The sequence below is a fragment of the Anopheles stephensi genome, chromosome 2 (genome assembly GCF_013141755.1).
Source record: "Anopheles stephensi strain Indian chromosome 2, UCI_ANSTEP_V1.0, whole genome shotgun sequence".
Classification (NCBI taxonomy): Eukaryota; Metazoa; Arthropoda; class Insecta; order Diptera; family Culicidae; genus Anopheles; species Anopheles stephensi.
The window spans coordinates 36,942,221-37,417,094 of NC_050202.1; the positions used below are offsets into that span (position 1 = coordinate 36,942,221).

General features: G+C 42.7%; 30 protein-coding genes and 1 long non-coding RNA gene across 113 annotated transcripts; 19 read left to right on the top strand and 12 right to left on the bottom strand.

Annotated features, from left to right (window-relative positions):
• Positions 1–522: 522 nt before the first annotated feature.
• Positions 523–4,606, bottom strand: LOC118517653 (sulfate transporter-like). Its single transcript, XM_036063980.1, has 8 exons — positions 4,459–4,606; positions 3,181–3,662; positions 2,993–3,114; positions 2,755–2,919; positions 2,574–2,678; positions 2,360–2,501; positions 1,206–1,810; positions 523–1,144 (listed from the first exon to the last, which is right to left on the bottom strand). Exons 2-8 carry the CDS (start codon positions 3,641–3,643, stop codon positions 698–700), a joined length of 2,049 nt encoding a protein of 682 aa, XP_035919873.1. The 5' UTR covers positions 3,644–3,662; positions 4,459–4,606; the 3' UTR covers positions 523–697.
• Positions 4,607–10,540: 5,934 nt separating this feature from the next.
• LOC118517654 (CTL-like protein 2) lies at positions 10,541–22,285 on the bottom strand. Of its 6 annotated transcripts, none has more exons than XM_036063982.1 (10): positions 22,153–22,285; positions 16,805–16,856; positions 14,776–14,898; positions 14,525–14,688; positions 14,254–14,449; positions 13,830–14,074; positions 12,501–12,898; positions 12,115–12,430; positions 11,390–12,047; positions 10,541–11,309 (listed from the first exon to the last, which is right to left on the bottom strand). In XM_036063982.1, exons 2-10 carry the CDS (start codon positions 16,836–16,838, stop codon positions 11,218–11,220), a joined length of 2,226 nt encoding a protein of 741 aa, XP_035919875.1. In that variant the 5' UTR covers positions 16,839–16,856; positions 22,153–22,285; the 3' UTR covers positions 10,541–11,217. The 6 variants fall into 6 exon arrangements, with proteins under 6 accessions (XP_035919875.1, XP_035919878.1, XP_035919877.1 ...); XM_036063985.1 differs by lacking the exon at positions 22,153–22,285 and adding an exon at positions 21,920–22,007; XM_036063984.1 differs by lacking the exon at positions 22,153–22,285 and adding an exon at positions 21,274–21,395.
• Positions 22,286–23,533: 1,248 nt separating this feature from the next.
• On the top strand, positions 23,534–55,874 carry LOC118517655 (liprin-beta-1). Of its 16 annotated transcripts, none has more exons than XM_036063995.1 (11): positions 40,012–40,022; positions 40,451–40,977; positions 44,475–44,900; positions 45,041–45,459; positions 45,648–45,872; positions 49,020–49,397; positions 49,486–49,639; positions 51,024–51,556; positions 51,627–52,154; positions 52,235–52,486; positions 52,735–55,874. In XM_036063995.1, the coding sequence occupies exons 1-11, from the start codon at positions 40,018–40,020 to the stop codon at positions 52,954–52,956; spliced, it is 3,669 nt and encodes a 1,222-aa protein (XP_035919888.1). In that variant the 5' UTR covers positions 40,012–40,017; the 3' UTR covers positions 52,957–55,874. The 16 variants fall into 16 exon arrangements, with proteins under 16 accessions (XP_035919893.1, XP_035919891.1, XP_035919892.1 ...); XM_036063996.1 differs by having other exon boundaries at positions 44,478–44,900; XM_036064000.1 differs by lacking the exons at positions 40,012–40,022; positions 40,451–40,977; positions 44,475–44,900; positions 45,041–45,459 and adding exons at positions 23,534–23,648; positions 24,660–24,966; positions 36,758–36,966.
• On the top strand, positions 53,134–53,853 carry LOC118507934 (mucin-21-like). The gene has a single exon (XM_036047238.1). The coding sequence runs from the start codon at positions 53,134–53,136 to the stop codon at positions 53,851–53,853; it is 720 nt and encodes a 239-aa protein (XP_035903131.1).
• A 3,735-nt stretch (positions 55,875–59,609) lies between the features above and the next one.
• On the top strand, positions 59,610–60,963 carry LOC118517657 (testis-specific serine/threonine-protein kinase 3-like). The gene is made up of 2 exons (XM_036064005.1): positions 59,610–59,860; positions 59,929–60,963. Exons 1-2 carry the CDS (start codon positions 59,768–59,770, stop codon positions 60,937–60,939), a joined length of 1,104 nt encoding a protein of 367 aa, XP_035919898.1. The 5' UTR covers positions 59,610–59,767; the 3' UTR covers positions 60,940–60,963.
• A 5,952-nt stretch (positions 60,964–66,915) lies between these two features.
• Positions 66,916–108,012, bottom strand: LOC118517667. 6 transcript variants are annotated; one of them, XR_004908339.1, is made up of 5 exons: positions 107,800–107,933; positions 75,862–76,160; positions 67,631–67,791; positions 67,116–67,193; positions 66,916–67,058 (listed from the first exon to the last, which is right to left on the bottom strand). It is a non-coding gene; the product is annotated as an uncharacterized LOC118517667 (long non-coding RNA). The 6 variants fall into 6 exon arrangements; XR_004908340.1 differs by having other exon boundaries at positions 66,949–67,055; XR_004908341.1 differs by lacking the exon at positions 67,631–67,791 and having other exon boundaries at positions 66,951–67,055.
• LOC118517661 (protein hunchback) lies at positions 67,100–102,989 on the top strand. The gene is made up of 4 exons (XM_036064037.1): positions 67,100–67,207; positions 92,575–94,439; positions 94,590–94,721; positions 94,782–102,989. Exons 2-4 carry the CDS (start codon positions 92,796–92,798, stop codon positions 95,289–95,291), a joined length of 2,286 nt encoding a protein of 761 aa, XP_035919930.1. The 5' UTR covers positions 67,100–67,207; positions 92,575–92,795; the 3' UTR covers positions 95,292–102,989.
• LOC118517664 (WW domain-binding protein 4) lies at positions 106,394–108,887 on the top strand. The gene is made up of 5 exons (XM_036064042.1): positions 106,394–106,558; positions 106,775–106,847; positions 106,915–107,723; positions 107,810–108,493; positions 108,593–108,887. Coding segments are annotated over exons 1-4 (1,089 nt in total). The 5' UTR covers positions 106,394–106,556; the 3' UTR covers positions 108,015–108,493; positions 108,593–108,887.
• On the bottom strand, positions 108,792–109,501 carry LOC118517665 (probable 39S ribosomal protein L23, mitochondrial). Its single transcript, XM_036064043.1, has 2 exons — positions 109,114–109,501; positions 108,792–109,051 (listed from the first exon to the last, which is right to left on the bottom strand). Exons 1-2 carry the CDS (start codon positions 109,405–109,407, stop codon positions 108,890–108,892), a joined length of 456 nt encoding a protein of 151 aa, XP_035919936.1. The 5' UTR covers positions 109,408–109,501; the 3' UTR covers positions 108,792–108,889.
• Positions 109,502–110,294: 793 nt separating this feature from the next.
• Positions 110,295–111,088, top strand: LOC118517666 (cytochrome b-c1 complex subunit 8). The gene is made up of 3 exons (XM_036064045.1): positions 110,295–110,455; positions 110,615–110,816; positions 110,896–111,088. Exons 2-3 carry the CDS (start codon positions 110,663–110,665, stop codon positions 110,988–110,990), a joined length of 249 nt encoding a protein of 82 aa, XP_035919938.1. The 5' UTR covers positions 110,295–110,455; positions 110,615–110,662; the 3' UTR covers positions 110,991–111,088.
• On the top strand, positions 111,061–113,869 carry LOC118517663 (probable tubulin polyglutamylase TTLL1). Of its 3 annotated transcripts, none has more exons than XM_036064041.1 (5): positions 111,061–111,122; positions 112,238–112,810; positions 112,889–113,090; positions 113,175–113,515; positions 113,602–113,869. In XM_036064041.1, exons 2-5 carry the CDS (start codon positions 112,260–112,262, stop codon positions 113,741–113,743), a joined length of 1,236 nt encoding a protein of 411 aa, XP_035919934.1. In that variant the 5' UTR covers positions 111,061–111,122; positions 112,238–112,259; the 3' UTR covers positions 113,744–113,869. The 3 variants fall into 3 exon arrangements, with proteins under 3 accessions (XP_035919934.1, XP_035919933.1, XP_035919932.1); XM_036064040.1 differs by lacking the exon at positions 111,061–111,122 and adding an exon at positions 111,231–112,141 and having other exon boundaries at positions 112,249–112,810; XM_036064039.1 differs by lacking the exon at positions 111,061–111,122 and adding an exon at positions 111,231–111,773.
• Positions 113,870–113,871: 2 nt separating this feature from the next.
• On the bottom strand, positions 113,872–162,083 carry LOC118517658 (protein kinase C-binding protein NELL2-like). 28 transcript variants are annotated; one of them, XM_036064026.1, is made up of 16 exons: positions 161,433–162,083; positions 157,991–158,073; positions 157,044–157,547; positions 137,367–137,477; positions 131,726–131,876; positions 130,951–131,242; positions 130,712–130,867; positions 130,417–130,639; positions 129,644–129,820; positions 126,713–126,874; positions 125,912–126,172; positions 125,676–125,841; positions 125,141–125,576; positions 124,802–125,053; positions 122,481–122,530; positions 113,872–119,388 (listed from the first exon to the last, which is right to left on the bottom strand). In XM_036064026.1, the coding sequence occupies exons 3-16, from the start codon at positions 157,132–157,134 to the stop codon at positions 118,554–118,556; spliced, it is 3,363 nt and encodes a 1,120-aa protein (XP_035919919.1). In that variant the 5' UTR covers positions 157,135–157,547; positions 157,991–158,073; positions 161,433–162,083; the 3' UTR covers positions 113,872–118,553. The 28 variants fall into 28 exon arrangements, with proteins under 28 accessions (XP_035919919.1, XP_035919918.1, XP_035919916.1 ...); XM_036064025.1 differs by lacking the exon at positions 161,433–162,083 and adding an exon at positions 159,609–160,423 and having other exon boundaries at positions 157,995–158,073; XM_036064023.1 differs by lacking the exon at positions 161,433–162,083 and adding an exon at positions 159,609–160,423.
• On the bottom strand, positions 133,472–135,381 carry LOC118517662 (UDP-glucuronosyltransferase 3A2-like). Its single transcript, XM_036064038.1, has 3 exons — positions 135,116–135,381; positions 133,882–135,054; positions 133,472–133,815 (listed from the first exon to the last, which is right to left on the bottom strand). Exons 1-3 carry the CDS (start codon positions 135,250–135,252, stop codon positions 133,524–133,526), a joined length of 1,602 nt encoding a protein of 533 aa, XP_035919931.1. The 5' UTR covers positions 135,253–135,381; the 3' UTR covers positions 133,472–133,523.
• A 14,067-nt stretch (positions 162,084–176,150) lies between the features above and the next one.
• LOC118517668 lies at positions 176,151–178,023 on the bottom strand. Of its 2 annotated transcripts, none has more exons than XM_036064047.1 (2): positions 177,795–177,918; positions 176,151–177,405 (listed from the first exon to the last, which is right to left on the bottom strand). In XM_036064047.1, exon 2 carries the CDS (start codon positions 177,305–177,307, stop codon positions 176,339–176,341), a length of 969 nt encoding a protein of 322 aa, XP_035919940.1. In that variant the 5' UTR covers positions 177,308–177,405; positions 177,795–177,918; the 3' UTR covers positions 176,151–176,338. The 2 variants fall into 2 exon arrangements, with proteins under 2 accessions (XP_035919940.1, XP_035919939.1); XM_036064046.1 differs by having other exon boundaries at positions 176,159–177,334; positions 177,795–178,023.
• Positions 178,024–178,671: 648 nt separating this feature from the next.
• LOC118517669 (heat shock 70 kDa protein 4) lies at positions 178,672–187,003 on the top strand. 2 transcript variants are annotated; one of them, XM_036064048.1, is made up of 6 exons: positions 178,672–179,085; positions 182,139–182,810; positions 182,890–183,736; positions 184,462–184,554; positions 184,890–184,991; positions 185,058–187,003. In XM_036064048.1, exons 1-6 carry the CDS (start codon positions 178,979–178,981, stop codon positions 185,763–185,765), a joined length of 2,529 nt encoding a protein of 842 aa, XP_035919941.1. In that variant the 5' UTR covers positions 178,672–178,978; the 3' UTR covers positions 185,766–187,003. The 2 variants fall into 2 exon arrangements, with proteins under 2 accessions (XP_035919941.1, XP_035919942.1); XM_036064049.1 differs by lacking the exon at positions 184,462–184,554 and having other exon boundaries at positions 178,682–179,085.
• Positions 187,004–188,029: 1,026 nt separating this feature from the next.
• Positions 188,030–192,026, top strand: LOC118517670 (mucin-5AC-like). Its single transcript, XM_036064051.1, has 2 exons — positions 188,030–188,233; positions 188,334–192,026. Exons 1-2 carry the CDS (start codon positions 188,036–188,038, stop codon positions 190,935–190,937), a joined length of 2,802 nt encoding a protein of 933 aa, XP_035919944.1. The 5' UTR covers positions 188,030–188,035; the 3' UTR covers positions 190,938–192,026.
• Positions 192,027–194,040: 2,014 nt separating this feature from the next.
• LOC118517671 (mucin-22-like) lies at positions 194,041–234,155 on the top strand. Of its 5 annotated transcripts, none has more exons than XM_036064054.1 (12): positions 194,041–194,062; positions 194,489–194,683; positions 198,665–198,819; positions 220,256–222,088; positions 223,078–223,170; positions 225,170–227,809; positions 228,452–228,628; positions 228,701–229,408; positions 229,471–229,728; positions 229,802–230,800; positions 230,884–231,021; positions 231,180–234,155. In XM_036064054.1, the coding sequence occupies exons 3-12, from the start codon at positions 198,745–198,747 to the stop codon at positions 231,282–231,284; spliced, it is 7,026 nt and encodes a 2,341-aa protein (XP_035919947.1). In that variant the 5' UTR covers positions 194,041–194,062; positions 194,489–194,683; positions 198,665–198,744; the 3' UTR covers positions 231,285–234,155. The 5 variants fall into 5 exon arrangements, with proteins under 5 accessions (XP_035919947.1, XP_035919946.1, XP_035919945.1 ...); XM_036064053.1 differs by having other exon boundaries at positions 194,048–194,062; positions 194,245–194,683; XM_036064052.1 differs by lacking the exons at positions 194,041–194,062; positions 194,489–194,683; positions 198,665–198,819 and adding an exon at positions 211,320–211,450.
• Positions 232,170–257,458, bottom strand: LOC118517672 (CD151 antigen-like). Of its 9 annotated transcripts, none has more exons than XM_036064063.1 (7): positions 257,266–257,458; positions 255,624–255,714; positions 245,950–247,241; positions 238,439–238,630; positions 235,278–235,451; positions 234,803–234,976; positions 232,170–234,714 (listed from the first exon to the last, which is right to left on the bottom strand). In XM_036064063.1, exons 3-7 carry the CDS (start codon positions 246,256–246,258, stop codon positions 234,571–234,573), a joined length of 993 nt encoding a protein of 330 aa, XP_035919956.1. In that variant the 5' UTR covers positions 246,259–247,241; positions 255,624–255,714; positions 257,266–257,458; the 3' UTR covers positions 232,170–234,570. The 9 variants fall into 9 exon arrangements, with proteins under 9 accessions (XP_035919956.1, XP_035919950.1, XP_035919953.1 ...); XM_036064057.1 differs by having other exon boundaries at positions 255,624–255,751; XM_036064060.1 differs by having other exon boundaries at positions 255,624–255,751; positions 257,226–257,266.
• A 19,209-nt stretch (positions 257,459–276,667) lies between these two features.
• LOC118517674 lies at positions 276,668–376,150 on the top strand. Of its 5 annotated transcripts, none has more exons than XM_036064068.1 (9): positions 276,668–277,040; positions 277,825–278,261; positions 315,552–316,388; positions 319,570–320,146; positions 334,746–334,848; positions 335,748–335,967; positions 365,006–365,183; positions 366,913–367,049; positions 372,584–376,150. In XM_036064068.1, the coding sequence occupies exons 3-9, from the start codon at positions 315,809–315,811 to the stop codon at positions 372,709–372,711; spliced, it is 1,923 nt and encodes a 640-aa protein (XP_035919961.1). In that variant the 5' UTR covers positions 276,668–277,040; positions 277,825–278,261; positions 315,552–315,808; the 3' UTR covers positions 372,712–376,150. The 5 variants fall into 5 exon arrangements, with proteins under 5 accessions (XP_035919961.1, XP_035919962.1, XP_035919960.1 ...); XM_036064069.1 differs by having other exon boundaries at positions 276,668–276,844; XM_036064067.1 differs by having other exon boundaries at positions 276,668–276,830.
• On the bottom strand, positions 349,265–350,372 carry LOC118517675. The gene has a single exon (XM_036064073.1). The coding sequence runs from the start codon at positions 350,283–350,285 to the stop codon at positions 349,539–349,541; it is 747 nt and encodes a 248-aa protein (XP_035919966.1). The 5' UTR covers positions 350,286–350,372; the 3' UTR covers positions 349,265–349,538.
• Positions 376,151–384,106: 7,956 nt separating the features above from the next.
• On the bottom strand, positions 384,107–385,870 carry LOC118517676 (pancreatic lipase-related protein 2-like). The gene is made up of 4 exons (XM_036064074.1): positions 385,658–385,870; positions 385,158–385,549; positions 384,691–385,030; positions 384,107–384,486 (listed from the first exon to the last, which is right to left on the bottom strand). The coding sequence occupies exons 1-4, from the start codon at positions 385,789–385,791 to the stop codon at positions 384,399–384,401; spliced, it is 954 nt and encodes a 317-aa protein (XP_035919967.1). The 5' UTR covers positions 385,792–385,870; the 3' UTR covers positions 384,107–384,398.
• Positions 385,871–392,037: 6,167 nt separating this feature from the next.
• LOC118517677 (serine/threonine-protein kinase meng-po) lies at positions 392,038–398,754 on the top strand. 5 transcript variants are annotated; one of them, XM_036064076.1, is made up of 5 exons: positions 392,038–393,014; positions 394,736–395,243; positions 395,335–395,434; positions 396,982–397,164; positions 397,264–398,754. In XM_036064076.1, the coding sequence occupies exons 2-5, from the start codon at positions 394,919–394,921 to the stop codon at positions 398,435–398,437; spliced, it is 1,782 nt and encodes a 593-aa protein (XP_035919969.1). In that variant the 5' UTR covers positions 392,038–393,014; positions 394,736–394,918; the 3' UTR covers positions 398,438–398,754. The 5 variants fall into 5 exon arrangements, with proteins under 5 accessions (XP_035919969.1, XP_035919971.1, XP_035919972.1 ...); XM_036064078.1 differs by having other exon boundaries at positions 392,038–392,452; XM_036064079.1 differs by having other exon boundaries at positions 392,054–392,130.
• Positions 398,755–399,463: 709 nt separating this feature from the next.
• Positions 399,464–404,710, top strand: LOC118517679 (aquaporin AQPAn.G-like). Its single transcript, XM_036064082.1, has 4 exons — positions 399,464–399,729; positions 402,431–402,681; positions 402,761–403,135; positions 403,206–404,710. The coding sequence occupies exons 1-4, from the start codon at positions 399,723–399,725 to the stop codon at positions 403,368–403,370; spliced, it is 798 nt and encodes a 265-aa protein (XP_035919975.1). The 5' UTR covers positions 399,464–399,722; the 3' UTR covers positions 403,371–404,710.
• Positions 403,640–406,404, top strand: LOC118517678 (aquaporin-like). Its single transcript, XM_036064081.1, has 4 exons — positions 403,640–404,116; positions 405,429–405,679; positions 405,750–406,124; positions 406,190–406,404. The coding sequence occupies exons 1-4, from the start codon at positions 403,972–403,974 to the stop codon at positions 406,358–406,360; spliced, it is 942 nt and encodes a 313-aa protein (XP_035919974.1). The 5' UTR covers positions 403,640–403,971; the 3' UTR covers positions 406,361–406,404.
• A 2,711-nt stretch (positions 406,405–409,115) lies between these two features.
• Positions 409,116–413,382, top strand: LOC118517681 (aquaporin-like). The gene is made up of 4 exons (XM_036064091.1): positions 409,116–409,578; positions 412,138–412,395; positions 412,481–412,774; positions 412,862–413,382. Exons 1-4 carry the CDS (start codon positions 409,279–409,281, stop codon positions 413,075–413,077), a joined length of 1,068 nt encoding a protein of 355 aa, XP_035919984.1. The 5' UTR covers positions 409,116–409,278; the 3' UTR covers positions 413,078–413,382.
• A 1,502-nt stretch (positions 413,383–414,884) lies between these two features.
• LOC118517680 (protein groucho-like) lies at positions 414,885–433,598 on the bottom strand. 7 transcript variants are annotated; one of them, XM_036064086.1, is made up of 17 exons: positions 433,513–433,598; positions 431,351–431,606; positions 423,667–423,764; positions 423,531–423,594; positions 423,162–423,206; positions 418,599–418,736; positions 418,274–418,528; positions 418,091–418,195; positions 417,898–417,988; positions 417,736–417,825; positions 417,485–417,664; positions 417,250–417,424; positions 416,885–417,134; positions 416,554–416,812; positions 416,316–416,480; positions 416,045–416,244; positions 414,885–415,956 (listed from the first exon to the last, which is right to left on the bottom strand). In XM_036064086.1, the coding sequence occupies exons 2-17, from the start codon at positions 431,399–431,401 to the stop codon at positions 415,849–415,851; spliced, it is 2,274 nt and encodes a 757-aa protein (XP_035919979.1). In that variant the 5' UTR covers positions 431,402–431,606; positions 433,513–433,598; the 3' UTR covers positions 414,885–415,848. The 7 variants fall into 7 exon arrangements, with proteins under 7 accessions (XP_035919979.1, XP_035919976.1, XP_035919978.1 ...); XM_036064083.1 differs by having other exon boundaries at positions 433,423–433,574; XM_036064085.1 differs by having other exon boundaries at positions 433,412–433,562.
• A 21,454-nt stretch (positions 433,599–455,052) lies between these two features.
• Positions 455,053–456,090, top strand: LOC118517686 (protein Dr1). The gene is made up of 2 exons (XM_036064097.1): positions 455,053–455,296; positions 455,375–456,090. Exons 1-2 carry the CDS (start codon positions 455,201–455,203, stop codon positions 455,807–455,809), a joined length of 531 nt encoding a protein of 176 aa, XP_035919990.1. The 5' UTR covers positions 455,053–455,200; the 3' UTR covers positions 455,810–456,090.
• On the bottom strand, positions 455,879–457,006 carry LOC118517684 (DNA-directed RNA polymerase II subunit RPB3). Its single transcript, XM_036064095.1, has 3 exons — positions 456,830–457,006; positions 456,197–456,759; positions 455,879–456,134 (listed from the first exon to the last, which is right to left on the bottom strand). The coding sequence occupies exons 1-3, from the start codon at positions 456,913–456,915 to the stop codon at positions 455,962–455,964; spliced, it is 822 nt and encodes a 273-aa protein (XP_035919988.1). The 5' UTR covers positions 456,916–457,006; the 3' UTR covers positions 455,879–455,961.
• A 54-nt stretch (positions 457,007–457,060) lies between these two features.
• On the top strand, positions 457,061–460,394 carry LOC118517683 (snRNA-activating protein complex subunit 1). The gene is made up of 4 exons (XM_036064094.1): positions 457,061–457,230; positions 457,294–457,775; positions 459,166–459,532; positions 459,602–460,394. Exons 1-4 carry the CDS (start codon positions 457,097–457,099, stop codon positions 459,642–459,644), a joined length of 1,026 nt encoding a protein of 341 aa, XP_035919987.1. The 5' UTR covers positions 457,061–457,096; the 3' UTR covers positions 459,645–460,394.
• On the top strand, positions 458,179–459,008 carry LOC118517685 (ER membrane protein complex subunit 8/9 homolog). Its single transcript, XM_036064096.1, has 2 exons — positions 458,179–458,469; positions 458,551–459,008. The coding sequence occupies exons 1-2, from the start codon at positions 458,281–458,283 to the stop codon at positions 458,953–458,955; spliced, it is 594 nt and encodes a 197-aa protein (XP_035919989.1). The 5' UTR covers positions 458,179–458,280; the 3' UTR covers positions 458,956–459,008.
• A 3,216-nt stretch (positions 460,395–463,610) lies between the features above and the next one.
• On the top strand, positions 463,611–466,290 carry LOC118517682 (spondin-2). The gene is made up of 4 exons (XM_036064092.1): positions 463,611–464,712; positions 465,249–465,526; positions 465,619–465,840; positions 465,919–466,290. The coding sequence occupies exons 1-4, from the start codon at positions 464,481–464,483 to the stop codon at positions 466,249–466,251; spliced, it is 1,065 nt and encodes a 354-aa protein (XP_035919985.1). The 5' UTR covers positions 463,611–464,480; the 3' UTR covers positions 466,252–466,290.
• The last annotated feature ends 8,584 nt before the right edge of the window (positions 466,291–474,874 follow it).

Here is a 474,874-nt window from a genome sequence, read left to right on the forward strand (position 1 = left end):
GTCAACCACGAGACGTTGACAAAGGATGCTTTGATTGCTGGTCACGTGATGGAATCGTCTTCTAAAGCGTTTTGAATATTAGAAGATCTCGTAGTCGAAGAATCCTCTTCTTACAAGCTTCATTTATCGTAAGACTACAAGGTGAAAAGGGCCTTGCCATTCAAGCCCCATCTACCAAGAAACCTTGTCGTTGGAAGTTCTCTGTCTTGTCGTGCAAGAGATCTTGTAGCTGTTACGGGCTCCCAAAAAGGTTCCAAGAGTCATTCGAGGATATTCACGCCAGAGGCCTCCTCCAGCCATGATCTGCGAATGCTTGCCGGCGATGCGTTTGCAATCCATCCTGGAACCAATATTTCTGTAAAAAGATTGGCAATCTAACCAATGATAGCAAATCGGGCTTGGGAGTTTTGCTATGAGTCTTGTTCAGGCCTCTCAGACGTTTGCTATCGGATGGGTTTTGCTCAAAAAAGCATTTATGCTGGTTTGATCACCCAAATTTACATTTAAAACTGCAACCGAAAGTTTCAATCGAGCATGATGGCTAAGAATGTTGTTTCTTTATTCCATTGACTGCAAATTTCATCCACAAAGCCTATGAATCTTCCTATGAATAACAACTGTATTATGCTAGATTCGCTAAAAACCTGATGCTGCACTATATCTACAAAACATTGGCAAATGAATCGTGGTAAAACATTTACAACCGTACCTCCTGAATCGTTTGCGCCACCCCAGCACGCAATCTCAGCTGCTTTTGGGCGTAGTGCACGGCATCGTGCACGGTAGGGTACGTGCGCACATAGTTTTCCTCCACACCGATAAAGTTGCATTTCTTCATCTTTTCAAACACCAACGGTGAGCAGCCGGCCAGCAGCGTTTGCACATCGATCACCTCCAAATCCCTGACGAACGTCTTGAACGTGGAGATGGCGGACGGGTCGATGTAGCTGAGGGCAGTAAAGTCCAGGATGAGGTACTTGATGGCATCGTCCGCCTCGACGAACCCGGGCGCCTTGCGCCGTTTCGTCTCTTCCGTAATGTTGATGTTGAGAAACTGGCAGATGTTGCTTTTGAACACGGCCCGCGAAGCAAAGTGTAGTCCTCCGCTGTAATGTATGATCTTGATGCCCCGATGTTCGATCAGCTGGAACAGCAAGCAAAGCTGTAGCACCAACATCGGAAAGGGCTAATAGGCAGCAACTTACCCCTTCGTAGCGCGTAATGTCCAAGTACACGTCCGAGTTGGGCACATTCCCCAGCTGGCACATGTACGGTTTAAGCGCGCGGAAAAAGATACTCGAAACGCTCAGCGCAAAGCCAACCAGCAGACCGACGTCGATCGAGATGAACACCACCGACACGAACGTAAGCACCCAGGTAACGCCATCGAAGAATCCCTGCCGCCAGAACTTGGGCAGATCCTTCGCCTGCATCAACAGCCCTTGCACGGAAACGGCAATAATACTGGCCAGAATGCAGCGGGGTAGTGGTTGGAAAAATGACGCCACAAACAGCAGCACGACCGCCAGCAAGCTGCACGAAACGAGCCCCGTGATTTGTGTTTTTCCACCGGCCAAATACTGGATGGCGGCACGGGACAGTGAGGCGGCGAACGGATAGCACGAGAAGAACGATCCAAACACGTTGCCCGCACCGAGTGCCAGCAGTTCCTGGTTGAAGCCGATTTCGTAGTTTTCCTTCTTGGCGAAGATGATCCCCAACGATACGGACACGGTGTACCCGACGATGGCCACCGTGATACTTTCCATGAGAATTTCCGGTATTATGTTGAAGTTGGGAACGGTGGGAGCTGGAAGAGGGCATATCAAGGTTGTTCGTGGTGATGGGTCATACGAGGTTTTTTTTACGGATCGACATGGAGTCGGGATCTTCCCAATGGGAATTGAATACGACCCGTGGGTGCAACGAGTTCGGCTCGATGTCGATGTGTGTGGATCGGGTCAACTTATGAGTTCGGCGAGTTCGGTCTTGCACATGGGAGCAAGGAGTTCGGGTCAATTAAAAAAAATCGTTCCGAAGTCGTCGAACCCATCGGGTTGACCCGAACCAACCATAAAACTATGCTTTGGTGTAGGGATGGGTATGAATGGCAAAACGCGGAACTGGAACTGGTTCCGGACGATTCCAAAACGAATCGGAACCAGTTCCAAAGGGCAAACGCAACATGCAAACGCATCTGCTAAAAACCATCGGAATCGTTCGGAACCTTCGGTATCGTTCACGACCTTGCTGCACACCCGGATCGACCCGAACTTGTTGAAACCGGACATGCGTCTCGAACTGCTCTCGTCTTGTTAGTTACTGCAAGTCAGCAGTACACAGAAATGAGGCTACTCACCTGGCAGCCCTTGAGGGATGGACCCAACTACCTTTAGCCCATAGTTGTCCTTTAGATTAAACTGAATGGAGAGCAGAGTGCCACTGACTACGAGTATTAGCTGGATCGGAATCGGAATGATGCACACTTTGGCTAGACGTGGCTAAAGAAATATGATCACTTGATCAGACACCGTGGACAAAAATTAGCACTTCAGCTAAGCGATGCGACTAACCTTAATGATTTCGTTGTTGATCAACAGCACGATGATCGCCACGATGGCTACGCCCAAGTTCACCAGATTCGTATCCGGTATCCGTTTCCCAAGCTCGTAATAGGTCTTTGAAAGGTGTATGAATCGTTTAAAAAGGAGAAAAGTTAATGCGAATTCTCGTCGATCGATCGTCTCTACGTACGTGGACAATCTCGAACCTGCTGCCCAGCGGTGGAAGGGTAACACCCAGAATGTCCTTCATTTGCGACGTAAACACGTAAACGGCGGCCCCTGTAGTGAATCCCGATACTAACGCTTCGGACAGCAGAAAAGACGCTGCACCCATCCTGAGCAGACACATTACAAGCTGCAGAGCAATGGGAAGCGAGTTGGTTTGAAACAGCTTTTCTTCGATTTGTCACAAAATGCTGCATCCGTACCTGTATTATGCCAACCAAAAAACACAGCGCAGTTCCGACCTCCAGGTTGGTATAGTTCGAACCCTCGCCGGAATGGTTGTAAACCACCTTACCGGTCATGATCGACACCACCGCCAGTGTACCTAAGCGTTAAGGAAAAACTGTGAGCGCTCGTGATCGTATGTGATCGGACGCCCCATCTCACCTACCCATGGAATTGTGTCTCGATGTACCGAGCAGGAAGTAGATGAAGACGGGAAAGAACGCCGTATAGATACCGGTGATCGGTGGCATGTTAGCGATTAGCGCATAGCCCATCCCCTGCGGGATGTGCATCACACCGACGGTTAGGCCACTGATCAGATCGCCAATAAAATCGCTGGGAAAGGAGTATTCCGGCAGCCAGCGAAAAATTGGAAACAGCCCCGTCAGGCACGTCTTTGTGTCCATCTCGCGCATATTCTCCATCGCTTCCTGGTAAAAGTTGGACTTGGGTTTGAAGTAGTTGAAGGCATTGTTCAGATCCTCCTGCTGGTAGTGGGGCCGGGCCACAATGACCTGCGATATTTTCGATCTCGACCGCCGGCCACCGGTCCTTTCCGGCGTTTCGTTACCATCACGGCTGTAGCCCGGATTTGCAACTCCGTTCGAGTTGCGCGGTGTCGCTCGCATCCTGTGGCAGCTCAAACACCTGTCGGGAAGAGTAGACCAAAATTGAATGGCCCGGTAGACACAAAACACTGCGTCATCTGTGCGAACGGGTGGCCAATTGAACGTTCAAACATGGCAACAGACAGCTGTAACAGATTTCAAGGGAAGATGCCTTTGCCCACCTACCGACCGTAGTAAAGTGTACCTTTCGCTTATGAAAGGAATGTTGTTGATAGAACCCACATATTCGTAACAGGTGTGTTAATGTGTTCATTCGATCGGGCTCTAGCGTCGGTGTCAGTTGCGCACCGGGGGGTTTGACACAATTATTTGCATTATATTCAATGGTTGTCGTACTACGACGAGCACAACCCCAAACACGTTGTTGCTACAAATCTATTAGGCTATCAAATTAATCGAACAATGAAATGAACTCTGCCCAGTGTTGGAGCGGAAATTAGCAGCAGAACGATAATAAACGGGTTCTCCGAATGTATGGTTGGCTGTGTTAAGTGATCTGTAAAATGGGATGAAATTAAGCAAAACTGTCAAAAGTAAAACTTAGATGTGGAGCTAATTTGTGATAACTTGAATAATAAGCACATATGACTACAATTTTCAGGGTGATCTACTTCGATGGAGCGATCGCTAAAATGATCGGTCCCACAGGATCACATCACATGGTTCCAGCGATTGGAAATTTGAAAAATAACATTTAACAATTACTACACTTTGTTTAACTGTTATCAGATAAGTCCTTCAAACACCACAATGTATGATCACTATTTGTACGGTACTATCGTCACGCGTCTCACTAACTTTACGGGTAACTTTACCAAAATTCCAGCAATAAAGGCTTTCTGCACCAATTCAAACAACAGCACACTATCACACACTCGGCCAACACCTGCTAGCCAGCCGATAGATCGCAATGAAACGATCCGTCCTGGGTGCCGATACACCTGCGACTAAGTTGAACATTTAGGAACAGAGATATCGATGGTTCACTTCGCCCCGCTACAAGAATTTCATTTCGCACATCAAATAATCGTATCACAAAGTTGCTAATCGCTACCGATGATCAATTAGCAGGTCTGTACGGATCATACGGATCGTGCTGATGCCAAACAGCAACAAGTGTCAACAGTCTCATGTGGCACTAATAGAGCGATCTCGGGAAGAATGGTCGAGATTTGATAGGAGTGTTGAGTTTTGGGGCAAGGTCAGAATTAAAAGAAGTGTATGTGTGTGTGTTTGAGTAGCTCACGGCTCAATAAAAGTGTGAAATTGTGTGTGGTAACCTTGAGCGCAACAACTTGGGGTTTGGGTAGTTTAAAACTTTCGTTTGCTCTTAAATTAATCTCTATCATGCAGTAGTGCTGCCTTAGTCGACCGCTCACGATCCCGCGCTGTCAATCGGCACCAATATCCTGGTTTTTCTGGTCCAACCACGCCTATTATGTGGACCATGAGGATAGTCTAAAACGATTATACGGTCTGGGTTGTCAGGTGCTGCTCACGTGACATGTGGCACGATCATGTGCACCGACTAAAACGTGATGAGGATAGGATTGGGTTGAGAATCAATGCGATGAAGAGACAATGTACCTGTTAGCAGGAGGCTCTGACCGTGATATAGAGCATGCCTCGGAAGCAGAATATCAGTTGACGGTGACGACGTTGAGGTGATGGAGAGCTGCTGTCACCTTGGTACGATTAAAGTTACGGAAACAACGTAAACAGCGCAATCCGAAGGCTCATTGTTCAAGCGAATCGTGTCTTCAATGGGCTTCACAGACTCCTGCGATCCAGAAGACTCTAGTATCACACGAAAAGCACGATATATCGCACACTAATATGTCTGGAAGTCCTCTGCAGGGACAAGTTCTGGACTATACTGTTAGAGGATGTGTATACCTGACGCGTAAACCGAAAGTATACGATGGCTGGAGAACGTGACGAGGAAGCCGGAAGGTGCTCATCAGCTATCCAATCGGCATGAGGAGTAGAGGTGTACAGCGAGCTCGTTTGCTCGTTAGGCGGAGTCGAATCTGTTGGAGCTCGGATGCAGCCAAGATTGTAGCTCTGGACCGTGTTTTCTCGAAAAGGATTAGTCCTGGTCCTGGTCATGTGGGACGACGACGTGCTCAACCCTGTGTAGAATATTTAGAATTGTAGGACAATTGTTCAGCTTGTAGAGCACTCAGAAGCGCATGTAATAGTGATGGAAATTTCGATCCGAAGCTACTAGATTCGTTCGCCGAGTAGTTTTTTTGCATCTACATTTTGTTGTCCATAAGCAGATTGAGAACACGTGCACTTTCAATTATTTTTCCCTGCTCACAGTTGTTGCATAATAGATCGTGACACTGAAAGCAGCAACACGCTCACCTTAAGCTTTCCGTCGCTAGGGAAACGGCTGTTTTTGTTGTACGATGTTGTTGTTGTTTAGACGACAACTACTGCACGGTAGACGCTTTCGCTGTCACAATTTGCAGTTTATACCGGTTTAGTTAGATTTAAAGAACATATTATGTTCATTTCGTTCCTTCCTAAAACAAACTGGTTCTGTTCCGTGTTTCCGAATTTAATATAGAATTTCTGTACAATCCCAGCTTCATCAGAAACCTTGGCGGTTTGAATAGCAATGTTATTATTTGGTTAATTTTTAAACAGCTTTAAGGGTATAATACCGTGTGGGTACCGGAGCTTTTTTATAACGCTTTCCTATATATTTTTGGTACGCCTTTCTCAAGACACCTGTTTTCATTAACAGTGCCACAAAAACTACCACAAGAAATAGGTAAAAATCATGTTGTAGAAATTAGACTAGAATAGAATTGCAATAATGTTTAAGAAATATTTTTTTGATTTTAAATTCAATTTATTTCACACTAAAAATACAGAGGGGAAACCTCACCTATCACCTGTCTAGACATAACCCCTGAAGAGCAAATCAATGTTTTACCTCGAAAATCTCATTCCCATTTACCTAGGCGTTAAAACATGAGTAGCACGAGAAAGCAATATGCTGTATGAAGTTTGTCCAAGAAAATAAGAAGAATAAGGCTAAACATTGTGCTTACCACTCAAAGTATTCCCGTGAGAAAGTGAGTGCCGTGAGTGGGGTGGGGTGGGGGGGGGGGGCATTTATTCTGACTTTAGCCATTTGTTTTGTCCAACGGTGTTTTTCTCATCTCATCCATGTAACTGCTCTCAAGGGAATGATCTCTCCTACGACTGTTGCCAGGATGACGCATGTTCGGCATGAGTTCGGTCAGGACGTAAAAAATACTAAAGGTTCCTGGTAGTGATCGCGAGCCTGTTTACAGTTACCCTCGTTGTAGATCACGAGGATTGCAAAAGATCCTGTAGCCGCTTTACTTTATACAGCTGGATGCTTTGCTTTCCTAATCCTTTCTGAAACAAATACCCCGCCCAGGTTATTTATAAAGGGATGAAGTCAAATGGCTTCATCAAGAGGCAACTAAGGGAATTAAAAGAGAAAGTTAGATAGAAATGGCGGGAAAGATTAGCCGGAATCGCGAAGCAGTTGACATATTTGAACAGTCGTTTGAATTTCATCTTTGTTAAATCAAATTTATCGGTAAAAATTTACGATAGTTATAGCATACGACTAGTCGTTAAAACAAATCTTACTTCCTACAATTTTCTTTCTACCTGCTGTCGTGTTTGATGGACGGGATGGTTTTTTTGTTTTGTTCAATTTTCCTTTTTTTACTTTAAACTCCAACAACGGCAGAAATGTACGTGTGAAATATCGATAGGGTATAGGGATGATCTTCCTATAAGCTGGTGGTGCCTCCTGGGGGTCTCAAGAATTAAGTACTACACAAAAGACGATTTATGTCGTGCTAACCACATACTTTGGCGTCTTCACTCTATCCTTTACACTGAGAATGCTGAATGGTTGAACATAATCATTCGAAGGAAAGCACGATCTCCTTAAATGCAGAGCGACTTATCAGGCGCTGCAACCGCTTTGCGGTCTTGGCCTGCTGCAACAATCCTCGATACCGCTCACGGTTTAGCGCCGTTGTCTGCCAATCCGTTATCCCGGCCGTGCTGGCGGACGCATCAACGCCATCACTCCATCTCAATTTTGGCCTACGTAGGGCTACGTCAGGTTTGGACAGAGTCCATGTCTCAGAGGCGTATGTGAGTACTGGGACTATAAATGTTCTGTACAGTCCCAGTTTCGTCCGTCGCGACAGGTATTTAGAGTGGAGAAGTTTCCTCAGGCTGTAGTATGACCGCTTGGCAGCCAGCACCCTTGCGCGTAACTCACCATCGATGTTGTTGTCGGTGCTGACTTTGAACCCCAGATAGGTCACCCCTGCGTAAATCAGTGTTTGTTAGCAGGGCCGCTGGTGGTGCCACCATCATTTTGGTTTTCGCCTCGTTAATCTCCAACCCGAGGTTCTGTGCCGCACGCTCGATCCTTTGATAAGCTTCTGCTACATAGGAGAGCCTCAAACCAATGATGTCTATGTCATCAGCGAATGCCAGGATCTGGATTGACTTATAGAAGATGGTCCCCGAAGTTTCCACCTCCGAGTCGCGGATGGCTCTCTCTAGCTCCAGGTTGAAAAGGAGACAGGCAAGCCCATGACCCTTGCGCAGGCCTTTGGTGGTAGCAGCTGATAATTTTCCATCCACCTTCACCTGGCATTTGATGTTGGCCATTGTCATTCGTACAAGCCTGGTAAGCTTGGCCGGGATTCCAAAAGAGCTCATTGCGTCGTACAGTTTTACCCTGGCTATGCTGTCATAGGCGGCTTTAAAATCAATGAAGAGATGGTAGAGAGGAAGAGTGGAGCTGCTGCTCCGCCATCTTTTCCAAAATTTGCCGCATCGTGTAGATCTGGTCAGTGGTTGATTTTCCGTTTCGGAATCTTCTCTGATAGTTTCCGACTATCTCTTCAACGAATGGGACAAGTCGATCTTGTAGGAGTAGGGAGAAAATCTTGTAGGCACACCGTAATACCCCTGTAGTTGCTGCACTCTAGCCTATCTCCCTTCTTGTGTATGGGATAGATGATACCAAGATTCCAATCACAAGGCATCGATTCGCTATCCCATACCTCAGTAATAATTTGATGAATTTCCTGTTCGAGTCCTGCACCACCGTTTTTGATCAGTTCGGCTACTATTCCGTCGGTGCCTGGTGCCTTGTTGTTCTTGAGCCGACGGATGGCCATACGTGTTTCAACAATGTTAGGTGGCAGTAGCATGATATCATCTGCTAGTGGAGCCTCTAGCTGTTGGTTGAACTGATCATTTAGCAATTCTAACCTCTCTTGAGAATCATTTTAATAGAGCCTCTCGTAAAGCGGATTTGCATGCCTGTTGGACGTTACTGTCCTTTAGGGAGTCCGTGTTGAACCGAGCCTGCGTGTTAACTTCGCCCCCATTGACGCGGGGACGGGCGATTCTGCAACGAATCACTAAGCCAACCAAATAGTGATTGGATTCAATGTTGGCCCCTCGAAACGGTCTGACGTCCAGCAAGCTCGACTGTCTTCGGCGGCTAATCAACACGTGGTCTATCTCATTGGAAGTGGCTCCATCCACGTTGCTTTGTGAATGTCTCGGCGCGCAAACTTGGTACTTCCCACAACCAGATTGTTTGCAGCTGCAAACTGGACCAATCTTCTACCATTGTCGTTACTGTGCTCATGTAGACTGTGACTTCCAATGTGTTGGCGGTACATTGGCTCCCTACCGACTTTTGCATTGAAGTCCCCCAGGATGATTTTAACATCGTGCCTGGGACACTGGTCAATGATTTTTGTGAGGCGGCCGTAGAACAGGTCCTTCTCCTCTTCATCCTTGTCTTCGGTAGGGTAGCGTGAACGTTGATGAGGTTGATGTTGAAGAGTCTGCCTCGCATGCGCAGAGTGCATTGCCTATGATTGATAGCCTTGAAGCCGATAATTTCGGATTTCAGCCGCGGACCGACGGCGAAACCCGTTCCGAGCATATGGTGGCGGTCGTGGCAGCAGAAGTAAATGTCGTAGCGGTTGCTACCACGCCTTTTATGCACAACATTCCCTGACCAACGGATCGCTTGTAGAGCTACGAGGTCCATGTTCAGTATGGCTAGGGCGTCATCAAGTTGCTTCAAGGCTCCGGCTCTGTAGAGAGTGCGTACGTTCCATGAGCCCATGAGAATATTGTTTTTTGGACGGTGCGGGGGTCTATTATCGTGAAGTCCGGGTATCGCATAATTGTTACTGCTTTCTGTAGTCCGTACGTTACCTGAGGCAGGGTGACTGGCTCTGCGCTCAAGCCCACAGGTACCTCTGGAGGGCCTCGTGGTAGTTTGGTTTAGCGTCTGGTTACCCCGCCGACGTACAGACAGACCAGTTGCCTGGTATGCGCTGCCTGGTATTAGTCTCGGATCCTACCCCATCAACAAAGAAGGGCAGGGACTCTTCGGATGCACCCTTTTTGCCAATTGGTCTGCTTTTTCATTGCCAAGAAAATTGCATGCAGCGGACAACTAAACAAGAGATAATCGGAATTATTTCTCAAACGCTGTAAACGACTGCCTTAAATTTAAAGATCGTCAAGCCAATGACGTCGTTTGCGATGCAAAACTCAGCAGTTTTTAACGATTATGCGTTAGAAAACTAACGACTGTTAATTTTTGTAAGATTTCTTTCGCGATACCGACTCTTGTTAGAGGCATGGACCATATTATATTTACTCTTCACGATTGCATACTCGTATGGTGTAGAACTTTTACATTGTAATGGTTGTCCAGCCTATGATAGAATTTTGGAAGAGATTTCCCGATTCGTTGATTGTGATGTGTATCAAACGTTTAATGTTTTAAATCCCTTGCCGAATGTTTGCACAGTACTCAGTGCAAAAGCACAAACAAGCATGAGCTGCATTTATAAGAAATTCACTTTATTTAAACTCATGATCATGGCTCTTGGTAATATAATTCACAGTGTATTAGCATTCATGCGCACAATATTCCCTGCACTGTTGTTCAAAACCTCCACGCAGAACACGTATTACAGACTTTTCCGTTCCCTATTGCTTATTTTGATCCAGATTCCACATGATGGCTGATTAAATATTCAAATTGTAAGATTTCAAAAATTGCGCTCCATTTAAGGACGAGTATAGTGCATATGATTCATATTCGAACACTACTAACTATCGATGGAACTCCTCTAAAATACCCTATCCTTTTTTACCCAGTTTCATAAATTCCTTGCACATTTTCGATCACAATTCATACTTTGTTTTAAATGCTTTACTTCCCGCTCGATTGACGCTCTCGTTTGCAATCCCCATTGTACCGTACCCTATGGTATATACGTATAAATTAGTATAAAAATATAGACTTACGGTTAGAGTGGTTGTGTATTCGCGTTTCTGATACACAACAGCTTTTCATCCAAATATATATATGTATATGTACATGTACAGAATAGCTGAAAATTTGGCCTCAAAGTGTATGGTTATGGTAATGATGGGGCCCCACCACACGTTGTCGCTACTTGTTGCTGCTGAATTTCCTTGCGTGGCGCAACTCCTTTGGCAAATATGGTTGTTTACTTCTGCTTCTTGCCCAATATTTTTTGCAATCCTTTCGACATAAAGAACGGCCGCTCGGCACTGCCATCGTTCCGTTCGATATCTTGCACTGTAACAGGGAGTACAAAATAGAGGAGAAATGTTAACATTATAGCCCCTTTTCACACTAGCATGGGTATTGAAACTTACAAAAGCACAAAAACAGGGTGTCTACAGCGACGGAGTAAACGCTAAAGAATATCGATGCAATGATGAACGTTCCAATGAACACAAACACCGCCGGCACGAACGGATAGTTTAGTGGCGTTTTCGGTATGTCACTGTCGAAGTAGGTGTACGTTACGGCTCCCATACCGGAGGCAAGCAACAATTTTGACAGGAAGAACAGGAACCCAGTCACCTTGTCCAGTGCAATCACTCGCAGCACGTTGCGCGTGAGCAGGCTGAACGCGTCCTTTGCGCTGGAGCAAAAGTTTTTGCCATAAATCGCACACATGATGTACGCGTTGGTGTTTAAAAATTTCAAAAAGCTTTCCAAACACCAAAAGAAACAGCGGCAACAGCACAAAATGGCACGAGTCACACCATTGTCGTAGCCCTTCAACTTGTGGTCCAGATATTCGAGGAAGGCGCGAATAATTTTACAAATCGCTATTATCAACGAACCGAATGCTAGCGTGCCGAGATGGTAAAACATCGTCCGTGTGACACCGCGCGTTAGGACGAAAAATGGGAGCCGCGACTTCTGGTGCGTCCAGTACCATGTGGCAAAGGTAAACGCCAGCACCATTTCGCTGAACGCAGACACGAAGCAAATGCACCAGAAGAATCCAAGCACGTTCAAAGCCTGTGAATGAAGCGGGCAAGGGCGGTCATTTCGCACATCCAGCAGGGCGCTCAGCTAGCATACTTACATGGAAGTAGCCCACAATTTTGGGACTGTCCACCTCCTGAAAGTGACATGCGGCATCCATGCATCGTGCTTGATCGTATGCTCTGCTAGAATCTCTACAGTTCTCGTTGAACACGACAGGATCGCAAACGTCTCCTTCCTTGTATCCGTTGCTGCACACACAACTCAGCGATGTGTTTAGCCCATTGATCTTGTACACAGGATCCCCGATGGACGCCAAGAACAGCAGCACGAGCACGGAGAACACAATGACTGCGGCCTGCAGTACCCATGGTACCAGCGGGAAAAACACGGTCGAGTAGCTGGCAGTAACAGCTCTGGAAGCGGAAAAGGGAGAACCAATCAAACGATAACGCAACGAATGCTCAACGCGGGTAGGTAGCTTACTTGCTGCCTTCCTTCACCAGAGCAATTGCAATCACAATCCTTTTCCGCAGCACCAACACTACCAGCAGCAGCACAACGAGCATCACCGACAGGACAATCAGTATCCAAAGCCAGACTTGATCCGACTTGAACCAGGAGCTAACCAGCGAGCTAAGATTGGGCGACACGTTCACGTGGGCTGCCACCGGATTGGCGCGAATTTTCTGGTACTCCCGGAAGCTGTAGTACACGCCGTAGCTGAGGGCAGCGATTACGCCGATAATCGATATCCATACCATTGGCTTCGCTATCCAGCGGAGTATCGCGATGAAAGTTAAACTAGCCAGGACGGAACAGGCCACGAAGACCAGCATCATACGCCACGATTGCAAAATGTCTTCCACCACCATTTGGCTTGTCTGGAACGGAGAAAAGTGTGGGATTGTTATTGTTCTAAGTGGGTACTGCATATTTCACGGTAAGCTTTCGATACAAACTGAAGCATAGATTAATTCGCTCTACTCTGCTTTCAACTACTAGCGAAACAAAGAGGTTTTACTGTATTAATTTTCATGAAAGTGTTATCTATTATTTAATCTTATGATGTGAAGTAATAGAGAAAGTGCCCAAGATATTTGTGTACATTTGTGGTAGAGATAGAGTGTGGAGATGAAAGACTTGCTTGATGCTTCTATGTAAATATTAAATAGGCAAATACCAACAAAACTCAACAATCGTGAAAGGATTATTAATTTTAATAGTAAACCCATATGTAAAAAAACCCAGTTTGACCATTCGGTTTACTGTGACGATGATGGCCGTTCACCTACCCCGATAAAAAGTTTTAAATTCTTTATCGCTTCGTCGATCGATAGCTGCACATTGCGCACCCCGTTAGCGATGGTTCCCACATCTGGAATGCAGCGCTTCGAGACTGATGCATCCGCGCATTCGATGCCGATTGTGATTGCATGACGCGTAAGTTACCGCGTGGTTTGAATGATAGACGGGTGTGAGTGAGAAAGAATGGAAATATGGAAAGAAAAGATAGGGTAGATAGGCAATATAAGTGATGCGTTATCAATTGTTTCGATGATTTCTAGCGAAAAGAATAAGCTGTTTTTGTGTCATTTGGTGGCCTACCGTTCCTACTTCATTCATACAGCTAAGGATTAGTGGTTAGCATGGAAACCGCACATCGTATTAGTACTCTTCATTTTGGGTAATTAGCATTGATTATAGGAGCTACAAGGTGACACCCTTTTATCTAGTACATCATAACGAACAGAACGAACAGAGAGAACGATCGAGAGAGAGACAGAGAGAAAGGGGGAGAGACTAAACACAAACCTGATGGACGGTATTGTCTTTCGTTATGGTGGATATGAGATTATTCACGTATCGTGCCAGAAAAGACTGTAGTTTAGCAATCTTTTCTTCCAAAATGTTTTCGAGATCACGCTTCTCTTGACACTGTTCAGATGAAAGCTTAGTTTTGGCAGTTGACGCTGGCTGCCAAGAAGAGGAGAAAGATCGCTTTGGCCCGGCGAGTGGGCATTGCACGTCGGGAATGTTAGATACGCATCGGTTTGCCACTGCAAGTAATAGTATTTTTGGTGGGTTAAGGAAACGTGCTTTGAACAAACGAATAGCCTCTGAGACTATCAGGCCAGCAAACAAGTTCCATGTGTCGTTATACATCTCAATGGCGATCGCTCTATCGAAGATGAGTGTGTGTGTGTGTGTGTGTGTGTCGCTTCGGAAGTGTACTTACACGAGGTGCTTTTTAGCACTGTCCCGGCACATCGGTCCGCTGCGATGTACTCGCGAATAATCTGGCATGTCGTAAGGTCGGTCTTTTTCACGCTTTGTTTGCATATTAGTTTGGCCCGTATTTCGTTCAGATTCCATGAGTTGCAGTTGGCGGCTTCAAAATCGAAATTTTCGTTCGGACATTGCGCTACGCACACCTGGTAATTAAATTCAGATTAAATTAAATTTCAGATTAAATAACTAAATTATAAAAAGCACGGCCTGCAACGAACCTGCGTAGTGCTACATCCGGAAATCGGTACATCAATTTTGGCACACTCGGTAATGTTAAAGAACACAAGGTATGGTTCATCGCGCACTTCGCTATCCACCCCACACTTCCGACCATCGGAATCAATCGGCACGAGCAGTCGATTTAAGTCACCATGTTGTACAGCTATTAGTAAGAGATAAATAATCAGACGATGGCTGTTAGTGTTTCTGTAAACTGCACTGTTACTTCCTTCTGCGCTCAGTCACTTACCATAGTAAGCTACGTAACCCCAGGCACACAGAAACGTGATAAATAAAAATAAACAGGGCAAATCCGTGCACGATCGTTTCGATAACGGTCCTTTGAAGTCGGGATCATATTTCAGTGGTTCCGCTGGTCAATGTTAAGATGGAAAAGAATAAAAATAGAAAATTAGTATTGACACATACACATTCGAGATCTACACATTCCATCGGTCCTTTCCGCAATAGAGTACTCAGTCTTGTTCAGTTTGCTTGCTTACTTTCGGCCGGGTGCTGAACATCTTCTTTCGAATGTTTTGTCACACGATCGTCGGTACTACCACAGCACAGCCCCATCGCATAAATAGTTGATGAATCTCGGTTACTCACTTACTCACTCTCACTGGCGCAGGAGTCGAAATATCTTATGCAGTTCGTTTGCCTAGTTTTGGAGCTGCTTCCTCCAAAGCATGGAACAAAAGGTGGTACGTATGATAAGATAAGATAAAGTGTCTTATCTAACCACCGCAACTGTTAGTTGCAAGTAAACGAAACAAACGCACGTATACGCACTTGGACACTCTCACGCACACAAACTCTTATTAAAAACATAAACAAAGCACAGATATATGCCGTATGGGTGAAACGAAGTGCTATCTTTTTTTTGTGTAGTTTTACACAGTTTTTGTGCATTTGTGTGACAGGAATGTCCGAAAAGTTTGAAGTAACAATTAGCAACGATTTGGAGTCCTATCGTTAGCTCAACCAATCCTACTGTCGTCTTACAAAATGCACGTCTTTTATCCGAGCTTTGATGCTCTTTTACTAGTCACATTCACGTAAAGAATTGGAACAAATGCTATTGCCTTGCAATACATCGAACGCACTACCCCGGGCAGCCGTACGTACGTACGTCTAGGTTTTACATGCGAGACACGTCACCGCACCGCAAACAAGCAGAAGCCCCTTAAATGTTGTTCTGGGGGGAACATTTCGTAATTCTCCCTTAGCTCGCGTACCACCAAAACTCAAGATTTGCTAGCAAACAGTGACACCTACGCACACAGCACGCCGTTCAAACACTGCGATTGCGTTGAGATTGTTGGAACGCGATCTCTCGATCTATCACTTGTACCATACAACAGTCACATCGCCATCGACGTTCGGCGGCGTATATGATCAACAGCTGAACGCACCGAGCGCTAAACCGCTACTGGCCTGGCTGGCTCGTGGATCCATCGACATTTGCACAAGCAGCTGTGATGCCCACATGAACGGCACCAGACGACAGTATGTCGTCGGTGCTGACCATGCAAGTGTAAGCGTTATATGACCAAAAGGCAGGCACCATACATACTGACTGCCCTTCTAGCGCGACTATTCGCAAACGCTTCATGGGAACTATTCCATAGCAGGGGGTTCGGTTCGCACACGGGGATGCAGCTTTTGTACTTAAACGTATCGAGGCTACATCATCCACCACCAGGTCAATCTCATCACGGTCATTGCATATACGGCGATGCAGTCCGATGCATTTGATCTCTAATTATTGATGGGAAGTTACTTTTTTCGCTCGTCGTCGCTCTCCTATCTATTCTAGAGCGCGCGGGAGCGTCATGTCCTCCATGGCTTTGTTTGGACCGTGTGTTAACCTGTCTTTGTCTTTCCATATATGTGTATCGCTGTATCGAATTACAATCGCATCACCTGTTTGTAGTTTGAACGAAGCATACTCCGCTAGAAATTTTGAAATGAAATGTTCATGATAAGGAATAACTATTGGAGGGCGTTTAAGGTTGCACGACCGTCGCGTCAACCACCCAAACCCCGTCACTACCATCATGTTTGGTGGGCACTTTTGCTCACTTTGAGTCATGCCGTTTCAAGCCGAAAGTCTCGGTTTTATCATAAATCTAGAATATAAAATTGGAGCAGTGTCGGAGTTCTTTCTGTGTCGCACTTTTGTGACTACTGTTTCAGTTTGAAAGCACACACATACAGTTGGTGTTTACCTTTAGATAAAAATTCCAATGGAATGTATACACACTACAACTCACCTATTACTTTTTCGCCATTTGAGCAGCAGGGCATTATGCAGAAATTGTTGTTCTGTTGAAAGGAGGAAAAAAAAATGCAAATGAAAACTGGTTCACACGCGTTCCACCGATCATAAATGATCGAGCGCCCCGCACGATACCCGGTTCGTGCGATGTTACAGATTCGACTGAACGGTGTTTAGCAAAAGTGTTCTTTATCTTTACTGGCCATAAGTGCTTTAGTTTACATTGCAACTGGAAGCAATGAAAGTTTACCCTGCTGTCTTCCCATTCCCTCATTCCGTCTCACCCACAACCCCTTGCATCCCCTGTCGCTCGATGAATCATCGCCCTGCGCTCAAAGCCACGGAAGTTTGAACGCTCGTGTAAAATGTATGATGTTGAATCTTCTTTAATCTACGTACGTCTGATAAGAGATTTCAAAAGCAAACAAGCACTTTTTTATTATGTTTGAATGTCCGCCGGTACCGGTGTGCAATAGGTATGATGATATTTGTTATAGTAGTAGTGTAGAGTTCTTCAACAGCAACACATTTCACCAACCCCATTTCCCATTTCATGAGTAGACATCAAAAGAGTATCATAAGGGGTTTTCCCGCACTGGAATATCGACCATGTACGCCGATAACTGTTTGTGTTTCAGACCGTGTAATTGCACGTCGAACCAGTTTGAATGTCACATTTTCCTTTAACCAATTGCATTTAATGTCATGTGAATTATAAAAGGATATTTGGAAAATAGCATTTAACAGAAAATATAATACCAAACTGAACTTTTTTTAGTCAGTTCAAATAAAAAAAATCTACAATATTTACTTTTATTATTATTAACCGAGCATGCCCGGGATATGGCAAACAACTAGGAGGAAATGCCTAGTTAATTTTGTTAATTGTTTTTTTCGTGAATATAATTCACAGTCACGACATGCGGTGGTGACAATACGGCATCAGTCCGTAATAATTAATAAATAAATAAATAAATAAATAAATTTACTTTTATTATTGAACCCTTACTCAAACCCTGCTGCTCTTGTTTTCTCTATGCCAGGTGTCTACATTTTGCGGCCCGCGTTGCTCTCTAATGCGGATATCGGTTTGTTATAAGAAAAACTTTGATGAATCATATGATTGTCTATTATGATACTTGCAAAAAGTACTATTGGGAAGATAGAAGAATATTTAAGGGTGGACCTGGTGGTTGGTGGTGGGGACAGTTGCTAACTGGACTGACTATCTAACTAGGGGTAATTTAAATTTAAACCGTAATTTTAGTCAAGGAAGGTTCTGATCTGAGAGTTCTCGTTGGTGCCTATAATTTTAGAGAGCTTGGTATACTAGGAGTGATTCGGGTCGTGTCGAGAACGTCGACTTCAAAAAGACACTGAGCACTGACATGTTACGAGAAATAAACAAAGATTAGAGAGCTAACAAGACGCATCAACCGATGGACGAGTGTCCAGTTTCTTCCAAGAGTGTAGTACCCTTATCGCATGAACTTCCGTTGGATCGCTTATACACGCGCCCCTCTTATATCTGCAGAAGATTTTCAGACTATAAAAGTATACTCGACGACAAGACGAACTATGCAGAAATTTTCTTGCCATTCGTTAACATTTGAACATTTGAAATAACATTTGGTTTGGTCTAGAGATTACTGATTCGATTTATTAAAACTAAAATTAAGAGTACTATCGTGTAGAATACCCAAGCCTCGCATGCAATAAGCGTGTTCCAGTGTTTGGTTGCCAACTTTGTAGTCTGGTTGCCAACTAACAGTATGTCTGGTTCTAGTGACAGACATTACACGACATTTAGTAACCGAATATTTCGACGACTCCGAACTGGTGCTGTTGCAAACGTCGACAGTCACATGCATCTCTCACAGTGGAAAATATTTTAATGTCTTCGGCAAACAAGAAAACCTCAAATCTGGACAGCAATATGGCTACACACGGGGTTATTCAGATATAATGAAAATAAAAGAGAGGTTCCAAATAACTCCTCTGTAGGGACTTCCAAGGTGCACGAGATACGTCGAGACATTTTGTTGTTCCACCTCACACAGTATGTGCGATCCGCTAGATAGTATGCTGTGTTTAATAACAATTTTAATCAGTTTAAAAATGCTATTCAAGAGCTTTTTGCTCAGTTTGTATGACCTTGCCCCATTGCTTAAGACTCAAGATTCAAAGGTATTTTTGAAGTGTTGTTAAATTATATTAGCCTGGACGAATTGCTAATTAAAGGTATACTTTTGATAATTTTAAATAGTTTTTTATTTATTTAAATTTTTAATACTACGGCTTGAATTTTTTAAATAGTTGTTACACCAAAAATTGGAACGACTTGATTATTCAAGTTAAATGAATATGAAACTACTTTAGCCAAAAATAGTTGTAAGGCATTACGTTTCGAATAGTATTAACTGCGATTTTTGTCATACAATTTCTTGTTTCGACCACAAAGTAGAAGGAATTGTTTTAAATTGTACATTACATTTACTGTGTATCAATCGACCACTTCCCTGACCCTGATCGACATTGTAACGATATGACTCATATTGTACTCTTCGTTATGCACAACAACTATTATCAAGCAAATCGCTCCGATCACAAATAACGGGTAGTACACATATGGATATTTTATTACTGTCCAAATAATCTGTCATGATTTTAAATATGTTTTTTTATGTAACTGCGTCATAGGATATTATATGTTTTCACCGAATATCTATTTCATTTGTTGTTTCCTCTTTAATGCCTTATAAATGGCCAGTTAGCAATAGATATAATTTTCACTAGCTTTGTGAAATGTGTAAGCAACTAAAGCTTCTTCTACTTTTTTGGCCTAACGATCTCTTAGGTAATGCCTGCCATTTCAGGCTTACTAAAGTTAATGATAACGCATAGAAGGACCCAAATAGCCAAATTATCTTAAGCAGCCAATTTCAGCACACTAAAGATCGCTGATGTAATACGTCTTTTGCAGTAGACAAGCAGCGTCATAGTTCCACGAACTTTTAACCGGGCCTTTAACCGGGACTTTTAACCGGGCCGGGACATCTTTCCACACAATGTTTTTTTGACGCCGCATGGCAGATAGCAATGTTCTATTGACATAATCCTGTAAACAAACAACTTGAAGGTTCTTCTTTCACTCTTTCATTATTTTTGGCTATTTGGGGATAGTCAGATGAGATTTGAACCTCGGTCCTGTCGTGTCTGCCTGCGCCGCCGTCTACAGCCAACTAAAGCTTAAATTAATTAAAATAGAATTTCAAGATTTTCTGATTAAGATACCGCGGCAATCTTAAAATGACGCATAGTGTAACAATTTACTTGTGCATACGATTATCATGACAGTAGCCAGATTCCACGCAGATCAAGAGTTATTTCGCTCTTAAAAAATAATTCCCAACCGTTAATCACAAAACTCTCCAAACATTATGGACGGAAGTTGAGGCGACGCGAGAAGAAGCGAAAGAAGCATTAGATAAAACTAAGAAAAAATGATCTATTTATGTAAGAATATATGCGTGATCTACTTCGACTGGGTATGGCTCACAACACACAGCACCAGAACACACATGTTATTTATTTTTAAACGTGTTCTAATAGTACAACCAAAGGCCAACCTAAGAGATAGTATTGATCAGATTGAATGGTGGATCCATACAAGCAAGAAGCGTAGATATGCGGTACAAAAACGCACTGCTGACATAACGTTCTCTATTTTAGCTACTCAAATAAATTTACAGGCCGTTTTGTAGAGGGTTTGGGGTAGTTTGGAAAAACGGAAGTTGCTAAATTTTAAAATTATAAATGAATGTAAAAAAATGCAAAACTTTAAAAGAATTTCACTCGAGTGCACTCTAATATTGCTAACCACAAGATCACTTTATGATTATTCTCTAATAAGAAGGTCAACAAAACAGTCGAGCGGAGGTCAACATTCTACGGGCATGCAGCTCTTCGTTGCCTACTTAGACCGACACAAACGCATTCCCTTACACACATACACACACATACACTGACTCATAAACACGGTCGATCTTGTTGCGCCAATTAACTGGTAACTTCACAATTGGTGAAGTGAAACTCAAATTCCAAGCACGGCCACTTTATGTGAAACATGGGCTGTAGTCAAGCGCGGTTGCGACAGTAACAATTATGCCATTGTGCGGGATGCGCTCAGACAACAAAGAAACTACGCACAGTGTATTGTGGTACGAAAATTTGCCGGTGAGCAAGTGTTGGTTGTGTTGTAAATCCCCCCCCCCTCCTCCCCCCTCTCTACAAAAAAAACTCTACAGGTTGCACTAATCGTGTTTAGTGGGAGTTGGAGCAACAGTTGGCACGAAGAAGAAGGAGCTGTTGGAGGCATGCAAATCAATCAGTTTCCCTTTAATCAAAAACAGATCGAAGGAGGCTACTACTGCTTCGTTCCACACGATCGACGTAGTAACCAACCAAGTAAGTGAACTGCAAAAACTCGAATGTCCAACCGGAGGAGGGCCTATATCACGTAAAAACATCAACACAACACGTTCGAAACCGTAAAAAATGCTACGCAAACCATGTGTTGCCTTGTCCGGCTTTGGGCTTGCACTGATCAGCTGACAGCAAGCTGGTCGGTGAGAGTTCTCTCCAAAGGACGGTCAATAAACCGCCTTTTTGTGAACCTTTGGGACGCTGGCTTCCAGCCACCCGGAATGGCTCTCGCATCTCCACTATATACACTCGCCAAAACGGAGGAGAACTAAGCTCTCGATATCTCTTTGTTTGTGTTGCTATCCTGCTCCGAACCGTACGGCTCAGACGGACTCGAATGAAAGAAAAGACACACACACTCATGCACACAAACTTTCTATTCCGCAATTCCCGGGGGATGTTGGATGCTGCGCTTGGCGCGGTACTGTTACATAGAGTGCACGTCTAGCACATCGAGAGTTCTGCGACCTCTCTTTGTTTTTGAAAATCCGACACACACCAAACTCCAAATGCACCGTGCAGCGGAGCTACAGGAAACCACTTTCGCGGACTACTTGCGTTCTATCGCGTCTGCAATGAAGCGTATTTTTTTCTGATACTAAACAACACTTTCACCAACACTCGCCTGTATTGCATCGGTATGGAAGTCGCTTTCCCTTTAAATCTTTTCCCGGGGTTTGTCTAGACTGGCTAGATGCTGAACGAACGAGTTGCGTCACTACAATTCACTTGTTCGCTGGCAAGATGCGAGATTGCAAAAATAAAGCACGCCCGGACAGATCCGCATGCCAGCAACAAAAAAAAGACACCTTTACAATGGCTCTATAGAATAATGTGGCTGTTTTGCTTTATTCGTACCTGATCGTTGTTCGTGCAGCGGAATTTCCGACGTTAACCAAACTGACTCACAACTGAATAGCGAATGAAAATGTGCGTACGGTTCGACCGGTTTCCTTCCTTCGATCGAATCGCTCACTGTTCTCGCGCTCGCTCACCAAGCAAGCCGGTCTCTCGCGCGTTCTCTATTATTGCTGCGCCCGGTGGTTGGTGGTGGTGCTATGGCGATTGCATTGAAATGCGCTCTTGAATAGATGCAACGGCCACTACATATATGGTTGATGACTTTCCTCGTGGCGAAGAAGCATGCAACCTTGCAAATCAAACATTTCCCATTTCTCCACCAGCGAAAGGCTAGGAGGAACTACATGGCGGTAGGTACTGGACGCGCATTGCGAGACTAAACCAATCCATTTATTACTTTCGTGATTTATCGAAAATGGAAAAATGGTTTGAAAACAACGATTTGAAATTTGAATTTTTGCTGTGCGTTAAATGTAAACATTCGGACCTAGTTTGCGAATACATTTGCTGCACTTCTGCAACTTTGTTTTTACAGCCTGAGGTACTTTGTTGTTTTGAACGTAGTCATCCATCATTGTACAAAGAAGATTGTGCGCTCTCTAGCTCGTCCGTTTGATTATTGCATTCTTAAATATTTAAAACCCAGTGTTGTTTGTTGAAGCGCTAATATAAAAGGCATCGAACAGAAAAAACTTTTATTTTGTACGTTACGGGAAGTTGCATTCTCAGGAATTCTTGTGTAAAACTTTCTGACTTGACTCAAATCATACCAAAATTCAGCATGTTAAGCATTGCTGCTACAATTGCCCGTTTGTAACACATAAGCAGCTTGCAAAATCTTGGAACTTTTAAGCAGCTCTTAAACAGCTTCAGCCGCAAGTCTCAACTTCAGCTTGGATTACGAAAAATTATAGGGGAAAGCTATGAAAAAAACGTGTACGGATTTTTGTACAATATGAGCACAAAAAGTGCTGACAATACGGTGTCGATCCGTCATACTTAAGTATAAATATATAAATCTTGCCGAAAACAGCAAAAATAAGTCTACATAAATAAGCCCTGTATACAATGCAAAAGTTCAGACTGCAATTGATGCCAGTTCTGTCGTGTAAAAAACTGACGCCATTTTTATATTACTTTTGTGTAGACCTTTCATCAGTTTTCACAATGTTATGCTTCAATACGGTTAAAATTCAGAAATACAATCGTTTATACATACGTTTGCCATCAAGTACTTTGGTTATTTGCCTATTGATAAAATTTTATAGTGCATAATTTTTTTTGTATATTGATGATTACGTGTAAACTGGCATTACGCATAAAGGCACATCAAACTAAACTGTCGCTTCTGATGTCCATCGCACACCCGTTGTGCATCTCATTTGATTCAACGTCAAAATAGCGTTTCCCAAAAGTGCAGACATCGCGTTCTTTTGTTAAAGCCCGTTTGTTAAAAGGTGTCGTTAGGTTTCGGATTAAGTGTAATATTAAATGTGAGTGGTTTCCGTTATGCTATCGTATTTCCCTAACTTCATGTCTTGCTTTTGGCAAGGTAGCGTGTGGTAAAACGATACAATAAGCATAAGTTACCGTACGCCAATGTAACAAGGTCAGTTGCAACGCGTCCATCCACCGCGCATAGCTTAGGCTCATGATGTTTTTTTTTTTTGTTGTTTATTATGTGCGGATGCACACATGTAAATCAAGCAAATTAGGCCAGTCGCAGTGTCGCAGAAAGTTGAAAACGAATTATTATTAGGTCGAAAAAACGAAAACATATCAAAATTATCAATCTGTAGCCTCCGAAATTGGTGCTATTTTGATACAAGAAGCTTCCGTGATTGTTGATAATAGTCGAGCTTTGTTGATAATAGTTTCGCACTCAGCTCACAATACGAAAAGTGATCAGTTTTCTGTGCAGTCAATGTAGATGATTTAATTCGATAACAATTACAGCGATTAAATAATCGCTCGCGTGTAGCGTGCTTTAGGTATTTGACGTGAATAAGCAAAAAAAGCATATGCAAAAAAGTTTTAATTGTGGTCAGCCCAGAGTTTAAACTTTAACAAAAACCCCATGTCGTTTGTTTCGTTTCATAGCAGATCACCTTTTTTGCACTAGTATCAAATTTGTGAGCATTACCACGGATGCTACGTGGCCAAAAAACCGTGCATAATGAAATGAATAGTATGTCCATTTGGTGTTGTGTAACTACTGCACGATCGTCACATTTCCATCCATCGTCGCCGGCTGTGTTGCTCTTTTGTTCGTGGTTTGTAAAAAGCAACTTAAACCAAAAAAGTGGTAAAAACAAAGATTACACAAACGCTGTGCGAGAAGTGATACTACAAGTGTAAGGGTCATATTAACGTGCTGCTCGTTCGAATATAAGCCGTTTGGCGAATATAAGCCAAAATGAGCGCCAAAAATTAGGATATTTCTAACAGACAGTGGTTGAGGCTTTGTTTGATAAAGTTAACAGCACAAAGTTATGAAATTACAGATATATCTGTTCGTGCTTACACTATCGCACTCGAAAATGGCCTCTCGGAAAGAGGCGTATGAATAAGCGGCGTACTTTACGGCCAAAGGTACGGGTCGTGTTTAGTCACAACTGTTGAAGTGCGTGCGCTGCTTGAACAAGTGAGTTGGTGATTGACTTATTTGTGCAGATATACAGGAAGCATAGCCTAACGGTATTATCGCCGTAATGGCATCCACCACAACCGAAAATAAATTACTATCAAGTGAATTGGAGGCAAATGAGCTGCTCGAAGCTGTCCTGAAGCAGATGGACGGCATCATATCAGGTATGTTTTTTTTAAACAATTTATCGTACATAATTTTACAACAATTTATTTATTTTTTTGCTTCAAAAACCGCAACATTTAAACGATATTGTATCACCTTTGCTGCTTTTTTTTCACATCCCGCAAAAAATGCAGAATGTTTCGTTATCTTAATCCATAAGATAAGCGAAATGTTCGTATACAAAAAAAAACGGGGCAGCTGTCCCAAAGATGAGTATTTTGAACTCCGATATCTACAGCACATCTAATCCCCTTGGCCTAGACTCGCCCGAAGTCCGAATGTTAATAGATTCTAATGGGCGCGCCACGATGCGTTACGAACCTGCAGCGTCAATTTGAGGATCGTCGGCCTGTCCACGACAACCGCGATTCCATCTTTGCACAAGTAAATGGGGCCGTAAATCATGTGTTTATATATTTAATTTTATCACGATATTTTACATTAAAATTATTTGAGCCAAATAAAGAACTTTTAAGAGCGATTTTTTAAATTGCTCATAGCTTTTGCAATAATGTGATTATATGTTTTTTGGTTTTAAAAACTTAGTTATGTTTTAGAAGGCAACCACGAAAGACATAAAGAAATCGATTATTATTCAAATGAAAATGCATTTCCTTAGCTGAAACGTGATGTCCAAAACGTCTTCTTCTTCTTCATTAGCACAACAACTTTGAAATACAGTGAGTGATTTGAATGTGTTAAAAAAAATCTTATTTTTTTTCGATAGCAAGTTAATTTTTCGAAAACACTTTCAGTTGGCAGTTTCCAAAGATCTCCTTGTACTAGCTTTCGTAGTTCGTTTTTATAAAGATTTCATTTACTTTAATCACTGCGGTAGCAAGATATGATAGCTAACTTTTTGACTCAATTCAACGCGTGGTGCTAAAGTAATTGCATGCCTGTGAATATTAACAAACGTGAAGTTATAACGTCCGATGTGAACCGCCAGAATTGAATTTCGCCCACGGAATTCCTCTGTAAAATTGAAAAATGTCAATTTGCTCTGGACAACTCTACCTCTTACAGCTCGTGCTTTATGAATCAAAAAAACTCTACCTCCTATATCCTTATAGCTTGGTTCCATGTGTCTTTGTGTCCTTCATATCGTACTAGAGGTCTATTATTTGGATTAGAATCACTCGGAATAGTGATGGTAATAACCACTCAGCGACGTTAATTAAATCAGAGTGAATGAGTTAGAATAGTGCATTAAATCTTATACCCACTCTTTTTGAGTTAACTCTCGAGGAATGCTTTATCTCTCCGTACCGACTAACCATTCCCTGACTGTGTTTTAACTTATTCACGAGATGAATAACTCATTGGTAATTTAACTCTCCGTGTCGACTAACCCTTCTCCCAATGTGTTTAAACTCACTCACTACGATTTAGTTAGATAAAAAGGAATTTTTTGATTTTTTTTCGAAATGTCGCTAGCTTGGTTGGCTATATTGTAGGTTAATCAATTCATATTTTTTGCAAAAATTTTTTTATGTGTCATCCTACTACTTCGGTAAAAGATGCAACCTATGCCATGCCTATGCAACCTATGCCATGCCTATGCAACCTATGCCTATGCAACCAGATTGCATTCATGTAATAGCAAATTAAGGTCCTACCATACAGCGGTATAGAGATATTGATTTGAGGTTTTCCTTCACAGCAGAACCAATGAATCGATTGAACAGCACTTAACCTCGGGTTGGAGATCAACGAGGCGAAAACCAACATTATGGTCGCACAGTGCTGAAGTGCAGATCTTCACGATGCCACAAATCTTAGAGAAGATTTTAAAGCCGCATATGACAGCACAACCAGGGTAAAACTATAAGACGCAAGGAGCTCTTGTGGAATCCCGGCCAAGCTTACCAGGCTTGTAAGAATGACAATGGCCAACATCATATGCCAGGTGAGGGTGAATGGAAAACTCTCAGGGCCCTTTGCACCCACAAAAGCCTGCGCCAGGGAGATGGGCTTGCCTGTCTTCTTTTCAATCTGGCGCTAGAGAGAGCCTTCCGTGACTAGGAGGTGGAAGCTTCGGGGACCACCTTCTATAAGTCAATCTAGATCCTGGCATACGCTGATCTATGTCATCAGCGTCTGATCTAGTGTCATAGCGTGATCTATGATATCATTTGTTTGAAGCTCTCCGATTAACGAGGCAAGGGGAGGTGACCAGACTTTTGAAGTTTTTCAAAAAATTCACATATCTGGGATCAATAGTCAGCACCGACTACAACATTGATGTTGAGTTACGTGCAAGGGTGCTGGCTGCTACCGCCTGACAACTTCTCCACTTAAAATACCTGTCGCGAGGGACGAAGAAGCGAGTACTGGGACGATTATATAAAACATTTATGGTCCCAGTACTTGCATACGCCTTTGAGACATGGGCTCTGTCCAAAACTCAGGAAACCCTCTTAGCCGCGTTTGAGAGGAAGATGCTCAGCAAGATTTTTGTCCCCGTGTGTATGAAAGGACAACGGTGGCATCGTTATTATGACGAGCTATACTATACGAGCTGTGTACGATGATCTCACCAATCTTGCAGCGAATTTGATATTCGCCAAGCTCCGGTAGGCTGGTCAAGCCATGAGAATAACACCGAAGTGATGGCGATACCGATTTTCCTTGGCCATAACTACCGATTTGTTGCTCTACGTGAGATTTGACTAGGTTCGTTTGAGAATTTTGCGTTCAAAAATGCCAATGTGTATTTTCTATTGTAAATGAAGCTTTATTGAGCCTTTTTACTGACTATTTGAACCGAGCAAAAAGCTACGCCGTGATGAAAGCTTTGCCAAAAGCTGTAGCAAACAACTAGCAAGCTTCATTCTAGCAATCCATAACGCCTAGGACATCGATAGCGTGCGATAATATTCGCGAAAGGATATACTATGATAATGATTACAAATAAAATCACTCTAAATTTTGTTATCAGCGTACTCTCTGGAAAGATTCTCTTAAATTCATTTTTGTGTAAAAATATTTTTAGTTATTTTTTTTAACTATTTGATTAGTTAAGCATCTATTTTGAACATATTTTAAAGATCTACGCATAGTTCGTGTGGGTTGGTCGCATGTACTTATTCTCAACAAATTTTCAATTTCTCAGAGACGCGTTTTATAGGTAATCAATAATAACTATCGGCCAGATGCTTTTGTTCACGTTGTTAACGCATTCTTCGGTATGCAACTATTTGGATGAACACGTTGCTTTCTCAGTAAAGAGGAATAAAATTATAAATATATGAAATTAGAGCACAGTAAAAGTGTGTTTTAACCTTACTTTTTTGCCTCCATCAGCATCATTGAATTAAACATAAAGAGAAAAGGGCTAGAAAAAAAAATTTTGTTGCTCCTAACGATTCGGCGAAGGCCCATAAAATCTTTGGACTGTTTGAAAATTCTCTTGCCTTGGCGCTCTCTCACAACACAGCTCATGGGACGCATGTGTCCTGCCAGTGTCCTATCCTTGCTGGGAAGCTGCGAGCTGCTCGTACCCTGTTGTCACTGAGAGCAGGTGGACACGAAATGAAATTAACAGTGATAACGCTCCGGCAAGAGCAAGAGACATTTGTTGCTCAGCTCCTACAACGCACAGACACACACACGCGCGCACGGGTTGATACGAGCAGCGAGCGAGAGCTATTGAGCGTTTCCTTACGTTGCTGCGTATTTATTGTGCCGATGTCTGTTCTACGCTGAAGAAGCATTTTTGAGATAATACTTGTTGACAATATTGCCGGTCTCGTGGTCTTCGGTAGTGATTTACAAAAGCAAACCGCCAAGCTAACACACCTGTGCATTTATCCTCGTCCGTTCTGCGGTGTTGCGCGTATGTTTGTATAGTAGTTATTGGCAGCAGCATTTGGTGAACGACAGAGGTTTTGGGGCAAATCGTAATGTTGGAATTTCTCGAGAAAATCTGTGAATGTGTTTGTGGTGATTGAATGCGTGATTATAAGCGAATATCGTGCTTGTCGTAAAGTTAAGTGAATCTACGCAAGCAAAGTGAAGCGAATCGATGAAAAATGCAATTTTCTTCTTTGGCCCATGGACCAAATTGTTGACAGACCATATTTTTGCTTGACCATATCGTTCCAATGCCGAAGCGGTGCAATGGGTGCAACAAGCTTCGAAGGATTATGGTTGAAGGCACTGTTGTACACAGATAGGAATGGAAGAAGTGTGCGTGAAATAGTTTCAATTTAATAGAGTAGCTGTGATTTACTGTCAACATTTTACGGAAAGGAAACCGTAGGGACTTTCTGGTGATACTATGTTGTTGTTGTGTGATAAACTGTGAAAATATTTTAAATTTACTTATTATGCTACCATCTGTTAGATTGTGTTCGTTTGATTTGATTTATTTCTGAAGTAAATTTAATTTTAAGCTTGTTTATTCCATGCGTGCGATAGTGAACTATATTCAGCGTGTAGTTTATTATTGGTTTTCATATCAATGATAATACGAATGATCAGAACTCACTTTTTTGGAATTATAGAGTTTATACTCGTTATAAACTGTTTGAAGTGCAGTGCAATACCTTTCGGGCGCCACACGCATACATGCTAAGGAAAGGACAGTGAAAGAAGCAAGCAACCATGTTATGAAAACGCATAAGGAGGAAGTTGAGAAAGCTCTTAAGTGTATGCGAGAGCGAGAGAGAGATAGAATGCCTACATGAGAGGGAAAAAATAATTAAACGATCGGGGTATTGAACAACAAAGCAAAGAGGGGAGAAAACTTCTTCTGTTTATTGAAGAAAAAAAAAAAAAACACCGAAACGAAACGAAAACTGAACGATACATCATAAAATTGAAGAAACGAAATCAAAACATCATTACAATGCAGCATTTTATTGATTGCAATTGCACGTTTGCCTAATGTAGGCTGGGGCGGGCATAATTAATGAGGTTAGGGAGCTGTTTTAATTGAACCAAATGCTGCGTGATATGATTACGCTGACTCATAGGTGGTTAAACAGTTGCCAAACGTTTAACAAATAATCACTCTGGTTTTTTTTCTTTTCTAATAAGTTAATTCATTTATCACAGTCAAGTGCAGCGTCTTGTATACACATTTTGAAATTGAAATGGGTTGAAATTGAAATTAAACTTGTATCCAAACGTTTGCGTGGCGATTTTGAATATATTTAAAACAAACAACTTTCAAGATAGATTATGTAGAAACTATAAAGAATTTTTTATCTGGTCTAGTATCAATAGATTAAAATTGGCCAAAGAATCCAAACAACGATACGAAAATTAATACAACCTGTTGAATTACTTTGTGGTGAAGATTTTCCGTAGTCCTTGCATTTTTTTTAATAGCTGTAGTTACTACAAACATTAATATTATTTAACTTTCGTGTTACCGAAATTTAGCTAAACATATATAATTCCATTTGTGCCCATTATATAGCAAAGGTCCCAAGCGCATTGGTAATATTTCACTATTTGTAACAGTGCGCTGAATGATTCAAACTTCCATCATGTGGACCGTAGGGGCGAAAAAGGTGCCGTTCTTCATACGGCTGGACCTGGCTTCAAATCCCACCCGGACCTTACCCCCGTAGTGACTACCCAACTATATGGTATCAAGTCTCAGGCTTACTGGACTTAACTAGATTTACTAGATGGCAGGCATGACCTACAGGAGGTTGTAAGGCCATAGAAGAAGATTATATGGACCCTGTAATAACCCTATAATTTATTTTACAAAATATAGAAAATTATTATTAGATTCTTTTTAACGTTCCTAAGTGCCTACAGGTGTAGTACAAAGCCATCAAGAGCACATTATTTTTAAATCAAACCTGAAAATTAAACGACCTTTGATAGCAACAAATAGCTAATGTTTTCCTGTTAATAGGAATCTTTACCGAACGGATTTACACTAAAGCAAGTTCAAGTAGCGAAAACAAACCCTTGAATATCCTTGAGGAAATGTGGACAATCATTGCTTCCTTGCTACGTTATATGCCGTATTGGTTTCGGTGTATATGCGGTATGGTATATGCATGAGTATGTTTTTGTTGTTGTTGTGAGAGCCTAGCTAGGCATCGTTTCGCGGTTTTGAGTTTTTGGTTTAGCTTGTTCAAAAACAACGTTTAGTCATGTGGACCGATGCGTATCCCGAGCTAATGCAATCTTACCATGGATCGTTGATCAAATTGAATCCTTAACCATTCTTTCGCATCCTTGCTGTTGATGGTTCGTATTACACTTCATTGGACGTTTAGCTTTAACTCGAAACAAATTGGTTCGGGATGCATAATGTAGGTCTTCGTCGTGGGTCACGATTGTTAACCAGTGGCGGCTTTGACGTTTGGAGAAAGTACAACGTTGATGAGGATAGAAGGATGCAACAAAAGAAATTATGCACAGTCCTTAAAGATAAAGTGCCCCAAACATTAAGAATCTTTGAAGATGAATGTCCTCAAACAGTTCCGTACAGATTATTTTAATATTTTTGGGGCGGTTGCTACGATTGTCATTTGTGATTGGTATATAGTTACTTGCAAGTAAGCGCTGTATATATTATCGAATACATACGTCTCAACAACAGGGTGGATCCGGGGCTTTGCCTGGCTAATGTTCGGATTTGGACAAACCTGCTGACCGTCCGACTAATGAGCCATAAAAGCTTACTGAAGAAAGCCTCCCTCCAACGGATGTTGACTCATTAGAGTGGAGGAAAAGTTGGCAAAGCCTATGGCATTTTTTTTTTGGCTGCAAGTCTCTGTCTTCTAATACGTACTTCAAAAAAATGTCTAAATTAGCTTCAATCCTTTAAGTCGAGCAAATGATTAAATATTTAGTAAGATCAGTTAGTAGTTTTAAGGAAGTGAATAGATGTTAGTGAGGAGAATAAAGCTTGTGCGACTTTTATTACGTTTCATTGGACTATATATGCCGCGCCACCAACCATAGTGCTGCTATCTTCTATAATTACTTTCCAATTAGACTACTGCTGGGCCTTTTCGCAGCAGGATATCAAATAGAGTGTTCCACCGATAGAGGACGACGCAGATACGTACTTCTGGATTGGTTATTGCTGTGTTTTGTGCTTCAGTTTCTCTAAATGAATTTGTGATGAAATCGATGACGAAGTTCTCGGTGGTTGAGAGAATAAAAAAAACGCAAACACACACATGAAAACAAGGCACTGTGCCGCGGCAGTACTTTGTCTCCTACGAAGACGAATCAGTAGTTGGTATTTTCAGTTTTAATGAGAACCGACGTTTCATTATGACACTGTGCCTGCTTTTACTTCCTGTTGGCAGCAGTTTCAGTTAGTGTCGTTACTATTTCACTCATTGCACCAGCGACACATGTCTTGTAGGCAGGCAGCCAGCCAGCTGGGGTCGTTCGTTCCTTTCATACAGTTTTCCGCCTGTTGGAAATGTTCTAGTTTCTCTGTTTCCCTCCGAGCTGTTTCGCTTCAAACTGAGCAGCGCAAAAGGGTTAGAAATTACTTGAAAACAGCGGGAAAACAGCATAACGTAAACGGGACAAGAAGTGGGCCATTATTACTGCTAGATTTGCTTTTACTCCACGATTCTAAATCTGATAAATTAGCTTAAGTAGGATAAGAATAATACGCTTGTGTTGATCGTACCAATTGGATGAAGGTTCTTATGATACGCAAATGACAGTAAATATGGATACAGAAAGGATTAAAAGGATTATTTCATTGTGTCGTGGCTGCGTAGAATAATTGGTAGATATTAATTAGTTGCGAAAAAATAATAGTGTTTATGGTGATTAAATTCTCACGGAACTGTTGAAAAAAGCATTGTTTTTTCATGTGAAAATCCTGGTTCATCAGTGGTTTCCGTTACAAGTGTCAATTCGTAGTGCGTTCTGTATTTGTATGTGCGTAATTCGTGTGTGCTACGTATTTATCGTGAGTGTTGTCGTAGCTACAGGACTGTAGTGTTGGCGTGTACAAAATTCTAGCGCTTATGACCCGCTGGTGGTGGTTTCGAGCATGTAACAATCCAAATTCACACTCCAGTGAAAATGGCAGCATACCGGCAGATGGTGTTGGCAGAAAAGTTAAAAGCTCATTCACCGGCAGGAGCTGTCTTAGCTGTAAGCATCTATTGTGTACATGCTAAATTATTATAAATGACTTCTTCTAGATGGTTTCAGTTTTGGAATTGAATTTTTCCGGAAAGGTTATTATTGGTTTTTCATTGTTTTCAACCCTCGTTTCTACTTTAGTATAGTTCCATTTTCTTAATAGATTTGAGCAAATAGTCTATTTGCTTTGATTGGTTTTCCTGGACGAGGCGAGGTTTTCCTGGTATCGAGTTAAATAAACTACTTACTAAACTGAGGCAACAGTTGCGACTTCTTGGTCTTGGTCTGCTGCAAAAACCCTCTAGCACCGACCTACGGCAACCTTTTATCCCGGTCTTTCTCGCGAACGTATCAATGCCAGCATTCCATGTCAATTTGGCCCTATCAAAAGCCACCTCTATCGGGTAAGGTGTCATTCTCATAACATGCCCCGCAGACAGGCAATTTCTTCCCCCCCCCCCCCCCCCCCACATCCAACGGATCTATTATGGATATACAGAATTCAGAGAGTTTTTCCCATCCTCTTTCACCTGACATTTAATGTTGGTCATTGTCATGCTTGTAGTTCCAATAGATTTAGCGAGGATATTTAACAGTTCTTCCTGCTCATGAATGTAGCAGCTGGTTTGCCAAGTTTTCAGCGATTTGCCGCATGGTAAAGATCTGGTCAGAGGTTTACGTTCCGTTTCGGAATCCTCTTCGATTCGGAACTGTCGCTTTTAGAATTGAGCCAAGTGGATGTTATAGTATAAGAGAAAAACAATTACAGAGAAAAACAATATTTCTTCATTATATAACACTCAAAAATATCCTAAAAAGAACTAAAAACGACTTCCTAAATAAATTGCTTTATTGCAAAGTAAAGACTAGCTCTAGACTAAAACAAGAAAATTTTTATGGTTGTAAAAATGTTTTTGAAAGCAATGCGGCCAGTCCGTTCTTTACGAATAAAAAAAAATAAATAAAATGTTTTTGAAGTAATTTTGTGATAAGTTTTTGGCTAACCGCTTTACAGAATTTTTGGAAGAGATATTTTTTTCATATTTCGATTTTTAGTATTTGTAATACCGCATGTACAGCATGGGGCGGTCCGGTGGCAGAGGCGATAACGGCGCCGGTCTTCGCACGGTAGGACCGGGGTTCAAATCCCATCCAGACCGCCTTCCCCGTACGCAGAGCTGACTACTTTACTGCAGGTAAAATCAAGCCACAGAAAGCCAAAAATGGCAGACCGAGACCTCTCGAGGTTGTAGTGCCAAAAAAGAAGAAGAAGAAGCATTTTTAGTATTTTTTTAGTAGTATTAGTAAGTTATTCGCTACAACTTACTAGAACATCACTTTAAGCTAAATCTTCTGGTTTTTTTTAAACAGGCGTTTGAATAGTTGTGTTAAGGACTGTATAGGCAATTTAATCAAAGTCCAAAAGTTCTTTTAAAAGTTGCGCGTGCTGAATATTGATGAACTTACATATAAATCAGCTAAATACTTTTATTCATGAATATTAAACCAAAACCATGCTCTATCGCATTTTTAATATTAACAACAGGATGTATAAAAAGAGAACGAACCTTATTATAAAAGGGGTGATTTTTATCTCATCGACCGGTGGACCAATTTAATGATTGGAAAGCATGATGCGGGCCGGCCGCAGCACAGCAAGCTGGCTCAAAATTAAAAGTAATTAAACTGACATCATTTTAAAGATGAATTGATTTGATGATCGTGTCCAAACAATAGTGTCAAGAACATTGAATCCTGAGGGTTTTCAGTGTGCAATCAATAGTCCCCTATCGTCGTTATTAATTCTACCCACTCTGTGCCATACATTATGTGTAGCTGCATATTTTTGATTTCTTTTTCATAAAGTTTAGAACTTTGCTCGGTGCCGAACAGATTATTTTATTGGTAGTATTTCAGTTTTGGACGGATTGATTTTTTGTTTAAAATATAAAATGTATGAATGCGAAACGCCCGATAAGTTGTTCTTCTTTAGCACTCCAAAATCATGAAAATTTCTCGAGGCTTATCATTTCTGGTTTCCTGGACTCATTTTTGCTCGTAGTACAATAGTCAGACTTGCGTATGGGGGGAAGGTTTGGATGGGTTTTAAGACCCAGTGCACGAACCCATACAAAATGAGTCGTGAGCATTAAATAGTAAAGTATGTAGTAAGGAATTCCTAATGCTGTGAAAATTTCTTCTTCTTAGGATTCGATGAGATTTCTTCTTCCTTTAATCTGTTTTACTTCATTGGCCTAAAATTAGGTCAGAAGAGGTGAACTCTAGTGGTAGGAACTCCGCAGTGGATTCACAAATCTACACCGACTCTATGCTTTACAAACCAATTCCAACCCCGACTCTGAATTCCAGATCCGACTCTGGAGCATCATCCACTTCGTTATAATTTACACTTATTTTCGCTTCAGTCTCCAGAGTCATCTCCGGCTACACCTGTGGTCGAATCGGCAGTGGGTTAAACATGTTTCATATTTGTGGAATATTCTACTACACATACTGCCTTGGCACTGCAAGACATCGAAAGGTCTTGGCCTGCCATTTCTGCCTTTCTATGGCTTGATTTTGCCCGTAGCTGGATAGTTTGTCCAGATAGTTCGGGGAGGCGATGTGAATGGGATTTGAACCCCGGTCTTGCCGTGTTATCGCCTTGGACACCGGACCACCCAAACTTTGTTGGAATATACACTACATTACTTTCCACCTTATCGCGTGTCCTATTGCTATTGGCAGTAACAATGAAAAAATGACTTTAGTAAAAGCAATATATGAACGATACGAAACAATATTACAGCTAAAAACTTTTACTTTACGTCTTTTTCAACGGTCAACGGATGTCTTTCAACGTTTCAATGAATGTCAATTAAGTATAGAATAATTATTGTTAGATTGTCAGTTGGTATACCATTAAACAATGATTTGCATAAGCTTGAAGCTTGAGCCCCCCTTTATTTTTATATCACCTTTGTAATTATAATTATTCAACCCTGTAACCTTTATTTTTCATAATGATTTTTTTTGAATTGTTGCTCTACGGTTAAATTGTCCCCTGTCAGAAAAAAAAACAAAAAGAAATATTACGATTGCGACGGCAGTTCCGGTTGCATCGCGTCGGTAAAAACCGTCTTCCGTGCACTGAAGAGAACGGATGAAACACTTCCGTTCGTGGCATATAATATGGTGGGGATATTGTGGCGGTGACACTGTGCAAACCAAGAATATCGGTTGACAGTAGAAAATCAGCAATGTTACTTCGCCAGACATAGGACGGTGGCAATGGTGGTGGTGAACGCCACCACTTCACCGCTATCCTGCTACATACGCTGGTGCAGAAGAAAAAAGGGGCGGAAAGACTCTTAAATTTTTAATGATTTAGCATTCTATTCACACTTTGCTCTCGCGTGTGGCGGCATGGTTTCAGATTGGCATCTCCTGCGTTATTCCATTAATCCGGTTTTTTTTGCTTCCTGTTTGTTGTGCACAGATCATTTTTGAAGCATAGGAAAATCTATTGACAAACGTTGACGATGCAAAATTTAAAGCTTTCATGCAGTGTACTGTGTCCATTAGTACACCACCACCAACACCACTGGTTCAACTAGGAACTTAATGTATTGTATCATATTTCTTCATGCACACATCTAACGGCATTCTCTCTTTTTAAATGTCTATATTTTCCAGGTGATACAGACTACCTTGCATCGCCTGATGATGCAGGAAACAACCCTTCATCGAACGCTGGTTTGCAGCACGGTATTCGATCCACATCAATCCTGGCCGCTGCTCAGTCGCTTGCTATGGCGCTCCAGCAGCAATCATCCAGCTTCCACCCGTCACCGGATCCCATAACGGCGGATATCATCAATACGTGGCTCGATTCCCATTTACCGGTGAGTAGTGGTAATGATAATAATTTTTGCAACTGATTGTTTTGCATCATGTGTCGGAATGTAACAACATCTAGTTAATTCCTTGCACCTGTGTACCTGCAGTGCTGCAGCTTAGTACCTGCTAGTGCGAAGAGCACCAGCATAGCAAAATGCGATTCAAAACAAGGTACGGGTGTAGATCGCTTTCCGATGAATAGTTTCATTCCGACGCAATGCATAGTTTAAAATAAAATACTGGAGCATGGTTCAATGAAAGACAAGTACAAATAACATCATGTATGGGGTTAAACCCTAACGAATACTTTGGTTAGTCGGTATGACGTTACCACCCTCCAAAGTAAAATAGTTCCAAAGTTGTTTTACGTAGGTTATTGTAAGTTTAATCTACCAATACATTTATCTGACCAATGTATCTTAAGTTCGACCAACGGCGGTTCTTCAGCCATTATTAAGGATTTCCTCGATAAAGCAAAGCACGTCATAAGTGGAAAAGTTTGACCGGCAAGAAGACGACGACTGCGACGTTTACGCAACATTGCAATATTCTGCAATATTCGATCGAGTAACTCACCGCCACTTAAACGATGCGCTAAGTATTCTTGTGGTTCAAAAAATGGGTCAAAAGGTTTTAAGAGACCATCGGGAGAGGGAGTATACAGCACATTATGAGGAGAGAAGCGGAACGGCGATCAAAATCTGCTAGAAGGTTAAAAATCACCAGCGACAGCGTTATGATGAACGACGAGAGGCTTCGGTTCGGTTTCTTCGTGATACCAAAAATATACATTTGAATGAGTTGTATTTTGCTTTCTTTTCTTGCCTTTTTGTGTCGTCTTTATGCAATAATCTCGTTGTCTTTTTAGGGCAGTTTGTCATAGCGATCAATATTTCAATCAATTAATCAATATTTGGTACATTCTTTCGCAAGATGTTTTAGACATGCAATTAGGAAGCAGTTTATGATGAAACTACAATCATTAAATCAGTTCATTTACTAATAGACAACATTCAGAATAACAAAGATTTAGTTTTGAAATAAATGTATGTTCAAATAGCATTGGATAGTGTAGAATGCTATTCATATTGTGAGTGTTTCAAAACGCTGAATGATAAATTTATCTGTTGCATGAAACGATTCTATGTACGTACCCTCCATTTATGTACAGGACAGTTGAAGTATGCGGCTTTCCATTGCTTGCGAAGTATGCAAGCGCGTCATTCAATGATGAAAACTATGAACGATAAGGTCGTCAGTGACTGCTTCACGGTCATAATCAACTCTAAAATGTTTGATGATTGTGACGCATTCATGCTACGCTTTTACAGAATATAGATGTAAATTCTAATTTAATCATGAATTATTTGTAACTACAAAAACTTCTCCATAGAAGGCAAAGCCTATTCGTACTTGTCTCTGAAACTGTTGTTAGTTTGGCCTGGTTTGTCTAACCTTTTTTTAAAGTTAGTCCTGCGCGAAGGTATGCATGTACGGAATATGCTTCAGTCGAGAATGGAAACCGTACTGGACGTGTAGTTAAGTGTCCTGCATACCAGATTGTAGTGCGTGACCGATGATGGTATTACTAAATTTAGATTTTGATCATGCATTTTATGTTTCCGCTATCTTTAAAATCAATCAAGAAGTTATGTATTTTTGCCTGGGTTCAGCATTTAGATTCGATTTTTTGTTTTCAATTTATTTCGATCACTCCATGGATTCGATAGTATGTCATGATACGAACGAAGCATCTTCGATTGGGATTGCTGTGTATTCGGAGAAACCGATTCGAGCAGGAAATTCGTATGCTTGTGGCTATTGACCAATGTTTACATGAAATCTGTTTCAACATCGTACTAAAATTCTTGCTACTTTGTTTATATGACCGAAGTGAAGAATGCTGCAGGTGTGAAATAAATTGAGTAAGTTAAGTGAAAAGAAAAACAAATTGAATCGCTTTCCAAGTAGCAAGTATCAATAGAAAAGTATGAAATGTAAAATCTATGCAAAACGCTGCTGCTGCTGCTGTATGATGCGATGGTTGGTAGTGCATGCCATTCATAGAGAAACTTGATGAGCATCATCATCATCATCATCAACATCAACGACACTGATACGTGTCGGACGATCTATCTATTTATAGTTGAGCATACTTCAACAATACCAGAACTTTGTTATTGATTCTGATCATCTGAGCATAGTGAAGATTTGATGAAAGGCAAACATATTTAGTTAACAAATTGTCCAGGTAGATTGTATTCTACACGATGCTATTTGGCTTTGGGAAGTGATAATTTATTTGATTTGAAAATATTTCTTCACTTTCTGTTTTACCATTTTTAAGAATATTTTTCTATTATGCAAATAGTATTGCGTCCCTGCCTAGTATTCTAACTCGATCGCTAATGTGCTCTAGCAGCCGCTTGACTTCTATCGGGCGAACAAAAGGTAGCAGGGAAGATTGCTGTTGTTGTTGCTGTTGTTGCCTCGCATATGGTTTCGTCTGTAATGCTTATTTTATGCGTTCCATCCAGCACACTACGCAATGCGTGCGCTCTAGTTCGCTCCTCTAAACATCCTCGGCAACAGCAGAACCGAAATTAGTCTCCCGGCTGTCGTCAGCCTATGAAGACCAACCGAGATTAAGCAGCAGCATGTGTAGTAACATGCTGTGCTCTAGCTTCACTTACAGTTTTCGGCTGTGAATTTTGTGTGTGTGTGTGTGTGCGTTAGTATAAGTGTACAACCTTTTTATCACATAATCAGTTCAAGCGTGAAAATGATAAGGGTGTCTCTGAAAAAAAAAGATACTTAACTGCACGACAAGCATTTAGCGAATGTAGTGTTATCGCATAGTATAGACATATAGAATAACTCAATACAAGTAGAAAAAATCTTTTCCCAGAAGGTCGTGCATTCACCCAAATGTGGTGAATGTCTAGAAAATAGTGAATCCGTATCTGTGAAATGTGTGCCAAATGAACTGTGATATTACTTAAGTGCACTTTAATGTGGTTCTTATTCTGGCTTAAATGGAATGGGTTATTTGGAAAATGTTGTAATAACATTTTTGCTTGCGAACGTGGAAAGAATTGTGGTTCTGAACATTATGAACATTTTGATCAAATTGAGTAAAGCAATTGAAATTACCAACGATGCTTCTTGTACGAATTACAACTGCAAAAGATTATAGCATATTCGTCTGCGGCAGCCAGTTAGTTATCTTCCTATGAGAAAATTTCAAATCCAGACAACCTAAAAATAGCCTTCTGGTTCTGTTCTAGTGTACATCGAAAGCCGCACATACTTGCGATGATGTTGCAGAGTGTCTGAATTTGAAGACAGAATGCATGCAAGGCAAAGCAATAGCGTTCCGTATTGTTGCTGCTTTACTATTGTGTATTCTAACCGTTTAGAATCTCTTGAGCCTACTATCCTGAAGCAAAACCAGGGTTGCATTTATAACCTTTTTTTCCAATAATTTAGTGCCATTCACGTAGGCATCAGCGTTATACACATCGCTGGAATTAAAGTGCCGAAATTCTATTCCCTAACATTACAACTACAATCGAAAGCCGCAAACGCAAACCTGCGGCCCAAAGCTAGTGCTGAGTTCATCCATTGTACGCCCAAAGATAAGACGCGTATCACCACAGCCACAGCCAACGCTCTAGCTTTTTTGGGGGGCTTTATTTTGAACGAGCTCAACGAGAACTGTGCGTACCTTCCGATGTCGAACTCTTTTTCATCGTCGTCCTCGGAGGCGACATCTTCCTCTTCTGGAGACGAATCTTCACGCTCGTCCGTGTGTGAGGAGGATATGGATATCAGCTTCGAAGCTTGCACAGCGACGAACACCCATCACGAAACAGAACAATGCGGTGCAACATTGGCAGCTTTGGCAACCGATTCGTCCAAAGTGTTGCTGCGTGGTGCATCGAGCAAACGGGATGTTGAGGATGGCAGTCGAATACCGGTTCGATTACAGAAGGCCACTTCAAGCGCAGTTCAAGGTAAGAGCAGGAGTAACTAAAAGGAGTAAATAACCCAAAAATTATTTTGCACTAATTGACGTAATACGCAAGAGTCACCCCAAACCGAAATGTGCCTGGAATGTTAAGCTGAACTGTGCGTCATAGTGCGTAAACGTCCGAGTGGTGGCGGTGCCAGTCTTTCACACGGCAGCACCGGATATCGAATCCCATCCGGAACCTCTTCTCCCCATCTGCCGTAATTAATATGTATATATCCATCTACGGGCCATAAACGGCAGACAAAGACATCTCGAAATTTGTAGTGCCAACAGAAAAGAAAAGAGAAGAAGATTGTGCGTCATAAAATGAAAATAAAAGTAGGGCCATTATTTGCTTGCTGCGCCAACCCCCGAACGTACGTCATCAATGGGAAATCCGTCTGTACAGACACACGCGCGCATACTTGTACAGATAGTAGTAACGCCGCTTACACAAACATCCATCCCCAAATGTGTAAACCGATGGAATGTATTTAGAGAAAACATCTGCTCGATCTAGTTTGATCCTAAGCCGTATCCGTCGTCGTTTTTTCGCTCTACCATCAGCGCCGATGTATTAATATCACGAGCCTGCCGTAGTCGGCTTAATGATGTAGTGCGGACCTAACGCCCGTGCTGGCTGACTGGCTGGCTGGCTGGCCGGACGGAAGAGATGTGGTGGACTGTTACTCTCTTTCTCTCGGAACACGACGCATTGACTCACCCGATGTTTCTCTGTTTACCCACCAATACCTAGAGCTATCTTTGGCCTCTGCAAACGTACTACCAGTTGACACATACAAACGTTTCACTGGTGCAATTACGGCGGATGCATCAGTGTTTGCGCGCATATGAAATTGCGTACTCTACTACATTAAATCATCACGATTATACTGAAATCATGCTCGTTCGGTCGCCGCTCGTCATGGTGTTTGTAGTATGCGAGGGGACCGACACACAATCGTCGTATCGTCGCCTTCCATTCACATTCGGATCGCGGTAGATCGCGACTAGATAGACAGATCGGTTATTTCTGTCGCTGACAGTGGACATACACGTATGGACGCGGTGCGGCGCGCCTTAGTTTAGTGTATTATTATTTCACCATGTGTGCCATGGTTCTCCAAGTTGTGCACGACGACAAAAGTGATATGATAAACAATAGTTGGTGTTTTGGTTGGGAAGCTGTGTTGGTTCCATGAATCATCATACGTGTTGTTCCACACCTTTGTATAAAGCGTGTGTAATAAGTGTTTCTGATAACAGAGTGCCAGGACGTTATCTGTGGCTCAATGAGTAACGCATTGTGATCCAACTGTTTTAAAAATCAGTTCGTTCGGAGCATAGTTGGCTTTGATGGCGTGTGAGATAAAAACCAGGCACCTTCTGCTGACGAGTGTGTGAATATTTTGTGCTAAAGTAGTTTGCTGTGAATGAAAACACAATATTTTAATACTTGGTACGCTTGGGTATCATCAACATGCGATGGGGAGTGTAAAAGATATGTGCAACGAGAATAACTCATCAGCAACAGGACATCCTGCAGATTTACCGCTCGGCTCGCCGGCCTTCCCCACCGCACAACGATCACGGTGTCACCATCCCGTAATATGTGACGTGACGCGCCTCGAAACCATCCGTGAGCGCAACAGCGTCTACAGTGAGGATGGCGAGTTCGTTGACTTGCCGCTGCCGCCCGTTCCAAGCGACTCAAATAATGTTGCCATGAAGAAGGGAGAAGTTTCGGCCGTGAACAGCAACGAACATGACATGATGAGCCGTCGTCGTCGGAAGGGTTCCGACAGCGCATCGGAAGCGAATGCATATTTGCAATCACGGCTGCACGATTTCGACGACGCAGAAGACGTTACGACAACGGGCGCAGCCGATGGAATTAAGAAATCAATACGATCGCACCCGACCATTGATGGCGATTCCGATGTCAGTGGTGGGGCGGGTGATTTGGCAAGAGCCAATAAAACACTATTACTTTTAATGGAAGAAGATGTAAAGTCAATCGATAGCAGCACCGCATCGAACACGTTGAACAAAAGCTCGTGGAGTGTAGCATCGGTGGGTTCAACCGGTGGTGAATATTCCGCCGGAGATTATAAGCCTGGCTGTAGCTCCGAAAGCGACGACAGTGGCGACGGTGACCCACCGGAGGAGGATGATTACGGTGAACAGTCGTCGGGGTATCGGGATAAGTCTCCATTTCTGCGCTCCATATCGCTATCGCCGGTAGAGCGTCGCTTTCGCAAGGTGTCCACTAGTCGCGAGCGCCGCCGTCGATCTAACTCCAATGCTGCCGGGTTTGGTCAATCATCTCGAACCGGCGAAGGCTGGAGCCGTCAACGATCGATGCTGCCCTGTGCTGATCATGAAGCAGGTGAACAAGAGAGAGAGAGAGCGAGTCAGATCATGTGTTAGGTGAAGCCTATTTGCTAGTGAAATGAACCGTAGCGGATTTGTTTTTTTTTTTTTTGGCGCGGATAAGAGGATTCAACTCAATTTTCCCAACTATCCCAAACCGTGTGTAGCTGTTTGGTGCTGTTTGTTTTGGTGACGCTTATAGAATAATGTCACGCCAAAAATAGCTTTTCATTTTGGGGGGAATTCGTTACTTTTGCGCGTGCTCTAGTATTTCACCGTTGTGGGGATGATGATGATGATCGGTGGCGGTCAGGTCAGCCTAGCGTATCAGTATTTTGCAATACCCTTGCAACGGGTAATCTGGTTCGAGTTTAAACTCGGTGGGCACGTGACCAACTCGAGTAGTAGAGGTGTACTACTTTACAGAGTTTATATAAACATGGTTTATACGAGGGCTCGTGGCTTCACGTTGGATGCATACACACTTGACCGTGCAATACCGGAGTATCATGGGAACGGCGTCGGGGATAATTTCAAATAGCGTTGCATTTTCAGGTGCCATCGAATCGAACCTTGAGTGGTAATTGATAATAATTAGCTTGCTGGCAACATCACGAGGGACAATAGTCGATTGATACAGGCGAGAAACGTTATAGAGAAATAATGTACCGCTTGTTCAATTTTCGTAATACGCATGGCATTTTGATATAAGGACCATGAAATATTTGCATGTTGAAAATCATTTTAATTACGAATTCTGATAAAAAAGGAATATTTTCAACATTCAAACATTTTGATAATTCAGTTCTTATTGGCTTACCAATCTATCACCTCAAGATGGCCATTCAATGGCTGACTAGTCTTATTTATACTAGTATGTATACTACGCGTATAATTATTACCAAGCATTAGTCCTTGCTACGGTAGAATGAAACGGGTAGGATTCGATACCCTGCCATGCAGCGCGAAAGATCTGGCCTCAATCACTCGGCCTCAATTATTCCAAATGGATAAATAAGAAGTCTTGCACTAGACCTACTCAACAAACGCATTGATGATCGATGTTCGATTTGCTTTTCTGTTTGTATTGATCTTTTCATGTACGATGGTACAAAAATATCATAGAAGATTCTACCTGCTGTGACGATGACTTTACCTGGGTGTATTCCCATCATAATCGAGCCGAAGCACCGAAGGCGTCCGTTGAATCTGATCGACGCTCCGTTTCACAAACACCGGCAACCCGATCGGTTCCACGTGATCAGCGCAGCCTAGAAATGTCACGTCAGAAAAAGCAGCAGCAGCGTCAGTCGACCGAATCCACTACAACACCACTGCATGGCACGGGCGACGACGTGGTGGTTCCCAGTGGAAAACCACCCCGACCTTCCCGAGAAACGGGCAGTTTGGATCGGCGTCGACACTTGAGCGCCAATCGTCACGAGCGCGATGGTAAAAGTCGTAGCACACATTCGCTCAAAGAAAAATCATCTTCGTCGGAGCTGCACAAGCATGATTCGATGTCAAGCAATCTTAGCTTAAATTCCAAAGGTGAGCTCTACTAACATGAAGCTAACATTTGCATAGGGGGCGCTGCTGCTCTCGAATACACTACACACGATCGTTTGTAGAGGTGCAGTTGCGTATTTTCTAATGGTGTTTAATTATCTTCATCGTTGTGTTTAACGAAGATCACCTTTACGATTCAGGTAGCTTTAATAACTACAACAGTAGTGGCAGTGGCAGCCAACATCAGTACCACCACTCTTGTCCACCAGCCCACAATGCGCACAACTCGCGCATGAGTCCTGGCATTTGGGAGCCACCACCCCCACCTCCACTATCGCCGTGGGATCCTCATTACTACTGGAACCAGCCTCACCTTCACCATCATGTTCAGAGCAGAGAAGAGCTAAGGTTGATCGACTATCATCGACGGCAGCAGGAACTGTACCACCAACATGGAGGTGGTAGTAACAGTGCCATGGGTAGTACGCAAGATTTGTCTTGCTCTAGCGGTTGCTGTAGTCGCAACTACTATCATTATCCACCGGTGCCCCCGTGCTGTTCAGTGGATCACCATCGATCACAGTGGAGCAACGACATGCAGGTTTGAATGTGCTTACTTAGAAAAAGAAACACTTAAACATAACCTCAATCCATTATAATATTCAGTATTTCATTGAACCATGCGTACAGTAAAGTAAAGATAAGTAGAGATCGCTTAACAGCAACATTATTATAAACGAATTAGCATTGTAATATAATTTTCCCCTGTTTTTCTTCTTTCATCGCCAGCGCCAAGATACCGACGAACGGCTGCGACGATTACAGAAGGATAAAGAATCGCTTGCACTGCAGGTCAAAGCGCTGACCGAGCAGATGCAATCGCAATCGGCCAAGCTCAGTGAACTAGAAACCATGGTCAAAGAGAAGAATCAGCTACTGTCGAACGCGGAAGATCTTCTCCAGCGAGTAAGCGTATTTGCAAAAACAGTTGGCATCCAGATTGACAAACAAAAAGTACCGCGATATTTTACATTTTTTCTTTCTTACCTGTTTTTGAGCATAGTATTTGCCCTACTTTCACTATATATCTCTTACTCTCCTCCTAACTCCTATCGTAATTTATCACCTATCGTTCGGAACAACGTTTTGCGAATTGTATTGTATGCGCCAATAGTGTGTGTTTCTTCATGACTGTCTCAAAATCCATTGAACTGAGAGCTGTTTACAGAATTGATTACGAAAAAGGATATTTTACACAAAATTTAAATCTCGTCACTTCACATTGGTTCTCCTTAGTTTGAACATTGCAATAGTTAAATGGACAAATTTATTGTATACATTCATTAAATTGTGTTGTAACGTTGTATCAGATTTGCCTTACTTTCCTTGACTGTCTTAAAACCCACCTTCGACTTCCCACGGTTCGTTCGATATTTATCACCGCTCATTGTAATGTGTGTGTTGATCACTTCATAATAGAGTTGCTTCTTTTTTTCCAGGGGTTTTTCAGTTGATAATGTAAAAAGATCGATCCTTTTTGTAGGCTCCTTAGATGAAATGGTAAACAAAGCTAGTTGACATGGGAACGGCTTCAGATGACAGGGAAATCAATTACCTTTTATTGTGTAGATGATATTGTGATTTCATTTCATTTAATTTATTAAATGAAATCAATACGGCCTCAATAGGTAGAATTCAGCTATACCTGTAAGTTACGCACTAACCTGAGCTTCGGCTTCGATTACAATATTATCTGGTAACTTTAAAAGTGCGGTCTGGCGACAATAAAATATAATTGAATCCCCTGTTATCTGAAGCCGTTATCATGCCAACTTGCTTTGTTTACCATTTCATCTAAAGAACCTACAAAAACTGATCGATGCTTTTACATTATCAACAGAAAATCCCTGTATTGAGTTGCACAGCAAATAGTTGTATGATACACTAAAAGTTAAACAGCAACAAGTTCGTACTATTGCTCTACTTTCTACACTATTCACCATTGCTAAATGTTGATAAAGATAGGATATTGCCTGTGTTATCTCTATGGAGGATAAACCGTTTTTATGTCAATTTTATCTATTATCTCCTGTACTGTCGAATCAGATCAATAACACACACGCACACACCAGTAAAATACGTAATCACTCGTTGCCAAGTGTTTGTCAGTTGGGTTGCCAAAATGCGGTTAATATTATGTACATGAATGAAACAAATGTTTTGGTTTGGTTTACTGTATTTTCTGTTTAATTACTGCAGTCATTGTGTGTTTTTGGTGGATTTCAGTTTGGTTTCTTTTGTATGGCTATTTGTTTCTAAATACTCTTACTTGAAATGGTGCTGTTGGTTTTGTGTTGGGCTTTTACGTTAATTACTAAACTAATGTGCTAATTCAACCTGATATCATCGTATGCGTTTTGATAAAAAGCATTTTGTGGCAGTTACTTTTTTTGTGCCAACTATAAGTCTTTTTTCAATATTTGTTTTCTGCGAATCTAAAGCAGTTTCTTTTATTATTTTTTTTTGTCTTTCCTTATTGCCTTCCATGAAATGGTCCATGATGTTGTTAAAGCGAATGGTAGTTACACTTTTATTATTAATTTCATTCCAGTTGAATCGCTCGATGTGAATCTTTAGTATCGTTGCCCTTTTTTGTACCATTATGTTTACTAAAACTGATTAGGGTCTCAAACATAGGGTGGTGGATGGTTATCAGGAAACGGATGCGGGATTTGCTCAAAAACGTTTTGCACAATTATAGAACTTCTAGAGATAGTTCTTAATTTGCATTTTAAAACACTCTAATGTAACACAATATTTATGCATACTTTTCCCAGAATATTTGTTAACCGTCTTGTCTAATCTTGGAATAATGGACTAAGTATAGTTAATCTTTCTATTGGCTTGAACATTGGATAGGGTACATTAATCTCACGGATTATGGTCACTAGTTTACTAAGGATTTTTACTACATACTTTCAGCACAGCACTGGCGTTTAAAGGTATAAATTATCATGACTAAGCATGTTGAGCGAGTTGTGCATTATCGACTACCGCCAATGAGATATGCCCAAACAATTTTAATGGAACTAATTCAACAATATACCGTCCTAGGATAAATTTTGCATTATATGTCCTCTTCAAAAACAAATTCTCGAAGCCGGCCTTGAGTTTATTGAGTCCAATGAGTTTGCTTTTAAATCCTTAAAAATAAATTGGTTTTCTTCTTCTCCTTCTTCTTTGGCACTACAACCTCGAGAGGTCTCGGCCTGCCATTTCTGGCTTTCTGTGACTTAATTTTACCCGTAGTAAAGTAGTCAGCCTTACGTACGGGGAGACGGTCTGGATGGGATTTGAACCCCGGCCCTGCCGTGTGAAGACCGGCGCCGCTGTCGCCTCGGCCACCGGACCGCCCCTAAACTAAAATTTGTTTTAGTTCAAATAAAATTCATTTCAGTAGCGCATCCTGGAACAATCTGAACTCATTGCAGTTAAGAAAATGTTAATCGATTTACAAATTAAAATGCAAGTCAAAGAAGCCAGATATGGCCGGCAAAAATCTTTCGAGGTTGTAATGCCAAAAAATGAAATTAACAGCAATCTTATAAATTTTTATGATTCCGTGGTTGAAGTGAGCTTGATTGTAATGCCGCTTGCTTGCCGCTAAACTCAAGATTATGAAGTACGGATAGCTCAAAGGATCCAAAGGAAGTATCTGAAGTCATCCTGCTAGAATGTTTACCTCTACAAAACGAATATGAAAAAAATTAAGCAGCTTAGGATCGATTTACTTTTAATCCGTTACTCATTTTAGTATTTTATTACTTTAGCGATTTAGGGGATTCTAAGATGTCAGGTTCGAACGACTAATTTACGACTAGTCTGTTCCCTGGAAATTGGTGTGGAATTGCAAAACATAATTTTAGCGAAATGGATGTGGAAATCTGTTCAGTCATGGATTGGTTCACAATTCTTCATCTTCAAATATTACTAATATTTTCTTTCTTTCATTAACTAATCTTGTACTGCTATAACATAGCGCTTTTTTCGTTAAAGCTTATCTTAAAAAAGTGGACATGCATTTATACCTCTTGCTAATAACGTTTGTTTATATTATTTTTCCCCCCTCTGCACCTCTTTTTTTATTGTACGCAATTGAAGGAAATGCTTTCACGATCCTCACTCGAAACCCAAAAACTAGAGCTTATGTCAGCGATGAGCGAACTGAAACTGCAGCAGGCTGCCCTGGAAAGGGAAAATCTGGAGCTGCGTACCAATTTCGTAACGAGCACCGTAGGATCAGCGGCATTGATAAATGGAGGACTTACCAACGGCAATGGCGGTGGCGCAGCGATAACAAATGTGCTTAATAACAATAGCATTACGTCTAGTTTGCTCCGAAGACCTCAGATTATTACGAATACCAGAATGGTAGGCATGTCACCGTCAACGCCTGGAGCATCGCTGATCTCATCCCCCATACATCATGGCAGTCACGGAAGTTTGCCGCAAACAGCAATAAGCCCAATTACTCCGAAGGTAAGCAAGCACCATAAGGGTGGCTGGACCCTTTCAGAGGCTAGAGTTGTCGCCTTATACGCCGCTTGTTCTTCATTTGTACTTTCAGACCCCACCGGCATCTTATCGACAGCGCATCGACGTTCATTACAGTAGTCTTCCACGGCAAGCTTTTGCTACCACCCTGTCGACAGTCAGCACATCCAGCGGTTCTTCGACGGCCACCGACAGTAATGCCAACCCGAAACGAAACGTAGCGTTCGGTAAATGCTTGCCCTCATTAGAACATTATTTCCAAGACTCTTATGCAGCTACAAAACAAACCACTACGGAATCGTTATGTGCCCAGATGGCTGATGCAAAACGAAACCCGGAACACAACAAGTCAGATAGAAACTCGCTGCCCTTAGCCGTAGAGTTTGTAACTGACGGTCGGGCCGGTAATAATGACGATAAAAAAATCCCAACTTTCGCTTTAGGTAATAATGCTCAGGCTAGCAAAAAAGTCGCTCCTCCAAAAAGTGGAATTACAGCGTCAACATCGATGAATGCGCTCCTGCTAGCTGCGGCCTTGCAACGCACTGAATCCAATCTAAAGGCTATGAAATCATCATCAGCATCTGCACAAGAGCTTGCATTCGACTCTGCCACCACTACTGACCATGGTGACGCAGCAGGAACGAAAGGCGAAGTGCATCGTTTAGATAATGAGCTCCGGCAGCAGCAGCAGCAGCAGCAGCAGGAACGCGCAAACACTGAGCCCCCATCGCCAGTGTTATTAGATGACGGCGAAGCAAGCGTGGAGAAGAAGAGTGCACCGAACGAAACCATGACGACAAACTGCGACCACCCGGCATTGACATCCGATAGACTGCTACGATTAAAATTGCCACGTTTTGATTCAAAGCCCGCCGCCAGACCGCGGCTCGACGAAATCGATAAACTGCGAGGATTTTCTGTGCCAAACCTAGGTTTTACTTTTGGATCCGTGTTGTTGTTTTCAATGCCTGTGTTGTCTCGGCTTTTGTTTTCACTGCTTACTGTTCTCGAAATTCTGTTCTGTTTCGTGCTCGATGTGTGTATCGCGTTTGTCGGTGTTTTCCAAACCCCTAATATGAACTAATAAGTCGTGATAGTTCATCGCGGATGATGACGGAGGAAGCGTCACGATTCTATAACACACACACACACACACATTCAATAATATAACTAAAACTGCTCCGTGTGTTCCCAGTCACCAAAAGGCAATATGTGTGCTTCGGAACTTGGACACGTGATGTTTAACTTGCTACACATTGATGGCCATGTATGCATAATAACACTGTTGGAAACCATTCTTTCCAACTCCTTGTTGCTTCTCCTTGTGCGTTACAGTTGTTCGATATGAGAACATTCTTTTGAAATGATCTATCGATTGGTACCAACTATGCCAACTGCCAACGATCACGCTTCTTGTCAGAGTATTAATTATCTGACAATTAAAATCGCCAGCATCCACCAGTTAAAAAATATGTTTCCTCGTTGTAATCGTCAATTGTTCTGACCTATATTAACAATTCATTAACATTTCTATCGTGCTGTTTAGTTTTGCTTCGGAGCCCGGTTGCTAATGTCTGCACACGTTTGCTTCATTCTCGCCATTTGTAGCTGAAACAGAAAATCGAGACATCGGAAGCTCTGACCAAACGGAAGGTGTTTTACCAGCCCGTAGCTTCACACCACAACCATCGCCCTCACCCTCGATGAGCAACAAGCTGAAAAACATTTTTGGCAAGATCAAGCGAAGCAACAGTGGAACGTTGGACGATATGACATCATCGGATGGGGAGTTTAAACGTGGTGGCGTTCGGGCGACTGCCGGCGCTCGTCTAGGATGGAGCGGAACGTCTCAGTACCGGAAGCCCGACAAACCGTTTCACGAGTGGGATTTGGATGCGGTCTGCCTGTGGTTCGATCATCTTGGTCTGAGCATGTACGAGGAAGACTTGCGCAGGTGGCTAAAGATGAGCGCCGTACCGGGAAGTGAACTGATGAAAGCATCTCCAGTGGACTTCGAAAAAGAGCTACCTTTGCGGAATCCGCTGCATAGGAAAAAGATTGTGCTAGCTATTGCCGACATTGCGGGCACGGCGAACGACGATGAGCTGTTTAAGTGTGCGGGCAAGCTGGATGCGTCATGGGTAAAATCACAAAGCGGCGAATCTATCCGGACTTTGTGATAAACTAAAGGCGAATTTTGACATATTTTAGGTCCAGCGCTGGTTAGATGACGTCGGTATGCCACAGTACAAGGACACATTCATAGCGGCTCGCATGGACGGTCGAATGCTCCACAAGCTAACAATGGACGATTTGGTTCATTTGCAAATGTCCTCCTGCCTGCACGTGGCAAGCATGCGTCGCGGCATACAGCTTATGCGTAGCGAGAAATGGCATCCCGATTGTCTCATTCGTCGACCGATAGACCTTAGCGCCAAAGACGACGTACGGTTGTGGACGGCGCAACGCGTGCACGAGTGGCTTCGAGCAGTCGATTTGGCAGAATACGCACCAAACCTGCGTGGCTCCGGAGTGCACGGTGCGCTTATGATATTCGAGGTTAAATTCACGGCCGAACTTTTCGCCGACTTGCTAAACATACCCACCAGCAAAACGTTGCTGCGTCGCCATCTGGCCACCCACTTCAAGGATCTGCTCGGGCGCGATATCATACAGGTGAAACGCGAGGCAGAAAACACGCTCGGTTTCCAACCGTTGACCATCTCCGCTAAAATAAAGGTATGTTTTGCCGGCGTAGCTGGAAGGTCGGTCGGCAGGGAAGTTTTCATTCACCGTAATAACTCTCTTTTGTTTTGCAGACCCCCAAAAAGTCTCAATTTTCATTGAAACGCAAGAAGAGTAGCAAAGGTGTCAGCCAGCTGGGTGGCGACGAGTGGAGCGATTATGTGTGCCCGATGGGTGGCTCAGGTCAGGAACATTTAGCGCCAGCATCTTCTTTGGCTTGTGCTGCCACTAGCACCATTCCAAGCGGCAGCAATCGAAGTGCTGCTGCCACTGCCTTTACTACAAATGCTTCTTCTGCTAACACTAATACTGTCACTAGCATTGGCGTAAGTTTTCAGTCATACTAACGATATTTTTACTAAATGTGTCTAGGATTATTATTCTCTGTGTTTGTGTCTGTGTATAAATGATGTTAACCTCTGCCCATTCCTATCTCTTTCTATGCATAACGATCCCGAATGTATATTTCCTTGGTCGTATAGTAGTTAAACAGTCGTAGAATATGTGTGTCCAGCTCGCGATCATTGCGTTACACAGTTGTCAGTAGTAATATCTCAAACCCCTGTTTCAACAGATGACGAAGGATCCCTCAACGGTACCAACTGCCTGTCCAGACAGCACACCCAGCACCACCACCAGCACAACTACTTCCGGAGTCGGGTCGGAGCATGCTTCACTTCAACGTCAGCCGTCGAGTAGCAGCGCGCAGCTAGTAACGCCGGCTTCCATCTTAAACAACGGTGGTGGTAGCGATTCCCCAATATCGGCACGCAGTTCCACCACCTCAACCTCCTAGCAGCGGCTGTTTTCCTGTTCCGTCTCGTCGACCGCTTCCTCTCCCGTGCTCAGCAGCTTGCTGACGAGCAACAACCGCTCCGCAGCGTCCGACAACGACAATAATCCAGCTGGCGGCACCAGCTTCACCGGCAATAATGGCATTGCATCCTTCTCGCCAGTGAAGGATGTTTATCACATGAGCGCGGTCAACTATTCTACCTACTCTTCCTCGTCGTCGCTGGTATCGAACAACTCGTCGAAAAAGCAGCACTCATCGACGGTGACGCTGATCGGAAGAAAGGTGACCGAAGGTACATCGCCGCCATCGAGTGCAACTACTGCTGCGAACCGAGACACCACCCCGACCGAACACGATGCATCCAACATTCCAGTGCAGCGATCGTCTTCGTTCAACTCTGCCTGCACGGTACCGGTTAGCGTGAGCAAAACGATGCAGGTAAAAAATTCCGCTTCCTTCAGCAATTGCTCGATTCTGGCAAAAGTGGCCAAAAAGAGCGCGGTCCTGACGAACCCGCTGCTTAAATTCACCTCCAACTCGGCCACCAACCTGTTGCGACAGCAAACCGTACACGTGTCCTCCAGTTCGGCCAACTCCATCTCCTACCAAAGCAATATCACGGAAACGCTGGCGAATGCGGGCAGTAATAACCCTGCACACGGACAGGCGGGCCCGGTGCGCTGCAAGTCTGCTACCGGTGGAAGCCTTTCGTCGTCCACCGGCCAGCTACCCTCACCCTCGATGACTTCCATCTCGTCCACCACATCAACGGTGGAACCGAATGGACCGACCGGTAGTAGCATTAGCAGCCCCATTTCACTTAATCAATCGACTAGCACGACCGCCCTATCGCTGGCTCAATTCAAAAGTAATAGTATTGTAGATTACTACGTTTAGCTAGCGCGTGAAATAGTCTTTTCCCGTATCTAAATTAGAGTACCTTACCATCCCCACTCCGCGGTTTGTCGAATTTTACGGGCGAAACAATATGCCACAATGGGTTTGGATATTTTGATATACTATTAACACACTGTAGCAAGTTTAGCCGAATCGAAACAAATCTTTAAGCAAGGCACACTACGACGCTGTCGCAAATGTTTAGCACACTTTATCGTTCTACGTTCATCAGGCTACTCGATAGCGTATTTGCATTATAAGTAGACTGGAGCATGTGGATGTGTGGAATGAAACTACTATGGACCAAATTTATTGTAGAGCATGCGACGACCTGTCGTCGTCTGCGAGCTGAGCGCGAGCAGAGGACATTATTTTGAACATTAAAGATTAGCAAAACGACATCGAACCCCCCTTTGATGAAGTAACTCTCGGTTCTTACTGAAATACTCTAACGCGTACACATACATACATACATACATATGCAATCACAGGGTAATTGAAAAGGGTTTCTGGATGATATACAAATACTGTTACATTTTTACGATAAACAAAAAAAAAACGCAAGACCATTAGAAAAGATGAGAAACGAATGCTGTGGTGGCATGCAAAACCACCAAATGCGTAAGATAGCTACTAAACACTAACACAATTCCCCCGGAGCGTAGTAGAAGCAAGGTATGTTACACGCAGTGTTTGAAAGCCAAAGACAATAATCAGCCCTTGCATCGTGGGCCAAACAAAGCATGATCCGTACGAAACTTATAGCACATATCTTCAAGGGTCTGCACTATTGTCTATCACTGTTTGCTTTGTTACGGGGAGAGTGTCGTTGACAAGGAATCGACCAGGAGGAACGCTTTTGATACCATTTATCGCATGTAAACCGTTCTTTTTCTTTTAATTTCGATTTTAAAATCCATGTTGCCGTTTGGTTCAATGAGCTTCCATAACTCCCATCAACAAACCAACCAACCATGAAAGTTGTTACCATTTTCTATAAACGTTTTTTCACAAACAAACAAAAAACCCCCTATTCGACCAGTTCAGCTATCAACAGTTGCAGGTAGAGTGTAGCTTGTTGTAACGATACAAAAATACTGTAGACCGATTTCTCGAAAGCATTCTACACAACAATAAATAGAGGCATACTGTAAGAATTGAAATAAATAGCATACAACGGGATTTCAATCGTTAAAGTATGAATTTGCTAACGTAAAATGTTGCACCAGCGAATAATGGTATTATGCAGTATATAAGGATTAGGATTTTTTTTAGATAAAAACATAATGTTTTATGTTGCTACCATTATCGAATTGGCGAAATCGAAGCGGAAAACACATTACATTACCTGACGCAAGTTTATACAAAAATAGTACACATTTACAAATGAATAAGTACAGTAGATCCGAGGGATGATAGAGATACACGCTGTGTGTACGCACACTGATTGGCATTAGTGAAACAAATTTTAAATACATTTTTTCCTTGTGCAACGCAGTTGTTGGATGATATTGTACAATTACAAATGACCGTCGCAAACCACGCGAGGGACATACATTGGTAAAACAAAACATTGGCTAAGTGAACCGATGTCTTTACTTAATTTCCATTTATATGGTTACAACAACAACAACAAAATGTTCACTATCCTGAAACAAACACATAAACGAATTGCCACCTAAGAAATCGATATCGTACGATAAAGCACGTAGTGGAGCAACGCGAAACGTTACGAACATGGATAATATTTGCAAGTAATAATTAACAGTACCATACTAGAGCGCATACTCTCGATAAAAAACCCAAGCAGTTGTGGTATCTGTAGTTTGAGAGTTTGAAAGTCATGCAGTAACATAAACCACCTAAAGCAAGTTGAATAGTGTTGAACAGTTGCGGCGGAAGCCTGTTGTCAGCAAGTTAGCAGCAACGGAATCGCGAATTGTTTCTTCTTCTTTTTTTTTGCATGAACTACATGCCAAAATGACATAAAATGTTAATAAAGTGATTTATTGGATACATAACGCGGTGTGGCCTAGGGGCTGAGTGGAGACTAATGAAGGGAATTAACAGATTGAGAACAGCAGCAAACATTCTGCTATCTTGTTCGACGAAATTTTTGGAAAGTTATTGCGCTTTTAAACGGAATGGTAAATGCCCAGATATTATTTAGAATTTTTAATATTTTTTTATAAATCTTCATTCTCTTATTCTTTGAAGAACGGATTTTCGATTTTCGAGGACGGACAATTATTTGTGTCGAAAACAAGAACATTCTTCCTAAATCATGTTACTCGAAGGTATGTTACTAACTTGCTTACTAATCCGGCGCTACAGCCACTCGCGGTTTTGCCATGCTGTAACAACCCTCGATACCGCTCGATTATGCCGGACGTTCTGGAGGACGCATCAACGCCATCACTTCATCTCAGTTTGGGCCTACCACGCCTCATCTGTCCGTGTGGATGGTCTAAAAGGATTGTACGGGTTGGGCTGTCTGGTGTCATTCACATGACATGACCAACCCACCGGAGCCTGGCGATTCTAATTCCCTGTACTATGGTGATATTGTCCTTTTACAAGAATGGGATTGAAAATCTTTCTGAGCATCTTCCTCTCGAACGCGGCTAAGAGGGCTTCGTCAGTTTTGGACAGAGTCCATGTCTCAGAGGCGTATGTGAGTACTGGGACTATAAATGTTCTGTACAGTCCCAGCATCGTCCGTCGCGACAGGTGTTTTGAGTGGAGAAGTTTCCTCAGGCTGTAGCCCGGTTGACAGCCAGCACCCTTGCATGGAACTGAACATCAATGTTGTTGTCGGTGCTGATTTTTGATCCCAGAAAGGTGAAGTTTACTGAAATAGTGCGGCCACCTATCTGTACATCACCCTTGCGTAAATCAGTGTTTGTTAGCAGGGTCGCTGGTGGTGCCACCATGTTTATGATTTTCGCACCCGAGGATTAATGCTGCTCGTTCGGATATAGCCGCAAACCAACAACGTCTATACCATAAGCGCAGACGATGATTCCCGAAGTTTCCACCTCTGGAACACGGACGGCTCTCTTTAGCGCCAGATGGAAAAGAAAACAGGCAAACCTATCTCGTCTTGTCTGTCCGACTCCTTCGTAGGTTCCTCGGGTGTTCCTTAACACGTTCAGTACCGTGTCACCCAAATATGGGTGACAGGTATGTTTCCCAGGAGCCCGCGTCACCCAAATATGGGTGACGGGTATACAAGTATAGGTAACAGAAACACGCGCATGGGTGACGCTCCTGTGCAAGTTAAATACAAATTAAATGTTTGAGTGCGAAAATTTAAATACACAATAATGGCTGTTCTAACTGAATAAAAATAATGCAGTAAACTTTTTTTTTTCAATTAGGTTTTTTTTTATTTATTGAAACTTCTGTTCACATCAAACCAGAGTGAATTTCGGTAAAAACAATTCTCACACATCTGCGGAGACTTTGGGCAATTTACACAAAAAGTATTTGTTTTTTTTTATATTTTTCCTAACATGATCACGTTCCGCATCCTGGCGTTTGTTCCTGTAGCACGAAACACACAATCTTCGCACAGGTTTTCCGTGCGGTTTTTTTTTCACATCTCCAAAATGTGCATTTTTTTGCCCAAATTTTTGTTATTGTTGGCGTCTTTTGCAGATTTTTTTAGTCTCTTTCACTCTTTTTCTGTTAGAACGAACGAAACACCGACTAAGCTGTCTCTTTCTCTCCAACAAAGCCATTGAGATCTCAAGCGCGTTCTGAGCGATTGCATTGTTCGGTGCTGCGCTCTATGATTTTTGGGCCAGCAGGAAACTATACCGATGTGCGCTTGGCGCCGAACGTGTTAAGGTAGTGTCCTTAGTCCTATTTTATTCCTGTTATTTGTTAATGACTGTGTTTCCATCCTCCCCGCCGAAGGTTTTTTGTTTTGCGCAGATGATCTTAAGATCCTCCTTCCTGTGTCCTCGTTCGCTGACTGTTATCTTCTCCAAACTGTACTTGATTCCTTCTCTGTTTGGTGTCGTAAAAAAGGCCTACTCCTGTCCCCCGATAAGTGTTGTGTGACATCGTTTTCTCGTTCTTGTTCTCGTTTCCCGTTTAGGTACCCCCTCTGTGATACAGTAATACGTCTTGTATCCTCTGCAAAGGATCTAGGTGTGTGGCTCGACGAAACGCTGTCCTTCAGTTCCCATGTTGATTATGTAATTAGCAAGGGTAACAAATCACTGGGTCTGATCAATAGGCTATCGTTCGAAATCCACGATCCCCTCTGCTTGAAATCCCTGTACTGCTGTTGGGTGCGATCCTCCTTGGAATACGCGTCTGTAGGCTGGTCTCCTTCAGGCTCCACTGCGATGGCCAGACTGGAGAGTGTTCAGCGTAAATTCACTCGTGTAGCTGTTCGGCGCTTCCTTAACGGTTATCATCTTGCTCTCCCTCCCTATCCAGTCCGTTGTCGTCTTCTTGGGCTAGATACCATTGAGGCATTTCCATATCCGTGCTAGCTTCATTGTGAGGTCTCCTGTTAAATGAACTTGATGTCCCTTCCCTCCTGTCTACCACCCCTCTTTATGCTCCTTCCCGTCGCCTCCGCGATAGACCTACCCTTTATATCCCATCCCGCCACACCCGCTACGGTTCGAACGATCCTCTGCTACGAGCTTTATCGGCTTTCAACAAGTGCTATCACCTGTTCGACTATAATGTCCCCTTGTCTCGTTTTCGTGTCCATCTTCGTGAAGCCTCTTTCCTTGCCACCTAATCCTACTGTCATCCTCGCTTTTCCTTTAAGTGTTAAAGAAAATTGTTGAACCATCATTGGCGGACAATAAGAAATAAATAAATAAAAAAAAATCTAACTGGCGTAGGCCCTTAATGGTAGCAAAGTACCCTGAGAGTTTTCTATCCACCTTCACCTGGCATGTAATGTTGGCCATTGTCATTCTTACAAGCCTGGTAAGCATTGCGTCATACAGGTTTACCCTGGCTATGCTGTCATATGGGGCTTTAAAATAAATGAAGAGATGGTAGGAGTGGATCTGCTGCTCCGCCATCTTTTCAAAGATTCGTTAAGATCTTGGTCAATGATTGATTATCTGTTTCGGAATCCTCTCTGATAGTTTCCAATTATCTTTTTAACGAATGGGACAAGTCGATCTTGTCAATATCCCATACCTCAGTAATAATTTAATAAATTTCCTGTTCGAGTGCTGCACCAAAGTTTTTGATCAATTCGGCTACTTTTCTTGTTGTTCTTGAGCCGACGGATAGCCTTTTTTTACGAATGGAAGCCATTTTATAGGCAAGCAGTTTTTGCTTTTTTAGCTGCATTAATTTTAAAAATATGCTAAAATGATAAAAAGACGTGTAATTATATTTTTGTACACTTACCAGCACACCACTTTTTAGTCCGTCTTCGCACGGTAAAAATTCGAAAAATATTAAAGCAAGCTCAAAAATGTTTGAAAAGGCGTTAAAAACATTGGAAAGAAAACAAAAATATCTGCAAAAAGAGTAAAAAAAAAATCCAAAATACCTTAGCTTATAAACTATACATTTTAAAGTTTTATAAGTGTTGTACAATTGTTTAAATAAAAGTTTAAATTAAAGACGTTTTCCCTTTTCCACCGGAGTTTTCTCATTACGAATATTGGTCCCACTGGACAAAATTACGAATATTGTATAACAAAAAGAAAACATTAGCATTGATTTTAGCATCAACCAAAAATAAAACATCAACGCACACTTTGATTATTCGGTAGCAGCAGGTGTGCGATTGACGTGTGCTATTAACATTTGGACAAAACAATCAAAAACAATAACCAATTCTATCGAAATTGCCATGTGTAACCTCATTCAGGAGTAAAGTTTGTATGAGCCAAACACAAAATCAGGAACCTTAAGTTAAAAAATGTCAGTGCAGGGAGAGCAACCCATACCTCCATCGATAGAAGCGCTGGGGTATCGGTGGATAAAGCGGATAAGTGAAGGTGCATTCTCGAAGGTATGTTACGGTATCTGCTGGACTCTGAAGAAGCTCACCGAATAATACCTCGCGCATGTTCCTCCTAGGTGCATCTGGTAGAATATCACAACCGAAGAAACAATTGTCTCGAAACACTAGCCTGCAAACTGATTGACACGAAGAAGTGCAGCGAAAAGTTCCGCAAACGATTCCTCCCAAGGGAATTGACGATACTGCTACATGTGCGCCATCCGTACATCATCCGCGTACAGGCCATCGTGAAGTGTCGCAGTAAGATCTGCATCTTTATGCGTTTCGCCGAAATGGGTGATCTGCTGTCGTTCGTCATTGAGCATGGACCACTGGGAGAACCGCAGACACGCATCTGGTGCCGACAGCTTGCCCTGGCCGTTCAATATCTGCACGAGTCGGGCATCGCACATCGCGACCTCAAGTGCGAAAACATTCTGCTGTCCGCGAACCTGAACGTAAAGCTGAGTGATTTTGGATTTGCGCGGTATGTCGCCGAGAAGAATCGACAACCCCAGCTGAGTACAACTTTCTGCGGTTCGTTTGATTATTCGGCGCCGGAATTGCTGAAGGGAAAACCTTACAATCCAAAGGCGTCGGACCTGTGGGCACTTGGTGTTGTGCTGTACATGCTGCTTAACAAATCCGTACCATTTAAGGGCAAAACGCGTCAGGTGTACGAGCAGCAAATGACACGAGCGTGGAAGTTTCGGTCGCGTGTGAATGATAAGTTATCTCCAGAAGTGAAAACGCTCGTCAGGAGTTTGCTCGAACCGAATCCCTTGATTCGGTGGACGATTGAGGAGGTTCTCGTCTCCGACTGGTTGGTACAGGATCGTCGGCTGAGATCGTTAAATGCTGAGGAGTTTTCGGCCCTGGCAGAAGCAAGAATTTTTGCCCGGTCCTCCATAGATATGGAGCGGGTTAAGGAAAAATTGCGTCAAATGGAAAATGACGAACAGTCGGTGACGGTGATCAAAGAAACGGGATCCAAATTAGGCTTCACCAAGCATTCCGATTCGTTGGTGTCTATGCGCACCTCACTTTTGGACCAGGGTTCGGATTCTAAGCTACGAAGCAGTAAATAAATCTTAATAACACATGATTAAAGATTACTGATCTGCCAAGGCAAGGAGACGGATGGGAACTGGATAGCTAGGTGCTAGCTTGAGCGACGCTCTGTAAATTAATAAGAGATCTCTTCGCAAAGAAGACCTCCAGATTTAACGAAAATATCACAATAGGTTGACACAACAGGTTGATCATGTACAGGCTGCTAAGATCATGGAAGTGATAAAGGAATGGATCACTGTTAGATCGCAGGATGATTCTTCCTAGACTTGTGAAGGGTTTCATGGCTTAAAGCGTACTCCTTGATTCAATCCAATTTGTGCTAAATTAAATGCCTCAAATCGCGATCCACCTGTGATGGTTCTTCTAATGTAGGAATACACTAGCTGGCAGGACGATGAACTACGGGAGGTACACAGGTCAGTCAACATAAGCAACAAACAATCGGAGAAAGCAACGTGGCGATGGCAATAGCATTAAGCATCTGCCTTATACTCCCATTTGGAGACAAATGCTGGACTAACGGGATATAAGCCACCATTACCACCACAAGAGCCACCTGAGCAGCTAGCCATAAAAACCACCTAGCCATAAGGACAGGGCAATAGTAATTGCAGATGAACCGTCAGGGGTTTTTTTTTTCATTTATTTACAGAGACTTTGGGTAAGAGCCGTCAGGGAAGAAGCAGCATCAGTAACTGCAGATTGCACATAGAGCATTCACAAACGAAAACAGGACATCCCCTTCTTATTTAGAACTCGAAAGCCCGCACGGATGCATTCCCAATCGTTCGATTTGGCAATTAAAATGAAGTCGACGAAGCTATTTATAACGAGTACGAGGATTGCCGATTTATACATATCGTCGGCGTAGAGTTAAAGACATGATCATCCGCGATAACGCGGATTGCAGTCGTCGCATCTGGTCCCAGGTGTGGTCTTTCCCTCGTTGATAAAACCTCTAGTGACACTTTGCGTCCTCCTGGATGTTCAGGTGATACGGGATGAGTCTCGCAACAGAGTACAATTTAGCGAAGTTTAGCTGTACGGAGAGTCTTCGATACCGCCTCTTCAACGAGTGGTTTCCATGACGCATGGTCATGCAGCATGACACCATGGTAGCGGATCGACACTCAATCACTTTGTTCCATACGGCTCTGAAGCTGGAGCGCTGTGCTAAATTAACGAAATCCTTTTAGCCACGTTCGAAGGATATTTCGACCCGTATGTGTGGAGTCCTTTAGAAAGACCATGTCACCACCAAAATGTCACCAGGCGACTCAGTCCATAAAGTCTTGTTATGTGTTATGTCGTGAGGCATAGTGGAGACAGATCAAGTGCGCAGTGTACTACACCCCAATAAAATGCGATACCCATAGGATTGGATCTAGGATCAATGCGACGAATCTAAAGTACCCGCTTGCTCTGATTCTGACGGAGACCGACGCGGACTCGGAGACCGGGAGTATCAATTGATGACGAAAACCTCGAGATAGCGATCGTTGCTTCGAATAACAACGAAGCAAGCGCAACATCCGAAGGAGGCACTGCTGTTCAACGGAATAAACCGTGAGCGATATCGAGGATCAAATCCCATCCAGACCGCCTCCCCGTACGCGTAAGGCTGACTACTTTACTACGGGTAAAACCAAGTCACAGAAAGCCAGAAATGGCAGGCCGAGACCTCTCGAGGTTGTAGTGCCAAGGAAGAAAGAAGAAGAAGAGATATCGAGGATTGTTGCAGCAGGCCAAGACCGCGAAGCGGTTGTAGCGCCTGATGAGTAAGTAAGTAAGATGTCCCGACCCAAAGCCAGCCAAAGCCAGAAGGATATAAGAGTCGGGGCACGCGACTAGGATGCCGGACTCATGCCCGATTAGGAAAGAGCTCCGTCAGGTCTCCAATCTATCGAAGATCGGATGCAACCGAGGTTCGAGCGACCTGGTCACTTGTAATATAATATTTAAGGAGAAAGAAATCGAAAATCTGTTAGAGAATGTGAGTTCTACAGCGTAGCTACACGTGTCGAAGAGCGATTGAATTATCTCCTTCTAGAGGTAGATTCAGTTCGCATATTAAAGTACTATTCCATATCTATTAGCTTTCTTCAATTAATAATACGAATATAAAAATCAGGCAAACATAGCTAAGAATAATTGAAGATCAGGATGCTTTTCTGGCTTAGATCGGCTATAATGTACGGTGTCATTACCATAATCAAGATCTGTGAAAATGCCATAAATACTACACAGTTTCTGTACAAAATACATAATCTCCTACAAAAGGCAAAAAAAAAAAAGAAATAAATGTTACCAACTACTTAGACACGCTGCTAAAGCACAGTGCAGCAGGTTCTCGATGCAGGCTCGAAGGAAGACAGAAACAACTGAGTGACCGAAGCGTGGTACAGCACCCATATGCACCACAGTGAGTGAGTGAGTGCCGTGGTTTCCCCATCGCCAGATGCACTTTCGCTTTCATGAGCGCACGGGTACAAATCGTTTTCCCCACCTTCGGAGCATCGCATCGCTGCTCACCCACCAGCAGCCCCACAGCCGTCGTGAGTGACGTCGTCGTCGTCAGTTGGTGCGTGCTGGGTGAGTTCTACCCCCCGGTTTCGCTGAGTGCCTGGCGCTTGGTGTGGTTTTGGGCCGGCATCGCACGAGATCGTGTTTCAGTTCGATTTTCCGTCTCATGATGCGCACATAGCGAGCGCTACGCACGTAAATCGGGTGAAACATATGTGAAATACAGGAGAAAAAAAAAAATAATCCAGTTGGAAAATCCGACGGAGACAGTGTTTGGCAGGGTGATAACGGCCAGCCGGATAGTAGTACGGAGTCCGTGTTGAATGTGATAATAATGTGTATGTTACCGAGGCCAGTAGAAGCCGTGGTTAGAAATCGACAGTGATCGTGTATCTGGGCTTGTTTTGTTTGTCCTGTGTAGCGCGTTGAAAGTGAAATTAAGAATAAAGGCGGCTACGAGTCCTTAGGGGGGGTGTTGTTGTTGTTGTTGTTGTAGTTGTTGCATGAAGAAGGCGCACAACGTTTTGATAACCAAAGTGTTTTTGGCAGTTATTGGTCACCATTTTCAAACAACGAAACACCGGCGGAAAGCTTCTGCTCGACTGTCAGCATCATCGGTTCGTTCGTTCGTGTTCGGAATGTGTGTATAATAATGTCCTAGATTGGTTCCATGGTGGAATGATACACTGCTCGAATCCTGCACTTGGTCTCCAGCAGGAAAAATCCGAGAGCGGTTTTGTATGTGTGTGTGTGCGTGCGTGTGTATGTATGCCTGTGTGTTGGTGATGTGGCTTAGTGTGCGTGTGTGCAGTAGTGTGCTGTGGAGAGAGTTTTCCCAGCCTTCGCTCATGCTATCGCAGGCAGGAAAAGCTCGGTATCCATCCTCAAAGGATACACGCGATAAACTATTCGAGTGTCGCCCGTCGTAAAACGTGGGTCGATCCGAAGAACGATTTAACCTAACCCACCAAACTCAAAAAAAAAAAAAAAAACAAAGAAACAGGCTTCCAATGAGAAGCTCCTAAGATGCAGCAGAATTCCCTTTCATCCTACGTCGATCGTGTCGCTTTTTCGTTACCCGGTGGACGGCGCCGCAAACACACGGGTTCGGTTGGGGTCGGTTTGGCGTTACGCAGTGCTCGCTAGAAGATAGAAGTTTAACCGGGGTACCGAGTGTGGCAAACGGGAATAGTGAAATTCGGTGGTTTGTGCGATGCAGTTGGAGCAGTCACAGCCAAGCACGGCCGCTAAAGAGAGGATATGGAGGTCAAACGCGGCACATCCCTTACTGGTTGTTCGGTAGATTCCTTGTCCGGTCGTGTGCCGTGTGTGTTAAAAGGTGTTAGATACAGCCTCGTTCTACGTGCCTAAATGGAATGCACACATCGCCGAATTTCGGGCAATGGTGAATAATTTCGATCGATTTGACTACACATTCACGTCACCGCCAGTGTGCCAGTGGATGGAAGTTCATCATAGATCGGCGTGTGGCTCGCCTCCCTTGCTCGGACTCGGATGTGTAGTTGTGAGCACAGGCAGGCACCAACCAACCAAAACGGCTTTTAAGGGCGCTGTGTGCCTTGTGTGTACCTTGGAATGTTTGTGTGTCAGGCCACCCGGTTTGCTCCTGACAGAACCCGATCTGACAGTTCCTCTGACGTTGGGGAGAGAAAAATTCCCTCCCATCCATGCAAGCTTTTCCAACCAAAGCCAACTGAGCGAACCTTCCTATGCTCGGAAAGAGTGTGCACTGATGCCGGGTTCTTGTGCTGAACAGTTCCCACTAATAAAAAAAGAAAATGAGGAAAAAGTAGGAACTGCTGACATTCAGTCTGACCGGGATAGGGCTTGTAATTAAAAGTTTTAAGTGAATGTTTTGTGTTTTTGAACAGCAGAAATCAGCCGGAAAGCTACCTTTACCACTACGACCTGTTCCAACAGTGAAAAAAGTAAACAAATGTAGAAGAGAATTTGCTGCTGGCCTCCCAGAATGTGGGGGAATCTATTGTGTAACAATCGAGTGCATGGAAGCATCAAACTGAATCATCCTTATTATAGCCCAAACGAATTGCGGAACGGAACCAAAGATACAGCTACCAGTGCAGTTTGTTTAATCGTAAAATATTAACAAAAGATGAATCCACCGATTCACGAACTGCTCGACCCGAGCATTATCCATAATCCCTGCTAAAATAGGGCGCGTCATCGCCCGTGTTCGCCCGCCGCAAGAACTTCCTTATGCGCAATAAAATTGCACTTATGGCTGTATCTGCTCTCTATCGGTGCTGGTGTAGTGAAATTTGGACACAGTTTTTTTTTTACAAGCCCTTAACTTAAACCGTGATGCACTTAATTTGTGTCCTCAAGTGAGTCGTGTGCACCGAGAAAGAAGAAAGGATAACATAATCAAATCAGTGATTGGGTACATGATGTGGTGAAGTACAAAGGTGATAAAGCGGGATAAAATACGTACAATTTGGTGCCGTGTTTGTGGGGAGGGAGGTTATGGAGCCGAAATGAGCCTTCTTTTCGAGTGAAACTATACGGAAACAGCAAATCGTTGTTTATGTACAGTGCGTTTATTGGGAACAGAGAGATGTGTCTTTTTCCTTCCATGTGTTCCGCTACATGTGCCACTAGGACCCCCCCCCCCCCCCACCCTGTTTGTTTGTCTGACTGTGTGTGTGATTCGAGTGCCTGATTCGGTGTACCATTGATTGTTAAATTGTTAAACCATGTTCCAAGCTGCTTTTAATAGTTTAGAGTTTAAACTTATCTAAACTTAGTGTAATTTTCGCAATGCAGCACGCCCAGATAAAGGATATTTTTTAATGCACAAGTGTGAACCATATTCCCTAGAGCAGCCCCCTGTAGGGTGGGGAAATGAATTCAGGCTTTAGTCGGGACACGAACCATCGGCAGGCTGTATTGCGTGCGTGAGTTATTTTGGTGTTTAAAAGTACTTCGAGAAGCTTTTTTTGCTGCGGATTCGAAACCGACACACTAATTCTATCGGTTACGTGCAGGTTCTGCAAGAATTTAATAAGTTCAAATATTAGTTTAACTAGCGTATGAGTGACAAGTGACGGTCGAAGAAGGCTGTGTCGAAAACGATAAACAGTTAAAAATCTCTGCCGGAGCTTTGGCTGTTCCAATGAAACGTTACTCACCATTGATACCAACAAGGTGACACCTGTTTTGGTTATAATATTGCGTAGTATTATTGTTGGTACGTTTAAGCAGGTTTAAAAACGACAAACTAAATGTAAATGTTTAAGTGCTCTCTCTCTCTCTCTGTCCCCTCGTCCGTTTCTGACTACCCACCCTAGTGATGAATGAATTCTCTCCAATTTGAGTTGGATTTGTTGTTAAGGAAAACATGCAGTGAGATTCAATTAATGTATGACACTCCACACCAAAGCGGGGTTCATCATTTCGTTTTGTTTCGTTTGTTTGTTATTGTTGGTTTAATGCAACGGGTTTTCCCAAGAATGGTGTGTTCGCTCTGTTTGCGCGTGAAATACTAGTCCAGCGCTCGGACAGCGGAATTGATCGGTGGTGTTGCGGCCTTGTGTGCGATGGTCCAAATTATGGCAGTACAGTTAAACTGCTGAAGAAAGCAAGAATTTAGCAATCTCTACTAGTGGTGGTGGCGCTATTACTTAACCGGCCGTCTTACACCGATGTAGCGTCGAACTTGGGGTCGATAGGTGGACAGGATAGAGAGGGAAATACAGCTGCTGATCTACAATAGCAAAGGTTAGTATTTTATGTACTTTTAAATTGATTATTACACATATTATTGATTTACAAACAGCTGGGTACCTTTGGAGAATAGAATTGAGATAAATGATAATGATACAGTTCAAATTGATGTGCTTCGGTTCTATTATTGCAGCCTGTTCGTAGCTTATAAAACACAAGTGTCTCTATGTTTAAAACACTTGCATATTGTCCTCTATTCAAACATTAACTATATGAACAGAAGAGAGGCTAAACTAAATCTTCCTGCAACAAGCAATCGTACAAAATTGCTAAACTTGTAGAACTGTGGTTGGGAGACATTTTCTTATCCCACCAATTCATTGATGAACCTTGTTGCCTTACGCACCTTCGTATTTGGAACTAAAATCTCAAAACGTCGGAGAGAACCATTTTCTGGCTTTCTTGACTTAAATTTACCTGTATCCTGAATAGCCAGTCACACGTCTTGCGGGGCTCCACTCAGGGCGGTATGCGATATCCGGTGTGAAGAGCGACGCCATTAACGCCCGTCCACCGGACGGCTCTAAAATCATGCTTGTGTTGTTGTTAATTTATAAGATGCAGCAGATGAGCTGGTTCTGATATTGAAATAAATAACATAATAACATATTTATTGTGTTGAAAAAACGGCGTCAAGCCTATACTTAACTGATGCTTTAAAAAAAAATACTTAAACCTGATCCACTCTATCCAGTACAAAAAAAATTACTTAAAACTGATCCACTCCCACAGCAAATGGGCTTATCAAACAGTGGCGGATAAAGCCCCTGTGGAGGCACTAAGCAAAATGCAAGTTGGAGGCCCCTAACATGTCCAATTCATTCACTGGGCCAGAGACAAAGCTCAAGTGGATGTATTATACGACGCTCCTTACAGAGTGCGGGACACTCATCATAATCGAGGCATTAAGGACCTCACACCCATGTTACTGGGATTCCTTGGGGGTCTTTGAAAGCTTGGGACCTTAAGCATCTGCTTAGTTTAGTTTGATCCGCCGATGTTGACGATAAGTATATAACGATTTTACTAGCTAAAATCGCTGATGTTCTATTTAATTGAATAGAGACACAGTAGAGGACAATACATTAAGATCACCTTAAGGGGTATGGCAGACAATTTTGTGATCGTACATGAATTACCAAATAATTGGGCTTGGATAAAGCACCTAATTAAAATAGAAATACAATGCGACAAGCAATGTTAAAAAAAAAGATCGTCACCATGATCGTGATCCTGGTGACATCCTTATAAATCCAAGATCTTCAGCTAATTTTTACAACAACAAAATAAGTCAATACGTTGATTATTAGTTCCATAGCTAAAATTAGGCAATTTTATTGTTTTTTTAAATTTTCATTCAAAAACCACAATCAGCCAGTCAGCAGAAGAATCGGGCCCAGCTGTACAACCAAAAAGGGGCGAACAAATAATTTAAAACACCTTTAAAACGAACGCCTTTTGTAAACCTTTGCTAGGTGGCCAATTAATAACAAGTATCGATATGAAAAAATCAACATCGTCAACCCTCAACACCATACGTTAAGTGCGTTATGGTTTCGGGAGTGACGACCCCCGACCACACCAACCTTCCTGAACAATAATCGCCATGTCGATTGGGAGCATCTGCCATAGGGCGGTGGTAATAGAGCCATACACACACAAACACATTTCCTATGACGATTTGCTCCTGCTTCGCTTCGCACACACATACGGCAGACGAGCACCGACGTGAGTGCTCTGATGTAAATGGAAAGGAAAGCGAAAAATTAGAGCAAACCATTCTGACCGATTTTCTCCTGTCCGGCGGAATCGCTTCGACGCTTCGCTTCAGCGCCGGCCATCAGTTACCTTACCCCACCGCCCATGGTGCGGCAATTAATTCACGCGCTCTCCACGCCTCTGTGCTTAAGCAGCATAAAGATCGTCCAGTGTTGCTGTGGTTCAAATCTATTCCGCATCGCTAGCAGAAATTGTGCTCGTCCTGATATTGCGACAGGGGCGGATTGCGATTTTCGGGGCTGTCCGTTTTTTTTTTTGTTCGATAAACACACCGGGCACCAGAACTTGCGCTAATCCGATTGATCGGCTCGATCGGTACGACGTAACTTCTTACGATCATTTCCCTTGAGACACAGGATGATCGCGAACCGATCCTCTGAATGGGATCGGCGCGCGGATTTACGCGGATTATCAGCAAGCAAAAAAGGACGGGTGGGACGAGCGAAGCGAAGAAGGTGAAGAGGCATGTGGCATGTGATGTGGGTTAAAATTACAAAAAAGAAGACAAAAAGTGCCCTCACAAACGTGAGCAGGCAGGCTGGCAGCACACCGACGACGACGTATTGGGAAAGTGCGCGAGCAGGAAGAAGCCGAGGTGGTGTGCGACGAGAAAGCGGCTAAAACGGCGCACCGCACGGCGTTGTGGTGTGGAGGAAGCCGCTTTTACATTACTGACCTATATTTGCCCGTACGCACTCATACCCGTGCAAAGCGCACGAACACAGCTAAGAAGGGGTGGCCTGCGAAGTGGTTGGGCGCTCGAGCGGCGTACACGGCGGCGTACATTCACGTGGATAGAAAGAGAAAATGCAATAAGCGAAGAAATTAAAAGCGAGCACAATTGAAGGAAAATGCCACCCCGGTCGGCCATCCGACCGCATCACACCCGCCGCCGCCTGCCGTCGACAGCGAGTGCGCGCCAAAAAGTGTTCGTTCGCTACCGAACTAGTATTATTTTTGAACCCGTAATAGTGTTGTCTACTGCTGCTGAGCTACTGCTAATGCTGATGGCACTGCACTGCACTGGCGATGCAAAAAAGAGCATGAGCGCTGCTAAAATGGGTAAATGGGTTGGGTAGGGTAAGAGCGGCCGACCCGACCGGGGTCGGGAGGGTGGTGACGGGACAGCAACCCAAGTGAAGCTCGACACAAGTCGACGACCGACTGAGATCAAACCCCGGCATCAAACCCCGGCACACACTCTCACCGAGTGTGCAAGCGATACTCACGCGCATTGAGTGGGGTTATGGTTTTGTTCGCTGTGACCTGATTTGCCGCGTTCGTCGGCGCACAAGCGAACATTACGCCATCCTCTTTCGACACAACGACAAGTTGCTTAGGTTAGGCCCTCCAACGCGCGCGTTTCCCTACGGGTAGCTCACGCTTACCCCATCGCACTCACCGGGCACTCTCGAGGCGCTGCAACTCGCTGAGTGCAGTCCCGATGTGCAGTGCCACCGGCAAGCAGGCAAACAGAGACTTCGAGGTATACGTACAATACTCGATACGCCGCCACCCATGGAACGGTGGTGGCGGTTTAGGCCACCAATAGGTTTTAGATGAATGGAAAAACAAGCTCAACCAGCCCCAGATCTACACCGCTGTTGCTGCTGCGCTTTATCTAGGCCACTACTGTTGTGCGTGGTGGACTGGCCGACACGCCAAAAGCGAAATAAAAAAAAAATGGCGTGCTCGCTTATGGGTCATATAACGCACGGCAATACGCGATGCGTAACTCGAAATCAAAGCCACGTGGAGCACACAAATGGCGAAAGGCCGCGCCGGACCTCGTGTGCATTAATGATCCACAGCTTCCCTTCGAAAAAGGCAACGAAACAGGTGGTGAGGCAAGACTGAAAAAGTTGTGCCCCGTCTCTCCTCCCCCCGCCTCCTCGCGCTCCAAGTTGATAGATTGGATTGTGGGGATGGTTTGTGGACCACTGGACCGACGCCGCCGATATCGGAGAAAATGCGACAGGTTATGACAGGTCGAACACTCCGCTAACGCAAAACCTAGCCGCGATCGCGGATTCAGATGCATTATGCAATCGTTGCTGAACAAATTGGAAACCATTTTGCAGCGCTGCCCCAACAGCGAGCGGCGTGCGCCGTTCTCCACAATCTCTTGTCCCCCCCCTCATCAGGGACCAGTGTCTCGGTGTGTGTGTGTGTGTCACGACGTCTCTCTATTTCTCTTTCTGGAGCTCCCCTCCGATGTTGGCTTCGCTCCGTTCCGAAGTGGACGAGTGACGCCAGCGACCAGCAGCAAGCAGACAAATGCTGGCGCAAACCAGCGAACCAGCGAGAATAGAGAATAGTAAATAACGAGGGAAAATGGCTGCCACCGAGTAGGGTGAAGTGGGGTCGGCGAGGTGGGGGGGAGGGTATGGTAGTGGAGGCAGTGGGAGTCTGGTGGCACAAATTCTATTGCTTGCTTGCTGCTGCTCCCACCGACCCGCTGGTGAAAACGAGAGTTAGCGCAAGAGGAGCAACAACAACAAGTTGGTAGGAGACGCGCCTACTTCTAGCGCCATTTGGAGCAATGCAATGCCGTCGTGCCTTGGACGCGAATGCAGCCCGCGTGTGTACTATGGCTTTTTCAAAACGCGCTTTTCGTGTTCGGGCTGATGGTATATCCCTTCTTTTCGTGCGACCTTTTACGAATTATTCCGCGCACAGGCGACCCACACACACACACACACACACACACATTACATAAGATGGCTCGCGCTTGTAGTGGCCATCGATCGCCTCTTCTATGATCGCTGAATGTGTTTGTGCTTTTGTTTTTTTTTTCTTGCTGCTATTACGATCTCTTTCCATTCCACTATCGCTCGTCGCCGTTCGCAGCAGCAAGTGGCACTAGTTCTTTGACCTCATTTTGCCAGACGGGTAAGCCAGTGGGGCGAGCGCAGTGGCGTAAGTAACACGGCACTGGTCTAATGAGAAACCGCCGAGAAACCTGGATACGCTACTATCGATGATTTCATTTTGTACCTAGCGCTGTTGCTCGATAACAACCAAAGAGGCAAGTAAGTTAGTCAAAACAATGCATATCTTAGAGAGTGACATTAGGCGGGTGACGTTAGCTTAGTAGTGGACAGAACTACTAATAGTTGTCTGTACTCACTATTAAATTGCTGTAAAAAAATGGTTATATGGGAAGATCTCTTGACGCGCTTTGTCGTAAATGTTTTATCATCGCATGACTAACAACCCGAATTTAACACAACTTTAAAGATACAATGATGGACATTCCCATTAGATCATCCCAATATCCAGCTCTGAAACTAATGCTTTCAATACTTTTGATCCGTACAACAATTCCAAAATATGGTAAAAGCAAGCAATCAACATCTTAACATTCCATCGACTATTTGGTATTAATCTTATGTCTAATAAATTTAGTCTATTAATCTAAAGACATGGAGCGGTCCGGTGGCCGAGGCGATAACGGCGCCGGTCTTCACACAGCTGGACCGGGGAACAAATCCCATCCAGACCGCCTCGGGCTGACGCTTTGCTGGCTTTGCTACGGGTAAACTCAAGTCACAGAAAGCCAGAAATGGCAGGCCGAGACCTCTCGAAGTGGTAGTGCCAAGGAAGAAGAAGAAAAAGAAGAATCTAAAGATATTCACCATAAACCACGACCTCTAACGATGTTATTATTATTAATTTTAAGTGACAGGATAGAGCATCAAATCCTACTTGGATCTTTCCTCCGTAGTAAGAATAAACTATCTAACTACTGGGTTTTAATGTAAGAAATTTGGCAAGCTATTAAGATGGCCCCGGCAAGACCTAGCAGTGGTTCTTGAGAAGAGAAAAAGAGAGAGAGAGAGAGAGATCTTAAGAATTTACAAAGATAGGGACAAAGACGGGAACTGTTAAAATGAAAAATGACGGGAACTGTTAAAGGTAGGATAGTCAGATAGATGGTGACAGTTGTTGAACGTCGTTTGTGCTCTAAGGGGAGAGTCTTTCTGGCCATAAGGCATAGGTTTTGTTACTTAAGCCTGACACGCAAGTGACGGAAAGGTACGTAAAACAGAACAGAACAGAAGAAAAGGACTATCGATGGTATTGGACTTACTTACAGCGATAAACGAAGATAACAAAGGGATTCTTAGGGAGAGATTCAATGCTGTAAGATAGAGATTCGATAGATGTAAGATTCGCAAGATAGAGATGAAGACAGAGATTCAATAAGCAACAGCGATATAGATAGGAAGGAATGGTTATATTACAATAAACCTACGTATATTAGACGTGGCAGGTCACGTGACTTGCGACATTTTCTTAAAACTCTAAACAAAACAACTATACTCGAGGATCGATCCAGCCAAAAAACCCCGTATTATCTTTGTCGGGAATGCAATATATATGATCGTTAAATATTTGCTTCGTATTTATCCCTAACATCGCTTATTATACCAGAAATATGTTAATTAATTGAATATCGAAGTATTAACGAATTTTTAAACCGGAATTCATATATAGTAATATTTAAGAGCAAGCAGCAAACTTTGCTCACTTTGTTATTATTTTATATAATAATTGATGTATGATAACATGTTGACACATGGCTGCTAACTAGGCTCACTAACGGAGTACAAAACACTAGGCGTCTCCATAACACGGCCCATAGTTTTAGTCAAGGAAAGCACGAAAATGCGCATTGTTCGTTCTTAACCTTGAACTAGAAAATGAATTCTTGCATCCAATTGAACACCGTTGGATACGCCGAAAATTCCAAAAATAACCCCATTCACAAAACTATACCGAAACGTACCGCCCCGTTGCCGTAGCCATTATTTATTGCAACACAGACACCCCATCAGGCGACCACCACCAGCAGCATAGGTCTTACTATCTAACTACAACCAGTGGCGGCAGTATGTGGAAAAAAGGGAAAAGCAACGAAACCACTACCATCAGCTGATTTTGGTATGCAACGTATGCGATGCTGCTGCATTCGCTGCGATATCACGACCGGCAACCGGTAGGGGCAACAGAGGCGCGTGCGGAGAGTAAATATGCTGCTCGCCTATGCCCGTACCGACCCCGACCGCTCAAACAGGTTCTGAACCGTTGCAGTTGAAATAGTGCACGAGTCAAAACATCATGACGTCACGGTAATGAGCCATTGCCTAAGAGATCGAGCGAGCACTCGATGCGTCGACACCGTGCGTGGTGCGCGGCGTCGTGTGTCGCGTGCAATGTAACCGCGTGAGTGCTTTAAAGGCACCTACCGAGTCCGAACAAGCGAGAGCGAGCGATCGAGAGGGGAATTGAGTAACTCAGCCTGGTGGTGCTACGCAATTGCGCTACACACATATGTGTGATGCTGCTGCTGCTGCTGCTGCTGCCACTTTTTGAGTCTCCACTTTCGTTCGCGCAACCCCTCTAATCGAAGGTTCGTTGACCTCATTTAAATAATTTTCGCTCTCAATCATTCTTGGCAAGTTCTTGGCAATTACAAACAACAGTTCTGGTGGAACTGGTGGGTTGACAGAGGTTAGCAAACCATGTTTATTTACCGCCGCAATGTAAACACGTGTAATTTGCTGATAATTTTGTTGAGTGATTATTTTTAAAGATGTATTTTAAATTCATTTTATCGAATATATTCTAATTTATCGTCAGAGTCAGAGTGGTCTTTTATAGGCATAACTCACTACAAACATTTATAAATTATGTATCAATTTAAGAATGAAGAAATAGGAGAAGCGTAGAGTTACGAGCTTGAAGCACCGCGAACGGAAGGCAGCTAGAGCATTTGTTTTTTTTTTAAACTAGATAGGGACGGCTTGGTCGTTCCTTACAAATTTGTTTATTTGTTAACTTAATCAATTTTTTTACGGACCACAAAGAACTCTCAACATTCATTTAGAATAAGTATTTTTACAATTGTTTATCACCAATCGCTGAGATTCAACGAGCTAAAGTAGATCATTTGATGCCGATAATCCTACACTACAACCTCTAAAGGTCGACCTGCCAATTCTGAGTTCTAGTTTGATATTTCCCGTAGCTTGATAGTCAGTCCTGGGCACGGATAGGTGGTCCGGATAGGATTTGGTCCCCGGGCCTGCCGTGTGAAGTTTGTCATCGGACCGCATAGAGTCAGAGACTCTAGTGATCCATTCTATGGATTACTCTAGCTACTCTCTCATTATGCAACTCTTGAACAGAAAATCCATGATGACCTCTCTCTTGGTCTATTATTTCAGAATTTTTCTTGACATTAGTCATCCTTAGCTGATTGGTAACTTCTCCGTATGGAAAAATAGGACGAATGTGATTTATTATCAGTCATGTCAAGTGAAGTCCGCTACTTCTAAATCTGAGGAATCCCCGAAACATAAGTACACAGCAGAATAAAACAAATGAAACGGCAAGGTAGTTCTTCCCTTCATTTTGTCCCACGGTTAGCGATTTAACCTAGGATGCAATAGTTAGTCCTACAGGCAGTTTAGTTCATGTAGTTCATAACTATTCATGTACACAGAAAGAAAAAAACAAATGCAAAGTATCGCCCAGCACCTCAATACTGAACACAAAATGGCAATTTACCACTGGATCTGGATACCCATCCTGTGCAACAAAGAGAAAGTGATGTTATGAGGTCTTCCTCTGGATGGGGAGTTTTTTTTGTTCATATTCTGCGTTTGTTGCCATTGTAACTGGGACAACCTCCGGGAACCTCCGGGAGAAAGCCCGTGATATGGAAGCGGATCACTCCCTGGGACCCGGGCGGGGATTTCAGCACAGGCAAAAGAGAGTGGTGGTGGCGGTGGTACATATCGCTCTCGCGCCACTACTTGTACAACAAGCGGCTAAGTTATAGGTTGTCTCGCTAAACTTACTGGTGATTCAGGGCGTGACGTTCATCATCGATGAGATCTGCTCATAAACCCTCAACAGCCAGGGCGCGCGCGCCAGGGCACCCCCGTGGCGGGTGTAGTTGGTTGGTAGTTGATGGACAGTCTAGCTTTGCCGGTGGCTCTGAAAGTGACTGAATTGCCAATTGGGTCCATAGGAGTGTTTGCTATCTCGTTTTCAAAACATTTACACTTGCGTCTCTAGCTGTGTTGCGTGCAGCACGGTGGTTATTCAAACGTCATTATAAACTCCGGACAAAAATTGGGATATATCCTGGGTGTGTCTGCAAAAATAGAAAATAAAATATAAAGTCATGTTAGTATTTTTTTTCTCAAAATTGATAAGATAACTAATAGAAAACTAGAACTAGCTGCCATCAATCTCAACACCTGTTATGAACCCCGCTCTGTTACCGCGTGGACAGGCAGAGTTTTACTCTCGTTTCAAACGGTTTCTCCAACGGAAGGACGGTGGAGAAGAAAATTCTCGCTAATCCCTCCTCCCCATCTCGAGAGATTTAGGGCTCGGGGACCATTCTCCACCAGTAGTGGTTACCCCACTTCCACGGCCGGTCAACTCACTAGAGAAACCGGTTTATCGTACTCACACACGAGAGGGAACGGTTGGCGGTATTTCAGCCCTCCTTTGCTGCCCCAACATATTCATTCGCGCAAACGTGCGTGGCCTATGTGCAGTCGGCAGCAGCTTAACTCACTTTCGCTTCATTCATTCAATGCGCGTAGTAGTGAACCACAACGATGTACACTCCCGACTGCCAAGCGTGATGACGTTACAAGTGGGGTTGCCTCCTCCCTGTCATGATCGAATACCCCTCCGCTCACACACATATTTATGGGGTATACCGTCGTCTTCGCGCTGTCTTTCTAGATTTCTATTCGGATTTCGCTTAGATAAGCCACTTCAAGCCTACCCAACGGTCTGGAACCTTTCCCCTCGCTACGTTTCGTTTCGCTCCCCGCTACCTGGCACCGCTCATACAGTCAACCGATTTAGTTGGTCATTGGCCCACGGATTGTTCCTCTCATGTGTGTGTGTGTGTGTGTGTGGGTGAGCGTATGCGAATGAGAATTAGTTTCCCGCGTGTTGGATCGGAGGAATCGCGCGACTCTCCTCGACGTGTAACGTCACACGCTGATGGGGTGGTCGGTCTTCAGAACACTGCTTGGGTGTGAGTTTTTGGACGCTCATCACCGTAGGACCATGTTGTGTGTGCTTTTTTTTGCATATTTCATGTGAGTGAGCAGTCGTGCGAACGATAATGCACTGGGATATGCTGAGCGGAGAGACCGAACCAAGCGAGCGAAAACGATCGTATGGCCGGACAGGGATGGTGGGCCGAGCGACGAGCGAGAGAAATTGACCTTATTTTCTATTTCTGTGCTCACATGCTTCAGCAAGTATTCAGTTTCTGCATACTGTTTTGAACTCAGCGCTGGCTGTATGAGCTGGCCTTGTTGTGATTCGGTGAGCGTGGCTGCTCATTTGATTTGTCAAACCAATTAATTCATTCTGGCCGTCTATCTCCATAATCAATTTAACGCACCTATAAAACCAACAATAAAACAGATATTTAAATGCTCTATTACAAACTTATACGCACTAATGTAACATGAAGCTGGGCTATAGGAAGACTTGTCGTCTTCTTAAAGACCCGCAAACAGTACATTAGTAATGCTACTGGAAGTTCATCAAGGATTCAAGTTATCTTCTTCAGCAAAAAAGGGCATTACCAGCGCTGACCACACTGATCAAAGCAAAGGACAGGTTTCCAAAACCAAAAAAAAAACAGCCAGGAGAATATAGACATAATGGTGCTCCGTTGTCGCCGTAATGGTTGTGTGCTAATTTAAAAGGTTTCCATCTAATTTCGAACATCTTTTACCTGATGTCCTGGTACATCAATGATCCCTCAGGTGTCATCAAATATTTATACGCACTTCAGCAGCAGCAGAAGCAGCATCAGCAAAGGGTTGTCGGAAAATGTATATACATATCCGGAGACGATTAATTAGTGTAATTGTGCAAGCCACTGTACCGAGTCCTTCTTAACCTATTTGCCCAGCTTGCCAATCGGAATACGAAGAAGAAGCTTTTTACAGTTAGTTCGGATGTTTTTTTTTTTCCTGCTGCTGTTTTTAAATTATTCTTGCCAGGTAAAAACAGTACCAGTTGCTTGCAAATATTTGAAATCGTCGGGATCGGTTTATTTATTAATTTTCATTTTTTTTCTACTTGTAGTTTCTCAACCTACACAAATTGGAAGAGTTAATGAAGGAACGTTTCAGCATGAAAGGGGCAGCGCTGAATATGAATAAGAAATGAAACAATTGCCTTGGGGCAACGGACCTGACTGTAATTGAATGCAAAACGTTAATAAGCTCGTAAACGATGAGTTCTGGGACGGAGGCACCTTTTTATTGCCGTCACGGAGTTTGTGATTGATATCTAGATTTGCCATTATCTTGCCCCATTTTAATGCATTAGTTTGATGTTCGAAACCATTCTACGATCCAGCAAAATGAAACGGTGTAATCCTTTTTTTCCCTAGATTAGGTGTTAGGGCTAGAGGCTAGATGCTTTCTAGTTTATAATCGCTCAGGGGACTGTTTTGAACCGATAGTGGAAGAGTGCAAGTATGTGGCAGAACTTTGCAATCATTCAATGGAATTTTATATACATTTTGGAGAAATTTGCAGTGCGTCTCTTAAGCTTGGCGAAGGCCCTTTTTTCAAGAAGCTTTATCATGCCTTTTTCTTCTTGGTTTGTAAAGCACTTCTTAGGTCATGCCTGCCATTTTTGGCTTGCCCAAAAGGTGGGGTAGTCACATGATTAAAACGACGTCTGGTTTATCACTTTGAACCGTACAACGCCAATCTTCAGGTTCATGTGTGGAATTAGGTCATCTAGAGAAGCTGAGGCGTCAAAGATAAATCAAATATGGATACAGGGTTTCGATGGAATACTTTAACTGGACAGTAAAATATTTGAATAGTTGCAATCATACAATGGAATGTCGCATTCAGTTAGGGGAAATTTGCAGCTTGGCTGTGGAACTTTACACTCACCGTTACAATAACGATGCTATAATAACACAATAAAACTTACAATAATGAACATTTTAAGTGCTAAATCAACTTCCCATGGAAGAATTTAGAAGGATCCAAACTGATATGAAATGACACCATTAAAATGACATTTTTAAGTTTTTTTAATCGTTCTACGGTCTTATGTAGATCATACATGTTGTAGAACTAGGACTTTTAGAGGGACTTTATATCTTATTACGCCATATCTTTGTAGCAATAAATCAAAGAAACATAAGGTTACACTTTTCGGTTAATATTATCCTTATTGGTTATGTATATTTGTACTGAGCATAAGTAAATTATGTATTATCTGTGATATTTGAATCATTGCTAACCGTATAACCCTCTTAAGCTAGATTCGAGAGGCAGGTGGAGCAGATTTCAGTCTTGGCCACATTTTTTCTGATAAACTTTCTTATATTTTCTTTTATTTCTTTTCTGATAAACGCATTTAAGAACAAATGCTGCAAAAAGTTGTGCATAGTAAAGCGAAAAAATGTAAAGCAGTTAAAAATGTTAATTTACCCTATGAAAGGAAAAAAGAAACAAAAAAATCAGGGTAACGCACATCGCATCTTCCCAGCCGAATCCAGCCACACAATCATCCAGTCTCGTGTTGCAGCATCTCCCACTCTTTTGCCTCGTTTTAACCTCCACCAGATCCGACCGACGGTGGCCGTGGATTATTATGTAACCAGCGACAGGCATAAAAAGGCACACACTACTACTACTACCATCACCACCGCCAGCCAGCCACCACTGCCACAGTCCGGGGAATCCGAAGAAGAAGAAGGAAAAAAAAGAATAGAAAAACGTGTTTGCCAAACCAACCCAAAGAGCTTTGATTCACCTTTGCTTAACTGGGACATTTCAATCGGCATGGGAGCAGCAGGCTTGATAGGAGGGAATGGGTAGGCCTCAGCCGCTGGGATCGTAGGCTGCGGCCGGTTTCTAATGGACTCCCTCCCCCCTCCCCCAACCATGGCAACGTTCTTCCCCTTTGGCTATGGAGCTCACTAGTTCACTGGGTTGGCTGGCTGGCTGGTCGGTCGGTCGGTTACTGGTGGTTGAGTGTGGCTGGAAAGTATGTCACGAGACTGCTGTTAAAGTTGTTGGTTGTGGATGGGGAAACACCAAAACGCTCCCTCAGCAAGACCCTCGATGATCGACTGCGAGTGAAAAGGTGGAAGAGAATGGGACGGCTAAATAAGAAGAAAGAAGATCGATAGTACGATCGTGTATGGACGTAGAAAATATCCCTGGGATGTGCTCGGCTTATTGCAAAATCCTTGTGGTCGAATGATCGAAACGAATGTTAGTCAACACCATATCGTAGTTGTTTCTGTTCAAATGAAAGCTCAGGAAGCTCAGATTCTGAGTGATTATCTGAAGCGCTGCGATTGAAGAAAAAAAAGTCATGCAATAAGCTTCACTTGCAGCCTACCAACCGATTCAGTAGCGCTGGTAGTAATCGCTATTGCAAAACAGCATGACAGCTAGCATAAACTGTCCAGCATCTGCATTTTACATAGACCAGACCGACGGTACAACTATGTCGTCGTCTAAGGCACGATCGGCAGCGATGCTTTCAACGTGTGCAATGCCAGAAGAATACCGATCTGTACGCTATGCCTGATTTCGGAGACCTGCTTGCAACACACCAACAGCCAAGAGAGTTCCTAGAGGCGTGTGAAATATCACCGTCATCAGCTGAATGTGCCTTACTTGATCGTGGTTTCCCCGAACGGACCGAGGGGGATCCGTCGCTATTTTATCTCCACCACCTTTCGAAATCGGCCCCGAATCCGACGAAACCGTTTCCCTTAGCGTTGGCATGATTGGTGGCCTCCAATCCGAGGAAGCCTCCAATTCGAGTGTTTCGGCCTAACCTAATAAGGCAAATGTATGCTGCTGCTGCTGCTGCTATTGCTGTAGCCCTACCGCTGCTGCCGTGGCTCGCGTCATTTGGTTTCAGCGCGGAGGTTCCTCCAGTTCTGGTCGTTACCGTATAAAGAAGTGGAAATTATGTTATGGGAACATCGTCCATCATGGCTAGCTCACCAATTCTGAGGGCTCCGGGTAGGCTGGCCGGCTGGCTGGCTGGACGGCTGGCCGTGTACTGCTGCTACGGCTCACTGAATCTAGTGCCACGATTGTGCCACAGCATCGAGCATCGGGGGGGGGGGGGGAGAATGGAAAACGGATGGACACTATGGGATCATGAGCAGTGTGTATTGTTTTTTAGGTTTTCCACCCGTTTCACCTACATTTGACAGTTTGAAGCGAAGGAAAATATCAAGTTTAGGCTGCAATCCCCTCACACCGACCGTTGGCAGCCTGGTTCGGTTTCGCAAGCTACCTGGGAAGACTTTTGCCATAGATGCAAAAGCTTCGCAATATATCGTTAACCTTTCTGCCATCCGTTCATTCGTGGGTTTGGTGCGCGGTGCACGAAACGAAACAACGGCCAAGGAAAAAAGGCGCACGAGGAATCGGGGATTTATGGGTCAATCTTGGGTAGCTCTTCATTTCCAGTCAGAAGCCTTGAAGGCCGCTCACTGTGGAACTGAAAGGACCACAACATACCGATGGATTCCTTCGCGTCAAATAAAATCAATACAAACATTATAACGCGCATTACGAACACAGTATAATAACATCGTAATAGTGGAGAAACACTAGGATGGAAAGCGTGTTCCAAATGTATTTCATCCATTTCATAGTCGAAGGGGGTTATTTCAAATCTTAACAGGATCGTCTATCTTTCAAGCACACGTTTGCCATATCAAAAGTCTTGGAATACATGGGTGGTATGATGACCCCCATGGGGCTGCTCGGTGCTAGATGCAACAATGGTACCCGACTTCACACGGCAGGACAGAGTTTCAAATCTCATCTGGTCCGTTCCCCCATAGCGAGGACTGACTATCCAACTATGCGGTATACACTTGCTCCTAAGCAACAACTTAGTGGAGTCCGAAGAGTATCAATAAAATCTGTTGAAAATACGTTGAGCATTCAAACACATTGCTATTTAAAACGTTTTTGTTGATTATTAACCTTTGCTATTCCTAGAAAGGGGAGCAATATTAATTAAAATGGAATAGGTCCTGCTATGTAAAAGTCCTGTTCCTCTCTCCATATACCATTGAGAACCCCAAAGGCTCTAGCATCGAATTGGCCGTTAGCTACCGTTTAAAAACCCTTTAAAAAGCGTCTTCTGAACAAAACATACTTTAAGAATAGAACGCAACAAGCTCGTTTGCAAGCATTTAAGCATAAGTTTAAACAAACATTGGCAAAGTACCGCCTTGCGCCTTGCTCGAAAGCTAACGTTAAGTCGTTAATTGCATGTGTTTTCGATTGAGTGGACAGTCGGAAGAGCGTGCCGTGTTTACAGAGTCTAATATTTGTTTCCTACTATTTGACTTTCAATTTCAAGACACATGTGAAAGACAAAATGTCTCAACTTCAGTTGCCATACATTTTACACTCAGTTTTTTCAGTGCGTTTTACCTCGTAAAAGGAGTTATCTTGTCCTTATTCCTGAAAACTTTACAGCAAGCATTTCATGCTTACTTTGAATTTGAAATATGGTATTCACATAATAAAAGAACAGATTTGCAAGTAAAGAGTGTACTGTAAATTTTGTTTTACTATTATTTTTAAATCACCCAATTGGAGCAATTAACTCCACCTATAAATTCACACATTTTCCATCAAGGGCTTTGTATCTGTTGTGTTTAATTAGAATTAAAGAAACGCAACCGACATAATAATCAATAAGCTAGTGAGCTACTGAAAACTATCTATTTATTAAAAGTGTTCCTGTTGAGGTTGAGGACCTTCTTCCCCACTGGAAACAACATTCAAAGACACAAGACATGGACATTATATATTGAGTAATCATCATCATTCGCCCACTAACAGTTCAACGTGCTATGGAGATATGAGCATGCAAATAATCGGCTATCACTCGTTCTTCCATCAATAATTAAGGGACCATTCCAGATTCATCCATTCTTCCAGGCATGGTATCAGGTTTTCTTAAATCACTAACTTTGGTTCGTTGGTCCAGTTTGTATGTTGAGCCAGATATTATGCTTTTGATTTAGTTCTAAGAGGCATATTACTAAGTAAAGCATACTATCAACCATTGTCAACGGAAACCATATAACGGCTATGAAAATTATTCGCAAACTCCATCAAATTCTTTGGGCACTTGTTAGCCATAAAAGGATACAGGGCAATAAATTCCATCGCTTGGTCAATATTCATTCCATTACCAGAGCGTTGCTATGCTTCGCTACGGATGAGTTGGTTTAGACGAGAATCGAACCGGCATCTTACATCTCTTGCTTGGCTGATCAATCAGCAAACATTTGTGAAACAGATTTATCATTGGAACATCTCACTAGAGTTTTTAATAAATAAAATCTCACTAGAGTTTGCTGCATTGTTGTAAAAGTGGATGACAATATCACATATAAAATAATTTAAAAGTTATTTATCCGTAAAATTTCCCAGAAAGGTGAATCTATAACACTCCGTTATTATTAATTAGTTAATAATTAATAATAACCGAGTGATATAAATCGGTTATCGGTTATCGGTTATTATTAGTGTTGGGAGAGTTTATTCAGAGTGAAAAAATTAAAACTATTTTATGGAATCGGTGGCAGAGGCGCCAACGGCACCGGTCTTCCCACGACAGGACTGGAGTTCAAATCCTATTCAGAGCGCCTCTCGGACCGCGGGCCTGACTATGGGTAAAATCAATCACGGAAAGCTAGAAAAGGGAAGAAAAGGCCTTTCGAGTGTCACAGAACAAAAAGAAGATTGGACAAATGACACATGCTTCTCTCCCAAACATCAAATAGAACTTGGATTCGATGCTCTGTTGTTTCTTTTTCTGTCTATGGAACGTCCGAAAAATAGGCACAAAATATTAGTATACTTAAAACAACGTTTGAAAAAAATATATTTACAGAGCATTTATATAATTTCATCGATGAAAAAATAGAAAAAAAAGGTTTTAAATACGCAAACTAAAAATATTTTTGCAATTAAAAATAGTAAATAGTTTGCAATATTCCATTAGGCGCAAACATATTACGTAGTTGCTAGCTCAACACGCTGCTCCGAGAACTCACATTCCCACCTCCCAGGAAACAGGAACATGCCATCTAGGGGAAGTACACGTTTCCTCATGAGTTCCGTAGCGTAAGAATAATCCAACCGTCACGCGAGCTCCTGCTCGATGTCCTGCTCACTCGCGGGGTTACTCAGGTTCATTGTCCCGATAAAATTTCTGGATCCTACGACAGTCAGCTCCCACTCCCAGGGTTCCCCAGACATAGTCGTGTTGCTCCAGTTTCCGCCTGCCGTTCCTCCCGAAACCCGTTCAATGTCAATGACTTGCGTTCCGTTGCGTCGGTGCGTAGCACACGGAGAAAGGTCAATGTCCTGACAGAAGCTAGTGCTTTTCGGGATTCTCCCGTTTCCTACATAATGTGTACATAATGTACACAATCCCCTTGAGTAGGCTTTTTCGGAAGGCCTGAACCGAGGTCGCGCATGCAAGCTGAGAACGTGCGGAGGCGAGAGAGCGAAAATGGTAAACGCACTTTTACGCATGGGGCCGCTTTTGTTAGGTTGGGTTCACTGACCGAGGACGATGAGTTTGCTGCTCCAGCAGGAACAAAATAACGATTTCCCAGTATACACTTTCCTGCGTGTATTGATTTTATTTGCAGCAGGGGTGCTTTAGGGCGAGCTTATGGATGGGGGGGCCGCCTTCAGTAAAGCTTTCCATATAGCGCGGTATATATCATTCGCGACATGGTATGACGAGTTTGGTTTAGTGCTGGAAAAGATTAGGGCGTATTCTTTACATTTCTATAGCACGTTTGCTAAAGCGTCGTATTTGGCTTCATTGTGAGATTAGTCATAGAACTTCAATTAAGTGAATCGGGGAAAAAGAACCATATGATCCATTCACCAGTGGTATATCGAGACTTTCTTCTGACAGTTATTACCACATCCTACCACACTCTACGCGTGCGAGTACACGATCTCACACGATTTTGATTTCATTTAGAAATGAAAGAAAAGTGACAGTGAAAATGAAAGGAAGCAAACGCCAAAGAACCAGCCAGCAACGGCAAACAAACTACTCAACCGCGTGAGCGAAGGCATCGAGCGGCGATGTAGTGTACGAAGAATATTCATTTTCACTTTCATTCGGAACTGGTTTGCGCTCGTGTTTGTGGCCTCTCGAATGACATTCGTATGCTGTAAGCGTGTTAGGTTCTTTGCAACTGGCTGGCTTGCGGTGTGAAGAAAGTGTAAAAAAATACCCTCACTAACACCGCTTTAGTCATATGTAATGAACATTAAATAATTAAGAATAAAGTGGAATATTTTGCAATTCAAAAATACTTGTTTATAATTTTTGGGATTGCTTTCGATCGCAAACTATTTGACTATTTGTTTGAATTTGTCTTTGCTGTTTGGGCGGTCCGATGGTAAAGGCGATAACGGCTCCGGTCTTCACACAGTCAAACCGGGAATCCATGACCGTTCCCTAGTAGTGAGGAGCGAGAAGAAGAAGAAGATGGCAAAAATATGTATAATATGGCCTAAACATGACTCATGTGAGACTATTTCCCAAATTCAAACTGAAAAAATGGTTTCAGGCATCTTCTCTTAACTTTTTCCAACTTTAACATGCTCCAACTTGGATAAACAAAGAAATTACTACGCTGTGATTTATATATTCTGTTTTATAATTTTAATTTATATAAAAAAATATTTTTATCCATGTTTTTTCCTCGTTATTTAACAAAACCAAAAGTGCGATAAATCAGAAAGATGCTGTTGATGCTTGTGCTAGATTTTGATTTGATTGTAAAGGTATTCTTAGACTATTGTCTGTCACAGTAGATATGAAATAAATGTTATTTCTTACTTACTTATCAGGTGCTATAACCGCTTCGTGGTCTTGGCTGATAAGTAAGTGCAACAATCCTCGAAACCGCTCTCGGTCTTGCGCCGTCGTCTGCATATCTGTCAGTGTGGACGGCCTAAAAAGACTAGACGGACTGGGTCGTCTGGTGCCATACTCCTGACATGACCAGCCCAACAGAGCCACGCTAGTCTTATTCGCTGCACGCATGGTAAGATACAGCTCGTAGAACTCGTCATTGTAACAGCTCCCCCATTGTCCTTCCACACACCAAGGGCCAATAATCCTCCTGAGCATCTTCCTTTCGAAAGCGGCTAAGAGGGGTACGTCAATGTTGGACATAGTCCATTTCTCAGAAGCACATGTGAGCACTGGGACTGTAAACGTTCCATACAGTCCCACTATTTGTCCGTGGACAGGTGTTTTGAGTGGAGAAGTTTCTTCAGGCTGTAGTATATTCAGTTGGCAGCCAGCACCTTTGCGCATAACTCAATATCAATATGTTGTGGTCGGTGATGACTTTTGACCCCAAATAGGAGACGTTTTGCACGACTACGAAGGTGTCGCCATCCTTCTAAATTAATAGATAATTTAATTATACACGAATAGAAATGTAATGGTGGGAAGAAAAGTGAGCGAAGAACTTACAACTATACAACGATTTACTTCTCAAAAGTTGTCACCTAGAAACTTACATGAGTTAAACGAAAGTAGAAGTAGTTTCTTAATAACTTATGTTATTAACAAGCTTCATTTTAACAGTTATGTCACGTACAGTAATAAAATAAAAACAATTATTTGCTCGTTTGTGATATACGGTGCTACAATTTTGCACAAATTTAATCCCAATGCTGAAGTATTCGTCTAATTTCTATCATTCGGTTGAGACATATTTGTGGCATCCTGACAGAAGCTCAGGTATACATTTCAGACACATTAGGAGCCGTACGGCCCACAAAACAGTTACACTTGACTTGACGCTTTTCGATGGCTGCCCCGATCCAGTGCCACACATGGAGCCATATAGACCTCCATGCCCAAAGTCCACGGGGCTGTAACAGACGGCTCCTTGTGTACATTGAGTCTTTCACACCGTACAAAGCTGAGGAGAAGGGAGGGAGGGGGGAAGGCTCAACCATACCTGTATTGGGCTTACCTGAAAGCCCTTAGGTGGCGCAGCTGTATGCGGGAGCTTTCGACATACGCTCCTAAAATAGAGCACCAATACAGACCGCGAGACTGCTGTGGACATCGTGTGACGACGGTCGTCGAAGGAAAGTATGATTGCTGCCCGTTCCTTACCCCTCGGCTCGTTTCCACTGGGAGGCTCTGAGGCAACAGTGCGCGGTCTACTGAAGCAATAGAAGTCAGTAGTGCGTGCGTGCAGTTCGCCGCAACGGACCTCATCCATATGTTTTTTTTTTCTTCTTTATATCGAAAAGACTCTCTCTCCCGCCTTTCCATGGCAAGGCTTTGGAAAACAGTGAACCCCCCTCCTTCGCCGTACGTTGGCCATCGTTGAAGTGAAGTTCCCATTTTTCATCACCACGGACGACGTTTGTGATTTCTACTGCTAGTTATGCACATTTTTCATTTTCTTCCTCGTTGCTCACCAGCAACCCCGTCCGGGCGCAGATAACTATCTGAGGCAGTTTCTATTTCTTATACCCACTGCTACCCGCCCCTCTTTAAGGCCGAAGCTGTTTTGCTGGATGGCTCCTCTCTTTGGAAATACTTCAAGGAGGCAAGGCAAGCGACATGGCGGCGGGCAGGGCAGGCATGCACTAAATACGCGGTGTGAATTGTGAAATAGCTTCATCGGTCACTACTACTAGATGGGCCCGACCGACGGTGCGGCAAGCGCATGGCCGGCCACAATCTGACAACTATCAACAGCAAACCGACCAAGCTCTGGTTGCCGAAGGTCCGGGAGAGCAGTAGCCAGTCAGTTGATTCACTATGTTGAAAGCTCGTTCCTTCGCCATCGTGATCATCGCGCTGGCGGTGCCACCGCGCTCTGCTTTGGTAATCGTGCAAGCCTTCGTCGAGAGAGGAGGAAACTGGGAAAGAATTAATTATGAAGCCACCGACCGAACGAGGACAGGTCGAACGTGTGCATCGGACCTCGGTAGCGCGGTATGGTATGGTATGGTACGGCACAGTGGTGGTTGTGTTGGTGTGCGATTGTGTGGCAATGGTTTCGCTGAAAACAACACCCCAACCCTTGGCCACTCATATTCTTATGCGTCCAGGGCTACGACGCGAGCTCAACAGCTGATTGAGTTGAGTTGAGCTGAGAGTTGGGTGGGTGCCGGAAATTTGGTGGTGGGCTAAAAGTATTCATTTATGAGCGATGTGCTTATGAGCGATTTTGTTTTTGTCACACATCCGTCACATGTAGCTCAAAATGCTGTGGTTGCACTATAAAAATGAGCAAATAGATACACAACGTTTTTTTTTCTAATGTAAAAAGTTTTTGTGTGACGAGCTTTTTTTTCACTCCATACCGATCATATCATAATTCGGAACTAGTAATTATAGCTCCTAGCAGCAACAAACACCCCTAAGCAGCGAGGGCAGCCCTCCCTGGCGCTCTCTAGGGCCAGCAGCTCCTAGGCCCAGTATACAGTCAGTCTTCAAACGCAAGGCCACACATCACTTTACCGTTTTGGGCAAGGTATAGCGATGGGGCAAGAAGCAGGGCGATACAACCAACAGGTTGTTGCACCGAGCACTAATTGGGACACCGACGCAGCAGCAGCAGCATTGCGGTGCAGGCGCACGATATTAGTAGCACTCGGTGAATGCAATAGCAGCAGACAAACGAAGGTGAACGGATTACGGGACACCACTTGTACAGCGACGATGGGCTAGAAGGCGAGAAATGTGCATCGACCAACAAACCAGGGCAGACGCGAACGTACGCAACTTGACGCGTCAGGCGTGAGTGGGATTTGGTTCGAAACAAACACTACGTTGCAGCGGGCCCCCGGCCACACTACGCCTGCTTTTTGTTTCATTTATTCTAGCTGTTTAGATAACTATTGTCGCATTGCTGCTAGGAGTGTTTGAATTTAGAAAAAAAACATGTAGAAGTTCAGTGAGATCGGCTCACCGTACGCACGACTCACTATCCAGTTACGGGTAAAATCAAGTCACAGAAAGCCAGAAATGCCGGGCCGAGACCTTTCGAGGTTGTAGTGCCAAGGAAGAAGAACTAGAAGAAGTTAGGATCAGTATCAATCAATAATATAAACATTAGTTAGGTAACAGAAAACAGACCAGTCTTCTCGCATAGTAGCACAATTCATCCACAAAAAAAATCAAAACTCGACTGGAGCATACTGACTTTGCAATCACAGATTGAGCCAACAAATAGGCAAAGTACTTTTCTGCAAAAAATTAAAGAAAGAGCACAGTTAGTACAGTCACTTGCCGACTTACGCAAATAATAGCGACCTAATATATCTACATGTCTCGAATGCTGCTTGACCAATCGTTTATAGTTGTCTCCAATTCTGATTTACGTAGTACAATGAACAACTCAAGCTTCAACCTTCAACAATGAAAATTAATCGATAATTCGAAAGAATCGAAGGATTCACTCATAATTAAAAGATATTCCTTAAAACTATTCATGCACTTCTCGTGGGGTATTTACACCCGATTCGAAGAACGGATGTTTTTTATCGATGTGCAACGCAGATTTTTTTTACAGACAGTTTTTTAACTCTAGATTTCAAACCATACAATAAACTCTGAACACCGTAAAATTTTAAAATCTGCATAGCGTTACAGACTTATTATTTTGAATTCTCAATGTAACCATCAGTAAAACCTTTGTTGAAAGTGGGAGAATGAAGTAATTTGGTAAACCAATATGTAACTCTAGCTGGCCACTAAATGTGCTCCAATAGTTGACAATCTCTTTTTGTTCCCCGATCATCCATCAAATGCTATCGAATCTGATGGAATGATTGAATATGGTTATAGTGCAGCGTGAATTATTACTGCGCTCAAGAAGTACCATTGGCTTGCACTCGATGGCAATATCGATAGGGAAGCATCATCCACCGACGCCCAGCCGCCCAGTTTGCGGTACTGGAGAAAGCGGGCTGAAACACAGGTGAACTACTACCACATTTTGATGTGCGAGTCTGCTGCAGCACCTCGCCCCCAATTCCACTTGATGGAACCATCCACCGGATGGCTGGCTGGTCTGGTTTTGTTTTCGTTTGGCTATGCTGTGCGGCAAACCGACGGTTGGTTGATGTTGGCCGGATCGGATTCACGCTTCTTCACTGGAAGAAGCATACACAGCATATGTTTCAGTAAAATGTTGACCTAGTCCGCAATAGGTGACCCGTTTATTTGTGGACTCGATTCGGTTAAAATCATTCGGACGAAGCAGCCAGCCAGCCGGTGTTTGGTGGTATCGGGAAGCCACCACCACTAACACTGCGGGCCTGCGATGATTATGTAAATGTGTGAACTTTAAAATATGATGGGAATGTGCTTTAGTTTACGATTTATGGCAGGAGCAAAGCAACCGACATCACTGAAGTTGATACAAACAATTTCCCAAATAGTTTTTTTTTAAACTGATTTTAATTCGACATACCCTCAACAATAACCAAAACAAAACAATTAATTTCTAACAAGTCTCGTTGAAAGATTACGTTGTCTATTAAATTGTATCATTTTTGAAAATCTTTTTATGAAGTAAATAATAAAAAAGCAAAAGTTTAACATTGTTTTTCAATCATACTGAAAAAAAAACCCGCGGCAGAAACAAGCCAAGAACGGTTATCCAATCTCATCCTGACTGACCGTCTAGCTGTAGGTAAATGATGTCAAGGTAGCCAAAAATGGCAGATCAAGGCTTTCCTGAATGTTTAGTGCAAAATAAGAAGAAGAAATGACTACACACTATCGCATAGGCAATGGAAATTAAATCAATCAAAAATGAAATTTAATACTTAAATTCATAAAGTGACCGTTTAGAATTATGTTTGGAGCAAGTCTTCAAGTAGCAATACGGCCAGGTCGTCCTTCATGAATAAAACAATGTAAGACTTTATATACTATACTGAGTATACTAAATAGAGTTTATATAAAAATATATATAAAAAAGTGGCATGATTAATTAAACTAAATTCATACCTTTCCCACACAAGTCTTTGTTAAGGACTTTTACAATAAGTCAAGTAAGTTAATGCATTTACATATCAATTATAATTTAATTGAACTAGGTCCATTCCATCAGTTATCAGTGCAAAGTTATCATAGCCTAAACTAAACCAAAAAAGGCCATTTTTGTTTATTCATGAGGAATGGCCTGGCCGTATGGCTAAATCAGGCCATTCTTTTTTATACAAAAATAAGCTTATATCCCTTAAAAAAAACACAAAATTTGCTCGTTCTTGTCGCTGATATGCATTAGTATCTAAAGAATGATCTGCCTACCAACACACAGATATTATTATTGAATCAACTCTCGATTTTATTCCATCGCTAGTTCCATGTCTGCGACTGTACGATTTCTCTGACCTAATTATAAAGATGAACACTTATGGGTGTGTTCACAGCGCAACACGTCTTGTCAGGCGTACGCAAGTGTGCGTTTAGCTATGTTCATCCATTCCTACAGGTTTGCTGTTCATGTGGGATAGCTTTTGAGTTCCCTTTGTGTCTGCATGTCTTAAATAAAACATGAGATATAATGTTTAAAAGGAATGACGCGCTTTTATAAAGAACACCGCTTCAGTTATTCTTGGCTTATCGATCTGCTAGGTCATGCCAGCCAGCTAATGACTTCTTTTTTTTTGGCCTATCGTTCGAGTTGGAGAGTCAGTCCATACTTTCCATCGGGCCGCCGTGATGACTTACTTGACTTATTAATAAGACTTAGTTGGATCAACTCCTCACTAAAGGGAACTATCTGCATGGTCCTGCCGTGTAAATTTGTGTTACACTGTGTTATCGCCTTTACCACCGGTAAGGGTAAAAAACTAGGGTATCTTGTAGAGTTCATCATCAGTTAAAAACAGGACAAAACAGTTCAACAAGGATTTGAAGGAGGGATATTATGAATATGCTATATCGAAGGTACGTCCAAGGTTGGAGACGTTGCTGAAAAAAAAATCAAATCGAACTGTTGCAAAATATGCATATTAGTAACGAAAATTACTTCAAGGAACGAATTGTCCCGCAAGTTACGATAGTATAACGACGTAATGAAGCATCGTTTTCTTAGAAGAAGATTGATATTGCAGATGACATGGGCATGGCGGTAACGTGTTCTGAGTCTCAACAGCTGACAACGGAGTAGAGAAGATCGTTTGATAACTATCGTAACGAAAATTTTCTCTCCCAACTCAACATTCTTATCACCCAGGCTTTTTTATGTCCTATTAAAAAGTACACATTTCATTCGAGTAAGATATTTTTGTATGAACTCTTCGTTCGCATAAACAGCATCGACTGAGCAGCCAATTTAGTTAAATTCGGACAATCGGACGGATCTTGTAAATATGGCTTTTAACTATATTATAACAGCAGTGCAGCACATCGAAACTACATGAAATCAAACATTATCGTAACTTTGTTTTTTTTTTTTTCAGACGCGGAACGGATCATTTGCTTAAATTGAGTACAAATCTATTGCCAAACCTGCAACCAGCTGAGTAGTACATAAAGATAAGAGGTTGTATTGTGGTGCTTGCTGCCTCGTCTCGTCTACCAGCTGCTTCACAAACGCCACAAAACGAAACGTTCCGCGAACAAACGGCGTCGGAGTGTCCGTGGACAAACCCGAACGCCGTGTCCGCTGCCGATAGCACCGATGTCCACTAGCGAGCCGGACTCGGCTGGATCCTCCTCCCATGGACTAAGAAGGCGCACAACGCACGGTTTACTGAAGCACACGGAAGCGGCACCCACTTCTACGGCCTCTGCCTCGGAAGCAGAAGCAGCAGTAGCCGCGTTGGCTTCGATGATGGAACCACCGGCCAGCATCATCATGAAAGCTGCTGCAGCAGCAGCGGCGGCAGCAGCTAAGGTTGCCGCCGGGTCCGTTACCACGAAAGAGGAGCCCGACTGTGGCGAGATGAACGATCGGGTCGCTTCCTCGGTGGATTCGAGCATGGACAGCAGCGCACTCGCCAGCTGCCTTTCGAGCACAATATCGTCCATGCGCGGGTCGGGCAACATGGGCACAGGAAATGGCGGCGGGGGTGGTAACATCAGCGGAGGCGATGACAACCTGTCGGACAATTCGGAATCTACCTCTGGTGCAACGACGACCACGACAACGTCCAGTGCGGCAGCAGCCCAGCTGCTGGAAAACCTCAAACACAATCTCAACCATCATAGCCACAACAACAACAACACCAGTGTTATCAACAACAACAATCCACTGCATGCGAACAATAACAACAACAACAATGGCAGCCGTAAGCTCTTCGAGTGTGACGTGTGCAATATGAAGTTCTCCAACGGGGCGAACATGCGTCGGCACAAGATGCGTCACACGGGCGTGAAGCCGTACGAATGCCGGGTCTGTCAGAAGCGATTCTTCCGCAAGGATCATCTGGCGGAGCACTTTACAACGCACACGAAAACGCTACCCTACCACTGCCCAATCTGCAACCGAGGTTTCCAGCGGCAGATTGCAATGCGTGCACATTTCCAGAACGAACACGTCGGCCAGCATGACCTCGTCAAGACGTGTCCTCTTTGCAGCTATCGCGCAGGTACGATGAAATCGTTACGGGTGCACTTCTTCAACCGACACGGCATCGATTTGGATAATCCGGGACCTGGGACGCCGTCGTCGTTGCTGCTTGCACTAGATCAGCACAACCCGGCTAACCTGCTACCGGCGGCCTTGGCAGCCATGAACGCGGTCAACGCGTCATTTGGTGACGGTGGGGCGGCGGCCGCAGCTGCTGCAGCAGCAGCCGATACGATGCAACGGTCGCTAGACAACGGCACACCGCCGATGCACTTTCTTACGCCCCACGTTGAGATCTCGATGGATAATGCGGATGATGATAACAGCTTACCGTTGAACTGTAGCCGAGACGGGTCGGTCGGTACTGGCGGATCTGCCGGCAGCCAGCAAGAGCTACAGCAAGCAAACCGATCGCACAACGGGACCCCGATGCTCCATTCAAATGGGCCCAGTCCCGGCAGCAACAATGATCGCAGCACACCGACCACGTCCTCCTCATCCGCCACGATCTCGTCTGCACTGGACATTAAAGCAATTGTGCGACCATCTAACGGCGGGACACCGACCGTTGCGTCATCGGGATCGCCGGCTGGTTCGCCGCATTCGGCCGACTCAAATGCGCCTTCCAGTTCCCAATCTTCGTCGTCGTCGTCGACGACTACCACGATGCTTCCGACACTAGTACAAAGCTCAAGGCATATTATTTTTGATAACCCTATTACACCATCGATTAGCTTAATACCTATTAAACAGGTAAGTCAAACCAACCGTCCCTCACGCGGCATGGTAGTAGAAGTGCGTACCGTGAGGTTGAAGTTTTTCGAATACCCGTGGGTGATCGCTACAATAGTTAGGGGACGTTTCATTCACTCGTATGTATTATTGCATTATCCCATACTTTAGGAACCAACATCGAACGATGAGTACAACGATATTAAACCTCGAAGTAGTAGCAGCACAGAACCACCAACCTCAAACATCAGTAATTCTGCGGAATGTGTTACCCCTTCGTCCAGTCTGACTTCGCTCATCAAGGTAAAGTTACAGCTTTTCCTGTCCATTTGTACAATATAAAACTAAATTGCTCCCTTGCAGGTATCGCCATTGAAGTCCCTGTTGCGAGAAGACCTAAAACGAAGAATCTCGGCACGCGCCACGACCCGCGCTACCCGCAACGGCATGATGGCCAACAACAGTTCGCCTATTCCGGCCAGCAGTCCCATTCCGAACAGTTCAAACGTTCTTACACCGGGGGCCGCGCAGGAGAGTGGCAATGGCAGCAACAGTTCCAGCAGTTCGAGCAGCAGCTCCAGCAGTAGCTCCAGCAGTAGCAGCAGCACGGCTGCCATCGCTGTCGCAACTACCTCCAATGGTACCATCACCTCCACCGGGCAGGAGACTGACCTGCTACTATCGCTCACCTGCAAGGCGAAACGCAACCTGCAGTGTCTTTTCTGTGGCATCGAGTTCCCGGACCAGACGCTGTACTTCCTGCACAAGGGATGCCACAGTGAAAGCAACCCGTGGAAGTGCAACATCTGCGGGGAGCAGATGAACAACGTGTACGAGTTCAACTCTCATCTGCTGAGTAAAAGTCATCAATGATGTTAAGCGAGGGAAAGGGAAACAGTTTACTGGTGATGTTTCTCTTTTTCTGATCGCTTACTCGCAACTACGTCCGACACTCGTAAATCCCACAAAGCGCCGTGTACACTGTTGTTGTTGTTGTTGTTGTTGTCGAGCGCTACCTTGTTTAAGAACCCTTGGCCATGGCTTCCCATCCAAGATCCACCAAGGCTCGGTTGCAGCGCTTGCAAGCCCACAACCCGATGGACAATCCATCGATGGGGTGTGTACTGTACTACCATTAGAAGAAAATTCGTCCAAGGTATGGTGGTGTTGTTAAATTGTACCTTTAGTAGTGCCGTGCATTAGACGGCGGCGCGACCGCATACTGCGGGTCCGCACTCCTTCAGGTTTCAGAGAGCGCGATAAAAGCAATAGGCAAATGAACCAATAGTAGAACGAAACACGTGCCTACAGTACCTGCACGTGGTGACAACAGCGCCAATGCAATGCAGCGCCTCCTGTTGTCGCTGTGCTGTGGTAGGGTTAAATTCCGGCAGATTAACAGTCCGTCCAGTAGACTTTAAAGCGAAGGTGTATGCAAATAATGAAAAAGTATGCGCGTTGCAATTCGAACATTCTTCACGGTGGGAGTGTGTGTGTGTTAATAAGGTAGAACCAGCCCCGGGGCAAACTAGCCAGGGCCAGGGGGGACACAAAACGGAACGAAGAGATCATAGCTGAAGTGGAAGCCTCTCCAAGGATTCAGGGGTTTTTCTCTTCTTACTCGAAGTAGCATCGCACAACGCACAACACGCGTCTGTGAAACTTACAGATTATAGCCAAAGCACAAATTGTATGAAGCAGGAACATGAATAGCAAAGAGGAAGGAACGTACCAACGTATAAGCCGTTTCGGAGACGTTCCCTATCCGCCCGTGCGTTTGCTGGCGCAGAGCAACGCATTCGGTTTTCGTAGCTGTTACTCGCACAACACTGCAGTTGGTTTTGCAGCATCGCCTATTTTCAAACCCATCGAGAATTGTGATCGAGCGGCCGAATGTAGCCGACTCGCTTGCCACGAAGATCGCTTGCAACACCAGTAAGCCAACTGCAGTGGTTGGTGGTTTGAGAGCGTGGTTTGAGACTCTATAAAGCATGGAAGCATGACCAGCTTGAGATTGGACTTCCTGAAGAAGATCGATCCAACCCTCGGCCAGAGAGCAAGTAGAATTGATGCTGATCTGAAACCCGCAAGAAACCACCATTTGTGTGCATCAGTACAACCGTGGCGCAACCGATTTCACTGTAAATGAAAAACAAATCCACACATACACAAACACACAAAGTCTACCTTTAATAATGTAATGTAATATTTGAGATTTAACTTCCTCGTCTGTTAGTGTGTCGCTTGGCGCGTATTAAGTTTTTGTTTGGTTTTGTTTGGCCAAGAAGATTTAGGAACATTAGTGTTAAGCGTGTGTACATCATCATGTTCTTGTTTGTTTGTTTGTTTGTTTTGTTTATTTTTTCATGCCCCCCAAGCTCATCCCCCTTTTATCTTTAATCTGCATACCAACATCACAACAGCTAAAGGAAAACGAAGATCCTTTCAAACAGGATTATTTTTTGTTTTTTCTTACTTTTGCTTTACACATTTGGTCCCCAAAACAGAATATTGCCTCCAATTGTTGTTTGATTAACGAATGATTTCTTGTACACATCGCGTGTAGGTGTGTATGCCTACATTTATAAACTTTTTTTCTTTTGAACACACATATTTTTGTATGTGTGTGTGTGTGTTTTGTTTGCATGTGTGTATTATTGAATGTAATTTTTGGTTTTGTAGTTTTCCCGCCACATATTTACTTGGTTCGCGTGTTTTGCTTTTTCGTCCTTTCATTACCCAAAATTGCAGGCTTTCGTTTGTGTTTAGGTTTATTAGATTTATCTTTACCTCATGTAAAATTACTTTAACACTTAGCAGTAGCAGAGTCAGAGTCTGGCAGAAAGAAGTACAAATGGCATAAGTTTGTGCTTCAGTTTGCTGGACTTCGGGGGGATTGGTTGGATTTTGATTGGTTCAGCGACCTCTTCCATTCGGTATAAGGATATATAGGATAGGTAAAGTATTCAAATATGTAGCAAAGCAAACGTTTGTTCAAGTTTAAGCAGGTGGGAGGAAGCGTTGTTATACTAGCAAAAGTAATAGAAGGGGTATGTAAACACAGTCGGTCTGAACAAAAATACAATTATATTTATACAAACTCTTGTTGTTGTTGTTATCGAAACGTTTGACCCGAGAGAAGTAAACAGAAGGTGTGTAACTGAAGGCATTACTGTCCACTCATTTGGTGCAAAACTCAGATCTGATTTAAGTTATTTTAGCTCAGTTTGAACAAGAACTTTGAACATTTCGCCTAAATTTAGCCCATTTCTAACATTCACCAAACGCGAACATTCAGCTCAGTTCCTGATGTTTTAAAACACATCATCTCCAAATCCAAGCGACACCTAGTTTATGTTCTTGAGACAAACGTATTCGAACTGGTTTGCAGCTGTGCAATGGATAGTTCATAATAGTAGCATCATCACAAAACAAGAATTCCGTTCGATTTGTTCTCCCGACACACACCGCAATGAATTCAGCGCACCTTTCTCAACACAAAACCAAACACACATTTCAACCCAGGGAAAACAACGTTAAACTTAAAAATCGAGCCTCATAATGCCTTTGGTTATGGATCGTTCAATGCTCATCAAACTGTACAGAAGAAAGGGGGAAAATGAAAACTAACACAATAATGTGCATGCAACTTCTTACAAACATCGAAATCTATTGGATCGAATAAAAACCGAATTACAAAATTTTGCTACCATTAAGGGCAACTCAAAAAAGTACAACCAAACTCAGAGAAGAAACGAAACAAAACGTAGAGAAAGGGGAGAGATACATATTTTGGTAGCATTAAGAAAACGCGGCCAATGCGAAGAAATGCATTGCAATGCTGCAGCTGAATGCAACAATTTTAGCTTACCTATCCAGTACCTAAACTCTAAAGTAATGCAAAACTATAGAAATCATGGCAAAAAACAAGTTACATAAACATTTTCTAACAAGTATTTTATAGATGTTTTGAATAATGGCCACATGTTTGACACTATCCCACAGTTTCGATCCGATGATGCGGTGATCAAGTAAAGAGGGGCTGCTGCTAGAGCAGTACGTACAGGGATAAATGAGCATAGAAAAGCACTACAAAGATGAATTTAAAAAGCGTTTGAAATAAAACACTATATAGAGAAAAAAAACACCCTTCAGTCTGGATCTGTTGTAAGGAAAAGGCAAGGTAAAATAATTCACTAGAAAAAAAAAACATTACTGTACGTTTCAGACCAAGGGCGTTTCGTTTACGACTCACAGATCTTGTTCAAAAACTCTCGCTCTCTCCCAAATGTTCTGGTTTCCTCTAAGTGGTTTTAAAAGAAATGCATAATATCTAAAGCAAAGCTATATAAACATTCTCAGCTGTGTGCTGCAAAACATTTTCAGAGTAAAGTAAAAAAAACAAACGAGATCAAAGTAAACCAACCAAACGTTGGAATGAATAGACAATGTCAATGTATGCCCCCGTCTCTCAAAGTAGCTCCAAATATGTACAACTCGATATACTCATCTTGCAAATTGTCATTCTAAATTACGAAACGTTTAACAGTAATATCGATTACACATTTGTCTTCTTATCGCTTAATATTTAACAACAATAAGAAAATCGAATTCGACTCCAGTTAAAATTTATATCTTTAAAATTGCTACCCACAAACAATTGGCTCTAAATGGCAAACTGTAACAAACTTTGCAAAATATTCAAAATTTAACAAAATACACAGATAATCATTGGCAAATTTACGGTGAATGAAAAATAAAACATGTTTCGTGCGCACTTCTTTCTTACAATTTTCACCATACACATCCCCCGATACCAATCCAACTCTAACCCAATTACTGGGAGAATAATTTATAAATTGGATTAAAGCAAAGAGCAAAACGCTAACAGTCATTAAATTTCGATCAACTTCAAATGTTTTCAAAAATTAATATGTACATAACACAGCGGATCGGAAACACGCGTGCACGGCAAAATTAAATCTTATGGCAATGTTTATCTCGATAAAAATTTAACAAACAAAAAAAGTTACCTCTGTGCACCAAGTTGTTAGTAACATTTAAAAAGCATACATATAGCTTCTTCTGCTCATAAGCCTATTAGAAACTGCTGAACTGATTACCTGGAAATGTAGCAATGAGGGACAAGCGCACACACACACAATTCGGGTACGGGGTATGATAAGTACAAACACAAATTGTCTGTCGAATGGTGTACTGCGTGAAGAGAGTAAACAATTAAATTGATTAGAGTGCATCTTTTCTGGGTTACTTTACTTACTACCACTATCTTAGTTTCAGCCAACTTTACCAACGAATGGTAAAAGGGGGGGACAAACAAATTTATGCAAAATACCACAGCTGAACGACTTTACCAAATTGAGTAATACCAGTACAGAGAAAAAACTCCCACAGCAATATAGCTCTGCAATAGATAACAATTACCCAAACCAATGAATAGAAGGAAACGAACGAAACGAAACAATAGATAATGCAAATTACTCAAAACAAACAAAAAAGGGTGCCTTTAAAAAATGGAAGCATGTATAAATCACTGAAAAAAAAATCAACCTGGACAAAGAACAAGGACGCCACAGTCCGATTCGTAACATATTAAAAAGCAAAACTATTAATTATCTAGCCAGCAACAACTTGCCTCAACAAATACCTGGTTAAATTAAAGTTAGTGGATTTAGTGCTGAACTTTTAAGAGAAATCTCCAACCTAAACAAAAAGTGAACACACGCACGCACACACACACACAAGAGCCAATAGCCATCTGCAGCCCAACAATAGGAATAGAAAGACTTAGGAAGTTTAACAAATATAACTGATATATGAATACGCCGTAAGTTTAACACACGAAACATTGTACCAAATCTAAACAGGCAAACAAACCGGGAATAATGTGCAAGTGGAAACAAAACAAAAGAAGTGAACAACAAAATGAAACCAAGAGCGAATTATAGTCAAAGTGTGAAACGGGGGAGAAATGGAAATGTAAGTACTGTAACTGTATTTGTTGATAGAACTAGAACAAAAAAAAAACGTAGATAGACAAGCATATATTTCGAATTGAAAGTTGAAACAAACCATCGCACGCACAAAGAGGGAAAAAAGAGTGGAAAATCGAACTCGCCCAAAATGAAATAAAAAGCGGAACAAAGTTAATACAAACGCATTAGTAGCCCTACACCGACACCGGTGGTGTGTAAGTGAGCAGTGAATAGTTTTTTGCAATTTTGCAGTGCAAGCTATGCATAGCCAAGTGTGGATTGATAAAATGGACAGGAATTAGGACTAAAAAAGGATGTATTGTAGTAGTGTAGATGAAAACCTAGTGAAAGCGATGAGCAAAGGCATGAATTGCTTGTGTGATACAACTATGTACCAGGAATTGTGGCTGAACGAAACGAAATACAAAGAGGATGTGGCAAACAAACGAAAGCGTGCGCAGTGCAGTAAGGTCGAGTGAATATAGACCATTTTTAATACACAAATTCAGGCCTTATTGACAAAAACCAATACAAAATGCAAAAATACAGATAAACAGACAGAAAAGCGTAGCACGGCGCTCTTTCCAAAGTTCTACAAAACAAACCCAAAAATATAGCCCCTTTGCAATGGTCCTGCGCTTGGGCAACACGTTGCCATCCCCCCGGAATGGTACATATTAGATCCTTTAGATACTCTAGCAACTCATGCCAATATACCTCGAGAGCAAAAGCAACCGTGCGAATCATGCTAAATTGCATGCTAAAATGTAACAAACATACACAGGTAAAAAAGCAAAAAGTGAGACAAATTAAACAGGATCAAGAAACATATTACAACATTACCGTTACCGGTGACAGTAAATCGAAAAAAAAACATTGGAGATTCATTTAACTAACAACGTTTCTTTTCTATGGTCATCAAACAATGATTTTAAATGTTCCTTATGGCCGTTCAAAAACCGACACACACAAAATAAGTTGCAGAAAACCAAATATTAGCTTGTCAAGGCCCTAAAAACACAACAGGATATACAAGACACAAGGCAAGCGGCAGCAAACACAAACGTAACTCATACATTCCGTCTTAATGTGATTCATCGACCGGAGGATGTTGTGTGTCGTAGGTTGTAATATGTGCAATTTTTCTAACTACTAGATTTAGTAAAAAAAAAGGATTAACAGATTGTTTCACAATAGCGCTGCGCGATATACGCGGGGAAAGTGCGAACTGTTAATGTTTATGTTTCTACCTTGATCTACTGACCAACTACCTGCTACAACAACAAGCTACCACGCACACCACACAGAAGTAATGCGTGCGCCACCCATTGAACGTGTACCATTTAGTTGTTCGTTTTGTTTGGTTGTTTTGCTATCGTAAGAATTGCTATTGCTGCATAGGTTACACTACATACAACGACTTAATGGGAATGTGATGCATATATAACGCAATGATGGTGTTGTTTATTGGTTTACTTTTTCGTTTTTCTTTTTTTAAACGATTTATGGATTTTTTTTCTCTTCTGACTTTTCTTGTTTTTGATTGTAACTAAACAAATTGGGTTCTATCTAGTGTTACACCGTTTTTGATTGTTTTCTTTTCATTTCATTAGAAGCATAATACTTTGTACTGTGATTTGTTTCGCGAAAAATATTTACGTGTTCGTTTTTGTGTGTTTTTGTTTTGTTTCGTCAGTAGTGAATATACATATTAGTTGTGCAAAAAAGGGGCAACAACGTCATCGTCGTAGTCGTCGTCGGTTTCACGTAAATAAGAGAGGGGAAAAAATGTTGAGTATTTTCGTTTCGTAAGTTAAAAACTGAAGCTGGTACTTGGAAAATTTGCAAATAAAATAAGCTAGAAAGTGATAAGGTTATCGGAAAGCATACAAACGGAATGCTAAATATGTGTGTGAGAGTGTGCGTGTGCGGGTGTGTGTGTGTTATTATTTTTTTAAACATACGGTAAACTTACAACCAATTCTTAGCGAACAAAAAAAGGTACCTAATTGAATGCTAGCTGAAACGAGTAAAAGCAAAACACAAAAAACCCGATATATTTACAAATCACCAAAAACCAAACCCACAGCAACATGATTGCTCTCCAGTAAACGAGACACGATGGTACAGGGGGAAGATTATTTTTGCTAAAAACCTCAAAAATTTCGAATAGACAGTTAAGGCATCATGTGAGCAACAAACAAATATTATGCTTCTGAACAGCATTAGCCTACCTCATGCGGTTATGCAGTGAGACGGACGAGTTCGAACTCTATTCTACACCCATATTCTCCAGTACACACATGCGATCCATAAAACACACGGTATGAACATATTGCAAATGTGACTAGCAAAATACAAAAAATGAGAGCATCGTCGTTTATACATTCACTGCATGGAAACACTAAGAATCGATGATTACTATTAGACGATGGTGATGGTTCAAATTAAAACGTAACGAATGAATTGTGAATTCAGAATCAGAATGGTAATACAAAACTACAATTATATTGACTTATTAATATAATATTAATGATATTTTCAACACCTACAATAAATAATGGTTTTTCAAACGAATAAACAATGGTTGAATTTATGAAAGAAAGGATCAAACATCGATAAAACACAGCCAACGCAGCAACGCACAAAACTACACACATTACAACTATTATTCTCCTTCTCCACAGGTCTTGCACACTTCCTCTTCCTCTTCTTGGTCAGAGCAGATCAGTTCTATTAGACAAGGCCAAGTCATCGATACCTTTCCAGAAAGCTCGATCCGAGGTTGCACTCCTCCAACCACAGCTACAACCGATCTTCCACAGATTGGACTCCACCTAATCCAGCCAACACCCTGTCCGCTGTGCGCAACTACCTTGCGCGTCAAACGAGTCGCTGACGATCATCTTACCGGCATGAGTCCGACATCTTCAAAACGTGCCCCAACTAGCGTATCCTTCCGGCTTCGGAAAACGTCAGAATATCTGCATCGCCAAACAAATCAGCAAGCTCGTGGTTCATGCTCCTTCTCCACACGCCCTGCTTGCACACACCGCCAAAGATAGTCCGTATCACCCTTTTCTTCTCCTTCTTCTTTGGCCCCACAACCTCTAAAGGTCTCGGCCTGCTATTTCTGGCTTTTGTGATTTGATTTTATCCGTAGCAAACTAGCCAGTCCTGTGTACAGGGAGGAGGTCTGGATCCCCAGTTCTGCCGTGTAAAGACCGACGCGGTTATAGCCTCAGCTACCGGACAGCCCCAGTCCGTAGCACCTGCCACTTGAAAATTGCGAGTACATTGGTGCCTCAGCCAGCATAGTCCAGGACTCGTACCCGTAGAGGACCACCGGCCGTAACAGTGCTCGATATGTGGCGCATTTCGTGCGTTTTAGGAGTCTTCTAGATCTCGGGAGTCTGTGCAGCCCGTAGTAGGCTCGATTCCCCTATACAATTATTAGCAAAAGGTCTGTAGGATCCTTCAACACAAAACACGTCCTTTCGCAACGGAAGCTGGAGACAGACTGTTGTAGAATGCTTGTTAGGTATAAAATTCGAACAAATTTGAATAAACTGAGTTATCTACAATAGTTGTATGCTTATTACCATCCAAATATTGTCTATTGCTTTAAATGCGTACGTTGCTTCTTTCGTTAATACAAGATAGCCTAGGATAGTACAGGCACTTGTGGGTATTGATGCCCGTTCTGAAAATAAACCTGACAGATTCTTCCCGTTTCTAAAAAGGGAAATTTTCAAAACTAGCTTCAAAATTTCGAACCTATCAGGTCCATGGAAATGGGAAAAAAAAACCTGACGAAAGGAACGGTTCTAATTAAAAGAAACAACCAGACGAAATCATCGAATCTGCAATATTGTACGAACCTGAGAAAAGGAAAAAGTCTGGCAAAGGGAACAACCATTACAAAAAACAAAAATCGAACCTGGCGAAAGGAAAGAACCTGATACCCAGACCAGATCAAACAATGTATGGATTTCACCAGGGGCGGCCCGGTGGTGAGGCGACAACGGCGCCAATCTTCATACGGCAGGACCGGGATTCAAATCCTATCCGGACCGTTCTTCCAAGAGACTTTCCATCCAAAAAAGTCCTCCAAGAGTTGGAGGACTTTCTATCCAACTACTTGGTATCATAAAGTCTAGTAAGCCAAAAATGGCAGGCATGCCATTTTTGAACCACGTGCTTTTTGTAAGCAAACATCAATTGTTTTGATCTTGTGATGAGGTTTTTCAGGAAATCAAACTCCTGCTCCAACATTCTTAAAAATTTAGTCAAAGTCTATGGAGGATAGAGGTCGACGCATCCCATACAAACTGACAAAATGCTGTGGGAATGTTTTGGAAGTTTAGGTAGGAAATGTTTACTGTTTTTTTAGCTGGTGCTGCTGTTGGTACCGGATCCTTGAACATCTCCAGCTGCTATAGTGTGAAATTTTGATGATCCTTGTAGCCTTGGTAACACTTTGTTATATAAAATATATTGTTTTGTGCCGTGAAAACACCAGCGTATCCTTATTGTGCGATGCAGCTGCTTCTGTTGTTGGTAACAAGCCGGCCTACATGATGCGAAATCATCTCGGTTCATCTACCCGCGTTGTTTAGAGCACTTTATGCTATCTCTCTCTTCAACCGAAAACTACCATGGCAACGCATAGAAAGTGACAGAGAGATACCGTAAGAGAGAAGCGAAATCTTTCCGAGATTTCAACTCGAGGAGGCGAAATCTTTTTGGCGGATAGATTTCGCATTACCCCCCCCCCCTCCACTCCTTTTTTAACGAATTTTTTTTGGCATCTCTCATATTGTAGCCTGGCTTTTATGCGCACTTTTGGGGTTATTACACAAGGGATTTTTTGGTTGGTGATTTTCTGTCAAATAGGGCGTTTGACAGAAAAAACCCGCTGTCCGTGTAATAACACAATATGCTGCACAGATTTTTTTTGCCATCATCCGAAATATTTTACATTTGAATTGTACGTTATTCTGAAATGAAATATTTATCATTAACATGTATCGTACCATGCCGGGCGCCGACTGACGATGCCATTATGATAGGGATACTTTTTCGTGACCGACAGCGCTTTGGTCAGACGAACATTCGGTTAGAGATTTTTCGGTTCAAACTGGTCCCACATCACTTTCTAAGCATGATTGTTCAAATGTTTCAAAGAACATATACAGAACAATACAGTCTGGCGTGGTTTTCGTGCTTGTTCTATTCTCTTCGGTCACCGCGTAATGTTCCGCTCGTTACGAAGAATTGCGGGCCGAACGAAAAGCGAAATTGCTGTTTGAAAACGGAGGCACTGGTTGGAGCTGCCGCTGATGATAAATCTCAGTGTAGCACTGAGCCGCTCATGTGGTGACACAGCTGGTCTCATAATCGTGTCTTCCTTCACGATCAGCGGTGTGACCTTCTCCAAAAGCCACATATATGATTCCTCATCCATTCTGGCGTAATTTAGCCAATCCGTCGGCTCCAGCCTCAGCTCTTCCATCATGTTGAAATGCGATAGGGAACTTCTTTTCAAATACATGGTTTTTACCCATTTCGATCGCGGCTTTATTTCGCTTTGTGTAGCAAATAACGCTCCTAGCATTAGCAAAACATGGTCTCCAATATTCATTTTAAATCACATGAAGTAAACTGGCCAATAATATTCAATAAAAATTGCGAGGCAAAACAACGCTTCCAAAATGTAAACAGTCCTCACTTTGACAGAAAAAAACCAGCGCGATCGAAATCTGAATTGAGCATGTCGAATTCATTTTTTCAGACCGGCATTTATCTGTCAAACGTGTTTTGACAGAAAATCACCGACGAAAAATCCCTCGTCTAATAACCCCATTTCTCACGTCTTGCACGATCGTTCGTAAAGCAGTGTCTTATTCAGCTCGTTTCGTCGCTTGGGCAGTGGCATAAAAACTGTTACTTGGGAATTTTACTTTCGGCTGTCAAAAAATATTCTCATCCCCACGGCCACTGAACTGCAGTTTGTTTATCAACATTGTTTTATGCTAGGGAAGAACAGAATTATTTGTTTCAACAAATAAAACATTTGGCTTACTTGCAAAGAGAAAGTGATAAAACACAGTTCTGCTGAGTTCTGCTAACAGAGCTAATAATGTAAGTCATACTGCATTGATGGCACTGACTTCCACAGTGCGCCCGGAGCTAGATAAATAGAGAAGACCGATATGGTAAACGGCAACATTCGATCTCAAGAAAAAGAAAATGCATTGCATTGGGCTTGGTTTAATATCAAAAAAGGCTTATGGATTAGCTAATGTAATTCAGGAAGATAGACTAGCGCTACATCTCCATTTTTTTCTTATCCCAAAGGGCGGACTACTGGAAGTCGAACGAGCGCAAATATTGCGATTTTTGCAAGTGCTGGATAGCCGATAATAAATCCGTAAGTACGATGCACGTTCCTTCGACCCATTACAATCGGTTATATTAATTTTTCAACATGATTTCAGAGCGTCCAGTTCCACGAAAATGGCAAGCGACATCAGCTGAACGTGCAGAAACGCATTTCTGACATCAGCCGCAACAGTTATAAAGCTCAGCAGGAGCAAAACAAGATAGATGCGGAGCTGAAGAAGATGAATGATGCGGCCATGAAAGCGTACATGCTTGATATTAGTTCGGGGGCTGACATAAGCTCGCGAGAGCTGGCCGAACAGCAAAAACTGGAACAATTAAGTGAGCAAGTGCCGGATCAAATCGGACCCTATGCTGGCCCGTCGGCAAACGGTTCCGGCCCATCTGATAGCAGGCGACCGAGGCCGAAAAAGGGTCGCGAAGCGGACCCATTGTACATGCCCGGTTTGGACAGTGACGAAGATCCAGAATCCTCCAGAGCAAAGGTGATGGCAAAGAAACGGCGCCTGGAGGAGGTTGCCGCCAAGCCCGACAATGGTTCGATGTGGGTTGAGGCGGAAAATGACGAAGGATTTCCCTACTACTGGAACGTGAAAACCGGAGAATCCGTCTGGGAACCACCGAAAGAAGGCTACATGAAAAAGGACGAGTATGAAAGCTTGTCGAAAATCGCTTGGCAAAAGCAGAAGGACAATGCAGCCAATGAGGCACGATACGAGCTGGAAAATGCGGACGAAATTGCAGCCCGGTTACGGCGCGAAAATATGGCTCAGATTTTCAAGCACAACAGAAAGATTAAAGAAGAAATTGAGAAAAAGGTTGACCATGGGCGAGAGGCTGCTGCGACCGCCGAAATTGAACGATCGAAAAATCCGTACGGCAAATGGGAATCGGTCGAAGTCAAGTAAGGATAATTCTCCTATCGCATGAATCTAGTGTTTTTCACTTAAATTAATTAAAACTTTACCAAAAACACTTACCTCTCCGCAGGCGAGAACAACCGGTCGATTTACAGCTACCGGTCGCACCAGCTCCTTTGTACGTTCCAAGCGCACCGCCGGAGAAGACGGAACCCAAATTCAAAGAAAAGGTTATCGACCACGTACCACCAGAGGCGAAAGCGACCACAAGCGACACATTCGTGAAGAAGCGAAAAATACAACGCAACTGCCGGCAACGTTTAGACGTAGACTAAGCTGGTGATTCTTGGTATTGTGCGAATACAACCATAATGCTCTCATTCACACACACACTCGGATGTCCTTTTTCTTTGCTTGCTGCTCGCTCGCAGCCAGATCAAACTGCACACACAGTTACAAAATTCGGACTCTCAGTTCGAACTGCGTGCCGCCATTTTTCAGTTACACATTTGACGTGAGTGGATGCAGTAGGCCGTGCTTAACGGATCGAAAGATACGAGTTTTGTTCTGAATAGTCTAGAAATTTCATCGTGTGGTGATGAAACGAAACCATAATCGCTCCACGAAGACGTCTCCAACACCAACAATGCAGAACACTCGAAAAGAGCCCATCTTTACGGAGGAAGACCGTGAGGCGGAAGCGCAACGTTTGGCCGCTTGCATTTGCGCTCGAAAGAATGCAACGATTCAGTGCCTAAGCTGTGGCAATCTGAGTTTCGGCAGATTGTACCGTACCTGTCCAACACATCCCAAAGTATGTACACCGAGGTTGTGAGTTGTGTGTGTGTGTGTGTGTGTGTGTGTGTGGGTGGGTGCTTGTTTTCACTTGAACGAAATTGCATGTTTCCCGCAGGTCGTTTTTCTTTACGACATTCGAATCTGTTCGATTTGTATGACAACGTCAAAGGATCTGGAGGAGCTTCCAATCGACTACGAGACGTTCAAGAAGCTGTCGCGAGTGGTGGTTCGGCCGCGTTCATCGGCCTAAAACTAATGATCCTGGTGTATGTAGTAGTACTCATCCTACAATCGAATTTGTAACGACATCGGCATAACCAGACAGTAATAAAACTGGTTTTATTTGCTTGATCTGTGGCAATGCTCGATTAAATAAACTATATAGTAGTAGTGCTGCGCTACTGATTTGACTTCAAATCGAAAACCAGCCCGGCGTACCGGGTCGGTCTTTGTTTTTGTCCAGAAACTTTTTGTGGTTTTTCTTCGCGTCATCGAGCGATTTTTTGTCCTCCTCTATTTTCTTCTTCGCATCAGATGGAAAGATATCCGGGAAGTCGAATTTCATAGTGTTTGGCTGAAACAATGAGAACAAATGGTGTAACCGTTGCTACCGCATCGTACAAAATTGCTTCTTACCAGTGTTACATACGCTAGCTTAGTATCTTCCTCCTTCGTCACGTATCCCAGCACCATATCGCGCTTCGTGTTGCCCATGGCAATGCGAGTACGTACATTTACTACCGGAATTTTGTAGATTTTCTCTAAATAATTCTTCACATCATGGCGGGTCATTTCCATGGAGCACGCGAACTGCACCACGTTTGGGGGTTGTTTTTGTTCCGGTCGTACCAGCTTCAGCCAGAAGTTGGGCAGGAACACTCGCAACTGAGGGTTTCCTCGCTGGTAAATGGGATACCACCGAGTGGACATCTTTTTTCTCGGTGAACTAAAAGAAATTCGGCAATCGTACTAGAAATGCGGTGAATTTTACCAAACCATTTGTAAACATTACCAGAACTGTCATTTACATAATAATCAGCCAAGGTCATTAAAGAGGTGTGCTACTCTATGCAAAAACTTTGGTTTTTAAGCTTAGAGCTCATCTACACAACAAGAAATCCAGGATATTCCACGATGCGATTTTTGTCTTAAAAAAAACGCTTTCGACACATAGCTGCTTAAAAATAGGCAAATGCTGCACACTGGGAGAAAATGTGTAAAGATGAGAATTGCAGGAGAGATACAAAAGCATTAGGGCAGTTCGGTAGCCGAGTTCGTTTTCAACTCCATCGATTTTCACCAAAAGTTCGTCATTTATCTAATAATAGGTATCTAACGGTGTCAAGTTTATCCCGTGTCCCGAGCAAAGAGTTTAGCTCAACTTATACGGATGTGTGGATCGACTCAAAGCATATGCGGGTCAGCTCTACTGGTAAGTTCGGTAAGCTCGGTCTAGCGCATGGATGTAAAGAGTGGCTCAGATATGAATAACCAGGACTCAAGGACCCATCACTTCACTAGTATCGCTAGTATCTAGCCTATCCTCATGTACGTTAGAGACTAATCTGCTGCTGTCTTTGACTTTTTACTATCTTTCAAAACGTTCAAACGAGATTCCTCTTTAGCTTGTTTAGTATCAACAAAGAAAATGAACGGAAATATGACAGACAGCCTTTATCTTTGTGTTTTGCTTGGAGCATCGAAAATGTCACTTATGAGTAGAGTACAAATTAAAATGTGTCTGTCGGGTTTAATTCGTCAGGTGTAGATACGCCCAAAGCAAAATATTGAAGTGTCTAAATGGTTCACCATGGGCAAAAAGAGCATGGTACAACGTCAAAATCTACCAAAATTACCATTGCTGAAGTGTCATTGTCTCTGTCACTCTTGCTTCTGAACGAAAATTTGGCTCCGAGGCGTGTGAGATTTCTTTGGCGAAATTGCAGGATTGCACCAATCCGCGAAACTAATTGAAACGGTAATTTACCCAAAAGCATCATCATCTGCAATAATTGCGGCATTGCAGTGCAGTGCAGTGCACTCTTCCAAACGCAATCATTCGGTGCCGCCAGCTTGTTATTATGAACCGCTGTGCTTAGTTATATAATGTGTGATAATGTTATTCCTTCACTTTTAGCACATTTCTCGGTGTTGCGGGTAATTTTGGACCAGTAACAGTACAGCCATGGGTCACGGATTCGGTGAACTTGCGAAGGTACGTGGAATTGTCACGCACAAGATCTCTCCCTTCGAGCAGCGCGCCTTTGCGAATGTGATCAGCAAGGGTGTACCGAATACGCTTCGACGAATTCGCTCCCAAATTTTCATCGTGGCCCCGCGTAAGTGTTTTGGTTGTTACTGGCCAATGGCCCTCCCCAATCGCATACTAATGTTTCCCTTATCCTTCAATCTGTGCAGCATTCGTCATGGGATACATGATTTACAACTATATCGAGAACTTGCACACCCAGATGAATCGTAAGAATCCGGCCGAGTTTGCGAACGACTCGTAATCGCGTCATTTCGAGAAAGAGGGATGCCTTGGCATATTTGCTAAACGTGTGTCACATGCAGGCAGGATAGCAGCATAATAAACATATTTAAAATGTGATTGAATCGTCGTGAACATTTTGCTCTGAGAAACGGTAATAGCCATCCTTATGATGCGCAGTTCTGCATCATTTAGGAAAAATGGTCGGCATGTTGTTAAACTGTAGTTTCAACAATGCACACAGAGAGTGAAATTCACGATTAAATTAAATTAACGGACAACACTTTTTCCATGGCTACGAGAGCATAGAAAAACATCAAATTTAGTCAAATCACTTCCAATCCGGTTAGCCACTGTCTCTATGGTAACGAAGCAATGCCTGCTGTCGTTGTTTGCTTCAATATTGATTTGAACTTTTGTTATTATTGCCATTGAATATTTTATTAACGAAATTCTGTTCGCCATACTAGTTATAACAATATTTTATTTAGCAGTAGTGCAAAATATTGTTAAGAAAGCTGGAAATGTGTGCAAAATTCAAAGGATCGCAGTACTTGAAGCTTTGAATCGTGGAACCGTAACGTTGGATAGATTGCGTGCTGGCGTTTTAAAAATAGTAGTGCGTTTTCTTAGATCCGTTCGCATTCTTATTGGGTGCGTTTTTGCGACCTATTCATTCCATACTGCTGGAAGCTATCAAAACGCCGATTTGGTTTTTTTGCACCTCCCCCGAAACCGTGAACGAGTGAAACGAGTCGATGGAACCGAAAAGAGTATCAACGAACCTTGCCACCATGTATGGTAGGTAAGTCCTTAAGATGTGGCAGTTGTACTGCTGGGATGGTTGCGATGGCTGGGCTGGAAGAGTATTTGTTGATTTGAGGTCATAGCGTGCATAAGCCGCTTTTAGTCAACGGCACGGACAACGTGTATAAATCAGTATGACAAAAAGCGGGACACAAACATCATGCTCACCCCGTCCTAGCGAGAGGGCAATGCTCTACATAGTGAACGTGCCAATGTAGTCCACGTTTCCGATACCCCGAAAGCCCTTGAAATGGGTTTATGCCGCATCTAGTAGGCTAGTCACAGTCATGCTGGCTGCACAGTGTTGTGCCAGCAGCGATGCGGCGTAGATGGAGGGCAGCAAATATCAGCGAAAAATGCGAAGAGGTCTGTTGAGTCCATGGATGGTGTAGTGTAATCCTGTTTCTTTTCTATCCTTTCTATCCCCAACCCGTTGAACGGAAAATGTTAACCCTATGCAAGGCTTGCCACAGGTCACGAACGGATGAAGATTTGCTTCTGCACCGATCTGGACAAATCGGTGCTGATTAGTAACTTTGAAAAGCGTGGCTGGGTGCAGGTGACGGCCGATGACGACTGGAACTTTTACTGGGCTGGTACGGGCACCTGTCGTAACATTTTCAGCGTCGACAGCGGGTACCGGATGCACGACAACCAGCTCATCAACCACTTCCCGAACCATTACGAGCTGTCGCGGAAAGATTTGCTGGTGAAGAACATCAAACGCTACCGGAAGGATCTCGAGCGCGATGGGAACCCGCTGGCGGAAAAGACGGAAGCAAACATTCCGGGAGGGTCCAAGTATCTGTACCTCGACTTCATACCGATCACGTTCGTCCTGCCGGCCGATTACAACATGTTCGTGGAGGAGTACCGCAAAAATCCTCAGAGTACGTGGATCATGAAACCGTGCGGTAAGTCCCAGGGTGCAGGCATTTTTCTCATCAACAAGCTGTCTAAACTAAAGCGCTGGTCCAGGGAGGCTAAGACATCCTTCCATCCTCAAATCGGCAAAGAGAGCTACGTCATCTCAAGGTACGGTGGTAACCAGCGTAAGTAATGATGGTTGCTAACAAAGTAGCCTAATTCGTATTGGCTCGTTTGCTTTGCCAGATACATCGAGAACCCACTGCTGATTGGTGGCAAAAAGTTTGACCTCCGGCTGTACGTCCTGGTAACATCGTTTCGCCCGCTGAAAGCGTATCTGTTTCGTCTTGGGTTCTGTCGCTTTTGCACGGTCAAGTACGATACAAGCGTTACCGAGCTGGACAACATGTACGTCCATCTTACGAACGTTAGTGTGCAGAAGCACGGAGTAAGTCTTATTGGGAGCATACTGACTCCCAGCACTCGCTCGGATGACCGCAGGATTAATTAAAGTATGGTTCTATCCTGTCAGGGTGAATACAATAACCATCATGGCGGCAAGTGGAGTGTGCAAAATCTGCGCCTCTATCTCGAGGGCACGCGTGGGAAGGAAGTAACGGACAAGTTGTTTGGGTCCATCACTTGGCTTATAGTACACTCGTTAAAAGCGGTTTCAAGTGTTATGGCCAGTGATAGGCACTGCTTCGAATGCTACGGTTACGATATCATTATCGATAATACATTGAAACCGTGGCTGGTCGAGGTGAATGCTTCGCCGTCACTAACTTCGACTACCGCCAACGATCGCATCCTGAAGTACAAGCTGATCGACAACATCCTCAACATCGTGCTGCCGCCCGACGGAGTGCCTGAGTAAGTACAAGCTGTTATTCACTTATCTTCGCCTCGTTGGCATATGGTGGAGGAATATATCGGTGCTATCATCCTTCTTCATTTAGTGTGCGATGGAATAAGATTCCAAGCCCGGATATGTTGGGCAATTTTGACTTGCTGATAGATGAGGAGATAGCAGCGCAGGACGATAATATGCAGAACAGCAACAATGGTAAACATCGCTCTAACAGCAATAGATGGAAATAGCAGCTAAATTAATTGGGATGCAGACACTTTTGAACGACTGAAATAAATTAGTCAAACAACTGGAAATGTCCGTACACGGGAACGGAGCCCGATCTTTTGCGGAACGGGGCCAGCAAACACACACAACGTACGATTTATATTTCTTGTTCGTTTATTTGTTCTATTGCTTGGGCTTCGTGTTGAATGTTGTTCTGTTGTACGAATGTTCTCGTGTGTGTGTGTGTGTGTGTTTTTTAAGTTGTAACATGCACAAGTTTTTTTTCGTTCATATATCTTCGAGGTTCGTTTTGTGTGTTTGTGTGTGTGTGTTGTAGCGCAATTCGTTCACTCTCTGTGTGTGTTGTAATTTAATATTCTCTCCTAATAGTTGTTGTTGTTACCGTTTTGCAATTATATAATTGGTTTTACTAGTTTCGATTTTATGTTGACTTTTGTTTCCTTGTGTGCGTCCATAAATAGTCTTACCCCCTTTTGTTTTTTTCGTTTCATTTTTTTCTCTATACTTTATTCCCAATTTTCCATTTTTTCCGATCGCCCATATTTTCCGGCCTGTAATGCGTGTAACGCTTCGCCTTCATAATCTGCTTGGCCCAATTAAAATAGTAATTCCACCTCATAATTTAACCTCCGTTGTGCGAGCTTTTCGTTTCATGATAGTTGCTGTAGTAAAGGTTGCAATTCTGTTTTACTACAATGCATTATCCTCGAAATTTCCCCAAGATGACCTACAAGCTTCCGAGAGCTTTAACGCGTTTCTTTAACAAACGAAACAGGATAAAAACTTTTTGACATTGTATTTCTCTGTGTGTGTGTGTGTGGTATGTGTGAACAGAAGCCATTGTTTTGTAGGTAACATGTAAGTTGTTTTACCCCCTATTAATAATCAAACAAGATTTTGATTATGCGCTTATTTGTACAAATCATTCACGTGGGCTGCATTGAAATTGCAAAACAAAAAAATATGGCTATTCCTTTATATACAAAGAGATTGTCGTACTTCCTCAGTTCACTGGAATAATATAAGAACTATAACAAATGGCAGCGTAATGACCAATCCCCGAAAGAAGATACATACTTCGAACGTTATATTTGGTGAACAAAACGCCGTACATCTGCCAAAAGCGTCACAATTTAAATATAACTTACTCGCAAAACGTTAAATAAGACGACAAAAAAACGTATCCTTCCTATTACAATAAGATGTGCACAAAAATATACAGATCGAACCGGGTTTCGCTTGGGTACAGGATCAGATTTGCACACTTTTTCTTCTTCGTTTTAAATTAAAGAGTTAAAAACAACGCTTAACATCCCCTTATCGTTATTCGATTCAAATTATTCGCCTGCATTTGCAATTGCAACCGCGTTTAAATTCTTATTGTACAGATTCGACTGCCGGAACATGTGTTTAGGGGGTATCCTCTGCGGTTTATTATATTATGTTTCGGTGTTATTATGTTTTTGTTCGTAAGTTACTTTTTGTGTTGTACCCCCGAGCTCTAAGGGCAATGTGTTTCAGTATGCTGAAAACATTGATCAAAATTTGATTGACTTTCCGTTTGCTATCGCATCAAATCGATCTCGTTCGTGGAAGATTTCCTTCGTTCATGCTTGTTTTGTGGGGTTTGCTGTATTTTGCTTTTTCTCTGCAAATTTACGTTTCTTTCTTCTTTTTATAATTTGGTTTAACTGAATGAGAGTTTCTTTCTGTTCCTTTTTGGGGGTACATCTGCTTCTTCATGCAAAATTTGTCAATTGATTTTAATTGCTACTGTTTTTTTGTTTGTTTTAATTTTTACTGTGTTCTCTCCTAATGTTTAATTATTTACTTATGTGTTTTGTTCGTTGTTAGCTACCTATGTACATCAGAATCTCTGTTGGTTATCCTAAAAGTTTTTAAACTAATCTAACCATAATAAGTTACAATGCGTAGGCTATGTATAGTTGTATATATATATATAGTGTTATATACTCAATATATAGTCTTTATATCCTATTTATCCATGCGCCTGTGCTTTGGATAAATAAAGATGTACAACATATAAAGACGTATAAATACATGTACAGTTTCCAGTCATGAAGAGAGTCATCTATGTTGGTAGGCTCCACGTAGCTTGCATTGCCGCCGATGTCTAAACGTTTCATATTTATGTTGTTTCCTTCCAATCAATGTCTACAGCTTCTCTAATACATTCTAGTAAGGACATTTAAATTGGGAACGTAAGGGTATTCGTCTCTTTATTCACCGCGTCTTTTCAGCTCAATATGTAATGTTACTATGAATTTGTATGAAAAATTAAAGTAGTGTAGTGCTTGTGCTCCTATGTACAGCAGGGTCGATAGTGAGTGAAAAACATTGAAATCAAAACTTAAACAACACAGAACTCGAAACAATACGAGTCGAGACGAGAGACGAAAACTTAAGTGTTTACCATTTCTCCTAATTCCACTGACTGATTTGTGTGTTTTGTTAGGTATAGAAAGCGATATCCTTACGGAGCCTTACTATTTATATACGTTAGTGGTTTACTTGGTTTTGATTTATTTTAAAATTTTCGATTCAAAGTAGATAATTTGCTGCCTCCTAAATGTTCCTACGGTGTAAGTATATCATGCGGACAAATTTTCCGGCCGTTGAGAGCCCTTTTTGGAAAGCTATCGTTATTGGGGGTGGTTAAAAAAAACACAATGTTCGGTGTTTATAAGAGCGTCATTAATTTCACGTTCACGTACTTATGGTTGCAGTAACAAAGTTAATTGTAAAGAAGGTGTGGTTTATTTCGCACTGTCGAATGTCCTGCCCTTTTCCCTGCAAAGTACAACCAAATACATAAATATTTGTATAAACGGATCGAGTACTAATTTTATTGATTTATCCGTGCTACACTCTGCATCTTAATATGCAACTCAATTGCCCCCGCTATTTGCAAGCGGGTGGTTCTAGTCGTTGTGTGTGTGGGTCATTTAGCTGTTCAACCAACGAGATAGTTAATCGTCTTATCGTATTGATACTTATTCCTCTAAACGGCATACATTTCGTAGTCGTAACTCATTTTGTTGCACTATGTTCAATATTAGCATTATCGTGGATTGAAGTGTTTAATCTTGTTCTAATCTTTATACTTTTCAATGGAACAGTATGCCCATTAAACGTGTATGTGTGTGTGTTTTGTTAAGTTACATTTAGTTGGTTTTGTTTTCCTAGTATTTTCCAAGGCATCGCGTATGATGCATTGGTATGTCATCTTTTCTAAGGCTCGTAAAAAGTTAAAACACTTAAGTACATTATGCTAATGTTTTGTTTAATTGTACAAATAAAATATTTAAATTGCGTAAATTAAACTTCCAATAAAATCCACACAAACATGGCTTAACGCTAAATATGAGTACAGAGAGATGGGGGTAGGGTTCGGGGGGTTCAGGGGATGGGAATGAGCAGGAATCGTATGAACAAACATTTCACAAATTGCGTGTGCCTGGTTGTTTGTCGAATGAATAAATAGTGAAACTCAAAAGGGTTCCATAGCATTTCATCCCGGTTTTGTCTGTTTTATATAAATCGAGCAGGAGGAGTCAGTAGGACTTTACGTTCAAACAAAACCAAACACAATGCAATTTCAGAAGGGGAGGGGGGGTGCTGGGAAGGGGGGATGTGGTTTGAAATAAATAATTTTCCTTACAGTTCCCTTTTGTTCGTCAATGACTAGAACCAAGCAATTTGTTGAACATTGTATTGTGTCAGATTTGTCACAATTACATTAAACTATCTACTTGCACTATTCCTATCGTTTAGTTCTATCTTTTTTTGTTTTACTGTCTGTCTGTTATTCTGGCGCAAACGGGCTGCTGCTGCTTAACTGCTTAGAATAATGTAAGTACTGATTATCCACCAAACTATCGAACACATAGTACACACATCCGGGCGAAACATTCCAATCCAATTGCAATGCCGCAACGGTTTAGTTTACTATTTTGTACACATTACACTAATTATGTATGTAGCCCATTTTCGAACTAACAACCTTCTTCGTTGGTGTCAAACGTATGCAAAACAATCCAGAACGTTAGAGCGTCCCTTCCGTCGTTGCAGAGTTGCAAATATGCTCTTGTTTAAATTACCTTCTCGACCGGCAACTGCTCGACCCGCAGGCCAATTTTGTTACTGGAGGCCGTTAGAGGAGATTCTTTAATGTTAACAGCATTTGCGTGTTTAGTTTTAGTCGCGCGCGTTCGGGTCATTGTTATACCCATGATCCTGCCTTTTTTATGTTTTTATGTTTTCTTTGCTCGCCGTGCTTTTTTGCCGTATTGCGTCAACTGCTTTCTTTTCTGTATGATGAAGGCGGAGTTGGAGAGGAATGCATTTTAGAATATATGTGTATTGGGGCGGGGCGCATTGGCGCAGGAATCTTTAACAACATTTGGAACTTGGTAAAACTTCAAAACCTGACTGCCTATGTCGATATTAGTATCAGGTATGCGCTTTTGATCAGAGTTAATTTGAGATTTGAATTGTACTCTGTGTGTGTGTGAGTGTGTGTCAATGAACTGGTTAAGAAGTACCAAATGTGTAATTGTTTTGCAGAATTGTCAGAAACACAAGCCCGCGCGCACGTGTTTCGCAACGTTAACTTATTCAATCAATGATCTTTCGATCCAAAACTTGAAACAAAACTCGCTCAAAACTCACTCACTCCACGTGTTATCCTTGCATTAGTGTTGCTGTTTTCGTTGTATACGAATTATACGAACACGCTTTGTCGATAATATAGTAAATTAATTTTGGGAACAGTTTTGGTTTGCGTTTGTATTACAGGGGGCTTGGTGTAATGCGTGGCAATCGTGCAATCTTCCTATCCTCGTTCACTACGCTTCGAACGCTTGTTGGCCGCGTTGGTATGGCGGCTCGGGGCAACAGGATCCACGTCCGTATCACTAACCGAATCGATAAACGGGAGTGTTTGCAGTAGGGATCGTTTTCTGTGTGTCTTCGTTGTTGTTGCTGCTGCTGCGAGTGACTGTTGTGGCGCTGTTGGCTGCACAGTAGTAGTGCCATCACTACTGGCTGCTCGTTGTTCCATAGCGGACGATGGATCGTGTTGTGCGTCAGCTGCGAGTTGCCCACGCTCGTCAGGATCAAGAGGTTGAATGGTGTCCGTGATGGCCGACACCGTTGGCTGCAGGTTTTCGTCGCGGCTTGATTGTGCGGGAGCCACGTCGAGTCTGGACCCGACTGGTTCTGCTGCAATAACACCAGCATTGACCTTAGTGGAGACAGCGGCAAACGTCCGTTCAATTGCTGCTTCATCTGGCGCTTGATTAAAAGGTTGTTTACTGCTAATTGTGCTGCTTGCTCCGGTCTCTGCTGCTGCTGCTTCTGTTGGCGGCATTGCGTTACGGCTGGTTCGGTCAACTCGGGTAGCCGCTTTCGATAAACTATTGGTGGTCGCTGTCCTGTGAGGCAGACTGCGGTGCAGCAGCTGATGCTCCAACATCTTTGGGGTCGTTGCTTGCGATGGTTGATTATGATAAGGTGAGCTAGCGTTGAGCCTACTGTTCGCATTAAGCTCCTCCACCATTCGTAGTGCACCGCGATGATTAGCAACAGTGCAGTTATCGTCGTAACGACAGGTGATCTTGCCGTTCTGCAATCGTTGCCGGGAGTGTATGTTTGTTGCCCATCGATCGTATTCCCGTGTTTGGTGGTAGCACGCATTTTAAGAACGAAGGATTGATGATTGAGTTGGGATGTTTGATATTGGGTTGCGATTGTTCAAAAGCAAAACGGATGGTTAGAGTTCGACAGAGTAGTGCATGTAGCGCAAGATGCAATTAGTTTGTATATTGAGTTTAAAATGTGTGCATCGGTTATGTTTGGTGTTTTTGGGTGCGGGAAGTTGATTCATGTTGAAGTAGTCGTTTTGTTTGGACCGGGTGTTATAGTTGGTGCAGTTCGGTCGATGGGAGTACCACCAAGCGGGTGCAGCAAGTGTTGGCAAGTGTTGGAGTTTTTGCAAGTGGTTTTCCAAAACCGTTGTTCACATGTTGTATGTTGTATGATGTGATTTGTTGTTGTGTGGTTGGTCATGTTGGTCATCAGGTGTAGGATCACCGATGTGCGCGTGCATGTGTTGGAGATGTTGTGTAGATAAAACGCAGAAATGTGAAACACGCAGCGATGTAGCGTTTGTGGAAATAGGGAAAGAATAAGATAAGAAATTAAGACACAAGTAAATTAAGGGACGCTTCAGTATTTGTCTTAACACTTGTAACTACTAATTATCCTACAAAACGTATCGAAAAAGTAACCAAAAAAGAAAAAACCAGAAAAAAAAAACATTTGCTAGTATGAATTTAAATTTTGCAATATTTAAGAACTTTTTTGGTTGGTTTTGTTTTGTTTTTTTTTTGCAACACATCATACAAAGCATTTTTTGTTTTGTCTTTTCTTTTGTCAAAGTCCATTTGTTTGGAATTTTGAGTTTGCGTTAAACCAATGCAATGCTCTGTTGCTTTGCGGAGTTGGCTGCATCTTTCCTATGGTACAGTATCTTTCGCAATTGTGGCCGTTGCTGTGGCCGTGTTGTTTGATTAAAAAATGGAGTTCTTGAATATTTTTTTCACTTTACTGTCATGTGTATAAACGTACGCTAAACGTATATCTAACACAGTCTATACATTTTATTGCATCGAATGGAGTGAACAACCGTTTACTAAGCGTGCATAAAGGAACAAAAAAATATATATCGGACATGCTGCTTAATTGCTATTTTAACGAAACATCGTAATAACTATCAGCAGTAAGGCAATCAAACTGAATGCAACTAAGAACACATCAAGTGAAATGATGAAGGTGCATTAGGTATTATACTGAAAAGAAGAAGAAAAAACGAAAAAAGAGAAGAGAAAAAAACAGAAACTATAAATACTTGCAAATTTACCCCAAAACATATAACGCATATATGTTTGGCTACCAAACAAGGGGCGAATAAATGTTGGGTCGCTTTACTGCCTAACGAGCTATAATTTACATGTGTGTGAGTGTGATTAAATGAGTTCAGTACAATTGCATACTAAACTCGTTAAGTGCTAATTACGCAAACAGCAGGTGACTTTTTGTACTCTTAACTCATTTAGGTACAAAACTACCTTCAAAAGCACTCGCACTCAAATCATTATTGTGTGTGTGTGTTATTTTTTTAATTAAAAATCATTCAATAGGGATGCACAACTGATCTAAACGGGTTACTAATGTATCCACTTCTTGAAGGAGGTACAACTAAACAGACTATGCACTCACAAGAGAGAGAAAGAGAGAGATAGATAGAGAAAGAGAGACATAAAGAGTGCAGTTACAGAAATGGTGGAGCAAAAATTTAAAATGTACACGAAAACACTAGATCACTTGAGGCGAATTGCAATCAGTGAGTGAGAGTGTATGAAACAGTACCCACAACAAGAGTTAGATATAATCACAGTGGTGGTGGAATAGAACAAACGTTTGTTTTTTGGAAGGAAAAGTAATGATGTGATTTCACGGATACGTTCAAAAAATTGCTATTCGTGGTTGGTGCAGTGATGTTTTTGTTTAACTTAATTTAATCAAACCATACATGTTAATGAAATTAATTGCAGTTTAATTGTAACGGAACGTAATAATTTGAACAAAACACATGTAAGGACATGAGCTCTGCTTGTTGCATTTTTGGTTTTGTTTTGTTGCAGTATGTACAGGAAAGTTACATACTGCAGCATCACTATATATATATACACACGTACACACATACAAGTTAATGCAAACGAACACCATGTTACAGTACTTAGAACAGTGTGTTAATATTTAGTGGTAAGTTGTCGGATAGTTGCATTAACGAAATTTGAATTTGCTTAGTTTAATAAACGGATGGTAGTAACAAAAGTCCAAAGTTATTTTGTACCGGAAAAACGGGGTGTAGAACGAGAAGATTAACGAGAGACACGACTATACAGTAGGCACAATTTCTTACGATCGGGTATGTCAACTCCATGAGCATATTTACGCAGCGTAATAATGCAGAGGGGTTAATGAAGTGCGGGCAAATGTTCTACTGCGGATGATCGGCGGTATGCAAATGCACATGTTCGATTTGTGACTGAAAAAGGCATAACTTGCAAACTCTTGACTTGCACAAGAAGAAAGGTTTTTTTTTTAAAGAAAAGGACATTCTTTTGGATTTTTGTTCCCAAAATCTGCGTGCGGAGCAACAGTGCCAATTTGTGTTTTTGTTTTGCCAAAAAACATTTGTTCCTAATAATGCTTGTTTTTTGTTTTGTTTTTATTAAAGGTTGTTAAAAGGGCTTGCAAGCTATTGCTTCGATTCATCTGAGTTTGTGTATTTTTTGTTTGCAAATATTTTTTGTTACATTTAATGATGCATTTGATTCTAACAGAGTATACAATATTGAATGCACATGGACAACTGCGTAAAATCATTTGATTGAAACATCAAAAATAGGTATAATATAGCCAAATGATAAATAGCCGTTGGCAACCGAGGACAGCAATAATCAACAAGTTTAATACGGTAAAACGAACTTAAGTAGAAAACACAACCTTCAACAACAACAAAAAAACAAACAAAAACAAACGAAAAAAAGGGAATTAACACAAATTCAAACAAATAATCATCGACAAAAGAAACAACCGAAATCATACGTTTAACTCGAATGTTAGTGTATTTAAAGAGTGATTTTTTACCGATGCACACAACACGCGGAATTGCTCACCAGTAGGGCACAGTAGGGGACCTGGAATGTAATTTGTTCGCAGGTTACAGGGTTAAATTAGTTAAGTCATGTAGTATATTATGGTTGGTAATGTTAATATCGAATACAGAGCTGTGAAAGATTAGCAGTTCTAGCAATAGGAGAGTAATGAAAGTAATGGGGACATAAACAATAGTGTAAAGAAAACAATAAGACAATAGGAGGGAACATACGTCGTAATGGAAGGCTACTAAATGTTAGTTATACTATTATTATTCGGTTCGGTGGAGTCGTCAAGCGTATAGTTAGCATGTAAGGCTAATGTTACAAACAACCAATGCAAGTGAGTAGAGTTTTAGAATGTTAAAGTTTGTTGTGTCCTGATAGAGACGCCGGGTTCTAACGAAGAAGAAGAACTCTAGTCTTCTTCCTCTTGCTTGGCACTACAACCTCGAGAGGTCTCGGCCCGCCATCTCTGGCTTTCTGTGGCTTGAATTTACCCGTAGCAAAGTAGTCAGCCCTGCGTACGGGGAGGTGGTTTGGATGGGATTTGAACCCAGGTCTTGCCGTGTCTGGCGTGTAAGACTGGCGCCGTTATCGCCTCGAAGATGTGTTACGCTTTCCTTTATATTTTTGGTTTCATCCCATAGTTTGTTGACACTTTGCCATAGAGGTTTGTTTCATAGTTTTTTTTTTATTGTTTGTTATATATTTTTTATACCATTATATTTTTCGATACATTCATTTTCTAGTAAAAATTAAAACAAATCTAAAGGGATGAATATAATTGTTTTTCCTATAAGCTAACAAAAAAATATTTCGTTTTTTTTTTGTAATGCTATTTTGTGTAAGGCAGAACATTTGTATTTCATACTAAACTTTGAACGTACACATAAAATGCTTAAAATTATCATTGTATAGTAAGCAGGTGTTTCAAGAGTTATTCTCATATCCAAAATATCTAGGAAATTGTTAAGCAACTGTAGAACGAAATCAAAAATACCATGACCGATGACCATGTCCATTCGAACAGGTCTAACAAAAAAAACCAGTTGATTCTATTATATTAATGTTAATGTCTACAGTCATTAAAAAGTATCACTCAGGGGATTGTTTCAAATGCATAGTGATTCCAGTGATTCCGATTCCAGTACATGGATCGAAGCCCTGTATATAATAAAGCGTCAAGAAACCTCAGAAAAAACAAAAATGTATGGAAAACCCTGAAATAATTTCGATTCTTCTGGTTTAAATAATTATTAAGACTAGCATTTTCTTTTCATTCATTTTTACATAAAGATGCAATGTTCTCTTGCACGTTATTCTAAAATCACCCACGTCCTTTGTTAAAAATGTGCCACAAAAACATTCATCCATCATGTGTTAGTTCTAGTGTCGTTAGTAAACTAACAGCGATAATTTGGAAAACATTGATCCAACCAAGTCAGGATGGTTCTAAATGCTGTTGTTAAAACGTCGCCAAACTAACCTTCCATAGTTGTTTGCAAGTGCAAAGATCGTAGCCAAAGTAAGAAATAATAACATCAAAGTTGAGTCCCATTTAAGTTCCCGGTATACGGTACACGCGAGGCAGCTATCAACTAGATAGTTAGTAACACGTATTTCGGCTGTACGCACTATATTGCACGATCGAGTAACGTATTGTAGAACAACGTCCAACAAATGTACAAGCAATACACATGATACATGTCACAAGAAGTACTATATTTCCATGCAGAAAAGAAGAATTGAAAAAAGGATTAATTAAGCATGATCTCAAATATATTCCATTGGCATGGGTTTCGGTACATAAGATAGTCTAAAGAGATGGCAAGCACAGATCGCCCCCGAAGACTGTTTGGTAGATCAGTAGAGCAAGTACAGTGTCGTGTTTTTGTTTTGCATACTCTTAATAACATAATTTCCGAGCAGCATTCTCTGCAATGCGATTGTTGTACTGTTATGCGAAACCGAAAAGCATCTGATAGATAAGCTACCCCTATTCACATGGTAGGGATATCAAGCCACATGATTAGTAAAGTACGAGAATGTTGACTCCACAGCAAATACAGTAAAATGTAATATTTTTTAGTGAGCGTGTCCCCCAAAAAGAAAAAAAGAAAACGGAAGGGACACATTTGCGACTGCTTTTGTTGTTGTTGTTGTTGTAGTAATAGTAGTAGAACCTAAACTTGATCTTTTCTAACCGTAGAAAGCAACTCAAAAATAGTAAACGTTCTAATTGCTGTGGTTTCTGCAGTGCTACCAATGTATAAATAGTAGTAGGTCACCGTAGTGAACACCGACACTTACCTTACAGGAACAGGTGGTACATTCTCTGGACGGATATTTAAACGGTCCAGGCGGGTATACATGGTTCCCGTACAAGCATGTTGTTCCGACACCGACATCCTCAGCGCCACTGCTAGTAATTAGTTTCGTCAGGTTCGCAAACCCGCACCTGTCGTCCGGACATCGTGGACAACAGTCTGCCGGTCCGGCCGGCATCGGATTATCACATGTTAGTGGAGGACACTCAAGCTTCCAACAGTCAAATTCGCCGTACTAAAACAACGACAGAGCGAAACAAAACGATTGACCAGATTGGACGCGCGTGGTCGGGTGTCGGGCCTTGCGCCGGTGTATACGTACCAAACATTCACACGTTTGACATTGATATATCCACTGCTCGCCGCTGCGAAACGTGACATGCTTCAGCTCCTGGTGCTGACAGGACTGTTTGGGGTCGCACTGCGGGCAGCACAGTTCGCTGACAACCCCTGGGCGCCACGACGAACAGTTGCACGGGGGCTCGACACAGCTGATCACACCCTTTGAGCAGGTACACATTTTGCATGGTGCATTACTGGGCGATACTTTGTCACCGTCGCGCAGCTCGCGATCCTCGAACATGCAACTTAGTCTGCAGTCCGGATCGCCTTCGGCCGGACACTCGCATCGGAAGTGTCCCGGCGTGTTCACGCACTGGGCCGTCGGATGACAGCTATGCGTATTGAGGTAACACTCATCTATATCTACACACTCTTTGCCTTTGGTTTCGAATCCGGCCTTGCACTTGCAGAAGTACCTGCAAGTATAGATACCACGATACAGTTAGTTTGATCTTGATCGTGATGTTGTGGTCCGCCCGCAAACCCCCCCCCCCCCCCTCTTTTCGTACACTTACCAGCCCGGCATGTTTACACAATCCGTCGTGTCCTTACATCGATGCAGCCCTGTCGCACACTCGTCCAGATCTTTCTCGCACGATTCGCCGATGTATCCCGTGCGGCAGGTGCAGACATTCGGTGATCGACATTCACCCCCGTTCAAGCAAGTTTGATTGCACACAGCTGCAATTATAAGCGTAATTAGTTGAACTCCAATACCGCGACCCTGATTATTGGTAACTTTTTGACTTACGTTTGCAGTCGCGCCCATTGCCGGTGTAGCCTTCCTTACATTGGCAATGGTACGAACCGAGCGTGTTAATGCAATCCGCATTCTCGTGGCAATTGTGATCGCCCGATTTACATTCGTCCATCTCCACGCAGTTAAACTTGTCCTGCCTTCGGTACCCAGGTAAACATTCGCAAATGTACGAGCCAAACGTGTTAACGCATCGCGTGTTGAGATGACAGTGGTTACCATTAAGACCACCCTGCTGAGTGCACTCATCCACATCTGGTAGTAGTTGGTGTTGGCAGCATCAAAGGAAATAGGGGAGCAAAGAAAAAATGTGTCAGTTGAGGAGTATGTTCTGGTGTTAGGACATTGCCGGGAAGAGACATTAATCACTCAAACGTCATATCCATCCAAACCCCCCAAATCCAAACCCCATATATCGTTAGTGCATTATTTCGATTCTTTAACCGTTTGATTCGCTTAGTGTGTCTAGTGTTACGAACGTTATACAGGTCGTCGTTGTGTGTGAACTGTGTGATTCAATTTCAAATAAATTGTTAGTAAAGCCTTCCTGTGATGTGCCGCTGTGTCAGTTATTCTGCTCTCTTGATTTATGATGTATGATTGTTGTGTGTGAACGGTTGATTTTTTTGAATGAAATTTGACTGTATTGTTTGTTAGCGTGTCCTCTGTTCTCGCCCAACTATGAATTGTTAAAAATATGTATGTAATATGAAAAAAACGGAATGTAATTAGATCATGTGTGTGTGTTTGTATTAGGACATAAAACAAAAAAAAACAATGGACACAATATTTCACCTTCGGTCGCTTGCAACTGTAATGCTTGTTCGTGCTTCTTTTTCTTTGAATGTTTGTTTCTGTGAGTAGAATTCTTGTGATGTTGCCTCCTATTACCGCCGCCGCCACCACCACCGCCATGCGGTCGCTTGTGTGGCCGTGCTTTTCGCCTATGTGGAGTATCTAAATTATTGAATTTATTTATTGAATTTTCTTATGGCGAGGGAACAAAGGTCTTCAAAGGGCTGTATGAAAAGTTGAACGATTAACCGTTGGCAGCAGCTTGTTTGCAGGGTTTGTCTGTTGTGCTTGTTGATTGTGGCGATTGATTTTTAATTGGTCCCTTAAACAGAAAATCATTGCATCGAGCATAGCGAACGCATTAGGCTGTTCCTCTAATCCCTTTTAGCCATCTGCAAATCCCGGCTTAAATGTCTAGTTTTGTTTTTGTGATGCATGAGAAACGGCCTGGCCGCATTGCTCCTACATTCCTAGTAGTTGTGTGGTGGAAAACATTGATGCGTGTTTTACTCGCAAATTTAAACCATGTACAATAGGTTTAATTTTACCAATTAGAAAAACATAAAATGTGGTAATGTACATGCTCAAAATGTACACACAAATGCACCGTGTGACCTTTTGCAGGCATTCACACCAAATAAACATGTACCGAGGCAAACACTCTCACTAACTATCACCGTTTGGCAAGGTGTGCCTACTTAGCTAAGCCCCAATATTTTTAACGATATTCCGATTCATTGGCAATGCTTCAAATGTTGCTGGTGTTAGTGTTGGTGTCTGCAATAATAATAGCACAAAGCATCCAAATCCAATGACAAATTGAAAAATTAATAATGATCTTATGATGTGATAATGTGTGCTCTTGATGAATGGTGCTGATTTGCGTGTTGAACTGTTTTGGGCCGTAGCCAAACTGAAGGCGATGCGCTTGAATGCGTCAAGGGCAATATCACGCCATTGAAAAGCTGTTTTTTATTCGGTTTTTAGTACCAGAAGAGTCTTGTTAATCGCGTTTAATTTGTTAATCGGCTTCAGGTTAACGCTGTTCTGCAATAGGCTACAGTACTTGATTGATTTACTACAGACGACTGATCGATCGATTTTGCACTCTGTATTAATTCTAAAAAAATGATCTTTTAATGTACGTAATCTAAAAAAAAACAAATATTTCGTTGAAAATATTCAACATAGTTTAATTTACAGCACGTTTACATCAGAGAAAAAAAAATAGACCCAGGATACACTACACATGATACCTTAATAAGCGGTCAACAATTTTTCGTGAATGGATATGAGATGGTTAGGACGTTTAAACCACTACTTACCGAAACATTGATACCCATCTCCGTGGAAGCCCGAACGACAGGTACACGTGTACTTGGTGTTAAGGTTAAGACACGTAGCGTTATTATGGCATGCATGGCCCTTTGAACAATAATCCACGCCTGGTGTGTACGTGTGTACGTGTGTTAGGGTGCGCCAGTGCATAAAGGAAGAAGTTTTGAGGAATAGTATGCCGTTTTCCAAGTGTCGTTAGTAAAGCATCGTTAAGTAGCGGTATTAGTTCCAGATTCCAAGCAGTAGTAGTTATTCACAACCATTATCCGGTGCGAAGGAATAGAGTTTTTTTTTTTTGGGGATAATCGGTTGAACAGATCGGTTTATTGTTTCGAAGTGAATGTTAATATCAGACATGAAAAGAAAAGAATACATGTTGTTGATTAGTAAATTTTGGATTCCCTCTAAGTAGAGTTTTGTTATTTTAGAGGCCGAAAATTTTGAAGATTGTTCTGCTGGAAATGAGTGTGTGTGTGTGTGTAAGTCGATTTGGCCGTTGGCTCTTGAATTTTGAGTGCAGCAAATTTGGATAGATCAAAGTTGAATGGATCAGTTAAAAAGACTGAGATGGTCAGATCTACCCAGTAGAGCAGGAGAAAGGTTGGGAAAGCGACATTAGATACAACTAAACCAAGTACAGCTGTGTATCCTGTTTGATTGGCGAAAGAGCGCAATGTACTGATGATGATGATGTTGATGATCGGTTGTGCACGTTAACAGGTTAGACAGCGTGTAGCGTAATGCACGTTGGATGACATAAAGCGCATAATTGACGGTTTTGGGTGAAAAAGAGTTAAAGGTATGGTGCTGCTGGAAGGCCGTGTATCTTCCAGCAATTTTCGTATGTTTAAGTACTTGGTACGCATACTGCGCCAGGATTGTAATGTACTCCGTCTCTAAGCATTTTAAGCATGCGACTAGAGCACTGTACGCAAACGAACAATTGCATCAGCGCTAATAGTCATCGAAATGCATCGGATTCTCGTGTGAATTTCCCCAATTGTATATTGTCGCTTTTATCAACATCCGTCTCTTTATGGTCTTTGTGTGCCACGCTGGTGTGTTTGTGTTTGCTCTGTATTCGGTCCCGGTCTTCATTACGGAAATGCGTCTGAGCATGCGAACGATCGTTAGTGATGATTAGCATCGAGAGAATTTGATCGTCCCCGTCAGCGTTCCGATTCTTGCCTACAGCATCTTCACCATCAGTCGGTCGATTGATAGTTTGCTGATCGATGAGAAATTCCCTAATAAATTGAGAATTACTGTCGGCGGTACCGAACGTGTCGGCCATCGTTCTTCCACCATTGTCACTCTCGGCTAGAGAACTGACACCTCCTTCGAGCTCTGTTTGGCTTGTGGCGTTATGGAGGGTTGTACGGTCGCTATGCTCGTACGGTTGAAAATGTGTCACTTGAAACGAATCCTGCTGTTCCTGCTGTTCTTGCAGGTTTAGGTTTGTCTGGTGTGGTTGGTGTGGTTGGTGTTGCTGGTGCTGCTGCTGCTGCTGCTGCTGCTGTCGGGACTGCTGATGAGTGTCTCCCAAGAGTATGTGGTCTTGAGATGGTAGTAATAAGGGAAACGATGAAATACCTTGACAAAACTTGCAGCACTCATCCGTCACTGACATCTGTTGCTCGGGGGGACACTTTAGCTCTGGACACTGCAGAAATTCGCAGTGCATATTACCGTCCACGCACGAACAGTTTCTACAGCCAAGAATTTGGATTTCACCATGCTCAAAGTCTTTCTTAGTAATGTAACAGCTTTCTGCAATTGAAATAAGAGGAAACATGTTGTATTAAAGCACAGTAAATTGAAAGTAATTGCATAGACGGATCGTGTTTGCAAATTGAAACATCTATCTTTGGAACAATGGTTGTCACAACGATCTTGAATGAAGCTATCCTAGATACATTGTTTTGAAAGTCAAGCGTAACAAACTGGTTTTACAGCCATTGAAAAATATTTCCTTGTTTTGTACCGTATGTATGAATTGACGTGAATCAACCACTAGCGCACCACAGCACACAGTACACTAGGTGAATGAAGCCATTGCACCAACCAAGTGTACCGTTTCATGATGGGTCCATAAACAATTTATTACAGATTTAACGCAATATCTAGACAAGCCGTAACAATGACATATTTCACTCATTAGTTAGCGCCGTAATATGGGTAACCAGTTCCTGCGAGAGAAAAGCACTTGGTGGACATTTATCATGGACGCATTGAAGGTCTCAGAACGGAGTGCTTGCACTTGGGAAACAAAAACAGTTAAATGACTTTCCTTTCTCCTTCGTCCATTTTTAATAGGTTCAGTGTAGTCTTTAATCCGATGTATGCTTAAATTAGAAAATACTTACTCAAACACACTGGACAACATTCGCCCTCCTTTAATACTGGATGTTTACATTTAACTTCTGGACATGGTCTTGGACCACATTTGACTACGCCTTGTTTGCATTCACACCGACTGCAGCCAATATCCCAGGCATCACCATCGTTCTTAGTTGTACCATTTATTAAGCATGATTTTTTACAATCACATTCCTCAATGTATGAGACGCGCTTCTCTGCTTCCACTAGCTGCAATGGACGAAGGCTTGTTGAGATGAGGTAACACGACTCGATCCGTCAGGACTGTTTGGCAACACCTACCCTTTTTGTTAACAGCGACATTGTTTGTTTTAATTCTAATAAAGCATTTTCTAACTCTAAGAACTGTCCACACGTGGGACATTGTGCGTCCATCAGCTCGCATTGAGATAAATAACCGTAAGACCCAGTGATGAGACGTAAATCTTTTATTTCTCCCTGTGCGGCCGTGCGGGTAAAATAATGGCAGAATTGATTAAATTAGTGCAAATTTTTATCATTCGCGGTGCTGTCCTGCTTACCTTAAATAAATAATGACTATTTGAGTTCCTTTGTCCGACGAATAATTGCATATTGGAAGCACTAAAATTTCTATCTGGTAAAAAATGTGTCACTCTTTTATACAGTGGATGGCAGTCGATGAATAGTTGCATTTCAGTGCCGCTGACTGTAAGCGACACCTTGTGCTCGATATCGTCCGCTAGTCGATACGGAAACGTTTCCGTCAGAATCTGCGTTGCACCCGCTGCTGTTATGTGTGTGTAATGAAAACGTATTTCGTCACGTCTTCCACTTGATTGTAATTCTAAATACCTTAACATTAATATTAATTATTACAATGTTTCGATTAGGATTAGAGAAAAAGAAGATGAAAGTACATGGAGAAAAAACTGGGCAAAACAGAAAAACAACAATAAAGGAGAAGGACATTCAGGGAGGATGTTGGGAGGGATCGGGTCCTGCAGCGAAAGGGATACGGTGGAGAGGGAAGCGCAGGATTGAATGTTCAATGAAAAAAATATTCTCGTAGGCAAAATTATGTAAAGAACATGTTGTAAACATAAAAGATCGTTTATGATTGTACACCATCTCCAGAATATTTTGTTTAAAGTGACTGCCATTTTATGTATGTTTTATGAAATTTTCGTAACAAATTTTGAATCTGTTGGACACTCAACTGACGCGCAAGGGAAGGATTTTGGGCAAGGATACATCAGGATAGATGAGTTGACAAGGGGAAGACAGAATAAAATCATAGGAAAGGAAGAAAATGTAACTTTGAACTTTGAAACCTACCTATTAATTCCGTTAGAAAATGATATTATGGTCCCAGAATTGGATTGCTCTTGCTTTAGGACAACGGAAAAGGTAAATTCTGGAGATTTTTTCATCTGCTCGACTGCCCGGTGAAAAACCGCAGCCGGAAGAACAAGATTTCGATCGAGACCTGCGAAGAGAAAGGCGAAAAACAAACATTAGAAAAACAATCACTTCAGATAGGGTGGTGTGGAGCTATTTTAAAATTCTGATTGGATGTTGAGTCCAAGGCACGGGGGTTTTCCGTTGTCGAAAGCCGTGAAGACATTATTTGCGAGTTTCAATAATTTTTTCAACCAAACGGACCAACCCGGGTCAACAAAGATACGCGGGTGATAACATCTAATTGATTTGAGCGAGCAATGCCACCAAAGATAATGCTACCAGGCTCCGCAGATAGTACGGAAAAGCGTACAATATGCAGGCTGAATGAATTGCTTCCGCACATGCGACATTTCCACTTGTCCTACACACACTCGCACATGGTGTGTTGGTGTGCTATTTTAGTTTTAAAATGCACGATAAAGGCAATAAACATGCACACCACCACCATATGTCGCTACCGTAGGTGACTAAACGGTAAACAACACAGCGGTGCCGCAAATAATGTCCGAACATAGACGGACAACATTCACGCGATATTATTTATTAGTGTCCAGTTCATCCGTTTGCGACAGTTTCGTTTCGAAACGGCTCGGTCGAATTGGTTGTGCGTTACGGAATGGAAATCGAGATAGTCAAGCTGGCAGGTTCGCTAGCAGTCGTAAATATGTAATTGGTGTCCAAAGGTATGTCGTTGAATGTGCAGGAAAGTTTCAACACGATAGCTATTGCTCAACTGTTTAATACTCGCTTATAGAACCCACTACTACTCGTCCTTAATGCAAGGACTGGGTGTTGTGTAGGTCAATGCTTCCAATGTTCGTTTATTCAAATCTCAATGTGCTATGTACTAGAAAATATCGTCGAGCAATTTTAAGCCATGACATTGCAATATTTTGTTGGGGAATTCGTATACACGCTTTTAACGTAATCAAACAAACTCTCACATTTAGGCAAAGTCCTTACGTCCTATCGTGAATTAAACTGGTCAGGTGCTACTACGAAGATTCTAAGCTGAACTTTGAGCGGAATAGCTTACTGACATGCAATATAGCTCACATAAAAAGTCAATGATAAATGGTTTGATGAAAATAGTTCTAAACTCGACCGAACGGACTAAAATTAAAACGAAAAAGGCCCTAAATGCGCAAAAGTGTTGGCCACAGCAGCTATAATATTTTATACGATTACCTGTCTGCGGACTATCGTGAATGCAACAAAACAAGTTAGTTACAATTATAAGTAGTCTTGTGTGTTGTGTACATTACGATAGCTAAATAACTTGCTGAACCTTGGTAGGAATAATTTCAATCGAAATTTCTACTTCCAACAGAGCGTAATATTTCAATAAGACACACTGTGGAATTCTGAATTCAACTCGTTCAAGTGGGTACAATACATTACAATGTCATGGTAAGTAGTTAGCTGCAGGAAATTAAACGAGAGATGATTTATAGTGCGCCCTGTATGTTGGATTGGTATGAATTATGTCTGTCAGTTTGGAACGCTAACGTTCCTTCGGCAATATGCATCTGGCACTTGTTCTCCTCGTTTGCATCGTATGCAGCTTTCGGGTATTTAGGATGCACAGTGGCATGCAACGTTTAGAATTAAATTGTATCATTTATTTCATATGATACATTTCTAACTATTGTTTTTTTATGTTTTTATTTGATTATTCAATTTTATGTTTATTTTCTCCATTTAATCTTCCTATCACGAAACAAACAAGCGCTCTTGCAGCTCGATACGATGTTAAAATGGCGAAACATAACAAAAATATAAAGGTGGCAAGTACATCAACCGAATACTTTTGCATGTATCCAACACGATTAAGATCATCCAGCAACTGCGAAGTTTTATTGTGGTTTCTTAACGCCCATTCTACCACCCAGAGCGCCTTCATCTGAGGCGTTACTTGTTTGTCACGTATGATTTGGGACATGGCTGTTGCAGCCTGTTTGTACCTATGCGGGGGGAAAACATTGAAAATTGGAATTTCTAGTGGACATGTAAGCACCAAACACACGTACCTTGCATCTCCCATAACGTCTAGCAAATTTTTTCTCAGTGTATCAGGGTTTACATCTTCAAGAAGTAGCTTCTTCCCGATTCCCAGACGTTCGATACGTTGCACGTTTTGATACTGATCCGCATAGTTAGGAATGCCGAGCATAGGTATCCCGTACCAAACGGACTCTTGCACACTGAGCAGTCCGCCATGGGTGACAAACACATCGACCATCCCGCTGCCCAGCAGATCGTTTTGTGGAAACCAATCGAACGTTATCATATTCCCCGGGATGATATCATCCGCTAGCGGATGCGAAATGTCCACTTTCCACAGAAACATTACCTCAGGCAACAGTCGTGCTAGCGTCGTAATGCTCCTGGCTAGGGGATTGCTTAAGCTATTAATCTTTACATTACTTCCGAACGAAATATAAACACATTTGCTGTGTGTTTTGTTCGAAAGTTGATAGAACAAGGGTCGCAGTTGCTTTGGTGCAGTTATGTGCAATCCTCCAACGTTTACTACACGCCATATGTAAGGTTCAGTCTGATCGAGCAGATCGATGGAATTCATCAGCACCATAAGAGCTTTAGTTTCCAGGTGTGAAACGTTGGATACATTCTTAACCCGACTTTTAACAAGCCGATCAATTTGGGGGTTACTGTAGTATTGTTTGAGTAACAACTCGTATACTGTTAACATAAGGTTGTAGCATCTTTGCCAATATCCCGATGGCGTTGCTAGGTCACGTAAATAGCTTGAAACGAATCCTGGATACAGAGGTGATCCGAGAATGGGTTCTACACTCGACAGAACGTTTGTGGCTGATGCCATCACTAACGGTGGGAAGTTGAAGCGTTCCACAAGGAGAAGTAAACACGGACCGGCAAGATGGTCGTGAATAACTAGTTGGAAGGTAAAGTTTTTGGGATAGTTTAGCAGGGCTAACAATTGTTTAGATGAGAGCGCATATTCGCACACCATATACTCAAGGTCGGCAAAAGCTGCCAACAGCTCCGTAGGAGACATCAAATGCAGCGAGAGATAATCGATGGTTTGGTCCTTGGACAGTGCTTCATCGACTTCATGAAGCTTGAGAAAGTGAAGATTATGTTCGCTTCCTTCTTTGTAGATGCTCAGTAACGTTACGTTGTGTCCAGTGTTGGCTTGCGCCTTAGCGAACTGTTGACTCCTACAAAGATATTGAACCCTTTTGCGTCAACTTTAACTTTACGGCCGCACCGGCTTCTTACCATAGAAAGTGACTCGGCGATGCAACAGCACTTATGTAAAGAATGTTGCTGAGTGGCAAACTGTCGGTAGCTACTGCCACACGCAATGTTATCAAAACTATGATAAATATCATCACAGGGCGCCATAAATTTCCCATGTTATTTTTGAGGGAAATATTTCTTTTCACTAAATCAAAATCATCGTCAAGTCTGACGGGAGTGTACAAGACTACTGACCGAGTCGTTGATGGAAGAGAGAAAGATTAACTCGTCGTCGTCGGCACCATGAGCTAGTGTGTACGACGAGAGCGTCCCGGGTGCTCCGTTTTGAAGAGCTCTGATTGAGGTGACGTGATGTTTTACAGTGTGGGATATAGTTTTATGTTCGGCTGAGAATCAGCATTCATAGATGTTTTGCTTCCAAACGTTTCAGTAAGTTCTTTAAAGTGCACCTCTATGTACGTGTATCGTATCGGTTATTTCAAATGTTGAGTAGAGTTTGGAGCTTGTAGGTTTTGTTTAAAGAATGAAATTAAAAACTCAAAGTTTAAAGAATGCTTCAAAAAAATCTCGTAACATTGCAAATCGTTATGGACCTGAGGGGGTGGGGGGGGGGGGGCATATATTTAGAGTTAAGCCCGGCCAGGCCGTCCTTCATGAATAATAAAAAAATAACACAACTTTGAGGTAAATACCCGGCTGCTTTACTATTATGTCACGCACTGTACTGTTTATATTGATAATTCTCTTAATGGCCCCAAATCGGTCGTAACTGTCGCTGTGTTGATTTATTAACACAGCAATACTAACGGGGCCATTTCCTAGTCGGCCACAACACAATATGTACTGTACTCTAAAGTTATTGAATTGTCGTAAAATTAGAAGTAGAGTGAACCTTTACTACGATTTTTCTCTTCTCTACCGATGTCCTTGTAGTTTAGTAAAAATTTATGCTAAAATATATAACAAACTTATTAAAAGATTTTTTTTTAATGGAAATGGCTCATTGGTCAACAGCAACATAGCATGTTTGCGCTGGCATGTTGAGTACAATATAAAAGTTAGCAACTCAAGGACCCAAAGCTCAGGGGTTGATGGGAGTTTGCGATTGTGGATTGGGGTTGAAAGGGAAGAAAAATAAACTTTTTATTTTATTATATATGGCTTTTGGATTGCTGTAGCATAGATTACCGTAAGAAGTATGAGTTAGCAAACACGTATACTTTCTACACAACATTTCTCACGCATTTTGGGGGTGTCTTGCTGTCGTGAGTAAGACTTTCACAAGCTTTCATTCTCACTAATCTGCCTTGTTGATGTCTTGGTAGGCCGTCTACAACATGAATCATCTAGAGTCCTTCGATTTTTCCTGCCTATGGGGATTCCCAGATTCAGAGTTGAGGATGGTACCAAAACCGGGAGAATATTCGCATTGTAGATATTCCACTGAACAACCTCTCGTCTAGCGTACATCCGTCAATGAATCTTTGCTGAACTAATTGGTCTCGTCCTGAAAGTTAATAACTGTTTTTTTATCTCTCCATTCCTCGGCCCCATTAATATTGTGTGTATCAAGTAAACGTTCTGCCCAACCCAAACCCTATGCTGGTAATTGTACCCTATATCAACAATCCACATTTCGCTACATATCTATAGTTTGCAAAACCACCTTACGCGAACGACTTGTCGCCAACGCCTAGAAAAAAACACATGCCGCAGAATCACTGGCATACGCAGTCTAGAAAAAATATAGACGTAGTCTAGACGTGTTCGCAAAGTGCACAAGAGCGTAGTGGTGTCATTGTCTAGACTTCTTCCTGGATAGAGAGGTACGGACGCCAATTCCGGTCAATATAATATACATAAACCATGGAGAAATCTCTGTTGCAAAACTCCGTGCTCCTATCAAATGGATCGAGTTCTGCGCTTGTGATATGCGGAACTTTTATACCGCACACGCGTCAAACGGATGAGTTATTTAAAAGTAATGGATTGTAATATTTTGTAAACAACGCTCTGGGAGCAAAGCTCTTTGCCGGCTAATGGTTTAAGGAGGAAGGCGTTATGTGATTCATATCGCGTTTAGTAAGTAGCACGATGCATTGACGATCAATGAAATGACCATTTATTTCTATCACCTACTGCTTCTATATCTGTCCTATACTATCGAGCGATCTATGTTGATTAAGGAATAATAATTAATCGGCACACACAAACAATAACACGATGAAAAGGTCACAAACGCAACACAAATCAGATAATGCGATCTTACCTGACAAATGAAAAACTCTGGATGGTGTTATCGTCACCCCTTGGTATTGGGACAGGTTTGAGTGTAGATTTAACGCGTCCAATAAATCGATGCCAGGATCCAGCGCACCACCTACAGGGAGAAAGACATTGGAACACACAAAAATGTTAGATGACCGTGTATGGAATATTTATATGGAATGTTATACACTTATTAATCTACGATTAGTACACAATCTGTAACAAATGAAATCTCGGAAGTCCAGAAAATATTCATCTTGGCCAGATGAATCTTCTTGGCTGGACAAAATGGTCGTTTAAGCCTCATAGAAGGTGAGCAATCTTGTACAATCATTTTCAGATTTAGTAAATCTTCTGCTTCTTCTTGCTTGGCACAACCTCGAGAGGTCTCGGCCTACCATTTCTGGCTTTCTGTGACTTAATTTTGCCCGTAGTAAAGTAGTCAGCCTTACGTATGGGGAGGCGGTCTGGATGGGATTTAAACCCCGGCCCTGCCGTGTGAAGACCGGCACCGCTGCCGCCTCGGCCACCGGACCGCCCCGTATTAGTAAATAGCTTTATTTATTGTTTTCCCCGTTCCATTCCCTTCCATTCTGTGTGATAGCTGTATTACACAATTGAATTGCCAGCGTAACGGCGAAACCAATAGCAGCACACTCGCACACAAATAAATATCTGTATCAAGCAAACAACCTAAAAGCACAGGCTCCTGGGTGAAGTTTCTCGACATTGTTAATAAATCAATTAAAACTGTCACGGTGGGATTGCACTTGGTTGTTTTCAAACTTATTCAGCAATACGCCGTGAGTCGCCCTGGTCTGGCCCATACTGTCCAAGTTGCTTAAAGTACCAGTCGCAATCTGCACGTTTTATTGATGGTACAAAATAGTAATCTTGGAGTCACATGTCTGTGTGGTTTGATATTTCATCTTTTTTTTCTCCCCGTTAACACTACACAGGAATGTGCAACAAGCGTTTTCCAATAACTACAGATCCAACTTTGCGGACGGATGGCAGCAAGAATGTAGGCTCGATGTAGTGACAATTCTGCGAGTAGAATTCCGAGCTACGACGCCATTGTGGTCGTTAACAGTCTCGCCAAAAACACGTATCTATCCTGCACAAGCTCTTACACTTCCGTGATTTTATTGTTATGATTTATGTCGTTCTCATAATGCTCGGTTTGTGTAGTAGTGTAGTACGGGCGAGATGTTTTCCCCGTGTTTTGCAGACATGTTGATGCTGATGTCTGGCTGGCCCGGCGACCATTTGCCACAATCGATCAGGACACACATCTAAACATTCTGCTACAGATAAAGCTATAATTGCTAGTGTCCAGGGGAAAAGTTTGCCCATCCAAATGATTGAAAATCATAGTTTGGATATTGACGATTAGTTTTGGATGGGTGGTTCATTTTAGTGCTTGTAATATTATTCAAGTATATTATTTTTAAGCTAACGAAAAGCTTTCAATGAAACCAATCTCCGCTTTATAAACGCAGTAAAAAGCGTTTATCTCGAAAACCAAGTGTTTCAGTGTTCGACAAATGGTTGAACGGCCATGGTTCGACAAATTATGCTTATCTTCTACTCGTCCACCGACACCGACGACGCAACGATACCGAACCGAGCAGATCTTCCGCAATCTTCGAAGCTTACTCATGTCGCAACAGAAAACAGAACATTTAATAATGCAATGGTGATTCAAACAGGAAATAAGAGAAAGTTGAATAAACACAGGCCAAAGAAAACTTCCAACACTACAATAAATCTGTTTATGGTCGCCCTTAGGGCGCCAGTTTGTGTGTTACTGATACCTCGCATGGATGTAGCTTCCTTCGTAGCAGCTTCCGCCAACGGATGAGTTTCTGCGTTGATGATGCCAGCTCTATGCGAGGCCTTATTCCGCGTAGCAACAATAACCATTGAGAGTTGAGAGAAAAACTCCGCAACGGCAATTCAGATTCCACTTGCTTTCAAAGCTTGTCTAGTCATGGATTAGATTCGCTATCAAACTGTTCTTTTCCCTTCTCTCGGTTCTGTGTTTTTTTGTTGGTTTCATGATGAATCAAAACAATTATTGAACGGAAGCGGTCTGTCTGTATGCTGATTTTAAACAATTAGCATTTTGCTTGTTTTACCAAGCTTTACGATAAATATGTGTCTCATGCAACATGTCTCTCGGAATTTCAATTATGCGAGGAGTTTATCTGGGATGATAAGCATCCGTTTTATCCTATGTTTATTATTTCATCTTCTATAACGAATAAACTTTTGCCAGATGAAATGTATGTACACTGATTAGAAAAGTTTTCCGACAAGCCGGAGCTCGAACTTTATTCAACATTACTAGCTTATTCTTTGTGGAGTGGTCTTAGGGGCGAATGGTAGCAATTTCGATACTTCATACGGCAAGGTTGAGCCTCGAATCTCAGCCGTATCGTTCCTTCATGCTAAGAACTAACTATTAAGCTACGAGGCTTAGCTATTCTGAATGTTTCACGTTTCATAATGCTTTTGTGTAAGCATGATTTCGTTATGAAAATTTAAAAAGTAGACAAAAAGGAAATTTAAGGTTTTAGGTGATTTACTCTAATTAATGGTACTGATTTGCTTTAGAATTTTAATATTTGATATTTATTGTGTAAAAAAGTCTACTAGCGGACAGTTTCACCAAGCTTAACTAGGTTTCCAAGGAACCAGGGGGAAATTAATCTATGGGCGGAGTTGGCGGCCGCCAGGGTTCTCGTCGATCAGAGATTTCCGGCTGTCTAAGAGTGGCCCGTCGACTACCTCATACAAAACAACGGGTAAAAGGTGGTTTATCCGTCACTTGCTAGGACAAATATGTAACTTATTAGCTTTAAAATTGATATAAAAAACAATGTCAAGACGTAAATATATCTTGATCATGCCAAATGGTCTTATCAAAAGGTTTCAGAGTGCCTTTTTGGAAAAAATATGCTTAAAACCACTAAAGATTTCTGATTCATCTTGTGACAAATGTTCCAATTATCCAGGTCTAGCTATCAAAGATGATTAAATTCGGCAGCATAATTAAAATCAGACCTGAAAATTAAAAAAAATGTACCACTTCTTTTATTTTTTAAACTTTATATGTATATCCTTCTTATGAGTTCAAAGTAATAAAACTTAATTTCGATTACAAAACGTAATGCTGGTGTACAAACTGGAGAAAGTGCGTAATCCCTGAAATATGGGCCGGATTAATTACCGGGCAGTAGTAACTTATTTACGTAACTTGCAAAAAAAAGTATCCAGCACGGGGTTTACGACAGCTTTAATCTTTATCCCGTATATTATGATGTTGTTTTACAAAAGATGCCATTTAAATGCGGCAAGATTCAGAGTTCAGAGATGTAACAAGTTAGACGCGATTTAAGTTTTCCTTCTTGAATTTGTCTTTTATCGCTGAAATTGTGTTATTCGGTGTTAAAAAGTTGATATAGAAATCAGAAGTATTATTTATCACTTGATATACATATGTTGTCCATTATAAGTAAAAAATTACATAAACTGCAGGGAAAGTAGGGAGTGATTTGCAGTTCCAACGACTATAGCCAGACTATTGAAAGGGTTTCAGAGACACGTTTCCAAATCATCCACATTTATTGATATATTGGACGTCATAACTAACGCGAAAAGATCTACTATCGAACTATGTCGCTGCCTGGCGCAGGCAGCAAAAAGCTATTAAACGTTTCGATACGCGATTAAGCAGTCGTATCACTTAGTTAAGATGCAAATGTTTAGTTTTTTTCTATGAATTATAAGTCGTTATTCGCAACTCCGAGTGTAAACATGGAGTGGAACATATTTCAAACGCTGCGCTTAAGCATTTCAGCAAGCACAGCAGGTGTCCTCGATTGGATTATAAAATACGATCAGCAAGCGTCGCGCAGGGATCAACCGACCACCGGGCACGGGCAAAGAAGGGCAACGCTGACATGGGGTCGTTTGTTGGGCGGCACATAAAATGACGCACAAGGGTGCTAATTCGTGATCAGATCATATTTCTTTCCATTTTCACAACCGCGCATATCCGACACACATCGCGTCGCAGGACACACCAACAGTTTTGGGCAAGCAGCCTATAACCTAAACCTAACCTATCTCTACCGCCCCAAAAGCCAGACCTCGTGCTTTAGCCTGTGGCTGCTCGTTTCGCTGCGGTTTCGTTAGCTTTACCACTTAGTTATTTGTTGACCACGTTTCCGCGTGGTCCACGCCATCTCCACCATTTATTCTCACAAGTCACCGCGACGGCGGCGTAGTGTAGCGCCATAAAATAACAGCTCGACGGCAACGGTAGAGATAAGGATTCGTCCGGATTCCATCCGGCCAGCCTGACGCACCGTTAACTTATGTAAAAAAGGGCACCAAAAAACCTGTCAAAGATCAAGACTCTCTCACTGTTTTGAGTGCGATCATCCCGCGACTGCAGACCATCTTCACCGTTGGTGCTGTTTTACCATTTAATTTGGTGGAAGAAGACAAAAACAGCGCTTGCTTTTTATACCTCCAGAAGCAATCTGATGTTGATGACATGCCATGCTCAGTCTCAGGGTTTCACATAAAACAGCATACATGCGACCAACGAAGAATAAAAAACCAACAAAACTTTCCAGCATCTTGTTTGAGCCTTTTAGCAAAGCTAACAACGAAGACACAATCACGGTGTCTTCACATCAATATCTTTCTAAAACTCCACCTCATTCGCTTTCCTTTATTCGTGTCGTGTTCGTATTGTTTCTTTTTCCACAGCGTTCTTTGCTAGAGTTTGGGGGAGGCTTATGGGAGAGAGAAGAATAAAAATGAAACGACCAAACACTCCAAGAAGCTAAGATTCTGATTTATGATACCATAATTATCGGCAGTATTAAGCTCCGGGACCCTAACCTATCTTATATAACCTGGCGGAAAGATGCTTGTGTGTGTGTGTGCCCGTGCACCTTGTATTTAAATCTTTATAAGCGTGCAGTTTCGCAATCTTTAATGCGTGCTTTGTCCAATGCACGCTGTGTGTTAGTAGGTCGAAACAGTTTTATTTGCAACCATCATCATCGACGACCAATGGCGTAATCCGGTTCAGTAGGGTACTTAAAAGCTCGGCCGCCCGTTCAGTGCGACAACTCATTCAGAATCGACACCAAGTATTGAGCGACTAAAGAAGCTTGCTCAGCTCTGCTTGTGCTAATTGTAGTATATTAATATACTTAACCGCCTCTTAAGCCCAAACCTGTAGTCTTACCGAGTGGTCGAAAAAAAAAACCTGAATTGTAACGTTAAAAATCAAAATCAGCTTTATTATTGTTGTTCGCTTTGCTGCTTCATTTTCAATCCCTGTTAAGCCGATAGCCAAATCTGAACCATGTATGTGTCTATGTGTGTGTATTTGTGTGTGTTTTATTGCACACGTTTTAAAGCGCATGAATATTCATTCATTTTGCTGACTGGTTTAACTAGCGGGCTAGCTAGTGGAAAATCCTGCGAAACTGTCTACGGAAATAATTGTCGAAAACTCCTGCCATGAATCTTTTCCCTTCAGGTGTGGCTTTAATTTGTTTAGTTTACAACGCTTGGTTTCACACTCATCCGTTCGTGGTGGTGTGTATCGTAAACGCTTTTTTATATCCCATTACGCCCGAGATTGGAGCCTCAGTAATGTTTAAAGCTGGCCGGTGAATAAAATCTTTAGTCATCAATTAAGCGATAAACGCCATAAACACGCGTCATATAATTTTTCCGCCACAAAATTAAACAAAAGATAGCCAAATCTACTACCGGGCGGGATTTGGATCCGCATGTAGAAATTGCGAACGGCGAGACTGACTGCACGGAGGTCTTAAGCTTGTTTGCGAGGTTAACGGATTATCATAATTTTGCGTCCGCTGTTCTGTTTTTTTTTTTTAATCCTGCTTGATACTTCACTTAGGACCCTGGAAAGTTTTGCTCACTCTATTCGAGCCATGGGATTAAGAGACGCTACCTAATAATGCAAATATTTAAATTCTCGAAGTAATGCATGTCTTACTTCCAATAAGCTACCACATCTGACCAATAAATAAACAAGCACGAAGTGAAGTCGAATGATTTCGATTCGGAGTTTATAAAGATGTGTACCAATATTATTGTCACCACCACTACTAGAATGAGCCACAGAATACAGCTAGTTCTGCGTATCGCTTTACGTTAGCCGCTTCAAAAACTCGTAAATTCACACTATAGAACGCTGATCCGCTTATTACAACACACTCTACAGGTTGGCATTGTTGTTTAAGCTCTCACCCTGTTGGGAATACTCATGGCCGACAAAAGGCCAACAACCCAAACTATCAAGGACCGAAGTCAATCAATAAAAAGTAAGATTTATTGATATTGATTAAGTCTCTTAATTAAATTTTTTCATCGTCTCGCAAGTTGAACACGACGATACCTGCGTTCATTGATCGGTGGCACGGGAATTCATTCCCGGGGAATATCGATGACTCTCTGGAGACTCATTCGTACCAGCACAATCGTACCTGTTACGCGCCCGAAAATCGGCTTTCCCCTAAACTGCCACAATAACCTCACGTTCTAACCCCTATTAAATGATCTCGGATGGCTTAACTTTCTCATAAAGACAACATATGCTTGACAGCCTCTGTTGAATGTAACAGATAATGTCATACAGCTTTGATATTGGGTCTGGAGAATTGAAACATTTAGCAATCACACGAACAACCGACGCATGTCTACGCATCTAACATCCAGGCCTTCTTCCCACCCCAGGAATTGTACAGGAGAAATGGTAGGAAAAATTACTCATACTACCGTTATCAGTTCCGGTCTCTGGGGCGTGGACAAATTTACAGCCAGACATTACGTGACCTACGGACATTATCGTGCCTAAGTTGGTGCTAATCCTCGGCGGCTCTGCGTCCTAAATAAACTTATTTCCAATACCACAGAAGTCTCGCGGTTCTGGATTCTGGTTAGGAGGACGAAGGGTTAGTGTCGCCGGTCTTTGACTCGGCAGCACTGGGTATTAAACCCCTTACTTTGACAAAGACTAATTTAAAAATGCTGATAAAATGAAGAAATTGAAAAGTAATTTTTTAATGGATGTTTAAAGCGTGTACAAAGAAGGCATAACATACTGATAAATGGGATAAATACGGCAATGAACGGGAATCATTAAATTTAATCTGCTATCGTGAATTTTTTTCTACTTTAAAATGTACACCAGATTTTTCAACTTTGTCGAAAACAATTTGTTTCGCTAAATAATTATCGTTTCTATAATCCTGTATCATGGCAATGACCGAATCTATCTATAGCATGGTTTCAATGGGGGAAAGCTTTAAATGGATAGTGGAACTTTGAAAACTCAATAGGAACCTTTGCAATCATATTTTGGAACATATCCCACAGCTAGGGGATGTTGGCTGTTGCGAACAGCTGTGGGTTTTATGCCGCAAGTATGATCCAGTTCTGCTAATCTACCAAATTTCAAAATACACTTGGACATCGGAACTGGTTAAGCGCAAAAATAATGTTGGAAATGTTGTGTTAATTACACGCACAAAACACCGCTGATGGCAGATTTCCACTATCGCATTGCAAATTATCCCCCAACTGTTTGCAAGGTTCCATTCTACAATTGCAAAGTTCCAAAATGATTTTGAAATTTTCCACTGTTCATTTGAACCTTAGTGGCTCAAAAAATCAATTATATGGATCAGTTATTTGAATTTTTATGGAACTTTTTGGCAATGTGTTATAAAAATCACCACTGAAACCCATTATACTGCCGATAGCTTTTTTGGTGTTGTATGACTAATGGCTGAACATGAAACAGACTTCGTTTTGTACACAACAGAGTAATTATTTGTTGATCAAAACATTAATTTAAATTTAATAATTGATCAATTTAGGTTATCAATTATAAAATTATCAAAAGCATTCAAAAACGAATTCATAAATAATACAATAACCATTAAGAAACGTTTAAAATATGTTTCAAAGGGTTAAAATGTAAATTATATTAAATAAACATTGCTCGGCAATTGTGACCATAATTATGGTTTTGTCTGTAGATGTGGTATGGCAAAATTGAAAAGAGGAATGCAAAGTAACCAGTTTAAACTGGTTCAGCCATGAAACCGGCAAGCCCCCCAACAGCATGGAGAGTTATGCTTCGGTACTGCTCCCCGGGCACATCTGTCTTAAAGCAAAGAAGACATAAATCAATTATATATCGATTAGTGCAATGGGATAGCTGTCATCGCGGGTACTGTCATGTTGTGTCATTATTTTGCAATTAGCCATCACAAATCGTAAATTTTTCAATCTGCATAATTAGCAACCGTAATGATGAACCCTTATAGAAGAAAGGACGGGGAGTGATGCATAAAATTTCGTTTGTTTGCTAATTAATTACCATTTTACCATTACTACTAGAAGCCTAAATTGTCTGTATTTATGTATTGAAATTTGCAAACCTTTCTTGATGTGTTATACTTAACACATACACACTTTGTCTCGCTCTGGTGATGTAGAAAGAAAATGGAACAATGGGACTCGCAACTCGAAAAGTAAACATAACTCTTTGGCGACTTCCTTCGGAGAAAGTGCTCAATTGCTCAAGATATCATTGTGCGTGGAAGGGTTGAGCTGTGTTTGCAAATGTTGACGGGCACTAAAATCCCTCATAATATGCAGCAATTAGTCAAAAGGCACACGGAACGCAACATGCAAAAGTCCTCGGGAACAGCAACAACACTCGGGAAGAGAAGCGGTGAAAATTCAATACCGAGAGAAATGCCATTGAAATCAGTAAAAAACACAAAACTCCCATAACCACTTCATAGTTAACCACACGGCACACGGGGTGCTTGGCAAGATAAATCTTGACACGGCGCACCGTCGCCCTGATCGCTACAACTAACAAATCACCCAAGAGTCTTTCCGAGACCGTACAGCGTTCTGCCCGACCGTTAACATCGACGACCATTGACGAATCTGCTGCCTCCTGGAAGCAAGGAAAAGGACCGTCGTCGTCGTCATCGTCGTTGTACTCTGGTTTCTTTTGCCAACGCCAAGCATCGCATCGGGCACGAGTGGTACAAATGACCAATCGAAGAAGCGTTTGTGAAAAGACGCGAACCGCGCGAACACATATGCGCTGTCATATAAAATAACCACATCAATCATTCTGCACAAGAAGTATCTTTCGCGCTCTCCACTTGTTTGCGCTGGCCAACAGTAGAGTTTAAATTAAGTTGACACGGGGCTTGACTTAGCAATCATATACGCCCATTGAAGTCACACAATCGATGAATGTCATTGTTTGCCGGAATCACCACCTTTCCCCTTAAGATTATGAGAAATAGAGAAATTTGTCAAACCACCACCAGGCACCACTGTTGCTGTCAGCAGCAGGGGCTGCTGGCTGGTGCCCTTTTGTGCAGAGAACGCACAATAATTGTGCACATGGCGCGAGTGTGAAAGGAAAGTACACTCCGCAAAAGCCTTTGAAAATCGGGCCATTTACACGTTTGCGTGCGCGTATGTGCCTCCTAAATCATTAGCATAACAAATATTGGAAGATCCTATTAGAAATCCTAGCGGAGCTCGCATGCCGAGATGGAAATGGGCATGATGCAGGAAAGGATTTCAAAGAAAACAATGGGAGTGTGCTTTACTTGCCGCACAGCTCAGCATAGTTATATTTGAAAAGTATAAAAAATAGCTAAATGATATAATAAGATTTTATTTTTCTATTTTTCTTCGGAGATTATTGAAATCAATGTTTGTTGATTGTTGATAACACTTTTCCTTGTGTGCGAAAAAACAGACACCACGAAACAGCTTGAATTTTTTCTTTGGGAATCTGAAATTTTGATCCGAAAAAATCGAACCACACTGACCACAAGGCCACCATCAAAGTCGCATCAGGCGGACGAACAAACGGTTTCACAAAGCAGAACCAGAAACGATGCACGAATTTTAAAGCGCTCTTTATTAATGAGGAAGAATTTATGCTTCCGTCGGAGATTTAACTATTCGTTTCAAACCGGTCAAAGAGAGCACCACAGATAACAGGAGGAAACAAAAAGGGGGCGCTTTTGTTCGGTAGGTGTCGGCCGAGGCTTCTGATGAATAGAGAGACAGAGCACCGCAGAGGCGGTAAACTTTCAGCACGGGGATATATGGGCAGGAGTGACATTATGTAGGCCACGTTCACCGATAGCTCAATGGCTTCAGATGGGGCTAGTTAGCAGCGGTTCGGCGTTCCAACTTAATTTTGGAGATCGCTCGCCGGGTATAGTTAACAAATGGCTTGGATCTTTGACCAGGCGATGCACCGTTCCTTTGGGAATGACGGCTATTTTGGGCAGAAGTTGCTTTCGATGCAATTTCCCAACCAAACGCCATTTAATTTAAACTCAACTTTACCGATTTAACAGCTGGTCTAAGCTAGTTAAAGCATTCGAGCAATGAATGAAGGGAGAAAAAAGAAAGATTCCACACATATGCCACATTGTCCACTGCACCAGCACATTATTAAGCGGCTTATTTTTGTGTGTCTACGCATAAATCAAGCGAGCCGAAATGCAATCGATTCAGTCAAAAATTGTTGCCGAGAAGGCGCCAACAAGCAACGTGTGGTACACACGTTGCACAAAGATAAATGCTATATTTATTTGCATACAATTTCCTCCGATCGTTATGAAACGAAGCCGATCGCTTCACAGGGTTTGCCACCCCACAGGGTTGATTTATGCAACGCTGCGCAACTTTCTGCCCAGTAACCAGAACCGAAAAAGAAATCCCCTTTTTCGCTAAAGGAGACTAAAATTGAGACCGCCACCACCCTTTTGGGGGTTTGAGTTTTGTGCTTCGATTTTTACTGTCACATTCTGATGACAATATTTTTCCTTAATGAATTCGAATGGACTTTGCTAGCATTATTTCCTTCCGCTTCTCGCATTGGCATTGGCCACAAAAGGCGAGCTGTTTGGGGGTGAGCAAAAAGGGAAACTGATTCTGCTGATTTGATAAGTTTTTGTTGCTGAAGCGCCTAAGCTCTGATCGTGACAAGTTCAGATGTGTAAAGCCATCCATGCAAACTCTCTTATTATTCTATAGATAATAATTAACACTCTTTATGTTTATGGATATCGATTCTACTTATAGTTTAGAGTTGGATACCCTTGGTAACTCAGCAAACTTGCACTATTAGCGAACCATTATTATATTTCGAAGATCATTACTGAGCTCATTAAAGTAAATCCGTATTTCACAACATTATCTAACGTACGCCATCTGGCAGTTGACATTAACAACGTGACGTGACCCGTAGAACATAGCCGATCATCCGCTACAGCGCTACATCCCAAGTGGTCAATAACTGAACAAACCTTTTTCATGTTCACTCAAACACTGGTTGGGTGGGATGGCTCATTTACATACTTGTGAAATTCATCGATGAGATCGTCCAATTTAGATCACGATGAGTTTATGCTTTACTTTTGTTTTTGGGCAATGGAATTCCTCAAACACCGAAACCACACACGCACGCACTTCAAAGTCCGAACATTGGTGGGCTGTTAGGGCTGTTGGGGACATTTACATACTAGTTAATACATACATTTGTAGAATTATTTCCAGCATGCCACCTTACAACGGCGGCCCGGCGGAGATGAAACATGCAGACGCGGACCAAAAAGCTGGCTACCTTCAATGTTGAATGACTGTTTTTTCTTTTTTTTTGGTTTGGTTTGTCCTGAGAACAATAAATCGTCCTCAATCTGGAGGTTGTGTGACAAGATATAAAACAAAACCAAAAAAAGGAAAATAAAAACAAAACAGTGAACACCAAAGGGAAGAATATGGGGGGATAATTAAATTTGTCGCTCTTCCTGAGACTCTTCTTTTCCAAACCATTTTCTTTCGTTTTCTTTCCACACACACACACACAGACACACACACACACACACACACACACACACACCTCTGAGCCACACACCTTCTGCGAATACGACGTTTTAAGGTGATCCGATTTTACCCCGAAACACATTATTTAAATATTCAGCCAGTTTCAAAACCTTCCTCAACGAAATAGCATCGAACAGGATTAGCCGTGGAAACCACGGCGACGCATCGCTCGCGCGCGCACCACCTGAACACGTCTCCCCAGACTATTCGTTCGTTCACTCGTCTAGAGATAAGCGGCGGCCAACGCTATGTAACGGCCAGCTCGCTTTCAAAAAGCTCGGGATCGCCCAGACGATTGAATTAAACAAAACAAAAAGAAAAGAAAAGAAAAGGAAAACCAGGCAGAGCATCCCACCCAAAAAACGGATACCCAGCTAGCTTGTTGGTGCAGCTTTCATTATTTTTTCTCAATTAACCGAAACCGCCGGCCCCATCGTTCGGTTTGTTTGCTTGCTGCCATTCCGTCCAATTGCTAGGGAGCTTTGTTGAAATGAATGAATTTTGTCAGCTGATTTCGGAGTCTTTTTGCTTAGGTTTCTGTTTAGATTTTCGAATTGTTCATCGCCTCATTTTACCCAAAAACGAAACCAAGTTTATTCATAGGTGTTAAGTAAAACAATAGTAAACAATTTCATCTCAGTATTATTTCTGAGTAAGATTTGAGTATGCTCCCTACAAGGCGAAATACAAAAATAGCTAGCTCAGCTCAGTCGGTCTCCTAATAAAGAAGAAAATAAATAGTTATTCCAGAGGATTAAATCTGAATCACGGGTCCAGATGTTTAGTAGTGGCAACGAACAGTGCAAGACCTTCCTGACTAAGCGCTACAACGCGTATTGATTATTATTTATGAAGAAGATGGTTTCTTCATAAAAGCAGCCCGTAGACTGAGGCAATAGCAGTGGCGATCTTCACACCTCAGAAAAGGACCAGGGATCAAATCCTATCCAAACTAACTCCCCGTACGCAGGACTGACTGTCCAGTCACGGGTAAGTTTAAGTCATGGAAACTTCAAATGGCAGGCCAACATCAATCGAGGTTGTAGAGTCAAATTAGAAGATATTTTCTTCATTACTATATCTACTAACATACTCCTTGCAAACAAGTTTTCCTTCCGTTTGTTAGTGACATAATTGTTGATATTTTACTTTAACAAATAACGTCAACAAATGATAAAAAAGTTTTTTTTTTATTCACCAGGAACGGTCTGGCCGTAGTTACAACGAAATAAATAGTCAAATCATTCCCTAGTTTGCATCACACCCTTCCAAGCACACATATTTCTGTCCCAAATCTACCATACCAAATACACAATAAGGTTATCGATCCTTGAAGGAAATCGTTGGAGTAGGATTTTTTCCTGCGTACGCAAACCATGTGCGGTTTGTTTGATTCCCCTTGGACAAAACTCTAAATCTAGGCAAAGTCTTTTATTGTTAAAAAATGTTATTCGAATGCTCTTCCTGATGCTCAAGGGTGCTTTTGTAAATATCTGCATGAAGTGGAGATGTGTACAAGTGTATCACTTAGTGCTAAGCTAAAGGACAGAGATTTCCGCCGAAATCAACTCTGAATTGTGGTTGACAACTTAGACATCAGTATGGAAAGTACGTCTTTAGGGTAGAATATAAAAGTAACAGCTTTAAGCATTAAAATAGAAAAATATGAGCAATAAAGTTCATTATTTAGTTACTTGATTAGTAACCTCATTAAAGTATTATTTAAAAAATCATATTCAACATCTGCATCTTAAACTTAATCGTATTTCACGCTTTAAATGTATTATCCTTTTTCGCATAAGTTGATTGCCTTTAATGGAATGAATTCATTCTCACGAAGCGATGAAAAAATCAATCAACTTAAAAAATAAGAGGGGAGAATATACGAATACCCGCCAATGCTGTACAATAAGTACAGTGTGAGCAACAGTATAAACAACAACTACGTAGTAACGATTTGCGGCAACAGTGTTAGAATTAGATGAACATTAACACTAACACCGCTGTGTATACGCTTATTTATGAATGAATATGGACCGAGCCAACGAGAAAATATGTTTACCTTTCGATGTTATTGTTCCATTATGTTGACAAATTTACGTGCTATAAATACTTTATTAGTCGGACACAAACCCGTACCATATAGTTCACCTGGCACGCAGCTATGGATCTTCAAAGGGAAGCAGCAGATAGATCGACAGGCTAGGAGTAAACTAAATAGAAAAAAAAACACCCGAAGATCCATACACTTGTTCTAGTCTACGTGGAACCGGTCCAGATAGCTCGTGGAACGGCAATGATACGTAAACTTCACGCGATTGGACAATGCGTGGCACAAATGTATTAGGTTGCCGAGTGAATGAGAGTAGCTTAAGAAGAAGCTATTAAGCGACCGCGTTAGCGATCCACTGTATGTGCATGAAATCAAAAGGCGGAGATAACATCTCAACCGATTAGCATACTCCAAGCTCCAATGAATTTTGGGCCAATCGGTGGTAACAACCGTTGCTACCCTGCTTCGCTCAAGGCGCTGCCGGGGCCATACCGACCCTTCTCTGTCTGATGCGATTCGTTTTGATGAGCCGGCCTGTTTTGATACGCTGCTCGACAAACGATTCGAATCAATCCCCGGGGTATCGAATATTCATAAGCTTCTGCTAACGATATGTGTGAAAAAATCAAACGCGTTTGATCCATTGATCGCTCGGCGAGAGGTTTCAATGGTTTTCCGTTGTTGAACATAATCGTCATGTTGAAAATGCACACAATATACCTTTCAACATCATAATTGCCGCCCGATAAATCAATCCCGTTCGAAGGTCCCGATCGATTCCGTCCACCAACGCGGACATTGCTAACTGTGAGCTGAAGCACACACACACACAAAAATGCATTCCCGTTCCCGTGGTCTCCATTTTATCCCACGTTTGTTCCTTGCTGATTCTTTTTTGCTTCCTATATTTTTAACCCCTCATCGGCCCTCATCCCCGATGTCATTCGTTCGATTTGGTTCCCGCGCACAGCGCTTTCACTCCGAACAGCACATTTATTTCACACTCCGCTCCGAAGCGATTCATATATTTCATCATTTTTTCGTAACTGTCATCACTTTTGCGGACCGGCACTTTAACGTGGGAGAGTAGCGTCGGTATTTTCTACCTTATGCTAAATTATCTTTCATTTATTTATTGGCGACATGGACGAAAAACGCTCACGAAAAAGCAAATGTTTCTGCGCTGCGACAATTTAAAAACTCAACACCCATTTCATCAGCAAAACATCGCAAAAAGTGCGGGGTACGTTTGTGTGTGCTGTTGGATGGAAATGATCCATGCCGGAATAGTCTGGCCGGTTAATTGAAAACGAATGATAGTTATGCATTATAATCTCGACTCGTATAGCATTAATTGCGAAAGTTGTTGTTGTAAATGTGGAGCATAAATCAAGTATTTCATACTGCTAAACAGAATGTGAACTCTTAGGTTAGCTGTCTAAATCATCCATAGTGGCGATATTCAATTCTTATTCTTCTTTGGCACTGCAACCTTGAGAGATCTTGGTCTTCCACTGCTGTGTTCTTTGAATAAATTTACTTGTAGCTGAATAGGCCTCCCTACGACCTTTTCCTTCGTGTTAGCAAGTGGAGTCTCTAGCCATATGTGTACCAGGTCGCTAAGAGTGTTTTCCCATAAAACCCACATGTTCTAGAAGATTTCTATTAGACTTCCATTACGTTTATATGGCAAAACAATACATAGTAGGGTCGGTTGTCCTAATTCACTGGACCAAATAAACAAATATCCTCGAAAATGATAGCAGGCAAAAAACTGTAGCAATATCACGCAGCAATTAAATATAACGACAATTACAATGGAAAAATGTGTCGCTTAATTAAGGACATTTCGTTACGATACATAAATGGTATTCTGCAGTTTTAACACGGTCTGCTACATATATATAAATGTATGTTTCTGTTTTCGTTCCCGTGGTTTCTTGACACTGTCGAGAATATTTTTGAAATCGTCTAAATATTTTCATAGGATCGATATTTTGATATATGAGATATGAGATTGATAAAAATGATGTTCTAGAAATTTTTCTAGAATACATGACGAATCGGTTTTTGTATTGCATATTTTTAAACATTTCATGCTTGCAACTTAACTTTGAAGGATAATTTCCAAAAAATTACTTTTTTCGGTATGGATAATTTGAAAAAAAAATAAACAAAAGGACAACTTCTTCTTTTTTGTCACTCCAATCGCGACAGGCCTGCCAATTCTGGCTTTCTGTTACTTGAATTTTACCCGTAGCTGGATACTCAGCTCCGAACTTGCCCTGCTGAGCTGGGAACATTTCAGTCGGGATCCTGCGTCAGGGTTGAGGACAACAGGACTACAAGTGTATAAAACATATTTAAAAATAAAAAATTAAACAGATAATCTTCAAAAACTGTGGGTTGGTTCAGTTAAAAATATTTGAGAGCGTAACAAAAACATGGAAATGTGTATAGCTTCTAGAGCCATAACTCTACAGAAATCTCGGGACATCAACTAAAAAATATGGGAAAGCGTAAAGAACTTTCAAATCACATATTGAAATCCATAATTCTGAATGACGCTAGTCTCTCTTGGAATTGGAACCCACGCTTAATACATCATGTACTAAAAATCAAACTAATACTTGAAATAGTAATTCACTTAACAGGCAGTGTCCGCTTAACCAGCTTTCCCCGATTAACAACATTTGAGGAGATAAATAAGCATGCACAAGACCGAGGTGTGTAACAAGGTACGACCGAAACTAATGACCTCCGGCGAGCCCTAGGGAACGATCAATTTGGCAACATACAAAAATGTCAAATCGATAGCAACATGATTAGTTTGTGTTATGTTTTTATAAAGCGTGGCCGTTATTGATAAAACTGAACGATGGACGGCGAAAACGCGAAAACCATTCCTCGTCCCTAGCAATACCCTGAGCAACGCAATGTGCTTGCTACCATGGTGCAGCGAACGGAAAAAAGGAACGCCGCTGTTCAATAACGGGCACCCACGAGCCACCGTTCGGTGCCGTGTATATGCGGCCCCCCCAATAACCCTTAAAGCTGATGTTTGCTCCTGCCCCGTTCAAGTGGGGAGTAAGCGGCATCCAATAGGAAATCAATTAACAGTATTAGTCAGTATCAGTCGTTCTGGGCAAAGGAAAAAAAGGGGATCGAAAACAAGGTGCACAAACAAGAGCAAAAACCCCTTCAACTGTGAGCTTATGTCAGTCGACTTCAGCGGCAACCGAAAAAAAAAAAACAAAATCAGGTTAGACAGTCAGGCATTAGTCTCGGAAGGACGCGCGCTGTACATGTGCCAGCAGTACCCGCATGGAACGTTGGCGTCAGGTGTGGTGGTTGTTACAACCCCTAACCCGTAGGTGCAGAGTTCCCCCGACACATGATGAGTTCCGTCGCTTAAGTGTGCGTGAAACGCTGCCCAACGCTTTCGCCGACACGTTCCGTTTCCGGATCGCGCGATGTTACTGCGTGGTGTGGTATGCCAGTGCCAGTAGTGATTCGATTTGGAACTACTTGGAAGGGCTAGAACTTTCCGGCCCGGCAGCAGCAGCACAGCGCTGATACGCTTTCTATATTGTTTCAACTAGAACTACGCCTTGTATTTCCAAAAGCAAAGCCACATACAAATGTGGGCAAGTATTCGTCCTGCTGCCACGGAGCGACTGATTTAGAAAACAGGCTTTCTTGAATAATTTTCCCTTCTGGCAGCAGCCGCTCTCATGCGTACCGGCGCGTTCGTTTATTTATTCAAGCGGTGATGAAATTCCTCAGTTTTGCACTCGTTTTCCGATTTCGCTCCACGTTCTTAGGACGAATTCTTTCGATTTCTTTCCGTTTCTTTCCCTTTTTTTCTTGCTTTGTTTTGCAGTCGTGCCCTCTGCTGCACGAATACCGCTTCTCCACTAGCATTCGTGCCGTGCCGTGCGGATGCCAAAAGCATAGTGGGGCAGCGTAATGTGGTGCGGTGCGAAGAGCGATGATACACGCTGGAAGAAAAAGCGCATCACATCACGTGTTCTTGTCTTCGCTCGCGCCATTCAGTGTTCTTCCACTTCGTCCCTTTTCTTTTTTTTGTTTTGTTCGTTCCAGCCTCATCTTCATATAATGTTCATATTGTCAGCCACTTCCTTATAGGCAGGCCGCATGGCTCTGGTTTCCTTTTTGGTCCCGCAGCCACAGCCACAACCACCATGTACGCTGCGGTGCGGTTTTGATGTGCGAGCCGGGTAAAGAATTTTAGGTAGGATGTCGCGAAAATTTAAAGCCGAGAAAATCCAAAACGTACGCTCTTTCCAGCATACGTCGTCGTCGTCGTGGTCGTGGCCGTGGTCGTCGTCGTCGTCGTGCCGTTTTCTCGTATTTCATATCCTCTCCCAGTGGCTGCTATTCTTTTGCAGCGCATTTCCTGTCTCGCTTCGTTCCGATATTATGCTCCTGTTCCTATGTTCATGCTCGATTTTATATGCCGTACCCTCCTGCTCGCTTGCCTGCCTGGCGTGCCTGCCTGCTTGACTCATAGCATGTTGTGCGATTCGATTTCCTTCGCAAACACGTGGTCACATTTCAAGCAAAAAATAAACGAGAAGACTGTATATATGCATATATATATATATAAATGTATATATATATACATACATACATACAACCCATACATATCCAAGGTTGTTCATTCAATGATACGCTCGCGTGCTGTTAGTGCCATGCTGCACAGCACACTGGCCAATGTTGCTGTGCTGCCACAAATACTGCTGGCTCAAGGCATTTTGGGCCAAAAACCGCCGATGCACACGCCGTCGAGTGCTGGAACGTCAAGTCCAGACCGTAACCCAAACCGAACGAAGCCAAATAGTTTATGTTAGCTTGAATCCGCTCAATATCGGGAAGCTTAACCGGGGAGCCTTCGGGGAGACCCGAGTGAGCGCCACCATCTCCCACACCGACCAAGTCTGCCTGACCCGTCTGCCCTGGCTGCCCTGCCCTGCTTATGCTTCGCACACACAAAACTCCAAATTTAATTGATGATGAAGCTCATCAAAACCCACTTTATGCAAAGCAGTGCAGGATTTTAGGAAGTCTTTGCCATCAACTAAGGACTTTGCACAGTACTGTGACTTTGGTGAGCTGGATTTCACCAATTTTGCACCACAACTTGGCAAACCGTATTTTATTGAAGTGTAGGTCTGCTATAAATCTGTCTTATGAAGTACACCTGAATTTGGGGACACAGTTAGACACAGGTTTATCGTGTGCGTCACGAATATAATAAAAAAAACCCAACGGAATCTACAATAAACATTCGCAAATATCGGCCAGAGCATTAGGTCCCGCGTGGAAGCTACAAGCGCTTATAATTCGCTTTGCAAAGGTCTTGTTTACCGTTCGTAAATTACTCAGCTTCATGCATTCGCCTTTTTAGAAAAATATCACCTGCAAATATAAATAATCGTACGCATCATCGCCACCACGAAGAACCACGGCCGCCAATGATTTATGGCCGGGATTAAACGGGAAAATTGAAACGTCAAACGAATGCGGAACGCGATCGAACGGGGCGTGTAAGCAAAACGAGGAAAAAAAAACGCGTAGCGTGATTAAGAGACTTACCTGTACCGGGCAATAGCAGGATGGTCAGGATCACTGCCAATGCCTGGACACATCGCCAGGATGTATCGCAGTTCCAGAGCTGCTTGGTCATGGCAGAGCTACACGAATCGCGGCTGCCTCAGCCGGTCGGGCTCCTTACGATAGAACTTTTGCACGTCGAGCACCATCACAGTTCAACGGCGCGTTGGAAAGGAATTGCTTTTTGTGCTGCGCGTTCACTCTCCGGTCGTGTCGTACCAACCGATTCGGCATTAATTGATGCAATGGCAAAAACGAACCAAAAAAATAACCATTCAACAATACCGGGAACCACAATGCGTCGTCGGACAACACGGATCTGGCCGGACCGGGCGGGTTTGATACCGATTGCACGCTGCTATCAATGTAATAATCTCACACACCACCGCACACACAGCTTGTCAGCACAACTTTTGCTTGATGATGCTGCTGCTGTTGTTGATCGCACATTTCCTTAAGACACCCGATATAGCAGGCCATGAAGCACTGGAAACACATCCGATTTATTCAATTTGCTTGCAACTTCATCACCATTTACACACACATACAGACACTCATAAACACACAGAAACGCACAAAGATACACAGAGATTGCACCCAACTCTTGGACGATAGGAAACCGATCGGTAAAAAGGGATATTGGCCAACGAACCAAATTAAAACCCCAAAAAGCGTGGCTAATTAAAAACGTGAACACCGACAGGCCACACTTGACACATCACAGCTCCACCAGCACGGTGGTTTTCTTCTGCGGGCTTTTGCTGCGTGTGTATAACTTTTGCCGCTGCCGTTATTAGATCGATTTTCATTATCCTCCGAAAATCGCAGGCAGTCACAACGTAGTCCTTTTCCTGCGTCTGCTATGATGGTGATGATGATGATGATATTGATGATGATGATGTTACCCTACTACTACTACTATTGGTTACCGACGATGACGATGCTTATGCTGCTGCTGCTGCAAATGCCTGCCCCGTTCGATCGAACTGCTCTGCCCGAACAACGTCTGCTGCTGCGGAACCGGAATAACACACATGCGAAAATAAGATTAGCGAGTACACTTGGCTCTTGCTTGCTTCGGCTGTTGGGCCCTTTCTTCTCCTGGGCGCCGTTCCGAGCCCGAACAATTTTTAAAAAGAACCGGGCCTCCCCATTTTTTCGTCAGTTTTTTTTCTTCGATCTAATTTTCCCCGCAGTCTTCTCTGCTGCTTCTGTGTATGGCTACTGTGTGTCGCTAACGACGATACGTCGATGCAGTCACGCCAAAGCGCCTTTGCGCTACCTAGTTCAGGAATGTCGAGCGCCGGGACAAACGGTGGTGTGTGCCGCTGGACAATTTGCACGTACGTAGAACCTCAACGTTTCGGGTGCGATCAGCCCCCGGTTGGTTTCTGGTTGCAGGTTTAGTTTGCCGAGTTCCGAATTTTCATACCTACAAAAACCAGTTTTTGGGCATTTTCTGTTCCTTTTCCTTTTTTCGTTCTCAAATGCCGGCTGTGATGTTTCAAACGACACACACACACATCGCATGATTATCAAAAAGGCCCAATTTTACTCAGAACTTTTAATGTTAAATTAATTGAACAGCTGACAAAAAAGGGTCAACTGCTTTTGCTCTTTTTGTATTCAAGAAAGTTTAAGCAGTTAGTCAACTTCAAGATTTGTGCCGGTGCAAATGGTTTTCGTAAAAAGGATCATGCCACAAGCATTATTAAACTTCAGGAGTCCAGTGCAGTCCTCCAATCGTATGGTTGCCCTACTTGCGTTCCGGAACTGGAATCGCTCACATTGCATTATTGTACTTTTCATTCAAAACTGCATCGGCATAACCATACCACAAACACGCACACACATAGCTACTGTCACTTTTCGATAATCGGGCTTCGTGAAGTGTACAATTGTCCATTGACAAAAGGAAAAGAATGGCAATGGGGTTAGCATTGCTTCACTGAACCATCCAGCAAATGCACAAATTTCACAAGCTCTCCTTCACATCCTTCATTCGGTCGGGCGAGCCTTCGCGGTGTTTTCTTTTTTTTTTTTTTTGGAAAAGCCTGACCCACGATGGTATCATGCAAATCTGCTTATATAATTAACATGCAAAAGCGTCTCCCAATCGATGCTATCAAAGGCTTCAGCCCGTTTGGCCTGAACCAGCAGCGGCATTTTGCAGCGGCATTACTTATACGTTTTAATATGTCTGCACACGGAGGAAAATGTCGATAAACAGGCACTGGGGCTCAACTAGCACAAAAATTGATTTTTCCTGCCCCAACAACAGAAACACACTCACAAGGGGAAACCTCTCGATGGCCTACTTGGTTCTGGCTGCAAACGTCGGCACACACAGGGGGCAATTGCGGCTTGGCACACGGGGTTTATGTAAAATTTCACTTTCACTCAATAAGCAAAACTTTTCCTACTTCAAACACTACTCAGAAAATCTTTTTTCCGCGCGCACACACACAGAAACAAACACACGTACAATTTCGCCAACGATCTTAGCGTGCGGGGGATTACTATCGAAATCGTAGCTCCAACGCTTACGTATACCGCGCAGGATAAAATTCTTGCGCCAATCGCATTCGATACGCAACGGTACGCGGTGCGACAGGTCTTCTCAGAACGACGAAGTGAACGAAATTCTTGCGCCAAACGCATTTCATACGCAAGCGACATCGCCGCGACAGGTCGGGTCCAACGTTCGGGTCTTAGTTGCGCTCTCTTTCCGTCTCCGCTGGCTCTCTCTCTTTCTCTCACACGCTCTCTCTCTGTTTCTCCTCTAAAACAGACATCGCGACAAAGCGGGAGAAAACATCATCTTCGGTCCTTTTGCTCCGCTTCCACGATTTAGCGGTGTAACGCAGTTTGACCATTTGTGCCGCATGCCCATAGTGCGGCCGATCCGAGGGAAGGCAAGAGACAGCCGCCAATCGCATGCGGAACGCTTTCTCGTTCGTGTATGCTTGTCCGTTTTCCCCCCTTTTTCGAACACAAATCGCAACATAGAAATCTCTCTCCGGTCGCGGATACGAAAATAGTGCGAGAGCATGGAGAGAGAGAGTTTTATTTTTTTCTCTCTCGTTTCGATTTGTGTTCGGCTTTTCCAACCGGAATTTCAAGAGCGAATTCGCTCCCGAACGAAGATTTTATCCGCTCACTTATCGGTCGCCGCTCTGATATACCACTTTTTTTGCCTGGAAATCCAACTCCAAGAACAGTGGTCCATTTGCGTTCTAAATGTCGACCAATTATTGCTAGTGCAGACTTTTCCACCATTGCACGCACGGCGACTATCGCACGTCCAATTGGATGCAAGGCAGTGCTGCATTGGATGTAAATCGATTTCTTTGAGAGAAAAATGCTGTTTTTCGCATTGTTAAGCGCAGAACTACTGTAGAATAACCTCGAGTTTGTAATTACTATACACGCATTACAGGTCTTTGTATGTACCGCCCAAAATTCGTACAACGAATACAAATTCAACGGGCACATATTTCCAAAACAAGGCTAGTTTAGAGCACTCCAAATTATATGACCGATACACCGATTTCCAATTTTCCCAAACATGCATTTCTTGAAGAATTTATCATCCAAGCACAATAAGTATTCCAGTCTCATTCTCTAGTTGTTAAAAAGGGGAGAATTTTTGAACGCAAACTTCATGAGCTAGTATAAAGTTCGGTTTGGTACGTACATTTTGGTGTGTACTGGACAATTTTGATATGATTCCCTCAATCTTCGTAAGAAAATAAATCCAATTTGCAAATAGTTTACTTTAAACAACTTAATAAACACAAATAGCAATTGATCATGAAAAAGAAAATATCTAAAGCATAAGATAAAACAAAATCAATCATTACAGTTCTTAAGGAAGTAAAAAACGAAATTTCTTATTTTTTTTTATTTATAATTCCAGTATTACGGCATGACGCCGTATTGTCAACACCGTAAAAATGTCTTAGTTAACTTATTTTTAACGTTATTTTACATCTCCCCTTTGACCCAAATGCTGTTGGCCCACTGTGCCGCAACACGAGGAAAAGTGAAGGAAAACGAACCAAACCTCCAGGAACACCGGTACATTAATGCAATTTTCATCGTACGATTCGATACCGTTCAACGGCAGGATACACGGGTCCAGCAAATGGAATGGAGGATTCACCGAGATTCTGCTGGCCGATTACAGCAGTACAGCGGCCACCAAACTAAAACGACAGATGATGTTATCAGGACGAAATTCCTGCACTGTAGTTTTTCACACACACCGCCATCTAGCCACTCAGTTGAGCCACCCCGGGGTTGAACCAAAATTATTGACCGACTCAACAGAACATTCAAACACTGCGGCACCACAATTAAGTGACCTACACCTTTACATAACGCCGTATCTCAACAACCGTCAGCAACTGGCCACATCCACCATAAACCACTTGGAGTTCCTGGCAATACGTGACTAAAACACCCGTGTATCGCACGGCAGTACGCTTCTTTGCAGTATATTATCAATAATGTTACGGGGTTGTATGTTTTTTTTTCTTTTGTTGGTTTGTGGCCTCGTGGAATTTCGCCTACTTGCTCTTCTAGTTCTAGTAGTATACTGACGCAATATTTACGCAATATTTTCTCTCGTTCAGCGTTATCCTTTTTATCTCCCGCTCCATTTGCCGAGAGTAGTCTTTACCCGACTCAACTTAAAAAGGGGTAGCAACATACCTGAGTTTGCCAACTAACTAATACACTGGAAGCCTCGGAGAACACACATGCTTGGCCTTTGCTGGCAACAGTTTCTCCTCTGCCTGGTATGAAGCGAGTCCTGACTTGCTCTCGTGTGCCGAACGGACGAAGCATAATAACACTACCATTTGGCCGTTTTTCATGGCATTTTTTTCTCCTTATTTAGGGTATTGAAAAGCCGGCATCATCAATCTTGCAGCATTTTTAAATACAGCAATTGGCATAAGAACTTAAAAAAATTACTATTTTACTCATTCATCCAATTCAAATGCCATTTTGAAAACAACAATTGCACAGTATCCCGAAATTTTAAAATAATTGCTTACAGGGTGTAAGGTGTCTAAGCTTTCCATTATCACAGAATCTACAAATAAAAGATGTAGAAATGTAGAACGTTCTAGATAGCAGGCAATCACCACTATTTATCTACAATCCTGGAGCCCGCAAAAGCCGGTCGGTCCCTTAATGTAGTCGGTAAAACTAGCGTTTCGATATGGAAATCCTCCGTCTCCGTTTGGACTCGGAATTCGTGTGCGTTTGCTTGGGAAAATCAATAGGTCAAACCAAGTCAGCAGCAGCACTTACTCACGTGCTGTATCAATCTTGCTAGTTGCTCGAATCTCTGAAAAACTATAATTTTGAAATAGGTTAAGTGAAATAATTAATGCCATGTGCCGACATACAGTAAAAATATGATCCTAATAAACCTCTAAATGTAGTTTGTCCTTCGTTTGGGCTTTAAGTGAATTTACAAGGAGCGCTAACTGTCCTTTTTGACGATTTTTTGTGGTTTAAATAGTCGGATACATTTCAGTATTTACATAATTGTAATCAAACATTTGGAAATCAATTTTTGTTATCTTATTCTCGAATAATTTAAGCCTTTGTTATATATTATTGCAAAGGCTAAAGTATTCAAATTGTTGGATCTTTAATTTCGTTTTTTTAAGGCCTAAACAAAACGAAAATTAATACAAAACAATTGTCCGTACAGTTCGTTATACTGCTACAAATGGGTTTTTATTGAGCTCAAGACACACTTAAAGCTCCGCATTTTGAACGTTGATGAATTTGTAGTGTTGTGCAACGGAGAGATAATTCGACGTATGGGGCGGGTTTGTTTGGTAGCTTTTGGTTGCCCGTGGTAACACACCAGGACTGCAATGCCACCGAGCACCGAGCGGTCTAGGGTATCTAGGAGATTACTTGCCGAACTTCTTACGGGTTTCAACACTGTCGACAGTGGTCACATACATGCATAAATACATATATACACACACACATACATATACACACACAACCAAATCCAATATCAATCTGTTGATGGGTTATTACTATGGAACAGGGTCGTCGTGGCTATGTGGCAGTGGCATTTTAATAGCACGTATTGCTGCTGCTGCAGAGCCAGGTGACCGCCCGAGTGCACTTGTGTAAACGAATACAGCCGGTCGGTCGGTCAACCAACTGCCAAGCTTCTGGAACCGGTTAGCAGCACGGGGAACTGTAGGAGGGTGAAGTAATTCCCAACAACCCCCGGTCGAACTGTAACCCATTGGATTTTTACTACTTTTGCTGGTTCTGGTGGCGCGACCCTAGCGGGATCGGTAGCAGGCTTCTTTAATGCCAATCGTGGAAAAATGAACATAAAAATCCGGAGACTAGCAGCAAACGCTGAATAGCATGAATCATTTTGAGGATTTCTTTTTGTATGAAATGAAGCCGTTAGGTCTGTTTAGAGTGAGTAAAAATTCTCCTTGTATTTTGCAATCAAACATTAAAAATCGAATGTTATTCAATTTTATTTTTATTAAAACATTAATGCCTCTCGTCGCCGTATAGCATTTAGGTATTCATTTGCTTACAACTAAATTACAAAATAACATACAATTTAAGCTTTTAACATCAAAATTTACAATATTCTAGACAAATTCAATTCTAAATTACCAGGCCACCAAAAAGGATCTGGTCCAAATGGTAGGGTCGAGTAGAGTCAACGAACAGAAAATTGTTGGCCGGCTTTAGTGTTTTGCAACAATCGGTATGGTTGGTATGTTGCAATTCCCAGAAAGGAAAAACGAAAACGGGAACCCTATAGCTGATAGCCCCCCAAGAGCATTACAAAATATTACTTCGTTAGTGGCCGTTGCTAGCACCGTGCACCGTACCGTACACGGTCGGTTGCTCTGGCTCGCTAATCGCCGGCGAATGGCACGGCCTTCTGTGCACGGTGCTCACCGCGGTTAGTTGCTTGACCTTGTCCTTCATCCTGGTGAGATAATATTTCCGAGACATCCGGAGCAACAAACAGCGTCCCGCTGGCTTCAGGATACGACAATTTTACAGCACTAATTTTTACAAACGTTCCGATTGGCACACAAATCATCCTAACCATCGGCCGCATTAGTGCGCTAAAATGCCTCCTCCGCCTGTCGGAGCCTGCCTATCAACAAGCTCGTTAAAGCCCGACCACCGCAGAATGCTTCGTAATAGATCAGTGGAAAACACTTGCTCCAATTTACAAACGCTACCAATGGGAAGGAATCAATCTAGAAATTATGGACCACTTGGGATGGAAGGCCGGGCCGAAAGGCTCGTCTCGCTTTACGTTGTGTGTGAGTGTTTTTTTTTGTGCTGTTCTTCACCCTACAATGATGATGATTACGGAGAACGTATCAAACTCTGATGAGATACTCCCAGCAGGAAAGCATGGCACCGGGATACACACATATGTATTATCAAATTTCACTATTTAGGCGGCAGTGAGCCAGCAGCTCAGTGTTACTCGTGTTACACTTTGCGCTGGACTGGGGAGATGAACCACTGTGGTTGTCAAGTGGCCAGGCGCTGCGTCTGTCACATGTTGTACGTGCGCCACGTAAGTTGCTGGCTTTAAAATGCGTCCTCCCCTTTGCCGAACTATGACTAATCTATACAAGGTCTTCCGGTGCATTTTATTTCCTTTTTTTTCTTTTCTTTTTTTTGGTTGGATTCATGATCGCTCCCCTGACAATTAAACTTGATGCTACTGTGGCAAACGGTAGGGTGGAACTCCCTTTGCGATACGACGCACGTAAGTCGCAGAAACGTTACTTTCACTGATGATTTTCCCGAAAGGGCCCTAGCCAGTCTTTCGAAAACACATTTCCGGTTGTATTAATTGGGCAATAAAGAGGTAGGTGTAACTGATATTGGTGCAACGACCACATATGATAGGCAGTATGGTGGTGTTGTAGTTATCGATTACGCCGGGTGGAAGAGTTTTTTCTTAAAGCCTTATATAGGCTTCAAGCCATTTCTCTCTTCCATTTGTTGGGAAAATAGATTACCATGCATATAAAATGTATGTTAAAACGTAAAACATAGAAGAACTTTTTTTAAGTTCATGATGTCATCATAAATCATTATCATAAATGAAGCTTAAGCATCCTGTCAGGGATAAGTCAACCCAAGCAACATTTGAAGTTTCATAAGGATTTCATAAGGATTAATTTCAAGACCTGTAATTCTTCTTCCTCTTTCTTGGCCTAACGATCTCTTAAGGTCATGCCTGCCATTTCGGACTTACTAGACTTATTGACATCGCATAGTTGGATAGTCAGTCCTCACTATGGGGGAACGGCCCAGAAGAGATTTGAACCCCGGTCACTCCATGCTAATTTGGCCCTACCACGTCTGTTCGGTCCATGTGGACAGCCTTATGGGACTTTACGGGCTAGGTTGTCTGGTGCTATTCTTATGACACGACCAGCTCACGGGGGCTAAGAGGGATTCGTCAGTTTTGGACAAAGTCTATGGCTCAGAGGCGTTTGTGAGTTCTTCTTCCTTGGCACTACAAACTCGAAAGGTTGTTGACCTACCATTTTTAGCTTTAGTGACTTGTCTTTACCCGTATCAGTATCGGGAAGGCGGCCTGGTTGGGATTTGAACCCCGGTCCTGCCGTGTGAAGACTGACGTATTTAACGCCTTAGCTCCAGTGTATTTGAGTACTAGGAATATTAATGTTCTATACAGTCCCAGCTTCGATCGTCGCGACAGGTACTTTAAATGTAGAAGTTTCCTAGGGCTGTAGTGTGACCGGTTGGTCGCCAGCACCCTTACGCGTTGCTCAAGCGGTGTAGTTATTAAAGACTTCAAAGATTCCTATTGCCTATTAGCTCTCCAGTGTTTGTTAGCAGGGTAGCTGATGGTGTCACAATCGGTTTGGTTTTTGTGTCGTCAGTCTACCGTCATAGTTTAGTGCCGCTCGCCCGCTTCTTTGGTAAGCTTCTGCTACGAAGGAGAACCTCAAACTTGTTCATGTCATCTGCGTATTCCAGGATCTGGTTTGACTTGTAGAGGATGATCCCCGAAGTTTGCACCTCCGAATCACTGATGGTCGCAGGCCCTTTGTGGGTAGCAAAGGGCTGTGATAGTTTTCCATTCACCTTCATCTGACATGTGATGTTGGTCTTCCTCACAAGCCTAATAAGCTTGGCCGGGATGCCAAAAGAGCTCATTCCGTCGCATAGTTTTACCCTGGCTAAAGAAATGGCAGGAGTGGAGCTGTTGCTCCACCATCTTCACTTCACGATGGTAAAGATCTGGTCAGTGGTTGATATTCTGTTTCCGATTTTTTTTCTTATAGTTTCCAACTATCTCTTCTACGAATAGGAAAAGTCGTTCTTGCAATATCAGCGAGAGGTATTATTCCTACGGTGCAAGTTGTTTTTGAATCGACGGAAACCCTTTCATATCTTCTCAATGCTAGGAGGCAGTAGCATAATATCAACTACTAGTGCTGAAATTATTTTTTTAGTAAGTTATAAACAAGAAACTTATTAAGTAATTTCATGTTAGTAATTTATTGGGAAAGTATTTGTTTTTTTTTTGAACTGGTGAGCATGAGAGGACCTGAGACTGGTTACTGACCAGACGCGTTTTTAATAATCTCTCCATAAGATATATTTATATTAAAGAATCGACCCCGATAAACAGTGTTCTTAGCCCAATATAAACACTACAGAATGTTTTAAAAATATAGCAAAATTAATCCCACTGCCACAAAAATGTGCCAAAAAGCTGAAGAGTTGTGTGTAAAATTTATTAATTTTATGCTTTATTATTCTTTATAACTTGCTACAAAATTTATTTCAGCTATATCCTCTAGTTCTACTTTTGTTCTGAAAGAACAGGTGTTCGTACAGTTCTGTTAAGGGCTGTACTTATGCATCACCCTAAGATGGTTTCGGATATTCAATAGCCCAATAACATATCAATTTAGCACCTGAATGATTTTAATTACCTTTCTTCAAGCCTGGCATTGAAATTTGAGATCCCAAATTAAATTGTTTTGTAGCGGGATTAAATTACTGTTGACATGTTACAATGTTGTTGAGAAACAATTACAATAGAACAATAATATAAATGTTACATGCAACTCCGTCGCTAATGAATGAACAGTTACACAAATACACACAACATAACACCACCGTACGAAGCATCTGTGTCCCGCCCAGTCCAGTGAGTGATCGATACACGATCGAGTTGTCCACGTGCCGCAAAGCAAAAAAAAGGATCATCTTTCTTCAACGCTCTCGTGTTCCATCACAGTCCTATGCAGTAAAGGCAGTCTGGTCCGTACCAATCGGTCGTGGCAGTTGTAGCGACAGATCATATTTCAACCCGTTTTTCACAACATAGTGCGTCCCGGCGCGGAACATTAGAACCGGAACGCACCACGCATCGTAATCATGTTTCGGACATAAACTGCGCACGGCATTTATTATCGGCAGAGAATCGTCTTTCTCAACCCAAAATTTTCGCACCCGGACCTATTATTATGTTCTGAGAATTCGTGTAGAGAGATAGCACTTGATCGGTTTCATGACCGCCGATCGAATCTAACTTTGGTTTTCAAGTTTACAATGGTGAATAATTCACAACATAGCCTGTTTTAACGTACTTCATTGAATTTATTTTCCTTTATTTGAACTTCTTTCACTGCTTACTATTTAAGCGCGATCTAATACAAACCTATCAAGTCTAACAACGCAAGATCGAATGTTGTGCTAACAATGCAACTCTTCACACAAATCAGCATTTGCTGCTTTCGATGACTAGCCCTTAACATAGACGAACACATGTAGTTATTATGTTAACATGTAGTAAGTCGGACCGCCTGCCGAGTATTTTGTTGTATCTCGCAAATGTCCCACGGGAACCGTTCCGAGATCAATCGTCCAGCCGGTGCTGACACATGAATGGTTGAAAGATGAAACGCTTGTCCCAAAATAAAGCTACTCCTTACCCAAGACGCGCCTTTCACCCATTCTAATGATGTCAATAACCGATGGTGCTATAAACGTGCGGCCTAGGATAATGGTGAGCAGCTAGACGGCTGCAGAGGGATTTTTGGGTGAACATTTGTGTGCCAAAGGACAGTTATGCTCCGCTGGTTGTCGGTAGCGCTTCCGGCAAATTACGCCACGCGGTGACACTGACCGTAAACCCTACTGGCCGATCTCCCCCCCACACACACGGCCACACACACACACACGCACGTGCGCGCGTGAAGAAGGGAAGTGAACCACAACGACTCGTTGCACATTTCCTGCCTGGTGTCCTTTTCGATGCCTTTCCATATGAGTGCCTTTCCTATCTGACGCGGAACGCTACCAGGAATGGACGGGTTCCCTAAACAGTTTCTGTTTTCATCCTTTGTTGTCTTTTTGTTTCGTCCGGTTTCGGGTAAAAACTCGCAGCACCCGATTGATACTATGTTGCGCTTTACTTTTAGAACTTAATTTGGAACGTTCGTTGTGTTCACTCCATTGAGCAGCTGTTTGTGCTGGCGGAGTTGGCTCATCATTATTCTGTCCCTGACTGATATTAACGATTATAGGGTTTGTTCATGTAAACGTGGAGTTGAATAAAAAATAATCCTATTAACTGTCCATTACATTCGAAATACAATAAGGTTTCTCAAACACAAATCTTAAATTTGAAAGAAAAACATTGACGATACAGCATAACAGGATAGCAAATAAAAATAACCTTGCATTATGCAAAGATGATCGAGCGCCGATCTTTCACACGGCTCGACCGAGTATCGCGCATCCCAGCCGTAGCAAGGACTGACTAACCGGCTACGTTGGCTAGAAACGGCAGACATCATGACCTTAACGGGTCGTTAACACGCTAGCCGCCCTAGCAATATTTGCTTGACTTTCCATTCATGCCACGTCAGTTCTAATTTCAACTCGTATCACTTGAGCCGGATGGCTGAACTCAAAGTTGATACACATAGTGCTGGTTAAGGGTAGGGCTGTAAAGGAGTACAAGGACTCACGGAACGGATGCTGCTCGGAAATACAGCACGCATCAAGCAAGGTTCGTGACGCTAGTCACACATTGATTTCACAACATATTACAAGGAAAGGAACAGAGCCATCGAAACGGGAACAGCTTTCCTTTGCGACAAGTGACCTCCTAGAACGGCGCGTTTTTGCCGCGAATCGGCGAGTCAATCCGGATGTCAATTAGTCCCACTACGAAAGATCCCCCTGTGTGTTGCAGACAGGTAGTTACACGGGAGCACTCCAGGAACGCAGAGCAAATCTCGTAATCTTTCACTAGACGGACTCCATACGCGATAGGGGTCGAGAAGCCGTAGCCTACCACCACACTACCGATGTGCATTCTCAGATCAGGTCAAAGTGAGCATCTAAACCAGGACCTAAACCTAAACAGGCCAGCAAGTAACGGTGTATTCCACCTGGTTGTGGAAGTTCAACTTGTCATCAAGCAGCATTCCCCCAGGCGCAGCGTTTACGATCGATGATTGCGATTGATTTTTCTTCTTTTCGTCTTAACGACCTCTTAGGTTATATGTTTGTTTTACATATTTTCAAACGGACTTAGATTTATAAAATCGAACTTTTTAACGTAAACAATTCACACCAATATATCATCAAACGCCGTGATAGATCTTCCGAGCCAGGTTGGACCATAACACTTAGGTTATATGTCTGCCAATTTTGGCTTACTAGACTTATTGATAACACGTAATTGGATAGTCAGTCCTTTTTTGTGTTAGGATGGTCCGGATGGGATTTGAGCCTCGGTCTTACGGGGTTCGAACGCGATTGATCATAAGAGTTGATTTCACCATTCAGATTATAAGAATGGAACAGTTGACTACTCTTGCTTATCAAAGTGACGCATAACTCCAAGCCGTTTCAGACACACCAAAGCAGGATATTTGCCTAAGCAGCTGTTGGGCAGTTGGACTGTTGATTGGAAAAAATCCGGATACGCCGCATCGCCATATAAACTATCCGTAACCGAAGTATGATAAAATAAATAATTCTAATTCTAATCAACTCTGGATTTGATCACACACCCCGAGCTATGTAGGGATACTAAGGAATCAAAGATTCATCATCATAATGATAAGTTTAGTTATTTATAGCTCTTTTTAAGTGTTGATTATTAACGTTACGTATTGCATAGTATTTCCAAATTAACTTAAACACTAAAGCTCTAGTAGTATACAGTTTCGTTCGGATCATCTATTCGAGCGCAAACTGTTACATGCAAATGGCATGCTTCTCATGACGCCACCGCTCAATAAGCCAACACCTGCGTCTGGAGAAGTGCATAGCGCAAATGACACAGAATGTACAGGATCAATGCATCACGGTTGGAACCGTTATTCGAACAATCATTCTTAAGTTATATGTCATGCCGCAGGACTTAACAGACCTCCATGGACGAATGGAAAAGACGTGTTTCCCATACAAGGGATTGATTAACCAGTAAATCAAGTCACTGGCGGAGGCTTAAGTATAGGTGCTAGAGGCTAGACAAGGCTGGACAGGCAATGAAATCAGGCAAGACAATGAATATTTGTCATTTTCGCACCTCACATGTCGGCCATCCAGTCCAATGGTGGATTGCTCTCGTTGAAATGGTCATGCTGCATATCTACCATTACCAGTCCATGGAAATGCATGTCGAGGCATTTGAAAAATTGCGTATAATACATATGTAAAAGTAGAACATTTTTTTAATCTTTTGGACCTTAAAAGCCTTTAACATTATTTACAACATGACATGAAGTGTAATAATACCAGTGATACAAAGTTTGCTATCCCGTTTGATAGATTCCTTTTCAAGAGCTGAAATGTCTCATCGATACCTATTAATATATTAATAATTTACCATCGGACCATAATATAATGGCAAAATAATTTCATCTAATGATATGCCGCATACATTTTTAACTGAGACCGCAGACCACCTACATTGGCTCAATTACCACCCATCGGCAGTCATGCTTCTGCCAGTCCTCTGTACTTTATTACTCCGGCGTTTAGAACTATCGGCGGATTTGATTTATTTTGCGTACGCATGATCGGTGCGCCGGCCGTAGCTGCACATCACAAATCAACGAGCATTAGCATTTATAATCAATATTAAATAAGTAGCCATTCTATGATAATGCATCGGTGCAAAAACAAACCTACTGGTGCTATTACCACCATGTCCATGGCTGCCCACCGCCATGCTGATACAAACTTGTTGCCGGCATGGAATGCATAAGGCCAAAAATTAAAATATAATAGAGTTTAGCAGGAGCATTACCGTGTTACCCGCTGCTGCTAATTCACTCGTCCTACACGCGTTGGCTGCAGAAGCTAAACGATTGGGCCGACCGGCCAGCCGGCCGACCGTGCCAACGATGGCACAGGAGAGTGCTCTGTGCAAATGCAAAACTAAACATGTACAATGAAAATAATTTAAATGGCGCCATAACGACGACTAGTGGTCGGACGGTGTTGTTGTCTATTTCTTTCCTTGCTTTTTTAACCATGTTTCGCTGCTTTTGATCCTCTGAGCTGCCACGGCATCCGGCGGCCGTCTGGAATAGTAGCCGTTCGCTTGAACGATTGCCTGCCGACGAATGGCGCGCGCGCGCTCGCGCTCTCTCTCGCGTGTGGTATGCGCGGTACGTGTTACACATAAAATTTACTATCACGTTCGTCGGCACCCACAACCTGTGGCCGCGGTCGCGGACGGGGCAACCACATCAACTATTTCGGTTAATGCAATTATTAGCCACATTTAAATTTAAATACGTTCACCAATTATTTGCCCACGATTGTAAGCTTTCCTATCATAATGGTAATAGACCGTACAGGCTTGATGATGAGTGAACGATGATGGATTGACTTGGTCGGACACGTTCCGCAAATTCAAACATATTTCGGCGCCAAAATTGCCTATTGGAATAAATTTGCATGCCGAGGGCCTTTTTTGCCTGCACCGTTGGCTGAAGAATTATTAGTACGGTGGCGCATTGCTACACTTGCATCATGTCCCTTGACTTCAGCTACCGTTTCATCTACATCAGATTTTTGCATGGAATTTTTGTTATAAGCTGCCTTGAAGGCGGGTTTTTTAACCACATTTGCACACGCAACGTGCCACGATGCATTTGGACCCAGACCAGACAATGCTCGTGACGGCATTGAAGCAAGCTCGAAGAATAATAGCGTCCACGCTCATAGAGTTAAGTTTCCGATTAAACTTGAATGGCGGCAATATGTTACAGACATCAGGCTCAATATTTCAACTGTTATGTCATGGGCCGCTTTGTCCTTTTTGTCTACGTTGCACTACGGGGGCAGTGGAATGCACTGTGGGCAACGAAAACTGGTCAGCGAAAAAAAAGCCCAGCACAAAAAAAAAACCTGCAAACTTACCTTCAGGAATAGCAGTGCTTCGTCCGCGCATCGCTTTACCGAGATTGATGCTGTTGGTATCAATTTTCGTACAATTAATCAAAAACCACAGGATTTTGTGTTCCGGGGAATGGGATGGTCCTTCACAATATATGCAATATGCAGACGATGCGAGTTGGTGCAAAAAATAGCTTTTTGTGAATTGTGTAAAACACATAAATATAAAGTTGTGTGGGGTGCGTCGCAGAGGATCGCACAGCCACTCGTCGAAAATGATGATCGACGTGCAAGATCGCAGCGCGCTGGAATGAGCCCGTTCTAACTGTCGATCATATTATCTCAGATTAGTGTTTCAACTAGCGCCAGTGGAACAATTTGTATTAAGCTGTTTTATTAATGACTTACGTCCGTAAGTATGTCCCAAGCCTCCCACCGTCAACTATCATGTCAATCAGCGTGCGTAATGCAAATCCTTGCTCATTTGCGTTTTTAAACCACTCGCTCCGAATGCAACGTCTTACTTCCTGTTCAGCATCGTACATAGCATCCTGACAGTCATTTCAGCAGCAGCGGAAAGGGGAAAAAAACTGCTAACCTACTTGGAAATGTACTGATTGTGCCGGTCCGACGAAGGCAATCTATTTTGCATGCGGTAGGAGACTGGTACAAGATCGGTTACTGCCAGGCTCTGAGGTTGAAGTTCCTAATCGATTGATTCGACGGTTGGCACTACGCCAGTGGGCTGCCGGACAGCCGGGGAGCTTCCACTCAAGCCTATGACTGGCGGACATTAGCATAACAAGTTTTGGATGCTTTTCTACGCCAAACACTCCCACCGCACCGAGCGCTTCGCACGACGCACGAGTTAATCTTATTGTACGAAATTAATAGAGCCGCAGCATTTTAATGGACATCAAAGCGAGGCAGGACGGGAAGGGACAGCCCAGCCGATTGGTTGGAATGATTGGTTTCGATTAATTAAGTTCTGACAATTTAATTTATCAGCGTGAGCAACCTGCACAATCATGCCATTGCTGACGCTGCTGACATCATGACATGAAGTTTAGGGGGACCGTGGGACCTATTTTTAATTCTGCATATGCATATTTTGTGCGCTGCGTATGCATAATATTTTGGAGATGAAGTGTGTGAGGAAAACAAAAAATAAATAAATGGGAAAGAAAGTTTGTCTAAAAATAAAATACGGTCAATTTTGTGTTGTTTTTCCAAAACGGAATTGAAAAGCTTTCAGTGAATAGCGCAAACAGCTATTCGGTCGACGGTGTTTGGTTGATCGATAGTGGTGACGATCACCGACCACGTGACACCTTGTGAGAGCGAATGTAGGGCTCGATGCAACAGCTTCAATAAATTCTTGATGCTATGGGCAATCAGCGGTAATACTTTCATTGAATGCTGTAATGAACATGGTATTAATCTCTTATCATATTTGCTCTTGCGTTGCGGACGTTACCAAAGGTTTCGGGATTGTTCTACATCTAACGCTACAAATGTATTTTTAAACTAACCACATCATTCGCTCTGGAGGGTCAAACGAGGGGGAGGAAGGAAAGAGGGTACGCGATCGCGCTTCGCGGTTGACACCCGACTAAAACGCGAGGCCGATATCGTTGGATCAAGGATCAATGCGACGATGACAAAGTACATGCTTACCGGAGGCTCTGACCGTGACAAAACCCGCCGGAATCAGAATGTAATGTTGACGGCGACGATCTTGAGGTTGTACAGGCGTTTTGCTTTTGAAATCCTGATGGTGGACAAATCCGGAATAAATCGTTGGCTGGGGCAAGTGATGAGGATGCCAGACTCCTGCCCTACCATGAAGGTGCTCGTCAGTGACCCGTTCAGCACGAGGCGTGAGGAGCACAGCGAGCTCATTGGCTGAAGGAGATCGGATGCAGCCATGGACCGTGTTTCCTGGAAACGATTTTGACACCAAGCCATATCTTTGAGACATACTCCGTAGGCCAAGCCGGCCAAGAAGGAAGAAGAAGATATTCATTTGCCGTAATCTACCTCATATTTGTCTTTTGGCGGCAGAATAACCTCTAGCTCTGAACCGAAATTTGCTGGCTTCCTGACCTTGATGCGAATCCTGGATATATTCTTTTGATAAAAGTTTGTAGACAGAGACCCTCTGGACCCATGTTTCACCCTCCAATGGGCATAAAGATTCTTCCAGTACCTTGCAGCGTGTGCTTCTTAGCAAAGCTTCATGGTTCCTTCGGCATTCTTTTAAACTTGCCCCAAAGTTTAACCGTCATTCGTTTTTTCTTTTGTTTCTTAAGCAACTAAAGAGTTCGATTTACTTGTTGCTGGCTGTATAGGACAAGCATATCAAGCGCCATAACCGCTTCGCAGTCTTGTCGGCCTGTTGCATAAGCTTTTAGCGTCGTCGTCTGCCAGCTCATCTCAGTTTTGGATGCCCTCCCCTGTCCATGTGGACTGCCCAAAAAGACTTTTCGGGGTTGGTCGTCCGGTGCCATACACATGACATGACCAACCCACCGAAGCCGGAGGAGTCAAACTCGCTGCATGATAATAAGATACGCCATGTACATACGGGGCCAAAAATCCTTCTGAAAATCTTCCTCTCGAACGCGGCTAAGAGGTTTCGTCATTTTCCATGTCGCAGAAGAAAATGTGAGTACTAGGACTTCAAGTGTTCTATACAGCCGTCGCTTCGTCCGTCGCGGCACGAGAGATGTATTCTCAGGTTTTAGTATGGCCATGTGGTATGTTGTTTTCGGTACAATCCTATGATCCCTGATATTTTTTGGACGACTTTAAAAGTTCGATCATCTATTTGCATCACATCACCTCTGCGAATATCCATGTTTGTTAACAGGGCCGTTGGTTTGCGCTTCGTTAATCTCCAACCCGAGGTTTAGTTCCTCTAAGCTAAGACAGGCGAACTCTAGTACAGTAGTACAGGGTCCTTGGTCGGAATTAAATACTTGCTCATTGGGTCGTACAGTGTTGCCCCGACCATGTTGTCACATCGCGGTTTTTAAAGCGATGAAGAAATAGCAAGAGTGTAGCTTCTTCTTTGCAATCTTCTCCAAGATTTGTGGCATGTTGCAGATCTTGAAGTAAAGTGTAAGCACTGTAAGTGCCAATATTCAACGATCAGACGTAAAAAATAGAAGCTGTTGTGGCATCTTCTTATCACACTTTTCACGAGCCAACTCGGTTATTAATGAAAATGGGTTTTTGTATCACATTTTGTATTTAATTTACTCAAGTTTTGGACGTATTTGAACGAAATCCCGCTTGAATGTTCATCGTGGATTACTTGGCAGAATTTGTCCTGTCCCACTGTACTGATGGAACTAACTCGTCGAGTCTTAGTTAGTCATCCATGGTCTGAATAATTTTCTTTTTTTAGTCGGCTTTACAACCTAAGACAAAAGGTTCTCAGTGTTCACACCTTACCTTTTTTGGCCGTCTCTTTGAGCATCCGATAGAACAGAACCAGATAGCTTTTGGTACTACCACTAAACCACTGGGTAACCGTTACAGTATAAAAGGTTCGCATAAGCGGAGATTCGTTGAAGAGATACTTTCTGCATTTATTCTTTAATTTCTTTTTTTATTTATTCGGACGATAGAGCAAAACAAAATACAATACCAAATTTTAGAAAACCTTTTTTTTAATATTGTCGTGGCAGGGCTGCACAAAAAAAAACCTATTAATTGGTTTTGAAATCAAAATAAATTAGCAATTGTACGCTATTGAAGCATGTTCATTTTTTAACGATTGCTTATGGTGCATAAAAGAAACCAAAGCACATTCACTGTAAGAAATCTATCACCTCTTCCAGCTCTCTCATTTTTGCCTGTCGATGAGCCCATTTAGTTTCAGCAGACTTAACGTTATTGAGACCCCACTTGTCATGCGTTACCCTTTGACCGCAAACCTCATCTAAAGCCGGTACAATGTTATTGGATGCAGGATGTTTGACCAAGCACACTTTGTTATCCGGCGTTGTAGACGCATTATAGTTATGCGTTCCCTGTGCTGGACAGGTTTTCCCACCGATAGGAAAGGGTGGTTCGCTCATGAAACGTTTCAAACAACTCTGATGATAGATATGACCACAAAACATACGAATCAAATACAGGTCGTCGTTATCCCTTGTGACAACATCGGATGGACTTTCCGGTAGGCAACATTGCAAACAAATCGGACATTTTTCCTGCGGCAAGTCTCGTACAGTATTGATGATAAACACCAAACATCTTTGCAGACTCCGTTTTGGTGTGAAGGTAACGTTACTGTCCTTACGTGCTAGTGGAGGTTCTACGCAACGTCTGGCTATTTCACGAGCTTGGCCATTAAGAAATAAGACTATTGCCTGAGGAAGATTGCATTCTGAATCGTCCCACATAATTCTTTCCGCTGGATAACCGTTCGGGACCTTAAACTTGGCTCGGAAGTAATATTGGCCAACGCGCACAGTCAAATCGATCGTGCAGACTCGTTGTTTCACCTTCAGCTCGCCGGAGCTCGCGAGCAACTGCTTTATCTGCTGTATTTCATCTAAAACAATGCATAGCGGGTTGGCTGATAGATAATCGCTGAGAAAGTGCAATATCCACATGGTTTGTGGCTTTCCTACTGCCTCGTTCAGCTTAGTTTCACACAGGCTGGTAAGTTTTTCCAAAAAGCTGATTGACAAAGTTTTGCTTTTAAACTCCAGCAAGAGTTTGTTTGTGGGATAGTTTTCTGGAAATCGAATGCATATTGTCAATTGGCGCATCGCTGATTGGCGCACGTCTACACGAACCTATAGAATGTAAGGAAATGGGTTTATTCGGTGCTTAGAATTGGGCTGGATGCCTATAAGAAGGATTTTACCCAAGGTGTATGTATTTAGAAGGTGAATTTTTATCGATTTGACAGGGCGACATTTTAGTCGAGTTATGTCAGAGTTTGTTTACAAAAACATATGGTATGGGGCTACCAACATGAACAAACAGCCTCGATTCTCAGTCCCTTGAGCAATTTCGCTAATTTATGGGTCATCTTTGCATATTAAGAGTTGTCCCACAGAAGATTGACGATATTTGGTTGCATTTTTCGTCAAAAAATCGCAAGCGATACCACCACCGGCGCCTCCCCCGATGCTGCTCTCACTCTTCTCAATACCCTTCCCCTCGATCACCTCGGAATTGTTATGTCAGGTCGAGAAATGTCAAATTGCTCTAAACAACTCTACCTTCTATATCTACATACCTTGATTTTACCAGAGTTTTGTGACATGCGACGAGCTTTGAATTTGGAATAACATTTTCACAAAGCCGAGATACTTCATCGATCTCATCGTCTATCAGTGGCATTGTGTAATTTATACTGTAATGAAAAAATCGTAATGGAACCAAAAACGATAGTACAACGTCTATAGTTACGATACACTTTTTATCATTCTAGTGCGACACCTTGTAACCAAATTTTTATTATTGTGCAGTACGTAGTTTGACAGACCCAGTCAATCATACGGTTGACCAAGGTGCTTTGAAGAAAGATAACACCCACGTGTTTACCGTGGGCACGTAGCATTTTTAGTGCTCGAAATTTAATTTCAGTTGGTCGGTCGCATACGACGCGCTACGGATGCTTTTCAAAATTCTATCGCTTAAACATTTTCTTAAATTTATTTACCTTTATTTTGAGCATGGGGCTCATATAAAAAAATATCTGATTTTTAATTTCTGGGCTTCATGAAGGTGTGGTAATGAGGCGTTCAGCACAGCTACAAAAATATAGCCGTTTAAGCATCTTTACAATATTTTTTAACTTCTAGGGAAGCTGCGCTTCGATTTCTTGGCACAGACATTGTCACACAGCATGTATGTATATTAGTTTGAAAAAAAAAACAACAACAGACTTCATCATAAAGTTTAGAAAATCTGTCATTTAGTTCTTAAAATTTACAACAATAAAAACCTTTTTTCGTTTATTCATATACCTCGTTCGCCTCTTTGTATAATGTAAATCAAATTTTTAATTCACCAAAATTCTGCTGCAGTTTATCGCCCTGCACTGCAAGGGTTAAAATGAGTAAAATGTTGCTGCAAGGGCACAAAGTTGACGCTTCTCGTCGAGAATGTGTGTGCGTGCTGTGCTGCCTGTCAGTCGCTTATAAAAGTTGAAACAGGCAAGTGTGCGTATCTGATCGAGTCTTCTGACAGAAAATCGCTTTTCAAGTGATTTGCAGTAGGCAGCAAAGTGAAGCACCGACGGCAGTGAAAATAGCAGTTAATCGTAGATACAGTGGTTTTCAGTGCGCACGATATTGACCATTCTGACCGGAGAACGTGTGCTCCGTAAAATCGTGAAGCAGCAGTGTTATCGCGTGTATCTGATTCATCGCAAACGCCCTGGTACCTTCCAGGAAAATTGACCAGCAAGAATCAAGCAAAGCTGCAAAATGTCAGTGATTGGAATTGATTTCGGCAACGAGTCCTGCTATGTGGCGGTTGCTAAGGCCGGTGGCATCGAAACCATCGCTAATGACTACAGTTTGCGAGCCACACCGTAAGTATGAAGATTGGAATAATTCGCAAAGGCGACGAGGTTACTTCTTCTTTCCCTTGAACTTCCATACGAATGCGGTGTCCGCTTGGTACATGTGGAATGTAGGAGTATGAGTGTGCGTGTGTGCATGTGTAGCTTGAATTGTACATCATGTGCAATGCTGAAGATATGGCGTGGATGATTATGTAAAGTTGAACAAGTTTTCACCATCTTTCGGGATTGGGTTAAGCCAATTCTGTAAAGCTGCAACATGAAACATTCTGGAAAACATGTTCCAGAGCGTTTCTTGCGGCAGAATGTAGCTTCTCGAATAGTTTGACAGTTCCCAAGCGCAAAGCATAACATAACCTCAAACTGTTCGAGAACGTTCTCGTACTTTTATCGATTTCTGGTCGGATCTGGAACATTTGAGTAGAGATAAAACGTGCAGTAGCTAATCTTAACAACGAATGCTGCCGGCTTAATACTCTTTATCCACCTTCGACGTGACTCTGCTGCCAATGTATTCATGGCCGTTCCAAAGAAGAGCAATCGAGCGACGAGCCTGAGGGCAGTAATGTCTGATACGCATGCCGGTACGACGTTACTGTGAACAGGACGAGCAGTGTGTATTTTGAAACATGTACACCACACTCACTGCATACTCGATTCCGCTAGCTTAGCAACGTGTTTTAAGGGTATCCACCGCAGCTGGCCTGTCATCTGATCCTGTTTTCCTTGCATACTTAAATAAAATGTTAACTTATTTAATTTGAATGAGGAAAAACCATTGATAAAAAATTAATATTTTTTATCAATTCCCTATGTCCCCCTTTTACTCGTGGTTTATTTGGTTGTGGTCTGAAAAATTTCCCTTTGAAATTTGTCCCCATGAGTGGAAAAGCTTGAATCATTCAACGTGATACACGTACCATGAAGTTTCAAGTTGAACTATTTGCTGAAATATTTGTCACCTAGTTATTGTTGATTGATTACTATCCGGTTTTTTTTATTCATCACGAACGGCCTGGCCGTATTAGTTTCAACTAAATTTAAAAAAAATAATACAATTCACGATGGTTGGGAGACATTTCCTTCTCCAAAAAATACATTAGCTTATATTCAAAGCTCTGTTCATGCCGCACCAATCGTACTTTCATGTGTACAAAAAAATCTCGTACTCAAAATATCGTACTAAACAAGTGACAACAGCTTGTTAGCAAGGTACCATCATTCGTCGAGATATACCTTAAATGGGTACATCGACTGTTTCAAGGCCGGTTAACACACTGGAAGCGGTGTTACTTTATGACTCGAACATTGCTGGATGTGTGGTTGAAAATTGTTTGATCATATTGATTGGACATCTGGGCAAAATTCAAATTCCCTAGATCAGGTTTAGAAAGGAAACAAAACACAGTATGCAACAATGCATAATACTCACATACGAATACATCGAAACACGTGCGCGCTTGTTGTGTGTGCATTAGTATTGGGGCAAGTTATGTCCTTAAAAGGATAGATTCTTGATTGCTTAAACACCGTGTTATCGTCAAATATGCAGTGTGGATGTTTTTATGTCGTCATTCCATTATTTTTCATATTATATATCATAACTAAAATTATAAACATATAAAAAAACGTCGTTTGTGTCTAATTGGTTTAAATCGCATTTTTGTTTCATTATTTTTCACGGCTGCACGGAGTATGTTTGTTCTCAGTGAAATTGTAGCTAAAAATTACCCCCCCATAGTTGACACCACTCTCTTTGGCTTTGATTGAGACCCATGCGTTGAGGAGGGTGTTAGGTTATTAAAATTAACATTAGCACTAAAATAGATTTTGGATAACCTTAACCCATGCTCGACAGATCTTAAATCGCGACGGGAATGACCTGTACACCTGCAGCTGAAGCTTGTGCCTGTCTTGTATTGTTTCTTTCTCCAGCTTTGGTTTGGCAGGCGTTAGAAATCACAAGTCGCGACAGATGCGATGTTGTTTTGTACTGAAGTGCACATATAGAGCGCAAGAAGCGTTGACAGCGGCCACACTCTTCTAATCGCTCGCATCTGCTAGCATTCCCTTTGACGCCCTATTTCTTTCGTCCTACTAGCTTTAAGTGTGTCGTTCCGTAAAACCGTATGGCCATCTTCAAGCAAAGAGTCATATACTGGCACTGACGAGGGGAATAGCAATAATAATCATGAAGAGTGTAAAAACAACCGTTTTAAAAGGTGTAAACGACCGGGGAGCGGTCTCTAGTGAAGGTGTGAGTGGTGGGGCGCGTTATTTTAGCGTGCGATTACTCACAAATCTCATATTTATAAGCGCACCAATGTCCCACGACCATGGCGCGTTGTTGAACGGAGGATGACTGAGGCAACTGTATCGGTTTTAACTAAACGTTAAAAATACACACACATAGGCACGCGCACCCCCATGTCCATGTCATTCGTCCAACCCTGTTGGGACTGGATCATACCATACCTGTTCGGATTTTGAAACAGTGTGCCGTTTTTGGCCATTGTACATCTGCTGTATGCAGGGCAGCGATGTTATTCCACTTGGAGCAGATCTTTTTACCCATTCTATCGGGTTTGGGATGATTAATATGTCTGTTTGGGAATATCTTAAATGTTTGAGAAACATGTGTTCATACGTTGTTTTGTATTAATTATATAGCAAATGCACTTTTAAGTTGATTGAAAAATACTCTTCAAACTAACACTCTTTGCATTTGCCCAAATCACTGGCCCATGATCGTATCTCCATCCAATAGCCAGTGATGGCATTTGTGGTTTGTCAGCTTTTGAATTGAATACTTCGTCACAAAAATAGGTTAAATGGGTGTGTTCCAGTAATTCTTTTTTCCGCCATCCGTAAATTTGCTGTTTGATGGAAAAAATAGAAAAATGTCGATCACAAAACCCCAATATATATTTTTTGGTTCAATTTAAATCACCGTATTGACGACACATGTAACATTGAAGTACGAACTGTGTCTAATCGTTCCAGGTGTTTTGGAAGCAGTACATGAAACATTAATCCATTGCCGTTTGTGCATTTATTTTTAGAGCTTGCGTGGCGTTTGCGGGACGTAACCGAGTGTTGGGTGTTGCCGCCAAAAACCAACAAGTAACGAACATGAACAACACGATCGCCAACTTTAAGGGATTGCTTGGGCGAAAATACAACGACCCTTACGTCCAGGACGAGCTTCGTACGCTACCGTACAGGACGGAAGCTTGCCCGGACGGTGGTATCGGCATAAGGGTGGACTACCAAGACGAGGAGCACGTCTTTACACCGGAGCAGATCGTGGCGATGCTATTCACCAAGCTAAAAGATGATGCATTTAAAGAGCTTAAGACGCAAATCAACGACTGTGTCATCACCGTGCCGTCTTACTTTACAAACGCTCAACGTCAAGCGCTACTGGATGCGGCCAACATTTCTGGTCTGAACGTGTTGCGGCTCATGAATGAGACTACGGCCACGGCTCTAAGTTATGGCTTCTACAAGCAGGATCTGCCTGCTCCGGAAGAAAAGCCGCGAAACGTTATCTTCGTCGATTGCGGCCATGCTTCGTTACAGGTGTCGGCCTGTGCCTTCCATAAGGGCAGTCTGAAAATGTTGGCTAGCTGTTCGGATTCTGTCGGTGGTCGTGATTTTGACATGGTGTTGGCCACGCATTTTAACAAGGAGTTTCAGACTAAGTACAAGATAGATGCTTCGTCGAAGAAGAGGTATGTATATGAATGTTTGTGCGCTCATATCCCATCGGCACGGTACATGAATTATGCTTTTCCTCGTTTGCATTTTTAGAGCTTTCCTGCGTCTGATGGCGGAAGTGGAAAAACTGAAGAAGAACATGTCAGCCAATAGCACAAAACTGCCGCTGAACATCGAATGCTTTATGAACGAAATAGACGTCCATTCGTCGATGCAGCGTTCGGAAATGGAAGAGCTGTCGGCTCACTTGTTCGGGCGCATTGAGGCAACGATGCGTAAGTTGCTCGCCGATTCGAAGCTTACGCCAGAGGAAATCCATTCGGTGGAAATTGTCGGAGGTAGCAGCCGCATTCCAGCTATCAAGCAGCTGATCGAGCAAATCTTCGGCAAGTCCGCCAGCACCACGCTCAACCAGGACGAGGCTGTGTCTCGTGGAGCGGCATTGCAGTGTGCTATCATGTCGCCTGCGATGCGCGTACGTGATTTTACCTGCACGGATGTGCAGGCCTATCCGGTGTTGATATCGTGGATGGACGCAGATGGTGCGCATGAGATGAAAGTATTCGACCAATACCATGCAACACCATTCTCGCGGCTGCTGACCGTCCACCGCAAGGAACCTCTAACGATTAATTTGCATTACGAGCCGAACAGTGTGCCCTATCCGGACACGTTTATCGGTTCGTACCACTTGAAGGGCATTAAGCCGGACGGCAACGGCGAGGCACAGGAGGTAAAGGTGAAGGTTCGCATCAACCACCACGGTATCATTACGATATCGAGTGCGACGATGTACGAGCGTAAGGAAAGTGAAGAACCGGCATCGCCTACGCCAGCCACCAATGGTGACCAGCAGAAGGGTGGTGAAGCAACGCAAAATGCATCATCCCCGCAAGGCGACGAATCGGGCAAGGTTGGAGAACCGATGGATATTCAAGAGGTAAGTCTACTGGTGTGGTGGCGCTGGTGGAAGGAAGCAAACGAGAATTTTCATTTGTGACGTATATCTCATATGTGCTACGAGTAGTTTATCAAACCGCAATTTTCAATGGTCTACCGCACAAGACGCGGTTGCGATGAGATTATATATAACATTTTTCAAAGTAGGTTGTAATAATTTCTCAACAAACGGTGGTGATAAGTGTACAACTGTTCTCTCACTTTCATTATATTCAAGTCATAATACTTTTCATACTTTCGATGTCATATTTCTTATCTGCTTCTTATAGTTTATTCTTCATTCTGTGACATGTGTACATGTATGTGTGTGTGTGTGTTTCTGTAATGAAATGCGTATACCTAGATTTGAGTTCGAATACAATCAAAAAACAATATCATATTGTGAAGATGGTGAGGAGTATTTCTCACGCACGAGGCAAATGAGCGATGCAGGAACTTGAACTCCTCGTACTGGTTGTTGTCCTGTTGAGTGTCATTTACAGCAGTCACAAACACAGCAGTACGGTGTTTGTATAGGTTGTGTTAGCAAAATCGTGACGTTATATCGACTTTTTCGTTTCGTTCGTTATCCTAATCCTTAGATTCTAACGATTCTTCTGACCGAACTGACTCTTCTCTCATTCTGTATGTCTTTCTCTCTTTTTCTCTTTGCCTTTGTTTGGCTACCTTATGCTTTGATCCTGGCAATCGACCGTGTTCTTGTAGGGTAGCGATGATGAGCATCCTAAAAAGGACTCTAAACCCAACGATAGTAGTGGAGAGGGTTGGACGCAACGTGTCACCAGATGGTTCACATCGGTATGTGCTACCTTTGATATGCTTCTATATTAGTCGTGGTCGAAGATAACATGAACTTGGCGTTTCATATCAGAAACACACACCTAGTTTCAGTAGCTGCGTGGCGTTGACAAGTAAAGCAAAACATTTCATCACGTTTTATGTTAGAAACTGTGCACACATGTTTAACTCGCAAAATCCATTTGATACAAGGATTACTTAGTGTGGAAGTGGAATGAATCTTTGCTCACTTATGCTTGCCGTGGTCTTTTGTAGCTGAAGCTGTTTTCGTGTGCTTTTTTTCTTCCGTTACTTTCCATCCCTACTGATGCGAAAACGTTTATTTGTACTTACAGGATAAGAAGAAAAAAGTTACGACCAAACAGGTGGAGTTGACGATTGACGCTAAAACTCACGGATTTGTGCATGGCGAATTGTCCAAGTTCTTCGAAGAAGAGGTAAGTACCTCTCTAGTAATTTGTGCTTAAAAACAAGGAATGCTAACGTAATTGGGTGCCTTTCAGATGAAAATGATTGCAAACGATCGCCAAGAGAAGGAGCGCATTGACGCCCGAAATGCGCTGGAGGAGCAGGTGTACGAAGTGCGTGAAAAAATACAAGAGGACGGCGTCCTGCACGCATACATCGATCCTCAGGACGCGGCTGCAATTTGCCGGGAGCTGGAGGAAACGGAGAATTGGCTGTACGAGGAAGGAGAATCCTGCGAAAAGGGTGTGTACAAGGAACGGCTAGAAAAAATGCGCGCCAAGATTGAGCCGGTTCGAAACCGTTGCGAAGAGTTTAGCGGCCATGAGCAGGCATTCACTGAGCTGGGACACGCCGTTCAACAAGCGTTGAAAGCGGTCGAACAGTATCGTGCAAAGGAACCGAAGTATGAGCATCTTACGGAAACGGAAATGATTAACATTACCGAGGCGGCACAAAAGGCACAAAAGTGGTACGAAGAGGCACGGTCGAAGCTGGTCAGCGTGAGGAAAACGGAAGATCCGCCGGTGAAGTTGGCCGACATTCGTCATGAGACGCAAACGCTATCGACGTGCACGAACTCGGTGCTGAATAGACCGAAGCCGAAACCGCCAACCCCGCCAGCTGATCAGCAGAGCAATTCGGCCACGTCGGGCAATGCTGGACAGGACGCGCAATCGAAAGCCACGGGCGGTGATCCTAATGCCCCGAAACAAACGACAGAGGATTCCATGGATGTGGAATAGACTTATCATCTTGTTTGGTAGCGTTTAACTTACAGCAGCAGCAGCGCAGCAGCAATCTTATTAACCAGTTCATAGCACATCCAAAACGCTAGCGTAATGAAATTCTGTAATTCTGTTCCGGAAGCTCACATTTCCTTGTATAACTTTTGCTCCTTACTACAGGGTCTCATTGCTACTAGTGGTACCCGTCCCCGATAAGAGAATGAGTTGTAATTGCTTAATTTATTGCGAAGGAATAGTTAGGTCACATATGCTAAGCTGGCTTCACACCACACCACACTATAGTTTAATTTGAACAAGTTCACAATAGGGCAGGTCACGAAACGAGCTGGCAAACAAGACGGTTTGATAGATTTATTGACATTGAGCTTGAGGTAATTAGTTTACACTTACACGAACCCCGGCCCGGATTAAGAGTAGAGTAATTTAACTGGAAATAACATTTGCCAATACAATAATTCATTTTAACTAACCCTCTTTGCCTTCTGGAAAGCAGAGCGAACCATTGTACATCTCTATCAGGTTGGAGCTGATGATTTGTAATGATTCATAGAATTCAAAGAAACGGGCAAAGCGTCCGTCACTTCATTCAATTGCGCTACATATCTAATTTGTCCTTTTTTCATTATTTTTTGGTTAAGCAAATAAAAGCTGGGCTATCGTAAACACTACCCGAAAATGGGCATTGGACACGTAAAATAGGCGGGAAATTGCTTTCATTTCAATTGGTTGTAGTGGAATACGTTTTCTTGTCACATTCAAAACGCATTAATGAACCGCGTTGGCGCGTAGTAATCGTGCATCGTAGAAACTCCCCGTGATCGTAAGCTTCCTTCATTTGCTGTTGCAATTATCTTTTAAGTCATGTAAAGAACAAATCGAATATTATTTTCTTATACTTTTTACCGTAAAACAATTGTGCTTGTGCGAGACGATTGATTGGTTGCCACATTGCAATTACCCGAAGGTTACATGATGTTAGATGTTTGTACTGAAGTGGTAAATGCCATTGGAACACGCTTGTGGAGAATAAACGCAAAAAGTTGAAAAGAAAACCATCGGATGTAAAGAATAGCTAGATGTTCTTATAAAATAACTCTGAATGCGATTTGGAAGTAAAACTCTAGCACTCATGGACACCTTTCAAAGACGCTGTTAATCGTACGATCCTGACATAACGTGTAACAAATGACAACGGCATATGAAAAGAAATAATAAATTCTGTATTATGTACTAAATTGTGGAAAAACCTTCTGCGTTTTCATTGTTCGGCTATCCGAAGGTAATACAATGTATGAGGGATGCCACTGCTAGGACAGAATGCTTAGAAAAACGATAAAATGCATTCATATTCGTAGACCACAACCTCTGAAGGGGTGTGATTCTGAGACAGGAAATTAAATAATATTCACTAGATGTCGCTGTACTCTCAGTCAATATTTGTTCGCATTAGAAGTATGTTTGCGCATTGCCTACCTTTAGGCGCAAATTATTCTCATTTTAAAATTATTATTTTGATCTGGTGTCGTTACCTAGGCGACGGTTTTAACTATCATATTGGAAAGGGCGTTGGCTGTTCTACAATTACGCATAATACTCCAAGAAACGAACAAAACCGTCCGCGTTTTGGACGAACAATGCGCGTTTGGATGAGCTTGGCTTGGTTTGTCAATCGAACGGTAAAAATTGGAATGAAAGCATATCGAGCGAAAGGATGAGAATAAACTTATCTGGGATTTACTAGACACACTGACGTACCACGGATAATGAATCCTCAATACGAAAGAACGGTGAGGATTCAATGCCTAGTCCTGTCGTGTGAAGATCGGTACAGATATTACTTGGAACACTAGATCGCCCAAAACCGCACATCGCCGTAGCTTAAACAAGTAATGGCACAGAGTTTTATTAAATGGCAAAATGTGGGCAGACTTGGTTGAGATGACCAAATTACTCAGAACTTACAATTTGTACATTTCCTTTAAACTTCTGCGAGACAGAGGAAATTTTAATTTAACAAAATATTTAAAAAAATGGCTTTAATTACTGATTCCATGGACGTGAAACTGGGAAATAACATATTAAACAGTGTACCAGAGTCATTTGCAGCAGCTTCTTCGTCAATCTGGATGCTGTTTTACTTTAACGTTTAACCGCTATTTTAAAACAAGACACTTTCAAAACACAACTGTCATTTCGCTCCACATGATACAGCCTGCTCCGTGCTTGAATGTCATCTCGATAGACCGCAGCAATATCAACAAGAGCAGATGTCAGCTTGTGTTGTGTGCTTGCGGGCTTGGCGGCATCAGGATATTTTTGAAACAAAATATTTCGTCGAAATGCCGAAAAGACTGTACACCTACTGCTGCCGGCTGTGTCTTCACGATGGGTCGGTGCACGAGCTGTTCGATATTTTTACGGTTGAAGGATTGGGTCGGAAACTGCTCAACATTTTCAATATAAAGGTAAGCTGCTTCTTCCTACCGGAAGGCTTTCCGTTGGTGGCTCCCAGCGTATTCTAGAAGCAGTGTAACGCGAAACGTACCTACGCTTTATGATTTGCAGATCACCCCTCAAGACGCTTGCACCACCAACATTTGTTTGACATGCTTTAACGAGGCGCTGACACTCGATCGACAGATGCAGTTGTTTAAAAAGCAGAAGCAAACCGTACTTGATAACCAGCAGCGGCTGAACAACAAGGGTCCCGCCGCAGCTACGGCAACAAGTGAACTGTCGTCCGTGGCATCGCCTGAAGTGCCTGCAGCCGTGTCAACCACTTCCTCGGAGGCACAACAATCTGCGGCGGACAGCATCGGGGATGACGGTCCAGAAACATTAAACTTTTCGCCTATAACAATTCCCGGAAAGGACTTGGATGAAACCAACAACCAGACGCGACAAGGTTCCAAAGAAGCGACCGATAAGAAAAGGCTCGTTCATACGAGTACCATACTGATGAAGGCATCGGGAGAGACAACCAAAAGCCGTGGCAAAACTCCAGAATCTTCTTCAGCGGCCCATGCAAAGAGGGCATCAGAAGAAACGCCCAAAAGTCGTACCAAAACTCTTTCAGTGGATCGTGCGTCTTCAACATCGAAGAAGGCATCAGAAGAAACGCCCAAAAGCCGTACCAAAACGTCAGAACATTCTTCATCGGCTCATGCGAAAAGGGCATCAGAAGAGGCGCCCAAAAGCCGTACCAAAACGCCAGAACATTCTTCATCGGCTCATGCGAAGAGGGCATCAGAAGAGGCGCCCAAAAGCCGTACCAAAACGCCAGAACATTCTTCATCGGCTCATGCGAAGAGGGCATCAGAAGAGACACCCAAAAGCCGTACCAAAACGCCAGAACATTCTTCATCGGCTCATGCGCGACCCAAAAGCCGTACCAAAGTTCCAGAATCTCCTTCAACGACTCATGCGAAGAAGGCATCAGAAGAGGCGTCCAAAAACCGTACCAAAGTTCCAGAATCTTCTTCAGCGGCTAAACGATCACAGCCTACTGTTGGATGCAATGGAGAAACGGGTACGCCTACCGTTGCCAGTTCGCAAACACCATCCAAGCAGGTGTCAAACGCGGCGAAGGCTGCGCCTGTTGCAACAGGTGTTGAAAGTATGAAAGCCTCAAACCATTCCGCACAGCCGCCTCGATCCGTCTCGTTCAACATAGCGGGCGACGCGAATGCTGACAAGATCATAGGACATACTGTGAATGATGATGCACAACAGAAGGGGTACAATGAACTGAATGCTGGGCAAAGTGCGGAACAAAGTACTCCAGTCCTTGCCCTGAACGGCCAACGGGTTGTGGCAAACGAATCGAATAGTGGGTCACAGGAACAGGTTTCGACGGTAACGAAGGATCTGCCTGATCGACCGGTTGCTGCAGAACGGAGTGTGGCTTCGTTGCTGGGAGACAAATTTAAACCGACGTTTACGCCATTGCAGGGTGGACTGTGTTCCATACCGTTCGCAAATATAGCCGCGTCAGTTTATCGAAATGAATCTCACCCCGTTGTCTCATCGACGGCGAACGGAACAGGAGCAGGGGGCATCAATAGCCTAGTGACGGAGAACAGACAACAGCCAACGGTAACAACCATTGCTTGTATTCCGGCTGCTAGTAGTAGCCAGCCGACACAGGTGCACAGTAATGCACCAGTAGGTGAGACAACGCCAGTTGAAAACACCGTAAACCATACCGTCAGCAATGTAGCAGCTTCTCCCGCAGCCATCAAAAAGCGTCGCCACAGTACCTACATTCGCGTGTCATCCAATTTGTTTGACGAACCTCCCGAAAAGGCACAGTTTGCAATGCTTAACAATAATCTCTTCATGCGAAACGTGCAAAACGTAACTGCCGCCGCGCCACCTGTAGCAAACCCGTTTCCCCATTTGCCAGTACTACCGCAGGGGCTTAGAGTGCAGGCCGTGCTAAACCCTCAGATGCCGACGCCTGTCAACAGTGCATTAAATAGTAACGCGTTAGTTCAGTATGCTCCCATTGCGACAGTTGGGGTGCAAAACGCCCAACATTCGAACACGACCATCTCCCAAAGGCCTCCAAATCCCGTACAGGTTATCGCCAACAGTACCAACTTCGGAATTATTTCCGGCGCTAGCTATGCGCCAGCAACTGTTAGCGTTCAACAACAGCAGCCGACAGTATGCCCGGTGGCAATTCAACCGGCTAGTAACATACCAGTAGTAACGACCAGTACCGGTGGCATCCATTATACCAACTTCGGAATCATTCACCCAGCTAGCTATGCGCCAGCAACTGTAAGCACCTCAACGATCATTCAACAACCACAGCAAAATCGGCCGACAGTACGTCCGGTGCCAATTCTACCGGCTATTAACAAAGCAGCAGTTACTAACAACCAACAGGTGAACGCCACCGTCAATAGTAACGCCACGCATCAGTCCAACCTTACTGCCACCACAAAGCAGCCGATTCGTCCCTGTTATCGGTGCAACATTTGCAACACATACTATATGCTAGAATCTAATTTAGCGAACCATATGCAACGGATGCACCAGGTAGAGAGAAACGAACAAAACTGCTCGAAGGTGTACAATGAGTCCATCATGAGCACTTTGATTGCCCGCTACCGGCGTAAATCGATTGCCGATCCGTCATTGCTCAGTGGCAATCGTACGTGAAGAAGTTAACGCACGTAAATGTTCGTTATTCTGTGCTGTTATTTAGAACGTTCGAATCACTGAACTCATGACAATTATCAGGAATCAATCGCGAGGAAATGTGAAATGCATCAAACATCATGATACAGCAGCAGTAAACAATGTACATATTGCCATATTAACAGGTGTTGCGATATGTGTAAAATCTGCGCAATGCGATCAACACGATGGAATACTTTTTCGTATATCAGTTTCTAAATCCTTACCATACGAAATACGAACAAACAATGTTTTTTTTTAAATTTTTTCATCGACGGAACATTAACGGCAGAAGTAGCTAGGTGTAGTGTGACGACGTAAATCTCGTGAAAATAAGTATTGTAACCGTTATGTTTGAATTGATTGCATTGGCCGGGGAGTAAGAAGGATATGTTTTGTTTTGTTTTCCTTCTTTGCTCTCAGCATTATGATGAAGTTTGATTATTTCTCGTATGAAACGTTCGTCCAATTAAAGGAAACTTGTTATTAAGGCTAGTAAACCAATGTCATGTTGGCAAGTACATGCGGTTAAATATATTTCACCTTATACACCCTTAAAACAACCCTTATATGTTTCACCAATGATTCCTACCATCCTCTCTCGATTGATGTGCCCCAATGTGCCTTCGCTAGACCTAGACCACTGGTGCCACCGGTGTGGCGGACCGTAAAATGAAGAACAGCGCGCGCTATGTAGTTCAGGTGTGACTTTGAACTTTGCTACCGGTGTAGCACGAACGCTTGTAGGTTTCTAGGGTACTGGAGTACTGGACTAGCGATCGCGTTGACTAGTTCTGCGCGCGGCTAGCGAAAAGCCTTGCTCCGCAAAGTACCACACCATGTAATAGCACGCACGCAAAGGGTTTGCGTGAATTTAGTTCTTGCACCGTTTTTTTTTTGTTGCTTATTTCCTTTCGCTGTGGAAGAGCTTGTTGTATAGGGCAACATTTACCATTTCCCATTCTGTTGGTTTGTTTGACTAGATTTAGGGACGTGTGTTGGGAGGGTTGAATGCGTTTGAATAAATATTATGTGACATATACATATGGGGTTACTATTCTACAAATCAATTGTCTACGTTTTGGGTCATTATTATGATGGACCCAGCTTCCATTAATATCGATGGACAAGTTTAAATTACTTCGTCAAATATACTTCTGCATCCATTTATCGCAATTGTAGCGTCTGTCCATGTGGTGGGCTTAGGAAACTAAGGCTTGGTTGTCTGGTCTGGCCAATCTCCTGCATATGACCTTCTCACCGGAGCCTGGTTAGTCTGATACTTGCGAAATTTCACCAGCAAGTTCATAGAACCATTAAAAATAAGATCTAGTTTCAACTGAGTACAAGGATCTCCTCGAACGATCGAGCTTGGTTAGCCATATTCCATTAGTCCTTTCCGTTAGTCTAGTTAGGCATTTTCGATCAGAAAGTGCGATAACAAATTATTCAAGACGGTTTTGTTGTCTGTGTTTGTGGACTATGAAGTATTTGCATTTGAAGCCTTCTATGACTTGATTTTACGCTTAGGAGAAAGGTCTGTCCTGCGCATACGGAGAGGCACTCTGGATGGGATCTTGATTTGATTCCGGCTCGGTCGCCAGTTTCAGTCCGTATTTGTATTACGCTCGATAAACAATATTTCAATTTGGCTGTACTATGAGGTATTTTTCTTCAGAATACGATGGTAAAAAATGAATCCTGACAATCTTTGCCATATATCTTGGCTCTTAGTTTAAATCAAAAATATTTTTTTATAGAATATATTGCATCCTTTATTGCAGGAGAAGAAAACTATGCTTATATTACCCTTTTTCTTCTGATAGTGCAATAGTATTGAGACTACATTAAAAGAATCCATTGATGGATTTGCCCACTTTGTGGACCTTAAGGATTTTTCCACAAAAAACAACTATTAATTAGTAATACAATTGAAGTTGGTCCATCAAATGACCAACAGTGTGATTCTAACCAACAAAAAATATACAAAATAAAATAAATGAATAAAATGTAAACGTATTCATATTTGAACATATACTAAGAAAGATGATACAAATGAGATAATACTTCTGTTTAACGAGAAAATATAAGACGGAAAATAGAATAAGACCATCTGATTGTTTTTAAAATGTAAAATTATAACTTTTAAAATTCGTTTTCATTGTTTACCTTTTTAATGTTTTTATTTTGTAAAATTTAGGCGAATGAACCGATCCCATATTGTTTTTTCCATAAGACGACCATTATTGCTAATGCTTATAATTTGGAAAAGTAAGAAGTATGGTCAACACATATTATACAATTAAATAAGACTTTTAATCACATATAAATTATGACCATGTTTTGTTTTTGAGCATCTCCTCTATCTTTGTGTCAACCTTAACTCAGCCCAGCTTTGTTACTAAAAATTAGTTTTTTTCCTATGGATTTTTTAAATTTAAATGTTTTTTTTATCCATACCCAAAGATTTGTTCAATTTTAAATAAAATTGTTACAGAAAATTAAGATGTTGCTGAGGATTTTCCCAAATGTTGGTTTATATATATCCAGCAGAGGCTCGAAGCTTTCAGATAGGGTTTAAAAATTGTCTAATTGTATTGTCCATCACGTATATTTATGTACATTTATTATACTTATTATATAAAATTTATTATAATTGTGTTTCAAATCTTCCAATTAAATTGTTTTATTTACCAAACATCGTAGTTAAATCTATGCTACTCTGAAAAGCCCCTCAAGACTGCCCTAACAAGCATCATTAACCACATTCTTATATCTTTTTGGTTGTATTTTCCTTTTTTTTATTCCTTCCAACGGTTCTTAATTTGTTTAAAGGTTGCACGCATCTCCTACAACAAAGTCTAACCATATTTCGTTAAGGTGCATGGTACAAAAAAAAACCTAGTTCCACGAGAGAGCTAACGACGGTGACGCTCGGTAAGACGCTCGCTCAAAGCATCAGTAGAAGGGATCGAAACAGCCCGTATTAACTATGCGTAGCGCGTGGAAGGGGCAAACTCGGTGGACCTGACTTAGTCGGGCTTGAGTAGGTAGGATCGTGAACGATCGTTGATTTTAATTCGAGCTTTGGTGCCGTGCGGACATGGGTCGGTATATTTGGGGTGTTCCAGCTTTTGCAGGCAGCAAGTGCAATACGGCTTAAAAACTGTGCAACTTAGTTGTGGCAGTAGTAGTGTCGTGAAATGTTGTCGGAAAATTGAAGAAAAATTCAAAAGTTGTGTGTGCAAACGTATGAGCTGGTGGTGATCGTAGTAGCCTTTTTTTGCAGTGATTTTTAACCTGACGAAGAGTACGATGCAACGTGAAACTGCGTGAAGAAGCAACGCGTGGTGCAGGTGCAACGGATCTGTGCAGTGTTTTGTTAGCAATCGTTATTATTGATCTGCGATTTGTGTTAACTTACATTTGCGGGAAAAGCTTCGGTGATCGAGTGTTTATGAGCTTTTTTTTTTAGGATAGTGAATATTTCTCTACCAAAGTTGTTGTTTCATTTGTTTTATTCGGTGACCTAGTATTTGTATCCGGTGAAAGGATCGGTTGGTTGGTTGATCGGTAGTGCATAAGAAGCGTGAGGGTGAAAGAAACCCAAAAAAAGCCAGCAAAAATAAATTGATCGAACATCGAGCGTGCGAAGAGAGGAGGTGTTCAAGGATTTCGAGCTTAGAGCTTTCGGACGGGACCGTGTTTTTTCTCCCTTCTTTCCGGAGGTAAGCATATTCCTTTTTTAATTCCCTAATAGCTTGCGACTTGCATAATTCGCTCAGTAAAACTCAGTAACTACATTACGCAAAGCAAGTGTAATGAGTCGGGAAAGGACGACGTAAAGTGCTTGCCAGCGAAAACAAAAACATTTTAACGATCAACTGCACCTGTTTCCCCACGCTCCCTGTCTATTCCTTTGATCGAAAGTAAAGCAAACAGTATGCAAGCATGATATTGGAAGCATCGCGATCGCGATCACTCCACGAGTCGCCGCCACGCACGAGTCTATAATTTCGAACCAATCATGCGTCATGAAGCACGGGTTGCTGCACTCTTGGTTCGTGTTGGACAAAATATTTTATTTTGTAAAAAAATCAGGCCAATTCACTCAAACTGCGCAAAGGTTACAATAATCACGTCCCGAGTGCAGCGCGCTGGTGACCATTCACTTTCAGTGCTGCCCCCCAAAAACTGGACCCGTTTTTGTGTGAATGTGTGTGTTTGTGTCTGTGTGCGCCAGTGGGGACCCTTTTTAGTTCATTTCGTTTAACAAGCTTATTAATGCTCCTTAAATACGTGCTCTACAGTCGGCTGGACTGTAGTCCAATCCTGTCTTTGCATGTTCCTGGCGTTTTGCTTTTTGATTTAGTTTTGCCAGCGAATGACGGCGGCTTATAATTGTAACGGTGGCATTGCATAAAAACGGCCATTATGCATCGGGCGGCACATATGTATGTGCGTGATTCGTACGGGGTGGGGTTTTCGGTTACCCAGCTCAAAGATCATTAGGTGACAGATTTCGGCCATTGTTTGGTTAGCGTAACCTCATTCGGCTTTCTACAGTGGTGGTTTGCTTTTTTTTGCTGTACCCAGCGATAGTGGAAAACATTGCGAAGCTAACAAGATGTTTGTTAGTGTGTAAAATAGAGCAAAAGTAATTACTTTGAAAAGAACTGCTGATCAGTTGATGATTAGCGTGCCGAAATTTACCAATCCGATTTCGTGCCTTTAACGACTGATCAAATCTTTCGATTTTTGTTGATGAACAAGCTTTAAATCAAATAATACTATGATCTTTTCCCATGTCAATTTATTAACATATTTTTCGAAAAACAAATGCATACTTTCCAAATTTCCTTGCTGCAGCTGCTGCAAGGCTGCGAATGTCATTTCTTATCCCCCTGATGCAACACGATCTTGCTATTAGCTAAACAAAAGTGAACGCCGGTAGTGATGGGAGAAAACGCACACGCAAAAGGTTATATTGGCTAAAAACATCTTCTTGGCCGGACGGGGACGGTTCCAATATCGACGATATCACGGTGAAAGCTCCCTAGCCGAAATTTGAATATGCGGATTTGGTTGTTGCATCGGGTGTTGTTGCCGTTTGTTGAGGCGGATAATAGCGCGCGACTTGTCTACGATCAAACGAATGATCAAATAGGCGAATCGGAGACAAAAAAAAGCAGTGCAAAACCGGAGGCGTATGCAAATAACGTGTTGGCGCAAATGTTACGAAATGTTTTGGGCGAATCGAGCTCCAGCTCGTATTACCGGGCAGAATTTGTTTCGAGTAAAAGTGTTCACGTGCTTATTTATGGGGTTGAAACAATGTTAGGCAGATAGGAAGATAATAGTTGCTCTGTTTTATGCAATCTAGGAAATTCCCGTACGTAAGACAAACGTTTTTTCATGGAAAACTTATGGGGTTTCGATCCATATAATACTTTTCGGTTCTTCTTTTTCTTTTGCACTTCAAACCCCGAAACGTTTTCTGCGTACGAGGAGGCGGTCTGGATGGGATTTGAACCCTCGTCCTGCCATGTGAAGACCGGCACCGTTATCGCCTCGACCACCAAACCGCACTATTCTAATTACTACTTCCTTAATTCACAGCAGCAATATTCAACTAGCAGTCTGCAAAGTTGGGCGGTCCGGTGGTCGAGGCGACAGCGGCGCCGGTCTTCACACGGCAGGGCCGGGATTCAAATCCCATCCAGAGACCGCCTCCCCGTACTTAATTAAGGCTGACTACGTTTTTACGGGTAAAATTAAGTCACAGATAGTCAGAAATTGGCAGGCCGAGACCTTTCGAGGTTGTAGTGCCAAAGAAGAAGAAGAAGAATAAGTCTGCAAAGTTTGACAACAGATTGGCAAATGTGATAGTGGAAATATTAAACATTGTTGTATGCCTTATGATAATCCGTCTTACTCACGTCCGGCGTGCCGTCTTTCTTAAAAATTAAAAAAAAAAATTTATGATTTGGAACGATTCCGCTTGATTTGACTCAAGTAAGGGAACGCTGGAATCACTTGGTGTAATGTTTCAACTGGATAGTGGAATATCGCAATTCCCTTGTAGAAAGTTGCGTTCAGATAAGGCAAATTTGTAACTAAGCTGTGAAACTTTGTCACCTCACTTACTTACGTATATGGCGCTAGAACCGCTTCGCGGTCTTGGTCTGCTGCAACAATCCTCGACGCCGCTCACTGACTGGGACGTTCGGTGTCATTCTCATGACATACATGATCAGCCCACCGGAGCCTGGCGAGTCTCACTCGCTGCACAATGGTGAGATCCCCGTACAGCTCGTAGAGCTCGTCGTTGTAGCGGCTCCTCCATTGTCCTTCCACACATACGGGGCCAAAAATCCTTCTGAGCATCTTCCTCTCTCAAACCCGGCAAGAGGGCTTCGTCAGCTTTGGACAGAGTCCATGTCTCATAGGCGTTTGTGGGTACTGGGACTATAAAAGTTCTGTACAGTCCCAGCTTCGTCCGTCGCAACAGGTATTTAGAGTGGAGAAGTTTCCTCTGGCTGTAATATGACTGCTTGGCAGCCGCCAGCACCCTTGCGCGTAACTCAATATCAATGTTGTCGAACTTTGCCACCAGCTGTAGATTTGCTGCAGTGTCTTTGGTCCAACCATGATTCCCACAGGACGTCAAGGTGTGTCATTTCCCAAAAAACTCATTTGATGGCAAAATTCTGTAGTCGCGTTGTACAAAACTAAATACACAGAAAAGAGGTGATACATTTAAAAGGAAAATTAAATTCCAAACTAAAGTGAGAAATTGTATACACAACGTGCCCCCTAGACCTCAGCTTCTGATGAATCGTAACTTTTAAAACATCCCCGCACGTTTCTCGGGATTACACAAAATGGAATAGATGGGATACGAAAAATCATATGGGCTTTTTTGTGGTTTTCTGTTTGGCACGATGTGTTACAAAATCACCACCACCACCAGCTCTCGGTGTTGAAGTTATCTACGAATTATAATTATAGAAAGCGTTATGATGTCAGTGGGGAGTAACAACGCAAAGCTCTCGCAAGAAAATAAGAAAATATCACGAAAGAAATTAGTTTGTTGCCAAATGAACCGTTTCTTCGGGACAATGCTTAATCTCTGCTTTGTTTTACCTTATATTGAGTTTGAGCTAGTATAACCTGTTAGCTTAAAAATATGGATCAATTGTGTGGTAATTACGAGTGCGTGTGTCTAATTAAGTGGCCTCATTTGCATTGAATATTATCCGAATGCTCAGAGTTCAATAGTTAGTGTCGAAATAAAGCTGTGTCGGTTGCCAGCATCAGTTTTAAACCGTTCGTTCTACAAAGCTAACGAAAGCTAAGGGCCATTTAAATCGAACCATGACCAATTGCAAATTGCGCGGCCTCTTCATACACGTAGCGTAGCTTTCTACCCCCGGAGGAGGTAGGATTTTTTGTTGCTGTTGTGAATCCTCCTTAGGTGGTGTTATGATTTTGTCAAAGGGCAGTAATCGATTCTGGCAAAAGGTTAATGCCGGCACCGTTCAAGGTCGAACGGTTAATGAGTGAGCCGTGTACCACTCGATTTGTGTAAAATATGTTAAAACATAACCGCTATTAGGAGCAGTGTTTTGGCGTAGCATGTGCAAGCAGCTATACCCTGTTGTGGAGGAAAATTAATAAAAAAAAAAAATTTTTTCATTTATTTGCAGGTTGCTTACAGTGTGCGCCAGTGTCCAGAAAATAGATGAACGGCCATTAAAGGGGCTGCGTTCGGATATATAGATGCGAGATGAAGTGGAACGACCGTAAAATAACGACCTTGCTGTCGTTATTTATCATCACTAGCTTATGGACGCTCAGCGAGGTAAGATAGCTCCATAAAGCAATTTTCTAACGGTTAGTTTTAACGGGTTGCACGTCGTTGTGAGTAGTTTTTAGTACCGATTTTTGAGGAGAAATTAATTGACGCCAATGTGTGGTTGGCGTTACTTATTTCTGTACTGTAATAATTACTTATTTTCCCAAAACATAGTAATATTGGTAATATAGCGCTATCGTTAGATTCAATTAAAATCTTGATATTGTAAACGCATCATATTTAGGCACTTTCCCGGGATAAGGTGCCCTTTCACAGTTTGGAGAAGGAAATGTCTCCAAACCATCGTGAATTGTACCAATATTTGTAATTTAGCTTTAAGCAATACGGCCAGGCCGTTCTTTATGAATAAAAAAAAAATATTTAGGCACCTTGGTTAGCTTCGTCACCTCAACTCTATGAACCTGGCAACCGGCTGTCAGGTCATATATCATAGTAACCTCTAAAATGTAATGTAACAAAGATAGTGAAGAGAGAAAGACGGAAAAACCTTGGCTCCGTTCATTCTGACTAATTAAAGTAAAATATCACTGTTTACAACATATACATTAATTAAGTTACAATCTACTTCGATAGGTTTCTTTACTAGAATCCTTAGTAGATCTTTCTTAAATATTATTATCCTCATTCCGCGGTTCGCTGAAGGTTCTCCAAAATAGTTTTGGGTTCGTCGAAGGATGTTTGACTGCAACAAATTTTCATAAGTGGGATAAAAATAACAGATCTGGGACAAAAAATCGTGTGAAGCTAGTGTAAAAATACACGGCAAACCGTACATTTTTTGTATTTTATTTATTTATTAATTATGACGGACCGATGCCGTACTTTCACCACCGCATGTGCTACTATACCTTACCGCATTCCTGGCGCTGTGATTAAGAATTGTTGAGAAGCTCTGACCCCTGTATAGACCTCTGAGGGTTAAAAAAATTTCCAACTCAAAGATAGTTGTCCTGAATTGTAGTTCCCTTTTAGTGAGGTCTGTAGGAGTACTGCCAAGTCCTATCACCTGATCAGCATGGTTTCATACCAAACTGTTCCATAGCGTTCCATCTTGGTTCGATTTCTTGATAATTGTAACACAAATCTTACTCACTTACTTAATTATACGATGCTACAACCTCTTTGTCGGTGTGGTGCAACAATCGACGATGCCACTCACAGTTTAGCGCCGTTGTCTGCAAATCCATTCACGCTATCACTCCTTCTCAATTTGGGCCTACCACGCCTCTTCTGTCCATGTAGACGATCTAAAAGGACGTTTACGGTCTGAGTCGTCCGGCGTCATTCTCATGGTGTGTTCAGCCCACCGTACAGTAGAGTATGACACGAGAGCTCGTCATTGGAACGACTCCTCCATTGTCCTTCCACACATAAACATCCTTCTGGGCATTTTCTTCTCGAACGATTCTTTGGACAGGATGCATATCACTGAGGTGTATGTGAGTACTGGAATCAAAATTTCGAGCAGAGATTTTTTTTCAGGCTCTAGTAGGGCCAGTTTTTATGTAGTTTTCGGTGCTGATTTTTGATACCAGGTAGGAGAAGATTTGGATCACTTCATAGATGCAGTCACCTATCTGTACATCACTCTTGAGTACACCGGTGTTTGTTACACAAAACTAGACAAGAGTATGCAAGTAGAGTAATAGAGCGAGGGAGAATAGAGCGTTTATAGGGATTTCCACGCAGCTTTTGATACTGTCAACCATTCCGTATGTCTGGCTATTTTAATTAAATAAAGAGTTAGCAGAGGCCTGGTAGAACTGATGTTACAGTTTTTTTAATAGATCCGCACGCTAGAACCGGGGTTGAAATCCCATCCAGACCCGTACGCAGGGCTGTTTATTAAGACAGACGACACCTCTCGATGGTGTAGTGCCAAGAAAGAAGGAGAAGTAAGGTAGTCAGCCCTCGTGTAGGCGGTCTGGATAAGATATGAACCCCGGTCCTGGCGTGTTGGAATTTAGTCGTTGGTGTGATGGAAATTTTATACAAGTTAACGTAAACAAGTGTCCCAAAATTAATAATGTAATCAGATACATCAGATACAGATACAAGTGTTCTCCATTTTTTTGCATTATTATTTTAGATATTTTGAAGCAAAAACATGTACTGTCAACGAGCATATTGAATGTCTTGTTGCGGTTTTGTAGAAGTATTTTTCATATTTCATTTAGAAGTTTGAATAAATTCTATTAGGCATTTGTTTTTGAAGTCATTCAATATGCAATTGTTCTAATAACTCTTAAATTATAAATATTGTTACGATCCAAACGTTGATGAAAGCTCCTTAGCTATTGATAGTGTGCTCTAATTATGCACAAAGAAAAATGAAGTTAGCTTGGTCCAGAGGTGAGCCAATCTCTTCAATCAGCTGATCGGTCACCGTATTGCTGAAAGCGTTGTTGTTAAGGTCGGTCGTACAATCTGTTTGTCCGTTTTTTGTTTGTAAAAGAAAACGACAAGTATTCAAGGTGAGAGCTGGTGCGAGAGAGAAAATAAAGGAGAGCAAAAACCACCCCGCCAAATTTCACAGCGTTCGTGAAACAAAATCAGTCACTCCAAAATAACTGAGTTATATAAATTACATCAAAACCGTAGACCACCTGTAAATCCGTCTGCAGTCGCTGTGCGGCGCACCATTCATGCGGAAAAATCGCCGAAAAATGGTCACCGTGTAATGGAATGACTTTCTCGCCGAAGTTTCTGTTCCAAATCATATAATGATATAAGCGTGGTGTCGGAATTAAGCTTTCCTAATGCGACGTTTTTACGGAACAAGTAGTACTAAACTTTGTTCGCGACTTTGTGGCTCCTACGGCGAGAGAGGGGGAAATGGCCAACGGGAGCCCCGCATTTATGTTCCATTGTTGTTTTCCGCCTCATTCAAATCTGCTAACCATTAAGATCGGGCTGGCTGGTGTCGCATGAGCAAAGTTTTACAAAGTGGCAACTTGGTAAGATTGGATTATCCCTCTCTGGCCGGGGGGCAAACTTCGTATAATTTACTCCATCAATAAGAATGCGTTTTTGCCGCCCTAACTCATGGATGTACGCAGGGCAGGGATGTACTGCTCGGCTCTATTTGCACCATGGCAATCGATAATGAAATTGCTACACTTTCGCCTAAAGAGGGATTGTTTGAAAAGAAAGGGCATGTGAACGGACCACCAAGTTCAATGTGCGGAAAGTAAGTTAGCGCCATCCGAGTGAATTAAGTATCGCCTTATATTTCATCTCAAAATCGATGGCTTGAATTCTCGATAATGGGACTCAAGTTATTCATTAGACACAGATTGTTTGAAGAAAAAACCACAGAGAAACAAAAAATCATGTTATACGGCCTGGCCGTTTCTTTGAAAATTAAAAAAAAAAAAAAAATAGAATAGCTTGGTGGCCGTGTTTGGTTGTAGTATGAATTCAAATTCATACTTCAAATTCAAACAAAGAGCAGCTTAATATTAACAACTGGTAATTGACAGACATACAGTGACACATTTAAACAAGCAACATTATAAACCGCTCAATTTAATAAGAAACTCTTGAAAGGTCTTACCTTGTGGTTCTGTCTTTCTAGGCTGAATGAGAGGCCGTTACCCCTAACCCCGTCCAACGACCCAATCGCGCAAGGCGTTTTGCCATATCAAAAGACTTCGTTATCCAAGAGGCCTTATCTGCTAGGCTACTTAGTTTTCCAAAGCTCATCATTATCAACCATGGCATCTTGGATAGGGTATAGTATGTAAACACCCCAACCAACGAACCTCACCAACAATGGACGCTTAGTATACTAAGAGCTCTCGTCGGCTCATCAAAAGATCCAATCGATTCTGAGAATTCCGTCGTCCACAAAGCCTCGTTTATCAATAGAATTAGTCTTCCAAAGGCCTAGTCACCGTCCATGAAGGCTAGTCTAGACTTAGAGACTTCTTCTTCCAAAGCTCTCACCGACCTTGGGGTCTCGTATGCGACGGAACTTTTCGTGCAAGAATGCTAATCATCAAAACAATGTCGTCTTCCAAGAAATCTTATCGACCAAAGGGCCTCACAGTCCCGACGGACTTTGAAGTTTAATGTCTTGTTGTTTAAATCCTGATCGACAGTCTAAGGTTGTATACAGCTTCGTCTATACAGCTTCGTGTACCAAAAACATCGTTGTCCAAGAAGCATCCATGTCCTTGTGGTCTAGTCTACTTATAGAACTCATCTTCCATAACATGGGAACCTAGTCTGTGACCTAGTGAACTCTGTGTTCAAAAGACCTCTTCCAAAAAAGCTTAGCTTCCAAAGAGCCTCAGAGTCACAGGGACGTCATCGTCTAATAATAATTCAAAAGACTTCGCCGTCAAAAGGGCCTCGTCTTCCAAAAACATTATTCGACGAAGGGATTTCTTCATCAGGGGGGCTTTCTCTACCAAGAAAGCTTGTCGTCCATAAGTTAAAGGAAATTTGTCACCTTAGGGATCTTGTGATCTAAAATCAGGTAAGCGGATTAAGCTGTTTCGCCATCCATACTCGATTTACTAAGAGGCTTCGTCATTCAGAGCCTCACCGACCATGCCTCACGCCCAGTCTACTTTTAAACCTCGCCTATTAAGAGAACTCTGCCATGGAACTTCTATTATGGAAACTCTTCGTCGAAGTGACGTTGTCTCTCAAGAAAGTTTATTGTCCGAAGGGTTTCGTGGTCCAATGGACTTAATCATACACACTCTAAGGTGTTTTGCAGTTCATGAGGTGTATTATATATTTAAAAAAACTTCGTCGATGAAAGGACCTCATCGATCGTGAGGCCTTATATACCCAGAGATCTCTTTTTCTTTCCCAGAAGAGAAAGGACTTCGTTGTGTAAGAGTTTTTGTTTGACCAAAACAAAGTGGACAGTCCAATGTGTTGCATTCATAGCGCTTCGTCTACCTGTCCTAATCTGCTTAAAGAGCTTGACTTCTAAGAGACCCCTTCTTAGGAACGTCAATTAGGGAAACAGCCCTCCTCTTCCAAACTTCGTCTACAACGAAAGCTTATCATCTAAAAATATTTTTTCCTCTAAAAGGAGGTTTCCTCCTTACAAAAAGCCTCGTCTACTAAAAGACTCTACCAATGGTCCAACGGATACTTGGAGAATTCGCTTGCCGAAAAAGCTTCCAAGGTGTGTTCATCGAAGAAATGCTTCTTGCAAGAGACCTCTTCGTCGAAGGAACGTTTTCTTCGGGATCAAGAAAGCTTTTCGTCCAAAGGGTGTCAAGGTCCAAGGGATTTACTCGTCTATCCGAAACCTGCGAAGCCTCTGCCTACGTGTATGGAGAATCTAGTCTTGGGCTTTGACACCAGGTCCTAACATTGATACCACTGTGTACCATCTGGCCACCGCCTAGCCTACCTACGATGCATCAAATAAAAATGCACAATACTATACTTTGTATACACTGCAGTGAAAATGGTATGAAAAGATAAATGATTACGGATGCGGTCGACGAAACCGCAAGCCACCGATTAAAAGCTCCTACCACCGCTTTGATCGTACATCCCCCATTCTTACACCGTCATTGAGCAATCGAGTGTTTTGTTCCAGTTACCAGCTATGGCTAAGACATTGTTACCCTTCGCAGCTGCACCGTATGGAAGAAATCAATTTGACTGCATTGACAGTTTACATAAGCTAACATCGCTGGTAACGTGCCGTAGTTGAATGATGTGGCGAAGAAGAAAACTGGCCAAGATAAGGGTGCTGTTTCGTAAGTATCAATGTGTGATTGTCGTGTTTGAACGGATGCAAGCTCACGGACATCCTTCAGGAAGCTGGAACGTAATGAAACGAAACGGGAAGTATTTTTGCCACCGCCAGTTTGCTGGCATGCATAAGCCCGGCTGCCAAGGAAAATGGATACGGCCATCTACGCGCGAGGGAAAGTAAAAGTATGTGTGTGCAAAAGAAAAAAGGGAAAAGTGTTATGAAAAGGGAAGGAAAGTGGCCCGTAGTACAACGAACGCGGCACGGCGCTGTTGTGCAATAATTATTTGGCGTACCAGGCTTTATTGCGTGCGATCCTTAGCGGTGCAATGCATAATTGGTTTAGTAAGTGTCTGGCCAACGGCATAATGGGTGCAAACACTGGTTGGGAGACTGCGAATGAGGAAATATGTAGAACATGAAAATAAAGGGCGATAGGGCAATAAATAGGAGTATAAATCTGTTACAAGCGTTTGATGTAAATGTCAAATCGTGATGGGAAATTTATATTTAAATCAAAATATATAATTCATAGACTTGCTCTTGTTTCAACAAATATTTTTTTAATCTAGACTTAAAAATAGCTTTGATGCTTATCCAACGGTAGCAGAATCATCAATCATCATCAACTCATGGCTTTTTTTACGACGGTCATTGACGCGTAGTTTTTTACACGCCGCTCTTAACGATTGGCGATCGATCATCTTTAACCCGGTGAATGAATAAAACATCGGCTTTACGAACTCAGGTAGCAAAAACCGGGAGGAAAATCGGAAAACTTTAGACACCCTTTCGGCGTTACATGATAATCAGTCATTCCGCAGGCAAAACAGGCCATACATACATAATTGGTACATTTCCTGTCGAGTGTGTGTGTGTGTGTGTGTGTAGGAAAAGGAAAAAAGGCCAACGATGAGGTGTTGGCTTAATTTTAGAAGTCAGGGACGAAGCAATTTGGTTCCGCTAACAATGCCCACCCATCCCTCCAGCGTCTAATTGTTTTTCTTTTGCGCGGATTGCACGGTGTGCATGCGCAGGCCGAATGGTGACGACGATGATGGTGAATTATGCCATTAAACACAAACATCGAAGTCACCAGAGTCACCAGCGGCCCACGAACGGCAAATGATTGAACGAGTTTAAACAATTGAATTAAGGGAGTTGGTTGGTTGGTTGCTTGGTTGGTCTTGTGTCTCGTCTTACTGCACTCTCGGAGCCCGATGCCGGCTGGAACCGCCGTGTAGTGTAGCGTCTTTTGTGCACATGTGTATATTGTCTACCGAAGGGAGTACCAGCATGTCTAGATTTAATTGGAATCGAACGAATAACATTCCTTCAAATCGATCGACTGGAATTTTCTCCCAGATGCAACTCACACGCTTATTTCACCTTTTGTCATTGTTCACTAGTGAGGATCACAATGATCCTAAGTCAGGGTGTTTTCATCCATGTCATCGTTCGTAGGGCGTTTAATCAATGCCTGCAACTCAATGACATACGAACGGGGAACGGGCTGATACCAATTGATTATCTGTGTACGTACTCTCGCTACGCAACAGCCTTGGCTTTTGTGTACCTTTTTCTGTGAGGTGAGCTCTCTGGGTTTAGCAAAGCGCTTGGGTACTTTGTGCCTGGAAATGGGTACATCGGACAATTAGCCGGCTAAGAGATAAATTGTCTGTTCGTTGACAATACGCTGCCGGAGATAGGAAAATGGCGATAGCGAACGCTTTTGTTACGCATGATGAATGTTGGTTTCGGTGGGGTTTTAGATAGCAACATGGGGATGGATAGGTTTGACGCGTACTAACCGAGCTTTCGGTGATTTAACATCACGTCTTGCCTCTTGCCAGCGTATATGGATAATGGTAAACAAATCAAGTGCAGGTCGTTACAGTTTGCTTGACACCGCTGCTCATTCATGATGTAAAGAGACTAATGAGCCACTTCGCCACCAAGATAAAAACATGCTTCAATGTAGCTAAATCTACGTGTAGAATAGCTGCTTAAAGCTGCGTGTATGCAAACCAAAATTTAGCAAAACTTTTCTTCGCCAGCTACGAATTAATAATCGTAGCTATGTTGAAAATTTTCCAACACTGGTGAAAATCAATGTCATGGCAGGTGATAAGCAGTAGCAGAAGCAGGACCAGCAGCAGCACCAGCTATAGAAAACCGGGAGGAAATTAACAATGTTTTGGCCGTAACAGGATGCTCATTAATTTATTCTGACAAATTATAAGAAACGAGCGATAATTGATTGCATCAAAGCAAAGAATGAGTAACGTCTTCCGTGAAATATTTGCTTAGGACTGATAGGACGGCGTAGTAGAAAAAGACCCCGGGAAAAACACTGTGTGGTGCCCTGGATCTGGAAGGGAATACGGGAGGAAATTTGACTAAAGATAATGTAAACGATGTGATACAGTGTTTTGTGGATTTTTATTCGATCGATCGGGCGGCCGCGGATGAATGACTACATAATGGGCATTCTGCGTTTTGGTTTCAGGTTTTTACATAAATCAAACGAATGTCGTTTGAAGCTACTGGGAAGCTGGGATCGTTGCTTTTTGTGCTGGTCTTTAGAAGGAATCCGGATGTCCTTTTCTTTTCCTTGTGTTGGATGCCATTTCGCACTATGTTAAATTCAATTTGATGATTGCTCTAAAATGATCACAATTAATTTTATATATTCTTTCAAATCCACTCATACAATCTTTTCATTGCTTGTGACAATTTTAATTATTTGCTTGATGTATTTACGATTAACTTCTTGGTGCATGTTACTAGTATAGATGATTGTTACGCGGCAGCATCCAGTAGCAAATCCCATCCGAACCTTCCCCAGCAGGGACTCAGGGTAGTGAACTTAGAAGACTCCAAAACTACAACCTAATGAATGGGCTACATGCATTCAAAGTTGAAAAATCGTTCAAAAAGTTAAGATTTGTCCTATTTTTCAAATATGTTCTAATCGATTTATCCTGTTTCTGTTTTGTATTCTGTTACAAGTTGGGTATCGATGCGCTGATCTAAACTTAATGAAAATCATCTAAAAAGATTTTTCCAATTCAACAAAAAAGTTCAACACACTCTGAAACAATTCTTCTGACAAAAATTTATGTTTTCCTACTTTATTAATCGCTAAAAAAATAAAAAAAATGGTCAAAGGAGTGTATCTCAGTGTTTGCACGAAAATGTAGTCAAACATGACTTTGTCTTACTACACTGGTCAGCCAGGTTTAAGCCCAATTTTGTGTTAGAAAGGGTATAAAATTGCATTGCTTGTGAACATTTCCCACACTTCAACATTTTAAAGCTTGAAATTAAGAGCAAAAATGATTTTTCTTAACGATTGGGTATACTACAGATATGAATCTTTGGTATCCTAGGGTTTGTGCTAAGCTGTCCCGCTTTGGGCTGGCCGAGATCGCCTACAGTTCTAAAGAAGAGGAAAAGGCTGAAGTGGCTATTGCTTTGTTGACACGAAAAGATTTAGTCTTTAGAGCTTTCTATACAATATTTAGTTGGAAAAATGAATGAACTTAATATTTTGCGTAAACCTTCGTCCTTAATCAAAGCTTAAAATTCATTTTCTTGTGAATCACTCCAGCAGTAATTGTAGCTAACGATTGCTGCTTCTCCTATGATTCGATGAGGATGCTTGAACATTAAGTGTCATATGTAACATGCACACATAACATAAACGAAGTGCGATTGTAACAACTATGCATACAACCTTCATCCAGAACATCAATCACAACCACCATCCCAGTGCAGGAAGAAGAACAGGATAAGAACCTTCGCCGAGAATATGTAACCTTGCCGGGGGAAAATTAATCACACGAGCATCACTAAACACTGAATTCCTGTAACCCCTTCCCTTAAATCCTATGAAAGCACGAAACCTTAACTAGATACGGAACGGGCAGTGATGAGTGAATACGTTTGCCGCGTTGAAAGTGAAAGGATTGGTTACGCTCTGACCGCTCTTGAACGCTCAAGAGTTGTGTAGCTCCTGACGCCATTCGCCCGGGAGGGAGATCGTTAATCAAGAAGGTATCATGGTGGCCGATCGAAAGTGGCAGCAGCTACTCGAGTTTAAGAAATGTGATCTTATTTCGAACAATCGATTCCGTTGACTGTGTTCCTCTCTGTGTGCGTGTGTGTCGCAGCAGCAGTAGAGACGCATGTTCGGGGCTCGGGGTCTCTCTGCGCTCTTGTACCGAAGTCACCAAAGAGCACTTCTTGACCGAAGTGTCTCTTGTGCTAATATGCACTCCTTTCTGAGCACCCAGCTACCTAATGATGAAGCTCAAATGTGTTCAAGTTGTGCCATCGTGTATCGCACGTGCAGCTTGTGCAAATTGTGCAGCGATGTAGGAACTGACTCAAGTTTGGAACACATAGTATTATGCAAAACTGCTTCCTCCTGCTCCGATTCGATACAAAAAACTGGATTTCCCTCATCTTTACATCCTTGAAATTCTGCACACGTCAAAGATCTAGATCTAGATGATATTTACGTTCTGGTTTTGCTGCACACTTTCATTTATCAGGCAAAACTCGTTTGCCTAGTAGAATGCCAAGGTCATGAGACGATTTCCTTGTTTAATTCAGGCGACGAGCGCGCGGCACTAGCGTTCTAAATAGTCACCGGTGGCCAAGCAAAGATGGACATTTGAAAAGTGCCGGCCGTCTGTATGTTACATAAGCCGGTCCCCAAAAGGGTGGCTGACAAAATTGAGGATTATTTTGAGTCATGGCACGGACGGTATCCTGTTGATATTTACGGGCGAGAATGGTCGACAAAATATCAATCCTGGACTGGTAAACCGGTCTGCACATTGCATTAACCTTAAGCAAAGGTTTATAATGAGTGGCATTTACAAGCAATTTATTAAAAAAATCGTAAAATAAAATGTATTACGGCATTTACGGGGCAGCAACTCGGCTAATGATCGCTTGCTTTTAGAGTTAGACGATCATGTGATATAGTGCAACAAGTGGGCTTTAGTTATTTGCTTTATCTATTTTTTTCATTCTTTACGAGGACCTGTCAAAATGACGAGAATATGTATTTAGCAAAAGCAGGGGCTGGTGTGCCATTTAGAAAATTTTCTGTAAAAACTTAATTTGGTCACACATTGAGTTCACATAATCGTTCGTAGCTAAATGTACTATACCGAATTTATGATGCATAACATTACTTTATAAACTTTACAGTTTAATTAATTTAAACCAATTTTATACATTCTTCTTCTTCTTCTTCCTTGGCACTACAAAACTTCGAGAGGTCTCGGCCTGCCATTTCTGGCTTAATTTTACCCGTGGAAAAGTAGTCAGCCTTACGTACGGGGAGGCGGTCTGGATGGGATTTGAACCCCGGCCCTGTCGTGTGAAGACCGGCGCCGCAGACGCCTCGGCCACCGGCCCGCCCGAATTTTATACATACTTTCGTCAATTCACATGAGCAACAAATAAGGACCTTCTTTTTACACTGAATGTTGAGTATTGCATTTAAAATATTATACAATTTGATACTAACCGTTACCACGTCTTTACACAGGAATGAATAAAAATGACGAAACTGTTGGCGCAGCCATTTTTCACGCGAAAGTGGATAATTTCAAATGTTTCATTGCTTGAAAGCTTAGCCGTCCACCGCACCATCCGTTCCTGAGCTGGGCTGGCATTGGCCTGGTTGCTTGCAATGAGGATTTATTTGTTAATTTATAATATGGGATAATCCGCTTTTCGACGCAGTCCTAATTGTGCCGGGCGATCAGCAAACACAGCCACCCCGGCAGAACACGGAGGAACGCAGACACGGGCCGCGTAACATTTACTCTCGATTGCGCTTTGTATTAGCAGCAGGGAGGCGAACGTGTTTTTTGCTTCTACCCCGGGTCACTGTTTTTTGATTTTTCACTTGCTTTCATTTATTCTATTCCAACACCAATTAAGACCAATGGCCAATGGAAGCAAAAAAAAAAATAAGGAAAAAAACGAATATTATTTTATACATAACAAAACATCACCATTGCCCGCCAGTTTTAGTACATCAAGATGTGGGCCACATTTCGTTTCGTTATCACTGCTTGCTTACAGCGTTAAAGCGAACAGCAACGGCACAGAAACGACGCTTGCGAACGTGGCGTACCAGGGTGTACTGGTCGCGGCCGTTCGACAGGAAAAAAGTGCGAAAATTAATGGACGGAAATAAAACTAAATAAAAGTGGACCATGATGGACCTACCGCGCCCCCTGCACGAGGAGCCACTCGTCTTGTCCGGCTGGTTCTCGTGCAACTTTAGAAGGAAGCACATCCCATACATATACCAGCTAGCCTGCCAGCGAGCCAGTCTTGCCCTCAATTAATGCAGCTCGGTTGGTCAATACGGTGGGGCCGTGGACCCATTCGGATACTGGTACGACTTTTCCGACGCGAGCGCGTTTTTTTCCTTCCTTTTCTCTTGTTGTTGGTTCCTTTCTTCGTCCTTCTGCTGCGTCGCTTAAGCCTGGTTTTACCGCAGTGCTTGAGCTTATGTAACAGAGTTGAACTGATAAACTGGTTTATGTTGGATGGAATACCGCTAAATGGTCGTACATCAACGTCGGTACTAGAGGGTGGTGGTGGGTCACATTGGCGGTCGTACGGGTGTGGATGTGTTTGTGTGTGTGAATGTATAAAAAATCATGCTGGGCCTCGGTGCACAAGAAAAACGGTCGGGTCAACAAACGAACTGAAACCAGAGCACAAACACTGTCGTCGGCCGTCCGGATGCTGTGGGGAAGGTCTGCGAAACGTCCTTCGAACTTCAGCACCAGCAGCAGCAGTCGTAGCCGGCCGACCGGGCCCAAAAGGAAAGGCAGCAACAAAAAGGTTTCCCAGAAACTTGGATTACACATATTGGAAAGTGCAAACAGCAGTTGCACCAGAGTAAAGCCTCGTGGACAAAAGTAGAGCCGCCGTTGTTTTACGTGTTTTAAAAATAACTGCTCCTGAAGCTCTTGCGAGCTTTCAGGTTACGCAGCATTCATTCAAAGTTGGATAGGAAATGTTTTTCCTTCTTCTGTGTGTGTGTGTGTTGTGGTGAAAATTTTTATAGGCTCTTTATTAATGCTTTACAAATAACACTTTAGTTTTGGGTGGATTTTTTGTTCCCGCTATTGTTTCAAGCCCAAATTATTCTGCCCTGACCCTTTTGCGATGGATTTCTTGCGATCTGTTGCTGCGCCGGCTGTTGCAAGGCTGGTGTTTTGTCGCAGTGGCGGATTTGTGCAGTGCCCGAGTCCTCGAGGCGGGTGCAAACCCGTCAGTAATAATAAACATGATCCCGGCTTAGCGAAACGCCGCGTAGCCGCAATGTTTCGGCTTTTGTTCCGGATCGCACCGTTCTGGCGCCGTTGCAGTTATAAGTTCTCGGTAGAGATTTCGGGTGCAAGGGTGACATGACGCCTGTGTGTATTTTTTGTGTTGTAGCTGTGTTGTTGTCTTCCATTCTCGCTTCCTTGTCGCATTGTTTGTCGTCTGATTTCAGTTTCGGTCGGGTGATTTTTAGCCGAGCCTATGACTAAAAACATGCAACATGACACTGGCGAATGTGTCTCTGTGCGCATTTGCCAACGGCGTGCGTGAAAAAAATCAGGCCCCCGTTTGCACCGAAGACCATACGCGGTGGATGGAGTTATTCTGATGTTCCTCTGGGGGGTTATTTTTTATTTTTGTTGCTGCGTGCCCAAGTTTTAGAGCTGTTAATCGAGTATTGCAATCAGTACCCTATGTATTTTTTGCTGCTGGTGTTGCTACTGAACGGCCAGCTTTTTGTCGGCTTTTCACTGTTTCATCGTAGGGCGAATGTAATAGTTGCGGAACCAGTTTTGATCGGCCAGCATTGGCGTGCTCTGTGTGTGCTGCACTGGATTTGCTGATTACACCAGTACTTTCATTTTCATCCAGCGCGACAGTTGCATCGGTAGTGCAACTTGGGCCAGGTTGCATAAAATATCGGTGCATTAGCTTTATCCGCGCGCGGCGTACAGTCAACCAGTCCCAGTCAGTCAGGCAGTGAGTCAGACGGGGTTGGCAATTCACCCGGCGTGGATATGTGTTAGTGTTGTGCATCATTTTTAGATGAGCTTATTGGAAGTGTCGAGCTTCAGAAAAAAGACTCTTATATATTACATACTTGAACAATTTCTATGATTTCGGTTTTTGGAGCCTCGGCTTATGCATGGCCGGAAGTTTTTTTTAAGTTTTCCGGCCAACACGGTTTCTGGTTTCGTCCTGGAGTTTTTTTTTTGTTAGGCAGATATTCCCAATTTTCCCAAATCCTCGGACCAATCCAACTAGATGTCGAATTGCAAAATCCGATCATTGGTACGAAGGGCTCGGGAGTAGAGCTTGTCTCTTCTGTTTTCTGTAAAATGGCTGCCGGCTCTCAAATGGACGCCGTATTCTCTGATTTCAAGGTAGCATTCGAATGTATTACTACAAATTAAATGGTCATGAAATTAGCTAATTTTGGCTTAAGAGATACACCGCTTTATTGGTTCGAACAGTCACCTTACGGTAGGAGTTACAGAGTCAGTGTGGAGGACTCTCTCTCCGACTTCTTTGTAAGAATCGAGGTCTGGCTAGAATGAAAACTGTCTTTCAACGATTACATGTTAGCATGTTCAATAAAGTAAATGAAGTCTGTCCTCTGAAAATCGTTACCCTCTATGTCTCAAATCGTAGTACTGCTGCTGTGGATTGTATTACATTGGAACACGCTTATGTACTCAAGATCACCAGTCAACCAGGCAGCGTAGCGGAAAGGATCGTGAAGATCGTGAGGCCAGCGCAATCGACTTCTTGACCTTGAATCGATTAGAACGCGATACGCTCATATTCGTTCCTATTTAATCACTCGTCTCCTCTTATCTGACCTTGACGGTCGTTTGCTTTTATCCTTTATTCCTTTGTATATTCCTTCCAGACGTCTACGGGACCAATTTCCTCTTTTTATCCCTTCTCGTAGTATATGCCATGGCCAATATGACCTTTTCCTGCTCGTAAGCATGCTTGCGTCCTTCAATGATTCATACCATCTATTTGATTCTTGTATCCCTGTGATTCCTCTTCCTTATCCGATGTTTAAGCTTAGAATATATTTTTATTAAACTCATGCGTCACAAAAAAATAGTAAACAATAGTAAATAATATTGGTAATAAGTTACATACAAAGTTCTAAGCCTACACGCCAGAGCAAGCTAGACGGACGACTCAAATTTTCTTCTGATTGGTTCAAGTGAAATTATTATCCTTGTTTTGTATTCTGTGTAACTCACATTCGATTTATACTCAAAAATTACAATAAGTTGACTTAAAATACGAACAGATAAAATACCGTTAACGGATTCGATACGTCCTAGTTGCCGGTCGAGGGAGAAGTCCGACACTTATGGGCTACCTGTGTCCTGGTGCTCACGTCATCAAGGTGACCATCGACTGTCACTTGTGAGTGGCACATGAAGCGCAGCATTCACAGGTTCCCAACACTTTTTATGTACACGCAATATCATTCACTCCTCATATAAATGCACACAACCCTGACGGGACAGAACTTAACAAATGTACGATGGATGGATGCCCGATTATAAATGGATAGCAAAATTTACAACAAACGAACGCACTCTTAGGAAAATAAACGACTGGATCTACCAACAAACTACTAGTTCTTTGCTAACCGACTGAACGATCCGTTCTTCGATGGGCGACCGAACAACCAGCTTCAAGGGTTGTCGAATTTCGAGAGCAAAAGAGAAGGAAATGATTTCCCAACGAATAATTATGCTTAGAAATCTACTTGCTCAGCAATATTTAATCCAAGGCAATTATCATAAATAGTCACATCTATGTTTGTAGTGACAACTGCCAGCGAATACAATCCAGCATTAAATGCATTACGAGCGAGACAGAAAGCGAGCGAAAGAGAAACGAACGGGAACGCTCAACTATCTTGTTTTCTAACTTAACGAGACCGCGTTTTTAAAGCCAATGCAGCCTCATTATCATTTCGTTCACGATTGTTCCAATCAACAAAGACCAAACTTTCGCCTGGATCGCGGAGCCGCCTGCGATATTGCCCTTCCCGCAACCCATCGGCGAGTTCCCGTACCAACTGCGGCTAACCGTTTTAAAAGATAACACATTGCTCGATAGCCGGCAAGCAAATATTGAGTTTATTTCCGCTCCGGAACTTTTTCATCTAGACTTCCGACACGTGGCTATGTTTTTGTTGGATTTGTAAAAGATATTTTCCAGCGTATGGTCGGCACCACAAGGCGGGAGTGCACATATTCACACGCCGGTTGGACTAGCAAAACCACCGTGTTGCCCAAACAATTCGCTTTCGGACACTATTTTTTTGTTGTTGTTTGCTGTTGCGTTTTGAGCCACTACACACTGTTGACGATTGATGGCCATGAAAAGATAGATACCTGGGACTTTCTTCTTTTATGCAATGCCCCGAAAAAATCGAGAAGAAAACAACGCACAGACAAAAAAGCACCAGCCACACTACCGGCCAAACTAATCGACTCTGACGATGTAATAGCATGGCTACCTGGCCATGGTGGTGATGGTGTTGGTGTGTCGAAATGTTTCGCCAGTTGCGGCAAATTTTGGGGGAACGGTACAAAATTTGGGCAGTTTCACTAGTATTGGCGCGTTGCTTTTCCAACGGTGTTTTCCCTACGCTTTACACAATGCACAGGCTGTGAGAAATCGCACAGGCGATTAATCAAAGCCGTCGGTGGGGGTCCAAGTCGTCAAAAGAGAAAGCTTTCGTCTTCAGAATTTCTTCATCGTAGTATATTGGCAGCGTGGTTGAGGGGTTTATGGAAAATATAGAATGAAATATATGCTCTCGATAGCGTCCACCTTACCAGCTTACCCAAACTCATCCAAAAACCGCAGTGGGACATAAATCACTCAGAGACACTGGCCACAGTGATAAACAGACGTCCGTGTGTGGTTGAAAGCTTTCGGGGAAGCTTTGTATAGTTTTGTATAGCAACTATCGGTTACAATAGCAAAACATTTACGTAGTTTTGCCTGTCCCGATCGTCAGACGCAAACCATGATCTATGGACCAAACAGGTAAATCACCACACGGCGTGTGAGGAAATCCATTACACCTTGCATTGGCTGTAACCTTAGATTCTTTACCCGTGCGACGAGCTTGAGCCATATTATTACTAGCAAAGTATACCCCTTTGGACCGATCGCTCGATTAAGGCAGGGGCAGATACCTGCCTAACGGTTACGCGGCATTAATAGGGTGAAACTGTGACGAACAGGGAAAAATGGAGAATTAATGGTTGCTGCTGCATGCCAAAGGCGCTGCTTCCGCGTTAAGTGAAGTACCCTGTTTTTCCCTTCCAATCTCTTTACAACAGCACCAAATACACAGTTAGACACAGCCAGGCCGGGGCAATGCGGCAACAAATTCGCCAACGATTCCGTCTAACCTTCCAAAAATGAGAGTTATAGTAGCAACATTAGGAGAACATTAGGCAGGTTGTAGTCGCATGGCAATTGTACCTGTATGATGATTTGTCCAGCGGGGGTTTACAATTTTTGTTTTTCAGGGTGCTTCAAAAATGTAGTCCCAGGGTGTAGGTACAGGGATCGTTGCCGTGGGCGATTCAATAAAATTTACAGCAGTTATTCAAGCATTCAGGCTTAGCAGAAAATGTGGAGAGACCTGTAAACGATTATGGAGTGTATTTACTGTACCTGGTAGAGACCTGTTGTAGTTGAAAAAAAAACTTGTTGTAACTTTTATTACAAGAATTTTAAAATCCGATATGTATGGGTAGTGTATTAGTTTTATACTGCTATGAAACATTTATATACATGTACAGGGTCCATATAATGGGACTTTCCGAAAAAGTTTGCTCGTTAAATTCATTTGAACGTGAAGGATAGGGCATTATCATGTCAACAAACGAACTAATGACCTTTTACAGTTTTACAGTTTATATGGATTCAAATTTTAGATTTTTTCACTTGATGGAATGTTTCAACTTGATAGTGGAATATTCTAGACCCATTGTAGATTGTCGCCATTACACGGAATGAAATAAGCTTTGGAATTTCTGCGGCGCGTTTGTTTCAATCTTGTCATAGGAAAAAAAATATCAAAATTTAGTTAATTTACATTACCACAGTCTGCCACGCACGTACAATCGCGCTGGTTTTATGAGGAAATTTGTGGGAAATTTAAGCGTTAATTAACTTCTTTAATTTTACAGCAGGAAGCTGTGAATTAGCCAAATGCAAAATGCATTCCTGTAAATAGTGTAGCCAAATGCTTCTAACTGAATGCGATTGTGTATGATTGCAATTTTCCACAATTTATTTATAATATTTATACAATACATTACATTACATTAAATACTAATATTTATCTATTAGAATAGCCTAATTTATCATAAGTCCATTTTATTGAATTCAAATTAAAAAATGAATCGTAAATCCATCAACGAGATAAAAGTAATTCAGTTCCATAACTAGCTGAACGTCACATCCCTAAGTCATTGAATGGATCGGAACCCTCTATTACGTCCCATTGTTATTACTTTCCGCCAAGCCACGGATTCGTTCTAGATCCAATTCTGGATCGCTTAATTTGAATTGAGATTTGTGCAACAGACTAGCATGCTGCTGCGTCACCTTGTCATATCCCTGTTCAATCTGCTCTACCTCATAAATTGCGTTCGAGAATATTCCCCTGTGATGTTTTCGTCTGGGTTAAGCCGCTCGTAATAAACTACACAGGTTTGGTCCCACCAGTTACTCAGAAAAAGCTTTGAGCTATGCATGTTTGGCCAAGGTAATGAAGTTGCGGAAAAGTTAGGTAGGTTTGCTTAGGTTTGCTGAAAAGGATCCACTTCTTACCTGCCGTGAGAATATAGTATTGGAATCCCTTCCTATTGTGCCGCTGAAGCAATGTATGTGGACCTAGGAGAAAGAGTTGTTCAGAGCACTTTGAAATTTCTCAACTTGTTACAACAATTCCGGGAGTATCGACGGGAAGGGTATTGAGGAGAGTAGTGGAAGCGTCCAAGGGGGTACCAGTGGTGGTAGTTTTTTTTGCACGTTTGGCGTTTGATATTCGAAGATGATCCATATCATTTTTGGTCACTCCTACCATCGAATCACGCTCATCATGTGGTAAGGTGCGATCACCTTCAACTAAAGTAGTCAATTCAGCGTCCTCAATGTTAAAATTGCCACTTCGAAGGCGTCGAAATCACTTCTGATACTGTTTACTTCGCTAAGAGCAGCAGCTCCGTAAACATTTAATTACTTATCAAATAAAAGGAACAAACCCCGTGAATGATGCATAGTTATCAAAAATATGTATAATTTGCAACAACTAAAACACAGATATACAGATAATACAGTTATGACAGAGTACTTTTGTTTGCTGACCCCATCGATTTAAAAACGGGCCGTAACTTAGTTGCGAACCTATAATTTTGCGAAAACTGCCGGTCACCTCTATGATAAAACGGACCCGTCTTTTGATCTCATTTCCTTCGGTTTGTGTGGCAAAATGGTTATTTTCAACTGATTGTGTAATCTTGGCTAGAAAAAAAAACCCTTCAACTCGACCATAATAATATGCAAGGGTTTTGCGAACGCTCATTGCTTCCAACAGCAAGAAATATTAATAATCGACCGTTGGAATATCATCAATGCACGGTCTGAGAAGGATCAATGGACAAGCGCCAATGGAAGCATCCGTAATCTGTTATTTGTACTTGCCGTATTAAATCATTCTTTTTTCCATCGGTCGGCCCTGGCCATCCCAGCATTTTCCTGGCTTGACCACTAATGAGTAGGAAACCATGATTGTTTTCCTTTAGCAAAACCCATGCTTAACGGCAGCTGTGATACACGGACCTTTCCCTCAGCAGGTCCTGGTTTAAACCAGGAACGAGCCACATGTATGTATGTGCAAAGGAGCCGCCAGTAAGCAACATTTTCCTTACAATACTGACCATCAAAACCAACCTCCAAGTATCGTCGGAAATAACGTCGACCACGGTGGTACAGAGCTGGCTGGCGGGAGCTGGTAAGAAGCGGCAGATTATGCTTTCCAATTAGCATTTTCGTACTCGGAACCATCAACCATCAAGAGCGAGAGAGAGCGACAGAAGGGTAGGATGACCATAGGGTATTACCGGTGCTGGTGCTAAATCCCGCTCACTTTGAAGGGGCCACTTGAAGAAAGATGAGCGCACTGGACTGGATGCGTCGTCGTCATCGTCGTCGGTGATTGTACTGCAACATTGGTTCATCGTCGGGATGATGCCATTGGTAAAAGGGACCTATCTTTGTCTGCAAAGAGTTACCGTTTCGAGTTGGAAAGGCACAACGTTGGTGGAAGCGTTGTTTGGTTGGGGTGAAATTGAAATTAAACCATCGACATCCGAAACCAACCACAATCGCCTGATGTGTGTTTTGATGTCTGTATGGTGCTCGGTTTGACCTGTTCGAGGGTTTTACAAAATTATTGTTTTGCCACAAGTTAGGTTGTTATTAAAAGTGAGCGAATACGGCTGAGAGTAGTTTGTTGCAGTGTTACAATTAAGTTGCCAGCCACAGCTCTGAGTTGGCACTCGGATAACTCGGAGGCCTCTGTTACAGGAGCCGGAAGCTCTGTCTTTCCGATTACGTTTTTTTTTCTTCAAATTAGTTTAAACTTTTATTGGTTTCTTATTTATAATATCAAAGACTTTCAAAGTCTGCTAATTCGAACCAGCATCCCAAGCACACTCGTGCGAATCACATTTAACCGCAAACAGTACATCTGATAGCTCGAATAAGTTTTGTGCACTGATTTCAGTACGGCCAACCACAATCCCTAGCCGCTTACCACGGCCAGCGGCCTGCTTGCATTGATCGTATGAAAGTGGTGCCAATGGTGGTAATACTTACGACGCCTCGTAGGAATACGACACGTGGCCAACATGTTTAGGAGGTAAAAGATAAATGCACAGGCAGCAAGCAAGCAGTGAATGCACTCGCTCGGTTATTGCATCGTTCGTTTGCATAGTTCGGTCATTCAATCGTACGATTGTCCGTCCGTCCGCTCGGTTTAGTCTCGTCTATTCGGTTATGCAGGTGCAGCGATGCAAAACGATTGCACAAACGAGCAGCACGTGTGTCGCTGGGCATGTGCAAGTGCGTGGTGGTAAAAAACGCTACGTGGCCGCCCAGGGTACGCTAACATTGCTTCCTGCTGCTGCTTTATATCACTCTGCAATCTGACCATTTTTCATCGTAACCCCGTGTCAGGTATCCGGGGGAGGCATCCCCGGTCCAATGAATGGAAACTTTCCTTTTCAATGCCAATGGGCTGTTCGTGTGTGTTAAGATAAAGCCGATAGATGGCGAAGAGAAATGTTGCGGTTGTGCAGCCCATTTATGGTAGTAAGATGTAGAAATTAATGATGATTGAAAAAGGGATCGACAGCGATTCACACACACACACACACACACACACACACACACACACACACACACACAAAGATCTACCAAGTTCTGACAATGTCATGCAAAATTGTAGCTGAATCATCAGTACCAGGTACTAATATTATATGTTTTCTCCTTTTTCTTCTCCACTAGGCTTACCGGGGATCCGTCCGATTTACATCGGGCAGCCAAAGCGTTGAGTCACAGAATGTACGCGAATTATCGTCATCTTCCGGCGAAGAACCCGCGACAGCACCGAGAGCGCGTTCTGTTCGAAGGCGCCCAACATCCACAGCCACCACTCTACCGGTGGAATCTTTCACGAAAGCCACCGGCAAAGAGCGAAGACGTGGCTTTCGAGATGAATCCACAACACCGTCAACCAGTGTCGACAATGTGGATGTACTGGGATCATCCAGTCGCACGGCTGGTGTGAATCCACGCCCGAAGCAAAACAGTGCTTTCTCGTTGCGGTCTGAAATTATCGCACAAAATGCGTTCGAAAGACGTATTGATAGTGGCGGAGAGCAAGCAAAGGAAAACCTTCCTGCGTCCAGACGTCGAGGCAAGAGCAGAAATTTGGAATCAGAACCACTAGCCACCGTTTCAAGTAGCGACGTAGCAAGCGAGCGGGGACAAACGAAACGAGTCAATGCGTTAACAACTTTAAGCCCGAACCATTCGAATGAAGTGCTGCGGGAAGAATTAAGAGCCCCGGCCCAGCGTTTTAGCTTGCGCGGAGCAACAAAAGGGTCGAACCCGGCTGCTGCAGCGGCCAGGCGCGATGAGGGCTCTTCGGAGGAAAACTATCCCGAACCGTTTAAGCAGCTATTGAAAGCGCAGCTTAATGATGATAAATTGAAGACAGTGTACGTGAAAAATTTGGAAACAACCGCTACCAAGAAGCTGCCCGAGCGTAGAAAAATCCAATCGGCAACCGTCGCCAGCACGCCGGTCCCATCAACGGCGGAACCCTCTGTCACTGCTAACAAATCTAATCAAGATGGTGCTGCTCGACGCGTGCAACAACCGAAGCGACCCGTCATAAGGGAAAACAAATTTCAACAGCAGCGTACCACCGTGGCGTTACCGAAATACAGCGAAGAGACGGTTAGAAGTTCGCAGTTTTCCGAAACGAACAATACCTCCTCTGAGACCGTTCTGCAAACGGTGCGTTCCAGCAGCAAAAGCGGCAGCTCGTCCGAAACGTCCGCCGAGCAGCTTTTGTCCGTACGGCAGCTTAGCGTACGCGCACGGTACAGCGAACGAAAGGAACAATCATCGAAGGAGAGATTTAGCAATGCGGCGAAAGCTTCGACAGAGGTTGAGGAGATCAAACCGACCACCGGCCCAAGTGTCCGACGGGGTGTGATCGAAGCAAGGAAGCGGGTCGCAAATCCAGTCGACCGTCAGCAATCCCGTGGCGCTGTTCGGGTGTTAAGTACGACTACGCCAGGACCAACGACAACGGTGAAGTTGATCACGCCCCGACCCGTTCGAACGTACACGCGAAAACAGAACACCTTGAGCTATCTTACCTCGACTACCACCGAGGCGACCACCACGACACGGAAACCATTTTCACCTGCTCCGCGGGCAGGATCTCTGACGCAGCGAAAGAGCCCGGAAAGAAGCGCGTCAAGATACAGCACAGAACGAAGCGTGAGCACAGTGACAGCGGACGATCGTGTTAACGATATAGGGAATTCGCGTGAAGTAACTCAAACTGCTGCGGATGAGCTTGAAGCGGGACCTCAACAAATCTCGTTGCTATACACAAACCCGGTAGAATATCTGCGAAGAAAGCAAAACCTGGCAACATCTACCAAGAGTTCGCCAGTCAAAAGTACAGCCTCTACCACACGATCGAGCGAAAGCTTTACAAAGGCACCGGTAAAGCACGTGGGACGTAAAGTGTCGTTACCTACCACTACAAGACCTCCGGTGGCAAGAGTAACCGGTAGTAAAAGTAGTTCCAGTAACGGGGTAAGTAATACGTAAATTATATCGGTGTGCGTATCTCTAGTCGGCACACTGAATTGTCACCGAGGGAACTGCGTGCGGAAGAACAGTGATTCCCTATTTTACTGAGAGGAACTCTTTCAAGTATTCTAAAGATTGTATCTAATTTCTACATCAAACAAGTATTACCCATTGTGATTGAAAGAATTAAACACGCATTTATTGGTTCTTTTTATTCATGTATATTTTCATTCGTCCAATGAATTCGTTGCTAAAGTTGAGATAGCAGGTACCCAAGAGGAGGTACGCAGGTACCTTCTAGCAGTCTGATAATCTATTTTGGCGAGAATGTGGTGTAAGATTGAATTGATCTTAGATTGATTGATCTTGAATTGATCAGGTTGAATTGATTCTACTCTGTCGATTTGGTATTGTCGCTGATCCACTGTGACCATCACTATGGTGGATAATGAGGATGAGTTTTTTGTAACAATTTCCATCATTTTCATGATTTTTTTCACCGCGCATTTGGGTGTGCTGACTGCCCCTGGATCCAGGTGCCACAACGATAATTCTACAAGACTTTAAAGCTTCAGTTTTTCTAGTAAATTTTTGAAACATGAGAATGATTCTTCAACACTGTTGCGGGGAAAGATTCTGTCCACTGAAAGCTGCTTTGTTGTGCTCCGAATGTAGCAAAACTCGCAACGGATTTCGTCAGGACGTGGTTCACCATTTTTAACTTTTCTAAAGTAGAAAAAAAACCTCATTGGAGTGTGAAATAGATTCTCCAAACCAACTGATAACGCTATATATGATACATGCTATCAAACACATTGGACTGCGGAGTGGATCGCTAGGACACAGGATCATCGAATGAAAAATCGTTAAAACTAGCTTCTAGTTAAATGCTAAAGTAGCAACACAACGTAATCAACGTTCTGATAACAACAGCTCAGCAAAAATTACAATACTATCCAATTAATGTTAATCCATCTGTGTCATCCTTACAGTTGAAACGGCTCTCATCTTATTCGTCCATTCGGTCCAATAAAAAACCTGCTGTATATACGCCGACAATTCCCACGTTCACGACGCTTTCCACGGTATGTATGCGTTTGTGAAGGGTGAAATTACTACACTCTCTCCCTTAGCTTAAGTTACATCACAACAATTGTTATACGATGAGCTGCATGAACGATCAGCCGAAAACTGGCGCCAACAGCAATAGATAGTCAAACAACGGCAACACGCTAATGGAGACATAATGATTAAATATGTGTCCATAATGGCGCTCTTCATTTAGTTTTATGCGATGTATTGATGTAAAACATATGCTTCTAGGGAATAGAAAATAGGCTTAAGGTTGTAGAGCAATGCATTAATGGTTGTGTATCACCTTCACGCGTACGATCTTCTGGTTGGAAATGCTACGCTTCCTTTGGGCTACTATTGGTGGTGTCTCGTTCATAGGCCGCTGGTGATGGTAAAAAGCTTCGGAATCATGCAGTACACATCCCCCCGTCCAACAATGGTGAATTACTGTTTGTCCAGCGTGAAGATCGTTTCACTCATCCACTCACTTATTTTGCCATTTGTTGTAGGGTGTCAGATTGGGAGTAGGCTTGACACTGCCGGTGGAAGTGATGCTAGAACTCGATATGAAGGATCGCTACTGCCTGCAATAGAAATACATTCTTCCATTCTACCAGATTGGGCTACACCGGGAACTGTAGATCTATCGCCATTGCAGCCAAATCAAGCGCAAACAGGGAGGCCACAAAAAAACACTTTAATAGCAAGAGCTTTGATGCCGATTTCCGATGAAGGTTCCATGCGCTATCCTGATTCACCGATAATCATTATCAATGGTCGACAGCATAAATAAAACAAAAATGCATTCAAGGCTCGTAAATGTACAAAACCGGGATTTTAATTAGAGATGCTTCATGCAAGTGGCCTTTTATTAAATACTCGCGAAGGTGGAGGATTGATGTGGGTTGTATTCTAGCTGTTGATGGCTAATTTATTTCAGGTGTGGTAATTAGTCATAACTCCATTTTTGATAAGCTATTTTCACAAAGCATCGAATCAAAAACGAATTATTTTGCGTGTAGCACTTTTACTTTTTTCACCAACAATTCGAAGAAAACACAAGTACACACAGGTTTATTTACACCGCCGCCAACCGATTGAACTTGCTTTACGTGAGTGTTTATATTGTTTGTTGCCATGATGTTGCACTGAACTGCTTTTGGTTGAATTCACTGTCCAGCATAATAAACCCGTTTTGCCACAAAAGCTTTACCGTCAGTCTCATACCAGCGGCGTTTAATTGAATTTTATTTTTCAAATTCTCTTCCAGCAGATTAACCCTTTAACGATCATCCAGATAACAGTGCGTAACTTTTGGTACAACTTAAAACACACGCTGCTGTACTACCTTTCGTCCGCATCGGCACACTTTTCATAGATCGCTCGATCAAAGACAGATGATACATTCATTGTCAATTGATGGTTTCATGATTTTTTCATTTCATCATTGATGTTACTAACACGTAGTGGCATGATAAGTACGATTGGATAGAAATGATGTGCATGAGCAGTATAGCCGTAAATAAAGGTGGTATGGGTAGCATTAGCATTACGGAATTCATTAAAGACTTATTTAGAGAAAGCGTTAGTAACACACAAGTACAGTAGAACCCTGCAGGTAAGAGGCGTCACAAATACTGCTGTTTGACTACATATCGCTGCGGCGTTTGGAAAAAGAAACCGATCAAACTCGGAAGTCCCAAAGATTCCTGAAACCGATAGAGCAGGAACGATCAACTCCGCGATCTCCAATGCTTTCCTTACTCCACCTTATATTCCCCACTCAATTTTTCTGATTCACATGAAAGACTAATATACCTATCTCTACCTCTCCCATAGTGCATCGATTGTAACGGATGCATTTTTTCCCCCAATTCCTCCTTTTCGGTTACGGTGTAATCACAAAGACAGAGTGCGTAACTGTGCTCTTCTATCTCGCTATCGTTTGACAACGTTTGGCTCTGTTGCATTCACCTCCTAAAAAATACATCTGTAATCCCTCAATTACAGGTAAAGGTTATCCCCGATGGTCAAATTATACAAAAGCCCGCTAACTCCAGCACAAAACTGCCAAGCCGCATCGCTAGCCTATCTTCCCACTCCACCACCGCTGCACTAGCTAACGAAATCGATATCGACGACGATGACGATGCCGGTGCCGATGATGATGGCAGTAGTAGAGTCGCGATCAAGTCCACCGACCGTCAGTACGATCGGGAAGACGCGGAAGATTACGTCGAAAATGAGCTGCAGCTGGAGGAGGCCCAACGCAAGCTGTCGGCGGCAGCGATCGGCGGAGCGAAACGGTCGAGCGGGGGCACCGAAAAACAGATCGCTCCCGTGTCGTCCGGTTTGATGCAGAGCCACATCGACATCGACACACCGGGCCATCGGGTGCAGGACGTGCCGTCCGCCGTGACCGTGTCCATATTCAGCGCACTGTCCGAGATCCTTTCGCAACCTACCGAAAGTTTACAATTTTTGTCCTCCAGCACCGATGCACCCACTTCTACGTCTGCATCTTCAACAAGCACCACTTCAACTTCTACCACAACCACCACCACTACCACTACCACTACCACCACCACCACCACCACCACTACGACTCCGCCTCCTCCATCACCAGAATCGTCTTTACTTTCTAGCAAGAGCAACGACAAGGTACTGGAAATGGTGGGCATCCGTTCTGCCTTTGCTTCCGACGTACCGCCTGTGAGCGCGGGCGATACGTTTGTACATACTGCTATCAGCTATCTGGCCCCAGCTACCGATAACCCGAATGTAAATAAAACCGATCTAACCATTGCAAGCACACGGATCGCGGAGGGGAACGTGACGATTAGGCAACACGCGTTAGCAAGTTCGGGAGAGACCGCATCGACACAGGCGACGCCCGGGTCGTCCGAGCTGGAAGCAGAAACGAACTGCGATCACTGCGCGGAAAACGATATCGAAAACCGAATTCTCGCGGATGCGTTCCCTTGGGAGGATGAGGACCGATCGCTGGTGGGCAGCACGGTTAGTGAGTCGTTTCTTGCTACTGCGCCCACCGTGCCCGCCGGCTCATCGTTCGACGCTCGTGTCCTGCTGAAGGGTACCGCTGCTGATGCTGATGCTGATGTTGTTCCTTTATCCATTACACAGAGACCGTTAGTGCGTGCAGCAGAAACGGAAGCGATGGAGACTGTGACAGCGACACCGACATCGACGCCGACTACTACTACTACTACCACACCACTGCTCACGACCGCGAATGCGATCGAAGAACGGGACCTCCCGGAAATGACTACCACTGTGCCAACCATCCCTACAACCAGCGCTGCAGACCGTGCTGAATCCGTGTTTATTGTAACCGCTTCAAATAACGATGGCTTACTAATAGACGATGCTTCTGCTTCGACCACGACCTCATTTTCGGAACACCTTACCACAACTCCTTACTACAAACCCACCTTTCCAACACATTCCTCGACCACTGAACAAACCACCGCAACCGATGTGAGCGACCTTATGGATGGTACCACCACCATCACCACCACCGATTTAGCCAAAATTGGAACCGAACCGTCGTCGTCCGAATCCGTCCACACTGCTTCGACAACCGTAGTTGCTTACACTAATCATAGTTCCACATCCGGCGAGCTCGGCAATGCTCCGGTGGTAGATCCACGCCGCCCATCGACCAGTAGTAGTACACCATCCATCATCACTCCCATCATCACCCCAATCGCTTCCACCACCACTACATCTACCACCACCACCACCACAACCACCACTGGTTCGAATCAGACGAGCTCCACCGCATACGTTACGTCACCACCAATGACCGTAAGTAAGACACTTCACTCTTTCCCATCCGTTTCCGATCTGCTGGCTCGGCTCGGTTTTGCCAAATCTCTCGAAACTACCACCGACGCGTACCGACCGAGATTCAAAATGCGCATACCGGTCCGGCCAATTGGTTTCCAAGATCCGGCGCCCTCTCGCAATAGAACTTCGCTTGCCTCGTACACGACTATGACACTGTCGAGCACCACCGACACTACCGTTCGGGACAAACCGATGGCGAGGTCCTCTACTCCCGTAACGTCCTCTAGCACCACTACCACCACCACCACGTCCACTGCTACCACCGCTAGTCCTGTGGCGAGCACACCCCATCCGGACAGGAAACGATCGCGCGGGATCGTCGTGTACGGCATTCTGCCAAACAATACCGTCATACGGCGGGTTATCGGTGGGGACGATGATGAGGATGTACAGACGACGACGGAGAACGTGCGGATCGTGTATGGGATCTTTCCGAACGGGACGGTGGCAAAACGCTACCCGAACGGTACGATCGTGCCCGAGGTGAAGCGCCACAAGCACCCGGTGGAAGTGACCAACATCGATCCGCGTGAGCTGCGCAACCCCAACAGTGCCATCTATCGCACCACGGAACTTCCGCCACTATTACGATCCTTGGGTAGCACCACCATCAGCACTACCACATTCACCAAGCCAACTGTCCCAAGCACCACCAGTATTAGCAGCACCACGGCGAAGAGTCCGGTTGTCAATAGTACCACTACCACTACTACTACCTCTACTACTACTACCGATCTACCTTCTAGTACCACTTTTTCTACCACAATGAACCAACCCACGGTACTTGAATGCTCATTCCGATTGCTCCTTATTTGCTAGAATGCGTTGATCTGTTTCCCATTCTTGCCATACCTTCTTGCTATCTAAATCTCGATCCCGGCCGCATCTAACAGTAGTAGTAGTTGGCAATACAATTTGCGTATCTTTCGCAATTGTTCTTCCACCGCCTGGACATGGTTGTCTTTGTAGAAGTAGTTTTGGCGGACTGTATTAAAAAAAAAAAATACACCAAAATTTACAACCAAAAATGCCGGAGAGTCCTCTCGCGTCGGAAAAATGTCCCGACACTCCCGATACATCTCCCCAGCATGGCCAGATAAGCCATGTGTAGCCATGTTGCATGCATGAATTTACTGGTGGCTGACAAATGTTCCTAAGCGCTCTCCTTCTGTCTCTCTCTCTCTCGCTCTCTCTCTGTCCCTTCTTGCTCACCTGTTTTTTATGAGTGGCTCTTGATCTTGCTTCTTGATATGGACTTTACTGTTTTACTGCTGCGCTTTATTTGTAGAGTACGAGGCTTCGTGAGTACTATCGCTTTTTGCACGTAACTCCCAGCTATGGTTTGCTCTCACATTCGCCTGTGTATTAAGTGCATTAGCGTATAGTCGAAAATTGACATACATTTTGCGTTACCACCAACAGGGTACGACGACTATTATCGAAATATTGCGCAAGTACAACGAAGAGAACCAGCTGGATGCGAAGGTGAAGTCGGACAATGTTTTCAGTTTGGCTGGAGGCAAAGCTAAACCAACAAACAGGACGAACGGACTTACGGGGCCGGTTACCACACAAGTTTCTTCGATGGAAAGTTCAACTGTAAGTAGCACGACATGGCAAATCCTTCTCAATTGCAGCACTAAAAGGGGCCTTTTTTGCGATCCTTGGCAGATTGGCGGAGTTCATGAAGACGTGCGTGTCTCACGGCCCAACGCACCGGACCTGGTGTATCGATGGAAACCGATCGTGACGACCAGTAACGAATTGATTCCTACTACCACCAGCGAGGCATCGTTCACTACCGGATCCGCCACACCGAGTGTGTCCGAGAATACCGTCCCGGATATGGTCGGTGTTGGAAAGGGAAACTTTGGTTCGGAAGGATTACAGTTGGACAGCGCCGAGGACGCGTTCACTCTGCCCAATAGCGACCAAAATAGTGACGAGCTAACGCTGGAGAAAGTTAGCGATTTAGGTGCTAAGATTGAAGGGATTTTGTCTCCCATTTCCGAGCTTAACCTGCTTTCGACGTCAAGCGCACAGTCTCCGGTGGATGACACTACTTTATCAACCACTGGGAGGTCAATGATCAGCTCGATTGTTGAGAGCACAGTACCGTTCCAATGGCCAACCAGCCCACCACCACCAACAACAACACTCCGGGCACCTATTACTAGCACCACTTCTAGCTCCACAAGCAGCAGCAGTAGCACCACAACGACAACCACCACAACGGCGTCTCCTGTGACCAGGACCACTGCGATCCCAGCGACAACTAGAAGTACGACACGCAGCAAACCGACCGCTGTCGTGTATCCTTCCACTACACAAAGAACTCGCACGACGACGTTCTCGGATGCGGATGATTTAGCTTTCTTGGTAAGGAGTATAGTAGTCGGTCCACAAACCAGTCCAATAATAATTTTTACCTCTCCCCCCAGCGTCAATTGGCAAGATTCTTGAACGGAGGACAATCGTCTAACAACAATGGTAGAAAAACGACCAAAAAACCTACAACAACTACCACTACCACTACAACGACTTCTACCACTACTACTACTACTACAACGCCAAAACCTACCACGACCACGACCACTACTACCACCACCAGCAGCACGACCACACCCAACCCCACAACGACGCCCGGCCTAAGCACCGTCATCATTGATAAGGATGATCCAGCCTTTCTGAACGACGTGGTACGTAACAAGTTTTTCCCTTTTTGCAAGCTTCAGTCCCGGGTGAGCTTAATGCCGAGATTTTACTTTCCAGCGTAAATTGCCCAACTTTGCCACACCGAATCCCCTCGTCGATACGCCGCTGGCTAACCGAATCCTGCAGCTAGCGATACAGCGCGATCCCAAGAGCATTGCGCGATTGCCCTTGAAAACGGGCAACGAGTTTCCATCGTACGAGAAGCCACCGCCGCCACGGGCCACCGAGAGTCAGCCGAAAGAAATGGCCAAACCCACCGTTGCCACCCTGTCGCCGGAGGAAATAGAGCACACGAAGAAGCAGCTGGACCGGGAGGTGCAGCAGTACAACAATGATTTGAAACTTCTCTCGAATCTGCTGGGACGGCCCATTACGGAGAAAGATATACCGAGCCTTACCAAGCAGCTTGGAACAGGTGGCTCCGGCCCATTGTTCGCGAATGCTGGACTTTCGGGGGTGCGCGCGCCAACGACGAGGCCGCCGACGACGACGACGACGACGAAGACGACCACCACCACCACGCGCAGACCAACCTCTACGGCTGACGGTGAGCTGTTGAAGCAGCTGCTTCTTACCCAGCAACAGCAGCACAATAGCAGCCCGGCAGTTATCGAGCGGCCAGAGTTTTACGGTAAAACTAATGAAGCAATTTTGGCCGCCGTACTGAAGCAGCGCGGCATAGGGCCGGCCAACACGAACGGAAACATCGAGGACATTTTGGCGCAAATATCGCCCGGCGTACGGACGCAGCCTACACTGCCGCCGATAGTCATCACAACACCGCGACCCACGCCAAGACGCGTGCGTCCTCCCCAGCCACCACCGTTACGCTCACAAAGCCCAATCCTGGATGGGTTGAGCTGGCTGTGGCGCGAGTGGCAGGCGACAGCTCCGCAGCCACGTAATCGCGTTCCCGGCGCTGGAGCTAGCGCTACTCCAAACGCCGTCCGTGTGGGAACGTTTGGATTGAGCGGCGGCGCTGGCGTTGGCGGTGGTGGAGGACGTACGGCTTCCCTAACCCAATCGTACAGCGATGAAGGACTAGACCCGGACGCGGTAAGACATTTCCCGCTCCCCTCAGTGCACCTAAAAGCAATCGAGAATAGGCATATTGAAGTGAAAGTTTTCTCATTGCACAGAAACCAATCAACCCCAGCGTGACGGAGGAGCCGGCTTCCTTGTTCGGCGGGTTTGGCATCAATCCCGGAGGACAACTGTTGAATGCTGCGATCGGTGTGACTCGTGCCGTATCGCAGTTTCTGGGCGTAGCGCTACAGGTAGGTTTGTGGCCGAGGCCAGCACGCCATTTGTTCTCCCTTTCTTAACCGAAAAAGACATAAAAAAGACGAGAGGACGAAAAAGTTATTCCTTTAAACAATGATCACAAATCGCACAAAACTTTCTGCCACGAGTTACCATTCTTTCTTTCGCGCAGGGAGCAGCCAAATCGTTTACTTCCGCCTTTCGGCCACAACCGCTCGGCGCCGGCGAACCGACGGCGGCGGACGACCTGAGCTACTACCGGTACAGTGGGAGATAGTAATGACTCAGACGAAGATTTGCGGAAGAATGCTACGCTACGCAAAAGAACTCTGCCCAACTTCCTATAGACAGACAATTGGGATCGATACCGGATACCGGTCGGATTCTTGGCGCAGCACATCCGATGTAAATAGCTTTTCGCAGGGGGAAAGCTGGAAAAAATTTAATTAAAAATAATGCCCGGTGAATGAATGCAATCGTTTTCCGGTTTCGCCGGTAACAATTCAATTAACATGCGGTAGATGAGTATAAGATGCGTACCTCACTAGTTTCAGGTTAGGAGTAGTCAATAGCGTTAAAGCGGCATAAACTACCTTTTAAATAGACTCGTCGGGCAGGTGTAATGTAGAACGCTCATACTTGTGGTTAAAAGGGCGCAGACGGCCTTGTGCGCTCATAATTGATAAGACTGTATCTTGTGAAAATTGTAGTTACTCGTTACTCGTTGCTGTGTGTGTGTAGTTTTCTATTTATTTTATTTTCTCAGGCGGATTCGTTGCGGTCCTTCCTGCGGTAAGGACCTGGGCACATATGAGTTTAGATAATTGTGTTCGTCGGGGAGGGGAAGCTTAACAGTAAATTGCTCAAATCTTTGTTCGTTTAACGTTCGCAAAAGCTTTCATAAAATGTAAAACCGATGAGCGAACTTGCGCAAAAGGGTGATTGTGTGCCATTTCCGTGGATAAGCTTCGGAGACGGCATCGGTAGATAGGTGGGTCGTAGTTTATAGGATGCATCAAACTCTCGACGGGTTCTCTCTATCTCTCTAACTACAGCAGAATGCAACGAATGTAATTTCTACAGGGAAGCATCGTCTTTAAGAGGAAGATACGCGTAGGCACATTCAATTCAATTGTACATAAATATATAAAAACGCATCTGATATAATAAATATCCGTTTAAAATTTATTGTCTACGCTCTTTTGTTTCTAGCACTTGATGTGTGTTTTTTACTCTTATTCTAGCTTCTTAATTAACGACCTAAGTACACTTAACGGGATTCAACCCACATAATTGAATTGTTGAATCATTAGGGGGAATGTTTCGAATAGATTGTGGAATATTGCGCCCATGTTGTGGAATTTTCCAATCAACTGTTTTCCAAGGAAGTAGCTACTAATTTGAAATTTTATACCTTATTTTTGCATTTATCTATTTACTTTCTTGTTTTGTATGCCACGTGGGTTTAACAAAAAATGAATTCTTAGCCTAAACATCAGTGTGCTAAGTAGCGCTAGCGCTTGTAGGAAGGGCCATTCTGGCTATGGCGTGAACCACGAGTTGGAATAAGGAGCTGAGGTCTGTCTCGTGGACGTCGGGAGTGCAGGAGCATCAAATTCATTCGAGAATAGTTCAGCGATTAAAAAGCAATCGTTTCAATACCAAGTAGTCGACAGCGATGAGAGTAAGGGGGGCCGAAACTACAGCAGCATATTCCAATATTGCTCGAACCCGGCAGCAGTGTAGTGATTTGAGACATAGAGGATCGCAAATTTCAGAGGACAGGCGGATAATAAATCCAAGACTTTTATTTGCTTTATTGAGCGTGAGCGTGCTATTTGATCGCTAAAAGACAGTTTGTCGTCAAGCCAAACCCCAAGATACCTAGTATTATTACCTCTACTCAATCTGGTTCTGCAAAAGAAATGGTCCCACAGTACTAGGGAAGACAAACGATCAAACGATGTAACACAATACTTATCGAAAGATTGAAGATTGACGAATATTAACACAGCCATTTATGGACAAGGAAATTGGAAGCGCCCTTGAGGAACCCCAGGCGAAGCTTCAAAGGCTTCAGAAAGAGAGTTCTCCTCTCTTACTCTATAGTTTCGCCCAAAAAATATGAACTCAACCAAGAAAGTAGTTGGATCTCTAATACCAAGTTTGGATGATTTCATAATCAACGTCCAATTCAAAAACATCAAAGACATGAGGTTAGTGGACTTGGACGATCGATTTGGCATAAAGCCATGCTGATGCAGGGAGGTTACGCTTAGTATACGAGACAAGACAGAGGAATGAAGGAGCGACTAGAAACATTTGTAGCAGAACAGGGGAAGCGAACAATTAAACCCGCCTGGAAGTGGTGTATGTAAAGCTTGACAGCGAGCTTCCACAATCTATTTGAAACATTCCCCTTGAATGATATACGGTGGTCTAGTATTTCTAAGCACAATTTGAAATTACCACCATGAGCTTAACGATTAAACGATTCAAATTTTTATTTGAATTTTCTATGATCTATAACACTCTACTCGATTTTGAAGTGACTTTTCCTCCGGGTTTCATTTAAGTGTCATTTAAGCGTACGCCAATGAGAGGACTTATGATCGACCTTAGACTGTTGTTTTAATGATTTTGAATGTATTTTTTCCAATCTTTTTCAAAAGTCTGTATGAAATCTATTGCCTTCATGTGGCAAGCAAGCATTTGTCAGGGCCCAAAACTATTCTTGGGGGTTCTCTGTATTTTGGCCAAATCTCGCATGGAAGCACTCATTTTACGCATAGAAAACTAAAACTTTTTTCCATGTTTTGGTTCACATTTACACAGATTTACGTCCAGATTCTTTTCTTGTCTTGAAAGCTAGACTCCTCGCTGTACTTGCGAATCACCGTAAGAACTACTCCTGGTAGGACAGTTTGATTTAAGTATCAAAGCACACTAACTGATCATTTCTTTTAACGTCATATGTGAAATTGTGCTTAGACTTTCTGGAACACCGACTACAACAATGCCATTATGTGGATAGAAACTCCTATATCCCATTACGATCTAAACTCTCCTACCCGCAACGCCGATCTATCCATAACAACTTAAATTTTACATCATATTAGTACACGTGACGATTGGCGGGGATTTTTAACTAGAACCCGCCGATAAATTGCTATGCAATACCCCCTCTCCTACGTAAGGCATAATTTATTTGGAAATGTTCTTCGTTCTTAATGCAAAACCTACGCTACGTTGTGTTAGTAATGTACAAACACTACTGCCGATGCAGTTTGGTTTTCTCTCTTCTTCTCAACCGATTGCTTTATGCTGCACCTGTGCATCGTGCCAAACACTGCAGTTTGGACTGCAGTTTGGCAGCATGATATGTTGTGACTATTTTGTCCTACCGGATACACTACCAGTGCTAAAAAAAGCACTTGCAAGCAGGTAACGTGTTACAAGGCATGATTGCTCCATTATACGCGCTGATCGTCGTACCCATAGATAAGGCTGATGTTGTCCGGGAGCGGATCCATTAGCTCGACTATTGGATCCGCTGGCTTTTGTCAGTCGAGCACATTTTTGAGCTTCACGTACAGGCAGCAGGACAGCACCATACCGAACACCTGTATCACGCTCAGCCCCAGCCCGATAGCGCCGAGTATTATCAAATGATATTTCAGGTCATCCGTCATCTCGTATATGCAGCCCTGCCAAATAGGAGCGGCATCGAATGATTAGAACCACCAAGCTCTGTAACTAACGCGGTAATGGGGGGGGTTACAAAAAGGGACATACCGTATAGTGAATATTGCTGGGACCGTCGCGCAGACCGCACTTGGAAACCACAGTTATACAGCACGAATCTGGCACCAAACGTCCCTCGGTGGGTTTTATCAGATCTTTGCGCCGTGACCGCAACCACACGCTGTGGCGCCAATCTTCGAACCGTACCGCGCCACAGCAGGAAAACTGTGTCCAGTCCAGCCCGGCGTGCAGGTCAATTTGACAGCATTTCCGCGTGACACAGGTGTATTGACACACACACACACACAGCCGAAATGGGTCGGGTCGGTTCGGGTCGGATCGAATTGCGTAGCGTGGAATCAGAGAAGCAAGCAAAATAAAATAAGAAAAATGGGAAAAGGTATGTAATTAAATACCTCAAATAGTTATTTTTTCGCCGCTCAACCAAAGTTTTATCTTGTCCAGTAGCGTGTTTTTGGCATGGCGCAGGGACAAGGATGATGTTATTTTGTAAATCCGTACGTACCTCCTGCTGCAGGCTGTCGACAGCTTTTGTTTGTTGTTCACTCACGCCGTAGTGCTCCATGAAGGTTGCGTTGAGCGTGTGCTGCAGCTCCGTCTCGATTTGCGTTTCGTAGAGATAAGCTAAGCCGCCCACAATAAATTCCAGCAGGAACACGATCAGCAGCACAAAAGTGTACTAGAAGGAGGGGAGAGGGGAGGGAGGGATGAAAAAACAATACAACAATGTTAAAAAAGTGAAAATAATGGGTTAAAATGAAATTCCACACATAAATAACTCGGTACAACATTTTCGAGAGTGAGACCGAGAGAGAGAGAGAAAGAGAGAGGGTGTCACCCATATTTCATAACTTGGTAGTACAACAGTGTTTTGGAGCACAGATAAGGATTTTTGGTCGGAGTTCAATTGCCGTACGATATGAACAGTAGTGAATGTAAATATTAAGAGCGTGTTTGTTGCCATTTAGATGGGGAATAGGACAATATTTATTTATCATATAGCGACAAAATCGTTGTTGCCTTGGTCGGGAGAGCTCCTTTGCCATACTTTGTTTTTGTTCTACATTTACAGAATGTTCTAAGTGACACAGTATCCCCGGTTTTTTATTTTAACGGAATGCGTATACATATTTTGTGTACGGAGGATATTCCACCAGGACGCTTCACGAGGTTTTTTAAAGCTATTTGTTATCATCCCATCGGTTTGTGAATTGTGTTTCAAATATTTTTAAATTCATCTTAATATTTTTCGAAGCATACAGTTTCTCTATAAATTAGGAAAAAACTTTAGTACACGCATGTGCATCAAGCCCCTTTTTGTCTGGGGGCCTTATGCCTTACTCGAAAGAAGGGAAGTAACTTTTAGGTTCGGAATCGATCCGACATGCCAATGAGTCATTACACTTAAGCCCGACTATACTGGCTTTAATTATCTTTAAAAAATATAAAATAAAAACTTATGGTCAACAAATTGAACACTGTTTACCTGACCCTGGAATAATTTAACTAAACTGATTTGGAGGCGGTCCGGTGGCCGAGGCGATAACGGCGCCGGTCTTCACACGGCCGAAACGGGGTTCAAATCCCATCCAGACCGCCTCCCTCCCGTACGCTGGGCTGATTACTTTGCTACGGGTAAACTCAAGTCACAGAAAGTCAGAAATGGCAGGCCGAGACCTCTCGAGGTTGTAGTGCCAAGGAAGAAGAAGAAGAAGAAACTGATTTTTTTGCAAGACCCTATATTGTAGACTAAAAAGATTTGAATTCTGATTCTGAATCGCTCTAACGTGTTCATGAGCCGTTACGCTTTGGCTCGACTTCTGCCTATTATTTGGGATCGAAACCTTAGAAACCAAGAGACGCATTTGTTGGGTACTGGCTGTGGCAAGGTTGTTGTCCAGAATTCCTTTCCTTGTTTTCCAGAGTCTCAACTGAGCAGCAGCAACTGACTGCCATCGATCGTCATCCGTTTATTCACGACCAAACGCTTTAATGAAGCTCAGCCAGTGCTTCATGCTAAATATCATCGTTCCGGAAGCTAACCAAAATATATGTTATCAATTCAAATCTTGATCCTATCTCATCCTAGTCTTCTCACCCGACGGTTCGAAACGACTGTTCTACTTACTGATGAAACCCATTTAAAAAATATGACTTTTGCTCAACCAATGTACTCGTTCCAGGGATGCGCTATTACAATACGAACATTTATTTGCAGACGTTCCATTAAGATTCAATGCACGATCAGGTGATGCAGATGATTCGATTGACGTGTCAAGGACGTTGTAATGGGGGAGAGAGAATACAAAAAATACACGAACGATGATGCATTGTCATTGAACGCCGGACGTTATTCTTTTTCCTCACAAATAAATAGCATCACGTTTAGGTTAAATGCTGCGGCGGCGGACCGGCGGACACGCCATGGCAAAACGAGAATAACTAAAACCAATTGTTACGGCGTATTGGTGGATTGATCAGACGTTACCGTACGCCAGCAGTTGCTTCTACCCTGCTGCTGCCGGTAATGTAATTGCAATTAAATGGGAATCGTGACTGCGTGCGCATAGTAATCAAATTTAATTTACAACCGGTGGACGGCTACTTTCTTCCTAGCTAAGGCTGCTGCCCAACTGGGGAAACAGCTAATGTGGAAAACCAACCGAGTTAACTACTTATGGTTTATGGCGTACGGACAGGATGGACTGTTTCAATGGATGGAGAACATAGCGATTCATCCCCTGTTTATTGAGCGAAGAAGAATTCGAAACACAAAATACGCGCCGCTAGACAAATGTCAGCAGTCTCAATAGGCAAACATTTCCTGGGGCGTAAAGCGACGTATGTTTGAACATGGTGTGTGCACAAACGCACGTATGACCATCGCAAATTGTCACATTAACGCCGCCGGGAATTTGAGGTTATGTAAAAACATTCAAACAGTATCGAACGTGACATTGTTACGCAGCTCCCGAGAACCACTGGAACCAGTGGAAGGTGGAGGGAACATGGCAGAACGACCGTTTGGACGTCCCGAGCGTTGAAGAGTAGTGACATAACATTAATTTATCGATTATAAACTTGTCGGTAGGCTGTTTAATTGAACATGCATCAATGTGATTAACGGCGATGTCGAGAACTTGCCTGTCAGAACCATTACCGAACGTGAAGTTAACGGCTCGAATGGCGAAAAGCGTGACCACTGAGCAAAAGTTGGATACCGCAGTCTTTTTTATGTTTAGCATTTTAAATTCGGGATTTAATTTCGGGGTACGAAAGATGGTTTCTAACTAACCTAAATGTACGAAGTGTTATACTTCTCCGATTTGTGGAATGTAATTTAAATTTCTTATGAATCGATTCATCGATTCGGAGTTCGCATTGTGTTGCCATGCTATCAAAGCGATAAAATGCTAGCTGTGACACTGCAACAAGGGTTTCGCAAGAAAAGGATGCATGCATTACTTTTCCATTTCTCCATAAAACCAGAGGCTATACAATGTACCATTCGGCGCGTTGAAACAGCGTTGAATTGACGTAACAATATTATTCCCAGTACAAGGTTGGCGAAATATCAACGGGAACTTCCGAACCAACTCAATATTCAACTCGCAGATCAAAGTGGCTAGCTCAAACTGTGGAAACAATAGGGAAAATATTACTTACCAGCACTAAAACTCCCCGCTGCTCGTGCCATACGCCACAGCACCCGAGAACACCGCCGACAACGGCAAGCAAACCAGCGGCCAATAGGGCATACGTTCCGATAACATAGTTGGTGGTGGAAAGCAGGGAAATGTACTGATGCTTCCAGAATATCGTCCACAAGGTGACGCCAATTATAACTAAACCCGATATCTGAAATGAAAGGAACGCAACATTTTACTGAACATTCTATTCGAGCTTCATTTTCATAATTTCAAATTGAAATTAATTAGCTATTAACTAAGCTCGAGGAAATGCCTACTACAATTATAATCTGTAAACTCCATGTTTACAGTGTCATGAGAGTCTTCTCGACAATACGGCATGACCGTAATAACGAAAATAAATAAAAAATAAATATTAACTAAGCTAATCTTATATCTTAGAAAATTTTAGCATATTCTTAAGAGGTGCCATTCGTTCTTTTTACTAGAATTGGCAATGGTTTTTCAAAAAAAAAAAATCTGATCCACTTAATGAACAGTATATCGAAACCCTCTCTTAGACACATGCGTGACTAAGACAAGCTTTGAAGCGGGAAGAACTACAAGGTTCATCTATTTTTAATCGATACTTGATTGAATTCTACCGATACCAAAGTTTTAATGAAATCGACAGTTGAGTTTGAAATTCATTACAACAATCGTAACAAGAGCAATATTTTGATGGTACAAAGTTATAAATACACACTCCCGTTCACTTCCGGCCAAGATGTAAAGACCGAAGCGACTGGCAAACGACAATCACTTGAAGCTTTTCCAGCGTTCCCGTGTTGGCCAACGGGGTTGCTTCGCGGCTAAGTGCCAGTGCCACGGTCTGCCAGCTGTGGCTGTGGCGGCAGTGCATCTGGTCTAAAAATGTTCGTGCGCACACATTCGTGTCCTATTTGGAAACGATCATCTTGCGATAGCTATGACGACGTCTGGCAAGGAAATGGACGGAGCCGTACAGAAATCAATTAAGATAGCGAGAAAGGCGAGCTGTGCGCACTGTGGCAACGTTTACGTTCGACTCCCACTTGCAACAGCATGATGATACAATCTGAATGAGCTGGAGGTTTCGTACCGCTGACCACATCAGTCTCAAGTAGCAGGCAGCGAAGCGTGATGGCCTGGCAGTCGGGCAATAGTTTGCTTTAGCCTGGATACAGATGCTGCATTAATCGTGAATATAGTACGTACACACGACGGCTCTATCGATCGAAACGGTTTCTTGCTTGCTCATGCCGCTCGAAACGGTCGTGGACAAATATTTGAACGAATCAAAGGGCCGTACAGTGCTGTTTGGTATAACGCTAAATTATTATGTTATTTATGAAGCGGTGGTTGTGCATTATTTCCTGCCAAATGTGTCACTTAAAGTAAATGTGATACGATTCCTTGTTTGTATTTACCATACTGGAATGTTTTTACATTACTAAAATTGCATTCAATATCAGCTCATGAAGTTAGTCTCATGCAAAGATCTAAGCTGGTATTTAGAATCAAAGCTTGACATCATCATACGTACCTCCAGTGAGCTAGCTGCACGTGTTACTGCAGGATAACTTTGACTTGTTAGTGGAGTGCCAGTGGATAAACAACATGGGAGAGGATTATCTTTTAGCAGAAAGCGAGTTTATAATGGCGGTACATTGGCGTAGGCACATGGGGGTTAGTAAACGTGACGTGCTTTGCGTTAACGAATGTACGACTGTATCGCGAACATGACTAAATACTTTGACCACGAAGAAATAATTTTTTAGAATTTTTACATTGACGATAGTGATACTTAAATGTAATTTTTGCGTTAATTTGCAAAAAGAACAGATTCAAAATAATGCTCAGTAATAGGCTATCATTTATCTTCCATATAGTTATTTTTATTTATTTATTTATTTATTATTACGGACTGATGCCGTATTGTATCTTCCATATAGTGCTGCAGTAATAATACTGTTTCTCAACAGAACTTGTTAACAGAAGAAGAGTAAAACTAGAACAGTTGATTTGATGATTGATAAAACACACATTTTGCAAATAAAGTCATTTTTTACTCTTATGCCATTTTCGATTTCCTTTCGAAATATTTATTAGTATTGCGACACCTATTCATGAAGAGCGGCCTATTGCTTAAAACTAGATAACAAAACGAATGGAATTCAGGACGGTTTGGAGATATTTCCTTCTTCCAAACCGTGAAAGGGCACCTTGGTGAGCTCGGCCGAAGCGACACCTATGATGAGTGCAAAAAATTTATATAAAAACGGCAAAAGATTTGCAAATATCGAACGTACTGTGCATATGTTGCATGAGTACTGAAAATCGAACACTCGATGTAAATATCAACAACAAAATACAGCAAATTTAATCCCACTCTTCAAGTTTGCTATGTACTCGTCATGGGAAACAGCTGCAAAACCGCTCCCACGCAGCTAGTCGTTTAGTTCTTCTTTTATTAAAAAAAAGATGTTTATCAGTTCTGTTGAGAATTGTAGTACCAAAAAAACATCCTATTAGCAACAGCATTAATTTGTTCATAATTATACGGGCGTCCCACAAGAGATTATAAAAACATAATTATTTACTCCTAAATTATGAATTTACCACATTTGGGCTCTAAAAAGATGACTTAACGTCACTAGCTTGTGAGTGAGAGGTATAATAATTATTTCCTTTCGGTCCATCCTGTCCAATCTGCTTCGCTGTCCTTCTTTACAATCGCGATTGCGTTGGATGTTGGGCAAGCTGAGATGACATTTCCCGGATGAAGTTAGGTTGGGGGACAGGTTTTGCATCATCCTGCTGAAAGATCTCGCGTTGCTCCCGTATGAGCTGTGTAGTATGCCATCCCAATTTTGCCTACTGAAGATTGGGGTTCCTACGTTTGGGCGGAAGTTTCAAGATCAAACTTCCGACTGTTGTTGTTGCAAAGTCGGAGCGTAACTGCATAATGAGCAATTGAATGGCAATTTTAAATTGCAAGTCAAATATTCGGCAAAAATTATCAACCTTATCGAAAGTTAATACACCTAGACCTTGAACACATACATAATTTTCATGATGCTTCAATTGCACTCAACTGTTAATCGTAATAAATTGGTAAATACAAATAAAAATGAAGCATGTAACTTGATCGTCCAGAAACAAGCATTAGAAGTAAAATGGAAACAAAATAATGGCGCAAAAAGAGACATCTTGCATTACGTTCTCGGTACCCTTTCGTTGGTCAATTTTCGTTCAAATCATAGCTCATGCTCATGAGAATGGCACCGACAGGCACGGAACTAGGGACTCTGAGGGAAATGAAAACTTATCAACTGTACCAAGACGTTTGAGCAGCACTGCATTGTGTCCTGGTTTCGTCTGGAAAGATATTTGATTGATGAAAAGCTTATCCACTTTTGCGACTAGCAGTCGCCTAGGGTCAAACATATTTTACTATGTCAGCAGCCATAAAGTGGCTATGGCGGTCTGATTATCAACGATAAGTTCTAGCATACAAGAGCCCCACAAAAGAATGGTTATTTTGCTTAAACGATTTATGAATGTATGGTAGTGTACCCTGTGGTAAATTAACTTTTGATAAAATCAGTCGAAATAAGACATGAGGACATGACGAGATGAGTCGTACAATGAATGAAATTTCAAGTAGCCGGATAGCATCATTTGGATTGATTTCTGTAATGAAGTCTGTACAGACGACAGAGAGAGTTCATAACTTTGTATACCTGGGAGGACATATACTTGCTTCGTGATCATACATCTTGACTTCGCTTCAACATCCAAATGTTTCAACAATTTAGAAAATTTACAATAAAACCTAAAGCACGATAGGAAGTAGTCGAGTGCTTTTCAAACCTGTCCCAGAAATTTACGATCTATCTTCAACCCTAAAACGTGTGTGACATTTTATTGATCCTGGACACAAACACAATGGCCTCAATGACTCAAGACAGTGTAGTGTGGGAACTAATTAAGCAGGATCAAATAATTTCTACCAATGCCGGGGGAAAATACACGGTCACGATTCGTATGTTCATTACTAGGATGCAATTGCTACCACGGTGTCCCTAGCACTAAAGGACATTCCTTTTTTTACGGGCATAAAGAGCGATAATGGCGTACGACTTCAATTCGAATGTGAACGCAATAAATCTTCATTAACGTCCAAATTAGATGAAACGAAAGCCAGGCCATTTAGGGCAGCAAAATTTAATTTAAGCACTTGATTTATGCATTTGCCATGAGTTTTCTCCTGTGGCTGTTATTTCTACTGGTTTTTGAAAGATGATATTTATTTTTACAATCATTCAAGTACGGTGGTGTTTGCCAAGTGTTCAGTTCAGAAATTTACAGGTGCGGAGGAATGTTTTTTTTAAATAACTTCATTAAGTACACAATTCACGTTACGGAACGCTACTGAAACATCACATATTAAACATTGTTCTTTATTTCGTTCTAACAACTAGCTTTTTGGCAATCGTCCGCTCGAAGAAGCGTTCAACGACTTTCGGCACTATTTCAGCACGGTATTGAACACTGCTGCTGATGCTGCTGCAGCTTGCTTGCTAGTGATGGTTTCAATCGATAGAGTGATTGGTTAGACAAACTAGGTTTCAAGCACAAGTCAAATACAGTCGTCACACGGTGACACCGAACGAAACCCGTTTTCTTCAAGCATTTGCTAGCAGAAGCATGTTAAAATTCACTGAAGAAAAAGAGTTGCTCAGCGGTGATACAATAGCTCAGTGTGTGTGTGTGTGTGTGCGTGCGCACGATGTTGTCGGCAGGTTGAATGCACAGCGAGCAGAATTCAGACACTTCAGATTCTACTAGTACCGACAAAATGAAATTCCCTAGAATGTGGATTCGCATGTGGACACCTGTGGTGAATCTTGGAAGAAAAAACAAACCATATCTATCACCGGAAACCGGAACATCTTTAACGGCGTTGCTGGAAAGAATTTCCAGGCACCCGGCGAAATGCTATTCCATTTCAAACTGTTCCCAATGTTCCCGCGGCTGGTGGAAGGGGTAAATGATAGATTGGACAAGCACATCATTCACAGGTGTGATGAACCAGCCCACGTGTGCCATAAGCATCCGAAAAGCGGGAATAAGAGCATTGATCGAACGGACAGAAGCCATAATTGGTATCTTCACCTTCTGACGCCGTGGGACACAGGGAACATTTGAACCTATCGTCATCTGTCGGGCAAAAGTTTTGCCGATGGTGCTGTGCCGAAGAGGATTCGGCGTGAATTCCGGCGTGGACTTTGTAGTAGCTTTCGATGTGGTATGCAGTAAGGGTGGGTTTTTTGGAATGCAACACGATGACTTTTCGCTACACGCTAACGTAACAATTAACGATCGAAAGTGTGACAAGCTTACATAGTTTACATCGCGTTTGCTAATCACTGGGTTTGGAAATATTCCTTTGATGGTTTGGCACGAAAAACATTTCAAAAATGCATTCCAAACGCGTTTGATTGTAGTTTGCAATAAATACATCAACTTGATTTTATGTTGCTCTATTTTTTCATCATACTACATTTAAATACGACTATACATACGACTAAGCACTTGAGAAAACTCCACATCATCATCCAATAAAGGCATCCATTATTTGTCACGTTAAGCATGCTTTTCCTTAGCCGAAAATCTTCTGACTTATTGAAACAAAGCAATAAGGTCAGGCGAATCGCCAAAAGAATGATGGTCGAGAACGAGAAAACATCATTAAAAGATGACACACTTTTTGCGAACCGTTTCATAATGCATTCGAATGGCCATCAATTACGATCTGTCAACAAGTTTTTTGAAAAGGACAGTCGAATTCCTTGCTGAATTCCAGAACACTCTATATATCATCGTACTCGCAACGTTGCCACGTTTTGTTAGAAAAACGATGTTTGATAAATTTTGTTAGAAACACGAATAGCAGTTTAATGCATCAAAATTCCAAGCCTAATGGGATTATAAACACCTCAAACGACAGTTGTGATAGCGGCGCCCAGCGTTAACACGAAGAGCGCCGGTATCTAATCCAATCCGGACATTACATCAGTAAAATTTAACTAAACATATGTACTTAACATAGTTACTCGAACGGAAATCTGCACATTTTAAAATCGAATTGCCAAACGTCGATAAAAAGGGAAGGATGTCCTTAGCCTATGACTGGATAATCATTATACTTTTTTCACCCCTTCTATTAACCACTGACAAAAAAGTTGATGAAAATTGTTTGCAAAATGCCAACAATGTACAAAGAGTGCCGATTAATTCACACCGAATGGAAATCCGGACAATATTCTATATTTTTCATTTACTTTTTTTCCAAGCCTTCCAATGGACAACAAAGATGGTTCCAAAACAATTCTTGCGTATACTGCGGCCGAATGTATTTCAATTGGGTTGAAATACATGTCCGCTTCGATTGACATATGTTACAAAAGGATTGTGGGCAGTATTATGTTTCGTATTTTAGTATTATGGTTTTTTTTTTGTCTGAAGATTAACAAAATGTTCCCATGTTATTTGGCCAGTTTTCCAATGGCCACATGAATGAAAATCACAACACGTGCTATGTGTTACGATCTTAGCAATAAGGATTTTATCGGGATATCTTCGATTTATTCGCACTGCCCTTCATAATTTGCTTTAACTCATCAATGTAATGGTTTGTGTTTACTATGACATCAACAAACTTCCATCAAAACAAAACTACCCAACTTCTTGGGTTGACAAAAAGCTCTCAGACTTATTTCAAAATGTCTACCTAACATTTCTTATGAAAAGGTTTTGCTTTTTTGTGGCAAGTGCAATGCAGCCAAACTATACCAAAAATGGATATTTTTGTGTTATCAGTCATAGAACACTCCATAGAAAAAATTGAAGGCTAAGAACTAGAGCTAAAATATATAAATAAATAAATACCTAAAAAATAATTAATTAAATAAACCATTAGTTAAATAAATAAATAAATAATTATAGAAATAAACAAAGAAATAAAAAATATATTACCGGGATTAAATGTTACCCTCTGGGTTACTCAGATTTGAAAAGTGATGTTTAGAAATGCGGATGTCTATAAATGGCATTAAATGAGTTTTATAATTACTTTGAGGAATTCAAATTCATCATAAATGACCTAGATTTTAACTTTTTCGTTTTGTTTATGAAGGAGCCATTGTCCACATTTCCGTTTGGTGATTAACAGTAAGGTGTATAAAGACATGAACGAAAAAAAAAGAATTATTACTGTCTCTAGTGTAAGGTGTCCGGATTTCTGTTTCAGTCACTGTATATGCATTTCTTATTTAGCAGAATCCATCTTAAAAACTCGCACTATTTTAAAAAGCGTACTGAAAAATCACGTTTTGCCGGGATAGTGTACGACTGCGGTTAGAATGCATGCTTGGAGCAACACATTTCTCAATTTCTCACCTACAACAAAACAAAAGAATGTGTAATCGATCGCGCACTTACCAGAAATATGGTGTTGAATATGTGCAGCGAATACTTGATAAAGTTAATGCTGCAGCAATCAGAGTCCCGCGTTTTCTGCTTTGGTTTGGTGAGCCGCTTGTTTGGGCTGGGGTGTGAAGGCCCGCTTTGGCCATTGTTGTTACCAGCAGCTTGTGCCTCCGAGCTGCTAACGATGGTTGGTTTCGGTTTGGCCCGTCTGCCCATCATGGACGCCGTCGTGCCCGTCTCTGTCGAACCGAGGTAGATGGTGCGCTCCGGTTCGAATGGCTCGATTTCGGATGTATCGTCCGGTTTAAGAAAATGCCCCATCGGCAAAGATTTGCTGCGGCAAGTGCGAAGTGCCGGACAAAGTAAAGCAAAGCAAACCCGTAGCGTCTCCTGCAAAGTTACTCCGCCGTCGCCATTATACAACTGTGCCTAACTCCGAGACGGTTGTGTACGGGCAGTTAGTTATCGGTTATTTATGGCATCGAGAGTAACACAACCTCGAAGTATAATCGATTTTGGCTCGGCACACACCAACCAGCCAAATTCTAACGAGAGTCCGTGTTTCGTGATGGTATCATAAATATTCTATCGTGTGTGCGCTGCGCTCCTCATGGATATTACAGAGGCGCAAACGTAGCACGGGCTGGTAATGTTGCGACCGCCGTCAAACTGTGGCCTACGGACGCTTTGTTTGCCTGCATTTAAACTAGTGCTACGCACACTTTTGGAAACGGACGTCGCTCGGAATCGGACACGGTTACCGGTGTTTAAGATTTGTGCATTCGGTGACCGAGCAAAAGGTGGTCAATTAAAATCGACCATCCGTAATGGCGGCTGCTGTTCTTCAAACGACGCTGTTTTACGCTGTTGCCTCCTTTTATCGTTTTGATCTGCTGCAGTGTTTGCCAGTGTAACCGTGGGATTTGGTGGTTTACGACAAGGTTGTAGCACTTTGAATTCGATATTCGTGGTGATGGATTTGCTTCAGCCGTATTGCTCTATTTGCATCACATCACAAGGCGCTTGTGATGTTTGCTGTATTTCACAAAACGAAACACTTTAGTTGAATATTGAAAATGATAGATATTCTGTCGGATGACATCTCGTTGGCGATGGCAATTGAATGTACGCCTCCTCTTCGCCTATCGATCGCCTATTGACGATGATGCATTTGGATGCGGGTTTATCTGCTATTTCCGGGTCGTTTGAATCGGGGGGTTGCAGTTAACTTGGTAATTTTATGCCGCAATGTTCCACTTGATTGTAGTCAGTCCGTTGATTCCAATTGATGGGGAGTTTTAATGCTAGAAAGACGGTAAAAGAAATGATGATGTGGTGGTTAGAGAGCAATTTACTTGAATATCAATAATTATTGAATGTGTATAAAAAAGATCAAATAGTCTGTGATTATCAAAAAGAGTTAAAATTAACATAAAATTTACTATTTATTAATTAAGTAATTTTAAGATAGTAATAGCGTTATAGTACATGCAACTGACTGTCTTATTCAGGCTCAAACCAAAGCAACACATTCTCACTGCAAGATGTTATGCCTCCATTTTTGTATGATTTTAGGTCATCTTTCGCACACTAACTGTTTTCGGTGCTGCTATCACACTCAGAAAATATTTCGCCCCAGTGCACACACAGCAACGCTTCCGCCAAAACTAACGAATGCAACAGTGTGCGAAGCGCATTTCCATTTCCAGCTTGCTCATCCTCCCTTGCCAAGGATAACAAACTTTGTATAAATTAACGTTTATCACAGATAAATCTGAAAACTTTCGCTCAACAATTCTTAAAGAAATCATCCAGAAAGCCGTCGCCGATAGCGCTGATATGAACCGTAAAAAAGAAGGCAAAAAAACACAAACACACACACACATCCAGTGAAATGGCTCGCTTCAAAAAATTCTTAGGCAAATAACGATTTCACGCCTTGTGGCAGCACCGGCACCTAGGCGAATGTAATGCTTGCGGTATTAGTATGCTGTAGTGGAGGTGAAGGCAACAGGAGCAGATAAAAGTTTTCGCAAGACGAATACAACAACTACCAAGCCGGTAACCGTCAAAATGGCTCTGAGAATGAGGCACGAAAAAAACTTTTTCCATTACCCAGATAGCGTAGGACTTTGGTGCTGTTGCTGCTGCTGTTGTTTTTGTTAATTGTTGCAGCACAATTTTTGTATCTAAGCGGAACTTCCTTTCTGGCCTAGGTATTCTGGCCCTAGGTATTTTTTGTTGTTCTTACTTCATGAAACTTTCAATTAAAATGTGCATTGCTAATGCTAATGAGGTCAAGGTTTAAGTTAAGAATTTAAAATATTAAAACGATTATGGATTGCAGCAACAGTGAGGTTTAATTTTAGTTATCTAGGCCAAGGGTATAGAAATGTTTCGAATTTTTTTATACGCCCCAGACAAGATTTGATCCAAGATCGGGCATACGCAAAGTAATGCATCAGGGATTATGTTGCTGAATTACATGTAATGATATTTAGCATGATAATTTTATTTTTTATTTTTTAAGAAAATAGTGATGATTAGAACCTTGCATCCTTCATTATGTTCATCTATTGCTTGCTTATTTTTTAACACGTTGTAAACTCTTTTGCTCCATGCCAAACCAGTGGCGCTGCTAGACAAGACCCTACACCAACTCCCATCGAGACCGTTCTACGGTACGTTAGCTAAAAGCAAAGTCAAGGTATTCGTACCTAGAAAAGGCAGCTTAATCCTTTTTCGAGGATATGCCACCAACAGATTAGACATGCTTGGTTGACTTTGCAACAAGTCATTCAACAATCACATTTACGATGTAATCGGATAGTTGGACGTACGGAGTGCTCGGTTAAAAGTAGCTTCCCTACTCGAGAAGCTACTACAAAATCCCCTTCACTATTTTAATTCTGGTATTCGGCTGTATACGTGCTTCACGAAATTTGACGAAAGTATCATCATAGTCTCAACAACAGGACGGTTGAGTTGAGCCTGAAAAATGCACCTATCGTTTCATGTGGCAAATTACTATAAGCGAAAGCAGCGTACCTGGTTCCAGCAATACGAATCTAGTTGCAGATGATACATTTTGTGTGTTTACTTTGCTTAAGTCCTACTCGAAACACAAGAAACATACTTCAATTCTCAAAGACTGTGGAAAACTGTAGCATGTTGCTAGTGAGTGCGGATGTGGGGTTGGTTTAGGCATTGTGTTTGCTCTAAAAAAAAACTTAAAACTTGATAGCAAGAATTCCGATGTAACTAGCCTTTCTTGTTAATAGGTCACCAAAATTGCTTGAATGATGTCAAAATGATACGGCTAATGGATTACGGTCCCAGGATGGTTAGGTAGTCCTTCCAAGTATGAATGACAGCAGAAAAATGCACCTACCGGTTTAACATATCCGAAGGGCAGGTAACATACTTCTCGAGAGCTACAAATATTGTTAAGGATCGGGATCAGCCTCTCCCTTTTTAATTCCTTGCACAACTAAAAGAACACACGTACTAACAAACAAATGGAACTTAAATTCATTTAAGGGATAAATGAAAAAGTCGCTGATCAGATGTTGTTAGATAGGGTAATTAAAATCGATGTCAACGAACTCAATAAATATTTTTAAATTAAAGAAATGATAAAATTATGAGCAAGAAAAGCTTTTTAGGCGAAACCAGTGAAATGAAACATTTCTTCTGTGCCCCTTCTTTTACTACAATCCCTAGAGAATTTGGCCTGCGATGATATGGCTTCATTAACTTGACTTTATCCTCGTTTCGTAGCTAGATAGCAATCAATTTTTTATGAAAGTAACGAAACGGCAATAGTTAGTAGATTATTCTGTTGAAGCTTTCCAGCAGACACAGTTAGATAAAACTATCATAAAGTAGCAAATCTTCCTAGCAGCTCTATGAATTTTAACCAACGAAATAATGGTAATCTATATGCACGTTAATCGATGAATAGGAATGAGCAAGAACAATTAGTTGAAGTAAAAATCGTCAAAAATACAAAGACCCAATTGGCTTTTGATCTGCAATTGGTGCGCCAACACCTTCTACCATCGCAGCCAATTTTATTGATTGACTGATTAACCGATTGCGATGATTTAGAAAAATGTCCACCTTCATTTTATCGATGCTCCACTTACACCGTACTTTGCCTGCTTTGTAGTCAGTAGTGAATGATTCGAACAGAATCGAATGCAGCGCAGAAATCTGTATAGATGAGCACGTTCATCTGTGCTCCTTTGTCCAGCGAAGGATAGCGGGAGCTCACCACCGAGAGTAAGTTGGAGAAGATTGTGGATTAAGGAAGTGGTAGTTAAAGTAACATTTTCACATTAAATCTATACAAGTGTGCATGAAAAGGTGTGACGATGTACGTAAACTAACGATCATATGAAATTCTCTCTTCTAATTTATCAAATTTGACAGAATTGGAAAAAACAACGCTTAGGAGAAAATCCACAAGTCCACATTCCACAGCCTATGAGACGAATGAGGTCTCAAAGACCCAAAGCCTCTATAACTAAGTGATAAAAAAAATCCTCAGCCAATTCACAAATTTGCCCTTAACTACATGATATCAACTACAAAAGCACGATATTGCTCTTTCCTATCGAAAAATTCCACCGAATGATTCAAAAGTTCCATTGTATGATTGAAAGTCCTTTAAATTGCTTGTTTAAAACCCGCACTTTATGATGAAAAGTAAGTTTGCTGCGTTTAGTTTTAATCATATTTAACATAACAACCAACGATTTAGTTTCTTCTTCTTCTTCTTCGGTGGCACTACAACCACCAGAGGTCTGGCTTTCTGCGACTTGATTTCACCCGTAGCAAGGTAGTCAAGCTCTGCGTACGGGGAGACGGTCTGGATGGGATTTGAACCCCGGTCCTGCCGTGTTAAGACCGGGCCGCAGTCGCCTCGGCCACCGGACCGCCCCGATGTAGTTTAGGGGAGTTTTAATTTATAACGCTCTGAATAGACTTAATGGGGCGATCCGGTGGCCGAGGCGACAGCGCTGGTTCCGGTCCGGTTCAAATCCCATCCGGACCGTCTCCCCGTACGCAGGGCTTGACTACCATGCAACGGGCCAGAAATTGCAGGCCGAGACCTTTCGAGGTTGTAGTGCCACCGAAGAAGAAGAATAGACTTAAAAAGGATATTCACCTTAAGTGATTTAAATAATGTTCGATGCCTCCGTTCATAGACCTCAAAAACTTCGGTTCATGTTAAAACACTTATTTTACCGTATTGGCCTACACAAGCTAGTTGCTTTGCGCTTCGAAAAATTTAAGACCGTTCGATAGAAGTTTTCCTCGAACGGAAATGCCAATAAGTTAAAACAACTGCAAGCAACCGCCGATCGAGTTCCATTACATTTTTCCGAAAAGTGTGAAGACTACATGCATGGCAAAACTACAGCACACTCCAGAGGTAAACGTTAAACAGGAGGGCAACGCGGATTCTGGCTCTTCAACTTCAACTGGTAGCTGGCGAATTTTTCAAACGTACGAAAACGTTTTGGTGGGCACGCCGAGGAAGCGGCGGGCGAGGTTTAAATATATGCAGCAATGTAAGCGAAATGTAAACACAAATGTCTACAATGCAATGAAACATGCGATGCCGGCACGTGACTTTACTTGCAAAAACTCGTACGGCTCATAAAGGGGGCAGCACGTTGAACGATGATGCTCAATGTTTATAGTAAAGAACGAAGCATAACTACTCCGACGCGGGGAGTGAGTATAGAATCGATTTCAATGAATGCTGCAAAACAAGTATTTTTTTGAAGTAATATAAAGAGGAAAAGTATGGCTAATGTAGCTAAAATTCGCCTGTAGCTATGTATTATGCACAACTAAATAAAAGGCTTAAAACGGGAATGTTCTTGTGGGGGACGGGAACTACGAGCCGTGTTAAATAATTCTGTGTGAAAGTAGTTTTCATCGTTGGAAAGAGCATTTGGCAAAGCAATTTCACTTGAAACTCATACACACATGAAAGCAAACAGCTTAGCCGGAGTTATGGGCTTTGATTTAAAGCAGAGCATAATCAACATCGTTTTAATTCGGAACGCCGGTTTTTGCCATGCATAATTCAAAAATAAATATTAAGTCGTACAGAAACCGATTCCAGTTGAAACAATAATGACACGAGGATTCACTTCGATGGCATGGATGGCCTACGCCTTTCAGTTCATGAAATCGGAGGTAATGAATTACCTCAAAGTGTGTTTCGATGGTCGATGCGGATGATGCGGATGGAGGAGTACAATTTATCGTTTGCACTACATCAATATCAACTTTCGCGTGAAATATGACAGTTCGGCGGAGCTTCGAGAGCTTGGAAGCAAAAATGAATAATTTTCAAAATGGATTGATTCCTCGTGCTCGGCCCGTGCACCGCTTCGGCAGATTCGCAAGGGCAGTAAAAACCATTTTATTGGGGGTCCACCAACTGAAAAGTATTGTGCAAACAAATTTTAGTTTTATCATCACTGAGTGCGTTGTTCATGGCTCTTCTCCCTGCACTCATCCCAGTAAAGCACTATTAAAGGGAAAGAATAATCAAATATTCGGCAAAGCGGCTAAATAAACGGCTCTTGATTGGTGGCATAGATGGGACTGGTAGTGCTTGTCATAATATGCTTTTAATTGTGATAGGTGTTTAAATTAATGTAAAGTTGATTTCAATAAAGTTTGCCATCAATTTCTTTCATAGAGAATAGCTCGCTCTCTCTCTCTCTCTCTCTCTCTCTCTCTCTCTTTTCTTGTCCTAACGACCTCCTATAGGTCATGCCTGCCATTCCTGGCTAACTAGACTTAATGGTACCACGTAGTTGGATAGTCTTGTCCTCACTACGGGAAAACGGTCCGGATGAGATTTGAACCCAAGTCCTGCCGTATGAAGACCATCGGGCCGCCCCGAACACGGCGAATAGCATAGGGTTTGAATCGTATGAAGAAATTAATGAACCACCTTGGTGAAATATTTCAACTTTTTCGAACTTCCTTAACTGCGTTGCAAAACTCCCCTAACTGAATGCAACATTCCACTACGGGATTTCAATATCCCACTACCTAGTTGAAACAATCCACCGAGTGTTCCATTCTATGATTCTAGATTTCTAGATAAGTTCCATTCTATGATTCTAAACACTGCATTGGGAATTTGTAATAAAAAAAATTGAATTTTAGAACAATTCTTATCCTCTATATAATTCCCAACTGCAATATCTAACGACAAAAGTATCAAAAATGAGTATCATTTGAAAGTTCTCCAAATTCTTGCCTATACAAAAAAGACCATAATGACGTATGCAGGAAGCATGCTTACTTTCTTCCGCAAATTTGTCATTACGCATAAAACTCTAATGAATTTGTACTTCCAAAACTCGCTTACCAGGCACATATTTTTAAAAAGCTTTCAATTTGCAAAACGTGCCGGAGCAGCTATCCACCAACAATCCTACGGGGCAGTCCAATCTACTGCGGTGTCGTGTGCGGAAAATTTTTGTGAGAATTCCCAAATAATCGATCCACCTGGCCTAACGTGCTTAACCTCAACAAGCACGTGATGACACAGTTACACACAGTGCTCTGATTGTTATGACCCGGCCAGTGTGTGTGTGTGCGGGTGAATTTTTGTGTCAGCATCAGCTTTTGCATGCTTTTTCATTTGGCTGCCGGTGGACTACCGGTGCTATAATGATGAGTTCGCAAGGAAAAGGAGTATCGCCCATAACAAACGTTTGCAGACCTGAGCCTCCATAAATTATGGTAAAAAGGGATACTACCTGCCACGTGTTTGTGTTATTTCGATTCGTGTTCCGCCGAACCATAGATGGCCGAAGGTGCTCTTAAATCATAGAATAGGGAAGAAGAAGGGACAAAGCACGGGCGGAGGTGGTAAAACGGATTAAAAGAGAAAATCCATTTGAGTGAGAAAAAAAAGAAACCAGAATCGACTGGATTTAATAGCAGCAGTAAATAATTGAACATACAAAGACACATTTTGCTAAACCAACTTTTCGTTGAGAGAAGGAGAAAAACAGCAAAATGAAAAACAAGTTTACCGAATGTGGAAAGGTACATTTTACAAAGTTAGAGTTTAATGCTTGTAAGTAGTCGGACATTCGGTATTGATTTGACCGGTACATTTTTTTTATTCCTGAAGAACGGCCAGGCCGTATTTTGCTATTTGACCGGTAAATTCTGAACAGAACGTTTGATTAAGAATATATTGACCACACAAGGATTACGAGCACAAAGTTGAGATACATTCGATTCTTCTTCTATCTTGGCCTAACGACCTCACGCCATAAAAAGCTAAAAATGGCAGGCCAAGACTTTTCGAGGTTGTAGTTCCGAAGAAGAAGAAGAAAGAGAGGAAAGGACGAAAGGAGGAAATAAATGCGAGAACGATAGGAACATAGAGAAGAATTAAAATTGAAGAAAGAATAAAAGAGATTAAACCAACTGAACTCGTGTTACAGATCCAAATCGAGCACGACGTGATTCATACTATGACCAATTATGACCGCACTGGATGTCATCTCACTTCTGGAGAAAAACAAACCCTGCATAAAGCGCACAGTAGAGATTCTTGCCTCTCCAAATGCAGTGAAGACTGGCAAGAGAGACCGGCCATTGTGAGCATGCCACTGAACGGTGAAGCATATGATGGACAATATTAAAATTTTAATACAGAACAAGCTGTTCTAAGATAGCGATACGGCCAGGCCGTTCTTCACTAATTAAAAAAGCTGTTCTTCGATGGAGTCTTCCATGTGACAAACACTACGTATTAGCCACCTGTGGGATATAAGTTTGCAGTGATGGTGGACCGATCAAAGCTACTCCTAATGGTTTGCTGAAGTCATTAGCAGCAACCAATTCGCATTGTAGTACATCAGGAGTTTGAAACTGATCTTACTTGCATTTGTTGCCTCCTCCAAACGGATAGCTTGGAAGAAGTCACAATGGTTGTGTAGAATACTTCTTGGGAAAAAAAAACGAAACAGATTCCGGCCAACCAATATTGATGTATGTCTTTGTCATATTTGTGAATCTTTTAGGGGTTCTAGGGACCCGAGCACCCGTTTAAACGGTACGGAACATCGTGGACAATACGGAAATGTTTATACAAAGACTTTCAAGCGATAAACACTCGGAATGAGACGCTGATGGCTCCTGCCATAACTAGCTTAAAAGTAATGGTGGGCAAGTCGTCGACCAAAGGGAACTTCCAATGGACCTCTGATAAGGTCATCAATGGCGCCCAATCCGAACAAACCCCTGTCGGATGATTATCTTATTGTATCTTAACCCAAAGCCCAGAATGGTTGAACTGAACTGATATATGAATGTATAACAGAATTTTGAGAGTTTTGGCTCATGTGAACGATATCTGTTTTAGTCAGTTTTTGCTAATATTTCTCAGTTATTATCTGTATTTTGTGTACATATCTTACATTCTTGATTTAGGCTCATAGGCTCACAAGATCCAAACATCAAATATCAAAAAACGTGCCATAAGACAAGCTACTCAAAAGGTAGGTTACGTTACGGCAAATCTTGTGCCTGTTGTGTTTTGTAGGTATTTCCGATTAAAAAAACACCACTTTACCACACCCGTGTGCATTCGTAAAACATTTGGCGGGAGATTAAAATAAACTCACCTGGATTGATTGGCTTTCCGAATAACACGACGCCAAACACGATTGCAAAACCAATGTAATGCTCCGATGCTGCTTTGAAGTGCCGATCAACCTAAAAAAGGAAACGATCAAAAGCAACAAGTGGAAGCCTACACGAAAAAAGGCAAAGGATACGACGGTATTAGCACTCCATCACTCCATCACTTTGGTACCATTTTTACAAAATATTATCGAGCAGGTTTTGCGTCGATTTTACATTCGTGCCACGTGGGAAATATGTTCCGCTATGACTGTTGACTCTGGAAGCCACCGTTCAGTATAATTGATTTTTTTGTGCGGTATATTGCGGTATTGATTGTAGCGATTGTTGTGTGTATATAATTTTTTTTCAAACACCACACAGCACGAGTAATCATGGATGTCACGGAGTAATCAATATCGATTGATTAAGCTCGTTAACGGTTTGGCTCATTTGTGAAATCAGGGTTTAATTACAATTAATTGTTTCGTATCTCGTTTTATTTTTCTCCTCTTGCTTTCTGTGGATTGCACCCACCGCCGAGTGAGCAGTAACATTTGATCTTAATTGACGCTAACAACGACAATATGCCTATATTTTGCGCAAGACACGATTCCTCTTTTTCGCTTCAATTAGAACACATGATTTGTATCAATTTTATTTTTAAATCACTCTTTCACACGCCCCTGTTTCTATGTTTGGGTACGCATTCATTCATGTGTTTACTTTTTTCGAGTATAAAATTTACTTTTCACTGAAACACCAACACGGAACTAGATTTAAAAACAATAATTCCATTCCAGCATTCATTCTGCTGTGGTTTGATGGATGATCACCAATGGAACTGGGGCTATCTCTTTGCAGAGAACTCTTCATGCAATATAGCACTCACACACACACACATGCACACCCAAACGATTCTCACCATTGATATCGATTTTAGGTTTACTTGGTCGTACGCTTCTTATATTTCTTTATGTTTGAATAAATATTCTTTTCAACGACATTTTTGGTGAAGACTCTTTAAACAAACTCAGATTGCCTGTGCTGAATCTATAATCTCGCACACACACACATACAAAGCAGCGAAATGACCGCATTCCTTTCGAGGTTGATTTTTTTGTTAATCATCCTCACACACGGCTACTGGACAAACGAGTTCGTGCACAGAATACACAGCAAGCATATAGGAGATCACTCAAGATATATTTCGCTCGCTAGAAGAACACTTTCCATGTACTACCTTAACCGGGGCTAAGATCAGAAACAAATCTTATGAGGTGGTGAGATGATCAACGATCGCGTCGAGGTGACGTCACTGCCACTACACCTTACCGGTACGATCGCAAACGGTCGCTTCAGACGCACACGCGTGGACAACAAGTGTAAATCGATGTTCATGGAACAACTACACACACTCACACACACTCAAAAGCGACACCTTCCGATCACTGCGATAATGAATTGGGCGTAGAAATTAAACGTACCACCCAATGCCAATCTAACCTGGGTTTTGCCGTTGTTTTTCGTATGCTTGGGTATCTGTGTAAACTTCGCAAATGCCTAAATCACAATGAAACACTAGAAATCGTCCACGAACGCACCATACGCACTGCAAACGGTGCAGCCGGATCGAAAACTCACCCCGAGGAAACTCACGCCTGCAAATCAACAACTGCGTCTGCGGCTCGAACTTTACCAACTTCTTTACCCTCACGATCGGAATAAAAGAGAGAGAGAGAGAGCTGTGCTATGATTGCTCTTTCTCTCTGTTGGAATTTCTCTCTCATTGTTTATTTCGTTTCCCCGTTTTCTCTTTACAGGGAACGGAACTTGCGGGATCGACTGCGGTTGTTTGTTGTTCTGCATGGCGGACGGATCGCCGAGAGCATGAATGACGTTAAGTACGGTTTCCATCCACACAGAGGTTGCGAGATATGTTGAACAGTGTTGTGTTTATGTTTTTTGATGTTCATGGAAAGAGTTTGGAAAGATGGAAACTCAATTGTACACTTTTTGAGGCGATCGACGCTGTGCGCTGTTACTTGGATGCAAGTTCTATGCAACAATTTTCTACGCCTGGTGGTTTGCGTCGTTGCTAAGATACCTTAAGAAACACTCTTTTCTTGTTAAGTTTGCAGTCTAAGTATCCAGTGCATGTAAAGTGCGTCCAATAGCATGGAAAAACAAACTCCATTTAAACCTTTTTGAGTGTTATTTTAAATACCCCTACGGTCAGAGGACCGGCTACTCTAGCGTTTCAAATAACATTGGACCCTTTTTACGTTTGTTCCGATTTCGGTGGACATTTAAATCCTTCCAAAAGCCACACAAGTGAGATGCTGTAAGCAGAAAATAGCATGAGTATTTGGCAAAGAGCTGTAAATAGAAAATGGCACGTTCGGATGCTAAGAATACAATCTTGTGAGAGTATGAATACAATGAGAAGCAGTATGTAATACAATCTATATAATTTCAACATTTTCTGCAAAACAACAGATGCAATCAAGCAAAGAAAAACATAGTTCTAAAAGGTAGGGAGAATCAATAGCGTTTTCGGGAATTCTGAGTCGCTGGAGGTCGTGGATCGAATTTCACAGCGGGTGCATTTGAATTTCCGCAGCAATGGTTCAATATCCAGCCATTCGAGACATTCTTAGCCAGTGGATCAATCTAGTTGAGGATTCACTAAATGTCTTAAATTCCATTGCTATAAATTATAAAGATTTTTTTTTCTCAAAGGCAACGAAGCAACTTTTCACGCTTCAATAAAGGTGCAAATTGATGTAAAGAATGTAGAGATTTAATTCTAAAAATATGCTTCGAATGAGTACGGTGACTATATTTTTACAATTAATCGGGCTAGGAAGAGGCTCTGTAAGTTGTTTAAGTCATGCATAGATAGGATGATCATGTATGATAAATCGGACAGGTACAAAAGAAAGGAGATAACAACTAAGACCGTGCTACTAATAAATTTTGTCCCCAAATTAATGTCGAACGTATCTGAATACACTCAAGCACAGTTGTTTCCGGGTTTAGAAATGTTTACCATCAAATTTGCATGCTAACTAATGGTACATTGTTATTCATTGTCATTAAATGTGATTACGGACATATCGTTCGGAAATTATTGCAACTAATATTTTCATACCCTAATTGGCGACCGTACTGAATCGGAGAGAACCACCCCGGTGGGGACCCAGGGCCTGGGAAAACAATCGTTGTTTGAATTAAATACTTAATCGTCACTAGAAATTGTTGTTGCGACAAACAAGCCGTAGAAGAGGCAATTTAAACATATGCCTTTACTTTTTTATCATTTCTTTATCGAGCGTTTCACAACACCACCTCGATGGTAGCACGGATTGCCGGTTGGTAGCACGATAGCGAGAGGTAAAACTTTTCAGATTAATGGCAAAACTTTCACCCGTCATTTCAACCGTGGTAAAGAGGTCTTCTGTATTGGGAAGTGCCCCATGTGAAGAGGGTCTCCTGGTCTATTTGACTTTCGCGAAAACTCCTTCCGAAATGTCTTCCGAACGATGGTGTTCAGCTGTAGGGCGACAACAGGGGACAGGGGCATTGAAAAGTTAAGAGGCTGTGTTATCGATTCATTCACCAGCTTGCCGCAGAAATATGTCTTCGGATCATGTGTGAAGTTTTTATTGAGGTTTTTGAAGAGCCAGGTGTTAGGAACAGGCGCAAACTTTTTGTGCCACTTGCTATATTGCTAACTTTTATTTAAAGCGGCCAGTCGTTAGCTGTCCTTGCGGCTGTAGCAAAATTGATGAAGGTCGATTGTTTGCGCTATTTATTCACAACCAAACGATGTTCGATGATGGTGGTTGTTTACATTTATTTATTTATTTATTTATTGATAGATTGATTTTAATATGAATGAAAAACATCACAATGCGTACATTGAGGCACAAATGCTGACATTAAGGCAAAAAACGGATTCTACTGCTAATAACATTGATGGTTGCGTTGAAATCGAAGTTTTGATAAGGTTCGTTAACACGTTTAAACATGAGCAGCATTGCATCGTTAGCTAAGTGATTGGATCTTCAACGATGGATCGCAATCAGTTGTTGATGCCTAGGCGAGTAACGGGACACAAAGAAATAAATTCGGCACAATAACATGCACAATGGTGCATCTATTTCACCTTTTAGAAGTTTTCAATGAACAGACCCTGACAGTTAAATCTTAGTCAGCGCGTGTCTAGTTGTTGAAAATTGGGCCAATGAAGTCGGGTCGAGGCGTACCGAGCCATCCTACGCTGGATAGATCCAGGCCGTTTGATCCAATAATCAATGCATGGATTCTACATCAAAACTCTAGTTTCGAGCGAACCAAACTACAATAGGAGGTCTATATGCATTACGGGACGCCAAAATCGTTGGTCATTCGGTATAAGAGCCCAAGAGTCTGTGATGTTCTCGAATTTATTTGCTCAGAATGTATCGAGAAAAACAGTTTCCTTTCTAAAATTATACTAAGGTCAAAAACACTATTGTTTGTGATATCTGTAATTCATTTACTAGACCTTTTGCATGACGGTTCGATTCGAATTACCTTTATTTTACATTCTATCCCAATCCTATCCTTATATCTATCGTTGGTGAGTTCAGCTACTCCTTTTGCATGTCATCCAAACATCGACGCTTATTCCCATTTCACTTAACGCTTGAACACTGAAGCCTCCACTTGTCCATTTTCGCTCTCTATTTTCGCCTAAGTAAGCCAAGCAAATTCGTCGATGTCGAGCGCATAGGCATAAAGTTATGTTGTGCTGTAATTATGTAGCAAGGAGAGGAGTAGCTTTAGGATCAGCTCTGCTCATGCGCAAAGTGTAACTTGAGGCCTTCAAGTGAAATAGATGCAACAAATGAGTTAAGAGAGTAGATTTACAGCGTCTAAGAACGATAGAAGAATTTCAATCGTGATGTAGCTTCATCGACTGAGACTTCAGGTATGACATGCCAGCAAATAATTCACATTCATGCATAAAAAATATTTTTTAAAAATATTTTTAAAGGTTCGATTGTATTCTTGAGATGTAACTTTTATAAATAGTTCTATTGAAAGATCTTTACTTACGACTTGAATCCCATGACTTATTCTATCGATTGGGATAATTAAGCCAACTCTAAGGAACAGCCTTCCCCTTTTCAATTTTCTAAGATCTCTAACCGCCCATGGAGAAGGTCAACGAGTTGGTGTTAAAGACCCTAAACACATAAAATTTTCTTATTGTTTAATATAATAACTGCTTCATCTTTGGCTCTGGCCGTATGCAAAAATTCAAAAATCGCACGTCGAAATTCTTGAGATTGGTCCTCAACGCTTGAGTTATTTTTGACACCATTTTTCGATTTAAACTAACAAAGGAGGATGGAGTATATCGAGCGGAAATAGTGTTTCAATATTCTGGTCTCGGCATACGTTTGTCATCGGAGCACATGTTTTGGCTACTTAAACGACATATTACATTCTTTTCATGCTGTCTCGCGCTGGTTACGTTGCATGCACAATTTAATGATGGATTGGCGTCACATCGGATACTCTTTTAACCCGTGGAGGAACAGCCGTTACATTTCATGCATATACTGCAGTAAAACAAGCAATTCAAATTTTATACTTCTTACCATGTGGGTAAGAAAAATCTGTCGAAAAGGGAAGCATAAACACTCTACTGGGCCAAATGCTAGAACAACGCAAATAAACCTTTACTTGTCATGGCATTTATCCTACGAAGGCAGCAAAGAATCCAACACCGCAATCTTGTTGGAACATTGGGATATGGACAGTTTCCCGTGGTCCGTTAGCCGGCAGAATGTGCAAGAGAAAAAAATGCATAGCCACGCTCTGCTCACTGCTGTTTGCACTGTTTTGTTTATTGACATCAAGTATGCAGCCGGCATCGTCATACGAGCAGCGTTATTGGATCTGAAGAATCTAAAAGATAAACGAATTGGAACCACTTCTGCTGGCGATGTGCAGTTAAAACTCTGTCTTTAAATTTAAGTAGATAAGCTTGAAGTAAAAGTCATTTTGTTAAGCTAGTATCAGAGTAATAAGAGTTATCACCGACCGCGCCGCGAGATCAAGAGCCTAGAGAAATGAATGGTGTCGTTTAAATGTTTGGGCTCAATTTGTAACGACAACCTCACCTAAAACCGTGTACCTGTTACCAGCTCCGACGTGGATGATGATTGTCTGACTTCCTGGGGACGAGCCAACATTGACGTGATCTGTGACGTGCTGAAGCTTAACAATGCTTCAAGCTCGAGCAATGAGCTTATCAGCAGTATTTTTGTAATGGGGTTTTGTAAGCACGACCACTCAGCCACAGTAATAAATTGCACATGTTCTTTAAGGATGATGTGTGATAAGAATCGTGAAGAAAACGCAAATGATCCACCACAACTTTCCCCGTTTTCGGTGGCGGTGCGGTGCCAATTCTCATGGGTACGTCGAACAAAAAAAAAAAGAACACAAAAATGTAATCATTGGATTTTGTCATCGACAATTTTCAACATATCGTAAAAAAATGCGTACTCCCAGCGCGTGTGAGATGTAACGATGCTCACGGATGCTCCACAGCAGCTACAAAGCCATGGCTTCGTGACGTCGTTTGGAGGGATAAAACTGACAGCAAGAATCCTCGCCAAGAAACCCGTATTGATCGGAGTGGCTGATGAAATCTGTTGCATTTTGAGGATCTCGGGTACGAGATTAAAGTGGGTATCCCCTTATCGTGTGCCCTTATACCCAGGCGTCTGACGAGCGTTCTTATTTCTCAATCTCCGTTTACGAATGTCATCATCGTAAAAAAGAGCCCCTCCGATATGCATAAACAAAACAAGACCCGTTATCTGTTTCGACCTAACCACGGGCACGTACAGCGGGGGCACCACTGGGTGATTGAAAACGTCGCCTGCAACGAGAGATGTAAATTCGCCCCCCACCCTCCACTGGCACTGGGTATTGGTTTTATTTACAAGTTTTGCAAACTGTTTGCTAATAAAAGTTTCCCGCATAAACTACATATACATAGTTCCTAGTATCATTGGTTCGGCCTGCTGTTGGCTACTCGCAGGGCTCTCTAGTAGAACGCGAGTAGAGGCAGTCCTCGGCAGCTGCACAGCGCTTGATGCGATTCTTTTCAATTTTGAAACCTACGAAAACCATCCGAAATTTTACGACTTGTCGTCATTTTCTCAAGCACCTCTCAGACTGTGCCACCTCTGTATGCATTCTCTGTATCCAGTGTGCCGCGCCGTTCTGCAGCCCATGGGGACTGGAGGTGGTTCTTGGCTTAAGAGCTGCTTGACGGTTTTACGCACTTGCTCCTGGAGCTTCTTTTTGGAAAGTTTGTCAAAGTGCTCATTGAAAGGGCTCTCGAAAATGGATGAAGTCCTTGCAGAAGTGGTTTAAGGGAGCATTCCTCACTCACTGAGTCTGCCAGTGTGCGGTTCCAGTGGCTGTGGTGGTGGTTTGTGGCGAAGAGAACTCCCCTTAAGAACACCGAGCGAACGTATTTTTCTTCCCAGGTCGATCGTAGCCCCACCGCCACCCCAAATTTTACGAAGGTTTTACAGTTGGTACATAATTTATGTTTTCTTCACATTTCCGGTCGTCTTGCAGTTCTTTTTTTTCGTTTTCCTTTCCTTCTGTTTTGCTTTATGAGCGACCACGGTGCTGGGAGTTATGGTGTGCAAAATAAATGAACATGTTACAGTCACTAATAAGCCAAATTTCCCTCCCGAGGCGTGAATAATAAGCTCGGATGAATGAGATCTTCTAACCTCGGCAAATCAGTTGGAGCTTAGAGAAAGGAATGGAATGTTGTGATTTTTTTAAGTACTCAGCCTTCTCGTTCCTCCGAGTTCTTAAATTCATGGCCTAAAGTTTACGCTTACTCTTCGTGTGTCAATAAAAATGTGATATAAAGAAAAGCAGGATTGCAATTAAAGAATCCTTTGTTTCACGGGGAGATCTTAGTTTCATACATTTTTTAAAGGAAAAATATTGTGCAATACTTTCCAGCATAACAAACAAAAGCTGTAGCTAAACTTGAGACTATGGATCAAAAGAAGAACTCTAAGTCGTAGTAAGAGTGGTGAACTGTGAGTTGAGGTCACTTGGAGGGTTTATCAATAGTTTTTTTTTTCAAAATAAATGTGGCAATATAATCGTTTGAAAACAAAAATTATGAAAAGACATATGTCCCCATGTTGATGATGAGTCTACTAATCCTTTCACAATGGTTTTTATTTTTCCTTATCGACTTTTAGGGAAAAAAACAGTCTAAGCGGTCAACCGAGCTGCAGACGACCCTTACGGTTTACTGATAGTTGCTATCGTTTTTTCTGTCTGTTAAAATAACAGAACGTGGCGTTCGGCCAACTCCTACTCAGCTAAAACATGTTGATGGAAATGTAGCCAACCATGTCTAGCGGCCATTTCTTACATTCACTTGAGCAGAGGATTGAGACATTTGCTACCTTCTATTTCAGCTTTATATACATATAAGTTGTGTGGCATTCTTCCAACTTTTGCAAGTTGACTGTCAAAGTCGGTAAGCTATTATGGACTATGGTTCCATTTTTTGTTGCCGATTCTTCCTCTTCTTCAAAGGACAATAGAGACTTGAACATGTTATGTGAACACACTTCGATGGGTGATATGGTCGCTGGTTGAAATCGGAAATAAAATTTGTTCAGCTGAGCGGTACCTACCCCGTGACGTGGTATGTCCATAAGTTTTAAAGTGTTTTGACCACTGATTGCTTCGGTCGCTGTTTATTCTTATTCTAATGATTATGTTATCTTTCGGCAAGGTGACGTTTGAAGTGGAAAGTTTGGCTTATGGAAAATAAACACTTGAGTTTAAGTTGCAATAGAATCTTTTATAGAAAACAAACTATTAAAACAGTTTTCACACTATTTCCTACTTTTCATAGAGCAAAAAGACAAGAGAAAAAAAATAAAAACAGAGACTTCTGCCATTAAACGAGAGCAAATTTAAAATTTTAGAAATATTCCATGGAAAACGATGGATGAAACTGCAAACTTTTTGTAAACGTTACCGAGCTGCTCAGTCTCTAACATTTTTTTAAGATTCAAAAATAATCCTTTTTAAGTGTTTTTTTAAATACTATTTAAATGTTGCTCGTGCCAACGAATACCAAGCGGCTCGTTAAAGGTCTACCGAAACATTTAACAAACGCCTTGCACCTTTCCGGCTACGATTGCGATTGAGCCTCATTTTCGCACCAGTCTTTTGAAGTTTGACGTTTTTGCTTTTCGTCCCACCTGCCCATCGCCCCATGTCCTTCCCCGTTTGGCAAAAGGGGACCCACAATGTTGTAGGATAGCCAATGATTTATGAGTTGGAAAACGGGCGACTCTCGGTGCGAGTTGACCGGTGTTGTAGTCGCAAAACGCTCCGTCGGTCCGTCGGTGTATTTTCATCCGCATTAAGAAAACATAATTAATAGCAGCCCACTGTTCTCTCCAACTCAGTCGGTACACACGCCCAACAGAAAAAAGTGACACTTTCTCCAACCTTGGCCAATAGCCAAAGCGTACAGAAGCGATCCGGCAACGGTCGAACGGCCAAATCCTTCCGTGAAAAATAGGCAACATGCCTTTGAATCAAACATTTTCCCATGCTCAAAACAAACGGTGTTATTGCTTTGGTTGCGCTTTTGACGACCTGGGTACCACCTCATCGCTCGGGATGGTAATTTATTCGAGCGCGCTGGAAGTGAGTGAGTGAGTGAGCGCGGTAACCTTGCGCTGTGGAAGGCGTCACGGAAGGGGTAGTTTTCAGTTTGGATAGGTCACGGGGAGAAGTTTGGCTGTTAATCATTATGGTCGGCATTTTGCGACGGTTTGTGATTTTGGGTGTGCGAGTCTGTAAGTATGTGTGTGTGTTTCGTTAGGCAAATTAGCATTTTTACTTTAAGTTTACTTTCACCATCAAACAATTGAAGTCACTTGAGTCCTGCGCTCACGATAGGGTTCCGCAAAAGCTTCTTGCAGGTTCGTTGAATCGTATTTGAAGATTTATTGAAGCGTGCTTTTCTTTCTATGATGTGGAAAATGTATGTCTGCGAAATGTTTTAAATTTGTAATCTTTAATAAGCTGTCAAAGATTACGATCCGTATAACACATAATATTACGTTCATGTAGTAAACATGAAGAAGTCTCGTCGTTGTCCCAATTGAACAAGCAAAATCCGTCATCATCAATTAATCTGTGAACAGATCTGCTGACACAATCTGTTAAGATCTTATAAATGTCAGCGAAACGATGTTGTCGTAGCAGGGATCTCAAAGCGAATCCGGGAAAGCCAGCGAAAACGACTAATTGTTTGCGCTATCGTTCTGCCTTCCTTCTTATTGCTAACATTCTTGCTTGCAACAAGAAGAAGTACCGTGAAGTACGAAAGAAAAAAGGCCGCTGTATCGTTCAAAATTGTAAAATATTTATACGATATTCAACGAATCGATTCGGTTTTAAATGATGGCTAAGTTTGGGATGTGAGGAAAATGAACCTATTATATCCAACATATCATACACAAAACAAAAGATCGTCAGGTTTAAAAACGACCTGTATCCTGTCGATTCTATTTTATTGTTGTGGTGACCAAATAATACTAGTGAACTCTAATGTGTCTATCCACTGTTGTCTCAGTTTGTAATTTGGATGTGGTTTTATTCTATTTTCCTTCACTGTCACTTTAGAGTCAAGAATATTGTTTTAGACAGTTTTAGTAGATTAAAAAAAATTGTAACATTCCGTGATATATAAGAAAACGAGATGATACCCTTTTCAACTGAAGTTTGGAAGGTCTAAGCCACACGAAATGTTTCTCTCTAATGTACTTATTCAATAGTTTTCTCATGAATAATTTTCTACCAAACCGCTCATTCCCATCATGCGACAGCGTGACGGTTGAGGTTGTTTGGTCATTCCTATCATGGTCATTCCCTGTTCCTACCTAGGGCTTTGTTTATTCGCCATTAAGGTCTTCGTGTATCTTTTGCATCTTTTTTATTACAACTTCCTGTTCTTTGCCTTAGAAACAGGATTTTTTCAGGATTCCTTAACTTTTAATTTACTCGTAAGGTAGTCAGTCCTGCGAAAGGGAAACAGATCCGGATGGGATTTGATACCAACCATTTCGTGTGATATTCTCAATTTATAGAACTGATGTTTGTTGATGAAGAACTTTACGGACTTCTTCTTGCAGTTGAACACAGAACCTAATACCAGCTATACGGATGAGTGTTGATAGAACGGAAGATACAATATGACTTAATTTCCGGCGCTCGAGCCTTATGCTATCGGTCTATCACTAAACATATCTAGTTTATCGTAAATGATTGAAAATATGCAACAACAACAACAACAAAAAAACTCAAAAGCTCCAGATTGAATCAGAACAGCTACTGCTGCCCGTAATATCCGTTGGGACAACAGCATACTAAATAAAGCGAACAGTAAGTAGCAGTGAGCCTGCTTCATCACGAAAGTTGTCTACGTTTTTTTTTCGTACAAAAGCTTCAATACGCTTGTCTCTTTAGCGCTTACTTCTAACGAAACGAAACAAGTTTGCAGAGACGGTGCTAAAATTGCGCGATTGAAAATTGATTAAAAAAGAAAGATTTAATATGTTCTTCGAGTGTTCTTTGTAAACATTGATTATGCAGGTTTCGAGCAGCATAATCAATGGAGATCAGATCAGTGTGCAATTTTATGGCTTTGTTATACAGATATTGTTTGAGCTTTCGTGAAGTTGTTGTTTTCAAAGTTTGACTTAAGTAAGCATTAATTATTCGAAATGTGTCAAAGCCTTTTTAAGCCCTGTCCCTTGTCTTGTAGGTGGGTATCAATGGCCTGAATCACCAACCGAAATGTTGTTAATCTGTGAATTTCTCCTCTGTGGAAAGATACGCTATGTGCGAGCATGACGGTCGAGGCAATAAATCTCCACCAATTTCTAGTACATGATTGAAAAATCTAGATCCGGCATTCGTACCGTGATTCAATGGATTTTAAAGTATGTTTTTACCATGATGTAACCTACACGCATATTAACAATACTTGGACTCCACACATTGTTTTAACCGTACCGACTCCCATCGGTGTGCGCTTTTCATTCTACAAAACGCCAAGTGCGCTCATTCCGATGCAGTAGCTAATTTATTCCCCTTCGGTTCGATAACAAAGCGACTATTGTCTTAGTGACTTTATAAAGTCCGTCCGTCTGCATCATTGGTGGACTTTATTATGATGCAGATTTACTTATTCTACATTTAATTAATCAATCATTGGAGTATGGCACCCGGTTCATGCAGCTGAAAACGGGGGCATGAATATTTATGAGCTTCAAGACTTCCATAGTCTTCGCCGTAGAACGCCGTACTCATTTGCTGTCGCAACAGGAAAAAGGAGCATTCGCTAGACAAATCGTAGAATAACTTACCACATTCTTCTCATAATGACGATAACTTTGTCAGGATAAGAGTCCTCGGAACGTCTATAGAGAGAGAGAGAAAGAATCAAAGGTAAAGGAAGAAAAAACACACACAGTTGTTTAATCCGTGCAGCTAATTAGCCGATTGCGTTTTACTTGCCCTGTTCTATCAATTATTGTAAGAAATTGTCATTAATTAAAGTAAGGATGTAAGCATAAAAGATGTGCATAAACAATCTGGAAAAAAATACCATTCCAGCTTTCCATTTTTAGGTAATGTCAGTGGCGTTAAATCGTGACCTGGAATATAGACGTACAAGTTTTAATTAACTTGAATCCTTTTTAAAGAAATTTGTAAGGATAGCTTCCTGCTTAGCTTTACAACTTTGAATTTGTATACTACGTCGAATGTGATTACCCCTGGTTTAAGGTTATTATAATTTTGATTTTATTTAAGCAAAGCTTTTAAGTTCAGTCTTAAAGTTAAGATTTTGAAAATGTCCTTGTCTTGCCGTTTCATACTATTAAATCAGTATAAATTTGTTTGGCGTAGTCATGGTTGTTGTTGTTTAAATATTATAGAGATTTTGGACCACTTGGGTCTCTTTCGTCTCTTTTACTGGGATTGTGGATGTTGAAGGAATTGGAATGTTGGATAGGTTGTGTGAGAGGGTTACTGAGACGTTAAGGTGTCCCATTCCTTTCGACTTTAGAAGTATCAGACTATTTTCAATAGTTGAATCTTTTTCTAAGTTTGTACTTGAGTTGTTGAGGTAACTCAGTCCTTTTTTGTGTTGTGGACGACAGACTACTGCAGTAGTCGAATTCACCACATTGTTTAGTTTTCCTCTCTAATGTTGAGTGTGTTTCTTTATTATTGTTATTATATTTTTTTTCCCCCTTTTTTTACCGGCTTAATTATATTTGGTTGTATAAGTTTGTTTTTCTTAAAAATTTCAATACTTTTTTCTCTTCTTTAGAATCTGGTCCTAAAATGCAGTCAATATTGGAATTTAACTTAAGGTGGTGTCGCTCCCTTTCATATCCTCGGCATTCCGTTAGGATATGATGTATAGTGACTTGGGTTCCACAATACTGGCAAAGTGGCGCTGGTGCTTTAGCTAATAGGTGGCTATGGGTTAGATTTGTGTGTCCAATCCGTAATCTGGATAATATCTTTTGATCTTTGTTGTTATCTGGGTCTTTCCAAGGTTGGATTGTTACTTTTACTGATCTCAACAGGTTGTCTATTTCCTTATTCCAAGCTCTCTGCCATGATTTTTCTATTAAATATTTGCATTGTTTTAGTGCATCCCTCTTAGAGATAGGAGGGGAGTTGTCAGTTGGTAATTGTCGACCTTCATTTGCCAGTCTATCTGCTTTTTCATTGCCTATTATACCAGTATGGCTTGGGATCCAACAGAAGGAAATGTTTTTAGCATGGTCTATTGCATCTATTGCCTGAATATGGGGATCTTTTGAACGACCATGTTCTACTGCAGCTAATACACTTGCACTGTCGGAGAAAATTACGGTAGGTCTGTCTGGATCAATGTTTTCATCTGCTGCTATATAAATAGCAGTGGCCTCAGCTGAAAAAATTGATGAGTAGTCAGGAAGTTTTATCGCGCAACTAGAATTATCAGAGTAAATGCCACACCCTGCGGAGTTCATATAGATTGACCCGTCGGTGTAAATTTTGTGATGGTTGAAATATTTACTGTTGATATGCTCTATTGAAATTTGGTATGCTTGTTTATTGTTTTGTCTAAGTTGATCGTAAATAGTCCAGTCTATTTTATGTGAGTTCTGGAACCATGGGCGTTCCGAATTTCTAGTTATTTTTAGAATATCTGGTAGGAGATGATTAGTGGTCCTTTTAAACATGTCTTTTGCTCTCTGAATTAAATTCGGGCATTCTACTCTTTTCTCTAAATTGCGTAAAGCCGTGCCTATCAAACGGAGTGTTATTATCTGTGGAAAAGGAAGAAGACCACTTTCACATATAAGTGATTTTATAGGGCTAGTAATGAATGCACCGGTGGCGCATCTTATAGCTGAATGGTAGATAGGAGCTAAAATATTATTAATACCGTCAAACTCTAAACTAATAAGTTCTATTCCGAACAAAATTTTTGGGAGAAGCCATCCATTAATCAATCGAATCATTATGAGACGAGATGCCCTGATTTTTCCATATCCTATCATTTTGAAGACATTTATGTACGATGTAGAGGATGTTTTGATATTTTTCAGATGTGGTTTGAATGATAGTTTTGAGTCGAGAGTAATTCCTAAGATTTTAGCTTGATTAACGTTCGGAATAATGCTGTTTTCTATTGAAATCTTCTTAAGATTTTTTGTCTTCTGGGTTTTACAAATTCGTAAGATTTTGCATTTTTCTGGTGCTATTTGGAAACCTGTTGAATCACACCATTTTTTTAGATTATTTATGCCAGTTTGGAGAGCCTTTCTCGATTTACTGGAAGAGACATCCGAGGAAATTAATAGAATGTCGTCTGCATATATGAGGGGGGTGATATTATTAGGGACATGTGTGAAAAGGGACTCGATACTAATAAGGAAAAGGGTGGGAGAAAGGATAGCACCTTGCGGAACTCCATTTTCTAAGTGTTTGATTTGCGAAAATGTATTGCCAATACTAATCCTAAAGGTACGGTTTTCTAAAAAGTTTTGTATAAAGATAGGTAAATTTCCTTGGAAGCCCCATCTTTCCAATTGATGTAAAATGCCATGTCGCCAAGTCAAGTCATAAGCCTTGGCAAGGTCAACAATGGCTAGGTCTATGTGTTTATTATTGTTCTTTGCGGTTGTCAATATGTTTTCTAGTGTGGCGAAATATGTTTCCGTACCGTGACCGCTGCGGAAAGCGTGTTGGTTTTTATGGAGTAAGTTTTTAGATTCTAGTTCATGACAGAGTCTTCTGTTAACTATACGTTCGAGAATTTTAGAAATACAGTTTAATAAAGAGATTGGCCGGTAGCTGTCAACGTTAAAAGGTGATTTAAGTGGTTTGGGAATAGGAATTATATAACTGTTTTTCCAGTGCAGCGGGATTTTACCTGTGCACCATATGTTGTTATAAATTTGGAGGAGATATTCTAAAGCACCACTGGGTAGATGTTGAAGTAATGGGTATCCCACTCCATCTGGTCCGGCAGACTTTCCATTACATTTGCTAAGTGCATGAGAAAGTTCTTTTATTGAAAATAGTTTGTTGTATTGTAAATCTTGGGATGTTTGAAAGGATGTTTTTTTCCGTTCCATAGCTCTTTTGTGCTTTAAAAACTTGTCGGAATAACTATGACTCGAAGATATGGATTGAAAATGTTTTGAGAATTCTTCCGCTATGGCAACTGAGTCATTAATAGGATTTTCAGGGTTGAGTAGGGAAGGGAAATTTGTGTTGGATTTCTTGCCGTTCAAAATGTTTATTCGCCGCCACATTTCCTTTGAGGATATGGACGGATCGATTTCTTGTATGAATTTTTCCCAGCTATTTTGTTTTGATTTAGCTATTAATAACTTGGCTTGTTTATTTGCTTCTTTGTATTTTTGTAATATTGCTGGTTGGATATGGTCGTTAGTGATCGAGGTTGACAATTTCCTGAGCTTTCTTAGGTACTTCCTACGAGTTTTTATTGCTTCAGCAACTTCCTCATTCCACCAGGGAACGTATTTTTTGGGAATTTTCCCACTGCTTTTAGGAATGCTTTGGGAAGCAGCCTCTAGGATTATATCAATGAATCTATGTTCATTTACCTTCATCCTGCTCCACGGAATATTGTTCAATATTTGTTTATATTTTGACCAATCCGCCATGTCGTACTTCCAACGAGGACGGAAGGAAGGAAAATTGTTGTATAGATTAGTAGGATTAAGTTTAACTGTAAGTGGGAAGTGGTCACTGCCATAGAGGTCATTTTCAACAGTGAGAACAAACCTCGATGCTATGTTATCCGATGTAGCACAATGATCTATAGAGCTCATTTGACCGGTCGAAGGATCGATACGGGTAGGTAGGTTATTATGGAGAGGAAATATTTGATTTTGTTGTAAAATGTTATGGATGTCTGTGCCTCGTTTGTTGGTTTGGGAACAACCCCACTGTGTGTTTTGTGCGTTTAAATCTCCAATAATGAGGATAGGATTTGGAATTTTTGCAAGGAGGTTGTTCAGCTCTGTTACAATGTTATTATTATAATTTGGCGATAAGTAAACACTTAGGATATTTAACTCTATTGGGCTTCTAATGTGAATGCATACTGAAGGTATGGAAGTTTTAATGCGAATTCTTGTGTAAGGTATGCTTTTGTGGATTCCCATGCAGGTGCTGTGGGATGTGATAGGGGAATTGTTAGTTATCCAATGATAACTGCTTAGTGGTGTTCTATTGAGCAGAATAGGGTTTGTGTAGGCTTCTTGTAATGTTATTATTTTCGGCTCATGTTTGTTTATTAATATTTTTAATTCATCTAAATTTTTTGAGAAGCTACGTATATTCCAATTCAAAACAAGTTTAGTTTCACCTGGAAAAATTGTCCTGATAGAATTATTTGTAGATTGTGCTGTCATGATTAAAATTTTAGGCTAAAAAAGATTTGCTGATGCGATGATTAGGTTAATGAATTGTTTTTTTTTTTTTTGTTTCTATTTACGATGTCCTTTCCTTGTCTTTTTGGCCGAGAGTTCTTCGCTAGAGGATGTCAATGGATGCTTGAAGGTGGATGGTTTGTTATTTTTATTTGTGATAATTGTGTTACCTGCGGTGTCTTCTGTATCTGAGTCCGAGATGAGGTTTTGGCATTCAGTTTTGTTCTGTTTTGTTTGAGTGAATTTTTCAATGGTTTTTGTGAGAACAGCAATCTGGTCTTTCAGTAGGTTAACAGTTTGAGTGAGATTTTCTATAATTTTATCTTTCGGGTCTATTGCTTGGGCTGCAGCGATTCTTTGTTGAGCAAAACTGTTTGACATTTGCTTATGCGTGTTTTGTTCGTATGCTAATCTAGCCTCGCGGAAGGAGCAGTTGTTGTCGGTTTTAATTTTTATAATCTCCGCTTCTTTGGTGTAGTGTGGACATTTTTTGTCAAAAGTGTTGTGATGTTCGTTACAATTAACGCACGTTGGTGACACTGTGCAGTGACCGTGGGCATCTTGTCCGCAATTTGCACAGATTTCTTTGTTTGCGCAGTTTTTCGTGGTATGGCCAAATCGGAGGCATCTGTTGCAGCGCATAGGTCGGGGATAATAAACCCTTGTTTTTATCTTCTCTAGCCCGATGTACACATATTCCGGAATTGCCACTGCTTGCATAGTCACCACATATGCATTTGTTTGCACAATTTGGCCATTCACTCTTTTTGTGAATCTGTATACGTCGGTGATACCTTCTGCTCCCATATGTTCTATTATCTCTTCTGATTTTAAGGCGCCAATCGAGCTGCACGTGAACACAAACTTTACGGCGTTCAGTGTAGGATGTGGTGTAATTGAGATCTTGTCGCCGTTCATCAAGGAATTGATCTTCTGCAGTTCGGTAAACACTTTTTCTGATCGTGTTTCCAGCAGGAATGTTTTGGAATCCAACGGTCGGCCAGTAACAATTTTACCAATTGCACGTTTAATCGTGTCGCTCAGTATCCATGGATTCGCGGGAAGGGTTTTTTCCCCCACTGTACGTAACAGCAAAAACCGTTTTTCTCCGTACTCGCCGTTTCTATCCATATACAATGGCAACGTTCTCCCCCTCTGCTCTATAGTAGAGAGTGGGGGGAACATAGCTGCGGCCGCCGACGGGCCCGTCATTGGGATTGTTTGACTTTCTCAGAATCTGTCGTTTTGCGTGCACTGTGACGTTAAAAAAAAAAAAAGGGGGATTTCGCTAGGAATAGAGGAGTAGCAATATCGCTAACTAACACACACAAACACACACAATATCACTCGTGAGTCGCGCGCGCAAGAGAAAACACGTCCGATCACATCAACGTTTCGACAGCAACTGGCGTAGTCATGGTGGTGGAGCATAGTACAAGCAAACTAAGCGGATGCTTCGGGCCCCGAGCTTTCAAAGACCCTGTTCATGTTGACATAGGCGTCTTTCCCCTAAAGTAGTCTGTAGTATCATTTACAGAACGTAGGACTCCATTAGAAGTGACTTTGAATCTGGCACAGTCAGCAGATTGGATGTGTTAGGTGCATCGTTCTGCTTGGCTTGCCCTAAGCTCTAAGAGGCTTAATCCGATGTTGGGCATAGCATGAGAATAAAATACTGTTAATACAAGCAATTGACAGTAATTGCAGCTCCTCGATAAGAATAGGAACTCTCCGATCATATCATTCAGAGTCCAGCAACAAAAGTGAACTACACATCTCCGCATAGATTTAGACTTGAGTGGTTTACGGGCGCACAACTTCTTGATAAAAGCGAGATAATCAGACAACCACTATCCGTCACCAGCGATGCAAGTGCTCGTAAAAGGTCAAGCGAGAGTGGTAGAGAAAACTGTGCTGTTTGTACATAATAAAGTAGAGTTCTTCTCATTCACCCCTAGCAGGAACAAAAGTATGTAAGAAACAACTAGAGGTTAGCTCTAATTGTGTGCCTTTCTTCATGCAACATAAAACTAACCGGTACCGTACCTTATCAACATCCGGCGCTAGCAGAGTATCTTCCAATAAAGTTCTGCAGGACATTGTGCTATCATTTTTGACCCGAAAAAAAACCCACTTGTTAATTTTTTATCATCGACTGGATATTACGCAGAGCACGGTCGTAAATTTGTACTTGTTCCGCGTGGCTAACCGATTCTGCTTAAAGCGATACGGCCGTATGCCGTTCGCTTGACTTATTTATTGCAAGCTGCCGGATATTTATTTTCGGCATAAAAATGAAGATCAGTACAACTTCGATGGCGCGATGAGCATTGTATTTGGGTATTTTGCCCAAATCATTCCGATCGCTTTAATGGAGTCCGCTTCGCATTAGCCAAACATTAGAGCTGTTCGTTTGCTACCCGTGCCGGTCATAATGGTGGTGGATAAATGCTTGATAAGGTACAGGTCTGATTTGTTTCCAAATAACTTTTCGCCGAAGCAATGTAAACCATTCCTACAAAACGCACTCGGAGCTCGCAGAATGCAGAAAAATCCCTCTGTCAGACGGCCGTTGGTGCTGCTGCTGCTGCTGTAACAATAATGTACAACAAATTATTCGTACCAAGAGTACCAATCTTTTGGACAAAGTTCGGCATCCGTGTTCGCCTCTCTAAAAACACGGTAGTGCAGCCCGTAGAGCGTGCCGCCGAGCAATGTCTTACAGTGGTTGTGATAGACGCACCAGAGTTTTAAGGCTGTGTAACGGGTTGTTTCCACGCACATGCTGCTGGTAGTGCTCCGAACGACTGGGAGGTAGGGGTTGGGCGCAGCTCCAAGCAAAGAAAGCATCCGTCTTAGCAGGACTTATTCATAATTAATATTACTTCGCACTAATTAAAACTCGCGCAATGACTCGCCGGTTGGTTGGTTGGTTGGTTGGTTGAGTTGTGCAGGTGAACCCACGTATCCGGAAAGCATCTTGCGTATTGTTGTGGACGGTTGGCTGCGAATTTCTGTCCAAATTTCCACGGACTATTTCATTCACATTTCAGCTTCTTGACAGAGCACGTCGTGGGAAGGTATGGCTTGCTACCCGTGGTGATAGTCCTTTCGCGTGACACGGTTGTCTTGCTCTTGTCATGTTTACCGCTACCGTACCTTGCAGGCCACCACCGAAATGTGCTAATTGTGGCTTGTATTGTGAACGTCTTGGAATGCAGCGTGTACCATGTGGTTGTATTTTAATGTTTTTATAATAGAAATACAGGAACTTATCCTGGAACTCTTATTATCATAAAAATAATACCATTTATAAATCCCTTAAAAACTTCATTTTTTATATTAGAGCGAAGTTCCATAGTAGAGTAAAATTGAAATAAATTTTATCATATCTGTTCCAATGTGAGATGATGTGTTGCCACTCGATTTTTAAAGTTGCCCTTAAACCACATCATACATTATCATTACTTATCATTTGCATAAACATTCTTACAACTGAACTCGTGCTTAACTGACTCCCCCCGACTACGCCAATTCGCACAAGAGAGTTGTTTGTTTTGCATCTTTCTCGATAACTGTTGCAAGATTTTTGCAATTAACGTACTGACGAGTGTCCGTGTCGCAAAGCTCAATGAATGATGTTGCGAAATGGAATCAGGAACAGCTGAAAGCAACAACAAAAAGAAAGGAAGCAGATAGTCCCAATACTGGTAATCTTTCGAAATAGGGCGGCTTCCTTTTGGTGATGAGTGAATCAATGGCGAAAACGTGCATTTCGAATATTCATCCCGAGCGGACGCGAGCATGCGCCGTAAGGTTGGCTGCCAGAAATGAACCGCGTGCGAGCCCGATGGATGAAGTAATATTGTAGAAATCGTCGTCGTAAAAGTTCATTTCGCCATTCCAAAGCCGGCATTTGGCAAACGTTGTTCGTTTGTTTGTGCTCATTTGGCGAAAACATGTCAGTTCCTTCCGTACAAGCAGCTGATTAAGTTGCACGTGTTGTTCGGCGGTTCAGCGTGTTGTTCGTAATGGAACTAGAGGAGTTCATTTAGTGCGGTATTCTGTGCGGAATCCATCGGCGCTCGGAAATTTGTGTGTGGAAAAGCGTAAAATAGAATTCATACTGTGATTTTTTAGATACAAAACAAACAAACAAACAAACAAGCAAACCCTTCGTATGTGTTACATGTGCTTTCGGTCTGTCGTCAGCGACGAGTTCTACGAGTGTTTATAGTTTAATTATTCAGAAAAAAAGAGTTGCGTAGGAAATATAGCAACAACCAGCGAGCGAGAACGAAAGCAGTAAATTCAATCTCATACATTATTCAAATTGTTTTTGCAACCCAATGTGCCCAACCAATGTGTCCACTAATCAATTTCAACAACAAATTGTGTCTTTAATGTGGCAGTGAGCTTCAAGCTCGAATATCGAGCGACGGGTGTGTGTGACAGAAAAAAAAAACGTCGACACATGTACCCTAAAAATTCGGTATGTTACGCATGTTACGAATGTTTGTGATGCTGTCCAATATGCAACAAAAGTGTAATTTTTTGTGTAATACTGTGGTACTCAATTAGCGAAAAGTGTTAATCGGTTGAAGTTTAATTCAAGTTATGAATTGTATTGTCACGGATGCGCTTCACCTCGCCAAGCCAGTTCACGTGCAAAAGCTCATAAAGATGTGATTGAAAGGTGTAAATTTTACATGGCGTACAGGTAAAATGTGATTTAAATAAAGTACGAGTCTTTCATCACGTCCGCCTGTTTACTCGATGACAGCAAGAGTGTGCCCGCGGTAACGCGGTTTGATTCCTGGTGGTGTGTATCCTGTGTTTATCAAGTTCCGGATGACTTGCCAATTGGTTGAGTTGTTGCAATTTTATTTTGTGCTGTTAGTGTGTGTGTGAGATGTTTTTCCTCGTGTCATCTGTTGGAAAATGTGAATGAAATTTTGCACCGAATTTATGGTGCGCTGCGTGAATGAGCAGCCGTTACCGAGGATGATGATAAAAATGCGGCTGATATGATAAGGTGTCCACACCAACCGAGGAGGATGATTGATGGCAGTCCATTTTATATTTGCAGCATAAATGTCAAGGTTAACGGTTTGCGTTGAGTGTTTTCGTGTTATTATACCAAGTTTATGCGAAGATTTTGCCCGCTTTATATTCTAGTGAAGTAATGTGGATGTGTGTGTGTGTGTTTGATTAGAATTTAAGGCAATTTAAAAAAAGTGAAAGCCTTTACTGCTTCACAGTAAACTGCTTGGCGAGTATTTGTGAAGAGGTTAATATAAACAAAAGAAAGGAGTGATCCTAAACCAAGTGAAGGTTCTAAAAATCAGAATATTTAGGGAGAAAATCATTCCGACGTATTTACAGGCTGGAAACGTTATGGAATGCATTCAACAGTATCCTGAATCCAAAAACCTTTCTCAAAAGGATTTCAACTGCAGTCAAAAGCACATCGATGTTAAAAACATGCAATATTTAGATTAAATGTACAACTATGCGCTACATAGGGTAAGTATACGTTCCAAATTAGTGGTCTATCCTATTCATTATGAACTTTTTGTTGATCAACACATTTTTCTTTTTTAAATTTGTGTTTCATGTAGATCTGTGGACATGTAGAAAAAATACTTAAATGGAAATTACAAAGAAATGATCGATCTAAGGCGTTGGTCACACCAATTTGTTTTATAAAGAAGTATCTTTGTCTTCTTTCTTGGCCCTCGAGAGGCCTCGCCCTGTCATTTCTGGCTTTTTGTGACTTGATTCTAACCGTAGCAAGATAGTCTGCCCTGCCTACGGGGAGCCAAACTGGGTGGGATTTGATCCCCGATCCTGGTGTGTACAGCTCGGCTTCGCTATCGCCTCGGTCACCAGACTGCCTCATCAAAATGTTTATTGTTGGATCTCTATATCGATACAGACAACAGAGGGTAAGGAACGCTGAAGAAAGATTGTATGCAAAGCTTCTAATGGGCTTCTTCTTCTTCTTTCTTGGCACTACAACCTCGAGAGGTCTCTGCGTGCCATATCTGGCTTTCTGTGACTTAATTTTACCCGTAGTATGGTAGTCAGCATTACGTTCGGGGAGGCGGTCTGGATGGGATTTAAACCCCTGCCCTGCCGTGTGAAGACCGACCCCGCTGTCGCTTCTGCCACCGAACCGCCCCAAATGTCTTCTTATGGTCTGTATCAGAAACTTTCAAGCATCGAGTACCCTGCGACTCAACGTAAACTTGTGTATTTGTAATGAGCAATACAAATGAAGCTCGAATAGATGAAGATCAATCGGTAGTAAGCAGTTATTAGTAGATTAGTAGCATTTTAAACGATATATTTCAAATAGGTTTTAAATAATAAATTCAAATAATTGGTTAGGTATCGTTAAGCATTCCTTCTTATTGCTTAGCTTAGAAATTGACGTATATAATCTCAATTTTGTGGAAAACTTCGACTCTCTCGAACCTTTGCAGCGATATGGGTGGGATCAGCTTCATCACCATCGAAAGGTTTTGGACAAAAATAAAACTCTGTAGTTCAATGCCACTACTTGTTGACTTTGGGCCACGCAGATGAATGTCAAAATCACTCAAAAAAGCTTCTCAAATACGTAAGTTTTATTTAAAAGCATCCTCTAACAAAAAATAATTTCTAACTCAAGAAAAATTCTTCTTCGGTGTGTTAAAATCAAGCATGATACCAGAATTGTAGAATATTAGACCCTGTTTACATCCATCGCTTGTAATTTCCTTTGGCAAAGCTACCAAAACCAAAGCTCGACAAGCTTATGAAAATTAGAAAAGGTCTCTTTAAATTTTAAATTAATTTAAATTTGATGACTGTTGGCCTGCCTTTCTTTTTGTGTTCCCTAATTGAAGAAATTGTGCTCAACCTGTGCTTGAGCATCGACGGGATCCTAAGAAACTCTACGACACGGTATAGGAAAAATAGCGAATGGGAAAAAAAGCTAAAGGAAAAAAGACCCCACACACACACACACATCCAGCCGGTCCAAAGTCCTGAAGCATCATCATCCAACTTCCCTGAGTGGCTGCATAATTGATTATGGATCTTGTGTATTCCCAACTCAATTATTTTCAAAAGGCTTTCTGGTTGGACGGAAAGCCCTTCATGTGCTTTCCTTCTGTGCCGATAAAAGTATAGCGAATCAAAAATCACAGAGAAAATAATGAGAAAGAAAAAAAGAACAGGCAAAATACAACACGTACTTCACGTGGCGCATAGCTTTGAATCTATAGCAATCGAAAGCGCAAAACAAATCATGCACAGCATCTAACCCACTTGGGCTCTCTGATAGATCCAGCTGCTAAAAATAAGGTCACTCGGCAGGGCCTACCGAGGGGGAGTGTGTTGGGGGAAACATACTATAAAGCCAATGCAGGCGCGGAAAGCCTTGCGCAGATTGCTCACTCTAATTATGTTGAGATATTTTGCCCCAAAACCCACGAGTATTTCGCAACCATCAAGCGGCATGTACAACAGCGTGCTCGCGAGACCTGCAATGGGCAAGCAATATAAGAAATGATGAATTCGTTCCATTGCGAAAGCCTCCTGCAAAGCCATGTTCTTTTCCAGCAATTATTTTCTGTTTTTTTTTTGCCTCAGCGACGCTTTTGTCCTGCGATGTTTCAAATTTCTACGCATTAGGCGTACCGGTACAGCAGGGATGTAAATTCGTGGAAAGCTGTGGATTATCAATATGACTTGATTTTCGCTACGTTGGGGAACGTTTTTCCCTGGCCAAGCTTGGCTCGATGTTTTGCGAAAGCCAAAATGTTATCAAATTAAACATAGATTATCGTGTTGGAGTTTCCTTTCAGTGTTTTTGTTGGCTTGTTTTTTAATATTTTCATTTTCTGAGATGAAATGATACATTTGGAGAAAGATAAATGATCTTTGAAGAGCTCCAATGCATAGTGGGTTCAAATTGTATGATGAAAGGTCACTATTTCGATGCACCTTACGGAATGTTATCCAGCTGGCAGGAATGGAAAGCCCCCTTCGTACAATTCGACAGGGAAGTTCATTAATGCTGCATTGAATTAAAATTCATTTGAATATTTAGCTCTATTTCTGCATACCTGGGACCTCGGGCGCGATGATGGCAGCGGAGTGGGCTATAAATAAAAAAAGTTTCCAAGAAGGTTTTGTGCCGTGCCGTGTAGCCATGGATGCCGGGGTTGCCCTTTCCCGCATTATACGCACGAGACCAGACGCTTGAAAACCTCGTAGTTATCTCGTATCGCTTCAAGGAAGGATAACAAAGCTTATCAGTGGCCTCGATTTGCTTACCCTATCCGACTGCTTTCATAGCGGGAAAACTCAACGCACCGTTGATCCCGTCCCGATGATAGCACTTCGTTCGAAATCTCGATGTTTCACGCAAGTTCGGTCCAATTTCGAACCGATCACGCGTTCACCCTCGCGAACCGGACCGGGCTTTTTACCCTCGTACCAAGCTTTCGCCAGCTCGAAGTGTGAGTTGAGCAGTGGCAGCCTCACAAGGCAAGGCCTGGGCTGGGCATGCTGCAGATCGTGGAAAGCGATAAATTGTGTTATCTAATTCGAAATTACGGCTCCACATCTATGCACGGGGGCCAAAACCTATTTCCACGCAGATGCGTACGCCTGGTACGTGGTGGTGGTGGTGGTGGTGGTGGTGATGGCTGTGTGTGTCTATGTGCCTACATGTGACCGTTTGTTTGTCGACGCATGTGAGAAGTTTTTATTCGTTTCCCCGAGCAGCCAGGCAGATAGATAGAGGTGACAGATCCATAAGGTGTTGGGGACGTGTCGAGCTGTCTATGAAGGGCGCTACTCGAGGTGTGCTGTTGGTGAACCGTTCCTTCGAAAGGTCGGCAGAGATCGGTGTGCCGGGTGTGTGGTTTGGGGCCAGGTAAAGAGTGGTAATCGAAAAGAGCTTTTGTATTCACAGCAAATGTTCTTCTTATCCGGTCGTCCCACCCATCGTCCCAGTCGCGTGTGTCTCCAGCGGAAGGCTCCAGCGACATTATTTCTATTTTAATCGGTACAACCCTGGAGTGCTCGGATACCAAAGACATGTAGAGCTTGTTACAAACATGTTCGAATGTTCGGCTGTAGGTAGTAGGAATCTCTGGCGTTATCATTGATGTGGCAAGAATAAAAATGGAAACTGGCGGGCTTATGTGTACCTGTTGTAAGCTCTGAGGTTACTCTGCTAAGCCACCGAACCCTCGAATCCTTGTTCGTGCGTGCATTTATGGAGCTTGCGGCTGTGCGTGTACAATCCCACACGTGCGTGTGTGTGTATGTGTAATCCGAAGACTATTTTCTTGCGTACACGATGATACTAAGCTAAGCTTTTTATGTGCCGGCACCGATACAACCGTTTACTTATGATGATGAATGCTGGTAAGCGGAATCGGGGACATATTTGGGGTTGATTTTGTTGTTGTTGCTCTGCTCCTTACAGCTACAGAGCATTTAACAGGGACACATGAGACACATGTGTGCCTGCGTAGGTGCGTAGGTCTTCCCTTCAAAGCATTCCATATTTTCGGTAAAATTAATATTAAATTCCTGGAAACGTGAAATAAAATCCGTGCATAACGACGCGGCATAAACACGATTGTTTGTAGAGAGCATGCCGGTACAGATAATTGCTGTGAATTGTACTAATAGCTTTAGTTTTATACATCACGTCGAAAGCAGTAAATATTATCAGTTCAATCTTTTCGAGAACCGCAAACCCATGTTCCCACAAATGTTACTTGGTTGGAACTGTAAAATTACCTTTGGTATTTTACTTCTAACAATCGAGTTAGGACCGATCGCGCATTCGAAGAAGGGATTGGGAGATTACATCCCAATCTTGCTGGTTTTGTCAACGGCGGGTGGGGCCTTACCTATAATGTCCATGCCCCATGCTCGATTCCTTAACAGGCGTGACCGTTGACAAAACCCTTTCACTTGAATGATTTACCATTTTCCCTTTTTACTTTCAGTTCGATAGCTACACTTTGCCGGATTGTGAGCGACAAAGCTTAGAGTAAACGAATCCCATCATGGGTTCGTAAATCACGGCGTGATGCGTGATGCAAAAAAAGGAAAAGGTACCGGATTTTCCACCAGGCTTTCCACACCACACTGACGCCTTTTGCGAGAGAAAAAAGAGACACTTTTTGCACCAACGATTTTTTTTTCACTCGGTTGGGACGCAGATTGTTGAAATATTTGCTCGATAACTAGCCTACGTCTGTCACGCATGATTTGCCCTTTCAGACCTTTTTCTTTGGGCGTCGTCGTCGTCGTCGACCGAATAGTTACCAGTTGAGGCGGAAATATGTGGTATTTGCGTCGTGTCACTACACTGGGGCTACCGTGGGGGACACCGACAAGAGAAAAAGCAAAAAAAAGCGAGTCTGAACCATGAAATAGTAGAATTGTTTGGAAGCTACGATGATTGCTCAATATGTTCGGGGCATGGTTCCGACGAGGCGTGTCCCGATGGTATCACCCAATTTAGGTTTTCAACGATTACAATTCACTTCATCGTTCGTTCGAGAAGGTTTCTTACTTGCTTCCTTCCAAAAAACGGAAGCTACCCTTTTTACTTCGAAAAAGTTCAGGATGCAAGGGGCAACTTTGGTGTCCCAGCGCAGTCCTGTTTGAAACAAATAACTTAATCTTTAGGTGGCGCTTTTTCTTAGATTGTAGGGCACGGTGTGATGAAACACGTGTGCTTTAATGAAACATACCGATTGCTGAATAAAATCGGTGTTCTTTATGAAGAAGAACAACGTTTACAACATGTTGTAGCTTTAAAACAATTTCAATTTTTAGATAAGAGAAGAATCTCTCCAAACTCGCCTCAAATTTTGGAGAGCTTCATAAAGATAGAATTACAGATGGCAAACATATAGAAACAAAGGATTCAACGAACTTATTTACACATGTCCTGAGTATGGGAACATGTGCACTCCATTCCACACTCGTGTTCGATTCGTTCAAGTCGTCGCGAATTCGAACCACGCGACACAGTTTAAACGGAGTTTGTTTCATCTTTTCCTCACTCTGTCAGTGTCGCCCTGCCACTCAGTCAGTCCACCATACGGGCTAACATTCCGGAAGGAATTTGATGCCGGTTCTGCCACCACTAGGAGTTTGTTTCATAGCATTTATTTTTACAGAAATAGAACACGTTCGATACGATTCGTGTTCACCGGTCAAGACCGGCTCACGCATTTCCGAGGGCTACTCCTTGGCGTATCGATCGATTGCCATCGGTTCTTCGCTTATGTGCTGTTTGCTGCTTGCCTATCCTAGGTCCAGCTTTTTCCGGTACGTGCTTTACTAACCTTCAGCACGGTTAAGGTATCAAAGAATTTCTTAAGACAAAGACAAGCAAATTATATTCTACTCTTGCCATTAATACCGAATTATCGCTCGTAGGTAATACATGCTACAACCACACACAAATTATGAGAATGGTCCACCATTTGCCGCCCAATTTGCCCGAAACAATAGTACACAAACAAACCAGACAAAACACAGAAAAAACGCCTTCTCATAGTCTCGTGTCCTAATGATGTTTGGTTATCCGTGAGGCGCCTCGAAATGTGAAGCCTTTTTCCCGGAGCAAACAGATAAAGCGAAGAATGTCAGCACTTTCAGTCAGTGCTTAGCACCGAAAGTTCTGAGCTGTTGGCTCAACTCTTTGTCATTGTAACGTCGTCAACATGCGGAGCAAGCGTTTGCTTTTGTCTACACAGCGGACGCGGGTTTTTGCTAAAGCATCGCCCCATCTACTAGCTGACATCGAACGGAGTTGGCTCGATGGCTCGTTGAGCGGACCTTTTTATTAGCATTATTTTAATTATCATCATTGTGTGACAAGCTAGTAGGATTGTGCTTTCCCAGAAATGAAAAGGGGCTGTGTTGTTTTTTAGGCAGCGCCCTGCGAATGTGCTCGAAGCATTTTCAATTATAAGCCGCAGAATGTTATGGCTGCGCGAGAGCGAGTGTCCCATTTTTCCACGCAGTTGGCGAGGGTTCCTTTTTTTGGGGAGAGCGCCCGGAGCTTTAGTTTTCACGGTAATCGTGTTTGTTGTGATTATGAATGCGTAAAGGAGTTATTTAAAAGATTATTTTTTAAATAATACCTCATAAATAGAATACTTTGATTTGATACATTCAAAGTATGAGAAAACTTTTATGAAGCATTATTTTTAACTTAGACTTTGGTATTTCGTTTAATATGTCAGATATTGTTGTAATACTAGCAACAAGATGTTTATGTAAAGATGTTCTAGTTTACCAGAGTTCTGCGGTTCTCGTTGAGGCGGGAAACGAAGCTTATCTCCGATTGTCTCCGCAGGACGACAGTTCCCAGTATTTTTGTGGACAAGTATGGTCCTTTCAATAGAAACCAATTTTATTCTGACGGATGCTTATCAGGTCAGGGAATTGATTTTGGCATATACAACAAAATCAAAATCATTTTTCCAACTACTGCAATCTTTTGCGCCTTTTTGATAATAAGTGCTTGTTCTACAGAGTACAGACCATTTCTTGAAATTTATTGGTTTCTTTTCGATGGTATTGATATTGGCTGTGGCATGCTAGGCCTTTCTCGGAGAAGTGAAATCAGAAGGCGCATTGTTCAGGGGAATCGTGCCTACCATATACTCCACCAACTTCTGTGATAGTGAAAGACGCACAATATATTGCACACTGATACGACTGGGGTCCTTTACGGGCACGAGACTATGCTGACAGAGGACACCAATAAACTCGCCATTTTTAACACGGTGGGAGCTAAATACTATTGCGCCAAGTGTGCAAGCAGGGCGTGTGGAGAAGGAGAATGAATCACGAACTGGATGGGCGCTCAAAACTAGACGCTAGGGCACGTGATGAAGATGCCGAACCAGGAAGGTGATCGTCAGTGATCAGGTGGCACGGGGTGTAGAGGACCACTGCGAGCTTGTTGGCTAGACCAGGTGGAGTCTAACCTGTTGGAGATCGGATCCAGCCGAGTTTCCTGGACACTCTCATGGACATAGCTACCTGTCACTGTCTTATAGACGTGCTCTACCCTCAGCAGTCCAAGAAGGATAAGAGGACTGCTTCTTAAAAAAGTAGGTCTTAAGCTCTATGTTTAAAAAATCTGGCCATAAGTCTCTTAATTAATTTGCCAAAAAGTGCTCTTGGGAAGAGTCTCTTTTTGATAGACTTATCCTACCTCACGATCACGTGCGTAACTCTGCATGGTCCAGACATCGTGGAACACTGGTGAGCTCGATAATTCCCCAAGTGTTCTTGAAAGTCTGGTTCCGAAAACGAACGATCTAGGAACAAGCTTTGATCGTCTCCATAGCTTTTGTCTGCGGCTTCGGATACCATGAAAAAGATCACCTTCTATGGTCTCGTCTGGTATACGAGGCTGCTAGACCTACCTTATTGAACGTAGTTCGGCGTGTTGGAAGATCGTCTACCATGGGGCTAATGTTCTAGTTTTGCCGAGGGAATGGTTTAGTAGTTGAATTCAGCTATTTCCCTGTTTAATGTGTTTTATCTCACCTGTGTGTATGATGATGAATGACTTTTTGAATGAACGAATGTATGAATGAGTGCGATGATGGAGGGACTTGGTATGACATGGGCTAAAACTATCCTGGATGATCCAAAATGCATTTCATCGTAACAACAAAAGCTTTCGAAACCTGTGGAAGAACAACCGATTCAGCAACAGGACTACAAATTTGAATGACGGAATAATAATTAACATCCAATCCAACCGAGCTCACCAGGGATAAGGTACCTTTTTCATGGTTAGGAGAAGGAAATGTCCCCGAACCAATGAGAATTTGTGAATGAGATGTGGTTAGTATTTGTTTTCAATGCTATACTCATCATCCAGCTCTTAATGCGTATTCTAGGTTTCGTCCCAAAACTAATGGTTGTTTGGTCGACGACTGAAGAGCAATTTAAGCCTAGAATAGACCTTTCCCTATGCGATACGCTAATTACCTATTTCACATATTCATAACGCTATGGATAATTGGCAGCCCTGCCACTATAAGCAAACCAAACACTTCTTATGCGCATTAATATTATGAATAAATTTAAAAGCTTCCGGAACAAAAACAACAACAAATCAAACAAGCTTAATGGTTTTCCCTCTTTAACGAAGTGCATTAATCGATGTGAATTCAAACGAAACGCAACACAAACTACGCATATGCATGCCGGTTACTGTGCATGCCATTAAAATCACATTACGTTCGATACGGGAAGGTGTTCTTCCTTTTTTTTAATGTGGCTCATTTTTGACAAGAGCCCCATTTTTCTTAGCCTTTTCCTGTTTGGCAAAAGTTCGTCGTACCACATGATATGAGTCATTAATCATCCCATGTTCTAGCTAAAGCTGTCGCTAAATTGTTTAAACTTATTTTCCGTTTGTAATAACGTTGTTAATAATGTATACTTCCAAGAAATGTACAGCTTCTTCTTCTTCTTCTTCCTTGGCACTACAACCTCGAAAAGCCTCGGCCTGCCATTTCTGGCTTTCTGTGACTTCGGTGACTGGCGGTCTCGATGGGATTTGAACCCCGGTCCTACCGCATGAAGACCGGCGACGTTATCGCCTCGGCTACCGAACCGCTCCCACAGCTTCTGGGACTGTATAATGTTATAAAGAAGTGAAAGCAAATAAAAATAAGCATTCCCATATCGTACGCTTAAAGCATGTTAAAGACGTTACGATTTAACCGAAGCGAACCGTTCATCCTGTTTGCTCGAGGATTTCGGGCGCAGAACACTTCTCACGATTTGAGACCTGTCAAAACACGAAATTATTTTCATGTTCAGCGTCTCGATTTATATGCGCCAGGGTGAAAGCCTAGGGAGCTTTTGCCGTTTCCGTGCCCAGGCCCTGGATAGACGAAAGTATGGTTCTGTGGGAAAGAAAATTTCCGGATCTGTAATATTGTGCGGCCCGAATCGCGTACTGCTGCCATGACGCCCGCTACGCCCGCTACGCGTACGCGACCCTTTCGTTAATTTCGTGTTTCATGTTGTGTGTGAGTGTGTGTGTGTGTGTGTGTCGCGGCGCTGGTTTGGCTCGGTTGGGCTACTCAGCAGCAAAAGCCACACTGTCTTAAACATCTACCACGAATGCATGGCGCTTTGCGTTGGGCGAATGTGTCAGTCAGTCAGCGAAAATAAAGCAGCAAACATAGCTCAGCGCGGCTACCAATTTTAGATAATTGAATGAATACTTTCGTTAAAGGGGAAATGATGAAGATAATAAGAATTTCCTTAAAGCAACAGCAGCAGTAACGAATTCAGGGACGATGTAATTTTTCCCTTTTTGTCATGCACACATTTTTCTAATCAATCTTCCTTTCATGTGAAGTAATGAGCTATTTGGCCAAAGGCAGATTTGATGTAATTTATGTTTCTTGGACTGGATTTTCGGAAGAAACCCATTAAAGCTTATGCTACTGGGAGTTATTTATTTGCCAGTCGTACTTACGGAGCAAAAACGTCCGAGCTAGGGGGAAAAAATCAGTGGAGGATAAGTCTATTCAACTGCAGAAACAGTAGAGTCAACATGCTGTTAGACGAGCATATGTAATACATCAACGAAGTGATCCGTGTATAACTCAGCTTGTTAATACAAAAATACGTAAAAATGCCCTTGTATCGTTTTTACAAAACTGGGGTACAAACGTAAAATGCAACTTGTATGGTTTTTGGGATGGTCCGGAGGCCGAGGGGATAACGGCGTCGGTCTTCACACGGCAGGACCGGGGTTCCAATCCCATCCAGACCGCCTCCCCGTACGTAATGCAGACTACCTTATTACGGGTAAAATTAAGTCACAGAAAGCCAGAAATAGCAGGCCGAGATCTATCAAGGTTGTTGTGCCAAGGAAGAGGAAGAAGTATGTTTTTCATCGCATGTATAAATGGAATGGAAGCTAAATATGTTGACAGTATTTATATAATAAAAGGATAGCAAAACAAAAAAATCATCATGCTGCTCCATACACCGCTCCATGCAGTTGATAGGCAAATGGGATATTCACAACACGTTCTCCAGCAGTATGTTATTTCAGCCCTACGACCACTGTATGTGGTGGGTGGTGTTCAATCATTCCAGTATCGATTTACGAAAGCTCTTGAAATTCGAGCAAGAAATGCTCAGTGCTCTGTCCACTCTTCATGAGCTCGCCCTGGCAAGCAAGAGCCGAGTACATAAATACGGTCCACTCGGCCAGTCGGTCTGTTATTTGCGATCAAACAACACAAGCTGCATGGTGTTGTCTTACCACTAGGAGGCATCCGATAGTTCGTCCATCCTTAAAATTCGATTCAATTTGTACCAAATTGTATGGCAGCTCGTTTTTTTAACTCCATTTTTTTCGCTATTGATTCAACCGTAAATGGAAGCTTTTGACACTCGCAGTTTAATTGATTAAACTAGTGTCCCGTGCTATCGCAATTGTTTTAATTGCTGTACGAAAATAAATTGCTATCGATTTGTTGCTAAGCGTTTGCGTTCAACTTATGATAAAGCTTGCTTTAATGATATTGAAACTCCCAAGTGACTTCACAAAAACTTTCACTTGCTGCTCAGATAAGGCCAATGTTACAGCAAGCGTTTAGTAAAGCAGGTCGAAGATTGATTGTACGACGATTAAAACGGTCGCGAAAGAAATCAAATCTAATACCGAACCCGGGTCCGCCCGGTTATTGCTTAATGGTGGTCAAAACTGGTGCGGCTGCTATAAAATCTAAGGCACGGCAATAATCATCTTCCAAAATTATGCTTGGGTTGCAAACAATTTACCTACAAAGTTTTGTATGGCGTTTTATGGAGGCATTTTGTCCTCGGGATATTGTTAAAAAGATGCACATTTATGAATGTAACTATCTTCATAATAGCCCACCATTTTCTCTGCCCCATTATTGCGCCCAGTAAGGAAGGAAGAAGAAAAAAACAGGACATCAGCTATATTAACCCCGTTCTGCTGTGTGTGTGTGTGTGTGTGTGTGTGTGTGTGTGTGATGTTGGTAATTTTGCAGTCAAGGTCCGTGTCCATTACCATGAACGACCTTTTATGTATTGCCGGAAGCAATCGTTAGTCGCAGACTAAGACACACACACACACACACACAATCTGTAGTCTGTTAACGGTCCACGAACGATAGGTAAAGATAAGAGGTCTATCTTCTTAGGGTAAAAAAGTGGCAGTGGTACAAAAGGGGTTTCGGAATAGCTGCAAGCAGTAAAAGTTGTGCGTAAAATTTGAACACGATTAAAATCGCCATCAGTCGTAAACAGATTTATTAATGTTATCTGCCCAGTAGATGCTCGTGGCGGTGTTGGTCATAAATAACGGTAGAAATTGACTTAACGTGTTAAATGGTAGAACATTTTGCTGATGTTAAAATAAGATATTCAAACTATCGACAATCACTCAGTTGCGTGATTCATCAGTCTCATCAGTCATGCGTTGTCAAGTTGGTGGTCCGGTTTTGTGGTTTTTGTGATATGTATATTTATTTAATAAGCGAATAGATTAGCCCTTTTTAACGCACAATAATGTTTGTGTCACTGTCATCCTTAGATAAAAAGACTCGCCGAGGGGCTTCGACTTCCGAAGCCGAGGTGCCCTAAACGTCTTCGCTTAGCGCGAAGTGCGTAGCGCTAGGATGAAATTAATCGTACCGAGCCAAGGATCGGATCAAGAAAGGTTACCACCCTGTGCTCGCATTCATAATCAACGGTCGAATCAGGGAGCAGTGTAATGACTGCAGAGGGGATCCCGGAAAGATACATTGATCATACTTGTAGGAAATCGAAGCAATTGGTTTTATTCTGCCACGACATGGTCGAGCTGTCCTTCGAAAGACTCGTACACGCTTAGATTTTTGGCACATTAATTTCTCACGAAGACCTGTCCATTCAATTCCTTGCGAAACAGAGTTGTGGCAGAAGCATGCACGCAGTAAAATAGAGATGTATGCTACCAGCCTAACTGAGTAAGAACGATAAATCAGATATGATCGAGGCCATGTCACCATTGCTTTTTTAAATCGTTTATTTACGAAAGCTTTCTGTCTCTGAGGCCTTATGCACCTTTTAAACAGGGGAAATGCTGACGACACATGATCATCCTGATGATGCTCAACTTCGGTGATCGGACGAGAACCGGTGTGTTCAACATGGTATGGTCGTTGACACGTCACCAAGGGTGTTAGTAAACTTAGCCTCTTGAGCTCAGCAAGTAGCACGTCATGAGACTGAGTACTACACTGAGTATAACTAGAATAGCACTGCTATTGTGTTTGTATGTGTATAATATTTCCAAAATGATTTTTTCCATTTTTCTATTTTCAATTCAGACTAAAAACAACCTCTTTTCAATCTTTTTGATATATTGCGTTGAATATTTTGAGAATCTTCTGCACTGCTGATGATGATCTCAATTGTCAGAGATTTAGAGAAGAGGTCCTGTCATTTATGACTTTTCTTTACTTATTTTATTCATAGCTCCGGTCAGTCCTACGTACAGGGGGTGGTCCTAATGGGATTTGGTACACGGTCCTGCAGTGTTAAGACTTTCACCGCTATCGTTAAAGTTGTCCAATTGTTTGTTAGTTTCATAAATGCAATAATAGAAGTTTTTCAATGGTTTATAATCCATTTTACGTACTATACAATCAAAATCCATAGATTATTCCATTTATCCAAGATTATTCTTAAACTTGTAAACATTCTCCGACTGCAGCCTGATTGAGATTCATACCGATGGAAGCTTAGCTTGAAATGAAAAAGCTCTCCATATTATCAGTTTACCAGCATCATTGATCTTGTTCTATGGCAAAAGTGTTGTCAATTATATGAACCATCAAGGTTTAACAATATTTCATCTAATAATTTTATTTAATATTTTAATCTAACATCGCATATTTACATTCATCCGGAGAGGAAATATATTTTTTGGGGATACCGATTGAATCGATTCGAAGCATGAAGCTCAGTCATGCTGGATGGAGCAAGAATTATGTGCTCGCTTTTAAGCGTTCCTTGCTTGGCAGATCTGTGGTCTCTGGACATTGTAATGCTACTGGTGTTTGGAACGCTGTTCTCTTCTGGGTTGGAGCGGTCCGGTTGTCGAGGCGACAACGGCGCCGGTCCTCATAAGGTAGGACCGGGGTTTAAATCCTACCTATACCGCCTCCCCGTACGTTGGACTGACTACTTCACATTAAATTTTTAAGGGATGTTAAATGAAAGAGAACGCATCAATTACAAAATAGCGCGCGTGTATTTATACAATTATTATTTATTGCTCTTTGATCTCGTTTCAATGCTCAAAAACATATGAGGTATAAATAAAATACTTTCATTCCCTGTTTAAATACTGCCTTTTGACAGAAGATGACATATGAAGTTTATGTTTATGTTTAAGTGGTTGTAATTATCAAAATGTTTCAAGTTTTGTACGTCTTTGGCGTGTGATTGGAAAATATGAAAAATGATTTGTAAAGATTTAAAACAAATTGTATGTACATTCTAAACAGAAATTACAAAAATCGGTAAATAAATTTTGAAAATATTGCTCAAAAACATTATGGTGCTATATTAATTTCGTTCAGTGTTGTTCCACAAGAATAGGATGTTTTGTCCCCAATTTCAGCTTCTTAAATGTTTATATGATTTTCAAAGCTTTATTGTTTAATATGTGGGGCGGTTCGGTAGTGGAGGCGACAGCGGTCACACGCAGCACACAGCCGTGCGGTTCACACGGCAGGGCCGAGGTTCAAATCCTATATGGGCCGTTCCCCCATAATGAGGATCGACTATCCAACTATGCGGTATCAATAAGTCTAGTAAGCCAGAAATGGCAAGTATGACCTTAGAGGTCGTTAGGCCAACAAACACGAAGAAGATTGTCTAACATTGTCTAACACCTTAATATCAGGATGTACTCGTACGATGGCAACTGAACTCCAAACTACTAAAATATCAATTTGTTTGTGTAAACTTCTGCGTAAAACGGTACTCCGGTTCGCCGGAGTTTACGACTATTCATGCATCAATTATCACATCACTCGCGATGAGCCTAGCGTATCTCCATTGTTTGCGCATTGCACTACGCCACTAAAGGCATAGGACATAGATCAAAGAAGGTGTAACTGTAACGGACCTTCTTAAATGCTGCGAGCAATTTGGGTCCCGGCAGAATGATCCATGTCGGGGCGGAATGTTTGTGACACATCTAACACGTTCGTCACCAGGCGGGAATGTCATGCAGCTGCCCAGGACATTACGCTGCGAATGTACCGCTGCGATAACAACACGCCAACATAACAACGGCAGCTGCGCTGACCGTATTCTACCGATGTTAATGAGCATGAGGATCCCCCGAACGAACGAAGTTAATGATATAAATAACAAGTGGGACAGTGAGTGAGTGAGTGTTTATCACTGCAGGGAATACCGGACGGACCGCTTTTAGAGAACGGCCGTCCACAAGATGACGACCGGAGGAGCGTCAAATTCGTCAGATATAAAGCACTTGTTTAAGTGGCTTTCGCACCTGCTTGGTAACATTAATTGCACAAACAAAGGAGGGAGTTACGAGAGCAAACGAAATTCGCTGACAACTTCATTGCGTTTTATCGTTGTTGTGTGCTGTTGTTTCGTGTGTACCCTAGCGGCGTAATAATATTGATAGTACTTGTGTTTTTTTTAATGAAAAACACGCAGCATAATGTCTTTAAAACCGTGCCCGAAGAAAAATGATTGCCTACTCGCCGGTGAAAAAGATAAGATACCAAGGCTCCACCTAAGCACTTAGCGGCCACCGAAGCCTTTCTTCTGTTCGGCAAACAGTTTTATGTATGTAAAAAAACTGCACGGTAACCTTTGGCGGAATGTTATTGCAATCATGGCTCATTGTTGTCCCGAGTGTGTGAACGAAAAACCATTAGTAGCATCTTTTTTGCAATCGATTTTATTCAATCACATCGCCATTAATATTCGAAAATGGGGCTTTTTTACCTCGGCAAGCGGTCGCAGTCGAAGATATACGGTGACTGTACATACACACACATACACGTACACCAAACGTCACACGTACAGCACCCGACCTACACACACACACACACACATACACACACAATTAGGTTTGAGTGAAAGCCCTAGAAAAAGGTACTTCATCAATCTTCCGAATCAGCGGTGAATAATAAATTTGATTCCATAATTCGATTCATTCACAACATGATAATATTTCCGCTCATTGTGAAGGTGTTTGTGGAGGTTTTTTTTTTTGCTTAATTTTGAATAACCAAATTCGCGTTTACCTTTGGCGATGGCGGTTTCGGGGGCGTCTTTTTTTGTGAGAAAGTGTAGTTCAAGGAGAATCTTTCGGGGTCTTTTTCTTGAATAGCATAAAGAACCGATTCAAAAAGTTCAATTTTTTTCCTAATTTTCAAATGAATCATGGAAAAAGTTACCAGCAACTAGTCTCCTCATTTTTGCCATTTATACCATTCCGTTCTGAACGATTTCATCGACAAGCAAGAGGAGCAATAAAACCTAAATGTAAAGTTTCAACAATTTCATCAGAAATCATTTCACTCGATTGCTGTAAATAAACCAATAAATGCAAATCAGCCCGACACGTAATAAGCTCATTGAATTTCTGCACTCCACCAAACTGGCTTAGCAGTGTAATTTAATATCTTTTTTTCACAACATCAACAATGTTCGTGCAATTCACATTCCATTCAATTAAGCCATTGTCCCTGAACGCGGATGGGAAGGTTGAACCCCTCAACAACAACAAAAAAAAGGTCAGAAAGGATTTTCTTTTGACGAGGCTTAAGAGGCAACTCTTCGCACTCATCACACTTTCTATGGACCCTTTCTATTGAAAAATGCTCGGGAACATAGAACGACCTAAACATTGCTTCTCCGTCACCCCGCTCTGGTACCAATTCAATCATGAGCCATCTTTAGTACCATCGGGCCGTAGTAGGCTACCGTAGAAAATTTCGGAACCGTAGCACCAAATTTAGGTGTCATCAATCAATTTTTTTACCGTTTAACGACGCTTCCATGGCGCTTCATGTTACATTCAATTTTGTGTGCTTGATTTGAGACAAGCTAAGTTACTTTGCCTGGACGTCTTCAACCAACCGGGTGCGGGAATGTTTTAAATTTAATACGATGTTTATGGTGGAAACATGACAGTTCAATAAAAACCAATCACTATGATTTTTTTTGTCTAGTTTGTTTTTTTTTTATGTATACGGTCTACTGAATTTAAACGATGTCTAAACGCTCTTTCTAGTTATGAATTTAAATTTTATATCATCGAGTTATCGAATATCGTAAGCCAACTTAATAAATTAATAGCTTATCATTACTTTTTAAACGCACTGCACACACTAAGCTGAACTGTTCATCAGACATAAGGAAATAAATAAATAAACAAATACCGTCCGATTGTAACTCGACAGAATAAACTAAACTACCTAACTTATTTCAGAAAGCTTGGCCGTTAGAGATTGAAAGAGTGCTTTGTCCTCCGCTCGATAGCGATCGTGCTGAGTGGCTGCTTATATCTGCGGAAAACGTGAGATCCCGACTGATCTCTACAGTTTGATTTATCCTTGGTTGTCTGCACGGACATAATAATCCTTATGTCTTTTGAACTTAAACGCAAATCGACATTGTTTTCAAAAGAATTGCAGACTTTCATTCAATCATTTTCATTAACAAGTCAGTTGAACCGAAATTAATCGTTCTAAAGTCTGTACTTAAAAATGCACTTGGCTTAAAAATATACTACTAAGGCAGCCAGATTCGCGCGGTCCGGTGGCCAAGGCGACAGCGACGCCGGTCTTCACACGGCAGGACCGGGGCTTACATCCCATCCAGACAAATATGATAAGATGGTGGTGACTACAACGGCGCTGAGCTTCATATGGCAGGACACAGGTTCAAATCCCATACGGGGACCGTTCCCCCACAGTGAGGACTGGCTATCCAACTACGTGGCATCATCAACTCTAGTAAGCCAGAAATGGCAGGCTTGACCTAGGAGAGATCGTTAGGGCAAGAAGAGAGAGAGAGAGAGAGAGAGAGAGAAGAGATCTTTTTCTTGAGAACAATGTAACTGATGAAATTATGTTTCCATCACGAGTTTTCCACAATCGCTAAGGTCATTTCACAAAAAGGAAAGAATATCTTCAAGTAAAGAGATAGCAAGAAATAATGCAAGAGTTTCTTAGTTCCGAGATTGTGATAAATATATTAATATTTTAGAAAGTTTATTTCCTTCATCTTCCCAATTTGCTCTCCATTCCGTGGAAACAAAAACCGCCAACTCACAAACTTCCATTGAACACGAAGTTCTTGCGCACGGCTTCTGTCTGTTTCCCAATAAATGTGAAAAACGAATAATAAAAGACACATCTAAATTAGCCACAAGTGTTCGTGACATTAAAAAAGGATTACCACCGCACGAAGGAAACTTGAAGGAAGAAACCGAACGGCGAGAGGTTAAATGTCAGTTTTTGCTTCCCCTTCGCATGCCACTGGTATGTTGCTGTGTACGACGTACGTAATGACAAACATCTGTCTCTCTGGTGCGGTTGTTTCAGGCAGCTGGCGCACAAACTAGGTCGGTGACAATGATTATTAGTGGCACGAAACCATTGATTGACAATCATTCTACCAAAGACGGACTTGTGGGATGGCGATCGTCGCGCCGAGAAACGCTTCTTCATTGATTCATTGTCTCAGCAACGCTAATGCTACGTTAGAGCTTCTTTTCACAATCTGTTGCACTTCGTGACTGCAATAAATTATGAAAAATAGAAGAATAAGTAGAAATTTCATATTAATCTAACATTTTGGTTAAGGGAAGTATAAGAATTAAATTCCCTTAGAAGATTCCTCTACACGGCTTATTCACAAGAAACAGATGAAAAAACCTCAGCAACAGAGTACATAAAACGTCTTTCATGCACCACGTTCCAGCTCCAACCACGGTATGAAAATTGTCCCCGAACCCACCCTTTACATAATATCTTTCCAAGGGGCGAGGGCGTTTGTCGCACTTTATTATGGAACCGGAGATTTCCAACATCTAAAAGGAGCCGAGTACAAAACCCTTCCCATTCCACCTGCATCAATGAGCACCGAGCTTTATCGTTTACTTGTCATCTAACATCGCCCCTTCTCATTGGTTTTTGGTTTGGGAAGCGTGTGGCGGGCCTAAGCATTAGAACTCATTGAAATAATAATCACCTTCTTAACTCTTGATTTTCTCAAGATACGTAGAATATTTTGTAAAACAGCTCTACTTTGTCGTCGGAAAGTGCCGAGCGCCTCAAAGGTGTAGTGCTGCTGCTGCGCTATACAACCGTTGAGCTTCAGAATTTTTGTAGTCGGCTTCCGAGGTAAGCCTAAATGTTGGTTAGCGGAAGGAAATTGCCACCCCATCAAGCCCATGCCAACCCTTTGAGGGCGTTTGAATGCTGTTGCTCGATCAGAGAGATATCGGTTGATCCTTTCTGGCATGGCTGAATTCAACCCGAACCCGAACCCCCGTTCCTGCAAGCTGGCGTCTGTTGATGAGCATATCAGCTCTGGGCATGGCAGCAGCATTCAGCGTCATCAAAGCCTTTCCCGCGTGGCGTAGGTATTTCGGGGGGTTGTGCTAGCTCTGCAGAATGTGACATCAATTGTGGAAGCATTCAAATACCAGCGTCTCACCCCGTACCATCGACAAGATAGTGAGGAGTAGATTGTTTAAATTGGAATTCAATATTCAAAAGCGATTTAGAAACGGTGACCTAATCAGTATCAGGTTTACGCTGGCGGCCTGCCCTAAGTGGCGAAGTTCGATGGCGAATGAAAGCATTTCCACGCAGAGGTTAAGGCGAATCTTTCCACGTGTTTGGGTGTTATCGGCTCGGATCGCTTAAAAATGGAGTGTCTGCTTGATAGGCGGTAACGCAAACGAGGAGTCTAGGACTGGGCGAAGAAGCAAACAGCTTGAACGGCATGTAGAAAAACATGTTTTCGAGCTAAGAAAATAACTAGGATAACGAATTGCAAGGAACCTTTCTCATTTTTCCTCCAAATCCTTAGTATTCATATTGACTTTACTTATTTGAACACTCAACCGGAACAGTATGGAGCTCAGCATCCATTTTAATAGCGGTGGTCACCTGGCATTCTAGCGATGTTTAGTACAAGATAACCATCGAAAACGTTCCTAATAGCCCGAACCTGAGATTGTCTCTTGTATGACGCATTTTCGTTGCTTCATTTTCTTGTCCCACCGCTTCGACCCACCCTGCCAATCGTTACCGAGACGTTCACGTCTTATTTTCCGTCTAAAGCAAGACATCAAATTGGCTATCTTAATGGCGATCTAACATTACTATAACCACCGATGATAGCGAGCATAATCACTACAGTAAATTTGTTCGTTCGTGATACAGTACGATATTTTCCATCTGCTTTGGACTAGCCAGGGCCAGGGCGTCTGAGTCTGCGTTTCCAAACAGCATCCGCAACAAGCAAGGTATTTTTTGTGGCTTTTAACATAGAGCTTTGGCCAATTCAAGGTCCATTAAAATAGCACGCACACTTTATAGCCGTGATGATTCAGACGCGTTGCCCCCTCTACACTATTGGGTCGCAAAACCCGATAGAGATTGGTATGAAAAGTTGTTAAATTTTATTGACCATCAACATCAACTCATCGTGATCAGCGGTGGGATTGGCGGGGGTCGAAAATAGCCACGGCAATTTTCATTTGCAGGAACAATCATAAAACTTCCATTAATTTCCTGTTTCCGGTTTTTATCAACTTTCAACATCCGTTCGCCAGACGCACCGCGAGACCGCACCGTGTTAATGTATATTATCATCAGTCATAGCGACCCGGTCACTGATAACGCCAATCAGGGCAATACTTTTAAATGTGTTTCAGGAACCGGGTGGAGAATGCTTTCTTTCGATACTGTTCTATCCTCTCACCAATACCTCTTTGGTTGATCTTGTGCTGCTTTAAAATGAGCATGCTCATGGCGCTGCTCGTCACAGTGTGAGTGGGTAATGTTTGACTTGACGTTGAGTGAAAACTTTGTGTATGTACTTTGGCGTTTCTGTCTTAAGCGCTGTGAAAAGCTAACAAAGTAAGAAGAAATATGGAATGGAGCTTTCGAAACACTAACGGGTATGTTTCATATGGAAAGAGGAATATTGGTAGCTTATAAAAAAAGAATAGGGCGGTGCGGTGGCCGAGGCGACAAGGGCGTCATATATATGGAGCTTTTGAATTACTTAAGTCACTGAATTCAGTCAAGCAGTAAAATTACTAAATGTCATTGTATCGTTTATTTTGATCGCCACGCACTATCAGCCGGGAATCAGGTCGGGTTTGACCCGTACCTCTCTAATCCCCAACTAGTTGCAAAATTCCAAAGTCTTATTTTTAATTTCTCCTCAGATGTTTTTGATAAATAGCTATACGAACACCTGTTTTTTGTTAAGAATAACATAAAAACTAGAAAGATTTTTTAACATTTAACCTTTCTCAAAGTAAGACTGACTTATTTTTCCACTAGGTTTTCGATTTTCTGTATTCCGATAATTACCATCTTTTCGCTTTGCTTATTTATTTCAAAAGCAAAAGGTTGTCTTAAGCTACTTGTATTTTTGTACTATTTTTAAAATCATTAAAATAGCGGAGAAAAATATTTTCCGTAGGTTTTCGTATAGTTGTGTTATACGGAGCAATTTTGAAGGTGTCAAATTAAATTGTGTGTAAAATTATACTTTTCTTTTTCAAAATTTACTGAAACATCAGTTTAAGCTGACTCTTCTAATTTTTATATTCTCTTAGATCATTGTGAAATTTCTTGCAGTATTCCACCACTCATTAGAAATAATATAAATCCCCTTAGTGAATTAAAACCGACATGGATCAAAATCCTGTCAATGATTTCCTAACGCTTTGAAAATATTAAACAGTTGTTCAAATAAAACATTGAAAGTACCCGGACTAAAAAATGATCATAAAGAAAACAAGTTAATTTTCATTATCTGGAGCTTCATTCCCTTCCCAGAAAGTGCTTTTTCTTTTAATCCCCAACATGAAGTTATTCTGTTTCTCAACATCATAAAAAAGTCAAGTAAAGTTAATCTTAACAGAAATAACAAAAAAGAAACGCTGCACCACAAGGCGAAACATAATGTCTATCTTATTTAGACACACTTCGCCCTGCGCTTATCGCAACAAGCTGCCAAACGTAACGAGTGATGATCGTACACAACTGACATTTGCTTATGGTATGATAGGGAGGATATTGTGCCAACAACAAAAACAAAAAAACAGTGGGAAGATATGCAAAGCTGAAGCCGGCTTTGGATGTGGAGCTAGCGAACGATTTTTTTGTTTATGCAGCACGCACACGCATCTCGCACAACAGCAGCATGAATGTAACCCTGATTACTTCTGTCACATGTTACAGATGATGTTGCCGCTTTTCAAAGGCACCAGATTTGTATCACGCTTCCGAGATTGACAGATGTACGTCAGGTTTGTGTTGAGGAGGCACCAAAAAAAGCCCACTGTCACACAAAGCGTAACAAGGAAAACATTCCCAGAAACAAGCCGAGATGTAAGTTAGCCTACGCATAAAGTGCAACATTTTCGACAAACTCCAAGCCGCGTTTTCTCTACCAAAGGCATCGGGAAACAATTATGTAGCAGAAACGTTTTCCAAAAATTAATACACACCAACGCAACCAACGGTTTTGGGGCGAGTGATGTCGTTTAAAAAATGAAACAAGATAAAAAGGTACAGCAGTTCACCTCCACCTACGAATCATCAATCATTTCCGTGCTCAATTTTGCCAGCAAGAGGACGGACCAAAAAGGAGGAAAATTCGTCTTTCCTTCCTCGATGTGTCCGTTACCTAGGCTGCGATCTTCCGCCGGTGGTGAGTTAATCTCATATGATAGATGACGCATACGAGCAAAACGCTTCGTCCGTCCTCGTCCTGATCGCTGCTGAATGCTTCCGGGGCTCGACATGCCTATAAAGGTCGGTCAATATGTGGGCTGGTCGCTGGCAGTCAATTACGTTATGTGTGTGTGGACCAGTCAGCGCAAACCTTACCTGTACGCATAATGAATATAAATGAAAAATATCGACCATGCAAGAAAGGTGTAAGATTAAGTGGCCAGAACTTGGCCAGCCGTTCGGTTGCTACCTTTGATTGCTACCTTTGCCACCTGCCCACACTCCGCACCCGTCGTAATCCGTACGCTGCCAAAAAAAAAAAAAGAATGGCGCGGACCCCAAACAAACGAAAAATCTAATTAAATCAATTCTCACCCCCACGTTACAGTCTGCTGGACTAGTTCGTGCTGGAAAGTACGAGCTGGAGCAATCAAGAAGGAGGTCCCCCGGATTTACAAGCACTCGGGGGCAAAAGTCCGAACATGATTCTTTACCACACCAAACACGGCAGGGGGTTCTCGTTGGGCTGCTCTCGCTAACGCTCTCTTGGCAAACGCTCTCTTCGTTTGCAAAAAGCGTTCTACACGGTCTGGCCTTCAGCATGAATGGGTTGGTAAATTAATTAGTAAAGTTGTTCCTGCCCTCTTAAATTTCCTTCGACTTCGGGGACAAACCTCCCTACCCATGGCATGAAACAGCACAGCCCCAGAAAACTCGCATGCTGTTATTCTGTGTGGACGATCACATTTTTATTTACCTTAGCATTCCATGCAGGGTTCGGCTATCGAGATCCCCCCCCCCCTCCCCCTTTTTAGGCGATAATATTTTATTTCCTAAGTGGTTTACTGTATTTTTGCAACGAGTCTAAAATTAACAATTAATGCTACATATTACGCTTGTATCGAGCACAAATCCGCTTGCCAAAACGCTTTTAGCTGGAACCATGCAACTACGACGGTGTGAGAAAAAACACGGACATCGAGTAGAAGAAAGGCTCAACACTTCTCAACCGACTCGTTAAGAATCATCGGTTTTGAGTAAGTGCACAGTGCGAAATGTACCATCCTCCTGCCGGGGTACAAATATTTCTAGATACGCTTTATAATGCGATGAGCTTTCCGCGACGGTTTTCCCCTATTCATTTGAAGCCGGTACGGTAGAATAGAGCAACGTCGTCGCTCTAGCCCGAAACACACGGACAAGAACAAGAACGTGTGCGAATAAAAGTTTGTGCGCTTGTGTGGCGCAAAACGTCCATAAAATTTTATTCCCTAACACCATTTTACTCGCCACGAGAACTCGAAGAGAAATAGATACGATGCTACGGGGCCGCTACGAGAAGCGCCCGCTATTGCAGACGTGCTTTTTTATTCTCGGCTGCTGCTGGCTTCGGAAGAAGTCATAGAATCGGTCTCCGGCAACGGGCCGAGACCGGTCGGTAATTGTCCTCTTCAACTGTAGCAACTTTAAATGCCTGGCGCTAGCTATCCTCCGTTGGCCGTGATTGGCTGCGAAAAAGTTTTCCCCAGCAAACCATCAAAACATGCACTTCCGGTTTATATGTATGCTGGACATGTTCAAGAATTCTGTGCCAACCATTTGCCGGCTCGCCACTCGACGGCGCATGAATGTGTCTAACTAGGCGAGAATATTGCAATTGAAGAACTTTAATGTTAATTGGTGGCATTTCCGAAGCAGAGCTTGTAAGGCGGGAAGGCTGTAGTGGTTGTGGAAAGCTGTGGGAAACTGGGGCTCAATAATAATAATTGGTTTTTTGGTTGTTGTTTAAATACAAGTAATATTTGTGCCAAACTTTTCTGCATAATGTTCAATACCAGAAACATCTTATTGGGGCTATTTCTTCTAACCAAACAATAATTAAGCGCACATGGCCTGCTCGAAAGTATGTTAACGACAATGGGAAATTGAAAGCTCCAGATAGAACCTACCACGATGCTGGAAAGCATCCTGCGAGTGATCCTCCACGAGTCCACTCTGGCCGATGTGTACCAAACACTGTCAAACATTCCATAAATTATGTTAATAAATTTCCCATGCCATCCCTTCCCGAACATTACCCGAGCCCGAGCGACACAATATGATCTAACATAACTTTGCCGCTTTCGAGATTGTGCTCTTAAAATTGTTCTTCAACAGCAACAACAAAAAATCCCTGTGGAACTCTGGCTCTGCCTACCTTCCACAACAACAACACCACCAAAAAAATATATCCATTTTTCATCCTCATATGACCACAGCCGTCTGTGGGTCAAACCTTTTCGCTCCTTTTTTTCTGTCCTATAACCTGGAATATCGTTCGCACTTGTTGATGTAGGTTATTTGAGCAACATACGTACCCACAAGACGAGCGCAAAATTTGCAATGAAATTCACAGCTTGGCTTTTTTTGCTGCTGCTGATGCTGTTGGTGCTGTTGTACATTTCTTCTACTGGAAGGACCCTGGGAGGACACGAAAGAACTCGATCCCGCCTAGCCCAAAAGCTTCCTTGGCTGGCTGGTACTTTTCGCTTTCCGGAATATTTTAGCCCAACGCTTAAAGATGAGCTTTAACGGTACCTTTTTCCGTTTCCCCCTTCCAAACTCGCCTTCTTTTATAGTTGCCTCGGCGTCTGTGCATCACGCACAGGGTGTCGTCAGGCGACACAGATGACGACTGCAGAAGTGTGAAAATGTAGCGTCCCATGAATATTATAGCCATAAGCTACGGGCGGTCTTCCATAATTCGCCTGCAAAAAGGCAAAGCGCATGGGAAAGCGCCACCGGAACCCATCCCCGATGTGATGAACAGTGAAACAGCACCGCAACACCACAGCAGAGTTATGAAATCAGAGATGAAGTGCAGCGAGTGCGACGACTACTTTACGACTGTATTATTTGCGCGAAAATAAAGAGCTGTGTGTTGTTTGTGTGTATATCATCATCGTACACAATTATTGAATGGAATGGAATTGCATGGAAGGGTTGTGAAGTGGTTGTGCTTTTGAATCACTCTAAAACCCTGCTGCGGATGAAGTGAGCTATGTTTGGAAACAATTGTTCAATTAGTGGAGTTGTCTAGGAAATATCCAAATCGCGTTCTATTGCTGTTTTTAAGCTTATACAGTCTCATCTCTTGTCAGTTTTGTCAAGCTCATTCAATCCACTTCTATATAATAAAAGTTCACGTTAGTAAGCAATGCATCATCAAAAATCGAAAGTAAGGGGTTGGATTCGTTGACCAACAATCCTCGATATTGCTCACGGCCCTGCGCCGTCGTCTTCTAATCACTGCATCTCCGTTTTTGGCGTACCACGCGTATCATAAACGTATCATAAACGTGGACGGCCTAAAAGGTGTCATTCTCGTGACATGACCGGGTCACCTAAGCCTTGCTAGTCTGGTGAGAACATCGTACAGCTCGTAGATCTCATCATTGTGATACGGCCTCCTGAACGCGGCTAAAAGGGTTTCGTCAGTTTTGGACAGAGTCCATGTGTTAGCAGTGGCGGATCAACCTAGCAGCAGAAGGAGCGGCCGTTCGAAGCCTCGTCGGTCAGGGAGACATCATCGGTGAGGGAAATCCTGTTGTTTCCGTCTAATATCCCAATTAGAGGAGCCTCAACTGCCATTCCGCTCGGGGCCGCCTCCAAATATCTCGACCTGCCACTGTGTGTCAGAGTCGTATGTGAGTACTGGGACTATAAAATGTCTGTACAGTCGCAGGTTTGTCCGTCGAGGCAGATATTTTGAGAGGAGAAGTTTCCTCAGGCTTTAGAATATGACCGGTTGACAGCCAGCACACTTGGGTGTAACTCAACATGTCGGTGCTGACTTTTGACCCCAGATAGGTGAAGTTTTGGACGACTTCAAAAGTGCGGTCACCTATCTGCATATCTTATTCTTCTACTTCTTCTTATACTTTGGCACTACAAACGGCCTGCCATTTCTGGCTTTCTGGGTAAACGGATGCATCGCACAGTACTGGGTTAAACTTCAACGTTTCCTTTATAATGAATTTATTCCTGCTCTTGCTCATAGTGCAACAATGCAGTCTTATGAAAAAGCGTATCCTCTGTAAGATATGAAGGAAAAGTCGTGTGTGCTTGTGCGTCTGAGGCAATAATGTCGCCATGAAGAAATTTTTAATTTGACAAATACTGCGAGCCATACCTGCCTGCTTCCGAGTATACGAGTTTATTATGAATTCGGGGCGGAAAATATAAACAATGGAATAGAATGTGCTGTGGACGTTCTCTGAAATAGTATTGCAGTAATTAAAATACTATTTATGTTTTCTGATATGGCTGTCTTTTAGTAGAACGTTTCATATCAGAATTTTAACTGATATGATAAACTTACCACCTAGAAAGCACTTAACTCTGCAATGGCATAGTGTTTGAATAAAATGTACCTAGTAAACATATCAGAATCACAAAAAAGAGTAGTTATTATGCTACATGTTTTTTCCTTTCCTCTTACAACACAAAAACAACTCTGTTCACTTCCTCTCAAATCCCATTGTGTACACATGTGTTGGCAACACGCGTGCTCATTGTTCTCCAGTTCTTGTTCACCGAGAACCAACATTAATCACGTATCAAGCTAAGTTGCCCAAACAAATAAGATGAATGAAGACTGAAGATATCGTCGACATCCATTACTGTGTGTTGTTTCTTGTTTTGCTTGTATTGTAACCATTTCTTCATTCACTCAATGCTATAATGGACATGACATTCGATTTACGGCATCTTAAAGGTATTGAATTTGTCCCTTTTGAGCTCGTGTTAGTGCTTATAAAATTATCGAATACAGAGTATGATTGTGAAATAGATATTCAAAATTGTTTCGAATAATAAGAAACAGTCGAATGCTTTTAAGCGATTCCAGTAACTGACTTTCATATTTTTCTAAAAGATTAAATTATTTTTGGTGTAAAGTAGTTACGTGTTATTTAAATCAATTCAACCAATAGTGTTAAGAAACACAACTGGGTCATACAAATGCTAAAGCCTCGTATGTGTCCAAGGACAATGCAGAATCGGTTACAATGACGAGCTCTACGAGCTGTACGGTGATCTCAAAATGTTGCAAGCGAATTAGACTCGCCAGGCTCTGGTGGGGGTTAGTCATGTCATGAGAATGACACCGGAGAACACAGACCACAGTGTTCTTTTTGGGCCATGCAAATAGACAGGGCAGACGTGCTAGGCTCAAATTAAGCTGGATCGATGGCTTAAGAACGCCCTGGAGCACCACATGTCGGATGCATTTGAGAAGCTACTTCTTCTTCTTTGGCCTAACGACCTCTTGTGTAATTCCTGCTATTTCTGGCTTACTAGACTCAATGATGGGACGTAGTTGGATAGTCAGTCCTCACTACAGGGGAACAGTCCGGATGGGATTTGAACATCGTTCCTGCCACGTGAAGACCGGCACCGTTATCGTCTCGGCCACCGGACAGCCCCTCCATTTGGGAAGCTACTATGAAGTCTATAAAGTAAATTTAAGGCCTGTCTAATCTCCTGGCGATCAGTTCCCGAAACTCCAAATGATTTAGAACCTTTACAATAATTTACGCTGCGTGCCTCAAGTCGATGACAAAAATCGTGAGAGCGCATCACGGCACTGATGATGTTTTCCGTCTAGGTTATAACTAAAAGTTACCGAGTCGAAAAAAGGTTCATAGACCAGATACAAAAATCGCCTTATAACCAACAACCGATTATGATTAAAGAAAGATTCGTTCTTGGCGACCGTTACCAAGGAGAGTTAGGAGAGTTCGAAAAACCTTTGTTTTTGAATTTTAGTTACTGAAATCGAATGAACGATTGCAATGAATCACTAGCAACAAAGAACTTCAATTATAAAGAGTTAACAAAGTACATTGGTCACTCGATCCGGATGTATGGGTACGAATAAACGTTAAAACTATGATCAAATTGCTATTCAATCCTTCTGTAGCATCATATTTCGGAGACCTTCGCGATTTGATCCGAGTTGTGGTTAACGGTCAACTGACGCTCGAAGACTTGCCAACAATAATGGCAGAGATCGAGGCATGTCTAAACTCTAGACGATTGGTTGCCGCAAGCAAAGTTTAACACCCAAACACTTCTATATAACATATGTTCCATCAAACAGATTAGACCATTAATGATTCGTGCGAACGATGTTCACAACTAATATGGTGTCAATGGCATCAGGAATATTTGCATTCTTTACAAAAAGGATTGAAATGGAAAGTTAGCTGGTGAGATTAAAGATTAGTTGTGATCACTGCCAATGTTATCCGAATAGTAGAGTAACCTTGAAGTTTGCTAATTCTGAATTCTGATTTTGATTTTTCGAAAAACATTCGTTTTTGGTGGACAATTGTTTTAGAAGTTCAGCAGGGTCACATGTATATTAAATTAGGATTGTTTGGAGAGTTGACATGAATTTTACGATTTTAATCGACGGAACCATCCAAATTAATCATTTGTTATAAAGATCTCTAATTATAAAGAGCTATTGTTCCTGATAAGAAAATATCATAAAAATCAAAATGTATCTACAGTACTCGTACATAATTCGTAGCTTTAGAACTCTTTTCCATTACATTCCATAAACAATTGCCTATCGTAGTCAATACTGATTGGTTCATAAATATCAGAATTCGTTATAGTCGGATCCTGATTTTTTTTTATTTCAACGGGACTGGCCTGGCTGGATACACTGATTCGTGCGATTCCCATTGTGTTATTTACAATTGGGAAGCATTAAAGCAATTTGTCAGAAGCTTGTTTGTTTATCCTGAATCGGACGGCTTCGCAAACGGGCGCAATTTACAACTGGGATTAATTTATACTAAACACCAGGAAACGTTGTTGGACATACAACCTACATGCCTGTTGAAACATTAAACAGAACTAAACAAAATAAATAAAGATCGATCGCATCGAAATCCCACACAAATGTAATTCCGATACCGAAGCATAGAATCAAGTGGAATAGAAATAATTAATGGTTTCAAGTCTTACAGTTATTGAAGAACAGATTGAACCTCCTTTTATTCTTTCTGCCCGCCATTTCTATTTCCAAAATCCCGTAAAGCGCCGTTGGAGTTTATGTTAATTACGTTACGGGGCATCCTAGGCGTGTTAAAATTGTGCCGCTTTTCGGAAGCAACAGCTTTAGACCGCAAAACGGCGAATCCTTCGAGTTTGCCCGCATTGTGCACTTTGGTGTCCGGTACGGTTTGGAAGCGAACCCATACCCACAACACCCTCCAGACATTGTTATTCTTTATGGGAAAGTTTGTTTTGCTGAAGAAAACACAGAACGTATCTTTCGCTTTTTGACTGCTTCTTGGATCCCTGGAGCTTGGAGTGGCGAGGATTTGACCCGAACAGAAACAAGTCGAGCAGGTTCTTACCAGTTCATCACGAATCAAATGTTTAGCTTGATATAATTTGTATTATCATGATGGTGTAGGCTATCAGGCAAAACCAAAAACCAACCCTATGAATGTTTCATGACCTTTTTTACACACGGTGTTGGATATATCCACTGGCAGTCCATATTGTTTGTTTTTGTTTTGATATCGATATTTCCATTCAAGTGGAACATTATAAGGGCCAATGGAATTACCGCGTTTTAACGACCCAGAACACATTTCCTACATTTTGGTGTTGAAAAAATCGGACTTGCAACATTCGTTTGAACATATTACACACGCGTTATATTACGAAATAATCCTGTATCATGGTTCGTCTCCTTTAGGTATGGCTTGCAAAACCGAATACCGTTATAAAATCGACTCACGGATTCCGCGCTGGTGGATTCTTATCTAACACTTCTTAAGGCATAGATAAAGATTTTATTATGATCTGGTTTGCCGACGGCTTCATTAGTACTTTATTTTTACTTGCAGTCCCATTCATAACTTTAAACCCCGGCCAGTGCAGGCTCCAGTCAGCTCATGGAAAGGTCAGAATAACTGGTGCTTCGGAGCCGGATGGCCCCAAAAACGCTCGTCCTTAAATAAAGAGATCTTTGGAAACGGCTTTTATCTGACCTTCGTAATGATGGCCTCCTGCTCCGATTTCATGGCCCGTAAATTATACAGATTGGGAGTCAGAGCTGTTGTTATTTTCAGTGATACACCTCGAGTTTTGCCAGTTGCTCGGAAGATGGACAGCGTGGCGTTGAGCATGGTGGACCTTCGTTAGAAAATTTACATAAAACGTTCCAGTGCCCATTTGCATAACGCTATTGGAAATCACAACTCCCAGGCGTCGCACGGCACGTCGGCCACTACCTATACAAACCTTTTGCCACTATGCATGTTCGTAGTAATGGCGCAGCGTTTCTACCTTACTCTTTAGTGGGTGATTTGGGAACCATTTAATGCAAAACGCGGGCCCGGAGCCACCCGGGTGATGGGAACCCGGGGACCCTACAGAGAATAGGAGAAAGAGAGAGAGCGAGCACTCCGGTAAAACGGTTGTTTCGCTAACTTTTATTTAGAAAATAGAAATGTTTTGCCGAAAAAAGAAATACTACAAGCTGCAAAAACAATCGCTCATGGTGTTCACGTACCATGAAGAATAAGCACAATAGAATAAATATAACTCGTTTGCTACTATGACGTACAACACCAGCAAACTGGTATTAAAGCATGTTTTTTGTTCTTATGCTCTCGAAAATGCTTCAGGACAATAAGGTATTCTGGTGTATTTTTTGCATTATATACTCTCAAAATTACACAACATACTTCGCAAATCGAAACCGTTCTCAATTAAGAGCATGCTCAAATGAATATATAGCATATTGTAGCGCGCGTGTCGGACGCACGCACGACTTCGCCCCATCGCACCAGTTGAAGGACAATCTATTTGGTAGTGATTAATTATTGTTTCCTTCATTATGCCCCATTAGCCTTAACGCACGTAATTATAGCAACCTTCCCTTATCACGTCGAAATGTTGTACATCTTGATACATAGGTGTAGTTTCTTCGAGAGGTGGACAACATAAATCATTCGTAAGTACAAATTTAATGGGATGGTGTGATTTTTTTTCACATCCAAAATCACATGACTGAGGATTTTTATGTGTCTGAGAGTGCCATCAAATTTAGGTTAGGTTGTATATCTTCTAATGTATATCAGTATCTTTGAAGTAGTTGAGAGACTTTTGTACTGTATTGAGTACAGTCAGACAAAAAACATCAAGTACAATTAATTAGACAGGGCTCTAGCTAAACTGAACCATACTCTTACCGTGTAAAGATCAATCAAATGCCCCTGTTCAAGAGGTAGTCGAATTTTACACAAAGGTTTCAGCCATAGTTTCCGGCAAGCTCTCGGATGAGAGAAAGTGGAACGTAAATGTGATGAAAGTGTTTTTGGCGTTCCTTTGAGATTTTTAGATGGATATGCAGATTGAACTACGTGAAATATGCTTGTCTATCCGTACCTAGATAGTGTAAACGTGTGTGTGTGTGTTCCGATCAGGTATTGAATAACTTTTTTTCCATCTCCCAAACGTTATACACCAAGGACTATACCTAAATTAAAGACCACACCTTGCTTTAAGCAATATTATCCAAGCAATAGCTATCTATCTCAGTTCAAGAATGCTTACCCAGCACCGTCACAAACGTTGAACTGATTTCTACACCTATAAACAAGCGTATTTGAGGTTTTGCTTTGATTTTCATAAAATGAGGTCGTTAACACAAAGATTTCGCCATCATATGTACATGTTAGAACTCTGGTCTGGTAGCAAACCAGACCAATAGGGTAAAGCCCATAAAAAAGGGTAGCGAGCATGACCCTTTTTTGTGTATATTACTGTACAATATTTGTCGTTTTGTCGGGCTGCCTTTTGCTAATGGTTGGCTATTAGAAGGAACCTTCCAAACCCGGCTTGTTCTTGAGTCGTGCTACGAGGACGAAGTCAAGTAATTTTGTGTTAAAATGAACGCACTAGTTTTCTGCACATCTCGAGACAACCGCAACAATTTAACAGATTGGCATTGAACATTTGGGTTCTCGAGACGCTATTAAATTGCTGCAAACTCAACCTGTATGTGTGTGTGTGTGTGTGTTTTTTTTCTTTGAAACTGTTGAAAAGTAGACTGAATGTGCTTCTGCTTAAAGCTATGCTCGTTGACATTACTTCATTAGCCCAGTTTTCTTGCAATTAGGGCGGACCGGTGACCGACGACCGAATCGAGTCCCGAACGGAACGTCTTTACGTACGCTGTTCCAGAAATGATTCCGTTCATTTTTGGAATCTTATTCTTCTACTTGGATAATGCTTAATGTTACTACGTAGTTCGAATTCAAAGCAACTCATCTTAAGTGAATCTGCGGCTCTCTTTGAAAAATGCGGAGACATTTCATCCTAACAAGTCTCCAGTCCATGTTTTATTGTATTTAATGTATAAATAATAAGGCTGTAAAGTCAATTGATATCGTCCTTGAGCACCCTTACAGGTAACAGTCATGATATACCTATTTTGATGGGCATCACGAAAGCCATTTTCATCTGTATCTATTCAGGTGGGATTCTGGCATTCATCTTTTGTGGCATACGCAATACCAATGAAGAAAGGTTTAAAGATTTAAGTGACCAATAGTGTACGTTGCTACCTCTTAGATCCAAAACTGACAACCTTACCAGTTGGTTGGTTGTCTACAAGAAAAAGAGAAACTTACACTTGGTGCTTCAGACACACTGTTGTAGGGAGTGAAACGACAATTTAACACTTGCATTGTTATTATTCTTGATACTTGTGAATTAACTGATCCTATTTTTGGCGTTCTACTGTGGTGACATTAGAGTTGGAGCAAGCAATATGGAAAAGGTTATGGACCAAGGTTATGGTTATGGAATTTCGTTGATAGCAAGGTAAGTAGATAAAGGAGGGAGAGTTGTTTAGAGAAAATTGACATTTTTCAACCTGACATAACAGTCCCGTGGTCATCAAGGGGAAGATTATTGAGAAGAGTGGTGGAAGCGTCGAAAGAGGTGCCAGTGGTGATATTGCTAGCGCCTTTGTGACGAAAAATGCAACCAAATATCGTAAATCCTCTGTTGGACATCATTTGATGTGCGATAAACTAAGATGACCCATAAACTAGCAAAAATGCTTGAGAAACTGAGAATCGAGGCTGTTTGTTCGTGTTGGTAGCCCCACACCGTATGATTTTGTAAACAAACTCTGACATATCTCGACTAAAATGGTGGTCTGTCAAATCGGCAAAAATTCACTTTCTAAATACATACACTTCTTCTTCTTTTTCCTTGCCATTACAATCTCTGGGGGTCTCGGTCTGCCATTTCTGACTTTCTGTGACTTAATTTTATCCGTAGTAAAGTAGTCAGCCTTACGTACGGGGAGGCGGTCTTGGATGGGATTTGAACCCCGGCCCTGCCGTGTGAAAACCGGCGCCGCTGTCGCATCTGCCACCGAACCGCCCCATAGGGCTTAGTGATGGGTTATACGACTGTTGCGTCGATCCACGTCTTTTTGACAGCGGAACGGAGCGAATCCATTTCTAAGCTACGGACACGGCACGGGCAAAACGAGTCGAATTCGTTCCAGGAGAGACAGTCTCGAAAATGAACTCTCACTAGCAGCGGTGAAGGGTGATTGACCGAGGGCTGAATGAAAGATAAAAACTCTGCGGGCGCCGAGATGAGCCTCTTCCTACATACAGCGGATGAACACCGCTGATTTAAAATTTGGGCCAGTAAATATTGTACTTAAAATACTACCAAGCATTCGAATTATTAAAATCTGTACAAAATCCGAAACGCGTACTTACCGGGGAGCGCTAGTTGCTGGACTCAAGAACGACTCCGGGTCGACTCACGGACCCGGAGTTGAGTTCCTTCCTATAGGAATGGAGCTCAACTCGTGGGTGCAACGAGTACGAGTCGACCCGTAGGTGCACCCAAGGGTCGACCCAAACCTAAGGATCGAACTCGCGTATGTTTTACTGTACCTATGGGTCGACAAGGACTCGTTGCACCCACGGGTCGACCCGAGCACCTTGGAACCAGTATTTCGACTCGAACGATTCCGGGTTGCTTACGGATGGCTCCGACCTGGTAGCTGCGGGTCGATCGACACATCACTAATATCGACCATTAGGGCTGGATCATAGTTTAAGCAAATTAATCAGATTCTTGGGACCTGGGACCTCGATCATTTAAAGGTTCTCGAACTCTTAAGTGGTCTCATGGACCTGTGCCAGTCACCATATTCGACGTGTTAAGGACTTGTAACTTTTATTCTGCCTTGGGGGGGGGGGGGGGGGGGGGGTTCAAAGCGATTTAATCCTTGGTAATCTTGAGCTTCAAAGATTCTATCTAAGATTAATTTAACCCATTCTTCAAACCGACAATTCTGCAGAAAAGTTCGTGATATCGACTAACAAGTGTTATAACGTGTAAGTAAGACGTAATGGAATGTAACCCGTATCTGGACTTTGTACGGACTTTGACTAGGGATGTTGTAAGAAGTAGCGCCACTGGTCTCTTCACGGTATGACGAAGATGTTTAACAAATATTGAAGATTTAAATCCTCATCCGCTTACTGACACTGTCGTATCGTTAGAGGTTTTGAAAAGAAAATGCTGACCTCAAAAACTTCTCCACACCGTAGCAGCTTCCTTTTGTTTCATACTTTAACATCGTAATTGTGATGTTAGATAAATCATATCATAACACAGTTCACAAGTCATCCCTTTGTTAGCAAAAACTCTCCGACACGGATTTCTGGGACGACTTTATTCGGAAGTCCTAGTGTACATCTTCACTCAACACAGCACAGTGGAAACTTTTCCTCTCGAAGACATTTCGCCTTGGTGGGATATACTACGCATACTTCCTGACTGTCGTTGTGGTAAAGCTTAAGAAGGCAGTGCGATAATAAAAAAAAAACAAGCACGGCGGAACGAAACAGAGATGAAACAAAACAAATAAATTGATATTGTCATCCGGGTTCGGTACACATTTCTCATTATGCATCACAGCCGAAGTTTGTAATAACGCACAAGGCAGCAAATGCTTTCCTGAAAGGATTTTTTCTCTGCATGAGCGAACAAGTCGTTACGCGATGTGCTTTCACTTCATTGCTTGCGATGTGATGCTTCGGTCGTTACCGTTTGCTGTAGCGACCCGGGAACGGGACACACTGTTTCGCCTTACGACTTTTGTACATTTTTGTTTGACACAACACGGTGCAGCATTGTGTTCCCGGCTTGTTACTTTTTCTGCTTAAAAATTTAGAAACAAGCTGGGAATTTTTGCCAAAAACTTAGAAACTATTTCCTGCAAATACAAAATAAAAATAATGCAAAAATAGAATAAATTTATCTATAGCTTTCATCGAATTTAAGCAAGTATCTATTTGATATTGCATTCCTGTTACAATTGTACATGCGCTCATAGAACGAGAGATGCGGTCAAGAGATCAAAATTCCATCCCAAAACCGATGCCAGCCCACGTGACATTTATCATGGCGTAGTTTGTTCACACAAGCACATGCACAAGCAAAATCTAACGAATTTCAACATACACACATCAAAACCTAAAAACTGTAAACCGATTGGATCGTTCTCATTTTCTAAACTTACCTTCACTAAACCTTTCAATTCTGAAACAATTTCAAAATTGCTTCCGAGCTTTCCAATCAAGTTTATAAACGCATTAAGTAAACGCTGTACTACGATTGCACACCCAATACCGCCGTTAGTCGCGCTGCTGTCAAAAATCAAAAACGTTCAAGACAAAAAGACCAGCGTGAACGAATTTTCAATCAGAATAAAAGCTTTTCTCGGCTGCAAGCGCCCAACAGCATGAAACACATTCCAAAAAAAAAACAATCACTAAAACACGACCAGGTTAATTGGTTAGTTTCCTTGCGAGCGATGAAAAATTGCCAACGCCTGTTGACTGGGCGAAAGAGCATGAGCCTTCGAAAGCACACAACATTCGGCGGAAAGCGCTTGTGGGGGAAGTCTTCAAGTGTTGATTGGTGGCTGTGGTGCTTCACACCAAACACCAAATCAAGCAACAAAAAAAGTATACAAAATGGCAAACAATTTGAAGGCTTCATCGATTAGAAAAAAAGGGAAGGAAAAAATATGATAGTCCGTGAACAACCTCCGAAAAAAACAAAACAAAACAATCACCGGCCGCAATTTTGTACCACAACTTTATGCCTCACATCGAACTCGAACCACCACCGTGTTGTTGTATGTGCTGCGTGTTTTCGAAACTAACTGCGAGAACATCTTCTCCACCGGCATATAACCTACCAAGATCACAAAGGCTGCAGAGAACGATGATGTTTGTGATGTTTTGTGCTTGTGTTGCTTCTGCAGGAAGTGTGCAAGACAAAGGATGACGAACAGTAGAAATTCATTCAACCAAAAACCGAATTGCCCCAAAACCTTATGTGCGGGTCTTTTCTACGAGCGAGCATAGAAAAACCGAATATCATGGGCTGGAAAAGCGTAGCAGCAGGTTTGAAGTAGTAGTTCCGACAGTAGACAGTTGTTCAAACTGGGAAGGAAAGCAGCATAGAGCTGAGGTTTTGACCATATAAAGGTTCGATAAAAGCTGATTGATTATCGAAATTTTCTCTATTCATTCTCTTTTATTCGTACCAACTTTAACGCTTAACATTAACTTCACGCATTTTTCTCTTTAACTATTTCCAGCGTACACGATTACTGGAAAAAATCTTCCGCAAACGTAAACTGCACTCATTAAACCACTTCGAATAACATGTTTGCCGCCGTGTCCGTGCCGGCAACGCGTACCGCTGCGTTTCTCGATCGAGCCAAGCGCAAGAAGATGCTCGGCCTGTTCTGAACACTCGAAGCGACGGAACGACTCGCGGACGGACATAATCAATCGGCGCTCCAAACGGCCCGAGACTGTGGCGGTGAATGTGGGCCCATTCCTGGCGACCGTCATGATGTATCAATGCTGTTTAATAGTTCTAATGATAGCACACTGCGTATCATCAACGGGTCAACCGAGGCCAGAGTATCAACTCACCCGTCACCCAGCACCGTACACCGATGACACTCAAAACACTAGCCAGATTGAGCAGCGCCCGACCAGTACCGGCAGGCTAGCGAGCAATTTCGCTGTCAGTGACGCTGGCATTGAGCCGTTGAATGACGAGCAGGATGTGTACGATGAGCGGGATGATGATACGTCGGAAAATGACGAAAGCGACACCGACAGCGACGGTCGGCCGGTGACGATGGTGGTAGAAGAAGAAGAAGAAGAAGCAGGTGGGTACGAAGCCAGGGCCGACAACAGGAAGGGAAACATTATTCACGATAGCCGCCCGGTACCGGTAATGTCCCACTCGAACGGTGGTGCCCTGGTTGCCGCCAGCTCCGTACACGACAATGTTCAAACGGAATTGAATAACCTGGAAGCTGTCGGGGACACATTTGAATCAGACGGTTCGAAGCGTTTTCTGCAGCACCATTCGCACCAAAGCCCGAGGGAACCCCGGAAGCAGCTGCAGCGCACCGAAGGTAACGTAATGTTCGTTTTAAATTTTCACAATTATTACCACATACTGCTTCGTCACTCCTAATGGGTGGCTTACGGGGCTGAATTATTATTTTGAAATGAGTTCGAGCAGTTATCGAACGAGAAGTAGGTCAATTCACACGGTACGGTAAGATTGAACCTACCCGTGGGGCAAGGATATAGGAACTGAGGAAGACACACCAGGTGCTGGCAGGTGGGCCTGAGGATGTATCATAATGATATTTTTTCTTCCTTTCAACCTGCCGGTGGCAATGCACTGTTGTTGTGGATTTGAAGTTATAAGAGATGTATCTCATATAACTTACTAAAACGTTGACACGTTTCAAATAAATATCAAACTTCAATGAGACAAATGAACATTTTACATCAAATTGTAGTATGTGTAGTTCCTTTCTATTTTCGATAAAAGCTTCTTACTGCACATAATTAATCTTGTAAATTGTGGGATGCTGAAGTTGCACGAATTCGACTCTGACTGCTGCTATCTGAAGATCTGACTAGAAGCTATCTCATCTTTTTGTATGAGATTTCGCCACAGAAGATCTGCCTAGAACATATTTCATATTGAGCTATCAAGTTCGTTACTAGTTATTGCAAAAGCGATCAGGCACAAGCTAAATTTTCTGTAGTCCAGTTCTCAATATATACACGCATGTCAAAAAGCAAGTTCAATGCAACGTAACAACATAATAGTATGAACGGCAATTAGCAAATTTTGTTAGGTTTGAACTTCTTTGTTGTGTTCAACATTTTTCTTATGTTAACTTACGTTTCTTATGTTTAACTTGAACTTATGTTTCTATTCTTTTTTGCCAGAAGAAGATCGAAATAGGTTCAATAGGAAATCAATAAATGTTAAAATAGGTTAAAGTAAAAAAACAGTCAAGGTGCATGTAGACTTTGACTTCCATGGCCGTAGGCGCAACAAATTACCATTTTCAAAGCAAATATTTTTAAACGAAAATGGGAAACATACTAACGAACAAAAATTTAACAAAATGTAGGTTTTATTAACAAAAAAACTTTAATTAGTTCATTCGAATTCAAATTCCACTACTCTGTAGGAATGCGCGTTCCGGAATGAACCCGAAAGGTTCGTTTCGTTCCTTTATTTAATTAGGAATTAGGTTTGACACATGAGGTTTCACCACACATTCAATTCAATCGCATTCCTGTTCAATATCAGTTTTTTTTTTAAATTTTCTTATAATGGAAATGAATGGACCAGACAAAAGGAAAGAACCTGGTAAAAAGAACGATCCTTCTCCCGCTCAACGATTTCATCACATGTGTGTCTGTTTTTGTTTTCGGAACCTTCTTATCACCTACAAATCATATGTACAAATACAAACATTAAACTATCCAAAATTAATTATAATCGTAATGATTAACCATTATACCTACATGCCAGGGCAATAGAGGATCTCTGGTTAGCATCACTTTTTCTCATATGCGAAGTCACCAGCTGTTTAATGTTTGTTTTCCGTTTAAATGTTTCTATTTCTATCGGAAGTAATCTTATATGCGCATAAATCTGTCTTAAACCTGTTGCACGATATTATTGTGTAGTCGAGAAGACTACACTGACAATTGCTTCCGTTGAAATAGGTTCAAAGAACCTACCAGGTTCATTCCATCCCTTTCCGAGAAGAAAATGGTTCCGCTGCGTTCTGGTATCAATTTCAATGTTTCCATTATTACTTCCAGGGAAAGAAAAAGAGGGGAGTTTATTAAAAAAAATTAAAAAGATTTTTTTCTAGGAAATTTAAGGTTTTTTCGATCATTGTGAAATTTTTAAACGTTTGTTGGAATGAGCTGTGATGAATCGTGTGGAGGTCCCACAATTGAACGATGGAATTTAAGATCACCGACGAAATCAGCTTTTCTATACGATATCTTCAGCTAATAAAACTATTTTCTCTGTCAATTTCAATCTAAAGCCATTGGAATGTGATATGAAAAAGTCTAAAAATGAAAATAACAATCTGCAAGTAGTGGATTTTGAATAATTAATTCTAAAAACATTAAACTTTTAAGAAAATGTGAGCTGCATGAATACTAGAGGAAAATAACTTGTGAAAGTTATTATCAATGAATAAAGAGGAGTAGAAATAAATTGTAAAATATTTCAAGTAAAATATTCTTCTAAGAAAATAAAACAAATCATGAGTATAACAAGATGTCCACCAACGTAGAAGGTAAAAACAACTCAAGCGTTATTTACAAACAACACCAAACATGTAGATGCTGCTGAAAGAAATTGATTTCAGTGTATAAAGCAATCCAAAGCATTCACAAGTCTTCTTGGTTCTTTAAAACACAAAATAAAATGTAAAATTTCAAATTCTCTTTCATTTTCACAATATCCTTCTCCTCGAAGGAGCGAAAAAACCGCTCCGAAAGCAACATAAATATTCACCCTTTGCTTATCTTTCACCAGCGCAACGACCCTCGAGTTCAATTCCATTTTCCTATTGCGAACACTTGCACATACATACAGTTGCCGCAGACAAACTAGCGAAATGGCTCGTTCAGCAATTCAAAAATTCAAAGTCTCTCTTTGAAACACGTCACTTTGCCTCTGGAGGATAAAAGTACCAGCTTACCTATGCCCCCGTTTTGTGTTAACTTACTTTAAATTCCTGTTCCATATTCTCCATCCAATTCCATCGCCAACCAACTGCGATCGGTTGGGGAATTTTGATTGGGTTATATTCAACTCGTTAAAGCACAGACACAAAAACCGCCCCAGCGTACTGAAGAATACGCATTTGTATTCTTTTAGCAGTTAGAGCTTCGTTTTGGAGGGCATGTCAAAAAATGTCAATCGCTCTTGCTCCTAACGATGTACAAGGAGTCACTGTTTTTGCTACACAGATTCCTCTTGGGAGCAAATATTCCGGATCAAAAAGCCACACAAACCGATACGACACGGTGGTGGTGTTGTGAAGCATCTTTAACATGTGCTTGTCTTCAGCAAGGATAAACTAAGAGACATATCTATCAAAACTTATTTAAACAGAGCATCGCACTGACTTAAATCACCAGCAATTGTACACCACTGTTCACTTTTACTGCTATTTAGAGCAACGATAAATTTGCATTGTGCTTTTTCGCTTAATAGCATCCCCTTTTTTCTTTTCTCTCCACTACATTGCACAGGTGTTGAGCAATCTTTATCGCTATTGGATGCGGCCACAAACACCGACAGCAGCAGTAGCTCCTTCTCCACGACGGACCTGTCCGATCTCACCGTATCAGCGGCGGTATCGACGGCAATGGAAGATGTGCCGCTGGAGCAAACCATTTCTAATCTATCATTATCAACCCAACGAACAATACGAAGGCCATCATCGTCCGGTACGCAGGTGGCAGCGAATGTACATAATACGCAAGACCCAGTTCTGCCGGCCTCCCCGAACGACCCAGCCAAATTGAACCAGCAGCACTCCCCAGCAGCAGCCCAGCCCCAATCGCTATCGGATGGATCACGAAGAAGTAATCCCATAAGCATTTCAAATTTCCACTCCACCGCATCCAACGACACACTGCTAACGACGGCTACCAGCCTGCAGCGCCATCGAACAATTAATTCCATGAATCTTAATCCCACTACACCGGCGATGGTGGTCAAACCGGTGGGCGAGCATCGTAAGTTGCTGAAAAGTACCGGACCCATCCTGAACTACGTGTTCGACCATCATCCGCCGTACTACAAATCGACCTATTACAATACGAGGTGAGTATTGTCCGAGGGGGGGGGGGGTGGGGGGTTGAAGGGACCAAACCAAAGGAAAAGACAGAAAAGAATACCACACACAACAATTCACTCGTCCAGAAATGAGTCTGTTGACCAACTCCAGCAACAACATCGCCCAGCGGCGCTCGGTGTGCAGTGTAGGTCGATCAATATGTATCGTTTCAGGCAATAGTTGAGAATCAGCAAATGGTATTGAAAAATACCTAACAACTTCATAATAAAGTTGCGCTTGAACCACTTGCTCCGGACCGGAAACGGACGGAACGAAACTGATACGCCCATTTAACATAATCGGGACGCGTTAGGTGAAACGACACCACGTTTGAATTAAAACTGCAAACACGTACTGCTACCGTAAAATAATTTCATCAAGCATTCTGCTGCCTCTGCCAGCGCCATTCCACACAAGCCAAGACCGAGCAGCGACCAAGAAAATCCGATCAGCAATCCAGTGGCGAACTGTGGCCTGTTTTGAGCAGGAAAGTAGTTTCCTGCAGCACCTTCCTTTTTTTCCTCATTTCCTTCGTTGTTGCTCTTGCTTAAACCATTCTGTGAACAATACTTGGCAGCTTTTATGTGCGAAAAATGAAACACCTGAATTGCGTTGCGAAATCTGTTCTGCTGACATTTGGTGCATAACATTGGCTGGCTGGCTGGCTCTGCAGTGGCCACCCCCTTGGCCGCTGGCAAGAAACGAAACAAGAAACCAACTCGGTTTCTACCAGCCAGCCTGCAAATGGATTCTACGTGACATCATTACTACTACCGAGCCGGCAGTATTGGAACTTTCTTTCGGTGCCGTTCTGGGACGGAATTTTCAAGCCATTCCCACAGCGGGGCATTCCGGCCAGAATCAACAGGAACGCCACACCGTGACAGGGGGCAAAAGTGCTCCGGCCAACAATTTAGTACGATACAACACTTCATTATGCTACAGACCGTTTCCGGTAATGATTCCCGTAGCTTAATAATTTCCGCAACTTTGACGCAGTAATGGTTCGCCGGAGCTTGCGTACGTACGGAACTATGTGCCCATCTAAGCGTTTTACTCGTCATTAAATTGGACGACGTTTGCGCGACTGATTCCCGTACATGGGCAGTAAATATCAATCACTCCATTGGGTAACTTTTGGCACACGAAAATAGATACGCTCGACGATTCTTCTTTATTTTGAATCAATGACATACGTCTAACACATACACAAGTCCTAATTACCATGCTCGAGTTTGGTTTGGCAAAAGCGAGAAATCGGTATTATGGTGGTCAAATTAGAAATCCTGTGTACACGAAACCCAATTCGCAGCGCAAACTTGATTTTTTTACCAAATGCAGGCATTTTTTTACATATTTCCTCACAAAACTCACTGCATTTTTGTCGCAAATCGTAGTATTGCTGGAAGTTGTGCTTTATCTAAACCGGCTTATATACCTACTTATTTTATCACTTATCGGGCAATTCAACCGCCTCGCGGTCTTGGCCAACTGTAACAACTCTCGATACTGCTCACGGTTTTGCGCTGTCGTCTGCCAATCCATCATCCCGGCCGTTCTGGCGGACGCATCTACTCCTAAAAGGACCTTACCCAGGGTTTCACCAGGCTGGGTGGTCCGGTACCATTCTCATGACATGATCAGCCCACCGGACGAGCCTGGCGAGTCTCACTCGCTGCACAATGATTGGATCACCGCACAGCTCGTAGAGCTCGTCATTATAGCAGCTCCTCCATGATCCTTCCACAAATACGGGACCAAATATCCTTCTGAGCATCTTCCTCTCCAACGTGGCAAGGAGGAACTCATCAGTTTAGACAAGAGTCCATGTTCTAGAGGCGTTTGTCAGATGTATGTCAGACGTTGCATGCTTTTCTTCGGTACGGTCTAGAAATTTGATGAGGCAGATGTTGAAGAATCTGCCTCGCATGCGTAGCATGCATAGCCTATCGTTGGTAGCATCGCAACCGATGACTTCGGATTTCGGCCAACGAAGAAACCTGTTCCAATCATATGTTGGCGGACGCACCATGTAGGTTTAGGTCTCACCATTCCCTAGCCTTCAAATCTCTTGTAAAGCTACAAGGTCCATGTTCAGTGTGACTAGGGCGTTATGTAGCTGCCTCAAGGCTTCGGCTCTGTGAGGAATGCTTACGTTCCATGAGTCCAAAGTGGATAGGAGACGGTACGGTGGCTTGAAATCATGAAATTCGGAAATCGCATGATTATTTAACTTAAGGCAGGCCGACTGACCCTTCGCTCAACCCATCAAATACCTCTGAAAGGTCCCGTGACAGTTCGGTTTATAGTCTGGTTACCCTCCGACGTACAGACAACCCGGTAGCCCGATCTGCCCACAGCAGCGAGTTTTTTATACACCACCCACCGATCCACTCGATATGTGATTAGACAAGTTTTTTTTTTTTGAGTTTGCCCGTTAGTGGACCATAGTCAGCACCATATAAATACGACTAGACGCCCAAGTCAACCGAATGTAAGCAAACACTCACTTCGTACCATCGAATGAGCAATCGATAAAGGGCTAAAGAACACCGCACTACCCGCTTTTCCAAATTGACTCAGCTTGCTGACAATTTTTTCGATATCACAGCGATTATCTTCTCACTGATGATCGGACGGCACGAGCGGATCTTCATCAACCGGAAACAAACCGGAGGAAAAAAGGAGTGAGTTCTTTTAAGGTGCTTTCGCTAGGATTCAACTGGCCTACACCCTCGCTGAATGAACTGTCAAGCCATCATTGACACATAGTATGTATGTCACTGCATATGCACTAGAGGCGCTCACAAAAAAAAAACAACTAGCCCATCCGTGCAGTGGTAATAGATAAAAGAGTTATACGTTCGTTCTTCTCGTGTCGTGGTGCATTTCAATCACTATCGCATGGTAGTATGTGTCATGCAGAGGCAGTAGCAGGAAAAAACTGAACGAAATGCCATCTCATCTAAGGTATATTCACGATAGATTTTTTGTTGTTGCGGGCCTTACGTGAGCCGCGGCGTTGTCCGTGTCCTCTGTCTATCGGCGGCATCGTTTTGCCGCTGCGACTAGAAAGCCAAGCCAACCAGATGACGTTGATAAATCGGTTGTGCAAGCATCGCATATTTGAATGGGGAGGTTTTTGTGTGTTCCGATGCTTTTTTTTTCTTTTCGTCCTGGACATGTATGATGCTTAGTAATCCGGGGGGTGTCTCTAGGGTCACCGTGTGCTAGGGTCACAATCCCACCAGGAAACCCTTTGACATGCACGGACATGCCTTTGACCCATCATAGTAGGAAAGAGTATCAGCGTATCACATCTTCCGTTGATCAACTGCATTCGTTGTCATACGGCGGCCGTAATCGACGAACTTGCACGCAGATTATGCTACGAGTTTCTGAGAGCGTTTTTCGTCCTTGCACCGCTACAGACACCGTTCCAGTCATGCATCATGTCATCATGCCATCGTCATCGTGCATCATTTCGTGCTCCCATTAGTCACAACATGGTCCATTTCTGTCATCTTTGATTAGAATGCCATCAATTGGTTTGGTGCGTTCTTTGTGTCCTTCGGTGTGCTTATGCACGTATTAACTGCCAGTCAGATGATTGATCTGTTCCGTGTAAAGACTACAACAGTTACTCTTTCACTACAAACACTAGACATCAGAGTATTCCCCTGGCTACGCGTGTTATGGTCAGAGCAATTCCGGAGTACCAGCAATTAAATTTGAATGTGTTAAAAATGGATGCATAAATTTAAAACGTACACACGCCCTTTTCCCCCGCATTTCTTCCCTTAATGCATGGAACGGGCGACGAATGATTGCCACCGGGAAATGCAGTTATTCCCAACAAACACCGGCGGCAAAATGCCATTTTTCCAGTTAAGGTGTTTGTTTGCCTTTTCCACATAAAAAGCAATATCCGATCGTCAACTTTTGTGACACAAAGTAATTCGGTGTACGGTGTGCGGTGCACCGCTTTTTGCGGTGCAAGTGCAATTTATGAATAATTTTCTTGTCCGTGCACATACAACCGCATGCCCCTCACACAATGGCGCCCGTAGCTGTAGCTACCTACCATACTGTTAATAGCATCGAGCCATACCTCGGGGGGTTAATTTTGATTAACATTTTCATTTTCTGCTCCAATTCACTTTTTACCTGCTGTGAAAAGAGCTCCACACAATAAGCGAGTATGTGACGCAAATCCTTGGCAGTGAAATTTCATGGCGAAGGAATGTACTATAGAAAACAGGAATTTTATCTTCTAACAATTGGTTTGTGTATCGTGTACCATTGAAGCACGTAATTTAATCTCGCGACACACAGGGCAGCCCTTGTGAAAGTGCAGTGAAATGAGCGTTTAATCAAAAAATTATGCTCATCAACTCACGAATAAAGCAACAGCCAGAAGTGTAAACAAAAATCAAGCCAAAATCATGGAAACGTGGAAAGTGAACAGCACGACGAAAAAAAAAACACAAAGTATGGAAGGATCATAATTGGTTTTGTCATCGACATAAAAATGAGATCCTCCGAAAAGCTCATAAACGTGATTGGAATCATAAAAGTTCAATTAGTCCATACTTGCACACACAACCACACACACCCACAGCGAACCATCGATCCAGTTTTCCAATCAATATCGATGCGACGATGTTTGTATAATAACATAATTTAATTTAATACAAATTCTCTTTACTGATGATGTTTAGATACTCTTCGCCGAGGAGTTTATTTTTATACGCAAATCACGATTGGAGCAAAATTTCAGATTTCGGTGAAGTTTAAGCCCTTATACTGGGCTGGGAAATAAAGTTATCAACCGATGACCATCTGTTTTCTTTGGCTTCTCGACACGCGCAATTATTGCCACAGTAAGCATTCGCCGGGAGAATAGTCCAAAAATAGCAATACGGTCAGGCGGTTTTTCGTATATTTAGATTGTTTTGCTCAATCTATAGGTCAATAATAAGATAAAACTATAATCTTAATATCGTATGTCTGAAGAATTCATCTGTACAAATTTTCAGCTTTGAACATGTTTTAAGAAGAGTTAAAAAATGTATAACTTAAAATTCATCTTTCAAATGCTTCTTATCCAACTTTTTTTGACGATTTTGGAGAGGTTATTTTTCATATTGACAAATAGGGAGTTAAGACGAAGAGAAGAAATTCAAAAAGAGCTGTGCAAATAATGTGTTGACAAGATGCCAATTCAACAAGCTGCAGTCGTATGTTTGGTTTGACTTTTTTAAAAACAAAGATTACACAATATTGTGCAAATTTTGATATTTTTTTTTTTGTGCAACAACCACAAGTCATAAAGTATCGATCATCTCCATCGTAGCTATTTATTGCATTTAGGATAATTTGCGGTCCGGTGGCCGAGGCGACAGCGGTGCCGGTCTTCACACGGCAGGACCGAGGTTCAAATTCCATCCACACCGCCTCCCCGTACGCAGAGCTGACTTCTTTGCTACGGGTAGAATCAAGTCACAGAAAGCCAGAAATGGCAGGCCCGAACCCTTTCGAGGTTGTAGTGCCAAGGAAGAAGAAGAAGGGTAATGAGCTTTATGTTTACATTTGGCTTAAGGAACTATCAAATTGGACAACAACTCATGTTTCGTAGCAAACTGTTTTGCATCAGTTGCGGGAACAAAACAGAACCGGTACGACGAAATTTCTAGAGAGAGTTACATTACAGATATATTCATGAAAGCTAGCAATACGGTCAGGCCGTTCTTATTTTTTCTTTTTCTCAATATTCATGAAAGCTGTACATCCTTTTGAATCGGATATTTGTTTTTTTCTAGTCGTTTACAACAAAAACCTTGCCTTTGTCATACAGGCCATTTAATGACTTTAAAAACAGACGGCCATTTAAAAACAGACGTAATGAAACCATGTTTTCCACGGTTTTCAATGAATCCTACAGGTTAACGTTCCGAATGGGATTCGATCTCCGGACTTACCATATTAAAATCTATACCGCTATTACCCCGAACCGTCGAAGAGATCCATCCATTTTTATACCCAAATGTATTAAAAACATGATTTGCTACTAACTATGCTTGCGATTCAACAGAGACATTTACATAAACCCCTAGTACAGCATCACTGTGTTCTGAGAGCAGTTCGTTCTTAATTTAAGTTATGGCAGCTAATAAAGCTTATTTTAAGAATATATAGCTCATGAAATAGCTTCAAATGAAAGTCAATTGTTTTAAGTAAACTGTAGTTAAATTAGTAAATAATGTGTCAATCGTATGTAAACAATGGAATCCTTGAAGCTTCGTCGAGCTCAACCATAGGTTTCTCCATACCATACTCCAACCATAGGTCTTAAACCATAGGTTTGCCATCTCAAACCTGCTCACCAGCGCTCCTTTCAATGATAAGCAACAAACATCACTATCCATTGAATATTAAATCAACCGGCCGAGCGCGCCTTTTTTGGCGAGGCTAACAAACCCTGCTGCCCTTATCGCATCTCGATTTCACTCTTCAGCCCTCTGTTTGCTGGTAACCGTACGCAAATATTTTGCCGTGTACAGAACAAACAACGCCAAAGCTCATGCATTTCCACTCAGATGTAAACAGTACACGAGAAGGAGCTAGAGTCAGGAAGGAAGACCAGGAAGTTGAGAACGTACATAGATGGGGCCAAAAAAAAAGAGCGTGAGTAATCTGTTTCCCATTATGATACGCCCCAAATTTGTTACACAATTCGAACGTTGGTTTTTGTTTATGAAAACCTAACGGGAAACAGTCTATTTACCTGCTGTTGGTACAATGCCGAGCAAATTTAGAAAATACGGCGTACACACAGGCTGCTAATTATAATCCTAGCTGCTGTTGGCATCATCCGAGCTCATCCCGACAGTGATTGTCTCGAAAATCCATCCAATGTGTCTCGAAATTACACTTTGGGTTATTAAAGGTGTTCCGGTGCTCGGAAAACAACAACATTAGCACGCATGCCAACCTCAACGTCGAGTCCACGCTTCGCAAGACATCAAAACAACCGTCAAGGCAGTGGGAGATTTAATCGGGACGGACGGATCAACTACCGAATGTGCCTTCATCCTTTGCTTTCGCTGTGCTCTGTTTTTGTGCGACCGGTTTTCGTACGACACGAAAATGAGGAAAAGTTTTCGGTGTTTTCCGAATTATCCCACTGGTTCTGTGACATCCGACGGTGAGCTGTATGTGGTACCGGGGGTCCTGAATATGCATACGATTTGGGACGGTATTTGCGACTATGCGAAAAATTTGCGTTGTTGTGCCATGCTTAAACATTTTTTGTGTCCAAACTTTACTTCAAACACACATAATATTTTATTACATACTAGAAATGTCTTTCATATTTGAATTCTTGCCGAGATATTTAATTTATTTTCAATATATCATGCATTCGTTATATCCTAATTATCAATATCCGAAAGTGAATCAGTGCATCCAAGCTTAAACTGATCCACAAATGATGTTTCGCATATAGAGTCGATTGATTGCTTTTCAGCAATATTGTTTTGAGCTGTTGGAGAAATCAAAGTAATGCTTGATGAGAATTATTTTAGTGTTCAAACCTCCAAGAGGGTGTGAGGAGCGACAGAGGAGCTAATTAGCCTGTCTGATTGTAGTGAGGGTTATTTAAGCCATATCTATATAGTCTCGCACTGGACAAAGCAGAACAAGGCAAACAAGTCGTACAGTCAAAACAAAAGCCTAGAACATCAAAGAATTAGAAAGCCTCACTACACTACTGGCAATATGAGTGCCGGCCACGATGCATCCGAAATAGAACAGGTGTTCATATGTTCGGTGAGTGTCCGTGGAACATACCACGGAAGCCATCGGTAAAGGCTTCATCAATTCATACGTAGGGTCCTGTTTCATATCCCAGTCCCAGGCACAATACTTCTCCTGCTTGTTTTACCTTGTAAGAGGCAGAAGGAAATAAAGTCCATGCTCTTGAAATGGTAGCCAGCAAGTACGTATCTTTAAAATGCAATTCAATCATTTTACCAAGCGTGATAGTTTCTGCTAATGTGATAGGCCGGTCCGGTGGTCTCACACAGCATGACCGAGGAATATATATCATCCGAGCCGTCTCCCCGTTCGCAGGACCGCTATGGGTAAATTCAAGTCAAGGAATGCGGGAAATGGCACACCAAGACACCTCGAGGTTGCAGAGCTGAACATCGTTCGGGCAAATGCTTTGAGTCAATGTTGCCTAAAATTCTAACCCTATTTTGCGTTAGTTTTTAAAAAGACAGTGTCTATTATCTATAAGTCTATTAGAAGCGGTCCGGTGGCCGAGGCGAAACCGGGGTTCAAATCCCATCAACACCGCCTCCTCGTACGCAGGATTGACTATCTAGCCTTGGGTTCAATCAAGTCACATAAGGCCAGAAATTACAGACCGAACCCTTTCGAGGTGTTCGAAGTGTAGGAAGTGTCTATTATCAATTAGAAGGTTTGATCGTAGGAGTATGGAAATTCTAACAAGCCATCCATAACTGACCAAGAATATCCAGAAAAGATTTCTCAGGCGATATCTACACCTACGGTATATAAAGGCAGATGTACGATGATCTTGATGGGATCGCTATAGTATACGTAACTACTTAAATTTAATCACTTTTGGGGTGTTCACAATCCAGCCGGATGTTTCTTTACTAATAAGACTTAAATTGTCCCTCATCACTGTCATATACTAAGCTCGTCTGATATCAAAAACTCGTGATAACTGGAAGTATCACACTTACTGTTTGCTACCATTTCTGCGCCTTAAAGACCGCTACAACCATCTACCAACCAACGCTCATCGATCAACGCTTATTTTCAACAATCACATTAGATTTTACGCACATCGAACCGCATTTAATTCTAATGATTATTTATGCCGGGTGCGCTGTGCTGTCACTGCACCCGTTCCAGCACCGTTCGGTAGGATGCTCCAGCAAATCTGTAAACCTTATCGTCATTAAACACACATTCAGAGCCCTTCTGTAATTCATTTAATTGCATGCTATAGGTCATTATACGTTGGGCGGACCTTACCATAAAACCGATAAAATTAATGTTATTTCGGTTAGCCGAAAGTAAACCAATCAATTTGTCCGAATGTCCTGTCAGAATGTTATAACAAACAGTTTAAATGATAACTGTTCGATAAGCATGTAATAGGAGGATAGCAGTGTCAGGAAAATAGAAAGGAAAGTATGTTCTTCATGGAAGGAAATTTCAGTATAACTATTTACTGTGTAACAGTTAATACGAACCTATATAAAGCTCCAACTCGAGGTAAATCATGCAGTGCGTACGGAAATACGGCGGGCAAATGAGTTCCATTCTTATGACTAATAGAGTGCACAGTCATTATTAGATTTTTAGACATTCGACGGCAGTGCATACGAATGCTAATTGTGGTTGAGCGTTCGCCCAGCAACGGCATAATTATTATTTCACGCAGTGCTGCCGTAGCCGATGTGCGGCACTTTTGACCGCAGTGTAATTTAATTATTTTTGTTGCAGATTGCATAACTCCCACCGATTCACCGATCAATCGGAAACCATACGTATGCACTCGTTAAAATTGCTCTTTGCTTTATTGCTTTCCGTTTTGTGAGGTAGATTTATATTTCATTCCAAAAACTACCTAAAAGTACGATGTAGGGCTTTCAAGCTGTAATAGAGCGTTGATAATAAATTTTAATAGTAAAATATTATATTTTAACAACGATAGAATTTGCTTTACTATATTTTTTTGTGTACGCACTGAGTCGAGCACATTCACGGACTTTACTATTTTCAGATCAGATATTTTTGTTAGTAGTAGAGGGCCTACTAAGCTGACATCATTCAAGCAGTAATCCAATGTTTCTGTTTCTACCTATTTTAATCTATCGAACCTGTCTAACCTATCTTATCTTATTCATAACATGTAAAGCAGTATTTAAAATATCTGTAAAATATACTCTCTATCCCAATAGTCGATTGATGAGACATTTGGAATTCAGGATTGCTTCAGATTCCGCTTCCTGATATGAATCATTCAAGCTTACGTGTAGAGCTGTGTTGTACGATACCTTGGCAGATGGTTGAGCAACATCTTTAAAAAACATATTCTGAATCTCATGAACAGCAAGCATACTTCTCCTATACCAATACGTCCAATTTTCTACATCAGAAGCTACATAAGATTAGAGGAATTATAAACCGTTTGTCTCACTTTTCGTTGAATTGTAGCTAGAACAATAGCTTGCATTTTACTGTTGTTCAGCTGCACATTTCAGTCGTTCGGATATTTTACACAACTGTCAACGCCGTTTTGGAGTCCAGATTGGCACATCAGCAGTGCAGCAATTGTACAAGAAAGATCCTAGGACGCTCCCCTGTGTAACGTCTGCACTATTGGTAAAGGGCACTGATAGGTTTGCGCCTAAATGGACTGCTGCCGTCCGGTCATTCAAATAGCTTTTAATAATTCTAGCTCTACTCAAGGATATGCCTTATGCAACCTGGGCTGTTGATGTCCAGGAATGACATTGCAGTCGACCATCCTCGGGTGCTTTGTCCTGGACCATTGGTTGCAATTGGAGCCCATTTTTATGATCCCGAATTAAGGTTTACGAGGTTCATTTTGGTAAGAGTGTTGTTCTCTAAAGCAATAGCCTACCAATCAGCTGAAGATGAGGACGCACAATAGAGTACTATAGCTGAAGGCTAAGCAAGAATATTTTCCATGTATTCTGATGGACCGATGAAAGTGCTGTGATCGTAGTGGGATCATTTGCCATTACGTAAGTGAGGAACCAATCCTGAGGAAAGTAAATTCAACAAAAGGCCCAAGGAGATGAATTTCACCAAGCACCAACAATTTTGTGCAAATTATATTATGTACTCCAACTCAACAGCTACTAATGTCGTTTTTGAAACATCACTTCGGCCTAATCTTGCCTCGGTACGAGCACTCTATCATCATCATGCCATTACCTTAAAAGCTTCTACCACAGGGGGGCCAAAAGCGCAACACGTACACGTACAGTCAACAATCGGCCAGATGTTTTGCTTCCAGTTTTCTTTGAAACGAAAATGGACTACACCAACCCCCTTCATTTGAAATTATAATTTTCAATAACCGTAGCCCAACTACTAGTACCACTAACTACACTACAGGTACACTAAAGCGTTGGTTTTTAGATTCCCATTCCTGCATACTTTATATTCAACGCCTTTGTGCGCTCCGAAAGTCAACTGGTCCAGGCTTTCGCCCTGCTCCAAAGAAAAACTACTTTACCGGCAAACATCAACCAATCTGCTGTTGCTGGCGGCATTTTGCTGTATTAATTTTACCACAATTGAGTCTAGAGGACAAATACAAAGCGTTAGACCTACGTTAAGAGTTTCTATTTAAGTTACCCTTTTTCCCTGGCTGGATCCCGCTCTCTGGGATGCTAGAACACTAGTGCTAGTGTGTAATATGTTGCCACCGTGATGGCTTTGCTGTAGAATTAAAATTACATTTCAAACCCATGCATACGCCGGCTTTTCCCAAAGCGCACCTTTTGCCATTGCTCTCGTCTGCATCAGCCTACGGAGATGCTGGCAGATCCTGTTGACCGTGGCACCGCATGCCCACAAGCCTGCCAAGTTTCCTTTTGCGGAAAATCAACAAAACCAAACAACCTAAAGAACTAAACAGGCGGCGCGACCGAGCAACCTCCGTGCGGTGCGATTAAGCCACGGAAAATAGGCATTACATTTATTTTATGACTCTTGATAAAGCATTGCCGCCGGAGCTAACCGAGCTGCTCGCACACACACAGACACATACACAAGTTACCCGACAACCGCAAACTATGAACCGGATGACCTTTTAAGCACTTTCGCATCTGCAGGCCGCTTTAATCGTGAATCATAGGGCCAACTTCTGCCGCACCAAGGCACAGTACCAAGCCTTGGTAGGTAAGAAAACTATGTGTACATTATTTACTCGGTGCACGCTGGGGTTGGGCCTGGTGGTCGGGCCACGGATGCTGGCTACCATTTTTACACCGATTGGACACTACCGTACGGTCGGACAGGAAAGTTTTGTCATTTTGGAAGCCGAAACGCTTCCACAAACGCTTCAACAAACGCAACAGAGTTCCTCCGCCAACTTTTGGTTCAAATATTTCCTTCATTCCATTTTTTGGTGGCCGAAACTACGGTGGCTTCGACAGTGCAAGTAAATATTTGCTTGCGGTGTTGCGAGGATTACAAAGTTAGAAAACTTGTCACACTCACCCACAGAGACACCGCAACAAAAACAGTGACCCTTTTGGCGCTTCACATACACATTAACAACGGTGGAACTATTAAAACTTTTTTATTACTGTTAAATTAACAGTTGTTGAACCTGGTTCATTTTCTTTCTTTGCACCGACCGAACTTGGTTGGGGCCGTGTATTGCAATTGAATTGGATTGAAACTTTAAATTGTTTTGAAGTTGTTGAGTACAAAATTATGGTAGCTTCTCATAGCGCACCGCTAGAAAGCACATATGTGAATGGGTTTTTAATACTTTGGCAAAATTGTGCCATATTTATTCGCAACCCTGCATATAATATAACATCAATCCCAGTTGGTTGATCTAATCTGCCTCGCCATTATTTGCACTGACTTTTTGTCATATGCTTCATGCTACATGTGATTACCACAATACCATTAATCTAAACTTCCTTGCTGTCCTATCCGCTAGCTTTAATTCGTAGTGTGGCAATTTAAGCATGTTTAAGTTGTTTTGACAATAATGATGATATTGAGTCCCATCTCATACCGCGATGCAGTACATATAAGAACTTTTGGAAATGTAGTTAACTTGTTGAAAATATTTAAACAAAGTTTTGGACCTTTCATTAAAAGACACTAAGACCACTTCATTGAGCTAAGCAGTTATTTTTACTTTTCGGGGTTCTCAACATTCCACCAAGGACATCTTCAGCTTGGAATGCTCAGTGTAATAACTCTTTTCCAGGTAACTTCATTCAGGAATGTACTTTTCCAACCAGGAGGTCATCTTCCTAGTGGGGTATGGACTTATGGCATCTTCATCACGTGCCGCAGCCATCATATCTATACGGTTTTTCCATTGTCTGGATATCAGTACTCATCTAGCATGTGAATACGCACTCCTTCTCCACAAAGATAGTCATAATTCCACCAAAGAAATTCATTAGCGAGTACACCTGAGCGAGCGAGTCGTCCTCTGTCAGCATAGTCAAAGACTCAGGTTCGTAGAGGACTACCGAATGTACATATAGTTTGGAACTAGAAACTGCTGAATCCCAGGAGTTTGTGAAGCCCGTAGTAGGTACGATTCTCCTCAACAATGAGCTTGAGGATTTTGTTCCTTTTGTTTTTAGCAGAACTCCTAAAAAAACAAACTTCTGCAGGTAGCAGAACTCCTCTACCATCTCAAGACCGTGTCCGTCAACTGATAGTTTGCTTTCGAGGCAGTCTCTATCACGGCCAAAGCCTCCGGCAAGTAGAAACTTTGTCAGATTCTTTGATCATCAATCCAATCCTATGGGCCTCGCGTTTTAGTCGGGTGTACGCCTCGCACACCACGACAGATGTTCGTCCATTGATATCGATGCCATCGCAAGCCAAGCCAAGGAAGTAGAAAGATCGGGTCAAATCGTGCACCGGATGTTGAAACCGAATGACATCTTCCAGAGCGCTGTTGAACAGCAAACAGAAAGGTCCGTCTTAGTCCTCGATGAGATTGGAACAATTTCATGAGCGACACTCTCTACTTGCATCGCACACCGTCCATTGTGGCCCTCAACAAAAGTATCAGCTTTCAAGAGAATGTGTAGGACGCCTGGGAGTAGGTGGTCCGTGGGGATCTGGTGCTCCAAGCATGTCTTGAAGATCTGCCGTAGCGAGAAGATTTGACTCGGACACTGGAGGAGTGACACCTAGTCCGACATCCGTTGTTCAGCGTAGTATCGAATAAGGTTTACTACCCACCGGCCAAGATATCTCACATTCCCCCTATTTTACAGCTTTTGCGTTAAAAATATACTTGTTAACTGTAATAATAACCGAGCTCACCCGGGATAAGGTGCCCTTTCCCGGTTTGGAGAAGGAAATGTTTCCAAACCAGCGTGAATTGTACTTATTTTTGTAATTTAGCTTTAAGCAATACGGCCAGGCCGTTCTTTATGAATAAAAAAAAAAACTGTAATACTACGAAAAATCTTATCGACAAAATCTCCATACGTTTTTTATAATAATTCAGACAAATTGCTTCTTTTGCAAATAATGATATCTTCATCTTTTGTATACCATTTAGTCGGTTCGCCCGTCCTTGTTTCAGAGAAACTACCTCTATGGAAATTTAAACTGAAGGCCAAAAGACAACTTCTACACCACCACCAGACAACTTCACCATACTAATCGATTCTCTCATCAGACTTGAAGATTTCTTGATCAGCCCAGATCAGCCTCGCCTGGTCATATGAGTTTAATTATGCCACCCGGAACTACTTTTAACCCCCTTTACCCTTCTTTCATTCCATCCAACAGGTACGGACCTCACTTTGAAACTGATAACGTCACCAACATCACGGTCCAGAATGGTGATACGCTTTTTTTAAGCTGTAGGATAAGCTTACTGCAGGACAAAACGGTGAGTCAGCTGAATTTAATGTTTGCACCCCGTACGCAACACATGCTGGATGTTGGGAAAGTTTGTTTTGCGCGATTTATTTTCATTTTGTGGCCACAACGAAACTGCACCTGTCACGGAAATGTGCAACAAAATTGCCGATATCACATTTCGGCTCCATTATTGATTATTTGTCGATGATGCACACGGGCGAATGTTGATTTTCCATTTTCCCTAGCTCGAACTGTTTTTTGCCTTCCCAAAGTAATTATAATTATGTTTAACTCATTTTGAAAATTTAATTTTCAGCAAGAGCCGTACATGCCGATGCTGATGCATGAGATATCCGAAAGGGAAGTTTTATTTTGTAAAATATAATACATCTCGGCGTACTATACATTATTTGTTGAATAAATAATAGATAATAAACTTTATCTAGCGATCCTAACTTTCACTTGCACAGTCCAACACATTTTCAATTGTAGCTTTCGAAAAAATAAAAGTTGCTGCTTGTCTCAACTACAAGCAGATTGTGCTAGTGTTTTCTTTTCTTTTTTACTCTCCTTTTTACTGGAATGTTTCACGAGGAAACGAGCGAGCGGGTCCGCATCGAATGCAAGCGCGCTCCGCCATAACTTATACACGGCGCAAACCGATGTCCCAAGAAAAAGTCAACGATGTTAGGTGCAGGAATCGTTTCCTGCAACGAGAAACGGCCAAAATTTCAAAAGAAAGCATGAAAAGAAATTTATACCATCCCATGAAATATACTTTCTATAGGTTAAATTCAATTTGTGAACACGAGCACTCGGTACAAGCGTTTGCTCGTGTCGCTGTTAAACTTTTTCGATGTAAGTCGTCTATTTTTTTTCTCACTCTCTCTCTCTCTCTCTCTCTCTTTTGCTGTCTATTGTGTATAGGTATCGTGGGTACGGCGAAAAAGTGGCGACACAGCTTTGCAGCTGTTAACCGTCGGAAAACAGACCTACTCCGGTGACTCCCGGTATCAAATCGAGTTCCAGTATCCCAACAACTGGCGTCTCAAGATTTCGCGTGCGAACAAGAACGACGAAGGTGTGTACGAGTGCCAGATATCGACACATCCTCCGAAAGTTATTATTTACTACCTGTATGTTAACGGTAAGTGCAAAAGACGTTTTCCTAGATTTTTACATATGAAGCTTTCGGATCAATCTGGAGGTACACTTTGTTTACCATTGTTTCGGTGAACCGTATTTCGATCAAACGAATTTTAATCGATCGATATCGGATAACCATAGACCGATATCATCTAATGTAACTCTATTCCTTCCTTTTATAAGAATTAAAAATAATTTTGAATTTATTCGGCGCGATTTGGCAATTAGTTGAGGCAATACATTTGCACTTATTTATTGATAGTTTATCAACCGTATGATGGGAAATTGTCCTCTATAGTGGGAAAATTATCCAATATGATCTATATCTAGCAAATTATATTGACTAATTTAAGTAAACTGCTCTCTAACTTTAAGATAACGATAAGTACCACCTCTTACCACAACACAGGTTTGCCATGCGATACTCTGATGTGTTAAGCTTAAAAATAAAAGTTAAAAGACTGCGAGATAGTGGCAGCATCGAATGACATTCTTCCACAGATTCCACCGATTGACGTATCTAATCTGAGCAACATGATTCCAACGGGAAAACCGAGTCTCATTTCGTGGTATTCTTTTCATAGCAAACCAAGAATCTCTGATTGGAACCGGTTCACGACATTTAAGAACACTGGTGCAACTCGCATATGGCCAGTTCCACTAATACCGACGAGAAGATTTAGGGATTACCTTCCGTAGCAGGGAAATCGAGTGAACCTGAAATAATGTATTAATCTTAATGTAGCTTCCCAGACTGAGCACATACGGTAGCTCAGTTCGTACAAATTATTCTAATTTCGTATACTTGAAAACACTTAATAACACTAAATTTATATTATTGTAAAATTTTGTGTTATTGATAAATAGGATGGTAATCAATACGGACTGGCCGTTCTTAATGAATAAAAAAGGGATGTTAGGCACGACGTACCTAGACGGTGTAAACCATAAATTGAAGGCTTACCTTCTGCAACGCGTTTGAGATGGGGTGAAGTGCAATACTAGGGAATCCATTAGGGAGATTGTAGTGCTGACTACGGTTCTCCAACAGACGAACTCTCAATCAAACCTGGTCTAATCACATATCGAGTAGATCGATATTATGGCTTCGAGTTGGAGGATTTTTTTTGTCAACCCTAGCTATCAAAGTGATGCTTGTGAACCGAAAGTGTATAAAAATAGAAACAAAAGCAATTACAGCTCCCATCGATTTCATTTATCTTATTTCTAATTATGAAATATTTTAGCAACGTTGTATCCATACAGACGTTTCTTCTCATTTTGATTCTTGATATTCTCCTTCCTGGTCATCATGGTAGATAGAATGTAAGGCCAAAATCACAAAAAATCCAAATCCGCCAGGTTAAGCGTACTGTGTCTTCACATAATAAGAATATTTGCCGTTAACCACTTCCCGATATTTGATGTGGTGTTATGGCTCTGGGGCGGTCCGGTGGCCGAGGCGACAGCGGCGCCGGTCTTCACACGGCAGGGCCGGGGTTCAAATCCCATCCAGACCGCCTCGCCTCCCCGTACGTAAGGCTGACTACTTTTCTACGGGTAAAATTAAGTCACAGAAAGCCAGAAATGGCAGGCCGAGATCTCTCGAGGTTGTAGTGCCAAAGAAGAAGAAGAAGAAGTTATGGCTCTGAATCAAAATACAAATGTAGATTTAACAGCAAATATTGCATTGATTTCTTTCATGACAGAGATTCACAAATTGACTTGTTGCGAATTGCAACGTCTGACCGGTGATAAAAAGGCGAAAAGGTTTCTAAGTTTACTCTTCTTTATTCTACAATTGTTACATCCATTTGGAGCCACTTAAAAATTCGTCCGTTGCCCCGGCCAGTCAGAATCAGACAGGAACATAGAAAGGATCAGAGAGGAAGACCTACGTCGCCCGACAATGCGCCCTCTCGCGGCACGTAGCGAAACCAGACGATCAGCGCGTAAGCAGTTCACGAACGATCGCGTCGGCACGTGACTAGACCGATTAAAAAACGTTACGCTGTCCGCATATCCGCATTTAAAGACAATTCAAATATCCTAGTGATCTAGAAGGTTCGTTTCTCGGTTCCATTCGCACTTCAAAATAGGTATATTTATCTATTTGGTAATGATTAAATAAAGTGGCTTGTGAGTCCATAGACAATTAGTAACATTTCATAGAAATCCTTCGAAAATGCTCTAAAATCCACAAAAAAACATTACAAGACATATTTTTCGTTGGTTCTAGCTGAAGGTAGTTAGATAGTAGGTAAGTATAAATGCTTACGTTAAGTTGCAAGCTCTGCGCCCTGTCTGATGGATAAGCCAATTTGACCACCATAATACCGATTTCTACATTTAGAGATCAATGTGCTCATTCGAACATGATAATAAGGACTTAAGTACAATTTATAAAAAAAACCTATTATGTATTCTTTGAACTATTTTTCGATTGTGTGTAGTACAAAGACCCTAAATATTAGGACCCCTAGGTAATTGTTGAAAGTATTACCTGTTTGAAGAGGTTCATCTTGTTGGACAGTGAGAGAGAGAGAGAGACAGTGTGTCTTCTTGTTATAATTGGGTAACTCATTAATACACCCTAAGATTTAGTTGTGATATGCACAGGTGGCGTCTTTGATAAGGTGTTTCCTTGCATGTTAAACTGTATCATTTTACAAATTAGAGTACACATATGAATTCTGCATGAAAGGTGAAATTTAAAAGGATATTTATTCTACCAAAAGCTGTTGTTTTCTATACCAGTTATTTGTGTAAAGTCCTTTCTTTATAAAACCGTCGTTCAACGAGAGATGTTTTTCAATCGGACAGTCGCACACATTGCGAAGGCAACTCATTTTGCTCTGATACAAAAATAAAACTGCCACGATCATATTCCCATTCATAACTCCTCCTGCGTATTATCCGATGCTGTTGGAGTTCCGCAAAATCAATAGCTAACAATTCAGTCCACACCATTCGAACCTTCGTTAGCACGAAAGATTTCGGCCATTTGTACACACGATACCCGTACAAGTGCTGTACGTATCCTATCAAGTATTCCTAGAAGGTACTATTATTTATGTTGTCCTTGTGTATTTTTGGGGGTTCCTTATGATGGCCGTGCACGTAGACCGCATAATTCCTCGAGCGTTATTACACTGTTGCCACCAGGAACTACTTTGCCATTCTGTGCCACTCGCCACGTGCAATCAGCTGTTGTTGAGCGAAAAACTTCGCCAACGTAAAAGTGTAACAACTTTACTTCCAGTCGGAATCATCTCACTGATTCGCAAGAGCTGGCCCGCCCAATATGACACGACCATTGTGTCATTAAGGTCGCATTCAGTGGATGTTGTTAATACACGTATCACTCACAGTGGGAGTAACCGAGAGTGCGAGAGAACAGTTCCAACTAAAATAGGATACGGTTACAATTCCAATGAAACCGGTGTCATCGTTCAAAGAGTGGGTTGAAATGCTGTAGCTCAGCGATTGAATGTATGTATGTAAACTCCCTCAAATCTATTTATTCACATACGCCATTTGAAGAACTTATAAAAGAATCAGCCATCTTAGCAGCAAACTAGGTACATTCTGAATAGAACAAAGCAAATAATATATACATAAAAAGGCAAGAGTCATGCAGCATACGTTACGGTGTACGCTCTATTTGTCCCTTTTGCCTGAATTTAAAACCTCTTTTGTGTCGCATCTATCGCATACTCCAACGAATGAACTTCAACCTACGTGTCAACGCCACAAGCCTTCAATCACAAACCCCACAAACAATTGCTTTTATTCGTACTGTAAAAAAAAACCAGTCCGATGGACAATATATGCAAGCCCAGCCAGCCAACCAGTCAGTCAGCCAGCAGAGCTTACATTGCGCCCCAGAGCTTGTGACCGACGCCAGCGGAAACGACCGCCCTTTAGTCAAGGAACATAAACTTGCATAAAATATGACAGTGCGCTGGCGCTCATTTGTTACGATCGGGATCGTATTATAAATTTTCCGCCGCTTCTAGTGGCGGTATCCTTACACGACTGCCACGATAGACAGCCAATTGCCCTGCGTCGTCGACGACATTGCCCGGACACACACACACACACACACACACACACACACACACACACACACACACACACACACACACACACACACACCGAGCGGGAACGGTCGCCAAGAAGTCAGTGTTACGCGACTGCTGGCGTGGCTTCATGCAAAATTATAAGACCTTCTGGCCTATTGCGCCATCGCACCGGTACCAACCTCAGTGTGTGTGTTTCTTTGAGTATTTCTTTTGGGCACTAGGGTTTCTCGAACTGCAGCCTATTTATGTTCGTTTGCTTCAGTGGTTTTATGAACCAAATGTTCAGCATATGCCGTTTAAAATAATAGATACAGCCATGTTTTGGCGTTCTACGGTACTTGAAAAATGAGTTCTATCAGAATTTTACTTTTAAAATTCCAACATTTTTATATAATTAACATACAATTTAACAAGACAAACATTTGACAAGGCCTTACAAAACTAAGGGTATATCAAGCCAAAGTAGGTTGCTGAAGAAACAATCTGCAAAGATCTGTCGAAGGTCAAGTACCGACAGAATTGAAGATTTTCCTTCACTCATTCGTAATCATTCTTAGAAAAACAGACGAACGGTGTAACGTCATGAAGATGAATATGTCATTGACTTCATTTTTGGATTTCTTTTATGACCTTATGTTTATAAAATCATAAAAATAAGGCTTAATATTGTGATTACATTTTGGGGAAACAATCCCATCTTTGTAGCCATTCAAAAAATCGATTCAAAGTTTTTGTCTGTCGTTCTTATTAAAATATGGCCTTAGTTACATGTGGTATAATAATATAAGACTATTTACCAAAAAAAACTATTATTAGGTGTATTATTAAAAAAGTTAGATTAACGTGTTTTTATTCTTAACTTATGATTGGAAGTTTTTTGAACAAAAACAAAATTGATATAGAAAGGTAAAAAGGTTAAGGTACTTTTGGGAAGTTTTGAAAACCTAGAAGCAGTATCGTAAGCAATACTTTGTAAGTCGAATATCAAAGTGTTCTTTTGTATCGTCGGCGGTGACCGAAGCGATAGTGGCACCCGTCGTCACACGGCAGGACCCGAGTTGTTCAGCTTATTTACCCTAAGGAAAGTGAAAACCTGATTCCAGAAAGCCTGAAATTGCCAACTGGACACCTTTCGAGGGTTTAGCGCAAATAGATGTGAAAATTCTATTCTCCGTCTTTGTACGTGTTATGTCGTTGTAACAAATATTTCAGAACTTGGTCCTGAGTGAAAATCACGCTGAGAAAAAAAAATCTCAAACCCCTTTGCTACCGTAGATGATTTCGCTTGCATTCTCTTCGATCTAGGCATTCGTGATTTGAAACCGTGGTGAAAACTTAGGGAACCATCTTCTATAAGTCAATCCAGTTCCTGGCAAACGCTGATGATATAAACTTCATTAGTGTGAGGCTCTCCTATGCTGCAGAAGCTTACCAAGGGATTGAGCGAGCGGCACTAAACCTCGGGTTGGAGATTAGCGAGGTCAAAACAAAAATGATGGTGACACCATCAGCAGCCCTACCATCAAACACTGATTTATGCAGGGGTGATGTACAGATAAGTGACCGCATCTTTGAAGTCGTCCAAAACTTCACCTATCTGGTCATCTGGTATCTGGTCAAAAGTCAGCCCCGACAACAACATTGATGTTGAGTTACGCGCAAGGGTGATGGCTGCCAGCCGGGCATACTACAGGGACTGTATAGAACATTTATAGTCCCAGTACTCCCATACGCATCTGTGACATGGACCGTTTGCAAAACTGACGAAATCTTAACCACGATAGAGAGGAAGATACTAAGAAGAATTTTTGGCAACGTATGTGTGGAATAAGCACAGAGGGGCTCTGATGTCATCACCGTGCAGCGAAATAAACTCACCAGCGTCCGTTGGGCTGATCATGTCATGAGAATAGCACCGGACGACTCAACCAGTAAAGTCGGTCAACATGGACAGAGAAGATGTACTGGGCGTGGATGCTTCTCCCCGAAACGGCCGATATAATTGGTTGGTAGACGACGGCGCTAGACCGTGCGCGATATCGAGGATTGTTAAAGCAGCCAAGACCGCAAAACGGTTACAGCGTCATAAGGAAGTAAGTGAGCAAGCAAGAAAAAATATGGAAAATTTTAGATCAAAATTGATGTTTAGAGGTGTTCTACAGTTTTGAATCTGACAGTGTTTGATCAAATAGTATCAAATAGTTTTGTTCTTATTTGTCATCTCCTTTGGCTATGTAGCCTACAAAAGCCATCACCTGTCACCTTTGCAATGATTTAATTTTACTCATACCATAGATAGCTTCGAGGCGAACGAGAAGACGGTTTGGCCGGGATTCGATATCCAGTCCTACCGTGTTAAGACCGGCAGCCACACGATCCTTGGTATTTTATTTTACAGTCCATGCTCTTATCAATTCGTAGTTTAATCCCGTGAATTAAGTTTCTCTACTCATTCACTCTTGGGCCGGCTCTCGGACAGACGTTTCTCCTTAGCAAATCAACAAAAGGAAAATGCATTCCAAAATTTTCTCAGCTGCTAACGGAACGTGCTAAAAATTCAAATTTACAATCCACCTTCCGCGTCATTCTCGCACGCAGATAAAGAGCGTCTTACTGTTCTTACTGTTTCTTACTTTTTTACTGCTGTTCTAGGATTTTCACTGATCGTGATAGGGGAGGGACTTGTGATATTCACGCTGGTTTACTCAAACTTGTGTTGCTCGCTGGGCGTTCAGTTAGTTACTGTATATTCATTGTCCGTTTACATGATTCATTCGTCCGAGTTCATTTTATAATTCATTCAAACTCATGGAAGGTGCCTTACTTTGCTATAAAATTCAAAACCTTAACCATGATTATTCTCTGAAACGTCTAGCTATCAATTCATACCATTACCTAACTCAAATTGATATGAAAAGCATATTCAAATTCCAACAGCTGTATTTCATACCTTTCATGAACTATCTCTCGCTCCTATCGACCGTCTATGAAGTGGTCTGTGGCGTTTTGCTCTTTTTATAATCCTTTCACTTCGTTGATAACAACCATTTCTGTCCCCACCAAGGTGTATGTATTTAGAAAGTGATTTTTTGTCGATTTGACAGCACACCATTTTAGTCGCGATATGTCACAGTTTGTTTACTAAAACATTTGGTATGGGGATACCAACATGAAAAAACAGCCTTGATTCTCAGTCCTTTGAGCAATTTCGCTAGTTTATGGGTCATTTTCGCATATCAAATGTTGTCCCGAAGAGGATTGAAGATATTTGGTTGCATTTTTCGTCAAAAAATCGCAAGCGATACCACCACCGGCGCCTCCTCCGACGCTTCTATCATTCTTCTCAATACCCTTACCAATACCCAGGTTGAGAAATGTCAATTTGCAACTCTACCTCCTATATCCATATACCTTGGTCCCCACCGACCGACATCCAAATTATGACAGTTAAGTGTGCATGCCAGTATTAGTTTACATCGTTTGACAAATTCTAGATCATTAGAGAAAGCGTAAAACATTGTAATTTTCTTCACGGATCCCGGATCGTTTACATTTTCCTGCTTATTTTACTCCTCACACACACACACACACACACAAGCTGCGGTACGTGCATTTTGGACCATCGCTATAAAGTATGCACATTGGCCCTGCCAAAAGTGGAACGGAAACTGGCTGAAATGTAGAGCAAATGAATTGGGCGTTGCTCCAGGAATGTGAAACTAGCCAGTTTTTCATTCAAAATGTGTGGAGCTTTCTTTTTTTGTTTCGCCCCACGCAATCAATCGGATCGGAGCATTTGGGCGGCTTGGCTTACCAGTGGTGTGCAAAGCGTAATCGGAACCATTGCCAAAATAACTTTTAAACAAAATGCAATCCTAATATCGACCCGCAACACAGCACCAGCATCCCACAAACAACGAATCGCCTATGTTTTATTTCTTTACGCTTCAATTATGACACAGTCGGCAAGAACATGTTTACGCTACTTTGTGTAGCGGGTGCCAGCTTTAACAAAGAAATGGAACCATTTCTTCACTCACTCGCTAGCTCGCAGGACCATCTGTGCGTCCGCGGCGATTGCTAGAGCAAATGTTGGTTTTACTATCGTCGTGTGGCGGTACAAGAGAGCTTAGACGTACTTGAAAAGTTGTGAAACATAAGTAATAGCTGCCTGTACACTAACCGTCACTTTACGACTCGCTGCAAAAGGTAACACTCGTTGCAATCCACCCAGTAATGCTCTAAGCACCAACCGAAAGCTTAAAGATGTCCGGTGTGGTCCACCACTTCGGTCCAGTCCGGTCCAGTCCGCTGCACTGGGCTGGAGGATTACAGAGACAAAAAAAAACATACAGGCGCCCTTTTCTTGCATCCTTGTAGCTAGAAAATAATTCAACGATTGTGCAATCCTCTCGTGGCCTTGGATTTCTCTTCGCAAGCTCACACAGAACCACTCAGCAACTACTGGGTCCCCATTCGAGTCAAATGGATGGCCCATTTTGACGATTATGAGAAGCTGTTTGGCGCTGTATTTTTTTCTTTTCACTGCTACTCGATTTTGTTCATTTCCTCTTTGGGCCCTTGAGCCATTAGCAATTCGGTGAATGTCAGATAGCTGGCAAGGCACAAGGCAGCAGCGACTACGGGATAGGGGCAAAAAATATTAAGAGCCCGCCATGGATCCTTCCAAATGGCGTTCGATGGGGCAGCTTTTAACGCTGGTTGGCTCGCTGGCAACTTTACATTCCACACTCTTTCCTTTTATCATCACGTCATGGCGATCGTTTGAGTTTGGTGCCGTTGAAGTCGAATGCAAAATGCATTACTAAAGTTATGGTTTAATGATGCTACCACTTGCAGCGGTTTTTGTGGAATGTTAATCATACTTGAACGCTTCTCCTTAAAGCAGCCCTTGGGCGACGCCTGGCTCTTGAGGGTTGCTGTTCGCTTAAGTAAACTGCATCAAAAAGAATATGGTGAAAAGCTTAATGTGTAATAAACATGGCAAAATTTGAACTTCAAAGTAGAATTCAAATGTCGTATTCCGATATGCGCCGCTTGTAGATTTTAGATTACCATAAGTAGCATTGATCTGCTCAACCGTGAGCATCGGAAAGTGTTCCATCATCTCCTATTCTAGTCCTCCCAACCCTATCCTGGCACCTTACCGCATCAACTTACCAAACCTTACACTGTCCAACACAATCAATAACCTTGGCGATATCCTCGATAGCAAAATGACTGCCCACGAGCACTACGGGCACATCCTCAAATAAGTGTATAAGACCCTGAGTTATAACAGAGCCAGTCTTCATACGGCAGTACCGGGGTTCAAATTCCATCAGAACCGTTTCCGCTAGTGAGAACTGACTATCCATTAAGTCTAGATAGCCAGAAATGGCAGGCAGGACCTTAAAAGATCGTTAGGAAAAGAACAGAGAGAGAGAGAGAGAGAGAGAAAAGACTCTGGGTCTTTTTCGCTAATTTTAGTCGATATCAATGATCCCTTATGCCTGAAGCCGCTTTACTGCAGATTGGTTCGATCCATCCTTGAATGCGTGAGCATCATCTGGTGCCCCTTGGCCACAGTTTCAATCGCCAAGCTGGAACAAGTACAGCGCTATTGCGTCAGAGAAGCTACCCTTACCTTTCCCGGCTCCACTCATCAGTCCCTTCCACCATATGACACCCGCTGTCTACTCCTGGGGCTGGCGTTTTTAGGGACGCGACGATCTGTGGCTAGTGCCGTCTTCATCGCTATCCTGCTTCTGCACGTTATCGATGCTCCTGATCGCCTGAACCGAATGGGCCTTAGCGTCCCCACCCGATCATTCCGTCTCCTTACACCGCTTGTTACCGTGTCCCGGCACACATGCATCGATCATAATTATCCCATCCTTGTCGTCACACGGCAGGGCCGGGATTCAAATCTCATCCAGACCGCCTCCCCGTACGTAAGGCTGACTACTTTACTACGGGTAAAACTAAGTCACAGAAACCCAGAAATGACAGGCCGAGACCTCTCGAGGTTGTAGTGCCAAAGAAGCAAGCATAATTTATTTAAGTTCAACGGACCGTAAGCGGCCCCCTTGAAGCAAGGTTTCAGATTATAGTTTTAGTATTATAGTGTATAGTGCATTAAGATGCAGTAGACACATAGCGAATACAATTATGAAATATTGCCGGTCCAAAATGATCACAACCGGCGTTTAACTCACGGCACATTTACAAAAAAGGATCCACTACATTGAGTAATAGTCTAGCACGGAACCATCTCGGACTGACATACAGAAAAAGTCGGGAAAAAAACAGTCTGCGTGCGTTGCGTTTGCGCTGGCGATCCTGGGACTGAGACAAGCGCAAGCCAACAATACAGCATTTTAATGGAGGTCGGGATGTTTAAATAGTGATTAGTTTCATCGAGTGAATTAGTTGATTCCCCTTAGTAACAATATGCTCCAGCTAGGCAAGGTCTCGACTTAGAATCAAGGAGCACTCCTTTGTCTCTGGAACAGTTCTTTGCGCTCCAGGATAGCGTCGATAACAGCAGGATTGTATGGTAAAGGGTAACGCTTGCCTCGCAAACGTGATGATGGCACTCTTCTCGACGCTAAAAAAGAGACCTTTTATGGAGCACCGCGACTGGAACGAATTCAGGATGGTCTACAGACGGAACTGGTCGGATTGGCAGCGTCTTCGCGAAGAAAAATCTTCGCGTCATCGGTATTCTATACTACAATCGACTATTAGGAAAGAGAACTGACATTGTGCAACGTAATTCACAAAAATGACCAACATTAGCTAAACAGATTTGCTTCCTTGTAGGACTCTGGAAGTGGAATTTCATATTATCGCGATATGTGATCACATCCAGGATAGGAGTTGTTCTGGAAGTCAAAGGATCAGACGCTTGGCGAGCAGCAGATACCGCGTAACTCTGTCGAAAGCAGCCTGGATGTCCTTAAACACCGTCTCAACCCGAGCAAAGGCCAAGATACTCGGGTTCCCTTACGCGGCTTACGTGGTTTAAAAGTTTACGTGTAGTTTTGGCTATAAAATATGGTTCCATTCTACAATTAAATATTGTATCTGCACATTTTTATCACGTTGTCTGTCATCTATACGGCATATCAATCACATTACGCCATTCCATTGCAACCATTTAATTTCCTAAATCTTACATCGCTATTTTATGCTACATTAGATCACACAATCTCGAGCACAGAACGGTATCACCACCCCCAAGTTGTCGGTACACATTTACAAAGTTTCCAATTCCAACTGCTGTGCGCCAAATCATATTCTGCTCGCTTGCGCTTTCGACTACGGTGGAACGGGATGCGAGAAAGTAAATCACCCGAAAAGTGCCACCAAAGCGTGTCGGTATCCGAATCTTGCGAAAACTTTACGATCATTGACACTCCTCGCTCAAACCCTTGCTATGGTACTATGGCCATCGTATCATCAAAGCATTCACTTTGGCTGGATTGTTTCTTGAACACTCGTACAGTCTCGTGGCGTAGTCTACAGGCAGCTACATTAAAAAGAAAGCATACTCCTTCCGCTCAACGCTCCTTTGGCCAGAACCAGCATTCCGGCACCTTTCATCGTATAAGTGATCCATTTCGCTTTAGCACATTTTCCCGAATCGTTCACTTCGCTTCAAAAGACCAATGACAATCCGTTCAGTCGATTTTCGCATCTAAAAATGTTCCTGGAAGCCACTTGGGGAAGAATGAGGGGGCAATGGTAGGCTTCGGGGTAGGTTATGAAATGTAGATTTGCGTTTGGCCTTTCCATCCACACACACACACACACACACACACACACACATACACACACACACACCGAACCGAACGCATGTCTCGCACTTGTCTCACACTCTGGCAAAAATAAAAACTGACTGACTTGCCCACCCTATGCGTTCAAAGGCAAGGCGCCTAACGAAAGCGCACCACAGACGCTGCCAACAACCACATTCCTATTTGCGCGTGAAATATACATTTCAGGTAATATGTTATAAATCAAACATTAGGGCTAATGTAACCAAGTACTCCTGGCTGTACAGGGCCGGAGCCATCTTCTTATGGCGCTTTTGCATACACACATCTACGGAATGGTAATGCGAATGTTGTTACCAAGCACTTGTGCCAGTCTGCTCTTGTTTTTTGTAATGTGATCGATCGATCGTGTTGGGCAAACTTCGTCTTATCATATTTACCTTTAGAAGTGCTTCTGGGTGTACTTGGAGCATAATTTAGAACAGGTTTTATTGCTCTCACAAAGTCATGTTTAGAAGTGCTGATCTGTCGATAAGAGTCGAAAAATGGTTAAAATTGTGATTATATTTTGAGCTATCGGGCAAAATTGTTACTTGTAAAGCGAATAAGATACAATTAGGGTAATTTATTCAAATTAGAAACTCTGATCAGGTGTTGCACTCATACATCTTTTTGTTCTTGATCTGCTCAGGGTAAGGATAAGGGTAAGGATAAGGGTAGGATAAGACATGGCCAAGCCACCAGTCCGTTTCCAGGAAACTCGCTCCAGGGCTGCACTCCTCCAACTACAGCTTCTTCCCATCTACGACAGGTTAGACTCCACCTGGTCCAGCTAACGAACTCCTCTACGCCTTGTGTCGATCCTGCCACTCACGTATGACAACCTTCGAATCCTTCCGGCTCTGACCACCATCAGGATATCAGCGCCACCAGTTCATTCCTTAGATATCGTGGACATTCTTCATTCCTTATCCAAAGAAAGTCCTTCGAATTGGAGTCCTCTGTTAGCATATTCCAGGACTCGTGCCCTTCGAGGACCAGCGGACTAATCAGTGTACGGTATAACTTGTGGGACTTAAGTCTTCCGGATCACAGGAGTTTGTGGAGCATGATATATATAATATTGCGCCTTCAAATTTCGCTACTTACGTTGCTATCCGAAGTTCTGATCGAGGGTGGCTTGCAAGGCCTCTCTCGCAACTTCCTGTGTCGTCGGCGAGCCTACGCATCCTAGGTGGTTAAGATCGCCCGTAGAATGCCAGGACAGAAAGGATAACCGGCCGCCCCTAATATGGAGAACAGATACTAGCTATCACTAGCCCTCCGAACAATTTAGTCCTATCACTCTTCCTCCCAAGGATTCTGAGAGTCTATGCTTTCTTTCGAGAGGCTGCAGATCCATGCCCATGTCCTTACGGGATAGCTTTATACACCTGTAACATAGTGATCGGTAGCTCCGGGTAGAATTCTGGGATTCGATTTCAGATCGGATATATCCGTACACGATTTCAAATCCATAAACTGATTTTTCGAGATTCTTGTCGACATTGCTTAGGTACGTGATAGCCCAACTCTCACTTGTTGAGGCAAGCTCCGTTAGTAAGATAATAACCGGATCACAGTTTCAATTTCATTATTTATTTATTTGATTCACGGAAACATTCATTCATTGTCCTGATATTTTAAATAAATCCTCTACAACTCCTTCACAAGAAGAACTTGTGTCTGCAATTTCTCTGCGGAGTGCAGCGACTGTGAGCGTGAACATTTTCACGTTGCAACACACCACCAAGCCGTCCAACATTATCACGATACTCCGTTCTGTTTGATGCACTCCGTTGCCAGTCCCGATCTGGCCAATGGCTAGAAATTATGTAACTTTTCGGAATGCTCGATATAGCATAGACGCACCCATGCCTAGTTGGCCTCTTGGAGTCTTCTTCCGATTCCTTAGGGCAAAGTTGACAAGAGCATGGCATACTGTCCGCTCCCGATACACTGTCACACAAAGGGTTGCTGTTGCAATCGCGTTGAAAATATTTCCAATCCGGCCATCGATCCAATTCGGACGAACTGTTTAGACGGCACGGTACATTCTCCGGTACGTGATCATAGTCCAGCTGATAGCTTGATTTAAACGATGAATTACCCGCACGCTCCTTCCATGGTTGCTGCGCTGCAATATCGGCATACAGCTCGGGATGCGTTCTGGCAAGATTTTTAACGAACCGATTCGCCCCACACTTGCTATAGTCGTTCCGCTTGACCTCTGATTCAAAGTCAATGTGCTTGGAGTTATTTTCTACCACAACAACCGGTACCGTACATTCAAACGGTGGCGAAAAACAGCTTCCCGGAAGATTCGCATCTATTTTGTGTTGCAAGGCAAGGGCTCGGTTTTCCAAGCGATGCGTATAATCCTGACTGTAAGTAGTTTCAAACGAACGTTCCATTTTGAGCTGAACAAGAATTTTACTACAAAAAGACCAATGAGGGAGAGTGATTGAAAGAGTGTTTGCTGCCCACGTACAACGATAAACTAAAGCAGTTGCCGATGGCAACAATGACAGTACCGATCATTGCTTACTTTGATGCATTTTTGAAACTGATTTCAACCCATTTTCCGTTACTTGTCCACACTTCGGAGGACATTAGACGCGAGAAAAGTGCTCCAAAAACAACAGTAACATTATCGTAACTCATTTGTAGTGCCCCATTTTGAAACGCTCCTCCTGATTACACACACTCACACGCACCCGCCAACAGTTAACAATATATCCATATCCGACAGCACTTCCGCCTGTAATGTGACACTACAGCCTAGAAAGTTCAGAGAGAAAATAATGGATATCGGTAATATCAATTACAGCTTTTTCCGACTACTCTCCCATGCCGGCAAACCAAAATTGAGTCGTAGGCAGTCTGGCGTACAGTTCGATTCAATTTGTGACGCACTCAACCTTCACAAGGACATCGAAATCCGGCACACATCTCGGACCGAAGCCGAAAAACCGTGCCGTGTGGTATCTTGGCGAAATTGGATACGTTAAGTTTGGGGCGTGTGACACAGAGTGGTCACCAGCCTTTAAGATAATTTGATACAGCAAAATAACATTAGCTCCTCTCGACGACAATACACACTTGTTTCACCGTGTTCCAGCAACAAATGCACGTTGCCAGTGGAGCGCACCAAAACATCTGTCATCAATGATACTATTTGAAAGCATTGCCTAAATATTTAACAACTTTGCGCCGTTAACTATGTATACAGTTTGTTCGTTTGATTTAGCACCTTCTTCAAGGTGCCCTCCCCCTGTTTGGTGGTGTTTATGGTATCACAAAGATGTTACCCTCAGTTTAGATGTCTAACATCAGTGCTTTCGTCTAAACAACGACCACCACGTGACGTGGTGGTGGTAGATCCACGTGACGTGACATGTTTATTTCCAGTAAAAAGCGTAACTCCAATTTACCACTGTGGCATTTAATTGAAAATTATCTTCCACACCGAATCTGAAGTAATTAATTCCACAAACTTCAGTCTTCATTATCTGTCCGCTATCCACAGCAAATGCTATTCTGCCTTCCCCAAAACGCTCCCGATGCTTTTCCTTCTTGAAGGGGTTTACAACCCTTTGTGTTTGAACCGCAGCCGGCAGCCCTTTGTAGCATGGAGCTGTGCCGCTTTGGAATATTTCTCTGCATGACGGCCGTGTTGTTTTTCGCTTCGCGCTGCCTCGCTGTATGAGCAGTCAGTCGCCCTATCCGCTAAACAGTGTTCATTTCCGACAACAGGTAGAAGAAAATTCAGAACTAAAACCACCACCAACACGGTTGGCAGAGATAGAGAGCGTTCCGGTGTCACTTGCAAACCGTTATCGCAAGCTATTTTCTCGAAATCACTGGCGCCGGAATGTACTTCACAATGACAGCGCGCTGATTTGTACACACTACTGCCCTTATCAAACAAAAACCTCCGCCTCAACACAGGAACCGTGGCCGTACCCACCCTTAAGACAATTCAAAGGTGATGATTTACGTTCAACAACTTCCGAACAAAAACAACAAAAGTGAAGAAGAAAAACCGCAGAACGTGAAACTCCTTTAACCTGCACAACTGTCACCCGGGGAATGATTCACGGCCATTACCACAGGTTCGGGTTCGTTTTTGGTCCTTAATGAGGCAAATTAAGATAACTTCGAAACGCGGTCGGTTCGCCGGTCGACCACTACGGTCCATCTGGTCCGGGGCCGCAAAAAACCAGGAATGTGCCGGCTGCGAGACGGCGTTGGTAAACGATCCCTGCGCTCCTTACATTCGCGCCAGGTGACGAATGGTGACACCTAGAATGATAACGGTATCAGTGTATAGCCTATTGCCCGGTTCTTCACAGTGGTCGTCCCGAACCGACTCTAACAACGAGCGGAAAGCCGTCAAGGCTATTTCGGACAATGGTCCTCACCGAAACGGACTTACACAATAATTATTTTTAGTCACTGGAAAACTTGTGCTCCCTTTGGGCGGACAGTTGCTTCCTGACTGACCACCGCATGATTCATTCAGCTCGCTTTAAGTTTGCTTGATTTAGAGATCCTTTGACTTAGTGTTCTACTTCTTCAAATACGTGGAAATTTCTATAATTTATACTAACATTGGCGAATCCGGTTCGCTTCAGCCGGATCCACACATTTTCGCTAAATCATGCATTTGGGGAATAGGGCACAGCCCAAAAACGAAAAAAGTCATCTTCGCCCGAGCACTGGAAACTTTTTGATCGTGGCCAGTTATAAATTATAATAATTTGCTACAACTCACTTGTTAGAATTGCAATTTGCCGTACCGGTAATGCCATTGCAAAAAGGACCGTTTCAGCCGTCGCAACGAGCCAGGCCGGGCGGCGTGCGCGTTCGGTCAGGGGAACACTTATTTATGCCAAAAATTCACTATTCCGTTTCCCGAGCAGATGCTCTCATAATGTGTTCTTCATTTATTTCCGTCTCGGGTTTTTTTTTCTCTTGGTACATTCCGGAGCAACACAGAGACGAGCGAACGGATTGGAAAAGCTTTTAAGCTGTCTCTGAAACTGGTAATAAATTTAAAGTACATTCCCGCCCTGTTCAACTTCATTAGCATCTACGGAAGCATCGCATTAAATATGAAAAAAGTAAACATTCTCAAAACAAAAAAAGGAAGGAAGCATACATTTCAAAAGGAAACGTTGCGCTATGTGATATTCCAGCACCGAGGGTTGTCTTGATTTGTGGTTTCTAATGCATGCAAGGTACCGAAGACGCATTAGCAAATTATTGAGGAATTCAAAATTGGCTAAGTGCAACAACAGTTCAGTGATGAATTGCTCCGGCATAAATTTTTCTTACAAGTGACGCCATAACGCGAATCAGTCAAATCTCTTGTTAACTTCATTTATTACCAACACCTATGCCCTAAATGGTTATACATAGGCTTAAGGTATACACACAATAAGCAGGGGACATTTTCTCTCACAATGTATTTATTTGTTCCTTCCGTTTCTGGCAAAATCAATTTAAAAAAAAAAAAACAGACATGACAAAAACATCACTACTCTAGAAAAACCCATAAAATATGCTTTTATGGATGCAATCGATTTTTATAGCCCTCTCAAATTTTTACGACCGCCCATCGCTTTCCAGCCGTGATGGAACATTAGGCAACAAAAAAGCGCCGCATTTTCAAACCGTCACGGTCACAATTGCATTTTGTGGGTGATTCCGTCGCCCATCTACAGCTTATTTCTAATCTATGATGTGTTTTTTTTTTGGTTTTCTTACTGCTTCTTCAATTTTCTCCATCACTCATAGAGGATCATTTTATTGCATTTAAACATTGAAAGTTCTGCGAGTTTTATGGGTTTTGATAGGATTTGATTCGGGAAAAAACAATAAATTCATGATTATTTTGTGATGGTATGTTTTAATTTTCTCACTTTCCAATTTGCTTTACTTTTGAATTGATGAACAATTTTTTTATTTTATTGTATTTTTTAAATATTCAATAACAGCAATTTAGTAGTACAATACCTTCCCAGAGCTCTGCACTAGATATACATTGGACGATTTCCTCGAAAAGTCCTTCAGTAATCAAATAAAATATTCTATATGCCACCTTTTATTAATTAGTGATGGCACATAGTGTTAGTATTGTTTTAATTTGACTTAAAATGAAAGCTATGACGATTCTATTAATGATTCCGCCTTCCAAACCATCGATCACTTGAAGACTTCCTTCTCTGTGGATCTCTTATGGTATTCACTCCAACGGTTCTTAAGCGATGCGCCACGTCGATAGCTCCTCTACAATCGAAGCTTTTTGAGGCATCGTTGCGTACTGGAACTTTTCCCACCTCCTGGAAGGCTTTCTTGCTGACGCTGGTTTCAATGTACACAAATTTCAATTCGGCATATGACAATGTGCCCCACAGTTCATTGCTCGCCAAACACTACAGGCTTGGACTTTCAGGACTGGTGTGCTGGATTAGTTCCTATGAAAGGTTATAACGCCAGAATTCTTACCGACTATAGAAAAACGACAACTCTCTTTGAAGTTTAACAGACAAAAGATGCTTTATTGTCCCAAAATTGACCTTTTAAGCTTATCACATAACCTACATTTAATTACATTACATTCCCTTCCCCGTTTCTCCTTCCTCGTCGATCCGTCGTGGTGTTGCTCATTACCGCGTCGTGGTGTTGGTATACTGCGTGGTCAGCACTTCGGTAACGGTGAAGCCTCGATGTTTCAATCAAACGGTTCACAACGACTGTGTTTCGGCCGGTTAACCATCGTCAGCGGATTTTTGCAACAGCTTACTGACCTACTCCGATCAGTACAACTTAACTTCCTGTTGTCCACGGTTTGCTGACCTACTGCGATGAGTAGAATGTATTTGGTAATCGTTGGTAGCATTTTGAACGAAAGGTTGTCCATCGTCCATTGATCCATTGATTGGTCTATCCCGTTCTGTGCGGATCTGTCATGATCAATGTTTGCATCGTCCGTCGCTCCTCGATGCAGTATTCTCCGGTCATTGACTTTTTTTTGCTATATATCATAGAAATGATCTGTCTATAGTGCTACCACATGATAATTCCCTTCTCTATAGCGATAAGAAAAAATCATGAAATTTGCAAGCCCACGGACCATTGTCGAGTCAACACACGCCACTTAAAGAGTTTCACTGAAGGCGCAGGTGCAATGCTTTAAATGATTGCATCGACAAATGCATAGCTATTACATTTAGATTTAAATGGGCAGCACATAGCGTGGTAAGGATCTGGGCGTTCTTCATGACTCTAGGCTCTCTTTCGATGCACAGTTTGATCATATCATGTCAGGATGTAGACAACATGTGGTATGGATCGTAAATATAATACGTGAGATTCGTGACCTGGTGTCTATAAAAACACTGTACTGCTCCCTTCTTCGATCGTTGATGGAGTACACAAACATAATGCGGTTGCCTGCTGCTTCTCGAGCTTAAGCGCGGTTGGAATCCATACAACGCAGGATCTCGCGTTTTGTTCTCCGTTCCAGGATCATCGCCTGGAATATAGGACTAGATTCCGTTGCTTAGGCTGCTCCTTCTTGATGAGCGTCTAGAGCAAGCACAAGGACTCCTCAACGATAACATCGACTAGCTAGCGTTACTCACGGCCATAAACAGACAGGTCACTTCACCCTCAAGCAATGCTGGCAATCAACGAGCCAACCTTTGACTACCTTTGACGCCCACAGTCCAATTCTACGTATGTGTCGAGAAATTAACGACAGCGGCGCAGATCTTCACACTGCCAGACCGGGGATCACATCCCATCCAGACTGACTATCCTTAGCTAGGAGTAAAATCAAGTCACAGGAAGCCAGCGAATGGCAGGCCAAAACCGAGTAGAAGAAGAACAAGAATTCCTTTTTTAAGCGTTTTTTAGAACCTGGTTCTGCTTCATAATTTCAATATGTCCAAAATGAACAAATAAGGAAGCCATTAAAGTTTAAATTAAACCTGGTTAAGTTAAACCTGATTAAAGATACCTTGAGAAACTAAATTCCACTATTTTTCATCGTGTTGAAATAATGAAAATGTTCCTCGAGCACGTGAATTCGGTTGACGTATGAATTGAAGCCAAGAGACATCGAATTGTTACTGGCGATGTAAAGCACGTTGCTATCCCGGTGATGCCTCATCTTCGATAGCCAAACCGATTATTCATAGTCTGCAGATCATGTGGCACATTTGGTAGAATCAGCTGGGAGTAGTGTATTATGAGTTGCTACTACCAAACGAAACGATAACATAGTTGGTCTACCGACGACAATAAATGCATTCTTCTTTTTTCTTGGCCTAATGATTCTGGGACGTTCACTATCAGGGAACGGCCTAGATGTTATTTGAACCCCGGTCCTGCCGTGTGTAGACCGGCGCCGCTGTCTCATCTACTACCGGGCCGCCCCAATTGATTGGTGCATTTCTCGACCTGAATTTCAAAAGAAAATCAACCCCCATACGCCGCTAGACACGACAAAATCATTACACTGCATGACAATGCTCGACCACATGTGACGTTACCGGTGAATACGTCTTTGGACGTGTTGAAATCGGAAGTCCTACCATCTTCCTTCCTCTTGGCAAAACCAGGCCATCCATTGACTTACTAGACTTAATGATACTACGTAGTTGGAAGGTCAGTGCGCACCACCGGGGAACATTACGAATGGGGTTTGATGGGACCGCCTTATCCCAAGAAGTCCCTCCTCAAGCATAATAAGCTTAAAGAACGATTTAAAATATTTTAAATCACTGAATTTTTACACTGAATTTATAACCAATTTTCCTTAGTTGGTTATAATTTTTTCCTGAAAACACTCAAATTTATGCTCCTGAGCTGTTTGCACACACTTTTCAACACCGGCAAATGGAATACGTTGATAAAGTAAATCTGCTTACTGACAAAACTTGTTTTACCGCTACCCAGCTGTCCGCTTCAGCTTACCGTCCGCTATGAAATATGTAAGCCTTTTGTAATCACGAAGATTATTTCATCAGGCCAACGTAATTCTTTTATGCTGCCTCCTGTAAAATGCCCCCTAGAAAGAAAAAACGTACCATTACCCTGATCCCTGAGTCCCATTGAACCACTCCTGCTTGCGTATAAAATATCGTCACCCACCGTTACGCTTCATTCAATTTTGTCCGACCATTTCTTGCCGAAGCCTTGTTTTCGCATACGATTGCCCAACACCACTCTACACATGTAATATTTCAACGCATAACAAGAAAAACACATCCCTAGCCGGGGATCAACATGATCACGATTGACCCTACCGGCGCTACGGCGCATATAAACACTTTCTTCCTGCCTTTTGTAAACCTCGCAAATCTTGCCGCTTATATATCACCGCGCCCCATGCGTGTTTGCTTCAACACTCGAGAAAACTGTCCGTCGCTTCCGGGCACTCATTCGCTGCTCGTAAAAGTCTGGTCTCGTGGTGTGGCCGTCCCGAAAGGGCCATCGCTCCATCTTCTTAACTTTTAAATCTCATCTAAACCCTTCAGAAAACTCTTGGCCCGGCTCGTTCGCCTTCGGCCGCACACTGGCCAAGACGATGAAGCCGGGAAATGATGAAAGTGTGGCAAACTATTTCTGCCACCAGATGGATACCTACCCTAGTAATGGCCAAGCAGCCTTCCTAAGCTGCTTTCATCCATTGATTGTCCTAGTTGCTGGCGTCTGGAGACCGTCAACGCCTTAGTTTCAAGGTTTTGCTTAAGCGGTGGTGAACGAACGAACGACCAACCGACCGACCGACCGTCCGACCCCATCGAGGCTCTTTTGTCTTGTCGAAATGGTCGCACATCGGTAAAGAAAAGGCAAGACAAAAAACAACAACCACTACCGGAAGGAAGCTATCAGCTGCCATTTTGCAGTCAACTAACGACCCAGAAAATGGTACATAAAACCGAAAGGCAACCAGAAGAAGTGTATGGAAACAACCAGTAAAACAACAAATCAACCCAAAGTAACTTCGATTCACTCCGCTGTCGCACTTGCCCGCTTGATTCGCAGGCCCGCTTAAAGATATTTGTTCCGATCGGACGAGAGTTTATCTGTAGACCATGCCTGCCGTTGCATCTTACGGCGACCATTGCTCCAGGCCATCTTGCACTACGATAAACAAACAAAACATAAACCTACACACACTACACACGTAACCCGATACGGCATCGATCCGGTAGTATCTTCGGATCGGGTCGCCCGCTAGCCAAACTTGATTTGTGGAATGCTTGTACACTTGCTAAATCAAATTTATTGCAAACCATTTATTTTCCTCCTGGAATACTGTTGCGGAACCTTCCGTCGGTGAGCTGGAACGGTTTGATGCCTCGTTATTCATTCTACCTTACACGAGCGTTTCTAACTTTACTTTACTTCCGTGGTTTGCCGAGGATTCGTCACTGCCAAAATGCATCATACGCTACTACCTTATTTAAGGGTTTGCACCTTGTCGGTAACAGTTTCTACAAAGCACATCACGAGAATGTAGGCGCCTTTAATCGCTTAATATAAGGCGCAAATATTATTTCACTAAAGTCACGTAATTATGGCAACGGCAAACATGAGTCCGCTTCGCGCCATCCCTCCGTCTAGTGGGCATCAACGTGGAGCCACTAATGCCATTTGTTTACGTAAGATGATCGGTATCGGTCGATAAAGTTGATTGGGGCGTGAGTTGCAAATGGGCTGGATACACTATTACAAGGCGGAAACTTTCATTCATTGATCATATTAATAATTACCGCTCGCGCAGCGTTGATCGAACCGAGACCGAGCTTGCGGAACACGCCCCATACCACGCTCTTTCCTACTCGCTACTATGCGTGCCCACATCGTTTCGTTTGGATAAAGCACCCGACAAACGGCGGATTCGAGCGTACAGTCATCCTCATCTACCAGCTCACCTCATTAATCATGTGATGAAACTTTAGCCTATCTGCTCACAGCAAATTGTTTCATGCCATTAATTATAGCCTCATTGTAACGCGTTTCAGGAGGAGATCGAAAAAATCGAGATCGAGATCGAGAAAAAATCGAAAGAATATTACAAGTGTCATTCAAGTGCGTGTCGATAGCGGTCGATGAAAAGGGTTTGGGGGAAGCTTAATGCCTGAGATGAGTGTGATAGACTATTATGATAAGTTTTTTTGGTACTCTTGTTACATTCAGTGTTGAGCAATCATAACTTGTCATACGAGAGTATCTGTTCATCAAAAAACGCTACTGTCGTTGGTCGTTCTTACAGCCAGACATATCTAACCTAGGTTACGGCCGTATTGCCCAAGACTTATTCACATACAGTTCACCTTACATTTCCCCTCGTTTAGGAGGACAGTTTAACAGTTTAGGAGAAAATTTTTCCTCGAAACCGTGAAAGGGCACCTACGGGTACTACGAGTGTGAAAAGTTGTTCCGTCAGTCAAAGACAAAGTCCTGTTCCTAGTGAGAGTCTGTATCGTGAGGGGATTCCCTAATCCATATGTGTCATATGAGGTCCAGATCGTAGCGAGAGTATTATCCGTTTTCCATATCAATCATATACGGTTGCGCTAGATCTTAAGAGTTCTACGTTCTTCCGTGGTTTCCTACTCGCTTGTCTGTCATGTCATGTCCTACATGGCTTGTCTGTCATGAGCTTCAATCGGGACAACTTCCCCTGTGCCGGACTCATGCATACTTTCATTTGTTTATCCATTAAAGCAAAACGGCCAGGCCGTTCTTTATGAATAAAAAAAAAGCGAGGCGCTAAAAAGCGTGCATAAAAACAAAGCTCTCAGGTAGGCCCCACCTGCGTCTCTCAGCAAGTCCCGTATCGAAATGTTTGGCAACTTTCATTCAGTCATGCAGCCTCGTAATCCACATAAGACCATAGAGGATTGTCTATATCTTGGAATCTGAGGTCGCAGCCACATACTTTGGAGTCGACCCAAATACGATAGAGTTCTGCGCCCAACGCAATAGCCAATACCTAACCCTAGACATGGATGGAGGTGTGTCGTTGATGCGTCCGCCAGAACGGCCGGGATAACGGAATGGCAGACGACGGCACTAAACCGTGAGCGGTATTGTTGCAGTAGGCCAAGACCGCAAAGCGGTTGTATCGCCTGATAATTAAGTAAGTAAGTAACCCTAGACATGATTCGAATGTACACACAATCTCCTGAGTCCTTCAGGGAACCAGGGCTTCAAGGACACTTTGGAAGCGATTGATTATAAGAACCTCCGAGTGTCAGAGTCCCACATGTATCGAGCCATGTAAAGTTACACTTAAGTAAGATCGTGTCGTGCTAGGCGTGTCCTTAACACCAAATTGTTCATGATCAAATATGGGAAACAAGTTTTATTAGGACTGCCCTGCTCCAGGGAAACCAGCAGGGCAGCTTGTTCAGCACCATCAAGACTTTCACTGTGTGAACCGCCAACAAAGAAGCTGAGGGAATATATATGCTTTCACTCAATTGCACTTAAAACACAAATTTAAGGTTTTTTAAAAGTATATTTTCTCTTTCTACCTTGGCGCCACAACCTTCAAAGGTCCCGGCCTGCCATTTCTGGCTTTCTGTGACTTAGTTTTACCCGTAGCAAAGTAGTCAGCCCTGCGCACGGGAGTGAGGCGGTCTGGAAGGGATATGAACTCCAGTCCTGCCGTGTGAAGACCGGCGACGCTGGCGCCCTATATATATTTTATAAATAGTTAAAATTCGAAAGCAATTGAACTCATGCGATGAATAAAGGGACACGCGGTCCAAACGAGAGATATTCTGGAAGATCTTCAAACAAGGAACATAAAACCTTTAAAGTTTCACTTTTTCGATAAGGTGCATAAAGAGTAGCAACGATTTAACGATAGCGGGAATTGGAAAAATGCTTCGGTTTTTATGTTAAATGCAACACAACCGACTGCCCTGCTCAAACTTCTCTCGACAAAAATGCTGCGAATTGGCGTACTGCAAAGACAATCGCAGATAGACTTCGTTTCCTGTCTCAACACCTAAGCCATTTTAAATCACTTGTTTGGTTTTCTAAGTTCGTAAGTCCATTATTCTCCTTTTCCGATGAACCGCCAGAGCACATATGATTCTATACATTGCATAATGAATAGGAGATCGTTTCATATGGCCTGGAGCAAAACTGTTTTCTGTGTTCACAGTTAAGCCCAACTTCCCAGGCTATAAGTTATAAATAAATTCTGAATGCCATTATGTGGGCTGTAGAACTTTCTAGCCTTTTTAACTATTGCAGATAATAATTATTGACCTTTGATTATAGAATAATTCATGCAACATATCCTGTAGCACTAAACTACTTCGTAGTTTTAGGAAATTCTCCACCAATGTATCAAACAAACAACGCTGCACTTGGATAATTGGAATAGTGAGCTTTAATCCTTTAAACAAAATTTACACACACACACACACACACACACACACACACACACACACACACACACACACACACACACACACACACATTACCACAACACTTCCGTATTCAGTGGTGGAATTGGTAGAGAAAACATAATTGTAATCACACCATGTCGCTGATCGTAAACGTGACGATGATGAACGAGAGATGGCGCGTTATCCAACAAATTTCTTTCACGCTCAATCATGGTTATAAAACTTTCTATTATGAGCTCATTTTTATTCGCTCATCATCATCAGCACTTCTACAAGTTTGCCACACAAAGACACACACACACAGGAACGAGGGCTGTTAAATTTTCTACCCCTTCGTTCGGTTTATTTCTTCTCGTGTGCCATCCATAAATAACCAGCCATCTAAGCAGGTTTTCTTGGTGCTCGGTCGCTCAAGTTCGCCTGTTGTCCTCTCGAAGAAGGCACCCAGCCTTCGGAGCCGTTCCATTGTGTGAAGTGCATAAATTTACATACTAATCCCCCGCGGTGCACGAACTTCCGTGTGGCTTCGCAACGGCCACGGTTTGTCAATCGGATGGCACTGCTACCAACATTAACGGCACTCGATAACACACACATATGCCCCCGTGCGCAGGGGAAACTTCTTGCTTCCGTTCTAAGTGCATTTGTACCCCTCCACGCCCTCAAGCGTGCACAAAGTTAGGAGCACAGTTCTTTGTTAGTTTGCACCACCTCATTGCGCCAACATTTTACGCACATACGGTGTACGGGCTTATACTTCATTATGCTCCCGTAGCCTACTGCAGGGCGAACCAGCCGGTCCGATCTTACCTGGCATTATTATGCTATGCTTGAACAACAATTACACCTGGCAGGCTTACATCCTGAAACCAATTAACGCCCTTTTCTTTCAGACTGCTTCCATTTTGAAGGTGTTATTAAATACTTAACAACATTGCATCATAAAACTCCTAGACGCGCTCTTTCACGTGGTACCTAGGTCAATTCATGTTACCACTAACCTGCTGTTTTCGATGATTGTGTTTTGCTTTTAGCAGAACAAAACTATTTTAATTTAAAAATAATAAAATATTATTATAAAATCGGAGTCTAAGAACTAAATTCGTAAAAGCTCAATATTCTAACTAAAGTTATTATAATCATGTTTAGCGCAGTCAAGGTCAAGGTATTGAAGTCCTGGTCGAATCAGGCCAACTCGAAACTGCGCCGACACCTGGTAGATAATCGTACATTTTTAATAGATTTCCCGCTTTCACATATGCGAGTGAATTGCCTAATCACGTCTTTGTTTCGTGCAAAATAATTGACAGGAAATATGCTTGCCGCTGCACGTGTTAAGAATGAACAAACAACCAGGCGTCTCCATCGAACACGCAGCGTATTATTTTGAGTTTCGCTCGTACAACAAGTGGCAACAAGTACATGTTGAAGTAGGGCGGAATCATCTTTACGATATTTTTGCACTTCGTATGATATGAGCTCGAAAAGTAAAACTCATCGAGTATATGGTGACATCGACGAGCACCGTGAAAAGGCCACAGATTCAGAACTCTGAGATGACCAACATGTTTCCTGCAAAGGAAAATGATTCTCATTCTCATTCATTCTTTGGTCTCATTTAATAATACCAAAGGGTGGCTTAAGGAATCTACTTTAAGAAGCTGTGGTGCCTAATGTATCTGAAATTGGTCACGTACAAGCATCCATGTTTGAATCTTGATGTGACTTCCCAGGCTGTGTGTACAACGGTCACTGTCAACTGTTCACTTTCAAGCGCACGTATCTGAAACTTGTGATACCTAATTATTGCCAATCCCTTTTTAATTATTTCAAAGCACACATAATTTCATTTTAAATTTCAATAATTCTAATTTTGAGTCTTAACTTTTGCAAGTTACTCGCATTCTTTTTTATGCTATGTGAATGTTACTTCACACCCTGGGTACTTCTGCCTTTAGTACCTGTGGACTTCATAAACTCGCTCCTAGTTACCCAGACAAAAGACCGTCAATACTCTATTTATAAAGGTATTGTATGATACTCTCCTACTGTAAGCATGGATCATGGACAAAAGCCAACAAAAGCCAAGAATCATATGGAAATTTGTGAATTTAATGCAACAACTTTTACAGCGATAAAGCAAACTCACTCATCGGCATTGGTAATCTTGTCCGAAGTTTCAGAATTTTCTTTACTTAATGGTCTTTTCCGATATAACTTTATTGATCCCTGATCTAGAGCATACAGATCGAGATTTATCAGGAACGCAGCTGGTATGACAGTATCATTTGACAAAAGGATGAACTTTTGTTTTGTTTTGTTTTTTTTTTATGTCGTAATCACGGCCAGGCCGTATATCTTGAAACTATTCTTAAATGCGACATATGCGTTCCATGAAACTTATATGCTTTTTTGGTGAGAGACATTTCCTTCTCCCACTGTTTAAGCGCACCTTATCCCGAGTGGGTTCGGTAGCAGTGAGTGCCACATGGGTATGGTGTTCATTTGAGACAACCGGGAATGACTCCTTTGTCCTCTCCTTTCCTTCTCCTTCTTGTCGTTTGAGATCGAGATTTTCGAGAGCTTGACGCAGGTTCCCAACACTAGACCTTCGGCCTCTGCACCTTTTGGAACGGTCTGCAATCTGACACTGTTGTCAGTTGATCTTACAAAACTTCAAACACTGTTTCATGTCTTTAATACATAAGATATACATAAATTGGACGAAGATCATTTGCTTGGGGAACTCCAAAAGTTTCTTGAATTCCGTGCTCTTTGTATTACCTTTTTTAATAACTTTCGAACCATTTGAGCTACCAAATGGTATACCAAAACGCTTTATTAACGAAAACAATAAAGGCCTTGACAATATCAGTGTTATCCAGGCGACCACACGATGAGTCCGATAACGAATCCCATCTGTCAGGAGGTACACCATCCATCCAGCTCGTGTGAATCAAAACCAGGCTCGAAAACCAGAAATGACCAGGCTAAGACCAGGCTCGAGCTTTTAATAGGTCAAAGAAAAAGAAGAACCTGGATGGCAGCATTATTTATTACGGGATACTAAAGCAAACTTTTGTACAAAAGTATAGCATGACAACACAAAAACTTTCATAACGCCACAGCCCCGTGGTAAGAAATATGAAGAGCTAACTAGTTCACTAGCCGAGTGACAGTAAACAGTACCAGGTACATACGTTTTTTTTTTTGCTTTGCTTTGTATGGGTTTTATACACACCTAGAGTTTCAGACGGTAAGCGCAAGGCCTGTAGGGATTGTAAACTGTTTATTGTGCCATTTCCATGTCGATTTTACCTTAAGCTTTCACTGAGGTATCCACGGCACACAAACGGTGTTCGGCACACAAACGGTGGCGGAACCAAGGAGCAATGGTTCCTGGACCGAGACCGAAACGGAAGCTCTACCCTTCTAGTCTCCGACATCTGAACGAAGGTGCAATTTCGCCATTACCTAAGCACGCACAAATCTCAAGCGAGTCGTACCGTACGAATCCCAAGCGAATATATTCCACCCAAGAAACAACGGAAGGACCATATATTTATAACTTTTTTTTCTCTCTTTCTCCTTCTCTTTCTCTCTCTTTTCTTATCTTCTTACCTTGGTTTGACTGGCCATGGATATCGGACACCGCTGCTTGCCGCGCCTTCCTTAACCCGCAGCACCCGAAGTCTCCATCGTGGACGAGGAAGGTGCTCCACTGTACGATAAGTACTACGAGGTTGGCTCGACGATAAAGCTGATGTGCAAAATCCGACACATCTCGATGTTACGGTCAGTCGTTTACTGGATACACAACGAAAACATTCTCAATCACGATACAACGCGGGGCGGTATCAGGTAAGCGTCATCATCTGCATCATCCCACCGGCCTGGCAATTCGCTCCTTGGCAACACCATTCACCGACCAGAAGTCACGTCGATTGTTTACGATCAGTGGATCAGATTTCGGTGGCCACAACTCGTGCTGCCGCGAAATGGTTCATTTATGGTTTTCAGCTGCTTCAGTGCTCGCTATTGCAAGCACCTGTAAACAAGCACGAACAAAGATAGAGAGAGAGAGAGAGAGAGAGAGAGAGAGAGAGAGAGAGAACGTGTACAACAGTAGCAGTACTTGGCCCTGACTGTCTGTCTGTCTGTCTGTGTTGCTTGCTTGCTTGCTTACCAGCTGGCTGGTTGGCTGACGCTTCTTCTGGTTTCCCCTCATTTAATGGGTCAATTATGAGTACTCATCTGAGGAATGTTCACGTGAGCCAAACACCAAATAACGATACAGAGGCAATGCCAGTAAATTCGACAAAATTACCAATGCCTCCGTCATCAAAGTACAATGAGCTCCGACACTTACGCAAATGAGATATCATTGAGCGTCGATTAAAGCGCCCGGCTCAAAACGACTTTTACAAACTTTGTTCTGCAAATGGAGAAATCTATTTTATTTATCTCAACACGATGCGTACAGCTGAATAATCCAATCCAATCGGTAATGGAACTATAAATCTTCAAAATTTTACGCTTATTCGATCTTGCTTTATTGCTTCGCATCGCAATGATTGCGTGAGGAAAATTAGTTTTCTTCTAATCAACCAACCAGGATCGTCGTAAAGTGCGGCAGCATCAAAACTGGCTGCTCTTATCCATCATCCATCACGGTCACGGTTAATCAACCAGATTCCATTCAAATGGACAATCGGTCCATCTGTTGCTGTCAGCCGCTGGCCCGCAACCCCGGCCACAAACGGAGAACCATTTATTTTTGCTTTATGCGTACTATATTATCTGTCGACTATCGGGAACGATGATTGTGCGCCACTTGAAAACAGTTCGAATCTGGCAGGATAAAAAAATGGCCAACCGTAGTACCGTACGATGAAATCTCTACTGGCTCCATCACTATCAAAAGCGCTGTGTGCAGAAATCCATGAAAATGTCATCGCTGGAACGACGACTTTTAACAACGGCGTGCGTTTTTTCTGCTTTTCCGCCTTCCATGTCGCTCCATGGAAATGTTTGATAAACGAAGATAAAACACACAAAAACCAGCGTTCTAGCAAAACCCCGTTACCAGAATGCCAGAATCCTATCTACCATTCCATCATCACATGCATCAACGACTTTAACCTTCCCGTTTTAAATTTGCCTTTGAATTCGCTGCTTCGAACCAGAGAAACGAGCGCCCTCTGGTCAATCCGGAACAGACAGACAGCCAGGCCAGACAGACACGGTCCCTGTGCTTCACCCAAAATCAGCTGCAAAGCTACGTTATTTATTCATCAAATTCGTAATGAGCACTCAGGCTGCCTTTCTTGAAACTGAGGCTGGCTCCCGAAAAACAATTAAATCATAATAAAAGTAGAAAGCCCGGTTGGCTAACCCCTTTATTTGGTGCGTTCGTCAAGAGTTGCGATTTACATCAAACGCGCTAGCTCGGCGTCTTATTACTCCGGACAAAAAGAGTCCATTCCAAGAAATCTTCAGCTTATTTACTGCCCCTGCTAAATTGTTGTTAAATGTTCGACCATCGACTAATATAAACCCAACTCGCTTTCTTTCTGACTTTGCTTTTTAGTGTAAAAACGAATTTAACCAGTATAGGAGCCAACTCGACGCTCTTCGTAGCGAAGGTCAATCGGCAAGACTCGGGCAGCTATACGTGTTCGATAGGACCAAACCAACACTATTCCATCTCCGTACATGTGCTCAACGGTAAGTATTCACTAGATGATGTTTCCCCGTCTCAGATCTCAGACCCATCGTCGCCCCAAAATGTCCCTCCCGCTCGTCTGTGTACGGGGCCCTGGAGAACTAAAGTCAATTTACATTCGGGTTACTCTCTCCCGGCGGGTGGTAATGCAAACGAGCAACATCGATCGACCTAGCCCCGGCTTTCCCAAAGCCCAACAGCAACAGTGTCAAGTCAGTTCGACCATCGATCGGATTTATACGCTTTTTTCCTCCTTTCGGGTGCGGGAGGGAGGGGTTTACTGGCGGCCAAATAAAGCTTAATTTACCGAAGGATTTGGCATTCGAACCGGATTTCATATCATTATCGATCTACGGTGCCCGTTGCCTGTGGGACTGTGGGAATCCGTAGAATGGAAATGTGTCCATCCGTGATGTGCTCGTACCAGCAGGACACACGCCAGGACGAGTCCAATGCAGCGGTGTAGATGTAGAGCTATTAGACGTAGGAAGGATCACGCCAATAGACTGATATATTACACATACTGGGAAGCTTTCGTGGGAAGCTTTTAACATGCATCATTAATTTCGATCTATTACGGTAAACCTAGAGCTATGAATAGCATGAAATGGCTAACACATGGGCTATAAGCCAAAGAAAAAACTCACACCGATCGCTGGGCCGTGGGAGTGAAAACTTTGGCGCACAATTTGTACTTTAAAGCGTTCTACCAAAGCCATCTTCATCTTCGGTCTCCAAAGACTTACAAACTACCTACGCCACTTTTGGGTATTAATGATGTCACCCGAGGAGCTTAATATTTGCAAGAAAAAGTATCCATTTTCACAGCTGTCCTCTGAAATATCCTCGAAAATCCACCATGAAGTCTCTCTCTTTCTCTCCCTCTCTCTCCATGGGGTGTTTGTGGTTGAACACCTACCTTTTATGAATGTACTGGCATTCATGTCCCACTTGGCCCCGCACTTGAGCACATCACGATTTACAATGTTACTCGCAATAATTCATCTCTCCAAAATGGCACCTTTATGTTGATTCCCATAATGGAGACCACCGTATCACCGCATAACCGTATCGATGCTTCCATTTATTGTTCCCTACATGATTGGCTTTGGTTTGGCTCGTGTACCCGTGCGCAGTACTGTCTGTGTACAGTTTTGCAGCGATCGTTTACGATACGGCGACACACAACATGGCTTGTGACTGTTATCGTAAACCGGGAATGAGGAGATGAGTTACGATTGCACGTAATCCATTTGTCCCACTTTATTGATTTCTTTCTCTTCTTCCGAGCGCACCGATCGATGCACGTGCTTGTGACGAGTCAAAGTGTCCTAACATTTTACCCAGACACAGAAGGAGAACAAAAACAAAAGGATCGAAACGCCAATGACATTGACCATAAGTCACATGCACCTTCGTCTATTCGTCCTTAAAAAGTGGCCGGCTTTCGAATGCCGGTCGCCGATAAATTTCAATACCTCCGACAAATCCAAACCGTTTGAACTGTGCGGTTAGTACCGATTTCCATTTAATGTTTACTTCGCCCTGTTAATAAACCGAGGCGACAGAGAGAGAGAGAGAGAGAGAGAGAGAGAGAGAGAAAGAGAGAGTGTCCCATTGCTTCAATATCTGCCTCCGAGCCTCTGGGTTGTCCCTAGGATCCGTCGGTGGACTATTGACGTGGCGGCGAAAAGCAAATGGCGAAACCTCAAGGATTGGCTTTATTGGCAACACTAGCAGTGCCTGCCTGCCCCGGTTTTACATAAGCCCATTGCCAATGTCCTTCTCGCATCGACAAACCCTGTAATGGCCCCTGGATCCACAACCCGCTCAAAGCCGATAAAAAGGGGTATAATCCCAAAAGCGGTCCACTTTTTACGCTCCCGGCATACCCACAAACGAAGACGCATTCAACCGTGCTGACGATCCTTATAATCCCTTTTACTAAAAACTTATTTAATTTCCTTTCCAATCCCAACACACACAAACCCACCAACCAAATCACATTGTATCAAAGTCAAGGCCGGTCGCCGGAAGTGCGACCAACTAAGTTTGATTTGCTGGACGCGGAAAGGTTGTGGCAGATTTGCTGCCGCCACTTTCCCGAGACCGTTCGTTTTCGCGGGATGTTTGAAAAAGCGATTAGCAAACTAGCACCATACTACTAAATGGTACAATGAGCCTAATCACGCTCATCTGAACATATCCCCCCTTTTGGTTGCCAGCGAGATGTTCATACATATAAATTCATTACATTCTCATTGACATTGACAATTCCCCACGGGGGTAAAGGTTGGGACGGTAACTGTTGTCTTGAATCGTTTAGCTGCGGCATCTAAACGGTCATGGTCTAAACGCAATCAAACGGTCGTTCTGTTGCGCTACCGTAAGAACTCATTATCATATTATATCTTAAACTGTGGCAATGGGTTCAGTATGGTTTCATGGAAAGTTAAATCTGAACCTGAGAATTCAATCTCTACAAAATGGGGATTAATTTATGAATGAGATAACCGGTGTGATTTGTAATATACACCGATACCAGTTTCTATAGCCGCACCTAGTTACATCCACCGAAAATACACACAGGATGATAGGCTTATACTAGTGATGAGTCATACGGGTCTTTTCACGGATCGCCTCGGCGTCCACTTCGTCCCCTTACGAATCGAGTTCAACCCGTTCGTTTCCCTACATACGCGAACTCGACCCGTAGATGCAGCAAAGTATTCGCGAGTTCAATCCGTAGTTTTGGGTTTCACGTGAGTGCAACGAGTCTAGGTCGACCCGTGGGTTCCACGAGTTTGGGTCGATTTGCTTTAGCGACAGGTTCTATGAATTGACCCGAACTTCTTACACCCATGGATTAGACCGTACTTGCCGAATTCACGGGTCGACTCAAACTCGTTGCACTTACGTGTCCAGAACTCCAGGTCCAGGTCGACCAGAACTCGTTGCACCCACGGGTCGATCAAACTCATTGGAATTTAAATGACAACCCGAACCGCTCTGGGTCGCTTGCGGATGGCTTCAACCCGGTGGGTTCGGGTCGACCAGCCCATCACTAGCTTATACACAGCAAAACAGAGATATTACAAGGCTCTCACTGCTTCGGACGCTAGGATGCTTCTGACCACTAATTTCTCTCTCGCCGGAAATCGTGCGTGCGTTTGCTAACCTCAAGATCAGACTAACACAACAACCGGTTGCCGGTTGCCGGTCAGTTCCTGTGACAGATCTATCGATCCAGGTTAGCCTATAACACTGAGTTTATCATAGAGGAAAGTGGCTTATTACGGCGGCTATTGGGCTTACTTACTTACTTATCAGGCGCTACAACCGCTTTGCGGTCTTGACCTGCTGCAACGATACCGCTCACGGTTTAACGACGGCGTATGCCAAATCCTTTATCCCGGCCGTTCTGGCGGACGCATCAACGCCATCACTCCATCTCAATTTGGGCCTACCACGCCACCTCTGTCCGTGTGGACGGCCTAAAAGGACTTTACGGGATGGGTCAACTGGTGTCATTCTCAAGACGTGACCAGCCCACCGGAGCTTGGCGAGTCTAATTCGCTGCACGATGGTGGCACGACGGGCTCGAAGAGCTCGTCATTGCAGCGGCTCCTCCATCGTTCTTCCACACATACGGGGCCAAAAATCCTTCTTAGCATCTTCCTGTCAAACGCGGCTAAGAGGGTTTCGTCAGATTTGAACAGAGTCCATGTCTCAGAGGCGTATGTGAGTACTGGGACTAAGTCATCAGCGTATGTCAGGATCCTGATTGACTTATAGAAGATGGTCCCCGAAGCTTCCACCTCCGAGTCACGGATGGCTCTCTCTAGCGCCAGTTTGAAAAGGAGACAGGCAAGCCCATCTCCCTGACGCAGTAAACAATAAAAAAAGTTCGTTTTCATGGCCCCTAAACAGTTTCTACGTCATGTCAATAATTTAAAAAAATTGTTTAGCATGGCTTTGCACGCTGGCTCTTACTCAGGATCTGGTCATTAGCCAACAGATTCAATCTTACCATCCTTAGAGAACTTACCATATCAACTTCAGTTGCAAAAGGTGAGCTCAAGTACGTAATAGAACATGGACCTATTTAAGGGGCCTGCTGAGCTGGCATTTTCAACCCTTTGCATTGTTAATTCGAGGCCTATATTGTTTGTATTTCTACGTCAAACCAGTTTTATTCCTACTATTTTCACTCATTCAACTTAAGAGTTACCTGTGCCAAAGAATCAACTTTGTAGAGGACTTTGAGACCGTATGATGTGATTTTATGTTTTTTTCTGCTTAAAGCTTTCAATACCTCCAGTTTTTGTTCATTAATTTTGACTTATTTACAACTTTTCTAGCTTAAATATGAAAATGTTTTGAGTCTTGGGCCAATGATCTTTGTGCACTTTTTTGCTTATATTTTTTCAATCGGCCTTGATTGTTTTCTATTTTAAATCGTCCTTAGCGATATGATAAGGAAGTTAAGGTAGGGGGTTACCCAAAAATTAAATTGCTTACGGGGAGTGATTCCCGGAGTATAGTTATTTAAAAGGTATATAAATGGTATTTTGCCCACCGAATGTTGTAAAATTGTAGTACTTGTTTATTTTGTTTTAAGAAACAAAAGAACAAAGTGATGAGCTGAAGTGTTATAAAATAACAATGCAAAAGTGTGAGAGCTTAGGGTGCGGTTTTAAAAAGTGGTATCAACGTAAAACAAAGTGGAGAGAATTTAATTATAACAGTAATAAAATTTTATTATAATTAGAAGTCTTTCAATCAGTCTTCTCCAAAACTCCAAACAATCTCTTGGCTAAGCGAAAACTAACAAAACTTATCTCTCACCTATCACGCTACACCAGTTCTAATTATAAGATTCAATGCCGGTCCCCTGATTTCGCAACCAAATATCTGATTGAACCTCCTTCGAATTGATGTATTTCCCAAGCGCACGAAACGCAACCACACGCCAGCCCAGAGCCGGGTGGCACCACCATCACCGGGCAACGCCCCCTGGAGACACACTCTCGTGCCTTCACGCATAAGTGAAAATTTGCTTTATTTTTTGGAATTATTCTCTTGCCTCCCGAATGCTGAGTCAAGCCGACCGGAAAACCCCAAAATAGGAAGCACGAGCAAGGATCAAAAGTGTGGAACCGTCTCGCACGAGACATATTAAGCGTTATAGTGAAAAAATATTGCGCTCCAGGGAATTTCATGCTACGGTGCTTTCCTCAAGCGTTGGGCACGGGTGAGAGAGAGAAAAAGAGAATGGGACGTGGTTCAGTTAATTGAATGATGTGGCAGTTTTATGAGCCTACGCCATCCCAATACATAAGTGCTGTGTGTGTGTGTGTGTTGAAGGGCGCCCAACTACTCTTTGGGCGCGCGATGTGATTGATAACGTAATTTTCGCAAGAGCTTTCCCGACACAATTTATGTATTATCCAAATTAATTTGTTGTTTTTGACTAAGTATAATATAAGGTTTCCCAATAATGTGTTTCTTTCACCCGTTCGTTCCTTCCTTCCAGGCACCGCCAATCCCTTCGGAATCTATCAGCGATCGTGTGCCTTTCCAATTATTCTGCAAGCTGTGGATATCTGGCTTGTGGTCAGGAGCCTGTTCTTCCTGCTGCTCAAACTGTCCGTCGGGAGATAATAGTCAGTCAGCTGTAGCGTAGTAAAGCGGGGCGCAGATCCACCCGTTCACGATGGTGGTCTTGCTCTCGGGACCCTGTGCTGTGTGACGCACGCTCTTTAAACCCGTTCAAAATCTGCACATAAACCAACCATTTAAGTTTCTATCAACAACAACAAAAAAATGCATTCATGCAACAGGATTAGGATCTGCCGACGTAAAACAGCACAAAGCGCTCAGATGCAGAAAGAGATTATATTTTGAAATAGTATGTAGGAATCGGGTTGACTGGGTTGAGGTTCCGTTCGTTCGGTTTTTCTTTCTCATACGCACCAGTTGCTGTACATGGAACTCGAGTCGGAGTGTTACTCCTTGTTATTATAAATAGTGTAAGGATCCGGGTGAGGATGCGAGATGATGCGACGCGCAGTTACCATAAGTTTCATAACATATCATGGAGGCATTCGATCGTAAAGACATGTTAACCCTTCATGGTAAAGTGCTGTAAACAGCTCTACACTGATAACGACATATATGTATGACATCATCACGATCGTGATGTACTTAAATACGACATTCTACACAATTCCTAGCTTTAGGGCAACTAACTAACGAAACTACATAACGAAAGATAGAAACTATGGAATTGTTACAAAATCCTATCCTATCCGGTGTACATGCTCTTGCCATTTGTTACGTTTGAACACAGGTTTTACGTTTCTACAAATTAGGATGACATGCAAGGGAAAGCGACACCGAAGCACTAAGGAGCAAAAAGGTATTTTATAAGCTCAAAAACAAAATATCCCTAAAATATCCTCCCCGTGTTGACCTAAACTCTTTCCGATATGTCGTGCTGGGGGAAACCAATGCCAATGATAACACAGACACAACACACCGCTAACAATATTTTATAGCGCAAAAAAGGGCAACAAAAATCAAACCAAACCCAACCGTCTATAACCAACCAGTCAACCAGCGCATGAAACATTTCAATAATATCTCTCTCTTGCTATTTACACAGTAACGAAGCCACTTGCCATATTCCGGTTCAGTACAGAACAGGAAACACAGCCAACAGACATATGTAAAAACTGAAAGAAATGGGAAGCACGGCGTGTACATAGTATGTTAAAATGGTTATACCAATCGTTTTACGTTACGTTTTTGTGTTATCTATTTTCAACGTACGCAGGGTATACACAGCCAATCGATAATCGAAAAATGGGCCTCAATGTTTAGTTTTACAAACTATCACTTTGACTTGGTAAACCTGCAATTCGGCATCGTAAATTTTAAAATGGCGTAGAGAACATTGGGGCGGTCCGGTGGCCGAGGCGACAGCGGCGCCGGTCTTCACACGGCAGGGCCGGGGTTCAAATCCCATCCAGACCGCCTCCCCGTACGAAAGGCTGACTACTTTTCTACGGGTAAAATTAAGTCACAGAAAGCCAGCAATGGCAGGCCGAGACCTCTCGAGGTTGTAGTGCCACAGAAGAAGAAGAAGAGAACATTACATCGGTCATAATAAATGTGTTGTTGGGGCAGTTCCGGGCTTTACAGGGGTTTGAATCATCGAAAGGAATTTATGAGTAATTTGGTAGAATATTTCAACTGAACAGTGGAATATTGCAAACTCGTTTGGCGAAAGTTGCAACTATACAACAGGTTGTTGCATCGAGATAGATGAAAAATGCAACGCGACTGTGAAATTTTTGCCATAGACTGGGGATTAACGCACCGTTTCCCGCAAATTTTCACATAAAACCAGTTCCAATTTGGACTTGGACGAATTTAGCAAAAAAAAACTGAAGCGAGTTCCAGTCGGTACAAGTTTCAGAAGGTAGGTTTAAGGGAACAGCCCGGAACCGCCGGAACCGTCGGAACTGCCGGAACCGTTGGCCGGAAACTTGTCGTTGACGCTGGGGATGATGCATTTAAATACAGAAAAATTGAAGGATAACAAATGTGTCACAACAAACGTAATCACAAAAGATGAGCTCATATTCTCCTATACTGGCCGATTACCCGTTGCAAGAATTCGTCAATTCCGACGGTTCCGGACGGTTTCAGACGACCCCGCCGATTTTGATGGTTAAGATGGTGGTTCCGGAAATTTCCGGAAAAATCCTGTTAAATCTCTAAGCTTAATTAAAAAATATTAACTGTGTAACGTCCGGATGAATGTTACCCATTAATGTTTCCAAATTGAACGTGGCAAATTCACGATGCCAAATTGTGGGTTTACGGTTTACGGTGTTGTTTCGTAAAAACACTCTGTAGGTTTACGATGACCGATTGGCTGTCCTAACCCTGTAAAGTGAATACTGAACAGCAAGCATGCAGGCTATAAATGGCAATGTACTGGCTACATTTGCAATAAGAACAAAGAAACAAAAAAATACACACATACACGCACCAAAATGTATGCTAACTTTTTTGGCGATAATCGTCGACAAGTATAGAATAATAATAAATAAATGTACATTAACATTAACAACTTCAACAACGATAGATAAACTAGCAAATTCAAACCAACGCAAACAAACAAAGAGGATTTGAAGCATGAAGAATAACATTTGTCATTTGTTGGTGCAAATACCAGCGCAAAAACGCGATATGATGGAAAAGTGGAGAGCAACAAAAACCAAAACAAAAACGTAAGCAGAAAAAGTGACGATTAAGAGGAAAATAAATATGCAAAAATATGCAAATGTTTTATAAGATTGTAGTTTCTTTCTCCACCGAGCGTATCGTGGCCGTTCCTTCTTCCTCTGGCTAGCTGGCTGGCTTCACCCGGGGAAGATACGAAAAATCGTCGGAATATGTTAATACTTCTGTTAATTCATTACATCGGGTTACAATTCAGGTTGGTATGTTTGCTACTCCTTCAGCTTCCACTTTCTATCCAAGTATCTCTTTGCCTTTTCTATTCTCTCTCTCTCTCTCTCTTACTTCATACTTGTCCCTAACGGTACCACTCTCTGCTTGAGTGTTGTTTGCTAATTCGAATAGCTCCTTCTCATTCTTCAAAAAGCTTTAGTTCATTAATATTCGTCGTCGCTTTCATTCCATTCCCTTTTTGCTCTACTAATTGAGAGTAATTTTTCATTGAAACTACCAACGGATTAGCTTAATTGGGGCTCGCGTTGCTGTACTCTTCCGTTTTTACCTTTACATTGCATCTACTGCTGTGCAAAGGGAAAAAGGAATAATTATCTATCACTTTTTGAGGGCCACTTCCTGGATAATCAGGTAGATATTGCTACTAAAAACACGTCTTACCATAACATTAGGGTGCGCTTTCAGTAAATCGGAGCCAAAAGCTTTTCCATTTATGCATGAACTATTTATGTGTACCGTTTACTAAGGCATAAGCCGTTCTAAGGACGATGCTCTGTTGAGACAATCATTATTACATCGAAGCTATAGCTTGAAGGATTCTACACATCGAACATCACCAATAAAAAAAACAAAATCGGGTGAAATCCCCAGCATTAATATTTTGTGGTAAACGTGCCTTCCCGACTATATCCACCAGTGGACGAGCGTCTGCTGCATCCACCATTCCCATTTGATGTCCGGAAGATATGCTTCGCAGCATAAGATGTATGGTACGTTGAAACACACTTGACAAATGAGAAGCTTAAACTACCATCACTGACCGTCGAAGCTGAGCGGAAAGAATACTTTCCTCATGTTGCCCTCAGATTGCAGCAACGGGGCAATAGATAGTACTTGACATAAAAATGTGGCTCTCGCACATGCTATTCTTTTGCCTTATATGTTTATAAGTAACAAATTAATCAACGGCCGAAATAACCTACTTCACCTTTCACTATGCATGACGTGCCGGGCCCAAGCATGTTAACATGAAGGGATCGCGGTTTCAAATCCCAACCGGAACGGCTCTTAAACCGGAACGGTTAGCTTAATTCCTTCTCCAGATATGGATGAATCAAGTCAAGGAGATCAGAAATGGTAGATTAAGACCTCTGGAGGGTAAAGTACCAAAACAGTAGCTAGGAGGAATAATATTTGCGACTGCAATACTGGTTTAAATTATAAGAAACCTTTCGTAATATTATTCTAAACTTTATGTACATTATTGTCAGAAGAACTTAAAGCAAAGTCCGTTATGCGCAATTCAATGGGCTGTTAAGAATAGCTGTGTTGCCGATTCACAACAACGGTGACAGCAAATCGAACATGCGTAGACAACTGACAGTACGGTAATGGGGTACGGCGGTCGCGATTGCCTCCCCCCTAACCCCACACTACACCCCTAACTCGAAACAGATTAACGGACAAATCCTTTGAGAATGACATATAGCTAGGAAACCTTCTTCTCCTTCCCAGTGGCAGTAACTCTGGCAATCAATCACAGGTGTCTTAGCCGAAATATCCCACGAGACAATAGGAGGTTGGAAAGTTGTCATGGGAAAGTTGGGAACCTCATCGTTCGAACTTCTGCTGCAAAAGCTAGATTAGGATAGTGAAGTAACCACAAAATTGGGATTTAAAACTTTACGCTTCATTCCGCATTTATTCGGGTATATTTACCCGGAATAAAATGAACAATTTAATATCAACAAAGCTGCAATGATTCATCAATATTGTATCACTTTAGTAAGATAATAGCGACAACTGAATCGCCATTTTCGTTGGGATTTAAGTTTTCATCTCATTACAGGCTAATAGCAGTCTAGTATGATCAGTTAAGTGTAGACAAGATTAGTTACGACAATTTGTTGAAAACATTTCATGATCAATCATCGATGAGTACTCGGTGGTCGAGGCAATTTGGTTGGGTTTGGTGATTTTAGAGCTGTTTTTGAAAAATGCTTAAAAGTACGGCCGCACAGTGAAACGTGGAAGGAGAAACTAAGCTATTGTGCAGTTCAAGCGGATTTTTTGTAGAAAATAAATGAGCTACAAGAGTTCATCATTCCTCGCAGAACGTGTACAAGACTTGTGCAGCATATGCGCCGAATAAAAATATATTTCCTCGACGGATTACATTCACTGTTCGTTCGATAACGAACCGCTGTTGAACCGAGGACGCGAAGGAATGGTCGATCCTGAAACCTCCGCACGGTTTTCTTTCACGTCGTTAAATCAGAACTGACTCAGGCTAGAATCAGACTGTAAAGCTTTGTTTCCTGCATGACCAGGATAAGTTTTTTACGGTGGACTCGCGCATCAGCTGACGACGTGTTAGGACGACCAAAAAGGACCAGCTTTCGGGGTAAACGGGTTAACCTTTTCCCTGGATGACCGTTTCCTGCATTTAACCGTGGGCCAGCCAGCTTGGGCTGGGTTCGCCTAATTTTTCCAACGGAGTGGAGAAACACCACATGCGTGCGGGACCAACATCCGTATCCCGAACATTGAAGTGACGTTCGCTTATCTGTTTATGTTTCCGGACCGTACGATGAATTGGGCGATCCCTTTTGAACGATACTAGAAAATGCAATCGCGCTTCGTCCTGTGCATATTTTATAAGCGTAATCTGCACCCAAAGTGCGTATGTTTATTTTTCTTTCTTTGGCCTGTGCGTCGTTTACCCTATTCGTTGAGTGGTTCTTCCTCTGCTGCACTATGGAAGGTGTTGATCTGGGTGCTTTGATTGATCTCCGCGTGCGTTGGTCCATTTCCCTGATTTCTTCCCATTTGTTTATGACATATTTGCGTCGTTCTTACATGAATGATGCCTTTCTCTGAATTTAGGTTTTTTTTCCTAAGATAATATTTGCTTATGAGAATTTATCCAAAACGAATGATATTAAGTTGATTTAGGATTGTTTATGTAATTCTCCATTAACTATAGTTCTACTTTATTTTGTCACGTTCGCAGCATTCATCCTGTTATTTCTTTCTGATGAAATTATGTTCCACTTTGGTGGTGTTCACTTTATTGGTAATACTACTTTTGGCAAAATCTGCTTGAAGAACCCGACTGTAATGTAAGTTAAAATAGTGATGCTGTTTAACTGATAATTTGAGGATCATTTTTATTTCAAGGACAGCTTCCATTGGCATCAATCTCAACGATGCTGAAGTCGAAGGGTATTTGAATGTAAGAAACAGTCCTACTCTTCCTTGGTAAGTTTTGTAAAGGCCCGCGTTTCTCAGTTCTAAACTACCTAAAGTATGGTTTTCGCTCAACAATCTAATTTCCGTGAATTTGTTCACTTAAATGTAAATCGCTCAAACATTTTTATGTTATATTTCAAATTTCAATTTTATTCTTAATTCTTAAGCTTATGTTCTGTTTTACTCTTTGCGTCTTTTTTAAATTTTACCTCTTTATTGTGAAGCTTCCCAAACCTCAGTCAATCAATCAAATTGTATTCAATTGAGAAACTTGATAATTTTAATTCAGCATGTTGCACACAAAATTAGAAGCCAGTGGCCATCGTGTCGTTGAAAACCCAATCCAATTGCCATGCCTCTGTATACCATCTCCGCCTTGTTTCAGCTTTGCCAACAATCATAAAAATAGCTTCATGCTTAGAACAATTATATTTGCAGCTGAAACAATATCAGCTTTGGCGAGAAAAATGGTAATCAAGTGAGTGCATCATTCTAAAAAAAACTTAAAAAAGTGTTTTAGCTCTAAATCAATTTGCATGACTGCATTCCATCTAAGAATCGATTAAGCATTTCGTTTCCGAACACGTATCAAATTGATATCAATTAAGATGTTTCGAACCATTCACGATAATTTGAATGGACAACCGACTTTCCCATCAAATGAACTTCCAAAGCGGAACAGTACCACACCAGACTGGCCAATCTGATTATGGTATTTTATTTTTAGAGCTAGCGACAGCTTAGTTGGCGCAGAACAAGGTATAATTAAGAAAGGTGCAACTAACTCATCAAGTCCATACGATTGAAAAATTTCCCACAAGGACTTTTCGATACGATTATTTACTTACCTGTTACGTACCTTCCCGACTATAGTAAGTTTCAAGGCTTGGCTTATAATCCACTCCCCCGGACTAGATTACTCTACATCCCAAAACCTCTTCCCAAGTCACAAAACTCTTGAGAACAAATCAATGAGTCGTTTTCAACATTCCACTGGCCACCGGGCATACTGAAACAATTTCACAACCTGCCGACTAATTGAGTCCAACGGCCCCGAAACGACAGCTTAAATCATGTCCTCATCTCCTTCACACACTGTTCCACTAACTAATCAACAGTAAGGTCTCCCTGCCGACACTGGGAATGTGACGGAAGTTTACTGCAACATGGTGTACATGGGTAGCTGCTAGCTGCTGGCCACAAAGCCTCACACCCCCACTGATCCTGCGGTTTCAACACCGTTGGAATGTCTTTAATAGTTTCCCGATAGCTGCAAGGTGCTGCGGTACGGAACCGCACCTTCGAGCCACCTTAGCGTCAGCGCCAACAAGTAGCAACATCCATCTTGCCCAGAAACTGTGCCGAACTAACTTTAAGCAATTTCCCACTTCAATCCCCACAGCTTTAGGGTACGTACGAACGAACGCAATCCGAGTGTGAAAATCGTTTGTACAAGAGTGGCAGCTCAGTGCCATTATGGACGTACATAAATATTCTGCTTCTGAAACTATTAGCAAATCTTTCCATCCAACCTTCCCCTCATCTGTCCAGCCCTATATCCGGTACAAAAGTTCAAATTTACTCCTACCCTTATTTCCCAGTTTTTGTGGTGGAAAGTCATTGCGGAATCGCTTCAGCCCTGACAGCTGTACACTGGAATGCCGTGGGCCAACTTCAAATACTTCTTCAGGTTTGGCGTGGGACCCTGTGAGGGTGAGTATACGGTATTTCATATTTGAATTGATATTAATCCTAAACGATTATGGACAATGAACGTTGCTTCGTTCAAATACTACACATCTACACTCCTTGCACTACCACGGCTCCATGTAATTAGCCGGTTTACAAAACAGTTTTAATTGCAATGTTTTGTATATCCGTTTCCGTGTTGAAATCATTCGCAACTCGAAACACTTTACATAACTTGTTAACTCTTTGTTGTTTGCATGTGTAAATAAAACTATTGTGTTCGCCCTATCATCATCGCAATCGCAGCGCTGAAAGCTCCCTTTATCATCAATCTTAACAATCACTTCCTTCCATTGCATTCAATCTGCCACACAGGCACACACACACATACACCAAACAAATCGCAAGCAATTGGAAACAGGAAACAGTTACCCTTGTTCAAAAGATACATTATTTCCGAAATAAATAAGCTTTACCCGGCGATAACGATCGCTATCACGACGAGAACGATTGCAGTTGTACACTCTTGTGTGTTCCTCACCGAACGGATGTGAATTGTCTGACTACATTCGTTCAGTGGCTGAGCCGAACGGACGTGAATGTTTTCATTTCGAGTTCGATTTACTTCTTGTTTTACTATCGATTGAATGTTTCAGGGCAGAAAAGCGAGTCGGTTTTTTTGAAGTTTTATTGAATCGTTACCATAACTTTGTCGTGTTTCGAATTAGCGGTACACGCCACTTCCACGATTCATGCGATAATTGGATCAATTTTAAACTGGACGTGAATCAAACGTTTATCCTGGATTAGGATGGCTCGGACCCGAAATATCATCTGGAGAGCGAATAGCGTACCCGAACGAATACAGCAGGAATCATGTTGTACCATTGCTCATGAATGTTGCTGTCAGGAGATAAATTTAATTACCCTCTCTACTTTTAATTACAGGGACGGATCATAGTATAGGAAAACTAAGCAGATTGTTGTGGCTCCGAGCATTCAAGGGATCCGTTCCATATCGACAGAGGCATGCCTCCCTATGAGCCAAGATCATTTAATGAACCTGAACTCCATAAACGAGTAGCTTCGCCTTCTAGTCCGTTCTCCAGTATTAAATCCCTTTTTATTAGTAAATTTTAAATCATTTCTAGAGACAGGTTCTAAGAACAAAATCTTAAACGTTGTGCAAAGAATTTGTAGCCCTACAAGAGCATCCTAGCCTAGCAGAGAGCTAGAGAGCTGCAGTAAAATTTAGACCACACCGAATGATCTTCGGCCGATTTCGGTAGTTCCGGACATTTTCGGGGATAAGGGATAACCAAATAAGCCAGTATTACACTGATGGATCGTCCTCTAAGGAGGGCACCGGCTTCGGCGTTTTTAGTGAGTCCGACGAAGCATTTTTAAAATTGCGGGAGCCGTGTAATGTTTACACCGCAGAACTAGCCGCAATCTTGTACGCACTATTGATGATAGCAGCGAGACCTTTGGATCAGTACTTCATTTACAGATAGCCTTAGCGCTATTCAAGCACTAAGATCCCCGAAGGCTGTTAAGAGTCAGGATTTCCTTACCATGAAAAACATAGAATTGCTTTGCTCAATGTTCGATAAAACATTCAGAATTTCGCTAATTTGGGTCCCTTGTCATTGTGGAATTGCCGGCAATAAGAAGTCCAATCTCGGCCCAAGAGTTCCTTCGTTTCCACAGCAGCTTTTCCTGTCTCGCTGGCAGAGCATGTGGGAGACGAACAAACTCGGGCGATTCCTTGTCTCGATCTACCCGCAACTGTCGCTGAGGCCTTGGATTGCTGGACGCTCTGTAAATCTAACATTCATACGCATGATGTCTAGACTTATGTTTGACCATTTTGCATGAACATTTTAAATGCTCATCTTCAGCGTGTAACTCTGGCTCAAACGTAGGTTTGTGCTTTGACTACGATGACGGATTTCACGATGTGGATCACCTTCTGTCGTCATGCGTGGACTTTGAAACCACAAAACCTTCCATGTTGAACGCAGTGGAGCCGAGCACAGAAATTAGACAAGTGTTGGCAATAGGAGACTTCACTCACTTACATGAGGCTCATCAACCAATACGCCAAAGACAACGGTATTATCCTTTGATTCCACTTCCCCTTTATCCTTCCATTCCTTCCTTCGCATTGGGTATTGGAATTGTCGGCGAGTATGGTATTCGCTGCTCAAATTTGAATTCGGTGCTAACTTGGTCAATCATGGGCCATGTCACTGTTGAGCTAATTGGAGCACTACCGGACGAGTTGTTATTGACCCAGTGTACAAAAAGGGCGAAAAACTGGATTGTGTCAACTTCTGAGTTGTGAGTCCAGCGCTCCATCACAGTCCTGAATGCTAGCTACAAGACCCTGCCCCGCATACTCTTCTGCAGACTTGCCCCCCTTGCCACAGATTTCATCGGAAGTTACCTAGTTGGATTAGTTGGAGGGAAATCCACGACCGACCAAATCTTCACTCTACGGCAGTTCCTCCAGGCAGATCAACGTACACGGTCGAGGCGCGTCTCGAGATGCGCCTCGGTATGCGTACGGACGAGCGGTCTGGATGGGACTTGAGCCCCAGTCCTGCCGTGTAAAGACCGACGCCGTTATCGCTTCGGCCACTGGACCGCCCCACGTGCCTATTACGGGCTCCACAAACTCCTCGTTCGAGAAGACTCCTACAACGCAAACAATGCGCCATATATCGCATTTCTCTACGGGCAAGAACCCCAGGCTATGTTGGTGGAGAGCACCAATGCACTCGCCATCTTCGAGCGTCGGATACTACGAACTATCTTTGACCGGGTGGAATGCTGATGGTGGACAAATCCGGTATAAATCGTTAGCTGGGGAACGTGATGAGGATGCCGGACTGCCGGCCTACCAGGAAGGTGCTCGTCAGCGACCCGTTTAGCACGAGGCGTAGCGATGCACAGCGAGCTCGTTGGCTGGATCAAGTGGAGTCAGACCAGAGGGAGGTTGGCTGCAGTCGGGGTCGGAGGAGTGCAACCATGGACCGTTTTTCCCGGAAACGGATTGAACATCAGGCCATGAGAGCATTTTGCATTTGCCAAAAGAGGGTATGTTTCTTAAAAAAAATAGAAATTTTAGAAAAATATAGCAAAATTAATTTTACTACGCAAGTCAGCCAGGCACTCGCTACGAAATACAGCCACAGAAGCATGGTGCATGGTCTTCAACAGATATTTGTATAATTCTGTTCGGGTCTGTGTCTCCCCATACATAGCCTGGCTCAGTCAGCATATTCGGCTCGAAAGAGACCTTCAACTTTCATTCTGCTTGGAGCCTAAAAGGGGCTTCATCCGCCACTGCTTTTGGATTCGTATCAAAGAATTGGAAAAAATTGTCCTAAATCAAAACAAAAACTTTTATAATTTCCCGATAGCTTATTTTTCTCCTTCGCTTAGGGTGAAAGTAATTAAAACAGTGTGATATGATCACTCTTGGTTTCTACACAATCAAAAGGCAAGAAATGTTTGAAATGGATCCACCATTTTCTAGCTAGCTAAGCATGGTTTTGAAGAAAACCCAAAACCAAACCCGAAAACAACAATATAACAATCAAACAACTTCAAACAAGCAACAAACGGACCGGTTTCGGTCGGATAATACCGCAGGTACTCAGGAAAGATTTTATTCTTTCAGCCTTTTTTTATTTCCTCTTTTTGCAAAACCCAACAAAACGGAACCAAAAAAAGGGTTTCGGGATCGCAATAAACATCTTTACAACAGATTCTGACAAACTAATTCGACAATAATCCATACACACACACCACACCCAGTTCACGGGAAGGTACTAATTTGGCACGGATGTTCCGCCCCACGACAAACGGGGGCGTCCGGTAGTCCGTAGTCCCGTGTCCCCCGTTTCGAAAACTAATTAAACTTCATTGACTTCGTTAGCGAAGGTATTGTCGAAGTACGGGTATTCCCTCGAGGTGGCCGCAAAAAGATCACCAATCACGTCACTGAAATGGTCAACAAAAAGGAAAATAACTCAAACAATGGTAAAAAATCAGTCACACCTATCCGTTTCAGGAATGGATGGCCACACACAAAAAAAAGGAAGACGCGGTTTCCTTAATAAGATTTCTGAGAAGGTTTCGCAAACGAGAGCGACAGAGCGAGCGAGATTGGTTGCTACGACGGAGGGTGTCCCGGGTATGTCTCACCTTTCGCGGTCCATGAAATATCCCATCCGGAATCCCTTTGGCCACGCCGGGGCAAGCCGTTTCGTTTCACAGTTTTGCTTGTTGGGCATCGCTAGAAAGTCGTGCTCGAACGCGCTGTTGTACATGTACGGACAGAGCCCGTGCGAGCCCTTCGGGTACGGACCGGCTGCGTCCTGTGATTTACCGCACCGTCCCAAGTTCCAGTTCTGGTGACAGTTGCGCTCGTGCGTACCATAGTTGTCGCTCGTGTGGATGCACTGCACATTTTTGGCCGCTGCCTTAGGATCTTTCTCGCGGTACTGTTGCTCCCCGTCGAACCCGGGCCCAGCTGGTTCACAAACTGCTTGGGACAACAATATTGGTCATAACAACACAAAAAACGAGTACAGAAGAAGAAAAAAAAACACGTCATGTCACAACACTTCCGCACGATCCACCCATCCATCAATCATATCAATCACACGCACCATCCAGGGCGGCCAGCCGGCCGGGACCGAACCTCCTTAGCGAGTCGAACGCCAGATGGGCACCGTAGCTGAATCCGAACATGTAACCAGCATCGAAATCGTACCCAAATCGCTCCAACTGGTGCAGCTTCGTCACCAGCACCTCCGATATCGGCAGGAACTGGCGCACCAGCCCAAAGTAGTCGTCGTGGCGGGAAAAATTGTTGTAATTCATGCAATAGATACAGCCGGCCCGAACGCTTGACAGATTGCCAATCATGTCCACCAGCCACTCCGTCTGGCAGCTCTCCTTCCAGCCGTGCACGATGACGGCAAACGGATCGGAACTGTTGCACCCGAGCGCTTCGAAATCCTCAAAGTCCGAAACGACGGTCGTGGTCACGTTTTGCTCACTGCCAAAGCGCAAACAGGAAAACACGATTTAAAAAGCGGCTTATTTTTACACGAGCCCGTTAGTTTGTGCTGTAAATAATGCTACCACCACACATCTGCCCCCTTACCTGTTGTGAATTGCAAATGTTATTAGGTTGGTGTAAAAGCTAGCGTCTTGTGCGTCGACTGTCGTCCGCTCGAGTGCGGAGGCCAACAAAGCCATCAGCACAAAGCCTCGCAGCAATCGACTGCAGTACAACATTTTTGCTACGATAAAAACACAAAACCGGAACTCAACCGCATCGGCGGCGTTCTGCCAGAAGAATAGCTTGATCGCTCCACCGGCGAACGGCTTTTATGGGTTGCAATTCCTCGTAAGATCACACTATCAATATGACCCACTTCACATTTGTTGACCCACTCCTCATCATCATCATCATCATCAGCACATTCATTCTTTTAGTTTATTTGGAAATTTTTCTCACTGTGAAACAGCACCCCCGAGCGAGGTGTAGCGCCATGCTTGCTTACACACCTTCTTAATCGAACACATTGGAAGATACCAAAACACTCGAAAACCCCCCTACCCCCCGGTGACCCGAAAAGTAATGAACAAGTTTTTCTGTTTGTGTACACACTATCATCCCAGCAGAAGCGAACAAAAACCCATCTGTCCAAACTATCCGGTGCGATAGAAACAACACTCTTCCTTTCCGTGAGTTTGATCAACGGTTCGGAAGGTTCTACTTTTTACTACCAACGATTCAAATCCATCTGCTATCTCTATCCTACATCGTTTTGTTGGCTAGAACCTGTCCGTCTGATGGAGGGGACACATGCACACACATCAGAGCGCATAGAAAAATGTGATAAAATGGAAACCAGTTTCGAAAGCTGTTCAATCATCAATCGATAGAGAGTGGCTGGAAGTGGGGTGAAGTGTTTCACTATTTTCACTTTTATTTGCCATTAGCCTCCAATCAAACACTCACCAAATGATTAGCACATCTTTCAAAAGAACCTATTCAATGCCATTGTGGCCGAATGTAGGTTAGGGTGCAAACGATCTTCGGTTTGTGTGGCATAATTAACCCACAGCTGGAGAGTTACCCTTGCACAAGGCGAAACAGGTTGGATAAATATGGATGAACATTGTTAGTTAATGTTAATAAGCTTTTATAATAATTATTAATAATTTTAGTAATTATAATTATCAATCACATTCAGGGATTATGTTGCTAAAGTTGGAAGACTGCTAATAACGTCAACTATTTCTCCAAATTGACCTGTTGAACTTGTACACCAAATGATAACAAAAATATCTGACAACGGCGCCGGTCTCATACGGCATGACTGGGGTTCAAATCCTATCCGGACCGTCCCCCGTAGTGAGGTCTGACTATCCAGCTACGTGGTATCTGACTGAAATACGATTGGAATTTCTTTGGGATTCGATAAAGTTTCGAATGGGATTGCATTGGGATTCGAGTAGGATTCGATAGGGTGTTGTTCGGGATTTGATAGAGATCGGATAAGACTGACTGGATTGAAAAAGTATAGTTGTTTCCATTATTCTTTTTCAAGTCTTGGTTAAGGTTTTTTTTTAATACAGGGATACGGATTATGATTCTAAGATTTGAATCTCCATTGAAATCAATTTTTCCTATCGCTACACCTGTCGCGAGTCCTCATGCAACGAGCATGCAGCTAATGTGACTCGCCAAACACCTCCAATAGGTTGACCATGAATGGCACCGGACGATTCAGTCCGTAAAATCTTAGGCCGTTCACAAGCCGAGTGATGCCGTTGATGTTTCCCCCAAAATGGCCGGATTAAACGTTCTGTAGACAACAGCACTGGACCGTGAGCAGTTTCGAGGAGTTCTGCTGGAGGCCAAGCCCGTGAAGCAATCGTAGTGCCTAATATATAAGTAAGTATTTAAGAAATTGATAACACATAAACCTACATGCATTTAATTTTAATTCTTCCCATTGCACCACTATAACGATGTTTTGAATATAATACACAAGAAGTCATATTCTGGTATATAATACACATGATTCATATTTTACCATCATTCAATCTGAAATCAATCCTCACATCTTTTCAGATATTACGCTGCAGACTATATGCTTCCCGCTTGGAAATCATCCTATATGCAGTAAAAGACGGATGGAAGCAACATTCTCAATTCCCGGGGAATTGCTTAACTGTGTGATCTAAATAATATATACGAGATACTCGTATCATATAATCCACGTCACGGTTCCAAACATACTATCTCAACTGTGCAGCTGAGACTAGGACGTCTGACCTAGTCCTAACAGATGTATCGAGACAAACTTAGCATATCTCTTGAACGATTACCATCCATATCTTAATGACGGTGACCAAGTTGGCTTCGTCCGGGCTTTCGACTACATTAACCACAACCTGCTTTTCGCTAAATTCATAAAATTTCCCTCAAATTCAGGTGTTTTGTCAGGTAACCTATATTATGCTTTATAATATTTAGTTATGAGGCTCAAAGATTTTGGCCCACCTTTTTCTGGTTTTCTTTGTTTTGATTTTACTCGTAACTGGATAGCCAGTCCTACGTACGGCGAAACGTTCTGGAATCTAGATTTTATCTACGGTGAAGACTGGCACTGCTAACGGTTCGACCACCGCCCACCAAGCATTACTTACTTACTTATTAGGCGCTACAACCGCTTTGCGGTCTTGGCCTGCTGCAACAATCCTCGATACCGCTCACGGTTCAGCGCCGTCGTCTGCCAATCCGTTATCCCGGCCGTTCTGGCGGACGCATCAACTCCATCACTCCATCTCAATTTGGGCCTACCACGCCTCCTATGTCCTTGTGGACGGCCTAAAAGGACTTTACGGGATGGGTCGTCTGATGTCATTCTCATGACGTGACCAGCCCACCGAAGCTTGGCGAGTCTAGTTCGCTGCACGATAGTAAGATCATCAGCTCGTAGAGCTCGTCATTGTAGCGGCTCCTCCATTGTCCTTCCACACATACGGGGCCAAAAATTCTTCTGAGCATCTTCCTCTCGAACGCGGCTAAGAGGGTTTCGTCAGATTTGAACAGAGTCCATGTCTCAGAGGCGTATGTGAGTACTGGGACTATAAAAGTTCTGTACATTCCCAGCTTCGTCCGCCCACCAAGCATTACTTAACCATTTTCAGGCAGAAATAACAAAAGCTTTATGCTTTTGTGTGTTTTACCGTTTAGAGGTCATCTAAAAAATAATCATGACAGCTGTGCTAAAGCAGACTTCTTCTTATTCTTTGGAAATGCCACCTCAAAAGGTCTCGGCCTGCCATTTCTAGCTTTCCGTAACTTGATTTTATTGTTTATTGTTTATTGTCATTATAATTCAACGAGCCAAGCAGGGCCCCCTTGAGGCCTAATTGCTGAAACACTTAACAGTTATGAGGACGGACGGATCGAATACAATTTAAAAGCGCAGCGTGTGACATGTCCGGTTGGTGACGGGTTCGGTGGTCCTCTACGTCAAGCAGCGTCCTTGGGCGAAGCGGCCTGGTTGGGACAAATAAGTTGAGCCCAGCGAGTAGTGTTGAGGAGTCGACCCGGTAGTCCAAAAGTCCTGCAACAAATAGTCTCTGGGCGTTGCAGTTTCGCTGGTTTAGCGACTCGATGCCCAAAAGGACACAGCGAGCGTCATAGTCCACTTCAACCCTCCAGAAGCGCAATGCGAACCGAGAGAATTTGCGCTGGACGGATTCCAAACAGGCCAGAGGCCGAGTAGCAGATGGCCACCATACAATGGAGACATATTCCAGCACCAATCAAACCAAGGAGCAGTAGAGCGTCTTGATGGAGACCGGGTTCATGAAGTCGCGAGCAAGTTGCTTAAGCAAACCCATCAGCTGGTTGCCCTTGGTGACGACGTGTTCGAGCTGTTCGTGGAAGCTCAGCTTCTCATCGAGGAGCACTCCTAAATCCCTAACACAGCTTTTGCGGACAGTAGCAGAACCGTTTAATGTGTAGTCCCGACACCAGAGGACAGCGCTTTCTCGTGAACGTTACGACAACACACTTCTCAACGCACAATTCAATACCATTCTCTGAACACCAGGATTAGAATGAACAGAGTTTAGCTTGAAGGCGGAGTTGGTCGGACCGGTCTTGGATCGGCAGGAATAGCTTCGCATCATCAGCAAACAGTAGGTGGCTTCCAGCGGGGAGCACCCTAGATACGTCCTTGATGAAAATGACGAACAGCAGCGTTCCGAGGTTGCTCCCTTGAGGCACCCCTGAAGAAGCAGGAATTTTGTCTCCTGGATTTGTCACCATTTTTGTGCACTGAAACTAACCACGAGGCTTTCCAGCTAGCCGGATAGGTACCCAGGCAACTGCATAGGACAGGTACTGCAATCACTTTGCTTCAGGATGGAAGGCGGAATTGCGTCCGGTCCCGGGGCAAACGATGGCTTGAGACGGTCAATTGCTTTTAGTACTGAACACTCATCAAAGATCGGCAAGCGAGGAGTCATGGCATCACGTGTTCTGTGTGATAGTGCGTCAACAATTTGGCCCGCCTCATTCACTTCCGGACGAAAGGTGGCGACGAAACGTGAGGCAAAGATATCGCAGACTGCTGATGGTGTGTTTCCAGAGTGACCGTTGAAGCTGATGAAGCTGGGAATGCCGGAGGATTTCCGCTAAGCATTGACAAAGTTCCAAAGTGCACGGGGATTACTGCGTGAGGTCGAACCTATGCGTCTTACGTAGACTAAATGACGGTTCTTATTATAGCGTCGGTAGAGGGAGTGCGCTACATTGTAGTTGCTTCTCGAAACGCTACATCTAAGCGCGCGATATTCACGGCAGGTCGCAGCCTTGGCTGTTTTAAGCCTTCGCAGTGTACCGTCGCTCCAGGGAGGACATCGTTTAGGGCGCTTAAGCGGCGTACATTCGTTTAGCGCATGTGACATGAACCGAATGAATTCGTCAACAGCGAGGTCAATAGAACCAAAACTTGAACACTCGAAGTCAGCAGCAAAAGAGGAAATCATCGGTAAAAGCCTGTTACAATCAGTCCGCACGTAGTCGAGCCGAGGTGTTGGCGCAGGAGCAGCTGAATCCAAACAGGGTACCGAGAGGTTCATCTCAAGCGCAGGATGATGTGCATCAATAGCTTACAGCGGGGCGTAGCACAATATTGGCGATTTACTGGTTGAGGCAACGATCCCATTCGCGAATACCAAGCCTAAAAGCCGCCCGCTATTGTTAAGGTGCCCATTAAGCTGGAAAAGCGCGCATCGATGCATCCCATCAGCAAATTGCATTTTACCCGTAGCAAGGTAGCTAGCCGTGGGTACGAGGGAGTCGTCTGGAAGGGATTTGAACCCCAATCCTGTCCATTTGCGTGTGGTGCTTGCGGTCTTTGCATCGTATATCGTGTTTCCTTATAAAAGCTGTTTTTTATTCAATAAGAACCGCCTGGCGGTATTGCTATAAAAGTTGTTATATTGCCAGATGATAAATAATTGAATTCAAATCCATATTTGTGTCCTTTTGCCAAACTTCTTTTACTAGCTTTGCTACCTTTATACTTCCAACTGTTTTCAAATCATACTCATGTCATGCAGATTGCCTACCTTTCAGGCGCTAATGCTTTCTATCGATGTGTTCGGGATGCAACACCGGCCTACAAGATAACTGAATCAGTATCAGCTAATCGATTGCTTTTAATTGGCTAAGCTGCAACAATTCTCTAATACTGCCAAATTCATTTTCTCCTTACCTTAATTACTGTTGAATTACTCGTGAAGATCATGTATATGATAGCAGCGATGAATCAATAAATATGTATAGCAAGTCGATCGTGCCAGCAGATACATACTTAAACTATAAAGATTACAAAGCAAAACCATATCCAATTTTCGGTTCAGCTACATTCATGGATATCTCCAACCAATAAGCTTTTTCGATTTGGTCCATACGAATTTTCACCAAAACGTAGGACAGTTTTGTCAAGACTCCAATCCACTTGAGTAAATTAAATTCACTCCCGCTTTCATACTAACTTCACCAACTACGTTTAAACTGCCGGATCGAGCGTAATTGCAGGGATTAAAATTGTAAAACTACCTAACCACCCTTGGAATCCAGAAGAACTTACATCGCGCATTGAATCAATGCGAGACAAAGCGCAACTTGCCAGCAAGCTTACACTATCCAAACACAATCTACTTGCTCGATTAACGAAAAAAAAAACTAAAACGAGATTCATTTATTATTTATGATCACTCGCTTCCGCATCGTGAAATGTGGGGAAACGAATGAATTTCTTTCCCGTCCCACTGCACTTGCATGAAAGTGTTGAAATACGAAGATTTTGGATACGAAGATTCAAAAATAGACTGTGGCGAGAGCGAACCCTTTGCGGCGAGAGCATTGATTCAGCGCAAGAGCTGGGAGCGAAATTTGGATCAGCCAGCCAGCCAGCCAGCCATGATCGCGATCATCATTAGCCTGGTGCTCAGTTGTGCTCATCGTTTACCCGTGATCTGACGTTTAGTAAAATAATTGTAGTGCTAGCAGCTAGAGAGCAAACCCCCAAATATGTAGCTACAGACTTGCCGTTTGCGTTGCACTTGTGTTTCGATTGATCGAAGTTTATCAAAGCCTTATTTGTCGATGTCGGATAATGATTGGCTGCATTATCTGCTGTGCCATTGAGCTTAAGTTACCACCGACGGTGACTGCTATCGTGCCGCTTTCGCTCTCCTGGCGACGACGCCGGCCCGTGTGAACAGCGCGTTGTGTGAAAATCTAGTGATATATAAATTTAGAAAATCATTAGCTCGGCGCAACCACAGCTGCAGCACAGCGGGAATCATCATTCTGCCTGGCTCGGGGAAAAACAGGGAAACCCAACGCAAGCGGGTTGGTCTCGATGGTTTAATGTCAAAGCGATACCAACACCACGCTTTCCACGCTTTACAATTACGACCACAGTGCCACCGTGTTTGCTGTGTTAAAGTGATGAAAAATCACTCGGATACGATTTAAGCGGTGTGTCGATTCTTAGCCGAAGAAGCTGCCTTTTGCCACACCCAAGACATATTCGTTGGGAATTAGTGAAACGGATTACTTTGTGTGTATTTAGCAACATTAAGTTCGTGTGTTGTGAGTGACTACAAATCAAAGTGAAACTAGTTCCGGCAGCCGAACGGAGAAAGCTTGAAGATCACAAAACACTAAAAATATCGTTCTGGTGTGTGCCGAATTTGACCCGATGAAGCGTGATGCGGTGGGGAAACTCACTCACACGCACGATGGAAAAAAGCCATGCAGACGTGTGAAAGTGTTATAACTAACTTATCGGTTACGCATAATCATGCTTAAATAACTTAAGCAAAACAAAAATGCCGTAGTGAACGTGTCTGTTAAACAATATTACAACTGTATAGATCAATCTCACACTAATACACAAAGACATAGCAGTGTAAGTGAACATGAAAGATATGTATATACAGTGACGGACAATACAGTAAGCCTACTTGCACATCCAATTTTCAAATTGCAGTAGTTGATACTTCTACTAGGAATATTTAAACTAAAATTTTACGACAAAAAAGCGTCCTTATCGATTAATTTAAATTTCTTACATGATACATGATGATACAAAATGCTTTGGCCATATTTCCATGAGAATCACAAAAGGACACTCAGAATAATCATACCACAATTGGTTCAATGAACGTTTTCCAAGCATCTCAAACTTTATTTTTCATTAAAAAAAACTAAGTCAATTCGTTGAAAATCGACATCATAACCTCAATTATTCTTCTTTGGTCTAACGACCTCTTAGGTCATGCCTGCCGTTTCTGGCTTACTAGACTTAATGATACCACGTAGTTGTATTGTCAGTCCTCACTAATGGCACCGGGAATGAATGGCACCGGGCCGACCAATAACCTTAATTATTCGATTTAAAAATTTTGGTAGTCTTATTCTATTGTCCATCACTGTAGATGTAGCTTGGTTCCTCATCGGCAATGTTTTATTTTCACGTGTCGCGCGGAAACCGAGTCCTACTTAATTTGAAGGACAAACCCATTGTGTATCCCAACATCCGCTCAAGCGTGTTGCTTGTCATTGTTGTGACACGGCCTGTAACTGTAACAATGCCGAGCACTGGTGGTTCGCGGTCAGTTTCTCATTAGTGCTTAATAAACAATTGATTAGTATAAAATTTCCACTAAACATTTAAATTGATAACGAACGAAGCGTATGTTCGGGTTCGGTTGCGTTTAAATCGGGCGTCGTCGATTGAGCCTCACTCACCTGTTGCCTTATCACAGTTATGAACCTGCCGAACTGCTTATCAAAGCGACGGTTTTGTATAATAAATCGTTTCGCAATCACAATTGATACAATATCGCAGCTTATTGTAAATCAATAACGGCTTCTTTATGCCACACCGTGTAGATTTTGTGTTGCGGGATCATATTTCACACGCGTCAACACAACACCTCCTGAAATAATTCCTCCTTGGCTTAGCTCCAAGCTGTATACGTGCCTACGTATTGTGACGTCAGGCTCTTTTTTTTCTTTTGGGGGTGAGTCTTATCACCAACAATTTCAAATTTTCATAAGCAAATTTTGAATATTGTCAGTCAACCAACACGCATGCCGGGGGTGTGGGGGGCATCATTCCTAGATAAATAGCACCACGCCCCTGATAGCCTGATAACCCCCCAGACGTATCGAGAGTCTAAAAATAGGAGGCAAACAGCTTTGCTGACTTTGATCTTAACTGCTTGTTATCTGTAGACAGTGTAGGACCTCCTGTGGGGGACAGGAAGCAATGTGAATGATTTGCAGTTTTTCATCTTAATCCAAGCGTTTCAAAGCACTCAAACAGTTTGTAAAGATAGTAAGAAAAATCATAGCAGAAGTATCGATCACACTGTTAATGTCCAATGTCCCCTGACTACCCTTTAGCTTGCTCACTTTCTCTCCCAACGCCGGCCACTTTGCCGGCCGGTGCGTATGTTTATTTTGGTTCGGTTCTGCCCCCCTTGTGCAACGTAATTAAATTTGTCCTTCAAATAGCTTACGAATAGCGGCGCTTGATAAATAATCGTCGTTGTACTTTCTTTCTGCTACGTTGCCGCTACAGATTCTTCCTACTAATTTGATCCCAAATTCATTCATTTTCAGCCGCGTAACTGTAACTGCTCAACCAGTGCTACCAATGCTAACTAAACAGCGGAGCAACGTGGGACAGCATCATCGTCAGCAACATTATGATAACGAAATGAGTTCGTCCTTCGTCCCACTCCGTTGAAGCAGTAGCGTTAGATAGTTGACACACAGTCCTCCCATTACCACAGTCGACCAGAGATGGCCGCGTCGAAAAAATCTAGTGGCAGCATCCACAAAATTCGGGAATTCGAGCTTGATAAAGTGGTGCTGTCGGACGAGTTTGACATCTTGCAAATTGTCGGCGAAGGATGGTTTGGAAAAATATTGCTCGTGGAGCACCGTGCGACCGACACGGAGATGGTGCTGAAGCTGCTGCCCAAACCGTTCGTCTCACTGACAGATTTTTACAAGGAATTTCACTTCAGCCTCATGCTGGGACAGCATAAAAATATTGTTACCACTTATGATGTCGCTTTCGAGACGGCCGGATTCTACGTCTTCACGCAGGAATATGCACCATTGGGTAAGTCGCGACGACTCACGACGACTCGAGCTGCATGCATGCGGGGTCTAATGGTTCGCTTTGGTGTTTTTCTTCTTTTTTTCAATACCAGGCGACCTTACCTCGAACGTGTCGGACAGTGGGATCGGTGAGCTGCATACAAAGCGCGTCGCCCGGCAGCTTGCTTCGGCGATCGATTACATACATCAAAAGTGAGTAGAACAAGATCGCGTGCAACACTTTCTTCACAGCACTTCCCCCGTTCCGATCGAGAAACCGCTGGTTTTGAGCGCACTCGCCCAGCATAAGCGTTCCTTCTCCCCCGGTCCAGACGGTCCACTTTTCCTCGCGCTATCGAGCCATCTCAATCAAAAGTCCTGGGAGTCTGTTATAGGATCATCGTTTCTTCCTATTGTCTACCCATTGATTCCTTCTTCCCAGCATGGTTTCATGCATAGACGCTCCGCCCTGGTGAATTCAATTGTCTCTCTGATGCTCGACCTGTAAACAGGGGGACGTTATATACACCGGCTTCAAGCCGGCGTTCGACTGCTTTTTAGAGATGAGCATAATTGAGATAAGGAGCGAAACTGGTTCCGAAAGATGCGAATCAAAGTTCGAAACTAGTTCCAAAATCTAATTGTAAAAGAACCTTCCGGAACCGTCGGAACCGTTCGGAACCGTGGGTATCGACGGAATCTTCCGTCACCGTCAGTATCGTCCTGAACTGTAAGAACAACTCCGTTTTATGGTTTCCGATGGTTTTGATCTGACGATTCCGACGTTTCCGACGGTTCCGAAAGGTTCCGGACGCTTCCGAACAATTCTGCATGTAACCGACCTTTCCAGTTCCTCGGAATAGGTTCCAGAGTCAAACTGGCCGGATCCGAAGTGGAACCGTCGCTGATTCCAAAAAACCCATCATTACTGCTTATTCCACAGCTTGCTGTTGGCCAAGCTCGAAAGCATGGGTTTCGGCGGTTTACTTTTCCTCTGGTTTTATTCCTCCCTGATGGATCGCACCTACAGAGCAAAGTTTGATGGTGTTCTTCTCGATCCTTTCTTGAGAAAGTTCGGGGGTCTCCAGATCCCTCCCTCCCAACGGCATTACTGCTGTATGCCGACGATGTCAAGCTCTATCTTCCTTTGGCCTCGTCTCTTGAACTTTGTGTCTGCCTCATTTCTGATGGCCACTATCCCATCAAGCAGCTTTATAACTACCATTTCTCTGGCTGGCGTGTGCCTCGACGAAAATTTGTTTTTTGAGCCACACATACATTCAGTCCTCGCCTCGGGCGGGACAACAAGTTAATTGGCAACATCACACGCGAGGCGCCTGAAGTCCATGATCCGCTGTGCTGGAGGGCTTTTTATTGCTGATGGCTGATAGTCCGTCCTATCCTGGACTATTCCAGCACCGTTTGGTCTCCTGCAGGCGTCACCTCTATGGATAAGTTGGAAAGTGTATAGCGGAAGTTTATCAGAAGCGTCATCAAGCGCTTCCTAAGTGACCCCAGTGCTGCTTTTCCTTCTTCTCCATAGCGGTTTAAAAAGCTAGCTCTGGAGAATTTATTGCAAACATCCTTCTATCCTCGACTCCTAAATCCCATCCTACCGCATGCGCATACGGCCACCACTTCTCATTCCTTTGCGACGCACGCGTTTCTCCCTCTGAGTGACCCTACGGAACCCCTCCCTCCAAACGCTATCGGAATTCATAAATAAAAAATAATAAATAATCATATCTCACCCCTTGCAGAGACCTCATCCACCGGGACATCAAGCTAGACAATGTGCTGGTGTTTCGTTCGGATTTTGCTCGCATTAAGCTGTGCGACTTTGGCGAATCGAGAAAGCTGGGCGAGGAAGTGCTGAGACGCAACGAGTGGCTACCGTACAGTCCGCCCGAAGTGCTGCTCGTAAAAACGGATGATAAATACAAGTGAGTAAGTAACCTGCCGATAGCTGCGCTCCCCGATTACAACTGCCAATTTGCTGGTGTTTGCTTTTCTTTTTTCTTCCTGCGCCAAACAATTGACAGGACTGATACGGCGCACGACGTGTGGCAGTTTGGCATCGTGTGCTTCGTGTGTCTGACCGGGTGCCTGCCCTGGCAGAAAGCATCGATCGACGATCCACGGTACAATCGGTACGCGCAATGGCACCAGGCCACGCTCACCTTCCCGATGAAGCGCTGTCCCAAGCTGTTCAAGCTGCTTTCCGCCCGGGCCTGCAAACTGTTCAAGAAGTTTTTGGATCCGCGGGCCGATCGACGGCTCAAGACGCTGAGCGATTTGCAAAAGTATCTGGATGACCGGTGGCTCGGTAAGACGGCCGAAAAGGAGATGGCAGAAAATGAGCCGGACGAGCTGTGTCCCTCCATGTACTCGTTCCACAGCAGTGTGGAGGAAAAGAATAAGCTTCTCGGGACCCTGGCTCAATGTGGCATCGAGACGACCGTTGATCGGGCTGCCAAGAAAAACCGCATTCGAGACTGGATCCAATCGTCGGTGATTATGGAGGAAGAGGAGGAAGACGATTCGGGATCCGCTACACCCTCGTCGACCGTATCGCGCACGGCCGTACCCGGGCATGTATCGTCCGTGGCCGCCCTGGAACGGGCGGAGAAAAAGATCAACTCCACCGTAAAGGAAGCGTCCCAGAAACACATCGACCCGAGAACGGGAACGGTTCAGGTCGGTCCGAGCGAGATGGGATCGGTTAACGTGCGGGACGGGAACAATAACTGGCACCAGGCGGCACCGAACATCAACGGACATTCGATTGCCACGAACGCTGGCAAGCATAGCCTGCTCGTGGCTACGCACGGTCTCGTAAAGGAGGCATTTAATACGGTTGCGTCCGTTGCGGTACCTGCCACCGAGATCAGTCGCAATGGGTCGTACGATAAGAAGAGTAGCCTACAGGACAGTGGGTACGGTAGTCTGAAGGGTGGGCTCAAGGGTGCCTCAGCCAGTAGAAGAATTGCCAAATCGCCAACCCTTCCCAAACGCTCCACCTTCATCCGATCGGAGAACAATCCGTTTGAAGAGCAAGAGTCCGGTGAAGAGCGCGACAGCCAGAGCATGGAGTTTGACGAGCTGGAAACCGATCGTGGATCGGACGGGTTTCTTAATGCGACACCCGCGAAGCAAGCAGCACCCGAGAAGCCCCAGAAAAGCACCTACGAGAAGATTTTCTTCCGGAGAAAATAATGCTGAACAATTGATCATCGTACTCGTACTTACTTCTGTTACAATTATCGAACGTGAATTGAGGAGCGATCGCACAGGATGATCTTGTATTTTGAAACTATAATTCGCACCGATTTGTTTTCTGCGTTACTACAAACCATTCACAGCACCGATTGTTCCACAGCACGTGTTTCAAAGCGCACCCTCTTTTGTCACGGTGCGGCAGCGATCGGTCCGAAGGGCCAGGCCAGCAAAGCGAATGTTTACTGCTTGTGGACCAAGCGCAGCAGCAGCCAGGCGATCAATAAAGAGTCACCGTGTATGATTTTGTAAAACTATTGTTCCGCTCGTCTCTCTTATTTGGCGTTACAACTGTCCACCGTAGCAGATAAAAGACGCTTCTAGAACGAATTTCTTACGTCAATTAAAATACTGACCATTTCGGTGTGTGATACAGATAGCGCAGATCTTTATGATCAATCGCGTCATGCAAAACAACCTCCCACTGTACGGCCCAATCTTGTTTATCTTCAGGCCATTGGCACCATTTGCAGCGCCAAGTTGTGATTATGAAAGCACGTAAGCTTCGCTAATGTTTTAAAATCATGTACCACTCATCCCGCAAAGCCAGTGCCAATAAAACTTATCCAGCTCGACCTACAGACCCACAAAAATTATCAACCTTCACCTGCACCGGGCGGGACTGGTGGCCCTCGAGTACTATTTATCGAACATCGTTCGGCTCGTATCAAACAAGTAGACAGCTACATCGCACAAACGGTCATGAAACGTGATTCAAGGCTACAAACGGCTTTACTTCGACTTTACCGGATTTAGCAGCGGCGAAAGCAGCGAGCACGGTTCAGGGGGGTTGGTACCGTACCGCACCCGGGGTAATCTTGTCTGACCGTCATGATTGCTTTCGTCGGAATAAGATAATGTGCCCCGAGCATCGTCGTTCGTGTGGTTGTTTGTTTGGTTGTAGCCGGTTGGTGTTTCTTTTTTTCTTGTTCCCGGTTTTCATTTATCATAAGTATCAGCTTTAAGAAGTTAGGCTCAGGAATCACGATAAGCAAAGTGCGTTCCATTACACCTTACCAGCTTGCGGCGGATACTTATTCAGACAGCACACACAGCAGCCCGGCAACGGTAGCACAGTTTTTTGGCCGCTACTACGGGATCGTTCAGTCGTTCTAGAGTTCTGCACCGACCACCGACGTGCGTAGTGAAGTGAAGAGGCTAGTGGATTAAACGAACTAAACGGAGAGCACGTGGAGAGCAATTTGAAACCGAAACCGGACCGATCATGGAATGTAAGGCATTACTGTTATTTTTAAAAGGGACAACTGAGGGACAATAAGATCATAATGGGTCGGATGCGTGACAATGTTTTAGCCGTGGTCAGAGTCACGTTAAGATCGAACAGATGCGAATACATATGGAAACGGTGGATCATAGTATATAGCGAAGGGCATCCATATTCAGTGCACGAGCTTGTGACCATGGGTACATTTGATGAAGTAATTGGTTCATCCAACAACATATTGCCTAGTGCCTTAAATAACGATAGGAATAACAGTTGACAAGCTTAAAAGAAAGCGTGCCCTATTCCTGTGTATTAGTTCTCGTTTCACTGATTGACCCGGAGTCGAGTTCGTCCCTTTAGGAATCGAGTTCAACCCGTGTGGGCAAAGATTTCGAGTCGACCCGTGGGTTCGACGAGTTCGGATCGATTTGCTGATGCAATGTGTTCTTTGGATAAATCCAAACCCTTTGCTCCCATACATAGGATCGAACTCGCCGGGCCAACCAGGCTCGTTACACCCCCCGAATCGACCCGACCCGTTGCAACTAGGAATACGACCCGAACCTTCACTAATGTGTATGAGATCAGCTCACAAGAGAACAGTACTCAAACAATGCAACAATAGATAGCTATTAAACACAGGTAGTCGTCAAAGTCACGAGCCAGTTGTAATCCAAATCCTAGAGTTTGCGCGGTTGATGAGCTTGTCCTAGTGAAGTCCAAGTAAAGTAAAACACCTAGGTCGCGCATTTGAGTAGTTTTTGAGACACACAAAACTGTAGGCTTTAAAAGCATACAAAACGGCTACAATCTTTTGCTTTTTGAATTGTTGAATTGAAAAGCATAAAAAAATTTCATTTGAAAATCTGCATGGCTTGTCCAAGTACACAAGATGGGGGATCCAATGCTCTGCAGTACCGTGGAGTCTCCCTGCTTTAGGCTCTTACCAAGAATTTTGAATACGTTGTTCGTTTCGTCTGTATTTAATAACATGTCTGTTGGCTGTCAAGTGAATACCGTCCAAATAGTGACATTAAGGCAACATTTGACAGTATCGCTAGTGACCTTTTGCTTGCCAGATTGGATAGTCTCGTCCTGGGGAGCCCTGTATTAAGTATCAAGCCAGATTTGAGAGATTCTTTCCCGATCCATTCATCTGATCGTCAGTTGTTCCTCAGAGTAGTGTCCTGAATCCCCTGTTAGCTCTGTAGTTCCTGATTCATTGTGTCAATGTGCTTCACCTCGATAGTTTCCTCATGTATACTGATGATCTCGAAATCTTCCTCCCTGTGTCTGACTGTGTTCGTCCTAAAAATGTTCGTGCTCTGTTTGGTGTTGCTCTCATGAACTGTTACGTTGTCCGTATGGTCGATCTATCATCTCGCTATCAATCGTGTATCCTGCATCAAGGATCTTGGTGCATAGTTGAATAACACATTCACTGGATTTCTGCCCCGAAAAAGCTAATCGTACATTAGGCCTCATTACCAATTCTTCGTCCAATTTCCAATGAAGGCATTGTATTACTTCTGGGTGCGATTGATCCTCGAATATGCTTAAGCTGTTTTGGTCGTCAGGTGGAGAGAACGGCGATGGTTATGTCAGAGCGTGTCCTGTCCTCCATCGCTTTCCTTTTGTAAGGCCTTGATTCACTTGAAACCCGCAATTCCCAACCGTCATTATTGAAAAACTTCTGTCCAATGCCGTTGATTCTGCTTTCTTTCTCCCCTCTACCTCTCTTTATGTCCCCTCCTGTAACCTGCGTATGAGAAGCCTACGAGTTACAGTCCAAATGATCCTTTTATTAAAGCACAAGTAGCATTAATTCCTGTCCTCCTGAGGTGAACTGTTGGGGAACTCCTGAGGTGTCTTCCACCGCTACGGAGGTAGAAGTTCAAGTTTACAAATTGTTGTAAATTTGTAGAGATGCCACGATTGGGTACTAAGCCAATATAAAATTAACAGATGAAGACATGTAAATAGAGCCGGTATGAGAAGAAATCTGTTGGTGAAAACTTTCTTCAATGTTCACAGTACAAGCTTGTAGTGCTGTGTGCACATTCTGCCACACAGTTTTATTGTCATTAGCATTTATTTGACCGCTCACTGCGGCCAAGATAGTCCCAACCTTGCCCAAGATGCAATTAAAACTTAAGAAAACGCTTTCATTGCCCTTATCTCAGAGGCTCGTGCTCGCTTCTGGAATTACGCCTATCATACCGTCCATTTGCGTGAAGAGCGGACTCGTGCGGCCGGTAATCTGCTGTCAATGATAGGCATTTGCAACTTCACGTACCCTCCCGATATCACTCACTTGCCTACGGTGCGTCAAACAATCGGTCCCGGCGTCACGTATGTTGTCTAATTGTTTCATTCATTCGATCTATTACGCCACAAGCATAAGGGGGGACAACCGTGTCTCCCTCCCCCCCATTGTGGCCTACCCATCGGTGATTCCAGCTTACCCTATCAATCTCAGCAAGGCGATGACTGTAACAACAACAAACACATGTTGATTGCATATCGGGATATCCGGAATGGGGTCTGGGGTTATCTTTGTAGTTGAATCGTTCGCAAATGTAATCTTCAAACGTTTCGTGCCGGTAGCTTGTTTATTAATGAACGGTTAATGGCTAATAGCTCGGCACAACCAGGTGTCTGGAGAGCCAGTAAATTCTAATCCAATCTCACCCAATTTCTTACCCAAGTTCGCACCAGTCAAGCGTGGAAAGTGTTTACACTTTTCCTGGCGGAGTTCTTCGGCACCGGGATGCTGCTTTTCGGCGGATGCATGGCCGGACTGGACGGGTTCGACAACGTCACCAGCAACCTTAGCCGTGGCATCACGTTCGGAATGGTCGTTATGATGGCGTTCATTACGTTCAGCGCTACTTCGGGAGCGATTATTAATCCGGTCGTGTCGCTGGCGGCCTACATCTACGGTACGCTCTCATTCCCGGTAAGAAGCTCTCCCCTAACCCGGTCCCCAATTTGAGCAATCTAAATAACTTCCCATTTTCCTATGCACACCTGCCCAGCTGATGCTGCTTTACATCGTCGCTCAGTTTGCCGGAGCACTTTGCGGCTACGGACTTTTGCGGGCGGTCACCCCGTGGCAGTACTATCTGCAAGCGCTCGAGCTCGGCGATGGGCACTGTGTCACGGTGCCGCACGCGAGCCTTTCGTCCGGAATGGCGCTCGCCGTCGAAATCCTGCTAACCGGCATACTGGTGTGGACAAACTGTGGCGTCTGGGATCCACGCAATAAAAAGGATAGCGATTCGGTGCCGATCAAGTTTGCCTTTCTGATTGCGGGTCTTTCGATCGCTGGCGGACCGATTACGGGGGCGAGCATGAACCCGGCCCGAACGCTAGCCCCAGCCATCTGGAATCATTCGTACGAAGGACTTTGGGTATGTGGACGAAGCCCAGCGCACTGCCCATATCTTCAGCAGAATTAATTCCTGTTTGCTCGTTTTACAGATTTATTTTGCCGGACCTACCGTCGGTTCCATTCTGATGGTGACCACCTACCGGTACATCTTTTGGCAAGACGCAAAACCCATCGCCGAGTGTGTGTGCAGCAGCTGTGCTGTGGACGGTCCGGCGAAACAAGAGCTCCGTTCTGCCAAAAGTATTATGCCTTGACGTTGATTACGAACGAATAATAATGTAACCTTCCACCGCCATCGCCAAGTACCAGTTCGTCGCCGTAAGCCGCCATAAAACTGAGACCTGTCCCGCGCAAAAAGGGTGGGACGGTCGTCCTCGCATTCGCTCCATAACCCGCAAGCATCGCAAAACGGACACGGTGTGGCTGCTACGATAGGTAAATTAGCCTTCGGAAATTACCTCCCGCCGGTCTGTCAGCGGACTTTGTTGATTGACCTTGTTATCGGCAAAGATAAGCTTCAATCATCGAGTCGTCGCAGTCACTGCGACGATGCGCCACGCAGAACCGTAGTTAGTACGTTACGTTCGGCCGGGACGACCGGTAGTCGACCTGTTGAGTTTGTCACAATTTCCACTCAACAACCCCCGCCATCGATCGGTGCGCGTGAGTGGCGTCAAGTAGTCAAGGCCCTTAATCCACCCCATTCAAACACAAAAAACACACACACACTCACCACATTCCGCAAGCAACAAAGTGAGCAGCAGCAAATTTTTAATGTGCTCAATTAGAAACAACGTGAAACCATCCCGCTATACCAAACATAGCGTGCGTAAGTAGTGAGTAGCGGTGGTAGATATGACGCACAACGGATTATCAATACAGCCCCGGGAACAGATTGTTCGCCACAATGGCGAAGGAATGCCCGCCAATGGAGTGCACGCGTCGGAGGATGCTGTTCCGAATGAATTCAGGAAGGGTCAAGCTCCGTGGCATACAAAAAGTGAGTTGTGAATTGGCAGAAAATAAGTTCACTGATGATCATCGTACGGTTCGTTCGGGTAATTTGTTCGAATGCAAATAGTTTCGATTGGATTAGTTTGGATTGGCAGTATGGGGGCCGGCTGGGAACCAGTGCAGAAAGGGACCGTGTGAAGAAAACTACGAATTTTGTGCGCAATTTTTGCTGTCCCAGACGATAAACCAATAACATAAGCTTCCTGCTGCCCTTAATCCGTGATAAGAATACCTCTTGCGATAGCTTAAATAGCGCCCTTAAAGGCTTGTCTATGATAGTACAAAAATAATGACGGCAATGATGATTCTCGTGTCGATAATAATTTTGCTCGAAAGGGATATTAAGAAAAGCAGCAAAATTTTTAATAACATTTAGGACAAACGAGTAGAAGTATTCTAATCAATATTCTCTAACACAACCATAATAGGTGAATAAAGTTGATGAGAGAACTATCAACGGTAAATCCTTTTTTAGTTGCATCGAGACCTTCGTTCCCTTCTTGGCCCTTAACGGGTGTGTATTGTTTTGATGAATCAGCAAAAATCAACCACTGTGGGCTCAATATCTAATCTTAGCCAATTATTAAAAATGTGTCTGCTCAAAGTTCATTGAAAAAAAAAATCATACAGAATTCCTTCTGTCAGTCAGTAAGTGAAGTCGGACGTCACTACACCGCGCGCAACACGGCTATGCAACAAACACTGCTGATATAGCCTAAAAGTCCAACAATAAAGTTTATTGTCGTCAGCGAAAGATTGCCAACCGAATGATTGTCATCAGAACCATCAGAAGATCACATTCGCGCCATAAAACTGACACCGTTAAACCGTTATTACACTAGATGCTTCATCTGAATGCGCAAACGGACATCAAACGGGTCTTTGCAAACCCCCTTTAGTGTTGCTGTGATGATGATCTGCTTAGTATCGGAACTAAGGTAGGGAACATTCCCTACCATCAACTACGGAGTAATAAATTCTATTGCATTTGTTGTGCTTTTTTCTATTGAAAGGATTGAAGTCGTGCAACGCAAGGGATCTCTTCTCTTGACTAACTAACCAACCAACGTAATCAATGGCTTTTACAAATAACTTTGCTTTTTTAAATACGTTATCGTACATGTCACTTTCAAGTGGACAAAACCCCGGCTCGAGTGGGAGCTTGGAAACGCGTTTGTCCACTCTTTACATTCTCTTAAGTGATATTGCTTAACTAATATTTAAATTAAAAATTCCATAACCTATCTTGTGATCTACTCGCCTAACGATCCTCCCGTCTGTTTTTTTTGTTTTTTTAGTAACAAACACCTCATCCTTCGAAGCTCTGATCAAATTTTTGGGAGAATTTTTCGGCACCGGAACGCTCATGTTTCTCGGCTGCATGGGCTGTCTCGATGGCTTCGACAACGTGACGACCAACTTTAGCCGGGGCGTCATATTCGGCTTCACCGTGATGGTGGTGATCCTCACGTTTGGCGTAGTGTCCGGTGCACACATTAACCCCGTCGTTTCCATAGCTGCCTATATCTACGGCGATCTATCGTACATGGTAGGTTGGCGTTGCGCCATGAGCCATGAGCTCGCATTTTCCCTCTAATCGTATGCCTTTCCATTTCCAGATGATGCTAGTGTACTTTGTCGCTCAGTTTACCGGTGCTCTGTGCGGGTACGGACTGCTGGTAGGTGTTGCTCCACAGGCTTATTTCGATCAAGCTCTGGTAGCCGGTCATGGAAGCTGCGTGACGGCTCCCCATGCCAGCCTTACGACGGGCGCCGCATTGGCGATAGAGTTCATTGTTACGGGAATTCTTATCTGGGCTTGCTGCGGCGTGTGGGACCCACGGAACGCTAAACATCAGGACTCGGTACCGGTAAAGTTTGCACTGCTCGTCGCGGCTATCTCGGTTGCGGCGGGTCCAGCGACCGGCGCAAGCATGAACCCGGCCCGCACACTGGCACCATGCGTTTGGAACAACAGTTACCACAAAATATGGGTATGAAGAAACGTTCACGACCACACTCGAATACAAACTTACTGTTTCGATTGATTCTTTCACAGATTTACTTCGTGGGTCCACCATTGGCTGGTATCATAATGCCAATAATATACAAGTACGTATTTCGAGGAACAGTAAACTGTGATGACGAGCAAACGAACCCAGCGCCACCGCAAGCACAGGTGTGCGTTTGCGTTGTACATAATAAAGAATCACACTTTGAAAAGGTCTGAATGTTATGCTAAATGTAATAAAAACTGGTTTGTAATAAAATTTATATTTTTGTTTTGAATTGTTTCTAAATTTAAAAACAAAGAAAAATGCTTACGCTTTCTTTTCTAGTTCATATTCCTAATCTTTGCACAAAGTTCGCCGATGTCGTTCCAGGTGTGTACTTTACCCTAAAAGCAATCGGTCTTTATCTAAGCTCTATCGAACGACTCTAATAGGTTTGCTATAGTCGTAAAAATTCCCCCATCAGATGATGCTGTTATCACAATTTTTCACGATACTTCAAACTTCTCTCCACACACGAACTTGTGAAGCCGTATATTTATAACTACATTTTATGAAAATGTCTTTTAAAAATCATGATAACAAATTATATCCAACCGATAAATTCATATATTTGAAAAAAACGAACCATAATTCCTCGAACACGCTGCAGTCGAGCCACACTGCTATAAATTCGAGCAAGTGAGAAGAAACTGCTCGAATCTTGGATGCGGAGCACAATGGTATAGGCTCATCGCTGACATCGGCCATTTATTCAGCGTTTTTGAAATAGTAGCGTTTCTCGGTGAACGACCGTTAACGAAGGAATATTGTATTGTTTGTTTGACCTAACAACATGTATTTAGATCAAACCTATTTTAGCTGAAATGCATAAATAGATAGTTACTAGCCCGCAAGTCGCTATAGCATTTAGCTCAGGAGCTTTAAATTAAAACCCGAGTTTTTGAAAATTGTGTTAATAAAATGTTCAGCGCAAAACATTGTTCGAAACATCGTTTTATGTATTCTCCTTCACTTAAATTTGCATAATACACCAATGTTAAATCGCTTTGGATATAAGAATATCGAAGATTTGAAATATGAATAATTTTTCAAAATTTCCATGTAAGAGTTATTAGTTAGTTAACAAATAAACTCCACTTTGTTTGTAAAAATGTCAACAAAATACAACAAAATAAATACTATAAACAATCGGACTTCTGTCGGTCCGTGTAGCGGAAGTGGATGAATTTACAGTACGCGGACTTAGTGGCCACAGGACACAAAACCGTGCTCTAAAGGGGGATCCCGAAGTCACAATGAACTTCCTCCCCGGACACCATTTTCAATGTGGGTAGGACTACCAACGTGCTAAATCCGCTGCTGATTGTAGGTATTTATGGCAAGTATCAGTTAAAAAAAATATATTTTTTTTCTTATGTAGTAAAATGATAAAAAAAAACATATTTCCCCAGTTATTCTATGAATTACAAGAATGTTCGACCTGCCGACCTGCCCATGACCTAAAGGGTCATGCCTACCATTTCTTCATTAGGGCATAGAAAAAGAAGATTATGTGTCTCAAAACCCTGTACGAGTTCCTGTTTGAGGTAATGTCTTTAGCATATTAAGCTTATTTATGTAAGAAGCAGTTGACCAAACTTAGTATAATGCAGACAGATTCTATTGAATTTTTGACATAAAAATATGCATTCCACAGCTTAACGACCTTTAAATGTTTATGGAAACATTTCGCAAGAAATCTCCCAAAACTAACAAAATTGTAAAATAAAGGAAAATTAAGGCGAATAACTTTTTTGTGTTTTGTGAAACTGGTTGTAAAGAATTATAATGTATGATGAATTTATCGTTCCTATCCTATGCTACATCGTTTGAACAAAAAGTTTGAAAATGGTCAAATTTATTACATTCGATATTATAAGTTGCTCAAAGGTATGATATAAAATTTATTGATTTTTAAAAATATATCTCAATGCTCAACGGCGCCGGTCTGCACACGGCAGGACTGAGTTTCAAATCCCATCCAGACCCGACCACCTCTCCGTACACAGGACTACGGGTAAAATCACAGAAGTCACAGAAATGACAGGCCGAAACCTTTAGCGGTTGTAACGCCAAGGCAGAAAAAGAAATAATAATCATAAGTATATGAACCCTCAAATACTGACCGACACCGACTTTTTGAACCGGTTATTTTGATGGACAGCGTGTAGTGGCCATACTCTACCGCTTTCCTTGCTATTAGTATTTCCAACTAAAGGCGTATTGTTCTGTTTAGTTAAATATAGTTGAAAAAGCATTTGAAGCTATTTTTAGCTATTGCTTTGTTGATGAACTTCCCAACGATGAAAATTCCAAACGGTTAGCATAACGACCGCCAACAAACTGCTGACTGAACGTAGCTAGCTGGTGACTGATTTGAATACAAAGTTCGTATCGATTATGTTTGTTTCGCTGCTTTCGGGTTTGGGGCACCATTACCAACGGTCGGACAGACCGACTACCTTCGTATTTAAATTTCCTTTCACTTGTATTCAAGAACAACACTATGCAACTTGATAATGATAAAACCAATAATTATCTAGTATTGCAAGCCATCCAATATGGATCGTAAGCATTAAACACACCCAAGCTTCTGCCATGGCCATGCTTCCGCATTTGACAGCGAAACATAATTTGGAACCACAAACCCGCGCAAGCATTTATCGAACGATTTCTTCAAGCAACAACAAACCAACAATAATATACATGAACCGTAGTTACACACACGCTACGGCCATACTGGCCGGCCTGCCGACGGGAGTTCACCAAGCTAGACATTCTAAAAATATTCCAGCATCGCGCGATCTCTGACTCCTGTTTACCTCCTGTGCCCATCTTTTCCGCTTACTGGCCATCCCCACACAGATCTCACACGCACGCAGTTCTCCGCGAGGTCGCCCATATGTGTCAGCAGTGCGCGGCGCGCTATAGTAGCCTTGCATCCGCGGCACCGTTACACACTCCTTTTCGACGCTAGCAAAAGGAGCACCGCGGAGAAGCAAACGGTTCGGCAACCAAACCAATACGTGCGCGGTACTAGTGGTAGTAGCGAGTACTTACGGCCCTCCACAAAACCGCGACAGATTAAGAAGGCATGGCGTTAACGCAACCGTCGACGGCAACCAAAGGTGTCAACGGCGGCAATGGCGGTACTTATCAGCAACGGTCCCCTCGGCGAAGCGGTTTTACAGTGGCATCGTGCGACGACGGCTATCAGTTTGCTCGTAGCATCGAACTCGCCAACACTCCCGGCCGCAAGTCGTCGTCGGCGCATCGACGAATCCTCGTTGCATCACAGCTCATTTCCGAACTGCACCAGCAGCAGCAGCAGCTTCTTCGCGATCGGTGCCTCCTGCCTCTGCCACGAGTGCCGTTTCCTTTTACTCCTTTTACGGTGAGTTTGCGCACGGTGCTTGTGGAAACCCCGGAAGTGTGTGTGAGTGTGTGTGTCTGTGTGTGCGTTACTATCCAATCAAGTGAACAACAAGATCGATCCTTATAATTTTAAATTAATGAATCCGGGAAGAATGCCATTCATGAAAAGCTGGCTCCAATCTCCAAACGATTATCATCCCAAGTTTGCAAGTAATAGCATCGCGCAACAACCAAACCCCTCCCCCGGCGATCCACTGGCAATGACTTTGATTTTAAATGCCGAAACGTACCGCGGGGAGGTTGGTTGTACCGATGGTGAAAGCATTTACACAATTACAATTCGATCGGTTCAGTTCGTGCACGGGCACATGTTGCGGGCGATTTCTTCTGTCTTCTCTGCACCAGTTTTCCCTTCGTACCAGTTATTTACATTTTCACATCGCCACAATGTTTGCCCGACGTTGACCCCCGCGGGTAAAAAGGCCACGCGCGATAGCAAAACCAACGCCAAAAAAAAAGAACTCGAGAACGTCCAACGTCAACCGAGCGAGATTGGTGTATTTAAAAAAACCCCCATACGGCCCTCCGATCGAAGGAAGAATAAACGAAACACCCGTTGTCGGTGGGCCGGTGGTGTCAGGTGAAATTTAAACACCGATGGGAGTACACCGATAATCGCGGTCACATTACTGGCACACAGGAAGTAAAACGAATGTTTTCGTTGGTTACAAACGTCAAAGTGACCGGAGACTGACCGGCGGCATTCTAGAGGATTGCGAAAATTCCAGGTTATCAATTAAGGTTTTAATTCCATATCCCACTCGCTTCCAATCCCAATCGTTCAAAATGGCATCAACATTCCTGCGCCGGAGTAATTTCTTATGCAGCAAGATGCATTAAACCGCTTTTGATATATGATCATGTCCCGTACTGTTGCATCGCTCAGTTACCAGGTCTGTAAAACTCACTACATTGTCACCCCGGCCCCGGGAGAAGCATCGCAACAAGGTCCGGTGGTACGCTGTCGCTACACTTGCATCTCGACGGAATCAAGTTTTCACTCATTTGAATTGGTTATTAATGACGGGTGGGTTTCCAGTCCTAAATATAAAACTGATAACTTGCACAACATCCGATCGGAGCCGGTAGTGTCCGTCTGCACTACTAAATGGCCGGAATGCTGTTCTATCTCTGCTCGGGAGATAATGTTCATCTTTCGCTCGAATCTAACCTCCGGGGTCGTAGCACAGCAACGGTGAACCGTTCCTCCGATAACCCTTCATCATTCCACAGCCTGAAACGCGCGTCATAATACTTCCCAGTGTCAATCACAGTCCACAAATCCAAACATTTTTCACTTTCGTGGCCAGCCCCGGGCAGTTACGTCAGACCGGGAGACAAATCTCTCACAGCACCGCGTGAAGAGAAAAAGGCGAGCCCTTAACAAGCAGCACCAGCAGCAAACAAGTAACGACCGTACAAAGGTTGTGCTAGGATTGTTCTTGTTGAAATTATCGTCTTTCGATAACAACAAACACTGATACCACACACAACCGATCAGATTTTTGTTGCGTTGGAGAGGCACAAACACATTTCGATAAGACATCAATCTACAAGTGCAGCAAAGGTTGAACATGGTAGAGTAGAAGAAAAAAAAAGTTGGCAGGTGGCGGTGGCTCTCGACCTAATCTCGAACCTCGGACAGCATTTGTTTGCTTTAACAACGTTTCATATTTAACACATTTAAACCCACAAGTTTCTTGTTTTTTTTTTTGTTTTGTTGATGCCCACCGCAAGACCAGTTTCAACCGGGTAGATAAAGAATCACACCAGGCAGGCAGGCAGTTTGAATAAGGCAGGAGATTTTTCCCCTCAGCCTCATAGCCACGAGGTTATTTTACAACAACACAGCCGAGTGGTGGTACGCCGCGCCACTTCAACTATAACGCCACCAACGGGGGTGATGATACAAAGCTACCTCAAAGCCATGTGATTCTCGATTCTTGTCATGTTTAACTAGCCGGTTATCTAAACAAACACTGCCACTTGACTGCAGTGACTCTGACTTCTGGTTACAACAACAGGGACAATTCTACGAAGGACTCCTTTCCTAGGACATCATAAGCATCATAAGTGCGTGTTTTTCGAAGGAAGTTAAGAATCCTCATTATTTTAAATTTTCTTTTAAAAATCTATTAAAATTTTCCAAAAGACAGCACTGCCCAAAAGAATGGTACATCATAACACACCTACTGCGAAGACCCCGGGGCGGTGTGTTGTCGTTTATGGCTCATCCATAAACCAGTGCACAGCGGTACGAAAACAGCAGCTTCAGCACTGCTATTAATGGCCATTATATCTGCTACTTCACACTGATAAGAGACAGAAGACAACGCTGAACTGCACTGATTATTCGCCAGCATTATTGGCGCCATATAACGCCATATATTACCGTATCGAGCATCGCGCTATGGATAAGACTGTATCAAACATCGTTCTAAAAGATCATATGCTGCATTCTTCATAATTTAAATAATGTAAGTGCGTTAAATCGTCTCTCTCCCCTTACTTTTAACAGGCCAGTACAATGAAGAAATCTACGCTCGATAATATTTCGGTCTTTCTGGCCGAACTGATCGGTACCGGGTTGCTGGTGATGCTAGGCTGCATGGGATGTGTGTCCGGTTTGGGCCATACCCCTTCGCACTTTGAGCTGTGCATCAACTTTGGTCTGATAGTGATGATCATCGTGCAGGTGTTCGGATGCGTTTCCGGCTCCCATCTCAACCCGGCCGTCACTGCTGCTGCCTGGGTGTACGAATTAGTTTCCACCAAGGTACGTACGTGTATGGGGAACACTCCTCGTATCAAACCCTGCAACGACTATTAAAACCTATTCATTTCTCCACTGAACCGTAAAGATGGCCCTAGCATACGTTGCCGCCCAGTGCATAGGTGCGTTTATGGGGTACGGCATCCTGAAGCTGCTGACGCCGGTAGCTGTGTTCACCGATGCCCTCGAAAAGGGGGCCGGATTCTGCGTGACCCAGCCGAACAGTGCTATCACGAGCATGCAGGCCGTCGGCATTGAGTTCGTTGCAACGATGGTGCTGGTGCTGGTGTGCTGCGGTGTTTGGGATCCGCGCAACGCCAAACATCACGACTCGGTCGCCCTCAAGTTTGGTTTTACTGTCGGAGCGCTGGCCGTTGCGGCGGTACGTAGCATTACATCCACTACTTAATCAGCAACAACGAAAAAACGAAAAAAAACTCTTGCTAATGTCAATCGGTTCCAATTCTAGGGCCCTTACACCGGAGCGAGCATGAACCCAGCACGGTCGCTTGGTCCAGTCCTGTGGAACGGCGTGTACAACGCCCACTGGATATACTGGGTTGGCCCACTGGGAGCTGCGTTTTTGACCGCCTTCGCCTACAAAGCGGTATTCCGGCGGGAAGCTCCCGTCGAACAACTGAACCACGAGCTGGCCGCACTGAACACCGACAAGTCAAACGCTTAAAAAATCACTCGTCTCAATCTCTCGATCTTCAAGCAAAATCGTTACCAGTAATCGTTTCTTGCATACAACCGACCGGTTAACGGTACTATTTTTGCACCGTACCGTCGTCGTGTGTTGTGTGACACCACTCAGCTAGCTAACACACACAGAGAGTCCTTTCGAGGAGCGGCTCGAATCACGCCATCGGAACGTAATCGTGCGCATCACCGATCGTGCAACAATGTCTTGACGGTTGCCCTGTATAATTGTAAGATATGTTGTTAAAATAAATAATTAGCCAAACCAAGCCATTTCGCAAACCGACAGTGCTGCTTTACATGATTGGGGAAAGTTTATGAACGGACGGAAAGTTTCAACACAACCGTTCTTGATTTGTCGTATGTTTTGATGTAACCTATCTCTCTCTTTATGTATTGCACACTGAAATCTTAATCTCGTCAAGAATGTCATTGTGTACGATCCGAAAAAATATATACTGTTATCGTGCGGTATTCGTCTGCATTCCTATTGTCTGTTTTATCTTCACTTCAAAGACGTCTATCGCCAAAACTTCCTCGCATCGCAAGTGCAATGGAAAATAAGTATGAATCACTATATCGTTGCAGAGTTCCACAACGGAATGCAACATTAGATTACAGGGTTTCACAGGCCAGTTCAACATTATAACACTATTTGTCAACAGTCGCATATGCAATTCAACCTTGTTAACCTTTTTCAACGTGGGAAAACAGATTTTCAACTCCGTTAAATCCCAACTCGAAAATTTTGAACCTGAGACCTGAGAAATCCTGTATCTGCTTGAAACTGTTCTTAAAAGATTCCCCTGTACTTAAGCAGGTTTTGTCAAACAAATTGGATTAGGAATATTATTCATCTGGCAAAATCCTCAAAATATTCGAAAATCTTTCCCTGTCCAACTTTCTAGCAGAGTTGCCAAAACTTCCAAAATACTTCAAATTATGTTCAGCATTATCGAGCACAGTGTAAGTAATTAAATTGCACCAGTAAGGACGGTGTTAACAGACTAATAAATGATCTAATTTTATAGCATAAATTACAAACCCGCAAAAACTATTTTTACATACAATCCGTCCAACGACAAGAAACTAATTTGACTATCATCCTAATGAAACGCACACGTTTTCGAATGTTCATTTACCCCAAATATCATCGACGCAGTAATGCTTTAAAGGTTCATTTCTTTGTCAATTGTTTTTTCTTTATTTAACAGCTTTTTTTCTCGAAAAAAGCCATTTTTATCTGCCCATTTTCTTAACCGTAACAACAGCGTCACTGTGCACTTATTATCGTACATACACTAATGTGTTGTGAGGTTTTCTACATTCCGTACCACAAACTTCCAGCTATTGTACAAGACAGGGGGGGGGTTGACCTATATATGTACTTTTTCAAATCATTATTGTACCCTATGCTATGCTACTCCAAAAAACAAAAAGGGAAGCAAAAAAAAATTAATGCTGACACGATATGGAGCCTATGCTTTAATGAATAACGTAACAAATAAAATGAGACTAACGCGGTCAATCAGTATCAGTCTAAAGTTATGTTGCAAAATCATTCTTTTCCAGCATTTTTCTCCCGGCTTTTTTGTGTATTTGGCGCAACCACAAATGTTTGTACCGCTTACCTTGCATTCGCCTCCCAATGCTGCCCCCCAAAATAGATCTAACTCAGCCACATTGTCAAATTTAAGGTTCATTTTTTTTATAAAACGTAGCATAATGCTCCTACAGAACCGTTTTAACATCGAGCTTTAACCATCTTCTCTAATTCACTTTGCGCCGTGTTTCCATTCTTTAGGCAGCGCAAACGGCGGCTACCACTCGTACAAATAATTTTATTATTAAACTGATTTCATTTCCTCGTACCAAGCGTAAGCATTCATTAACTTAATGATATCTTTCCCTTTCGTCTCTTTCTCTTGTCTCTCTCCGATTTCCATTGCAATTCATTACCCTCCCTTGCCAGAATCTTCATTCTTATCTCCTTAAACCGTGTCTAGCATACATTTAGGTACTAATTTTATACAAAGTCTGCCAAGCAATACCCTCTCGGTTCTACTAGTTTTGCTTTTGCATCTTCTTCTCACCACAGTATTCAGCAGCGAATGAACCCGCACGTGTTTTGTGTTGTGTTGATCGATCAAGTGTTGTGACAGCTCCGGCTAAGCGTTAGCAATGGGTCATATTTTTTCACAGAACGTTCCGTTTTAACATGCATGCAATTAAAGTAAACTAATTACACCTAACGGAGTATGTTTCGTTTTTGTCTGTACATTGGGGTAAACGTTCTACAGGCGTCAATGTTGAAAGAAAGAGTAAGTTTTTTTTCTGATAACAGTATGAACCACCACACAATTGCAACAATTTGTGCATCCCTACTGCTGGAAGAGACATGAGATTCATAGTAATTCAGTCGCGAAAGCGTTCTCTGACCATCAGCAAACCAAAGAAATTGCCACATATCGACAACACTTCATTCACGCAGGAAGCTGCCAAACGGGATGAGAGAAGAAAGCATCGCACAGCACAGAACTAACGATTAATGTACAGTTGAGGAATTCCTGTTTTCCCTAATCCCATTCACACCTCTGTTCATCTCTCCCTCTCTCTCCCTTTCTCTCTCTATGTTTTACAGTTCATTTCTTTGTTTACCTATTTCATTTTTAAGGTTTCCATTGTGTTCCTGTTCTTCTCAATTAATGTATCCCGGTCTATTGCCCTGCTTAACACTACTACTCACCACCAACTTTAATAGATGACTTCGTAAACAGTAGCCTTTTTGTCTCCCGAGCCCGTAACTATGTATTTGTCATCGGCGGATATATCACAGCTTAGCACCGAGGAAGATTCCTTCGACTGAAATCAAGCAAAACGAATAATTAGAATCGACGACAGTGACTACAAATCTAGTTTCTACACAATGAACAAATATACGCATTCTTACCTGGAAAATTGAGGCTCCGTAAGGCGTTCTCCACGCGTTTAGCAAGTTGTCCTTACCAGTCGAAACGAACCACTTGCCGCAAGCGGCAAATTTCAAACTCAGCACACAGCTTTCGTGCAGATGTAGCTGATACTTGTCGGGCTTGGTAGCGTGCAGCACTTCCACATTCGAGTTTTCCATTCCAACGGCGAGCCATTCACCTAGCAAAGCAATCATGCGCATCAGTTTTAACCGTTCTTCTTCATTTCTGCTTAGATGTAGTTTAACTTACCCGTTGGACAGTATCCGAGAGAGAAGATTTGCGAACTAAAGTCGTGTTGTTGCAGCTGTCGTCCCTCTCGCAGATCCCACGAACGTACGGTGTTGTCCAAACCGCCCGTCCACAGCTTCGAACCATCGGCACTTATATCAATGCAGGAAGCTCCATCCGTGTGCCCTACAAAAGCACAAACAATAACTCTAGTGTGATTCTACTGCCACACGCAACACACGGCTCATGTATTGCCTACCTTGGAATTGTCGTACGAGCGTCTGATTTTGAAGATCCCACACGGCAATGTTACCATCCGAGCAACACGAAAAACACACTTTGGAGTCAGGTGAGATGGCAAGCGCGTAACAGGCTGGCGCATTTGATGTTAATTCCGCCTTTATTCTAGGCGTCGGACTGGCTAGATCCCAGATCGAAAGATTAGAAGCTTCTCCACCGACAATCAGCGTTCGTCCATCGGGCAAGAGTTTCACCGAGCGGATATAGTTGTCTCGTTGCTAGAAACACCAATATACAACACATCTCATTAGATGATCAATTACAAAAACATATAGAAACATTTATCTTACCAAACAATCCAGCTGCGATACGGGACTTTTATTTCCTGGCTGCGAAATGTCCCACGCCTTCACGCATCCTTTGCCACCGGTGTACACATACTTGGTCGGGTTGGAGATCGTTACCGCACACACAACTTCGCCGTGATTCAGGGAGCTAATTTGGCGGGCGTGGCGAGGAATACCAGGACCAACTAGGGCATCCTGGGGAAATGGCACTGGTTGCATTTGTCCTTCAGCATTTACATGAAATGAATAAGCTCTGCATTGAGAAGTTCAAGTGCAGAAAAACGTACATAAAAGTCATTTAGAAAACAAAAGTCACTCCAATTGCTTTACGATGATTTACGGTCGTAAAATTGATTTAAAATACTGACGGTTTTCCACCGGGGATACCAATCGGGCCGAGGGGAGCACGCATCTGCGGGTGGGGATCGAATGCCAGCGGAGCACGGGCGTAGTTGTTCAGCGAATGTGGCAGATTGTTGTGCACACCGGGGCCACCGTAAGCTGCGGCAGCGGCTGCTGCTGCTTGTAAATCGTGTGGAGCGCCTAAAACCAAACATTTGTTTTATAGTAATGAACTTAATGGTTATATCTCTCATTTCATACCATTTAGCGGACCAGCAAGGTACGGTGGATAGCCGGGATTCAATACGGGCGGTTTATTTACCACCTTCGGTACACCGTTACTTGCAACCGAGTTGGTGGGAGTAGCCGGTTTTGCTATAGGCGTGGTAGGTTTATCGTCCATTTTCTTGTTCGAAGGAGTCGATGCGTTGGATGAAGTACCTACAGAGAGACCAAAGTAAAGGCTAAATATGTTACACTGCTTTGCTACACAGAACCACTCATCATCATACCTGATCGAGGTGAATGTGTGCCAATGCGATCTCGATCCTGCACATCTAGTTTCTTTTGCATCATACCATTCTCACGAGGGGACGCTGTGCCTAATGAACATAAAAAATATGATTTTTCACTATTAATTACCTTAAAAAGAAATAATACAACTGCTCATTTACCATTGTGATGTTGATTAGGCATTGGGCTCATTGGATTAATCTCCGATGCGTCATCCACCACCAAATCCTGATCCGACTTTTCACCATCCGACTGCGAAGGACAGAAGGCAATTTTAGTTAATCCTCTTCTTCTTTTCATTACACACACACAGCACACGCTTTCGTAAATGTGCATTGTAATAGTTACACTTACATGTCCCATGTCTTTCTCTTCCTTCTTGACCTTCTTCAGTTCATGTGTTGATTCTGGCGTCCTTGGACGATACTTATCACGGTCCGATGGAGAAATTGAGCTTCGCTACGGGCCGAAAAGCGTAGAATAAAGATTGCCTTTAACAAATTACTCCTTTTGGATGAAAGTAAATTCTCTACTTACGTGTCTGTCATCCAATGGCATTATGTTACTGTTGCTACTTTTCGATTCTTCCGGTCGGTGCAGTTCCTGTTTGTTAAGGATCGCTAGCGGATGTTGGGGAGGTGTGCTGCCGAGAGCTAACGGTCCTCCTAGTGCACCCGGACCAAGACTAGGATGCGGCATACCGACCGGTATCGGTGGAGCACCGTGAGCACCCGGAATTTGTTGAGCATGCATCTGTTGTAGTAACCGGGGCAAATCGGGTCGTTGTTGTTGCTGCAAAAGGTAACCGCAATGACACATTAACTAACAGTTTATTATTAAAATTGCTAGTAGGTAATATTACCCCAATTACGCTATTCAGTTCCGACATTGTGATTTGCTTCGCTCGTTCAACAGCTGTTAATACTTGCTGCTGGTGCTCCTGGGACAGAAACGGCACGATCTGGGTGATTATTGCGTTTAGTCTTTTCGATATTTCTGTCTGTAAAAGATACAATTTCATATATTTCATCAGTTACAGGTATTGTCAAAGGTTTTGGCTCGATTGAAAAGGACGAGAAGATATATTCGATATGGTTGAGCTTAAATAAATGTTGATTGAACGATATTAAATCTCAGCACAGTACTAATTAATACAGGACAAACCATCCTGCAATAGAAGCCTAAAGTACGGCCGAGATTGCATTAATTGAGATTTTAAACAGTAAATCACCAGCAGCGTTGCTTTAAATGGCGTAAAGACGTTCACTGCTTCAATATTATTCGCATGGACTACACACCCCCTCCCCCCCCCCCCCCCACATTGCATAGCTCATTGCACCTTCAAGACAATTCCACCCTAGTTTAAGCTTCTGGCGAACTCTACAGACAAGATCCAACCATAATCTATTTGAAATGTTGTCTCTTGTATACTTAAACTACATAGTGACTGAATCGTCAGACATCAACTGAGCAGTTGAGGCAGCTTCACCAAATTGTTGCTTATTATTGACCAGACTTATTATATCCATGAGGCTCTCCATCATTTGACAAACATCCCTCATTCCATTACATTTCACGTTGTTAAACCTGGGTCTTTCGTAATTCCTTGGAGCTCTTGTTAGCTAATCACAAATTCCAGCTAAGGATGAAGTGTATCCACCACAACGCCCCATGAACAACTAGCCGAAAGCTCCTCAAGATGTGGCAAGCAGTAAATCGAAGACAAAGCCAACTCTAAAACCGCAACTGTCGGGAGCAGTGTTTTTATTGTTTTGTTAACATAGGGGAACTTGTTTTATTACACTGTCAATACAAAAGCTTTGGACTAAACAAGTAATGATTGAAGTCCACTGTTTCGACACAAGAATTGAAGCAATATGGATTGTTTTCACTATAACACTTTATTTGCTGGTGCGACGCGTAACTTATAGATATGGTTAGCAACTGATCTTTTCGATGATTAGGACACAACCTTGGTGTAAGAAGGTTAGAGACAACTCTGATGTATGGTTTGAAGATAACTACTGCCCAATTAAGTTTAAAGAATTTATTGATAGATGGCTTAGAATTAACATGATTTACATATTTTGAGAGACGCAGCTAAAAAGCTTTTCAGCGCTCTTGTCGTGGTGTATGTAAAGAGGCAGTTCTTTTAGTTACTGGCTATTTAGGGTTGCAATCCCTTTTTATACCCTTTTTGGAATAGCGAAATTGTTCAAGGAGCGCAACAGAGACCACGATGCAAAGAAGAGACAGCATGACTAGTTACGCACCCTGACCGATGCGTACACAGCCCAATCCTCGCGAATTGTTTACGATCGGTACGGGTAATCTTTTGTTCTTCCTTGCATCCGGTCTTCCTATATGCATGTGGTCAGGGTAAGGATATTTGCAGATCGGATGTTATGATAGCGGGAGTGGAACCAAGGAAAGCAAAAAGGACGATATGGAACTTTCCAGGCGGTTAGTTGGATTGAGAGTATAAAAGGGGAATGGGAGTGAAAAGAGGAACCTATGCGGTTAAAGAAATACATAAGCCTTAACATCCACTATTGATATTGACAATAAACTAATTCTGCGGTTCACAATACAGCTTTTCTCATTCGTCCTATTGTGTGTTGATGAGTCGTTGTAAAAAACAGCTGGGCAAACTTTTTGATCGCAGAATTTAGACCGTAAAATTTAACTGCCCTACCCACCGTTAATTAATGATCTAGAAGTACATCCATGCAAGACACGTCCCTTACATACAAGGACAAAATTTTTTTTTTCAAATTTGCAATAGCAACAAAAATTCAAACCTGCAACATAGCTGTTTTTCTGTTATTAATTCCACACAGAAGTATCCTATGTTTATATTAACTTCTGCTTCTTCTATGGCACAACAGCCTCACAAGGTCTTCTGTGGGTACCATATTGCTGGCTTGCTTGAATATTGTCCTTGCTCCGTTTCCAATCTATACTGGGTACGGAGAAACGATAATACTGAGCCCCCTCTCCAAAACGACAACCACATATGTGTGGCGACGCATCATATCGAGTTTAAGGTACGCGTGTAAACTTGTTTCAACCGTCCCAGTGCAAGACGATAATCGAACACCATAATGTATATGCTAGTACGTAATCGAAAAGTTAGTAACCGAGGGCGAAGGTACTAATGTAACAAAAACATAACCATAGTTTTAGTATCACTACGCATCAGCAGTGTGTGTGTGTGTACATTCAAGGACTAGAGAGTGCACCGGACGATTTCAAAGAGCTAGATTGAAAATAAAACCGCACACAGCCCTCTGCTAACTTTTACACCAGCGTGATATGTTAAACGACCCAGCTATCCTCTTAATAGAGGCCATAGGGATAGTTCATCCTCACATTGTAAAGATACAAAAGGATTGGAAGAGGAGGAGGAGTTCGAGGTGGGTACCGCTGACTTCATTGCTTGTATTTCCTACATCACATACCTTCCCCACACTCACTCGAAATCCTTCCCAGTACTACTTGCATGCAATCTGTTGTCCTACGAGAGGACAACCTTATACCACAATGCCACAGCGCCCGAGAACAGCACAGCAGCAGCAGCAAACCCTCTCGAAAGCAACCCTTTATCTATTCCCTAGTACCCTTCGAAATATGCATGACCGCACACACCCCACATTCCATGATTTCACGAGATGAAGGTTGATGGTTGATCACTCCTCTTCAAGCACTGTGTTCCACCAGGGCACTGTACTGCTCTTCGGTGCTCCACTGACAACCGTTCTCTAGTGGCTCCTGGGGCACTCGTTTACTCTCTTTCCACTTGTCTATCAAGTGGTTTCGGTATTTTTCATTTTTCCATCCGTATACACAACTTTCACGCATACCACACACTATCCTAACACTCGTTCGCCAGAAGAGATTTTCCTTTCGAGTTTTTCGAGGAACATTACAACCCAACAGCCAACGCCATGCTACACTGTGACGGCATCGCTGTAGTGGTTGTTGCAGGAATTGAAACTGTACGCCGACGGAAGCTGTTATCTAGCCCAGCAGCAGCAGCGTTCACTCCACATTCTCATCTCCCAGAGAATATACACACACGCAACAACTACAGCTGCTACATTTAACTACTCTCCACAGAGAAGCACAGAAGCTTTCGCCATTGCACAATTTCACTCCTTCTCACAGTGAGGGGTTTATAACATTACAGTGGATCGTCTGGTATGCCATTTGCAAAGGAACAGAAATGCCACCCCTATCTCCCCGGAATGGAGTCATTCGATGTTGGTTTCGTTTTTTAGACCATTGTCGATACAACGAAACAAGGACGAAGAACGTGAGCGTCTGCGCGGGACGACGCGGGTTGGCGTCGGCTATGAATGAAAACGAAATAAACCACCAGAAGAAGGGACAGTGGCGGGGCACAAGGGATCGACGACGGGAGCTTGTGGTTTGCGGTACATAGCATAAAATAGTTGGAACCAATAGATTTCCCAACGTGCATATTGAGAGAGCAGATGTGCGGCAGGCGGATGGGCGGGTTAGAGTAACTATGTAGAGCCACCGCAACGTTGCGGTTCGGGTGACCGCATCATATAGGATACAAATATGACCACAGAGGAAAACCACCGTCCCCCGCACGAGACAGAGGAGCAAACGCAACGAGAGAGTCTGGATTGTTGCGGCCGTAGCGCATACACAGAACGCTTTTACCAACCTGCCTCCCTCCACAAACCAGTGCCGGGCGTACATTCATTCCATGCAACTTCCTCCAGCCCGCGCCGCTTGTGTACCATTTATCCAAGGTAAAGTATAACGGATTGCCTCGGAAGTCAGGATAATAGCACCATTTTTGAGGACAGGTTTTGATCCGGGCCCGGGCACAATCACAGAGAGCGACACAGAACGAAAGCCGCACACGAACTTCGAGCTTAGGGTTGGTTTAGATGGGGTGTAGGTGGTTTTGCTTCCTCCCTATCAACGGGGGTCGGAAATTGGAGCACAGGCAAGGAAGGGGTAGAGCGCGCGCATTATAGCATTCGCTTTATTCAGTTATCCAATCAACCCCATGAAGTAGCAGCATTTGATGTACCGCGGTCAATGAATCCAAGAATCTACAGTAAGGCTAAGCTTTCCGCAAGCAGTATTATGCTCTATTCCTTTCTGAATGGACTTATCAAGGGACTTTCATCTTTATATGTTAAGTAATAAGTCTGGAAATCCGAATCCTAAACGTGAATTACCAGCTCTAAATAAACTTCGATTTTCCTTCAAACATCTTATACAGAAGTTTGAAAAGTAATGAGTTGAATAAATAAATTCTTTTCATTCCATTCCAAAAACACCGTGCCCATTCGAAACTGAGACTGAGCCAAACCGCTTCCACCAAAACGTTTCAACATCGATCTTGCTCATACTTATCACTATTTTCGCAATTTCAATTTACCTGTTTGTGCATTTCCACATTGAGACCATATGACATTTCGTAGTACTGAAAGCAAACAAAAGCAAACATCAGAATAAGTTGTTGGTGTCGTTAAGGATTCAACTACTACTACTGATTAATGAATAGTTTAGCATCTTTATACAATAAATTTTGTTACAATTACCAATCTTCCGCATGTTTAATATGCGAATTGACTCATTTCAACCAACCTTAAGGTCTTTATAGAACATTCGTGTTTTAGGTATATAATTTGAGTTACATATTATTAAAAATCTTTAAAGATAAATGTTCCTTAAATCGACACTTAAATCTGAACTCAAAATTTTTAGGCGCAGTTAATGCTAAAGCAAAAATTTTTTTCCAGCTTACCATCACATAATGTCGCTGCATTTCCGTTTTATCCTGAGCCAGTTTCTCACACTCCATTTTGAGACTGAAATTGAAAATAGATTGCATTAGCTGTTACTGTTTTATGTTTGTCTTTCCCGATCAAATCGTTACTTACTTATGATACTGTGCTTGAAGAAAATTGAACTCTTCCTTTATCCTATCACAGTTTTCCGTTATGGTGAATTTGAATGGCTGTGCGGATTGCGGTGGGCCCTGGCAGAAAAAAAGAGATACAAAATTTGAGTTAGATATAAATTTAAAATAACACTTAGTACTTGTGACACGACAAAACCCAAATCATGAAAAATTGCTGAATAGTCAGTACTTTAAATAGGTAGGTCAAATCATCCGCATGGGATTTGAATTAATATCTTATTATTTCAAACAAAAACGAGAATCAGATTATTTCCTAGTTTTACTTTCCGTTGCTTTACCCATGCTTAAAAATATCAATCACCCTAAGATTGCATCTGGTAACAATTTTGCCACGACTTACTTACATCCACACAATTAAGGAATTTGATTCCTCCAGGCTCAAGTCCTCCGCGATTAATAGCAACAGTAGCGCATTTTGGTAAAAAAAAACCTTTCCATGACCCTTTTCGCTCCTGTACTTTTTGCCCTAGTTACGTTACACGCTTTCCAATTTTCACACCAGTCTCACACCACGAACGCCACATGGAAGTAATGTTTTCCCTCGCCCGAACGTCAACAGTCGGCTAAAGTTGTTGTGTCGACTATGCTTCGCTGTGCCCGCGTACTGTGGCACCGCCGCTGCTACAGACCAGACAGGGAATAAGGAACTTTTTCACCCCAATTGAAAACTGCCACCAAAGCGAGCGAGGGAACGAAAACCCTAAGGGAACGACGACACCACCGTAGCGGCGGCTGCTGGTCCCAATTTAAGGGTAAACAAATTTAAACCCATCTTTCAGTCCCCGCCGCTCACCGCCACCATATGTGTGTATTTCGTGCGTTTGCATTCAAACAATGAATTATTTTCCCCTAACCTAGCCGACCCGAGGAGCAGAGCATCGCTGACACTCACCGTTGTGCAGTTTAAATGCTTTGATTGAACCCCTCGGTACATTTCACTGCTAAACAAAACACTCTCCAAGGAAACGCTTCCTTTGGCCATATCATCAGCCAGCAAAGCAACACACAATCAGGACGAAAAATAGCAACGCAGCAATAGGGGACACGCAGACGCGGGAATGAATCATGTTCAGCCGTGAAGTAATTGTTAATTAAGAAGGTTGTGCACGGGACCAGCGCGTCGTCATCGTCCTCACCAACATTTGAACATCGTTGTAAAGGCACGATCATGGTGGATGATTGAGTTACGAAATGATGAAGGACCGTCTGGATTGCAAGAAAATCACGAACCCACCAGACAATAACGCCATACGAAAGATTTTGTTTGTGATTTTACCGATTTTGCATTTCTTATACACAAACCGTAACCAGCAAGAAACAGTTCGTCGTAGCCAACAAAAAATCGAAAATCAAAAATTTAATACAAAAAAACGCATCCATACGCTCTGCTCTGCTTCCCCAGCATTCAATTACACATTTTCCGTTTCCAATACTTCATTATTCCGGACCGAGACGCATCTGCAAAAAAGGCTGAACGTGGGGGACACACACCAATGTTGACGACACTAACCAGACGCTTAGATTAATCCGGAAATTATTATCTGTGAAACGGCACCACCCTCCGTGTGCAAAGCCCCGTTCCGGTATTTAGAACCCACGAAATCGAGTTCCCTCGATCATTTTGACGATACACGCGCGCACACACCCAGGGCGATAACAAAATACCAACCACGCACTCAATAGTAAGCATTAGGGGGAGCATTGTGTGGTCAAATACACACACACACACGCAAAAAATCATCCCCTAAAATCTGTGCGTCCTTTTTTTTTTGTGTATGCTTGCGAGTTTAACAGCATTTTCCTCCCGAAATTAATACGGTCTATTTTCCCTTACTGTATTCAAAATCGATTTATCACCCAGTGGCCTCGCCTCTCGCTTACCCTGCTCGTGTACGCTCGCTCGTGAGAATTTCCCCCTTTTTGTTTTGTTTTTTATGCTTTTCTTTGTTCCCGTTTCTACCCTTGCACACAAATGTCTATCTGTCGAGTTTTTTACCCTACCCATTCGATTCAATGATGCCAAACAACTTTAAGGCAATTATGATATGACACACGGGGACTTGGGAAAAACGTGTGTGTGTGTCGCTCGCTTCGAGTAATAACTTCGTTACACATGCGTCTCGTAGCAGCAACAACTGTTGAAGATCCACATCCGAAAACGGAGGCTAATGACGTTGCATTCATCGCTTCTCCTGCTGCTTAGCTTTAATCGAACACCATGATGTCCAATTCGTTTATTTAGGAGAAAAAAATGTGTAACGTTAATTGGTAAAAATGATACAATGATGAGTCAATTTCATAATTCAGTTTTCTTTAAATATTGTTGTCTCACATTTAGCTCTGACATTTAGCTCGACGAATAACGAAACAAGCATCAGGCTCAGTCAAGGAACACAGTCCCAACACTGGTTGGGAAACTACTACCTTTATGCCAGAATATGAAATTGTGTCTTCCGGTGTATAAATGATATTTATAAATCGTAAGTTTTTTTTCAATAAACGATCATTTTTCTCCCTATGAAAGCAAAGAAATTCTTAAACTTTCGTCAAATATCAAAACATTAAAAGTATTCCCATTTTCTGCTAATAGTATTCCCATGAAAGCAAAGAAATTCTTAAACTTTCGTCAAATATCAAAACATTAAAAGTATTCCTATTTTCAACACTTCAGAACTAATATCTTACGAAATGTCATGACATCACTAATGGAAAACGCAAATTACGTTAACAACAATCATTTTCTATTATTTAAATGTTATTTTAGCCTTTATCGCATTTACACACGGTTTTGATCCATAAAATGTACCTATTTAAGCATCTTTTTCTTTGAGTAAACTACCTCGAAGAGACCAGTGGTGACGATTCTTCATCTGTCCCAAGAATACAACATCTCTCACTGTATGCAATATTCCATTACATGATAGGAAAATAACACAATGATACAACAGTTCCATTGCATGCAGCAACACTCTCTGTTTGTTTGATTTAGTACGTTATTATCAAGTTAAAGTATCAGTGTACGCGTCACGGGTCCTCAAAAGTAGCAACTGGAACAATGTCTACAGCTATAATAATATTTGTTGTGCATAAAAAATGTGCTGGAAAAAAATCATTATCAATTACAAAAACGCACACAAAAAAGTGTTTTCATTTCGAGGAATTCTTTACCTCAATTGTTCCGCTCACAATACACCGCAAGCAAACGAAACAGCACAAACAAAACATTCACAAAGATACACACACGCATATATATGTATACCAGCAGTGCAAACAATTGAGAAAGATAAATACCATTGAGCTTGACAAACAAATCGTAACTCAACTATTGATGACATAAATGCTATGACCCGGTAGTTTTTTAACCTCTCCAAATGAACAGCAAACATGCAAATAATAAAAAATAACGACAAAATCAAGACAGCTAACACATGTTAGGCTTCTTCAAACGTCATATTGCATGAAAAAATCACTGACCTTAGCCATCGATAGACCATCGAAATCATTTTACAAAAAATGACACATAATGCACATGATAGGCAAGCAAACACCTCCTATAAACTACATTCAGTTTTACGATGAACAACTTGGTTCAATTTGTGTGAGTTTGTAAATTAGGAACTCGTGCTAATTATAGTCTTCGTTTTTTTTAATATTCATTTGCCAATAAAAGACCCACGTTGGATTTCAATATACGCTGCTGACGAGATAATATATTGCGCAAGTATTTTGTAGTGAAGCAGGTGATAAAAAGCACTACGTAGTAAATGCACGCTACTTGAGTGTAAATGGTAACTAAAAGCGATGAGGATGAGTACTGCACGCTATCACCCTGTTCCTCTGCCATTATTCCTCCCTAGAGTTAAGTCAAATACTGGTTAAAAGCATTTTAAAACCACATCAAATGCTCCTCAAGTACCCCGTATTACTACTTATGTCTCTTGACCTGCTGCCGCTACAAGAGCATCCAAACTGTTCAGAGCGCTATAATTATACGGAAATTAATATAATGTCTCAATAAGAATTTTTTCACAGTTTAATGTATAATTGGTTGTGAGGAGTGAAAAGAAGGATTTTACTATTCATATAACGGACTTGCGTAAACACGTACGGGAATGTTTCAAATGAATAAAGGAATATTACAACAATGGAATGTTGTGGATCTTTTCAATCATATAATGGAATATTGCAAATATTTAGCAACAATTACGTTCCGGAAGTCCGGATACAATGAAGAAGTCATTTGTAGACTCAAGTTTATCATTAAAGCGTTAAAAAATCACTATGCAATAAATGGAGTAATATGTAATATGTAACACACGCATAGCATGACAACAATGGAAATAAGTCGCGAATCTGCAACAATTTCAAGCAACAACAAAATATAGACAAACGTGGAAAATATCTCCACGTAACATACCGGACAGAGCCGACACACTCTTTTATATGTTTCCCTTCTATAAGCACATTTGTTCCGGCAAATGTAAACAAAAAAAAAACACTTGCTCAAATTCCGCATAGAGTTGGTTGGTTGGTTGGTTGGTTGCGTGACGAAGCTTAAAAATGTAACAGTTGCAAAAACATTGAGCGGAGGGAGCAAATACAAACAACAAACCATCTAAGACCCTTTATACAGGTACTTTTCGCGACGAGCATTTCTACTAAAACGAAGAACTACACATGAAACTCAAGCTGATAGAAACGGTTAGAAACGAATAGTATTTATGATCTTCTTATCTTATATTAATAAAGGAAATCATGTTCTTCAACTGTTTCTAGCAACACTTTGCTTTTTTTTCTTTCCATTTATAGTATTCTTTTCCCTTGATGTGCTCGATGTTGTTTTGGCATAACATTTAAACCTCCCTTTCACTCTCACTTGCTCCACGAAAGGCCGTAGTCGTCTGTCAATCACGACGCTCTGCCCCGTATTGAACATCGTATCTGGTACGACGAGGAAGCGATGAAACATTTGCGTTTTGTTAGCTTAAACGAACGGCAGCATAAACCAACACCACCGACACCAACACACGGCGCGGCCGGCGGTGGTAATAAACACAGGAAGTTGAAACGGAAACGGCGCGTTGGAAAAATCGAAACAATATACCAGCGGAGGTGCGGGTGGCTAGGCTAGAGCGTGCCTGGAGAAAAACAAAACACAACGGCCAAAAACAAACACAAGAAAAGCAAACGGAAGCAAAAGCAAGCAAGCAAGCAAGCAAGCACGGAGGCCTTTCCTCACATCGGATGGGGATGTTTTTTTGGCTAGAGAGAAAGAGAGGGACCCCACACACCGGGTTATACCTCTATATTACCGGCGGTTCCTGTTCGCTTTCTAAATACCCCACTTAGCTTAACGCACCCCGAACATTGCTTCTCAAGCGTAGTGCGCGAATATTGACAATAAAGCAGCCAATAGTCGCCCAAATAAAATAAATTACTCGTCCTGTGTAAGGAATGTCAAACACTCCAAATATACAATGGAACAAACCCTTTAACCCATTAACCATCACTCGTAACAAGTAAATTTAAAAGTCCAAGCATCGTCCGATTAAACGGTTCAATCTAATCCATTTTTCCATCATCGCATCATCACACACAAGAGTTCATCTCCCTCCTTCACACAACACAGTTCATCATTGGATTGGAAGAAAAGAAATAGCTTAACCCACGGCCCGAACCCATGCACATTGTAACACAAATCATACCCGGATGAGGGCACGGGAGAAAAAGAGATTATGTTGGAAGCGAAAGGCCACAGCAAAACCAATATGGCGTAACGACGACGGACGCATTTGCTCGCCGCCGCCTCACGCTAATCGGCACCGTTAATTAAATACAACCACCTGCCCCCGCCCTCACACCATGCTTGCTCGCTTCCCATTCCTTTTTACAACTATTCTTCGCACCCACCTTCGCCGTACCCTTAGACACATAATCGAAAGCCAAAAAAAAAACATTCACATTATTTATCTCCCACCATTATCCCTCCACCCTTATCCTCTCTCCCTTCGTTTTCGTTAGCCCTCTGTAGGTATAGTATGGTACCCTTCTTCAATGGGGGATACACAACCGTATCCGACACAACCAACCGTGAAGCGTCCGTCTCGCGCGCGTACGGTTGCGCACCTCTTCTTCCGTCTGTCTGCGTGGTGTGTTTCTTCTTGCCTGGCCACAACACATCCTACGCTTAGTTCTGCTTCAAAATTTTGACGGTGGTATGGTGTACATAAAAAAAAAAACGGCACAACCAAACCAAACGGCTGGGCCGGTTTTTTTTTCGGGAAGGGAGCAAACAAGAGTGGATGCAGCAATATAGCAGCAGCTTGAAGATCGAATTAGAAGAGGTTAATTACGTTCCGACAAGATGGTGCCCTTAAGAGGAGAGTGTTGTGTACTATTAAGCCCTCTTTTTTTTGGCATTGATTGCTGCACTATCCTTTCCCTTTTCCTATTTTTTATAGCTTACGCCTTATCGCCTATGTGGCAAGTAAAATTGCTGCACACAGTGATGATTCAGGAGAAATTACCTATGCGGGAGTTAGCCATCACAAGCTTTTAATGAGCTCTAAACTAATTCTAACCTTTTGCAAAGCGCTTCCGCATAAGACAATCTCAATGCTCTGGCGGAAGTATTTCGAGGAAGAGGAATCGTTTAAGGGTGTCAATTAGTGAAAGAAAAATTCAATTTCCTTTCGGAACAGTACGGTACGGTACGGCGGCTGCCTCCTTCTTTCTTCAGTAGTCCGTTTAGAGAATCCTTGAATAATTCTTTGACATTTAAATAAATGGTCCTAAACACCTTTTAGTTTTATGTTAGGCGATACGCACAATTTATCCAAACAAAGATTCATACATTTTCCGCAAAATTGTACGATGACACTTGGTTTGGGAGTTGATTTTGCTCCGATCCAAGGTTGCGACCTATATAATGACTCAAATGGATAGCTTCTGAATCACTCGGTGGAATGTTTCAAATAAAAAATGGAATCTTCTTCTTTATTGGCCTAACGACCACTTAACGATCATGGCTGCCATTTCTGACTTACTAGACTTATTGATACCGCGTAGTTGGGTAGCCAGTCCTCACTATGGGGGAATGGCCCAGGTGAGAATTGAACACCGGTCCTGCCGAAAGACCGGCGCCGTTGTCACATCTACCACCGGGCAGCGGAAAAAATAGATTATAAAGAATAAATAATAAGTCAGAGTAAACGCTTTAACCTGCTCATAGACAACAGAATACAAAAAACCTTCAAAATGTCTAAACCCTTTGAATCTAGAATTAGCCGGTTCGAAACAATATTCCCATCATTAGTTCCAATGAGCAAAATTTTCGTTCTGCAGCTATTTAGATACAGCCTCGCACTAATCTCTACCGTGTTTTTGCGTAATTCGATGTCAGGGATGACTTCGTTTTGCTTGTAATGCGAAAAAATACTTGTTCTGGGGGTGTTGTTTGTATTCCAAAACGTCGCATTTTGTCGTGCCGGTTTCACTCACATGAGGGACCTCTGCCTATCCTATCCCATCCAGACCGTTCTCTCGTACGCTGGCAATACTGACTATGCAGCTAAATTGAAAACTCGGAAAATGGTCGATCTTCCCCGGGTGATATTTTCTTTTATTGCCACCGGGACACTTACCGGGTGACGGGCCGCAACCGCTGCCGCGTTGATGCCTGAATTCGGATACATTTCCGGTGGCAGCGTGATCTTGTTTTCGTTGCAAGTATCCTGATTTATGTTAAACTAGAACTTCGTTATCAGAACTGGCACAGGCCTGCGTTAGCTCCACACCGAGACCGTCACATCCAATGTCACACAATGAATTTCACTGTTTAATTCCTCGGCACACTTTCATACACCAAAAATGCAGGACTGGGGATTTCGATGCACTACACTATAAAATTGAAAGTTGGGAAAGAAATACGTGTAAGTATTAAATATAGGAATCAATTTTTGAGGGACAACAACACACAAAACACACGATGTTTGTGACACGCCGGACACAATGAATTTCACAACAGCAGTAGTAGGCCGGTGCTGTTGGGTTTTGAACGACCGCCCTAGTGCATTGTTTGCACAGCGATTATCTTCCTGCTTGTGAAAAATAAATACACCACTATTCAAACACCGGTTTGTCAACGACGGGGATATGCGGTTTTGTGTAGTTTCATTTAGCATAATAAAAATTCCACCCGCAGTAAGTTTGCTCATCTCTCCTCCGTGTCATTACTCTGTGTAACCACACTACACCCAAACAACGCGCACATACACACACACACATACGTACATCCACCTCCGCACTCTCATTCGTAAACCAACTTCGCCGACTAATCGAATTTGTGTCGGATTCCGGCTTTGCCATCCATCTCCCCTACACTTTCTTGCCTTGGAACCATCGCCTCGATCCAAACCCAATGTCGCACCGACAATTTATACGCAAGGAGCAATCGTGCTCGTACACGCCACACACACTCACACGCACTCGCGCACGCACACGGCATAGCCGTACGTAGCCTGATAAAAAGGGAATCAAATTCTGTTGTCGACGATGATGCCAAATTCAATTATCAACCGATTTCACTTTCCACTCGCGTTCATCGTGATAAAAAGGCACTGAGAAAAAGAGCGGGAAATTCGTCGACCTCGAGCAGCGCGCGCGTCCCCTCTTTCATGTGCTCGATCAAGTTTCCGTCGCCTGCATTGCTCTCGCTTTCTCTCGCAGCGCGCTGTGCAGCTCACGACTATTTGCAATTATTGGTGGTGACTGTGTGGTGTGTTGGTGGTTCTTTTCACACGTGCTCGCAGCCACCATTTTCCTCTTCATTTTTTTTTGTTGGACAGCCAACCAACTGCCCATCATGATTACTCATTTACCGGCCGCCCTCTCTGATCGCACGAATAAGTCGCTGCTTCACTATCTTCAAGGCACCATCATCATCATCATCGCACCACGATAAACTAAATTGATGCAGGGCAATTAATTATCGGCGACCCGTAAAAAGGGTCTCTCTACCAGGTCTCGCGCTGCCATCTTTGCCTATTTGACCCAACATTAGTGCGTACTGGGTCTGAAACTTGCACACTCACACACACACACAACGCACTTTGGCTATGACACAAGAAAAAGTAACACACTTTAATTGCTCCCAGAAGGCGCTCGTTTCTAGCTTCCTATTGGAGAAGACATTCAATACACAAATATTCCACTTGGCACACTGACCGACCAACTACCCCCACAATTCACACGATTGCAGCAACTTTAGAACTGCTTCCTTTCTTCTAAACCACAGTTGCTTCTTTACTCCGAATCCGTGTTTGTGTTATTGGAAGAAAAACGGCCAACCGAGCAAAGCCACCGCAGACACCGCCGACGTAATGATGAACAAACACAACTACTCGCTGCGACGATGTTTTGTTGACCCCTTTCAACAGCTTTCAACAAATTTACAAGCGCTAATCGATTAGCACACTGTTGTTGTTTCGTTTAATCCACTCCTTTTTGTACTTCTAGCTCACTGCCATTTGCTGCTGCATCATTTTGCCACATCATTTACAAGACACCACGCATAATTCTTTTCCCCACGACGAACAGAATGTTGGCCACTTCGAATGCACTAAATCCACGCTGCACGTTCACTTCCCAATCCCACAAACCATCTACTTCTTGAAAGGTATCGCGCCGCACACGAGAAATTACACCTTTAACTAACCCATTAAGCCGCCGCCGCACAGATTGCGACAATCAATCGCCCCAACGAGAGAAGCTTCAAAACGCTGCCCGAACGCTTCACAAAACTCACTCTGGTCTCGAACAACGCCTCCTGCCTCGGCAACGGCAAGCATCCAAATAAACGTCTGTATGTGTACACCTTCCGGCTCAAACATCCGTCGGCTGTGTAGTGGTGCGAGCGCGTGTACGTATACGCTTTGTGTACGACACGCCATACAGAAAGCATTTACAGTGGTACATTCGTTTCTTACTTTGGGATTCAAGCGCACTTCATCGTTCGATTTCTGTTGAATTAAACAAAAAACCGGCAATAAATTTTTCATAAAATGTGCCACAACTCTTTTCTTTAGTTCCTCTTTCTACGTGTTGATGCTTAGAAACGAAACATGGTTGTTACGTTGGCTAGGTTTCGATTTCTTCGGCGAATGGCGTTTGACTTCAATCCACTTTTGCACGTTCATTCCACTGCCATACCGTATCCCGAGTGCTAGAACGAACCGATAATATGTACTCGGGATCAATTTTTTATCATTTTGGTTACAAAAAATAACAAAAAATCTACTCGCTTTCAAATAACTGAGGTGAGTAATAAATATATTAAAACAAACATATAACATGGCCTTTAAACTATCTTTAAAAAAATAAAACAAACAAAATTGCCAAAGTTTAGCAAATCGCACACATTCCAATAAATTAATATTTAATTTTGCCCTGCGGCAATTAGTGGGTCTATAAATTTCTTCCTCTCATAAATCAACAATCATAAGCATCGGTCCGTGATTTGAGCACGTACCGAGTGGCAGTATCATGACGTTTGCGGGAAATACGTGATAAACGGGATGAAAAGCTGCTGCCGGAGTTAATAGTTCAGAAAGAACAAAACCGTAAACATGGGGCAGGATGCAGGCGGATCCAGCTGATATAGTAATTAAAATTTTATGGTTGAATCAATGCTCAAGAGCAGCAGCATATCAACCTACGGCGTGGGTAACGATGCACACTGGAGCAGTTTAACATTCATAGGCATAGTCGAATCGGCGCGACGGCCTGCACAATGCAGAACATCAATAAACTTTAACCTTTGTAAATGAGACCTCGCTTACCTTATTTGCTCAAGCAACTAGAGCTGTGTATTTTTATTTCACAACGAAAAAAAAAACGCATTGCTACTGCTGCTATGCGCACCAATGTCCCTCCCTGTACTTTTATCATGCTGCCGTCGTCGTCCAATGGTTGCCACGGGGTTTAAGCACTCGCTAGCAAGTGTTATCCACCAAGTGATCAATTTTCTACATCGTTTTAAAGCCTTTTATCGTGCAAAGCAACAGGAAAACGTCTCCTAAGCCGTAGACAACGGGGTTTGACTTTGGTTTTGAACGTTATCGTCAGATTTTTACCTCTTGATTGCGTAGTTAGAGTATTCGACCGCTTGAGCGGAGAGTGTGAAGAGTTATAAAGTCGTACGTGACTGACCGGAATCAAATGATTGATTACGAATCCATCGCACGTTTCGCCACGATTTACGACCTATAATTCGTGTGAGGCCGCGCGATGGAACTGTTGTGGCCAGCGACTCGTACTTATCAAGTAATCGAATCCACTAATCGAAGGAAAGCGAATGCCTCGGGGTCGTTCATTCTGGTAACACTCTAGTAGCATTCGGTAATACTGTTCAAACACATGAAATGGTGTTAGATCTATGCAATTCACGTGACTTAATAGTAATGATTTTTTACATTCATTCTTTGTACGTATTTTGAAATGAAGCGATGCTTTAATACAGCATTGCGGTATGTCTCTCGTCGTCCAACAATGGACTAATCCAAATCGTCCAATGACGACGTACTGCTTGAAAATATAGATAAGTATAGAAGGATTCTTCTATTTATCTGTTGTGCGCTATAATTTAACTAAATTTGTATTTTAATAGTTTGTCAGATATGACATAGCCTTTGAAGGGACTGAAGGATATGTTCGACAGCAGTCGAAATAAATCTTCTGTATCACTTTTATTATTCGTCCCTGTTTTCGATTTTTTACGAACCATTGATTCCATTGACTTTGACCATTAAAATTTTTCAATAATTGATCTCTATCAAAAGACACTAAGCAGAAACTAAACGGTTTGCCACATACTTAAACTCTGAACCCATAATTAAAAATATGAAATAAAATCCTTCCGAGCATCTTCCGGGGCTCACGTTCTCATTTTGACCGCAGCGTGCGCAGCAGGAACTGTGTTTAACTGTTGTACCCAGGCACAAAAGAAACCGGCCGGCATCGACAATTTGCAAACCACCAGCAATCTTCGTTTCAGCCGTAATAGCAGCTATACCCATGATCCCATGTCCAGGACGACCGACGACGACGCCGGTGAAGGCTCAAATTTTGCTACCCACCAAACTACCAATCAATTGACGCTTTGCACCGCCCGTATTCTCGCTACATGGCGCCATTTCGGTAGGTTTATCTCGATCGGGCCGAAATAGCCTAAAGGCTCTCGCCTTTTTACGATTCATCATCATCATCATTATCATCAACTGCCTTTGCCTCAACTGCTTTGCCGTTTGTTGTTGGCTGTTATGCTTGAAATGAGACGAGCTTCAGTTGTGTTGTTCTTGTTTGCTTGGCTGCTTGAGCATGTATAAATATTTTGCAGATAGCACATTTGCATTTATTTTAATATGGTTTTCTATTTTAAAATCCTTTACACGTCTACATGTTTGGTGCGTTCGAAAACAGCTTTTTGTAATCATGTCCATGTAGGCAGCAAGGAAATGTGGTCGATTGCATACGATAAATTGGAAAAAAAAAAATTGTGCCAAACAGCATACAGATTATCTCTTAAAAGCTCGTGTCGCTCATAAGACACCCCGAATGCCATCTTCACTATCACAGTTGCGTTAATTAATTTCCAATTACCAACCAAACCTGACCACATCGTGAACCTACCCCGGTGGCTTGGTCTGGAAATCCACCGGGAACCCGTGGCCGCACCTGATAGGTGCTGCAACGATGCTGTCTGTCTCCTTCCCTCTCACACCTTCTCAATGCTCCAGTGCTTTATGGCAGAACATTACATAATTAATCAATTACTCGCTTTTCACAGCCAGAGCCTTGCAGCAAGCGAGTGGCGACCGTTTGCCGCACCGCGGTTTTCCATCTCGTTCCTAACCGCTACCCGTGTTTCGTCCGATTAACCCCCCGTTTCTCCCAACAATCCACATGTCGTTTAGTTGCTATTATGGCCAACTACACGTGGTAAATGAGGGGGGCCATAAATATGAGTTTCACACTCCCTCACGGTAAGCCAGTCAAGTTAGCCAGCCACGGTCGGAGGGGTTTGTACGAAAGTCGGCCAGATAAGTTGTGTTTTCGCCGAGTAGTTAACCCGTTTGTAAATTAGTGTTATTTTGCTGTAAAATTGTGCAATTACTATAGTGACATTATTATCTTCCTTAGCCTTTCCGGTCCTCCCGTTCGGTGTCGGGGACCTGTGTCATCACGTGTTTTAAATAAATCATACATTGGTGTCAACATTAGATTTCTTCCTCCGCTCGTTTAGACTCGAAACACACTGCTCGGGAGATCTCGTGGCTAATTTTTAGAACATTATCAATACACTGCACGATTCACTTTCTTCTCGTACACCGATTGTGATATTCATATGATCAGCAATTGCTCTTATGATATTTTTTATGAGAAGCAACGTAATTCAACATCAAAATGGCACACTAAAAAGATGCTAAATGTGTTTATATCGAACAAACTTCTTTGCCGGGGTTTTATCAGGACTTCAAGCTTGATCTTTTAACGATCAAATACCTTATTTAAGCTAGATAGTTCCTTTAGACGACAAGCTCCTTTGGACAGTCCGTGGCTGTCATCAAACCTCTTGGAGAATCTACGCAGAATGGAAATTTAGATGCCTTTAACACATGGAATCCGTTGATAAGGTCAGAGATCCCCTCACGGAACTTCTTAGATTCTAAATTCTAGGGACCAGGACCACATCGATATTCACGGGACCCCTTGGTAGATCTGGGCTCCAAGCATCTACTTAATTTGCTTATACCACGATTATCTGCTGGACGGTGGTTTCGTTTGGAAAATAAGTTTTCTTGGCAGACGATTAATGAAGAATTCCTTTGGACGGATAGGAGCTTTTGTCGATGAAGTTCCAAGGATGATGAGGCAACCAGTATACCCGTTGATGACAAGGTATACTGGTAGACGAGGCCTTACACATGGCAAAGAAAGGGTCACCATGCGATTCATTTAGCCATAGTTAGTACAAAGTGTTCCTTCTAAATATGAATAAAGTAAATTTTTTTGTGATAAGGGTCCTTTGACATTTTTAGTTTGGTTACTTGTCGAGAATGAAATCGGCGTAACATCCGCCTACACTGCAGTACAGTTTGTTATACTGCTTAGGCAGAACCAAAAGTCAGACATGTTATATGTCGCAGACCGTTCAGATCGTTACTGTCGTTCTTATTTTCTAGAAAGGACGGGCTCAAACACTGCAATGTAAATTGTATTTGAGGTCTAATTAAAAATTGTCTTACCAACCGCATATATGATTAAAAATAGTAGATTCTAATTGGCAAAGTCCGGTAGCTGATATGCTAGCTTGTCCGGTCTCCACACAGCGAGACTGGATTTCGAATTTCATCCGGACCGTTCCTTCGTACGCAAGATTGGCTATCTAGCGCCGTAGTGTATAATTAAGTCTAGTAAGCCATTATATGACAGGCATGAGGTCGATAAGCCGCCAGTAAGAAGAAGAACGATTTGAAAACACTAATAACAAGGATGGCGATATGTCCGTTGGCGGTCAAGATATACGCGAAAGAAAAAAAAAAGTTACTTCAGATGCCTCTAGGAGGAACACCCTAAATAATCGGCTTAATCCAATTGACGGATGTTGAATGAAGCAAAAAAAGATCTTCCACAATCTCCTTCACGCTTCCTTTTCATTCTTTCGTCCATAAACATTAAACGAGTCAACAAAAAACACACCATCTCCAAAAAGCTTGAACATTCGCCCATCAGAAATTATCACACCGTTTGTATTCCTTTGCCAACGGACGGATAACCTCTGCAAGCGGCTAGTTCCTTTTGCAAAGTTCCTTTTCCATAGCTTCCCAAAAGTTTCCATAACTAATCAATTATACTTTTCTTACAGTACTTATTCAACATTTCTTCATTCTACCATCAGACGCCGCTCAGGGCTGCTGCAAACAAAAAGGAAGAAGCACAAATAGCAAAAACGGCCACCAAACGCAAAGCTTAACGGCAGCAATCTATTCAACGAAACAGAGATGTGAAAAAGGCGCAAACAACAAAAAAAAAACCCGCACGCTCACACACACACACACACACACATTCAAATTAGCACAAAACTTTCCGACGCCCAACCAACCCCAACTGGTGGTGCCTCACCTCCGGCTGGTCTTTTGCAGCCCGTGGCTCATCTTAAAAGAGCATAAGTGTAAATTATTTCAAGATAACACTTAAATACCCATCTAATATTATACGCATTCGATCCGACTGAATCCTTTCCGCCGTGTTGCGTGGTGTGTACGGTGGAAGACATGGGAAAAAATTGCTGTCCTGCCTTTCCTTTTCCCCAGATGCCGCGTGCGTCTCCCTGCCTTCTCATCGCATCACATCTCATCCATCGACTTTACAGCGTGGAACCGGCGGGAAGGAATGGGACGAGGAAAACCATAATTTATTATTAGAACCATTAAAACGGCGCAGGGGAAGAATCGTGGAATCGTTAAGGCACTTTCTACGTACTTCACGACGGCCACAAGCACACAAGGGGAAGAGCGAACGAGTAGGCACGCTGAGGCCGATTAAACGACAAAACACGTGAGCACATACACACACGCGCGGTACGTTGGAAGAAGGGAGGAAAGGGAGAAGGTGTCACGGAGACGATGAAATCAAGAGCGCGTTAGTTGCGCCTGCGGTGGATAAACCTCTCATCAGAACGATCCCCGGCCCGGCCCCGGCCCGGGCCAGGGCATTCAGTCTTCCGGGAAGCGATCGTTATATGGGTATGAATAGAGCGAAACGAACGAGAGGGTTCTAGAAACAAGAGCCGTCACAAAACATTGGGATCTGCAAATTTGTCATGCTTGGGAAGCAAGAATACGTAGGATAGAGGGTGCGATAAAGGGATTGTTTTTAACTATCTGTCGGTCTATCATTTCTTCGCAGGGTGGGTCGTCTACAGAAGGAAATACCATCGGTGGCAATCGAGCATTTCCTAAAAGAGAAGGAGATTTTTTCTGAATATTTCCGTAGTTACTATTGCTTAATTAATTAATGCCTAAAATACAGTGACAAACGGGGCCGGGTTAAACGAAGCGTAATCACTGGTAGAATTTCGAATTACGTGATCAAACCATTCCCGAATCGTGTAGTGTTTGCCCCTTGCTGACCGGTGTGTTGTGCGCACGGAATTTTATTCTGTTTCTTCAACGAAACTATGTAGAATCACACAATTTATAGTTAAAAACACAAAAACTCTCAGAAAAAACACTATAATTAATATAAAACTGTGCGAACTAACGCTCTTACCCTGTCTGCCTCTTGACAATCTGTTATTGTTGCCGGATTTCGATCTGTCAAAACTCTTCTCCTTGGATACTGCTACGATTACGATTGGCTACTTAGTCCAGTTTTTTTGAGCTTCACCTGCGTTTACTGTACTGATTACGGTTTCCGATTGCCGGCCGTACCTGAAGGCTTCATTAGCTTTAAAAACAACCAGTAAACAAGGTGTTAAAGCCACCTACTACCTACTACTTCTACCTTGTTGCGGTTTTTGTGTGGTTTTTCAACGCTTTCCTTACACGCAAATAAAACCCAGTCGGGCTTCCAACCCGAAAACTCTTCTCGAGCTGCGTCGGATCTATTAGCATATACTTTATGGATGTTTCACACCAATCAATCTTTGCGCTTTGCTTTTACATCTCATTTCCCATGGAGCGCGCAGACGGTATAAGAACAGAGAGGCTGGCGCGAGTTGGCGGTTCGCAATTAGAAAAGGCGTTTCGCGTTTTAAACAAAGAAAATGTGCCAACGTACTACACACACACACACACACACACGCGCGGTAACACCTGTGGGGAGGAGCATGAGGATTGGCTGACTAGTGGGGGTCCGGTAATGGCAGTTGGAGCCAGAGTTTAAGCCACTGGGTAATATGTTATTTTTTGCTTCTTTCTGTTGTTTTCACACACTCGTTGTTTGCTACCTTGCCGTTTTGCGAAACATTAATCGGTTCCGAAGGAAAGCGGGAGAGTGGTGAAGCCCGAGAACCAGGAGAAGGAACGCAAGGAATGAGATTCTAGGAGCTGCTGGTGCTGCTGCTTGCGTACTACACACGGTGTGTGTGTGTGTGTGGATTGTATATTTATGTGAATCATGTTTTGTTTTTCTTTTTTCGTTGGTTTGTTGCGACTCGGGTTTAATTTCTTTCGGGTTTTATGATACGAACGGGGGCCCAGCCATGCCAGTCAGTAGTAGTAGAGTAGCTGGCAGCGGGACTAAAATGAGATGCAGAAAAGAGCAGAACAACACACAACAGCAAAAAAAAAGATTTTCTGCAAAAAAGCTGTTTGAGCAAGAGACGCGCAAAGTTCACGACGACGACGGTGACGAGAAGTGCCAGTGGTGCACACAGAGGATGGATTTTTTGCCCTCACTCTGCTGCAGGAACTTATGGAACTGGCCGAGGAGAGAGGCCGACGAACGACGACGGCGCCGACGACCTCACGACCAAACTATCTCGTCGCACTACGTCGCCTGTGGGGGTTTTGTGGATGGAATTGCGATGCCGATGGACGAAGGATCGCGTGAAAGAAATCGTCGATTGGAAGTGTTTTTTTGGTGGAAGGAGGCGGGAAGGGGAGTGAGCAGAGGCGCACAGGCGGAACTGAGGAAATATGTGCGCCAATCATCAGGACCGAAGGGACCGACCGACCGACCGAGCGAGGGAATCCGGCAACTCCGAATCGATGGCAACCTGACTCACGTGGGTGTGCTGCCGTGCCGGTGTGCCACAACGGGGGGAAAATAGTAAAAACGAATCAGTTATTCTCCAAAATAAACCAAAAAAAAATGAGAAAATTGGAAGTCGTAGCAGGCATGGGTTCCGCCTGCTGCGCTTCCCAAAATTCCCATAACATCACATTGACTTGCTCACATCGACGCCGCCGAATGCAATACCTTTTCCAAACGGATCGAAGTCGAGATGCATCAATGAGAAACGTAACTGAAATGACGGGTACCGGGAAGAGCTAGCTGGGGAATGGAGGATGGGTAAAAAAACGCGACAAACCGATTTCGAGTTCGAGAACGTCGGACTACCGCCCCAAATGGGATGTCGTTTGTCGATTGCTTGAAGCAAGAGCAGAAGCTAGGAGCAGAGAACACACGAAGCGTAGAAACGGTTTTTATGCTATAAAGGAAGCACGGAAGGGGAGGAGGGGACGCTAGAGCAGGAAGGGTGGTGACGGGGCGTAGCAAAGTCTCTTAGCAAAGGGCTGTTGTGTGAAATGAGTGTGTGTGTGCGCAGGAAAAGCAGGCAGGTAGGGAGGGAGGGAGAGAGCGGACACTCTGGTGCTCAAACTCCGACAGTCGACAACGATGGCCGTGTCAGTGGAATCGGTTCGGGTTTGGGTTTCCTGTGGCTTCCCCTTGTTCGGTTTTGGTTATACCCAGGGAAGGCCAGCCAGGGCTGGGAGGGGGAAGGGAATACAGGGGTGCGGGCGCGTTGGCGAGGGGAGGAACCGTGAGGTAAACATTTTTCAGTTCAACCGAGCTATAGCGCGTACCACAGCGACCGACCGAAAAACCGACCCGACTTGACTCCACGTGGAGTCGCAACCGTTTTCCGTACACGGGTGCTAGTGCCTGCTCGACCAATCAGATGGCGCGTTTCGGCTGAACGTATTATGGCCGTGTAGAGTCGCGGCGGGAGTGCTCCTGCGTCCTTCTTCTTCGTCTGCTTCACTTGCTCTTGCCGTGTTTGTGTCTGCTTCTGCCGTTGCCGCTACCCTTCGCTCACTTTTCTCTGCCTCTGCTCCGCCTTCCCCGCTACCTATACTCTGTGCCTTGACATACACAAGTCGAACAAGCAGAGCTACAGCGAAAAGCGCACAGGGGGCTGTTGTGTGCCGGTGGTCGGAGCGGGCCCGGGGCGGTGGCGGCGGGGCAAAAAGCAACACAAAAAAGAAGCACACACAAAGAGAGAGGTTTACGAGCAAGGACGAACGGTTGAGCGGGGTTCTTGGAACGGTTGGAAAAGATCGTCATCACCATCGCTTCGTCGCCAACGTGTTCCTTTTTTTCTTCGCTTTATACTCTGTTTTGCTGGCTGCTGGTGCTGCTGCTATTATCGTTGGTCGTGTTGGTTTCTCGATAGCGGCTGCTTGGGGTTTGGGTTTGGTTTAGGTCCCTTACCCCGCCGCCGCTCTGGCAGGGGGTAGTTATTTGGTAAAGTGGTAAAGAAAAAGAAGCAAACCAAGGGAGAAGCGAAGATGCCAAGGAAGCAGCAATGTTGAGCTTTTTTTATGGCCAGCGCACAGTGCACACACACCTACCTACCAACCTCTTGCCCTCCCTGTAGAGTCTTTGCATTCTCTCGTGCCTTTCGTGCCTTGTGCTTCCTTCCGCCAGAGTCCACGACCCGCCGGGAATTGAAAATGGTTCTCATTTTGCAGAAGAGGAGCTGTTGAGGCTGTGTGTTTTTCTTCTCTTTCTCTCTGTCACTCTCTCTCTCTCTCTCTCTCCGTTTCACTGTGAAACAGATCTCTGAACCAGGAACATCATTTCATCGTCCAAGAACCATAAGGGCCCGTCGTAGTGGTAGATCAAGTTATGCTGAAGGAGCTGGTCGAAAAAAAACTAAGTTTTTGCTCGAGAAGTTCGACAACTTCGCTGTTCTTGGGTGGGATAATACTGCTACTACTGCCACGACTGACAAGCAAGGGAAATAGTTATTTTCCCACTGTTTCGGTGGACAACCTGAACAGTCAGCCAGCCAGCCGGCACCCGTAAACTGCAGCTAGAGATAATAACAGCAGCAGCAGCACACACCGTTGCCCGTTTGCCCGCCATTATTGTGCCGTTGGTAATGGCGCGCGTGTGTGTGTGAGTGAGCTCTGTCTGCACACACACCATCAATGCGGTGAGCGAGCGCACAACGCACACCATCGTACTACGGTAGGAAAACATTGCACGCACACATCGCACAACTTCGTATGCATCCCGAGTCCGAGGATGTACCAAACGGGCTGCAATACGGTTTGAAACGTGGTTGTTTTGTTTTTTTTTTGGTTTGGGGTTTTGCATTGATTTTTGCAAGATTTTGCGTACCATTTCTATTTGTGCGAGGTTGTTGGCGCAATCGAAGAAGCGAAAGGAAGCGCGTGTTAGTAAAGTGGCCTTAAGAGGGTTTCAAGTTTTGCATAATTCATACAAGATTTCCCACTTGGCCGACTCTCGCGTCAGAACAAAATCAGATTCAAATGGCGGCACCTCCCCCAGTCCAGGGTGCTGTACTCTTCTGATTGTGGAGTAACACTTCAGGGGATTTTTTTGCCGTATTTGTTTGTAGTGCATAAATATTGAAGGATCTTGCCTTTTTTTGTGGCTAATTTGTAAGCCAAGTCTACTAAACTTTGTACGATGGTATGTGAGTTGAAGCAAGTGAAGTATTATGGTGATCGAATTTAATCTCAGATAAATGCTATAAAAAAAATTAACCGGAAGCTAAAAACCCAAGCCTATAAGTGAGTAATTAAGCAATAAGAACATGTAAGAATGAATGGTCACATTCTACTTACTTGATCAACCATATTTCAACCGGATTTCAAACCCAGTACTAATGCATAGAAATGAATAAAATGGGGGAAAAAGACACGGCAGTATTAATGTTGGAGTTGGTCCATTGATCACGCGATCATTAAGCATACATTTTTACTGACGACAGCGTAAATCACACTTGATTCCGTTACGCTTCACATCGTTTTTCTACCTTTGGTGCTAAAATAAAAATTGATTCCATCCAGGTGACACATGGAATCTCGAAGTGGAAGTCATCGATGCTATTGGAACCTCAACTCGATTAGGACACGATTGGTAAAACATTGGAGAAACGGACATATATGAAGATATGATTAATGTTGAAGGCAATTTGGAAGCTTATTTATGTTAGTAGGTGTTTGGCAAATGATTGCTTCCTGAAATAAAACAATAATCTGAAAGGTGAACTAGGCGCTTCGGCTACGCCGCTACTACGCCGGGATGGCAAAAAGACCCGGACTGGAGCGGGGTTCTTTTTTTCATAAAGACAAATCTCCTGCTCACGGAGATTTGGGTTACAAATTTTTGCAGTATAACCAGACCTTACCTCTAACTGACTCCTGCTTAAGGTGATTGACTGAACTGACTCCCCCCTAAACATTTTTCGTGAAAAGCATTTTTCGTTTTCAAACATTGTTGCTGCAAACATTGTACAGCAGTATTTTTCTTTGCTTCCAGAACTTCGAGATTATTGAAGCAAGCGTATTGATCCTTAAAGGGTAATTTTATTTCCCCTTTCAAGACTTTTTGACAAACTTAACAGACTAATAGAGACTCACCAGCTCGACGTTTTGGAGGCGTTCGAGATCAAGCGCCGCGCAGAGGGCATACAAACCAGGTTGTATCTGGTTCATTTCAAGCGAGGAACGTGCTCGCTTAAAAAGCTGGAGACAGATATTAATTTGTTTATTTGCCGAAAAAGATGTCCGCCATTAAGGCTTTAAAAATCTATTCCAAAAATCTAGTCATTCGAACTAAAAAGGAATGGGATAGACAAACACAGAGAATTACACGGTGTTAATGCTGCTACAGGTTCCTAACTTGTAGTGCCTTTAGACCGAGAAGGCCAGGAACACGCGCGGCCCTACGACATATAAGGGCAAAAACATTGCTCACTTTGGCCACCGTAATATTGATATGTTCCTTAACTGACTCATCATCCAACTGAACACTAAGGTGTATCCTTTACAGGGGGTACATGTTGTATGGGAAAGCCTAATAGCGAGATATGTTTAAATGTAGTTTGTGATGGTTGGGGCATCCAACAGAAATTGAGTAGCATTTTTAGCTTATTGGCCTTTTCACAATGGATTGGATTTGATCCCCGGTCCTGCCGTGTGAAGTATTAATTGAAAGCACTGTAATATTTTTAACGGAACTTAGGAGACATGTCCCCAGTTTCATGTCTCCTATGTTCCGTTGGATAAAGCGTTGGATGAAGCTGTAGGACACAGGGTCATCGAATGAAAAATCAGTTGCTTTTATGATATTTTTGCCTGCAGAAAGGTGGCCCGACTAAAAACAAAACACTTCATTATTGTGCTTGTCTTACCCGGAGGGGGGGAAACATAAGACAGCCCAGCCGGATACAAAGCAACCCTCACCGATGTAGTTCGTAAAACGCTGATGTTGCGATGGGTAGGAGGAACACATTCATCCATTTTTGCCACCCTGCCACAATTCTCTGCCATTTGCCCATGGTAGGCCGTCGTATTACTTTACGATCTAACAACACGCTTTAACATCGATCTAATCAACGATCAGTTTTCTTTCCAACGCCGGCCGACTATGTGGGGGAGGGGGGGGGGGGTGGCGGTGGCGGGTTGCGGGTGGTGCTGGTGTACGCTACTGCAAGAAGGCCTTTTGTTGAGCTGTTTTGTTGGACGGCGTTCCGGTTATCGGTACAACTTCGTTTTACACCAGTGCTCATCAGTGGTTACCCCGAAGTACCTCACAGTGTTTCCCCACGTTCAACGACGCCAAAACGTGTAGACGGGGAAGCAACGTGTGGAAGGGGGCGGTGGTCAGGTCTGTCTGTCTTACATTACGCGCATAACCCCACACACACACACACACACACACACAAGTACACCCACCGGTGTATATAGCCGGCCGAACTGGGAGGAGGATGGTCACGTTACAATCATTAATTAAACACGAGCAATTAAAGACATCACAGTCTGGCGAAGGCAAGCAGCGCGCGTCTCTGCGGTACTTCGAAAGTGGGATGTGTGGTAATACTAGTGTAATGGCTCCCGCTGACTACCGGTGGGCGTCGGATGGATGGTGTCATGATTAGGGCCAACAAGCGTGAACAAGTGTTACTACGATGCGTAACACTGATTTTGCAGAATGAAAATTCAAGTGTGTCTACTCTCGTTCCGACCAAACGGAACCACATCCTGGTTCGGGGTGGCTGATCTTATCAGGCAGGGTGCGACAGTGCCGGGTGCTTGTGACAGTGAAGAGTGGAGATTGGTAGATAATCGTGTTCCACTGCACCCTTTTTGCAACACGGTTCACATTCAAATGAAGTCCTTTTGTGGATCAATGATCAATCTCGATCTTGATCACTCGATCATCAGATCCAGCGCGCACCTCTTTTACTACTTTTTTTTCCAACAGTTGAGAAAGAGCACTAATTCTCGCTCAAATACCATCGCCACCATCATCATCATCATCATCATCGTTACGTTGACGTTGACTGAGAGGGGGTGACACGGGCAGGAGCGTTTGTTATCTTTGACCGCGCCGGTGAAGAGTGTTTGATTTACCCCGGTGAGTACACGGCACACGGAAAACGGTTGGGTAAACATGTGCTAGACAAACAAATGACGGACGGAATTGTGTTGACCGATGTTTGATGGTTGACAATAGTATGGTTGAGGGCTTCGTCGACATGAGGGAAGCGCCTTCCCGTAGTAAGGCAAATAATCTACTTTCACAACGTACAGTGCGCGGCCCAAGTGTTGGATGACGTTGTTTCGCGGCAAATGTATCAAACTTTAGGCCATAAATCACGATGTTGTTGCTCATATTAGCAACAACACCCATTGTGATGTTACTACAATATAACCTACATTTGCAGCCGCCTTGGCTAAACTAGGCACTGCAGACTGTTGGTGCATTTTTCCTCTACCACCACCACCAACTAGCATTCGACAGAACATCCAAAGTAAACGCGTCCCCTCTGATGTCGACAAAACGTCGGACAAACATGTCCCCACTATCGTGGAATGTTTGCGCACACCGCTTGCGTGTGCGACCGGTTTAGTTTGTAGAGTAAACATGTCGTTTTTTTTCTTTCTTCGCCATGCCGTAAGCAAACACATGCACAAACAGACACACTCACACATACATTTTGGCCTCGTGATGAACCTCGAAAGAGCGTGGAAGTTACTGTTTGCCCAACAATCAGTCATTTCTTTACGCGCTGCCAGTAGGAGAAATGGGGAGACTTGTGTGGCTCTGAGCGTTTTATAACACCGGCCCGGGCTGACAGTGTCTATTTTTCGTTGCACGGAAGAAGAAGACGGGCGTGGGGTGGCCAGGATGGAGGGCTTTGGGTTGTTTGTAGAGAAAATTATATTTTATTATCAACTTCACTGTGCATACATGTGGCAAAACTGCGATTGTGGAACCATGACCGATGAGCAGCGGTCGGTTTTCCTGTGACTGTTGTTGTCGCTTTGGAGGAAAATTCGAGCAGGCGGTCGGACAAGGAGTGACTCAAAGCTACACTTAAAAAAATGGACGTATGCTTTAATTTGTGGGGACAATTTTCTAAGCCAAGTTTGCATCACTTATGAGGCTTAAAATTAAGGAAGTTTATACTCATCGGATCCGATTAAAATATTCGAACATCGTGCACTCTGTTGTCTCTTATTGACTTTGTTCAATACGTTTTTTTCTGGTCGATGCGTAGTAGAAAGGTATTTCAAGCGAGGTGTGAACAAATGTATCACAATTGTCCAACCCTAGGCTAAGCAAATCGGCCTTAAAGGCAAAGAGATGCTTAACTTCTAGGTGTTTGAGTTGGTTTGAGTAAGGGTTGAGTTTTCAATAGGTGTCTTAATTGAAAGAATATGCAAAGATACATCCTTATTTTTTCATCCTTTTAAATTAAGCTTAATTATTCTAGAAAATAGCACCATAAGACCCGTCAGCGGCATGAATTGTTCTGGAGTTTAATTTGATAAGATAATTTGATATTAGAGATGAGATCACTGCTATTGAGTCGTCAAAGCCAGACGACGCTAAATGCAAGCTCACGTGGCTGAGAAGAACTGATTACTATCCAGCGTCGGCGGTGTGACTAGGCCAAACCCATTCGAGGTTGTAGACTTGTGTATTAATAACTGTATCAACGGACAGTTATACATATAGTTCTCTGGAAACACAATTAAACAAATAATACACGAACTATATACTGGTAGCAATTCGTATAGCAGCATCTACATTTTTGGTATTTATATTTGGTAAATAATACAAGGCGCCTGGACAAAATTTAGACTTTGAACGGTTAGGGAGCGCATCTTTTTATCATGCAAAATTATACCTCTGAAATAGTAGCATTTAAAAACAGTTAAATCTCACCCAACAGCTGATGAGTTCCCATATGTAACACTTTTATAGGGCTTAGCAATATTCCTAACTTTTTAAACTAAATAATAATTTTAAGTTAAGGAACTCAGAAAGGTCAAAATAGAAAAAAAGAAGCATTACAAAATGTTCAAAACAAAAATCATTATGGCAAAAACGCATAACACGTTAATAACATTGATGGTAAACGTTATGGAAGAGCAAACTTAAATGTTTGTTTGAGATGCGTAGAATTGTATTGTTCGCTCTGTCACGTGAACTTTGACGATCGATGTGCAGAAACAGAAAACAAGGAAAATAATTCTGGATAACAACTCTGTAGCACCTATTTAAGCTACTGCTGGTGATCGGAAATTATATGCGCTAATTATGCAATTTATTTTATTTATTTTTATTTATTTATTATTACGGACTGATGCCGTATTGTCAATTATGCAATTTGTTGAATCAATAAATGAATGCCCTACATCTGCTCTGGCTTCTGTTAAGTATTCGTAATTACAACCGCTTTCATTTATGAATCATGATCAATCTTTTCGAACCTAGATATCTAGATTCCTCCTTTTATTTAGTTTTTCATGTGTGTGTCTTATTAACAACAGTTCATAAATGTATTTCCAGCTCAATGGTGCTTTAAGCTCTAGGTCAGTATAAACGGTAGCTCCAGATAACTTAGAGCACTGCATCTTCTGAGGGATTATCACAAGAACACAGGGATAATTGAGCACACGCCAAAAGCCTTGATGATTTCCATGGTCGAACTCCTAAGCATATGATTAGGAAGATGACGCAGAACCGGAGTGTTCCTGAATACTAATCAAGTGGAAAAATTGAGCAGTTTGAGTGGAAGCCACAGTACTTGAACGCCTTCTAGCATAGAATTAACACAAGGTCCCCGCCATACATCAAAGGGTGTGTTGTGATTGGGAGGAAGTCATTGAGTGAGGTCAGCTACTTGCATGGTTAACAAGGCTTTCACTACCCGTTGTGGTGCATAAATTTCTTTCTTTTTCTTTTAAGTGGAATTTTAGGTACATTCTAAGTTCGAATGTAGTTACATTACTCTTGAAGACTTTTAATCGTTCTGCAGTTCTGATAAGCAGCATCTGTATAGCAAAATGAAGATCTGTGTTATGAATCAATTGATTGGAATGGTGGGTTCCCATGTCACCTAATACTGTTTATAATAAGATTATCATTTCAGCTGTTTGCGTGTAATTTTTAAGAAACAAAATCCATAGACAAAGGTAACTTATGGAAACATTCCAGAAGCAATATTATTATCTTGAAAAGTATATCGAAGTTCCAAAATATGTTCCCCATGTTTCGGCCACTTTTAGAAAACAATGTAATTGACAATCAAGTTGACAAAAGGATGCCTAAGGAGCTATATTCGCTTGTTTACTATGAATGTGAATTTGCGCAACATGATAACATTGAGAGGAAATGTATATATTTACCCAGCAAAATATTTCCAACTACACTTCAAATTTCAGTATTTTTTAGCGAATGGACTAAATTGCTTTTCTCGAATCGATTTTTTTTTATTCAAACTGATTTCTTCCTCCCGCGGAGATGCGTCTTCCTCCCATCCCGCGCTTATCGTCTTTTGAGATGTCATCATTGCGATGGCGAAAAGATACCGAAAGACCACCCTGGCCCCCAAACCCCCCCAGATTTGGCCCGGCCGGACGGGCCGGGGTCGGCTTGACGCTACGCTTTAATAATGTCAATATACACAGGCGGCACAATCACACGCACCGAACGATTCGATTCCGAAACAGCACCCCCAACCCCCAGGCCTGTGAGCCATCAAACCAGAGCAAGTAAAAACACCGACCAAAATCGAACCAAGAAAAAAAACACCGACGACACACACACACACACACACACACACAAAACAGAAAAAGAAACAGCCACACCAGCAGCGGCTGCGGCAGCAACATCACGCACGTTAGTAAGCATCGCTGCGTTACCATGGGGAAAGAGTGTGAAAAGGAAGAGTTTGAAAAGGTGGAGAAGGTAAGAAGGGAAAAGTGAAGTGACGTGAGGAGGGGGGTACCGGAGCCAGAAGCAGAAATATATTTTCGCTCGAAAAACCCCAACGGAGAGCCCCCGCAAGGAATGAGGTTTTTGGGTTTGTGCTATGTGGTATCAGAATGTGGTGGATGAAGGAGGGGGAAGGAGGAGTGGAGGCGGTTGAAGGAGGGGGGGGGGGAGGGTGAAGCACTTTCGAAGGAATGAAAGAAGCGACGAAATTATTGGGCACGGGGGAAGCGCAACGCACAAAGCGACAACGACTGAAATGTGTGTGCACAGTTGTTGGCGAGGAAGGAAATGGAATGGAAAAGGGAAGGGGGAAGTTGGGGGTGGAAGAGGCGCTGTATGGGGTGTGAGAAGCTTGTCAGAAGAGCTCAGGCAGAAGGAACAGCGTGGCCAAACAAGGCACGCAGGACGGAGTTGGAGATGGCGCAGAATGCGCACGAAGGAAGGGAGCGAGGATAAGCACGAGATCTAGAATGATTGGTTTGCCATGGTCGAGAGGAATAAGCAAGCAGGACGGGAAGGGGAACAGGATGGGTAGGAATGATGCAAGGGACGGGGAGGGCTGTGTGTGTGTATGTCGTTGGCGGTTGATTGGGGCTGTGGGCACGCGGGACTAAAATGGTCTGTCTGTGTGAAATATGAAGAAGCGGAGCGGTCGGGGCGTGAGGAGCGGTGCTTTTACTAACCCTCCACTTTCCGCTTCCCTTGACCCCAAACCCACCCCTCACACTCATTTGCGACTCTGCATTTCCACTTGACAAACCCTAAGGAAAGGCAAAAAATATTGGTTTCTTTTCATAAATAGTCGACGAATGCTGGGTTTTCATTGGTCGCCGGTCGCCCATGGCTGGTGTAATCTTGCCTGCCAACGACTCCACGTGGAGTGATCTCGCTTCGCGCTGTGGATTTGAAAAGGGTCGGCGAGGTGAGTGAGCGAGTATGTGTGTGTGTATGTGAAGTAAGGGACCGCGAACGAAGAGCTCTCTTTTCCTCGCCCTACCTCAAGCTATCGTTTTCGTACGTCGCTACCGCTCTACACACATAAATACACACACACACACACACCGCCGTCGCCATCCGTCTGTCCGTCCGTCCGCACTCTTCCCATTAGACACACTCACCTACTGCGCGATGCTTGTTGTGTTGAGTTGCTTGGTCGGTCGGTTGGGTTGGGTTGGGTTGGGTTAGTTGGGCGGAAAGGTAGATGGGAATGAAGGGAGGAAGGGAGCGAGCGGTGAACGTTTTCATTTGTTCGCCGTCGTCTACGCCTCGCTGCTATACCTGCTCGTTCGCTCGCTCGCAACCCTCAAGCCCTTAACAACTGCTCTCGTTCCTCGCCACCTCGAACGCCTACTTCGTTTGCCGTTTTCTACCGAACCACACTGAAACAACAATAACAGCAACAAAAACATGCGCACACACACACACGTATAACACCCAAACAGTTGTTCTCGTACTTACTTTTTTTTATTTTTTCCGAGGGCTAGCCTCAACACCGCTGATAGTTACCATTTCCTTCCCTTCTTCCGCTCCTTCGCCCTTACCCTTCGGACCCTATGTGGTACTACTACAGCTCCTTTTCAACTTCGATTACTCTGTACCCTGTCCTGACGCCTTCCCTTCCCTTTGCGCTTCTGTCCCGTACGTGCACACGAATCACAAACGTCCAGTTTATCCCATTTTCCATGCGCGATTGCCTGTGAGCTTTTTTTTTTTTTGGATGGTTGGATGGTTGCTGTTTTTCTTTTGCGCTCCTTTTTCGATCCCTCTACCCAACCGTTTCCACGGTGTCAGGGCTAAGGCCCGAGGTAGAGAGGTGGCTCGAGTGAACTCTTAAGCAGCGGTAAATGCTCACATTTCTCGCTCACTTACAAAGAAGAAACAAAAAAAAAAGTCAATCGCGCATTTTGGTGTCTTCTTATTATTGCATCACGTGCGAATGTTTCTTTCTCTCTCTCTCGCAAACAGCTGTGGAGAGAGTATTTAGAATGGAATTGCTATGTTTAGTATGCCTGGTCGGTACATCATCGGGTCCGAAGTGTTCCGGTGTGTGTGTGTGTGTGTGTGTGTGTGTGTGTGTGTGTGTGTGAAGTTTTGATTTTATTTTATCTGATTATTGCAATTATTGGCAATTTTCTTTTTCTATGCAATTGCAGGTAAATAATAACTAGTACCTGCGTTTTACATTTTTCTCTCCCATCTAGGATTGGACTTGCCGTAGGCGCTGATAATGATTCGGCGCTATCAATGAACGCTCTAAAAACCATGCTAATATTATCAGGCGGGCAGTTACATGTGCCATTGATTGAGTTCGCTATTGTTGTGGCATTTGCATTGTTATTGTGGCTTCAACATTTCTCATTAAAATCTACCTCCAATTGCGCGATATGTTTAATGTATATCTATAGACCGGTGTTTTAACTGCATAATGTCTAATCACTACCGTCAATCAACCACAGGCCGCAGGCACAACATGCCACGGCATGTTTTTTTTGGGGGGGGGGAGGGGGCTGTTTTATGGATATGTAGCTTTCGTGAAATCCCTTTGAACTCCTCGATGCATCTCTTCACTGTTTCCGAGCTCTGATCAGGTCGGATGGGACAATATTCGGGATAGCAAATTGAGCAGATTTGACACCCATATCCACGTTTTTTTGTGAATTATGTCGTTTCCAACCTGGGTGGATTACACTCTAGAGCATATGCCGGTCCATAATTTTCATATTATTCGAAGCTCAACTGCGTCCGAAAGCGAGCAGATTGCTTATCGAGTGTGGATTACGCTTAGGAACGCATTCTAAATCCGGACTTGATTAGGGTTTGGATTAAATTTGGCTTAAATCTTGAAACTGAAGCATATGTTTCCGGTCGAAAATGATACTACTCCAGAGTAAATATTTATCCTTTTTTTAAATTATAATTCAGGTTATCTTGGGAACAGCTCCTCGTTCTCTCGCACACGACAGGGCCGTTATGAAATCCCATCGACAGGATACATGTTTCATCGCAATTATTCCTATTACTTACTGCATTCGAAAAAAGGACCTTTCCCATCGAGCTTTTCAAAGTTGATATCATGAGCGCCCTCCAGTGGACACTAGCTGAAGTAAATATTCAACGGAACCGTTGCTCTTAGCATAGCGGTTGATCGATTTTTTTTAAATTATATCTTACGCACTTGATTTTGCATTTTTTGTTAATTTTAATGTGGAAGAGTGATTTCTTATCGATATAGAATATTTTTTCATCGTCGCTTTTGTTTCATCTATAAATAGCGGTGGAATTTGCTTTAACAATCGGTGATGGTGATGGTGTTCTAAATGCACTTTATTTGAAAGATTTTAATTAATTTCATTGATTTTCTATTCGAATGCGAATTGATACTTGTCGTCTCGAAGACTGGTACTATCAATGCTGTTCACAAATATTCCTTTGTGAGATGCATAATTTGTCTTTGTAGTGTAGTACTGATTTTGTTATAAGAGCATCAGGATGAATTGACTGAGCTATTAATCTATTTAATGTTCGTTATGGCCTTGAAATGCTCTGTACAACAAAATCTACAATTCAGTTGTGCGTTCCAATCAAGGTATATGGATATAGAAGGTAGAGTTGTTTAGAGCAAATTGACATTTCTCGACCTGACATAACAGTTCCGTGGTGATCAAGGGGAAGGGTATTGAGAAGAGTGATGGCAGCGTCGGAGGAGGCGCCGGTGGTGGTATCGCTTGCGATTTTTTGACGAAAAATGCAACCAAATATCGTCAATCTTCTGTGGAACAACATTTGATATGCGAAAATGACCCATAAATTAGCGAAATTGCTCAAGGGATTGAGAATCGAGGCTGTTTGTTCATGTTGGTAGCCCCATACCATATGTTTTTGTAAACAAACTCTGACATAACTCGACTAAAATGTCGCCCTGTCAAATCGATAAAAATTCACCTTCTAAATACATACACCTTGCCTTCTAAATACATACACCTTGGTTCCAATCTCGTGCAGCCCGGGAAGTTTAAAAATAACATCGAAAATAATCATCGCGCCTGTTGTCAAATGCTGTGACGTTTGTAGATCAGGCAAAGAAACAAAACATAAACACAAAAGATACATTCAACTTTTTTATCGTTTGGGAAGCGGCAATCATTTTAACGTCCAAGTTTTTTACCATCTTCTATTCAATAATAAAGCAGAAACAAATCGTTTTACACAACTATTGAAATATGTCTGATCCGCACGATGAACTTTGTCCGCCTAATCAAGAAGACGATGAATTAACCTTGCCACGCGCGAGTATCAACAAAATAATTAAGGAACTGGTAAGCGTTCGCAATTGCAATTATAATCGGCTGTTAACACTAAACATAACGATAAAACATTTGTCCGGACATTCCCAGGTGCCGTCAATTCGAGTGGCTAATGAAAGCCGAGAGTTAATATTGAATTGTTGCACCGAGTTCATACATCTAATTAGCTCGGAGGCGAATGAAGTGTGCAACCAGCGGAACAAGAAAACTATAAATGCTGAGCACGTATTGGAAGCGCTTGATCGGTTGGGATTTAAGGATTACAAGCAAGAAGCGGAAGCAGTTCTGAACGATTGCAAGCAGGTGGCCGCAAAACGAAGAAGACAAAGCACCCGGCTCGAAAATCTTGGCATACCCGAGGAGGAGCTTTTACGGCAGCAACAGGAACTATTTGCTCGTGCCCGGGAGGAACAGGCGGCGGCCGAACAGCAACAATGGTACAGCGTGCAGACAGCAACGCTACAGAATGCTGAACTGTTCCAGAAGCAAATGTCGCAAGATGAAGACGATAGTGACGAATATTAGAAATCATCCCGGGAATTGCTCTAAAAAGCCGGCTTTCTTCCGTTGAAAGGAAAGAAAAAACGAAAGGCGTTATGGTTCCTCCACTTTATTGATACAGTACAATGTTTGTACGCGCATTGGCTGTCTGACGGGACCGACATGCGTTCATGCGTTTAGATTGCCAAGACATCTGTTTCGTGACTCAGCTGTGTTTGAAGGTTGGAAAGCTTGTTTTTCAGTACCTGCACTCCCATTAATACAATATTTTCTGGCTTGAGAGCACCAGAAGATTCAACGTTGAAGAAAAATTTGTTTGGCTTTAACTCCCAGTTATAATCGGCTTCATCTGCAATATGACAAAAAAAGCTATGAAACGGTTCGAAGGCGTTAAATGCAATCGTAACTTACACTTATCATCATCCAGCTCGGTGTGTTCTGATTTCGGCCATTCATCAGGCTTTGGATATAATGTGTGCCGCATAGCGTTGTCCGGATCGTACTCAAAGCTAACACCACACGTAGGATTCCATTTAGCGTGCTCTTTGCCGAATCCCTTCTTTGCGTATGCTTTCAGTTTTAGCTCTTGTCCTTTTCGAAGCTTAATGATAAGTATTTCGTCCGTGCCTTCTCCGTACTCGTTGTCCTCGTCGTCTCGATGTCTGGACGTAACTGGTAACACGCGAGGATCGCTGGATTTCAGGTCGGCCGTTGTTACGTGCCTTGTGTGCTCCTCGTTACACTTGACATCGAGCGTGAATTCGACGCTGCACTCGTTGCAAAAGTCCAAACAGGGACAATCACGGCTGTACTGCATGCGATCTACCACTTCATCGGAAATAAGTGGTATCAACCCGACTCGATGAGCCAGAAACTCATCGGCCAGAACGGTAGTATTTGATTCCAGTTGAACCCAATCGATTGCCAATGTCGGCGTTTCTGCTATAAACACCCGGCGCAAACTGTTTGCCACACTGCAAAGAGGTCGTAAAGTATAACCAAACATTTGAGCATTTGCCGGGGCAACTTAAAGCCTTGCCTTACCTTAACTCGGTGTCTTCAACTATAAACTTCACATTCTCATCGGTTAGTTCCGATATTGTAACCGATGGCTGATTGGCGTACGGCATTTTTTAGGGGAAGAAAAGTTAATAAAATTACCAAATGAAGCTGCTAGCGCACAAACAATGCTTTGCTGCCGAAGGTAAACAAATTAATCGATGACGTTTGGAAGCGTCCGTTCGTAGTATTGACGTAGATTTTTCACTGGCAGCAAGCTCAGCAAACTGTAAACAAACAACAAAGCGCGGCATGGCAAGCGTTGTATCAAGTGGTTTTCGTGACGATTGTTTGGAGTTTTTAAGTGAATTTTCCAAGTTGAAGGCGCCGGACTATCAAACCTTTTGCCAGGAATGGAAGAGAACCAATTTCCAGTACATTTTTTAGTAAGTTCATCGTGCATGTATTCGTTTTGTTATCCTGTAAATCACGTTGTTTGTTCGTTCCAGCGGACGGAATACGGATGCAGAGATGGCAGAGTATTTGGGGGAAATATTTTACACCGTTAAGAAGTGCTTCTTAACTTGCCACAATCAGTTTGAGCGAATCGCATCATTTTACCTGCTGTACACGCTATATTTCAAGCAACCGCTATTTACATTTTGCAAGATACGGCTCACATTAATGGAGTGGCGCATGGTGAAAGATTTTGCGAAACGTCCGTACAACGGCCAGGAGCTACCGCAAGTAACAGCTATACTGTGGAAGATGTTCAAATCCGATGCATTTAGATTTGTGCAAGATGAGCTGGAACGCGGTTTTGATAGATTCTTTTTAAAAAGCTGTGGCAACAGCTTCGACGGTTCTGGACCGTTAAGAACAACCAAGGATTTGGAAAAAGAGCTAGTTGCATTGACGACTCCTGGTGGCCTCATCAATGCGATGGAGATTCTTGAAATGGGGTACAACGAGATGAAAGAGGAGCTTGATGGTAAGTTCTATTTTACGTTGTATACATTAGTAAAACGAAAACTCCTAGCCTAGGAGACTGTAATTTTTTGCAATCAAAATTGAAAAGCATTAGTGCTACACGACTACAATCTTCCTATCTTATCCGGCAATAGGAGCCATGTAATGATGATCGTGGGTAATGAAGATGGTGTTGTGTAAACTCATGAATAATTGCCATCAAAGCTGAAATAAATTGCTTTTTGGTCAGTCTGCATAAAGGCTCCCCCTCCGCCCCAACACATGGGCACGCACTTCGCTACTAAGTTACCCAAAGAGGTGTCTTTTTCGGACTTTTAACTATTATAATTTATTTATCTGATAATTTTGAATTAAATTGCTTTCATTTGGCTGGCCCATAGTGCAACCGTTATTGAGGAAGTTTTTCACTGGGGTTTGTAGCTGTCACATAGCTGTCAAACCATTTAGGTCCAAATTGATGAAAAACAAATCGTACGTATTCTGCACACTTTTCACAATAACGAAATATGTCGGAAACAATGTTCGATGCTCGTGCGTACTGCAAAATAATGCTGCATGCAGCAAAGTACCCGCATTTATCCGTAAATGGACTACTTTTGGCAATAAATGGTAAACCAAATGTAATAGTGGATGTGGTACCTCTGTTCCATCAGTGCCTTCATGTGTCACCCATGGCTGAAGTAGCTATGGTTCAGGTATGTAGAGCACACCCGGGATGTGTATTTTTCATTTGTAACTGTTTAGCAGTAAAAATTGTGCGTTTTTTATAATTGCAGGTAGAAGCAAAAGCATCGCAAAAGGGCCAACAAATTGTTGGGTACTACGTCGGGTGTGAAAACTTCTACGACAACCGGTTCGAGCGGGCACCGGGAATACGGATTGCGGATAAAATAGCAGAAAATTGTGGCGACGCTTGTATTGCCGTTATCGATAACCGTGCTGTATCGATTAACATGCGCTATCCAGCATTGAGGATGTGGCAGCATCGAGACAATCGCTGGGTGAAAGCAAAGTGTGTAGTCGAGAACGATCACGCCACATTCGATGCTGTATCCTGCCTATTGCAACGTGGTGCTGCAAAAGATCTGCACGACTACGACAACTACCTGGACAATACGCAAAACGATTGGAACAATGTGCATTTTAACGGAGATTTGAAGCAGATACTTTCCATGTACTGAGAACTGTGGCAACATGCAGTTCTGAGTTGAAATATATGTTCGTGAAAAATGTATGGACAAGTTTTATTTTTCTTAAAATATCCGCAAAGAAGCAATGCCAATTTCCAGCATTTTCAGGGTCGAGTGTTGATAGAAACATGCATGATACGAATTCATTTGTTTGATTTATTTTTCTCGTATTTCTATTTTTAATTTAATACCCTACTGAAGGCACCGAGCCCACCGATGGCGACAAAATACCGCAGTCAAAATTGATGCAAAGCTTGCTCAACGATATTGAATCACTTGGAATGACGTTGCGGAATAACGACATCCAGGGACCATCACGTCCAAGTAGTGTAAAAGCAACGGAGGACGACCCTGACTCTGTGGGAGCCAAACGATATTCGTTGCGCAGAAAGGCTTACAAACGAGAAGTACACAAAAAGGTGTTTCGTATTGCCGGAAGTGAGTCCCGGGCGGATTCTGAGGAATCGAGTGATAAAGACGCTACCCCAGAAAAAGCAGTAAAACTGGAGCAGATGGAACCGAAACCCAGGGGCTATCGAAACGTTCGTCAACGAGGGGTCAAGTTAAGGTAAGAATGAAATACTTACTGTTTTATTTACCTTGTAGACTAACGGAAGCTGCTTGTCTTTGATTTCAGCGATGGTGAAGAAGAAAACGCCGAGCAAGATGATTCTGGCTGAAATGTAAAAAAATGTCTTTGCTAACTCCAGTTTTAAAATAATGTCGGAAGTATGTGCGGCGATTTACCCCATACCACGATGTACTAAAAAGTCCTGCGAAGTGTCTAGTTATAAATAGTCATCTGAAGACCCAGCATGTTTCCTAGCTGTGCATCACGGGTGGCATATGTACCTATAATGTATAGCACCAAATAATTTATAGCCGCGATGTCACACAGTTGTCGTATTTTAACTGAATCTCTACTTCCCACGAAGCTCGTTGTTTCTTGGTGCTATTGATCGAATGTATTTTTTGGTACAGTTTATGGTTGCATTACCATAAAAGTATATCAAAGTGTTCTCGGCGGACGAACCATCAGTTCATTTCAATCCCAGCAGGAAGCCGCACTAGTGGGAACACATCCAAGCCACCGAATCGTTTAAGTATGAAATTTACACTATTCGGCAATTCTGATCGGCGACCTACTCGGAATTATCAACATGTCTGGACGGGGGGCCTGAGTCCTCCATACGCAGGATTAATTACCTTGCTGTGGGCCATTAGCTACAAAACGCTGTGGGTCAAACATAACTAGAGTCGGACAATGGATAAAAAGGAAGGTTGTTAAAGTATGGTGAGTTATAGCGGCTAGATTTATTTTTTTGCCTTTTTGTGCTGCAGAAAAACAAGCCATTTGTTTATTCAATTTTAGCAAATCTTACGTTCAGGCATTTGTTCAAGAATAAAAACATACATATAAAAACATGTAATATATGACTTTTATTGAATTGAAGGAGTTCTGATTAACTATTTTGAATTCAAATTTAATTACAATGTGCTGCATTGATTTTTTACACGTGTATCCCGGAACGCAAAACTAGGCGGTATAGTGGAAAGCAATAAAAAACTTATGCTTCCATGAATTTGAGCTTCATAACTTTGAATGGCTTGCATTATCCAAAAATATATTGTGTGAGCTAGAACCTCATGTTTCTCCTGTTTCCACACGGCAGAACCGGGGACCAAGCACTGTCGGTCCGTCTCCCCATACGCAGGACTGGCAGGCCACGACCTTTCCAGGTTGCAGTGCTAAAGAATAATAATAAGTCTAAAGTCGCCCAGAAGAAATATGCTCAAAATATAGATTCCATTCCAGATCGTCAGCCGTTTATTCTGAGAGTTGGTCTGGCTCTTTGTCAACCTTGGACACGTTTTGTTATTATGAGTCAAAGCTTTTTGCACATTCCTTCATTTCAATTTGGGCCTTACAAGCAACGGCCAGGCCGTTCTTTATGAATTAAAAAAAAAAAATTGGGCTTTACACAACTCCTCTACCCATGTGGACGGCCTAAAAAGGAGTTTCTATGTTGCTTGATCCGGAATCATTCTCATGACTTACATCTTATACCAGAGCCTGGCAAGTCACATTATAGCGGCTCCTTCAATGCCCTTCCACACATCTGTTGCCTTCTGAGCTCGACTGACAGGAATTCGTTAGTTTTTAACAGAGTCCATGTTTCAGAGTCGTGTGTGAGTACTGGGGCTGTAAATGTTCTTAACAGTCCCAGCTTAGTCCGTCGTGACAGATTTTTTGGGAAGCTTCCTCAGACTGTAGTATGACCGGTTGGCGGCCAACACCCTTGCGACATCTATCTTGCTAATAGTGCTGACCTTTGACCCCAGATAGGTGAAGTTTTGGACGACTTCAAAGATGCGGTCACCTATCTGTAAATATACCCTGCCTAAATCAGTATCACTATCAATCTGGGTTTCGCCTCTTAAACCCTCTCTCTCAGGTATGCTACCTGCTATACATCTTAAAATATATTTTAAGAAAAAGATACAAACAAATATTTAAATCCAAGTGAACCACATTTCACCAAGAATGAAAGAACTGCATATTTAGCAATTTTAACTAAACACTTATCTACAATAAACTGACCAGGGCACTCGCCTGGCGAGTGGTGCAATAGAATATCAAAAACTCCAAAACGATGTGAGTTGCATTCCTTTTTTGTAATCTTGGTTTAGGCAATACAGCCAGGCCGCTCGGTCGCTCCGATAGAACTCTAAGTTCTTGTCTTCATGCTAAAATTCACTGTAAACAAATTTATGACTCAACAGTCATAAAAAACAGTAATTTTTAAATAAATTAACGTTCGAAAAGTTTTAACCTAATTTAAGGTATGTCAACTTACCTTAAACTACGAAATTGTTAATATAAATAAATCTGTCTTTCCCACCCAACTGAAGTTAGTCCAATTCTTTCAAGAGCTTTGAGTTTTCCCCTACCTATGGTAAGTCTCCAACGAGCTAGTAATAGATGTTTGTACCGAAAATCTAAAGCCGCCTAGTCGACTTATCCCTTCGCTGATTTGCCTCTACAAAAGTGGTATGACGTTTCGAGTATAATACTGCCCGAGAGTAAAAACGAGTGATCGACGATAACCGCGGAGTAAATGATGACCGCTCATTTCAAGTTTACACTCCAACATCTGCTGTAATGCCTGCTCGATTCTTTGGCTAGCTTTTGCATCATGAAGTAGCCTCTAATCAATGTTGCCTAGGTAATTAGCGTATACCAGAATCTGAATTGACTTATAAAGGATGATCTTGGATGACCCACTCTTGTGCAACTGCAAGAGATTTTGGCCTACCATTACTGGCTTGATAGACTTAATATAGGTGGACATCCTGCGCAAGGGAAGACAATCCGACGGTACGCGATTTGATGCTCGGCGCTGCCGTGTGAAGACCAGTGCCGCTGTTGCCTTTGCCATCGAGATCAAACACAAACGTCCCAACTCTGATGGGAGTTTATCTCTCTCAGAGCATGTGCTTTTTTCGGGTTTCGGGTGATTCACTAGCAGTGAAAATTACGATTTATGAATCCAATTTTTCGAACGCGTCAAAACGAGGTACATCATCATGGGCTGGTGTGAGCCATGAAACTGGATACCCCGTTCGCTCCACTGACTGACTGACTATCGTACGCGTCCACCAGATAACTGTCACTATTTAAATGCTAATCAACCAAATATAACCCTACCTCCGACCGTCTCCACACACGGTCAGCTGAAACCACACCTCCTGAAGACGACTTATTTATTGACTCAATCAACTTATTGTTTCGACTGCACAGTTAAGCACCATCCTTCCATTCAAGAGTAACGCACCGCTGTTGTCGTCCGAGCTCGGGGAGTTAATTGCATGTTTTGGCTTGCGGAGATTTGATCGGATCGAATCGGATCGGGGGCAGACACCTCGAGGGTGGCGTCGATCACACACACCTTCGAAGCGTGGAAGCAATGATTGAATTGGTAAAGTCGCGTTGGTCATCGTATAATTTTTTTGGTGCTTAATGCCGCTAGTTCCCAATAGATCTGGTGTTGGAAGTGTTGTTGTAATGTGTTGTCACCGCGCGGCCGGCGTGGTTTAGCATGATTTGCATAGCATTTTGGTCGGTGCAGGAGTTGTAATTTATTTCACAGGAAGCCTTAACCAGATTTTGGAGATCATTTAGTAAACCATTAGGCACAAAGTTTTATCGAAATCTGATGCAGCTCGTATTGTTTCCATTGAACTATTATGCGCAGATGTGTAGGACGGTTGAAATTTGTTGGAATGATGAGTTCTTCGAAGAACGATGTAGGGTTTGTCAGTGGTACGAAGCTATGGTTGAAAAAAGGGGAAAAGATAGTGAATTGTCGCAACACGATCATTTTAGGGTTAACATTTTTCATTCGATCGATCTGGCAGTGGCTCTTCAGTGTTGCGGTCGTTAATTCAAAGTGTTAAGTTACTTATCCGTTGGCGGTGGAAGATATTCGATAGCGTTTGTCATTTATTTTACATACTTTTTTTGTTGTTATTATCATTTAAAAGGAGGATCCATAGATTTTTGCTTTACATAGAATTGAACATGCGCAACCCCTGCAGAGGATGATCGAGCGAGACATTTAGCCGCGCCAGATCGTCTTTTGCTTGCGCGGTGTATGCATGTGGTCATCGCGAAACATTCAAACCATTCCGTCGGTTTGAGGAAAAGAGATATTGCTCCGATCTTGCGATAGAGAGAATGAAGCTTGTGCAGATGGTTTATAAATAACGAACCGTACCTTATGAGTTGCCGTAGTTTGTCGTACCACGCATATGCATGGGGAGGAGGAGGATCGTGTGGTTGTTAAGGATTGATTTTTTTTTCTTTCTTTTGAAGTCCGATGTGATGTCGACCTGACTGGTCGGGAGTATGAATCAGTCTTTCGGTGGATTCTGTGAGTGGCGGATAGAATTTTGTTGTCACAGTCCACAGACTCGATCACGAACGGTCGCGTTTGACTAGCGATCTTTCGGAAGCGGCTTTCGTGCGTAGACCGATCCGTTCGCTGTGTTTCTCAGTTTTGTTGGTAAAGTCTGTTAACCTGACCTGTCCGTACGCTAACACTTTGGCGCCACGACACAAAGTACGAAAAGGGGAGCGTCCTAGCGTTCGGACTCAAGGTATCAAGTGGAATTGATTGATTGATCTATCGGTGCTGAGCAAACCCGATCCCCCCGGTCCGAATACATTGATTGTATTCGTCGTGCAGGAAAGGTGAAAACGAATCTAGCCGTGAGGCCATGTGTTTGCGTGTTGGCGCGTTTCTTTAAGCCCGATCTGTCGTGCACGGCACACCTACCGTCGACAGCCGCTTGTAACTGAATTGCGGATCCGGATTGCGTCTCGCTGGCCGCAAGTCAGGCCGGCACTTGATTGGCGTTAGTCGTGTACGTCTGGTTGCGATCGTGCGATCGCGAAGCGGTTACGTTTGGGGACGGACGGGCGGACGGGCAAACTAAAACAAACACGAAAAATAATGCACACCAAACTGGTCCTCCTTCTGGTCGCGCTGGTGGCGGCCATAGCCGTGCATAGGGCCACGGCTGCAGGCCATCCCATCGGGGGTGCCGTTTTCTCTGAAGAAAGTTGTCACAGGGCCGGGGTGCTGGTTTTCTACCGCATCAAGCTGGTGACCAGCTGGTCGAAGAAACTTTTCCCCAAGCACTATCCAGAATTTAGACCGCCGCCACAATGGAGCATGACATTTGGTAAGTAGTGATACTAGTGATGTTGTGATTAGATTAAGTTCTACCGTGTGATTGCCTGTGAGGTGTGGAAAACGATCGTGGTACTTATTTGCTAATACAAGTCGATAGAAATGAGTTTTTGGAGAAGGTATATGATGAGTCTGTAGTGAGTAACACAATGGTTAAGGAATGGAATGAACATATTTACAGTATTTTTCGCCTGACCCTTCTGAGTTTTGAGTTAAGTAAAATAAACTTTGCTAGTGTCTTTCATCGAATTGATCAACCAACGCCCTGCGTGCAAAACTATCTCATGCTCAGTATGTTACTCAGCTTATAGGGAATGGTAAATGTACTTGTAAATTGAATTACTCACTCATTTTGAACCTAGTTGATTGGTATGTGAAATGTGTAAATTTCATTTAAATTAAACCTTAACGCTTTACAACAAATACAAGTCTGCATACGGTCCTGCCGAGGTTAAGTTGTCCAACATTTTACTAATTAAATTGCTACACAAAATTGTGTCTGTTTTTTTCCGCGGTTTGGTTCATTAGGTCAAACGCACAACGATAGCTTCCAACTGTTTCAACTGAAACACCCAGCATCGGTGCCGGTCGCAACCTTTGCAGAAACTGGACAATCTGCATCATTGGAAGAATCGTTGGCCGCCCAACAGGACCTGCTGTTCGACGAGTTCCGCCTGCCGAAGATTCGCAAGGGAAAGGGCGAAAGTGAGGCAACGTTCTTCGTCGACGGTGCACACTCGAGTGTATCGTTCATAACGAAAATAATACCTTCGCCCGATTGGTTTATTGGACTGGACTCGTTTAATGTAGGTTTGCGAATGCGAATGATCGTTCAGTGAAAAATTAGCTTAAAATAGTGTAATAACCGATGATTTTCTGATTGGTGTTTTTCCTCTAGCTGTGTTCGCGAGGGCGATGGCTGGAAAAGGTGACGATCCCCATTCATCCTCTCGATGCAGGGACTAGCAGTGGGCTTACCTTTACCTCACCGAAGTGGCCCACGAATCCACGCGGCTTGGTGGAACGAATCACTGCCCGGTATCCGCTTCATTTCGCCAGCAGCTTTTTCTACCCCGAAATCAAACACCTGCCTCCGATAGCGCATGTCACGTTCACCAAGGTAAGCTAGTCAGTCACAGGTGTCTGTCCCGATCGACACTGATCGATTTTGCTATGTGGTGTTGTCTTTTGTGTGTAGATTAAAGAATACCAGAACCACAATAACGTCCACAAGAAGGTGAAGAAACTCAAGTACAAACAGCGCACGAAGCTGCTGCGAAAGCTGAACCAACAGCAACCGTCCCCGAGCGCCGACAACGAGATCCTCCTCTCGGACAAAGACTGTCGGGTTAGTGCGTGGTCTGCGTGGAGTCCTTGCAGCAAGACGTGTGGGTTGGGCAAAAGAAATCGCACCCGCAGCGTGCTACAGAACCAGCGGCATGGTGGCGTTGAGTGTCCCGCACTGGTCGAAACGGAATGGTGCGGATCGGCCCGTCAGTGTGCGGAGTTGGCCGCGTACTTTAGATGGTAGAGGTTGCAAATAAATGAACTTGAAATCGGGTTGTTAAGACGCTGGTTGCTCCTGTGCTGCGGACTGGAACCGGAAAGAAATGTTAAGGTCTTCTGGTAATGTAACGAATTGCTCATCGTCAGTGTGTTCGTAATGGTCGTTTTCATAACTCTTATGGGTTTAATTCTCCAATAAATCGTAATGATTTACTCACAAGGTTTAGTTCTGCGTCAGAATTAATCTCTATACACCCATCAATTCATCAGTACGGCGTTAGTAAAATAAAACTAACCTTCTTACTGGACTCAATAGGAGTTTCCCAAAAGGAGCGTTTCGTGCCCGTCGGATGGCTTATTGCATGAACGGAAAGCTAATTTACTGTGATATGTAATACTCATTAATACAGTTTGTTGCGCGTGCAACAAATCAACACCCTGATGAATTTCGTTTCAGCCTTTTTTGGGGAATGGAGAAGAGTGCACGGTCCGTGCGCGCTGCGAAGTGACGTGACGTATTAGCGTATGTGCGAACTGATTTATGGGCCGTATACTACCATGACAAATTTGTGAACTGCAAACCAAATGTCTGCACAATTTCGAACAAAGCGGGGGGTGTGAGTAATGTGAGTAATGCCGGTTTTGTAGTAATTACGGTTGCTTTTTCGTATTTTCATTTGCCAGTTGTTCACGAAAAAATTCGTACAACAACTTACTCTAGATTAATTGTGATGCAAAATAACCAAAGACTTTTTTTAACTAGCCTTGATATCGTACTTATCTGAGCTTAACGACCTGCCTGATCATACTGGGTATCTCATGGCTTACTAGACGTGTTGGTACTGCGTAGTTGGGTAGTCAATCCTCACTACTGGGGAACGATCCGGATTGTTTCCGGTGTTATTGTACACGCGGCCTCAATATCGTTGTTTCGCTTAATTCGTCCAATGCTCGTAATATTGCCGTAAAAGGATCGTTTGATCCATAGCGTGTGTTTTCGAGTGGAGTTCGGTGTCCTGAGAAGGGGCCTATTTACAGTAATGTTCATTCGTTCTAATATCTTAGGAGCATCAATATTTCCACAAAGTTCTCTTTCTCTAACTCCCTCTCGCCTAACGAGGTCATGGTGTTATATGTTGGCTCACTAGAATTTTTTTTTTACCACGTAAATGAATAAGCACAGTCCTCGCTTTGTGGAAACGTACCAGAGGAGGTTCAATCTCCGGTCCTGCAATGTGCAGTGATCTAATATCGACACGGCCAGTGGATCGACTTTCTCCCACAGAGAACTTAAACGATAAACAGAACTTGTGCATTTCTTCGGCTCTTAGAAAGTGTCTCCAAATCAACTAACAAGTGAGGTGATCGCTATACCTGCAAAGAGTTACAATCATTTCACTCTTTTCACATTCATGCATTATAACAAAACGTGATAGCTTAAGCTTACTCCACTTTAAAACTAGCTAACCAAAAATGCAACATGTGTGGAAAGAATGGATCGTGCAAATCTTTTGTCGTTTTAAAAATTTAACTTGCGTAAAGGGGTCAAATTTATGGGGCGGTTCGGTGGCCGAGGCGATAACGAGGCCGGTCTTCCCATCCCATCCCATCTAAACCGCCTCCCCGTATGCACGTTAGCAGTTACCATTCTTTGTTTCCTTGACTTAGTTTTACTCCCATAGAAGGATAGTCAGGCCTGCGTACGAGTAGACGGTTCAGACTGGACTTTCTGTGTGAAGACCAGCGTAGTTATCACCTCTGCAACAGGATCGGATCGTCCGGAATATCATCATATTGGACTAGTCTGCTATAACAATTGATCTTTTATTGAACATTGTGCTTCGAGCAAAGTCACATCAACTTAGCAGTTTTTTTTTCATTTTAAAAGTTAGGCTAAAATTAGAATAAATATTATACAGCATCTTAATCGGGTCTGTCGCGGGCAAGTTTCTTAAGCAAACCCATCAGCTGGTTGATCTTGACAGCGACATGTTCAAACTAAGGAACTGGAACCGGAATCGGACCCGGAATCGGATCCGGAACCGATTCCGATAACGGAATCGGAACCAAGTAGTTCCGATTCCGAGCGCCCATCACTAAATCAAGTCACAGTAAGCCAGAAATGGCAGGCCTCTCGAGTTTGTAGTGCCAAGGAAGAAGAAGAAGAAGAAAGGGTAAATAGGAGGATTGGGTGTTTCAAACAACCAATGGACTAGGACACATGCATACATTCGTCTAGAGGAACATAAAAACATTCATCGTCACCATTTGTAACAAGAAATAAATAAAACAAACGGACTGAGTACGCTTCCTAAAGGCATCACCGACATAGCTTCAAAGAAGTCGGTCAACACACGATTCGAGCTAAGAAAGCAGTGTTTCTCTAAAGCCAGGTTCAGCTTATTTGATGATCATTCAAAAGTATAGGCAATACTGTAGAAGGCTGCCTTAAATTCAGTGTTTACTGCGTCCGCCTGATGGCCGGAAGCCATATTATTGATAATTGTAAAGAACAGAGACATGAGGTTAGATAAACTTGGATAATGTTGGCATTAAGCCATGTTGATGCATAAAGATTGAGTTAACCACATGAGACAAGACAGAGGAATAATCGATAGACCCAAGAGCTTGTGCAGGGGCATAGAATAACGACACATCACGGTAATTCACATATAACCAGCAGTCATCCTTCTAGATAGATTGGGATTGACTAGGCTATTTCATATCAGGGAGAATATATTGGCTTTCACAGAAGAGGAGTGAAAACATATAACATTTCTGTAGCAATGGGGATGGTATTTCATCAGGCTAAGGAAAAGCTTGGAGGGAGCAGACGATACAAGATAACTCCTACATTTACCTGAAGGAGAAGAAGTGAACTTATCATTTAATGTGAACAAAGCCATGTGAGGATACTTTAAGTTGAATTCATCGTGTGATAATTGCCAGCTTCGAAGCCTTCAAGTATCTACCGACTTGTGAGTATATTTAAAAATCAATTCTAACGCAAAGTCGTGAAAAAATAAGAGCAAATGTCAAATAAAGAAAGTAATAAATTTAGAAACTACGAGGAGATACCCACTAGTTTACGCATGTAAACCGTTGCTTAGACCGTTGATTGCACACTATCCCATACACCGGCTGCCCAAGATTGTCTGTTGACAAACGAAATCTACGTCTCGTATGTCCTAAAACAGCTTCTCCAATGATCTCCTTTTCTGTTTTTCGCAGTCACAGTCGCCAACAGCGCGATAACAGGTTTTGCGTACCCAAAAAAGGTGTTTAAAAATTTGTTCCGGAACCACGATGCAGGCAACATTTGCAACGGGAAACGGGAAACCGCACTGTGGCAAAATCTGTTTTCCAGTTTCTGAATCATCGCGCACCGCATTACATGTGTGCGCCTTTGGACACAGGCGGCGTCCTTATAAATACTTCCTGTGTAGCAAGAGCCGGAACGATCGACCAGCCGTCTCGTCGAAGGTCCGTGTGACATGTCGGCTGGAATGTAAACTTTCAAGCTCGCGATTGCTTGGCGTGCTATCAGTAATTACTATCACGTAATATTTTACCTTCGTGGTCACAAAGTAGCTGTTGCTTGCACTGGTTGGTTGGTTTGGAACGGCGGGTGCGGTGGGAAAAGATAATTATCGCCACACTTCCTCGACCGGAAGATTGATTTGGCGAAAACAAAGATCTGGTTTGAAATTCCACTTTACAGGCTTTATTATAAATTAGTTTATTACATTGTGAAGGGAGCTTCCATGTTCAGCTATACGTTGATGATTGGATTTAGTTCAGAAAGTAAGTACAAATAAATTTGAGAAAATTTGCGAATTTCCGCTTTTGGTAGGCATGAAGCAATGGTTGAAGAAAATTTAATTATTTTGGAAGAGCTTTAATCAGCTAAGAATTCAATACAATAAATAGCTCTTTTTGTCAAGTTTGTCATAAATAAGGACAAACTCAAATGTGATCATCAGTCGATCGATCGATCGATCGACTAAAACACAGTTTTATCTACCATTGCGTAGATCTACTTTATATTGCCACCTGTTCGATGACGATTAAAAGTGAAAGCGATAAAACAAATTTAATGTTAAACTCTAGTTAAGAAGAACACAATTCATGAACGATGCTGTGTGATATCCCTTAAGTACTTTAAGCCTTCACCAGTATCGATCACACGATCTTCTTCTGCGGTGCACTAAAAACCTGCGACGATCTTGCGATCCCTCCAGATGGGATGTTGTTGCAGGAACTCGAGATTGGCTCGAATATACGATCACTCACCGTCCACTGCCGATTCCGTCAAAACAGGTTCGCGCCGCACCGAGCATAACCGAAGGGCCAAACTGTTTTCATTTAATCGTACCCACCTATCTGAGACATGTTAAACTGCGGTTAAAAGATGTAGCCCGGACACACGTGTGATTACACAATCGATCCATTTGAAGACGTAACGATATCCCAACAAGAATCGCTCGTAACATTGGTCTCAACGACCTTACCTTGGCAGGTCGATCGTGAAGGCGTGTGTGTGTGTGTTTGAAGTGCCCTGTATGGTCAAGGCTTTTGCTGCTTTCTTTCAGCGAGATTTGCAGCGAATGTTGGAGCCCTCCTATGTCTTGCATTTTGGTCCCCATCCCCATGCGCGTGAAAGGAGCGCATGATACGATTTGTTGATATTATAGGCATGGCATCAGATCGTGTTCGTGAAGTGAAATGCAGACCGCTGCTTTCGATCCTTTTTGGCTGTGAGAAACAGCTAGAGTATGGTTCCGAGTTTTTGCTCTCCTTATGCTCCGATGCGGGATCTTGATGTCTTACATCCGATTCTCGTTTCCCCCAAGGGGGAGTTTGGAGGTCTTTCGTCATAATTTTTCTGGATACTTATATTAAAATGTTATGTCACATAATCTTTTTTTTATATTGTAAAAAAATAGCTCTAAAATTTATAATTTGTATAATCGAATTAAAACGAACGATCGCCTTGGTGTTGGATGGGCTTTCCAAAAACATCCCGATAGCTAAGATGCAGCTTAACCCTGCTCCAATTTAGCACAGCCGATTGTTCAGCAACGATGAGGGTCGCGGCGCTAACCGGATGACGAAACAAAGATGACCGTTAATATAACCCGGCGGCTGTTTGCAACCAAATGAGCCTCTCTGCTGCTGCTGCTGCTGCTGCCACCCTGCTCCATCTTCTCCTACGGTTGTTGTTTTTTTTAGGGTAGTACGAAGAAAGTGAGAGTGAAAATTCGTAATCGATTTTGGCGGAGCCTTTCGTTTCGGTAATATGGATCATTAAAATTGATGTGGAAGAAAGCACCGCACACTTTCGTGTACTACGACACTACGGCACCGTGCGTTGCCGAGCGCGTTGTCAAAGTAGGTAGGAAGAAAAGGTCGTTTGGAAGGAGAAAACGAAAGGACTTGGCTTGGAATGGGATACTCAAGTGCCTTTTGTTTGGTGATTTGACAACACACGGTTCAAACGATTGACGACGGTTTGACGAAAAGTTATGCAATGTAGGTCAGTGTACGGTACGGTTTTGGACGATATATTCCCTTATTTCGATACGGCGGGCGTGGCGGTTTAATGGGCTGGCTAAGGGAAGCCTGGTTAGGGGGACGTTTCAACGATGTTTAATCCAGGTGGGGAAATGCTTGATCATCGAAGGTAAGTATACTGGGGTTTGAATCGTATGTGGGAATTTCTAAACCACTCGGTGAAATGGTTCAGCTGGACAGTGCAACATTGCAATTCCATTGTGGAAAGTTGCAATCATGCAATAGAATGCTTCATGCCGTTTGGGGAAATTTGCAATCAGTTGTTGTGTTTCTGCCGAGATTTAGGTCCCACTCTGTCAAAACTGTTAAATTGCCAAAATGCAATTGGATTTTATTGACATGATCTTGTTCCACCATTCACATTCGGATTCTAGTAGCTACTACTTTAATCCGCATTTCTCCTAATTGAATGCAACATTCCAATGTGCGATGCAACGGCTCTCAACCCTGTACGTAGGAATTAATCCACTAGTTTGGAACCCAATGAGCACACAGTCCACTAGCCAATGAACGCGAGTCGTTAGTTTAGTTTTTCAAAATGAACGAACAAACTAACTCCTCCGAAAACAAAAGAACGACTAGATCCTTGATGGCCGACCGATCGACTAGTCCTTTGATAAACTAATTGAACAATCAGTTGTTGGAAGGACGATCATATTACAGATTTGTTTGCCCGTACTACACTGAACTGCAGGGTGATGGTGAACAAATGGACAAGTGGCGAATTTGGAACAAGGAAGCTAAACCGTTCGACTGTCCATTGGAGCATTGCTTCATTTTAAGCGCATTGGGAAATTTGCAAAAAAGGAAAATACCAAAAGTAATGCACCGACTTTTCCCATTTCCTGACACGTTTTTTTTATGCACCAAGTAAACCTGCTGCTAAGGAACTGACCTTTTTTTCTCGTACGATCATTTCGATGCTTATATCAATGACATCTTGCCGGTTTTCTCATTTCGCACTGCGATGCATGCTAAACCGGAGTCTGGCCGGTTCCGACCCAGCCAGACCTGTCACAGTGCGACGCACAGTGCATTAGCGATGCGGCGTCAACAGGAATGGGCCCGTAAAATAATATCGTGCAAAATATGTACAGCCTAAGTGCAAAAATGGCGTTCGCGGGCGATTGGCTTCCTATCTGTATCCGGATTTCAATTCCGTTTTCAGTAGATGCACTACACGATAAAGGTGCATTTCGTGCGACAGAACTGGGAGAGTACAACTGTGGCGGCACAGTTTTTTTTTCGATTTGTTATGTTGCTTCGATGTAAAGCAGTGCAATAAGCATACCGAACCCGGGGGGCTGCTCTACTAACCCGGGGAGAGGGGAGACCCTAAAGGGGTACTGGGAATGTGCTATTATGCCAGGTGCATAAAGAGAAATGTTAATTTCAAGAGAGTGCATTAGTTTGCAGGAATATGTGAGCTCGTAAGCCAAGATGAATTACATTTTGCACACCTCCGTACTGAGGAGATTACTGGCAATCAATAGCAATAGGAGAGTAACACGTCATTACTGATTAATAACTAATGACGATGGCGTTTTTCCAACTGAAAAGTCGATTTAACATTTTGGGCTGAGTGAATTGGGAAGTGGTAAAACGATGTGAAGCAAAAAAGGTGTTACGACGGGTCGGTATTGCTGTGCTGTAAAATGTACTGTAACTCCCTCCTATATATATACATATGTATATACTGTAAACACCCCTTAACTTTACGATCATCTGTTTTATTTAAAGTAAAAGAAAAACTAAAATATACAGCCAAAAATGACGTTCTAGTTAGATTAAAAGAATTAAAAAACATACATAGGGAAGAAAAAACTATGATTTTACACACACTTTAACAATGTGTTTTGCCACATGCAAATTTCCTCTACACTATGCGCAATAAAAATAGCAATAAATTGTTGACAATTTTTTCTCGGTTTTGACTCAGTTGCGGCCAGTTTCCACTGGAGATGTAAGTTTATACCAAAAGTTGATAAAAAAATTTGTTTTTGTTTTTTGTAGAAATAGGTAGAATGCAGCATCTTAAGCTCAGAGGAGAGATCAAGGTCTAAATCAATCATAAATCAGGCAGTTCTTCAACTAAAATCGGTTGTAATAGCTTCCAATCACAAGTCAAAGGCGTACTGTTCTTGAAAAATTTCGATAAGTGCAGCCGAACAAATTTAAGCGGGAGGTTTCTGTAGTATAAGCGAATATTTGTAGAAAATAAATGAATTAGAAGAGGACTACCTTCATAGTTCGTGTACAATTGCAATGCCAAGTAACCACAAGACACGTGCAGCATATTCAGTCAAGCCCGAACGCTTGGAGCGTTCTTGGAGCCTGGCAACAATTTTGGTAAGATCAGCATGATAAACCTGGTTTTGATATGAGATGAAACTTATAATTTGAGGAGCTTTTTCATTTCAAGGAAAGCTTCGATTGGCATGAATCCGTAACGAAACCGAAGTCGGAGGGTATCTTAAGTTTAACTCGATCATGGTGAGTCTTGTAAAGGCCCAGACTTCGTTTAATTCGCCCATAATAATGCCGCGTTTCTCAGCTCTAATCTGGCTAAAGCATGATTCTGACATAAAATTTCAATGGATTTAACGGTTAGTATGTGCAATGGATCTTTAACCAGTACAAACCCTCTAGCTCATCCTTTCTTGACAAGCGGTAACATCGCATCCAACGAGCTGTATGCGTAGAAAAAAGCTATACATATTAGTTACATAGACACAGCATGTGCAAATAATTAGCGATAATCAATCGTACATTTACTTCTAACAGCTTGAAAATGTAAATAATTATATCTTGAAGGTAACTGTTAAAAATATTGCCAATAAACATGGTGGCGCTTTCTTATGATTTCGCTCAGTGTATATATGTTATATACACAGGGCAGTAATGTTAACTATACGAGCTGGTATGGAGTTTTCCTCCGCTTGTGTAATTGGTTTAATAATTTATTATTTGCATACAAGCAGTTTAAAACGACCTTTATTTTCGAATTTAGGAATAAATTTTTGAATAATTTTGCTTAACCCTGCCATGCCGTTTTTAAGGGACTTTTTCATATT

Bases quoted from the DNA above. Each gene is read 5' to 3' on its own strand.
- LOC118517653 (XM_036063980.1), bottom strand. From the start codon at position 3,643: ATGCGAGCGACACCGCGCAACTCGAACGGAGTTGCAAATCCGGGCTAC. The intron at 2,920-2,992 runs GTACGGATGCAG...ATTGCTCTGCAG, and splicing joins TTTTGGTTGGCATAATACAG to CTTGTAATGTGTCTGCTCAG. The intron at 2,502-2,573 runs GTTAGTCGCATC...ATATTTCTTTAG, and splicing joins TCAACAACGAAATCATTAAG to CCACGTCTAGCCAAAGTGTG.
- LOC118517654 (XM_036063981.1), bottom strand. From the start codon at position 15,104: ATGGGGCTGTGCTGTGGTAGTACCGACGATCGTGTGACAAAACATTCG. The intron at 14,075-14,253 runs GTAAGTACACTT...TATTACTTGCAG, and splicing joins AGTGCTAAAAAGCACCTCGT to TGGCAAACCGATGCGTATCT. The intron at 12,048-12,114 runs GTAAGTATGCTA...CTTCATTCACAG, and splicing joins AAATTGTGGGCTACTTCCAT to GCTTTGAACGTGCTTGGATT.
- LOC118517655 (XM_036063988.1), top strand. From the start codon at position 42,462: ATGGGGAGTGTAAAAGATATGTGCAACGAGAATAACTCATCAGCAACA. The intron at 43,366-44,474 runs GTGAACAAGAGA...AAAATATCATAG, and splicing joins CTGTGCTGATCATGAAGCAG to AAGATTCTACCTGCTGTGAC. The intron at 52,487-52,734 runs GTAAGTTTTCAG...CTGTTTCAACAG, and splicing joins ATACTGTCACTAGCATTGGC to ATGACGAAGGATCCCTCAAC.
- LOC118507934 (XM_036047238.1), top strand. From the start codon at position 53,134: ATGAGCGCGGTCAACTATTCTACCTACTCTTCCTCGTCGTCGCTGGTA.
- LOC118517657 (XM_036064005.1), top strand. From the start codon at position 59,768: ATGTCAGTGCAGGGAGAGCAACCCATACCTCCATCGATAGAAGCGCTG. The intron at 59,861-59,928 runs GTATGTTACGGT...TGTTCCTCCTAG, and splicing joins GTGAAGGTGCATTCTCGAAG to GTGCATCTGGTAGAATATCA.
- LOC118517661 (XM_036064037.1), top strand. From the start codon at position 92,796: ATGTCCACTAGCGAGCCGGACTCGGCTGGATCCTCCTCCCATGGACTA. The intron at 94,440-94,589 runs GTAAGTCAAACC...CCCATACTTTAG, and splicing joins GCTTAATACCTATTAAACAG to GAACCAACATCGAACGATGA. The intron at 94,722-94,781 runs GTAAAGTTACAG...GCTCCCTTGCAG, and splicing joins GTCTGACTTCGCTCATCAAG to GTATCGCCATTGAAGTCCCT.
- LOC118517664 (XM_036064042.1), top strand. The intron at 106,848-106,914 runs GTAAGTACGATG...ACATGATTTCAG, and splicing joins GGATAGCCGATAATAAATCC to AGCGTCCAGTTCCACGAAAA. The intron at 107,724-107,809 runs GTAAGGATAATT...ACCTCTCCGCAG, and splicing joins TGGGAATCGGTCGAAGTCAA to GCGAGAACAACCGGTCGATT.
- LOC118517665 (XM_036064043.1), bottom strand. From the start codon at position 109,407: ATGTCCACTCGGTGGTATCCCATTTACCAGCGAGGAAACCCTCAGTTG. The intron at 109,052-109,113 runs GTAAGAAGCAAT...TCATTGTTTCAG, and splicing joins AGCTAGCGTATGTAACACTG to CCAAACACTATGAAATTCGA.
- LOC118517666 (XM_036064045.1), top strand. From the start codon at position 110,663: ATGGGTCACGGATTCGGTGAACTTGCGAAGGTACGTGGAATTGTCACG. The intron at 110,817-110,895 runs GTAAGTGTTTTG...CAATCTGTGCAG, and splicing joins AATTTTCATCGTGGCCCCGC to CATTCGTCATGGGATACATG.
- LOC118517663 (XM_036064039.1), top strand. From the start codon at position 111,727: ATGGAACCGAAAAGAGTATCAACGAACCTTGCCACCATGTATGGTAG. The intron at 112,811-112,888 runs GTACGGTGGTAA...TTGCTTTGCCAG, and splicing joins GAGAGCTACGTCATCTCAAG to ATACATCGAGAACCCACTGC. The intron at 113,516-113,601 runs GTAAGTACAAGC...TTCTTCATTTAG, and splicing joins CCGCCCGACGGAGTGCCTGA to TGTGCGATGGAATAAGATTC.
- LOC118517662 (XM_036064038.1), bottom strand. From the start codon at position 135,252: ATGGGAAATTTATGGCGCCCTGTGATGATATTTATCATAGTTTTGATA. The intron at 135,055-135,115 runs GTAAGAAGCCGG...ATATCTTTGTAG, and splicing joins TCGCCGAGTCACTTTCTATG to GAGTCAACAGTTCGCTAAGG. The intron at 133,816-133,881 runs GTACGTGTGTTT...CCCCCCGCATAG, and splicing joins GACGTTATGGGAGATGCAAG to GTACAAACAGGCTGCAACAG.
- LOC118517658 (XM_036064029.1), bottom strand. From the start codon at position 157,134: ATGACCAAGCAGCTCTGGAACTGCGATACATCCTGGCGATGTGTCCAG. The intron at 137,478-157,043 runs GTAAGTCTCTTA...TTCTCCCTGTAG, and splicing joins CCTGCTATTGCCCGGTACAG to GTGGTGCGCTGGATCCTGGC. The intron at 126,875-129,643 runs GTATTTCATCGT...TCAATAATTTAG, and splicing joins GTGCTGCAAGTTTTGTCAAG to ATACTCCACATAGGCGAAAA.
- LOC118517668 (XM_036064046.1), bottom strand. From the start codon at position 177,887: ATGCCACTGATAGACGATGAGATCGATGAAGTATCTCGGCTTTGTGAA. The intron at 177,335-177,794 runs GTAAAATCAAGG...TACATTCTATAG, and splicing joins TCGCATGTCACAAAACTCTG to GTTCGTGTAGACGTGCGCCA.
- LOC118517669 (XM_036064048.1), top strand. From the start codon at position 178,979: ATGTCAGTGATTGGAATTGATTTCGGCAACGAGTCCTGCTATGTGGCG. The intron at 182,811-182,889 runs GTATGTATATGA...TTGCATTTTTAG, and splicing joins GATGCTTCGTCGAAGAAGAG to AGCTTTCCTGCGTCTGATGG. The intron at 183,737-184,461 runs GTAAGTCTACTG...GTGTTCTTGTAG, and splicing joins AACCGATGGATATTCAAGAG to GGTAGCGATGATGAGCATCC.
- LOC118517670 (XM_036064051.1), top strand. From the start codon at position 188,036: ATGTCAGCTTGTGTTGTGTGCTTGCGGGCTTGGCGGCATCAGGATATT. The intron at 188,234-188,333 runs GTAAGCTGCTTC...TATGATTTGCAG, and splicing joins TCAACATTTTCAATATAAAG to ATCACCCCTCAAGACGCTTG.
- LOC118517671 (XM_036064052.1), top strand. From the start codon at position 211,349: ATGCTGTGGGGAAGGTCTGCGAAACGTCCTTCGAACTTCAGCACCAGC. The intron at 223,171-225,169 runs GTATGTATGCGT...CCTCAATTACAG, and splicing joins CGTTCACGACGCTTTCCACG to GTAAAGGTTATCCCCGATGG. The intron at 231,022-231,179 runs GTAGGTTTGTGG...TCTTTCGCGCAG, and splicing joins TTCTGGGCGTAGCGCTACAG to GGAGCAGCCAAATCGTTTAC.
- LOC118517672 (XM_036064063.1), bottom strand. From the start codon at position 246,258: ATGGGGCATTTTCTTAAACCGGACGATACATCCGAAATCGAGCCATTC. The intron at 235,452-238,438 runs GTAAGTAATATT...CCCTCCTTCTAG, and splicing joins AGCGGGGAGTTTTAGTGCTG to TACACTTTTGTGCTGCTGAT. The intron at 234,977-235,277 runs GTACGTACGGAT...GACTGGACACAG, and splicing joins TCGACAGCCTGCAGCAGGAG to TTTTCCTGCTGTGGCGCGGT.
- LOC118517674 (XM_036064068.1), top strand. From the start codon at position 315,809: ATGATGTATCAATGCTGTTTAATAGTTCTAATGATAGCACACTGCGTA. The intron at 316,389-319,569 runs GTAACGTAATGT...TACATTGCACAG, and splicing joins GCAGCTGCAGCGCACCGAAG to GTGTTGAGCAATCTTTATCG. The intron at 365,184-366,912 runs GTAAGCGTCATC...TTTGCTTTTTAG, and splicing joins ACAACGCGGGGCGGTATCAG to TGTAAAAACGAATTTAACCA.
- LOC118517675 (XM_036064073.1), bottom strand. From the start codon at position 350,285: ATGGAACGTTCGTTTGAAACTACTTACAGTCAGGATTATACGCATCGC.
- LOC118517676 (XM_036064074.1), bottom strand. From the start codon at position 385,791: ATGTTGTACTGCAGTCGATTGCTGCGAGGCTTTGTGCTGATGGCTTTG. The intron at 385,550-385,657 runs GTAAGGGGGCAG...GCGCTTTGGCAG, and splicing joins ACATTTGCAATTCACAACAG to TGAGCAAAACGTGACCACGA. The intron at 384,487-384,690 runs GTGAGACATACC...TGACCATTTCAG, and splicing joins TATTTCATGGACCGCGAAAG to TGACGTGATTGGTGATCTTT.
- LOC118517677 (XM_036064076.1), top strand. From the start codon at position 394,919: ATGGCCGCGTCGAAAAAATCTAGTGGCAGCATCCACAAAATTCGGGAA. The intron at 395,244-395,334 runs GTAAGTCGCGAC...TTTCAATACCAG, and splicing joins GCAGGAATATGCACCATTGG to GCGACCTTACCTCGAACGTG. The intron at 395,435-396,981 runs GTGAGTAGAACA...CACCCCTTGCAG, and splicing joins ATCGATTACATACATCAAAA to AGACCTCATCCACCGGGACA.
- LOC118517679 (XM_036064082.1), top strand. The intron at 402,682-402,760 runs GTAAGAAGCTCT...ACACCTGCCCAG, and splicing joins ACGGTACGCTCTCATTCCCG to CTGATGCTGCTTTACATCGT. The intron at 403,136-403,205 runs GTATGTGGACGA...CTCGTTTTACAG, and splicing joins ATTCGTACGAAGGACTTTGG to ATTTATTTTGCCGGACCTAC.
- LOC118517678 (XM_036064081.1), top strand. From the start codon at position 403,972: ATGACGCACAACGGATTATCAATACAGCCCCGGGAACAGATTGTTCGC. The intron at 405,680-405,749 runs GTAGGTTGGCGT...TTCCATTTCCAG, and splicing joins ACGGCGATCTATCGTACATG to ATGATGCTAGTGTACTTTGT. The intron at 406,125-406,189 runs GTATGAAGAAAC...ATTCTTTCACAG, and splicing joins ACAGTTACCACAAAATATGG to ATTTACTTCGTGGGTCCACC.
- LOC118517681 (XM_036064091.1), top strand. From the start codon at position 409,279: ATGGCGTTAACGCAACCGTCGACGGCAACCAAAGGTGTCAACGGCGGC. The intron at 409,579-412,137 runs GTGAGTTTGCGC...TACTTTTAACAG, and splicing joins TTCCTTTTACTCCTTTTACG to GCCAGTACAATGAAGAAATC. The intron at 412,396-412,480 runs GTACGTACGTGT...TGAACCGTAAAG, and splicing joins ACGAATTAGTTTCCACCAAG to ATGGCCCTAGCATACGTTGC.
- LOC118517680 (XM_036064086.1), bottom strand. From the start codon at position 431,401: ATGTATCCGAATTCAGGCATCAACGCGGCAGCGGTTGCGGCCCGTCAC. The intron at 423,765-431,350 runs GTAAGTGTCCCG...TTTTTCTGCCAG, and splicing joins CGGTTGCGGCCCGTCACCCG to GGCCCACCGCAATCCGCACA. The intron at 417,425-417,484 runs GTATGAAATGAG...GTTTGGTTTTAG, and splicing joins CCTTGCTGGTCCGCTAAATG to GCGCTCCACACGATTTACAA.
- LOC118517686 (XM_036064097.1), top strand. From the start codon at position 455,201: ATGTCTGATCCGCACGATGAACTTTGTCCGCCTAATCAAGAAGACGAT. The intron at 455,297-455,374 runs GTAAGCGTTCGC...GGACATTCCCAG, and splicing joins ACAAAATAATTAAGGAACTG to GTGCCGTCAATTCGAGTGGC.
- LOC118517684 (XM_036064095.1), bottom strand. From the start codon at position 456,915: ATGCCGTACGCCAATCAGCCATCGGTTACAATATCGGAACTAACCGAT. The intron at 456,760-456,829 runs GTAAGGCAAGGC...ACCTCTTTGCAG, and splicing joins GTTGAAGACACCGAGTTAAG to TGTGGCAAACAGTTTGCGCC. The intron at 456,135-456,196 runs GTAAGTTACGAT...GTCATATTGCAG, and splicing joins CGAGCTGGATGATGATAAGT to ATGAAGCCGATTATAACTGG.
- LOC118517683 (XM_036064094.1), top strand. From the start codon at position 457,097: ATGGCAAGCGTTGTATCAAGTGGTTTTCGTGACGATTGTTTGGAGTTT. The intron at 457,231-457,293 runs GTAAGTTCATCG...TGTTCGTTCCAG, and splicing joins AATTTCCAGTACATTTTTTA to CGGACGGAATACGGATGCAG. The intron at 459,533-459,601 runs GTAAGAATGAAA...CTTTGATTTCAG, and splicing joins CAACGAGGGGTCAAGTTAAG to CGATGGTGAAGAAGAAAACG.
- LOC118517685 (XM_036064096.1), top strand. From the start codon at position 458,281: ATGTCGGAAACAATGTTCGATGCTCGTGCGTACTGCAAAATAATGCTG. The intron at 458,470-458,550 runs GTATGTAGAGCA...TTATAATTGCAG, and splicing joins CTGAAGTAGCTATGGTTCAG to GTAGAAGCAAAAGCATCGCA.
- LOC118517682 (XM_036064092.1), top strand. From the start codon at position 464,481: ATGCACACCAAACTGGTCCTCCTTCTGGTCGCGCTGGTGGCGGCCATA. The intron at 464,713-465,248 runs GTAAGTAGTGAT...TTGGTTCATTAG, and splicing joins ACAATGGAGCATGACATTTG to GTCAAACGCACAACGATAGC. The intron at 465,841-465,918 runs GTAAGCTAGTCA...TTTTGTGTGTAG, and splicing joins CGCATGTCACGTTCACCAAG to ATTAAAGAATACCAGAACCA.